Genomic DNA, 576,716 nt, shown 5'->3' on the forward strand with positions numbered 1-576,716 from the left:
TGATAGGGTGGGCCAACTGATTGCCTTTACGTGATTCGTCAAGATCTGAGGTAAGTCACGTAGTGCCCTCTGGGTAGTGTAGTTTATGTAACGTTAGGGTCATTACCAATCTCTCTGACACTGACGCTTTCTCTGTCAGTGGTAGAGTACCGGCTACATGCGAGTAGTAGCGGTACGCAAGAAAAAGTGCAGGTACGCTTAAGAGTAAAATGTAGAAGTGCCGGTACTGCGTACCAGTGAGTACCGGTCCACTTCGAGCACTGGTCATATATTGGAAAAGTAAAAATAACATAATGAAGGCCCTATCGAATTTATCATAATACATCCTGTGGGGGAACATAAATATCTGTGCCAAATTTCATGGCAGCCAATAGCATGTTGAGACATTGTAGGCTACTAGGATCCAAACATGTCAGCTTCATGGTGGTGTGGGGCTAGATGAAAAGCCGGGGGATCATCAACTATTCATTGATTCATTGTCTGGGAACTTGAATGTCTGACCACGTTTCCTTACAGTTTTTCTCAACTGCTTGCAAACAAAATCTTTTCATGTCACACAATTTATGAAACCTGTCACTCAAAGTGCAAAACTACACACCAAATCTCCAAAACCATAAACTATTTCTCAGCCTTTCACTCAGTTTTCAAATGCATAAAACACTTTTTTCAAAACAATTCTCTACCTAAGAAACAAAATCTAACAGGAAGTGACTTGCTTTCCTTTTCCAAACACAACAGATCAAAATGCTACACTTATTTACCAGGGCACACACACACTCCTCACATGTGCAAACACATTTTGTCATAACTGAACACTAACCAATCACTGCTTTAGTATAGGCCTATACATAGGTCAAAGGTCAGATAGACAGAGCAAGGGGAGTAGGAGGGAGAGACAGGGGACCAGGGGAAGACAACGAGGAGGAGGAGGAGGAGGAGGAGGAGGAAAGAAGAGAAAGAAGGAGAGCCATCTCTGATGAGATCAGGTACACACTTATTCATCATGTGATCAACCACGGATTGACCAATGAGAGAAGCCCATCTTGAAGAGCTTTACAGTGGCGTCCATACTTCAAACCTTCAGAAATGAGAACAGGCAATGCAACTATCTAATGACTATTTCAGCAATAAAATCAATCAGACTTTCTTTTGCACAAAGTGCATACTGTTTTACTGTAACATTGTTGTTTACAGTGCACTTTTCAATCACTCTCAGCAGATTACTTTCTCTAGAACATTGTAAATGTAGATAGAAGCCTATGAAAGAGCTTTAGATTTAGAACAACAGTGTGTACATGGTATATGTAAAAATGTACTATTATGAAAAAAGTGTTCATCAAAATGCTTCATTTTGAGATGTGTTTATGGCATTTTGAATGCAGTGTTTCATTTTGAAGATGTGAGGCAATTTGCATTGTGTGTGTGTAGTTTTGGGAATTGTGTGTAGAGTTTTGAAAAAAGGAGACATAGTTTTGAAAAGGTGTGTAAGCAGTTGGAAAAAACTGTAATCTAGTAGATCTAGTAGTCAAGATATTTCAGCCTGGGCCAAAACAGCCCTCGGGCACCACCACTCTAGTGTGGCTAAAAAAAGACCTATCCTCTTTCGCACATTACAAGGAAGTAATCTGGAAAAGTTTGGACGTGTCTCTGCCTTTTAGAGGTCATATAAGTACACAAAAACTTGTGGCTAGAAAAGTGGAAGTGTGCGTGAGGCTGAAAATATCTGGCCTAGTTCTGAACTAGCCTTCTCTAAATTGGTACACTTCTCTCAAGGGCAGCTGGCCTCAATGTTTATTGGTCTTTTAAGAGACAAATGTGTTTGTGCGTGTGTGTGTGTTTGCACCCTTGTGGTTTTCCCCATGACTTTGAAACAGATATTACAGTTTTTTTTCAATTGCTTAAGCACTATTTTTAAAACAGGGACCGGTTTTTCAAAACACTGCACACATTTAGCACAACCACACACCCAATTAAGCAGAACACCTCAGACCCTTAGCAAAATGAAACACTCTTGCAAAAACTATACACTAATTTATAAAAAACATATTTTGTTACCATATGAAACACAGTTAGTTCTGTTTGAACCAGATACACGCTGCTGTTGCTATTCCAAAACACTTTTAGCAATTCTAATTCTCAGTGATTGGAGTACTGTAAATTAAGTACACAGAGAAAGTGCAACTATACAAATTCACCAAACACTTCACCAGACCAATGCTGCAGACTGAGGAAAATATAATTTATTTATATAATATGGAAAATCACAAACATGTCCCAGTTTTCATGCTACTACAGTAGTTATCTCAGCAAACAGCAGACACACATAAAATAATGTATCCAGTACAGGTTACAATTACAGTAAAACCAACAAAAACAACAAACCAAAAAAGATCTGAAAAAAACTGAAAATGCAGTACAGAAAATACTAGACTTACCTGCTGCATTTTTATAGTGCTTACAGAATTGGTCTAGTGAGGAAGCAAGCGGATGAAGACTTCGCTTGGACTTAGTTTGAATGTGAAGTGAATGATGTAGCAGATAGAGAGCCAGTACTGGAGAAAAATGCTAGAGTCAAATTCAATTAACTTAAGTGGAAGAGACTTAAAATGAGCGGGTCTGTTTCAAATTGGGCCCGTTTTCAACTCACAAAACACCCATTTTACTTCTCTAAATGTAATATGAGCTCAGAGGCAGTGCTACTGAGATTAAGACGTTTACAGACAAAAGGAGCTATTAGCAGTTAATGTTTATTACTCAACACAGCAGTTTCACTGTAGATGGCAAATTATCACCAACTGTCAATGCTTTACTTTCTGGGGGTCCAGATATCTTGCGATCGCTGTCTTATTGGATAGTCGATTGGATAACGTTTCACTTTAATCTCCAGAATGCTGCACTAGTCATTGTAGTGTCTGGGAATCTTCCTTTTCAGCTTCAGCTAGATCTTTTAGTAGCCATTACAATAAAGTATTACCTGTAAGAGGCAAAGGAAGCCCAGATCCCCATGTGTCAAACAGTCCGGCCCAAGATAATATCGCTATTCATCGGCCCGCTTCAACAGAGAGGTTCATCTGACACAAGAAACCTCTCTCACATGCAAACGTCCTGTATCTCATGTGAGGCCATTTGTCTAATTTCATTTGTCTAATCTTTTAGTGAATCACTCAGACTTTTTGTCATCAATGATCCTACCTGGAGAGTGAGCGCAGGAGAGAGAGAGAGACAGAGCAGAGAGAGAGAGAGAGAGAGAGAGAGAGAAGAGAGAGAGAGAAAAAGGTAAATTACATAATGAGATCAAGGGCCAGAGTGTTTGTGTGACCCAGTTTGACGAGTAGTAAGCAGACACGATCTGAGACCCATTATGCGCTCTGACAGGTCCAAATGAATGGGCCATTTCTCTAATGTGGAACAGGGATGGGGGGCCTCGGATACTTAAGATGTTTCAAATTCAGCAAAACAGTGACCTCCCTCCAGAGATCTGCGAAAATAAATCCCCAGTCACACACTCCAACCACAGGAAAAAGAGAAAAAATGGGCCTGTCTACACAGCCTACTCGCTCGCTTTCTCACCAGCACGTGAAACAAAGTGGAAAAGTATGTGTTTCATGTTTTTTGTGCATGTGCATGTGAAATAAACTGGGTCTCCCTATTTTCAGTGCATACTGTATGTGAATCTTTGAATCTTTGGTGTGTGAGTTTGTTTGTAAGACATTTTGTGTCTGTGTGTATGTGTGTGTGTGTGTGTGTGTGTGTGTGTGTGTGTGTGTGTGTGTGTGTCTTTTCACGTGATGTGTATGTATGAGTGTGTGCTAACTGATGCACTGAAAGACCAGTTGTAATACTTGTGTGTGTGTGTGTGTGTGTGTGTGTGTGTGTGTGTGTGTGTGTGTGTGTGTGTGTGTGTGTGTGTGTGTGTGTGTGTGTGTGAATTGTGCAGAATGTCTGTTTTCTCCATTTTCTATTACCCTTTCGCCCCTTGTTCTCTGTATCGTCTCCCACTGTCAGTCTGCCCACTAGGCCAGCGTCGCTGGACCTCAGCCATGAGGAGGCCACTTTCTGGCTCCAGTAATGTGTGCTGAAAAATCCCTACTTGAACTCTGTAGACCCTCCAGCTTCATGAGAATCCAGCTTCTGGCTAAAGGGTTGCATGGCTGGCTGGTAGCGGTGCAACAACACATATTCAAGCACAGAAAAGGGGCCAAATGCATCATGGAGCACAATATTAATATATTATATTATATATAATATATATTAATATTAATAACTGTTACCAGGTTAACAGTTGCTCTTTATTAGAACATTCAAGCCATTTATATTCTCCAGTTTAGCTTTATGCAGACAAATGTCAGACAATTGTAAAAAAGCTGCCTTTGTTTTTCATTTACAAAATTCCCTTTTTTTTGGAATTTGTTTTTTGCATGTTGTATTTATTATTCTGTTCCTGCATGTGCTTGTGTATGTGTATATCTTTGTTTATATGGAAAAAAGGAGCTGCTAATTTGGTGAACTGAAAATTGTTGTTACATTTTGCACTAAAACCTTTAAGAAAACCTATTCTACTTTGTTTCATTCCAACTGTTTTTGTTTTGCGTGTTTAAAGCCTTGAACCCTGTATCTTGTATCTGATCAAACCATTAACTGACTCTATACTACTAGATAGCAAAATTAGTTATATTTTTATGTGTACGTATCTTCGGGAATATAGAGCATAAAAGTATCTGCACACCAAAGCTTCTCCCAAACAATAAAGGTTAAAAAAGTTCACAGCACAAAGTTCAACCCCATAACTCTCTTTGTCTTCCAAACTTCTGCTCACAGGTCATGCTTCTTAGACTATGTCACTCAGTGTGTGAGCGTGCCTGCAGAAATAAGGAAACCATAAAACCATGAAGTGCTTCTTTTCCTTCCCTCTGACACATTTCTCTTTCGGCAGTGCTTTTTTAGCACACTGAGCAGGAGGCAGCGGCAGCAGGAGGAGGAGGCTGATGGAGAGGGCCACCTGAACAAACCCAGTGTGGAACCGGGCAGCCAGGACAGCCAGGCCCAGCCAGATTTATGACTCTCACCCCACTTTTCCCACACAGAGGCCCCTCTCTGGAGCTTCTGGATGTGTTGGACCCTGTCTATTACTTTTTGTCACCTCTGTCTGCCTCTCCTTCCTGTCCCACTTTCCCATTTCTCTTTTTTTATGTCTATCAATCTTTTCCCTTCCCTTTTTTTCTCTATCTTGTTGTCTCTTTCTCCCTTTCTCCTCCTCCTTTTCTCCCAGACATCCTGGCCAGCTGTTCATCCAGGCAGGGTGTCTACAGCTGTCTGTGTGAAGCTGCGTAGGTTGCATAGCTTGCAGCGTGGAGTTCTTTCCCAACACCTCTGTCTCCTCTCTTCGCAGCATCCATGACTTGAGCATGACCTTGACACCACAACTACATGTTTTTTTCCAAAACAACACACTGCACAGAGGTAGTCTAGGGGAGGTAACGCTGCAGAAAACGTACACGTAAACATCAACACAATATATAAAATTAAGCCTAGCTTTGAGGGTGTGGCATTTACAATACAGTTAACACACACGAAATGAAAACAGTGCCCTCAGCCTTTCTCTTAGTTTTTTATCCTTCTCTCCACCCAGCAACAGTGAAGCCTTGGCAGAGGCTTCAGATTACACAGAGTAAAAGTCAAACCACTGCCTACAGACATTTAGTAAATGGGTAAAAGATTTCCCCAGACAAGGGTAAACTCTGTTACAACATCCCATGAGACAAGGGGTAGTAAAACCAAATGAAGTGTGCATCAAATCAGCCCTGCTTTGCTGCAGATATTGCAATAATTAATCCAGCCCTTGCACGCTTTTCTGCTGTGGTAATCTTCTCTGTTGGCCAAGTCAATCTCAGATGAGGGACTTGAAGAACTCTACAGTAAATTCACCTTTTTTTATACCTTCATGCATTTTGGGGAACTGTGTTTCAAAATGTCTCCTGAGAAGTTTACATAGCTGTTATTTGTTCGAGGTCTAGGGTAATTGCCGAGAGACTGTAGGTCAAAAACAACATTCCTCTCTGCTTCAACAAAGGAGTTCGAATGTTGGAGGCAGCAGCTTAAAACACTTGAAGCAACATCATACTAAACTGCAAGTGAACTCAAACTTACAATATACTGTTGTCTCTGTTTTGCCACACAGTGTTGGCCAAATGTTATGAATCTTGGTAAGAATGGTTTATTACTTATGGGGGGCTTCCAGTGTTTCTTGGTTGGTTGTTACAGTAACTCTGTTGCCATCTGTGCTGCATGGTGGAGACCTGAGTCCTCGGAGATGGACGTGTTTACTCTGCAGTTAATCACCATGTCTGATGCGGCCTCTCTGGACGTGTGAGGGGGGAAATGCCGGCTAAATGCAGTCACCGCGACCTAATGAGGTGGTTTAGCTTCAGCAGCGTGCCATCAGCTGTACTCTGTAATTCAGAGACACCGACTCAACAGTTCCCCTGGCCAGCCTGCGTCAGAAGTGCGTTCGTCCGTATTGGCCATGTCGCCCACAACCCCGGGAAACATGTTGAACGGCTGCTGCAGGAGCCCGGAGTCCAACGGGCCGTCAATCAGTGTGGAGAGTGTGGTTTAAAAATGGAGAGAACAAGAATGGTTACAGAGAAAAAGCAATTATAGTTTGACTGATTTTCAAGGGGCAAGCGTCACACTTCCCATATGAAAGCAAAATGAGTGTAGATACTGCATAATGCATATCTCTGCCACATAGAGAAGGCACAGCAACAGGCCTTTCTCCTCCCCTTCTGTCCTCGTGGCACAGCAGTGCTGTTCTTGGCAGCGCCTGGTGCTGTAGCTCCACTCTTCGCTAATGGTTAAACAGCATGCCCATGCCATGCTTGCTAATGACAGGCTAGGCTTACTCCACTGAAGTGGCGCTTTTTCAGAGTCAACGGTGCACAAAGAGCATATCGAGCACCTCCCAAAGCAGCTGAGGTGCTGTGAGGACACTGTCTACACGCACAATAATGCACACGTATTAACAAACAGGCAAACAAAGCTTTGCAACAGAGAAAGTGTCTGCTTACACAGCTTTCCGTGGTGACTGATGGATGTGGACTGAAACACACACAAAGCAGCATTTATCTCCCAACAGTTCCTCTGAGATCTCTCTTTCTGATACTACTCTCAATAGGTATTTCAGCTTTGAATTGGTTTCTGTATATATATATATATATATATGTATATATATATATCATCGTGTATATGTCTACACATGAGAAAGAACTAAAAGTAAGCCTAGATAGATAGAACTCCTAGCACTGAGTGTGCGTTGTTTGTCTTTCAAGACAGGAGGAGGGCCAGAGCGCTTTGTTTGATTTGGCATTTGTTTAGCCATATTATTAGGACAGTAAACTTCCGAGCTGAATGGGTATGTGGACCACATGTTGGGCCTCTTTTTTTTACGTTTCCCATGAGACAGCTAAAATGTAAGAGGACCTCCACCTATTCCCACAAGAGGTGATGTAGGGGAGGTAAAGGTCTGCAAAGTGTAGGAGAATTTCATGCACATCATCCATCATTTCCAGCAAGCAAAGCATGAATATGTGTGCGCGTGTGTATGCAAGAAATATACTTTTTCTTTTGCATTTGTGTGTGTGCGCATGGGCATGTGTGCATCTAAAGGTATGCATTTTCTCAAATTCTTTAGGATATCTGACTCTAAGATCCTGACACACTTTCCCAGCATCCACAGGCTGGATCTGTTTCTGCCCCTCGGCGGGCCCATTTCCACACTTCCTCAGCAGAAAAGGTGGGAGCTAGAAGAATGTGTCCTTTCATCAAGTCTGGCGCAGCATGAATATTTCAAACAGGCAACATGATTCCTCAATGCCAACCGACACAAAGAAGAGGTCTCTGGGTGAGCTCAAGGTTGGGGCGAGCAGAGGTGAAATCTCGGACTGGAACTTGGCTTCTAGGCACCACCTGCTCGCAGTGACAGACAGGCAGACAAGGCCTTGGAGCTGGTGCCATGACAGGGGTTTGGTTAAACCCTATCTGACCATGTCTGCATGTATCAGTGCCAGGCCTGCAACTGGAACTAGGTCTGCTGTGGAAAAGAACAAGCCCAGACATGTGCTTGCATTGTTGATTGTGTGTGTGGATGAAGAGGATGGGTGAGCCTATGGACATACCAGGCATTCCACATCGGCAATAAAGCCAAATTGAAGGTGGGGGATAAAGCCGGGGCGTGTTGAGTGATACCTGGGCAGCTGGGACTGAGAAGGTGAGACAGAGAGGTTTAGGATGGTTAAGAGCTGCTGACACTGCTTTAGGTGAAAAGGGGGGAACAATTATGCAGGAGTGAGGACTTTGCCCGATTTGTGGTGAGACCAACATTAAGTAGGTTGTGCTCCAATTTTGACTCAGAAATAGACAAGTATGCCCTCAAAAGTGCAGGATATTACACACTCTAAAACGATGTGAATTTACCCCAGTTCACTCTCCCACAAGCAACTGAATTGGTTTAATAATACTTGAATGGTTCTGCTCAATGTTGCACTGAGCGAATGTGTATCAAACATTTCTGTCAAATGGTACTGATTCCTGTACTGCATTACTGCCAACATGCTGTCATATTGTTATTGTACATGTTCATGGTGGCGACCCTGGATGTCACGGTGGTATGATATCTCCATATTTGTTTGGGTTTAGAAACCTTTCCAGTGTGCTGGTTAAGTCATTGGACAAACACAGGCCACTCTACAGATCAGAAGCAGATAGCAGATACATGATTTTTTAAAGATACACATACTTTTCAAACACAGGGAACAAAATGTTCTTGCAAACATACTGCAAGAAGGAAATGATCATATGTCTACAACAGTGGTCTCTGACCACTTTAAAAGCAGTGTCTACTCATGACAGGTTGGATATGTTTGATGTATGTATGAGTTGTGAGCAGTTCATCCACTCAGATTGTTTCAATTAAATAATTGTAGAAGGCTGCAGAGGTCTGTCCAGTATTTTATGAGACTAAAAGACTTTCTGACCTGATGATGTCGCTAAAGGAAAAATCAGGGGATTAAAAGTTATCACAATTCATCCTAAGGGGAACATGAATGTCTAGTTTTATTGATTTTTTACTCAAAACCACACACATGAATACCTGATGATGGCATTAGAGAAAAAGTTAGGGAATCACCAAAGTCACTGGGATGCAACATCTGGGAACATCTGGGAACTTTCTTAATGGAAAAGCTGCATTTTTGTGTTTTGTAGCCATGAAGTCATGAAAGACATTGTTATTGTTATTAGCTGTAATTCATTTCATACCATTCCCTAATATGTTCAATATATCGGGTAAAATGCTGAAGTATTGCCAGTCGATGTTAAACAAGACCTCATCTATTGTAGCAAATATTTAACACCTCTGGTGTACAAATCTCCGCATAGCTTGAGATCTGGTATGTCCAGTTTTCTGGACAGCACCTTTATGTGTTTGATATAAGTCCAGATCTCTCTTTTGGAGAGTGCAGAGCAGTGCTGAAAGCACGGTTCATATAATAATATAATCATAAAGTCAATTAAAAGCCTGTTAGGAAACCCAATGGGCTCCCCGCTGAGACGGGTCCTGTGACATGATACAGGAAAAGAATGCGTGAGACAGGAGGTCCAGATCCATGGACACAATGTGGTCATCAAGGCTCACAGGGAGACAATGTTACACAGTGTTCACTGACATGAATGGAAACCCCTGACAGATCTGGATTTTTCAAATGTTTTATATGCTCGAGTGTAACCTCATTTACATCACCAAACTGTTTCACCTATTGTTCACCTTTTAATTTAAAATTTTTCCATTATCTTCAATTAGTGGCCTTTGAATTTGCAAGGCTGACAAAACAGCCTCCATTGTTCTTTTGATGTACTCTGCAGTCCCTCACTCTCACGCACACTCTGTTCTGTTGTAGCAAAGTCATGGAGTTCTGCTGAAGCCCAAAATAAGCCCACAGCTTTAATATCGGAGCAATTTCCAAAGCTGTGTAATAATAACTCAATGCCCACAGTTGATGGCGGCTGCTTCGACTTGAGTCTTCTGACATCTGGATGCTCTTCAGATAGTCTCCCGAACATGGCTTGGTCGATTCAAAATGAGGCTGCCTTTCAAAAGACAACAGAAGGGGCTTTTGTTTCGTAGTTTGACAGACTTCCAGGCAACATGTGGACAGGGTAGCCATTTTAAGGTATGTCCTCCTGCAAGTCTGCAAGTTTTTTTTTTACCCCTGGACAGCCTAATGCGAGCCAGATTGTTGGTGCTTTGGGGAAAATATAGATCTCATGATTACCAACAATTGACCAATTCATTTGAGGCCTCCTTTGACATGGCATATGTGCAGCTGCATTCGGGATTGTGGTTATTGTGTGTGTGTGTGTGTGTGTGTGTGTGTGTGTGTGTGTGTGTGTGTGTGTGTGTGTGTGTGTGTGTGTGTGTGTGTGTGTGTGTGTCTGTGTGTCTGTGTGCTCGATCACTCCCCCAATAATAAATCAAAAAAGGCTGGTAGCCTTTAGATCATGTTGGGCCCCATGTTTGTAAGAATGGATTGGCACTCAATTTGAGCACTGATTGAGCCACTGTCAGGGTGTTTGGATTAGAATGAGCCTATACATTACACAGATGGGGATCAACCTAAGTGTGTATGTTTGTGTGTGACAGCTGGCATATTCTTATACAGTTTTGGAGATACTGCACAGCGTCATTAAAGCCAGCCAAATACAGCGGCTCAGGCAGCACGTGCAAGCAGTGGCATTAAAAGCAACAAAGGTTGTGTGATGAACGGTTAAAAAGCTCAACTGAGATCACCAGCTTTTGTAGCTGGAAGTTTAAGCCCAGATAGCTATGTGTGGACTGCCATAAAATCTGTTTGAAAAGGCAAAAAGAGGCAATAGAGTAACTTTACTGGCTTGAGATAAAGTGCTTGTGTACAAAGGGATTCCAGAAATGCCAGGGAGATGGAGACTGCCCACAGGTCAGGTAGCTCTCTTAAACGTCCTCTTTTCTCATCATGAAGTCGTTCACAGCTGGCATACAGCTGATTCTTTGGACTGCTCTGTGTTAAACCACTGGCACCAGTACTTATACACAGTCTAATATAAAATGTATAAGTGGAGAGCACTCCAGATAACAGCGAAGATACATCTGAAACTTCTTTTTTCCTTTTATCCTAAATGCATTTTATCACCTACTGCTGACTAGTGCAAGTCTAAAGAAGCAACCAGTAACTGCAGTAAATGGATAAAGAGACAGGTTTCTTTACAATATAGCCACTTCACTTTATACATGGGTGCATGCTTATAAAATTGTGGCATGAGGGAAGAGCTTGTTATCTTAGAATCACATAAATATAATTATCGAGTTGTAAGGACCTTGTAAGTGAGGATTTTTGAAATACCTATTTTAATTTTCTGCATTTATGCAATAACATTCACTCAACAGTTAAGCCCAACCAACCACTACAACAGAACCACCTATAACAATGCATGCATGGAGAATATCATCGTTACACACAAAAATAGTATTAGTATATGTAAATGTATATATAGGCCACAAATGTATGATATTTACAGAGATTCATAGAAAATATGCATTAGCTGCAGTCAAGAAAATTATGTAATTCTTTCTAATGTAAAAATGATAATCAAACTAATTCTTATAGTAATGACAAATACAACTAATCCTGAGTTGCTTTATTTGTTTTCATTAACTTTTCCTAATAACTTAATATTACATTTGTGTCTGTTTAGTGAGCTGTGGTTCTTTGAGTTTCAATATTCATAACAAAATGTTCTTAAGACTCTATCTAGTCATAAGAAAACAACTCTCCATCAGCATCAGAGATGTTTCCCACCATTTAACTCTTAAAAGATTGGAAACGAACGCCTCTTATTCCACTGCCTGTTAGCGTGCGATTCCTTGATCCTTCTGTAACATGAAGCTTGTGTAGCGAGCCTGGACCACATGGGGAGTGCGATGTTGTGAGGTGAGGTATTTTTCGACTGGGAGACGGATATGTAATGCATTCCAGATACTCTGGCCGCACACGGTTTTTCTCCCCTGCTACCTATAGGCATCAATCCTCTCCCCTTTCGCTAGAACAATAAACCCACTGCCACTAAGGAAGAACTCATTTCAGACCCAGAAACAAAACTACCTCTTCTGTCGCTTCCTGGGGCCTGTGGAGAAGGATTCTTACCTTGTCTGCTGGCTTGAGGTTGGTCTCTAAACACTAAACACTTTCTTTGGCCCATAAACGTCAACCCTTGACCCAAAATTTAAGACCTTGTACCCATGTTCACACGTTCAAGACCCCAAACATTTTGCTATTGACCTTCAGCTCACCCACAGAGCCAGCCAGGACACTAAATCTCCCCCCCAGCCCCCCAAAAAAGTTGCCAGTGATTCTCCGATACGTGACCTCTTGGATGATCACCTTGTATAAAGATGTTTCTGTGATTCTCCTACATGGAGGTCTATGCTGGTATAACTGAGTTGCATAACTGGGATGATATTCAGGTTTCTCTGTCCAATGAGGTCCAGATGGAAGATGGTGTGTTTTAAAAAACAAAGCCTGACCTGCTTGTCTCCCACCTCTTCCTCTTACTGACTTCCTACCCTCTGCCCTCAATCCTTTCCTCATCTCCTCCACAGCACATTAAGGAGCACCAATCAGGTTTGAGCCTAAAACAACAAAAAAAACAGCCTCTGCGAAAGCCGCTTTTTTTTTACCTTGTCAACACTCAGGGTGGGATGCAAAGATGTATATGAAACACAGAGTGCTGAGATAATATTCATAATTAATGTCCAAGGGTTTTTAAAAAAAATCAACATTGTTGGTTTTATTATCGTGCCCTTTCCTCCCATGTTTGAGTGAAAATTGCCGCGATGCTAATTTGCAAAGCAGCTTTCTCCCTGTGTCATTTTAATGTTATTCTCACTATCTTTCTCTCTTTATTAAATCAGTTTCATTGAATTGTATTATGTCCGAGCTGACTCGCCAAACAAAGCCAGAAGCGAGTGGGGGCGGCAAGTAAATTTGATATATTTTACATTTTGGTAAAAGCAGATCTGTCTACTCATGCTTCTTCAAACTGCCGCCGAACAACAGACTGACAGATCTCCCTGTGTGAGACGAACCCTCCCGCTTGGCCTTCATTTAAAAGGAATGCATGGGTGGAAGCATGGTGCATGTGTGATGTTGTGTGTCTCAGCTTCCCCATGTCGTTCCAATGTTCTCCCCTCTTTCATCCCTCCATTTTTTGTTTGAATTCCTCACCTCCAAGGCATCTGATCCTGCAGACCTTCAGACATGAGAGCTGATGGTGCTTTGAACTGAGCTGCATGAGACAGAGTCAGCAAGGCCAAAATGAACTCTTCTATACTGGGCTGCATTATACCTGTATTATATTTGTCCATACATCCTATCGCCAACTCCCACAGGCAAATCCAAGTCAAGTCACAACTATTTATAGTCAAGATGAATGTCTTGTTAAAAATGTTGAAAATTGCCTTCAAGTCTGAAGTCAAGTCTGGGGATCAAATATGTCAATTATCACAGCAGTCATTTCTAAGTCAAGTCTGACGTCTTCATTTTCAAGATTGAAGTCTAAAATTAAAGTTTAACGTCTCAAATCAACAGCTCTGGTTTTGATGGTTTATAACTATATGGACGTACTGCATTCATTCCACTGTATACCTAACTGTTTACATTTCAAATTCACTTTATTATAACGAGCAGCAACAAGGCACTGAAATGGATTTGCTAAATGAGAAAGAGTGAAGAGATTAATAGATTTTCTTAGTACAAAAAAACAAAAACAGGTAGGTGTAAAAACAAAGCTCTTCAAGCAAGACTGTTCTATATTGATATTCACCTAGCCTGAGAAGGTCCTACCAATTGTTACATAGCTGTGGTTTAGCTATCAACAAACTTTACACGGACATAGGACATCTTTAAATCTGACTGAAAGTAAATACAGTTGGTAGTCCCTGGAAATCACAGTAGCTGTAGTGAACTGAATAGCACAGTGGCGCTACGTCCTTGTCACTTTGTTGGGGGACTTACCTGATCTATTTGGGGTTTCTTCATGTTAGTGTGTCGATTGTGGCTCTCATCTGAGTGTATGTGTGCATGCTGGAGAAGTGGCAGTGGCAGAAGTGACACATTAACTACAACTACTGTATGTATACGATAAAATGAGACGTGTGGCTAATTTCTCTACAGCTATTATGCAGATCCACTGGGGTCTCACAGTTGACAGTATAATAAAAGTGATACTTCAACAAACTTTGGATAAGAATTGATAAGTATGTTTCCTTCTTCCTTCACACAGAGGATGGCCTAAAAAACGTGTACGCCACACTAGGTTAGGTCATGCTCACTGGCCCATTACACACTCAACTACCTCTGAAAGTTTATCCTCTTTTAGTTTCTGAGAACTGCAGTCCAAACTCTTTTATTGACCTACTTCTGAGTTGGTGTGCAGACGATATATGGAGCAGGCCTTTTTGGAGAACAGGGCTAGCCAAGTGGTGGGGGCTCCGGGGGGGCTGCAGCATTGCATACCTCTGTGTATGTACAAGGAGTAGCCTTTCACCTCTCTGTGCTGCCTTTGTCTTTGCACAGTGAGGACATAAATCAGCAGAAGTCCAGCACAGGAATAAACAGTCACCAAAAGCTCTAAATGACTAGAGGTAGAAGTTCTGCAGAAAGATTGTGTTCAGTTGCTAAATCGTGAGATTTATTTTAGAGTGAGAGCCAACTCACAATCCCCTCTTCCACCCCCATATGTATGTAAGTGCGGATGCAGGATTTATGTTGAATTTACAACATGTTCAATTCACAAGTCTGGCAGGCAGCTCGGGGACAGAGCAAGCACGAGACGAAGATAAAGCAAGAGAGAGAAGAAGAAAACGATCCAGCAGGAAAACATGGACGGGAGTCATCACGAAAAAGAATGTGTGAAAGTCTAACCTTCGAAAGAAAAGCCTCCGGCATCATCTAATGTTTTGTCACACAAAGGTGCAGAATTAAAGGGTTTTGTCTTATGGTCTTAACCTCTAACCTTTTTCACCAGTCTGTCAAAAACAACTGACATGCACTTCTTATAATTGTCAACAGAATACAGGAGAGTGCTGTCTTTTTGACCCGGGGTCTTCAGGTTTTAAAAGTTAGAAAAAAAGATTCTTTACGACCATTTGCTTCTATGAATTTCAAAAGAATATTTCCTACAAAATGCTTTCATTTATCTTTTTAATCAATCAAACTTTTTGAATAAGACCTTTCATACAAGTAAGTGCACTGCTTTACACTTGAGTGAAAAACTAATAGGACTAACAATACATTAAACAATGACTATAGTATATACGACTATTATATATGACTATATATAAAAGTTATAAAATTGAAAAAAAAGCAATAAAATATATATAAGACAAGAGAAAAACAACGAATATCAGACATAACACAAGTTAAATGTAATCTAAAAAGGAAGACAGCTAACCTGTTCACTCTTCACATTGTAATCTCATGTGGATTAAACAACCTTTTTACCAATAACAATTAGAAAATAAACCTGAATAAACAAATATTGACGTTTGTCAGACTGACTACATTATAGCCACTGTACATACAAACGTTATGTGATTAAATCATTTTAAATTATTCATATGGCATCAGTTTTTCTTTTGAAGAAAAATGAGACAATCTCAGTTACAAGAATCTACAGCCAGCCATAGTCACAGCAGTGCTTTAAAGCTCAATGCTAACATGCTCCCAATTACAATGCTAAGATGTTGGTGGTGGCAAGTATAATGTTTAATATTTTACATTGCTAACATCTGCTAATCAGCACTAAAAACAAAGCTTAGCATGGCTAAAAACCGGTGCGGTCCTTATGTGACTTGTAGCATGTTCTTTGTAATTGTACACATAGTGGCTTTAAATAATATTTTTTTGTGGATTTTGTCCATTTATTTAGCACTGTATTATTGATTTGTGATTATCCTGTAGGTTAAATGTGTATCATGTATCATAGAGCTGTCAACATTAGAGCATCATCTTCAACTACAGCCGTCACTCTCAGAGCTGTGAGTTAGAAACGGTGACTGTTTATCAGCCATTACATACACAAACACACACACACACATACACACACACAAAAACACACAAAAACGTACACCGTAACCTACAGAAACATGTCCCGACAGGCGTAGACCCTGTACACCGGGAGGTATTACATGCTGTCGCTGTGCCATTACATAAGAGTTTTCAGAAGAGGGTAAAGCATTCTTACAAGCTGATTCACAAGTGTAAAAACATTATAAAACATGGGAATGAGCAGTCTGCTGAGGGCGACTTGGAAAAGGGAGCGAATCAGGAGCCCTTAAATCATTTTAAGACCTGAGCAGGGCCAGGACAGGTGTGAGCAGCATCCCAGGTGTACCTCCACAGGCCATGTAGCACCAGTAATCAGCAGTCAAGGATGGTAATGACAGGGTGCTGTTGTCAGAGAGCTGTACACTGACACAGAAGCACAGTTACAACTCAGAGGGACACTTGCACGCACACACTTATCCTGTTTCATCATAACTGGCATTTTGCTTTCTCAACCTTCTCACACAATCTCCCTCTCCCTCGTCGACCACTCAGACATTTTCACACCTCGCTCGGATCTCTCACTTACTAACCCAGGCCAACACATACGCAATAAAGTCAAACAGCAGCTGTGCTGTTATATAAGTAGCTCTCTAACCTGTCTGCAAACCTGTTGACCTCCAGCCATTAGGGTCAGATCAAAGGTCAACCAACAATTAAAAAAGAGAAGAAAAAAAGAATGCAAACCAAATTGATGATGTGGGAAATTGTTATTTAAGTTTAGTTTTTCAATTATTTACTAAAGTTGAAATGAAATTTGAATCACATTTGGTGTAAGGAAATATATACTATGATCTACTCTGCCTATTGTCGTATATTTCTTCAAAAAAAGAGTAAAACCGTTAGAAGTAAGTACATTCAAAATCACATTGAGATTTGTAATAATGCAAATAACTAAAATCCAGACTTAGAATATAACCTTACTCAACAGTTATGTGGTTTATTTCATATTGATATATTATATATCAAGTTTTTTATTCAATATTTCTATTTTTGGCTGTCTTTGATGAATATTACTTCCCATAAACCACTTGAAATGATGAATGTACGTAAGAAAAAGTAAAAATATAAATTTTATGTAATTTTGTTTTTGGCCACAACTGTTTCTGACACTATGAGAGGAGTGTATGTTTGCATTCTGTCAAAGACAAGATTGATGTAGGAGATTTGTGAAAGGTTATGTGAATCAAAAGCAGCCCATTGATAGATGAAATGAACATTTGCAACCTGTGTGCTTTTATCTTGATCTGCTGTTAATCTGAGGAGGGGGAAAGTACCCCGTCTGTCACGGACTACAGGTATGTTAGGACATGCATCCCCTGCTATCCCCTTAGTGGGGTGTGGTAACGGTGCTGGCACATTATGTCCTCAGTTCAGAAAAAACACCCCATACCAGCACCAGCGATGCATACTTTTGGGGGGTTGAGAGGTGATAAAAAAAAAAGTAAAAAAAAAAAAAAAAAATAAAAATAAATTAAAAAATAAAGTTTTAAAAAAAAAAAAAAAATTGTGAAAAAAATAGAAAAAAAAACAAATAAAAGGTAAAAAAAAAAAAAAAAAAAAAACATTTTTATTTAGGGGGGGGGGGGGGGGGGGGGGGGGGCGGGGGCACAGGAGCCGCACAGAAACATGCAGGCGAATGGTTCCAGTAATCCTACTGCTCCGAATTGGGACAAAAGTGACAAAATAACGCCAACAAGTTCTTATTTACATGTTGTGATTTGTAGAGTCACAGCGTGTACAAAAAACAATGTAACATGAGACACAGCCATCTTTTAACTGTAAACAAACCGGGAACTATATTCTCAGGCGGATGAATATAGTACTTGGGCGGAATGATTTGCTTTGAAGCAACCTGTCTGAGAATATAGTTCCCGGTTTGTTTACGGTTAGAAGACGGCTTTTAGTGTCCCTGCAACAACACTACCGTATCCAGTTTCTTCCTTAGACTTTTGCTCTGCAGTTGCAGAGTATGACCGTTTGCCACATGGTGTTGTCTCAACTTATGAAAGGTACAGAGAACCAGTGAAATTAAGCTTAAGTGGTGGTTGTCTATGCCATCTTGAGTCTCAACAATGTGATCACGAAGACCAAATATGCTGAGTTGATGATAGAGGCCCGTCGGATGTAGTGCTCAGCCAAGCGAATTTCTAACATCTTACGATCATATTACATTGATATAAATACATTCTGTTTATTGTTGGTTTTCCTAACTGGCAAAAACTAACTAGCACTAGCATGGGTAACTAACTAACTAACTAACTAACTAACTAGCATGAATTAACTACATGCGATCGTCGACCAAGGACTGAAACATGAAATATAATTTCGTAACCAGAAATATAATTTCGTAACATTCAATATCACAAAACACATTCTCAGCCTGTGAAATGTTATCCCTTGCTGTTTTATTTCCTCCATTTCTTTCGTTCGAACATCCATAAGCAGCACAAAAGTCCGGCAACAGTATATATATATCTATGCGTTCTAAGTACAGGCGGAGATAGCAGAGACCCCCGTTCCAAGATGGCGGCGGTGTTGACGCATGCTTAGAAGCCCAAGGTGACATCTAGTCAGTATATATATCTATGGAACACTTCAGTCATTGGTGCTTGTTGGAGGTTGCGACCGCGAGCAAAAAGATGCTATAAGAACAGATAATAGAAAGCGCAAAAACTGAAAAGGCGAAATTAAAAAAGGAAAGCTCTAGAAAGTGACGGGGCTAGATGATTTAAACTGAGCAACTTTTTCATTAAAACCAGGGAGAGTTAAATGCCAAATGAAGACAATGAAACGGTTAAGCTTAGCTAGTTAGAAGCAGTGCAAGATGCCAGCGGCCATGCAAAATACAATATATATAAATACAACGTAGCCTGCAAACCAAAATGTTTATGAATCAAACATTTTCTTGTAGCTCTTCAGCATGGCTACTAGTCCAGTTTGCTACTAACAGTGACAATGAAGAGCCAGTACCAAGCACCAGCCATGAGCCCCTGGACTCCAGAGTGGGCAGGTAGGATTGCTCATTAAGTGAATATTATAAGAACTAGAATTAATATTAATGAAGAGTATGGTGTGGACCTGCTCTATACAATACAATGCCCTGAGATAAACAACGATGCCAGATGATTAAGTATTACATTAATGAAACTGACTTGACTTTATCAGAAAGCTTTGTCAAAAGCTGCTGTCAGTGTGGAAGGCACATCTAAGCTGTTGCATCACAGTGTGTGAACAAGTAAACATGATCAGATTAGTTACAATAACCACTTTACATGCCCAAATGTTACAAGTGATCCATTATTTCTTTTATCATTGAAATAAGGATAGTAAATATGCAAAGCCCACAACTTAAAGGAAATAGAAAGTAATATGAAGTAATATTCAAAGTGCAAAAGATTTTATTTTATTCTTTATTTCTTTTTATTTTATATTTTATTTTATTATTTTATTATTTTATTATTTTATTATTTTATTATTTTATTATTTTATTATTTTATTATTTTATTATTTTATTATTTTATTTACTACTCACATACATTCTCGGACACTCTACCTGCTCTTAACTGCTAATTTATTTATGCTAAATGTCATTTATTCACTGTATAATAACACAATACCATATACAGTCCTATATATATATTTATATATATTTATCTTTATTTATCTGTAGTTTATTGTTTTGCTTTTTACTGTTTATTTACTTTTTGTTTACTTCCTATATTTAGCTAAAAGTTTTATTGTTATTCTTATACTGTATTTTCTATACTGTTTTTTTTACAAGTTAAGTTTTCTTACAAGTTTTGTAAGCTGAAATCTGCTGCTGGAAATCTAATTTCCTTGCGGGAGTCATCCCAAAAGGATCAATAACTTACAAACACTTACATTTATTTGCAATGAAAATAGATTCTGATATTGTTGAACCTTACATTGTGTAGTTGGGAAGAATAATATTGTTAACTGTTATAATAAGCCTACATTGTGAAGCAACAATAACTGTATTTGCATTGATTTGGAAACAATATTTTACAAAAATGCACTGATAACAAGGCTGTAGTGAAGTGAAGTAAAGTGGGCCGGTCTCAGGCATGAAACTCCAGGGCTGAAAATGAGTCCCACTCCAGCCCTGCCGGGCAGGGTTAATAACCTACAACTCAGAGAAGAAAAGTCTGTTGCCATGCAATTGTGTTTGTATATACTGTGGGTTCCGCTGAAAGGAAGCTCTGGGTGGCAAGAGGAGGAGGAGAGAGGTGAGAGGATGTGGGGAGACAGTAGTGGTTTGGCACAAGCCGCTGTGGGTGAGCGTCGGCCCTCGTTGCCTGGCTGATGGAGAACATCATGCTATATAGTCCTGCACTCGAGGGTTTTTATAGAGTGAGAGTGAAAGAGGGAGAAGTGATCATTATGGCTCCTGGAATAGCATAATTAGAGAGAAAGACCTCACTGTCTCAGTGTCTGTGCATGTGTGTATGTTGTTTTTCTCTTCCTCTTGGGAATAAAACACTATATAGCATCCCAGGTACATTTATATAACACTGGTTTACTGATTTTCTGACACAAATGGTACATTGTGCATTTCTAGAGATGCATGGCCATTTCCTATTTACACATCTAGCAGACACAGAGTTACATTTTCATTCATTTGGAATCATGTTTCTGGTCACCTATAGCCTGGCTGACACCAGAACCTTCTCAGTTGTAACTGACTTGCAGAGCAAATCTCAAATTTGCCGGAAGTTCGTCAGGGTTTACCCAGGCTAGGTCACCTAGTGAATGTAAGTCAAATATTCTCTCTCCTTTTACAGTTTTGGTCTCTGCTAACTCCTGAGGGAAATATCTGTCTCTTGAGCTACTAAGTGCTCCACTATGCTACCAGCTAGTCACTAACTTTCTGTGTGCTGTTTTGTCCTGGGAAGGTAGCATACGGTGAGGTTTTTTAGAAAGGCTTTTGTGGCCAAAAACAACACCATGAGAGCGGTAAGAGTGAACCAATACAGTAAAGTTGTGGAGCAGAAAACCAAAACAATGAGCTGAGGCCTAGGTAGGTGCAAATTTTCTGTGCATTCATCACTATAAATTACCCCTTACACATTACACATCACATGCCTATTTACAGTCATTTGGCCATTTATAATGTAAAAATGTAGTTGCCGCTTTGAATTATAGCGGAGATCCCAAAGTTTTTAAATAGACCGTCTATATCAGGCTGAATGTTGTGAAAATGTGTAGGCATATAATGATACACAAGACATATAGAATATAATCATGTGATTGAATGATGAATGGTGCAGCAATATAAAATATGGGCTTTTGGGTTTGAATATTTCATTCAAACATCATATAGCTTCAATGAAGAGCTGGAACAAGCTGCTACAGGATATGCACATTATGATACTATCAGACAGTCACAAAGGATTAAGATGATTTTAACAATGACGATTTTAAAGATACCCAGTGGAGTTTTTGACCACTTGTAGCGCTCTGATTTGTTTGCATTTTGTGCACACACACAAGGATGTGACGATGCAATACCCAACACTGATTCTGGGAAGAGGTGTTGCATTTTTAAAAGTAATCTTTTTAATGTCTTAAGCAGCACAAACTGAATTATATTTCTACTCTCTTGTACTGGGGTGGAGGCAAAAATCTAAAGCCAACCTATTGACTCTGTTTTGTTTTAATCTGGCTGAATTGACCATTCACGTTTATTTAGTTTAATTCAAAAAAGTGGCCTAGACCAACTGCCACTTTGCTCATTTGAAAGCCATGATGTCTCTCTCTCATTGGTGGGCCAAATTCTCTGGGCGGGCAAAGCAGAGAAAGGGGAGGTAACCTTGCTCCTTATGACCTCATAAGGAGCAGATTCCAGATCGGCCCATCTGAGCTTTCATTTTGTCAAAGGCAGAGCAGGATACCCAGGGCTCGGTTTACACCTATCGCCATTTCTAACCACTGGGGGACCATAGACAGGCTGGGGGAACTCATATTAATGTTAAAAAAAAACTCATAAAGTGAAATTTTCATGCCATGGGACCTTTAAGAAGCGTGGCAGTGGCGAAACCCACATGACACAGATTCAGGAAATTACTCTGAGTGGCCCTGTCTCGCTTCTAAACCCTCTCTGATTATATAAAGATCTTTAGATCTTTTGTATCCTTGTTTCTGTCTGTAAACGCAGGAAGCATTTTATCAACTCTCAAACCCAAATTCAATGGGCCTTGATTGAAATGAGTCCATTAAGTGAACACCAGACTGATGAAGAAGCCTAATCATAACATCTAATCAAGAAAATGTGCATGTGATAGTGGTTAAACGTCAAGGCTGCGCTCAGGAAATAGGAAGTGAACACTTAGTGCAGCTGTGAACGGCAAATTGATTTTCTCCTCGGAACAAAAGCATAATCCTACTGCCTGCAAATGTAGCACTCCACCATTTCCGTTAACAAAGAACAGATTAAATGCTTACAACAGCACATACATGCTTTAACACACACTGTGAGCTAATTGCATACATGCATGTGGTGTTCACACTCACCATTCTCTACCGTCAGCTTGACTCGATTAGCTGTTGTGGTGTGTGCAGCCGCTCTGCTGATGAAAGACAAGGAGCTTGATCTGTCACGGCTGCATGGGCATTACTTGCACAACAGTTTACACAACAATGGAGCACTAAAGTTGGCCTTCATTAGCGGGATTAGAGGCCTAATCTAAAACACTGTTCAAGTCTCTCATCCCAAACCCTAAACAGACTATCTAGGGGGGCCCTTCCCTCCTACACCAACCATAACATCTCAGACTTCAAACACTCCATCTGTAACCCCAACCTCTGGGTGCTATCCCCTCTCTCATCGACCCCTATCTCAGAGCAAGGGGTTGCAGAGGGTGATGGACCCCATGTGATGGTGCAGCTGTGGAATGATTTATTGCTGGGTTAATTGTTAGGTGAATGGGAATTGTACCCATAGGCTGCTAGCTCTGCTTTGATAACAGGTTCACCTGCTATCAGATTGTAGCATATAGTTCATTAGCGTAGTCTCTCTGGAAGACTGAAGGCCATGAAGGGAAGGTTAGAATCCAGGTAATAGCGTGTGTGCCGCTCTATTGCAGTAATTAAGGGTCATTTGTTTTGGACGTCCTGTTCTGACCAGCTGCATGGTGTACCAACAAGCTGCAAGGATCAACAGGCAGCCTTCTGATGACTGTGACCCTCAACCCTGTCGTTCTGTCTCTCATGTGGTTTAACGAAAAGACGTATTTACCCGTGTTGCTATCTCGCCATGTGAATAGTTTTGGTTTTATGTGCTTGAAGGTGCTTGAGGTTTTGAGAAATAAGTTTTTACAGCTGCAACCCTAAAACATTAGGGAGTTGGAATTTTGTTTGTGCAGCTCAAAACATTGCTAAAATTACAACTAAATATCTCAACAGCTTTCCAGAAACCATTTTTCCATTATTAAGGATAATAATTATACATATTTGACATATATTTAATGTCTATAGCACTTCAAACAGACTGGCTCACAATAAGAGAGATCCAAACAACAACAAACTGAACCAAAACAATAAAATTATCAATAAATCACTGGAAAGCCGATTATAAAATATTTTAAAAAAGAAACTGAATCTGAAAAGATAGTGTTGTGCTCAATAGGTACATCTTGAGATGCACCCAACAAATAAACGATGGTGGCTCTTGAAGATAAATCTTGAAATCGTCAACCACATGCAAAAGAACAAACTACAGGCACTTATGCGTTTTTGTTTAACAATTGTTTTATTTTTTATTTTTTAACAGAATACAAAACATACAACTTGCTTATACAGCTCCTTAATTCACTTTATAAAAATGCTGCCAAACCTATACTTTCCCAAAATTTCAACCATTCAACATCAAGGGAAACAGCAGCTATTGGGGATTGTCTATCAGACCATGCGATATTAATGAGACGCCTGATATTATCTGACGAGCTACGCCTGCGACTAAACCCCACCTGAATTAGAGAAGTAATAACTTTTTTTAATCTATTTGCCAATATTTTTTAAATAATCTTAACGTCTGTAATGATAATAATTTTTTTAACACACTTATGTGAAATATGTTTTTCATTTAAATGCATGTGTTTAGCATCATTTTCTGGATTTGCTTTATTGTGTTACTGTTCATCTCCTACCTGTTGTCCCAATTATCTCATCAATTCACATCCCTGAATACATGTATAAAAAGGTCTCAGGCAAACAGGCAAACAGAATTTACTGCAGTGAGCTCCATCAGCAAGTTTTCTTTTCAAAGTCTAGGAGCTCAAACTGCAAAGTAATTTCGACATCTGTGTATAAAACTCTAGATCTTTAAACAACAACAAAAATCCACGATCCTCTCTGTGATAAGTTTATTCAAGGAACATCTTTCTACTGAAGAAATAGCCCAGAAAACAGTGTGTTCTGTGGATTATGCGATGTGACAGTGACAACGCTTCTGTAAAGAGTTGTTACTGTTGGATTTTCAAATGTAACACACATATACACAAAAGAAGCTAACATTTCAAATTCAAAGATCTTAAAACCTCAGCACATTACACCAAAACAATCTACATGGCTAGATAGTGAGGCTCTGTTCTTGTAATTTGTGTGAAGTAACCCTTTAACAGAAAGTAAGTAAGATAGAATATGAGAGAATTTGTGTAGCTCAAATTGAGACAGAGAGGGAAAAAGAGATCTGACAGGCCCCGATACTGTAGACTGAGAAGAATAGGAGTTGGTATAATCCGTCCTGGGGCATAAAGCTAATGGACAATTTTCAGCAATTTACTGTTTCCTGATATTAACTACAATCAGCAATCAACCTGCACTGCAATTCACGACCTTTATAAAAACACATTTCAGAATAGAAACTATGCTTATATTTTTTAACCTTGTACCAATCTTGAAATGGCTTTAAATGTAATTGCCAGAATTGGGAGGTACAGAAAAAACAAATAAAGAATCTGCACTCCCTCCTGCTCATTAGCCTTACATGGACTGAAGAAGAAATTAACGTCAACTTGAATTTCTGTTTTGAACACATGGAAACCTAAACCAGACTATGGAATCTAAGAGAGTGAGGTGGAGACGGAGGTGATCGAGTACATGATGGAAAATCAGCTGCCACATTTTTAACAGTGTGATTGGATTGGTTTTGGCGTGGTTCTACCAACGCCGCCCTGGAATCTATACCTTTTTATTATTTCCCATAATGTGGGTACTGGCAGAAGCACACAGAAAAAGGTATCCCTGTGAAACCATGCAAGCTGTGAAGTAATCACCCAAATACGTCCTTGTTAGCCCAAGTCCAGTTGACACTCACTGGGCTTCTACCCAAGCTAAAAATATGTCTCCTTTTCTTTCATCTCAACTCCCTTTCATTCTGCACGTGAGAGCTTTACTGGGTGCTGCTGGTCCGTGGCCTAACTGAGGTCTAAAGCCCCCATCCTGTAAAGTAGTGGGATGCCAAGCATCCTCTGATTTACAGCTTGGAACACACGCTATGCCTTTGCTCCTATGGGCTATAAAAGGCAAATGAGAGCGAAATGTCCAGATCCCACTTGCTATATTAACCTACATTCTTTCCAATGGAGTAGAGTGGCTGTATGATCTGACTATAACCACATGGTGGAAAGAGGCAAAGCTTCCAGGCCCCAACAGAGAGCCCATGTGAGGGGCAGATTGGAAGGGTTGGGATAGCGGTCTGATAAGATGCTCTTGCACACTGCATATTGAGCAGTCAATAACATTCCTTTTCTGCTACACAACACAGACTCCACAGCCTTGTCCTGTCTCAAATCATTTAAAATATTTCCTCAGGTGTTTAAGGCAGAAACACCTGGAGACCTGAGTGACAAGAAGTCAGCGAGAGAAGAGCCAGTGTGATCCATGTTCAGGTCTGATATGCGCAAGAGTCTACAGCTATATACTAGCAGCTCTCTCAGGCTGTTCTGAGTCACAGCGGTGTTTTAAGCTAAATGCTAAAATGCAGATGTTTAGGTATAACGTTTAGAACCCTCAACTGCCTTAACCCCACCCGTTCCTCTCAGAATTAGCTTTGCTATGATTTAGCACTGTTTCTCACTGGCCTCTGGAATGCGACGGATGACAGATCTATTTTCCTACATTGTTTCACCTGCTCTAAATGGAACCACATGCTGCACAGGACCGCCTCTCCTTTGTCTGTAATTGGAAGCACATGCACAGTAAAGCCAAGAGTAAAGCAGAGTTGCCACAACCAACAGGCCCTCCACCTCCCTTCCCCCTGGGTCTGGGGTGCCACATTTTGGTCCAGGCCAAGTGGCAGGCCACAGTGCACTGAACTAACTGACCTGGCATTATACGTCAAATTAAGTTCAATGGGACGACCGTATCGTGTGTCCTACGAGTCTTTCAAGCCCTGGGACTGAAATTTGAGTGACAGTTGAGAGTCTGCTGAGGAAGGAGGCCTTGACATTGAGTTTGAAATGCTTTGAGAACTCATGCAGTTACTGTATTGTCAATCGCTACGGCCTGTGATGTCTGGACGGGACAAGCCATGGATTCAGGGCAGCAGTATCACCAACTCTTACATCACTGCAAGATTGCATAAGGGAAGAATGCATGATATTTATTAACCTCATCAGTCACGTTAATTTACCATGTTTGTCAATGATGTATGGAATCATTTAGTGGTATCCAGAGGGAGGGAAACAGAACTCTCTATATTCAACGAAACCCAAGGTTTGTTGGCAAGGATTTTTTAAATATTGTATCTATTACGGTAACTGCTCAATCAAATTTTCTGTATATTTTATTTTCCCACATGACGATCTAACTGCTTTCTGCACATTTGTTGACCTAAGAATTGTCAAATTTAAAGTCCCCATCCACTCAAAAATGTGTTTCGATTATTGTTACTGTCTTTGGATGTTTGGATCGTCACTCTGTGAGTGATGTACTGTATGTATGATGTATGCTTGTCCAATGTATGTTTGACTCTAGAAAGATGTTTTGAAATTCATCTGCTGAAGGGGGAAAGTCAGTACACACCTCAAGTCTAGTCAAGTCAATCATGTGCCAATATGCTACTTGCACAAGTGGGTTGTGGAAAAAACATAACTCTATCAGTGGAGAAGGCCGGAAACATTTTGTGTCCAAAAATTCTGAAATGGAAAATAGTTGCATATTCATAGATTTGGAATTTTTCTAAATAAAGGAAAAGGAATAGATTTGTAAGTTCATTGAACCTTTTTTGTAACAAAACACAGGACAAAAATTATTATTCTAAGCATATTATTTGTATATCTCAAAATATGTCATGTTTGGAGGGGATTTTTTTAATATAGTAAAGGTAAAAACTTGAAAAAAACAACCAATGTTAACAGTGACCTCCCTTCATGTACATAAACCCCCAAATTTGAATGAATAAAAAACTTTAATTAATAAATCAATGGTAGCTACAGCTCTGCATGTTGGTATGTTAGCAAAATATTATGGTGAATTTGATTATCAGTGAGGTAGAGATGTTTTTATGTCCTCTTCTTTCTGAGCCAATTGGGAACATTAAATGAGAATGCCAGGCATGCAGATTTGAAATACAAATTAATGAGGTGAGGGGTTGGTATTTCTGGAAATATTTTTGTAAACTCACTTGGCAGCAAAGGCCTTCTTTTCCCGTTTGTCTCAGTATAAGACTAAAAGGCTAGATAAGTCATTACCAGGAATATTGGGCAGACAAAACAACCTTTTGTCAGGTTTCAGCCTTATTATTGTGAAAACCATAAAGCAGTGTCTGTGATTGAGCCTGACATCGGCTGTAAACTCATCAGAGCATAAGCTCACGTGGACCTCTAAGTGGCCTGATTACCATGGAAAAGATGGCAAGTTTTTTTCCACCAAAACAGTGATTAGCACCCTGTTAGAGTTATTGGGCTAGATTAGTGACTCTGGCGCCAAAGATTAGTGTAACCCTCTGGGATCACAAGTCAACTGGAGAAGATTGTGAGAGCTGCTGGCTGGCTTTCACCATTTTATCACTGTATGTATAAGCAGCTGCCGAAGCTGTGGGTGCAAGAGAAGGACATGCTTCTCACTTTTCATGGATAACACATAGGGAATGTACTGTAGATACCAACCAAACGTGGTGTTTAGGTGTCCTAAATCTTTCTTGCTAGCTGCAAGGTTGAAGCTTGGGCTGTGCTGCAGTGACATCTACTGGTAATAGTTGGAGTTACAGCTATAATCTTACGAGGGGAGCTTAGTTTTATGTACATCTACATAGGTCTAATTTAATTAGTTTTCTATCACAAAAAATACCTGATTTTGTTTTTCTGTTTTTATTTATGCTTCTTTTCCAGTGGTGACAGTATGGTACATATTCTAGTGAAAGAAGAAATGAATGAATGTAGAAAAGAAAAAACTGAAAAGAAAAAGTCTTTCTTTTTCTTTCTTATTTTATCATACATTTGGATAAGTGAACTAGGTTTTAGGTAACGCAGAGACAGCAACAGAGAGGAGTTGATCAGGGGAAACACCAACATTAAATTACAGTTTCAGCTGGAGAAAGAGCAGCTGTGTGGTGTGCTGATGTCTTGGTGGGCCAGATGCTCAGATGATCTGATTAAGGATGTGTTCTCAATCACGTAGCTCTCACAGCTCATGAGTACCATGTTGTGGAAACTGTAGTTTGTTTTTAAAAGACAGATAGCAAGTCAATGCCTTTGTTTGCATTGGCTTAACATGCTGTTGAGTGAAATGTCACACTCTGCGATACTTGATGCAATAACCGCCAGTCATGTTGTTGTACAGTATAAACAAAGCAGAAAGTGTTCATTGAATTATTAACATTCATGTAAAGAGATTGCTGAATTAAAAGTGTAAGAGTGCCTGTCAGGAATGCTTTACCTCCACACAAATAAGATTGAAACAGCTGTATCCCCCAACTTACAACAACAATATAGCTTTAAAATAAATGTATCTTTGGCTTTATTTGTCCAGGATTTTAGATATCTCAATAAAACAATAGAAACAGCTTTCCAATACCCATTGCAAACATGAACACCAACCAAACCAGTTTTTCACTTCAGATATTATAGTTTTACACTGTGCAAGTACAGAAATAATCCACTAGATAAGAATAAGCATAATTTTATTATTTTTTTAATTAGGAATTTTCTTAAACATTTGTTCAGGTTTCATGGATATTAAAAAATACATACATACAATATGTGTTGTTTACAGTGTATGGGGGGGGGGCAAAAGCCTTGAATTATGTGCAATGAAATTTTTTAGTTTTTAAATCTAATGCCAATGTTGAGAATGCCACATACAATATCTGAGCATTTTGCAACTGCAGTAGGTATGGTTAAGGTTGGGGAAAGGTCATGATTATGGCAAATAAATTATGGTTAAGGTGTGGTTAGGATTAGGCAACTCAATTATTTGGTTGTGGTTCGGGAAAGAGTTTGTCTTTACAGTTTTACAGTACAATAAAAAGGTGCGTGTTAACCACCCTGACTTCCAAACCTTGCTATGTGCCTAGCTAGATATAGCGTGCGTCACTTCCTGCATTAACACTGAATGTTGCATTGTGGGCTGCAGATTTGTCTATAATGCATGTAATTCCAAGGGATACTGGGCTGCAGGAGGAAGAAGAAATGCAAGCGACATATGTCAAAAATGTCAAAACCTGGGCACATAAAAACACTCGAGGTAAATTAGAAAATATGTCTTCTTGTAACTTGGATGAAACATCCTTTAAATTTGAGATAACAATACATCACATACAGAGTAAAGTTTTTGTTATGATACTATTTGTGCATATATAGGCGGGTTGTGGTGAAATGAGTCCATTCTCTACACCACCTACATTTTTCAGTGCTTAGTTACTGCACGTACTGCATAATATGATGTGGGATCACTGGAGGGGCTCCGACTGCGGCTCTGCAATGAGAAACAGGAAAGAGTTAACATCTCCCCCACCACCTCCTCCATGCACTCACAACACAGTCAATTATCGAGATGGAAATGTGATTGATCTTGTTGCAGGTGGACAAAAGACCTCGGTTAAATAATGACAAATGTTCTCCTCAGCAATCCTCACTTGATTTTGTCAGGCAGGCTGTCTTTGAAACTCGCTAAGAACACATGTAATCCCTCAAGTCTCAGGCTTATTGATTACAAAAGGCAGATGCATTTCAACAAGGACCACAATCAATAACCACAGCTGTCTTGGACAATATAAAAGTCTTTAATCATAAATAACTGAATCAGATGTTAATGGATGGGTTTCACAGAGGCAGTCAAGTTTTTTTTATTCTCCTCGTGTCAGCATCATTGATGAATAAGGTGATTTGTGATTTGAGAAGGAGTACATTGACATTCATGAGGAGCAGGTCATTTGAATGATGAAAAGTACAGTGTGAATGAAAGACACAAGGAAAAATAACCTACAATGAAAAAACCCGATCATTTCAGTCATTTCCTCTTATTATCATACAGCTGTCAACAGCATAAAGAGACACTGGTGGGTTTTTAATGACCACTCCAGGTCTTTCCAGTGTGTGAAGAGGCATTTCATTAATTAAAACAGTTCACAGCTGCTTTGACCTCAAGTAGTTTCTGTGATTTCTTTGTGATTGAATTACAAAACCTGAAGGATCTTATGTTTCCAAACATTAAAGGAGTAGTTTGACCTTTTGGAGAAATATTTGAAGGGTTCATTTGCAAAAACAGATGTCTTCATTTTTATTTATTTTTTATCTTCTTTTTTTATTCAATCCATGGAATATCAATTAAATTGATATTTGGTTGTTTTGATATAAAATCTCAATTATTATTATTTCCTTTTCATAAATCATGCTTTTTTAATAGTGAACTCAAGGTAATATCGTTCAAATTCCGTCGTCGTTAATTCCGTTTTATAATGGCTTTTATCTGTTTTTACAAATTGACTCTTTGTTTGCTTTCTTGTCAAGAGTTAGATGAGAATATTGATACCACTCTGAGACATGAATGTGGTATCAATCTTCTAATCTAACTCTCGGTAAGAAAACAAATAAATGTATTCCCCAAAATGTCGAACTCCTTTACAACATATGTTACTTCTCTAAGCATACTCAACCTCTACAACATTCAAACAACATGCACAGCTTTTTACGACTATTCCCACAATGTTCCAAGGCAACATTTTAATACAGAGGACTTGACTTTAGACTGTTATTCATCTACATTTTGTCCCCTTCTCCCTGTTAGATTAATTGAATAGGGCAAAGGCAATGACATCCATCATATACAGGAGGAACAACCATAAAGGGCAAAGAGGGACTGATAAAAGAGGGAGAGACAGGCGGCACGACACACTGTAAAAACCAAAGGCCTCTGTTAGAGACTCACGCGGGGAAACTGAGGCAGCAGCAGCGTGGAAATGTAGACATCAGAGAAAGGGACATCGAAAATATAACGTCTCAGGTGCAGTTCTAAATCAATGTGCTGTGGTGCTGTAGGCACACTGAAGCTCTTTTTATAATATGCTGTAAACTACACAATGCATAAAGAAGATCTTTGTATGTGCAGTACATTCTGTCTCTACCACAGGTGAACAGTGTAAACGCTGCGACAATTTGAGCTGACAAATTACTTGCAAAAGACACTACTGTACATGAAATCCCTTAGTATCAATGTAGCTGATAACCGGTGACACAGTTTGGCAACTAGTGGGCGTCATTCTTAAAGAAACAGACAGGAACAGTAAACAGTAAGCTTGTGTTCAGGCATGGTGAAAGAAGTCCCTGTTTTTATGCGACTGGGCAGTTGAGGCTACACAAACACACAGGCATGGAAAGCGTTTTGTGTAATGCGGAAAGAACATCTCTTGAATCTCAAGTGTTTAACATTGGCCTATTTCCACCCTCGTCTAGGGCCCTGGGGAGTGGAGGATGTTGTACATTCATTAGAAGAGAGAGCTGTCAAGAGCCTGGCTGACAAATGACCTTGGCCCTTAATGCCCGCCCAGCTGTAATGTGTTTTTTCATGGGGACTCTGTGCTGGTGATATTTTATATTTTTCTGATTGTCAACAGATTTCATGGGAAAAAGACTACAACAATGAATTGATCCTTCCTACAAATATACAGCCATAACATAACCTTTGCCTCATATAGCTTATTCCTCTGTACCATAGCCCTCCATTGTTGTTTAAGAACGATTAAAAACACAGTGAGTCACACCGTTGTACTAGGTGACATTTTCCTTCATGACGATGGACATGGGCATTGTAGATTATTTTTAGTCCCATATGCACTATTCACTCCTGACTACTGTTTAAGGTACATTTGCTAAAAACTACAGTGCAAAATAATAATTAAAATAATAATTAAAATGTAACAATATATATTTAATATGTTTTTACCTTGAATTTTTCTTCAGTGGGAAGAATGGGCTTGGTGCTTAGTGCCACATAAAACCAAAACCCCAAACAGGAATGTCATACCGGCTCGGACGTCACCCGTGTCAAAAAGGACAGGACGCAAGGTCAGCGGGGGGATGTCATCCCCCCTAGAATCTGAGGTTGGGTACAGAGCCCCAAGAAAAGACAGGCTTAACACAAGGGCAGCTGAAAGTAAAGGGCAGCTGACTTGAGAGAGATGATCATAAGCGAGCTGGATACCTGGAGACCACCTGGTCGATTAACAAGGCTAAGAGAAAGAGTACCCTAGAAGATGTGATGTAATGAAGATGTTTTCACTGAACCCAACAAACTGATATACACAGCCAAGCATCTCCAGTGATCCTAGAGATGCTTGGCTACAAGATGAACCTAGTACCCTGCATGGAGAAGGCGGCTAGAAGCTAAGATCAAGATCGGAGGGATGAGGAAAGCGGGTCTAGGAAGTACACCAAACTGTCCATACCAGAGGTAGTTGTGATAGATGTAGCAGCAACATCAAGAAATAGGAACATGAGAGGCAGGAAACATACCAAGGGCTTAAATCGGAGCTAAAGAAGATGTGGAATGTGAAGGCAACAGTGGTTCCAGTGGTAATCGGAGCACTCGGGACTGTAACCCCCAAACTGGGGGAGTGGCTTCACCAAATACTGCACAGAACCCTCAGGCTCTCAGGCCTCTGGTAGAGGAACCGAGCTTATGGGGATTTTTTATTTATATATATATAGTCTCTTCATGGGACTTGTTGACAATAAGAAAAATACAGTAAAGCACCAGCTTTATCCATCAAGGATTACATACAGAAAAACAAAATTCACAATAAAGTGTGATACATCATTTATAAAATAGATTGTAATAGAATCAGTTACAAAACAAAGTCAATAAACTGTAAGAAAAATGAGGGACGATAAAATACAACCACCACCTCTGCCTCTCTTAAAATGTTTCCTTTTTTCACAATTTTTTGCAACTGAACAAAATTTAATGAGATGTTTTTTTTTTGTTTTTGCTGTTACATAATAGATCGCATTTCATGTTGTGGGATAAGAACAGTGTGACTTCCGAGAAAGATTGCAAAGAGCTGTGTGAATTACCCAGAAGCACTAGAATCAGAGCTCCTGAGGGGGAAAACAACATGCTGCAGAGAGAGCATGAGAGCGAGAGAGAGAGATCCTCTAAGTATCATGACTCATATGCTGATGTTACACAATCAGTCTGGGGCACAAGTTAAGTGACAACACCAGGTACGACCTGGTTGATGCACTCAGGACATTTGGGACGTTGATTAAAACACTCTTGATTTAACTTAGTTATTAGCATTTAGACTCATCATTAAAACAGTGTCATTTTCCGTCTCTTTAGTTGCAGCAGGTCCCTGATTGAAATCAATTCTATTTTCAATAACCCTTTGATGTTCTGTGATGCATTAACAGGAATGTGTCTGTTGCTTTCTGCGAAACTCTCTCGGTGTCTCTAACTTTCTGCCTCTGCCACACAATGAATCATTGATGGCTTCTGAGAGAAATAACTGAGCAGTAATTATTATTGCAGAGGGCTGTTGGGAATGTGTGTGTGTGTGTGTGTGTGTGTGTGTGTGTGTGTGTGTGTGTGTGTGTGTGTGTGTGTGTGTGTGTGTGTGTGTGTGTGTGTGTGTGTGTGTGTGTGTGTGTGTGTGTGTGTGTGTGTGTGTGTGTGTCCCAGACAGTTAGTTAGTTATTTGGTTGGGTCCCCTTTCTCCTTGAAAGAAAGAGAACGTTCCAGTGCCGTCACCAAGAAGCCAAGATGGTTGTCACAATGCCCGTTGCTGCCACCCACAGCCAGTCACAGGGTGGATGTTTGTCTGCTCCCACATTTAAAAAAACATTTTTTTTTGCAGAGTGAAGGGTGATGATGGATGCCGTATGCAGACCTCTGCTGTGCGTCCCTGAGTCACTGTGCCACCCATGACTCCATGAGGCAGCGTCCTCAGATCCCCGGCAAGCTGTCCACATCCTCGCTTAATGACAGTGTTAAAGCCGTTATTCAGTGTGTGGTGAGCCAGAATAGGAGCACTTACATGCTCTCTGCTTGTAATATGAGTGTCTGTAGCTGAATGAATATGCAGGATCCTGTTGAGACAAAGGACAGAGTCATTGACTTTCATGTGAGTCGTTGTACCAGCTTCACTTTAAGAGACAAAATACAGAAGAGCAGGTGATGAGCTGAACAAGCAGCCTAGTTTTTAAAGTACCTGTGTTGTGTTCCCTTCAGTATCTGCTAGTCTGCAAGAGGGGGGAAACAGAATCAGTGCCCGGATATTTATAGGACAATTATTTGACAAATTTCATGTTCTTGTGTTTCCGTCTCAGTGTCAAAACACACATGCACTCTTCCCAGCAGTTTGAACTGGACCTCAGTGGAAAAAAGAGTCAGTAATCATTGTGCAAGAGGATAAGAAAATGAATCAATTCATTATTATGTTTACCTCGATGAGGTTTTAGGACAAACATGAGACAAAAAACACAAGACACAAGAGAAAAGAGAAAAGCCTTCAGGACTGCAAAATACAACAGCGAAGGTAGCAGTTTGTTTCTTAATACTGGCCACATAAAAAATGCAATGCCACTTTTCATATTGGTTCCATAGCTCTGTCAGAGAGGCAGTTAAATAAGTCAACAACTGTGACAGACTGAGAAATGGAATATGAAAATCAGTAACATGCAACACTTAATAATAAAGCTGATAGGAATAGTAAGGTGTACAGAAGCCCTGAGAGAAAGCCTCTTGTTGTCGAAATAAGGATTACAACAACAAACACAAAAAAACAATTAGAAAAAATTTGCCTGAAAAACAACATCTCACTTGCTGCTCATGGCTTTTGTAAAGGTGAAATAAAATTCCTTTATTGACTACGCCATAGTAAAAAAAAATGTTGTGTACTATATTCATCTTCACAGGTATGAAAACCCAAACTGTAATAGTAAAGGGAATGCTTCTCATTAAGATTCAGTAAAAATAAAGGTCAAATAAAACAATAATGCTGTAGGCAAGCAGGCTCGTGGTTTCATGGGGTGGTGGCTCAGCCACTAGGGATTATTTCTCTACGCCCTGAACTGCTTAACTACAAGCTGCTCATCAAATTTCCAGAATATGAAATGTACAGTATTAGTGTTGAAGATGTTTACCTTTACATGTGGACTTGGACTGACTGGCAGCCACAGTGGTCAGGTCTGCTGGTAGACCTACATATACGCCACCATAGTTCCTGACAGAGGAGGAGTGGAATGTAGCAATTAAAAGACATAAGGGTTTTAATTATGCTGTGGTGGTTCTCAATTGCATACACTTTCTCCTTTTAGCAATGAATTAGCTCTTTATGTTCTATTTCGTATAGGCTTCGCCCTCTAAGAGCTGTTGCTATTGGGTAATCCCTTCGCGCATGTGCAGTCGTGAAGATTTCTTTCGCGCCCTGTGCCCCGCACGCAAAATTACGAATCCCACTATGGCCACGCCAAGACCCGCCCTACGAAGCAGCTTGATTGGTTGGGGTTAGGCATTTGACCTCGAGTGGTTAAGGTTAAGATAGCCGATCGGTCAGGGGATAGGACCTGTACAAATGGGGTTACATTACCTCGCGTAAACATGGATGCCTGGCCAATAAATGCTATTGAAGAGCGGGTCTTGGCATGGCCATAGTGAGATTCGTAATATCGCGCCCCGCACTGGCCTCTCTTACGTCCGCAGATACTGTATATTAGGCCTACTGCTGCGTGACCAGAGATCTGCTCCCTATTTTTCTTAAGCGACAAGCAGTTTGAAGACTTCGAAGAACAGCGGTGTCCACCGGCGTACCGACTCACAGACCGGCTGTATCCTGCCGCAGGCTCTCCACCCGAGCTGCGAGGTGTGCCTCGACCCCTGTTCGCCAGGCTGGCAACCCGCCGGCCGCCAGCAGTTCTGTTCAGTTCAGTTCGCCGGAGCAACTGAAACGGCAGATGATGGCAGCCGAGCGGGCAGACAGTAAGGTAAGGATACCACCAGCGGCGGAAAGGGGATGTCTTTGGCGGGCACAAGGCCGTTGACTCAATCCCCCAAAGACGGTTCCCTTGCCGGCTCCCCCTCGTCCCCGTCGGGAGGACTGGAGGATTACGGAGTCCCGCTACGGCAACTGTCTCCGTTCCAGGAGGGGAGCACCACCACACCAGTGGCTTTATCCTCTTTTTCTCCTCCGCAGCGTGCGGGCTCCCTCCCACCGCTAATAAGGTTTTTGTTTTGGCTGTTCCCTGCTAAGGCTGGGGCAGTCACGAGGTGTAGGTAGTGGAGGGGATGCGGTAATACACCTCCTAGAGAGCGGTGCTTCGGCCACAACGTCGACACCGTGATGTCGGCTCAAGGAGACGGCGCCCCTCCAAGCCCTGGCTCCAGCTCCACCTACCGGCGGCACGGCCATGAGGGCTGGCGGGCAGCAACCACCTGGTCCAATCCACTCGCCGATGCGCTAACGGCGGCGGCAGTGACAGTGACGGGGCGCCGGGAACGCGTGTCTTACTCCAGCTAGAGCTGGAAACATAACAACGCTTTTAAGGGTCACACAGTTCCCTTGAAAAAAAGCAGTTTTCCCTCTCAGTCAGTCCGCCTTTGTCCCTCCTGAACATCTTGCAGCCACACTGTGTCAGAATTAACAAGCTCACACACCCACTCAGAGTCACCCGCGGCGCTACCATTGGGCCCGGTTTTAGGTCTGGGCCCGCCCATTTTGACCCAGGCCTATAGTGAGTAGTGAGTGATTTTCAGTCTAGCAGTTCATCCAATAAGCAGCCCGAGGAAAGCTTTGAGTGAAAGCTTCTCAGCCAATCAGCGGCTTCTACCCCACGTGTGGACTCTTAAGCCCGCCCACAGGCTGCATCGTCACCAGCAAGTGATCCAATGAAATGAAGGACGTTTGCGCGCAAGCTTTTCAAGCTAGCTCAATGAGACAGACACAGACCGTAGCTATTAGCTAATATGAAACGCAAAGCAGCTTGTTTTCATTTAAATTCAGCAAGAAACGCTCCGAGGAGTAGGAGGAGGACATTTTAAGTAACGCGATTACAAGTGACGAGTTACCATCCTGCTCGGCCGCCCTCTCCCCATCAAGTCCTCCCGTAGCCACCCTCCCTCACACCAGCAAGGCAAGTAGGCTAACAGTTAGGCTAACAGTTAGGCTAACGTTATCATTCGTGTCTGGCTGTCTGTATGCAGGGGGAACCCGTTTTTTTTGGCTTATTTTAACTGGCCCATCCAGTTTTCTGGAGGCCCACCTACAATCAAAATCCTCGCAGAGTGCGTGTTTATAGCCTACTCAGTCTTTCTCCACCTCCCAGCTGATTATGCGGAATGGTGAGAGTGTTGAGTGAACGGCTTGTGAGAACTGAACTACCGCTTTTCACAGCGGCGGGAAGGCACGGTACTCACTGCTGTTTAAACAGCCGACACACAGGCATGCGTGTGCCCGCTCTCTCGGTCACGCTCTACCATGGGCTGTGGTGACCGGGCACTCGCTTCTCATAGCGCGGGAAAAGCTCTGCGCTCTCTGTTTCTATGGCAACAAACAACACACGGCTATATGCTTCAATTCGCCAGCCTTTCCCCGGCTCTTACCGGCGTGGTAAAAGCTATAATGCTATCCCGAGTTCAGATAACGGCTACACAGTCTGCTGGGCATGATGTCTGCGAGTCCCGTGGTGGTTCCACTGGGCCTCCTCCACATGAGAAAAATTCAGAGATGGTTTAGTCGTCGGCGTCTCGACCCAAGACGACTCAAGAGGCGTATGTTGACCCCCCCCCCCCCTCTCTACACTCAGACCTGGCACACAGACTCCTGCTGTCACTCAGAGCGGTGTACATCCTATGGAGCAGGTTGGGGAGAGCGAAAGTGGATCTGTTCACCTCACGAGAAAATACACAGTGCACACTGTGGTTTTCTATGAAAACACGGGACAACCCACCTTTCGGGGTCGACGCCTTCTCTCACCGACCATGGCCCAGGACTTTCCTATACGCTTTTCCCCCGGTCCCTCTGATTCCTTGCCTCCTGGTACGCACCGATAGGAGAACCTATCGGTTATTCTGGTGGCACCAGAACGCACAAGCGCATCCTGGTTTCCGACCCTGGTTCAACTACTGGCGGGGTACCCATGGCAGCTGCTGTGGCAAGGGGACGCACTGTCGCAGCTGAACGGTGCGATATCCCACCACCCAGTGATAAGCCAGCGGCTATGGGTATGGCCGCTGAGCGATAGCACTTGAAGAGGCTAGGATTGCCCCCTGCCATTGTGCGCACTATACAGGGCGTGAGAGCCCCCTCCACGACGGCGTGTTACGTGGTGCGGTGGTCCGCTTTCCAGCGCTGGTGTGTGGAGAAAGGTGCAGAGCCCACATTGTGCACCCCGTGTTAACTTACCTCCAAACATGGGATGATAATGATTTGGCTCCGTCTATAGTTATACTACGTAGCGGCCATTTCGCCATGCCACGAGGACTATGGAGAGAGGTCAGTTTTTGTGCACCCCCTGGTGAAACGTTTTTTGAAGGGGGTCAGACGACAGAAACCTGCTGTGCACTCTCTCACATCTCAATGGGATTTAGCCCTGGTGCTCTGAGCTCTGGGGAATCCTCCTTTCGAGCCTCTGGCACAAGCCTCTCTTAGAATGCTGTCACTGAAAACAGCGCTCCCCCTCGCCTTGATGTCGGCTAAAAGGGTGAGAGTGATTTATGCGTGCTGTCGGTTTCACCGTCCTGCCTCTCCATTAGAGGGGACGGGAGCACGGGCACTTTACAGCCAACTCCATCATTTACACCAAAAGTTAATTTTTACACCGCATCATAACAACGGCAGAGGCGTCTCACCGACTTACCCGGTGCGCGCGTTATTCCAGTATGTTTTACGCACGGTAGACATCAGACGAACACAGCGACTGTTCGTTCACTACAGAGAACAATCAAAGGGTGCGGCTCTTTCGAAGCAGCGTCTGTCTCACTGACTGTGTGAAACTATCACCCAGGCCTATAGCGCAGAGGGAGTGGAACCCCCCTCAGGACATTCGGGCGCACTCCACAAGAGCGCTGTCATAGCACCTCCTCAGAGGCATGACAGTGGCCGACGTTTGCGCAGCAGCTTCCTGGGCATCCCCGTGCCCGTTCATCCGTTTTTTTATCTGCGTGGTGCGTCTGAGTCCTCCATGTCTCACGCAGTTTTACCCGCACTTGACGGCAGATGATGTGCTGTCAGGTTTGGTTTTGCTGTTGTCTCCATCCTCCTGCACTTGAGTGGCTATGAGGAATGCAGTTATTAATTGTGATATTAGTTTTTTGTCATTATAAAACATGGGCCTTACGATCAGTAATAGGCCTACTCATGATGATGACAGAGTTTTTCTCATCAAAATAATGTGTGTTTTGATTCATTAAACCTTGTTCAGTGTGAATAGGAAGACAAATTAGTCTATGTTCTGCTTGTGGACCTTGGTCGCAGTTGGCATCAGCTTCGCCCTTAACCCAATAGCAACAGCTCTTAGAGGACGAAGCCTATACAAAATAGAAACGTATTGTAACTTCAGATTCTATGAGTATAAGTATAGCCCTCGGGCCACCTGCTTCACCAACATTCGCTGAAGAAAAATGCTGAGGTTGGGAGCAGATCTCTGGTCGCGCAGCAGTAATATACAGTATCTGCGGATGTAACGGTACAGATCCATTTGTCCGTGCGACTCTTCTGTATCGCCGCGCTCCACTCTATTCCTATGGGTGACGTCAAGCGACTTCAACGTGCATGCAAAGCATTCAGGGAAGGCGGCGCTACATTTGAGAAAATGTTGCGCGTCAAAAAGCTGGCTGATGCCCAGCTTTAAGCAAATGAATCCGTTGAACGCGACGTGACTACCCAATAGAAGTAGAGCACAGAGGAGACAGGGAGAAAGTGGGATCCTTTTTCTGCTAGACGTTGCAAAAATGCAGTAAAGTGAGGAACGCCCATCAACGTACAAATGAGGGGAGGCGTCGCGACACCACGCGTCAGTCGTGTCGCAAAAGTGGATCTGTACCGTAAGAGTAACAGAGGCCCATGCAGGGCACAGGGAGCGAAAGAAATCTTCACGACTGCGCATTCACGAAGGGATAACCCAATTGCAACAGCTCATAGAGGGCTATGCCTATACTCATAGAATCTGGAGTTACAATACGTAAATATCGTTTTTCTAATTGTTCTTAGAAGATACCACTACTGTTTAAAAAAAAATCATATTAGGCTTTGTGTAATGTTGCTATGCATTTGATTGATAATTAGCTGTGCCTGGCTTTTTATCTCTGAGTTTTGCATCTTGTTAACAAAAGTCTTGCCATTAGATAATTACAAATAAGTGGTATAGCCATATAATCTATGGCAGGGGTATTCAATGTTTTTTAAGCCAAGGACCCCTTAACTGAAAGAGAGACGGAGCAGGGACCCCTACTACATATATTGTATAAAATTAAGTTGCATATTAAACTGGGCCTACAATAACGAGGGCAGCCTGAAGCCTTTATGCATACCTTTTTAGTGCATAGAATTCTAAGCTATTAAAATAATGATTGTTGGCATGATTTTATAAATATTTTTTTAATATTAAACATGTGGCACAGTGAATGCTTAAGATTAACTGTATCTGCGGATGGCTACCTTAGTGACTACCTTACCTATAGGCCAGTAAGCCTATCATCAATGTGTTTTTTTTTCACAAATAGACTGATATGTTGGACTTGTGTTAAGACATTTAAAAAAAAAATTTTTACTTAAAAATTTATAATTTGGTGGCCCCCCTGCAGTAACTCTGCAGGGTAGGTTTTGGCTGTTAGTTATGGACAAAGCAAAGGGCCCTACCTACTGTACCAACACCAATCTTACATACTACACATCTATCTACAAATCTAACATAGACACCCCAACAACCATTGCATAATTACATTAAGATGCTTGATATATACAGATAAAAATAATTGGCATTAATCATATCTTAAAATAAAAAAAATCATAACATCTGTTCTATTAAAGTGTCTCACAAGCCAACAGTGTGGCAGTATGCCAACATGCACAATACCAGAACAGTATTTTGTTATTGCATACTACAAAAGTGTATTTATATGAGTAAAATGTATCCACCTGGATCATACAAACTAAAAGTGAAGAAAGAAATGCAGACAATTATTTGAAGAAAATACCTTCTTTTCTCATCGTCTCCCAAAGGATCTTCTGTCCTGATTGAGAGAAGAAGCACAGGTCAGGAGCACAGAGGACAACAAACAAACATGAGTATAGTAAACACTGATGAGAAACTATTAAATAAAAACAATATTAATAAATTAAAATAAATTAAATAAATACTTAATCCTCAAAATGATCATTTGCATATCAGTTACTCACCCTGTGTTACATTACCTTTCAATTCTTGAAACTAAAACATGTTTCTCACATTCCTCCACAGTGAATGGAGATTCTTCATTCACCGTGGAGGCATGTGAGAAACACGTTTTCTTCCGTTAAGCACTGGACTGTGAAAGTGCATTTGCTCATTAGAAGAGCTCTTTTCGGAATTCTGCTAATCTGGGAGTTCTGAAAAACTGATGATCAGGCCAAACTGCCAATTTTTGTTTTAGGTCTGGAACAAGGCTACTGCCAACCAATTTCCAATTAGCTCTGTTTTTAGGGGTTTTGTTCTTGTTTCTTTGTTTTTTAAGGGCTGACATGACGCTCCACCACCTAATTCACTGGTATTTTTCCAACAGTGTAAGCTAAATAATTACTCTTTTGGGGTGTGTGTGTGTGTGTGTGTGTGTGTGTGTGTGTGTGTGTGTGTGTGTGTGTGTGTGTGTGTGTGTGATATGTTGTTGTGTAGCACAGTCTTAGAAACCGTTAGTGAGTCAGTGGTGTGCTGCTGTCAGCTCTCATGGGTCCTGTGCTGGCTGCTGAGATGATTATCAAGGAGCATACAAACACACATACACACACACACACACACACACACACACACACACACACACACACACACACACACACACTCCCTTATTCCAGGAAATGCTTTGGAAATGCTGCCCCTCCCAGAGCTTTGATAACTGTTGATGGCAAAGGACAACCTGTTTTCTACTGTACGTGACATTTCACAGAAAAATGTAATTGAATTTTCTAAAGCCGGAACAAATCAATTTTTTTTACCAAAAGAGTGGTTAAGCAAGAGTCTGTGTGCACCTGTTTAATGGTCAAGTATCTATTTATTTCTTTTATAGTTAATCGCTTTTATTACAGTGAAGTCTGTGTTTTTCAGTATTGATATTCTGGTATTTTGTTAAGCAGAGATGAGCCAACTTTCCAGTAAATTAAAGATTTTACTGCATTTATCAGTACGTTCAGTGTTGAGTTTGTCTATCTTCAATATACAACATTCCAAAAATATGTAGTCACTGCAGCAGGGATGTGCACTGCCCCCAGTCACGTGACTTTGTTTATATTCTCACACACGGAGCACCGCAAGCCCTTCTGCCTTCACGCGAGTTTTTAAAGTTATAGAGATTATGACAAATGCCCTGTGAATAGTAACCAAAAAAATCCACTTGAGCTTTGAATAACGTGCAGCTATAGCTTGTAACGTTTGCATCATGTCGTGCAGCATTGCCTTATATTAACGTAAAATGTTACGTTATCAACCAAAGCTAGTGACATAACGTATGTTGCAGCAGCAGAGGTGTTACCTTTATTCCCAGACAAGACACATATGTGTAAATCCCAAACTCGCTTGTTTCTTAAGTCTGCTGTATCAGTGAAGCAAATTGTACACATTGTTGTAGCAACATCTGCACATAAAAAGCCAAATCTTGTACAAGCACATATCCAAAGAACTGACATAATATTACAATATAAACATTAAATGGTATTCTTAATCATATTTATGCTTGAAAGGGATCTGAATTTCAATATTAAAGCTGTTCCATCTATGTTAAAACACATGCCAAAGGCACAGTGCATAATTTCAATGTGAAAAAAAAAACAACAACAACAACAAGAAAGTGTTGAGTTTCAAAACTTTATATAATGTAAAATGTGAAAGCAATGTTTTAAAAAACGCTCAAAGGCCCAATCCTTAGCTTATTTTTGACCATATTAATTATATTTAAATTCATATACATAATAAGGAATTTGTCTTACTGATTAAAAAAAGAAGAAATTAGCATTTTGTGTTAGTCAACTTATGAAAATATAGGTATTTTATTGCTGTGTACAACCATTATTTGAAATAAATATGTTTTAATTGAATGCTTTTATTTGCACCTTTGCTCTAACTGTATAATGTTTTAGATGACAATTAATTATTGTATGCTTGCATAACATCACTGTAATATCAGTGTAGACATAAATACTTTGCTACAACGAATACTGCATGAATTCTACGTGGGTAGATGAATGAAGCTCTATTGAGGCATAGTTAGAAAATTACTGATGTACTTACACATCCTTGGACACTTCTGCTGGCCCTGAAAACAGATGAAAAGACCAGATTCAATTAATCTTCATAATGAAAAGTATTGAAGGAGGTGTGTTACCTCACTAACAAAGACCACCATTCAAAAGCCATGGAATGTGAACCATACTTATGAACAACAATGACAGCTTCCACTATTTTATGTCCTTGGAGGCCCTAAGCCCTGATAGTGGAGATAGTGAGAGGGGAGGGACAGGTCAGGCTTTATCCCAGGAATGTAAATCTCTTGACCCAGACTATTTAACTGTAATTGTTAAGGCTGAATGTCTCTCTCCCTCTGTTTGTTGCATTCTCCTATCCTTATGCATGATGTGCTTCAGTTTTGCTTCTTGCGTGTTTGTGTAGCCTGTCCTCTTTTCAGGTTACATGGTGGAGATAAGGTCGTGTGGCTCAGGCACTAGCCGTTTGCCAACATCTGGAAGCTGCTTTACATCCTCCTGGATCCATTTTTTTCATCTTCACATTTTACGTATTGTTTGTATATGGATTGTCTATACTGTGATTTTAGTATGTTGGTTATTCTGTATACATAACATGTATTGCATTGCTAAAAATTATATATCTTATTTTGTGTTTTTTTCATGTACCTGATGTAGCAAAAAATGCCTCAATGTCTATTTAGGCTGATGTACAAGCCTATTGTATTCTTAGTTTATTTTGACGCAAATATTCTGCATCCCTATATTGGCCTTTAAAAATAAACAAAACTCAAAAAGAAAATACATAATACATTATTACAATACATATGTATACATATTTAAATACAGGATTTATACCTCAGTGCAATATTTTAAGGGCATTGCCACTTGTATGCACGTCAATTTGAGTGCCTAAGTTTGCAGTTTATAATGGTTTTCAGTATTTACTGTAGGCTACTCAAACTCTCTATATCGATTCACAACTTGCCTTTGAAGGGTGACAGAGGACATGTAAACTGATACAAGGCATACAGTGTGAAATGCCTCGATTCCAAATGACACCCGTTCTCGTGCTCATCCCAATACTGTTTGAGTATTTTATGATCCAACAAAAGCTCATTCCTTGCTGAACCACAGGCCGTCCGCTAAACTTGATTTCAATCGAAATGAGATCACAATGCATTCATTTGGAGGATAATCTAACATCCTGCTTGAACGTACAGTATCATATTAATAGCGGGAGAACAAAAGCCTCAATATTACCCTTCAATTATTTTTTCATGCCATTTTCCATTAGTGTTGAAATGTACCTTCAAAAAGAACACTACACGAATAAGATGGAAGCTGGATAATCTACATTTTACAGAAAGACAGTGAATTCCATCCTATTAAAAGGAGTGGAGGGGAGTTTTTTTCACTGTAAATGTTTGAGTCTGGTGACATGACACAGGGGTCTATTCAGTAGCCTGACAAAAGCTCATTCATGTCCAAGGGTGCACATCTGGGTGCATAAGACAAGGGATGAGCAATGTGATGTAGAGTGCACCGAGGCAGTCATTTGAGTTTGGTAAGCTTGAAATTTAAAACATTCTTGTATGACTTGAATCTTGACTTTAAAGCTAAGAACTTAGAATAAATGACAATATTTACAATGGCTTCTTACTGTATTATCATTATTTATCTGGTTATACATCAGCCTGCACTTATGGTTGCCCACAGAAATAGTTAGGGCCCCTGCGCCGACAGCGGCGAAGGCCCTATTGAAACTGAAGGAATTATTATTATTTTTCTTTTTCCCGTCAAATGAATTGCCTTTTTGAGGGGCTTAACATATTAAAAAACTCACCAAATTTGGCGGTCGCATCAAGTCTGGTGAAAGTTTACGTATTTTAAGGGTTTCGGGAATAGGCACACAAAAATGGCTCGCTAGCGCCCCCTAGAAAGTAAAGAAAATTGAGCCCCTGCAGTGCGTTTAACGTAGACTCACAAAACTTGGTACACATATGTAACATGTCATGATGTACAAAAAACTTCATTAGAGCCATACCCTAAACGCAACAGGAAGTCCACCATTTTGATTTCAATGTTCGAAATTAGTGCGATTTTGGCCATTTCCACATGTCGTACTTTAACGAACTCCTCCTAGAGATTTCATCCAATCAACTTCAAACTCGGTCTGTGCCATGTTAAGACGGGGAAACTTTTCCCCGTGGCGGGGCGGCCATTTTGTGCGTTTCGTCGCCGAAACAGGAAGTGGGTGTAACTCGAGTGTACGTTGTCCAATTACCTTGAAACTTTTCACGAATCATCAGAGTCCAACCCTGAGGACAAATAAAGGCCGATATTTACTTAAAGTCAAGCGCCCCCTAGTGGCAAAAGGAAGTAGGCCTAAAAGTCATGGTGCTATACTTTAACGAACTCCTCCTAGAGATTTCATCCGATGGACTTCAAACTTGGTCTGTACCATCCCAACACCTTAGCGATGAAAAGTTACATATGCATAAAGAACTGCACACACAACAGAGTCTTCATAAGAACTCTTTTGCAAAACCACTTCTTTTCCAAGCCTTGGAATGACTGACTTATGATTGAATATGTACACAACTTTGCATTTGACTGTAAAACAACAATATGGAAATGAATGAAATAAACGGAAAAGCGTCTGAGATGTAACATGGAAACTAGTAAAGCTCCTCTTTTAGTGTTTAGCGATGAACAAAGAAGTTGACTTAACTTGAGTGTACGTTGTCGTATCTGCCCGAAATTTCTCACAATTGACAAGGGTCCAGGCCTGAGGACACCTACAGGCCAAAATTTACTTTTGGTCATAGCGCCCCCCGCTGGCATCAGGAAATCTGCCTTATATGACAAACATCATCCGATTTACATGAAACTCAGTATGTGTGGTCTACATGTGATACTGAGCCGCCCCCTATACTATGACCACGCCCACTTACTCAGGCCACGCCCCCTTTGATAACATTTGAACCGTTTAAGGTAGACTCTTGTGTGAAGTGTTAATGAACTCAGCAGAGACTTCCTTATTCATTGGTGATGGCTTAGCCCGCCCCCTATGCTTAAGCCACGCCCCCTTTCATAACTAATGACCCGTTTGATGTAGACCCTTGTGTGACATATCATTGAACTCAGCAGAGAGTTCCTTTTTAATTGGTGATGGTTTGACCCGCGCCCTATGCTTTAGCCACGCCCCTTTTCACAGCTAATGAACCGTATGACGAAGAGTCTTGTGTGAGGTATCGTTGAACTCGGCAGGGAGTTCCCTTGTCATTGGTGACGATTTGCTGTGTCTGAGTGCCAAATTTTACACAGTCGCAAGGAGCGGCGTCCGCCGGTAACCCCGACGCGCACAGAGGCGCGAGGGCCCGTCCATCGCTGCTCGCAGCTTTAATTACAGTTGTTATTATGTAAATCTTATTGCTATATCTATTAAAGATGCAGTAGGTAAGACTTATAAAACTAACTTTCTGTCATATTTGCTGAAACTGACCCTATGTTCGAGTAGAACTACATGAAGCAGGTAATGAAAACATCAAAAAAAAATCTGGCTCCTCTGGCACCACCTACAGCCTGTAGTGCAATTTGCAAAAATCCACAGCTCCCTGTTCAGATGCGCCAATCATGGCCAGGGGGGGGTGTCTAACTGCGTGTCAATCACTGCTCATGCGCACGCATTCATTCTCCCTTGTGGGGGGAGGGGCTTAGGAGACCATTTGGGCTTTAGCAGAAAGGGGGAGTGACTGAGAAGTTGTCGATGTTCAAATTCTTTGGCAAAAGCCTGGATCTTCACAATCCTACCTACAGCACCTTTAACAACTACATTATATCATGTTAATAATGTTAGCAAGTAAATAAACACTTCAACATATAAATGTGTAGTGACACAATTATACATCTCCAGTTAAGGATAATATAAAACAGGAGATACTGTTATCTAAACTGGACAGAATAGAATAGTGTGGGAACATTGGTTTGTGTTTCCTACCACCGCTAGGGACGCTAGTTCCTCCTGTGGGTCATATTAGAGGGTAGGAATAAACAACCTATATCTTTGTGTGCTTTGGATGACTTGTTGAGTATTTAATATTATTACAGGAGTTATAGTTGGCGATTAATAGACACTGCTTACACCTACATTATAGTGTGTTCTAAGCCATTATTACATGTTTATATACTGCTTATAGATGATAAGCAGGTGGGTGATAAGTGTTACCAAATAAACACTTAAACATAAAACACAAATGTATAGTGACAAAATTATACATTATATATATATATATATATATATATATATATATATATTATTATATTATAAAATAAAATAGGGGATTTCTATCTTAATTCTACAGAACATGATAGTGTGGGGAAACAGTGTCGTTTAACCCTGGCCTGGTGTCAGCTGGCATGGACAACTACAGTGCAACCATTAGTCCATATTTGTCAAAGTGACAGGATTTCACACGTCCTTGTCATTGTGCTGAACGCTGACCTCAAAGGACCAGAAAAAGACCTGCTGCACTGAAATAAACACAGCTGCTGGTTTTCATAGACAAACAAGCCACACCTACGACAAACCCAGACACCTACTTAGATGTTGTTTACAGACAAAGTGACCTTAAACGTAAAGCAAATGATAACACTGGGTCGTGTTTCCCAGTAGTAGTCTGTGGTTCTGTTAACATGCCTGGCAAGCACTGATTACGTATCTGCACGCACACACGCACTCACACGCACGCACGCACGCACGCAGACACACACACACACACACACACACACACACACTCAAACACACAACATACTGCTTTAATGGGCAGCGGTGGTGAGGTAATCCTGCAGATACTTCAATCTAATTATTACCTCAATTTGACTGTGGTGCCCAGAGATTTGTTCAGTATAATTTAAAACAGGTATTGTATCAGGATAAATTACTCATGTTATATATTACACATATACATAACCACGCGATCCAATATTTCTCCATTAAAATGTGTCCTTCAGGCTTCATGAATCAAACCTGATTGACAAAGGCGGGTGAATGTCACTAATGCTGCTTGCCTTTTTTACTCAAAATCCATGGAAACTAGCACAAACACACCAAGAGAGAAGAAAAACCCATTAAAAAAAACTGTGAGCTACTGTATGGAGGACTTGCTTTTGTGTCAATGTATACCTTAGCATTGTAATTACAGTATCAAAGCGTAACATTCCTGAGGCTTCTACTCTGGTGTCTTATACTAGAATATTGGAGACCCTTCATGATCGACCCACCACCCATAGCTTTAGGAGACCACTGCACGCAATACACACACGCTACAGAGTGGGAGCCAGTATGCCGCAAACTGATGAACATTGGTTGGTAAAAATAAATACATTTTACAGTCATTTATTTTGAGACACAAACATATATCATGATATAAGGCTGTCTATTTATTTATTTTATTTTATTATTTTTTATTTATGAATGAAATCAAGACACTGAGAGGCTCACAGATAATACACATACATATGGATACATCTGAGGACATATGCTAAATCCAAGGCTAACCCAATACACTTCATTTACATTCAAAACACACTCTCCCCTTGGTGCAGATACAGTGACAATTCTCTCCCTCATACTCTCACCTATTATCAAACACACACATATATATATATATAGATTATAGATGCACACATACACATTCCTTAAAACACGTATTCCCTAAAAACACTTACCTTCTGAGGTGTTGGTGGCTGAGGAATTGCCACAACCCATTTTGCATCGATGCAGCCACCGTCCAAGCAGAGCAGAGATGCTTAAGAAGACGGAGGAGGAGGAAAGGACGGAAACCCAAAACACATCAGGAGAGGAGGGAGAAAGTGAGGAAGAAGGTCAAAGAAATGTCTCCCGCTGTAACACAGGGATCTCCTTTGGTCGTGTTCCCCTCCCCTCTCTTCAGTCTTGCACTGAGACTGAAGTGAAAGCATGGAGACAGAGGCTTTTATACACACACACACACACACACACACAAACACACACACACACACACACACACTAAGAGAGAGGGGAGAGAAAGATGCTATGCCCTCACATGATTTGCTCTTTTCCTCCACCCTGACATGGTTGCCCGGGAAACCGGGGAAAAGGAGGCGGAGGGCGGGGTGAGACTCAACCAATAGGGATCTCCGTATTTTTTTCAAAGGTGGAAAAAAATGAAATGCATTTAAGGGGCATCAATATATCAGCTTGTGTGTATGTGTATGTGTGTGTGTGTGTGTGTGTGTGTGTGTGTGTGTGTGTGTGTGTGTGTGTGTGTGTGTGTGTGTGTGTGTGTGTGTGTGTGTGTGTGACATCCTGTAAAATCCTCAAATTGTCTTTGCGTGCTCAAACATAGAGGACCTTTATTCACGCTTTTTCAAAAACAGACATACACACTGACACACGTACACACTTTGCTAACTTGCTTGATCTCCTGACAAGCGATGAGCTGAGAAAACCTTGAACAGTCTTGTAATGAAACCACGAGGGTCACGCTTAGGTCAAGACCCCAATAAATTCCAATTCAGTCACGCTGTTGTGCACTCTGACAAGACTAGTGTAGTCATATGAGTGAAGTTTAGACTGCCGGATGCATTTCATTAGCACTCACCACCAGTGAAAATAACTCTCAAAGTGAGGGGTGTTATGAAATCTGCGTGGCTGACAGTTAAGATTTTTAAATTCTTATGAGAAATTTTTAGTGACACATGCTCCGTCTCTGACAAAGCCTCCAAACTAAAATCCGAATTTCTGTGCTACACACAGACAGAATAATTGTTCACTCAACAGTAGAGTTAGGCTTCAGGATGAGCACAATTTGTACAGAAAAGTTGGTTTTCCACAGATGTATGAGATAAGATACTGTTCGATCCACCTTAAATGAATAATTTGACTATTTTTGGGAAATACACTTATTAAGAACTGGATACAGCGTTCGAGGCAGAGCCCCGTTCATTCCTATGAGAGTTGCTCAGTGGCAGATGAAGCCTTTGTGGAGCCAAAAATTACCCGGATGATCGGCGCTGCTTCCGCATTGTGTGGCCCATAAATCAGGCGCACTATGACCTCCACTGGCCGAGCCGGCTACTTAATCGTGTGGCTCTTCTAGACTTTACAAATGTTATCGGACCGAATGGATCAAATTCTGTAAAGGGCATCACATGACGGGCCGGAAGTTGCAATTCCACTGTTTGGCCGCTATGTTCAATTTGCTTCAAAGCCCAGCACACTTCTTGGGGGCCTGTTGTATATTATACCAGATTTGTTCGATGACTCGTTCTGTGGGTACATTCTAGCATCTACCGGTTTTGTGTTATGTTTCCTAGGATGGCGAAGGCGTGACACGCCCTACTCTGCCTCTTATTGGCTAGTTAGTTGCCTTTGTTGGTTGGATTGGTTAGGTTTGAGCATGAGGAGTGAGATTGGGTAGGGTAAGAATACCAGGGTAAGCCAATAGGAGTAGGGCATGTCTTCGCCTCCCTCGAAAAAAAATATTGTTCAGACTTGTTCTTGACGGGGCGTAGAAATCATGGATGTATAATAAGACCTGGATACATCGTTCAAGATGGAGCCCTGTTCATTTCAGAGTTGCTCAGTGGCAGATGAAGCCAAAAAAGTAAAACGTCTGTGTATAAAATTACAAGGATGATCAGCACTTCTTCCGCACGATGGGGCCCATAGAGCAGGTGCACTAGAGACCTCTGCGGGCTGAGTCAGCTACTTTCGGCTAAGTGCTCCGCTAACTTAAATGGAGTTTGTGATTTAATGTGGTTCTTCTAGACTTTCCAAATGTTCTCGGACCGAAGGGAAACAATTTGATAGTGAAACGAGTCATTTCATGGGGGTTGTGATGCTAAAAAAATGTATCCACTGAGGCGGCTGTGGCTCTGGCTTAGGTGGTAGAGCGGTTGTCTACCAATTGGAAAGTCGTGGTTCGATCCCTGGCCCTGCAGTCCCATATCGATGTGTCCTTGGGCAAGACACTGAACCCCGAATTGATCCCGATGCTGGGCCATCGGTGCAGGTGGCACCTTGTATGGCAGCCTCGGTATGAATGCGTGTGTAAATAGGTCCTGTACTATGAGAAAAGCACTATATAAATGCAATCCATTTAATGACGTGTCTTTCGCCATGTAAGTCTATGGGAAAAAGTATTTGGGCCCGAGGGCATCACATGACAAGCTGGGGTTTGCAAATCCATCGTTTGGCCACTATGTTCAATTTGCTTCAAAGCCTGGCACACTTCCTGGGGACCTAGCAGTGACTTCCCGAAGTCTCTGCTGGTTGACTGGCAACTGCTGAGAGCCAAGAAACAGTCCAGCATGTAACCTCTCTTTAACATTCCGCTATCAAATGCCCCCTTGAATACACACCACTGCACCCTATATTCATCTGTCAACTGGCCCTCCCTTCATATTCACCGTACGATTCCATGGTTCACTTTCATTTACAAGACCCTTCTTGGCCGATCATCTCTTTACTTAGGTCACCTGCTGCAGCCAAAGTCTGTCACATACAACACCTGGTCCTCACTTCATCTTCAATTACAGTTTTTTCCAACTGCTTTAATACACACAAAATCTTTTCATGTCACACGATTTTTGAAACCTCTCACTCAAAGCGCAAAACTACACAGCAAATCTCCAAAACCATAAGCTATTTCTCAGCCTTCCACTCAGTTTTCAATTGCATAAAACACTTTTTTCAAAACATTACACACAATTCTCTACCTAAGACACAAAAATCTACAACCCGGTCTCACGGCAGTTCGTGTAAATGTCAACGTTATTCTTAATCTATTGATACGTGTTCACGGAGACACGTTATTTTCTCGGGGAAAGGACTCCGGGAGGCGGCCGAAAAGGAAGCTCCATAAGCCGGGAGGCGCCCGCGAGACGGCCCGCTGAGTCGGCCCGCTGGGGACGCGCCACAATAATGGGATGGCGGAGGTTGGGTTTAGGAAAAACCTTACGGGGAAAGGGCGCCTTAAACGGCGGGAGACACGCCACAGTAACACGCGGAACAAAACGCCGCTCGCCCGGGTGAAAGTCCTGTGTTTTGTTTGACCCATCCACCACCACGACCAACCTCCCTACGCGGATTTTCGGCTTTTTATATTACCATTTTCGTGCTGTGACCACAAAATATGCTTCCCATTGAAATACATTACTTCACATTTCGTGTTGTCCGCCACGTAAAAACCGACAAAAACGTCTCCGTGAACACGTATCAATAGATTAAAATAACGTCACATTTACACAAACTGCCATGAGACCTGGCTGAAATCTAACAGGAAGTGACTCGCTTTCCTTTTCTAAACACAACCACTCAAAATGCTACACTTATTTACCAGGGCACACACACACTCCTCACATTTGCAAACACATTATGTCATAACTGAACACTAACAAATCACTGCTTTAGTATAGGCCTATACATAGGTCAAAGGTCAGATTACCTGTTTTGAACAATGGATGACAACAATAGACAGAGAGCAAAGGGAGAAGGAGGGAGAGACAGGGGACAACAACGAGGAGGAGGAGGAGGGAAGAAGAGGAAGAAGGCGAGCCATCTCTGATGAGATCAGGGCCACACCTATTCATCATGTGATCAACCACGGGTTGACCCATAGAGAGCCGAAGTCATGCCCCTTCCAGTGGACCTCATGGGACCTTAACTCGGAAAAACGGTAGTGAACGAGGAGAGGCAAATTATTTTTTGATCCCGTTTTAATTGAGCCATGGATTACAAATATGATCTTCGTGAATTTACAGTTTTTTCCAACTGCTTACACACAAAATCTTTTCATGTCACACGATTTTTGAAACCTCTCACTCAAAGTGCAAAACTACACAGCAAATCTCCAAAACCATAAACTATTTCTCAGCCTTTCACTCAGCTTTCAATTGCATAAAACACTTTTTTCAAAACATTAAACACAATTCTCTACCTAAGACACAAAAATCTAACAAGAAGTGACTTGCTATCCATTTCTAAACACAACCAATCAAAATGCTACACTTATTTACCAGGGCACACACACACTCCTCACATTTGCAAACACATTATGTCATAACTGAACACTAACCAATCATTGCTTTAGTATAGGCCTATACATAGGTCAAAGGTCAGATTACCTGTTTTGAACAATGGATGCCAACAATAGACAGAGCAAGGGGAGTAGGAGGGAGAGACAGGGGACAACAACGAGGAGGAGGAGAGCCATCTCTGATGAGATCAAGGCCACACTTATTCATCATGTGATCAACCACAGATTGACCAATGAGAGAAGCCAATCTTGAGTAGCAAGTGGCGTCCATACTGCATGCAACTATCTAATGACTATTTCAGCATTACAAATCAACCAGACTTTGTTTTGCACAGAGTGCATACAATTCTGTCCCCGCCCCGACACTCAAGCACACACAAACACTCTCAACACACACACACACACACACACACACATACACATATTCTTTATTCTAAAAATGATACCTTTGGTTTACATGTTTATACTTTTTTTTTCTTGTTTGATGCTACTGTATACAACACTGTGCTACTCTTACAAGCGTAATGTTTTGCCCAATCAATATTTTCTGTTTTACTGTAACATTACATTGTTTTTTACAGTGCACTTTTCAACCCCTCTCAGCAGATGACTTTCTCTCTAGAACATTGTAAATGTAGATATAAGCCTATGAATGACAAAAGAGCTTTAGATTTAGAACAACAAAAAAGTGTTTGCCATTTGATGCAAATGCTTCATTTTGAGATGTGTTTATGGTATTTTGAATGCAGTGTTTCATTTTGAAGGAGATATGAGGCATTTTGCATTTTGTGTGTGCAGTTTTAGGAATTGTGTGTGAGTTTTGAAAAAAGGAGACATAGTTTTGAAAACGTGTGTAAGCAGTTGGAAAAAAATGTAAAAGATAATTTTTCAACCGAAGAAATTCTCAGTTAGCCGTAGGTTTGTCGTAGTACCACTTAGTTTTGTGTGAAACCGCTCAGTGAACTACATCTCCCATCTCACACAATCTACCTCACCTAGCTTGATGCTCGGCTTGCTCGCTAGCTAGCTAGCTTAGCTCTGTTCCACAACACATGTAACGTTATCTTAAGTGCTGTGTTGTATCCAGTGAAGTGTTTTCAGCAGATAAGCAAAAGAAAAAGCAAGATCCTCTGCTCATTAGAGTAACGTTACATCCCCGGTATGATACACAGAGACATTGTAGCTCCAGCGAGACGTCATCCATGAAGTGTGTAGTTAGTCTTTCTAATTACGTATTTTCACAGTCTTATACTTCAACAGTTTAACAATAAACTGAGACTTTCTTCGGTTGAAAAATTATCTTTTAAATTGACGAACACCATATTTGTAATCCATGGCTCAATTCAAACGGGATAAAAAAATAATTATTATCTCTCCATTGACCCTCGTTCATATTTTTTCGAAAGATAGGTCCCATTGGCCGGAAGTAGAAGGGCGTGACTTCGGCTCTCTATGAGAGAAGCCCATCTTGAGCAAGGGGGTAAGCTTCGCTTCAGAACTCGAGCCATCATGGCGCCATTTTGTTGCTAACTGGCCATCACCTCCTGTTAGCATTCCGCTGACCGCCATTTTTTTTTTACGTCACTTGACTGAGAATAACTTTACATCCGAAGCGTTTAAAGACTCGATTTGTCCATTGTTTAGTTCTAAAGAAACACAACAACGTATAAAAGGCTCCATTACCTTGTATCTCACGTTATGGCTCCGTAGCAGACGTTTTTGTAAAAATAGGCTAACGATTGTGTCATAACCAAGTGACTTACTGTCGCACAGTAGAGGAATTACCGTATAGTACAGGAGAAGCTCGCAGGCAGTTTCGACTTACATTAGCTGTTTAGGTTTAATTACTAATGTTAACTAGCATGTTAGTTAGCAATAATTAGCATGTGCTTATGTTATCTCCTTACATATACCTACGCTCTCCGTCTCTGTAAGATTGGGAATGATTGAGATTTCTCTTGGCACAGCTACCAGAACACTTACAACTTTCAGACACGTTGCTCACGTCACATTTACGCGGTCTCTCTCAGTTGGAGGCTGCGCAGTAAAGCTGGCCATCACCGGAAAAGTGCTTCTAATAGCCTTCACTGGTCTCCGTCCAGAGCAACGGGATCTATTGGTCCATTATATATATGTCAATGATCTTGAGTAGCTTTACAGTGGTGTCCATACTGTATGCAACTATGTGTACAATAATTGACTTGTAATTTGATGTACTTATATAATATAATGTAATATCACAGTCACAAGCTTTTGCACACAACAATTCTTCTACTTTCTCCTGAGAGTGTGTTTCCTGGGTCAGCTAAATCACTGCTTTGTTAAATCCAGGTTAGTTCCACTGACATTAAGCATCTCTTTTTATAGACCAGACTTTACCGAATCAGCAAACACAATTAATTAACAAAGCCAGTACTAAAATGCCTAATCTAATTTAGAGCCACAACTTACCCAATTAAACAACGCAAGGCCACTGGGGAGGAAAGACTATTCTCCTGCTCAGGCTGCCTGGGAGCTTGATGAGGAGACACTGCTTGTCACGGCTTGCCTACATTATCAAGACACAACACAACAAGACATAACCATCTTAACAAATCAATTATTGTAGACTAGGACCTACAATTTCTTAGATCAATTAAGTGTCCCTATCTTTGTCTTTCATCTGCTTTTGAGAATTTCCTTAAGTGACATTATCCTAAGATAATAAAGTTATCTCCCTGACAACAAGGTATTACTGCTGTTCTCAAAATACATCAGATTGCTTTGGAGACAGGCGAAGTTACTATAGTTCAGTTCATAACTGGTATAAGTCAGTGCTACTGTATAAAGGCCACCTAATCATTGTAAAACAGATCAGTCCAAATTAGTCAGAGCAAAATTGTGTGAGTCAAATCGGTGTTCTGTTGTAGACTGGAAGTGTTGTGAATATGTTACATTCCATTCTGTGAGAACTCTGAACAAAGCCTGTCCCATCTGTTTTAATTTGTATCATCAATTGTAACACTGTTTTCCTTCTTCAAGATTTATCTGTGTGAACCAACCTTGAACCAATCCTCCTCTCCGAGGACCTCTTTCTTATCTATATAGTCTCACATCATCTAAGCGAATTGAGCGATTGTTAGAAAATGTATATTTCCTTGTGTGTCTCATTAAACCTTGAGAACATTGTGAACTGAACCCTGCTTCGTGTCACTTTTTTCTCCGAGATCTCGCCACTGCTTTCAGAATCAACTCCCAGAGGTCAAGACCACAATCAATATCGGATTGTTTCACAACAGGGAGTACGCACGGCAAATCAAGACTAAACTCATTGTAGGTATTCTTAAATACACTAACGTAATTATTACAGGAAGGAAGTGTAGCTCCAACAACATTCAGAACATCACATGCTCTGCTTATAATAAGGCAATTGTGACTGAAGAAACAAAACAAAAACAAGTCAAGAGCTGGATGACAACTACTTCCAGGACTTGGTGGGATTTTAAAAGGCATTTGGTACTTATCAATCATGTATTACAGACTGCATATCCATTTATTTTGCCAGATTATTGTCTTACAACAAAAAATGTAATCATCATATCTACAGAGAAATCCAGGTACTTCTGCCTCATAATTTTGACGTGGAGTGAAATAACTCTGGGTTTTGAAATGAAACTGCTCTGGAAAGTTCAAAAGGGCATTTGTTTTCTGTAATTGTATAGAAGGATTAATTCATTGATAAAATAAACAATGATGAAAATATTAGAAATAACTGTAAGTTACAGCCCTAATGTATTTGAATAGAAAGGCTGCAAAATACAATTACATGGTCATCATAAGCTAATACAAAATCCAAAAGCTCTTTGTTAAAATAAATCTTTTGTTAAGGAAATGTTACAGTGTAAATGGAAAACCTTTATTGTAACCTCTCCATAATGGACTAAACTTTTAAAAGAGGGTCCCATTCTCAATTCATTTTAATTTATAGTATCAAATCACAACAGGAGTTATCTCAGGACACTTTACAGATAGAGTAGGTCTAGATCACACTCAATTTTAAAAACATTACTTTAAGACTCAACAATTTCCCACGAGCAAGCATTTGGTGCGACACTGGCGGGTAAAAAACTTGCTTTTTACAGGCAGAAACCTCGGACAGAACCTGGCTCTTGGTGGGCGGCCATCTGCCGATGCCGGTTGGGACACAGAGACACGGATACATATATACAGAAATACAGAGATACAGATATAGAGAAATATGAGTCATAATAATTAAGCTCCCCGGTAACAAGCATTACTGGGAGATGAATGCACACAGATGGATAGCGAGAGGAGAGAGGAGCTCAGTGTGTCAAAGGAAGTCCCCCGGCGGTCTAAAACTATAGCAGCATAACTAAGACTCAAGTGTTGATATATCATTATGCATTTATTGCAGATTTTATGTTTCTTTTTTGGTAGCCTAACTATATTAAAATCAGTGGAGTCTCCACTTTATTGATTTTAATATAGTTACCAACTGTATATTTCAATCATTTTGTATCAAAAGTATAATAATACGGTATAATATATGAAAATATGTCAAAGGAAGGAACCAATCTGCCTCCATAATGAGTCATTTAACTTGTAATACCATAAGAACATTTTGCTGTTAATATTTCTGTTGAAATATGGAAGACTTGCTCTGTTCAACCTTTGGTCCAGCAAGAATGCATTGGATCTTTCGACCTTGAGAGACTATTAAATCTTTGTTGTGGTCTGATGTTATGCAATCAGTCATTTTGTAAGAGATTTTTCCAGCGTAAACCTTGAGAACATTGTGAACTGAGCCATGCTTCATGTCACTTTTTTCCCCGAGATCTCGCCACTGCTTTCAGAATCAACTCCCAGAAGTCAAGAGATCAATTCAAACCACAAAACAATCGAGATCGGATTGTTTCACAACAGGGAGTACACAGGGCATGTCAAGACTAAACTCATTGTAGGTATTCTTAAATACACTAACGTAATTATTACACAGGAGGACATGCCATCTTACTCTGGAATTAAGTGTATCATATATTCACGTCTGTGACTAACATCTCAGCTTTTTCTGTTCAGTTTTTTTTGTAACATTGGATATGTAACCATGGGTTTTTACAAGGCACACACAGTATGGTGGCAAGTATAAATTAGATCAGATTATATGAAGTGCACGACAGCTCACTTTATCATCGAGAATGGGATGAGTCAAGAAAGGGATTTTTTTACCCTGGATGTGTGCAGCCTCAGCAGGAAGTGTAGCTCCAACAACATTCAGAACATCACATGCTCTGCTTATAATAAGGCAATTGTGACTGAAGAAACAAAACAAAAACAAGTCAAGAGCTGGATGACAACTACTTCCAGGACTTGGTGGGATTTTAAAAGGCATTTGGTACTTATCAATCATGTATTACAGACTGCATATCCATTTATTTTGCAAGATTATTGTCTTACAACAAAAAATGTAATCATCATATCTACAGAGAAATCCAGGTACTTCTGCCTCATAATTTTGACGTGGAGTGAAATAACTCTGGGTTTTGAAATGAAACTACTCTGGAAAGTTCAAAAGGGCATTTGTTTTCTGTAATTGTATAGAAGGATTAATTCATTGATAAAATAAACAATGATGAAAATACAGCCCTCATGTATTTGAATAGAAAGGCTGCAAAATACAATTACATGGTCATCATAAGCTAATACAAAATCCAAAAGCTCTTTGTTAAAATAAATCTTTTGTTATGGAAATGTTACAGTGTAAATGGAAAACCTTTATTGTAACCTCTCCATAATGGACTAAACTTTTAAAAGAGGGTCCCATTCTCAATTCATTTTAATTTATAGTATCAAATCACAACAGGAGTTATCTCAGGACACTTTACAGATAGAGTAGGTCTAGACCACACTCAATTTAAAAAAAATTACTTTAAGACTCAACAATTTCCCACGAGCAAGCATTTGGTGCGACAGTGGCGGGAAAAAAACTTGCTTTTTACAGGCAGAAACCTCGGACAGAACCTGGCTCTTGGTGGGCGGCCATCTGCCGATGCCGTTTGGGACACAGAGACACGGATACATATATACAGAAATACAGAGACACAGATACAAATATAGAGAAATATGAGTCATAATAATTAAGCTCCCCGGTCACTGGGACATGAATGCACACAGATGGAAGGAGAGAGGAGAGAGTGTTGATATATCATTTTGCATTTATTGTAGATTTTATGAGTTTCTTTTTTGGTAGCCTAACTATATTAAAATCAGTGGAGTCCCCTCTTCATTGATTTTAATATATCGTCGACTATCGTATTTTGAAATTAAACTCTGCAATTCTTCATATTTCCACATGGGGCCACTGTTGATACTAAAATGGTAGACGTAGCCTACATCTGCTTTAATAGTCAATCGCTAACTGCCCATCAAATCTTTGCTATTAAACAAATCACATCTATAGAAACGAAGTAATTAAATATTAAATCATATAAAAATATATAGCTTAGAGTTAAAGTGTAGCTGTTTTTACTGGTCACTTGTTGCTCTCGGTTGATCTTAACGGCTGTGGATGAGATCAGACTGGGCCCGCCTCCAACTCCTACGTGTTCCTCTCACCCGCGCAGAGGCCTCTGGGAAACCGAGTCCACGCTCTAAATAATTCAAGCTCCCATTCCTTCTCTTCTACTGCTAACAAGATGCCGGCCGTACATCACAAACTGCTCCTGGAGGACGCTTTGCAGGATAGTCCTCAGGTAGGCCTGTGTTACTTTTATTACGTGTTAAGACACAGCTGTCACATACAAATACGTTACGAGCACTGAAGTTAGCTTACTAGCCCAAACAATATCTTGTTCCCGATGTAGGCGGTTTCTACTGGTCGATGACAGCTCCCAATTGACACATTGTTATGGGATTGTAATCCTATGACAGGAGGTGCTGCACCTTCCTGCTATAAACAATGTTGTTAACCATAATTATCGGCGACTATGTGTCTCTTTTGTGTTTACAAAGCTATAGCTATAGCTCCTCTCTGTGATATTCTGCAGTACATTTAACGTTAGAATCACATCACTATGGAAAATGTCCCAACCATAGCTAGCTCAACCAGGATCAATCTCCTGCAATCTTTTTATTTTCCTATGTCGTCTGAAGTAAGAATTTGGAGCTGGACCATGTCCTGGAGACGAACTGGGCCTGATACACAGGATGTGGGAGGAGTTTCCATTATCGGACTCAACTGGAATTAGTCAATAGCTTGCAACAGGGCAGTTGTGGTAGCTGTCCGTATTGAACACCGTGCTGTTTGATGCTAATAGGTCTGGAGTGCAGTATCAAAATTGCTCACAGAGCACTACATTTCATGCATACAGTAGATACCAGTGCTGCTGAAATGAAATACAGGATAGTCTTTGTTATTATGAAGCACATCTCATGTGGCCTGTATTTTCAGCTGTCTGTTGCATCACTCTTTTCCCATACAGGGCTGACCTCTCAGCCCTGGTTCTGCTTAAGTGCAACCCATGCTGGAATGTATTTCTTTCTTTACATTTTCATCCTTACAAGGCCATGTGTCTTTCTACAATAAAATGTAAACAAACAGCCAAAGCAGACAATGTTCCAGATAACTTATTTTTGGTGTGAAATGGCTCTCAATCCTTCTGTGGCGGAAGTCAACTAAAGTGAACTGTAAACAGACTTTAGCCGATGGGTGTGTTCCTTTCTGCTATATCTACCCCGCCTTGCTGCACCTGTTCATGGAAGAGAAAAACTACACCTAGGCAGGATTTTCTCTGTTTGCATAGCCATCCTGCAGTAAAATAATAAGGCCTTTAGTTTCACTTCAAATCTGCACTTCTATAGGCCTCTACATACTGCAGATACCCTCATTTCTTTTACTGAGTGTCTTATTATCTATTATTAATTACTAATTATTTTCATTAAATATTATTTCTTACTACCATCAGTCTTCGTATACATCGCTTTTATGAGTTACAGGTCCCACCAAAACTCAAATTGTGTTTGTTTTTTTGTCCACCTGAATTTCCCTGATGTAATAAACACACCCATTGATTATCTCTTATGGTTAAAAACAAATGTTGGCCCAACACTATACACACGCACCTTAGTATGATTTACGGTTAGTGCTACAACTAACAATTATTTTCATTTTTGATTAATCTGCTGATTATTTTCCTGATAGATCATAAATTAGAGGGGATCTTTTAACAGGAGGAATGATTACAGCAAGTATAACCTGTTTCAATGTTAATATTGGCAGCTGACTATTGTTGTAGACTTGAAAAATTGTGAACCTATCCTTTAATAGATAATTTAACTTTTGTCTTTGGATACCGTTCATCCGATCTACTTCACACTTGGCTTCCTGGGTACCTAATGAACTTGCCGTTTGGAATTTGGAGCAGTTTGGACAGCGTTGGATATTTGATATTAATAAACTGCGAATAAAACTAAAACAACCGCACAATGAAAGTTGAGGGGGAAAACCGCTGCTGAATAACTGAATAAAAAGGCATTTTTTGCCAACACTAGATATCAAACAAAAGCCAGACACTATATCGTATTAAGTTGCTGTGAGCTGTAAGTTCACCACTTCTAAGCAAAAGGCAGAAGATAACATCATCTCGGAGCCTGACTGTGCAAAAAGAGCTCTCTTCCTCCTCACACTTAGACTCAATATTTTGAGTAACATCTGAATTTGCAAAATAATCAGTAACATTTATCTGACAGGTAAATGTAGTAGTACAATGTTTTTCTCTGGAGTATAAGTACACAGTAAGTCAGTTATATACAGTATGGTTGCATATTAAGTGCTTTGGGGTCCTTCTGTGAGTTATTTTGGGGTACAATGGTTCTGGAGAAAACTACAAGCAGCAATGCCACAGGCCAAGCGATCGGCCCGTTCCAAATCGGCACGTTTTGAATGGGCACTGTGCTAGTATTCATCAAAAGTGTATGAATGTTTTGTTCCACAGACGCGCTCCTTGCTCAGTGTGTTTGAGGAAGATGCTGGGATGCTTACAGACTACACCAACCAGCTGCTACAATCAATGCAGCGTGTGTTTGGAGCCCAGGTACTAAACAAAACACCAACAGATGCACATATGCATACTCAGTTCCCTTAGCTGTGTGTGGCTCTGTTAAAAAGCCACACATGTTCAAACACAATAAAATGAGTGTGTTGTTTTTTAGTTATAACTTTATTTGTCTGGTTAAAGATGATTTGGGGTTAAACATTTGCATTATTTATCTACAGTAGAGCATTGAAGCATTGAGCAAGAGAAGATGGTGCTTTTGATCAGAGAAATACCACACTAGGATAGTATACACTTATATTTGCAACCGGTGCATGCAAACTTTAGAATGAAATGTTACGTATTGAAGGCTCTTGTAGAAAAAGCTGAGAAACCTTCAGTTTTGCATTTTACATGTTACATTCATTATGCCATCAAACCATTTTTCTGTACACTTTACTCAGTAAGTGTGATGTGCAGTAAATAGTGTGAAACTCTTCTTGTGCTGTCAGGGTGTAGCCTAGATAGTTTTGACTTTGCTGTTCTTTGTTCTCTGTAGAAGATTATGCCTCACTGAGCAACAAGTGCAAAAGTTGCAGCCACAATAAATGCTTCAATTTTCTCCTGAAAACATACACCGCTTATGTAACATGTTGTCAGACCTGTTCTGAAACAGTATATATATAATATATATAGTAGTTCACTGGAGCAGTTAGCATTTATATGATGCACCATTGTGCGCTTTTTCAAATTAATTTTATATTGAACTCTGATTCACCTGTTGTCCAAACATTTCATTTTAGTTATTCAAGGGCTGAAGAGAGAATGGAAAATAAGCTATGGACAAATCCTGAGTATGCCAGTCTGTTAACTTTGCTTTTACCCTCTATCTGCCCCCTACAGAGTGAGATGGGATTGGCCACAGAGCAGCTCTCGAGGCAACTTCTAGATTATGAGAAGAAAGTAAGTATGGGTACTAGGGATGGGCATTCGATTAAATTTTCTTAGTCGATGGTCGGGAGAATTAATAATTGATTAATCATTAATAATTTTATATTAAAATTAATTATTTATTTAACTTTTTATAAATTAAAAATGCAATGAAAATACAAAAATACAGCGTGTTTTTCCTCGATTGTGGCAGTTAAACTGGAGGTTTTATATATATATATGTGGCAGTTAAACTGGAGGTTTTATATATATATATATATATATATATATATATATATATATGCGCTCGCGCTGCGGCGCTCTGAAGCAGCAGAACCTGCAGCTGCGAGCCGGCGTTCTTAAACAGAGACCCTCGTTTTTTCCAAAATAATAAATAAAAAGAATCATATAATAACTTAAACAAAAACATAATAATGCTTAGAGCTGACAGGTTTTGTCAAAATGTAACTCAAAACTCTCCAAGGCACGGACAAAGCCTAATAACAAAATAACCAGTAGGCTAACTCACATACAACTTCTGCACCGTCTACTGATTTTTGTTGAGAAAGATAAGCATGTTGACATGATCTGGGGTCAGACGCGACCGCTACCTGGTGACCGTCAGTCCATCCGCCCAAAACAGCCGCATTGCCGGGATACACAGGTACCTCCGCGCTAACCTGGCCAGCCCAGGGAACCTTATTGCGTTCTTCCTTGTGAGTTTCTACCAGTCTGGTGATGGTACGTCGTGACGAAATGTGATATGCTGGTTCCAGTATCCATGTCAATGAACTTGCAGGTCCCTTGGGTAATTTTCTCTGTCTATGGTTGTGCATCGCAGCTCCTCCGTGCTAACGCCGAGTTTATGCTAGGTTGAGACTGAGAGCAGGATGCACCGCGGCCGCCACCGACATTAACCAGGGTCGGATGCACTTTGTTTAGTGGTAGGCTACATCATTTGAGTCGTGGCCGTGTTGTACTTATACACGGCATCTCCGTGTTTGCAGTGAACTAAGTAGTTTTTGTTTTAATCAAAATGGTCCCACGCCACACTTCGCCGCGTCCTCTTCATGATTACTTTTGAAATCGAAAGGGAAACTCGCAGCCGTAACTGAGTATGGAGTCAAATATTGCCCCCAGGTGGTAAAATGTTTAATTGCTGCCACACTGTCAAATTCATTTAATTGCTTCAAGACTACACAACGCAACCAGCATTAGATTAATCGATAACAAATTAACGTGATCGACGAAATTCTTAATAATCAATTATCGATCGTCGAGTAATCATGCCCATCCCTAATGGGTACCATGATTAAGGGCATAATTTCCATTGGGGATGGAAGCGACATGTCTCCGTCACATCAGAAAACAAAAAGAGACACACCCGTCAGTATAATTATTTTCATTTGAACTTCTGTCCCATGTGTGAGTTTGCATGTGTCTGCCACACCTCGACATTGCATGTAAGTCTTAATGAAATATCTGTGCATGAAATAACCTTGAAGAAGAGTATCTCTCTTTTGGAAATCTTATCATGTGGTTTTGCTTATTTTATGCAGCCAACAAGAACAAAAAAATAGAATAGTTGCTGAGGTCAACACAGTAGGTCTATTAAATCATGCTGAAAAAGAAAGATATGTGGATCTGTCTTTGTTGGAACACATTTCTGGATTGCAGAGTGCATGTGAAGTGGAAGAAATTTGTAATGGGTGCACTTTTAGCTCCTTTTAAACAAGGCTTAAAAATCAGCGTCTTTGCATGGGGTTTATTAGCATATTTGGCTTAATTCCATAAAAGGGATGTGCCAGAAATCCTGGCAGAACAGTTATTTGTTTTGTTTTTTTACTTATTTGCACCTAGTATAGGCTAGATCTATGCTCGTTATGCAGTTTCATGGTTTAAACTTGTTCCCCCTTCCTTCTTCTCCTGTCAAGAATTTTGCCCTTGGAAAAGGTGATGAAGAGGTAATCACCACGCTGCAGAACTTTGCCCAAACTGTAGGGGAGGTGAGTTGCAGTTTCAATTTATTTTATGTGCATGTATTTATATGTGTGTGCACTCACAGCCGAGGAGAGGGATGATAAACTAATGCACGTTTGGTAGTTGGTTCTTTATCATGTTACAAAGGGTATTACACCTGTGCTCCCCTAGCGCGCTGATGGAAAATGACCTCAATGAAAAGACCTGAGCATTATTCTCCCTGTAAGACCGCAACTGATTGTATACCGACACTGAGAGGGGAGCGGTGAGATGGATATGATGCTTATCACACCGGATGGATGAGTGGAGGGAGGCAGCGGTGGGTGAATAGATGGATGGATGAAGAGTGGAGTGGTGTGTAGGCTGAGGTATATAGACAAAACAGATGGGCCTGTCACTGATAGACATGGGTGTCCACAAGCCTGCCCAGTCAGCACTTAACAGGATTTAGGACACATTAATCCCCACACATATGCTCAAAGGACACAGGTTGATTGTTTGCTTGACCTTTACCTCATGATTTACAGAGGAGAACTCATTTCACAGTGAGAATTAGGCCTACTGCTGCACCTAATCCTGTGAACTTTAGCACTTGTTAAATCGTTCAGATTATACTGGATGTGAGCTCGTTAGATGCTGGAGTATAGCTTGTTGATAAGCATAGAGAATTACAGTAGGATTTGCTTGTGTGTGTGTGTGTGTGTGTGTGTGTGTGTGTGTGTGTGTGTGTGTGTGTGTGTGTGTGTGTGTGTGTGTGTGTGTGTGTGTGTGTGTGTGTGTGTGTGTGTGTGTGTGTGGTGTGCAATATGTGGTCCTGTTTCCAATATCAGAGTAAACAGAAGGTTTATTATTCTCTTCAGGAAATGGACTGTTCCACAATATGGGTTTTTTATGATGTAGCGGAGGCATTGTCTGCAGTTAGGCACCAATTTCACTGAAAATGTTACTTTCCAGCTTGCTGCAGGAATAACTGGCAGCAAATGTCACTATACATATTAAAATAAATTGAAATCCCTCAAGATGTTTGGCAAGGGTACATCTTCTATTTGTGTCATTGTGCAGTGCTTGATATTTGTGTATAATCTCTTTTGTGTGGTCCAGCTGAACTCACTCCACTCTGTGCTAGCCAACCAGATGGCCGACAGCATGGTTTTCCCCTTGATCCAGTTCCGAGAGAAAGACCTTACAGGTAGGAACACACACACACACACACACACACACACACACACACACACACACACACACAGACAGAAAAAACACACACGTACAGTATATATATAGAGAGAAAATTTATCATAATACATTTGCATTCTTTAAAGTATTTTGGGGGTATTTTATGCCTTTATCAAGTTAATAGTCAAGTGATGACCGAAAATGAGGATAGAGGGAATGACGACAAGCAACAAAGGTCCCCAGCCAGACTCAATCCGGGGACGTTGTGGTTCAGGGTCAGCGTCTTAACTCCTAGGCCACTAGACCCCATTATAACACATTCATTTTTATGTGATTACCCCAAGATAATGAATCTGTTCTCTGTAATAGTAAGATGCAATGGGCAAAGACCCACATACTGGCAACACAGAAAGAAATGTTTTTTTAGTTGTACTGAGTAATTTAGAAATTAATATAATTCTGGATTAATGCTTATCCGACAATTTACCGTCAGTGACTGGATATAATAGTTTTAACATGTTTTTTTTAAATGCGCTTGGCTCTAGAGGCCGCTATGTGGGGATACATGTCAAGTGTTATTCGGCGGGGATAGTACTTGGTGAAGAACAGGCTTTCAGGATGTCAAGCATCGTTCTGAGAGGATTAACTAACATGAAAGCAGCAGGGCAATGTGGTAAAATTGGGCTTGCTTGGCAGAGCAAATGTAACTACCCAAATTGACAGTGAATACAAACGGCATATTGAGCAGTATAACAACAACTTGAGGAGAACAGGTGTGTGCCCAGTCGGATTATCATCAGTGTTAAACTGTGTTCTAATATCTACAGGATTCCGTTTGTACAACCATTCTGTCAATCAACAGCTTGAGTCATCTACTTCAAGCCATAGTGCATTTTTTTTTTAAAGATGTGGATCTTATGTAGATATTCTAACAATACTTACTATACATTAATTGTTTCAGAGATAAGCACACTGAAGGAAATATTTGGCTTCGCCACTGATGGTAAGTACAAATTCTATCCTATTTAAGAAAACAATTACATTTTGCAGTTACTATCTGATCCTCATGTCCTTTCTCTCCTGTCCTATAGAGCACGAGGCAGCTATGGTCAAATACAGCCGATTGCCCAAGAAGAAGGAGAATGAGAAGGTAGAGTTACTGCGAGGTCCTTTCTTGACTTCACTGAAAAAGCTTTTTCTTATTGATCACAGACTGTTAAATGCCTCATAGTGAAGTAATACTCTGGTAATTCAGTGGGGGTGTTTTTAATAAGCATTTAAAATACAAATAGACTCAATTCAATATTCCTCTACTGCCAGGCTGCACTGTTTTAGTAAGACTGTAACAACACCATGCACTATAATGGCTGCGGAGATAATATTTCTCTGTTTGCTTCTATTGAATGTGTTAGCATTGTCATCTTGGACGTACAAGATAATGTGACTCTGTTGCTAATTTGTATGTTTGAGAGAGTTGGACAACTGTTTGCATATGTATGAGTGTGTGTGCAGAGCTTGATAGTGAGTTAATGCTGGACATGTTTATACATTTAAATATTTGCAAAACCCTCTCCTGTCTGGACAGCTGAAGTCAGACTTGGTGAAGGAGATCGCCTACACCAGAAGGAAGCAGCACCAGGCCTCACTGCAGTATTACTGCGCCCTCAACGCCCTGCAGTATCGCAAGAGAGTAGCTATGCTTGAACCTATGCTAGGCTACACACAGGCACAGGTAACTGAGCAGCTGCTGCCCCACAAACTAGGCCAGACTACAGTAGTGGTCAATTAATTGATTGGTCTATTTACTGAAAATTAACATCATTTGGCAAAGATGCCAAACATTCTCTGGTTCCATTTGTTAAAATGTAAAGATTTGATGCTTTTCTTTTACATATATGGTAGCAAACTAAATGTATTTGGGTTTTAGACTGTTCGCCAAATAAAAGAAGCTATTTGAATACATCACCCTGGGCTGTGATATAATTATAACAAGTATTTTTCACCTATTACTGACATTTTACAGACAAAACAATGAATGCTGAAAATAAAGGGATAATGAAAATAATGAGTACTTTCATCCCTATGTGTGAGCAAGTGATTATTATCTGTTTCTAGAAATGTCTATTACATAAAAGTGCAACTGTACATGAACTACAAATGAAACACAAGAATAATTGACATTATTATGTCTTATCTCTCAGATCAGCTTCTTCAAGAAAGGCATTGAGCTGGTGTCAAAGAAGATGGACAACTTTCTCTCCTCTGTGTCCAACATGACTCAAAAGTAAAGACTATATCATTAACATTCAATTTAATGTGTACAGTAAATGTGATGAACCATACTCTAGCTTTGGTATTAACAATATAAAGTAATGTGGTTTGTTGTGTATGATCCAAAAAAGAAATTGCAATACTGTGATCTTCTGCAACACACTCATTCTCCACAAATATTCCATATTTTTGATCAGCCCTTTTCAGACAATGCAATTTTGTTTTCACAGAATAATACTTAATAATAATCATAAAAATAAATAATAAAAATGTTAATCCTCCATATCTGAAACTTCTGTATTTTAATAATAATTTTAATTATTTGTAAAAAAAAAAAAGATATTCTGAATGTCAGTTTTGATGGATACTACAAACATGTTTCCTGTCTAGTATCCAGGCCCAGCTGGACACGGAGGCGGAGGCCATGCGTGCGTCCCAGAGGGAGCTTCTGTCTGTGGAGGACACTGTCTATATGCCAGATAAGGACACGGAGCCTGTCAATCGCACACTTATCCAGAAGGCTGGCTATCTCAACATTAGGAAGTATGCACTCATTATGGCCCTATCTTAAATCTAAGGACGCTTCCTAATCACACAGCGTTCCTTGCTAGTCGATGTTAAGATGTGTCTTGGGGGAAAAAAACTGCGAACACGCATTGAATCTGTCCTCATTTACATATGTCACAATTCAATGATTTGTTATGCAAATAGATGGTGCAATCAAGTGGTTACATTAAGTCTTGAATCTCTAAATAACCAAACATGACAAAGAAAGCAGTTTTGCTTCTCTTGGTAAAGTTGTTCAAAATACGCATGAACACAGTAAACAATAAGTCAGTCACAGCAGACAAGGTGGGTCAGGTAACGTGTTGACAGTGTGCGCTGTCAGCTTATTGCAGAGTGGATGTATGAGAAGGGAAACTTCCTTAATGGCTTCAGGGGGTAGAACTGCAGCATAGCCCGCAATGTGATTAAGTGAAATGTCAGAGCTGTCAAACTCTGGTTCTCGCTCACATACATCCCAAGTCTTTGACAAATGTCTGTGACACCAGAGAAAAGGTTTCCACAGAATGCCATTCTGTTTAATGACACACACCGCTAGCAGCCTCAAACACTTGTCAAATGCTGAGTCCGGAAAACATTTGCTATTTCGAATGGTTTCTCAATATTAAGGGTCTGAGTCACCCACGGAAGCATAAGCCATTCACTATATTAATCAAAATTAAATGTATCTGGGAATACCTTTCAAACAGAATGTACAAGAGGAAGCCTTACAGATGAGCAATTTATGAGTCATAGATGTGTTGCGTTGTTTTGAAACAGAGTGAGTCAGAGTTAAATGACATTGTATTTTAATGTTTTGTTGATATGCTCAGAAACTAATAGCAACAACAAATTCGACAAGGGACTACAGGGCCAGGGATCGAACCACCGGCATTCCGATTGGCCAAGCACTCTACCACCTGAGCCACAGCTGCCCACAAAGTGGTTAATAACTTTATGCTTGTTTATTATAGTTATAATATCCTTTACAAAACTTGTACAGGGAGGACAAAATATATACTTCTTGCTTATCTTAATTTTAAACAAATTTGTAAGCCAGATGTGAGCTAGGAATTTCCATCACATCCCACCTTAGATCCTTGACATTCTTACTCTGTATGTAGCCCTCGTCACTCATTAGACTTTCCATTATGCCACCATTGGGTTTTCTTAAATCTCATCCTAAAGTGCTGACCTTTATCCACTCGTTCTGCCCCTTCTTTTCTGTGCTCCAGTAAAACAGGCCTAGTGACCACAGCCTGGGACCGACTGTACTTCTTCACCCAGGGAGGGAACCTCATGTGCCAGCCGCGTGGGGCGGTGGCGGGGGGCATGGTGTTGGACCTGGACAACAGCTCCGTCATGGCTGTGGAGTGTGAAGACAGACGCTACTGTTTTCAGATAACCTCCCCCTCAGGCAAAACGTATGTGCACTTTTGAACATATCCAACAATGAGAATAACGCATAAACATGAGATATTGGATGCTTTTTATTTAATTGTCTCCACTGTCATTAATGCCTCCAGGTCAATGATTCTACAAGCTGAGAGCAAAAGGGAATATGAAGAAGTAAGTGTGAAAGAGGCCGTTCGAACAGCTGTGTTTGATCCTACTTATTGTTTTACATTTCCATCCCAAAGACATCTGCTGGTGCAGTCCAAGTATCAGTCATATAACAATGTAGGAGCTGTCGAGACTTATTTGTGTGGTTTTCAAATTTGGTTTTGTGCTTGGATGCATCTGACTGGCCTGTCACAGCTGGTATCAGTCAATTGATTTCAGGTGGCTCGCGTCTGAGCTAGAGGAAGTCCTAATGTGGATCTCTGTGCTTTATTTATTTATTTTTTTTACTCAGTGGATTTGCACTGTGAACAACATCTCCAGACAGATCTACCTGACTGACAACCCAGAGGTAATGTACACTCACCCACAGTTTTATACCCACACGGCAAGTTTAAAAAGACACCAACCTAAACCAAATAGTTTACGGAATTCTAACTCTAAATCATAAACATTTCATTGATCTTGGTAATTAGACCATTACCCACATTGTCGTGATTTGTCAAGCAGTGAGACTGTGAGAGTGATGTATTTGTTGTTCAACCACTTTAATCAATAACACATATGAAGGTATTAAGAAACAATGTCACATACCCCCTCCCTCTGAAGTGTCTTACAGCTGTTTATCCCTTTGCATCCAATCCAAGAATCTTGCATGTTTGGTTTATTCTTCAGGTTCTTCAGAGACAAACTGACTATCGCTGTGTCTAAAATCACGCTATCTTTCACTTATTTATTTCCCCTACATGATAATCAGTTGGTAGTTAGTAATAATTAGGGATTTCCGATACGAACCATCATGTTGTGTTACCACTGACAGGAGTAGTGTCACGTAACTGTAAATCACATGCTTGTCATCCCAGGATTTGTAGCGAATAGTTGTGTATCTGTACACACTATTGAAAATACTGTTTCATCATGTAAACTTTTGATGGTGCTACAAGTAATTCAGACAACAGCTGGCAACTAAGTATAGTGCACAAAGCAGCAAATTAGAATGATTGAAGAAACAGCTTTTTTAGTATATCAAGTTGTTGTGAATGTTGTCAGTGTTGGAAAATTTGCCCTCATTCTCCCCTATTTGTGCAGAATTGCATGGACTGGCCCTCTTTTGTATATGAACAAATACCTATTTAGTGCTCTGTATTCTGTTGCCACTTCATATTATCATTTTTTCTGTGTTTATTGTTTTATGGAAAAATAATCTAGCCTTCTTGTTGTTGCCACTAATTAGATTAAAATAACACAATGTAGAGAGGAAACATGCACTCCAATAAATCCTTGATTTATAACATCCTCTATCATAATTTTTTTCAATTTCAATATATATTATTACATGTCTATGAATACTAACAGAGTTGTTTAGTACTTGCTGTATGTAGCAAAATGACTATTCTTTTCCTCAAATCACATCACTTTGTGATATACGTATGCCTGGGTCCAAATATCTAAAAAACAAACAAACAAATACTCATAAGTCATGAAAACCTCAGCTATTTTTAAAGGGTTATTGCTGGTGAATGGATCCTGCTCTTTGTACATAGAACAAATATGTGGTTGAGATAATTTAGAGAATTGGTGAGAAAGATAAGAGGAAAGGTTAAAACTTGGTGATGTTTTTAAATATTTTAGTTGTTTTTATCTACACACTATTATACACTGTTCTGGTTTTATAAATGACTCCCCTGCTGATACAGAGATGCTGCAATGTCTCCGTTTGTTGTCGTTAGGCCGTGGCCATCCGACTGAACCAGACCGCCATCCAGGCAGTCACCCCCATCACCAGCTTTGAGAAGAGACCAGAGGGCTCACCCAACCCTGACAGGTCCGAGATGCTGCTTGTCATAACACATACGATTAAATGCTTTTGCAGTGGCAAGTCTTATAATTCTGAAACCTGAGGATTATGTTTCACGCTCCTTTTTGATTTGTATGCAACATGTTTTTGCATTGTTTTGGTTTAGGCTCTTTATGTCAGTATTTGTGTCTGCGCAACACTGTATAGATTACACCTTCTTCTACATGTATTTGTTTTTGGTGCATAAAAAGATTGTGAATTTGAAATGATGAAGGAACAAAATGTCAACCTATGATTACTGACAATGATGATCATTGAACTGAAAATACAGTCTGCATTTTGTCTCTTTTCCACTAAATCTGACAGTTTGGGATAAATGGTCGCTTGTCGGTTCGCTAAACCACTCCTCTGAACAACGATTGTCCTATTAAATTTTAGCAAGGATAACTAGGCACCTCAGGTCTGTCAAGCTTTGAATTTCTCAACATGTTGAAGTTCTTTGCATGGGGCTCTAATTAGAGCAAGACTCCATCTATAAATAGTTTGGATAGTGGTTTCTTTTGCGGTCTTTACTAAAACAAAAACACGAGCAAAAGTTAATAGATTAAAAGGCTTGTTTGTCTGCTCCAACGTAAGATGCACATGTTTACAGGCCCAGCTAACTAGCATATTACCCAGCATACATGGAAAATAAACCCAGTGATACTTTGAAGGTCCATGAACATTTCATACCAGATTATTTTGTAGGGTCACATATTACATGTCTGTGTGTATACTGAAAGCATTATTGATTGCTGTTATTGTTCCTCTTATCCATACTGGCTGTAAAGGGACCCTTCCTAATGCAATTCAATCTCAACAGAATCCACAGTCCACCCTCTATGCAAAAATGCACTCTGAAGTTTTCATTATCAAAGTTCCTGTACAGAACTATAGATTGTATCTATCACTTAAATTGGAAATGGATCTCAAAGCCAGTGTGAACAGGAGAAACAATACACTTTGTTTATTCACATATGGGCAGGTGAGTATTGTATTAAGACTTGTAACACATGTGGACCTGTCTTAAGTTGAGTAGTGGATGTTTCTGGGTTTACTTTGTTTATTTCTTATAACTCCTCTTCATTATGTCTGTCTCCTTCCTGCAGAGCAAAGCCAGGAGGTGTGCATGTTGCCAGTGGTGGTTCCCAGACGACGGGGGCTGCTCCAGAACCAGAAGACCTGATAGCCCCTGGGACACCCATTCAGTTTGACATCATGCTGCCGGCCTCCGAATTTCAAGACCAGAACAGGACTGGAGGGAGGTGAGAGAACAACTTGTGTAGGAAGTTTGTGTTGGTGCATGTTTGTGAAAGACAGGCAAGGACTACTACTGGTGGGTGATGTTGCTAATTTCTGAAAAGTTGGCCTCATATTGGTTATTATGCAATTTCCAGGAAGCTGAATGCTTCTTAATGGCTCAATACAGGGGTTTAATTATTTTTTTTTGCTTGTGTGTGTGCTCCCTTCCTGGCAGACGCACAAATCCGTTTGGAGAAACCGATGACGACTTTTCAACAGAAAGTGACGGTAACCATTTTCCTTTTTTTTTGTTTTTTTTATATATATGAAACTTAATGATCAACTTTCTTTCTGTCAAGGACCTTTGGAATTCAGCCTAACTTGTGTGTGTTTGTGTCCCTGGAGTTTACCCTCCTACATGAGTGCTTCTTTTGACTATGCTGCTGACATGTTCGTGTGTGGGTGATGTTTGTATGTTTCCGCAGACTCCCTCCTGCAGCAAGTATTCGCTGTGCGCTTCCAGGGCTCAATGGCGGTGCGCTGTGGCAACAATCAGGAGGTGATCTATGAGGCCATGAGGCAGGTGCTGGCTGCCCGAGCCATACACAACATCTTCAAGACCACTGAGTCCCACCTCATGGTCACCAGCAGTAGCCTCAGGTAGAATTTATCTAATATTTATGAACTGTGACATGAATACCACCTCTGACAGAAAAAGGCAACTGATTGGATCTTAGCATGTAGAGATAGTAATGCATTTCTGAAATTACCTAGCAATATAGATAGAAAAGGCCCAAACAAATGCTTCAGTTATGGCGCTTACCCACTGCTAGTACCAGCTCTACTCTACTCGGCCGCGGTGCCCCGTCCTCCATTTTCCATTGCAGGTTTATTACCGCCTCATGCCTGAGGCGAGCGTGGCTGGTCGTTTTACTCCGGATTTCCACTGAATGCAGAACGGCTGCGGACCGGCTCCGTTGCGTGTCTGCTGCATGCTCCGCCGTTCGTCAGTACCCAAAACCAACAACAGTTTGTTTCCATCCAGAGGAGTAGAGGGGAAACAGCTCTGTGCTGTGTTTTCAAGGTGTAGTGCAGGGAAATATGATCCGCTGTGAGCACGCTGTATTTTATTTTGAAAATTAACCTGATCTTTATTTTGTTTCTGTGCTCGACTTCCTGTCCCGCACTATCTGCCGTGTGCTGAATTGCTGCGGAGCTCTCCGGCGTCCGGCAAAAATAGAAGCTCTGCGTATCTGCTCCGGAGGGCTGCAGACCGCCGGAGCCGTTACGCAGCCGGTGGAAATTGGGGGTTAGCGATGCCGCAGGAAAGTGCCATGACCTAACGCGACACACACAGAACGTCGAAGGTGTGTTTTTTTTTTTTTTATTCTCGGCAAGAAAAATTTTGTTTCAAAAGAAGCTTGAGGCAGCAAAAAAAACGCCGCTGGCTAAACTATTTAAAAATGGCGGGTTTGTTCGGGACACCCCCGTATGTCGCTAGCAGTCCAGTCAGTAGTCTGCAGGTTTTCACGTCACCTTTTGGTATCTGCTCAGCTCGCTTGGAACCTTGACGGAGGTGATACTAAAAAAAGTACCTGTTGGCAGGTACCAGGGACTTTTTTTCATAATGGAAAACCAAAAAAGGCGAGTAGAGAGTCGAGCAGGTACCATGTAATGGAAAAACGCCATTATTGTTTTCTGGTCAGTGGAGAAACTGTTCTCCTATTATATTCTTATAATCTTCCAATGGTTTAATGTTGTCTGCCACTCAGCCTCACAGTCTTTCTCCTATCAGTTAAAAAATGTATTTTATTTTGGATTAAATCTGTCTTTATAATAACTATATAAACTACAAAATAAACTTTGTGATATTCAATTCAATTAAATTTTATTGTCCCTTTGGGGAAACTTTTCTTGGACTCCGGCGCTGACAACTTTTGATAGACTGGTCTGGTTTGGACCTTGATCACAGCTATATAGTCCTGGCATACTGTAGCCTCCCAAACTGTACAACACAACAGAAAAACATTATCTTTAAAACATTTCTTACAGCTACAATTGTCTTATTTACAGTATTACAGTTCATCTAACTTTGTCTAGTTTTATGTCTTTGTGCACAAGAAATGGTATTGTGAAAGCCTGACCTATATAAAGTTGTCTAGATAACTGATTGTGCACGTTTGCTTGATTGTGTGCAGGTCTTGTCATTACTAGCGGACTACAGGCAACAAAACAAACAGACATTAAATATGAAGTCAAGGCTGTCTCACTGCGTTTTTTTCATATTCTTGTAAATGTCTCTATTTTGTCTTCACAATAGGTTGATTGACCCTCAAACTCAAGTTACAAGAATAAGCGTAAGTACTGCATGACAAAAGTAAGAACTTTTCCACTTTTTTATTAAGTGGTTAAATGGGCTGTACTCGACATTCAGAACATTAAAGGGTAACTACCGTTTTTTTCAACCTTTTTTCCTATGTTTTTGTGTGTAAGTGACTGAGGAACAACAGTCTTTGAAATTGGTCCAGTATTAAGCGTGAACGCTGTAACCGGCAGCCACAGCTGCAATGTAACCCTATGGGGCAAATGTTCATCATCAATTTGGTCCACGAAAAAGTGCTTTTGCCACTGAAAGGGTTAGATTATTATTTGAAGGATCCCTACAGAGATAGGCAGTTTTAAAACCTCTTTAAGACCTTTCTGTTTAACAGCTTTGAGGTTGCTAGCGCTAAACCCACCGGACTCCATTTAAAAAAAACAATACTTTTAGCGTGTATAGAGCCAACATATTTTCACATGTAAATCTGTAAACTATGTGTTTATTTCAACCAAAACTAGAATTGTGACGGTTGGAAAAGTGGAAAGACGACCAAAACGGCTTTTCATAGTTTTATTTTGTTTCTGTCGAATTTGAATGAGTTAAATAATTTAGCTACAGTAGCAAGTTAACTAACAGGGAATGGTACTGAACTTAGAGTTTAAAGTGAACAAGTAATTCACAATGGACGTTTTACAATAAAGAATAAAAGAAGTTAAACTCAATTAGCATGCACAATCAAGCTTCATGATAACCGCTAGCTAGTAAGAACTAGCAGAATGTGTTAACAAGTTATAAACTGTGTACTTTGCTTTAGGCTACTATCTTTAAATGAAATATTATAATAAATATAAAATATATTCACTCCAGTAATATAATTAATACGAGAATGCTCTGTGAATGCAGAGGGTTGTAATTTTACTGAATTCCTATTTAATGAGATGATGGTGACAATTCATTTAAATGGGCATATTTCTAACCAAAACATGCCAAAAGACCTAGTATTGCCTTTTTACGTGTATATATCTCTCCCAAATAAGTTCCCTATTCATGGGTATATATTTTTATATCAAAATTTCTGATCTTGCAACTCATTTTTAAAAATCTTTATTCTCAACACTCCTCATTTCTCAGTTCCAGCTTGGAGAAGTGTGTCAGTTTGCAGCCCACCAAGAGAACGGGAGGCTGATGGGGTTCGTGGTTGAGGGCAGAGACTGGAGTGACGGAGATGAGGAGGGAGAGCCCTCGTTTAGCGCCTTTGTCTTTGAGAGCAACACAGAGGGCGAAAAGGTTGATACAACACTGACATTGCACAAATATTCATTACACAAAAAAATAGAAAGTTGATGAACAATTAAGGCTCTTAAAAAATAATAAAAAGTCTTAAACGCTATTTTCCAAGCTCAACATGTCCAAAGAGGTTTGTTAAAGTTTGCATGAATTTAATCATTGCGTAGGTGCGTAGTGGGATTCTGTGCATTTCATTTATAGAATCCGACTGGATTTTACACCATCTGAAAAGGACAACCATTGGCGTGCTCACTGACCTACTGATTGATTGCTGCTTGAAACGTTATGCGAAGGTCCCTTTAGCCCATGTGTTAAACTAATAAGCTAATTGGCATATGCAAGTTTTCAGTTGGAGGACAGGGAGTTTGAACCATGGCTGAAGCCCGTCTCTGGAAATAACCGTGAGGCATGACAGCTCTGTCAGAAGGAGATAATTGTAGCCTCAATGGGCAGAGAGATTGAAAATACTTTTTTATGACACACTATGGCTTTTTTGTGACATACGACATGCGAGTTTAATGGCATACTATGCAATTACTTTTTATAATGTTCTTAAGACTTTTTTGACATACTAGTGACTTTTCTATGACTTTTTTATGACATACTATACTATGACCTTTTTGACATGCTAAACTATGACTTTTTCATGACTTTGATAACTTACTATACTATGACGTTTTGTGACTATTTATGTTATGACTTTTTTTGACATACTATACTATGACTTTTCTATGACTTCTTTGACATACTAAACTATGACATATTTCTGACTTTTTTGACATATACTATGACCTTTTTATGACTTTTTTGAAATACTATACTATGACTTTTTTGACTTTTTATGACCTACTATACAATGATTTTTTTTCATGACATACAGTATATACTATGACTTTTTTTTCTACATGATATACTATGAATTTTTTATGACATACTATACTATGACTTTTTGGGACTTTTTATGACATACTATACAATGATTTTTTTTGGGACATACTGTACTTTGACTTTTTTATGACCACTATACTATACTATGCCTTTTTGTGATTTTTTTTTTTTTAATGATATACTATACTTTAACTTTTTTATGACTTTTTATGATATACTATACTATGACCTTTTTTGTGTCCTCTTTATGACATACTATCAATCAATCAATCAATCAATCAACATTTATTTATACAGCGCTTTACAACAACCAGCAGGTATCCAAAGTGCTTTACATCAAGGACAAGAATAAAACAACATAAAATACAATAAAAAGAATAAAACATAGAATGCAGTAAAGTCAGAAAAGGTTACATAAAAACCGGAGGAGGAGAGGGAAAATGTCACACCGATACTATAATCCATTCTAAATAATTAAGTTTTGAGTTTGGAACTTAATAAAGCTACATCTGTAATAGTGCGAATGTCAGGGGGTAACCTGGTTCAAAGTCTTGGGGCAACAACTGCGTAAGAGCGTTCACCCCACAGTTTGTACCTTGACCTTGGGACCTCTAAAACCAGTTGATATGATGACCGCAATGTCCGTTGTGCTCGCGAAGATTTAAAATCTCTTGACCAGTTCTCCGGGGCCAGGCCATTTAAGGCCTTGAACACAAACAAAATCTTAAAATCGATTCTAAAATGCACCAGGAGCCAATGGAGGGTGTAGAGAACGGGGGTAATGTGTGCACGTTTAGAGGTACTATGACATTTTTAATGACACACATTTAACGGCATACTTAGACATACTATATCATAAAAAAGTTAGCGTATAGTATGCCATTAGAAATGTCATGACTTTAATATGACCTACTATATCATGAGATTTTTATGAGATACTTTACCAGGGGTTCTCAAAGTTGTGATGACTAAGTGCCAATTAAGGGAGCCAGGATATGATTGAGGGCCACACAGGAATAGGAAAAGCACACACATAAAAAAAAAATATCTTTTCCACCTCACTTCCACATTAAACTGCCGATTTGTCTTAAATGATGTTAAATTTAACTTCAGGATTCCTGCATATACCCTGTATATTAATTTTTTTTTGTCTTTATTCACAGATATGTTACACCATAAGCTTGGCGAAGGACATTACAGAAGCCAAGAAGGTATCATCATCAACAGAATTCTTGCTGTCCAGGCTCATTAGGCAGTTGGTTTTTGAGACATAAACAAGAGCAAAAGTAAAACAACACACACTTAAACAAATGAGCCATTTAACTGGAAAGGGAAAGTGTTCCCCTATAATAGGAAAGTTGACATTTCTGTTACAAAATACAATAGCAAAAGTATGTCAGAATTATCTTTGTTAACAGTGTCTATCTAAAGTAGTAAGACATGGTTCAAACACCCCCCAAACTTCTGTAGATAACTTTTTTAAAGAGAACTTAAAACTCATCTTTTCAAAACTAGAACCTACATTTTACTTCACCCACAGTATTTTCATTTTATTTTGATCAGTTTTACATCTCTTTTGTCTGTAATGGCCTTTCTGCTGTGTTCTTTTATGTTCTTTAGAGCGTTGCATCTGCCTTTTTATATGTATTTTTCATTTTTTGTGAAGCTCATACTATTGCATAATTTTTCACAAAATGTGCTTCATCAATACAGTTTTATCATATTATCTATTTAGGTTTTATAGTTTCACAACACTGAGTCACAGTAGCTTTTTCAGTGGCTGAACAACAGAACAATGACCTCTACACATTGGAGATATTAATGAAGATAAATAAGAACCTAACCACTAGAGTTGGTCAACAGTTTACCTCCCATGTCCCTAATGGCATAAAGGTGAGGTAGGTACATTCAAAATGTATCGTCACAATTGGAGGAATGAAAAAAACATTTAGTTTGAGTAAATTCTTACTTGGCTGGATTTAGCAACTCTCGTTTTGTTTTGTTTTCAAGGACCCAGAGGCCCTGGCCCAGCTGATGAAGAACATGCCTCTAACCAACGACGGCAAATTCCTGTTGCTGGAGCCTGAGACGGGCGACACCACAAACGGAGCAGAAGAAGACTTGGAGTCAGAAGCCTAGGACCCCCCAACCCCCCCCCCACCCCCAAAAAAGACCAGGGCCATGGTCCAACTTTTTCCCAGGAGAGAAGGCTATCCCTGGATGAAGGTGTAATCGTGTCTTGCTAGCCCTAACTCTGGTACTGTAACACCCATATTAGAGAGTGAGGTTCACTTCCACTTACCATGTGTTACTAGGTCTCCAGTTTTTTTTGCTGTAATGAAAGCAGAAGACGTTGGCAGGGGGTTGCCTGGACCAAAAAGCAAATCTCATGGGTGCTCCTTTAGATCTGCTTTTCTCTGGTCAGACTGGAGCATGGGTCTTTGGATTTGGAGTCGTTTTTACACTAGTGTGGGTGGTACTTCCGTCTCAAGGGACACTATATAGGTGTTGATTGTGTTTCGTTGTCTTCTAATATCCACAGCCACCTAACAAAAGGTGGTGAATCATTTGTTTCATTTTAGGTTTACATTCATTTATAAGTTTACATAGTTTGTTTGGACAGTTTATTCCTTTACTGTGTTTTACACATTAACTTGTTCGTACGGCTCTTATGCAACTACTTTGGTGTTTTTTTTGTTCATTCATGTACAAAAAAAAGTTATTGCACTTCCAAAGTTAATATCTGTCTAATAATGCTTGATGACTACAGAATGCACTAATTGAGACATTTGAAGGATCTACGACTTTAAAGACGAGGAAGGACTTAAGATAGGTAAAAATCATGTCAGTTCCTTTTAGCCTCAGAGCAGTGATTGTTGCATTGCTTGTTATTCTTATTACTCAGTGTGAGCATGTGAGTCCTGGAGCAGTGGACAAAAGTGGCATGAGTGGTTAGACTAAACGTTTTTGTTTTTGCCACTATGAGGTTACACATACATGGCACCCTGACTATCTGAAGCATTCCCACTGAAATTAATTAATGTCATATTCTTCTGCGATTCACCACTACCTGTACAAAACAAGTCTTAACATGATCTGTATGCAAGGTCCTTGAGCACTCCAAATATTCTTCAGTAAAAGGAGTACTTTATGCTACGTGTTTTGAAAGCCTATGTAAATATGAACCGTCCGAGTGTCTATGATGTTTAATCAGAGTTGGCTGCATTAATAGCTTTGAGTCAATATGCTAGGACTGATGCGGTGCATGATTTAATAATGGCATTCTCTCTCGGTCCCTTCGCAGAATATTAAAACCTCTACACGGAGCGCTGAACTCGTAATACTAAAAAAAATAATGTTACAGTAGCACATGTAGGCAGACCACAGCAGGGTATTATGTAATCATTGAAAAGCAACTTGCTCTTTGAGTATACATATAAACCGAAAAAGGAAAGTAAAAGCGATTGATCTGTGAAATTCTGCCTTCCCTCTGGATCCCAGTGCAGTTTTATTCCATTTCTGCCAATTTGAGCTGTAACACTAATCTCAATGGACAGTGGAAGCCTGCGATGCGCTGTGTGAATGTGACATGATTTTGTACTGTGTAATACAGACAAGGTCAAAACCACTGACTTGACGTTGATCGTGAAAGTTAGATTGTGTAGACCGGTGCGTTTGCTCGTCTGCTTGCTTTTTCTAACTCTACATCAGAGCGCTTGCCTGCTCTACTGGTAAAATAATTTGTTATGATTATGTTTAATTGCTTGTAACACTACTCATTGTAATCGAAGGAATAGTTTGACATTTGTAAAAATGCACTTATTTGCTTTCTGGTGTAGAGTTAGATGAGAAGATTGATACCACTCTCAAATTAGAGCTGTAACTATCTTCTAATCTAACTCTCTACCAGAAAGCAAATCAGTGCATTTCCCAAATGTCAAACCTTTGCTTTAACCCTTGTGTTGACTTCGGGTCACATTGACCAGTTATCAATTTTTGTTTTATATCAGAAAATATGGGACGTAGAAATAAGCGCTGAAAATGTGTAGAAGAAAAATTTAACAATTTAAAACGTTGGAAAAAGCAAAAACAAATTGTGAAAGAAAGGCGTCAGAAATGTAGAGAAATCAAGGTTGATGGGAAGACAACACAAGGGTTAAGTCATAACGATTAACCATTTCTCTTTATGTTGCCTGATGCTATACAGACAATTTTGTCCATCTAATAGACTTGTAACCTTCCTTGGGCGCTGGTTGAAATGCTTCAATCACACAATTAATAAAAGTACAGCAATGCTTAGTGCATCAGTCAGCTAAGTCTGAGATTTGTTTCCGTTTGACCTACACTAGCTGGTGCCTGTGTTGTTCCTTTGATTGATGGCTCAGTTGGTGAGAAGAGTTTCTCCAACTTTACCTTCCAGTCAAGAAACCAAATCCTCTTATTGTGGCCTGCTGCAGCCAATTATCCTTATTACAGCTGTGCTGCGTAATAGACATATTGTTGCTTTGCAAGTTAATGCAGTGTCAGGAAAACTCTGGGTACTCATGGTGTAGAAAATACATTTCAGTAATATAGCAAGGACTGCATTTTCTCCGCTCTTCCTCTGTCTTTTTGTAAATGGCTGAAGTTGATGGAATCCAATACCCATAAGGCTTTACACTTCACTCGTCCTAGTTTTCTAAAACCAATGCTAACATGCAATCTTTAATAAACAAGTAATGTTTTCTTACCCACGTAAATGTGTTTCTTTACATCACAAAAGAACTTTAACATTAACACAGGAACATAGCGCATTTATTTAACAATTGTATTTACATGCAATTGACACTTCATTTATATGCACTTAAAATCTACATAGCTGGAGGCACACGTAATCGTGAGACATTACAGTAGGCATCAGCTTCACCTTAATTACAAACTTTGGCAGCATACAGTTTTAGCCATTAATTAAATCCTGCACATGGATTGCATAAACTTTGCATAATTGCATACAATTTAAATTTCAAATTCATGGCCTAATATAAAGTACAGGTGGGTTTCTTAATGTATTTTCGACACTAACATTTATTGTATTATATATTTCTGATTATCTGTCTTATAGACAGATACAGGGGACTCTAAGATGTAAACAGTGCATTGCAAGTATCTAACAAATGGCCTGTATTATGTCAAGTACTCACACTAAGCTCATGTACAACATACACACCAGTACACAGCTCAGGAGTCTTTGTAGTAGTTGTTGAAGTTGATGCGAAGAAGGAAATCCTCTAGATGAGGCTGGTAGCCTCGGTTCACCAGCTTGGTCACCACTGAGAGGAGAAAAAAAGAAACAAAGCATTTTGTAACTTTGTTTCGGAAACGTTCTGTACCTTTACATACGGTTAGAATTAGTTACAGTCTATTTAGTATGACAGTCCCTCTTTGTTTTGCTATCCCTTTGCTGTGGCTCAGTTAGGATATTATCTGTGGAAGTTTACAAAGGGAACGACACCTTAAGACAACTAAAGCCTCATTATCTTCAGATATACGTTTAGAAAGTATGTACAGTGTATACTGAAAGTATGTAGAGTGTGGTTTGTATCCCCACTTACACTGAAATCGCTTTAGGAGGGTATCTCTCAATAACAAGCATGAACAGGAAGAACAATTAAAGCCAGCAAAACCTCAATTAAATTAAGATAAGCCATAGCTGCAGCAAATACAAACTACTGATTAATCCCAAACCCTAGTGATCTAATCTATCATTAATCACCTCCTAACACATACAGACTCATTCAAACTAAGTTAGGCATTGTTTATTTCAATTTCCCAAAATAAAAAACAGACCGCTTTAAACAATAGTTTTTTGATTTTTTTTTTCATCGGCTATATATAATGTATATATAATTAAGCCTTTTTGAAAGTCTAAACTATTACCTTTCATCTAGAACCAGATGCATTAGTGATCATCCTCGGCTCATGTTAATCAAAGAGGAACCTGGCTTCATCTTAGACATTTCTTCTTTCCTATTTCCTCATTACAGCAAAAAAAGGTCTTAAGAAAACTACTGAAATGTGGCTGGATGGCTTAATTAATACCTCACATTTAGAGATTTGATAGGCTTTACAAATCAAACTTTCTCGATCCGATATAATTTAGCAACCCTTAAGTATGTTGCAGCTTACCGTACCATATAGCACACCATATTTCACAGTATCAAACTACTTGATACAAATATAGAAAACATATTCTGTGCTTACCTTTGAAAAGGAAGTGAGAGTAATACTTGAAGGTGTTGTACGACTGCTGCATGGCAATAAAGCTTGGGTGCACTGCCTCCCCCTGCTGGCTGCCCCAGGGCTGTGCGATCAGCTGGGCCCGAAACTTGAGGATCAGGCTGAAGATGCTGTGGATGATGTTCATGACCGGAGCTGCCTTCTCTGTCAGCAAACCCCTGGGGAGGCAAGGGAGTGCAAAGTTTAAGAAACACGACAAGGAACTTTAAAATGACTGTTCAGATGGGCTGACATTATACACAGATAAGTATGATACTAACAACCTCTCCTAATGAGATTAAATCATTCATCGGGTTCAAAAGTTAGCCTCACATCCAACTGGAATTTTAATGAACTTGTAACGAGGAGGTTGAATTAATTTTATATGAAATTATGGGTGCAGAGAGTGCAAATTCCGCTTGCTGTGCCTGTACACAGCCTAAAGAAACCAATTCACTCCCCTGCTTTTTTTTTGCATTTTGTATCTTGAAACCCAGATGGTTTAAATGAGATTTCAGCTCATTCAAAACACTTTACAGAACACCTTCTGTATATGAAGGGTCTGGGGTCCCAAAAGGTTGAACACACACTTCTTTATTTACTGCAACTATAAGTTGATTCAATTAGTCTAGTAAAAGAAGAAGCCAATTGTAAGGGACACATGCCGAGAATTTCTGTTTTTTACATTATAGCAAATTTCATATCTTTGGGTTTTGGACTGTTGGTTGTGTGTCCCGACCTGATTGTATGAGAAAACGGCTATTATGTGTTACTACAAAATACTCCCTTTTAGCTCAAATATTTGAATCTAATCTTTTAGATAACATTTTGAAACTGTGGGTTATTACAAAATTCCAATTTAATGCAGGCAGCCACACCAACCGATTCTAGCAAGAGGGTCCAAATACGAATTGGAAAATTATTATTTTAAGTTACGCTGAAAGTCGTGTGTGCAGAGTGACTTCCTGTAGAGACCTGCCGTTTAACTCGCATGCATTTTTAAATCCACACCGTGTACTCAGGTTACGTGTGTTGTAGTATTCTGCATGTGCTTATTTTATGTAGTTTATGCATGATGCAATCTTTGAGTTGACAAGGTTATCTGTGTCTGCGCTCACAGGCTAAATGCTGATAACAATGACAGCTGTGATCACTCAAAATCCTAAAAAGTTTTAAAAGTATTGCATTCAAGGGAAACGAGGACATGTGGTCCTGTTCCAAAAGGTCTTCTCCCATGCAACAAATTGAGGAAAAATACATCACCTATTTTGTGCATAGAGATAACAGCAAGCATTATATTGCAATACAGTAACATGTACGTATGCAGCTCCAGCCCTCACCTGAAGATGGCTCTGTTGAGGTAGTCTGCATGTGTACGGTGAATGGCGTCCAGGTCGTTGGCAGTGGCCAGCTTGGCTGTGAACTCGCTCCAGGACACTTGCAGGATCTGGTTGGCGATGTATCCCTGGATCACCTTGACAAAATGCTGCATTTCGTGTCTGTATAGCTGCAGCTGCCGAAACTGCACCGAGCGACCTGCACCTTTCACCAGCGCTGAGGGAAACAGAAATGGCCATGATCAGTGCTGCAGGGACTCAAAATAAACATTTGCTGGTTACAGATATTCAAAAAGGTGAAGATCTGCCGCTTTTCTGTGTCACATCACTGCTAAATCAATAGCTTTGGCCTCTTTATTCCTGATCACTTTGGGCACATGAATTAGTCATCAAAGTAATTTGGTATCTTAGCTATACTTACAATACAGACAGACCTTGGTTAATTGTATTATCATTCATTTTTTTCCCCATTGTGTAGTCCTGTTAGTCTTGCTCATGGTCAAACAATGCATTCTGAGTGCCGTATTAAGTAATCATCTGTATGTTCTCCTGGTGATCAGTAATATTGTTTTAGTTGCTGAGGTTTACATCCCCTTTAATACCTTAAAACTTTGTTTTTTCCTTTCAGGGTATCCTTTTAAGTAGTCTGGGCACAGGCTTTCACTGATCAATACTATCCAACCCACTGAGGCAGAGGCACACTGTTTTACAACAGCCCACTGCTAGGAGATGGGATTTGTATAAATAAAACAAAAGAATGGCAGCATTCTCCTTAATGAATATTTTATAAACAGTTGAAGCGCAATCTTAACTCTTCCTTCTCAGAGGTAAAGTGGAGTGTGAGCTGGCCCTGTATCGCCGGCTCCCACTGTCTCACCTGTTCTCTTGAGGTGGAACCAGACCTCACGGAGGCTCCACACCATGTGTTTGAGCTGCAGCAGGAACGAGAACAGACGGTTGTACTTGTTTTCGGCGCAGTACGTGATGATGCGAAAATGTGCGCGCAGTCGACCTGGGAGATGAACACGCCGAAAAAAAACAGTGCGAAAGTGTGAGAGCGAGTGAGTGTAAAAGAAAGTGAAGGAAAAAGGACAAGAACTTAGGAAGAACAGGTAAAAGAGGGAATGCCAAATGAGGCGAAGGCAACAAAATAACAGAAGATAAAGGTTAAGAGAGATGTTAATAGAAGAGGTAAAGATGGAGTGAGAGAAAGGGGGAGAGAAAAGGTACAAGATGGAGTTTCAGCAGGAGAGGGAACAGTCAGGAGGGTGAAGAACACGGAACAATATGTGCAGCATGAGTAACTGTGCATGTATTCTAAAAAGACTCAACTCCAATCAAAGTTCAGCCATTTAAGTGCTTGATGCACTCATTTTCCACACCCAGAGCAGTTTGTCAAGACAAGACAGGTTGTCACATTTAAGCTGCCACTCATGCTGAGACAAGGGCACTCATGCAAGCGTACACACTCTGTTACTCACATCATTAAAACATACTGCCTCACCTTGTAGCGGAGCTCCAGACAGTTGAGAGAATCGGGGGCGTGTGGGTGGAAGGTCTCCGGGAGGAAGCGCAGGGCGAAGGTAAAGTTACCTGCTAAGGGGGTGTCCCCATGCAAGCTGTACTGCAGGGCCTTACTGAGGATGGAGTTCAGGACCAGGGGGGTCAGCAGCTCACCGGGAGTCTGGCCACTGCCCAGCTGGGTGGAGGAGACATTTGTCAAATAAATACACAAAGGTCAAACATGGATGACTACACATACCTCTTCACCGGTCTTTTCCAATGTGCTATCAAGGCCCAAAATTGGCTGGTTTTCATTGCAAACAAACACTGCGTGTAGCTAATTACAATGATAGCTCGCTTTCCGGTTGAAGGTGTGCTCATCAGTGAGATCAGCTGTGTTTGTGTTTGGCTGGAACAAAAACCTTCTGTCTCATGGGCCTCAAGAGACAGATGTACATGAATGTTTCTGCAGAACTGCACCAAGGTGTTCGCAAAGGCTGTGCTTTTTATTTCCACCAGAAAGCATGGGCTCGGAAGTAGTCTAGGAATCTAAGCAGTGATGCATCATGTGCGGCAAAAGTGGAATAGAGACACATCAGATATAATGCGTACTACTCGTAAGACGGCTATAATTGATATTTTGAATGTGTCCAATTAAATTGGGAAAACATTGTGAGTGACAGAGTGATTAACTTACAGACAATTATCACCTGAATCTGCAACTCCCCTCAGCTTTAGTTTTTCAGCTCACTGTTTAGCTGTCAGACCCACAACTTTACTGTTTTGGCTACTCTCACCGCTCTTGTAGTATTGTTTTCGGAAGTAGCAGGCAACTACGTGAGTAATATAGCTCTAAAAACTCTCCGATATTTCTGTCAGGAGTTGGTAGAGTAAATATTGGACCTACATTCGCCAGGTGGCCAGAAACACAACTCTAAATGAATGATAATGTTGCTCTGTGTAACTGCTGGATGTGTAAATAAGCAACTGTTTGCTAACATGTTCACTTTGTCAACTTAAAAGCTGATGATATGTCAATGTTGTGTTCACAACAAGCAAGGCTGTAAAGAAAATATTGACATATTGATATAGAGTATCATAGAGTACCATAGAGTTTTTACGGTGAACGTCTTAGCAAACAGTTGCTTATTTGTTGGGGATTTTCTTTGGTGCCCATGAAGAATCAATGAAATTATCAGGGAGACTGAGATGGTGCACAAGACCTTTTATTCAAAAGATTTGAGTTAAATATTCAAAGTAACTGAAATTAATACAGTGTCAGATTCTTATATAGAGATCGTCCACCCTTCTTTTCTCCAAACAAACGGGGCTTGGCACTCACCTCGGAAAACACACCCCAGAATAGCTAAACATCTCCACATACCAAAATAGGACCTTGACCTTCCTGGCGACCTGATGAATATCCAATATTCACTCTATTTTAACTCTGTTTTTGATCTCACTCCTGGAGGGAAATATCTGGACCATAAACTAAAACAATAAGTTAAAAAGGCACGGAAACTCCTCTGTGGGTTTGTCACAACGAGCAACCACTTTCACACAACACAGTTATACAGTCTATTATTACCGTCGCCAAGGAGGTTATGTTTTTGGTCCGATTTGGCCGTTTGTTTGTCAGCAGGATTATGGAAAAACTATTGCCATGATTTTTATGAAACTTGGTGGAAGGGTGTAACATGGGCAAGAAAGAACCAATTACATTTTGGAGCGGATCCAAATCACGGGGCGAATACACTAATTATTTTTCACTTCCGTTAACATTGCGAGGTAGGGCATGCCTTGGTGGAGGTCTGCGCCCTCCGAGTGCCCTTTTAGTTAATATAAAAATATTGATGAGAGCAGCTTTTAGAATGGTCAGTTTTGGTTGGACATTTTCACAACAGTTAACCACTTTTTGAGAAGCTACGTGTGGTATAACTGCAATACACAGGTTCTAGGATTCTATATTACATTTTGCAGCAGACAATGGGAACTCTCACACAAGGCGTTCACCAGGGAATGACACCAGAGAGTCGGGTAATTTCCTCTAGAACCTAGATCCCTCCACCTGTGGCGCATACATTTTTAAATAACTGCCAACTCTGTGTGCGCCTAGGGTATTATTAAGTATGTACTTAGTAGTTTATGCATACAATCATTTAGTTAACAAGGTTACCTGCACCTGTTCTCAGATGGGTTTCTAAGGCTAAAAGGCAGATAACACTAAATACATGCAAAACATTTTTTTTATTATTGTGATGCATACAAGGGGAGACAAGGACATTTGGCCTTCCAATATGTCCTCTGTCCTCTGCTAGTATACAATAAATAAAAAATATTTCACCCTTATTTTCTGCATAGAGATGAATGAGCTTCACCTTTTCAAAGAGCAGATCGCTGAGGGACTGTGCAAACTCGCCATCCTCCATCAGCAGGAAGTGGCGCAGTGCCTCAAAGTGTCTCTCCACCCCCAACTCCACAAAGAAGTAGTCCACCACCGCCTTGTTCACCAATGACACACTAGAGAAGGAAGGTGGAGGAGAGAATGACCAAGATAAAGAGAGAAAACACTTCTGAGACAAGAATCAGGACTGAAAAAATGATGCTGACTTGCATATTTGATACAGGTTGTGAGGATGATTGACATCCGCTCGGGAGAAAGCTCAGGGAGGATACGGGTGTTTTTCACTTCCCTCCCACTGCTTTAAATTATTCCTAAGCAATTCACATTTATATAACAGTGGGGTATAGGGGAGGCTGTCTTTAACTGAAAAGTCAGCAGGGAAGATATGAAAATAGAGTTGAAAATCTCTTGCAAACTTCACAGTGTAGGGATCAAAATGTGTTAATAAAAATGTAGAGCTGTGAATTCCAACTCTAAATATACTGCACGCCCTCTGTGTCCATAAAGGGATGAGAAATCCTTTACACACAAAGGCTAAACTGCACAGTGTGCAGAAAACATTACAGGTGAAGACTGACAAGCTTGTCTGGAGTTCTGGTGCAATTTCAAACAGAAAAAGGATCCTACAAAAATGGAAAGTAATAAGAATTTAAATTATTCCTCCAGTGCAGAAAGTGCACTCAACTACAGTTTAAGTGGCCTGAAGTAGCAGAAAAATTAGAAGAGATCAGTGAGAGCTTCACACCTGCATTTGTCTTAAACATAGTTTTTGGCTTCCAGGTAAAATAGTAATGTCTTTGTCATACACTCAAAACACATACTTATAAACAATAACTCACAAATGTGATGTTTTGAATCCCTCTCTACCACAAAACAGACACTTTCCTCTTGTTGCTTTCATTCAGTCAGACACTCACTGTGTGATCAGTGGGGTAGTGACGGCCTGTTTTATCAGAACTGGCAGAGAAACCATCTCGCTGAGTTGGACAACAGTGGTGTCTGTGGCTCTGCGGAGTGTGTGGTCCATAGGAAGGCCCCAGGGTCCCCGAGTTACCTGCTTCAGCAGCTGACACTCTGGGGACGAAGCTGGGGGAAAGGGAGATGACAGGCATGTTTGCTGAATACATATCACTCTCACAAGTGCAGAAAGCTGTGGCGTTTTAAATAGTGTGATGAAAATATATTAGTATGTAAAGCTGAATGAAAAAGAAACAGAAGTATTATTTTAGCTAGTTTGAAACATGTATGAAATAGTTTAATTATATATTATATAATATTTATAGGCAGCTCATTTTCATAATATTACTATTTTGATAATTAATAAATCATTTTTCTTTGTAAAATTGCCAAAAATGATCAATTTTCCATGTCCCAATGTTCCGCTTTCTCAAATGTCAAAAGTCACTGGTTCTCTAAGTCTTCTATGATATTAAACTGAATATCTTTAGGTGTTTCGATGGGCGGACAAAACAATACATTTGAATATGTGAACTTGGGCTTTTCACTATTTTCTAAAATGTCATGAACTAAACTATTAATAGAAAAAGAAAATAATAGTTAGTTGCAGCCCTAAAACTAAGGTCTTAAAGTGATGGTTCGGAGTAATTTCACCCTAGGGTCCTTTGCACCATGACCTCGAGCCAAACACCCCCCAAAAGCTTTTTTCACCTGGGTCGAACATTGGGAGAGTTAGCGTTGAGTAGCGTTATCAGATGAATAGCTTAGCGCAGGGGCTAATGGACCCACGTTTGTATCTCGTAAATGACCCCACTAATAATGCCCATAATGATACCAAACGTCTACACTAGTACAAATAGGTTATGCACTCATAAAACGATGGATTGGAAAGTTTGTAAGTACACCAGAAGTTTACGAACACTTGCCTGCTCTCTTCTGCTAGCTGCTGCTACTGCTACCTGCAGTTAGACGAGTGCTTAGGGCAGTCTACAAATTACTACACCGAAAAGAGATACAACAAAAATATTTATTAATTTAATGATTAAATAAGGTAATGTCTCCAAACTTACCTCAATTATTACTTGTCTCCTGCTAGTTATACTACAGCACTTACTTAAAAAAAAAAAAAAAGTTAAATTAAAAAATATTTTTGTTGCATCTCTTTTCGGTGTTGTAATTTGTAGACGTCCCTAAGCATTCGTCTTACAGCAGCAACAACCATAGCAGAGAGCAGAAGCCAGCAGGCAAGTGTTATTTACATAAAATTCTGGTGTACTTACAAACTTTCCAATCCATCGTTTTATGAGTGCATAACCTATATGTACTAGTGTAGACGTTTGGTATCATTTTGGGCATTATTAGTGGGGTCATTACGATACACAGTGGAGATCCATTAGCCCCCGCGCCCCCTATTCAGCTGATAACGCCTACTAATAACTCTCTATCGACAAAGCTTTCTGAAAAAGGTGTTTGGCTCGAGGTCATGGTGCAGTTGGTAGGTAATACTCCGAATTTCATCACTTTAAAATGTGTTGATTTATCTCAAAGAGAACATTCAACACCTCTCTGACACAATTGCAACAAAAATAAAACATAAGAGCTGCACAGTTGATCGTGTTTAATGCAGGGTTGCATTTTGTCCATAGACTATATTTATATTATAGTCCCTACATAATCAGGGCCCCTAACTTTGATCAGTAGTGTGGAAGATGTATTTGGCTGACTGATTTCATGGAGATCCTGGAAGCTGGCATGAATAATAGCAGCATGACACACAGAGAGAAAAAGGCAGATATTACTCCAATGAACCATGATGCATCCCACCCAGACTTAATACCCTTATGAAATATCACTGCTTTGTATACAACCTCTGTGCCTGCTGATGGAGGAAATATTTAACAGCCTCTGGAAATGCTTCTCTTCTGAACATTTAGAAAGGCTTGTTTTAATTTACATGAAGCTCCACTGCTGTAAGGTGTATCATTTTCATTATTCTGCAATTTGACATGTTTTGCTCTATTTCACAAGTTGTTTCATTTCTAATTTAGTCATTTCATTCATACACATATACATATATATATATATATATATATATACATATACATATATATATATATATATATATATTATATACATATATAAAAAACATATATATATATATATAAATATAATATATATAAATATAATATATACAAATATACATATATATATACATATATACATATATATATATACATATATATATTATATACATATATATATATAATATATATAAATATATATATATATAATATATATATATACATACATACATACATTTATTTATATATACATACATACATACATATATATATATATATACACACACATACATACATACATACATATATATATATATATTCTTTTTTTTTTCTTCTTCATATATTAACATCAGAGTTAACAGGCCGCACATTTAGTACAACTCAGCTTTTACCATGTAGACATGCTCATATTCTTCAATTAAGACTACAGGCTACTATCACAAGATCAGAGGAGCCCATTTAATGGTACTGTAGGCTACAGCCCTTTTTGTTAATAAATGAAAGGGTTAGACTTTGTTTTAGGTGTTTAGTCTCATCTAAATTCAGTCTATAAGAAAGGGCAGCAGTCTTGCACTTTTTTGGTCATTTGTTATAGGTAGAAGCAAGACCATCAATTTTAAGAGACAAAATTATTAAATTCTTTTCAATTTATGAGCAAATAATTTACTTTTGTTCTTTGATTTATGATTGGAATACAGTACCTACTTTACTTCGGTTGTACTGTGAAATTAGCCAATTTGAAGTGTTGAAATAAGGCTTTAAATAAAGTTTCTGCTTCTGCTACTGAGATGGCACTATTAAGGGTAACCACAACCTTATACAAAATATGCACTCTGGAAATAAAAAAGCTCTGGTTTTGCCAGATTTTAGTTTAATTTGTGATATTATGGGACATACGATTGTAATGGTTTGTCTTCTCATTGTTCTTGACTAATTGCATTCCTATCTAAAAGTTAATTTGCTCTCCTACAGAGTTAAAATGTGGAGTTCCTCAGGGTCCTGTTTTGGATCCCCTTCTGTTTTCTATTCAGATGCTGTGCAATTATTTGTAGTAACATTGTGTCTAGAACTGCGGCCAGACTGCTCAAATTCCCCTTTTCATGTACAAAAATATTCATGTCTTGAACATCACATTGCCCACATTAACTATGTGCCAAATGAACCATCATCTTTGGACCAGTCGTATGTTTTCAACTAACCCATTAGGTTGTAGCAGTCTTCGTATTTTTCCACCTCGTACTGAGCACACAAAGCCAAGAGATATTCCTGCTCAGACTTTTCTCCAGGGGACAAACCGAAGCCTGCTGCCCAGGACCCCATGAACTCAACCAGCTGCTCACCAGGGCTGTCCGACTTAGAACCTGAAGATAGATGTAGAACAATTATTTTAACATATAACACAATTTTCATTGACATTTTTAGGCACAATTAACACCTATGCATTAGAGCAAAAAGTATCATATTTATCTTTCAAAGTCTAGATTCATATTTTATTAATAATAATAATAAGTTTCTGTTGACATCAATTGACAAAAACTCAACAGTAAAACAAAACAGTTATTAGTTTAAATGTAAATAGCAAATTTAGCTTTGTATGAAAATTGAAGACAAGGTAAAGGGTATTATATTCCAGCCCTAATTTATTTATTTTATTCTTTATTTCTACTTGTCGAGATCATCTCATCAAAAAAAAATGTCTTTCAAAAAAAGAAAATACAAGATCAAGTTTATTGATCTGAATTACACCTGATTTAAAGAACGTAACATCTTATACTATCTCAAGCTTACTAAGTGGAGCTTAAGTGTGCCTCACAAATGCAGAATGTTTATCACCTACATATTATTCATTACCTCTGCCATCTTCATTGTCGTCTGTCTTCTGCTGATTTAAGCTGCCTTTGCCCTTCACCACACACCCAACTGCGAGTGAAGAATCTGATGAGTGGCCATAGGTGCTGCCTGGTAGTGCAGAGGCTTGTGGCTCTGTCCCCAACACCACACAACCCACCCCCAGGGTTGAATCAGAGGAGTGGCCGTAGGTGCTGCCGGGTAGTTGTGATGGAAGTGGTTCAGTTTTGGACACAACACATCCAACGCCTAAATTTGAGTCTGAAGAATGACCATAGGCACTGCCAGGTAGAGGACAACGTTTGGGTCCGTCTCCTGAAACTACACATCCACCTCCCAATCCTGAGTCTGAAGAATGACCATAAGCACTGCCAGGTAGAGGACAACGTTTGGGTTCATCTCCTGAAACTACACATCCACCACCTAACCCTGAGTCTGAAGAATGACCATAAGCACTGCCAGGTAGAGGAGAACGTTTGGGTTCTTCTCCTGAAACTACACATCCACCACCTAACCCTGAGTCTGAGGAGTGACCATAAGAGCTTCCAGGTAGAACAGACAAGGCGGGTTCAGTTCCAGACACCACACAGCCTGATTGAAGCATGCAGTCTGAGGCATGCCCATGTTTACTCTCACGAGGCCTTGCTTCAGGTATGTTAGACAGAAACTCGCCCACTTTTATATTAGCATCAGAGGAGTGACCGTGGATGTTGGGAGCAGGAAGTGGCACGACAACATCTGAGATATTTTCTCCAACTTTAATGTGGGCATCTGAACTGTGACCATGAACGTTTGGAAAGGGCAGAGGGGCAACTATATCTGAAACATTTTCCCCAACTTTAATGTGAGCATCAGAAGATTGACTGTGAAGACTGGAGGAAGGTAGAGAAGCATCAACTTCCAAAATATGTTCTCCAATTTTGATATGGGAATCTGAGGCATAACCGTGGACGTTAGGGGATGGAAGAGGAGCAGTTACCTCTGATACAAGTTGTCCAACCTTTACGCGAGCATCAGAGGAATGCCCATGGACTCTAGGTAAAGAATGCTGGGCAACGACATCTAAAACCAGCTCTCCAGCTTTAAGGCGAGCACTGGGGAGATGAACATTTGGCAAATAATTATTATCACCAGCTTTATCTTGAGCATCTGAGCTGCGGTCTTGAGTGCTTGGGTTAGGATTTGCATCAGGTGGCTCAATCCCACCACAGTCAGAAAGACTTGTCACTGCTTTGTAACGACAATTACCCTTGCCACTTTCTTCTGGTGTGGTGGACAAAGCTGCATCAAGCACATCATTGTCTTTATTTGCCTCTTTACTTTCTAAATTCCCCATTTCAATGATCACAGATGCAATTTCCGCCTGCTTGTTGTCAGTCATAGAGCCACTCCCATCTACTAACTGCACTGAGGCTTGAGAGGGATGTCCATAAATGCTTGCTTTAGATGTATTCTGAAGCTCCTCTGGGGTGTACTGGCCTAGCGTAAAGCTGGATTTGGAGGGTTGGCCAAAGGGGCTAGCTTTGGGGAGACAATCCTGGACTTGAGACATGTTCTCTCCTATGAGGATGTGAGAAAAAGAGGGATGGTTTTGGATCAAGTCAGGCTGGATTGCAGGTCCCCAGCGAGGTTGGGGCTGGACTGAGGCTTGACCTGTGATACCTTCAAGTGGACTAAAGGGGGCACTGAAGTCATAGTCTACTAGCTGTGCTGTAGGACACACTTCAGGTAGGTCAGAGCCAATCTCCTGTAGGGCGATGTCTACCTGCTGACTGTTAGGATTTGGTGACTTAGGAAGAAAATCATTGACGTCAACGTTCTCAGAGATGAGTGCGAGGTTAACTGTAAGGTGGGTGAGGGTAGGTGAAGATGGGTCAGGTGATACACCATCAGATTCTTGAGTCTCCGCTGGCTGCTGCTCAGACAGATGCTGAGTGGGAGATTCCTGTTGAGAGACAATGCTAATGAGCACACACTGAGCATAATTAAGTGGAAAGAAATGTTTTTTTAAAACAGTGTGCTGTCATACCAGTGTTGGTTGTAGTGCAGTCTGTTGTGCTGAGGTAACAGGTGGAAACACTTTGATGGGAGGTCTCTTCTGGCCTAAAGGATATTTCTCTAGCATTGCCTAGAAAAGAAGAGCGCTTTGGTTAAAATGACTTCTCTTACCTTAAATCTTTAATATATTTTCCTTGGCCTCTGTGTGCGTTATTACATTACAAACCTGAGTCTGCTGCCTGTCATGCATGAAGAACTGAGCCCGGGGTTCATCAAGTCTCATTCGCTGCACCCGCCACATGGCCCGTCTCTCTCTGCGAGCTGCATCCTCTGACAGACGGCTGTACTGAGCTATCAGCTCCTTCCTACAATGTGAGTGTAGAAACACACAAAGTGTCTAGGAAAGGGCCATGCAGAGCTGCAAATAACGACTATTTCCATGATCGATTCATCTCTTTTCTTGATTAGTCAATTAATCATTTAGACTGAAAAATGTCAGAAAATAGCCAATCGCAATAACCAAAATCAAAGTGGATAGCTTCATATCAGTACTCAACTCGATAAGGATAGCCAAAATTAATATTCACTACTTTTCTTAAACACAGATTGACTGATGTAATTTCTGCCGACAAGTCTGATATTCCATCATACTATAAATAATGTCTTATTTGAATACTGAATCATTTATATTCAAATTTGAGTGCAACTCATCCAGCAATCAGTGTTCTTTCTACTCTTCGATGATAAGCTTTCATGTGCATGTGCTCAAGAGGGACTCTTAGAAGCATATTGGTCTGCAATAAGCCTGTGTGTGAATATGTGCGTTCAGGCTCCAAATTCAATTATGAGCAATTTCCTTAACCCATATGAAAAATAAGTTTTTTTTAACTCAATGAAAGACTTATTTTCAGTTTATATGGAATATTTATACAGCACATCCCACATGACAAGGTACTTAAATCCTGAAACTCTGCAACAAATACTACTGCAAGGCAGAAATGGTAAAGGAAGCGATCTAACTAACAACTTTTAGCCATCTTATGGAAATCCACTTATGCCATGCTCGCATTACAGACTCTGATCACATTTACTCATGCTGCGCCATCATGCCGTTATCCCAACTGCATGGAAATTCAGCACAAGCCCAGCTGCTGAAATACCCGGCCTGCTCAGATGGAATTGATGTCCCATCATGTTTGTACACATAGTCAGTTAATATATTCTGGATCAAATAAAATCTTAACAGAAATTAATCAATCACCAAAAAACATTTAAATCTCTAGTAGCGGCTGTAAAAGCAGTCAGACCTGGCTCTCTGCTCCAGTTGCTCCTCGAGGGCTTGTAGTCTTTTTTCTCTGTCCCTCAGCTCTCTGGCAAAGCTGAAGTCATCCTCCTCCTGCTTCTTTGTGGCTACGCTTCGCCACTGGTGACACACACACACACACACACACACACACACACACACACACACACACACACACACACACACACACACACACACACACACACACACACACACACACACACACACACACACACACACACACACACACACACACACACACACAGAGAGACATTGAAAGGCTGTGGGTGTATGAATCCAAATTAGTTTTTGCATTATTCTCTCCCAAACATACATTTCTGATCCTTAGGAATAAACCTACTGTATTATCACCTGAATCTGGAGCTCCCCTCAGTTAAGCTCATTATTTAGCTGTACAACTTTACTGTTTTGGTTCACTCTCGTAGCGCTACAGCAGGCAGCTGTTTTAAGCCAAAAACACTCTGTACACTACATGCTCAGCACCAAATGGACAGTTAGCGACTAGCTGGTGAACATAGTAGAGCATTTCGCAGCTAAAGAGCCAGATATTTCACTTAGGAGTTGGCAGAGACAACACAACTCCAAATTAATGATGTTGCTCTGTGTCTGCTAGATTTGTAAATAGTAACTGTTTGCTAACAAGTTTGCCATATCGACTTAAAAGGTGATTTTGTGCTCACAACTAAAAGAAATTATATTTCTTTGCAAGTTTAACATTCGATCATTGTCGAAATATAAGACAGTCTTGTTTTGGTCTCTCTTCCTCCAACACACCATATTTTCTTACTCTCTTACAGACACATGCTCACCATCTCACACACACACACACACACACACACACACACACACACACACACACACACACACACACACACACACACACACACACACACACACACACACACACACACACACACACACACACACACACACACACACACACACACACACACACACACCTCTTGCTCCTGCTCCAGGTGCTGTTTCAGCTCCTCAAAACGCTCCTTCTTCTTGGCCTCCTCAGCCAGACGTTGTGACACCTGGCGCCCTACAGGAGTCGAGAAAGATAACAGTGGGCTGCTTACCTCCTCCCCCACGTAGAAAAGTACATAGCATCTCTGTCTCTCTCACACGCACGCACACACAAAACAACATCACCATCTGCCTCATGCAAACACACAAATATACCTATGCCAAGACACGCATAGAGCATCAGGCCAGACTTTCCACCACCCTTCCCACACTTTGCCACACATCTTTTGTAGTAAGAAGTAAGAAATGATGGGATGAGGAGTTTGCTGAACTGTACAAGCGATGATAAGATTTCAGTAGCCCATAGTGCTGTAAGCCATTCAAAGCATTCCTCACTGCTATTGCACCTGTGCATCTCTGCTGCTCTCCTGAGGGGGGCTAATGGAGCTGAAGGAAACTCTCGTAGTCAAGAAGCGTGTGTGGGTTATACGGGAGAGTGCATATACATTAAGCAGTATGCAAAGTTATGCAGTGAATGTGTGTGTGTGTGTGTGTGTGTGTGTAACACTAACCGCGGATGCTCTCCAGGGTTTTGGCCGCTGACTCTCTGACCTGATTGATCAGCTCCTGGCGTGCCTGCTCTGCTCGCTGGGCCTTACAATAGACAGACAAGAAATCATCATTAACAAAGATCTATCCGGCTGCCCTGTAGCTCACCTCTCCTCCCCCCACACCTCTGCAAGTCTGCCAGCACACACACGATATAGGTGACACACACCAGGTTGTTACACTAAATCAAGCAGCGTGCAAGCCCCAGACTTCAGCTGCACAATTATGACGACTCGCTGCTGAAATTCTCAGTACTTGAGGGGCAGGGTCCCCATCATGGATCATGTTATGTAAAAAAATAAAAAATAAACTCCTCTCTTTGTCTCGCTCTTAAGGGACAATACCTGTGTAATGACTTATCTGAGTGTCTTAAAGGGAGCTTAAAACTGCAGTTTTGCCTTCTTTCCCTGAAGTTTAAGCTCCCCTTGATTTTTAAAAATTCATTTAAATAGCAGAGACAAAATGGTGTCTTTATTAGGGTAATACGCCATGTTGACTGCCATGTCTACTAAAATGGGAACACATTCTTATATCTTAAGAGCAGCAATATTAACAAATGCTCATACTTGAGAAGATGTGTAAAAATACATCACAAGTAAGATGCTACTGCATGGAAACAAAACACATGAGTATCAGTACTTGCTCCTCCCTGCTGATGGCGCTGTGCTTAGCAACCCGCTCCATGCGTCCGCGGTACACAGCACAGTCCCTCTCGATGTCCTCCACCTCCCGGAGGGAGAAGGTGACAGCAATGCGAGGCACCGGCAGCTCCGACCAGCAGATGTAGTGCTGTGGACACACCGTTAACAGAAAGTTAGTACTAAAAAGAAGGCGGCTTGTTGTTTTAAGAGTTAATCCTGATGTCTTATTTTGATCCCAAATGTTTATTCTTGAGCAGTTGATTTCACTGTTGATTAATATTTAATTTATTCACAATATACGCTGCAGCTGGGTTAGGCAGAAGAATTGTATCAATACTGTTAGACCCAATCAATATCCTTCTCTTTCACACAGATTCAGGCTCGAGCAGTAAAACTTAGCTTTTCAAGTTAATTAAATCATGTCTGTCTGCTCTCCTAAAGTTAGAGGGGGCGGCCCTTCTTTTGTCACACGGCAGGAAGAAACCCTTTGTTTATCGGTCTTGGAGACGACCCCTGCTGGTGTGCCGACTAGATTAGAACAAAGAATGTTTATTCCTGTAGCTTGAAAAGAATTTACATCCCCATGATAAGACATTCATCTATGACCGAGAGTAACCTCGAACACATATGAATTTAAAAGTACGTCCTTCTTAAGGGGGCGACGAAGCGATCCAATGGGATGTGCTCAGGGGCATGGACATGCCACCGCGCCAACGAAGGACCAATGGACAATGGTCCTAAGCCACGTGGGGGAAAAGGAACCGCCCACATCTCTATGAGAGACAGCTATTCAGCAAGCTGCAGCGTAAAAACTTGTTTTTGTCATGCCATTTTGTTATTAAATCTTTTTGTTAAATCTTCATTGGACCAAACCTCTCCTTTCTCAAAATCTGAAAACACAACAATATGCCAATCATTTTCTTGATGAGTTGATTAGTTATTACACCTCAGGAAAGAGTGAAAAGTGTGTATACCATCATATAAGATCTATATAATGAGACACAAATGTTTGGCATTTCTGCTTGAAAAGTGACAATTAATCAATTATCAAAATAGTTGTTTAACTTTCTGTTGATTAACTAACAGATTTATAGACTAATTGATGCAGCTCCAGTACCTTTTGTAACCAAAAATGTACTATCTACTAAAAAAGGAAGCAATGTGCCTCGTATAGTATTGTTTGTTGGAAATTCTTTCAAATAACTAACTAATCCCTACAGTTGGACCTACATGTTACACCAGTAGAGCATTGGGTGTTTCATTCAAAACATCAGCCATAACGTACTTTTTTCCTAAAAATACGTCATCTTTAGCCACATCAAACAGACACACATTAGTTAGCACATTAGCAACAATCCTTTAACTTTTGCATTGTTTTAATACACAATTTCATGTGTTCAATGCCATCCTGCAGTTTGTCTAGGAATAACAGACCCCAACACTAGTGTAAATTAGCATACAGAGAAAGACTGTAGTTACAGAATGCCAATTAGCTAGGAGCATGGGCCCTGCGGTTTAGGTCAGGTAGGTCAAGTCATAAAAACATTATGTGCTGGTAAATCAGTAGGCGAGTCACAGGAAATTAAATACAATTAGATTACATAAAAACAACACTTCACTGAAGGTTTCCATTTGTCTGGCATGCTAAGCTTCCTGTCATGCCAAATTGGGGGGGGGTCTATTCATTTACAAAAATAACTTAAGCTTAGGGTTTTATACAGGTACTTTGTAGGCAATAGTGCTGTGAGTCACACAGTAACTCAAAAGGATACATTGATTTTAACATACAGGCATATGCAAGATATTGCAAGAATATCATCTAGATTTGAAACAATTAGTCAAGTAATTGATTAGCCCATTGATTAATAATTTTGAAAAACAAAAATGCTAAACATTTTATTGTCTCTGCTCCTAAAATGTGACATGTTGCTGCTTTTCCTTGTCTTACATTATGTATGTAATATTATTATACGTTATAATAATTATATGTTAAATATATTATATAATTATATGTTGGTCGGACAAAGAAGAAAGATCAATTTGGACACGTCACCTTGGATTCTGGGAAATTGTGATGGACATTTTTCACCATTTTCTGATGTTTTATAGACCAAACAATCATATTAATCGGTTAAATTAAATAATTGTTAGTTTCAGCCCTAATATCATCTGACCCATCTAGGGCTGCAACTAACGATTCATTTCATGACTGATTAATCTGGCAATTTTCTTCTTGATTAAACACTTGCTCGTTTTTTCTATAAATATTAGAAAGGACTGAAAAATGTTGAACATAAGGTTCTTAAAGTCAAAAGGTGTCGTCTTCAAATACCTTGCTTTGTCTGACCAACAGTCCAAACCCCAAAAATATTCAGTTTACGTTTGATATGAAACATTTTAGGGAATGGTTACCATTTTCAAAATAGTCGCTATTATTAATAATTTTTCTGTAGAGCGACTTATTGATTAATCGACTATTCATAACAACCCTAGATACATCACGATAATGCTGTCACAAAGGAGGAAAATATATATATAAAATTTGTTATTTTACAAAGCAAACTGGAAAAAGTCTGTCAGTGACAGTGAGCAGAACAGTTTAGGGAGTTCAAATATCTGCAAAAAATGATGAAAACACCTCTGCCTCAGTACCACAAGACAATTTATCACAATACTGATGCATGTGTATTGATAATGTTTTGTAGGAGCCCATGTCCCTACATGTTGCAGTATTGATTATTTGTCCCATCCCTTTTTCGAAGTATGGATTTCCAAATGGGTAGAAACATGTTATGGCAGGTAGATAATTGTGGAGTGGATGTGGATGCATTTTCTGGATGGCAGATTCGATCTGTGCATCTCTTAGCCAGTACAGTACATTGAAACAGCAAGAAAAACAGATGAAATCTTAAGGTTAATGTTTTATATATGTCTAATTTATTCACTTTAAACAACAGTCAAATATTCTCTCTGTACTTAATAATTTAAGACTTAATGAAGTTTAATGCATCGATATCTTTCCACAACATGCAGCTGCATAAAAACCCCTCATCTGCTTGTGTAAATGTGTTAAATGTGAAAAACAAACCTGCGGGCAGCAGATCTTAAGGAGGTTGATGGTCTTTCCACAGACATACACGTCGTTGGCAATGTCTCTCAGGAAGATGGGCACACAATCCTCCACATCCTTTGAGATCAGAGTGTAGCCTTGGACCCAGAAGTGTTTGTCTGCACAAATCCAAAGACGCATATTAGATGCTGCTTTACAATTTAGACCAAGTAGTTTTCCTGGTCCATTATGCCTCGGATAACAATACAACACTCACAACTGAAGGAAAAAGTATTAGTGGTGGAGTAATACTCAGCCTGTACTGGGCCTAAAACTTTTCCTTATTAGTATGACTTACGGGGCATGGTAAGACTCTGGTCGCTTGAATTAACACTTGGAAATTGTTAGTGCTTAGCTCAGTGATCCTAAGCAAAAAGCATAAGAGAACATGAATGCGCTGAGCTTCCAGAGCTCTTTACAGAAAGCCTACGGCTTGCCAAGAAAGCTTAGCCGCTGATTGCTTCCCTGGCTGACGGACTTCGAGGAGAACAATGACATTTGTGTGTCCTCCAAAAAGCAGGAGCGAGAAGTGCAGAGGTTCACCGCAGGAGTTGATGAGGTGTAGCGATGAGCAAATGAACCTCTTAGCCAGACAAAGCCGAGGTGATGGTCTGACCTTGAATGGGGTGTTGCATGACATACAATATTTGGACAGGCTATAATGATTCATATAAAACCAAATTTATGGAGTGCTGTCAAAATGAAGCGGTTACAGTGTGTACTCATTTGGGGAACAGGCTTTCATCAAGATTATCATTTGCTTACAAACAATTCCTAATACAGGGCTGCAACTAACGATTATTTACATTATCGATTCATCTGCCAATGATTTTCTTAGTTATTTGTTTTGTCTATAAAATGTCAGAAAATAGTTATATAGAGCAGTAGTGGAATGTAACTAAGTACATTTCATCAAGTACTGTACTTAAGTACAAATTTGCAGTACTTGTACTTTACTTGAGACGTTTCTTTTCATGCCACTTTCTACTTCTACTCCACTACACTTAGTTGATTGACCGTTTTGATCGTTTCCAGTTTATAAAATGTGATTTTTCTGCATTGAGTACTTTTACTTTTAATACTTTAAATACATTTTCCTGATGATACTTTTAGTTAAGTAACATTTTCAATGCAGGACTTTTACTTGTAACAGTATTTTTACATACTTCTTCCACCACTAATATAGAGCCATTTTCAAATGTACTTTTCTTCCCAACAGTCCGAGGGGACTCAATTCACGGTCATATATGCCACAGAAAAGCAACAAATCCTTATATTTGGTTGCACCATCCAGAAAGTTGGGCATTTTTAAATGACAAATTACTTAAATGATTAAAACGATTATAATAATAAACTAATTTTCAGTCGCTTGATAAATCGTTTCAGCTCTGCCATAACGTGCATATCTCGTTTTACAAAAAAATACAAAATCTAAAAGACCAACTGATTTTTGATGACATCACATTTTACTGTTGGATGTTGTGATGGGCATTTTTTTCTACTTTCTGTTGTTTTGTAGACCAAATGATTCATCTGTAAATCGAGAAAACAATCAGCAGTTTAATAGATAATAAAAAATAATTGTTATTGGCAGCCTTAATTGCAACACTCACAATAACATTTTGACTTGAGCTGTAACAAATGAATGTGTCTTTATATCAAACAGTAAATATTAAAATCTGTTAAATCTTCAGTCAGCCAGCCAGTTCCTGTAGAGTACAGATGGGTCTGTATTTATGTGTCATGCAAGAATCATTTCCCACTGTCTCAATGCCACTCTTCTGCTCTCCTTAAAAAGCCATGTCATTAATTGGTTTAAAAAATAAATAAAAGTCAGCTAGATATGGCATAAGCAATTACAAGAGAAGAAATGTAAGAAATAAAATCATTTATTTCAAAAAAAAGGTTTCAGCCAGCATGGTGTACCAACTGAAAAGAACAAAAGGAACATTATTTGTTTGTGTCTGTCCCTGTGGCTTACTGAGCGGAGTTGGCTCTAGTCTCCAAAGCTGTGGTAGCTGATTTTGTTTCCCACTGATTATCATCCAATAACTTCATGACATCCTTTATAGACACAAGGACAAATCCAACTAGGCAATAAAGGCTGTAATGAAATCTCTTTTTTTCTGCTAGACAATCTGTCGGGCAGGCTTTTCATTTTCAGAAGCTGCTGACTGAAGACGGCATGTGTGTCGTCTCACCTCTGAAGACGAGATAGTCCTCATTAACCTGGATCATGAATTCTCCATAAACATCCCGAAACACGCCGCTATACACCCAGTCAGACACAAACCTAAATGAAGCACAGTAAAAACAGTCACACCCAGTCTTGACAATCTCCGAAAAAATAAAAATAGATCAATGAAGTGAAATCATGTCCTCGGGTTATATTATTTGTTGTTTTGACGACACACGTCTGTATGGGGAGCGCAGTGACTGACCGTGTATAAGGTTCACAGCTGCTCTTCAGCAGCGACAGGAGGACCGCGCAGTTCTCGTTGCTGCAGTTATTCTGTGCTTCATTGTACAGGTAGGACAGCAGTTTAACACCCTGAGGAGAGTCACATGGCACTGAGCTGACATCCCATCTGATAGGCTAAACACAGCAATGATGGATGACATATTGCAGTTTGCAGATAAAAGAGAACTCACCACAGGGAAGGTAGCCTGGCCTGCACCCAAAGGCCCATCTACGCAGCACAGTTCTGACAGGTACCTTAGATTAAAAGAATGCAGAGATTTTTGTGATCTGATGATATTTGCATTGTGGTTCTCACAAACACGACTGTACTGTCGACTGGGAGAGGTTAAGGTTTAAAAGTGTGAAATGAACACTAGTGACATAAAGGCAAAAACCTTAGTTGGCGGCCCACTTTGCGGAAGAGGAAGCCAATAGTCAACAGGCTGAGGGTGGGTGGAGTGCTGAGAACGCAAGCCCTGTAGTAATGCAGATACTTCCGCAGACCACCTGTAAAAGCCTTGGAGAGAAACACAATGTTTTATTTTTATTTTATTTCATTATCTACAGTACAGGCCAAAAGTTTGGACACACCTCATTCAATGTGTTTCTTTATTTTCATGACTATTTACATTGTAGATTCTCACTGAAGGCATCAAAACTATGAATGAACACATATGGAATTATGTACTTAACAAAAAAGTGTGAAATAACTGAAAACATGTCTTATATTTTAGATTCTTCAAAGTAGCCACCCTTTGCTTTTTTATTAATAAGGGAAAAAATGCCACTAATTAACCCTGACAAAGTACACCTGTGAAGTGAAAACCATTTCAGGTGACCACCTCATGAAGCTCATTGAGAGAACACCAAGGGTTTGCAGAGTTACCAAAAAGAAAATAAAAAAAGTCATGAAAATAAAAGGAAACGCATTTGAATGAGAAGGTGTGTCCAAACTTTTGGCCTGTACTGTATAAAGGTGTAAAACCACTGAAATGGTCACTTCAGTATACATTGATAAATGCACTTGTACTTTTGCACTTTTTGACATATTATGCCTTTTTAACTTAATGTGCCTTTAAAGTGTTGGTTATTGTTGGCCACTGCCATGAACGCCTGTGCATTAAAAGTCTTTTATTACATTATCATATTTGTGTTTTAGATTGTTTGTGTGAATTAACTGTTTGTGTATATATGTTTGCAAACTCACTTGTCTCAAATTTCCCCTTAAGGGGCGAATACTTTTTTTTTTTTTTAAATTGAATTGAAGATCACAACTATGGTAACAACAAAAGTCCCATGCAGAGCACGAGTCGAGGAGGGAGGGGTAAAATGTGCAGTCTCAGCAGTATCAATGAATATAGAAACGTACCTGAAAGACTAGGCCTTTTTTTCCAGCACTCGGCAGAGAAAAGCGACTAAGCCTCAAGTAGTGGGTGCCGTACTGGGCCAGCTCCCCCAAGAGACGAGACACACTCTCTGGAGAGGCTCCGGACACGCACACACCAGGTCTGACATCAAACTGAACACTCTGCGAAGGAGATTACATATTTACAGATGGTGGACAAAATACAATAAATAGCTGTACAATCTAATAACATCCAATAAAGTAGCCCCGCAGCAAAGACCGTCTTTGTAAAGCTTATAATATTGAATTTTTGTTGAGGCCGACAGAGAGTCGCCTCCCTGGTGATTTCTGAAGGCATGGTTTGTGGTGTTATTATATTAGACAGCCATACATAATTAGGTGTTTGTTATGTTGTCCCCTCCATGGTTGTTTTATGAGAACTGGATACAAAGGACCTAGACAGGACCCTTCTGGGGGGACAGAAATAACAGACAATATTTTGTACACTACTACAAACCAAAGTCTCAAAGATTAGCTTTGAGTTTGATACACCTCTCTGACAGTTTCAACAAAGCTTTTAACATTATAAGGCTCGCAGAAGTTGCATCTGATGCAGAACTAGATTGTACAGGTGCTCATGATATAGTGTTCACCTCTTCTACCAGCCTGCATCTTAATGAATGATAAAGTCTGCTAGGGAGCGAGAACACAAGGGGCTACAAGGGAGTTAAAACAATCTTCTGGAGACATAAAACAATGTAATGGGAAACAATTAAGCAACAGAAGAGCTCTCCTGTGGTTTTGTTTTTTGCATTAGGAATATTCTTTCTGTATTTCCTCATCATTTAATGGATCTTGTCAGGCGACGGACTGTGCTTGACACTGTCACTTTATTTCTTTTTGTTGTTTTGAGGTAAAATGCTTTTATAAGTCAATTGGGTTTGTTTATATCACATATGCCCATTGATTCTGCTCTGTTTCTCTTCTCTCTGTGTTTTAAGTACTTGTATGCTGTCACAGTGTCATCACTTCATTCACTTTTATCACTTCAGTCTGACAGACCCCTAAAACAGCAAATCCACTGCATTTTATTGCATTTAAGAGACTGATAAATAAAGATGATGAAATGCACCTGGTTGAGAGGGAAGGTCGTGGATGCCACCCCGATCAAGACGTTGAGGAGGTCAAATACCAGTAGTGCCTGAGAGTCCAGGGGCAGCGGGAGGAGAGGAGAAGGTGTAGCAGTGCTGACCACCCTCATCTCCCCCTCCCACAGACGATAGAGCTGGTCAAAGGCCTCCCTGCCTCCCTCTGTTAGATAGAGTGACTCGCTTTTCCCTGGTGGGCTAGTAGGGAAAATTTTGTAAAATTTGGTGTTCCAGAGAGGGAGAGCAAAACTGAAAACATAACCTATATGTGGAGCTCACCAATCATTGTTGTTTGTAGGTTATACTCCATCTATTACTTGCTAACCCGCTTCTTTTGTCTTAGTTTTGTGACATTGCATACCTTATTTACTAGTCAAGCAACAAAAACATTTTCTCCAAAAACTTGAACTGAAAATTTCTTGATCACAAGTCATTTATCTAGGAAAAACATCCACTGGGTCTCAATCTTTAAAAATGTTTGCTTTTCTTGGTTTTAGATTTTTGTAAAAATAAATATCTTTGGGTTAGGGTTTTGGACTGTTGGGTCTGACAAAACAAAAAAGTGGAAGACATCAACAGCGCAACTGACGTGTCGCTTACCAGCCAACAGACTCCCAGCAGCGACGTCTTCCAGGCTCAAATGTGCGAAGAGCCTCCCATATATCAACGTCTGGTATGGGGCTGGTCTCTGACTGAGAGTCTGGGGTCATGTTGGAAGCTGACTGGAAACCTTCATCCTCAGACTGATCTATACATGGGGGGACCTGCATAAACAACAATTAAGCCAGATGATGCCATTGCATAACATGGGGGTTTAAACCTAAATCAAACACTTGTGCAAATATGAACCCACTGATATGTTTAAACTAGTCTATATCCTTCGAGTTCCACTTCCGGGATTGCTCCGGTGCTGTATTTTCCGTTTCCTTCCACTTTCTTTGTGTTGGAATTTTCAATTCGGTGGATTTTTGAGGACTATGGTTGACTGCTTCTCAGATCTCTGCCGGGTAAAAACTAAGACAGCTAGCTAGACTATCTGTCCAATCTGAGTTTTCTCTCGCACAACTATTTTTGCAGCGCCTTTGTGCGGAGTTTAGCACCGCCCATGACGATTCTGATTGGTTTAAAGAAATGCCATTAAACCAGAGCATGTTTTCCTCCCATCCCCGAATGCTGTGTGGAGTAGCCAGACTCTCCTTCAGAGCGTTTTGGAGAAGGGTCTGGCAAAGCGAGACTATGTTTAAACTGACCTGGATTACAAAACAACTCAAACTAAACAACATGCATTAGCTTAGATATAGTATACATACCCGTATAGCCAGCCCAGTTACATCAATATTACTGGGAACAGGAGGCAGGTCCAGTCTTATGTCTATGTCTGAGGTGCGAGTGTGCTGCAGTGCTCCAAACAGTGTCATCCTGGTCTCCCTCTCAAATCTTTCTTCCACTTCTAATTTAGTTCTCAGAGCCAGCAGTCCTGTGCCTGGAGGAGCATCCATCAACTTCTGAGTTCCACACAAACTCTCTAAAGTCCCCCATTCCTCCCCACACACTAGACTCCATGCCCGGGCCTCTAGCCTCTGAAGCTCCTCGCTCTGGTAGCCCCAGGGTTGAGGCCTCCGCAGTACAGGCCTCTCTCGTCTCATATAGTCCCTAATGAAAGAGGTAGGGGGTGGAGGTGCCGAACCAGCTAGATGTACCAAGAGCTCAAGGACAGCGTCTACTTCCTTTAGGCCAGAGGATGCTCCATCCAACAGCATCCCCAGCTGCTCCTCCAAACGCTCTGCTTCCTCTCGGCACCCTGCCACCCGCAAGTCAAAACATATCATCAAAACTTTGTTTTTGGGCGGTGTATTGGCTGTGGCACTCAGTCCTGAGGCAGACCCTTTGGTGTCATCTTGAAATAGCTTAGACAGCAGGGCACCGTAGGCACGTTTTTTGAGAGCTCTGCGGAAACCTTCTCTTGAAACTCCACCCAGGGCACGGCGTTTCCATGACACCCCAGACAGGCTGCAGTCACACAGGGCACCCAGCAGCTCAGTGATGCTGCTGCTGTTGCAGCTGGACTTCATTGGGTTGTTTAGGCTCGAGTACATGGTGGCACTGTTACCTCAGCCTGTATCAGTGAAACAAAATGGGAATAAATGGTATAGTTTATCTCTGTGTTATTTTAAGAAGAACAGAACTGGGATACACAGTGCACGGCTGCCAGTATACTATCATAGCCTATAATGTTTATCCTCTGTACCATCTGAATCATAACATTTGCCTGCCCAAGGACTGCTGGTGAAATGTAGCGATTGTGCTAATTCTTGGACAGTCAATAACTGTTCATTTTCCCTGTTAAATAAACAAATACATAAATAAAAATAGTAAACGTTTAGCTCATAGTCCAACCAAAATTTACGACAGACTTCTACTTTTACCGCGTACCACTGATTTTGGTAAACGACAACTCAACTAGACAGTACATGAATTGCACCAGAGCCAACTAACGTTAACAGTAACTTTAACTAGCTAGCTAGCTAAGCCAACAATTACCAACGTTAGCTAACGTTTACTAACGTTACTGTATATCAAACTGCATATTGAAATAGCCAGCCCAATGTCATTCAGAGATAAGAAAAATGCTTCTTGATATTATTTACACCTTCGAGATGGTGTATTTTTCGTTGATTCAGACAGTTTCAATCTTGCATCCACCCCAAAAGGTTCCTTCCAGTGCATGCTAACGTTTGTTATTAGCAAGCCCCCACGGATCACCTAGCCAGCTAACGCTAACGTTAGCTGTCCTGCTTAACTAGCTTGTGTGTACCAAGCATGTGAAACCCAGTAGATGGGTCCCCTACACTGCTTCAAAATGTATTTTTATTATTGAAAGGTTTCTTGTTCCAGCATATTAGATGTTGTCGCTAGCTAGCTAATTGCTCTCTAGTCGCTTGATTCACAATCTACCGCGGGGCTTCGACAAAATTAGAATCTACCCCCTTTGAATTTGATTGGACAATAGAATTTTCAGAGTCCAGTGATTGGCTAAGGGTGTTGCAGAAACCACGCTGATTAGTCAGTGATTTTAGTCAATCATTGGACGATGAAAGCTGTCATTTGTCAACGCGCTTTGCTGCATTCAGGTGATACAGGAAAAACGGTATATACCAGTCCCCTACTGTTTGTGCCTGTTTTTACGGGCGGTATCGATTATGATACATGCATTTAATGATAATAATTTTGCATTAATTTTAAATTAATTTAAGAAACAATCATTTCAACGTTTGATAAGTCTTAAAATACCATGCCAGGACTTCACACACAAAACAGACATATGAATATGGTCCATCCATTTCTGTTGATAAAATACCTGTAGTCATCATGCAGTAGCAGGACAGGAATGGCAGCACTCCATGCAGTCTCCAGCGATGCTCATTAAATTAAACTGGGTACAACTTTTTCAAGTTTATCTTAATACAATATGCTCATATGTACTTTGAAAGTTATTGTAGATTATTAGAGTTATTGGTCGCTGTACTGCATGTTCCTATGTCCATACTGGCCATGATAGATCAATTCCTAACCCAACACCAATAGTTCTTGTTCTTTGCAAAAATGTATTTTATTTATTCTTTTTTTTTTTTTTTACACACAGTCTATGATTCCAAAGGTAAGGCGAAGCTAAAATGCATACAACGAGGCATTACATCAAGTCTGAATCAATGCTGAAATTAAAGTGGATTTGTCCCCCATCTCTTACATTGAAGTTGCATCAGGTATGGAATCTCTTCAAGGCCAGTAGGTACAGGAGAAATGGTTGCAGCAATAACAATAACTCTTCAGTGTACCTGGATGGGCATGTATACTGTTGCAAGTGAGACTTGAAAAAGTGAACCTATCTTTATATCATTCCACAGCCCAATGGTCTAACAAAGGGTACACCCTTCTGTTTTTATTCAGGCTACAGTTACATTGTTTGAAGTTAAAGGCATTCTCAATCTCAAAGACACATTGTTTTACCTTCTCCAAACACTATTTCCTCTGAACTTACTACAGGGAAGTGCTTATGTAAATACCCATATATGAATAGCTTATATTTATATTGTATGTACATTGTGTGGTTAATTTGTGCACTTCAGTGATTCTACATATTTAAATAAATAAGGAAACTAAAGGAAAACAGAAACAGACAGCAGATTAATAGTGGAGACTTTTTTTTTTTATTGTACTACAAGTTACTTATACTATAGCTTTAGCCAAAGTTCACAGATAGTGTACTGTCTTCCAAAGCACAACAATCACACAGACAGGATAATATAATAGTATTAGGTGTACCTGTATTTGTGGCTTGTACTGTAACTCTAAAAACTCTCAGAGAAAACGGTTTTCTTTAGACAAATCAGCCTACTCCTCTCAGCCAATTAAACTCAGACCACAGCTGATTTAACTGTCAGCTGATATATCCTGGGTTTCTCTTTAAAGCGCTTTCAATTTAAACCACTCCCAAATCATGTAGTTTCAAGTTTGTTAAAAATACAAGCTAAACTAACAGGATATTTGAATTTGCTCCAGGGTTATTACTGAGCTTAGCGAGCTTGAGAATCAGTTGTTAGGTTTTAAATTATTCATCAGAACAACTGTTTAAAATGACACCACACAATCATTGTTTTTATTTTCACCAAGTCCTCCTCCTCCTCCTCTTTCCCCTAAGGTGGAGGAAATCCAAGCCAAATCTCATTAGAAGGTTTGAAACATGTGGAAGTGAAACGCAACCTGTTGGCAAACACAACCTTCTCCTTCTGAAGGAGAGGCTGGCTGCTGTGTGCAAAGCATCCTGGGAAGGAGAACAGACATGCAGATTTTAACCCAATTTCTTGTAAGAAACCCTGCAAAGACTTAAAATCATTATTTTCAGTGTGCAGTGTCATTGATTTCTAGACTTTCAAGGGCATGGTCATTTAGAAATCGCATCACAAGTGCAGTGCACGCCAAACAATGTTGACTCCCAAAATGATGTAAGCTACATGTCTTAATAGAAATATAAAGTACAGTATTGCCTTTGCCTTTTTCACACCAGCGATCAAGGATGGTGGACAAGATGCAGTGCTTGCGATAATCAAGTGTAATCACTCTTGCTTTGGCAGCAGCCCTTGAAGTTGTTCATCTGTTGCTGCATCAATGATCTGCTCAGTTAGAGGATGGCCTGTGCAGGCCTCTGGTCTGTCTTTGATATCCCCACCCCTGCGTCGAGGTTTGTTAAGCAGTCAGATGAGGCAATTTTGCCTTTCATCTTTCTTATCTCCAATTTCATTTTTAGCTGTCAGTACTTAATTAATGTTTTCGCAGCAATTTTCCAACCTTCACTGCCGACGACAGAGATGCAGGGCGGCTATTTACATTATCAACTTGTTTCATGAAGCCAGACCTTTGCTTCTAGTCTGTATTCTGAGCCGTGTGACAGGAACCTGATGTGGCATTTGGGGAAAAAGGCATCAGTCATCATCATCATAGGGTATGCTGCATATGAACACTGATGCTATCAAGAAAGTAGTCTGGGGTCATAATATGCATGTCTATCTGATGAAAACTGTCATGTTCAAGCATATGGCCCTCTCTTTCATAAAGTGATTGGTTGGTTTGAATAAGAGATAATTTTCATAAATCCCCCAATTACTCCTGCCTGTGTGTAAGCTCTTCAGTGACTCTAAGGGCAATGTAATGAGCTGCATAAATACCAAAGACTTAAAGCAAGGATCCAGTTCACTTTAACAAGAAACTGGCTAACTGTGACAAGGTGATTTGTAACTCATGCAATATGCATGAGAGGTGAGTGTTCAATTGAAGCAAATCAATATTCTAAAAGTGAAAGAAACACAGCAGATATGAAGGGCGTATATGTCTCTGAGTTTATTCACGGAGGAGTGTATGATGAAATCTGTGGGTAACTACTCCGTCCACACACAACCTTTGTAAAATGAAGTTCATCCAGTACAACCAGATCAGGTACAAGATCGAGAATCTTCTGAGCTGCCTTGGATGGGGAGGAAAACGTTGGCTTCCATTAATGGTCCTGCACTGAAAATGGAGTGTCCTAGTTTCTTTTATCATTACAGCACATTCACAAGTTTCAAAATGGAAAAAAGTCTCGACAACTGCACAAACAGCTTTTTTTCTCTTTTGTTTTTTTTGTACCAGGACTCAATGCATAGGATTATACAGTTAGAATACAGTATTTCAACATGTTTTACAAAGATTTATATGGTATAGGAAACAAGAAATAAAAATAACTGCACAGCAGTAAGAAAAGTCATTTGTCGAGTATAGATAGTCATTTATCGTACACACTGTTGAACAGCTTAGAAACACAGGGCAAAAAAAAAAAAAAAAACACCGTTGGAACAATTTTGCGCTATATTCAATCTACATAAGGACACCCTTTTGATTTCAGACTAATTTAGAAATGCCAGACATTTTCAAGGGAAACCCAAATCACATTGGCCACATTGTTTTACATTTATTCATTTTGGCCTTTTGCCTTAGCCACCAAAATCCTACTAAGCACACGCCACAGACACCCAAAGGAAATGCACACATCAAAACTGCAACCATAAAAGAAATCATACTGAAATGTCTTCAGCCTATTGGCACGCACATGGCTGCAGCAGGGCATCTAGCGTTTTAGACAGCACACATAATATCACAAGTCCAAATACATTGCTGTGTCTATAGCACTATCGTCATTATAATCACCTAGGTTACCAATAGAATAATTTAGAAACAATATATATGTATCATCCTATTTAATAAGGCACATTTTTGGTTAAAGAAAGGCTCTGAAAGAAGCTTCTTGCATCAACTCTGTCAGTGAGACAGGAGTCAGCAGTAAACAACAGCGGAGACGAGGATGGAGTCTGCAGTCGGCATGCAATTAAGATCAAAAGCCTCTCCTGCTGATTCCATTATACAGAGTGCCACTCTGCACTGCGCTGAGTGGGCAGTGCCAAGTGCTGTTGGTCGAGATGCCAAGGTGCCATGCTGAGACAGCAGGCAGGCAGGCAGGCTCGAGGTCTGTGCAAACCTCTCTCTAGCCAAGGCAGGAATCGTTAACATTCTGGGGTCTCTGGAGCCCGTTATGCTCTGTCAACTATACACGTCCATGATCAGATACAGGAAGTACAATCAGCAAAACCAACAATTTAGGGATGAAGTGTGGTGGCGTTTAACGGCCCAAAAAATATTAAACCCTCATTCCTACCCCGTCGACACCTCGGCTCTGACACGGACATATCAACATCTCAGTTACTATAACACTTATGTACATGATTGAACCTGACCTCCCAAACATCACACAAAGGCTAAAACCACAGTAATCTGTTCAAAACATACCATTTAATTACCAACTGCATCTCTAACAGGTAATTAAAATCAGCAACAGGCTATTTCATAGCTTTAGAGGCAGATTGCTTGATGACTATTTGGAACATTGCAAGAGTAATAACAAATGGCACTAAAAATCATGAACACTAAAGCGTGATTTATGCTTCTGCATTAAATCTTTGCCGTGGCTACGTATGTAAGTATGTGGAAATATGGACCCTACGCCAGACCCGAAGCCTTAGCCTGCATACACCTCTCGAAAAACGTAACCATACACGTTGCAGCGACACACGTCGCTTGGCCGTGGCTTGGTAGCGTTGCATTTCCCCCGACTCATTTCCGGGTTCTCCTTCTCCATAAACAAAATGAAATCAAGGAGAGGATTAACTTTTCCTGCTACAGATTTCCCACGTGGTCAGAAAGCACAAGGGGAGACACTTTGTTTCTCTCACTATGACTCTATAGCTGGTACTCGCTCACTCACTCTACCACACGCTCCCCATGCACCTACACATGTCGGCCCTGCTATTCTCTTAAAGAGATCGACGCACACACTAACGCACAAGTATAAACTTCAGGCCACTTACGTAGGCTACGGCGAAAGCTCTGTGTGGAGCCTCCGCAGAACCATAAATCACGCTGAACAATGCATGAATCAATTTGGAAATTTCTCTAACATATTGCTGAATTGCTACTGTATTTGAATACATTTAGTGAGCTAATGTAACTGTCAATTGTGGCTCATAGTATTCTGTCATTATTGCAGGGCTAATATGAGTGGCATGGCTCCATAGCAGAATAAAGTTGCTTTTTGCTGACACTTAAAAAAAAAAAAAAGGAGGTTTTATGCCAAAGAAAAATATTTAGAAACAGTCAATAACTGAAATGTCGTAAAACACTTTTGAAATGTCCTTCTGTGCTTTAGTTGAAGTGGAATGTATCATGGCACTGTACAATAAAGGGAGACAGACTGGGCTATTATCGATTTCCACAAGCACAAATGGCAATCCAGCTTGAAGCAAATCTGAGTCAAAAGCAAATAATTTAACTCAAACATTTCTGAAACTACTGGTGACCTGTCAGTCATATGAGCCTGTAAATTGCTAACCAGCGTCCTTATGAGGACCCTTTGGTGAGCTCGGTGAGAGCGCAGGCTCCAGTGTGTCACTGGGTATGGGGGAATAAAATGACAGAAAGCAGGCGTCCCTTCGCCCTCACGCCTGACAGTAGGCATCCTGTGTGTGCACACACATTCCCACACAATCACACACACTCAAATCTAGCAATGCACACTCTTGTTCACATGTTGTACTTCACACAGACATCTACGCACACACAGGCTAATAAAAACACTATCCGCACCACAAGGTGATCCATTTAAAAAGATAATTTTTTTCCTTATAAAGCTTTCCGCATAAAGACTGCACAATAAAAAAAATATATAATACAATTCTTAAAACCTTTTCTACACAGAAAGAAATTGAACATCTGATTATCACCTGTGCCAGTGCTCCACGGAGGGGCTTAATTCTCAGTGAGAGGTCTACCGCACTGCATTGTGGGAGCAATATTCAGTGAAGCAAGAGTGAGCGCGCAGACCTTTAAGGTTCGGCAAGTGAGCTTTAAGGCGTACCAATGACAGTGTAACCCATCATTCTCTTCCCTTTTTTGCTCTCTATCTGCATTTAATTAGTCCCTGTTACTCCACAGCACAGAAAATTGTCCCAAGGCCAAGTTGTACAATATGAGTCCCTTATCACCTTTCCTTATTTCCATGTTTTATTCTCTAAAAGAAGAAATAAGCCCCTGCAGTCACTGGCGGTATCCTACCATTCCCCTTACTCCCTCCCTCCCTCCACTTGGTGGGTTAGAGATCAGTCACTTTGTTTTCCAGGGCGGCTGCTATCTGCTGGAGCCGCAGGGTCAGCTGTTTACTCTGGGCAGCTGGGTCCTCCTCTAGGGATGCGATGATCTGAAAAAGGTATGGAAGGAGAAAAGAACAGAATTAGAGGAGAATGAGGGAGAAGTCGGAAATGATAAGCAAAGAGGAAGAGGAGGAATAATTGGGCAGTGGAGGGCAAAAGAGGAATGTCGGAGAAGCAAAGAAACAAGGACGGGGAAGATGGAGAGAGAATGAGCACAGGACAAAGAGGAAGAAAAAGGGCGGAGAGTGGGAGGAGAGGATGGTGTTATTTGACATCAACAGTCACGTCATATAAGCTGTTATTGTTTGCAAGCCACACTTAGGGGAGACTGACAGCCCCATTTGTTTATCCAACTTGTTCATTAGGTTTTGTTTATCCCCTTTTCGTGACCTCAAGTGGCAATGCACAATGGACGCTTAAAAATCAATTCCCAGAGCAATTTTCCAATTCACATCCCACAGAAATGCTTTCAATTAAAATTTCATACAATCACTCTTCTGGCATATCAAGAGTGAAGAGAGAGAGAAAAAAGCAATAATATAGTGGGCAGTAGTGCATTCAGTGGAATAGCCTCCTTTGGGTGTGATAGGAAAGAGAAGGGCCTCTTACCCCATCATAGTATTTGCTGGCATACTGGTAAAGCTGATGGAGAGCAACTTGTGTGTTCAGTTTGTCTGTGTGAGACTGGAGAACATAAATGACAATTTAAAGGTTAAAGAGAAAAAGTAACAAAACCATAAACTGCAGAGTTTAATGAGCATACAATACTTGTTTCCAGGTTTTAAAACAAAGAACTACTACTATAGAGGCAATGTACAAGAAAACAAACTAACCTTTGCAAAGAGGCATGCTATTATTATTATTATTAACAATCAGTTATCAGTTATAATCCCAAAAATCTCATCAAAAACTAATAGTCTACCTATGCATGAGGGATTCACAGGAAACTACCTCATTTTATCTCATTTACATTAGCCTCACTGTTAACTGTTCAGACTCCTACATCTGTATAAGAACCGTATTAAGTTACTGCTCATGCAAACCGAACTACTCTGAAGTACTCTGAATTGCCAACTACAGCTAGTTCACATTAAAAGCATGCAACTGGAGTTTCCAAATTTAGACCAAATTTCCATGACAATCTGCAAAAGAACATGCAAATTAATCTGCATTTCCATCCAATATTGTTACTATTACTACAGACTATTAGGAGCTGGTTAATTAAGAGAAACTGTAGGTGGAGTTAATTCTTCAGTAGGCCTCAGCCAAGCATGAAAACCTTTTTTGCAATATTTTGGTTTTTTTCTGAAATTTCTGTGTTTCTACTCAGGTTTTTTATATGCAAATTAAAAATGTGCATGAAAACAGGTGGGTGCAAACACATTTAATGAGCTGTTACATAAAGAGTTGCAGACACTAAGCTGCACACCTCCACATCAAGGTAACCAACTCCTCTTACTGTGCTCTTGTTTATGTGTAGGAAACTACTTATCTGAAATCAGATCACAGTTGCTCATGGCAAGATGGAAGATTATTGATGGACTTCCCCATAAAAACCACATGACTTTGTATGGATGCACTGTAAACAGATACCCAGGTGCTTTTCTGCTTTTTTCTGTTCCAAGTAGCTGCTGAAGGAGTGTTGCTGTAGTATTAAACCCTTTACAGTCTACAGTTAAACCTCACTTGCTGTTACCAGGGTAACCACAGCTGTCGCCTAATCAACAAGGACTGAAATGTTAAGGATTATAACTATAGCAGAGTCATCTAGTGGCACAGAAAATGACAGCAGTGTTTCTCACCCGTGACACTTCTGCCAGATGAGTGTTCATGTCCTGATCACTGACGGGAACCATCTGCCTGATGCCCTTGTAGTAACTAAACACACACACACACACACACACACCATTATAATTGTTATTGACAAATCTTTTAAAATAAGCTTTTAACTGACATGAAAACAACAGATCGAAACAATATTGTAAGGTGCTGATAGGACTTACTCGTCCACCATCTTCTTATAGGTGGAGATCTCCTTTGCATAGAGTAGTTTGTTACTTGGAGAGTCCTATAGAATACAATTGGACACAACAGGGAAAACAATGGCACTTTAGATTGATTAACATTTGACATTCCTCTTGTCCTCCCTTTTACTTCTCATGTAATCCACTTTGTTCTCATCTTCTCTATCTGTTTTCCCATCTTCCCTCTTGCTCTTTCACCTCACATCCTCCCCACTTTTCTCTTCCTCCTCCTTCCTGTTTCCACTCACCCGGCTGAGTTTGTGCTCGCTCTTGGTACAGGCATCCATGAAGGTCTGGGCGATGACAGAGAGCGAGGCGTCCACCACTTCAGACACGTGGACGTCAAATGTGAAGTGGGGATTCTTGAGGATGTTCACCCAGAACCGCAGAGGAAGGCTGTGCGGGGGGAAAAAGGACAAGAAATCGGTGCATTATCCCGGTTGTTATTATTATTGCTCCAGAATTGGGGAAAATCTCATCAACCACATTACATCCATGAATTAATTTGAGTCAGAGAGGCATTTCATGTGAGAGCACTTGCCTGAGGTGCAATTGAGTGCAGTACAAGATAACAGGGATGGAGAAAAGCCTTTCTTGTAGGTGTCAGTTTATTCAGAACAATAACCTCGATTGTCAGTTTATATTACTATTTCATATGATACTGACCTCCCTGAGAATCATTGCTGTTAAATGAAAATGAAATGAAAAATGTAACCTCAGGAGAAATTGAAATAACAAAAGCGATACGCTGAGCAACAGTCAATCATGCTTGTCTTTTCTAACAAAGATGATTAGAAATGCTAAAGTAACACCAAAACTTGACTTGACCTTTCAAGTTCTCGTGCATCTTAACAACCTAAAGCACCGACTTCATAATGAAATGCTCGAGAACGCGCACTACTTTTCCTTCTGAACAGGAACATGCGCGCTCTATACGCTTCTTTCCAACCTCATGTCAGCTTGTGAATTCAAAAGAACGCCCAAAATACTGTAGTTTCCAAAAAGCTATCCCTGATCGGTGCGAATGCCTCGCCATCTGAGACATGAAGCGCACACCGTGTAAAACTCATACTGGTTTAGTAATATCTCCGGGGGAAAGCTGCAGAGAGAACACAATAGAAGCATAAAAATAGCAATGTTGCTATAATCACAGAATTAAATTAGCTTGGGACATAATTACCATGTTTGTTTGTTGTTGTGCCTCATACACACATTCATATTTAATACATGGCCCTCAGTTGATTTGATAAACAGAACGGGTGGATGCAGAATGTGGTGTGGAGTGTAGTAAGTAATTAAATCGCTCATCTCCTGTCCTTTTGTGGGTGCTCTCTTGCCAGCCTTACGTCAATCACTAGCATCTACATGCAACACGTCGTCTTGTATGCTTGAGCCTTAGCCAGCGTGACACTAATTTATGCACTTAAATGTCACATGGGAGCATGGGGATTGCAAATGCAAACTAAGTGAGCTGAAATTGTGCATTTGTATTCAGCTGTTTCTTAGATAAGTAAGTTTGATTTCTTGGAGAGTTACTGTATCTCAGGCAGCGGGATATGTGGTGTTGCTCAGATTTAGACAGTGTGTGTGTTTGTGTGTGTGTGTGTGTGTGTGTGTGTGTGTGTGTGTGTGTGTGTGTGTGTGTGTGTGTGTGTGTGTGTGTGTTTGCTAGTGGAGATTTTAGTTTAGCACTTAGTACAAATTCTAGGTAGTTGTACTTTTTGTTCTATTTTCGAAATATCAATAAAAGCCAACACACACATCCCCGTGCCCAATAGGATGGGTGCTGGATAAAAAAAATATAATTGAAACAACTTCATACTTCTACTCCACTACATTTCAGAGGGAAATATTGTACATTTTACTCCACTACATTAATTTGACAGATATAGTTACTAGTTACTTTTCAGATTAAGATTTTACATTAGCAAATATTTGATAAGCTTATAAATACAATATGCCCAACCTTTTTGGTTTGAGACCCTTTACAAAAAAGCAGATGAGTTGTTAGCAGTTCCACCAAAAAAAAGCAGGTGTGCAGTACTCGTACCTATTAGTCTTCCAGATATGGATGGTCTCCTCATCCACATTGTTGTGTTTCAGCGCCTGCTCATCCAGGAAGTCAAAGAAATATTTGACAGCCGGTGGCACCACTGCCCCAGAGCACAGCACGCTGCGGAAGAAGTCATCCACAAACTGCTGCAGTGTTCCCTGAAAGGGGCCACAAATAATGTGAGACAGGGCAGAGCCAGACATATCATAGCCCTGAGACATAGCATTTGCACGCAATGTGAGTGTAGATATTCAGGCTAGTATTTAAGCCCTATCCGTACCCAGAAGCCATCATTTAAATTGGCTTTTTAACTGAAAAACATTCCCAGTATTGCAAAAATAATGCTATTTGCCAGGCTCAGAGAATTAGGTAACTACTTAACAAACGTCTGATTGAGTAAATGAGTCAGTCTTTGTACCTTGACAGAAAGGAGTCTTGTTAAATAGATCTCTGTAATGGCTTTGGTCATCGACTTGTCCTTTATGCTTCCTCGTTTAGATTTCATCTCATCCAGTTCGTCTGCCGGCCTCACCAAGTGAAACACCTTGTCATCTTCCAACAGAGCATTCCCTATCAAGGGGGAAAAAAACAAACTTTAAAACTTTCTTCAAATAATTCTGCTCCTTATTTATTCATGCACACTCTCACAGAACATAGTCACATGATGAAATGGAGGGTGTTTGTCAACTGAATTTGGATGCAGAGAGAATATCCAAGTAGAAATGCTAAACAATAAATTACTCTGAAATGCAAAATGCACATTAAAAAGGCAGAAGATAAAAGTGCATATTATTTCAGCATAATCTCCAAGTGTGCTATACATAAAACAACACGTATTAGCATGTTAAATGAGAGCGGAGATGTTGACAAAAGCCCTGAGGAAAAGAAACAAAGGAAAGCATTGTAGTCTTAAGTTCACACCTGATCTGTGCTCGTTTCAACAAGTGTGTATTTTTGTGTACAGTATGAGTTCATTAAGATAATTACACGTACGCTCTTCATGGTTTTCCTGGTTCTGGTCATAGTTCTGCTGAATGTGAAGCACGCTTGACAAGACTAATGTGGCGTTATCTCGCACCTGGAATGCACATAACAGCCTTTTGTGAGACAGAAAACACACAACAATACACACTTACTTCACACACAATTTGAATTTAATAGGTACTGTGACTGAGGTCAGCAGTCTCTTTTAGTGCCCCAGAACTAATTCATAATCAATGCGATTGAGTGGACAGCAACAGTGGGTCTTTATTGGAGTATTTACAGGCCATTTTCTTTGGCGTCAACCCATTATTAAACCTACAAATACTGTGATTAGCAGTTTTCTGACACAAACAATGAATCGATGGCTGCAGGGCTGTCCTCTGTGAGTGTCAACAACTGTGACACATCAGCAGGTAGGATGAAATAGGAAGAGGAGTACCCAAAAGCAGGACAAGTAGGGGATATTTGCGAGTGACCTTTATTTTCCGAGGATCAATACAGTGCCAAGAAGATTTAGTGGCCTTCTGTCGCCATTGAGAGCTGACAAGAGCAAACCAAGTCCAGTCAATTTTAACTGGCTGGGAGTGAGGAATTGAAAATTATAGGCATGTTTCTAGGCAGACGAAGGCAAACAGTAAAGGAAAAAGGCTATTCGTGCTTTCTTGTATGTTTAATTTATGGACACACAGGTTTGCCACTCAGCTTGGCAAAAAGACTGGAAATGGGATAACAGCTAGTCCGGTTCTTTCCAACTGTAACATTATATGCCTACCAGCACCTCTGAAGCTCATTAATTAAGAGCCAGGCTAGCAGTTTCCTCGTTTCCAGTCTTTGTGCTAAGCTAACTAACCAGCTGCAGCTTCTAATTTAACGAAAGTGGCTTCAATCTTCTCACCTAACTCTCAGCAAGAAAGCAAATGAGAATAATTGGCAAAATGTGAAACTATTCCTTTTAGAGCTGACAAGAAATAAGGGGGAACGATGCCTACAGAACATCACCAGGGCACCCAGGGAATTTATTTTTCCCAAAAAGCAAGTGCACAGTATACTGCCAGATTGTTGGCATGTTATCATCATGCAAGTCAGAAAAAAAAAAACACCAATGTCTGCACATTGATTGCAGTCTTTCAATTATAAATAGCTCCCTGGAAACCAGCTATGTTCCCCAATCTTTTCAAACATGTAGTAGTCCAGCCACTCTCAAAAAAACTGAATCCAGATCTCTCAGTCCTCAATTACAAAAAAGTACTTTATAACCAAATGCCCTACGTGGCTCAAAACTGCATTGATGAAAAATTCTAATCTGGTTTCAGAGCTCTTCACAGTACAGAATCTACATTACTGAGAATCACTAATGACCTCCTTCTGGCTGCTGACTCAGGTAACTGCTCCGTCCTCTTGCTCCTAGATCTTACTGCAGCCTTTGACCCCATAGATCATACTATGCTCATTCACAGATTAAACCAATGGGTGGGGGGTCTCTGGATCTGCTTTAAAATGTTTTTCTTCATTAATGTCCATGGATCTTTAAGTGTCTCCATTAGCAATTCATCTTTTTCTCCTGCCCCCATGTCCTATGGCTTCCCCCAAGGTTCCATACTCCGTCCAAAGCTCTAGGAGACGTATTCGATTCAGGATTGAAGTTTGACGAACAAATCAAACCTTAATTAAGCTTTATGCAAATATCATCCAAACTCAGATCAATTCTATGTATTTCTGACCTGTAGAAAGACATCCATGCCTTCATATCCTCCCACCTTGATTATTGCAACTCACTATATTTTCTTGTCTTGTTTATCCTGTCTCAAAATAGTTCAAAATGCAGCAGCAAGAGTCTTGACAAGGTCACAAAAAAGAGAGCACATTACTTCAATTCTTGCCACCCTACACTGGCTGCCTGTTAGCTACAGAATTGATTTTAAAATCCTGATATTTGTTTTTAAAGTGTTAAATAGTTTCGCCCCCTCTTACATTAAAGAACTCCTTCCCTCATATCACACATTGTCTGACCAGAGACTTCTGTCTGTCCCAAGATCCAGGACTTAGTGTTATGAGGACAGGACTTTCTCTATCGCTGCCCCACAACTGTGGAATTATCTTCCACCTCCCATCAGATTCTCCCTCACTATCAAGATTATCAAGAGTCATTTTAAAACACAACTCTAATGATAGCTTTTAACTGTGCCTAACTTAAGCAGCTCAGGTAATTCTCCTGAAGGTCTGTGCTGTTACCACGGCTTCTGTGTGACCTGTGTCTTTACTAATATTAATATTATCGTTACCATTTATTATTACTCGTTTTTTTTCTCTTCTATTGTGTTTGTTTCCTTCTTTTGGTATAGTTTTCCTGTGTGTGTTCTGTAAAGCACTTTGGATCAACGGTGTTGTGTGTAAAGTGCTATATATACTGTATATATAAAAAAATAAATTGGATTTGAGTGGCGGTAAATTGTACAGACGTTAAGCATTTAGCCGTTTTATGTTAATTAACCTACAAGAGTATCAAAGAATCATATGATGTCAGTCAATGTGTAAATGTGCAGCATACATAGATTTCAGTAGATGTACTCAGCCTCTGATTGAAATGGCGTGAAAATAGGCAACCCAATTCACATCCACATGCCCACATACAGCTATTTACTTCCCCTGTGCCTCCTCACATTCCCTTGCTATTTTAAGGCTCCTTTTTTAAATATGTTTCATCAAAATGTTGTCAGTACTCACGTTATAGTGTGCCAAAGTGTTGATGCGCTTCCACCTGCCCTCTTTCTGGGAAGTTAAGTCCAGATCTGACAAAATCTGCCCTGTTGAGCCTGGGCGCCACTCTGTGGTGAAGGCAGGGAGAGAAAGTCAATCATTTATCTCTGCTAGGTGGAGGGGTCTGCATGTTTGGCAAATTGTCACCATACTTCAAAGTTTTTTGTTCTTTCTTTTTCAATATATTTATTTAATCATGGGTCACTGTTACCCTGAGGGTATTCCGTATTAATGTGGTCTGAAATAAATCCCGCTATCCATCCTACACACTTGAGTTAATTTTGGCTGAAGAAGTGACAGATCAGTATTTTTTCAATGATTTAAATCTCTTTCTAAACTGTGCAGCCCAACATTTTAAATTTAGAAAAATCTGACACCACTGCGGACTGAGCTCAACACCATCTGTGACACATGATTCATTTAGAAGTACCACCAAATATAAGGGGGTTATCTTTCTGATTCACTATGAAAGAAGACGGATCTCTGCTTATCTAAAATGTATAAAAGGAATGAGATTTACAGCCTGCGTGGGAAAAAAAATGGCTTTGATGTTGAAAAATGTCTATAGAGCTTTTGCCTTTTAACTCAGTCCCCAAGGTTTCTGACTACAGTAGCGAGCAAAACTTTGTTTAACGATGAAGGCTTTCTTCATTATGTGGATGCTTTTTTAAATTCCACAAACAGAGACAGAAAGAGAGCAGAAATCACCTTCAAAATAATCTGTTAAATTAGGATAGAATGAAATATATAATCAGTTATCTATTTAGACAAATGCATTGTGATTTAATTAAAAAGGCATTTCAGTCAGGACTGAAATACAGTAGCTTCTCCATGTTAACATTCTCGCCACTCCCTGTAAACCTTACATTATTCATCATTATTAGACGTTTTCTGCTTCAGCTCTTCCTCCTCTCTCTGGCCCTTTACTCACCCAATGTGACACTGTCGACCTTAGGCCGCTGGGAGTATGGCAGGTTCCTGTACACCTGCTCTATGATCTTCTCTTTCACCTGCGAGATGGTGTCACAGCTCAGCACCTTGACGGGCGTCACATCTGGACCCTCGCCCTGCACCAGCACTTGCAGGGTCTGTTAAACACACACACACACACACACACACACACACACACACACACACACACACACACACACACCGTGAGAATATAGCATGTGCAATATACAGTACATGCACCTATGCACACAATTGACAAATATGCAGAAATACTCAAACATGGCCAGAGCACCCAGCCACCCAACCACCCACCCACCCTCACACACACACACACACACACACACACACAGAGAGTCCCTCTGTTGGATGTTGTCGTCATGACAACCAGGCTTATGTAAGTACACACACACACACACACTTTCAGTGGCGACACCTGGAAAGGACTCCTGTCATCTTGGCTATCTAATGACCAAGGCTCAGCAGGAGCAAACTCTGATCCACCTTGCCTCCCCCATTCAGTCACTCTGTCAGAAATAACTAACTGACCATTTGACAGATTCCAACAGGGGGGAGGCGATAGCAACCTCATAATGCTGTCTGCATTTTAGGTGAATAGGAAGAGCACGCTGTGAATTAAAACCAATAGGAAACACTGTGTCTGCCTGTGAAATCTAGCTCATCACGTTTTTTTCCTCCTTCTGTAATTCAATCACAGAAGGCGATCCATCACGGCAGGAGACGTGTAATTCAGGCTAATTTGGTAATTGTCCTCGACAACGCCATTACCCATGGGTCTTTTTATTTGTGCTGTCTTTAACAGAAAACAGCTGTGTTCACATTAGCTTCCATTATTAAAACACGATACCAAAGCGAGACACACAGGCTTTTACTGACTTCCGTAAGCTCCCCAAATTGATACAGAGCAGGTGCAGGCTGGAAGGTCGAGGAGAGGTAATGCAGGAGGCTTGTACTCTATACTTGTACCGACTTGTAGTACTTTCACCTGAGCCATGCATTTCACTGCTATATTGGAATGTGTTGCCTGTGTTGTTTTCGAGCCCAGAACATTGACACTGAAAATGGATGTCACACAAAAGCGGGTAGTCGCCTGGGGGGGGTTGTTGGTGGTTACCATGGTAACAGCACTGTGTGTGTGTGTGTGTGTGTGTGTGTTATCACACTGTGTAGCTCATCAGGCACAAAACACCATGCAATCTCAAAGCAGTGTGAGCAGTTTTTCTGACACTGAGTTTATGAGTTTGTATGTGTGTGAGTGTTTGTGTGGGGTCTTTTTGTTTTTGTGCGTGCAAGTGTGTGTGTGTCTGCCCATCTTACCAGGACAGAGTACTCTACATCGTCGCCCAACAGGCCCGTGTCGTTGAGGGTGTACTTGGCTTTCTTCACTCTGGCGTCAACAGGCCCTTTCTCAATCTGGTGCTTGATGGCTCGGAACAGTTTATACAAGGGCTCGCCTGCAGAGTCCTAATACACACACATGAAAAACACACACGCACACAAGCCATTTAGAAGTTGTCTCAGATGTTGTCAAGGAGGTAATTGTTGTGATTAGCAGTTTAGAAGACCGATAAATGCACATTATCAATACAGAGCACTAATGAAAGTTAAGACTCTCTTTGACTCGAGGAAATGATTAGCTAACATATTACATTTCATACATTTTAAGTGACCATAAACTCATGTTACCTTCAAAAACTGGTAAAGGCAGATAGACATCCAGTTACACAGCATCCTCTCCACCACAGTCTCTGACCTGGAAAAACACATTAGATGGACAGTTTTTAATGTCATTGTAAGAATACAATTAATAAAATTCTGAATCCATAAGCTAAGAAACCCTGAGAAATAATCACTACTTAGCCACAATAGATTTGGCTGTACACTGTCTTATGTGAGGTCATGAAAATGTTGAAATACTACTTTCTTAAGCCTGTGCATCTACAAAATGTCAACAGGGGAAAATGTCTGCACAGCTTGTCAGTAACAGGATGTTTTAATTCAAAAATCATGTCAGTGGTCACTTGACGGATAGCCCATTCTAATGTCACATATCCACTGGTGGGCCTGTTGTTGGCTGCTAGCATGCCTAATTAGATGTCTTATATACATATATAAGGGGGCTTGTGTTGGCACAATGGCCTAATCAGCATAATGAGCCTCTCCATTGGGGGATAATTAAGATGTGTACTTGCATAACAGCCGGTCACAGCGTGCCTAGGCACAGCAGACAGTTCAGATCACATAACCCCCTCCTAGCAGTGATGAGCGACTGTACTGTCAGACAAGTGGGTGCTGTCAGAGGATGATATGACCTTGACATGATAATTTCATTGGAGGAGAGGGTGAAGAACAAAGAACGCTAAAATTGGAGATTCTTTTCTGAAGGCTATTTACTTCGATCAAATTAGGCAGCTGAATGTTTACAGACGCCAATACTACACAGGAATTATGAGATGTTGCCCAGAGAGAAAACAAGGAGCAATTTATTTTATGCAATATCAGAGAAAAACATTTACCGTATTTGGCAAGATCCTAAAATACCAATTATTTTGTTATGATAATAAATTAGAATGTCATGCCAATCACAATGTTATTTAAAAATATTTTTTAAATGATGCACATCTAATTGTTCTAATGTCACAATTCTCCTATCGGCGAAAAGGGCAATTATTAGTAAAACAGAATAAAATAGAATTTGGGTCAGGTTAGCTGCACGTGATTTATAGTTCAGTTGATGAGAGCTGTTCTGATTATGATAGAGAGCTGGATAATAAAACATTACACAAATACCATTTGTTTATTAGAAATGCACATTAAAAAAAAAATAATCATGGTTCAGGATTATGCTATAAAACAACCTTCAGACAGCCAATATAATTTGACTTATGCATTCAAAAACAGTATGGAAAAGAAGAAATTCTTAGCCTCTTCCCTATTGGTCAAGAGCTATAGGATAAGAAGATGAAGGGGAACAGCAAAAGAAGAATCACACAGGATTTTGTGCTTGGAGGAAAAAAAACAGAAAGAGAAACAGAAGGAGGAGGAGAAACAGAAGGAGGAGGATTGGAATAGATCAAGCAGCAGTCTGGCTCGTGATAGTGGACTACAGTAGTCAGTGCAAAATTCAACAGAAAATATGGCAAAAGAATGAAACAGTCCACTGTCTCTTGAAGTGAATCCCAGTCCTCCTCAAATGGTTAATTATACTACTGCCAGGGTTTAGATATGGAGTGCTTCTGATTACAGAGCTGAGAAATAATGACATCTAATGATCTCAGGGCAAAAGTTGCTGCATCCCTGATAGCTGTACTTGGGAACAGTGGTTATTTGAAATAAATGCTAATGTCAGCATGCTAACATGAATGTCTGTACAAGATTTAGTGCCAATCTAACCTGTAGATGTAGAGATATTTTATCAGATAAGTGCTACTTAAACCTGCTGGTTGCGCTTAATGAAAAGTTTGGGATCACTAAAATCAGTAGGATTCATACTGAAGGGAACATGATTGTCTGTAAAAACTTTCATGGCAATCCATCCAATAGTTCTTGGCATATTTTAGTCTGGACCAAAGTGGTTGACCGACCAAAAGACCTACATTGCCATCCTCAGCAGCACAGAACTTCTTAGATATTAAACATGCCACTGTTTTGGCATTGTATCTGACTGCACCAGTATCTACGAGCAGCAGCACCGAGTTGCTCCTCACTCACCTGCGCAGCATGAGTTTAGGGTTCTTGCTGTGGACGTATTCCTCCATCAGCTCCAGCAGCAGTGTTCTCATAATGTCGGTGTAGTATTCTAGTTTCCCATGCAGAGCCACGGTCAGCAGGGAGGCAAAGTACACCTTGGCCCTGGCGTTGAAGTCATGACTGCGCTCCAGGGTACGGATAAACTACAAACACACCAACACACATACAAAGAAACAGGCAAAAGACAAGCTAAATTATCATCCTCATGAAACCCACACACACAAGCACACACATAAGCACACACACGCACGCAAATCCAACCTAATATGCTTTTAAATAATCAAAAGCCTAATGCTTGTGAAAACAATAATTATCAAGGTAAATTAAGTTCTGCCTTGTGAAATATTGTAGCTAAGAAAAGATAGCAATCATTGGAAGAGAAATTGCCCACACATATACAGTTAACACCTCAGAGGTTGTTTCTGTGCCAGCAATATTTGACTATTAGGAATCTTCACACTTCTCTGCTATATTTTTTGCTTCTCACTTCCAATACTGTACTCTGCTAACTAAGATATCACAAAGTCCTTAAATCAAATGAAGAGAGCCTTTATAATAGAGATGAAGGGCGTTACAGTGTATTGACTTTGGTTATGGCAGATTTTAAAAGCTATCATAGATGTAATTACAAGTTTACCCTTAGTAACTAAGGAAAGGGATGGTATGATTTTACCTTTTTACTATTATTAGCAAATCCTCTTAAGAAACCAAAACCAACAATGCATATATCCTGCTACATTTTAGGAGGATTGCCTGCATGCATAGCCATAGCCTGATATAACTCTAGGCTCTGTGCCATAAACCTCCATTGTGGTCCAAATACTGTTACAGCACATAAAAGAGCCATATTGCTGCATACCTCTTCATTATGATGAACAAGGCTAGTTTAATTTATTCAAAGAAAACGTCACAACTGTATTTAGATTTCTGAGTAGCTCCAAATGAGAGAGATGTCACCGCACATGCTCATGGACGTGGTTCAATGTTGACGTTGCTTTACTAACTTGATGAACTGATAGAAGTTTGTTAAAAATATAAAAAAATTAAATCATGTCAGCCTTATGTTTTATATCTATTTAATGTATGCTATAATGTATGTTAAACTTAAATTGATAAATGTTTCAAGAAAACAATGTATTTTAAAGAACAAGACAAAATGTGTACAGCCATGCTAGCTGCTAGTTGTCCTGGCACAGCAATGCTTTGAGCTAAATGCTAAAGTCACAATGACAATGCTAACATCCTGATGTTTAGCGGGTACTGTATGCAATATTTTTTTTCCTAGAATGACAAAGGCATAAGCCACTCTACTCTGCCTCTGATTGGCTTACCCTGGTATTCTTACCCTTACCAACCTCACTTCCCATGCCTTAACCTAACCAACCCAACCAACAAAGGCAACGAGTACTAGCCAATCGGAGGCAGAGTAGGGCGGGACATGACTTTGCCATCCTAGGAAACTAAATTCGACATACTGTACATTAATGTTCCCCATTTAGTTAAGCGTGTTAGTATGCTAGCATTGGCTAATTAGCACTAAACACAAAGTACAGCTGAGGCTGATGGTGTTGCAGGTATTTGGTCATAAACCAAAATACTGAACAAATGTTTCAACCTAATTATGGCTATATGTTAGGGGATCATCAAAGTTATTACAAATTATCCTGTGGGGGACATAAATGTCACCACATTTCATCTAATAGATATTTCACTCAGAAGCATGCAAAAACTGATCACTCGCATTGTGAAGCTCTAATGTTCAACACCTTTCCAACGCTGCTGTAAACTCTGTGTATGCAGATAGTATCAGTCTGTGACCACAGCTGATTCACTCATGTGCAGTATAATTACATTAATGAGGAAGGTCTTTGAGTTCAGGAGGTTGGAGAACTGGTTGAGCGCCTGAGTCACTGTGGCCCGTCGAGCTTCTGGGATGTTGAGCTTTCCTGTGATCATCACATCATTGGCACCGTCTTTCGAGGGCAGGAAGAAGACACGGTCGGTGTAGGTTTTATAGTCCAGGAATGGGATTCGTCCCTCGCTCAGTTCGTTAGTGTGGTCCTCCATCTCGATCATCAAGTCTGCGAGATCAAAACAATAAAAAAAAAAAGTTCGTTCCTTTTTGATAAGCAGCTTTTCTTATTTTTGTACTGCTCCTCTGTGTCGAACATTATGTTATGAGAGGCAGAGAAGGGAGAGCTTTGCCTGGAAAATAATTTCAGCTGTGAAAGATTGTTTTCTATTACAGTTACTGCAAAACTGCTCCTCGTAATAGATGATAACATGATGTTAAGCAGGATAATTTATTTAATTCACTGCAGTACAATACATCAAAGAAATGTAATTTAGAGCTATGAAGCGCTTCATTACTTTATAGCTTCTTAGAAACATTGATCCTTTGAGGGTGATCAGCGATATTGCTGAGGTTTTGCACAGCTGCACTGTTTGTACCTGTGAATTCTTTCTTGCAGCGATCCCGTACGCTCTCTTCCAGATTCTCAAGCTGATGTTTTACCTTCTCGTACTCCCTCTCTGCCTGTTGACTCTTTCTCCTGAACAGATTAAACACAAACAACACATGCGTCATGAAAACAAAGTTTGGGAAAGGAAAGTTTTTTATCTTCTGAAATAATTTCCAGTCTAATTGCTGATCAAGACTCTGGTTTGAGTTGGCACAATTGGTAAATACCTTGGCCAGAGTCTCACAAAAATACCCCGTTAGTGCCGGTATGACTCGGTCACTGCAGATTTGTTGTTCCTGATGTATACGTTTTATGAATATTTAGCACAAAGTGAGAAAGTTTAACTGATCCATCATCGCCTGTGTTTTTTGGAGAACCTCTAGGATGCATATCCTGAACTGGTCAAATTAAACGCAGTATTTATGAGGAGGATAAGCTATAGTGTTTTGTAAATAGGCCTTGAAGGTATTTTTTTTTTTGCTTCTTATTATTAGTTGTTTCTATAATATGTTATGTATTTTTATATTTACTGTTTTCCTTCATTGTCTCTTTGATGTGTTATTTACTTATGTTATTATATTTTAATAAATGTCCCTTACGTTTTCTACTTGAACGGCCACGACGGTCATTTTGACCGTTTTGAAATTTATATGTGTACTAACTTTGCTGAATAAAAAAACACAATCCTGCTGCTGCCTGACTTTTCCTAAAAGAGTCTGTATTTTAATTTAAAACTGTTTTTACATACACTACATAAAAGGCAAAGAAAAAAATCGCGGTATTGTTTTTAATCTTTCGCGCGGTTGAAGATGCATCTTGGTTGCTTAGTAACTACCATAGTCTCTGTCAGAGAAACGTAACTAGCGGTCTCGAGTAACAAGTGTGGGCATCACCGATGGGGTGAAGGCAAAGCCAGAGTCGGTAACGTAGGCTACGGCGTGGATGGACTCGGTTCTGAATCAGAATGCAAACACCGGGCGCTTGCTCTGTGAAAGGCGCGGTACACGTAGAGGGCCGGTGGCTGTCTACGTGTTCATATAACTTTATACATCCTCAAGCTGGCTGGAATCATTGTATACATCCTCTCCAAGGAGTGCACCAGCTGTGAAATTGTCCGGAGGAAGTTCATGCAGCAACTGGCAGAGGAGCTGAGAGCGGAGTTTATGGAGGAAAAAAGGGAAGCGCTGTGCACCACAGCAGACACAAAAACAGAGGCAGTGCCAGGTTAGGTTATAGCTAAATGTTCAAATAAGATACTTTTAATTGTTATTAGGCTGTTATGAGTTGAGGTTGAATGAATTTCCACACAATATTTTTCGGGATATGAATGTATGAAATAATTACGGTTTACTATACCATGATATGAATTATTGAAACACGTATTACTACTCAAATGTATAATTAAACTCGTTAAAATGTACATTTTGGTGTTATTACGTTTTTCTAAAGATATCCTAACACAATACATAATACAATATCGCAATTAGGTTTATCATGAGAGATTATAGATTTTGGAATCTGGCGGTCAAAATGACCGCTCACGGCAGTTCTAGTAGTTACGGAATTCCGGCACTTCTAGTGTTAATGGAGCGTCCCATATAAGCTTTTCACACGTTTGTACTTGTCTATTTGTATTTCTGTTCTGTTATTTGAGTTTATAACAGTTTGTTGTAAAACTGGGAGTTACACGTCTCAGACATCTATTGACCCTGAACATAAGTAACATCCCCTTCAACAAACGTGCAAGCTCAGTGTTTGGCACTTCAATACTTTTTTACATATTGGGTTTTAACAAGGCCAGAAGAAAAGGAAAAGTATTTCAAAGAAAATGCATCTTTGCAATTATTGTTATTATTTGTACACGAATTGCAGAGGGGATCTGTGGGATAAGTGGGTAAAGCCAATTTCGACAAAACACAAGGATAAAGGGTTCACATGGAAAAAGGCTGGGCCTGGGAACTACTGGCATTAAATATATAAAATATTGCAGATTTGTAAGTTTAATTTTACCTGAGTGATGTTTTTTGCTAAACAAACTCCAAAATTGCTTTTCTTGCAAGAAGGTATTTAAAAACAGTGTAAAAGAATAACCGTTAAAAAGGCCTAAAATTAGTATTATGTGATATTTAACTGTGAGGTCAAGAGGTTTCAACAGCTTCTCTAATCTAAAAATACAATTAGAAGTAGTTAAAACATTTTTTTTACAGTGTACAATATGTGACGTTAACCTAAAATAACTTCACTTACCTGTAGCAGTAGACAGAGATAGCGATGATGAGCAACATGGGCACAATGACAGCAGGGATGATGATGTAGAGTGATAAATCATTCTTCTTCTCGTACTGTACCGAGTCCACCACCCACTCCCCTTTCCCAAACTTGATCTGTGAATAAACACAAAGAGAGAGGGAACCTTATTATTTGTACAAGCTCTTGACATTTTAGCCAGAGATTTATTCAGGTAGGTGTCGATGGTAAAGAATTGACAGCGTTGAAGAGGAAACTGGGACAGAGGCGAATCTACATAATTGCCTACAGTTCTGCTAATACCTTTCAGTATTTCTAAAGTGCTGGGGCTATGTGCAAGTTGGTGGGCCAGAATGAACGAATGTGTATTAAGTTCGACACTTTATAATCAAGCTTTTTCTATGTAGGTATTCTGTACCTATTATAGTCTATCTATTCGCTGAAAATGGCAAGTTTTGGGACCGATTGGCGGGGATTTGCTATGGACAAAATACACACGGTGGTACACTGGCAAGACCAAATTACATTAAACCATGTATCCAGCTAATTTAAATAGCTCAAGTTACTGTATTGTGTCAACCGTTAACTTCTTTCAATATTGTATGTGGCGTTTTTCTTTTGCGGGGTGCAAATGATCCACTAAAACAAATTCCTTCCGAGACCAATTTGCAGATCCACCGTTGCGGTGTCTGGAGCTTAGCGCCGACCAAGATGATTGTGATTGGTGTAAAGAAGTGCAAACAACCCAGACCATTTTTTTGTCGTATCCAGGAGTTTATGTGTGGAGGGGCCAGACCTTACTCCACAGTGCTGTGGAAATAGGTCTGGCAAGTGAGACTACAGAAATTAAACACTAGCTCACTTAGAGGAAATTACCCAGAGGAGAGGTTACAGAATTCATCACAATTGTGGCTAAGCTATAATGAAATGTAATTATAAAAGGGCCTGTAGCTACATGAAAAAATGTGGTCCCCAGATATACAAAAGACACGTCTAGAGAAGTACTGTAAAGATTCAAGATGCATCATTTGAGAAGTCCTGGAATCCCTTCCTGTCATATGTCAATAGCACAAGATGTTTAATCTCTGTGCACTAAGTACTGCAATGAGTTGAGCCTGTGAGTGGGTTTTCTTTATTAGGGCCCGAGCACGAAAGTGCAAGGCCCCAACGGTGCCTTGCACTGAAAGTGCGAAGGAACCTATTGTTTTTCGTCAGATTATTATTATTTTTCCGAGTCCTTTGTTGCATTTTTGAGGGGGTTAGTATGCACGAAAACTCACAAAAATTTGCACACATGTCACAACTGGTGAAAATTGCAAAATATTGTAGTAATTGGGCTCGGGCGTTACCAGGGGGCTCCATAGCGCCCCCTAACGTGCGCATTAATTACGACAAAAGTAATAAGTTAATATACCAACTTTTGAGGGAACATAGGTCTCATCTTGAACTCCATCGTGCTATTTTTAGAAAAAATTACAAAATTCTAAAATTTCTGAAATATTGGTTTTTGTGAAAAAATCTTCATTTTATAAACACATGTTTGAGGACTTTAGGATGCACGAAAACTCTCAAACTTTTGCAGCCATTTGCAGAATATTAAAATCTTTCATCTGAATACACATTTAGGCTTGGGAGTGGTACGGTTGCTCTATAGCGCCCCCTAATTGGATTTAGCACTTGGGCACATTTTTGACGGCCTCAATAAATACGAAAACTCACAAAAATCGGCGCACACATAAACACCTGGGAGCTTTGCATGACTGTGCAGCTATTTTGATAGTTGAAAAAATGCGCAAGTTATAGCAACTTCCTGTCTAAACAGGAAGTTGCCTTATCGTGGCAACAATTATTTGCATTGCCCCGAAACTTGACAAGGTTGTTCCTCATGGCCGGTTTAGCATCTGTGCCAAAGTTGGTGGCAATCGGCCATTAGATGGCGCTGTTTTAATTTTTTTTTATTAATCAGCAAAATATTGATATATGGGAAGCCTATTTTGTCTAACTACTCCTGGGACGTGAGTCCCAGGAGTAGTTTCGGCACGAAAACTTGCAAGTAGACACGGAGGACCTTCATGAAAAAAACTTATCAAAAGAATATTGATAGCTAACACAGTGCACAAGTTAAGGAGGACCAACTTCCTGTAGGTGTGTGTGGAAACAGAAACGGTTGTATCTTGTCAACGGCTATTCCAATGGACACAAAACTTAGTGCAATTGGTCCTCATGTGCTACTGAGGCTGTGTGCCAAATATGGTGATAATTGGCCTTTAGATGGCGCTGTTGTCATTTTTTTAATTAATTTAGCAAATTTGCTTTATGTGAAACCTACTTTTTTTAACTCCTCCTAGAGCATGAGTCCCATCTGCACAAAAATGTACACATACACTCAGTGGACCCACGTGACAAAGAGTTATCAAAAGAGTTTTGATAGCTAACACAAGGCGCAAGTTACAGAGCACCAACTTCCTGTAGGGGGCTGTCGAAACAGGAAGTTGTGTATCTTACCAAGATTTATTCCGATTGACACTAAACATGACACAGATGTTCCGCATAGGGGCATGAGCATCCATGCCAAAGTTATAGTGAATCAGCCATTAGATGGCGCTGTTAGAATTTATTTTGTAATTAGCCACATCACGATATATGGGAAACCTAATTTGTCTAACTCCTCCTGGGCCGTGAGTCCAATCTGCACGAAAACTTGGATATGGACTCGGTGGACTATTGTGACTAAAAGTTATCAAAATAATTCTGATAGCTAACACAATGCGCAAGTTACAGAGGACCAACTTCCTGTAGGGGGCTGTCGAAACAGGAAGTTGCATACCTTACCAAGATTTACTCCGATTGACACCAAACATGACACAGTTTTTCCGAATAGGGGCATGAGCATCCATGCCAAATTCAGAGTGAATCGGCCATTAGATGGCACTGTGAGAATTTCTTTTATTAATTATTCACATTGCGATATATGGGAAACATACTTGGTCTAACTCCTCCTAGGCCGTGAGTCCAATCTGCACGAAAACTTGGATATAGACTCGGTGGACCCTCGTGACTAAAAGAATTTTGATAGCTAACACGATGCGCAAGTTATGGAGGAACAACTTCCTGTAGGTGGGTTTCGAAACATGAACGATTGTATCTTGGCAAAAGTTATTCCGATTTACATGAAACTTAGAATGTGTGGTCTACATGTGATGTTGCATTTGCCAGTACCCCCCAGGGCAAGAAGCGAGGGCCCGTCATCGCTGCTTGCAGCTTTAATTTTTTATTTTTCTTCTTATTATTATTATTATTATGGATTTATTTTTAATTGGTGTGTATGTATACATGTGTGTATATATGTGTATGCATGTATATATATTTATGATCTGCCAACTTAGATGGTAGTTTTTTTTTTTATCCCATTTCTCTATTTATTAATTTATTTACTTTTAGTATTATGTATTTTATCTATTCTTTTATACATTTATTTACTTGTTTATTAATTTCTCCTTTTGCTCTCTTCCTCTATTTACCCATCATTTTGTTTGTTTTTCTTTACTTTTCAACTATATGTCCCCATCTGTCGGGGCTAGGTGCCGGTGGGAGGGGGGGGTGGGGGTTTGTTATCTGTCCTGTGATATGTTGAATTTACATCTGCAATTACTATTGTATGGAACAGTATTGTTTGCCTGTTTGTTTTATAACTATGTAAAATCTAATAAACAGATTGTTAAAAAAAAAAAAAAAAGTTTAATGATGCATGCCTGCTCTCATCTGCAAGTCTGTGTATGTTTGTATAAGTACATTAACTCATGCAATGCACTTAAGTACAAATTTGAAGTACTCCTACTTGAGTATTTTCTTATCATGCCACTTTATACTCCATATATGCCACTTTTATTAAATATTCTACTACATTTAGAGAGAAATACTGTTCTTTTTACTCCGCTAGAGTTATCAGCTTTGGTTACTAGTTACTTTACAAAATAAAGATTTTTGCATACAAAACATATTAAGAACTTATAAAATATGATGCTTTATTATAAATTAACAGTATAAACAAGTAGCGCTGGAACAATAAGTCGACTGACAGACAATTAATTTGCAACTAATATTCAGTCAAGTAACTTTCTAGGTAAAAAAAGGAAAACATTTCATGTTTTCAGCTTCGCAAATATGAGGATTTGCTGCTTTTCCTCTTAATTCAAATTTATTTTTAATCATTTTGAGGTTTAGACTACTGGTTGGACAAAATAAGTTTTTTTAAGGTGTCACTTTGGGCTCTGTGTAAATGTAATCTTTAAATACCAAGCAATCAATTAAACGAGAAACAATCAGAGTATTTTTTACAGTGTTGTTTTGGTAATTTTACAGAATAATCTGCATATTTCCTCCACCACTGTGTGTCTGCCTGACTTTGTCTCATCTGACCGTTAAGTCCAGCAGCTCGGGCCGGGTGTCTCGGCGGTGCCGCCTGGAGCGAGCGCTGGGCATGGTGGAAGGTGGGTCCAGAAACAGCTTGTCATCCTGAAGCGTGTTGACCAGACAGGGAACATCACCCACAAATGCTTGAGCCTCTTTGGCCGTCATGGCTTTGGAGAATCCTCGACCCTGCAGGGGAAGATAGACTGTAATGCTCAAAATGTCGTGACTGAATTACATGGAAGAGAAATTAATTACTGCATTGATACACCATCAAGTAGACACATCATATTTCCATTAGTATTGGATGGAAAGTTTATAACCGCTCTACACTGTTTTCCACTATAAGTGCCAAAAGTAATTAGAAAGATTAAGATTGTATTCATTATAAGTCATTTCTTGTCACTGTAGGCACAGCTGCAGTCAATCCCACAGTTCTGGCATTGCAATATACACTTTGAGATTCTGCAGCACACGTCTGTATCTACAGACATGCTTTCAATTAGTCTAATACAGTCTGCAATATAAAAAAGGGGGAAGTTATATTAAGTTAACACATTTCCTGACTAATTTACCTAAGGAGTGTCTGCACAAAGAAACTTTAAAAAGGGAACACTATGGAACATCGAAACTGACATAAAGAAGCAGTAAGCTATAAGACAAATCTACTGCTGATGAATCAATAATACAATTAACTGATTAGTCTACTGATACGGAATGTGATCTGTACCAGTATCTATCAAACAAAATTGCCCAACATTCCCTTTTTCCAGCTTCTCAATTGTGATGATTGGCTGCTTTTCTTTGTCTTATGTGATAGAAAACTGAATATCTTCAGAACTTTTTGATAGACACAACACATTAACTCTAAATTTTCCCTTAAACTCCTCCTTGGTCAATTAAAACCTCCAATCATGTGATGTGAAGAAATAAAAACCTAAAGGTTCTCTTCTATTTTTAAAGAAATATTTGGTTTTTGCACAAACTCAAACATTTAGTTCCAATATTGGAAACATGGCATGCTGAACATTGTTTATAAACTAATTTAAATTAAAAACAAAGCTATGTTTGCTTGGCTCATTCATGGATTGTTGTATTTTAAGATTTTTTCCAAGTCCGGAAGACGTAAAATGATCCAGTAATTCACAGAAACCTTTGCAGAAAAGAAGTAAAAAGTCAGAATATTGCCAAACTCTGGCACAATTCAGCTCCCCCAAGTTGTACTGTAGATGTAGTAAAGTTTTATAATTACCATTTTTTTAGTACATTTGTACTAAAGTACATTTGTGTGTATCTGACCTTTTACTTTCTTTTAAATGTATTTTTTCATGCACGAATGGAAATGTTTATGTATCTAACATAAAAAATGTATCTTGCAATTACACTGTAAATTGAGCATCATTTGTTTTTCATTAAAACAAATATTTACAAAGTAAAAGGGTGAAAATGTGGTGCAGTAACTGCAATTCAGCATTTTTTCCATTTTTATCCTCAAGCCAGATAATAACACCATTTGTCTTAATTCCTTTACACAAAGAGGCTGACTTCTTTGTGCAGCACTGAAAAGGACTTGGGGTCTCATTTATAAAACTATGCGTAGGATCCTTACTAAAAGTGTACGTACGCCCAAAAGCCAAAAAAAGCATGCAAGCAATGTTCCCTTTATAAATCACAGATCACCCACAAGTGTGCGTACGTGAATCAGCCTCTTATCCCGCCCTGTACACGCCCATTTTCAACCATAAATGGTCAATGCAAAGCACCTCATGAATGCTGATAAGTTTGTTAATGACCCTGGCAGTTGTTCTTTCGTTAGCCGAATCATGACGACTGGCATTATTTCAGCCTGTTCTTGCACAGTGTAAGGAAACCTGATCTATAGACTACCTATATTAATAATACCATCCAAAACGGCAGGCATTACGGCACTCGGGGACAGCTTCGATATACCAGACCTATGATAAGATTTAATAGAACTATATATTATATCCAAACAAGCCTTAGTGATAAAGTTGAAGATTATAATATTTATATAAAACACTTAGCGGTCTGCCATTTCCCTCAGGAAATAGCCAGTTGCACTTAATAGTGGCGAGGACCTGTATTTGGACCCAATTCAGTACATAGATCCAAGAGCACAGCTTTAAGCAATTTAAATCGGCATATTAGCAAGTCATTGTTGTGGTCCCTGAAGTGTTTTTCTCTCCTGATTCTTCCATTGGCGTAGTCCTCCTGCAGGGCCAGCAGTGCCATCATGCAGTATTACGCACGGGGGTCACCGCAAAATGTATGTTTACAACTATTTGGGATTGTTAACACCTTGCAAAAATCACAGCATCAACTGGTGGTTTCTCTCACGTCGAGATACAATTTGAAGACGAAAGTGTAAAAGGCAAACACACTTTTCTTCATGCAGGTTTTGTCACAAACAGTATTAAAGTTTGGACCGATAACGAGGACTTTGACATTTGATGATATATGCAAGACAGATATTTAGTTATTTATACTGTGTTCTCCTGTTATCTAATGCTAGGGTATTTGATGCTATCCTGTATTCCATGGAGTCGGGCCATCTCCTCCTCCTGCGCTCCGTAGCGGATAATGTGACGGTGAGAGAGCGCCGATTAAATTTTAAGAACGAATTTTGATTTAAGATTTGAGTTAGATTTTACAAGGTATTTATGGAACAATTATCACTCAGTACAAATAACACTGCTGGATTTAATCTTCATGATAACGTGGATGAGATGGAGTGAAAAAATGTGCGTGAGACATCAATACTTGAAAATATTGTGGGAATAAGAGTAATCATTATTCCCAAAACATATTAAGAACTTAATATGTGAGAGCAGCCAGCACTCACAGTGACGATGATGATGCTGGCCTCAGTGATGACCTTCTTGGTCAGCTTGTCGAAGCTGGGGTTAGGTTGGTAGTCGAAGGGCTTCAGTTCCTTCTCCCAGTTGTCAAGCTGGATGTAGGTTTTAAAGGGCTGGTTCAGGGAACTGTTTACCGTTGGAGACAAAAACTGGATGACTGTGTCGTTCTTCTCGTGGGCTTCCTGAATGTATCGGAGGGAGAGTAAAATGTCATAACTGGACATATACAATACAAGACGTATGTTGACACGTAACACACAGAAGCAAAAGATGACATGAAGGTGAGTATAACAGTATTTAACATATGAAATATGGGGAGAAAGAAAATCAAACAGTGTTGAGGCCTTTTTTCAAAGAGACAGTGAATTAATGTTAGTGTTTGGGGGGTTGGATGGTGGGAGAAAAAAACCTGGGCTAGTACAATGGGGAAGGTAAAATGATGCGTCTCTTTTCAGTCACTCTTTTAAAATCTCAATCTGCCATCATAGAATAGCAGCCTCTGATGAATCACAACTCACACTGAGAATACTGTGTGTGACAGCTAGAACCTACAGTCCTACACAGAGTTTAAAATTTCCAAGGAAAAGGCAAAAGTCATAGGCTACATCAGATAATGCTTTGAAAAAGTCACGCAGACCTACAGTAAATCTTGAGACTGGTTGTATTTATTTTTTTCCCATTTAATTCAAAAGTAAACTTGTCCCGTTACATTTCTTTAAACTGTAAACCTACAGTAGTTTTGTGCACTACCTGTCCCTTCTGACCATATGTGTTTGAAGGAATGTTTCAACATTTTGGGAAATGGCAGAGAAGATTTATACTACTCTGATATCTGCCTGATAAACAAGAAGCTACAGCCAGCAGCCGGTTAGCTTAGCACAAAAGCTGGAAACGGGGAAACCGCTAGTCTGGCTCTGTCCAAAGGTAACAAAATGCTGGTAGGCCGTTATAAACCAAAATATTGAACAAATTAGACATTTTGTTTATAATTACAAACAAGAGTTAGAGGGTCTTTAATACTGTAGCAAAGAAAAACATCACTGTTTTGAGCCGCTAACCTGACCCACAATGTAATCAACATGCTTTCACCATAAGCCAACAGCCACAAATTTGGGTCTAGTTCAGTGGATAGACTTAAACCAAGAGAAGCTTATGAAGTTGACCAGCCAAGGCTTTTGAGATAACACTTTACATCCGCTGCTAGGATGTGGCAGCCAGGAGTATTTTTAAATCTCCCCTGTACCCCGGGTAGCAGGGGACCAGGGTCTTGGCCAGGAGTGAAGTGGTGAAGAGTGGCATATTCACATAATCTTCTGCAACCTTAATGCCGGAAATTTAGCCCTTTAAATGAAATGAACAAAATTGCTACTGCTTAACACTGCCCAGTACACTGGAGGGCATGCCGCGGCACGCTGTGTGCAGCTCCTTCAAGTTCCCTGGCAGAGTCAATCCTACTTGATTAAGCTGGACGAGGAACTTATAACTTGGCAAGGGTGAAACAGTGGCGCTAATATCTGCAATCTTTCAGGTTTTAAGGATTTATGGCCTAAGAAGTGAGAGGAAGTAATACCGCCTTATGGACTCTCTCTGATCAGTGGAAGCATGGAGGACTGTGTTTGTTTGTGAGTATTCATGCTTGACAGAGTTTGAATGAATCACCACAGTAGTCGTGGGCTCATTATATGAGGTGAAATCGATGAACAGTGCTCTTAATGTGAGGGGGGGAATGGAAAAGTGGAAATTCTCTAAGACAAAGAATTATAGGAAAACAGGAAGAGTGAACTAAACAATGTTAAATAATGTCTTTTAGAGGATAATCAACAGGCTGATGGGAAGACGGCAAGGAAGATATTGATAAATAATGGGGGGGGGGGATGGAAGACACACGCACCTCAAAAGCTTCTAAGTTATCTCCATGGACCTTCAGGACTGCAGTCTGGATTAGGTTAAAGCCAGAGCCGGTCACCACAATGTTTCTCCCTCTAACACACACACACACACACACACACACACACACACACACACACACACACACACACACACACACACACACACACACACACACACACACACACACACACACACACACACACACACACACACACACACACACACACACGAGTATATATGAGTATACCCCCAGTGACACAAAGACAAGCTCATGGCTAGAGTTACAGGAAGACAGACACACTTCTTAAATTGCACCTTGGGTAATGTTTTTTCACTGAAGATGAAAACAAATTAGTTTAGCCTGGGAGCAGCGTATCTGTTGTTCCAGTCTGCGTGCCTAATCACACACGCCCTAGTGCTTTCAATTGCACAGAAAAAAGCAAGGTATCCGTCTAATGCATCAATTTTTCGAGATCATCAAGACATTTGGTACAACATCAAAGACTAGCATTTTGTATCCCCTTCAGCAAATCAGACGCAAGTATGGGAAATATTCTGCACACATACACAAACAACAGGCAGACTCAGCAACTGTTGGAGGACAAATCATACTTTAAAAAAACTAAAAAGGTTCTTGGCATTAATAACCTTTACCAAGGTTTCCGATGATAGAAGCTTGCAGGGCTGCCTTTCTAAGTGTTCAATATTCCATAACGGCTCTTTTCTATACAACCTTGTCATCAATGTCAAGATAGCTGCTTTTCCTTTTTTTTTGTGGCTTATCTACTTTAAAAACAAATGCACAGTGCGAGGTATTTCAAAGGGAATTTACATTTTTGTTGTTGTACTTTTTTGGACTATTACTGTAAATGAAAATTTTCCCACCATTGCTGTTGTAGAGATTTGGGAAAATGCCGACTCAGGGAGTACAAGATTCCTACAGCTTTCCAAACAATACTAACAGTGTACTCATGCTAATGGTGCACAGTGGTGCTTTGAGCTAAATGCTAATGTCAGCATGCTAATATGGTCACAATGACAACGCTAACATGCTGATGATAAGCAGGTGTAATGTTTACCATGTTCACAATCATAATTTAGGGTGTCAGCATGCTAATTAGCAATAAACACAAATTACAGCTGAGGCTGATGGGAAAGACATTCATGTTGCAGGTAATTTGTCATAAAGTGAAGTATTGGACAAAGAGAATTATTGACCTGATGATGGCGCTAGATGAAAAGTCAGGGCAACATGAATTTGTATACTAATTTTCATGACAATCCACCCAATAGTCATTGAGACATTTGACTCAAAACTGCCAAATAACAACCTCAAGGTGGCACAAGAGTAAAAGTCAAGGAATCATCATAGTTAATGGGATTCATCTCCTTAGAACCATGGATATGGATTTATTTGTTGGACCGGCCAACATTGCCATCCTTAGAGCCACACCAATAGCTTGGCTAAAAACTTAAATCTAACAGAGAGCATTTTAAACACTTGTGTTTGAGTTCACCTGAAAATACAAAAATAAGGCAGTCCCTTCCTAATCTCTATAGCTGTTGTGGCAAACTTCCCAAATCTCTACAAAGGTGACAGGTAAAACGTGATATGAAAAGGGACAAAAACATGAAAATAACACCCACCAAATACCACAATTTCCCCTGAATTTTCATTCAACACCATATGCTTCCAAGTATGGGGAAAGCAATATTACAAACACTTTGATTCAAGGTAAAATGCTAGTGCGCTGCTACTTTATACTGACCAGACAAAGCTTTCTTTGGGGTGGTGGTCCAGCATGATGGGATTTTCCAAGAATTGGAAGGCACTTGGGATGGTTGTTGTGGTACTCTTTCCATATCTCACTGTGATGGTGAGAGGGTCGGAGGGCACCTTATCTGTTCCGTATTCCCCTGTCCTGCAGGTGATCTCTTCTCCGAATTGCTCCCTGCAAAGACAAGGACATAACACTAACTGGCTGCAGGAGTGGGGATCGCACAAGGTCCCTGTGCAGTGGAAGCCAACATGGCAGCAGCTTGACAGCTTGTTAAATCCTGGCTTTGCTGCTCCTCTAGCTCGTTATTTTAACGTTACCTCTGCCTAAAATGTCACCATGGACTGGGTTTGACAGAACACTGGTGCTCACAATAGCGAAGGCAAATGGTAAGAGAAAAAGAATCCTGCTTATGACACCAAAGTTAAGGTCAATTCCATTTTTGCCTCAGGAATGTAAAAAAAAGAAATCAATTGATGGGCTTCAAAGTGTGCATACTGTAGAATTTGCATAAAATACAATGTCTGTATAACAAGTAGCACTTATCAACTGACGAGACTGAATTGAAAGAGAATTGGGCTTTGGCGTGAATGACAATAAGGAAAGAAGTGCTTACACAGTGCAATCCACCCCTCCGATGGTAATCTGGACATCATCCATACTGCCTGTGTTCAGAAATGTTCCAGAAATTGTAATGAGGGTGCCCCCAGCTTTCGGACCTCTTGAGGGTTTCACCATCTCTGGAATTGGGTCCTGGTGAGGGGGGAGGCAGGGTTGCAAGATACATATGAATACGTACTCATCTTTCCCCTGCAAGGATTTATATGCACACACAAGCTCCAACCCACAGGCTCGCTCTCACACACAAGAACAACACACACAATGCTATGTCACATACACACATTTCCTCTCACCCTCCTTGATCTCCAACTCTCCATTAGAAACGTACACACACACACACACACACACACACACACACACACACACACACACACACACACACACACACACACACACACACACACACACACACACACACACACACACACACACACACACACACACACCACATCTGCCTCAATTTGCTTAGCAAACAGTTAGGTGGAGCACTCCCTTGTGGGGAAGTTTTAGCGGAGCCAGAGATATGAAAAGCCAGTTTAATACTTTAACAGGCTACAGTGTAGCTATTTGCAAGAAAAGGGGGGCTACTACACAGCATCTGGTTAAAAAGGAATGCATACACATTCTGGCTTATCGTACAGTAAATTACCATTGTAATGAGACAGCATCTAGGTGCTTAATTTACCAATACATTAGGATGTTGTATTTGTACATTCCACATAAATGACATGCCCTTGGAATGTTCTGATAAGGGGCTCTCTGCAGTTAGGAAATGGAAACATAATAGAGACCATAAAACATAAAACTTGCAATTTGCATACGTTCATTTTTTGGGTCAAAAGTTGTACGCCTCCATACTGAGTGTGCAGCTAAGGAGAGAGAGAGAGAGAGAGAGAGAGAGAGAGAGAGAGAGAGAGAGAGAGAGAGAGAGAGAGAGGGAGAGAGAGAGAGAGTACAGTATGTGTGTAAGGGAGAGTATTTACCCTGTAGGTGAAGACAATGGAGGAGGATCCTCTCTTTCCCCCCTTCACCTCCACCTCCACCTGGCCCCAGGTGTTCTTGGGGTCAACAGGGCCAATCTCACACACCACGCTGGACAGGAACACGGAAGGAAAAGTGAGAAAATATTTAAGACTAGGGCTGCAACTACCAATTATTTAAATTTTCAATTAGTCTTCTGATTAAATTTATTCTATAAAATGTCAAACAATTATGAAAAAGGCCCAACACAATATCCTGGAAACCCTACGGTGAAGTCTGGGTACAGAGAATCTTTGACATGTTGTTGATACGTTTTTTGTTGATGAACTAAGCGATGAACTGACTCATATTAACTCTATGCAAGACCTGTATTGCAGATTAATGATCAACCAGGTTTGTAAAAGCGCTTGTGAAAATGGGATCAGCATTTCTTAAACAACTTCCACAAATCAAAACACTCTGTACTACTTTGACTTCCCGTCTGGAGCTGCGCCAGTGGAAACAGACAGATCAGCATCAGAGCCTCATGCAATCTTTGTCCAAATGTATCCATCCAAATGAGCTTGTTCTGAATATTAAAGATATTGGCAGACAAATTAGTATTGTGTCTTGTTTTAGTTAATTGGAGTAAGTGGTGAAAATAACTGAGGTAATTAAAAAAAAAAAAGGTAAAAACTGGTTCATCTGATGACTAATAAGAAGATATGAACGCATTATGATTTTTTATGCCAGATTGGCTGCTTCTAGCATCTTACAAATGAATCCCTCTGTGAATTTTAGCACACAGCATTGTCTGGAGTTTCCTTGGAAACGTGATAAACCAAACACGTCTACGTCCTCAGGGAGAATGTGTTGCAAATGAAAGAGATCAGCATAAAATGGCAAGCCTCATTCGGGCTAACAGGTGGGCCACGAGTAGACAATTAACAGCTCCAACGGTGACGTAAAGGAATGAAATATCACGGTGGAAACTACATTTACTCAAGTAATGTACTTAATTAAAATTTTGAGATACTTCCTTACCTCCTTTATTTTTCCTTAGCTTTATACATCTACTCAAATACATTTCAGAGGGAAATATTGTACTTTTTACTCCACTTTATGCATCTGACAGCTGAAGTTACATCAAAAGTAGGTAAAAGTATGCAATATTTCACACAAAAAAGATTAGAGAAAAGTTCAATATATAAATACAAATTTACGTAGCAGAATTTAGTTTTTTCTTCTTTCCTCCCCATTAATCATCTCACAACCCCAGACTGTATAAAGAGTGGCGCCACCTCGACCAGGTACAGCAGTAAAATGCTACCTACACACTAATGCATCAGAATTAACAATCTAACAACAATCTAAGGATTTTGAATGCAGGACTTTTACTTTTACTTTTACAATACAACAATTTCGAAATTGTTGTATTGGTATTTTTACTTAAAAAAGGGATCAGAATACTTCTTCCACCACTGTCATTCAGATCAATACAGTGGCCATAATGAGCTAATTAAAACATGCACTCTGGTGAAGAAAATAACTTTTTTGTAAACGTGCCCAGACGCAGTTTGACCAACAGTGTGAGACAGTGTATGTGTGCTGCTACTGCTCATATATTTGCATAAATACATCTCAACAAATGTGTAAGTATTACCTTGTGGAAACAGAGTACTTCTCCTGCCGATGGATACAGGGCACCCCGACCACGCTTATGCTTTTAATGTCTTCCTTCTGGATGCCGAGATTGGAGCCCCGGATGGTGATGGAGATTCCTCCCTGCAGGGGGCCAAAACGAGGGATGATCTGGATGGGGAGATACAGTGGTGGGGGAAGAAGAAGGGATTTAAAATTGATTTAAACAGATTAGTTGTGCAATAAGAAGGTACAAGAGATTTACACTGTTTAAGTCCGCTAATAGTTTAAAGCGCCCATATTATGCTCATTTTCAGGTTCATAACTGTATTTTAAGGTTGTACCAGAATAGGTTTACATGGTTTAATTTTCTAAAAACACCATATTGTTGTTGTACTGCACAGCTCTCTCTCACAGCTGCAGATCCTCTTTTCACCTGGTTTCTGTTTTAGCTACAGAGTGAGACCTCTTTTCATCTTCTTCTTCTGTACTATCTTTGATTGCATTCGCACATGCTCAGTAGCTCAGATGTAGAGCATGTCAGCTAGCTAACTCTAGAGACAGTAAAAGAAAGCCTGTTTCTCCAACTTTGGTCAGTTACAAGGCAGGATTAGCTGGGAGACTTCTAAATGAGGCCGCACATGTAAGTAGTTCTTTTGTAGATTATGGTGAACTTGTGTGTGTTGTAGCAGTGCTTTGCTATTGAGAACGACGTAGCATGCTAGCGTTAGCATGCTAACCGTTAGCTACGAGCTAACGGTTGTGGTTAGCCAGCTCATTTCGGACTGTGACGTCACAGTCAGAGCCAATTTTTAACAGCTCACTAGGAGACTGAAAGCAGGACACATTCAGAAACCGTATCTCACTCAAAACAGCATGGATGGATTTCTTTCAAAGTTTGTATGTGTGTGGAAGCACCAGAGACACAAAAGAACACCCCAAATCCCAGAAAAAGTGATTTTTTCATAATATGGGCACTTTAAGTGTTTAATATTTAAGGTCATGGTTTAAAATTACATCCACGCTGTATGAGCCATGTTTGCATGGGTGTGTGAGTGTATTAAAGCCTGAAACTGATGCTGGATAATTAAAGCGTCTGATCACAATATATGGGATGATGTTCTATGTAAACGCATAACATGAACAAACATTTCTATGATCAAGATATTTTACAGTTGAACAATAATTTTTAATAATTGAAGGTCAGTAAACATAAATATAAGATGGCAGTAAAATCTTGAACAGTAAACATAATTGAAATTGAAATGTTTAATATTAACTAAAAATAAAAAATACATGGAACAAAACATTATTAAAGTTGAAGTAGTAAATTAAAATCTAAAAAACAATACCAATCCATCCGGTAGTTGTCAAAACAAGTCCCCAAAAACCAAAAAAGTAAACGTCATGGTGGCGCTAGAGCAAAAGTCAGGAGATGACCAACGTCCGTAGGATTGATCCACTGAGGACGATGAATGTCTGTACAAAATTTCATGGCAATCCATCCAATAGTTGTTGAGATATTTCAGTCTGGACCAAAGGACCACATAACAGATAACTTACATAAAAATGCCATAAAGCATTTCGCAAACACAAATACTGATAGCGATCTATCTGGGATATCTTTATCGGCTGCTGTATCGGTCAGGCTGTAGTATGTAGCAGTCATATAACCTCCGTCACATTGACATCCCAATTACTGATGGATTTTTGTCAATGACAATGAGGCACCAACAATTAAGTGAGCAAAGAAAGAATTGATCCAATCTAGATGTGCAGCAGATGAGCTCAACACGGCCTCAAAGAGAAGCAGACTTTCAATTCCTCTGTCGACAGAAAGTGGTGAGGCCAATAAAGTGCTCCAATCAATAATCCAATCACCAAAGTAGCTGCCTTTTCACTGCATGGCACAAGCCTTTCATGCAGTTCAAAGGTCAACATAAAGAGATGACAACATTGTAACTACTTACATCAGTGATCTGGGGATCGGGGCACTCCATGTTGTAAAGATCCTTGGACCCTTGCTGGTCAGGATTGCACAGCTTCTCGTACACACACGCTTTCTGCTTGGCGCACCACACACACCTGTACTTTGGGTCTGCGTTCTTACAGAGACTACAGTCCTCCCTCCCCATGGAGCAGTTGTACAGGGTGACTGTAGGGGAAGTAGTGAGGGGAGAATGCATTATAATTATTTTCTTACACTTAATAAAGGTCTTGCTTTTTATGAATAAATGGCGAGATGTCTACGTTCGTGTCTTCTAAATGTAAAACAGACCTCACAATCACTTCATATTTGTGAAAACATGTTTGGTCATTCATTTTCAATTGAAGATTAAAGGCAGCTTCCACAGTCCCATACTGGGACTAGCAGTGTACACACATGGAATTAAAAATAAGGTCTCCACATTAAAATGTAAGAGAGTATACCGTTCAGCGTGCTGTCCATCTTCTTGCCCGACTCCTTGTCCTTCACATAGAAGAGAACATTGGTCTCCGGTGACTTGTCGTAAGAAAACTAAGAAATTGGAAGAAAATGAATTATTAATACAGAATCCAGTGATTAATAGCACTTAAGCTCTTCTCTGCAAACTGTGTGGGCTGCCGCTCCCTCATGCCAGGGGAGGGGGAAAAAATTATACCCAGTCTGGCAGATTTTCAGCTAAAGAAATCAATGTTGGGAAAGAACATAGCCGGGGGCTAGGTACTGTTTGAGCTTCCCAATCACAGAATTCATAATGTGGAGATAGGGCTAAAATAACTCCAGTGAGGAGAGTCTGTCCATTAGAGGGAGCTAAAGAATACCAAAGGGTGACTGCTAAAGGGTGACTTTGATTTATAAGCCTAAAACATAAAGTCAGTTCATAGATAGAACGTTTGAATATAGACTTTCTATCGGTACTAAAATATCTGCAATCAAGTGGTATTCTACAATAGATTTTACTCAGTGCCGGGATTGTTCTATATTGCACTTTGATAATCCACAAATCAGCTGGAGTTCAAGGACCTGTGCTGAGTGGAGGGCAAACTGGCCAGAAGCCATCTAAACAATCTCAGGAAAGGAACAAAATCAGCAGTTCAGTGTGAATACAGCGCAACAGTCGAGTGTAGACGAAACAGCCGTACTCACATCGAAGCCGCTGAAGGTGTAGAATGGCCCGTCCTCAAAATGAACCTCCTCTTCCACATTTCTCATCAGCTCAGTGCCGATGGTGAAAACACGAGCCTGGAGAAACGGACAAATAAAAACGAGAAACATGGTGGATTAATTTATGTAGATCCTATTTGCAAAACACTGTTCCCTCGATGCTGCTCTTTTTTTTCCCCCCACCACAGTACAGAGCAAGAAATGTAAAAGACGACGTTGTACTGCAGACTCTTTCTAGCCCCTCTGTTCCCTCTGCACACAGAGCAGTTTGGAGGGATGACTGTTTTCTTTCCTTGTTCTATGTGAGAACACTACATCCAGAAAGTCTTAATGAGAAGTATTTAGCTTGTTTTTTTTTGTTTTTTGGTTAATAGAAACCAGCCCATCCTACTGCCGCTTTTAGTTTTTGCTGTGTAAATATTGTACATATCTGCATATAAAGTAAAATACAGGTACATATGGGTGTATGCATATATGTATTATCTGTGTATTCACACCCAGATAGCTGATGACTTCATACAAAACACCTTCTGCCTCTCACCTCATTGTCGTTGTGTGTGATAGGCCATTTATGTGTGATAGGCCATTTATGTCTTTCGAATAACATGGTCCGTAAGTTGTGTGTAAGTTTGTTACCTTATATGCACAGGTTGAAAATTTAAAATTGGTGTAAAAACAGCTCGGTAGTTTTCCAGAAAATCATTAAATACTGTGTCTATGCGACTTTACCTGGTAGAGGTCCAAATGCATTCCCTCAAAGCTGATACGAGTCTTGAAGCCCACCGGGATCAGCACAGGATCTGGATTCTCAAACCGAGGACAGTTCGCTCCCTGAGAAGGCATCAAAACAAATCAGATACTCTCCCTTTTGATCATTTACATTTCAAGTATGCCAACCACTTAACGGACACCCTCATCTGCAGGGACAGATAAGTGTATCACTGAAACATCTGCTGACTTATAAATTGATATTCTCCACCCTACAGTATTTGTCACAGAAGATGGCGCCAGCTGATACCGTTTTTTTATTAATTTTCAGGGGAAAATTTGGATCGCTCAAGCGGCACGTGTTGTGATTAGATGTGTCTTTTGAAACTTCTGCTACACTTTTTCCAGCATTTATCAAAACACATCTATCAGAGATAAAACTCCTTGGCATGCCACGGGTGTGTGAACCTTGGTGAACACTCACCTGACGTTGCTTGATGATGTTGGCACCCACCGCGCTGTCGTCCATGTCGCTGCAGGTGTGGTCATGTGTGTTCCACTGGCAGCCCCACAAACTGGCCACACAGGACATGCACCTGAACGAACGAACAAACGAACGCACGCACACGCACACGCACACACACACACACACACACACACACACACACACACACACACACACACACACACACACAAAACATGCAAACTCATCAAAGAGCGTCCGGCCCAAAAATCCATGTTTCTGACAACTAAATGGATCTCTGCAACTTCACATAAGCAAAGCTCGTTCATCACACATTACTTGGCATGAAAGAAATGAAGAAAAAAAATAAGGAAGGGGGCAAAAATAGCGAGATCGACTTTCATTTTTTGATTAATGAAAAGGAAACTGAGGCAATTTCCTCGGCTTGGTAATAACAGGAGGAGAGAAAATGCAAGAGGTGCATTCAAAATTACCATGCATCACAATTTACAAACAGAGCCTTGATCTCTCATCTGTTCATGCACGGTGATACATTTACATCAAGGTTGTCAGTTGATGCTGTGTTCAGTGTCACGGTGTATTTTCAGTGAGTGACAGAGCAGAACTGATAGATTAAGAGTCAGACTCACGGTGTGTTTTCAGATTTCCTCACTGTGGCAGCACAGTTGTAGAACTTGAACTCCCGCGTGGCAAGCTCCACCGTCTCGTTGACGAAAATTCTGAGCGCCACAGCCACAAAGTCTAAGGACACAGCACAGGGTGGGTTAAAATGCTCTGCCCGCGCTGTTGGTGGGATATGAGTTTTACACATCTATGAATGGGGAATTATTTTAAATATTCAAGACTTCCACAATTCACGATGGGACAAAACAACACAGGAAGACCGACACATTCTAACACACAGGACATGATCTTTAAATAATTTGTGACAGAGCATGACCTCAAATACCTTTATACTCATTATGTATTAATGCATTAATTTAACAAGACTTAGAGTCTACAGTCTATGGCTCTGTAAAGCTGTACTTATGCACAGCAGTACTTAGAGCTAAATGCTAACATGTTCACAATGACAATGCTAATAGGCTGATGTTTAGCAGTTAATGTTCACCATTTCAATTTAGCATGTTAGCGTGAATGCGTTTGCTCATTAGTAAAAAAACACGTACAGTCCAGACTGATTGCACAATTAAGCCTGAGCGAGACATGGATGTGCGTACCAAACAGTATAAACTAAAATATTAAATCTCTTAAAACGATTTTGGAAATCTAAGACTCAACCTTGGTTATAATGGAGAACAACAGACATTGCCCTGAAAGAGGATGTAGGTTAATTATAAAGGCCATACCTTGGTCCTCAGGTGTATGTGGTATAAGCGAAGGGTTGGGGAGATCGCAGGAGACCTCACCAGAGTCAGACATCATGCCCTCACTATTGAAAGACTCAATGGAGCAGCGCAGACGGTCAGCAAGCCCGATTGCAGGAAGGTAGCGGATGTTGATCTTCACCTGAACACAAAATAATACGTAAAGGATTTTGGAGTGGCTAAGATTATTTTTTTGGGGGCATTTTAGGCATTTATTTGAGAGGAAAGTTGAAGAAATAAAAGAAGAGAGACAGGGGGAATGAGTTTGAATGCAGGAAAGGGCTATAGGTCGGAATCGAACCCTGAGCCGCTGTGGTAAGGACTGAGCCTTAGTACATGGGGTGCACACTCAACCAGGTGAGCTATACAGGCGCGCCTGAATTTGAGTTTTTCAGAGAAAGGATTATTGGCTTAGTAATCACTTCATATAGAATTAATTTCACTGTTCTGTGTATAATTCAAACATCTCTGTGTAACTGTAAAGTTACCATACAGAAGCTGTTTCCGTTTAAAGCCTGGAGATTGGTTGATTGATGTTGGTGGATATACAAATGAAAAGTGAGTCAGAAAGGGAGGGACAGGGAAGTAGCCAGAAATGAAAAAGGAGCAGCTTGAGATAGAAAGTGCACAAGAGAGGCTCTCCATCTTCAGGCTGTTAGAACAGTCAACCAGGTCGGTTATAATAAGCCAGTTTGGAGTTTTCTGGATCGATCAATACAGAGCCAGGAAGACCTAGAGCCCAGGGTCTCCGATTCACAATGGATACAGTTTATTACTCAGGATGTGCATGTAAAAGGGGTTGTGTTCCGCAGAGTGAGAGAGACCGAAAGAGAAGCAGAGAACAAAAGGAGCTAGTGAGTAGAGAAGCAACGCTGTACCTTTTGAGTCTTTTTACAGGAAAGGTACGGGGGAGAGAAGGAGACGATCTTGACACAATCCTGCCTGGGGCTCCACAGCCAGCCATTCTTCTCTTCTGCCCGTCGGCACTCAGACCTCCTGGTACACCTTCAGACGAAGGATAAACAACTCCTATCAGCATCCCATCCCATCCACAAACAAAGCCTATGGACTCTTACAGATTTTTAACGTGCTTCTGTAAATAACAACCTCATGCCCAAGTGACTTCAAGCATGGTCTGTGCAGATTTCCAAGATTATGTTTTATATAGATATATAAAAAAAATACATTCAATGTCCTCGTTTGTATCGAGTTTTGCAGTGTGAAATGTGAAATATGTCACTTTAGGCTCGGGAAGTTATGATGGCTGTATTTGACTACTTTTTTTTACATACAAAAATCAATACTAATCGAATGCTGAAATTCGAGTAGTGTAGTAAATATTAATAATAGGCTGAATTTGTGCATTAAAAAAAATAAGTGCAAATTTGAATGGTATTATAGAGGAAGATTAGCAGCTCTACTACTATGAAAAACAGCAGAAAATCCCATTCGACAAGCTGGAATCATCAAATGATTTGTGATGAATGACTGAAAAGATGATCAAAATAGTTGAAGATTAATTTCCAATCGACTAACCGATTCATCTTCAAATCATTGCAGCTTCAAATCTTAGTAAAGTGTGTGCCGTGTTTCTGAATAAGTGTATCAACAACTTCCAAAGGAGGACAACTGTTTTTTCCGCTTTTTTCCTTGTTCCTGATCATATCCCTGTAAAATACATGATACATACAGCCTCTTTTACCCTCCAGACCCTGATAAATATAGGCTGATGAGAGTAAACTGCACAGACTGCCTTCGCTGCATGAGACTGACAAACAGCTTTAATTCCTTACGGCTGCACGGACAACAGGAGATGGAATATAAACACAGAGGGGTACTAAAAGTGTCTGCAATAAAACACTGAACAAATACCCCGCTGTGTTTTACAGATGGAATTGCATGTGGGTGTTTGTGCTAGTCTGTCGCGGTGCGCATGCATTTATAAGTGTGTGTGTGTGTGTGTGTGTGTGTGTGAGTGTGAGGGTGAGAGAGAGAGAGAGAGAGAGAGAGAGAGAGAGAGAGAGAGAGAGAGAGAGAGAGAGAGAGAGAGAGAGAGAGAGAGAGATCTTCACCTGCCCTCCAGGACACACCAGCCACAGTAAGGGTCCCTCAGTTCCACACATGATTGGCAGTCTTTCTTTTGGAGGCACGTCTGCACTGGCACCTTGGTGATCTGGAGCATTACAACATGAAATATGATAAAACAGTGAACCTTAGGGGAGAAATTGCACAAAACTACTAGAAATGCTCTTTGGTTTGTTGCAGGTGTGGAGAGTGGGAGTAAAACATGTCCTGTCACAGCACACGGTCTCTCATGTCTGCTCCCCATGTTCAATTACTAAAACAATTCCCTCTGTCTACATACTAAATGTGTATTGTTCCCAGTGGTGGACAGACTTTGCCACGTTCATTTACTGTACATATGCTTGAGTGCTTAAAAATGATCAGATTGGCCAGGTGTTCAGAGGGGAGGAGGTAGGCAGGGTTTGAACATTTCTCTAATATAATCTAGTCTTGTTCCAGACCTCTGAATCACATCTCAGAGTTGTTCAGTAATGCAAATAGACTGAATGAAGGGAAATGATTGCAATTTAGTCTTAATATCAGGTTACATATGGGACAATTATCAGTTACACTTTACCTGAAGGTATCTACATAAGTGTGAAATGACACGGTCATGAATGTGTCATAAACATTATAAACAAGTGATAAATGTTTATGACAGTTATTTAAACATGTTCAACATCAATAAACTTATAGTACTTTTGCATTTCAATTTTGTAACTATTCACTTCCCATTTCCTCTCACAGTTTCTTTGTAACAACTTATCACACCAGATCTGTTGATCTTATATTCCGTTCTACAGAAGTTTTCGATTAGGTACAGAGGTCCACTTATATGGAACAGCTATCCTGCTTCACTTCGCAGTCACTCCTCATTTCTGATTTTAAAGATCCTCAACAACTTCTCTTGACAAAGTACAGCCCTATGATACCGTGTATGAAAGCAGTGCAAATATATGTTATTGAAATCCTTGTTTTTCTTTCTTTTTTCTTCCCTGGTTTATTTATCACTAGTATTTTTGTTGTTTGGAAATTGTATTATTTTCTTTCTTTTAGATATTTTAAAATATCTATGTCCATTTGTAAATTGGAGGCAAACATACTGTATTCAGCTGTCTTTAATTTCAATGTTTGTTTTTTTACAAACCCTCAGAGTTTTTTTGATGCAACCCGTGCATTTTCTTAAATGCACAAATAAAGAACTAGTTTGTAGACTTGGCTCCACGTCAATCACCTACAACATAAAACTGCAGCTTACATGTTAACGCATCTGCAATAATCGTCCAATAATGTAACATACTTAACAATATCAACTTCTGAATAGGACAATTCTGTAAGAGTACTCTTACTTTTGATTCCTAAGGACATTTTCTGATACTTTTATGTGTAATGACACGTTTCTACATTTTGGTATCAACTCATTTTGGCTTGAATGTAACAAACGTTCATTATTATAAAAAAGTTACACACTAAAGCTTGTCTACTTTCTTCAGTTTTAAGTTATTTATTATCAAATGCACGAAAATTACATAAGCAGTCAATGTCAATAAAAATGGGTCTCAGGCTCCCTCCAACAATGTTCATTAAATATGTATAAAAAAGAAAATCACACAAGTAAAAAAACAAAATGAGAATCTAAGACATAAAATAGTGCAAGTTAACATATAGGGATTAAATAAATAAAATATAAAAAAAATAAATGTAATATACATTTGTGGTCAACATTTATAGCAAATTAATACGATGAATGTAAACGGGAATGTAGTAGGTGTATATGCATAAAGTAATGAGGAGTATAAATATACAAATGTAAAGTGCTACATGACTGCAGGGATTGTGTTTTCGGCTCTGAATTCTGCCAAAATGCAGGTAACCTACACTCCGTACTGTGCCTAAACGCCTTATATGTGATATGTGTAACAAAAGGGCCCTGACATACACACCTTTTTCTCTGTGGTAATGTAAAGGTGGCTTTGACTGAGGTCAAAGAAAAGGTTCTTGTTGACCTTCTCTCCCATGGTGTCGCCAGGAGTTGTACTGTACATGTCGTACTGTACGTGTACATGCTGCTCCATGGTCAGGTGTACCTGGAGAGAAAACAAAAGATAACACTGTCAGACAAAGTCTTTAATTACCACATTCTGCTTCCCTCAGGTAAAACTAAAAGCTCTAAGGAAAATGAAAAAGAAATTAAAGCTGCGAGCAGCGATGGACGGGCCCTCGCGCCTCTGCGCGCGTCGGCGTTACCGGCAGACGCTGCTCCTTGCGACCGTGCATTTGCACGGCACTCAGACACCGAAAATCGACACCAATGAAAAGGCAACTCCCCGCTGAGTTCAACGATACCTCACACAAGACTCTACGTCATACGGTTCATTAGCTGTGAAAAGGGGCGTGGCTTGAACATAGGGGGCGGGCCAAACATCACCAATGAAGAATGAAGTCTCTGCTGAGTTCAATGATACCTCACACAAGGGTATACCTTAAACGGTTGAAATGTTATGAAAGGGGCGTGGCTTAAGCATAGGGGATGGGCCAAACCATCACCAATGAAGAATGAACTCTCTGCTGAGTTCAATGACACCTCACACAAGACTCTACCTTAAACGGTTCAAATGTTATGAAAGGGGGCGTGGTTAAAGTATAGTGGGCGGCTCAGTATCACATGTAGACCACACATAATAATATAAGTTTCATGTAAATCGGATGATGTTTGTCATATAAGGCGCATTTCCTGTTGCCAGCGGGGGGCGCTATGACCAAAAGTCAATTTTGGCCTGTAGGTGTCCTCAGGCCTGGACTCTTGTCAATCGTGAGAAATTTCGGGCAGATACGACAACGTACACTCAAGTTACAACAACTTCTTTGTTCATCGCTAAACACTCAAAATGGCCGCCACGCCACGCCCAAACCGTCTGACGAAAAGTTTTTCTTTTAATAACTTTTCATTGTTAAGGTGTTGGGATGGTACAGACCAAGTTTGAAGTGCATCGGATGAAATCTGTAGGAGGAGTTCGTTAAAGTATAGCACCTTGCCTTTTAGGCCTACTTCCTGTTGCCACTAGGGGGCACTATGACTAAGTAAATATCGGCCTTTATATGTCCTCAGGGTTGGACTCTTATGAATCCTGAAAAGTTTCGAGCCAGTTGGACAATGTACACTCGAGTTACACCCACTTCCTGTTTCTGCGGCGAAACGCACAAAATGGCCGCCCCGCCACGGACACGCCCTATGATGAAAAGTTTTTCTTTTAACAACTTTTCATCTTTAACATCTTAAGATGGCACAGACCGAGTTTGAAGTTGATCGGATGAAATCTCTAGGAGGAGTTCGTTAAAGTACGACATGTGGAAATGGCCAAAATCGCACTAATTTCGAACTTTGAAATCAAAATGGCGGACTTCCTGTTGGGTTTAGGGTATGGCTCCAATGACGTGTTTTGTACATTTTGACATGTTACATATGTATACCAAGTTTCGTGAGTCTACGTTAAACGCACTGCATGGGCTCAATTTGTTTAACTTTCTAGGGGGCGCTAGCGAGCCATTTTTGTGCGCCTATTACCTAAACCCTTAGAATACGTACATTTTCACCAGACTCGATGCGACCGCCAAATTTGGTGAGTTTTTGAATACGTTAGCCCAAAAAGGCAATTCATTTGCCGGGAAAGAAATAATAATTCCTTCAGTTTCAATAGGGCCTTCGCCGCTGTCAGTGCTCGGGCCCTAAAAAAAGAAAAGTCGAGCAGACAAGAGCAACATCTCAAAAGACAACTCCACCTTGAAGACCTCCCCCTGGGTGTTCCCCAAGAAGGCGATGGTGTGATCATTCTCCACAGCAACAGCCACGGCGGTCAGAAGGCCAGGTTTGGTCCACACCGCATTTGCCTTTAGGGCAAATTTCGGCTTGCTGGCTAGAGGGGAAGGCAGAAAGTCTGCGCCACACTTGTAGTTTGCCAAGGTATTCTTCTGTAAAAGAAAAGGAACAACAAAAAGAATGAGGACACATTGTGACCCTTTAATCCAAAGAACTTGAGAGGGAATCAAACCCCTTAGCAGTGTGGTAGGTCCTCTACTAACTAAGCTCTATGACACAGGGCTGAAAATACGTTCAACCACTTTTTCCACCAGTGTTCATTGAAGGCCAGCATTTTCACAAGTGTAGATGAAATACAAATGTTTTCAGTATGTTTTGTTTGATCATTTCTTTGATCAATATAAGAATAAAACCTTTGTTTTAGGATGTCATTCAAGTTTGGGATAACAGAGCTACAGCAGCTTATGTTAATACTCACTGAGCAGAAAATGACTCATATATGCAAATATATGTTCTGTGTTGCACTACAGGAGAGATTTGATTGATGAGATATTCACCCATGATGAACAGGGGCCTGCTTTATTTATGGTTGAATGAAAATATTGTTGATATTACAGCCATTTCTGTTAGAGTAACACCTAATTGTGTTTTTGAGACATGAATCTGTTCTGCTCAAATTGAAACTGTTTGAATGCAAACAGCAGCATGCCTCTCTTCATGATGGGACAGTATTGGCAGGTGTTACAAAGTCATATTTATTTTTCATTTATTTATTTTTTACTTTGTATTTACATCATCTACAGTAGATTTGAAAAAAAAAAATTAAAAAATCATAAAAAGGTTTTCTATGAAAGATGGTGATTTTTCTTTCCCCACCACAGCTATATTGTTTTATTCTGGATGAGTTGAGGGAATTGGAAAAAGAGACACGGAAGGAGGGAAGGTGTGTGAGACAGAACGAGAGCTTTAAACAGAACAATGACAAAAGGGTCTGCAGAACAAAGTAAACACTAAAACATTAAAGTAAACCGTGACACATCCATGCATTATTGATTACTGCAAAGGGAATTCTTCAAAACATATCCCACTCACATCTGTTATTCCAAAAAAAGAAGAAAAAAAAAAAAAAAGTTTAAACTTTAATCAGCTGACACAAAAGAAGTACTTGCCGCAATTTTGGATGTGCAGAATTCGTCAGTTTTAGATGAGTAAGGGATGTCCACAGCAGGGACCCCGGATATTTTCCCCGAGTCGCTGTAACAGGCGCTGATGATGTCCACCAGTCGCTCATTGATGGAGTTGAGTGGGTACATGCAGAGAGCGGAGTCGCTGGGGTCGTCATCTGGACTTGCCACCATGAACAGAACTTTGTTCCAGTAGTCGACCTTCCCATACCCACCTAATTCAGTCATGGCCCGCGCAAGCTCTTTTCCTGGAGAGGCCACATACGCGGCTTGGACTTTGTTGTATCGGTTATTTTGGCCGCAGTTTAACTGGAGCTCCGTGTGGGAGTAGTAATGGTGGTCGTCTTCGCAAAGACGAGACACAAAGGTCAGGTTTTTATTATCCGTACCATCAAGTGTCCTTGAAAAGAGGAAATAAACAAAACCATTATCTTTGAAGGCAAGGCGGAAGTCATGCAGGTACTTGGGAACAAATGGCGTCGTCTGAACCGTAGATGCCTCAATGATGCTCTCAAACACGACCCAATCACGGAAGTCCTGAAGGATTCGTGTGCTGATGAGTTTTGTACTGTCGAGGCTTCCGTAGCCCTTCCCAACAAGAAACACACTGAAGGCGTTCCCATCTTTTGAGTAGTTGGACATAACGCCCACCACGTTCACGTTATCCTCTATGCTAGCCACGTAAGTCCTCTCTCCTTTACTGTCACTGTAATACAGCTGCTGTTCCACATTGGTCAGGTTTAGGAGGGAGCAGATGCCTCGATAGCGGCTGCCGCAGACTATGAGTGAACCGTTTGAAGGCTGGACCAGCAGAAGCTTGTTGAGGTTGGGCATGGGCTTTGTGTCCTGGCAGGCAGAAGCAGGAGGCGTACAGGTCCGGGCATCCTCTCTGGGGCCCGTCTCGGCACGAGCCTGCAGGCGGAGTGACGGCCCCAGCTGGAAAATGGTGTTGACAGCCCCCAGGTAGATTCGACCAGTCTGGGGGTCCTGGACCACATTGTTGATGGCGGTCTCTGTGGTGAACTCCAGGATGGGGACGTTGCTGCTCTCCTCCTGGGCTTGTGAGACTGACTGGCAGAAGAGAAAGAGGAGGAGGGAGACCCAGCTTGCCATCTCTGGAGAGAACAGAAAGGGAGAGGTGTTTCATTATTAATGCAGTTTAATGCACACATAAATGAACACAAGAATACAGTGTAGAGTAGGTATGTGGTAACATATAACACTAAACACACTCACAATCTAATGTCATGTGAACCAGTCCAATGGCCTAATCACGAGAGTTTAAAGGAATAGTTTGACATTTTGGGAAATACGCTTCTTAGCTTTCTTGCAGAGAGTAAGGGGACATTTACCTAGCCCCTTTTCACAGATTTTTGTACAGATGACAAAAAAAAACAACCACATGACATATGATATATACATATATGATATGTTAATGCCGGATGTTTCCCACTGTTTCCAGTCTTTCTGCTATGCTAAGCTAACCATTTCTCCAGCTTCATATATTTTTTTTTTTCATGCATTTCTTTGGTAAAAAAGTAGTTACTACGAAAACTGTTCACACCAAGGTGTGTGGATTACCCAGAGTAATTGTTTATGGTTGTGTGTTGCTGATTTTAAGCACCACAAATAAAATTCCCATTTCTGACACCGAAATCACCAAAAAATCTCAGAGACAGATACCTTTAAACTTGGCCAAATAAAACCCAAACTATACATATAATTTAGGTATACTGACACTTCCAGAGTCGTACATATGAAGCAAACTATGCCTTAAGCTAAATTTGTGTAGTGCAGCTGTTTGTGTGTGACTCAACTTCCTGCTCCACTGCTATAAAAGGGCGTGTTATTTTGGATTTAATTGACTTAATATCAGAAATGATCGCTGGTGAAAAAATAAAACTGCTCTGTGTAAAGAAAGAGTATAAATAAAGAAAGATTAAAGCCGAGAGCTAGATCTCAAACCATAACACAATAAAAGCCTATTTAAAAAGCTTGGATCCATTCCAACTTCATTTGCACTTTGCTTTTTTTCAACACCTCCAAGCACTGTGTGCTCAGGAAGTACACTGTTGTCTCGGTAAACATGATCAAACAATATCTCTGTAAAATACAGACAGCATCATGTACCGGCTATCAGCAGGTGCTTGTGGAGTCCTCGCTCACTGCTGTTTGCCCAGGCTGTGGTAAATATGGAACTGCAGGTGGCTTTGAAGCAGCTATTGCCCACACAGCAAATGTGGGTCTATGTTTGCATGAGGTTTCCAGCTCAAATAGCATCCTCAGTCTTATTCCACCTTGCCAGTCAAGTCCACAAGCACATTTGTCAAACTGAAAACCCCTGATGAAACTTCCAGGAGGTCCCTTTCCAAAGCTGTGTTTTATTATGATAACCTGCCTTCCCTCACTGGACTAAGTGGGGAGACCACTGATTAGACATTTACCCAGGAGGGAAACTTGTTAATTTCACTAGCAACTCCCATTAGCATTTAAGTGCTGACTACTCGATTTGATGATTTTATTTTTCTGCCACAGTCCTTCTCCCCCCTGCCCAGTCCCACAACCAATTTCACTATGTAAATGTATTGTGCCCTTTTCAATACATAGCCTTAAATATGTCAATTAAAATTTGATATAGTGCAATAAAACCTCTGTCTGTGCTTATTCAGGACAGAAATGTTTGCGGGCGGTTTTTACAGCTTTAATTAGGGAAGGGTAGTCAGCGTCTTGTCAAGATTTAACTAAGAGGAGCAGACAAAAGAAAAATGTAATTTGAGTTAACATGCACATTACAGGGGTGGACAAAATAAAAAGGAACATCATGTAAACAACAATTTTAGCTCTAGAGAAACAAAACTTCAATTACAAAGACCCATCCACTGGCCAAGTTGAATGACAATTACAAACGTGTCAGGCGCCACAATAACTCACTTTTATGTTTGAGTTTTCAAGGAAGTGTTACAAAAACTGCATAAACTGCAAAACGTTCTTGCAGCCTCACAATGTTGACAACATAAACAATGAAACTGCACTGACAAGAGTGGTGGAAAACTGCAAAATGTTCACAGAAAAAAAATGATCACAGACTTAAATGAACACCTCTGTGAGGCAATCTCGGAGGCATGAACAGGAATCACAGAAAAATCAATTTAGGCCACAATAAAGTGAACGCTTGAATGCACTGCTTGTGATAACTGACATGTGTCATTTCTGTGCTCATTATTTGACACTTCAAATGTGCACTGAGGGTGTGAACGTTGGTGTCAGTAACACTGACCCACATCTTATTTATTGCCTTCCACCACCTACCTCAATTAAACCTTTTTATTATTTTATCTTTTACGGGTTCTTTTTTTCTCCATTTTCACATTTGTTACTGATTTCTGTCTCTGAAAGGCGCTACAGTTTATACATGCAGAGGTTCATCATAATTACTTCTCAGTTTGTAGTCAACTGACCTTAGTATACTCCATTAGCCAGACTGTGTTTTCTCACCACAAGCTGCTATCTGACGGATGGTTAACCAGTTTTGACTACGTTCAGGTAGTCCGACATGTCACATGACCTTTAATGTGCTTTTTTTCTTGGTGTTTGTGGAAACACCTGGCAGAAAAATCTAGTGTTTTGCATTATCAGCAGCTCTTGTACATACCAATTAAACCTAGTGTATGTCTATGCATCTAAAAAAATGTGAAATTAAACAACAGCTGTTTGCTAGTTTTTTTTTTTCTGTTTTTGTACACAACACGGAATACCATGCTGTCTAAATATTGGATGGGATTGTAAATATGGACAGTAATTGAAGCATGACTGCCTCTCTGAATGTACCTCCATTGTGTGCGATCCGCCAAAAAAATATGTAATATCCATATGTCCATCAATTCGCTTGGCCACGATACAGACCACACAGAGAGACTCCACAAAAGGTGGATTATGTCAATTGTTTCAGTAACAGAAAATGACTTGATTCCTTTGACTTCCGATCAAACATGCGGTTACAAAGCAACTTTCTCAGTCTGTAATGCACAATGAAAGGACAATGTCTCCGGGCGTTCATTTAGGTTTCAGAAAGTTCTAGTTCCACTTACATCCATGACTTCAAAGAGTCCTTTTCCTACTCATGCAAATCCTATAGCCAGCCCTAGATCAGGAAAAAAAAAAGTGTCACACCAATTTTCCTCAGATGCTGCATTGTGGGTCAGTAGAAAAAGAAATTCTTTACATATTTCAAAGGAGCCTGTTCTCTCCTAGGATGTCTCGTTCTGTCGCTCTATCACTTTTCATCCTTTTTTCATAGGCTTAATCCTGAACGCTGGAATTAAAGAGGCTTCAAAGAGCTGAGGAGAGGCAGATGTCTGGTGGGGGTGACACAGGTGGAATGAGGCCTATTCCTCCACAGACCAGCCTACCTCTCGTGTCTCAACATGTCTCTAAGCGGTTGTGAGAGAACATAGCAAGTGGGCATAGCATCCAACACGTGGCTATTCTGAATAAATAACAAGCTGCTAAATTTAGAGGCTGCGTCAGCCTGCAGCTAATGAAGCCTCCAATGGCTTGGGATAAATAATGATGAAACACATCACGTGCTAATGAAGCTGGCACATCTGAAAAAATGTGATCCTGTGAAAGACACAATGGATAAATTAAAACTGCCAGCTTTTTTTTTTATTATTTTTTTAAGAAATGTCAAATATTTCTCTGCACAATTTTCATTTTAGCGTTATAGGAAAAGGACAATTTTTACACAGAATCACTAACTGAACTGACTATACTGAATCCTCATCGTCACTGAGCGAATCAGTACTTTTAGAAGTGGAGCTCCCCTCACTGGTGACTATACTCATTGTTGTTGAATGTTTATAACTTCCTCGTTGAAAGCTTTTCTTTAAAGCTAAATAAGCGATAATGCTGCAATAACTCTGTAGCAAATAGGTGGGTCTGGAGCTATCAACCTGAAAAGTTATCAAGCTTTATAAAGCTCATTCAGCTTCCTAGTTTTTATTATATATCTTAATGTCAGTTTTGTGGATTGTGTAAACACTGGGCACAACAGTAAGCAGGCTTCCAAAGACTTTTACTATGATCAAACTAATATTCAGTAAAGATAAACTTCATCGGTTGCACAGAGCTGTCTAGTTCTTAGATTATCCTAAGTAGGACTAATTTCCAATACATCCTTGGAAAACATTCTATCTTGTTCTATCTGTATCTTTGGCTAACTTTAAGATAAGACTAATCTAAGAGCAAATTGGACTGGCCTGACACAATAGTCTAAACAGTCTAAAATATATTTGTGAAAAAAGGACTTTATCATCTTTTGCTGACAAAGTCTAATATGTTGTATTTTTATAGATATACTAGAATGTTGTCAATAAACCAAACCAAACCAAAACTTAGGCTATAAACAGTGCTTGTATTAGCCTAGTTATGTATGCTACTGAACCTAACAGCAACACATTGAAAAACTTTATGAACAGTGATGCTAAGTGAATGAACTTGATCGACACGATTTGATTCAGCAAAGTGATTTGTAATTTCCACCTCCATTTTTGTTTCTATTGTTTGAGTTGAAATAAACATTAAGAGAAAAACTGCTGAGGTACTGCATGCACAGGCTTGAAAATAGCACATGTCGGGACAGGAAAAGAATCTCTCAGCAGAGGCAGGTGAAAGATAATTGAAAAATGGCAGGTGTGCACACAAACACACACAGATTCATTGGCTTAGAGAAACATGTGCACGCACCAATATGTGCACCGGCGCAGTTTGAAGTGCTGACAAGGTAATCCCACTCCAACCACACAGAGACACTCTTCTCTTCAAACAGACACGCTGTGTTTCTTTGACACAGGGGCACTAAAGCCCAGCATGGCAGTCTGCATGCCTCTCGGCCAATCCTCTCGCCACACAACACCTACATCCCCCCTTTCTAGGACAACACCCACCAGGAGGAAGTCTACGAGCGTGCCTGTGTATGTGTGTGTGTGTGTGTGTGTGTGTGTGTGTGTGAGATGATTAGAGCACACACAAACACTTGTGCAACTGCTGACCTGACAAGTTTCAAACCAGCATGAGTGCTCCTCTCACTCATTAAAACAGATAGGAAAGGAAACTGATATAATAAATAAAAAACAGACATCCTACCCTAAAAACATAATGGAATATCACCCCATACTGCGATCATTCATATTCAGCACTTTCTTTATCGGAGAGCTGGCTTTGACAGATGCCAGGGTCTGACATTGATGTGGGAGGTGTCTTCACATTGAAGCCGCATTCAGTGTTAAACGCTGATAAAAGTGAACTGCTATTAAATTACTTGCATGTCCCCAGAAGCCTCTGGGCTGGGTGGAGAAGGGGGTGGGGGGGAGGTGTGGGGGGGTTAATGGTCTAAAGTGAATTGTGCCATGTCTCTCGCAGTGTGTAGTGTGCTGAAGAGGCCTGCTAAAGTATGTACAAGGCAAACATGACAACGTGGGTTAAGAGCCATACATGGAGGCGGAAATGAGCAGTGATGCCACGTAACGCGTTACTTGTAATGCGTTACTCTAATCTGACCACTTTTTTCAGTAACGAGTAATCTAACGCGTTACTATTTCCAAACCAGTAATCAGATTAAAGTTACTTATCCAAGTCACTGTGCGTTACTATTTTTGTCATTTTCCTTAGTAAAAATATATATTTTTGCTTTCTTCTTGCGTCTCGGGGAGTGAAGTCACGTATGCAACAAGTCACGTTTTCAGCATGTAGTTCACGTTTACCACGCAGCGACACAAACGTAAACAACAATGGAGGGAGCAGAGAGATGTGCGTTTTCTAGCTGGAAATACAGTCACTATTTTGAGTTTGTGTCCGCTAAAGACGGCAATACTAAGGTTCGTTGTACACTCTGTGCTGGTGGCGACAAAGTGCTATCTAGCTACAAAAACACTACGTCAAATTTGAAGAAACATTTGGAGTCGCAGCACTGCAGTCAAACTTACAGAGCAAGTCCCACCAGGTGGTGCCAAGCAGAGAGCAGGAGGCCCCCCACCACCCAAACAACAAAAGATGGACTTCGGTGCAAAACCAGTAAGTGGGGGAGAGTTGAAGAAGTTGGTCGGGCAGTAGGCCTACGTTGTAGCGGAAATGCTGCCCTTAAACACGGTTGACTGGCTCTCTTTCGTGCCATAATAAACCAGATCCCTACTACTGGCAATGCCGAGCTGCCTCACAGTAAACCGGTTGTCATTTTTATGTTGAGGCTGTGGGGGGGGTTGTTGGCAGTTGCTGAATGTAACTAATAAAGTAACTCGTAATCTAACTTCGTTACTTTTAAAATCAAGTAATCTGTAAAGTAGCTACGTTACTTTTTCAAAGTAACTGTGGCAACACTGGAAATGAGGGGCGGATCCTCGTCCTTTATTTTCCCGCCACCGTCCAGGGAAGGAAGGCAGAAACAAGCAGCATTGTTAAAGATGAAACATGAAGTGGGAGAGCGTAGAGAACTCTCTTTCTCTGCATATCGCCCATCTCACTTTTTTTGACATGCAAACGCTCTTGTTCCCTCCTTACAGTGAAATTGTTTCACAAGTTGCAATGGGAGGCTGTTGCGACGACAGCGAATTCCAATTACCATATGAACAATTACCCTGCCGTCAGGGTTGGCAGTTCATTTATTTCAATTTGACTGACTTGGAGAATCACGCTCACCAAAGCAGCCAGCCCAGCCATTGTATTCAGGGCACCAGGCGGGGGATTGATGGGCCAGGTCCATTTCAGTGGGATCCAGCTGCTCTGGCCTAAATATGCTAAGACCTTTAAAGTTGGCCCGTGACCCAAGGACTGTGTAAATCACACTTTGCTCTCCTAATAGACCGTGTGTGTGTGTGTGTGTGTGTGTGTGTGTGTGTGTTGTGTCTCCCAATTCTCACGCCTGTGTGCTTGTGTTTCTGTTGTGTCTACATGTGTCTGCCCTCTTGTGTATGTTTGTCTGTTTTGATATATGACCACAAGTCACGGGTGCGAGCGTAACCCGCACACACCCACACTATCCTTTAAGGCACAGCACTTTTCCTCATTGGGACCGATATGCTGTTTGTGTGTCTGTTTACCGCTCCGTCACCATTTTCAAGGCTCCTGCTATCTCCCCTCTGCCAGCTGGACACTTGAGCAGCGAGTACCCAAAATCACAGGCGCGCGCACACACACACACACACAAACTACAGATTTAAATGTGCATGTGTGCAGGGATACACATACACAGGCACACTCACTACTGCACATTTCATACCTTTCTCGGCAGCCGACCTCAATGTCTATTGTAATCTCTCAAGCTCTGTTTGTCTCTCAAACAAACACAACTTCTCTCTGTCTGGGCAGCAGCAGCTTGGGCTAATCTCCCAATGCTAACTGGCCTCCCCCACCCCCAGCTGGATGTTGCAGCTCTCCAGCGGGACAGAGTGGCTGTTTGCTGTGTGGACACAGCTGGCGGATGTGGAGAACCTGATTAAATGGCCTGGCCTGGCGGAGAAGAGCTACTTTCAGGAGCCAATGGCTTCTCCGACATCGCCGCCACATCCAGACGGTTGCTAATATACACCAACAGGTGTAGGGGCATGCATGCATACACAAGCCCACTAATCAACTCGACTCACTCAGATATGCATCTGAGAGCCAACACGGCATATGAAAAATGCTGCCCACATCCACAAGTAGGGCTGCAACTAAAGAAGGTTTTCATTATCAATTAATCTTCTGAATTCTTTAATAAATCAATTAATAGTTTGGTCTATAAAATGTCAGAAAACTGAATAAAGCTTAAAATGAGGTCCTACAATTTCTTGTTTTGTCTGACCAACAGTCTTAAACCAAAGTTACTCCATTTAAACCAATTAAAAAACTGCAAATCTTCACATTTGAGAAACTGGAAATAGCAAATGTTTGACATTTTTTGCTTGATATATGACTTAAATGTTTAACTGATTCATTTTAAAATGCCCATCAAGTAATCGCTTAGTTGACTAATCGTTTCAGAAAGTCATTTTCTTTGCGACACATTGCTTGATAGCTGCAGGGAATTTCTTTTCTCTCTCTCTCTCACTACTGTCAGAAGATCAGACTCTCTTTAAAGAACAGGTGATTTAATGTCTTGCTCAAGGGCACTTCAGCAGGTTTGATGCTTGCTCTCTCACACACACACACACACACACACACACACACACACACACACACACACACACACACACAAAAAAAACACAACACACACACACACACACACACACACACACACACACACACACACACACACACACACACACAAACCCTGCTTCCTCTGGTTGGAGGGCAGCTTCTTTAATCTGTACAGCACCCTGAGGCGATCCTCTGCTCCCAACACACACTCACTCTCCACATACATGCATACAGCACGCATTTACGTTGCAACACACATGCAGCCACAATTAAGAAGTCAGGCAGGCAGACTGACTGCTGGGAAGGAATCCATTACACACCTTATTGGTCATAATGATTTCACTTCACCAGCATAAACGCCAATGAGCCATGAAGGTATCTTGTAATGTGGTTTAGTCTCAGTGCCCAGCTTTAGTTTGGTTTCAAGGGGAATACTGATCTTATAGTGACTGATTGCTCGCCTGCCATTTTATAGGAATTCTGATGAAAAAGATGTCACCAATGTGTGTTTATAGCTTCGGTATTAAAGGAATAGTTTTGGAAAACATGCCTTTTTGCTTTCTTTCCAAGAGTAAGATGAGAAGACAAGAAGAAGATATCAATCTCATGTCTGTGTCAGTGCAGAGATGGAGGTGGGAGCGCTCAAAATAAAGCAGAGAGAAGCATCAAGCCTGGTTCTGTCCAATGTGAAAAAAATTACAGCTTCCAACACCTCAAAGCTCAGCAATCAACACTTTGTATCTCGTTAGTTTAATCAGTGCATGAACAATTTGCTTATCCGGTTTACAATTTGTTTCTCCATCTGTCATGTACTTCTATGCAGCATTAGCATGGCTTTAGCATGGGCTGCCAGACATGGTTGGTGTGGTTGCTGTGCTTGCTACCAAACCTGGTAACCTCACTGTGATGAGGAAAGGAGTTCAGTATGCAAGCCTTACTTTTTCCATAAACACTATTTTTGCACCTACATGTGATGTAAGCATAATTAAGCACCTTCCCTTAAGGGACCTCACTCAGGACGTTTACATGCACTCAAGAAACCAGAGAACTCAGGTTATACCCTAGTAACCTGGTTACCGTGTACATGCAACAGGTCAGTAATGAGATGTCTTTCCTACCACAGACCTTAATTTGCTTTTCTTACTTAATTTAATTGATGGTGCTTACCGCTGACTTTTGATTTTTGTTGCTAGGTGTGTGTCTGTGACTGAGCAGTGAGAGGACAGACAGACAGAGCAAAGCTTCTCCTCACGCCATGAAGGTGTTTAAATTTATCAAACAAGTTCAGCAGGGGGGGAAACAGACTTATGTAGACTTCTAGAGGATACTTTGTGTTAGTTTGTGTTGGTATTACCTTAAATACGAGGATGCACCACTTGTAATTATTACGTGTAATTATGAGTCCTTTCATCCCAAGCCCTGCTGTTACTTCTCCTGCACATACATACTTGTAAAGAGCAGATTACAAACTTGATTAAAAGAAATGGGGGTCCGCCAGGAGATACAGTAATTATGTTTTTTTTTTTATTCCCCTACCCATTTACATGGCATTGAAGAAATCATCTTACTGGAGAAAGCCCAATGTAACCTGGTTACTGATGTACATACTGTTACAACAAGCTGCGCCCAGTCACTGCACCCATCTGTTGTTCACCAAGAAATAGTTCCAGCAAGTAACTCCCCTGAAACCACAAGTTGGTTTCTTATACAAACATGTTTGCGTATGCATTAAACAAAGGTGTTACATGTGAGCTTTACAGATGTTGGTAGGTGTATTTTTAATGCAAAAGACATGTGATCAATATTGATCTCATCTAAGTCTTGGAAAGAAAGCAAATAGGTGCATTCCCACAAAATGTTGAGCTATACCTTTAAACACAGGTAGGAAAGTGTATGAATAGAGCACAAACTGTGAGAGATGAAATCTCTCTGGTTCTGTCTAGACGTGTGAGAGCTGAATGAGCGAGAGGTAACCTTAGGAAAGAAGGTAGGAGGCATGAGAGATGATCGAGAGACAGGACCAGAGGGGGGGGGGACAATCACACACACATTACTGACTTGAGTCTCAATAGTTCCTTTGTGCTAGTTGGCAGGTGCCTGTCACTTGTCAAAATGAGTCAGAGAGTGGATGTTGACTGAGCACTGGAATAGTGGTAGCATAAGCGTTGGCTGAGGCCCAGTAAGATTCCAGCTTTTGGTAATGACTAACAGCTATCAGGTAATAGCACAAAGATTAGCTAGCTCTCCCCGGCATATGGAGAAAAGGTCACATTTGGAGCTTATAAGGTAATGGCTAAATTAGCTGCAAAAAATACCTCATAAAATGAAATAGCTTCCAGCGAGAAGGAGTACTTTCCGCTGGCCGTGCAGAAGGAAATAGACTGGGCTACTTTTTAATTAGTCGGACGACGAGAACTAATCACAGGAAGGTTAGAGTCTGATAAAATGTGTGAATGCCTCGACACAAAACCTCAAGTCATAACACAAGAGCAGCCTCTAACTTCCTCTTTTGCTCACAAATATTAATGAAAAACCACATTTCCTTGGACTACCTCCAACCCAACTCCTTAGGGTCACACACTTCCACCAAATGTTCTTGATGCTATTGAAACCACTCCACAACACTCGTCCCTCCATCCGCTGACCCTCACAATCATCCATCATCTATCAGTGTTTCTGCAGCCGAAGGGGAGAGAGCTGCTAAGCAGGGCCTGACTAATGGCTAAACAAACACCATTATCAGGCCTCGGTGGCCGAATGCTGAGCTACAGGAGTCCCAGAGCAGCTGAGGCTCTTTAATACTTAATCCCCGCTGCCCTGCTCTGCTAGCGGATGCTCTAAACTAAACTAGGATGGGTGGCACTGAAGGTCAACTTATGAGGGAATAAGCACAAAAACAGAGAGGAGATTTGAAGTAAAGAGGATCGTTATGCATACATTGCACACATATGCACAATCACTTATTGCAAAAGCTGAGTGGAGAATAGACTGTATTAGGAGGGGCTAGACAGAAATGTTGCCCACTCGTCTTGGCCAATTCCCTCTCTAAAAAAAAAGGCTCAGGGAGAAGTTAATGAGCCTGTTACAGCCGCACAGTTCCCCTGATAAGGCCGCTGATTACACCACATGTTCGGGCAAGAGGACTGTGCATGTGTGTGTTTGCATGCACATTTGTATTTGTGTCACCTGACCCAAAGCGGTCATCTGCTAATCGTATGTTCACAAGTCAGGAATGCACATTTTCTGATAAACACACTTTCACACACCAATCACTACTCTCGAGGCGCAATCTAGTCCTCTCACACTCGCTCGCCTACATACACCAGCTAAGTCACACCCATGATCACATTTCTCTCACTCACACACATACACACTCAATCAAGTGTGACTGAGTGGGCAAGCCACTCAATGAGAGTGGGTGATTAGGCCCTCAGAGAGGAGGCCTGACCTTTCCCTTCATATCAAGTCCTTCTTGCGCATGTGTGTTTTTATGAGTCAGTGGCTGTAAGCTCTCGGGCCCGCACCACTTCACATCGAATGTCACTGACTTAAATGAGATGGCCAAACAGACAGTAGGCTGGAAGAGAGAAGCCAAAAATAGAAATAACCTAAAAAAGAAAGGAGAGAGAAAAAGAGTGCTGTCACAGATCAATCTTCTGTCTTGGTTGTCTCCATTTTTGCATAAAAAACAGCAAAGCTGAGATTTTAAAATTCCTTGTTGGTTGTGGAAATACCGTGCAGGCCCTTGTGGGTACACAAACCTCCCCCTCCTACTGTCGAGATGGTTGAGTCTGCACTTCCACGTTCTCAGAGCTCAGACGGACAGAGAGGCAGACCGTTGAGTCAGGCCTCTGAGGAGCAAGTGAGCAGGGGGCAACTGAGGTTTTGTTTGCGGGTTTGATGAGCTACTAAATGCAGAGGGTTAGTTAGCAGCCAAATTATATTTATAGGGTCTTTTTGAAGTACACAGAGCTTGTGTACCAGTAGACAGAAAGATGTTTGAGTCCATGTTTTACCTCTTACAAGGATAATCAGTTTATTACAACCTGCATCTTATGTTGTAACAATGTTGGTAACAACAGCACTCACCAGGTACACTGCCCGAAGTATGGGGATGAGACAACATCACTACAGCTGAATCGATCAACAGAAAATAAATTAACTATTTTAATAGAAAGATAATTGATTAGTTCGTTTTTACCCCTATATGATAGGAAACCAAATCTTTATGGGCTTTGAACTGTTGGTCAGATTGATTACCGTCAGACAGATTTTTCGTTGTTTTCTGACATTTTAAAGACCAAACAATTCATTGTTAATAACAATTAATTAGCAGATCAATTTAAGAAAAGAAAGCATACGATCCAGCTCCACACATCACAAAAAGGAAGTTCAATGAGGCAAGAAGCTCCAACTGTCAGAGAATCAGACACGTTCAAAAAATCCCCAGGTTGTTTGGAAGAGAAAGAAAAGGTAAAAGGTAAATCTATTACCTGAAGTGTCTGTTGTAAACACCCATCACAGGTTCATCTGTGACCTTCCACAGTTGTTTTCCACAGTTGTGCAAAGAGGAATTATAACACTTCAGGTTGGCCCACTTTTAGTTTTCCCCTTCAAATAAAAGTGGCTTTGGTAAAGGTTTACAACCTGTCGGAATCATCTGACTGCTTGCTTTTCACCCCATCTGACTTTATTGTAGCGATGTCGCCATCTTCCCAGATCCCAAACAGTTACTTTGGTGAGCACAATGTTGTCATATCCGATAGAAATGATGACCAACACTATAAAAACAAGTTGAGACAAACTGGAATTATCCTTTAATAGCAGGTTAAGTTATGTGATGCTGGCGGGACTACTTCCCATCTGTCTCGTCTCGCCCCTTTCCTCGGCTCTCTCCTCCCTTCATCACCGCAGATCTCAGAGGAGATAGTGAACCGGCACTCACCGTTGACGGGCCGGAGGACGTGTGGCGCGACGCCCAGGTTAATTAAGTTTGAAATCGTGGAGATGATCAGTGGTGCTGCCACTCAGGCTGCCAGCCTTCCTCCACTCCCTCGCCATGCCCCTGCTGCTACCAAAGTGTCTAGGCTGTCTGACAGGTAGAGAGGTGTTTGTGTGAGAAAAATAATGTGTTATTTTGTATGTGACTTTGAAAGGGACGAGAAACCAGAAAGGGCTGTGAAACTATAAATCAATCGATTGATTGATTAGGCAGATTTAATTTCTTCCTTTTTTTTTTTTAAATTAAGGTGTTGTATGCAGTACAGACACTTTGTGATTTGGGGCTATATAACTAAAATAGACTTTACTTGCCTGGAAAAGTAATGATTTTAATTATCAATTAATTGTTTAAGTCACTCATCAAGGAAATCAGCAACACATTGAATGAAACATAAAATGTTTGCTTGAAAAATGAATGAAACTATTAATTCATGATCAAAATAGTTGCTGATTAATTTAATTTCAATAGACTTAATGGTTTCATCTGTACTAGGTATAGACACATGCATTCATATAGAGAATTTTACACACACACACACACACACACACACACACACACACACACACACACACACACACACACACACACACACACACACACACACACACACACACACACACACACACACACACACACACACACACACACACACACACACACACGATCAGTGTTGGAAAATAAAAGAAAATCACAGAGTCCCCAAATCCCGTCCAGACTACAGCCTTTTCTCTACCATGATTGCTCAGTTCCACTGGGGAACGGTTATAAGGAGCTGGAGCTGCGGTGATTGTTGACGGATGCCTATTGGAATGAGCAGCACGTATAGCGCACTCCCTCCCCACCTCCACCACCACCTGTAATCCTGGAAAAATGGACTCTACGTATTAGTGAGACGCTTAAAAGGCAAGAGCCATTTCACACAGTCACACACACACACACAAATGCATACACACATTAAAGCCACCGGTACTACTCCTATAGAAGCTGAGGGATATCATTCCGCTGGCTCAGTATCAAAACCTTTAGTGCTGAGAGGTTGTTACGTACAGTGGTGGAACACAATTACCGTACTTGATTAAATGTACTAGTACAAGTGCTTTAAAATTTTACTTAAGGGAATTGTACTTCAGTGGTACTAGTTCCATAAAACCCATTATATTTTTGCATACAAAACATAATATATTATACAATACAAAATTCAAAATAGTATGTATTATAAACTTTTACATTTTCATGATTATACCCTGACCTCACACTTTTACTTAAGTAACATTTTGTTACTGTCGGACTTTTACCCTGAAATTCCACCAGGTGCGGATGCGCAGCGTTTCGGTTCTGCTCCGTTGTCCGCCATGTGTCATGCCACACCAGGAGCATCTCAGAAGTGGAGGGTTTTTTACTGACTGGTTTTGTTGTTTTGGTCATTTTTCCTGGATATTTGTGCTTCTACCTTAAAAGTAAGTAGTCTACATAGTTTTGTATTTCTTCCAAATAGTCCAGTTATGAACGACACGGATCAAAGATTTGTGGCTGTGTTTTAGTTGTTAAAATAGTGTAGTGATGAAATACAGGATTGGGAGTTTCCACAGGCTGTTTATTCTGAAAAGTGACCAGATTCTATAGCCCTTCCACTCCCTGCTTGGCCTGCTGAACACCACCGGGACACAGACGCGCCTGGTGGTATCTAGGGGTTATTGTAATGCCATATTTTTTTTACAGTTATACTGAAGTAAAGGATCTGAATACTTCAAGTTTTCAAATTTTTATAATTTTTATGGCAGTGGTGCGCCTTATACTTAAATTTTTCCAAGATAAAGTCAGTTCCTAAAAACGGGTTTATATGAATTAAAGCATTAACAGATTTTCTTCACTTGTTTTAAGAAAAATGTATCTTTTAGGACCCAATTGTATCCAGAATGGTCTTTATAACATTGGGTCTTTTGCACTGTTACATAAAGTAGTTAAAATGATCTGCACTTTGACCAGTTGCAACAATAATATGCTACTTACACATTAATACATTAGTAAAAATATTCCAATAATATAATCAATATATAACTCTTCCGCCTCTGGTGAGGTGCAATGATGTGATCCACACATATACATACATTCCTCACCTGATGAATGGCTACGATTATATTTTTGAATAATTGTTCAGTCCTTGTGTGATCACCGTTTCTAATCAAATGCAGACAAACAAAGGTCAGAGGGAATTAGCCCCCCTGCCGCCTAAAAATAAGCTGCTTTAATCAGGTTGCAGATGGCCCGATAAGCAGCAGGGTGGCATTACGATCGTGTGGCGTAGCTGAGGCGTGTCAGAGATAGCATCTGCACTTCGTCTCTAAAGGTGCCACTGTGTCTTTCATGTCAGGTGAGTGTGCTGACATTCTGTCACATCCAGACTTCAGATGTGGTGGGGTGGAGGGGGCTAAACATCAAAGTCTGGGTTTATGCTGGCAGGGGGCTAACACAGACGGACACAGCACGTTCCTGTAAAAAGACGTGGACACCCTCATGCACACGCTCGCATGCACTAGCCATGACCGGTGACAGGCATTAAGTTTGAGTGTGAGATAGCGCTGATGTCTGCCAGCGAAGCCTACATTTCAGTCTCTTTATCTCCTGAGCCTTCTGCTGATAATTACAGCCGGCCCTTCTCTCGCACCCGGTCACACCAAAGCTGCCAGTCTGCGCAGCTCGAGCCAGAGGAATTATTACCTGGGCCATCGCAAAGCGGAGTACGCCAAGGTCAAGCCCTGTGTTCAATTTCACTTTTGATTCCAGTCCACCTTTCTTTCTCCTCTACCATTTATCCACTCCTCCCTCCCGGTCCACCCACACTGTTGCTGTTGAATTTCACTCCAGGGCTAACCTCTATTTCCAGGACAACCAGCACCTTGACACTCATTCATTTCCAATCCTGCAGAGTGGTCGGCTGAATTGAAATTGACGATTCAATTTTTGGAATGAAACTCAAGAGTCCTTTTGGAATTGACTCTCCCCTCCTGCCCTCCCCTCTCCTCCTGCTTGGGTGCCCGTTCTGCCACCCCTTCTGCTCCCCACCACTCGCTATCTCTGTCCTGGTCCGCTGAGTACAGCCAATTTCTCCGCTTGTATGGAGACGTGGGCGAGATGGCTACAGCAGAAGCACAGCTTAAAAACGCCCTGCAGCTCCCACAGACTTCTCTCAGACACCTTTTCTCCATGCCTGCTCTCTCTCATCACTAAACTGCCGTCAAACAAGCAAACACTTAAAACCAAAGGGTTTATTTTCAGCATTGCTCCCAGCTGGATGTTGGGTGGCAATTTAAAAATGATGTATGCAAATGTAATTTCGCTGTGTGTCATCCAACACAGCCAATTAATGAGTGAGCTTCTCCAACCCAACTATAAATTAACAAGGCTAGATATAATAGCTAGATTAATGTGTTTTTCTGGCACTTGCCTAATTGCTAGAAGACACCGGTGGGGCTAGTGTGAGCGGCCTCATTTCTACATGTGATAGAGTGAGTTAAGACAGAGAGGGATAAACGCCTGCATCAACTCTATTTATCATTTATATGAACTTTGTTGTCTCTCCTATTGGTTTTTATTGATGGGAATGTATGAGGAAAGTGATGGGGAAAGATATTTTGCCCTCAGGGAACTTGTATCTACTTCAGCAGAAATTACTAGCAACCGTTTTTAGATTGAGTTTGGTCTGAAGGACGGTATTAACTTCAGTTAGACTTAGGAATTTATTAATGGAAAACAAATCCACAAGTGGTCAGAGGGGCATATGTGCATGGATGGCGTATCTGGTAATGAGAAATGTGAACTCAAGGCAGAGAAAAAACATAGAAGATGGAGAGAAAATAAGCAGCGTAAGAGGTAAGGGAGACAGAGAGGATGAGTAACAGTCTGTCTCAGCCAGAGGAAGGGAAAAAAAGAGTGATATTGAGAAAGACAGAAAACAAGCTCCAGGATCCAAAACAGCACATCATCAACAAGGAGGCTTTTTTCTTTGCCCCTCTCAACCGATTGTTCTCTTCACCGAGGGTGAGAACGCTAATCCGCTGTGAAAAGAGGAGTTGTGAGGATTTAGTCTAAGTATCCTTATTAGTGGGAATTCACTGATATGGGGAGTGGGAGGGAGTGGGTAACGGGTGAGGGGAGAAGGTAGAGGGCAGAATGAACAAGGAGGAAGAGGAGAGCAGCAGGAGGGGCGTAGTGTATCCTAAATGCACTGTAGGTGCCAAATGAATCTTTAATACAGGGCTTAATGGTGAGGGAGGGAAGAAGGGAGGAGTGGAGAATATATAGCGAGTGAGGGAAAGGAAGAGGAATCTCTGAGGAGGTTACAGAGCCCTGCGTATCACAAGACTCCCGATAAGTGCCAGCCTCCGAGGATCAAAACTAATTCTCCACAGCTCCAATGCCACCATAGAGTCCCTTTCAGATGCAGAAAATGGTGGCAAAGGACGGACTTGCCTTTGTCTTCAAAAACAAACAGAGACGGGCCTTATGTTCTGATAAAAACGGATAAAGGATATTTCCAGGTGATTAATTTCTTAATTGCTTTTGTCAAACACATACCCTGCTGGAAGCTTGGCCATGGTACATTGTTTTAATTACACGCACAAGAGCCTAATTAGTTGTATCTGTTGAACCAGAGGCTAACGTGCACCCAATTAGACCAGAATCAAAAGGATGGTACAGTCAGACGGGGGAAATATGCGTTTCTTTGTTCTTGCACAGTATTCATCAAATAACAGAGGAAAGTACAGACAATGCTCAACTTCCCAAGTTGCTGATGTCATGATCACCCCTGCTATCTTTAAACTAATTAAATACATTCTCCCGTGAGTGCTTGAACGGTGGCTGCCTCTCTTGTCGGTGGCTCCATCTTTGTCTCGCTCACTGATGATAATCGCTAAAGTGGAAAAATCCTTTGTTCCATGATAAAGGCTAAAACAACCCAGCTCATTATTGTGGCATTTGTGCAACAGTTTGTGGATTTACACCGGCAAAGTAGTCTTTAGAGAGTCAGATCCACCGGCTGGTTGCCATAGAGCAGTGGTTCCCAACCTGGGGTCCGGGCACCCCCAGGGGGGGCAGCAAAGATCACAGGGGGGGGCGCAAGTCTTTATCTGGTTTGAGGTTGAGGTAAAAAAAAAATATTTGCACGTTAAACAAATTATGATAATACACTAGAATATATAAATGTATACAAAAGTCTGTATGAAAACTATATATTTTGTTGTATCCTTGTCTTTCCTGCCGCCACGGCATCACTAATTTATGAATGAAACATGGCGGAGAAACGTAAAAGTGCTGATAACTCCTCTGTATCAAAAAAGAAAGTAAGGCTCTATCTCGAGAGTTACCTCAACTTCGGTTTCGGGGGGGGGGGCTCAGCTTTTCTTAGACATGAGTAGGGGGGGCACCAAGGAAAAAAGGTTGGGAACCACTGCCATAGAGAACAATAATAAAAAGAAGACCCTGTCTAAAGTGCAGAAATGATAGCACAATACGGTTTTTCCTGTAAAGAAGGGATGATGCTCAGTGATATTTAAATGGAGGAGTATAGTGGGTGCTGATGTTGCACTATGGTAACGAATTGTTAAACAGGCCCTCAGGGGAGATGAGATATAGCAAAGCAAGGAACATCTGACATAGGAGCTTAGAGCTAGAATTATTCGAGAACATCTACAAATGAGTTCCTAATGACATGATGGACAACACAGGTAAAACAGAAACGGCAGATCAACCACTTTGGAAACACAACCACATCAAAGGCTTCTCCACATTTCCCATAAGAACATCTCCTTCCCTCCTTGGTGAGGCACAACAATCCTGGAGACTACCACATCTATCGCAGGTTTTCGCAAAAACTTTAATGCTTGGCATGGAAAGCTTTTTACCCGCATTTCAGAGAGCATAACTGTCTCCTGGGGCAGCACTACAGTAGAGTTGGAGGGAGGCAGCTTTTCAGAGCATGTAGCGTTTCATCTCTGCATGTTCCCCTGTTAGATGTTAACAACCGTTAAAGTCTACTACAATCCCTCCCATCAGTCAATGGTAAGCACCTAGAGTACATCGCAGAGTCCTGTAGTGTTTTTCTCCAGCCACCACTACAGCCTGAAAGCACACCTAGCTAGTGAGGTCTCCCCCGGTTCTACATGTAGAGACGGCTTTTCTGAACTCTTCAGCCTTGTTTGTTTAGGCAAGGTGAAGTATGCACCGTTATCAAGAGGTACACATAAATAAGTATCTGTACAAATGCACCTGTGGGAGTGCAGAGAAGGTTATGCTAATAATAAGTGGCATCTGGTGGAGCTGGTCCATTTTCTTGAGTGGTTGTATTCTACCTCTGCAGGAGAAGCGCCGGGCTTCTGGCCTGACAATCCACATCCCAAATAGTCCCTGACAAGTCACATCTGAGCGGTGGGAGAAAGCGTAGGGAGGGATGACACTGATGTGGTGGTGGTGGGGTGTGTAACCGATTGTTGCCATGGCAATGGTAGACCAAGGAATAGGAGGTGAGATCGCATGGCGTGAAGCTCTTGATAGCTGCGTGAGGCCACACGTGGGAGATATTCCCAAGGTTTATAATCACTGTCAGCCAACAGCTCAAGTGGTCCATGCACACGTGCGAGTTAGTGTGTATGTGTCAGTGTGTGCAAGTGTGTTCCAATCTCCCTGGGAAACTCATCTGGCCTAAGCTTCCAACTGGCAGCGAAATCCTAAAATCCTACCTACCAGCTTTCTCATGAGTGACAATCTTCTCTCACCGGCCCCTTGTGGGTTCTTAGTTTTTATAGGAAGAAGAAAAAAACATTTGTAAGAAAGAAGGATGTGTGACTCTAACAAGAGATCATCTCAGTTGAAAGAATAAAAAGGAGGTTGCTATGCTACAGCACAAGAACCCAAAACATCAGCCATGTTTTCTTATTTGCCGATCGATAACTAGTACGCATGCCAGTTATGCAACCCTGCATCTTGGACCAAATCAATGCCAGCCTGCTTTAAGAAAAAAACTCATCAACATTTCGCTGCAGTATGCCCATTGAGTCGTTTCAATCATCAACTTACACTCTGAATTTTCATTAGGAGGCACTTAATAGAGACAGGCACGTTTAGAGTCTCTCTCTGGGTGGGTGGGTTGTGTCGATTAGACAGAGTTAATCTCTATCACAATAAATAACATTGATTACAAACGCTGAATGCTAGGAGAAGGGTGTAAAAGTTAAAGTGCAAAGGAGGACGACAGGGAGTTGACATATGACAAGAGCAGTGGAAATAAATAAAGGGAGATCAGCAGGTAAAATGTAAGAGAGGGCGTGAGAGTATAGAGATTGAGATTATGTGTTTGTGTGAATGTGCAGCAGGAAACTAGACAGGGTAACCACAGTCATCCCTTTAGGAGGATCAGATTCTCAGCGAGTCACAGTGTCAGACCGCTAACAGACACACTTCTCTGGTGGGACACATGCACTCCAAGTCTTTAACATAAAAGGGGGAAACAGGCGCTGGCTCGAGTTTCCTTGGCCGAGGCAAACGTTAACAAAACAAATCAAACCAAACCTGTAATGACATCGCCGACGCTGAAAATAATCTGTGCTGCACACTACGGGTGAAGAAGCGTTTTCTGTGCAAACACAGTTCACCAGAGGGTCACAGTGGCAGAGACCAATTGTTTTCAGCTAAATCCAATCCTGTGCTGCTACAATACGTTCTTGACAGCAGGGAAAGTACCAGAATTCTGCCCTTCCTCTGCAAATGAATAAGATGTTTAGTTGTACTTCTCTGTCCATAAAGAGAGAGAAAAAAAAAATCACCAATGTTAGTACACTCCTCTCTCATCAACTTTATCTATCTTATCACAAAATTACTCTTCTATTTTATTTGGTTTTTAGTGGACAGTTGTTCTGTACAAGTGGGGAGAAAAAGGCTATGTTCTCAAGGGCAATGACCTTGCACAGCTTAATAGATCTTTTCAATGTTTGCTGCCTTGGTATGCTGCCTGGATTCGTTTATAATGCAGCATGCTCAACATCACAAATCGGGGATTGCGTGGCTGTTGTCAGGGATTACCGGTCTGGTCTTTGAGTTTTTCATTAAATTGCTGTATCGGAAAACAAACAATAAAAAAAAACTCCCCCATCAGCCTCCTGGCAGAAAAGACCATCTCACACATACATTTGCAGGACACACATTTATTCATAAACGTTTCTTTTTTAATTCTATCTAAAATGCTGCGCACCCTCATTTCTGAAATAAATGATCTGACAGACTGCAGTGACAGAGACACATGAGCTTTTGTATTTTCTAGATGAGAGTAACATTGATACAGTGGAGGAAAGCATAAATCAAGAAAAAGCTTACAACCACAGGGTGGACATCACATACATTTTTGAAAAGCTGTAATATGTTTAATATCTAAGCTCTTTATCCTATATAGGGCTGGAGCGTGATTTCGTTTGACACCGTAGAGAGTGGAATCCTCTTACTTTCGTCTTTATGAGGTCAGCATTGGAAATGGACAGAGTTCAGACAGATGGGGCCCGAGGGAATGAGGCAGGGTAAAGAGATAAAAAACGGGGGATGAGCATCAGAGCAAGCAGGGAGGATGAAGCCAAGACAGGAATGGGTGGCGAGACAGAAATATGTAAAATTAAGGGGGAAGGATGAGTGACTGGTACGGAGACAATCGGAGAAAGGCTAAGGGAGATTAAAAGAGTCACGCTTCAACCACCGTGCTTGCCGGATTGTCGAACAGTGTCTGAAAACCCCTCCTCTGAAACCTTTCTGATGTTGAAATTGGGAGATGTATGTCAGACTATTTTTGAAGCTTTCCAAAAACAGAATATACGACATTCACGCCCACTTTGGCCGCGATTGGCCAGTTGAGTGGAGGTGAGAAGTTAAGGCAGGATTTGAACTTCTCTCTTAAGATCTCTTTTTTCATTCTTCACACAACTACTTCTGTCACTTTTCACATGTACAAATTAATGCAACATTCCTCCAAGGACAGATTGTCCGAAAGTGTGAGCAGTTTGAAAGATTATCGCACATTACCCCTTTCTGTGATGGCAGCTTTTTCTCGTCGCCTTTGAATGTCGACTGTTCAGAGCAGCTATAGTCACTTTTGCCTTCAGACGTGGTTGGACAACATGTCATGCAAACTAGTGAGTTTTGAGTATAACCTGCTGCAGTTGTTATAACGATGGAAGATGCCGTTTAAGACATCATTGCTAATAGTAAGAATGAGATTGAGAAAGCAGGTTTTTAGGATTATTGAGGAGCAATTAAACCCCTCATGTTACCTTAAGCACGCCCCCTTAACAAATCCAAAAAATGCAATCAAACCCAGACTAAGGAGTGGAATTTGCCCCAAACACTATAACTCTAATCAACACTGTTAACTATTAATTTACTAATACTAGAGGTAGTATTTCTGCTACTCTCAATCTCTCACTCTCTCATACTGTCTGATGACAGTCGATTTCTGTATTTATATGTCGAGTGACGGGTAAAGGTGACATTGTCTTGTAGTATGAGGGTGTGGTGGTTCGGGAGCGAGGGAAAGACTGAGATGGCAATGTAACAATGTTCTGGTCTACAAGGTCCTAATGTTGTTGATTTCCTCTTTGCATTAGGTGATTAAGAGACAGATTTCCCATCAGTCAAAGAAGAATGGGAGTCCAATTTAGTTTCACCTGCTAGTAAAGACATCTCCTCCTCAAGTGTTGATGGACTGCACTCCCTCCTCTTTTCCCATCTGGCCCGTTAACTCTGCTGCCCCCTGAGCATTGATGTGACCACTTTTTCCTGTGCAGGCCATGGGGTCCTCTGTAAAAATGACTAGTCGCCAAGTGCTGTCTGAAGTGAAACTTTTTCCACTTCGCCGCTCAGATCTGCAGGAAGCAGTCCGCTCCAGAAGCTGCCACCATTTTCACCCCCCCCCGCCTGCATCTTTTAGAGATGAAGCAGGCATGCAGAAGCGCTCCTGCTAGTCTCCATCCTCGGGGCAAGAACACAGCCCTGACAACTATCTCCTCCCTGCGACAAGCAATCCTTTTCCGCAGGGCTGCCCAAAGAAAAGTGTTGATGCTAACAAAATGCATGACAGCCACTCAGTAATGTTAACAGTCAGCGCACACAGAAGAGCAGCATTCCTCTGTTTGAGTTTAGTTTTATTTTCAATCACCCCTTCTAACATCTGAACTCTGCAGTCTCGAGGGAGGGGCAGCGGGGGAGGACAGTTGACAGTGAGCTAGACAGCTCCTCTCCACCAGGGGTTTCAACTCTTTGTCCTGCAGAGAGGCATGGGTGTGCAGGATGGGATAGGGTAGTGGGGGTGTGAGCTGGGTCAGGGGGAATGATTGTTTAGCATAAGGGGGAATGGAGGGGACCGGAGAGAAGCGGCCATCAATATCCTGTCATGGCTGCCTGGGAGAGCTACTGCAACAAAAATGCTGAGATAACATAAGACAGACAAGTTTACTTCCTTGCATTTTAATTCATGCTGGAAAACAACAGGCGGAAAAGTTTACTTGACTTCCACTTAGGGACAAGAGTGAAAAGCTGTGGAATAATCCATGTCAGTGGACCTTTGTGGATAGAATAATCAGAGAGTAGATAGCTTACTGTATGTTTTGTTTTTTGGGAGCTCCACAGGGCTTAGTACAAGGCCTCCTCATGTTATTTAAAGACCAAGAGTAAAAGAAGGCAAAATGGTCCTCAGAGGAGCAAAAGCCTCACAAATAAGACTGAAGTAGAATTAATAACCCCGCATTGGTATAAACAGCTCAAGGAGGAGTAAATTGTTAAAAGTATGCAGGGTTTTACAGCTGAGGGGATTCTCACCCTGATTTCTCTTTTAAACTAATCACTCAAGACAGAGGATGCTTAAAGAAGCCTCACGTTTATTCTGCAGAGGTCTACCTTCCGTTCATTTAATGTGGTGCATGGAGGCTCCAGCTGACCTGCTAGTGCAGATAGCATAGAGGAAATTCTCTTATAGGGCAAATAAATTGTCCAGCGAAACTAACTGCACCGTCATTGCTGTGAAAAGGGCAATGACAGCTTCCATAGACGATTCCACTTCATCACTTTTAATGCATGTTAAGAGGATGGGTCTCACAAATTAAAATCCATATCAATTACTTCTTGTCTCTTGCGACTCGTAAAGGGAGTGGCGTTTTAAGGTAAATTACCAGTCATTAGCTCTACATCATCAAAAATGCATTAAGAGTTGTTCTAGGGCAACTAAAGACAGTTTTGGCAAAAGAGATATAAATTATATATGCTGTAGTTTCAAAATCAAAACTGAGGAAGAACGCCAGGCACAGACGCAAACCCAACCATTTCTTTCCAAAGAAACTCTTATTACCTTGCAGGTGTCAACTCTTGATTCACCACATACTCACATGCTTTGAAAATCCCCTCTGGCACCGTTATTTAAAATAAAAACTATCAAACATTCTCAGAGAACCCTCTTTTATGTGCACTTTTTCAGTCTTTCCAATCCCTCTAACCAAATATTGCATCGACTTGTGTCTTGCTTTGCTGGAGAGCTTCCACACAGAGTCAATAAAACAGTGTGTGCATCTTTCGTATCACATCTAAGATAGCATTTGAGTGGGCTGCAGGGCCTCCCTCATCCACAACATATACTACTGTTGTTGTTTTTCCTCCATGCTGGCAGTGACAGAGTGGAGCATTCCAAGTTTGCATCAAGCAAGTCAGAGCTTTTTAAGAATGTTGATTGCAACGCAGTGCCTTCTGCTTATGAAATCCTCAGAGACTAAGGCCTCTAACTAAAACATCACAGTAAAAATGCACATGTCAATAGTTTTTGATAAGCTCAAACAGATGGTAGGCCAGCTAGCAACTTATCACACTTCAAAAGGCTGGTTTCATTTTATTTTTCTTGGACTCCGTTTATTGTTTGGCTCCGTTTACGACTTTAAAATTAAATCAAACTTGTATTTCAACAGTGCTCCTGCTTCCTCCTAATTAATCTTTGTCGTCAGTAATGGATCTCATCCTTTACTTAAGTAAAAGTACCACTCCGTAAAAATACTCAATTACAAGTTCTGCATTTAAAATCCTACAGTAAAATTATCAACAAAGCAAATACTCACATTTTAGAAGCTGGACCAGCAAATGTTTGGCATCTCTGCTTGAACAATTACCAAACCGATTGATTATAAAAATATTTGCAGATTTATTTTCTGTTGACAGACTAATCAATTAATCAACTAATGGTTGCAGCTCTAACTGATACGTAATCTTATAGTATATTACATTTCTAGATTTTTTTTTTTTTTTAAATCAATTATTTTTTATTCCAACACATTAAAGACAATACAACAGGTTTACATTTCTAGAATATTGTAGCATCAGTGCATAAGTAGCATTTTATTGTTGTAGCTGGTTGAGGTGGAGCGATTTTTAAGTACTTTATATACAGTTTGTTTATTCCAGTTGTTCCCAACCTCAGGGTCAAGCCCATCCAAAGGGTCACAAGATAAATACATATTGTGGGTCTTGAGATAATTAATGGCAAACATATTTATAGTAAGTTCTTTGGACTATACCCAAATCTTTGTTTTTTTATGAAATATTGGATATTTGATTTACCTCAATGGGTCTTGAACGGTTATTTAAATAAAACTATGCAAGACGAGTAGTGGGGAAATCTCTCTTTGGAGGAACGGTTAACAACCAATATACACTACTTCTGTTGTAAGTTTATCAATTATTTAACAGTAACTTGTAGCTATAGCTGTAAAGTAAATGTAGTTAAGTAGTAATGGAGAAGAAGAATAAAGAAGTATAAAATACCCAAGTGCCTAAAATTTTTCATGTACAGTCTGAGTAAATGTTACTTTCAAACACTGCTCCCCATATACGTTTATTAATTAAAGTAACACGCCGACTTATTGGGAATTTAGCTTATTCACCGTAACCCCCAGAGTAAGACAAGTCGATACATACCCTTCTCATCTCCGTGCGTGCTGTAACGCTGTCTGACGGCTCCAGCATTAGCATCTTCTATCCGTAAACAAGACAGGCTTGCTGCGAGCATATCACTCCGCCCAAGTACTATATTCTTCCACCTGAGAATATAGTTCCCGGTTTGTTTACGGTTAGAAGATGGCTGTGTCTCATGTTACGTTGTTTTTTGTACACGCTGGGACTCTACAAATCACAACATGTAAATAAGAACATGTTGGCGTTATTTTGTCACTTCTGTGATGGGCTGATGCCGCTGGAGCCGTCAGACGGCTTTACAGCACGCACGGAGATGAGAAGGGTATGTATCGACTTGTCTAACTCTGGGGGTTACGGTGAATAAGCTAAATTCCCAATAAGTCGGCGTGTTCCTTTAAATCTGGATCACCTAGAATGACCAGTAGACCTTATGACCAAAAGCTGAGCTTCTAATAACCACAACTGTAGAAGCAAAGATGACGACCACAAATTACCAGTCGTGAGAGCAAGATTAGCTATAATAATAATAATAATAATAATAATAATAATAATAATAAGTAATTCTCACGAATTATAGCTAATTGGGTGTCTGTGCTTAATGAGAAGGGGAAAACATTAGGGAGACATCATCACAGTGAGGGAACAGATATAGAAAGTCTTGAAGTCAATTGACCCTGCACATTTCTCACCCCTACACATGGGTTATTTCAATTCACCACTCCAACCAATTACACTTGCAGGGAAAGCGCCTACCATACAAAAGATAGTCCAAGTCCAATTTCTCCCACCCTTCCTCTTAACCCTCACTTCTCAGTACGATGTAGTTTAAACCATCAGACAAGGCCGGGGCAAAGTGCATATTTGAAAGACAGTGTGGGCCATGATGGGAAAAAGAACAGTAGACAGGAAAAGGGAGTTCAACTCAGAGCTATCTCGCTTTCTTTTGATTAGGAGGAAATGTGGATTAGAAAGGATTCTCTAGAAGTGTCCACTTAATTCGCATACCATTTTATAAACCCACCAGTAAACGTTACAGCACTCCCAAGCTCAGATTAGACTACATGCCCCCACTACAGCGGCTTCTTTTTTTGCCTTGGAATTAATTTCTCCACAGTAGTAAGTCCACAACAGTGGGTATGGCTTTAACTTCAAGAAATAAAGAAAAAGGAAACCCTTCTCTTTGGCTTTGGTCTCATTCCTTTCCCTGTGATACATGCCGCTGCACTGAACCAAGCAGGTCAACTTTTCCACTGTGTGTTAGGTGAGGATTTCTAAGAGAGAATCAGACAGAGTGACAAGAGAGAAACATTTCTCCAGGCGTGTTAACTATTGAGAACTGTGAGGTTTTCTGCCTACAACAGCCGTCCAGCCTCTTTTGAACTTTAAGTGTCACATCTCTAGAAACAATTTGAGATGATGTTGGGAATGTGTTTGTCTGTGTGAGTGCATGTTTGTCCTCTGAGGGGAGAGTATTATGTCTGTAGGGGTGGACTGATGAGACAGGCATGCAGACTCCGTTTTTGTGTCGTCAATCACCTTCACGTACAGTAAATGATTTTTCAACAAGCTCCAGGGTGATGGATAATCACAACGAAAGGTTGGGCTGAGTACCCCTCTCCTAGTTTTTCAATGGACGGTGGAGGGGAAGGTCTCTACATCACCGCGCTCTTGTTGTGCTGTGCACGTTTTTCCATTTGGGCGCTAACGTTAAACGTAGCGCCCTGGGCCAAAGCGATGATGGATTCCCCCTCCTGACAGCTTCCCTTGTTTCAAAGGAGCACTCAGGATGGTGGGGATGTCAGGGGACAGAAGCCTCATGTCGAATGAGAAGCTGCCAAATGGAGCCTCCACAGCTCTTCATCAGGGCCGGTGGTCCTGGAGGGATGGCTGCTCCAGGCAAATGCTAAAAACTGCAAGCCAGGCAACACATCTGTGCAGCTGGGTTCCCTCTGTGGCATGAAGCATATAAACCCTCCAGCAAGTAGAGGCATGCGAGTCAGGGACAAAGAGAGAAATGCAGAGAGAAAACACAGACAGAGGAAAGTGGGGTGTATGTGAGACTTCTGACTCCAAATACTGAAAGCAAAACTTTCTCTCCCCTGAAACCAAAAGCAGCACTCCAATGGCAAAGGAGCCAAAGAATGCAAAGCAAATCTCCATGGTAATTCTCCCTCTGCAATCATTCTTCTTGTCTCTCTCCAACTGTATCACTCACACGGTTTGTCTCTATCTATTTTCATTCAGGCATAATTAAGGCCCACTGTTTATATTGTTGATCGTCAATTAAGATGATTCACAGTCTGGCGGCAATACTTTTTCGCTTGATGGTATTGTTGTCGCAGCATCTCTGTCTCACTGTTGATCCATTGGAGGAATTTATTCTGAACTGATGTAGCAGTTTGTGCTGACATTGGCTTTACTTATGTTGTTTGTCTCACCTCTCCAACAATGTTCATCTCTGCTTTGCAAGCGACACTTTTATTCGGTTGTCTTTAAACCTCTTCAAAAATTTAGCAAATTGTAGCATGGCTGCTCCCCCAAACAATGCATTAAACATAAAAGCTGAATTGAAAGAAGGTTTCCAACACAGGCTTGTGATGTTCACAGAATTTTCATGTAGGAATTACCAGCGGACAAAGTTTTTGGGTCAGAAAAAATATTTATGTAATCATTTATTTCTTGTTTTGGATGCGGGTGGAAAATCTCACATAGTACCAAAGCTAGCAAATGCCCAGGTCAAATGTCCAAGACTTGCTTATGGCAATAAGGCTTTTAATCTTCAGGCAGCGGCAGCAAACTGACATGTCTGGTGAGAATTTCCATAAGGTTGTTTCTGCATGTTCGTGTTATGCACACTGCACAAACACAGCTTGCGTTTAAATGTCTATGTGATGTCTGAATTACTTAAAGCCCATTTTTCAAGAGCTAACACCCAGACAGTGCCAGAAATTGTGACCTCATTTGTATGACCAATTTTAATAAGTCTCATTTTAAAGCAGCCACTGCCTGCATATTGTACTTGTTTGCTCTGATCCGTGCCTCTCTCTCCCCCATGCATTCACAATGCATAGATTTATTAGTAACTACTTAGTGACGTGGTTTATGTCATTGCACCACAACTCTCAGCACCAACAATGTTTATTAATAAGCAAAGAAATAATATAATGATGAATATGATTACAGTATGTTCTCCATAGCAATAACAACCCTGCTTATTACGCATGTATGAGAGTCAGCCTTGTATAATGTGAAGTGTGACCTTAAGTTTTATCATGGCAATCATGACCCTGTCCAGGATTTCCATTAAAGAATATCTGTCTCATTAGATTATGGAATGCAATCTGTGCAGGGCGAGATAAAGTGGTACCAGGTCACACACTCAATATCTCATCATTATGTAACAACGGGGAGTGCGGCCATCGCTCTCCACACACATGCTTACACATGCACACGCGCTCTCTCTCACCCACCGAATCGAACTGGCAGCCTTTCTTATCAATTTACAACACAAAAACACATGAAACACAAACTGCAGCCGCTGCAGATAGGAATTGGGATTTGGAGAGACTGAAAATCAAAAAGGTACTAATCCAACCGAGAGTTTTCACACTGCCTTCCATTTCTACTTTTCTTTCCTCCATCTTATTACAGTGCACTTTGGAAACTAATGGACAGGGCTCTCACAGCCATGCAGCACTAATGATTTACAGCAACAGAAAGTAAATACACTAAAGATACAAACAGAGTGAACAGGCCTTGGAGGTATTATTCAGGGACATTCCTGTGCACACCGTTTCATTTAAAAACATTATTTATGAGAACAATTTCCCCGACAGTGTCTGGAGGAAAACGGTAACAGCACTTAACATCTCTCTCCATCTTTAGAAAGAAAATGTCATGCAAATGAATGATTTCTCATGTGCTCCCCATGAACAATCCTACTCAAATGCTGCCCTGCAAATCACTTAATGCGGCGGGGAAATGGGCATTTCTGCCTCATCTTACAGAGCCTCAGAGATGGAGTAGGAGATTGTCACATTGTAATTCCACTTCTTGCTCTGTGCCAGGAAAACCCTCCCTCAAACATTTCAGCCATGATTTAGGGATACAAAAAGAAAAACAAACCTCCCGCTCTCTCAGCTTTTTACCCATTTGTGTAAAAATTAGTTTAGCTTCAGAAATCCATGAGAATGAGAAACAGAAAGACAGCAAGAGGGGGGGGATGCTTCTCACAATGCCAGTGGATTATTGGCAGCTTGCAAAATCCCATCAGAAAGGATGGGGTAGAAACAGATCACTCTGCATTACATGGAAGAATAAGAGCTGCAGCACATTGTACAGCCTGCTGTATCGCCCTCCTCGCCACGCTTCTTCTCATCTCTTCTCTCTGAGGGGCCGGGCCACTCCCAGGGAATTAACCCTGCAGTCATTATGCTGGTGAGGGTCACTGGATCTGTGGCATGTGTGGAAACACCAGTAGCGCTCTGGCTTCAGTGCTCCGCCTCAGGCCTCCTGCCTGCCTGCCTCCACACACACACACACACACACACACACACACACACACACGCGCACACGCACACGCACGCACCCCAAACTGAGCAGTGTCACGTACATGGAGAATACCCACACACCCAGGCTTGTTGCCCAGTCACCAGTCAGCCTGCTTAATAAGGATGGAAAATAGTCCCTGCAGCACTAAAGGCACAATAACAGAAGCCATGATATTCTCTCTGTAGCTGGAGCTGGAGTTCAACTGCCTCCGTGTCCAAGCAGAGGGCTGGAGGTTCAGAAGGCTAAGCGCACACGCTCCATTTGAATTAGAGCTAGATTCACTGAGGTGACAGGGCTCGTTTTCAGCTACAGCCACCAGGGAGAAGCCAGCCAGGTTATCTCCTAAACCAGTACCACATTGATGTGCCACAGGTAAAACGACGGTCCAAATAATGAGCGTGATGAGACTAGGCAGGGAAAACAATGGCTCGAGGTGGCCGCTGTAAACACTGGCATACCTTTTTAATTGCCACTGTTCTCAGTTACGCTTGGCTGAAAAGAGAAGTCTTTTGCTGTCGTGCTTAATCTGCAGTGTGCCATCCTTTATGCACCAACTGCGTACAGCCCTCCTACCTTTAACTTGAAAATCAAACAGAGGGAAGAATAACCCATTTTAGCACCCGCCATGAAATGCCTTTCAATATATCGCTTGCCCATAGCAATTTTCCCTCCTCCTACTTCCACTAAGGTGGCAAGATGAGCAAACACACTCACCCCCCGGGGCATCATTATCCCAGACACAAGAGTTGCCGCCAAACGTAATGGAGCTGTGGGTCTACCTGGCTCATGGCAGCCCTTACTTTCTTATACTGAAATGGAAGGAATGGGAGAAGTCTGAGCAGTGTTTATATAGAAAACAAATGCTGCCAGTGGCTTTGCTGTGGGATTATGAGAATTGGCCGAGAGTCAGGATAAGTAGGGAGGGGTGAATAGCAGTAGTCCTGCTGTTGGTATTTTTTTTCCCCCAGTGTTGGCTGGTTCTGTTCTGTACTGGGCTGGGTTTTACTGGGTTGGGTGAGGCTTTTGCTGCCAGTTCCCAGAACACAAGGGCCCTTTTTCTCCTGCCAATCACAACCAGATGTGCCCAGACTTGTTTTAAGATTTTTTATCCCTCACTTCAGCTCTAAGTGAGTCATTCGAGTTACAGCACACAAAAACTTGGTGGAGGACATATTCTGACACAGAAATACACACATACTCACGTTCGGTGACAGGCATGCACACAAACATGGCCTGGCTGAGGCACTGTAATCACAGGGGCCCAAAAGGAATCCCAGAGCAGGAATGGGCTCCAATAACATGCTTTTCAACACAGGGGTGCTTTTTTTTTTTTATTCGCCCATTCCCCTTGGACATGTAGTTTGAGGAGATTCAACCTGACATGACAGAGATTTACGAGGTGTAGATAGAGGCCTATTTTCACATAGATCCCAGGTCCTATCAATGCAATGCCAAGGCCTATCAATAATAGACCAGACCGGTTTTTGCACCCTGAATATTCTTCAATCTCCTATCCTCTCAGCCTTAGAAAGCAGAAATACAATGTTAACGCACTCAGCTGCTGAGGCATTAGTAAGCCTGTGGGTATATTTGAATATTTGAATGCCACTGGAATGTTTTTCCTTCAAAACACAGTGTGAACACAAATGTATGCCCTCCAGCTACATACAGCATTGGTGTTAATGATAACAGCACAAGAGTACAGAGATCATTGTACATGGCAACTGTGCAGCAGCTGTTTGTGTATACATGAAACTAGAGCTTGGAGGGGGTCATGTGATGTGTATGTAGGCAGTCAGAACTGATGTGCAATTAACTATTCACTGCGTAAATCTGATTAGTAAATTATTCATCCATGCAGGTTATGTGTATAAGTATTACACAGCTCCTTAACCTCTTTTCTCCTTCCTCCTGTGCTCCAGAGGATCTGGTCACCCCTCTCTGTATCTTCTCCACCATGGATCCACCTCCAGCAACATTATCAGCGAGTACCATCTGTTCCCTGCAGCAAGTGTAAAATTGAGCTGCTTGAAAGTTGTCCGATATCGATCGCAGCCACATTAATTTCATAACGCCACATACACAGTGTGGCTGTCACCATTTACAATCACATCATGGAATCTGGGTGACCAGTCAAACCCACAGATGCAACCGCTCACGACCTGCATTGAGCGTGTCTGCTCTGTAGGATATGTAGCTCTAATGTCCGAGCTGCACGGCTACTGGTGTATAAATTGTTGTTTTAGTTCATAGTAATTGCAGGATGTGACATATTTGTAATATTTAAACATCTCAGAATATCCGTTACACCAATTAATACTGTTTACAGTCTAAAGACCTGAAGTTAATTTCAGCCATAATTAACATGCCCCAACGCAAAGGTGTGAATACCTTAATTTAACGGTTAATGGATGTGATGAGTAACAGGTCATATTAATAAACATGAGGGGCTAATGTTTGTGATGAAACAAGAAAAGAGTCCAAAAATCTGTGACCAAACAGCTACCACAGTTTAAATTACACATTAGGATAGGAAAAAAGTTAACTGAACCGAAAGAAATACTGACCATTTTACTATTTCTACTGGTGATTTCACTCCCATTTTCTTATACAGTACATGACATGACCTTAATCTTTAACACACGTGGTAGTCCACTTTTTGGTGGCTCATCCTGAGAGAGCAGCTTAAATTGTCTAAACACAGGCAGGTTTTAGGAGTAAGATTTTTGGAAGTTTGTGCTCAGGAATTAGCACACAAATTACTACATTTTTAGTTCATGCACATGCACATAAATTAGCAGAACAGTAGGAGTTTTGAACCCAAGCAGTTAGGTTGCCCTTGACTGGACCACTTTCACGGTTTATTTTGCACCACATCACACTGTGTCGTGTGTACAGCAACAAAGCTTGCCAACAGAGTATACAAGAAGTGATCAAACAACATTAAATGTACAGTACCAGAGGCTAGGTCCAAATGCTCCTGGTGACCCAACAACCTTTCACTTAGCAACACTATCACTAAAAAGTGGCAGACTCGTTAACGATATGAAACCAAAAAAATAAATATAAAAGCCAATCCACTGTAGGCCTAATTTTAAAGTAAATCCAGCTTGTTAAAATACCTTGTCATTACTTCAAGTGTTGTTTAAGGCAGAAAGCTTTACCAGATGGTGGCAGAAGATGAAAGGTTAGCTAAAATGATTATGAATCATTCTCTTGGGATGGGAAAATCCATACCAAATTTAATGGAAATCTGGCCATAAGCTGTCAAGGACAGGCAGGCAGACTGCCATCCTTGCCATCTCTAAGCTGGGCTGTGAGCATGACAAAAAAAACAATCACAAAGGCACCAACAAAACCCTACAAATGCATCAAACACAGTAGAGTCACGTATTAGTGTCTTACAAATCCCTGAGGATCTCACCCATGACGAGCTCAACATGTCGCAACAACTGCAGTAGAGCTGCGCAAGGTGCCACAGTGTAAACCAGACAAGGACAAGATTCAATCAGGTGTGTCGGTGGTGTTAAAGTGGGTTCTTCACATTTGTAAGACTATACATATGTGATATGTTTACACAGCAGGCTGTCTAAAAATAGGCTCCCTCGATCTGCTCTCTTTAGGTTAAGTTCGTCAGAAGCTAATATCGAACATAGGGTAAACTAAACTGGATAAGACCCCATATCACACATCCTCCTTTCAAGTTCAACTCCTCTGGCACCTACAATACCAAAACAAATTCCTTGTATTTGTAAAAAACGTACTTGGCAGTAAAGCTTTTCTGATTTTGATGCCTTGTTTTTGATTCAATTACGGAGTAAGCCTGTTGCAGGGAGCTTAAAACTCAGTTTAAATGAAGCAATCTCACCAGACATGAGAAGCTAAACAAATCATGGTCAGTAACTCATATACACACAGACAAATGAAAACACAGTGAGAGGATTTAGCTGAGCAGAGTCATCAGCAGTGATATAGAAACAGCACTGTTAGCTAGTGAAAATACATAGACCACTTTACAACCAGATGCTTAAAGCACATTAAGACCTAATGTCTCCGGGGTTACTCAGGGAACCAAAGAGCACAGAGACTGGATATAGAGGAGGTGGGAGGGCACGAGTTGAGTGGGAGTACACAAGAGAGGAGGCTCCTCTTGAGTAGATAGTCGATTGTGGTCGACTGTACAGATCGGTAGATCAGGTCAATAGATCATTAAACAATCCCTATGTTCCGGAAATAACACAGGGATCAGAGTGGTGATAAGAGCATGGATCAATGCTGGATGGACGAGAGGATGGAGCGGCGGACGGACACTAAAACAGGGATGGATGGGTCTGCTACATGTCCTAATGCAAAATTATAAAAGGGTTGGTTCACGCAAATCATTAAAAAAACATTTTCTCATTTAGCTGTAGTAGTACCAAGCCATGCAAACAGCTTTTGTTTTATCTCTGATTTCTGCCTCCACCCTATTATAATGAAGGTAAAAGGAATTTCCTTTTAGGGGTTAACAGTATTAATATTACAGGGAGAGGTGGGGAATAAAATACTTCTCCTCTTACCTTGCAGTTTCAGATAGCATTTGAGCCACTGGCAATCTACAGGAGTTGGTTTTGTAAGAGACAATAGGCTACAGGAAAAGAAGAGACATATACTGTACTCTCCAGACCATATTAAAATTACTGACTGGCCCAGGTAACACTCAAATCACCCTACCAGACAGCAATATAATGTGAATGGGGCTATAGGCACTACTTCTTTGGCAGAAAGTAGTTTGGATGGAAACAGCTCACAGTCAGGTTAGTGGTTTATCCAGAATAACGGGGAAACCGTTTTTTTGTTAAGACACACTGCTGTTGATTATTTTATTATTTTTTTTTTTTTTAAATGTAATTTTTCACTGTTGTGAGCACCGCACATAAAATTCCCTTCACCTCCACTGCACTTGGGTGGCAGCAGAAATCTCAGAAAACCTGGACACAGAAAATAAAATCTATTTGCAGGAATAGAAAAAAACATGCCATTTAAGTGAGAAATAATGTTTTTTTTTTATTTGGGTGAAACGACCCTTTAAAGCATCAGCTCATGTGAGCATGGGTGGGTAGGAACAGGAGAGACTGCCTGGTTTTGGCCACCTCTGTGTCTCCGTAGGTGGGGCACTTGGGTACCTTTATGAAACTGGGAAGCCAGGAGGATTTGGCAGTATGAAATGGATGAGGTTGTAGACTGGCGAATGGGAAAGCACAGCTGGATAGAAATCACATAATCCTTTTCTACTAAGGCTAGTGATTAGTTTATTGCCTTTTTAAAATTCACTAATACAGATCATTCTGTCTTGTTAACTCATTAATATCAGTAGTTATGGTGAACCAATTTAACAGCGCACATTATTCCAAACGCCTCTAGACAAAAGCCCAGCTATGTGGCACAGGCTTCAAAAGATGCCTTCTATCAGATAAGAATGTAATTATACAAAACACAACATTGTGTTGGCTAATGCCATCATAAAGCACCTAAATCATATAGAGGAATTACCATGCCCACACTTATGCCTTTCTATATGGCAAATAATATTGTAAGCCCATTCTTATGACTGAGATCTATTCGTAATCTGAGAGGTTCATTTTAAAAAGGTCAACACCTGGCGTTTATCAAATTCTCTCATAAAAAGGGCTCCAAAATTGATTAAGGATCATAGCAGCTTCAAATTCCTTTAGAATTGATTTTGTACTTCATATTATATCAACATGTCTGCTCTATTAGTAGTAAGAGGAGCTCTGTATCTTTGATCTTACTTTGTCATTATCATCTGTAAGCAGAACTAATATTAAAATAAACAGTGCAGGGGGCAAAGCCTGGGGGCCGGTGCTACCTGCCCCATGCCTGATGCTGCCGTGTGCCCTTCCTGTCTCAGTGTTGGGGCCGTGCCTGCCGGCTGGGGACCTGAGAATCTCTGAGCAGAGGAGGGGGAGGGAGAAGCAGGAGTAGTGGAAAGCCATACGCAGACACTCCACCCTAAAGAGGAACAGCATGCCTGCCCCGGTGGACATCTGTTTTCACAGGTGCGCTCACCCAATGTGATTAAGATTGGCGCTGCACACATCCTGAGCAATGCTGCACCGGTACACGAACACGGTGGGTGCCAGGGCATGGAAGACGCGCGGAGCAGTTGTGTTGTTTTTAGGGCAGATGGAACTGATGATGAGAGTTTGACTGAAAGGAAGGAGCCAGTGGAGGAGAGAAGGAAGGCATGGGGGATTGTGTGAGAGAAGTTCGTAAGGCTTTTTTGCTGCAAACAACTGTTTAGAGAAACATAATTTAAGCAGAGTGCGATTATTCAGAGCAGATGCAGATTATCCTCTGCTGTTTGATTTCTTAAAGTGTGAAGAAGAGATGACATGAAAGGATTGGGGTAATCCATACATGATAGCAATGTTTTACAAATACCAGTACAATTCCAAAATGGGCAAAATGTTCTCACAGAGGATGCCGGATGGTCTGAAAGGGAAACCACTCACCCCGGAAAAAGCCTATAGGATATAGGTGGGCAGCAGTTTTGGCAGAACCATCACAGCTGGTGCCTAATGCTACAACACACCTGCTTCCATGGCAACTACAGAGAGATTGCTTTCCCTTACACCAGCAGGCCACTTCATGCTTTAATGTAAAGCGACAACTTTCCAGAATTAATTTGTGTGTTGTCAAAAAAAAAAATCCCCCAAACAGATTTAATTCAGAAAAATAGAAGAAAAAAAGCAATTTTCTTTATTTATGTTGGTTCCCCAATCCGCCCCCACACCGCTGCTGCAACACCATAATTCTCCAGTGGTTTTTGAGAACTTTCAGCCATTCGAAGTGATCTCACTCCTGGAGTAGTACGAGGCAGCGACAAGAAAATCTTTAACGAACGAGAAAGCAATTCCATTTCACAGCAGCTAGGAACCGGGGAGGAGGGGCGGGAGAGTCACCAGCTTCTAAAGAGAAATGGAAGCCTTGGATAAAAGCTGCTCACCACAAGATATCTCCAAAAAAAAGAAGAGCAGACAGACTTAACACCAAATCATCCTGCTGTACGACTCAGAAGCTTACCTAGCACTGACAACTGACAGGAAGAGTGCTACACTGTATATAGCTTATTAGCATCTGTGAATATCACTTTGCTTATGCCCCCAAACTTCTTAAACCTCTATCTGTGACTAACAGAGCAACAACATCTTTAACTGCAGAAATGATTTGGCAAACATGGAATAACTACAAATTAAAGTGTGCCTTAACATGTTTAGTGTTGTCGTGTATCAAAGGCTTTTCATCACATAAGTTAGTGATTTTACAATGTTGCTGTGTAAAACCAATTGCTAATGCATGCTTAAGGAAAATATCAGTGTAAGAATAGGAATAAAAAGATCTTCACAAATGCCAGGCTGTATTCAGAGTTAATGTTGCTTGCTGTGATATCATGCTGCTGGGAACAAACATTCCATTAGCCAGTTTGGGATATATTACAAACCCTGATCACACAGCCAATCCACAGCCCTCCTTCCATTATCCATCCAATCGTGTGCACCCTCCCTCCCTCTCTCTCCCTCCCTCCCTCCCTCCATCCCTCCCGTCAATGAAGCAATGGCAGGCATCGCTCCCACAACTTTGCCCGGCTCCCTATCTGCTCTCGCTTCCCATCTTCTGGCGAGCATAACTCAGCGAGTGCTACAACTTCTCTCAAAAGCTAGATGTGAGAAATGTATATATTTGTAAGTGCTAATACTACGCGGAGCAGAATGTCGGGCCAGCACCAGACAGATGGTTCTGAGAGAGACAGAAGATCAGACAGAAGCTGCCTCTCTGTCCCTATTCCTCTATTTCTCTGAGAGAAAGCACTATCACTATCATAGCTCTGCATGGCACCAAGGAGCTTCAGTGTACAAAAGCGGACCTAATTCCCCCGATGGTGGAATCAGCTCACTCTAACAAGGGTATCAAAGTATTTCATCAATGAGAGGATATATACAACTCTCAAAAGCCTATATAACCATGGGTGGGATACTACTGGGAGGCTTCTTGGGGTGTTGAAGGACAAATACAGAAAAAAAAAGATAAACAACACAAAACAACAAAGACACATAGAAATAGTTCTGGAAAAAGAGAGCAGGAAAGCCTTTCTCAGATTTGTAGCAGAGTGACTAATGACATGGAAATTCTTTGTATGCAACTGGTTTAAAGGGACAATTAGCCTTGTCCCGTGTGTCCTTGTGTCCTTCATCAAGCACTGCCAGTGCAGATTAATTGATATAATCAAAGGCCAAGTGATCTTAATTTATGAAGCCAGAATTCTCTGAAGCCAAATGTTATACTGTGTGAACAAAAGGAATGACTACTGTACATGTAGTGTGTGTGTGTGTGTGTGTGTGTGTGTGTGTGTGTGTGTGTGTGTGTGTGTTTTTTCATGTCTTTATTTGGCATACATCTGTTTTACACTTGGCTTGCTATGACACCTCATAGGAGGCCAGGGTCAAATAAAGAGCAGGAGATCTTAACACACCAGAGGAGGCAGGGCTACTCCGCAACTAAAACACAGACAGACACACAAATGGATACATACATCGATGGACAAGATACCACACAGACAGACAAATTCTAAGTTTCTAGATGCACAGAAAAATGGGGCATACAGCCTATATGGGCTGTCAGCCACGCTTTTAATAGTCTATATTAAATGGCTCAAACACATGTACAATTATTGACTTTGTCGAGTGTGCTGCTTCTGTCTTTTACTATCTCTTTCTATCTAAAACTCAAAATTGGAATGTGCAAAAATTCACCCACAGTGCAAAGAACTCAATTAGGGGCGAAGGCGCCATGGCAGGACTGCTTGTAGGCAGAAAATATGCTGCTGGGCCAGGTGGAAAGAGAGAAAGGTGGCACAGAATCTGCCAATCGATTGGGATTCTCATTGTTTAGATGGAATATAAAGCTCTCTTTGTCTGCCCATGCTCTTCTGACCTTTATTGGGCCACTGAAGAAGGCAAACGTGACCAGGCCGAGAGGGGAATGTAGTGTCTGCTTTGCACTTAACACACTGCACACAGATTGCAGAGCTGGCATGGTATGGCGGCCACAGACTGTCTGCCGACCCTGGCGCTCCCCGCCCTGCCCGACCTTGGTACCACTGCGCCAATATGCCAAGGAGGGTTCCATAACACCCTGTCATTGCCTTAAAAAACCCAACGTACTCTCCCTGAGACAATGCTGGAAAACAGAAACAGGCTTGAGACAGAGTTCATTAACAGATAAACTGCGGGAGGTGGGAAAAAAAGAGAGAGAGATGGGAATAAATAAGGAAATGACAATGGATGAAAGATACGGGAGAGGTTGGCAGCCGTCCATGAAAAAGACAGCTGGCAGCGACATCCTTCACAAACCTGGCGACACAAGCGGCATGATGGAAGCAACCACCAGAGACATGGAGAGAGGGAAAGAGGAAGAATGAGAGAGATGAGGGGGTTTGGAGGAGAAGGGGGTTGTGGCAGTAGATAACGTGGTTTTCGTCTCCAGATTCCTCTGCTAATTAACACAGTTCCACATACAGGGCCCCCTGCCTGCATCGCAGCATGGCCCTGGTCTTCAGTGTCGACATAGAGGGACAGAGAGTGAAGGGAAATGTGTATATGTGAGTGTTTGTGAGCAACGGCTGGGGGAGTATGAGCGATGAAAAGGGATGAAAGGTGAGGCAAGGTTTGGTGGCCTTGTCTGAAGGGGAGTCGGCTCCCCTGCCAGCTTGCCTGCAGCCTGGTTCCTCTGGCGGAAAGAAAAGAAGGGGTGAAGACGAATGAGTCGGAGCGCTGGGATGCTGATCAACAGCCGAGTCGCTCACCTTATCCAAAGGGAGGGAGCGAGAGAGACAGAGAGAGAGAGACAGAGAGACAGAGAGAGAGAGAGAGAGAGAGAGAGAGAGAGAAGGCCAATGAGCCGGCACCAGTCCAGTCACAACACCACAGACACAAATCCTGGTTCTGTACCATTAGCTCCAGACTGTCATAAATCAGACAGAGCCAGCCAGCAGGATGGAGGGAGAAGGCCAAACAGAGAAGTCAAAAAGCCACAGCTACACAGCACTGATCAGACAGCAAGGGGGCGCAAACAGCAACCTTTGAACAGAGGAAGCATTTATAACACAATACAGACTCCACACACATAATTGAAGAGCTGGACAGTAGGGCCGATTATTTAACCTCAACGCTTTTTGAGTTCTGACTGAAATGTGTCCATAGCATTGAATGCTTGGTCAGCTTTTTTGTCTTGCTTTTTATTCTTTGATCAGATATTTGCTCATCTCAAATCAGGAAACGGTTATGCCTTTATTAGATGGTTGACAGTAGGTAGATGAAAATGAGGGTAGAGAGATGGGAATAACATCCAACAAAAGGACCCCTGCTGTACCTGACACTGTGGATGCTGCGGTTCATGGTCTTATCCTTAAACCCCTTGGCCAGCAGAGCCCCCTGAAACTTTGTCATTTCAATTCTCTTATTGCTGCTTGTGTTAAAAACATAAAACCATGCTGCATTGAGAAGTTTGGTATATTTTGAATTGAATTTCTATTTCTATGAAAAAGGGGTTCTGTAAAAACTGGTTGATGATAAAGCTATGGTATCGACACAGACAGTTGTGTATTGTACTGGCACAGGTTTAAAATAAAAAATGTAATAGCTTTAGGACTGAGTAAAACATGCTTATAGTTAAAAGCATTTTAAATTGTAGCCTACCATTTTGTATCTCATAAAAGCCTGCATTAACATACACATGATCCAGATTGTCCTGGTGCTAGTAGACTAGATATTTAGTCATTAGGATTTAGTCATTGTAAATTGCGATGCTTGATTAAAACGTGGGTTAGCATTTCCATTTGGTAATGCAATTACTGGAGAAAAAGCTTCATTAGCATTACTGCATGTAATAACCTCAACAAGGGATTTCCTAACCCAGATTTCAACCACACCCAACCCAGGCATGCTGCTTTGGCATGCGCCCTACTGGCAGATAAACAACACATCTGCCTCCCTGCTCTGAAAGTTGTACATATATTTTGTATGAACCACTAGAGAAAAGACAGTTTGGCACAAACTGGCAGCAAAGCAACTCTTGGTCTTGCAGCAAGTTCTGCGTGTGTGCCAATCCTACCTCACACAGCGGCACGCCATGGGGGGCTGAACACTTCTACGCTGTGATCCAATTAATTTCATCTCCGCACGCCACACATTTTGACATGCTAGGAGCGTTAGGAGAGGAAGTGGAGGTTTGAAGGGGGTGGAGGTGAGCGGTGAGGCAAGTGGGAATAACTGAGAAAGAGGAAGTGGAAGGATAGGCCAGGGTTGGGGAATCTTAGCATTGCTTGAGTTTCTGCACAGGGGGAAGAAAATGCAATTACACGTGTCCTCTCAGCCTTTTCAGGCAAGTATGGTGTGTAGAAGTGAGGGGGTGGTGGTGGGGTTTGTGCCCTGTGGCGACCAGCACTCCCATACTCTATGCTAATAGACGCTTGTTCTGCATTCTAACAAGCATTTGGTGGCAAGGATCTGAGTGGGGAGCAGCGGAGGGTGAGTGCATAGCATCAGCAATGTAAGAGGGAAGGGGGGTGGGGAGGGTCTGTCTCCTCGTGTCTCTGGAGATAGTACAAATAATGAAAAACTCTGCTGGGACTTCAAAGCAAACGGCTGGTCATTTCCTGTGGTGATGGCTGATACGGTCCTACATGTTCATGCAACAAGCACGCACACACTTAGTCACTCATTCCTGCCAGCAATAACCCCGGCCAATGAACACCCCTTCCTTTGATGATATAGCAGGGCCAATAAGGAGAAACAAGTCTTTGGACGTGGAATAGATTTGAAAAGCCTTTGTGTATTGCTGGCGGAACCATCTAAGTGCCTTAGCCACGGCCTGGGGGTCAACACTTATGCAATGTGGGTGTAATGCCAGAAACCAGCTGGTGATGTTAACCATTTTTTAACGCTTTCATTTTGACAGAGAATTTAAAACAAACAACACAGAACAAATGGTTGTCAGACGGCAATCGTGTAAATACCTGTATACCTTTTCTTGGCAGACATATTGACATATTGTAGCAGGTATAATTAACAACAATAATTCAATTTTATTTAGGCGTCCCAGTTCTAGTAATTTGCTTTTGTGCATGCAAATATAAATCAATAGAACACAGTCTCAAACACATTTTTGTGTTATACCTCCTCGTAGGTTTCGATTCGGCTCTAAAGATGATTATCACAAAATGCAACAATAAAAAAAACACTCTAGTATGCAAGAAAGAATTGGGCAATTCAGACGTGGCAATCTAAGACATGCTGATGGCGATGTGTTTTGCTCATCTCTGGTTAAAAACAGCCTGACATGTACAAACATGTAGGAGCAACACAATCTGAGTGGTAATCCGTGTGTGGGAGGAAGGGCCACGCGAACATAAACTTGACTGCATTGGCAATTTCTGGCTGATCCCATTTCCTTATCATATCATCTACTTACGAAAGCCAGACTGCCCTGCAGAAGTTTTGTTATTTGATGCATGTGTGTGAGGATGCACCCAGAAGCACATTCACGTATGCCTCTGTGTCTTATGTGCAAGTCACCAAAAGCATGCATGAGACAAAGTGAACAAAAACACACATCTGGTTTCATTCAGGATGCCTGGAATTCTTTGCCTGCTTGGTTCAGATTACTTCCCGAGCCCCCATGCTGGCTCCGCAGGAGAGCAGATAAACTATGCCGCTCAACACAATGTCTCGCTTATTCAACACTGGAAGGGTGTAGGTTGACAAGGACTAGAGGTGAAGCTGAATTTACAGGCGGGTTCTGGTTGCAGACAAGCCTCAAGCTAGGTATGCTAATTTCTTGCTTCTCAACCATTGCAGACCCCTCCTTACAGTAGGTTGAGTGGGAGCGGGTCCTAAGGGAAGGGCATGTTAAAAGGTTCTGCCAGACTGAACAGCACCTTAATATGATCCTGACCCCTTCCACTGATATTCACTGGGGAAATTCCCAGCAGTACAGGGCCAGCTCTGTATAGATCCAGACCAGACATACAGAAGGTCAGGAGACTAAGAAACTATAGCCAGGACACACCAGCCAGACGGCCGACCGTCAACAGAAAAGCCAGTCGAAATGATCAGTCTCCCCGTGTTGGTCCAAAAAGTGCCACAGAACACACCAAAGAGACGAGACGTAATACGCCTCCATAACAGCAGGCGGCGCTACTCTGTATTGTTGCCCAAGAAATGAAAACCGGCAGCTGAATGGACGAACGCGTCACATGGGTTTGTTTTCTCCGGAAATTCAAAGCCAGACTGTCATGGCGGCTGTTCAGAATACGATCTCATATTGTACTAAAATAGTTCACTGAAACATATTTCTGAAAACATTTTTAGTTTAATAGGCCATGCAGTTTCTGAATCTGTCTTCATTTCAGCTCAACAAAGGTCAGTTTAAAAGATTTTCGTCAGATTTTCAGAGACTCTAGTCACGCTCATTCCGCTCGTCATTTCCGGGTGAGTCCCGACTGCCCTGCCGCCGACTGAACATGTCAGGTCAGCGAAAATGAACGCAGACAGCCCCCCCAGACTGACAACGGCACGGGACACACCGAACAGATTTGAGTCACTGACCTCGCCAGACTGTCCAACAGCCGATTTTCGGCCCTGTGTGTCCCGGGCTTAAGAGCATTGGTTAAAGCTGTACAGCAGCACAAGCAGGCCTAAACCAAGTGAGAGGAGAGCGGGAGAACAGATCTATTTTCCTCTGTTCTCAATCAGAAATCTAACTAAAGTAAACCATGTTTATTGTTGTTTTGTTGCAAGAGACCCTATGTGCAGCAATAAAGAACAAGAATATTTCTATTGCAAAATGAAACATTGATACACCTTGGGATCAGTTCATTCACACTATCTAGCAATAATTCCTGAATGTCACCTTTTTCTTTACATTTTACAGAACGCCTTTCTTCCAATTCCTTCACCCAATTCTCTTATCTCCCAGGTTTGACTGAGTGATGTCTTCAGCCAAAATCACCTCGTCTACTCCGGTTCCCCAGGAGATGGAGTGCCAGTGATGTAGACGATTCAATCAGTGAGAAGTGAAAGAGCAGATCACAGACAATACGCCGCGGCCCCATTACCCCCAGTCCTCACTTACCGCTAGCGACGCTTAGCTCGGGCCCCCACCTAATGGACCATAATATCATTTTACGCCATGTTCCAGCTCTTTATACTAGTTCTAAACATAACACTGTCGCCAAGGCACAATAAAAACAGATATATTTCTTTATTACTCCTCACAAAAGCATATCGCCAGATCTGAGCACCCCTACAAAGGAAACTAATATCTACAGGAACCCGCTCTTTTCCTTGGCTCATTTAGGGCAGACGCACAATTGTTATTACATTGAGCTGCACTCTGCTGGCCTCACCTCCCCATGCTGTTCACTCAGAATGTAATGGATGTTTTATTATAATCAAATGAATAAGTCTTCACTATAAATAACCTACTGAAAAGGCCATTTTCTATGCCTCACAATATGTTTAAATGTCCATCAGGCCTCAAGCAACAAGGCCACAAAGCCGATTTGCATGTTATGTGCTACTGTATAGGTGAAAACAGCAACTTGTCTACCCTTTACTTACCCTCACATCCCAAGCTGCCCCCTTCCACTCACCTAATAATCACGCTCCACACTTTCTTGCACACGTCATGCGAGTCTCCGGCAGATTCATTACTTTGCATGATAGGAGGAAGAGGAAATGTCACCTGGGTACTCTGCTTTTGAGGTCATTCACTGTCTTCATCTCACAGGGCAAATGCTGTGCTTGTAAGTCTTGAGCCAGATGAGCAGAATTTCACTTCAGCGAGGGCGAGTTATTATCCGCAACTAGGAATCATCCCCTACACAGTATACGGTGCCATTGTCCTCTACCCTATATATCATCAGGTCTGACCAGCCCATTTACACTATGGGGATCTGACAAGAGATGAGCGAACACTCGGGCAGGAACATGTGTGCTACTGTGTATGTGTGGCAAGACGAAGCAGGACGGGAGTTGGGGAATCCAATCTCTCACACAGAGGAGCAGAGACAGGCGGGCAGATATGCTCCAGGCCCAGAATAACCCAGGCTGTATCCATGAATGAAATGACAGGATTACAGGGGTATTAGAAAACCTGCTGAGATGGTAGATAATGCGGTTCATGGTTGGGCGTCACGCCGCTTGCAGCAGGGTAAACGTCTAACTGTTTGACTAATGAAAAATATGGACGAGCTCTTGCCATAGTCACCAAGCAGATAATTCAAGGCCAGGGGATGTCCCTCTCCATTTACAATAATGGTTTGGTGTTAGCTACTTGATGGACATTAATATAAATACTTAAAGATTTATGTCAGCTGCATTATTGTGGATGGAAATGGGGACTGCAAACATAAGCCCCCCTACCCTGTTTAAGAATGGGATTATTGTTGTGTCAACAACCCCCATAGATAATAGTAATTACTGCCCTTGCTGCAGCACCATCAGACTGCAACTTTGGTAGCTGACAGCTTGGTCCTAATTACCAAGAACCACCAATTACTGGCTCCATTTCATTATTTATAATGCTCAGCACACCCAAATAAAAGAGACTTCAGTGACTCTGAGCAGTCACATCTCTGGCAGCTGCAGAGGAGCATCCAGAGGACCTGCTGCATTGCCTCGTAGTTTTTTCCTGACAATATATAGTCAGCATGCAAAGAAAAAGGAGTAAAAATAGAAAAATAAGGCCAATAGGGGGATGCCTTTACTTCCTCTTTGCCAGCCACAGGAAGTAATTTAGCTAAAAAGGAAGTGCATTATCATCTTTTCTTTACCCATTTGCTCCTGCTCGTTTATCTGCCAACAGGGCTGCAGAATAGATTCTAAAAACATCAGCCCTGGAGCCTTTAACTACTAAAACAGTTTGCATGTTGTATCTACATTCATATTTCATTCATTCCTCTGTGAGATGTATGTTGGAGTAATTGACTCGTCTGCTGCCATGTGTGATGCCTCCAAAAATAATACAACAAAATTCATAAAAACAGTTCTTTATCTGGTGAGTGCATTCAACCATCCGTACTAACACACACAGACTATCGCAGATGTTTCCCATCACCCTCTGCTGCCAAGCGTCGTCCAGTGATGGCTGAGAGGAGGGGAGCGGGGGCTCGGGCGGGGGTGTGAAATTCTGCTATCCCTGCTCCAGTGAATTCTGCAGGAACTTGGCAGATCATTGTGGAGATTTGTACGTCTGTGGATTTGATATGAAACTGTTTAAGAGGCTCGTCTGGAGTCTGTCTCTCAATGTGCCTCCCCTTAAAGTGGGCCTGGCTGTTTAGCTTATGTTCCCGTAAAGCCTGACGACCACATTTCTCAGCCCCCCAAGGGTGCAGATGGGCGATTAACTTGGCAGACAGGACTTCTACTATTATCTGAAAGATAACCATAACAACACTTTGTTGCTCCAAAAAAGTATGCCTCTGAGCAAAAAAAAGCTCATACTCCTTTAAATAGGGGAACCACACAAAACACACCTGCATCACCTATATAGTTTTCTGCAATTATACACCTTGTTGATTAACAAATTACTCTCTCTATTGATAATTTAGTGCAAATTCAATGAAACCCAAAACCTGTTCAAACAGCAGCTCATGCTCAACAATTCCAAAAGGACAATTCTTCTCAGAAAAAAAGTATCTACAAAAGGAATATACGGTAGTGCTCCAAAGCGCTTAGTATTTAGATGACAGCTGCGCAGGGCAGGCTTTGTTTGCAGGGGCTAGAGTGGAGCAGTATATGTGGCCCGGAGGCCGGATCTGTTCCAACTGTGCCCTGGCAAGAAAACATTCAGCCCAGTCAGCCCCGACAGCTTGGAAATTCACAGGGGGCGATGGAAAACTGGAGGGCTTCAGCACCATGTTGGAGTTGGGGGAGCTCGTAGGAGGAGGGGTGATGAGTCAGGAACAAGGTGTTTTATATTATTTTGGTACCGCAAGGACATGGCATTTACCGTGTTCGAAGAGCACAACCAAACCTGGGCTGTTGATGAGGGCCTCGTGTCTGTGTTGGCCTGCGGTGATTTAAGTTTATTATCTGGCAGGTATGTCTGCAGGGGGGCTAGCCTAGCAGCATTTTTAACCACCTTTACACATTCTGTATGTGCTAGTTTTAATGCCAGCACTGCACTAACTTGCTGTGGTGATAATGAATTTGTAAAGCCTGGGATTGAATTATACATGTATCACTGCAGAGAAAACAGAAATTACTCTCTCATGGTTCATGAGAAAAAATAAGAAACACAGCATGACAAGGACAGTTTTAAGCATGTGCATTTTCTTCCACAATGACGTTATCATAGCAATTTAGACTACATGAGACATTGTCATTTGACAAAACAATTTCAGAGTTTCCATAGATCACAGATATTAAAGTTATGATCATCCCTTTGATTTAGCATGACAAATGAATTATTCATTCTCATCTCCAGGGATGCATAGAAAGGATTTTTGATGTTGGACAGCTTTCTCCTCACTTGATTAACCTGAACTACCTTCAAAAACTGCCAATAGCCTTTTTCAAAACAATATTTTGTTGGACTTCCTCTTTGAAAAATGATGTGTCAAAAGTATTTCTATCCGTTATCTAGTTCTGTTTAGCTATTTTTGCTATATCCTTCAAAGAAACAAATTAAAAAAATAAATAAACTAAATGAATACCTCACACAGTAATAAGTGTGGAGCTGTATAGTTAACTGCATTTATTAATGTTCAAAGTATCTAAAAGTAATACAGCACATTGAAAGGTCAGTGTCACACAAACGGATACAAAAAAGGACGACAAAAACAAGGGATTTGTTTGCTCTTGTGCATCCAAATTCATTCATCCCCAAGTACCTCTTTGCTCCGGGGTTGTGCCAAGGCAAAGCCTCATGGGGGAAATGATTGACACCTCCTAATCCTCATGGCTACCAAAAAGCATGTCATTACCATGACATGTACACCATCTTCTGGGATGTGAGATGAAGCGTGGGAACAACAAAGGGATAAAAACAGTGAACAAAACTCTAAAAATAAGACGTGTGAATTCTTTATGTGCTGTGTTTTGGGTCACATGTGTAGCTTAAGTACTTTGAGAGAAAAGCATCTCTGCACCCGACTTCTATTAATTCAGCACAGCTAGAACAACCACCTGGGGTAGACTACATTTCAAATGAGCCATATTTTGTATATATTTAACACCGGCGGGCAGGCTGGCAGGCATGCAGGACTAGAGGATATGTGATGGAAAGTGGAGCACAAGAGTTATGGCCTAAGCAAGCAGCTGATTATGGAGAAGATGAGTGAGAAAAGGAGTTGTCTGTCAAGCTAAGCCCTTCGCAGATGGACGAGTGTGGCACACACAAGTCCTGAGGCTTTGTGGCAGCTTTGGGTTTTAAAGTACACCACAGAAACCGTTTCGAAAAAAGGGATGGAACAGTGGATAAAATAGTATATTATGTGCAAATGCGTATGTTAATATTCCTCACCTTTTCATTCATCTCATCGACTGAGTGAATCATGGTAAAACATGGTCGTTTCTCCGCTCTTATGTGAAGTATGAACAGCAGAAGCTTTTACAGCTGTCTATATAAAACGATTATAGCAGCAGTTAATTGCTGGGGATCTTCATTTAATGAGCATCAGAGCAAATGTAATTACTTGCAGCCTTTAATAAACAAGCATAGAAACCTAGTGGTGTGCAAATAAAGTTATGACAGACTATAACTTATCCTAACTTGTAGGCCAATACTTGACTTATAATTGGACCATTGTTTCCTGACACACAAACACACTGTGTTGGCCATTTGCTAGCCAGCAATGTTCCACTTCTGTGAGCGCAATAACAAAAATTGTTTTCATTTGTGTACTGTGGCACTTGGGGGCTGACCCTTGCCTGTGTAGCTCCCAGGTGAGACAGTCAGCTATCTGCTGGGTAGCACAGCTATTGCCTCACTCCCTTCCCTCTGCAAATCCTATCTGCTCAGTCCTTTCCCTAGAGCTCACTATCGCCCTGCTACCTCTACTCTTGTACTGACAGCCAAACAATGAGAGCCAGGACTGCCTTAACGAGTAGAAAGTGGAGGCTCAACTAATTAGAGACACCCCACCCCATCACCTCCAACCCCTCCTATTAACTCAGAACAGTGTGATACAGCTTGGCCAGGGCTGGGACTGTTGGGCCCATCGTGAGAGAAATAGGGTTTGGAAGTTGTTTTTCTGGCAGCTGGCCAATGGGGGACCGTAGTAATTGCCCGAATTTCACTGTGGCAAGTGAAGAGAAACAGTGTGAGGGTGGTACAAGCCAAGGAAAGTGAGAAAATGCTGGGACCAAGTGTGGGAATGAAAGTCTAGCAATAAAAAAGAAAAATACAGATAGGGAAAGAGGATACACAGGCTTTGAAAAACGAGGCACAAAAGATAAATGTTTATAAGAAAAACATGGAATGACATGCGGGTGCAAGTGATTTCGAAAAAAGTCAGAGCTTGAGGACTCTCATTGCGTGAAAATAATACAAGTTGAAAGAAAACTGGACAACGTATTGGGAGTGTAAGTGAAAATAGAATGACCTCAGGTGCTACTCACTAGGGAGAGGCAGACAGGGGTGCAGTGAGCGTCTTGGCTGCTGGAGTGGAACAAAGCAGGGTGCAGCGGCGGCTGCACAGTGGGCCCTCACTGGACACTTCAATCACAGGCAGCCGGAGCCCAAGGCAAATTTGGCCAATTAGCCGCACACTACTGCTGACCCCCAGCTTCATTAAGGGCCTGGGCTCTGGATAAAGGGGAGAGAGGAGAGGGGAAGGAGAGGATTAGGGAGAGAGAGAGGGAGAAAGTATAAGTATAAAACATCAGCACTGGACAGGTTTGCGAAGACACACATGCATTTGCACGAAAACACGTGCTAGAGGTGAAGCTCAAGGTTACAGATAAAACACAATCAACTGTGGCAGCAGCCCATACCACACACTCGCCATATTACACTCTCCCCTTCCTGTGGGTTTACACCTGCAGCAAAGGTGGCGGTGAGGGGGTCAGAGTCGTTGAGGCCAGAGGGCGTAGCTCCCCCCCTCTCTCCCACACAACTGCACTGACAGCAACAGGTGTGGTGGCCAGCAGACATGCAATTACCAGGCTGAAAATCTGCTCTTTGTGACAGAGACAACGGCAGATCAGAGGGAAAAATCAGACCTAGAGGGGGAGAGGAGCGAAGAGGGGGGGGGGGCGAGAGACGAGGAGGAAGAAAGGAAGATACAGACTACCAAAAGTCCCTGGAGGGGAGACAGAGAGAGATATTTTCAGTCCGCTCTTTTCATCGCAAATCCCTCGCCAGCAGAGCGAAAAACAGATCAAAAACCAACACATACAGTAGCTATGACACACCTGTTGTTCTGCAGTAGAAATACACGCTTAGGTGGTCTGGAGAGACCTCATATACATGTGTGCACAACAATGAGACAAAGGAGAGGGTAAACTGACAGCATCCTATTTCAATGCAGATTGGGTGGGGCTGTTTGGGTGCTTTGGGACAGGTTGCGCTCAATGAGCCCTGACAGAAAGACTGTTTGGTGTATGCGTGTGTGTTTGTCTGTATTATAAGTGTGTATATCCACATGGGACCTCTGTCTGCATCAGCCTTGTGATGGAAACCTCAGTGATGCTCCAGGGTGGGGTGGGTAGCAGCTTCATATTCTCTTTCCCTCGATTTCTCTGCTCTCCCTCTCCGATTACCGGCCTTCGATCAGGCTAAAGCAATGTTTGCACGCTTTGCCGCCAGTGTAGCAATAAGTGCTGTCAGAAACCTTGCATGCTTGGGTGGAGAAGAGATACTGGCCCTTTATTTAAAACAAGCCAAGGATAAAAGATCAATGACCCAATTCAGGCCATGAATTGCAGGGGAAAGTTCGCAAACATAGTGGGAGATTATGAGAGAGAGATGTATGTGTGGATGGGGGGAATGGAGAGTGAGGGTGCATCTACCTCATCTGTGTGCTAGTGGCTTATTGATCGGTGGAGACACACAGCTCCCGGCCATTCATCACAGGCCACTCAGGCCCTTAGATAACTCCTATGATAGTGCCCTGCTACTGAGCAGCTGCAACTGGCCATATCCATTATCCTTCAAAGTAAGCCCCCTAGCCTGGGAACAGGCATGGTGGGGCTGCTGGGTGACAGGCTGGAAGGAGGGCTGAAATGGAAAAGACCAGGCCTGTGGTTAGGAGCCTGAGGCTGAGGCTAGTGTATACAAAGACAGGAGCTGGGGTTGAAGTGCCAGGGTTTTATGACAAATGGTGCTCCGACAGCCAGAACCGAGATGAGAAACTGTCTGTTTGCACCAGTTGGAGAGAAAAAATGTGACGGCACTATTGTTTCCATTTCTCGGCCAAACAGTATTAGCAAAGCTGTTTTATAGCAGATAGCACATAAACCATCCGAGCGACAGGCAGGCAGCTCTGAAAACTGCTGAGTGGCTCTGTGTGTGTGTGTGTGTGTGTGTATGTGTGTGTAAGTAAAGAGAATTCCCAAATTGCGCAGGTGGGGATCAGCCATAATGAGCCATGCAGGGAGGGGAGGTCGGAGTGAGTGCAAAAAAGAAGGGAGGCCAAAGAGCGAGGGAGAAAGCCAGAGTGAGAGTGATGGAGACGGGCTCAGAGCCAGAGACAAGGCCCCAAAAGAGCAATTACAGGAGCTCCAGAGAAGGTGTAGGCCCAGCCCCCAGGCATAGTTTAGAACAGCACAAAGCCCTGCCAGACATACAAACACATTGTGCGCGCGCGAGCGCGCACACACACACACACACACACACACACACACACACACACACACACACACACACACACACACACACATCTAAGAAAAACTTCTGATGAGCAAAAGATGGAGATGGACAAAATAGGAGAAGTTGGGTGAAAGTCAAAACGGGAAGGACACATGAGGTGGGAAGTATGTTTAAACCGGAGTCATCTCAATCCTACTCCCTACTACATGTTTTCAAGGCAGCATTCTGTTCTGATCGAAACCTGTTCCTTTAACAGCTTGGCCCAAAACAAAAGCTGAAACTCTGGGGCTGAGGACAGTGTAAGCAAAACTTTTAAGTTGATTGTCCTCCATGTGATGAGGGCTAAACATCACTGAAAAGCGTGGACAGCCTCGCACCATGGTGCCCGTCACAAATCCAAGTTTGAAATGGTTTCTGAAGGCAACGGTTTCTGCCCCCCCCATCACCCCACCTCACCCACTCGCTTAAAAGGAGAATGACATGCTGGAAAGACCAAGCAAGAATGATAGGAGAAAAAGAAAGAGAGAGATGTGCAAACAGATAAGGGGGGTGGGGGGAGAATTAAATTAAGAGAAAAGTTCTCGCGCACCGGTATGCACCATTGATTTCCTATTCTCTTGGAAACATTTAATGAGCTTAAATAGGAGCCTCGTTTGACACTGCCACAGTGACTCGGAGGAGCCTTACAGTGAGAGGAAATCGTTCAGCGTCTGTGACGGCTACCAGAGGGGGGTGGAAGATGGAGAGGAGGTGGAGGTGGAGGAAGAGGAGGAGGGGAAATGAAGGTTTTAATGCCAAAGCAAGAGACGTCTGCAAGACAGATGTTGGATTATGCTCGGGAAATGGTCCATGGGTAGCATTACTTGCCTAGTTCTCAATGAGGAGGAAAAAAGAATGAAGGATGAAGCAGATTACTGGAAAAGAGGCAGGCGGCGGAGGAGGCTGAAGGTGGTTTACTTTCAACCAGGCTGCCTAGTTATGTAGGTGCTTATCACTTACAACATGCACCATCATTAACACACTTCAACAATGTCCAACCTGCTACTGTATCAACTATTGTAATTTCACTTCAGAGAGCAAAGTCCTGAGGCGCTTCGCTGCTCTCTGCCGCTGATGAGGGCCTACTGGGAACCATCGGCAGCCGATTTATGAAGCCGTCTGGCAGAGTGAATGGACTCAGCGTCCCACCACCTTTTGCAGGCAATCATGATAATAAGTGTGGAGTCGGGCATGGCTGTACACTGGCACCACAGGGGGGCCTCCCCTCACCGACTGCTGGGTGCGGTGGTGTGTGTGTGTGTGTGTGTGTGTGTGTGCACGCGCGAGTGAGTGAGTGAATTGACTCATATTGCATTTTTTAAAACAATTTTCTAAATCCAAACTAATTCAACTGAGAATAGCTACTACTACAACAACAACAACAACGACGGCAACAAGACAGAACTTAAACAAAACAAGAACCTCACAGTCTAGTCCAGAGGCATACTGCAAATAACAAACTTATCAACAGTAAGTCAACAAAAGAAATATGCACTCCTAAGAAAAATGTTACATATATAATCAGTAAGGAAAATCTGGCAATTTATAATAATATAGATGAATGAATGAATGAATGAATGTGAACATTACCTTTTGGTCTTTGAGCACTTGCAATTTAGTTTTTTCAACATTGTCTGAGTAATAAACTAATAAAAATAATAAAATGTTATGTTGCAGCCCAAGTATGGATTTTAGGAGATATAGTCCAGTCGAGAGTTTATATCTACATAAATGCAAAAGAGATACACTGTGCTTTCCATACGTTTAGGAGGACTGCTACTGCCGGGTACAAAACAGGCTCCCAAACATGATGACCAGCTTTTAAGGACTGAGTGTAGATGTGCTTATGTGCATGTAAACATCCTTATACATATGTGTAATTGCTGCTGGTAAGCAGACTGGTAAACTCAGTCAGTCATGTGTTCAGGTTTACAGCAGCTTTGAAATTCCACTGAAGTCGGTTTCTTATATTATTAGTTCAGAAAGGAGTTCTTCAGTTCCTGACCCTAGTTTTTTCCCCCAACAGTTTTTTAGCCCAGCTGCAGGGAGAGCGGCTGGCATGTACCACCTCTGAGTATCTATCCAGACAGATGCATAGTAAGCAGTGCTGCAACCAGAGTGGGTGTTTGGCACAACTGGCAGCAGTGCTGAGACCATGTTTTGCTGGGCTTTCATGTGTGACTTGCAGGGAAAAGTTGCAATGAAGTGGATTTTTTTTAAATGAAAATTAATCTTGAGCTGAAACAATCATGTGATCCTCTGATGATTAATTACGGTGAAAGAAAAATATGACCACAGTAGAGGCCCTTTTTCCTTCTGTAGAGTTCCAGCAAATACACATAGGCGTGCACTCCCACACACACATACCAAGTATAGAAACTGGAAGTGACTAACAGCAGCATAAGGACGACAACTTTGGAAAGGCGTAGTGGTGAAGTGCTCTACACTGCTTTCTCCAGTGTCCCCAGCTGTCATTTCCACCATTCTTGCTCAACATAGTGCCATCGAGAAACAATTTCTCACTGGAAACTGACTTTGCCCTCCGTAGGAATCCATAGGCCATCATCTATACGACACTATTGACCATTCTCTGAATCATTTACACTGGCCTATATATAGCCTGTGGAGAAAAGATCATTATTGAAACAGAAAGCTATATTTCATAATTGCACTACCACGCTTCTATCTCCTCAGTGAAATTGGCTCTCCAGAATATATTCTCTCTCACTCCACTCCATCTCTCTTTATCTCCCGCTCTCGTCTGTTAGAGAGGGCGATTTTGACAGGCTGACTGTCTCTCCTGATGCAATAACCACCCTCCATTTGTATCTGAGGACTGTGCATTAACTAGACAGCGTAATCAGCCTGCACGGGAAAGGCAGCAAGCCTCCCCAACCGGCTGCTTCTTACCACTCTTTGCTTTAACAGCACGCCATTAGGCCACAATTAGCGCAGTGTACTCTGGGGAAAATAACCCCCTCAAAGACCTTTAGCCAGGAGAGCGGATGCGAGAAACAAGGCGACTTTCATCCAAAGTCCATTGTTGCTCTAAACACTCAAGAGAAGTAATCTTATTTGATCACACTTGCAGGCAATAGGACATCAAAGTAGAAGATTTAAAAAAATAAATAAAAAATCTGTGTGCCATGGGAAAACCTGATACTACTGAAATGTTACGGTAGAAGATTGTCAAGTAAGGACTCTAAAGGAAAAGGCTTATCGCCAGACACCTCAGACAGAGCATAATGCACCTAAAAAAAACAATAAAAAAAAAAACATCCAAAAGCGCTGCCTTATCATAAGTGTATGCGCTTTCCAAAACACGGAGGTGAGTTAGTTGAAGTGCCCCTGTGGTGAAGGTGCACTTCATGTGGATGTGTTAATCCAGATGAAGATGCAGCCTGCAAAAGCTAAGTTCAGCATGCTACACATTACATCCCTCAGGGCTTTGGAACAATAAAGAGAAATGTGTGTCCCTGTGGTCATTTGTGGCATGCTAGCAGTGGGCAGACACAGATAAGAGTTTGGATTGGTGGAGGCTGACACGCTGTAATTATCTCCTGCTGCTGGAATTGACCGTCCATCAATCCAGACAGCCAAGAGGACCGGGCCGATCAAGTCAATTGTTGCCTGAGCCGAAATTTTTATGATTCAATGACCTCGAAGAAAAATGTGTCAAGTGTTTCAAATGTGTTGTCGCACTGGAGCACTCGTGCATTGTGATTCAGATTCACAAATACTCATGAAGAGACGGAAAAGTGCAGCAGTCTCAGATGCACACACACACACACACACACACACACACACACACACACACACACACACACACACACACACACACACACCCTTCCTGGCTCCCTTATCACCTTCCCCCTCACCTCATGATGCATGTTCTGGACTTGAAACCAAGTCCATATACCAGAATGAGCCACTGGAGAAATGGAGGAAAGTAAGGAGTGCAAAAAGAGAGAGGGAGAGAGCGTGTCAAGAAGCACATTCTTTCTGCTGCGTGCCATCTGGAAGTGGAAAGGTAGATAAACAATGACGTGAGCCGCATCCCATCTCCCTCCTAAAGCCTGAACAGACACACACTCGCCACCTTGCATCGCCACCGATCCTGTGCAGTGCGCCAAGCATTGTCAGGGATTGGGTCTTATCAATCGTTGGCCAGATACTGAGCAGAAGCGTGAGGCAAACAAAAGGGAAGGGGAGAGAACAAAAATGGAGGGGAGCTGCAAGCGACAATGAGAAACACAAATGAGACGATGGCTGGGAGCCACCCGTCCACACGGCCCAGACCGACTCTATTTAATCTGGTCAAGTCGGCCCCAAAATCAAAGCAATCTCCTCTACTGAGCTGACATAGGAATGAATCAGACAACCAATCCCACCCAAAAAGGAAGTTGCTGTGGAATTAAATAAGGGGATATGCTGCATTGTGCTAGGCATGCAGACTATTACGGCTGGGGAACTCTGCTTTATTTAAAAAAGAAAGTCCATTTGCATTCACTCTGCTTGCGAGAGGAGCTCGGGGGCAAAGTTAGCTGCTGCTCCTGCTGCTTGTGAATTACGCACCATCTTTTTTAGGCCCTTCTGGCATGCAATATATCACAGTGGTAGTAGAAATCTTTATTATCCCTTATGGGGAAATTGTCCTTGTAGTAAGTCAGCGATAACAACAAAAACAATATCCATACAATACAAAAAGCATAAAAGTTGAAGACTGATGAAGAGCAACAGCTGGAGCAACAGCCGGAGGGATGCTCCCTGTGGATACTACGCCTCTTGGGGCCACCCTGCCCTGAAAGAGTGCTTAGCTAGACCTGAGTAAGACTAGAGTGAGACATATAGAGGCCACAGTGGGGATGCCATGAAGGAAGAGGACCAAAATGAAGAGACTTTGACAGCTATCCCTCGAGCAGCAAGATGAGCTGCACCTGTATGCACCTCGGCTCTGCTCAGTTTAGTTTTCATCTCTTCAGACTCCCCGCCCACTCAAATACACACACAGCAGACTCTTCAGCTCTTTTGGCACTGGCGGACACAACAGGAGGGAATGGATACAGGTGTCGGGGGAAAAAGAAAAAAAAAAAAGGGGGGGGGGGGGGGGAAAGAGGGGGGGGGAGAGAAAGAAAGGAAAGGAAAGGAAGGGGGGGGGGGGGGGGGGGGGGGGGGAAACGGGGAAAAAAAAGGGAGAACAGAGACACAATGGGGGGGGGGGGGGGGGGGGGGGGGGATGGGGTTTGGTGGTTTAATGGGGGGGGGGGGGGGGGGGGGGGGGGGGGGGGGGGGGGGGGGGTGTGTGTTTTTGTTTTGTTGGGAAAAAATGTTGTGGTTGGGAAGAGGGGGGGGGGAGGAGGGGGGGGGGGGGGGGAAAAGGGAGCAATTTGAGACTGGGTAGGTTTCACTTCAGGAATGCTTTCGGATTCTGATTGAGGAGACAACGAAACATGGCCTCAGTCGTTCTGCCATGGCTCTGATCAAAAAGAGCAGGGGGGCAAGGCAAAGGAAGAGCCCTGGAAGCATTCAAGTGCCTGGAAATTTGGGTCAGACACATGACATATTAATACAATGACAAAAGAAGAAAATTAAGAAGAAAGTGGGAGGAAATGAAAGGAGAGGACTGAAAGGGTGCCAAAATATGCGCAGCAGAGCGGATTTGTGTTTCAACATGCCCCAGCATGCAGGGGAAACAGGAGCTTATTTGCAACCAGCTTCAGAAAATAAAAAGATGATAACTTTTAAGTGATTTTGGCCAAATGAATGCACGATCCTTCAGCTGTATTCTTCAGACCTTGATAAATGCCCACTGTCGAGGCTGTTATTAAACACCAGAGAGACTGCTGGGTCCCTGTGCCAGGCAAAACTAATTAAAGCCAGGCAGATGTGTCTGGACAGTAGTGTACCAAACACACACACAATGTTACATGCTTGTTCATTTCTATGCACGCTTGCACACATGCTCACACACAACCTCTAAATGGGCTGTTAACCATGTCCACAGTGCAATCAGTGCCAGCTGATGAGCCGCCACCGTGCTAAGTAGACCAGGTGAACACAAAACAACAGCATCTCAGCTTCGATTTAACTTTGGTGTGGTTAACTTCGGAAACTTTTTGTCAGGCAGCGGCCAGAGAGAGAAAAACGCCTTTACCCCTTGTGTCTTGTTATCCTCGCCGACACCAGGCAACGTGTTTCTTTTCTTTATTCCCTACCTTCTCCGCTGCAGGTGATGAGAGTTTGAGCTAACAGCAACCAATTAATCTTTCATGGTGCACGTGTTCTTGCTTTTGTTAGGTCTGCTCAGTGAAATTGTATGAGACTGCAGCTGTACAAAAGAGGGCTGGTGACACTTTCGTCCTCTTCTTCCTCTTCCTCCTCCTCTCCACCTTTCATTCTCATACTTTGTGAGCAAACAGCTGGGCTTTTTGCAAAAGCTATCATTACAGCAGCCTACAGGCATGAGAGCTGCACTCCAAATCACTGATGGAAGCCCAACTAGTCGAGTCGGAGCTTGAGATGAGATTGCATTGGGGATGGGAGTACAGGGGAGGGGGGGTATGGTGGCTATTAGATGATAAACACACAGAAGCACACATCTGTGCACACAAACATGTACAGAAGCGCATGACATGAAACAATACAGGTGCCTGTGTTTCATCTTCATTTAGGCTGTCGGTCTCACACCAGTTAGGTCTCTCACAGTCTCTCAAAGACACATACACACAGTAGTGACTAATCACCCATCTGGAGCAGCCATTCCCAGGTCTGGATGACAAAGCGCCCATGCCCACAAATATAGGCTAATGCCCTTCTCAACAAAAGGCTTAGGCTGCATTACAGCCAAACAGACAGGTCTAAAGAGAGGGTGGGGGGGTAGCATATGACCTGGCTCAGACAAGCATGAACAGGGGACGAAGCAAGTGACATCACAGATAAGGGTGATGCACTTAGGCTAGCTACTAGTGGCTACATGGAGTTGACAAGTCTGTACGTGCACTTGATTTAAATAGCAGCTCCCTGAGTCAAGGGCAGGGAGAGGGCAGAGCCAAAACAGTAACAAAAAGCCATTTCAATGTGACTAGGCTAGTTTGTGAAGTGAACAATCCAGTGTGGCTTACCCACAGGGCTTTGCTGAAACCCTCTCGTCGCTAAATATTAGTGCGTTAGCAGTGGCAGGTGCTAGCCATGCCCTCTTGGAGCAGTCCGTGGGGTAGGGCTTATCCTCCATATGCCTCAACGACTGTGGAGAACTGTTTCCCCAGCAGAGGCTTGTTGCTGGCTGGCATGATCCAGGTAAGTCTCCTAGTTGTGACGGGCCTGATGCAACCAAAGCCAGGTTCAGAATGTGGGATAAGGTTGGATCAGAGCCAGGAGCCATTAGCGAGCAGTGTCTGACACAACAGGCAGAACACAACATTTTCAAAAGGCGTAGAAGGACTTGAACAGAGCCGTGGTGAAGAGTGCTAGGCAGCTGTTTCATTCAGGCCCTCTGATAACAACCCCCTGTCCAGATTGGCTACTGCAGACAGGGCAGAGGATCGCAAGGCAGCACGAATACAAATCACTTCTTCGATAGTCTACACTGAGCTAAGCAAACCCTAGTGCACTGGCATTCTCTTATTCATTTCTTAGCTGATCAAGCCTCTTGTGATTCAATGCATGCTGCTGTAAAGAATTTTAATGTACTTGCATGCATTTAGATTAATGTGCATCCTTACAAAAGAGCATATGACAGTATGGTTAATAAGCAGAAAACACTTAAGCTATCAGGAAGGCCCAGCAGTACGAACAGACAAAGATCTAGCTAATGGCACTCGCCATATAATTTACGGTACAGCTCCTAGCCATAAGCTGAATCACACACTGACTCCAAAGAAGAGAAGAAGGGACAGTTTCATTTCTCAAGAGATAACATCCTAAGAATACTTTCCAGGGGACGAGTTTTTGCTTTCAATCTCCACTGTGAATAAGGAAACGACAAGTGCATCAATTATGAGTGTTGGAAATGAAAACTCAAGTTATTTAATTCTCTTTTTCCACTTTGTGCTTGGATATAATTACCAAATAAAGCTTGTGAGCAATGTAACTAACAAATGGAGGCATGTAAACCCAACAGCACAGGCCTTTTATTCTGTTTTGTGTTTTGCAAAAAAAATCTTGACAATAGGAGTTTCCTTTTAACTATAAATCTGTAGATTTAAAATACTGGTGGGAGACCATCCGGCTTTGAGTGGTGCTTGATCTTAACAATCAGACACAGATCCAAGTGGACTGTCCTCTGCAAGCACACCTATCACATACTGACCATTGTAATCACCCAAAAACAACAAGCCTTTACATCTGTGACTGAGGCTCAGTCCCATTAAAAACCCATCACACCCACTACCGCCACGCTACGCTTACTGCGCACAAAACCTATTGCTATAATTGGCTCCAGTGCACCCATTTCCAACTCTGGACGGGCCAACCGGAAAATGCAACAAAAAAAAACTGCAGTACCTGGAAGAGATCCAAACTCTGGTCATGTCTCAGTGACAATCAAGCATGACAAATTATTTCCAAAACATGCGGACTGTTTCAATCAGACGGGCGGAAAATAAGGGATGAAATAGAAAAAAGAAGAGGTGAAACAAAACATTGTTCATTGCTTGCTTCAGGAGGCTAAGGGTGATGGCACACCTCCAGATGAACACACACACTCCATCATCCCACATAAACACACAGAAAGGTGCGGTTGTGAAGCGGATCTGTTGTTTCACAGCGACCGCAGTGAGGGCCACAACCATGTCATTACCCCAGCCAGTGAAAAAGAGGAATCCCAGAGCCTGGCATGCTGAACCTTGCGGTAGAGTTGAGAGCGTGTTTGTTTGAGGGTGTTTGCCAATGAGAGAAAGATAAACAGAAATGGGGAAGAGTTAGACTGTGAATGTGTATGAAAGTGTGACTGAATGAAGTGTGTGTGCATGGAGGTGATTTTGTGTCATCAAGGCTCAGCTCTAGTTTGAGCGAGCGCCGTGGAGATGTTTGTCATACCAGAACGAGGAGCGTGTCTGGACTGGGATGAGACTGAGAGAAAATGCTAGCGGTGTCCTAAGGCTCTCCGATTTAAAAAAAAAAAAAAAAAAACTCCCCTCTCTCTTCAACAGAACACACTTAAAGACTGACTTGCAAACTCATGATTTGAGGGAAGGGGGAGCTTAAGGCCACTCATTAATACAAAAACAGAAAAAAAAAAAAAAATCACAAATGAGAGCAAAGGGCAGGAGAGGAAGTTATTTATGGAAAATAAAGTGTAATTTATAAGCAAAGTAACTAATCATCACCAGCAAGAGACAATAGAAACTCACAATCAGTCATAATTGTTTCTTGGGTGTGACATGACTACAGATAAAGAAAAACTATAATTGATATTCTGAACCGACTTTTGTTAATTAAAGCACTGATTATTCTGCTAAACAGACTTCGACAACCAGAGGCACAGCACTGCCCTTTAGAAAAGGCACTTGCACAGCGTTAAACTGAATTCCTTTGAGGCCTATGTTTTTGGCAGCGCTGTTGTCGGTGGATCAGGACGTTCAATGATATGTAAACAAACACAAAAATGGGAGAGCAGTTTGCACACGAGACAATCCACAAACCAAGCATTTTTATTTGTTTTCTCCAATAAATGTCAAGCTTTATTAATTGATTGAGCCGGAGAGGGACAGAGACTGGGAACAGAGAGAGAGGCAGCGGAAGCTATGAAGCAGTGTGTGGACTATTGTAATTTCATCCCTCTCTGCTCTCGGGGGAAATTGATGCCAAAACCTTACACCAACAGAGAGAGAGAGAGATTATATATATATATATATATATATATATATATATATATATATATATATATATATATATATATATATATATATTTGTAGCGCATGATTTCCCTCATTAATCGCAATTAATCACATTGTTATATGCAAAATCCAATAATGAATTCAAAAGTTAAATGTTCTGCCAAATGAACAAAAGTGCCATAACATTTGTTCTGCAAACACTTAACATCAGCATTTTGTTTATACAGTAGCAGATAAATAAAATATTTAGTGTAAATCTCACCTTAAACAATGTAATCAAAGCAAATACAAAATTAAAGCTTATTGCCACTGCCAGGGTATTCATGTTATCCTGTTTGTTATATATATCCTGCAGTCTGTAGCTATCCACTTCGCTATGGCATTTGTTAGCTTCTCTTGCCTTTGTTTATCTATACTTCTCCCACACGCTGCATCTAACGTAGTCTGCCGACGCGCCACTGTTTGTTTCGTTGAATGATTTGCTGGTATCAACTGTGTGTATTGCATTTAGGTGAAATTTCAGACTGGAAGTACTCCGGTGATTAGGGCTGGGCAATATATCGATATTATATCAAAATCGTGATATGAGACTAGATATCGTCTTAGATTTTGGATATCGTAATATCGTGATATGACATAGGTGTTGTCTTTTACTGGTTTTAAAGGCTGCATTACAGTAAAGTGATGTACTTTTCTGATCTTACCAGACTGTTCTAGCTGTTCTGTTATTTGCCTTTTCCCTACTTAGACATTATGTCCACTTTACTGATGATTATTTATCTAAAATCTAAGTTTGAAGATATTTTGTTAAAGCACCAATTGTCAACCCTAGAATATCGTGATATCTGATTTTCTCCCTATCGCCCAGCCCTACCGGTGATAAGAAAATTCAACTTTGCAGTGGTTGCAGTTGGTTCTGTCGACTACGCCATCTGGAAGAACTTTAAAATTAAAATGGCCATGTAAAAGTTCCGTACCCTTCTCCATCTTTGTTGGTTTGTTTATCCGCCAATCCTTTTCTTTTCCGGTTCCTGCAAGTGCGGCAGCAGTCAGCACAGACTTTCACAAAATAAAAGCCTGTGAGCAACAGACTTTTACAAAATAAAAGCCTGTGAGCAACAGACTTTTACAATAATAAAAGAAATAATAAAAACTGCGTTAATGCGCAATAAAATTATTGTCGGCATTAATTAATTAATGAGTTAACGCGTTAACTTGCCCAGATAGACAGACATAACCTCAACTCTGAAAAACTCCGTACAGCAACAAAAATAAGCCTAAAAGTGATCTAAATCCTAACGTAGAAAATGTTTACAGAAAGTAGCCTGTATTTACTACAGCATATCTGTGGACTGAAGGGTTTGTGGCTTAGGTTGGACAATGAACAAAAGGGGACCTTGGCTTACCGAGAGCCTGGTCTGGGCATATAGGGGAGGCAGTTGAGGACAGCACACTTAATAGAAGTGACAGTCAGCAGATACGCGCCAGTCCCCTCTACCCGCAATCGCTTCTGCTGCCTCCTCCTCCTCTGGCGGCCCCGGAAAAGAAAAGGAAAATAACCCCCCCCCCCATCTTCAGATTACATACAATACACACTAACATTCCAGGAGAGAGGGAGGGGAGGGGTGGAATGGGGGAAGTGAATAGACAGGGAGTGCTGCCAGGTCCTACATTTAGATAGTGTGGTTATCAGCGGGAAAAGGGGAGAGAGAAACAAAGAGGAAGTTTACTGGCGTTGTTTTATCTGGAAGGGCATTAAACTGAGAGGCACACAGGGGACGAGACAGCGAGAGTAAAGAGAAAGACCATTCAGAGGAGAGAAACTGTCCAAAGTCAGGCAACCTTCAGAAGCGTCCTGTCTCTCTAACTCACAGTCACACACAGACACTTTGCCCTTGGCTGAAAGTCATCCCTAGTTCATGGTTGCTGGCTTTGATAGGAGTCTGGGCCCTGAACGAGTTACTAACGAACCAGAAAGCTGCTCGTCGGGTGATTGGTGCAGCTTGATGTGCAGCGAGAGAGGCTGTCACTGGGATGGAAACTGAATGTGGCCTTTGATAAAACACTCAAAGAGGGATAAAAACAGAACGGGAAGTAGGCAGCCCATTAGGCCACGATAGAAAGAAGGGGAAATAGAGAGGGCCAGACGACGAGGACTTGTGGTAAATCCGTGGCCCAGTGTGTTGTCCTTGACCCTGTCAGATGGGGCTGAGGCCTGCGGTGAGAAAGAGTGTTGGGCACACTGCCCCCCAGATGTGGGCTGGAGAAGGATGAGAGGCATGTCGATGAGGGGGACCCTCCCACCCCCCCGCACACACACACACACACACAGCACCAAGGCAGTCTGCTGGAGCCCACTAATCAGAGAACTTAGCCGCTGACCTCTCCACAGGCTCTATACCTTTTAATGAGATCCATGCCTTTGATTCGTCTAGCCGCCTGGAGGGAGAGGCAGATCACGATTCACGATAAGTTCAGACACACACACAAACTTTGCCAACTGTAGATGGACTTTCACATCCACACACTGCTGTGAACACAAAGACACAAGAGATGTACACAGTTGAAATAATGAGCACTTTGTAATCCACAAAGGCCAAGGGCTCTCATGCGTGTTCATGCATGCACAGAGGAAGTGGATACACAACAATGGACTAGAACAAGCACGGACGAAGAACTGACTAAAGCAAACTAATCAGCACACACAAGGACACACAGACATAAACTGAGCCCAGCTCAAGGACACAACACCCACCTTGTTAAGAGGCCGAGGGAGGTAAAGGTGAGATTGGATCCAGACATGCTTGCTCACAGATAGAATTGAATTATTGATCAGCCAACCGATTGTGTTATGAGGAATTCATGGATTCATGCCTGGGCTGTCCAGCTCCCTAAGGCTGAAAGACAAACTGTTTGTGGACTCACTGTACATGTATATATTTGCGTGTCTGTGTGCATGTGTGCTGGGGAAGCAGGTTGCACTGGTCGAAGTTTGAATTATTTTCTGTGGGCGGAGTGGGCAGTGTGAGCTCACACTTAGACAAGACAGAACAAACAGTGAATCGATCAAGCTGGCTGGGGTGATGCATACAAAAGGAAGGCCTCACCCTCGCTGCGCTGAGAGAGCTTTAACTGCTCACACACAGAGTGGCTTTTTTCATTGGCACTCAGGCAACTCTTAATACCACCAATGGACAGAGAGGAAATGGGATTTTTATTCGTCTGAGCTCTGAGGGTGGTCTGCTGCTGCTAATAATGCACTGAAATACAGGGCCTTGCTTAGCTCGGGTTCCGTTTCTAACATCAACATCAGCCAACATGAGGTTCATGCCATTAGACAAAGGTAGGACTATATTCTGTCATGAGGCTGTGGTACTTAAAAAGCCTGTTTAACCCAGAAACCTTTCAACACTTCCTTAATGGTGATCCCCACCATGGGGAACTGGACATCATGACCGGATGTTTTTTTGCACTGCATAATTCTTTCCAAGGCTTAACCTAGTTCTTCTTCAAAAAAATAAAAATAAAAAGTCTGTAGCCAGGTTGTGCTGCTCTAGGCCTGAGCTTAATACAGTACAGACACAACACCATAACTACTGTCTGAAATGGTAACCTTACTGATAGATGAAAAGACACAGCTTTATGGTCACACGCGTGGAGCCACAATATCAATATTTCAAGGACACTATAGGACCAGGAGAAGATGTGGTCAGGCCTAAAAAGGATCCTGTGGATCACAACACTGCAGACGTACTGTAGATGAAATACCAGGTTACTTTAAACCAGTTTAATCAGATTTCCCATACAGAAAAAAAGACACTTGGAATTACACCATATTTAATCTCCCTTGTTTTTGGTAATTAGGACTTGTTTTCTTTACATCTTGTGTGCAGAAATGATGTGCTGTTTTAGCACGCTGCTCAATGGGGCTAATGCTTTCTTTTCAAGTCGGAAGGTGAAGAGACACATAAGGACCCAACGGGACCAAGTTGTAAGTTCATTTTTTTTTCCATTACCCAAAGAGAAGACAAACTCCACATGACTAATTGAACAACAGACACAGAGGAATGCGTGATGACATCCTGACGGCAGACAAAAACTGGGACTGGAAGTGAAACAGAACGGAGCCTGGTTAAAAATAAAAACACTGGCTAAGGGAGGCAGAGGAGGAGAGACATGTCAGTGGAAATGTAGTGTAGATCTCAACATGGAGGATTACAGAGAGATCTTAATGGAAGTCTGAAGTGGTGGATAAATGGCTACTCCGGTCTGGTCACGCCACCAGTAAACAAGCAGCGCCACACTGACCAAGCCTCTTCCACCCCACTTTGCTTCAATCTGTTATTGGAAAGCTCCACACTTCTCCTCCATATTCAATTGAAAGAGGATAAAAGTAGAAGGGGAAAATATCTCCTGGTGAGACTTGTGTGATTTGGGGATCCAATTTGGCAGCCTGTAACTGCAGCTTGTTTTCAGAGAATGCACCGGCGAGCAGCATTAGGCTGTTCGCAATGTGTGTAGAGAAAAAAGACAAGGTCTTGGTAATAAGGTTCTCTAACCCGAGCAGCAGATCTACTCTGGCTAATGACTGTAATTAAAGAGCCCAGCTCCACGGAGGGATCAATGACGTGGGATCAGCCCAGACAGGACGTGGAATAGACGTAGCTACAGCAGAAGGAAGCGACCACAGGGCTGAGTTTAAAAACTTACAGGCTGTACAAATGGGAGGCTGAGTGCCATGCTAGCATATGTTATAAAGGGCCTGTAAATATTTAGGCATTCTTACAGGGGCATGTGGCTGCGAGTCTGATGTAATTTCTCCTAGGCCTGTCATTTGCTTTAGTTAGAGGCTGAAAACCGAGTGTGGAGCAACTGTAAACACAGATCTGTGAAAAGGGGAATACTGGGAAACAGTGTCACAGGACAAAAATAAACCATGCAAGAAGCGCAAGTTATCTGTATGACCATCACATGTCTGACCCAATGTATACAGATTAGGGAAGAGGGTGGAAAATTGCAGATGCCATGTCTACGTGATTTGCAGACACCAGCATAAAATATATCTAACAACTTCCTTTTTGCATATAAAGTTGAGAGGGGAAACCAAAACTGCTGCCCAGATGAGTCAGTGAGGAATAATGCATGTCATCACAGGCGCGTGAATAGGAGAGTGAGGCTGGGGGGCAAGCGCAGACACCCAAGACATAGAGCTATGATGACACCTCCACAGATCTGCATTTCAGAAGACAGCTCTGAGCCCCAGGCAGGTTTGAAGCACCAGGATTAATATCCACCTAGACTAGAGACACACTAAGTAAAAAAAAAAAAAAGAAACAAGAGATTCAACAGAAGTTACTGCGAGCAAGAGAATGGAGAGAGGACAGAGAGAGACTCTGTCCTGCTTAAAGGGAACTAGACAGTATGTTCAGAGATGGAAATGTTAACATAAACCGAAACTTATAAACACATGGGCAGTGGGTACCACATTGCTCCAGCAGCACAAGGGGCATGGTTGGCTAATCAGGCATAGCTGAAATTCCTGTTAGATCACGACCAAGCCAGGGAGGTATACACTTCTACAGATCTTTATTTAGTGTGATACAATGCCCCCAACTCAACAAGGTCAATGCCAAAGTAAAAGCCTGACTCATACCAACGCCCTACATGAGCCTGCTATCCAAAAAAAGTATGCAACAAAATGTGACAACGCTCACCTTCAGACTGCATTTTTTCCACTGTTTTATTACCATTTATGCCTAGTTTATATATATATATATATATATATATATATATCTTAAAAAGATCTATCTATCTATCTATCTATATATATCTATCTCTATCTATCTATATATATCTATCTCTATATCTATATATATATATATATATATCTATATATATATATATATATATATATATATATCTTAAAAAGATCTATCTTATCTACCTTAGAAAATCCCACCTCAAGACAACAGCAACTATGACCAGTGGTCACTACAAAATGTCAGCCTCTAAGGTTAAGGCAGTATCTTTGGCAGTGTTATTACTACTGCTGCCGAGACTACTGCCACAGTAAAATGGTCTGTCAGTTTACAGATGAGAGGCAACAGAGCCAGTGGCATTTAACTAGATTCTCAGTTAACTTTAACAATTGCTGTATGAACAGATTTTAATAGGTCCCTTTTGGATCATAGGCTACTGAAAGGCTGCAATACCCACCTCATTTAACAGAGACAAGGACATGACACTGACAAAGAAATTATTTCATTTTCATAATACCATTTCATTATGAACTTTAATGAAGGCAGAAAGTCTTGCCTACAGTATATACTTTGTTATCTCCAGCTTACTAAAAACACAAGTATAGAAAGTACCGGTTTGTGTAATGTGGAGCTGAATGACAAACATCTTAACAGTTATATGTGAACTGCTTTACGCTTTCATTTCATTCATTCAGCATTAGATTTTTTGCAAAGACATAATGACCAACAGCAATTGAGGGCTAAAAGAGGCCTGAAGGCTTCACACTGGCAGTGGCAAGGACAGGTGTGTCTCATTTTTTGCCTGCAAAACCTTGCCTAATGCCTAATTTCTAATTTTGATTGAAACAGACAAGCAAGAGACAGACACCCAACCTCCAGCAGCACTGCCACCCCCATGTCCATTTCCAGCTGCCAGCAGGTTTCAGTAGATGCCAGAGATAACAAGGACAGCATATTTCCTCAAGATCCAATTTTGCTATATTTCTATTTTAGAACACATTCTGCCTACAGAATTTGTATTAGTTTCTAAATGTTATTAAATTATGGAGGTTTATATTTTTAAGACAACTGCTAAAAAATTCAACACCTAAATACAAAATGGAAAACAGTTTTCCAAAAATGTACAGAACTCAACTATATGAGGTGCAAATCTCTTCTATGAAGTTACACTCTCACAGACCATCCCTCTAGGTCTTCCTCAGTTTGCCACACTATCTTCCCTCTTTGCACTCTCAGGTTGGTGTGACCTTCATCTCCAGCTGCCGCCAGTGCACTGACCCTTCATGCATCTGTCACCCACCAGTCCTGGCTGAGGCTCACATTCAGTACTACATAATTAATCGCCCAGTGTGCATACAAAAAAATTAAAAAGAAGAGGGCCAATACTTGACTACCATATTAACATAAACCAGCTGGACATCATATTAGCTGTAAAGCAGAGGTGATAATTAAAAATGATCTTGGCAGGAGTAAATTGGTCAGTTTGAGGATTAACTGTGAAATGACTTGGATAAAAATGAATTGCACCCTCTGGTGCCTTAGCTCGGATTAAATGGCACTCAACATGGAGCAACTCTCACTGCTGAACAAAAAGTGCAGTGAAAATGCATTACAGGTGGAATAAGTAGCTCCACACAGTTTCCATTATTCCTCAGCTACTGTAAGTCCATTTCAAACCCAAATCTCTTTGAGAAAGATATATCAGCTCACTGCCAAATCCTGCACAGGCTCCCACAATTTGCACAGAAATAAAGCGTTGACTCATCTTCAATATGTTAAAGTCTGAGAGATCTGCGAGTCGTCTTTTCATCATGAAGCAAAAGGACCAGGACTACACATCAGCCAGTCACATTACACTGATTGAAGCAGACACAACCAACTTGCCTCTGAAATGTTTAAATAGATGGCATTTTGATAGCAATACGTGCCAGACTCAATTACCAAAGCAAAAAATAAATTAGCTCCTTGCTCTCTTTTCTGCTGCCAATACAAGTATTGAGAAGAAAGCCTTGGACTGAGATTTCCCAGGACAGGAATCAAGGTGACCACTCACTCTCATCATTGCTGATTAGTTTTCAGATACCTGCTTCTGTGCTGTCTAGCTGCAATGGCTGGCTGGGGCTGAACGTTTGCCAATAGCCCGAGCTGGTTGACATGCCTCCAGTGAGCAGGTAGCTTAAAAAGCCTCTGCGATATTCTGTGTCTGTGTGTCAGCCTGTCAGTTCAGCCGTCATAGGGAAGTGGGCGAAGGGAAGTTGAGGCATATTGTGTATCCATCAATAGTGTTCAGTCCTCAGCTATGCAACCTCGTGTTTGCTGACAGCCAACACCACACAAAATGCCTTTTGAACAGCAATGGAGATCATGTATTCCTCTGGGCTAACTTTTTATTCTCTGAAGTTGCCACCTACCTCTCTAAAACTCATGTCATGTCTCTCTCGCTTTAAAAATAATAAGAACATTCTACCCACAACCTCTCAACCGAGCAATTAAGGCAGCTCCCTCCCCATGTGAATCATTTATCTCTTTCACGAGTGTGAGCATGTTTACAATATTCATCATGCTCCTCTTACTCATGCTTCAAGCCCTGAAAGTGTGGGGAAGAGTCACAGAACGGTTAAAAGGTAGATGCGAGGACAGCAGCGGAGGGAAAACCAGCATGAGTTGACAGCTGCATGGAGAAGTAAGCCGCGATGGGTTGAGTGCATGGTGTGGTTGGTCATGTACATGGGATGAAAGACAGTGAGGGTTGAGGACGTGTTAAGGTTGTTTTTAAGAGGTAAAAGTACACCCTGCTGAGCTGAACTTGACCATAATATCTGGGGCTGAAGTGCTTGGCTTGGAAGCCTGTGGACAGACTAGGTTAAACTCTGAATTGCAGTTAATTAGCTGCACGGGGGGGTGCATTGGTTGCCATCTTCTTCCACAGAGCCCATCCTCATAGCCTGCTGCTGGGGGAGTAAGCATGACAATTAGCATGATCACATCTCATAGGCCTGCCATTCATCAGCTTTGTTATCTCTGATCTCTAAACACAGAAGGGGAGAAGTGTTGAGTGGTGAGGGTGGCAAGGGTTTGGCTTGTGAAGTACAAACAATGCCACAATCGGAGTGAGAGGGTGGGGTAAAGAAAGGAACACTGTTGAGGGGAAGGTTTAGGGCAAGGCCATGAAATCCAAGGGCAAAAGGTAGGAACTGTAAAACCCGCCGGAAATAACATCAGAAGTCCACCTCACCATGACGTCCCTTCATCATAAGATAATCCTCAAGACATAAAAAGACAAGCCTATCTCTTATCTGAAGCAAATCTCTATTCCCCAGATTCTAAAGCCATCCAACTGCAAGCGGACATGCCCTTCACGCATCTGCCCACACTCCCCTTGCGTCTATGTACTTTAGATAAACAAGAGGAACACGGTATTGCATATGGGTCTCTCTCATGTGCGCCACACCTATTTCATGACTAATAACTTTACGAAGTCCATTCCACAGTGGGGAAATGTTGGTCAAACAGTGCCTACTAGTCAGTGGATGTAGGTCTAACAGACCTTGCAATATGATGAGGATTTATATTACATCATGTTTTTAGTAGGGACAGGAAAAAAGAAGATTAACTAGTCATTTAAAATGAACCACTTTTGCGATGAACCAACAACATACTCTATTCATGTATCAGTTTGTTTAGTGCTGTTTTTCTGTTTGCAGGCTGCAGACAGAAGGCATGGGATTGCTTGTTGCTTGCGAGGATTATGGTTTTATTTCAAAATGAAAATGACAGAAGTCAATAATCCAAATGCAAAGAAAACAAAAGCGACTGGGGGTGATTTTAAATTCATTTGACCTTAAAAATATTGCAATGCTCGTTGAAATGAGGAGAGGACAGTTTAAACTATATGAGAAAACCGCAACACAAAAAGGACAGAATGAACTTCAGCTCACCCAAAACATGTAGGAACTTAACAGCTGAGGGCTTTGACTTTCAGTTGGTCAGAGGCTATTTTACTGGATCCAGAAATAATTGGAGTGGATCTCACCACAAAGTTTCATTTCCAGAGCTGGCAGCCCATTACCAAAAAAAGGGTATTCGTGAAAATGCCTGCTTTGTTTGTTATTTTCTCTGTTTCCATTGTATTACAGAGTTTGCTTTTGGGATTGTTTTGCAGAATCCTGAAACATTAACATGACCTGGATGAGAAATGTCTCATATTCACTTGCCCTAAAAAGAGCATCTATGATGAAGAAGTGTGGTACGCTCGTCTTTTTCACCCTTGCGGGGAGCAGGAGAAAACATTTATCACCACTCTCCTCTGTGCAGATAAGGTGTCTCTATTTATTCAGAGTGGAAGAGATAAACCCTGAATGAAGCATTGTGGGGCAGAGAGAGAGGAAAGAGAGCGAGAGAGAAATTGTAAAAAGAGGGAAAAGACAAGGAAGCAACTTAGTTTTCAATTGCTTGTGTGTCCATGTGAGCAGATGGCATCTTTTGAAAAACCATCCCTGCTCAGTCAGGAGACAGGAGGCTGACCTCCTGCTCTAACCCCCTTCCAGCCACCACCAGCCACCTTTCCTGCCTCCATGTGCCCCCTGCCCGCACTAATCCATTCCCACTACGAGACTGCTTGTGTAATGTTATCTAATATGAATAATCCCCTGGAGATGGAGCATCCTATGTACTGTAGGCCTGTGCACACGGGGAGGAAGATGGCTGGGGCTGTGAATATAAATGGACGATTTAGAATGACAACAAGGCGGTACAGTGGTCGGAGTAGGGCCGCGCCAGGGACTGAAAGATACAGACAGACAGACAGAAATGCACAGGAGATTCAACAAGGACATGAATAGTGCTTCTGTCTCCTTGTTCTCTACAAGAAAGGGAGGAAAAAGGAAAAGCAAAGAAAAGGCAATGCTCACTACTACTTGTGTCCTCTCAGCGGTTGATGTACAGCCTACTGTCCAGAGGTGAGGAACACAGTTCACATGCCCATTTCTTACTGACATTGCCTGTGTGTAGGGGACAGACGGCTCCTTGTGAGGTGACTGGGCAGATGCTGTGGCTGCAATGCTACTGAGATGAAATGGTTTAGGGAAGAGCATGTCTACAGGGGGCTTTATTTCCTCTCTCTAAACACACAGCTGTTGAGTTTAACAGTAGAACAACTTTGCAACTAGACATGACAACTAATAAGCGTTTCAATTACACATTGTATCATTCCTGAACAATAACACTGCCGGAGATATGAGTCCAGTCTTTTTAAAAGAAGTATTTCAAAAGCATTTCATTATTATTATTATTATTATTATTATTATTATTATTATTATTATTATACTTCGGTTGTTTATTCAGCATGTGTTTGCAGTGGACATATAGGAAATACGATAGGCTACTTTGGAGTTACACGATAAAAACAAAGCGATAAATAAAACAGTAACGTGTAGGGCAACGTACGTTATTAGGCTGTGTACGGTTTACGCTCCCATGCCATATCGATGGTGCGTATGATAGCCTATCAAAACTTGGAGCTCATACGCACCAGGGTTTGAAATTGATACTATGGTTAAATGCTAAGGCAAATAGTCCCAACCCCGCTTTGCTGGGATAGCTTCCCCGGAACTCACCTTGGAGGAAAAACAGCGAAGCGAGTAGTTGCAAAACGCGAACAGTCCAGATATTGAAGAGCCCTCTGGTGAAATAGTAAAAAAAAAAAAAAAAAAAAAGAAAAAGAAAGAAGTCCGTAATCAAGTTCACATTTTACTCTCCTCACACGTCCCGTGAGAGGTTTCAGAAAGGCACTATTCCGAAGAAAACACTGGCTACCAGGTTGACCAATGTGTCAATTCCTGTTGAAAGGCGACCCGGGCAACTCCTCAACAAAAGACTCTGGGTACGATATCAGGGACTTTCTCCACGCCCAGGTGCCGAGTCATTTGGCAGTTTCCAGGTGTGTCTGTGTGTGAGTGTCCAGGAGCCGCGGCTCAGTTGGCAGCAACTACAACACACCTGTGGGATCCGCTCACGCGTTCGCCTTGACTGTCATAGCGTTTGAAAACCCGGGAGGTTGTAGCTACGAGGGAGGAGAGGAAAAAAAAAAGAGAGAGAGAGAGAGAGGCGCGATCGGGTACGGAAAGGAATGAATCCCCTCCCTCCCCACACTCAGCGCCGGCAAAGCCTATAGGAGACAGACAGCAGGCGGAAAGTAGTAGAAGAAGAGAGTGGTGAAAGAGAAACAAGTTGTGTTGTCTGTTCGCCGACGCACCGAAATATTTCTGCGTGCTGTGGGAGCGGTTTTCAGCCCCGCGCGCTGTGGTTCCCAAAGTGTCTGCGTGGGGGTGCTTCCTCCAGGTCATTCCGGGCAAAATAAGGAATGTTCACAAGTAGGCTAATGGTTTTAGTTTCACTAACGTTCCCGCCGTTTCATTGAAGGTAGGCTTACTCACAACATTGAAACCACCCTACAGCATGTGTCTATTCATAAACAGTCTCGTGGTTTACTCGGGACAATCAACAGACGTCACCGTGGACAGCTTCACTAAAATTTGCTTTTGGAAGGAAACCGCTCCCAGTAAAAACTGTTGACAGGAGGACTGTCAATTATCCAGAGAAAGACACATTTCTGTTTCAGATGTCATGTTTGATCCTGAGCATCACCAACGAGCAGAAGCCTCAGGAGCAGGAAGCTCAATTTTAACCAAATAAATCCAAAACTCAACTTTATCACAATTCTTGACCAAAAACTGCCCCATGATGATTAAATGTCATGTAAACTAATACCATCACTATTATCATCTCTGGCTTTACTTTTATGTTCCAGTGTTTGTGCTGTTACGATAATATATAGTAGGTCCTATAATTGGAGTTGTATTGTTTTGTTGTTTCCCTTTATTTTAAAAATAAGGTTTCATTTAAAATTGTGCAATTTATCTAAAATCCCACATTGAGACAATAATTGCAAATTAGCTGTCACTTGTGCCAACGAATCTGTTATATTTTAAGTGGCTGAATGTAACGATGTTAACTGCACATTTATGGTCTATCAAATAAACAGCTAAATAAAACATAAATAAACCATTGATAGGCCTATTGCATGCATATGAACACAGATTAATGGAATGGAAAGGGAATTCGGGGACATTGCATGGTTTAAAAATACTATCAAGAGCAACCACTCCTCATTTATTTATATTTCACTGAGCCCCATTTGACTATGTCCTTACAAGAGCTGTATTAGTGGTCATTATAACATAAATTATTGGTGTGCTACCTTGGCTGCTGAATCGTTAATCACAAGAGGTATAATTTTGAAGCTTTTAGTCAAGCTAAGTTTTAGAAAGTGCAACAATCTTTCATTTCCACGTGAATGTCTAACAAGCTTTGAATCAGCCATATGTTTAGGTCTTTTTTAGTAAGAAATTCACAGATTTTTTGACTCATTCTTGCAGCTAGGAGCTAAAAGTTGATTTCAGATATGGGCCATATGTGTGTAAGTACTAATCAAGCGTGATTGGCTCTATCATCACACAAGAGGTTATATGAATAGCTTATTTTTGCCTTAGAGCCTAATATCATATAACACAGCAATTTGGATTCATGGGTCCGTGTCATGCCTTGTTGTGTGGCTGGGTGTCTGTTTTGTGAGTGATTTATAGGCAAATTAGGGTGTCTGTTTGGGGAGATGTGCTGCCTTTGCCCAGTGGGCCCTGGAGCGAAGACCGGAGACTGCGTGGGTGTGAGTCAGCCCCTAACTGCTGACACAGGGACAGAGCTGGCAGAGATTCACAGAGCAAGATGGGGAGATGGCTTTCACAGGTCCTCACATTGACTGATGAGATCAAGGAGAAACTAGGCCAAGCCAGACAAGTGTCGGGCAAACAGACACCCAGACATAGAGTGAGAGAGACAAACACTTCCCAATCACAAACAGAGCTGGGAGAGTGGAAAGTGGCGGGGTAGAGCCAAGTTGTTTTGGGTCTGACTTCAATATGTCCAAACCTGTTTGTCTAAAGAGTAATGAGGATGCTGAGTCTTGGAACATGCTAGCCCAGGGGATGTCCGTAGCCAGGAGAGGCCAAGTCAAAGCTCTCTAAATTCAATAAAGTGGAAAAGAAGTTCACTTTGTTCTACTAGATAGCCTGACTGTGATGACATTTTGATCAATGTGCCTATACCTTTTCCTGCAGCTTGCCTTTATGTTGCTTGAATAGTGATGATCTGTTATCATACCACAGTCAAACAGCACCATTTGTCATACAGTGTCCCTCAGCAGGTCCAGACTGTAAAATGTTTTGACTTTGAACACATTATAAAACCTAATTTATGATACAGCGTTTCAATTGTCCATAATGATGTAGTGGTCATATCAGATTCAAGGTTCATAGTTCAGTGTCTGTTTGCCATGTGGATAGACTGCCCTCTGTTGGTGGCAGTTTGTATTGTTTCATCAACTAACAATCTCATTAACAAACAGGAGCGTAACGCACCTATTCAGCATTTATAGACTCTTAAACATTTAATACATGTTTATAACATGCTAAAATGTAGTTGTGTGCCGCTATAAGGACATTTTTAAGTGTTTATTAATGTACAGTATTATGAAAACATATTGATACAACTGAATTGTGTGTACAGTGTGTACAACAAATGTACAACAAATGTACAAAATAACACAAATACATACACAACATAATACAATGCAACAACAGCTATAGGTAAATCAACACCTGTCTGATTTGCAGATATTAAGACTATGGTTATTTTTTTCATAGTCACATTAACAGATATTGTACACAAAGGCATTGATACATGCCTTGTTTCTGAATTGTGTTTGTGATTAAGGTAAGTAGCATTTTCACACATGAAGTTTTGAATGAATTATAAGCACATAATCTAATATGATAAGGAATTGTGTGTAAGATAAGTAAATAGTTATGAAGTGCACACATCATTAGCAAGTCCATTAGGTCACTGAGGCTTGTCTGAGCATCTTTAACCATGTAACTCATTCCCAATGCTATTGCAAAATATGATATATATTTATAGATATTACATTCAAGCGTAAATAGTATGGGTTACATTCTGGGAGCAATTTGGGTATTTTTTTACTACAGCAAGCTTATGCTTTTCAAATGCATTCATTACTAACTAAGCAACATACAACTTTCACAGTTGAAGTTGTGTTAATCGTATGACATTTGATTAATAACATACACCCGTTGGTCTTGTCTTTCATACAGAAAATGCATTAAAGTCCCATCCCTGCATTTATTTTGTTTTATTTTGGGGGCAATTTGGCCTTCAATTGATAGGATGGTTGTAGACAGGAAAGGGGGAGAGAGAAGGGGGAAGACATGCAGCAGGGCACCTCATCTCTGCATTTATTTAAAGCTCTATGCATCTAATCTAGTTAAATCTAATGTTAAATAATACAAAAAATATATATACAATAAATAGTTGTATTAATCCTCACATTCTCACAATTGGACCCTTTGTTTGTGCTCTTCCTATGCATCTGTGTTGTCAGTATCTATCAGTCTTGCTATTTATCATATCACCAGGTGAAGGTTGTCAGATGTACTGTAGTGACAAACCTAAAGATGCAGAGATAACAGATGGAGCAGCTCACAGACACAGGAAACTGTCATGGTGGGGAATGATAAAGGTGTGAAGAAAGACTCAACGGGGAGACAGAGGAAGGATATTTACAGTGTAAGGAACACTTTAATTTGAATGGCTTCCTGACCTAGCTAAGTGCGCCTCCCGCTGTCAATATGACTTATATGTAATTACAGAGGAAGGGAGGGATGTGTGAGCGGCCGAGCGATGGCTACTATATGCAGGGCTCTGATTCTCCGCAAAGGCATGTGCGACAAGGAGACATCAGGTTTGGCATAAAACGGACTGACAGGCTTATGGTGCCATTCTGATTCAGTCTGGGAATAACCACAAACTGGGAATAGCAGGGTGGCAGCAGTGTGTGGGTTGGTGTGAACAGTCTGCAAGCGTGTGTGTCAGAGCAAAAAGAAAGACAGAATATTTGAAGAAGATTGATGTTTGAAGATGCTAGTTGGGTGTAGATTAAACATGCCAACAATTTAAATGTATAATGTATATACGTATTGCTGTGTGGCATTGAGGAGTGATACTAAAATACTAATGTAGCACTGTGACCTTGAGGTTTAGGGAGAAACTAAAAAGGCACCATGAGCGACATTTGTCTTCTCTTATCAGATGTCCCCTGAGCTGTCATTTTACTCAAGAAAAATGTCATTGTTTTCCTCTCCCTGCTCATAACACAATCTAATCACAGTTTGCCCAGCTCATCCTGTATTGTCCAGGTGGCCCCACTCTGAGAGGTAACAGAGGGACTCTCAGCATCAATAAATGCCTTTAACCAGGCTGATGTGATGTAGCACAGATTACACAAGGGCCTGTGTGCATCCAACTACACTCATGTAAACAAATACACACCTGCTTGCATGCACACATTTCTACCCAAAGTGTGCACCATATCCATTCCCTACTGAGCCAGTAATATCTAATTCAAAGAGGTTGTTTGTCCTTGACAATGCCTGTAAATGTGTGATTATGGGGAGAAATCTGAACTGTGTGGTCTAAGCTGGATCAGCCTAGTTGGCACAAGTGCAGTCTAGAGACTTTACTGACAAGCTTACATTTCCCCCCAAACCAAAACAGTCTTACTTGACCTATATGAGCTGCTCCATATGGTGTAAAATAGGTTAGATTGTGACCCAAGTATAACATCGATTCTTTTCTTTTTTTCATGCCTGTGATTGATGGTTCAGGGTGAAAATAGCTCTCAACATGTTGAAGACTATGGCAGCCCACTGAGTCCCTTTTGGATGGCACGGTATTCTGTGGGCTGCCCAGCAGCCTGTGCTGAATGGCGAAGACAGCTAGGCCATCTGTTAAACTCTATTTTCATCTCCAACCAACAGGGAGAGACACAGCCCAAAGGGACTTCAACTGCTCTCACAGAGTCGTATTTGTTCAACAGGTCAAGTCTAAGCCTTGCAGTGCAGGACCACCAAACCAGATCTCATTTATGGCACAGCCCAGGTTATTACAATACCCCACATATCACTTGACTGGGCAGAGCTGGTGATAAAGGAGAAATCGTTAATACAAAAAAATAATCAGGTGCCACAGAGAATTAGAAGAGATTATTACTGTCACAGTACAAATGACCATAACCCAATGTGCTCTCAAATGCTTTTTGAGCCAGGTTAAAAAGGATCATCGTGTAATGTGTTTCACTGGTTGAGAAAAGAGAAATTTGTTGGGCTTTCCAGGTGAGGATGAAACAGAGGCTGGCAGGATTCATTTGAGATTACTTGGTGCAAACATGGTGTAATCCCCTTATCTGCGTACTTACCTGTCTCTGGCAGTGAGCCAAGCCTACCTCTATGAACCTCATTGGCTTGACATTCTGGCAGGAGCAAATCCCTGTCTAATGTGTCAGCCCAGGCAGCTTTAACACCTGGCACGCCAATGCTTATCTGCTGAGCACCCAAAAGCACCTGCATTATCCCACTGAAGCTTTAACAACAAGTGAAATGGCTTTTAAATTACAGTTTGTGTCATACACCACAAACAAAGTGTGCAAAGTGCATACCATTACTATGGGGTTATGGCCTGATCAAAATAGCCTACATGTATAGACACCCCCCATTGAAGCATCCTTTCTCCTGGTGGTTGGTCTGTATTAAGGTTTTTAAATTAATGAATATGCTCTAGCCCCTGTTGCTATTACTGAGTTATTATATTCTCTTTTCAAACAATAATCTTAGAACTTGTTTTAATTAAAACTTTATAGTAGGCCTAAATCCCTAGAACCAAACTATGTTTGTTAATCCTGGCAGGATTCTAGTTGTTTATTTGTATTTATGTTTTTATTTTATCTTGGATCTCTGAAACATGTGGCTCTGTAACCTTTAGAAAAGTGTTTGTATATACAAATAAGAAGATGAAGGGGGAAAAAAAGGAAGAACTATGACTAGGCTACATTTAACCAGTAAATAATTGGCCACAACCATGAATCACAACTGCTACAGTTTACCTCTTTAAAGCTTTCTCAGTGATATTACAGTAAATCAAAGTCAGATCCATAGTCTGTCTTAAAGTCGTCTCTGGCCCAGTGCTTAAAGTGATTGTCCAAACGTGGCATTTGGTAATCCATTATATAGCAAGTCAAAATACGAAAAAGAAGAGTCGTTTAATCAATTCGGACCAGCCAGTTTTCATTTAGCCTAGGCCTACAACTTCAGTATCACCGTAGAGCAGGTGGAAGTTACTAGTATGTAGACTATCAATTACTCTGTTTTAGATATACCACAGTTGTAGGCTTCTTCAATAGAATTTTCGAGGAGGCCGCAGCAGGTGAGAAAAGTTCAACTCGTATAACGTTACTTGTAAAGTCTATTGGAGGAGGGTGCTATCATTGCACGGTAGTATTAGGGTACCAACCAGACTGACGTTTTTAAAAACGTCATTTTTTCTCTTTTGATCATTTTAAACTTATCTGGGCGATTATCGTTAACGGTAATTATCCCAACCAAAAGCATTCTGTTGAACGTGGTAGCTAAATGCATGTGGCAACATTAGCTCTGATGCTAGCTACATTAACACACCGTTTTGAGATGTGGCTATATTAGATATAACGTCATAGTCTGGAAGTAGCTATATAGGTTTATATTACACATGTGGTTACTTTTCAGAACAGCCCACACTGACACAGGGAAAGTAGTACAGCAGGTTTACTGTTCTATGTCGACATCTGGTGGTGTTTCTGTAGCATAACGTTAGTTTTGTCGATGGACGGATTGGAGTAATGATGATCAAGTCGTTTCGTTTGAAATGGTGTTCCTCGAAAAAGTTTCAATTTATGCCATATTATATATTTACATGGCAGTCGCTGTCTTTTGTTGCAACACTAAACACGTTGTTTTTACCCGTGTGTGTGTGTGTGTCAAAGGGGCCACCGTAGAATGACGCCGCTTACAGTCTTATTTTCTCACGTTTTAAATACATACTTTAGTGAGCTACTGATTACATGCTTAATATGTGTGAAACACTAAAGTTTGTATGCCTTTAAATGAAGGAAAACGGTACGCTGGGCAGGGCTGACGTTAAAATTACTGTGTGGCAGATTCTATCCCATGATGCATTGCGTCACGGCTACAGTTTGAATTAATGTTAATTTAGCATACTTTAGCATACTTCAAAAAGCAGCAGGTTGGGTTGGTAGAATATATGTATTTGAGTGTGCTCCGAAGACCGTGTGGTTGCTATTTAATTACTTTAAAGCTAAAGTACCGTAACCAAACAACGTGTGTAGCGGAATGACTCCCCTGTCCATACCTTTTTCAAATCAGCTTTGCGCAGTGGCAGTATCGTAGCCTATGAGGTTTATCCGAGGCGCGATTATTGCTAGTTGAAAACTTTACCCAATACCCCGCCTTGACGACTTGAAATATAGTCGGCAATGGCAATTTTTGACGGTCTCTAAGGAGACTGATAAGAGGTGAAAATGAAATATAATACAGCGTAAGTTAAAATGACGTATTGCGTCCGTAAAGCACCGTCGTAATATGTACCGTATTAGGTCAGTAGAGTTCTAATGAATCGATTTAGCGTATCTAAATATAACGTTTCCACGTTACGTTCTGTTTATTTGGTCTCTTCATGTTAATACCTATTTCATCCGGTAATGGTCTACACACTGCTGCAGGATCTTTTTTTGTATTCACCTATTCTACAAATTCCCAGGCGTACATGCTTAAATATGTATTAGATATTTGTATTAGCCTACTGATGATCTTTATATTTTTGTTTTACTTGCACTCCATGTATTTGTACCCTTTCCCACTTTGTACTGCAATGACTGCACAACAATCCAATTTCCTCGGAATAACCGTTTATCGTATCTTAAAACTTGTAACGGTTTATACAGGAATTCTATGCAGTTTTGAACGTTTTTATGGAACATACTCAGGCTACAGTGGCTGAAATGGATATTTTGGTACGCAAAAATAAAGAAGTGATACTCTGACGACGTCAGTAGGGCTAGTCTGATAAGCTTCTTTTTTTTTTTTTGTATTCTTCTTTGGAAAATATCAGTCTCATCCAGCCCAAATCATAGTTAGAACACACGGAAATAAGTCCCACCTACTACAATCACAAGTCACGTTAACTTAAATAACTATTCTTAACCCACGCAAACTATAGCATGACAGTAATAGTGTAACTCTAGAAATTTGTTATCCAAATAATTAAAGTAACGTAAAACCCTAACAGAGGGACGTGCGGATCTGAGAGACATCCCCTCCGTAACTTCTTCTTATTATTCTTTCGCAGTGGCAGTATAGTAGCCTTTAAGGTTTATCCGAAGCGTGATCATTGCTGGTTGAAAACTTAACCCAATACCCCGTCATGACGACTTGAAATATAGTCGGAAATGTCAATTTTTGACGATTTCCAAGGACACTGATATACTGTTCGAAATAAAATCAATGTACTGATGTTATGAATATAAAAAAAAAGTGTCGGTTATAACTTAGGATAAATTGACAGAAACGGGGATATACTCGTCAGGTAGTGTCACTTTCTTTTGCCTGTCGGCTATATGTAGGCTATAGTATACTGCATGGTCTTATACGTGTTTTACTTTGGGGAATTTAAAGCAAAACAATGTAACTTTTAGCTGCAGCTGTAGGCTAGTTCAATGAGACAACCTGTAGTCGTAATTATAGGTTTAGTTTCTGTATGTTCTGTTGTTTCTACATGTTCTCACCACTCTTAAAAATGCGACTGAATTGTTTTAAATAAAAAAAATGTCATGGTCTAAAAATATTCATCTTTCTAGTCTGCCTGAGTTCCGGGGGCCTTAAACAAAGGCGTACCGGAGAGTACGTCATTTCCGTTTATAACCTATTTCAATGTTGTGCAGTTATTCGACGTTGTATGTGAGTGTTTATGGAGATGTACTTGTAAAGTCTCCATGACTTTTCTCTGGGGATAACATGGTTTTAAATGTCTATACAATTAACAAGTAACGATTCATATAAACTGGTAGACTTTTAAGCCGCGCCCATTGTTGAACCGTAACAGAGAGGTGTGCGGGCCGGAGACACTCCTCTGTCTTTGTTAGTGTATTGTTATCTTTGCGCAGTGGCAGTATCGTAGCCTATGAGGTTTATCCGAGGCGCGATTATTGCTAGTTGAAAACTTTACCCAATACCCCGCCTAGACGACTTGAAATATAGTCGGCGACGGCAATTTTTGACGGTCTCTAAGGAGACTCATCTATTGTTCAAAACAAATTCTTAATGTAGACCTAAACTTGATCTCTTCATTGGCATTGCAGTGTAAAATCATCATACGTTTACAGTAAGTTGTAAAAATATGAATGGGCTTCTTGTAGCCAGAGTGTAATTCAGTATTTTGTACCCTTTTGTTATATGTATTTCAGTTTAACGACTGATCATGGGTGTTTTATTTTTTGGGAATTTAAGTCGTAATAATGTTGTTGGTATGATCTGTTGTCTTCACATGTTTCTCCGCATTTAAACATGCGACTGAATTTGTTTAAATAAAAAAATGGCATGTTCTAAAAACATTTGTCTTTCTAGTCTGGCTGCATCCATGGGCAGAGTTCAGGGGGGCCTTAAACAAAGACGTACCGGAGATTACGTCATTTCCGCTTATAACTTACTTCAATTGTTGCGTACGTATTTAACGTTATATGTGCATTCTTTATGTTGGATTGTTTGTTCTTGACTTTATTCATATTGATAATAAGTTAATGCACGATTCGACCGCAAAGTTCAGGACGCGTCTGTGTTTTCTATTTTTTATTTTGTCTTTTCCTTACCTACTGCTCTCATTTATGGAGATGTATTTGTAAAGTCTCCATGACTTTTCTCTGGGGATAACATGGTTTGTCTACACAATTAGACAAATTGTACAATTGTAGCGAATTATAATAAACTGGTAGACTTTTAAGCCGCGCCCATTGTTGAACCGTAACAGAGAGGTGTGCGGGCCGGAGACACTCCTCTGTCTTTGCCTGAATGGTGTTATCTTTGCGCAGTGGCAGTATCGTAGCCTATGAGGTTTATCCGAGGCGCGATTATTGCTAGTTGAAAACTTTACCCAATACCCCGCCTAGACGACTTGAAATATAGTCGGCGACGGCAATTTTTGACGGTCTCTAAGGAGACTCATCTGTTGTTCAAAACAAAATCGTAATGCAGACTTAAGCTTGATCTCTTGATTAGCATTGCAGTGTAAATTCATTATACGTTTGCAGTAAATTGTAAAAATATGAATGGGCTTCTTGTAACCAGAGTGTAATTCAGTATTTTGTACCCTTTTGTTATATGTATTTCAGTTTAACGACTGATCATATGGGTGTTTTATTTTTTGGGAATTTAAGTCGTAATAATGTTGTTGGTATGTTCTGTTGTCTTCACATGTTTCTCCGCATTTAAACATGCGACTGAATTTGTTTAAATAAAAAAATGGCATGTTCTAAAAACATGTGTCTTTCTAGTCTGGCTGCATCCATGGGCAGAGTTCAGGGGGCCTTAAACAAAGACGTACCGGAGATTACGTCATTTCCGCTTATAACTTACTTAAATTGTTGCGTACGTATTTAACGTTATATGTGCATTCTTTATGTTGGATTGTTTGTTCTTGACTTTATTCATGTTGATAATAAGTTAATGCACGATTCGACCGCAAAGTTCAGGACGCGTCTGTGTTTTCTATTTTTTATTTTGTCTTTTCCTTACCTACTGCTCTCATTTATGGAGATGTATTTGTAAAGTCTCCATGACTTTTCTCTGGGGATAACATGGTTTGTCTACACAATTAGACAAATTGTACAATTGTAGCGAATCATAATAAACTGGTAGACTTTTAAGCCGCGCCCATTGTTGAACCGTAACAGAGAGGTGTGCGGGCCGGAGACACTCCTCTGTCTTTGCCTGATTTGAGTTATCTTTGCGCAGTGGCAGTATCGTAGCCTATGAGGTTTATCCGAGGCGCGATTATTGCTAGTTGAAAACTTTACCCAATACCCCGCCTAGACGACTTGAAATATAGTCGGCGACGGCAATTTTTGTCGGTCTCTAAGGAGACTCATTTGTTGTAGAAAATGAACAAACAATATCTATTACCACGTTTAACATACTATGTTGTATAGATACGGAAATGATTATTCTGAATTTACACACTGAGGAGGTACTAGAAATACTTACATTCCACTTATATTTAAACGTGTACACATACCTGTCTTCACTATTGCCTAATTTGTACTTATGAGATGTAATTAAATACTGTACATTATAAAGACATATCTGTTACATGTGCATTTTTTGTCACTTGTATGTGCATGAAAACCTTAAAAAGAGGTTTTACACAGTAGCCTGGTCTCAGTGCAGTGTACTTGCCAGAACAGCAGAGGGCACTCTATAATAGGATATGGGGTGGTGAATGTGAGGAGAAAATAGACTGAAGTAGAAGAACATACATCTTTAAACGTAAGTCAGTTTGTTTTCTAGCCAAGTGATAAACAATATATAGGCTGGATATATTTGAAAGATATTACATAATTATGTGTTGCAGTTCTTAATCATTGCTGCACTATGAAAGAGTTTGTGCTCAATAGTTGCCTGTAATTGTGATTGTCTTTCTAAAGTGATAGAAACCTTTGTGCCGTCATGTTTTACCACCCTGTAGAGAACTAATTTCAATGATTTCTGATTAGAAGAAGGGTTGGTATTAGGCAGTCACAGGGGTGGGGATTTAATCAAGTAAGTCTTTCATTAGGCAGATGAGCTCAAAGCCTTTTTACCCTGTGAACACTCTCTTACACTCTTGCTGTCATGCAAGCACACTTAATATTGTCACTTTCTCACACCGTCTGTACTTGTAACCATGATGAGGTTGACATTTTTACCTTCAAAATTGTAGCTCTTATTGACAAAATAGTAGGACTGTAGAAAACTGTACCAAGGTCAGGAGTACTCACCAGGGTTGAGGAAAAAAAAAAGTAATCAACTGTAGTTAATGGAGTACTTCCTGTTTAATTATTCTAGCTCAATAATGCATTTTGGTCACATTCGGTTGTATTGGGGTTACTGCTGTTTATTTTAAATCATTATAATCTGGAACATACTATCATAACCATTGTCAGTAAACTTCATGTAACATTTGTTTAAAGTGTATTTTAATCTACAATCTCACAGTTAAAATCTCTTTAATTATTTAGACATGTTTCTGAGAAATCATGTATTTTGCCCAAAGTATCTGAAATGTCATTACTCTGGGTTTAGTTCAGTATCAATAATTAATCAGAGGTTCAGATATTTTCTAATGTGATTATTGTAATCCAGCTGCTTCTAATGTATCTTTCCTCAACCCTGGTAGTCAAATTGTGTGTGTGTGTGTGTGGGGGGGGGGGGTCATGTTTTCAGACTAATGGAGCATTTGGGTGTCTTTATCAAAGGTGAAACTAAGGCTTTAAAAGTGATTAATATTTACATAAATTACTTGCTGCTTTTGCATTTATTTTTCCTTCAGTATGACCCAGGATGCGCTTGCTTTTTCCTATCTGTTTTACACATCCACTGAGCATTCATCAGTCCGCAACAAATTGAGATTCATAGTCAATGTTGCCTGTGTGTGCTCCTTTTGACCTGCATATGACCCAGTGTTTTATGTATGTTAAAATGTACTTATGGTACTCAGACAAATTATGTGTGAGATAAGCAGGAGTTTGTCGTCCTTCCTTGACATCTCTCAAACTCTGACCTTTCAGATTTCGAAAACAGCTTGTTATCTGTCAGAAATGAAATGGCAAGATATGGCTTTGTTCTGTGTAAGCGACAGCTGGAGACTTCCCAACATAAACAAATAGATTGCACAGCATCATAGGACTAGTTCCTAGGTAACCATGTGACAGTGCCGACAATTGCTATGGAAACCAGCGTCTCTCTCTCTCTCTCTCTCTCTCTCTCTCTCTCTCTCTCTCTCTCTCTCTCTCTCTCTCTCTCTCTCTAAAATGTGAGAATTTCCAGGTTTGACAGTTGTGGAGGAAGTCACCATTGTCATAGAAAGTAATTTCCCCTCATATTCTGTACAAGATGTAGAATGCATTCAGAGGTTTATACCAAATGCTATACACCAGAGGAAAAACCATCGTTGATAATAAAATGTCACTGGTACAGCTGACAAAGCATTCTGTAATATCAACACTACTTTTACATTACCATGGAATGAAATGCCCTGCTTTCACACTCTTTATCCGGTATATATGAAAACTGTAATTAGCATTAACAACATTACAAATTAAGACATTTTCAAGATCAGAGTAAACAAAAATCTAGTTTTATTCTTTTTTTATTTTTTATTCAGCAAGCTAATTTGCAATCTGCTTTGCAGCAGGTCTTTTGTTTTGATCCTGTTTGTCACAAATCCAGTGATAACTCGGCTTCTGTTCAAAGAGTGAGACATCACAGCCTATTCTATTCTATCTATAAAAAACAGGTGCAACTCTAAAAGAGATGCTTTGATTTGTGGCCAATTATGTGAGTACTCTCCTCTTTCCTCAGAGCTGATCTGAAGAATTAGCCCATTATTCTTGGTAGATAACCAGAAATGTAGAGATCACATAAATGAACAGAAAACCTTAAAAGTTATATGGTTATTTAATACACCCAATTAAACTTGTTCCAGTCCTCTAATGCCATCTTCCTCTAAATCACTGCGTGGTGTACGAGGGGTTGCCCCCAATTAGCTGCCTCCTGTGACATCCTGACACCATGCCGCATCGTTATTGTATTTCAGCTTCAATTACTTTCAAAACCCTTCAGGCAGAGGTGATTGGTCTCCTCCACTCTTTATTCTCTGCTCTGTTTCCCCTTCTTTTGATTGGAAGGGGGTGTCAAAGGATAGTCCATCACGTTCAGGAATTAAAGGCACACTATGCAAGATTTGTAAGTTAATATAACAGCTTTGAAGTCATTTCGATGGTAAACGAACTTGTAGTAGGGCGAATCATCCCAATAGCAAAGCGGGGGGGGGACGCCACTGGCAAAACCAGCAATGTAGGTTTGAGAGGTGGTGCCCCGCCAAATCTCGCGAGAATCACGACTTGCCTTACGGCATGACGTCACATACATGTGCAACGTGCATTTAAAATATAAGAAGCAGCCTCTATGGAAGACACAAGCATGCATTTCAGACGTGAATCATGGCAGAGTCGACGAAGAAAATGAAGAAAGCGCGGTCAGAAGAGTCAAGGAAAAGAAAACGAGAGACTGACGTGTGAGGATCCGGACAAGAGTCCCACTCGGTCAGGCTTTCACTCGTTGCCGAGAGCTAAAAAGCAGCAAAGGTAACGTTAAATACAAGTACTCCACAGCAACTCTAGGGGTCACTGTTTGACAAAAATAGAAACTGCATAGTATGCCTTTAAAGAGCCATAATCTGTAACGTTTATTGTTATGTTTTGCTCATTGCTTGGCAGTTCTGTGCAGATGAAACAGCTGAAAGCTTCCAAATTATTATTATTATTATTATTATTATTATTATTATTATTATTATTATTATTATTATTATTATTAACTTAACCTAATACTCTGCCATGGCAACTTGAAAGATTGTGAGAATTAGCTATATTTGATGGTTGGTCACCAAGCGATGTAATATTGCTCAAGTAGAGTTTAGGGGCAGATGGACACAAGTTATAATCAATCATTCAACAATCAATTTCAGTTACCACCATGTATATTAATTAAGCTATTAATTAGGGCTGCACAATATTTTGTTTCAGCGTCTACATCGCGATGTGTGCATGTGCGATAGTCACATTGCAGGACGTGCGATGTTAACGCTACAACTTTTCTGCTGCTTGATAGAAAAGTAGATTTTCACTGTTCTCCCTTTACATGATTGTTACCGGCTGACCCTTTATATTACATACTACATATCTGATCAACATTAAGATAAATGCATGAATCGGATAGGACTTGATATCAGCAGATATTCAGTATTAAAGTACTCTGATCCAGATCAGGGCAAAAAAAAATAAGCATCCCTAGTCTGAGATCTAAAGTCAGTTCATATTGGTGTGTGCTTGCATGTTCGTTTATACACGTGTTAGTGTATCGGTTGTTAGAAAAGGGAACCCCAGCTTTTTCAGACTATTAGGAGCAGAGCCCTGGTAGCCCCCAGTAGCCTGCGGCTCTCAGAAATAGCTTTTTAAAGAGGTACCAGTCTCCTCTGTTTCCTCAGGATCCAGGTGCTTTTAATTGGATTTCTTTGACAAGATTATTGCCTGCTCTCAGGCCAAGCTCGGATAGAGTGTAGTTTTAACAAGTGTGCCTATATAGCCACTTCAATCATAGTAAACTTCACAAAAAACTTTGATTTGATTCAAAATTACAATGTGACCAAATGTTGAACGCCCCCCTCCCTTGCTAATGCACCAATTCTTTGTAATTCTCCATAAAGCCTGGTGAGACTTTAAGTTATATGTTGTGAATCATCAAGTCTGACATACGTGTTGTATATCTTCATGTGATACCACAGCTTTGCAGAGAGATCCAGAGAAGAAAGAAAGAAAGAAAGAAGATTTATTTATTTATATTAGGACAATGCACATTAATCAACATTTCTGTAAATGCGCCAGTGTTAGCCAGACGGCTAATTTTCAACTGCAGTCCTAGTTGCATGCAGGTTTTAATTTTGGACAACCACCTTCACTAAAACCTCTAATGTGTAGAAGCATTTATTCCCTGGGTCCCAGTCCCTCTGCATTTTGACCTTCTTAAATGAGACAGACTTAAAAGGAGCATGCACTGAAGGCAGTGAGTTATACCAACCAGTCCTATAATCCCTTAGAAAATGGCTCTTTTAAAATCCTATTATAACGTCATAGCAGTCCAAGCTTGCTCAAAGCAATTAGTCAGAGGAAATGAGCAACATTTCTTTGTCTACACGGGCACATTAATTGATGAAGACAAAGAATAAGATTGTATAGTTTTATTGTTTAGTATAATTGTGCTAGGCTATTTAGGGACCATCAAAGATTAGAGGCTTCCACAAGGACGATTAATAAGTAGATTATTGTCTATACTTGCAGGATAGTTACTGGTCCAATATTATTATGTGTTTTAAAAATGTGCTCTAAAATGAGTGCAGCATAGGTTAAAAGGCGGGGTATTTATTGAATTTGAATTGGCGGAGTGGTGGTTTAGTTTAAATGCTTTAGAAAATGATCACTTAGAAAGATTTATTCCATTCTTATTGCAGAGTCAGTGAAATCCAAGTAAGCTGAATTGTTCTGCCAGTTTGAAAGCGCCTGAAAAATGAAAATATTTAGAAAGTGCATTAAGTTCAGTCTGTCAAAGCAAGGTTTAATCATATCTTTGGAAAACACATATAGTCTGTTCATCTAAAAGGTCAATTTAACTTAAAATGGTCATCCTGCAAAATATGAATTATGTTCAGAATTTGAGGGCCTATTGTAAGTGCTTTGTCCTAGATGGTATTCTGTCAATAGCACTGTTGAGAAGCTCTGCAATAATTGAGTGATAGCAAAGTATAAGGTGAGACATAGGCCACTTTTCCTGTGGCTCAGCCGGTAAATTTTAACAAGGTACAGGATTTTGAGGTTGTTATGTCAGATGAGAGTTTATTACGACACCTCTGACTCTACTGTGTCATGCCCCTCCATGCTGTGTCTCATCTGTTCTCCTCTCGCCACTTGTTAGAGCCCGCTAAAAATGGGTTCTGGTGTTGCTTGCACTAATCTAACACCATACGTTGTTTTTTTAGGAACATTGGGGTGTTGAACAAATTGAAGTGCAGTGGTGGAAGAAGTATTCAGATCCTTTACTTAAGTAAAAGTACCTCACTACTGCACAGTCCTGCATTGAAAATGTTACTTAAGTAAAAGTATGTAAGTGTCATCAAGAAAATGTACTTAAAGTATTAAAAGTAAAAGTACTCAATGCAGAAAAATCCTCACATTTTAGAAACGGGAAAGGATCCAAACAGTTAAACTGTGTTTAATCGTCTTGTAACTTCATCTGGACTTGTAGGCCGTTATATTGTTGGGTAGTTTAATCAGGGGCGGATCTACAGGGGGGCAAGGGGGGGCAGCTGCCCCCCCACTGTAGGGCCTTGCCCCCCCAGCTGCCCCCCTAACTTTGGCATTCAAAAAACTTTGCTTGTAAAAACAAACTGCCACTATGTGCACAGGCTTCTTAAAACATTGAAACAAACAATTAATTTATATTAATTCATAATAAATAATAATTGTAGATGTAATCTTAGCCCCCTGCCCCTCAAATACTTAGCTACGTCCCTGCATCAAACGTGCAGAGCAGCGTTCGCACATTCAGGCTCGCACACAGCGAGTCTGCTGCGGTGTGGGGGCCCTGCATCCCGGCAAAGACTGGAGCGACTGAGCTGCCCCCCCTCCCCGAGCCTCTCAAAGTGAAGTCTGTTTCCCAGGTGAAGTTAAAACACACGTTTCATCTAAAGTTAAATTTGTAATAATTATAATGTCTGCTAAAGGCGAAGTCAGTATCAACAACGAGCGCGTCTGTTAGCCAAAAGTCAAATTGCTCCCCGTGGGTTGTAAGCGCATTCTGCTGTTTGATTAGTTTGATTTCAGTAAAGACAAGAAGAGCATAATACAGAATATTACAAACTGGCATGTTTGAATTCATAACGTTTACAAAGGGTCGCCGTTTCGTGGTGCGTTGCGACAACACACTACACAGTGCTTGCTGAGACGACCGATCATTTGTATATGATTAGTTAAGGAGTAGGCTACTATAAAATCCACTTCCTCTCACATATCACGGCAATACGGCTGCACAAATTAAACCAGGCAACATACTTTACTGTCAAACTGGGAAAACAACAAATACAACGGGATTAAGAAGGCTAGTCTAAACATAACTGATGTGTGCATGTAATAAATCTCGTCTGATGTTATGTTTTTTAGGCTACTTATTAGCTACAGGGCCCTACAGTGTAATGTAATACAAGAATAACAAGAGCTTTTCACATCTTGACTTTTGCAGGCCAGATTAGCTGGAGATATTAGCTGAAGCCTAAAAGTGGGGATATTGCCAGCCAAGAAAATCCTGAGTAGTGCACAGGAGGAAGAGGAGGAGGGAAATGAAGAAGGAGAAGACAGTAAACTGGAGAGACCAGGCAGGTCAGAGCAGGAGAAGACCACAGAAGGAGATGCAGAAATGAGTGAAAGAGAAGAGGGAAAGGAAGAATTGACAGTGAGGGATGAAGAGGAGGCTGCAGGTTCAGAGAGAGGGACAGAGGCCGAGAGTGATCAGGAGGATGAAGATGACAGAGAGGAAGAGGAGGCTGCAGTAACCCCTGGACCATATGGTTGGTTTATATTCTCCTTACATATAAATTGCAGTACAGTAACATAACATGTCCTGTGACATGATGTGTTTTCAGTTTTTGGCTATTTCCATTCTGTTGTATATGTTATAGGGTTAGATATGTAAATATTTACATATACAACAACAGTTCACTCTTCTCAAGACACTTTACAGATAGAGTAGGTCTAGACCACACTCTTTAAGTTACAATGACCCAACAATTCTCCCAAGAGCAAGCATTTGGTGCAACAGAAACATCAGACATATCCAGGGTCTTGGTGGTCGCTGGTTACATACAGATGGATACAGATATAGAGAATTATGATTCATAATAATGGTAATTATAGTAACAAAAAAGATAATGGAACTATGAATAGAAATAATAGTTGTAGCAGTTTAGGGCGTAGCAGTTTAGGGCATAGCAGGGCGTTGCGGGGCGTAGTAGGGCATATCAGTTTATGTATGAGGGTTTCCATGTACCGTCTTCCCCTGCCACCCTACCAAGATCTCTTGCTACCCCTTTGCCCCCCCATGTAAAATTTTCTAGATCCGCCACTGAGTTTAATTTATAATAAAACATCAGATTTTATAAATTACATGTGTTTTATGTGCAAAAATCTTAATTTATAAAGTAACTAAAGCTGTCCAATTAATGTTGTGGACCAAAAAGTACAATATTTCCCTCTGGAGTAGTTCAAAGTAGCATGAAAAGAAAAGACTCAAGTAAAGTACAAGTACCTCAAATTTGTACTCAAGTACAATTATTGAGTAAATATACTTACTTATAAAATATACTAGTATGAGGTCCTTACTTTGCTAAACTTCAAGTAGCAAGTGGGAAGACATTCTGAATTGAGACAAATGCATGTGTAATCATTGATCAACTTTATTAAGCACTGCAACTAAAACAAGCATCTGGATGTATTTTTTTAATACACAGTTTGCACAACTAACTTTAGCCAAGTAAACACAAAGTCCTACTTTAAACATACCAATTATAAATATAGTCTGTTTAAACTGGTTAGACTGGTTGTGTTAATGGTGCAGATGTTTAGGAAGCTTCTACGAGTTCCTGAAAGACAGCAGGATCGTTTGAGAGCCCCAACTGTAAAGCACTGTTCTGATTTCTTAGCACCGTTTTTGTGAAGGGCTACTGTGCTACAGAGGCAGGGCCAAATATTACTATATTACTTAAATAAGCCATTATTCCCAACCAAAATCAACTTCATTAGTGGCAAAGGAATGAAAGCTTTTTCAAGAGACTCAATGTCTTTGCCAAACAGGACGTTACTATTCCTGCCACCGCCGTGCCTGCAGAGAGTGTTTTACACTGCGGGGTAAGTGGTTAACAGACTGTTGATGCCTTGGCCAAGGTTGCCAAGAAGTAGGCCCGAACATTGCAAGTGAAGGTTTGTGAGTTTCAGACCCAGTCACCCAATTTTAACTTAAACATTTTAACTCAAAATATGTGTGTACTACACCTTGTGTGTAGTACACGTGCAAGGAATCTGAGTGTTAGTTGAGGTTTTGGTCTATTTTATGTTGACCTTCTGTTGCTTTTAGTTGCCTCCCTATTCAGATTGAACAGTTGAAGAGATTGGCACGATTGTATGATTATTATAAAATGCTAGTAACTTTTAATAGAAATTTACAAATATTTTGTTCATTACCTGAATTACCCTTTTTGGTGTAGTGGGTGATTGCAGTCATTACCTTTGTTATTGTCAAATAAAACTTCTGGCAAAGTAACAGTAATACTACTAGAGTAGCCATAAAAGAAAAGCCTTTCAAAAGTATCATAACTCACAAATTGCAAACATAAATTAACTTCAGCGCTACTGAAGTTGTTACTTCCCATTTTTCAGATGTACAATAATTTATTTTTCAGTGAAATAAAGTGTCTGTTAGACAGGTAAAGTATGCATTTATTTGAGAATTATTAAAATTAATTATTGTGGTGTACTTTGCATTTACAATTCACAATTCAGAATAGGAAACATTATTTAATATGAGATTAGGATGACAAGTGTTCCACTATATGCAGAATTGTTTTGGGCTTAATTTAATTTGTGTTAATATTGGCCACTTAATCCACCATAACATTTATATGGTATGCATACTTCATAGTGAAGCAGAATTTTTAATATAGCAAGGCAAATACATTCCCACTGATGTTGTGGTGGGTTGCCCCCCATGAAACATAATTAGAAAGACATCAGAAGTGCAATTCATCTCTTCTTCCGTACAAATCAAATTTAATGGATGTAATCATATATGCTCCTCTGTTGGCAGCTAAATGGATCTCCTCAGGGTCCAGCATATCTCAAGGCTGCCATAGTACATATTTTGAGATCACATGGTTACATGTGACTTTGGTGAATCCGAATCTGGTAGACCAGAAACTGCCATGTTCTGCAAGGTGAATGGCTTTAAAGACAGCACAAATGGATATACCGGCTTCAGTTTTCCATCGTTAAGGGTTGTCTGACGGAAAGATAAAGCACTGTAAATATTCTAAATGTACACTTGAACTGATTTTTTTAGGTGGGTGTATTTTTTTGCTGCGGCCCCCATCCACAGCAGTACATTGCTTAGGTCCCGTGCTGGTACTCTGGACTGCTTCTCCAAACTGGGGGCGTGCCGACTGCAGCCTACTATAGGTAATACACTGACTATGGATAAGTACCTCGTACAACCCCACTTCCAAAAAGGAACTATCCCGTTAACATAGAACTATAAATCCCCATTTAGGCTTTCAACACACTGTTAAACCTTTTTGTCTTACAGGTCTTGATTTACACCTTGATGCTTAAACAGTGTGCAGACCGGAAGATGATTTAACGTCACAGGGTAACACATTACAAAATGCAGTTTGTGGCTACGTTTTGGTTTTTTCAGTCGTGATATCTCTAAAAGAGACAGAGTGCAGGCCAGCAAAAATTCAAAACAGAAACTGAACCTTTACAGTATTTGATCCTTCTCTCATTGCAGTTACTTAAAGCTATAGTACTATTTTATATTAATGAATGTCCGTTATATTCAAGCCATTGCCAAATGAGTTGATACTAGCTCCAAAACTCTCTTTATCTTTCAGTATGGCATGTTTACAAAATGGAGTAGCCCGACAACTTTCGCGTGCAGCAGCTCGAGTGATGCGTTTTACTGAGAAAGGACAACAGCAGCATTTAGCTTTGGAGACTAAGAGGACATACAAATTACAAGATAATTACCTCTTCTGAAGAGTCCATGTTTTTTTTATCCTCCGTGTTCTCCATGATGTGATGGGTTAGACGCTACTAGCAACTGTGTGGAGGGGGGTAGGGGTGGTGCGCGATCACCGAAGGCTTGAGTCATGTGGTAGCACCACAGTGTTGTTGTCATTACTTAGAATTCCTCGTGAGGGCGACAGAAACTACGCACTATAGCTTTAATTGAAAATAGCAGCAGATTAAACCTTCATCATCACCACTAGTGTACGTGTTCAAAGTACATATACTGGTGTCACAAATTCCATTAGCCAGAGCAATGAAATCTGCAAGATGTCAGGAATCAGTCCCGTCTGTAAATGGAAGCTTGCTTTTACTTGCATAAAATTAGTTGAAAATAACACTTCATAGAAAGTCTCCAACAGTTTTGCCATTTGACTCTGCTGACTGACTCAGCATGATATGATCTTTTGTTAAAGAAAGATCATTGCTGTTGGTGTCAACTTGAACTATGGGGGCCGAAGGTCAGTCAATGAAACCAGCCGATTTTGACATTTGCTGTACAAAACTCTTCAACACCACTAAATCAGTTCTATCAGAAAGCGGATCTATTGATGTATGAGGAATGTCAATGCAGAACCAGCATACAGGAACAAGGACTTGACCAAGTTTATTATTGGATTTCGGTCCTAACCTTCAACCTGTTCCTGTGAGAGTGGTTATTATTTTCCAAAGAGCAGGCTCATCTGGGTCTTTGTGCAGGTCTGGTAGGGCACAAAACACCCACACAGAGAACTGGGAGTGATGAAGCATCAGTACATGGTCAACATCCATGACAAATCTCCTGTCAGACAGGTTCTCATTCCACCTACTAAACACAGAGGACAGGACATTATCTTGGAGGCAAGACTCCAACAGGAAGAGAAACCAGAGAAAATGACAAGAGTCTGGACAGTTTTCTTTTGACAAATATAAATATGATTAGGAACTGAAATCTTGCACTACAATTGGCTTTCTAAATTAAAAGTCTTTCTAAAATTGCCATAATCTAGTAAAACACCAAAAAAAATCTATATCCAAAACTATTCAAGTGAAACACAATGTTTAGTAACTGAAATGATTCTACCTTGTAGAAATACAGACTTTCATCCCAACCATAAAGTGTGGAGCATAACAAATGCTAGTGATAAGTAAAGCCTATGGATACAATTAAACCAGTTGGTAATAGTATGAACAGTAAGAGATGCAAACTGTAAAGCAACAACACCATCTGGCCATACTTCTGTTTCTACTGTATATTACTGATGATGTATTTTCTGGGAATCTACTGTAAAGTGAGACTTCAGTATGTTAAAATGCCATTTTTGGTGTAGAAACGTGAAATAACAAAACAACCCGCATGCAATCACTATATTACTAACATTTATAGAATCAATTCATTAAATGTTTTTCATGTGGTCAGTTGAAAAAGTATTTAATCACCTTGGAAACAAACTGTTAAATACTTATAATACAATATATTGAAATAGTAAAGCTAATCAAACTGGTGGTTGTGTTCGGTCCATCATCTTATTTCTGTTATTGAGTTTGAAAAGTAATCACACGTTCACTGCACACTTTTAATTAAACATTGAAGAAGCTTCTCAGGAGAATCCCATTTACTGAGAGAGACAGTCTGAGTTGTGCCAAATCATCTAGCTCAGTTACACATTAGCATCCTAAAATGTGGTGACTTTAAAGGCAACACGTTGAACAGACAAGAAGGCGTCGGAGATAAACTCAATGCCCATTTTCTAATACAACACATTGTTCTATCTTTTGGACACTGAAATAGTTAGGATTCTGTTTTTTTTAGAGCCCTTTTAACAAACAAGTGTCATTTGAAAGAAAGTTGGCGAAGGTGCATACCGTACAACCGTGTCCTTGGTTTTGTCCTGGCCTGGAGCTTTTGTCATCTGTCATTCTCTCCTCTCTGCTGTGAAGGACTGAATAAAAAGCACCTCAAAAAACAACAACCCAGCAGCAACCTGAATGTCAAAGAAAAGGGGTTTTGACTCAGAAATGCAATAACGTTTTTATGCTCAGATTTGTTGAAAGGGAGTGAGTGATACTTTTTCTTACTTCAACAGCTACAGCTTTAGAGCCAAACAGTAGTAGGAATGTGCTGGTACTAAGTTTTTATAGTACGCATTTTGCCCAAAATATCACCTTTACCAGTATTACCAAGATATGTGTCAAAATACTGCTTAAATATACTAAAACATCTTCAGATCTTGCTGGCCTTGGAAATAATTAACATAAAAACACTATAATCAACCATCAACACAGCAGGTTGGTATATGTGTGAATGCTTAGGATATAAGCAATATATAAATTGAAGCCATTTACTAAAAGCGACCACGTATTACTCAAGTGTATGAAAATAATTTGAAGGACATTTTCCTGTCACAGCTACTGGACAGATATGCGGTGCTGCAGAACTTTCACCTGTATCTTACTGTACTATTAACGTCTGTTAAATGTATCAGTAATTAATATATGATGGGATTTACTGTGAAGCACTTCAGTACTGTTTGCTGTTTGACAACAGCAAGCAAACGGATCAAATTAAAATGTTAATTTTAATGTCAAATTCAGAATCAGATAGATGTAGATGAAACAAGTGATGTCCGTCGAAACAGCATTTGTAATAGCCTGAATCTGTCATTCTTTTGTAAACAGGACTGGCAGTGAAGAGCTTAACAGGAAAGCAGTCAACATCCCATAAAGCTTTGCATCAGATTGTGAAAAAGCAATTTAACCAGAAGGATATGAATTGTTTGGTATTACACACGTTTATCTGAGGGAGAGACTTCTTTAAATGTCACTATAAGCGTGTGTGCACAGAGAAAGCCAAGTTCCCATGGTAGACTGATAAGAAAACAGAGGACTGTGCAGAGCTTCAGCTGTAATATCCGACGTCAAAGAGAAGCAGAAACAGGAGATTGGCTGTTGTGTCGATTGAGTCGTCAGCTCCTGTTGAACGCTTCCTCCAAATTACAACTAGACCCTTGATTATAGATAGACAGTGAGGAAGTGAAGAAAGTGGCTTCCACACAATCTGGATTTCAGTCAAACACAGGTCCATGCTGTGACAACCGTGTTAAAGTCATTGGATGAGATAAATGGCCTCCTCCAGAGACAGATTGCTAACTGTTAAATTTAGAGCACATCACCGCCCATTTGCCGCCTCCCTGTAGGGCAGCCAAGATGATCAAGTGTATTGTAATGTGTGATCACCTTAACTTTCAAGGAACCACAATTTTCTTTTTTGATGGAAAGGAAACGTTTACAAGAAACTTGTTATGCATTTTCATCTGTGCCTGCATTTTCACCACAGGACCCAATGTAGTATTTTCTGATGGACCAGGGACAATCAGGGTGAAGATTGCAGAGTTGAACACCCCTGATAAAACATAAACCTCAAGATTGATACAACTTTTTGGTGTTGCACTGGTTGTCGCCTTGTATCAGTATTTTACCTTGGAATGGGAATTTTGCTTAATGTTGTTGATGTCTAAAAAAAGTCATGGGGCTAACAGACTACCCTAAAAAGAAGTGTAATATAGAGAGTGGGCAAGCCAGAAAAACTAAATTGAAATTTAAGATTATTTGCTAATTGTTTTTAGACCCTGACACTTTCTGGATTTTTGAGGGAGATACTGGTAATGATATTTGAGAGTTACAAGAATCAGATAATGATATGTCATCCATTTTCTTTTCTTTTTTTTTTTTACATAAACATGTTAGGAAATTTGTTTTTGAAAGAATTGTTGTAACATTTCACAGTTAACAAAATAAATGAACTACCTGTATGTAACAACAACACTGTTTATAAATGACCTAACCATATTTTGGCATTTCTATACTGCAATTTCTTGTTATTCATCAGCCGACGTATATACAGATATTTATATATCAGAAATAAGTGATTGTCGGGCTAGTTCTTGTTCTGTTTTGGGTCCTGAGTTTAATTCCCAGGACTATCTGGTCAAAAAGGACTGCAAGCTAACTTCTCCAAGTAGCAATTCATTGATCTGAAACCTTCCCAAACAAACCTCAACAACATCCCTGCTCTGTTCTCTGAACCTCCCTCCTGTTTGTTTTGGCTGCCATCCACACAGCCATCTGAGCCTCCAGCTCATTGACTAAGACCAAGGCTGACTCCCTCAGCCTGTGGCCTGGGGTGGTTGCCTGCCATCCATGCTGACATACAGTTCAAAAGCCAGCTCTAAAGGGTGGATGAATAATAGACGAGTGCAGTCCAGAGGTTTTTCATCTCCCCAACCAGTGTACATGGAGCTGTTTTATGTCTCCCACAATACAGAGCCAATGTTTCCAAAGATGTATTGAACAGAGTGAGAGAGAGCAGAAATGTTTGTTATGACATTAGATTAGGAGTTACTGTTGAAGCAATAAAATCGTTTTGATTACGAGGCGCGTTTGTATTTAGGATAATCCCGATGCCATTATTTCATGAATTCCACAAGCAATGAGTCTGGTTTCAACTAGATGGAAAATACTGCTGTTGTGGAAGCAGAAAGTGTGTTGCTGCGATAGCAGTTGCTAAGAAACTGCTGAGGTGTCGTGTCGGACAGTGATAATTATACTACTGGAATGTGATCACTTGTGAATAATTTATCCAGAATGTGATGGAGAGACTAGAGCACGGGGAATGTTGCATTCCCAATATGTGTCAGAAGCAAAGTAAACACAGTGATGAGGAGTGTGCTAATGGAGCCCCTTGGAAGACCTCCGGAACAGCCAAATGAAAGATAGCCTTGCCAGCGAGTGTGATATAAATATGTGTTATAACAATTTTGGCTGGAGGAATTCTCAGATGGAGAAAATGACAGAGTCTACATCAGGATTCAGTGGGAAATGCAGCAGACATTGTAACAGCTTGTTACCACAATGAGTATAACAGCTGTCACAACTTGCCAAGTGAGAACTGAATGACTGCTCCATTTTGTTAAGCAAAATTTGAATGGCCTGTCTCCTTCAATATACACATTCTTACATTCACTACCCTTTGTTTAGCAGTTTGTACAGATTTACATTACTTGGCACTGCATTAATGCTCTATAGAAAAGTGCAGGTTGACCAGGGTCATTAAAAGTGCCCCTGCTTTCCCTATGCATTCACACAGTGAGCAGTTCAAAGAAAGTAAAGTCACCTACTTACAACCAGATAAATGCCACTCAGTAGATGCACCTCTGTATATAAAGTTGTTTACAGCTCAATCATTGGACTGCCAACCATACAACGTGCCAACCATGGATGTATTAAGAGAACTGGATACAGTGTTCGGCGGGAAGCCCCGTACGTTCCAATGAGAGTGCTCAAAAGCGCATTAAGACAACATGGAGCTTGGCTTTTCTGCATTCTTGGCCCATAACGTCATGGTGGACACGCGCATTAGCAACAATTTGTTTGTTGTCTTAGCAACCGGTAGCAGCATGCTCGTTCATGAGATTATCGCTCGTGGCTCTTACAAGTGGCGAACTCATGAACTCGCCGTTTTTATTGTCTAAAATATTCACTAGCTAACATTAAACATTGTGTTTTCGTTGTTCCCGATCGTTTACATGCTTAGCTAAATAAACGATAGATGTATTTAGCTAAACAACCAAGGAGATTTAATCATTATGTCATGCTACTAGCTAGCTAGCTACAGTTAACCTGCACTTTCGTGAACAGAGCTCATCCATGGCTTCATCTCTCATCCACGTTACAAGCTTTACAGCATACAGCCCTCGGATGTATCATAAGACAGAACCAAGGCCATGTAATCACTATGTCTGTAGTAACGTTATGTAGGCATGATCTTAATACAGCCATGCTAGCTAACCCTGATGTTAGCAACTAGCTAGCTAGCCAATAGCCCCACCAGTTTGGGAAATGCTAATGACGTTACATCCACGTAACAGGCTTTACAACATACATACATCCCTTGGATGTATCATAACTTCATAAGATAATACCATGGACATATAGAACACATGGTGAATTACAACCATTAGCTATATCCACTATTACAGCTAGCTACATGAGCTCGGGAGAACAGTCATCTGAGCGGGCATGCGCAGTCCCGTGGGTCTGCTCTCGTCCATTATGCGCGTTCATCATTTCAAATTTAATAATCCTGGATTCGCTTCTAGTGAATGTTAAAAATGTTAAAAACTTAACATTTTAAACAAGGACCCTTTCAGTGTTCGGGCTGGTAGGTATACCCCGAAACAAATTATCCGCTGAAATATAGACGTTTCTTTCGCCATGTAACGTCTATGTGAAAAGTCTTTCTGGGCCATGGGGTGCAGTACCACCGTTATCTGCTAAGCCCATGTTGGCATTTAGACTTAGCGCTCCTCCTGGGGGCTTGGTGCCAACCCAAAACCTCAGGGGCCCTGAAATCCCTGTCATCAAATTCAAATGTTGCTCTATCCTGATTGGTGAACGGAAGTACGTCATCATGTTTTTTCTCCAAATAAGCCCTACCTACTTAAAACCATTGACAAAAAGCACAGGGGGAAAAAGAAATACAGAAATATCTTATGTGAATTAAACAAAACTTGATAATATTGGCTGAAAATATTGTGTTCTTCACTCATATTAAGAAGCTGATTGAAAAAAGTGTGTTACCATCATTTCAGTTGGTATTGCACTTACTTAGTGTTTATTGCTAAATAAATTTGTGTTCAAATTACTTTACAGCAAACCTGGGGCCAGTTCATATTCCAGTGCAGGTAAACTGTACACAATGCCCAGAGAGTGTGAGGAACAGGAGGGTCAGTAGGGGCCCAGCAATCAATTTATGCCCTGGGCCCCCTAGCAGGTTAATTTGACCATGTAGCCAGTCACTACATTTGCAGCTTATGTAGCACAGCTGGCAGCACTTCAAAGTTGCATGTTTTTGCCATCCTGTGTGGCAAGTTAGCACATTTGTTTTTTTAGAGGGTGTATTTGAAAAAGATATGTTATGACATGGAATATCCTTTCAGACCATTTTATATACTGACTGCCTACACCAGGCTCTCATAAATCAGAATCATAGCAAACATTCATCTTTGTTAATGTGTGCAGCATTTTAATATCTCAGTGTAGTGTACTCGGGCTCAGCTTGGTGCAACAGTAGTCATACAGTTTATGAAACCTCTGCACAAATGTCTATATGCGCTCATCCACCTTTGACCATGAATAAAACTGGCAAAATATGTCTCCTTTCAGAGATGCATGAAAAGCAAACCAATGATGGTCTACGCACTGTTTCCCACATCAATTTCTCATCCGTGCCTCATTTTTCCTGCCATTGATTTTAAAATTACAACACCTGTGGCTGCTTCTTTATTTTGTTGGCCCACAGAAATCTTCTTTTTCATTGGGTTTTCATTGTCCACTGATTGGATTAAGATGCTTGGCAAACCTGCTGATTTAACTTCCAGGAAGATGGTAAAGAGCTTAGTAAATGTGTCAAGGGAGCCTCAGGCTCAAGAGGCATCAGCAAGTTTAGTAATTCCAGCTCAGTAATAGTACAAAATATTTAGACCCCTTACTTACAGGCTTTACCTGATTTAAAAAAAAAACAAAAAAACTCTTCATTAACTCAGCTACACATTATGACCAGCATCTGACAATGAGTTCTAGTTCCTTAGATGTTTTCTCGGAGGCAGCATTTGTTGTGATTGGTCTTACCAGTTATTCAGTCAAAACAAGACTGAGGCGTTCCTTCACGACACATTAACGGCACTGTTTCCTGTAGTGAGTGATGCTTTCATCTGTGATAGATGGTGATGGAAAGAATGTGTCCTCTCTTGGACAATGCATGCACACACACAATAACACACACATGCACACTTCTCTATGTCCTGGCCTGTGGGCAGGACTCTTCTGTCTGCAGTAATGATGTTGCATATGCAGAGGTTAAAGGTCAGTCTCCGTCCTTTCGTCTTTCAGCTGAAGGAGCTGGAGGATATGTCCAAGGTTACCGCTGCACATCAAACAGACAGTCGCCAGTTCAGCACAGCTTTTTTTTTTGTTTAAGTTTAACATTACTTTACTTTAGACCCAGATTCATCTTGTAAAACCAAAGAACGCATGTCCTTGTTGTGTCATATCGGTTTTGTTACAACAAACCATATTTGTTTGTTCTGACTTTATAGATTGCACTGCTCTCAGAAATGTATGTGGACATGCCCAAGATAAAAGCTTAAAGCAGGATCAGTAAGGTTGACTTTCTCAAGGGTACTGTACATTTCCCCTCTGTCCCTTTTTCCTCAAAGGATGAAATTGGAACAGCTTTCTAAACCCATCAGCAACTTACTTGTCTTATAGAAGCGTCTATTTTTATTTTCTAAAAACTCCCAAAGCAGCTCAATAGGAACAGTCTCCTGGTGCCTCGTAGGTAAAAGATGTTCTCTCAAATGCTCTTGGAAATTCATGGCTCAGGTTCAAGATCTTTTAGCAGGTGTAACTGTGAAGAGATTATTGCATTCTGAAACTGATTTGGAGCCTTTACACCTGAAGCGTATCTGAAGGTTTTGCTAAAAGTTAAGTTGCACTACATTTAAATCAGATATACTGTCAGATAGTAAGTGTCCGTTACAACAAAATGGCAAAAGTTTTACTCTTAACGCTCCTAAATGAATATTGTTAAAGGTTCTTTCTTTTTTTCCTGAAATTTTTAGTCAGCTGGAACTTATTAAGTAATAATTTAAGGTTTAGGTTATTTTAAGGCTATTTAAGGTCAGTATTTACAACTAAGCACAGTGCAGTAACTCAGTGCTCTCACCTTGTAATGGCATGTTATCTGTGTCAGCAAATGATAAGCATGTAGTAGAGAGAGCTGACTGCTTTGGCACTGGCTTTGTCGCTGTCCTGGTAGCTCATTCAAGATAATTAGCTGGGGGAAGTGGAGTGTCTTGTCCCTTTCAAGCCTGTTTGTTGATCAAAGGCATTTGACGGACACACTAATCCACTCTGACTAGAGAAGAACAGTGGCATCAGAGTGTGGAGTGGGAGCTGACACACACAAGGACTTTAAATAACACAATGTTTGGCATCACTTGAACTCATGTCTAAGATAGTAATTCAGAGAACTTATCAGATTGTGCTTATTTAAAGAATAAAGCTAGTGTTATTCTATATTTTTCTTATGTTAAACAAAAGACCAAAACCAACTATGTGTTAGTTGAATAGCTGAATTTTAAAAATCGATTTCAGATACACTTAAAAAAGGCTTTATCATTTCATGAAACTCAAACAGGTACTGTATAAAGAGTGCAGTTACTGGGGACTGTGTTACATTGGCAACATCAGAGTGTGCGTGGTTATCGCCTTTGTGATGCATCACAAATTAGGTGACATTTTGTGTAATGGCAGTTGTGGCCAAATAGTGCTAGTTCAAACATTGCTAACAGGACTTTTTACATGTTTAAACATTAATGTACAATTACTATTCCACTATGAGGAACAGAGGCGTCAGAATGCGCTACGGAGCAATCGATGCACCATTGCAGCCACGTAACCTTTCTGTAATAGTTTTTTTTTTTTCAGGCTTCTGCTTGGCCAGCATGGCTTTAGGGTTAAGGTTAATATCGTCACCTGTTGGTTTGGCATGCTCTTGACAGCGCTTCAATTGTGTTTTTGCGTTTTAATTTTGTTAAATGGAGCTTGTGTGGACAAGAGTTTTTTTGAAAACGAAGAAGGGAAAATCCCCGATTTAAAAAATACCCATGTACATGTGGACTAGGCCTTGGGGAGTATTTACAGCAGCATGATGGTGTATGTGGGATTGTCTCAAAATAAACTACAGGGTCCATGTTGTTCTGAAACAGAAACCAAACGGATGTGAACCAAATCAATGCAGTTAAACCAAAACAATGACCTGAAAGATGCTAAAACGCTCTGGAGAGATGAGATGAACTCAAGTCCGGTGATAATTATCGGTTTGTTTCCAATTACGAGTGATCCATTTACCATTACACATTTTCCCACTGATAATAAAAACATATTGATTGGTGAAGCTTCAGGGAATTAAGGAACAGCCATTATTTTTTTTTTATCTAGGATGGTTAAAAATGACCCTTTATCTAAATAGAGGTGGTAGCCACATTTACAACTTTTGTTCTTTCCTGTAATTCAAATTCTAAGGAGATAAATCCTCATCACAGTACAATAGCCAGTGTCTACTCTGAAGCTCTTTTGCACTCCTCTGGTCTCTGTCTCACTTCATCACCTTCCCCCTTGATTTCAACACAGGCTATTGAGCTGACAACTTGAAAGGGTCTTGAGGAGGACAACAAATACCATTTAAAATGGCAGCCTCCGTCACTAGGGAGTTTTGATCCACGTCTGCTGAAGCCATTTGGAAAATTAACTGATCAGCCAGAGTTTTCAAAGGACATCAGGTGGACAACACCACACTATTGCTCTGAGAGTAAGTTAAAAGCTTATGTGTTTTCAGTCTCTGACAAACCTGCATTTGAATTCAAACTGTGAATGTTTTGGGTCAGTTTTAACAGGCAGTCACTGGACATGATTTAAAGTGGCAGGATCCCTTAAGGCCAAAGCTTGGCTCTGTACAGCAAAAGATTACCTTTTGTGACTGGATTTTAAAATGTAAATTAGTACCCTCACAATTAGCCCTTACAAAGAGCCCATTTACACTCAGTCACTTCATATGACTGAGTTGAATACAACCAAGAAGCACTCAAGACAGAATCTGACTGCTCAAACTACCTGTTGTATAAGATTCGGTAGACCACAGTCCAGAATATGTCATTCTGAAGGGTCTTAATTATTGTACTGTGAACAATATTCAGTGATTAATTGTTGAACATGTTTATTATCCTGCTTTGTACTCTGGGTTTATGTGTGGAATTGGTTGGAACTTTACTTTGTTTCAGGCAAGCGCTGCAGTTTACCTATTTTTCCTCTGGATGTTGATTTATTATTAAAGATTAAAGTTAATGATTTGTAGGATCATTGCTTCACGGTTTCATAAATCATTAGTATTATTGACAGAAATCTTAGGCAATTGAAGAAAAATGGTGGGTAATGGACTGTATTTTCTGTCTTGTTGTCTGAATTTAGTCAAATATTGATTTATTTATGGCTGAGATCCTATTCACTCCAAACAAGCATAACCTTGTGATAGCACAGCTCATATATAAATTTGACTGTTTAGAAAGGCTGGGCCGCTTTTCAGTGCAAACACACAGTGTCGGCTAGCTAATGAGGCTGTTGTGTGAATGGCAGAGCTTAACCTGCGGAGTGGCAGTGTATCTTTCCATGCTCCATCAGTGTCATGTCAGCAGCAGCAGAAACACTGCACATCTCTGTGGCACAGCTGCACTAATTGTTTTGTCAACCAGGAATCAAGCAAAGCAAATTGGATCTGGGTGTCAGAAATGTTCCTGTTGTGCTTCTAGCAAGGCAGTTAAATGTGAGCTAAATACTCGTGTAACACATTACAAAAAAAAATACATCCCCCTGATTTTGTTATTGTTCACCACAAATTACCTCCTAGCTCAACATTAATTTGGGCTGAACGCTTAACAGTTTTATATTAAATGTCAATGTATAATTTTAATTATAATTTCAAAGTTTCCTAAGTGTTTAAAAAACATACTCTGGGAGGACTTCAACAATAAGAAGCTGCATTATTTTTATCGTATCTAATTGAGAAAAAAGATGAATATGATTATATTATGGCATATTTTGTTTATAACTATGTAGATTACAAATACTGGCTCAATTTAATGGGACAATTGCAAGTTATATCACAACTGCAATTAGATATTTCATCAAATAAATCCCTCTTATTAATTGTTTGAAATTGAACAGTCAAACAGGGGTTGTAACTTTAAACTACATGTTTGTCATTCGCTAAATTTTTTGCTTCTGTCCCATATGTCAAAATGATCCATGACATATGCTGGAGCTGATAAATATATTAATCGATACTGGCAGCTTAACGATAATGTTGCCAGGAGCTAAATTGTTTGTCTTGTTAAGCACTTTATGGTTAACACGCTTTTGGAGTACACGCCTTTTTTTAACAAGCAAGTACCCCACAGAAACATTTCAGCTATGAAGGCTGCAATACCACCCACTTCTAAAACACAGAGCACTCAAAACAAAGAAATATTGTTCTTTCATCACAATAAATCAGAACTAAATGTTTCTGTAAGTAGCTGAACTTGTCTTGACTTGTTTCATGTTAATCACAGGCTACCTTCACAGAGATGAGAGGGAGACTTGTGTGGGAGGAAAAAAAGTTCTGATGATACTGATGCAGGGCCCAGTAGGTGCCAGTAGAAGTCAATGAAGGGCATACATTGCATAATGCTTCTCTAGGCCTCTCCAAAGTATATTAAATCAAAAAGGCTGGATGCTTCGTCTAAACTTAACACCAGTGTGCACATTAAACTGTGGTGTAATGAAATTGCCTCAGTCGTTGGAACGGTGTTCATACTCCATATCTGCCAAAGCACACAAGGGAGATCATTAACAGTGAGAAGAGATGGAGTCCCATTTGCCAGCCACTTTACCAAACTCTGAGACCATCTATTAGTTTGGCACAGGCAGTCCTATCTCTGTTTATTGTGTTTATATATAAACATGAATGCCAATAACTATAAGCTTTGACAAAAAAACAGAGACCTCTCAGTGGCCTGAACTACCATTCTTGTCATGCCATGGCTGGTGTGAAAGGAGCCGCCGTCCAGTATAATGCAGACTCTCTAATGAACTCGCTTATAAACTGGTAATCCAGTAACATTTTGGTTCCCAGAAATGTGAGTACATTTCAGATCTTCCCCTTTATAGCACAAAAACAAAGACAGCATGTGAATGTGGTATCATTAAAAGTTTCTGGTTCATACACTGCTGTATCAAGTGATGGTAACATTCAGTGCAATTTTCTTGACTCCTCTTATCTAAAACCACCTGAATTCGGTCAACTAAATTGAACTCCCTGAGCATGAGTCATACCTCACCTTCTGGAGTGAATGTACCCAGACTGTGGAAGTTGACCTTTGAGTCATTCAAATCATTTACAGACATTGACTCTTTGCAGGAAGACTGGCCCTTTTGTGCTGCTAATGTTTAAATCACGCAGCTCAAACTGCGTAATTTAACCAAATTCCATTAATCCAGCCAGGCAGCCATAAATAAGAGATTTCAGTCAGGTTATAATGACTTGTTGCAGACATACTGTTATAGTTAACTTGTAATATTGCATAAAAGGTCATATCTAATCATAAAAGGATGATCTAACATATAGCTCTCATTCTACTTTCATGCATGTTTCGGGGATGCTTTGAAGCATTATCTAGAGTTTAATATTCAAAAAGCAAGATGATTTTGCTATTATTGCACCAAAATTCTCCATCTGAAGCAGAATTCTTAGCATGGTTTCAAACCTCTAAATCACTGCTCGTGTCTCAGATTTGTTCAACTTTTAAAAGAGGCCTGGTGTTTCAGCCAGTTGCAGAAACAATCGACAAATAACGACGTCGTCTGCCAACATAAATCAGACAGAAAAATGGCAACACGCGTGGATTAGATCAATGTAATTAACTCAGAAGGAACAATTAAATGGACATATATCTTTCATCAATGTAAAAAAAACAATACGTTAACTTCTCCTAGCAACCACTACCGCCGCGTTCAGAAGTTTATGAACACTTGCCTGCTCTCTTCTGCTCTCTGCTGCTGCTGCTACCTGCAGTTAGACTCACAGCAGCAACAACAGCAGCAGAGAGCAGAAGCCAGCAGGCAAGTGTTATTTACATAAACTTCTGGTGTACTTACAAACTTTCCAATCCATCGTTTTATGAGTACATAACCTATATGTACTAGTGTAGACCTTTGGTATCATTTCGGGCATTATTAGTCATTTAAGAGATACAAACGTGGGTCCATTAGCCCCGCGCTAACCTATTCAGCGGCTAACGCTACTCTAGGCTAACTCGCCCAATGTTAGACCCAGGTGAAAAAAGCTTCTGGGGGGGTGTTTGGCTCGAGGTCGTGGTGCAAAGGACCCTAGGGTAAATTACTCCAAACCATCACTTTAAGGAAGGATACTTCACTTGCTCCGGATTAGTGAGGGCTAAACAAAATAAAATGGTAATTCCGTATCATCATAATTCTATAAATTTTCTCGCAATTTAGCATGAAATATTTTACCAATTAAAATGTAAAAAATATTTCTGGGCAGCTTAACAATGTTAATACCTTTGCGTTTATCATGCAGGTTGAGTTTAATAGCAGTGATCCAATAGTACCAATTCATCCGCCGCATACGTATCTATAATGTCAAACACTATGGGCTAAGCCTATATCCCTCTTAAGCACCAGGGTGGTATTTCAAAAAGCAGGTTTAGTGAAAACTCTGAGTTTATTAACCCTGAGATGAGGGAAACTCTGGGTTTTCTGTTTCAGAAAGAGAGGTATGTAACTTCACCTCAGAGTCAGTTACTATGGTAACTGAGTCTGAACCTAACCTGGTCGCCAGCAGGTTTTCTTCAAGAAACCTCAAGTTTGTCTCAGTCTCCTCCCTTTGACACAGCACTCTCATTTCCTCATTCATTCATTCAGTCTGTATCAGGCGCATTTTAGCGCAGTTTGTTATCGGCATGAATAAAAAAATATATGTTGGTTTATTAACCATGTTAGGCAGACTAGCCTATACATTTTTTTTTTCTCAAAACATGGCATTTCCTTTTGTCTACGATCCCATTGATGAAGAAGCTGCTTTATTTCACAGAGTTAAACATACGTCGGGAGATGATATTGAAGCCCCGACATTTTAATTTTCAGGTAACTTCCTATTTGAGCGGTATCCTTTTTCTTCCCAGTCGATCAGTTATGTGGCCTACATAACCTTATCCGTCCTCATATCACTAACGTCGCCCATCTATGCTCTTACATCCCAGCAGATTATCGCATTACTGTTTTCTTTTGCAAACGGCATTTGTCTTTACAACATTGGTGATCTGAAACGTGTTTTAAACGTTTTTAAAAGGAGTTCCACATTATTGCAGGTGAATGATGTAAAACCTTTGAAATAAAAGATTATGGATTATAATTCTGATAATGATGGTGCTGCAGCCTCAGAATGGGATTAGTAGGCCTAGGACTTTTTCGCCCGCAGGATTGCACCTAAATGAATAGATTATAGGTTCAATACCATTTCACCAGTAATATTAGGCTATACTTATGATTAAATATGATATACACTATATTGGAATATACACATTTACTCTAGCAGCAATTTTCTCCCACGCAAATTCTCTCTCTTTTGCAGCAGCCGCTGTGTTGCTTTTTTTTTTTTTAACTCGCTGTATGTGCGCATGAGTATTTCCACGAACCGTTTGTTTGTGGTTGTTACCATGGTGAATCGTGAGGGGGGGGATTTCTCTTTCTTTTTTTCTTTTTTTTTTTTTTTTGTTGGGGGGGAAAAAAAACCCCCCCGTGTTGATTGAACTAACTCATATCAGCTGTAAAGCGAAAACTCAGAGTTTCCCATCTCAGGGTAAATCAACTCAGAGATCAGGGTTAGACTCAGAGTTTACCTGAAATGCCACCCAGATCATCAATGAAGCCTAAATATAAATCACCATTCATTCATTGTCATTGTCACTTTTCCAGCCATACACACTGGAGAAAACCTATGGGCATCATGAATCTGAAGACACAAGGGAAAAATCTAATGTAATTAAGTCTCGTCTGTGGATCAATGAAATCTGTGGTGTCCTGAAAGCACAATTATTGTTTGCCAAAGTGTGTTCTTTTATATCCAATCATGACAATAACATTCTCAAACGGTCTAAAGACAGCTGCACTACACCATATTCTGCTAAAAAGAATCTCAGGCAGCAGGCTTCTCGTGTTTAGCGGGTGCTGATCATCACTTTAGCCGATTGGAATCTGATAAATAGATACAATACTGGATTCCTATATCTATTCTATAATATTGAACATTGACCGGATGCAAAATATGGACTTCCAAGTCCCACAGAACCAATAAGGGCCTACATATTAATTTGTATGGTCGAAAGATCACTGTTAAAGTGCCATGCTTATCAGAAACAATTAATTATTAAAGGCATACTCCTGCAAACAATCTTAACTTACTTTCTACATGACAAAACTAGATTGCCAATTGAAACAGTTTAGGAGTTTAGAGATGTATAACAGTTATTTATTGTTAAATCATTCAAATGTCCTCAAATTTCTACATTGTATCAAATTTGTATTAATTTCAATACTGTCAGTTTTATAGTATATGATTTAGGCTGACCGCTGTGGATTCATTCTGTTTTATTTATTGATTCATTATATGGTGGTCACTCCCAGTTTTTTTCACACATCAGTGTATTACAACAAGCTCTGGTGCTCTCCTGGCTCAAAGGGCAATTAACATTAAGCAACTTTCTTAAACTAGGCTAGCTCGACTCTGGCAGATTGTCAGCAAAGGTCAAGCTATTCTTCTCTTAAATGTGAAGCGGGGAAGAATTGGCAGGTATTAACATATTAATAAGGTGCTGTTCTCCATATAAATCGGCCTGGCGGATAGCTTAATTCTCTTACCAGTTAAAGGTCGGCCACAGTGCAACTTGTCTGGGTAACATGAAACAGAAAGAATATTAAACAGGCTGAAGGAATGCAATGTTTTGACATCCTGTGAAATGTTTTTCACTCCCGTATTTTTGGAGAATTTTGAAGTGCATCAAGAGTACTTGGTGAAATAGTATGGTGTGCTATAGGATCTCTAAATAATTGCTTATTATGCATGATACTCCCACATAACATTTAAGCTAACCTATGTGCCATTGCCTGTGGCACATTCCCTGGTCTGAGTGTTTTTTCATGCCTGCTTCCATGGAAGCTGAAGCATGAAATAAATTTTACATGAGCTGAAGCTAATCCGCGGCTGGCTGATTAGGTCCTAAAAAGGTAGTAATTCACCAGATAATGAGTAGAGCTCGATAAAAATGTTCTGCAAATGATGACGCATAATCCCTCAATAAATGTCAAATTTTTGTTCTCCTCCTACATCCCCCCTGGCTTTCAAGTCTCCTCCCTGTAATTTCACAAAAAAATAAATTTGGTGAATGAATCCAGTTATATGGAAACAAATACTGTGTGTGTGAAAAACACATTTATCCTGCAGCAAACAGCCTTTGGACATCAGCAGCAATCTCTCATCAATCTGCCACAAAGTAAGAGGAATGACTTAAGTGTTTTTCCATCTGTATTGCCATGTAGTCGCAGGTTTCAACTCACACAAACAGCTTGGCATCTGTCATTTAGAGTAAGGTAACAGTGTGCATGTTTCTCTCTTTTTTTCATGCTCGTTTATAATAGCTGTCCTCGCAGTCCACAAAATAATGAAGTGGAAGAGGCAGGGTGTCCTTATATATTACTCTCTGAGCAAAGAGGAATTTCTAGCATTTTAAAACAAAGGAACGGGGAAACAGAAGCTCAGTGGGGAGAAAGGAGAAGGAGGCTCTCGTTTGGCTAAGAAAAGGTCCAGGTTACACTCTGTTATCTCTCCAAAAAACACTCCCATCCAAGCAACAGTGGTGGTGCCTATTGTCTGCTGGAGGCGAGGCACTCAGGTGAAATTATGACAGTAGCTATTGTGTGCCAGTACTGATATGGATACTTTTGTATTATGGAAAGGAAAGCAGCAGCCTGTAGCTTTGCAGTGCTGTCAGCGCACTCCGTCAGCATGCATTGGCAGGGCAGATGTGACATTTAGCTGGCCGTTGCCCTGCTGGTCCTTTGGAAGAGGAGATAACAACATGGCTCACTCTCCTAGTTGGAAGGGTGCACTGTGAGCCCAATGTCACACATGACCTTTTACATTTATGTCAATATTTGTCACATTCATTTATCATCACAAGCTCACCTTGATGAGTTTCCCTGTTTTCCTGTGGCCACAATTCTTAATTTCTTTGCTGAAGCAAGGAATCGATATTGAAATGTCAGCTTCTGCATTCTTCTCAGTCTGTGTGTGTGCGCTTGCTTTTGTGTTTCTGTGTGCTTCACTATCGTGATGGGAGTGGAATTTTAATCAGTGGCTCATAATTAAACAACGAAAACCATAACAAAGCAGATAACGGGGTCTTCAGATTCACTGAGAAAATGAAAACATCTCTCATCATCCTTGAATGTGGTACATCTGAACAAGGCTCTCTGAACCCTGTGTAGGTACTTGTTAGAAGCAAGTCAGTGCTGCTTGAGAACTGAATGTAATACGTGCTTGTCGTTCTGTTGTTATGTCAGTTATTAGATGGGTCACTTAATGAGAAAATTAGTGCCATGATTTATTTAAATGAGACTTTATGACAATGCGATGTGGCTGTTTAAACTGGTGGTATTCATGCTGTTGTACCAGTGTGAAGGTAATACTGCTGTTGACTCTTACATGTAGGGGTGTAACGGTATGTAAATTTGCCTGAATCATTCAGTACAGGCTGTTTGGTTCGGCATGGGACTGTTTTTACTCTTTTTTTTTTTTTTTTTTTTCTCTGATAAAAAAAAAAATATGATCAAATTAGCTTAAAACAATATAATTAGGTCTAAATAAAATGTGATAGTTCCTTTGATTGTTAAAGTTACAATGGGCCTCATTCACCAAGATCTTCCTAAGTTTTCTCTTAAATATGTTCTTAAGAAAGTTTCTAAGAGAAGTCTACGTCGGATTCATGATGTGTTCTTAAACAGCAGAATTGTTCGCACCTGTGTTCTTAGGATTGATGAATCCCACGTCTTCGTAACTGAAAGCGCGTGCCAGTTATTCCTAATTAACATAACATAACGCACCGCAAATTCCCATATAAGGACATGACACTTCCTGTGCACCTCCTGGGAGACTGCGCGTATTAGAGATTGTCGGAGCGGCGGTGGAGGAAGTACTGAATCTCAGTACTTAAATAAAAGTACAAATAACCAGAGACATATTTACTTTAGTAAAAGTAGAAGATGTCCACTACCACAAACAAGGCCTGGCTTTTAAAAAGAAGTTCCTATCCTAACCAGCATAAAACGGAAATGTGTTGTTAGAATCGGAATGCGGTTGGTTTTATTCATGGATGTATTTTAAGACAGTTTTATTTTCTTTAACCATGCAAGTAAGCAAATAAAGTGTGTGAAGCAGCGCAAATGGGGAGATGTGAAGAGGTCCAGCCAAATAAATAAGATATGAAGCAACGTCTTACGCAGCCTGGTGTGGAGTAAAATGACGTGTGTAGAGAAATAGATGACATTTTTTTTATTTTTACTTTTACCGAGAGGCTGTATTACCGAGGGTCGCGGCTCTTGCCCGGGCTCTGCAGCACCGAGGCGGCTTGGATCGGCGGTGCTCCATATATATCTACGGCAACCAAACTTCACTGGTGAGACAAACGTGTTACAGTCAGGAAGACATTTTGGCAGGGGGGAAACTGATCAGAAAATGTAACGGAACATTGTAGAAATGTAGTGGAGTAGAAAGTATAGATAATTGCTGCAAAATGTAACAAAGTAAAAGTCAAAAGTAGGCTATGCACTATTGAGTCTACTTAAGTAAAGTACAGATACGTGAAAAATGTACTTAAGTACAGTTACGAAGAATTTGTACTTTGTTACATTCTACCACAGCATTTTGGCCATATAAATAGCTATCAATCACCAAATAACGCAGGATTTAATCAGTTTAATTGCTAATGTAAATTGCAGTGTTAGTGTTTTTTTGCATAATATGATTTATTTTTCAACAAATGATCAGAAATACATTACAGTACAATACTATCATTGTAAACGACTGTAGAATTAAATAAAATGCAGTAACCAATCATTTGGAGCATTTTGGAGTGCTTTTCAGTGTTTTTGTCAGATTTTGTGCTTAGCTAAGAACAAATCCAAGTTAAGAAAACATTAGTGAATGCCAGAATCTTCGTAAAAAGTTCGTAAGAAGGGTTTACGAACACATTTCTTCGTAAGAACGGTTGGTGAATGAGGCCCAATGATCCCATATCTTCTCCCAACTTAAAGTAACAACCTCTAAGATTTTAATTTAAATAAATGTCTGTTATGTTGTTTTTGCTGGAGAGCATGCATGTGGTGAATGATGCCCTGTGCCCCTCCTCAGATGTCAAATGGAGCCTACTCAGATCAGAGTGCGAGAAGATGAGTAGCCGATTCTCCGTATGAGATGTGTGCTCCCTTGGCAGGCAGTGAAAGACAGAGAGGAGGTGGAGGGGTGGTGCTGGTGGTGCTGTGGAGAGTTATACAAAATAGCAGAACAAAGTTGCTGAGGCAGGAAAGGAGCCCCAAAAGCTATGGGGGAGCTTTGAATCAGATTCAAGCAGTGCTATCAGAGAAGTCAAGCAGCTCATTATTACATGAAGTGCATATTAAAGGGGGATTATAGACGGGGAAGTGGACTCACATGTTAATCCTCTTCAACAGGTGCAGTGTTGATTACGGGAATGCTGCGAGTGCTTCAGTGATTTTCTCACTGCTGGTGTAGATAGTAATGATACATACTTTATGTTCTTTTTATTTAGATATTCAGGTTTTAAACGTGATGTGACCGTGATGTGTTTTCACATTAGGTTTGCTACAAAACACAAATAATCCCAAAGCACAATCTCTAAAAACAGTGTTTAGAAAATGCAAAAATAAAATGGACTACTCTTTCATAGAATAGGTTAAGGACATGTCTGCATTTATTGTGTTTTTGAAAATAAAAGATGCTGAAAAAAGCTATTTCATCAAAGAACTATTCAGCTTTTCTGATGCTGCAGCAGCTTTTCAAATGCAGGAGTACATGCTGAGTCAGTGTGAATGAATTTCAAATTGCTCTTTTAGTCGTCTCCTCGGTTTGGTTTATAAAATATTCTCAGAAGGTATATATTGTTTCCATAAAGATTATGTATCATTATCATGAGGTGATTACCACAGGAGGAACAGGGAAACCTTTCCAACAAAAGGTAGATCGAGCACAACAAGGGCAAACCGCTCCACTCTCTGGTTGTCATGGTAACTTATTAGACACTGGGAGGGTTAGAATAGAGGGATGCACATTTTTCAGTCTTACTGGCCTTTTTGCTTAATTGTATGGTATACTTCTCATTTTTATCTGGCCGTGCATATATTTGTACATGATGTACATTCACACATTACAGGTGATGTGTGCTTAGATTGTGTTTAGAAATACGTGCACTGTCTTGACTCCTTAAAATTATAATTTCAACAGAGCCTGCCAGCCGGTTTCTGCCTTTAGGGACAGGCGTGCAAATAAGGCTTGTATGTCTCAGACAAGCTGTTTCTACATTACCAATCCTGCCATTTCGGCAGGGGCACTTGCAGAGCACAGCAGGACAAATATTGCACAAGCTACCAGATGGTGGCCTAACTAATGCATTCATGCCATAGGGCATGCACTGGCACAATACTGTCAGAAAGGGTGTTAAATACATGGGAAACTCATGGGAACTATTATGCTAAGGAGTGCTAATGAATTATACATACTGTAATGTATCAAATGCACACAAATCTGCATGAATAAAGGAAAATATATCACACTCATAAACAGAAACATACCTTTTTAACAAATCTGCACTGTAAAATGCACCAGTAATACACCTGACTTGACTTTATCTCCAGTAATCGGATACAATCAGCTAATGTGAAGCAGTGTAGAGCTTGTTGTACTGAATGGGGCGCCGATGAGGTGAGCCAGGTAAACACACACCTCCACCAGCACAGACAAAACAGCTTTCCCCAATCAAACTCTCTCTCAACCTGCTACCGTTATCTCACTTTAGACAGCTAGCTAATGGCAGTGCGGTTGCCATGGAAACATGCTCAAATTCTGAGCTGTTTTATCATAAGAGCTCTCAGATATATAAAGGAAACAATGGCAAAATCTCTGATACTTGTATTAAGGGCAGTTTTCCTCTTGCAATATTAACAACTGCCACTTGTGTTTGAAGATGCAGAACTGTGGGCAGATATTTACTGCCAGGAATGTCTAGCAGCTGTAAACTTTGAGTGACCTCTGAAACAAATGCATTTCAGAGAGATATAACTGTTCTACATTGTATGTTTTAACCATTGACTAATTGCTTCACTGTTTGTTTGCCCAGTAGACTGAAGTCTGCGCCCGAAAACAGCCACAAGGCACACTGCCCGGTTATTAGGAATAAAAATATACAAAAAATGTTTTTTACAACCAAGAAAATGAGGGCTCACACAGATGGTTTATATTTCCCCTTGCCTTTGAACTCCCACTAAACCCTCCCTTTTTTTTCTCTCTCCTTCCTTTTCTTCCTCTTTCTGAATGGCAGCCATTTGCAAACTAATGATTTTCAGTTTGATCCATAGTTCAAACACTCAAACCCCTGTTACCCCATGAAGTATTAGAATAAAACAGGCACACTGTTGCAGTATGCTTATACAGTATACTGAGTACATTGTCGATTCAGGAAGTGATCAAGATGCTCTGGTGTAGCCAGTACTATTACTTTTGACAATTTCCACATCAGAACAGTAAATAAAAAATGTTGCCATGTTACGTACTTTAAATTTTTTGTGTTGATTATAAAGACTGTAAGTTGTCGTGACAGCTACAAGTTCAGAGCCAAGTGACAGTACAACTCTCTTGTATTCCTCCTTAGAAATTACAAATGTAGAAGATCATTTGAGAAATATGTAGTGAATGTGGGAGCAATGGGATCACTCTGATGGATGGGAGTAGTAGCAGTATGTCCACAGCAAACGTGAATACTGCTTCACTGACTGTGAAAATTGAGCCAGGCTGTCTGCTGTAACATGTTGATTAGTTGCTAAACTCTCCTGGAGTAGAGCCATTAGTGATTAATGATCATAGCAGGAAGAACTTTACAAAATGTTACGTTTAAAAGTCCTGCAGTATAGCTGCCAGTTTGTTAGGTACACCTAGTCAAAACTAATTTAGTCCTGCAATAAATCCCACCTTGATCAAGGTTTAAATATACATTTTTAAACTGCTTTAGAGATTAATTGATTTAACTGTATGGCCATTTTGGAGGATGTAGTGAACTGTAAAGCATTATACAAATAGGTTTTTCTGTTAATCAGCCTACCCTCATTGATATAAGGATATAGGATGCACACCTGTCAGACATTAACTACATTATAATCAGATCCTAAAAGTCTAAAGAGAAAATTAACAACATTCCTTCAAAAATATCATAGATGTAATGCAGAAAACAACCAGTTTATGGGACACACTGCCTGACGTGGTTTGATGTATAGGAGTCGACAGTTGCAATAGAGCTGTTGGTCGGACAAAAAAAGACATTTAATGACATGACCTCATGCTCTAGGTCTAAGATATTTTGATGGCCATTTTTCTGATGTCTTATAGACCAAACATTTAATCGAGAAAATAATTGTCTAATTAGGGAAATAGTCGTTAGATGCAGCCCTAAAGGAGTCAGTCCTTTTTTCGAATCTGTAGAGCATACTTCCAGCTTTAGAGAGACTGAGAGACGTTTAAACAGCAGTTGTATTCATCTTATATTACAACATACCCGTACTTAAAGGTACAATATGTAACATTTCTGCTTTAAAATGTCTAAAAATGACCATACCTATGTTATATATTTTTATGAGTTGTGTTCTTACACTATCCCAAATGTTTCCACCAAATGTCAAACCCAGAGAAATCTGTTATTTTATTTTCAGACCGACGCCGTTTCCTTTAGTCGCCCGTCAGTGGCGTCATATAACTCTTTCACCCTCCAGTTACTCTAACTTCCGTCAGAACACTGGCACCAAGATGATACGTTCAGGAGTAATTGTAAATCATGCAATGTCACAGAAAAAAAATACTTGTAACCGTAATACTGCTTTTTTGCGCCATAAAGCATCATTTTGTGATTAATTACATCCCACTTTTATCACAGTAATACAACAGATACCTTATTTATTTTGAAAGTTCAATATCGACAAGTAGCTAACATTGATGCTAATGCTTTGTGGGTAACATTATGAGGTTACAACATCATTCAACACGCTTTAGTATGACTGTTTCGACCACAGTTAACAGGACTGGGCTAACCCACGAATAACTTCACTAGCAACGTTAACTGTATAGATAGACGATTAATCTAATGCTAATTTAGCCAGCTAGAACACCCGGTCTGTCTGCCTCACTCCCCGGCGCAGAGAGACTCAGTCGGGGGATGACAGCTGACAACAGCCCGGGACATATAGCTAGCTAGCTATCGTTAGCCCCCAGTCAGCTATCAGCCAGCTACTTTTATTACAGCAACCCCCGGCCAGAACTTATCTCCAGTGCCTGGTGCTTACGACGGCCTTACGGCAGTTTAATTAAACGTCGGAAACGGACCATATCAGAGCAGGCACCGAGTCACAACAGCGGCCATCCATAGAGTTAGCTACATCTCCGCAGCGCTACCGGTGTATGTGCTGAAAATCTCCTCCCTGCCGAATTTCTCCCCTCTTCGCGTTAAGCTGTCTTTACGGTTAGCTAAATTAACCTGACAAAAGGTGAGTTAAGCACCAAAACGAAAAGTTAAGATTACTGAAAAGTGAAGGGGAGATAATTCCGGGCAGCTGGGAGATGTTCTGCTGCTGCACAACCGGCATCGAACGTCCTGGCTCGCTGTCGCGGAGATTTCCCCGACAATCCCCACCCACACCTGTCTCTCAGCCTCGTTTAGTAGCTAGCTAGCGTTACAACAAACCCCGTCCGCCCCGGTGTTGAAACGATCCAAAAGGTGACACTGATATGTGAAATATTTTGTGTTTTAGCTGCTGGCTACTGTTAGCTTGCTGGCTCACGAGCTAACTGGTCAGCTACAAATAAAAATCTAATCAAGAAAAACGTAATTATGTTGGGGAAACTGCAGCTATTTTATTAGAATGAATAAACGTAACGTGAATAAACTTGAACGGGTAAACTCGTCCGTGAACTGATGCATTCTAACTGGCAGCGAAGGTGTTTAACACTTAAAACTCCCATAATTCCACGCAACTTCCCAACGTCATCAAAAGTCCAGTTTTACCGTCCATTGTTTTTGTTGAGAGACCCCTAGTGGCAGAAAGTTACATATTGTACGTTTAAACCAATCATCTCTAACTGAATCTACTGTAATCTTAATTCTACCTATAGATGATGATTTCTATATTAACTGTTCTAAACCTGTTAATTTACCCTAACAGCATCTTGATAATATTGCTTTATCTTGTTTTCATCTTAAGTACTTCTGTTCCAGAAAGAATCCATAACAATATTTTTAATAACATCTAGTAAAGGAGTAATGCTGAGAAGAAGACAAAGCAAATGATATCCATTGGTTCACACAGGCTTTCAGATCAAACCATGTGTAAGCTTCTCTGACTTTACCCTAAATGTGTAAGACAGCTGCCTGAGATCTTCCATTATAAACCGTGTGGCGCAGGTGTCTGCCTCCCCGCTGATTCATCCTGGTAATAATCTCACTGACTTGCTGCTATTTCCAGGCTAATTGATGTCTGAAAAGCAAACCCTGTCCAGGTCCTAGAATAGATCTGACTTCCACCTACTCATCTCGCAAGCAATCCAAAGTGGCATTTGTCCAGTGCTGCTGCAGTCAGTACAGGTACAACTACAGTATAGCACACTTGCATGAGTCAATAAAGGCGTTTATTCATGTCACACACACGCACTATGCAGCAATATGAAAATACCAAACAGGTGTTATGAGCAATTTTGTGCAATTGTCCAGAATCTGTAATTGCAAAGAAACATAGCAATTTATTTGGTAACACTTTACTTGAAGGTATCTACATAAGAGTGACATGACGCTGTCATGAACACATAACACAGTCATGACACATGAACCCTAACTCTAAACCTAACTTGTCATGACAAAAACCGAATGACACTTACTAAAATAAGCATTATGTCATAAACTGTGACTTTTTTATAATTTTTATGACATGTTCATGACAGGGTCATGTCACTCTTATGTAGATACCTTCAAGTAAAGTGTAACCATTTATTTTCTACAGAAGCACGACAGAGACAAAACTTTCCCTCATGCTGTGAAAATGCTTTTGAGACATAAGTGCGACTCGACAGGCAATCCAAGAGGACGTCTGTCCACAAGAGGGCTTTCTCTGGTGAAAGCAGATGAAGATGAGTGTTACAGGGGCAAAGTTGAGCTGGATAACAAGTGGCTCCTCTGACCCCGCCTGCTGGCACTTCGGGCAGTGTTCCCATTATACCCTCACCTGCTAGTCTCTCGAACCACAACCCCTGTCAGCCTCTGATCCCTCTCACTTTTTTCCCCCATCTGCACCATGAGTTAACAATGGTCAAAATGGAGCACTCAAATTACTGTCTTGTGGAGCTTAAAATAGCCAACAACTGTGTGCATATGTGTGTGTGTGTGTGTTCGGAGGGAGTGCGGATGGTCCTGTTTTTTGCGTCAGCCCTGCCATGGCAACCAGGCTTTTCTGGTGAGCGTCTCCCCTTCTTCTTCAAACGTTTCTTTTCATTAACATCAAAGAAAACTGTCCACACCAATACTGATAATTGCATTCTGTTTGCGGTGTGTTACGTAATAACCGAGAATCCTGACATGCAGATTTGCAGAAGCAAACATGCATAAACACAGCACACAAGGGACAACAGAGACCGACAAGTATTACACACAGGCTTCATTTTTCCCCTCTATTTTTCTCTGGACATACAATGTGCATAGTGCCTCTATTTACAAACCACTGTATGTCAGTTATTACAGATGAGAGCTAATTGAAGTCGCGTGAAATTGAAATTCATTATTAAAGGAGACTGTTGCAGTGACAAAGCAGAGAGAGATGAACATGACACCTTTTAATTATGACAATGATGTAAAGCATTACTTTCAAACAGTAACATGCAGATAGAGTGTGATTTTCTAAGTTGGATGTCTATAGATGCATTTCTGCTTAATCAGTGTGAATTACTGCACGTTTCAGAAGACGGAAACGTCAAGTCTGTCATTGTTTGATGGATTTTTGTGTGCCATCAGGGGCGTACTTAGACTTGATTTGTTGCATAGTGGATCAAGACCAGCATGAGGCTCACTTAGGCCCAATTCTCATCCTTAATCTGCCAGTTCTGCATATTAAACCTGCAATAACTGGTTTGTTTGGCCACCGAAAGTTGTAAAGCTATAGATCTAATGAATCTAGATATAGATATAGTGAACTTGTTAGCAAACAGTTGCCTATTTACACATCCAGCAGATAAGGAGGAACATTAGCATTTATTTGGAGTCCCGTTTCTGGCCTCCTGCCAGTGAATGCAAGTCCAATATTTCCCCAACTCATGAGGGGAAATATCTGCCCCCCCCCCCCTTAAGATGCTAAATGCTTCACAGTATTGACAAGCTTTTTGCTAACATTGTCTGTCTATTTGGAGCTGAACAGGTAGTGTATAATGCTATGAGAGCCAAAAACTGTAAAGTTGCAGGCTTGAAAACCAATTAGCTACCAAAACAATTAGCTGAGATGCGCTATAAAGCTCCGGTAAGCTGAGGGGATTCGGGTGGTAATTCTCAATAGGTTAATCACTACGAGTGACCCCTTTCACATAGCTATTTATTCCATTGTTTTAGTGAAAATATAGATTATATCCACTTTGAAGTAACTTTTCGGTTGTGTTTAATTTTCTTTGTAGGATGGGATTTACAGCCAGGGACTTTTGAAGTATCCCCAACTACGTCTCACCATGGAAAGAGAGTCCAGTCCCTGCTGTGGAGGGTTGTTGCAGAGCCAGCACTGTGCACAGAGGTAAGCTCAAGTCTGCGATCATCACTCATACTGCTCAACTTTCCGCACAAGCTCTGGCTCCCTGACATTCCTCTCTTCATGGGTCTAAAGGCATCAACAAGGCCAATCTATGTTGTGTGCTCAGGCTGAGCCCAGCCAAGCATCATAGGTCCAAGCCTGGCCACCTCCCTCAGGTCTGCATCAGAGGGGGACCCTGCTACCCTACATGTGTCCTCTTCTGGCCACTTCGCCAGGGAATTTAAATCATTTATTTTTATTTTTTTTATCTGGCCTCTTGCTTGGGTCTAATTTGACAGGAGAGACACAACCAGTAGCTACTGACCACAATAACAAAACTTCTAAGGTCATGGAGACATGTAGCCCCCTCTGTTATGATAAAATAAAATTGAATGCTAAAATGAAATTGGTTTCTTATGGTCTCAAGCTCATAAAATAAATGAAAACAAATAGAGTACAAAATACACTCCAAAAATGTAATAACATACTTGAAATTCTTAGTTTGGTCACTGTAAGTCTAATAAGAATAAAACACAGGCCTTGCAAACATTAAGATTTCTCTCATACATTTAAAGACATAGTGGTACAATCGTATCCATAATCTACCTGAAATCACACTTCTTGCTTCATGTGACGTCAACTGTTAGATTAAGTCAATTGATGTCATTTACTTCTGTCGACGTCACTCTTAATTTTATCCGTCATTAATCCTAAATTGTGCAGAATGTTTTTTGTGAGGTTCTCTGAATGCACTGGATTTCTCAGATAATGATTAAATAATGATAGGGAGGGCGTAGAGAAAATTACACTGGTGTAGGCTCGCACACCATATGGCAGCAATGATACCACCTCAACAAGCCTAATGGAGAGTACTTAAGACTGCAACAATAAAAGAAGGGTGTTTTTCAGTATGTAAATGCTTTTAGATCAAATAACTTTCTATTTGTAAATTTCCACCTGGCTGCATGTATTCTGTGAAGCTGAAGGCAGCTGCCTGTCTTCACCTGCTTGCACTCATCTGCCATCGGCCCTTCAGTGAGAAATCAAATTACACTTGGTTACTTTCACCTTTCAGGTGCATCTGTGCATGCTTGTCTAGATGTGGGTATACATACTAATACGTTTGAGAATTGGGACTGTTGCTAAATCCTTCTCCTGATCAGTATGTTGTAATTGTTCTTTGAGATTTGATGATCTTAAAGGGGTGATAGAATGATTATATAGGGTATGTCACACTGTTCCTTAAGGTCTCTTAATGGGGTATGTAACATTGTTTGGGCTGAAAATGGCCTGGTTGATATTTTATTGGGCCTTATGCATCCCTGTGTTTTGGCCCTATTTGTAACAAGAGCTTTTCTTCCAAATATGGTATGGTCTTGAATATTTAGATAAGCTGCGTGCTGATTGGTTGAGCGAATCCCCATACACACACATTAGAGACGCGACATAATCTCATATTCCAGACACTGCAATGTTTCGTTACCAAATTCACTTCTGAGACTTTTTTATGCGAGAAATCAACTATATAAAGCTCAAATATGCGCCTTTTTACGAAAATTGATGGCTAATTGCAAATTTGGTAAGACATGTCGGACTTTAGGAGCTCCACACAGTCTGACAAGAAAGCTCCATACCCAGGGCAGAGTCACACTTTGTGGATTACTGCACTACCGGGGCTCCGCGGCCGGCTGCCGGCATAACTATAATATATTTACAGTTTGAATTTCGTCACGGCACTTATATCACAGCTACCCCAATGTCTTACAAAGATTTGTTTTTAAAGGCATTTTTGTGAACGTCAGGGGTCTTGTTAGGAGGATCAGCTAGCTAGCTATGTGTCCCATTCAATACAATGGGAAAAAATCATTGCTAGCTAGCTACACTTTCGGCATAACTATAGTATTTTTATGGTTTGAATTTCGTCACGGCACTTATATTACAGGTTCCCCAAGGTCTTACAAAGCTTAGCTAACACTTTTCCGATTTCAATTTAATGCATTTTTGTGAATTTCAGAGGTCTCATTAGGAGGAGGCTAGCTAGCTCTCATTGATGGACTCAAGCTCACCGCGGGCTCTATCAATGAGACTCGCGGACAAGAGGAGTTTATTTCCCCGATCGTTTGTTTAAATAACTTAACACACATATCCATTATAAGATTAACTGGAACCTGCGGTAAGAGATTGCGGGCGTAACAAGCTCGCTGACCACGCTCTTAGTCACACACTGGCCATTTAGCAGGAAGAGGGGAGGGAGAACAGTGAGCTGCAGGCCCTGGAGCTCTGTCAGGGCAGCAGCGTTTAGTAGGCCAGTCACCCAGAAAGGGTGAGTTTGCGCGGGTATTGAGCACCGCGGGCTGCCGGGGTCAGTGAAGGAGGACAGGCAGGGCGGCGATGTAGCAACCCAGGCAGCACCGGCCGCTGAACTCCAGACACACAGTCGGACAAAAATTCGGACAAAATTTGCAATTAGCCATAAATTTTCGTAAAACGGCCCATATTTGAGCTTTCCATAGTTGATTTCTCGCATAAAAAATTTCAGAAGTGAATTTTGTAATGGAATAGCAGAGATCTGAGCGACCTAGATTCAGAAGACTACCTGATCTCAGGTCAGTTGTGTAGCCTATGTAAATGTTGGGGCGTGACAAAGAGAGAGACGAGCCAAATGAGGAGGAGCCGCCGAGTTGACGTCAACTAGGCGGCTCATTGAGATTTGCCCATTTTCAGAGGCAGTTTCAAATTGTGAGATTTGCAGAGGAAAGAGCTGTCATTGGGATTTTGAGGTTCTATGTATGTCCTATTTACCCACCAAACTGTCATTTTTCAACTATGACAAGGTAAAATCGGTATTGCATTATATCACCCCTTTAAAATTAAAATATTTAATGGTTTTAAATGATTAAAAAATATAGTTAAAAATGTTCACCCCAATTTTCCAGAGACCAATGTCATGCCTTCAGATTGTTAATTGGGATCCCCATAAATGTATGCACTTTGCATTACCCTAATCCTTAATGCAACTTTTTAACTTATATCCATTTATGTATTTTATCCTGGTATGACGGTTTGTGTTTTTAATGTGTTATGCGGAGCTGCTAAACTGCTTTTCATTGTCTGTAAAGCAATGACAAATAAACTATTCTAAATAGTTTGAAAGGTAAGACAAAATAACAATCTCAGTTCATCTAAACATCTATTTCAAAAAGCAACCCCTTTAACTGCTTCTTAGCTCCTTAAAACCCTATTTGTTGTACGTTCTTGAGATATAAAGCAAACTGTTTCAGTAAAATATAGGATTGTTTTTTTGGTTGGGGTAGCATAATATTGTAATGTGTAAATATATCTAACATTGAATGACATTCTTTACATCAAATGATTTCTAAATTATCTAAATGTTATTCCTTCATTAGCACCCAGATTTCAAAAGTCGCAGATAAAAGTTCCGAGTGGCAGACAAAAAGAGATACTTGTCAGGCAGTGAAAAAAAGTTAATTTGAGACACTGGATACTTGTATCTACCTTTATGTTGATAAAATATGTATCTGGCACATTAAAATAACAGCTGTAGCCTTCTAAATCCGGCCCACTTCTTTTTCAGGGAGAATGCGACATGGCAAAATTGATGTGACTAGACAGAAGACGTATCGCTGTTTGAATTGTTCGAACTACAGGTTAATTCTTGGTTGTGTGTAGTGGTGTTACAGAGTAATGCTTTTTTTACCTCATAAACAATCTTTGGCAGATTACAGTCAGTGGCTTGCAGAGAGCACACAAACCAGATTTATTTTGGCCTGCCATTAAGCTACTCACAGAATTAACATTAATTAGCAACAGCATTTTTCATTGTAACTGGCGAAGACGGCCAAAAATGTAAAGTTGCCAGCCGAATGTTCTGTTCTTTGCTAATAAGAAAGGATGTGACAACAGATTTGCTGGTGTGGGAATTCAGCATCATCTGTGTCTGAACTCGGAGTCACTCATACCAGTGTGCCAAAGCAATGTTTTTCATTCACACAATCACAATGTCTGTCACAGGCTGTCATAAAGGAGAGCAGCGCTGCAAAACTAGCAGGCTGACGTGGACAAAACGCAGAACAATACAGTAAAGAAAAGATTGTTATATGATCTGCTTTTTTTAAGATGATATCGATCCATTAAAATATGCCTAGATTGGCCCTGATACTGATCACTGAATTATGACATCTTGGTAATAATAGATTGAACCAGAAGAGAATAACAACCTGAAAAGCAGTGTGTGTCAGCATGCAGTGGACTCCAAGTGTTGGTCATAGCCTGTGTAGTGTCTGTCTTGTGTCATGTTGAGTTAATGTGTTGTGATTCATGACAAATCAAATTGAAATCACCTTGTCTGCTTTTTCCAATGTCTCAGAGAGGGCAAGAGAGTCTGTCTCTCTCCGTGTCTCTCTTCTTCCTCCCACCAGTTACGCACACACACACACACACACACACACACACACACACACACACACACACACACACACACACACACACACACACACACACACACACACACCCCCTGAGGTGCATTAAGTCTGAAGAATTGACAGATGGAATCAAACAGTGAGAACAGATGAAAGACAAGACACAATATGTCTGTTCGCGCGTGTGTGTGTGTCTGTACGTCTACGATCAAAGCTAATCTCGGCTTTCCTCAAGGCGATCCCAAAAAACACAGTGTCACCGTTGGCTCAGCAGAGCTCCGAGTGTGAATACATTGCTATGATTAGATTTGCAATATTCTTCATATCCCAGGGAAAACTAAAAACATGATGCACAGCACTCCCAATCCAAAATGGGAAAAGAAATGACTCAAGCTGAACAGATATGGCTTTTTGAGAAATCCGATAGATGTGAGGACATTTACAGAAAAGTCAAACAGACACCACATGACGGATTTTGGCAAACTATGACATAAAAACATAATTCTTGCCTCATTTGAGGACACTTGGTGGAAGCCTTGCAGTTGTGAAATTTCATCATTTCACAGCTTTCACAAAGCACAGCACAAAATTGAGAAAAACATGATTGATATTTGCTGTGTACACAGGGCTTATATCATGTAAATGGACTGTTTTTATATAGCGCTTTTCTAGTCTTAACGACAACTCAAAGCGCTTTAACATAGTACAGGAACCATTCACACACATTCATACACTGGTGGCCGAGGCTGCCGTACAAGGTACCACCTGCTCATCAGATAAACACTCACACACATTTACACTCCGATGGCACAGCATCGGGGGCAATTCGGGGTTCAGTGTCTTGCCCAAGGACACTTCAGCATGGAACTGCAGGGCCAGAGATTGAACCACCAACCTTCCGATTGGCAGGCGACCTCTCTACCACTGAGCCACAGCCGCCCCTATCATGTCCGTGTTTGTGACATTTCTCAGTAAATAACTTTTTGCAGGTCTGCCGAGATCTATACTGCTAATAAATCTGCTGCCCATCTGGCATCCTTGTTGGTGGTCTCAGAGATACTGGATTCTTCGCTTTAATGTGACTAGCATACAAGTTGCCTGGGAACAAGACAAATCTGCTAGCTTATGTTTGCTCTGGCAGATGTACCTGGTCCCCTTCCACTTTGGACAGGTTTCCAGTGGCCAGAGATTTGCCAAGACAATCACAACTCTAACTGTGTAAAAGCACTTTATGTGATACATTTTTGTATGTTATATCAAATTCATTTGAATATTTTCTTATTGAACTGTTGAAATTGTATTCATCCACCACATGATTAGAAAAAATATAAAATTAAATCATAAAAAGGCCCGATGTACTTCTGACAAGATTTGGCAAATTTTTAATATACCAACTCATAAAATAGCAGCTCATCTCTGCACACTGTAGTCTGTTTAAATTTTTCAAGTCCTACCTTAATGTGCTGTGATTGGCCATCTACACCGGACAGGTCTGGTCGCATTTTGATACCTGTTGATAATGTCCCTTGGAAATCGAAAATGTACTGAGAGGTTCCAGATTAATTCACATTTGGGATATGGTCTGGCGATGTCAGGCTAGCATACAAGAGGAACTGACCACAAGATTTCAGGATTTCACTGAAAGCCTTAAATAAATATAAGATCTGTTCTAAGTGTGAATGTCATTTATATAGCACCTTTCATTACATGTAAACCCAAAGTGCTTCACATAAAACCAAATACTGCAAATACATTAAAACAAAGCATGAATGGAAATAATAATACACAGCAAGACAATCAACAAAAACATGCAGGACAGTGCAACTATAGAATCTCTCACACACACACACACACACACACACACACACACACACACACACACACACACACACACACACACACACACACACACACACACACACACACACACACACACACACACACACACACACACACACACACACAAATTAAACAAATGCCTGAGAGAATAAAAAGGTTTTGAGTTTGCTTTTGAATGTGGACACAGTTGTGCTGTACCTCATCAGGCAGTTTGTTCCAGAGAGCAGGACCACAGTAACTGAAGGCCCCCTCACCGGACCTGGATCCGATTCTGGGAACAGCTAGAAGGCCTCTGCCTGATGACCTGAGAGGCCTGATTGGGTTGTGCAAAGCATTTTGCAGTAATTCCTTTTTGATATGTTGAGTAATCGTCATGCTGTTTTAACACCGTTTAATTGCTTTTTCCTGTACTCTGTGTTCTTTCCTGTGAGCTACTATAATTATATTGTTGGTTTCACAAATGATCCTCGGGTGATTCATCCTTGGATGATGTGACAGCTTTATCTAGTGTAGCCACTGGATGTGGAAGTGCAGGTCCTCTAAGTTTTTCCCTCTATCTTATGGTACTAAATGCTTCTCTGTGATAGCATATTGATTCTTCCCAATATGAAATCCCCCCCCCCCCTTTTTTTGTTTCTCTTCTTTGGGAGTCAGAAACTCTGGACTGGTAGGGATTTAGCGTTTTCATCGAGGACGCTTCACAAGAGCGAATGCTTTCTTTCGTAAGATTGAACTCCATTTGACAGACAGTATTTATTTAATGCACTGTAGAGATATAGCCAAAGTAAACCATCTTCAAGTCTATTAAAAACATTTATAACCTATAACACTATTTCAAAAATACAAGAAACATGGCAAATAAATACTTGGTCTTTACTTAGGCTTTACTTGCATACTTTGCATTCATTTTACAATTGTAGTGTCCCATTCATTTGCAGATTAAGTTTAAAAAAATCATGATCATCACAAAATATGATTCATTCAAATAAACTTTAACTTCAACCTGCTACAATATTAAGATACTGCTTACATCTTAATGCATGAATACTAATACTATATAATGTATAATATAACATTTAGAAAAGGAAAATTCTGCAAAATGAGTACTTTTGCTTTTCATGCCTAAAGTGCATTTTGCAGATGTTACATGTATACTTTTACTGTACTGTACATTTTGGAATGCAGAACATTTACTTGCAACATTTTATACTGCGATATTTTTACTTTTAGAGTCAAGAATCTGAATACTTCTTCCACCACTGTACCACGGCCACTTAACCACACCCTTGGTTAGTGTGCCAGTTTCACCAGTGAGAATTAACCGCTAATGTAGCATGAAGTAGAAGTACTGTTGCTATGGTTACCTGCAGTTTAATATACCTAGTGCACTGAATAGAGACGGACAGTGGTTACATTTTTTACTGGGCTACCTGATTATCTATACACTATACACCTCCAGTCCAGTCCCTGCAGCTCAAAGTGCTTCCGTTACAGCGGAGGATTACCTGTCACTGTCATGGCACAACTTTTTTCGGCATCACAAACGCGCCAGTGTTCCTGCTACAGCTTTGATACAGTGCACAAAACTGCAAGCTCTGCTGCATCATTCTTATTATACATCAATGTGCTGTACATTCACTTGATATCTTCATTACTAAACTTAAACTCTCTTCTGCCCAGACCGCTCGCTTGGCAATCACGGTCACCACCACACACACTATTTACTGGCTCTGCTATTTTCTATTCTAGTCTATTCAATCAACGGAGCAGTAGGCTAGGGCTAAAAGGACAACTGAAATATGCAATGTAATAATTACATACCATTATGGTAATTCATTTACACACGGGGTGGCTGGTCATCCACCCCTATAAATTCCATGACTTTCCTAGTGATAGCCTTCTGACTGTCACGTTCATACGGGCGTGTGGTGTCTATCGTTGTTTGCGTTACCTGCCGTTTGGGTGCCGCTTTGCAGTTTTTTTCACTCTCCGCTGTGAGTTTACTGTAATTAACCCGCCATGCTCTGCCGGGTGACGAATTTTACACAGTCTATGGCAGGGCTCCAGACTAAATTTTTTCCTTGGTTGCACTTGTGCGCCTAACTTTTTTATTTAGGTGAACCAGCACAAAATTTAGGAACACCCAAATTTTTCCTTGCGTCGCCGTTAATGCTGAATGGCGATACACGATATGTAGCTCTGTATTTTTTTACAAAGTGGGCTAAATGTTCAGTTTTAAGTCAAAGCCACTTTTCACAAGCTCTTTTATTAAAACAGATTGTGATTAAAATAAAATGCCAAGACAGAAACCCTGTCTTTGCCTTTACCAGTTTGAAAATATACAGCTGCAACACATGTAAATGAAAGTTATCAGAAATAAATAGCCTAGGATATATTAAAAAAATATGTATATCTCTGAGAAAGTTCCTTCACTTGTTTTCAACAACAATAACAGACTGATTAAAAGAGAAAGAGGACGCCCGGATAGCTCAGTTGGAATATATAGAGGTTTGACTCCGACCTGCGGCCCTTTCCTGCATGTCATTCCCCCCTCTCTCTTCCCTTTCATGTCTTCAGCTTTCCTATCAGAATAAAGGCCGAAATCTTTAAAAAAAAATGCGGAGGAGAGATCCAAACACAGGCACGGCTTTACAGAAGGAATGGGTCATGTAACGCAACATTAAACCATATCGATATTCGTTCGTGGAGAGGCAGCAGATGCGAGGACGTTAGGTGCACCGGTGCGACCTAACCTAAAAATCTTAGTTGCACCCTTACAAATTTTGGTTGCATGTATGACCAAATTGGTCGCACTCTAGAGCCCTGGTCTATGTTGACCAGTCTTCAAGTGCCGAATTAAATAAGTTGTGTTAAATTTGTTTTTAAGTCTTTCTTCCCCCACAAGATATTTTCTCCTGGCAAACATTGCAGATGGCATATGTAATATCAGTCTCACACACTTTGTAGAAGTTCCACACCACTGACATGTTTTGTTTTGTTTGTAGTAGTGTGCGCGTGTCTGATCAACTCGAGCAACTACATCTTCAGCTCCTGGCCAATGAGGTGGTTGGGAGGGAGGGGACTTCACTACACATGACCAGGCAGTTAGGCGCAGGCACACGGTTGTTGCTCTCAGCCACATGCATGAGAGTGTTTAACTATATGTGTGTAGTAGTTTATCGGCCACTAGAGGAGATTAATGCAGATTGCGCGTTTTTAGTAAATATCGGCCGATAATGATCGGCGGTCGATTGATCGGGGCATCCCTATGTGATACTTCCAATTAAAGCAGAGAAAAGCATATCTGTTCAGAGACTGGCCCTAGAAATGTCAACAACTTTCTAATGCTATCCACCTTTTGATTTTTACAGAGCAGGACCATATTTAAACAGCCAGAATCATCTATCTAATTGGAGCTTGGGAAAAAGATATGGGTTTCAGATTTATTGCATCAAACTTATGAGCTAGTAGCTTCAGGCTTCAGTGCGTGAGCAGCCTCTATATAGGCAGAGGGATCTTGCAATGCCGTCACACACACTGAGGTCAGAGGTCAGCTCATCAGGCATGAGGACGTGCTCCAAAGAGCCTCACTCACATCGCTGATTCACCTGGTTTTAAGCAGCTAGACACACACTTACACACTTACACTTACACACACACACACACACACACACATGCGATCTGAATAGCTGTCTAACGACCTTGTGCAATCACATCAAATGGCTCTTATGTTGATTAAAGATTAAAGTGCTGATCATTATTCCATCTCTAATCAACAACAATTTTAAAGACAAGAACTTTGCTTTTATGTTCTTCTATATGTAACCTACTTGTACTACTTTAAGCATCTATTTAGTATTTAATTATAGTAAAAGATTTAACACTCAAAATCAGGTAGTCTTGTTTTTCCGGACCTATCTGCACAGCACTGTGGACTAATGTCTGGCTACACCACAGATACATCTGGAATAGGAGAATAAAACACTCTGGGTTGTTTGCATTTCTTTAAACCAATCACAATCGTCTTGGGCGGCGCTAAGTTCCGGACGCAGAATGGTCTCGGGAAGTAACTTGTTTTGTAAATTTGTGAAAATATCAAATATGTGATGCTCACAAAATCACAAATAGGAGGGTATGCTGAGTTTCATATCATTTTACAATCAATACACCCACTTTGAGTGTTTGGACAGAGGGGTAAGGCTTCACAGTGTAAGGTGGTTGGTGGCAATGTTGTCTTTTATGAGTTAACATTATCTATACATCTGTCTAGGAAAGACTACAGTGTGGTGGCAGTGTTGTAGTTACACAGGAAGTTTGAGAGATTTGGTCCCCACAGCAACTGTGCATTGTGTGGCTGTTTCCCTGAGCTATTACTTACTCACTCATTTTAAGCTCCTCTGGATAAGTATGTCTCTAAAAGCCTCAAATGTAAACATTATAAAAATAAGTCCTTTGCCATGTTGACAGTCTGTGTGCCCTTTCTCTAGAAGGCCTCGTGGAGGACATCTGTAAAAGCTTAAATGAACGTTAATGTTTGTGTCATTGAACTGAAAACCATATCAACACCTCATCTGCTCCCAGAAACAGGAGTGCCGACCATGGTGTATAATTTATTTAGCCCTTCAGAAAACCCACCTGAGGTTTTCATGGATTTCACATAAGTTATCTTTTTTTATATAACTTTCAGTTTTATTTCAGTAAATTGCAACTTTAGTGTTAGGTGCTGTTTAAGCATTTTTTAGCTATGATTGTCATTAAATTTGGTGCAGAAATTATATCTCCCTCAGTATGAATTACAATAACTTTGGAGGTCCATTTACCTTATCATCTAGTAAAGCCATCAAACTTTCACTACTTTCACTTTCAGTACTTTGGTTAAATGACGTAAAAGGGGAGTCAGTGATTCTAATCCAGTACACTATTTTGGCAAATTCAGTGAATATTTCCTCACAGTCTGATATTTGTTCGTTCTAGGTGTGCGTTGGAAAGAAATCTGGTGTTCATACACAGCCCCTGGCACACAACACTATTCTGTTTGTGCCTGTGCACAGGACAGGCGAAAGGCCATAGATATATGAAGAGAAAGGCAGGCCATTTTTACCATGCATATAAATGTTTCACGTTTAATAAATACATTTTATTTTATTTTTAGTTTACCACTGCTTTTAAAACAGTCACTGGCTTGGTTTTTGCTGCAACTGCAACACAACTCTCTCTACCCCCTCACAAAGAGCTATTGTGAAGACATTTTCACAAGACCCATTGTGGTATTTTGTAGGACTTATTAAAAGCCATTTGTTCCTCCATAAGCAATTTAATAACTGAGGAATATGGTGTCCAGTCAACTACCAAGGTGTTGCTATTCAAACAGGCCACGACTTGAAACAACTTTATAGTTTGACTATTTTGGCTAACAGGAAGGTGCAGGTCATCACATAATAGAGTTAATTTATTTTAATGCAGTCTATATGAAACATCGGAAAAGCACTGAGGCTTAGAGTAGACAAACAGAAACTGGAGATGAGACGTTGCAAGGTTGGAAAAGGCCTAATTGGACTTGTTGGAAGTAGATAGTAATGGTAAGGTCAGGTGGTCAGTGTCTTAGACCTATACTCCTATAAAAGGCCCTTTACAGACAAAGAATACAAAACATTTCTGGCGTCATCTGTTACACTCAGTATGTTTACATGCACACATATATTCCACTGTCCCGAATGACAATATTCCGAATTTGATACAGGTCATGTAAACAGCATATTCCAGTTGGATATTCCAAATAAGAATAAGAATATAGCATTTTCCGATTAAAACATGTGGAATATTCCGGTATTATTCGGGTTTTAGAGGCATTGTTTGGACATGTATACAGCGCATTCGGAATGTGTCTCAATCAGGGTTTTTACCACAGGCTTATGGTCAGCTCTGTGCGTTGCTATGGTTTCTGTACACAGACCAACCAGCCAACATTTTGCAAACCTGCAGACCCGATAAGAAGGAGAAACACAGCTACTTTTAAACATTATCAAAGGCTTGAATATCAACAGGTTTTTGGATATGCGCAAACATCGCTACGCCGACCTTTTCAAGAGGCTGGATGAAGGAATGAAAGAGGGACGCTGTGTACGCACGGTCCAACAAGTCCGCCGCCGCTGGTAAACTTTGAAAAAATCCTGTTTTGCACGGCTACATGTAAACGGGAATATTGGTAGAATACTCACTTTCTTTGGCCATGTAAACAGCTTGGTCGGCATATCGTCTTTTTTGGAATTAGGGCAAAAACCGGAATATTATTAGCATGTAAATGTAGTCAGTGATGGTGTTCAGACATACGTGTATTAACGGTAATGTTCCTTACAGCTTTATTCAGACATGACATTTATAGAAAGAGTTGCGTGCTTGTGCAACATTTAGCAGCTGTGAGTTAAAAAAGTTATTATAGCGAGGAAGAAGTGTCTTCTCTTCTCCGACAGGCTGTATCACTCATGGATTTTAAATACTTTCTATGAATAAATGACCATTGTGAGCATGAGGGATGCTCCCCACCGCTTCTAACAGTGAAACTACAGACATGTTCACATCACTTTCATCATCAAGCATTGAATGACAGCACATCAAGTTTAATTCCTATTTTGCCCACATGCGGTTTCTTTTCTGGATATTTATTTATTCATCCACGCAGTTGACATGAATGAACATGCCAACTGCATCAAGATACATCAAGAGACTGTTGGTGACATTGTTATTGTAAGAGGGTTTTTTTAACCTCTTTTGTTCCAGTTGCATTGTGAGGGCAAAATGGTTTTTATAGACTGATCTGATATGTGAAAAAGTCTTTCACAGTGTTTGCTAATTTATTAAACTGATTTTGTGCATAAAAGACTATGATTAAGATAATATATTGATTAAAGTTATCTAAGATGGTGGTTGAAGATGTGCATTTAATATCTTGCATGTTTTACCTTGCGCTGCTGCAGCCTTTATGTTACTCTGATTGCCATATATTGAAAGCAATATGGAGATGTTGGTCCAGCCTAGTAATCCTCACTGCTGCCCCTAACAGATGAATTTTGTCAATGTATTGTTTGTGTCTGCTTCATTGTGGTCAGATCTGATAAAGGAGGTCATTTTATCAAATGTTAAATCTATTTTTTGACAAGCTAGAGCTGTGAATCACCGTCTGAGACACAAGGAGCCAGACTACCAGGTGTGTTAGATTTGACTTGGGCAGACATAACAAAAGCCTCTCACCTCAAAGATTTGCAACTTAATGTTGCCGTTAAACATTTTTGCAATAACGCCAGAAAGAGTTGTAGGCCTATTTCAACTTCTTGAAATGATCTTGGGATGGTCTCTTCCATGCACCTCTGTTTTTAGTTTTTTTTTAAAGATTTTGTATGGGCATTTCCGCCTTTAAAGATAGGACAGCTCAGACATGAAAGGGGAAGACCTATAGGAAAACCGTCAATGGTCAGACTCGAACCCTGGACCTTCTACATTGAGGAATAAACCTCTATATATGTGCGCCCGCTCCACCAACCGAGCTAACCGGCCACATGCTCCTCTGGTTTTAATTTTTGGCACCAGATTGCTGAAACTATCAGTAGGGTTGCCATGATACAGAAGCCTGAGCTATAAAAGGCTAATTAGAGGTTAGGCAGAAAGTTCTTTAAGGACTACTTGTTGTACAAAAGATGATAATTCTTATTCTTCTTTGCCTAAAAGTCCCGCTAGAGCCTAAACCGCATACTGGTGGGGGCCATTTTCAGGACTGGTCCAGATCTCTGCAAGGACCTCAGACAAAAAAAATGTCCACCACTAGGTGGCGCTATAGCATAGATACGAGTTTGGCCCTATAACTCCCAAACCATACATCACATTAAAAATATACATATCCATGCTGAATCTCATGATATAGGCCACGCCCATTTCCGCCTAGACTTTTATGCGTGAAAAATCACGATTTATCGTAAACCTACTTTTTCGAACTCCTCCAAGACCGTGCGACTGATCAGTACGTATGAATCCCCCGACCGACCTGACAAAAAGTTATTAAAAGAATTTTTATCAGATGAAAATTGTGCAAATTACGCACAAACTAATTTGTGTAGCTAGCTCCAAAAACATATCCATAGCCGTATCTTGGCCAAAATAAGTGCTATCAATGCAAAACTTTAGATTATTGTTTGCCATCCCCCTCTGGGGCTCCCCAACTAATTTTACGAAAAATTGGCCACTACGGGGCACTACAAGTACAAAACTTTTATATCTCATTGTAGTTCATATCTCACAAAATTGTGAGGGTACCATCTAGGGCCACTCATGAGGCCACGCCTACAGTGTGATACTGATTTGTCAAAGTGTGCGTGGCCCAAGGGGTACCAGGTTTGGATTCACCACTTGCACTAATGTGAGCAACTTCAGATTTACAGTGTAAATGTACAATGGGTCATGGACCTCACATACCAAAACACATATGGACCACTAGGTGGCACTATAATTACATCAAACGTGTTTTTGCCTGTAATTCCCACATTACACATTAGATTACATCCATGTGTTCCTTGTATCGAGCCGAATCTGATGATATAGGCCACGCCCATTTCCACTAAGAAACCTGGTACGTATCATCTCCAGATGGACCTGACCAAAAGTTATCAATAGAATTTTAAACTACATTAAACTATGCGCAATTTATAACTAAACAAATTTCCGTAGGTAGCCACAAAACACGAACTTTAGAATATCTCAGCCAAATTAATAGGTATTGGTATTATTGTTAGACATCCCACTCCGAGGCTCTGTACCAAATTTGGCGAAGATCGGTCATTAGGGGGCGTTATAATGAACGTCTATGTGTTTCGGCCATTTTACATAACTAATGTATGCAAAATGGGGGATTTGCGATTGCAATTTCTCTGCCGTAGTAATTGCTATCAACACAAAACTTGTAGTGCTTGTTCGGCATGCTGCTCTGAGGCTCTGTACCAAATTTGCCAAATATCTGCCATTAGGGGTATAGTCAACGTAGACCAGTTTTGGCCCTTTTACTCAATCAATGTTAATGGGATAATTGCAACGGCAATGTACCACGGACCTTGCGGCTCACACCTCTCGATATTTCCTGACGTTTGCCTCACCACCGTTACGCTTTGGGTTCTGCTTTCGCGCTCCCCGGGTTGTCAGGAGCGACTCACGACAAGGAGGCTTGGACCCCGTCATAACTGCTTGCAGTTCTAGTTAATCTTTGCTTTACGACCATTAATGCTGCTTCTGTTCTTGAGAGATCAGCATAATATATCATCAGTCACTAATAACATCTCTGAACTTAAACACAACATTTGTATGTTGAATTCTGCTTATTTTTTCCATATATCACCCACCTCCCTTTGATATTGCATAAGTTTGTCATTGGCCAAGTTAAACCCTGTCACAGGAACCTTAAAGCTTTAGTGCGTTACTTTTTGATATTAATGAACGCCCGTTACATTCAAGCCATTGCCAAATGAGTTGCTACAAAGTTATTTAAGACTAACAGCTCCACACAACTCTCTCTGTATTTGTCAGTATAGCTTTGTTCAGAAGATTGTGTCGTCTGGCGACTTTCCCACGCAGAAGCTCGGGTGAAGATAATGACCTCTTTTGAAGAGTCCATCATGTTTTTTTAATCCTCCGTGTCCTCCTTGGCTACTAGCAACTGCATTGAGGAGGGGTGGGGGCGCGTGTGCGATTACGTAAGGCTTGTATCATGGACGCGCCAACAGTTTTGTTGTCATTACTTAAAATTCCTCATGGGGGGAGACAGAAACTACGCAATATAGCTTTAAAGCCATTACCTTACACCCATGCTGCTCATCAGCTATTCTACAGTCACTGACATTTTTACAAGCTGCTGAAGCACTGCTTTATTTTATTATCGAGGCTGTAAAGAAAAAAGATGCTTTTCAGCCAAAGCTTCTGGGAGAGAGTGGAGTTGATCTCAGCGCTGATATTTCCTGCATTGTTTTCTCACTAATTACCCTGGACCAAATTGACAGTGAAGGCATCAATCGTTGTGAAAGACACGATTGCTCTTGAGGTGAAAAACTATTAAACTTTACACAAAAAACAACCTTATCTCAGGGGAGGATTGTAGTAATAATGCATCATCTTTAATCACAAACACAAAAGTAATTCCAGTGCTTTATGACAGCAATAACAAGGTATCGGGCCGTGACGGTCACCATGATGAGAGTTTTTTGTTGTTGTTTTTTTTTTTGCCAAAAGTGGGTTACCACGTAGGAGCGTTGCAGATATTCACATAAATTCATATTGAAAGCTTTTCCCCAAAACCTCATACAAAATTTACATGGACCTCCATTAATTAGTCCGTTTCAGTTTGACTGACAGTTGCTCTCCCCACTGAGGCTTCAAGTATCCCGATAGGTGACGTTACTCTGAGGCTTTCTTGTGTACACACAGGCAAGGATAAAAAGAGCAGACATATTATTCACAGCTGGTAAATATTTTATGGAGCGGTTCTGTGTCGCCTGACATTTCTCTTGGCCTCTTCATCTTTTGAGTATGTTATACAAAACGATTTTAAGAGCTTTGTTCCGGAATGATTTATTTACCATTTCAAAATGTGGACACTGACTGGGCTGGCACACACATTATGATTTAGGAGCCATCCTTAAATTAGTATTAGGAGTATTTGCCTATAAAAGTAATAGTTTTTGAGGACAAAGTCATTTGGGTTATGTAAGTTTGGTAGCATTTTGTTTTTTTAAAATGATTTGCCTCTTCTAATTAAATCCCCCCATTTCGCAGTTGGCCTCACAGCACAATTTCCAAATCTGTCACCTCTACAACTTTGCACATCACAGAAACAATGTTCCCATCACCAAACTTTTCACTAATATTAAATATTGAAGATCCATAAATTAATACTGTAGTTAAATAACATGAAAGCAAATAAAAATGATGCAATTTAATTTAACTTTATCGAGGATCTGTAAAAGTCTGATAATTACTGGATTTTGTGTAATATTCTTACTAATTTAATGAATCAACAAAATATATAATTTTGTCATTTAAAAAGTCCATTATTTGTCTAAGATGCCAAGCCTTTTATTTAAATAGTTTAATATTAGTATAAGTATAAGGCTTGAATAAACAATACCAGACAATTCAAATGCAAATAAAATAATTTCCTGAGCCAAAAGTGACATTTTTAAATAACTTGTTTTGTCCGACCACCAGTCCTTAATCCAAAAATATACAATTTACTAATTATAAAAAATAGTTCCTGTTTTATGTTCTTTTTTGTTTGACTAATAGGCTAATCAACTAATTGTTTCAGTTCTATCAAGTATCCTTTCTTCCCCAATGAGCATCTCATTTCTAAAAGGACGCTCAAGTTGGAAAAGAAAATGCATACAGTACATGGTGCAGATTGAAGAAGAACAGTAGTGCGTTTGTGTTTTGACAGTACAAATGTTAGTTATTATGGGATGATGGTGAAATGCTAGTAGAATAGAAACAGTAACACCAGAGATGACCTCAGGCTTGGCAATATGATGACAGCTGCAAAAGTTTGAAGTTTGGACAGAGTGACTCCCGAGAGAGAGCAAAGCTATTTCAGCTTGATGCTAGGACCGATTTGTCACGTCACATGCAGTCGGAGATGACATTGATTAGATGTATGACTGATTCAAAGAAAACAAAACACAGTGGAGGTATGTTCTGAAACCTGTCAGTAAAATACCTACTTCTTCAGCAGTACAAAGTCAAAAAAAGCTCAAAAGTAGGAAAAGTTGGAGGTCTTACTCTAATTAAATCATCCCCCAAACAATAATTTCATCTAAAAATGCTAAAAGTTATATTCTGCAACAATGAAAGCTAATTTCTCTGTGTGTAAGTATGCATATAATCTCACGTTGTAATTCGCTCCAGACGATTTTGGTGAGAAATGCAGCTGCTCAACTCAGAACAACAAGTATTCAAAGAGGACCATAAAAACGATCGCCTGTTCGGCAGCATATTAGCGTGTTCACTGGGTTTGTTTGTTTTTGGAGGAGGAAAAAATGAATATCCTAATATTTTTCAGATGGCTGAGCAGTTTATGATTGAGTCTTGTAATTGCTGATGTTAAGTGACACCCCATTGCTTTCAAGATGGGGTTTAAAGCCTTGAAACAAGAAACACTACCTTCAAGGCAATTAGAAGGACACACTTCCCTGAATGAGAGAAAGCATGCGGACAGCCCTGTGAGGCGATTGACAGCTGATGTTGTGTCTGCTTTTTCTTTCTGTAAAGGCTGTGTCAGAACAAGCATGTCACGATCATATGAAGGGGTGGAGGTGGGGTGTCCTTACCAGTCTCCCCTAGTGGAGGCCCACTTCTAAAGCTTATACTTGAAACATGACACACCGCTGTAACAAGTAACAGCTCATTTGGGGAATTAAATGGCAGAATTCACTTTTCTTCTTCCTTTTCTAACCTTTTAAATTTAACCAAAGCAAAAGCAAAACCTGCACCAAAATGTCCAAAAGTGGTATTTGATAATTGGTCGAGTCATTAGTAGGATTTGGGATCATCAAAAATGACGATTCCAGTAGAATCGTTTCTTTATTGGAATCGTTTAGAGGATTCGGTTTCAAATCCGATCATCGCTTTTCCAATTTAATATGCCCAAGTTTTGGTTTCCGAAGCGGCCAGGCGCTTGTTGTGTTGCAGCCATGGAGCACAGTAAGCAGCACTCTAGTGTGGCTTTATTATTTTACATTAAAAAAGACCGGTAAAACTGCAAACCACCATTGAATCAAAATACAACTTTCCTCTTATTTGTGAAAATAGGCATGTGATCCATTTCAACTCCACCCCTCAAAGAATCGGTAATTGAGAATCGATAAGAACCGGAATCGAAAGGAAGAATCGGAATCAGAATTGTTCAAATCCTAAACGATGACCAACCCTAGTAATTAGAAAGCAGCATGATGCAGGTTTCTATTAGCAGCATCCATCTAAAGACCAGAGGACATGAAATGACTTGCAGGGATTTGCACAATTCCCCATGCCGCCTCTGACCTCGATCTAGTGTGCTTAAGCCGGGCCCCTGAGAAAAGCTTGACAACCGCATTCACTCACTTTATTACCATGGGACTACCCGGCATCAGCTGCAGGACACTAATTCATAGCTGAGCTGCATTTTGCATAAGTACCTACAGGTCAAATTCATTTAAAAAAAAATAAAATAAAATCCCTCCAATTTCCCTCCAATAGAAGGTAACCCAGCTCCAGAGGCCTGTGCAGTAGAAGGGAGAAGTATCTAAGAGAGGAAAAAGGACAAAAAATAAAATACAGACAAGCCTTTTGAAAAAGTAATTTCCTTGCACTTGGACCATATAATACAAAGCTAAGCCGAATTCTGTTATTTTTTTATAGATTAAAAGTCACATCTGTATCAAATACCCTGCAGGTTTAATAGTGAACCGTGTAAGCCGATCCTCTACATTTATGGAGCCTCCTAAAAACAATTCAAAGAAATCTCCCAGAGCTTGGCTAAAAGGAGGAAAGACCACGCTAGGCAGAATAACTCCTATCGTCTGAATCTTACAGAGGAAGTAGGAACATTTAACAGAAAGAGAAAAGGGAAGTGGAGAAGATCATTTTAACCTGTAAGGAGGTACAGGTATGACCAGATGATACAAAGCCACTTGTATTATTAATGAGCCCAGCTGCATGGAACACAATTCAACTCAAGTAACAAATACAACACTGAAAAACTCTGTGTACTCTCCAGTCTGTAGAGATGGCACACACCTGGAGGTGAAACTCCCGCCTTTGTCCAGCCACTGCACAAAATGAGCGATGTATTTACAGTATGAAAGACGTGTGTGATCATCAGAGGCACTTTCTTGTGACTAAGTGCCGCCAGCGAACAATCCACATAACTTCCCTGCTTTGCGTTCATTTATCATGACCTCATTTCCCGAGTACATTTCAAACCATTCCATATTTCATAAGGGTTGTAAGAGAAATGTGTAATATTTACTATCTGGCACTGTGGGTGAGCGTTCCATATAAAAACAGCAATCCTGGCAAGAATTTCATCACAGCTCTTTTCTGTGACAAATAAAATCATCTTTTATGGTTTTATGTTCATTCATATTTATAGTTTTTGGTTTGCAGTGCAAATGCAATATGAATTACTGAAAACGAAAAGCCTTGATTTAAGCCAGATTTTCACTTGCTAAGTGTTCGTATTTGCACTGAATGTTGGTCACAAAGAGAGAACAGCACAAAGAAAGATGGCCCGTGGATGATTGTGCTGCATCGGAAATGACAAGCTAAGTAATTTCCTCAAACACTCTCAAAGTCCACATGCAGACACACACTCATTATATCGCTGCTGTGCATACTTTCTCCTGGCTGATCTTCATACAGCCCAATCCCTGTACAGTCTGCCTCAGGCCTCCCACTCAGCCCATCCTTCCCTTCACATAAAGCTGGCCCTAATCAGAGCTTCCTCCGCCTTCTGCATGTGGCCATGTGTCCCGGAGCATCACCCGCCAGCCGAGACGGCACAATACCCACGGTACTCCACGGGAACACCCTTTGCTCACCTGGTCAGCGGGCGAACGTGCAGCGTCAAGATGACATGGCCATATGTTCATACACTTCGTTTGCCCGCTCCGGAGAGATTCTCTACCTCTTCATCTGTGGTGTGAACTGTCAGTTTGCCCGTGGTGGGTGGATGGATTGAAACTTCATCAACATAGTTGAGGAAGCTGTCAGGTTGGCCCCTGAATCACCTTGCAGTGATGTGTGTGTGACCCGATTGATCCACCGCTTCGTGTGCATATTGACTCAACTATGCACTGTACTCAGGGGAGACACTTAGGCTCTCTGGCTGCCATGTAACATCAGGAATCAGCAGAGCAGAGAAAAAAAAGGCAGAGTATCACAGTTACAGCATGTTCCATACACAAGCTGAGCTGACACAAGACCAAGTCACCCATTTCAATACTGGTTTGTCTTTACACCTGTAAATGTTACAAAACCAACAGTTCCCACTAGTTTGACATAAAGCCAGGCTTTCAAAAAAAATGCCATTGTATTTTTAGGTGTAATGTGGACAGTTTTAATTTAATTCTGATCTACGTTAAGCACTGAACGTGTTGATGAGCACAGCTGGGAGGTGGCCATAAAGTGCCACTATTCCCATAGTTGCCTGAAGCAAGCCAATCTGCTCCTTGTTGGCACACTTCACAAAATGTTGATAGGCAAATGCAATAGAGGTGCACATAATGAGGATTTTCATATCAATTCATCTATTTTTTCAATTAATCTGTCTATAAATCAGAAAAGTGAAAACAATGCAGATCACGGCTCTTGTTTTCTTTAAGTGATGTCTTTAAATAGACTGTTTATTTTTCAAATAAGCTGTCAGAAGATATTCAATTCCAGTGAGGCTAAACAGAACTTGGCATTTGAGAAATTACTTGAATCAATCAATTTTCTGGAATTGATTAACCAATTGTTCCAGCATTAACAATAGGGCTGCAACTAACAATTATTTGCATTATCCATTAATCTGAAGATTATTTTCTTAACTAAATGATCCATCATTTTGATTATAAAATATCAGAAAATAGTTAAATTGGTGGTTTTATCCGATCAACACTCCAAACTCAAAGATATGTCATTTACCAACATACAAAATATGACAAAGAAAATCAGTTATCAGATATCAGTTAATACTAATAGTATTCTGTTTATATTGTATTTTATTTGACTTCTATTGGCCAAATACTTTTAGAACAGAGCAGTATCAGATGATGCATGTGTGAATGCAGTTTTCATTTTTTCAGTGTATCAGTTAATTTGTGGGTTTGACACGATGTCGCTTCTGTTTGTTTGTATTTTTGTACAGTTTGTATCCAAAATGAAATCGCAGCACATTCCTTGTCGGTGGAACAACCTCTGGACAGGCAGTGCTGGGAGAGGGATTAGATGTACTCTCACAAGGATGCTAATAAATGAAGAGACAGGAACAGAGAGGAGATTGTGTTTGCGCGAGAGAGAGAGAGAGAGAGAGAGAGAGAGAGAGAGAGAGAGAGAGAGAGAGAGAGAGAGAGAGAGAGAGGGTTAAAAGGCACAAAACGCAGGGAGATTTTACTCATGAGGGAAGTTGAGCGGAGAACTAACAGGAAGTATTTTCCCTCAAGAGGAAACCAAGTCTTGTTACTGTAAAAGCAACTGACCTTGTGGCTTCTGTCGGGAAGGAATGCATGCAGAGGAGACAGACCAGGAGATAAACAGGAGCCCTTGCCCATAGAGGATCACCCTCCAGTGCATACACACAAGCTCGCTCTCTCTCCCTCCCTCCCACTTTCACTCGCCCACTTAGTATCTCTCGCTCTCTCTCACTCGCTCTCTCTCTCTCACAAACGCACTCAGTCGCTGTGCTCTGACGGATGGGGATACACTGCCAAGGAGGACTTAGGGGCGAGAAGAGAAGTGTTTCTTTTCTTCTCTGGTGTGTTTTCTTTCTCTTCCGTCTGGCTTCCCTCATGAGCTGTTAATATAAGCCCCGGTCCTGAGGATGAGGAGGATCTATTTGTGAGGAAGTCGCAACAAAGGAAGAGGAAACAAGGAGCAACAGGGTGGTAAATTCTGCGAGCGGGAGTGAGCGAGAAGACCTTTCCTTTTTCTCCAGGCTCGAGCAAAGGTTAGTGAGGAAAGCTGCTTATCGTTAAAACAAACATTGCCTGCTGTTATTGTTTTATTCTCTGTTCTTTACTTTGTTATCTCTAACAAGACATTTCCTATTCAAAGCTTTTCATATACATGTGCTTTCCATCCCTTAGTGTCTATAAAAGCTTAAATTATTTGTCCCCACAGAGCAGTTTTTTAAATTGAGAACAGTTCTCATAATTAAAAGTCCCTTAGTAACATTTATTTTTCATACAGTAAGTCCCCAGATTGGTTACTGAAGTTTCTCTCTAGGTCAACACAACTGCATCATTTCCCAAAGGTATACAGTATGGTTCTCAGGTGGGAATCTGTCCTTTGGTGAGGTAGCAGTGAGTGAGCTGCAGGAATAGGTGAGGACAGCTCGCTCTCGTCAGCCGTCGCTCTACACAGGAGGCAATTAAGCGGGATTGGCAGCCGCTGCTGCCGGTAACTTGGAAACAGCCGTGTGGGGGACGCATGGTGGCACATAATAGGATTTAGGGGGAGAGAGGAGCAGAGGAGGAAGGAGATTCCCTTTGTTCATTCACACAAAAGCCCGCTCCTCTGTGAAAAATCTGTGTCTGTGTGAAAACTGGCCCAGGGGCACTAGTTTTGAGCTTTTATGATTTTGAATGACAGTGAACATTGTTCCGAGTGTGTGTACTGCAAGCGCACGTGCATAGAAAGTGTGTTAGTGTGCTATGTATGTGCCTGTATGTGTGTTCATGCATGCACATGGAGAATATGTCTCTTGGGTGTGTATTGGAGGGAGTGAGTCTCTTAGGTGAGCCCTCATGTTTAATTACCACAAGTGGAAGAAATTACTCACGCTTTAAACTAGTCGGACAACGGGAGAGTAGGAAAAATTCATAAAAACATCATGGCCCATGTTGTGATTGCATATTGTGACTCCTGGATGAACCATTGTGTAATTTCTGTAATGAATGGATGAGCAGTTGTGTATGCGTTAAATGAGCGACTTAAGGACTCTGCCTTTGTTCAGGCTGTATTTATTTACAGTATGCAATCCAAAAATGTCTCTTTTGAACCAATCAAGACCTATTCTGCTCACCATTTGGCACAAAGCCTTCTCACAGCCATTTTCAGCGTGGTTAAGATAAGTGTGCCTGGAGATGCTGAGGTTGGCCTCCGGCTCCTGGGAACAAAAGCCTCTGACGCAGGCTGATGAACAGTGAAGTTTTTTAAAGATTTACTGTTGGGTAGGGGTGGAGGGCAATTTGATTCAAATGTATTAAAGAAAAAAAAAGGAGCATTGTGTTCTCAGTGTAAAACACAGGTGGAGGCACGTCGGGCAATTATTCTGTACTGTGTGTTTTGACACAAAAGGAGAGATATTGCATACTCCTAAACTTAATTGTCGATTAATTTCAGTGACAGTGAAGTGTTGGTCTATATCTGGCAAAAAAAAAAACTAAAGTGAAGAATTTGCCTTTAAAAAGGATTAGTCAGCAGTCCTCGAGACCGCAGAGGGTGGGGGGCGGGAGAGGGTTGTTGTTGTTCAATTGTGTTTCTGTTCTGTATGTTCAAATATATAAAAAACAATAAAAATGTGATCTTAAAAAAAAAAGAAAAAAAAAAAAAGGATTAGTCAGCAGCAAATTAGTGAGGTGACCATGGTTGCTTTGTGTTTAGTCTGGACATTATGTTTTTGCCACATAATCTCAGTCACCTCCATAGCAGTGACCGAACATAAGCGAGGTCAGGACAGTCGGGTCTGGCCATCAGTCATCAGTAGAGGGTTGTTTCCTGTGTCACCTTGTCTCAGGCACGCACACACCCACAGTACTGCCACACAGGGCCAGTTATAGTGAGTCCATCAGTGGCTCAGTGACTTTCCCTGCTAGGAGGAGTCATTGACATTGAGAGGGTTTTAAAGTGCTCATATCATGCTTTTTCCCTTTCCTTTATTGTGTTATATATCGTTTTGTGCATGTTTATAGGTTTACAAAGTGAAAAAGCCCAAACTCCACCCCAAAGGCACTTACCATCTCCAACAGAAAACACTGTTCACAAACTGCTCCAAACAGCTCTATTGTAGTCCTGACTTTACTTCCGTGACGAATGTGCGGCACTTTGTATCACACGTTATAATGCTCACCTAGCTGCTAGCCTGGCACGCCCTCATACTCTGCTTCTGACTGACTAGTAGTCCTTACCTAGCTACTGCACATGTGCGACTCCCAACAAAGATGGATTAGAAGTGAAATGCCTCACTCTGTAGCTAAAACAGAGAGCTCAACACACAGGGTGAAAAGAGGAGCTGCAGTACAACAAAAATGGTGTTTTCTGAAAATTAAATCATGTAAACCTATTCTGATATAACCTCTAAATACAATTATGAACCACACACACACACACACACACACACACACACACACACACACACACACACACACACACACACACACACACACACACACACACACACACAGCAGGAAAAGGCGTCATGACCAGTGGCTTGGCAGAAGCCCTCAAGGTGAAAATTTTGAGTGAGGAGCATTTTAAATTCAGAACAGATGATCAAACTGGTGTCGTTACTGCAGAGTAGCTGGCGGCACCAGATGCAGACAATCTTTTGGCAGAGGAAGAGTTTTGGTTCCTGAATCTCAAACATAAAACTCAGAGGCGAGGAGCAGAAATTAATACTGTGGTATCGTCATCTCACGGATGGTGGTTCTTATCACGGTTCAGAGTCCAAAAAAAACTCTCAGCTATACCGAGCTGGATTTTCTGTCACTGCACACCTAGCACAATCCAGCCTCATATCTAGACGTATCAGAGTGCAGACAGAGTAGGTTATTTACGAGAGAGCACACATTGAAACTGTATTTCAGAGTTTATCTTTTGGTCATGGTAAGATTGAAGTGTGTCCCCAGTTTATCGCACAAAAACAGAAGGCAATTTGACTGGATATTTTGTCAGATAAGTAACTGTATATTCCCAAATGCCTCCAATGAAAAAGTGTATTATACTAATAGATTATTTATTTAGTTATTATTATTATATATTATTGAGTCCAAGTGAAGGGCACACAAAATAATAAAAAAAAATTAGCACTCCTTTTCCACTACCCTTTTATGAAATAAGTTATCATTAGGGCTGTTACAAATAATTTGCATCATGCCGAACCTGTTGATTATTTCATTCATTAATCATCAAAAAATGTCACAATTTTCTAGAGCTGGAGATAAGGTCTTCAAATGGCTCGTTTTGTCAAGCCAACAGTTATAAATCTAAAGATATTCAGTTAATCACCATATAAAACAGGGAAAAACATGAAATTCTAACATTTTAGAAGCTGGAACAAGCACATTTTTATATTTCCACTTCGTAAATGCCAATCAATGAATTACTAAATTGTTGGTAATTAATTTTATGACAATCGACTAACTGATTAATTGACTTTTAGTACTAATTATCATATGGCATCTAGTTTATTATGAGTCTGGATTACGTTCTGACTGCAGGTCAACCCTACCGTAGTTTGACTCCAACTAGCCTCAGACCACAGAGTTCAGGTGGACTCAAGTACAGTGTCCTGGTTTGGTTTGGAAAAAGTATTCATTGTACAAAATCTTTACATGAATAGCTCCATGATTCAGAATAAACTGCCAGTGTGAAAGCACCTAAAGACATTGAAATATTTCTTCTAATATTGGTTGTAGGGTTCCATGCTCTTTAGAAGCTAAAAGTTCAGCACCGAGACGCTTCTGTTTGCACATCTGAACAGAATAAAGGCTTTTATCTGACTTTCTGAGTGTACTGGATCTTCTCATCCCCCACTCCCTCCTCCCCCCAAAAAAGAATATCATATTGAACAGTTTCCAACTGAGAGTTTAACTGTTCAATATCAACAGCAGAAATGGCAGCCAAATAATTACATTCTCCAACCCAAAATAAACATCAGCATGCAGTCTCCCCGATCTGCGGTGCAGAAAACTCTGCATTCATTTGGTTTATCTGGTCTGTCATCAAGACATCTCTCTCCCCAGGATTCACACTGAGATCCCCCCTGCCCTGGGCTTGGCTCTGTGTGTGTGTGTGTGTGTGTGTGTGTGTGTGTGTGTGTGTGTGTGTGTGTGTGTGTGTGTGTGTGTGTGTGTGTGTGTGTGTGTGTGTGTGTGTGTGTGTGTGTGTGTGTGTAAAGAGAGCAAGAGTTTGTGTACAGTATGCATGCAGTGTGTGGGTGAGAATATACAGTAAGCGTGTGTGTGTCTATAGTTATGAGTGTGTGAGAGAGGCTGACAGAAGCAGATTCCTCGATGAAACATTCTCTCTCTCTCTCTCTCTCTCACCCACCCCCGTGTACTTCAATGCTGTAACCATTAGACGCTGGAAGCAGAAAGCCAGCTAGCAATTTGTGCCATTATACTGTCAATGCTAATATCAGTAGCCTGCTCTACGTGGATGCATGCATTCTGACCCCTCTGGGCTTACTGTAACACAACAACCACACATGTCAAAACTGCTTATTTGCTGCTGATAAAACAGCCCATTAGTTTTTTTCACTACATCTAAATATCAGTATGTATTTATTTTCCCCCTCAACGTGTGTATGTACATTGCTTTGAGCTTAGTTGTTGTGAGTTTTAAGGTGGGAGGGGATATTTTCTTTATAAGAGTCAGGAAAGCATTTCCTCCTTTTGTGCAGCTACTGAAATGAGAGGCTGAAGGAATAATCAAATAACGGACATGCTGTTGAAATTCAGACACAGGTTCACCCAGTGGCTGTTTTGAATATTAATGCACTGTTTGCTGTGTGTGTGTGTGTGTGTGTGTGTGTGTGTGTGTGTGTGTGTGTGTGTGTGTGTGTGTGTGTGTGTGCGCATGCATGCACGCAACACAAAAGTGAAGAAAAATTACATCAATTCAGAGTCCTTTGAGGCTTTTGTATTATTGACCGAGCTGAATCTGTTCAATCACACATGAATGATCATTCGTGAGAGGAAAATGTAATACCTTGGGAAATCAGAGGTTTGGTCCATTATGCAAATTAGTATCTATGCTTATTGCTCATTCCCATGCATAAATAATAAGCTCCATCTGTATATTGTACTCTTTTCAATGTAATCAGTTCTTAAAAACCTGAATTGAGGGAGGAAGGTCAGGGGGCTTTTCTTAAGGGGGATTTTGAAAAAGAGAAATAGCCATAATATTGACATTTAAATCTTTATGCATGACCTCACTCTGTCGATTCTCATTATTTGGTGTCTGACCTGTGACCACAGCAGCTATTCCACTTGGCCTCCTCTTCGACTTGTGTTAAACCTCCAGTTGATCAGTGTAACATGTTGGGTACCACGACAAGTTGCACACACACACACACACACACACACACACACACACACACACACACACACACACACACACACACACACTTAGTAAAATCACAACACAGAAATTACAAAAAAGGCAGAACATCAGTGGAATAAGCATTATGTCTACAAATCCAGAGCAGACTATACTAACTGAAATGTTCTGCTCTCAACAATGTCCATATAAAGCCATACATCTGACTGACCTCCCTTACTGAGGTGTTGAAGGGAGAGAGCGGATGCGAGTGGCAGCAGAGATGCACGGGGAGTGGACGAAGGGTTAAATGTCTGTGTCAGACACTGGCTGCTGATTACAGAGCCGGAGGTGCGGCAGAGCCTCTGTCACTTTAGCTCAGCCATACAAGATAGAGAAAAAGCTTTTCACCAGATAAAGAGTATGTCAGGGTATCAGCTTTAATGCATCTACAGCGTCAACAATAAGTGGCAAGTGAAATGACTTAAGGAACAGCTGGGCACGCAACCTCTGGGTGAGAAATAAAGATGCTTGCTTTATTCTTGTAATCATTTAATTTAAGAGATACATTGTTTTTTATTGTTTTGGGCAGTTTTTCCTGGATGGTTTAACAATCAAAAATGCTTTCTGAGCAAGTAAGTTCATTCTTGATCTTCAGGAACAGTATCTACAATAAAATAACCTAATATTCATTCTGTTTTAGCTCACTTTTTGGTCTGCTCCTGAGGGAAATATGTAGCTGCTAAATTCTTCACCACTAGTCGCTAATTTAGTATGTCTGTTGTTTGGTATTGAGCAGGTATTGTGTGGTTTTTTAGAGCTTTTTCAGTGAAAACAGCTGCCTGCCGCAGTAAGAAAATGACAATATGTTGGTGATAGTTAACTATAAAGTTTTGGGCTGGACAGCCAAACAGTGAGCTGAAATGTGTATTGACTTAACTCTGGAAAGCAGAGGGGCGCTGCAGATTCAGGTGCTAATTCTTTGTAGGTTCATCACTATGGGTGACATTTTTCATCAATGTTTATTTTACCTGTTTGTTCAATATTCCTTGTTTTTAAAAAAACAACTCATCTTCATCTGAAATGGTCTGATAGACTACCATAATTCCATAAGTGGGCCTCTGAACCAGTAGTCATGGGTAAATATCTGGGGTTTGTCATACCCGCTCAAAACAATGCATTATTTCCGTTTTCTCTTTCCACTGGTGGTGGACCTGATAGTTAAAACAGAAGACACAGTGATGCTGCTGTATGCGAGGCAGGAAAAGCATTAATGTGGATAAAAGCTGTGTGTGTCTGTGGGAGATTGGGCTTTTGTCTCTTAAGTCAGCTACCACTGAGACTTCTGCTTCACATAATGTAATGGCATACATCAGAAAATCCTCAATACATGGGGTGTACAGTCAGCTGCTATGTATGTATGTTTGAACATTTGTCTATATTGTAGCACCATATACTGTATATACCCTCTATGCTAACAGAGATAATGTGTTATTTAAAAACTCACCATAATCCATGAGTCATTATGGGCTCAAATGACTGAATGAATGTAATGGTTTGATTCACCGTGTAATATAATGCCTCACTATAATCCCTTCATTCTCCAATACTGACTACTAATTTAAACAGACACAATGACCACAGCCACATATTATCAGTGAATAACAGCAGGTAACTCTACTATTGTTCATTATGATAATAATAAAAGAAAATCTTTCCACACTCACAGAAATCAGCTCAATGGAGCCCTTTTAGTGGAGACGTAAGAGCATTTAGCAAACATTTATAATATTAGAGCTTAGAGTTGAACTCACTGACATTCAGGGAACATTTCAGGACATTATAGGAAGTAATCTGCCAAACCTGTGCAAACCCGAGTTGAGTTCACTCCCCGTTGGGTCAAACCCAGGACAGCCTCATTATTGAGGTGCAATCTCACTACGACGTCCACTCAACCAACACTTCCAGTAATGATTGCTGGAACGGCTCACAAACGGTTCCTTGCATTTTAAGGTTTTTCTAACCGGCCATATAAACAGGCTGCCAAAACAACATGAGTGTTTGGATGTGAAGCAGTTTGGAGTATTATCCGTTCTCATCTGAGGTATTCCTGGCAGTACAATGTGGCCGCTGCCCTCGGTGACCTCTGGGACCTCAAGGTGTACGCGAGCTCTCCAGGTATCTGTCACGGCTATTTCTAGGCTATAGGTTGCATCGGGTTTTGTCTGGGGTGTTAAACCTCTTAAAACAGACTATTGTTCTGGAGGGTTATCTGAGGGTAAACTCACACCCAACTTTGTGTTCAGTGAGACACTTTTGGATCTTGTAAAGGTCTTTTTACAACTCTATTTCTATTGATATTTTTGAATGCAGTGTGGGTCGACATGGACAACATAATAGTTACAAGTGAGCAGGGTCTATCTAACATCTATGTTACATCTTATAGGTGCATATATTTCGTCATTTATAGATATTCCTTCTGTGCCATTTAGTTTATCCAGGATTTTTACAAGGTGAAATGTGAAAAAAGAGCAATCAACTAATCCAAGAATGTTCATTATTTCTTTAGCAATCTAGCCAATCTGAAAAAACTAAAAGGTCCATCACAAAGAGTAGGATCTCTTATCATACTTTTCTGTGCAGAGCAAAGTGTGTAACCATACACCAAACACAAACTATACCTCAGTGTTTTTACTGTTTCAGACTTTCATAGAGAAAACTCAGGAGCACCTCGATGCTTGATGCATGAAGAAAGTTCAAGGAGACTTTGATTATTTACACCGAAGCATTTAATGAAATCTCGATCGAGGAGATTTAGGATTAAGCATTACAGTTTAACCACAGTGTAGTGTCATGTAGTGCCAAACCAAATCTGAGGATCTGTGTATTTTCTTGTTGTTAGGCATAAAAAAAAAAATTTGTTTGGTTCCGGTTTGTTGTCAGTTGAGGTCATGGGTCGATAGGGAATTTATTTTATTTTTTTCCCAGTGGCAGCAAGGGATAGGTAGGATTTTTTTTGCCTTTACAGTAGCGATGGATACTCAATATTTTCATAACATAGCCTACCTGTTACTACATGTACAGTTGTCGCTTAATAAATTAACCATGTAATTCACGTGCATATTAAGTAGCCACATGTATTTGTTGTGGTCTTATAATACATCCAGAGGTTTACCGCTCCAGCGGAGAGGATGGTTCGTTTAGACAGCTGCTACGTTTACAAGAGTTTGTCCAAAAATCAAGATTCGTTGCAAACTAAGAAACAGTTGTCAGTACAAACTGACATCTTTCATTTTAGCTTGTTTGTAAAGTCGCTATTTGCAGAGTAGAGCTTTGTTTGCTCAGCGCGGTGGACAAGAGTGGACAGCGCATGCAGAGCAGACTGAAATATCGGTTTCTACAAGTTTAAATTAAAAGTGTGTGTGTGTGTGTGTGTGTGTGTGTGTGTGTGTGTGTGTGTGTGTGTGTGTGTGTGTGTGTATGTGTGTGTGTGTGTATATCGCTATTCAGAATCCCGTCTATCTTCCATAATGCAACGCTTGTATCCAAATGAATTGTGTTGTGAAGTTGTCATTAGCTTCGCTGCTGTTAGCCACCTCCATTGAGCCACGGGGACTTGCTGTAACGTTAGAGCACTCTAAAGGGCGTTTACCTTTGTTTTGATCGTGTTTGCTTGCTACGTTGCCATCCTCTTGAACGACATTAAACACAACATATAGTTCATGAGTGGTTTCATCTGCTCTGTTTAACGTGTTGAAGCTCCCCGGCGGCGCAGTAGCGCTGTAGCTGGCCGCCGTGGCCGGTGAGGGCTGGTTGAAGGCGCCGTCCTCACGCTGCTGCTGCCGTAAAACTGGACACGGCAACGTTAAGTGCCGCTGCGGCGACATCGGGTCCTCTTCCAGCATTGCTGGAGGAAAACGGGCATGTTGCATCGCAAGAGTGCTGTACAAAAATGTAATTACAGTTCGCCTTAAACTTTTTATTTGTGTATTTATTTAATTAGTATCAATTCTTCCCCAAGCTCATAAAATAAATTTGGGTCGCACATTAATTGACAGGGTCGGTCGGAAACCGGAACCAAACAATTAATTTTGTTAGGCCTTATCAGTCCACTCTAGCTCTCTCTCTGGAATAGGGTATCTGTGGGTGTATGTGTTTGTAAGTAAGGTGTGTGTGGCACCTTTGGCCTTTTTCCATTTGATTTTCAAAAGGAGATGGTCCCGGAAAACAACTTTTCCCTTATCATGCAGCTGCTTTAACTCCTGCAACTCAAAGACGGCCATTTTCACACATACCTTGTTTGGTCCGGACTTTCAGACAAACCAAAATTACAGGTGTGAAACCTCCCCCAGACCACGGTCCAGATCAAAAGACCAAATTTTGGTCCGATAACAAGAGATGGTCTCAGTCCGGACCAAACTGAACCATGGTCCGGTTCGTTTATAGTGTGAAAGCATTTTTTGGATAGTTCAGACTTTCGGACCAAATACAAGAAGCTCTGGCAGGCTCTCCTTGTGTTACAAGACCGGGGAAGATCCTTTAAGGAATAGCTCGTGCTTAGTGAGACAGAGTGACGGTGAATATGCTCAGAGAAGACAGCTGTCGGCTATCAGAGCAGAGAATACATCAGCAGTTTATTTGTTAAGTGGTAGTAAATTTACAGTGTAGGTTTCAGTTTGTCTCTGAATAAATGCTCCAGAAAGAAAGTTCCCGTGTCTTGCTTCTCAACATCACAACAAAACAAAAAGAGCCGCGGCAGTAGGGGAGAGCAGCAGTCAGTTGGAAAAACTCCGACAGAGAGAGGATATGAGAGGACGGGGAAGCCCGTCAACAAACCAATCAGTTATAAGTATCTGGAGACACAGCTCACGTATGTGATGACGGCAGGACATAGGTTTGTCACGTATAGATCTGTAGTGCACTTGCATAACTGCAGTGTGAAACCAAAACTTACCGGATCAAAAGTATACAATGTAACAAAAACATGAACCTTGGTCCGGACCTTGGTTTGGACTTTCATGTGTGAAAACGCCCTTAGTGATGGAGAATGGCTGAATAGAACTTAACCTGTTACCTGGGAGTGACCTCTATGTTACCAAAGTTTTCCTCTTGTCTAATCTTAACAACTACATGGCTTTTCAGGATATTCCACCTCAGGCTTGTTTATTGTTGGTTTATTAGTATTAAATACCGTGAGACAACTGTTGGATCAGAACATTTTATTTTTGCAAAGAGCCAACTTTTGGTGCAGTGTTGCCTCACAACCATGGTGGTCTGTGTAAACCTAGAATATTACTGCATGCCATAGGGGAGAAAACAAAGATTCACAAACTGCTGTGTTTTAACTGCAGTTTTGTCATCCATTACTGTCCCGTGTCATGATTTTCTTTCTTCATTTTTGAAATTCCCACCAGGCTATTTGTCGTTGTGGGTAGAAGCTATTTTAAATCCAGGGTCAGGCGGATGATGACGAGGAATGTTTCCAAGAGAAACCAACTGAGCCCAGAGTGGGGTGTTAAAGCAAATCCAAACAAATAATGCTGGCTTGTGTCTGGGAGATACTGTCCCGTCTGTCTGCATCACAGACACCAAATAGTCGACAGGATATGTCTCCTAAACCCCGGAGCCAAAACAAGTCCAGTTATTCTGCATGAGTCACAGTCCCACTACCAAGGAAAACCGAATTTGAGTGCCAAAGCACTGATGCGTTGACAGATGAGGTCTTCGTGTAGCCTGCAGGCAGCTCAAACCTTGATGGAGCTGCGAGTGTTGGGAGCTTCTGTGGAACTATTCCTGGAGGGCTTTTTCTGGCCTCAACTGCGACAGCTATTGCATCTCTGTGACATTTAACAGTTAAACTCAACACCCAATCCTCTCAAGTCGCTTGATTAAAGAAAAACTCTGACTAGTAGAGATGCCGCTCAGGGACAGCAAACTTGAATCGAAAGTGGGGCTGTGACTTAAGCTTATTTCCATAATCAATTAATCCTCCTTTTTTGATTAATCGATTAATTGTTCAGTCCATGTAATGTCAGAAAACTGTGACAAATGCCCAAAGAGGCATCTTCAAATTGCTTGTTTTGTATGACCAGCAGTCTAAAAGCTATGGTATTCAAAAACATATCCACAACAGTTAATAAATTAACCTTGTCAACTGCAGTTTCGGGGTTGAAGAATACACTTTTGATCTCAACTTTTACGTCAACATAGATAAGAAAGTGGTGGTGGTGGGGAGATTGTTTTGTCAACTAAAGATATTTAATTTACAATGATATTAAACCAAAGAAACAATCAAATCTTGACATTTAAAAAGCGGAAAACCGGAGATACTGTTGATTAATTTTCTGTCAACTAATTGATGCTGCAGAGACGTCCCGGCCTACACATCCTATCCTACAGACTACAGAAAACATCTTTGTTTGGTACAGATCCTCACTATAAAAATCACACTATAAATCATTTTAATTTTTTTAAGATTTAATATTAGTCAATGAAAATGAGAATAATGATACAAACATGATCATTCCCTTCAATATCGTGAATCATAGTGCAATCGCAATATCAGTCCAAAATAATCGCAATTCGATATTTTCCTCATATCGTGCAGTCCTACATACGTTGTCCTACGGGTTGCTAGTGCTATACAAAAATTAGCAATACCACGAAACATGTTGTTTTGCTAATTGGCAATTTGCTATTAGTCATGAAAACTTCGTTTGATGTACCAATGCACACAATATTTACCAAAAAAATTGCTTCCGCAGATTAGATGTGGAGTTATTGAATGCTGCCAGTTCAGTCACCTTTGGCAGGCACATCTGGCATTGCATGATGATACTATTGGCCCTCTTGAATTTAAATGAAAAACAGTCTTTCAAATGTGAATGATAAGTGCATCACCGCATATTTTTTATTTTAGTTTTTTTACTTTTTGCTCACGGAAGTTACAGGAGAACAGATATTGTGTGATATGAAATACAATGAAAGCAATAATCATTGTGTAGTTATCCTCATCGACTGACTTCTATCCAGCTGTGCTGCGACGCCTCTGCCCTTGGCATTGTCGGCAAACCTTTTTTTTTTTCTTTTTACTTTATTGACAACAGAGCTTTCTTTCACTGCAGTGGTTCTGGGCGCGATTTTCTTTCTTCCTTTCGTTTTTCATTAGTCAAAGTTTTTTTACTCACTAACAGATGGGATTTGTATTGTAGCGAAATACAATACTTAACTCAAAACGTAATCAAGTACATTTTAAATTACCGATTTTAAAAACTACTTGAAAAATACAAAATACACAACTAAACCACTCAATACAGTAACGTGAGTAAATGTATTTCGTTACTTTCCACCTCTGGCACTCAGCTGCTTTTCCTGTTGTCAAATACAAGATTTTATCAATTGATACATAACCCTAAATATCTAGTCTCACATGCAGCATCAAGTGAGCTAGATTTATTCATGCACCATTACATGGAAACAAGACCTTTGTAGATCTGCATTTTATTTAAAAGGGCTCTAAAAATGTTCATCCCCCAACTGACTGAGACGTTGATTGTATAATGAATTCAAGTTAATAGGCTCCAGTAGCTGTCTCGTTAGCTGTCGCTCCCTCACTGTATGCATATATTTACCACCAAGCAAAAAATAATGAAGAAAGAATCGCCCTGTTAAATTCCCATTTGGTCAAGAAACTCTCCTATCAGCTGCTGGATGATACTAATTGCTGGGGTGTTTTGACGTGTTATAATTACCCCTTTTCACCATCTCTACGCAGTATGTGGTTAAAACTTGAGAAAATGTATAAGGTTTATTTTCCCGTCACGTCCATTGTTTTGATATTAGTTGCTTATTCAAACTGGAATGAAGCTGAAGCAGTGAAGCTAGTGGAGGTTTATTTACAGGTATATCAACATTCTGCAGAAATATCAACTAAAAGTCCTACTACAGTAGATTGTCCTAAACTATGTGCTGGGCTGCCATTTCTACCAGGAATTATAGAAGGTGTATATAAAAAGAAGTTAAATCAGAGTTATTAATCTGGTTGGATTTGGAAGGATTCTCAGACAAATTCCTCTCGTATCATCCAATCTACCTTTATAATCCAAACTGATAATGAATTAAGCGTGTGAGACAAAATGAAGCAGGATGCCGAATGGTTTCCATCAACATGACAGCTCTCAGCAGGTAAACACAGCAAGCCAGCACCAGAGTTTGATTACAGCTTTTCTCTCATCTTCTGTTTGTCGTAAGCTAACAAAGCATTACCAGTCAAAAATAGATACAGGCCACCCATGCAGCAAGGTGGCTGCACTGCACAATAGCTGAGACCATTATGTTGCCGTATTTGCCAAACTCTCCACAACAAGCTCTATGGCAACCCTGCTGTTATTCTCTCTTTCAGATCAACTGTATTAATTTCCTGTACACTACATTGTGGGTGCTAATGACTATATGTTACATTCATTCTTAGATCTTCTGTGACTTAAAACGTCTCCCAAGCAACATGAAGCCACCAGACCAAAACACGTTGCTGCCTCTGGGCTTTATTTAGAATATTTGATCTCGAATATTTATTCAGGTGACTGATTATATAAACCAAAGAGGAACCTCTGTTCATCAGTCAAATTTATTGTATTTCTGCAGCTCTGAGCGCTAGGTGATACAGTGCAAATGAATAAGCAGTTATTACCCTGACAGTGCTTCATCAGTTTGTAATGGAAAGATACCTGGGCTGTGCCAGTTTGTAGCAAATAGTAGAAAGAGGAAAAAAACTGGAGACATTCGGTTGGGACCTTTTATGGGTAGTTGTTAGGGCTGTGCAATTAACTGAATATCGATTTCTTTTTTTTTTTTAAACATTTGTTTATTGATTTTTCAGTGACATAACAAAATCAAAAGGTAACATTTCGGGAGTCAAAACAGTGTCAAGTACAACAAGTAGAAAAAAATAAATAAATAAAAAAAATAAAAATTAATAATAAAAAAAAAAACCAAGAACAAATACACAGAACAAAACAAAAACCAAAATGGTCACCCACTGCTAATTAAAAGCCCAATACATTCACTTACACAAAGATAAACAAAAAACATCCCAGCATGCTACAAATTCACACAAGAGAAAACTCACAATAAATAGACAATCAGGGTGGCTACTCTGGAATAGCCGTAAAAGTCAATCCCTCAACATGTGCAAAAAATGGACCCCAAGTTCTATTAAACTTTACAAGAGAACCATGTATCGAGCACCTAACTTTCTCCAACTTCACAAACTGAAGGATGTCCCTGATCCAAGATGAGTGAGAAGGTGGCGCAGGAGATTTCCACCTCAATAAAATCAAACGTCTAGCCAATAAGGAGACAAAGGCTACAAAATCAGACTTATATTTAGGAAGCTGCAAAGTAGGAGGTAAAACCCCAAACAAAGCCGTACATGCTGTTGGATCAAATTGAACCCCTGTACAAACAGAAATAGAATTAAATATCTGTGTCCAAAAATTAAGTAGTGAAGGGCAAGACCAAAACATATGGACATGGGTAGCTGGAGCCTGATGACATCTTATGCAAATGGGATCGACATCATTATAGATTTTGGAAAGCCTAACTCGAGTGAGATGGGCGCGATGTAGAATTTTGCACTGTGTCAGACCATGTCTAGCACAAATAGACGAGGAGTGAACCCGACGCAAAATGGCATCCCACAGCTCCTCCGAGATCCCCTCCCCTAGATCCTCCTCCCATTGGGTTTTAATTTTATGCTGCGGGGTAAGCTGCAAAGAATAGATAAGATTGTATAAACGTGATATAGCACCCTTAATGGTAGGCATTGGAGTTAAAAAGGAGTCAATTAGAGCGGCTTCTGGGAGACTTGGGAAATTGGGGCTAAGATTGCAGACAAAACTACGAACTTGAAGATATCTAAAAAAATGCTGTCTAGGCAAATGGAATTTCTCAGAGAGTTGCTGGAAGGATGCAAATGTACCAGCAATATACAAGTCCCTAAATGTCTTGATGCCGTAGTCCGACCACAAAGAAAAAGCCCCATCAATTAAGGAAGGATGAAAAACAGGGTTAGCTGATAAAGGTGCTAGGAAAGAGAAGGTCTGTAGACCAAAGTAGCGTCGAAATTGCTTCCAGATTTTAAAAGTGGATTTAACTAAGATATTATTGCAAAAAAGGGAGAGAGAAAAGCTAAGAGGAGCGTGGATGAGAGCAGTCAACGAAGCAGGTTTGGCAGAAAACCTCTCCATACTCAACCATGTAGGAGGAACTGGTGCCCCCTCCAGAGAAATCCAAAGCTGAATTACTCTAAGGATGGAAGCCCAGTAATAAAACCTCAAGTTAGGAAGGGCCAAGCCCCCGAGGGATTTAGGTCTCTGCAACAGCTCCTTTCGCAAACGAGGGACCTTCTTGTTCCATATAAACTCAGTGATTGATTTGTCTAATTTATGAAAAAAAGACTGAGGGAGAAAGACAGGTATGCACTGGAAGAGATAAGACATTTTGGGGAGGATGTTCATCTTAACCGAATTAACCCTGGCCACAAGGGAAAGAGGCAACAGTGACCACCGTTGAAAGTCCATCCGTATCTGATCTAACAAAGGGGCAAAATTATAATCAAACAAATCTTCAAATCGGTCTCTAATCTGGATACCAAGGTATTTAAAGCCAAATGGAACAATTTTGAATGGGAAACCCTGAGCAGCATTTTGGGCACCTTGATTTAAAGGAAACCGCTCACTCTTGTCTAGATTTAGTTGATAGCCTGAAATCCGACCAAATGAACTAAGGATGTCAAGAGCAGCTGGAACTGAGACAGAGAGATTGGACACATATAGTAATAAGTCATCGGCATAGAGGGAGACCTTCTGTTCAAGACCATATCTTGTTATTCCAGTGATGCGTGGCTCTGAACGAAGCGCAACAGCCATGGGTTCAATAGCAACCGCAAATAGAAGAGGACTCAGAGGACAACCCTGACGAGTGGAGCGGTGCAACGGGAAATAATCTGAATGGGTGTCATTAGTTCTGACTGAAGCCACAGGGGAAGAATAGAGCAACTTAATCCAAGAAATGAACACCTGGCCAAAACCAAATTTCTCCAAAGTGTAAAAAAGGTAATTCCACTCCACTCTGTCAAAAGCCTTCTCCGCGTCTAATGAGATCACGGCTTCCGGCCCCATAGACGTAGAAGGATTATAAACAACATTAAGAAGTCGTCTGAGATTAAAGAACCCATGCCTATTCTGGACAAAACCTGTCTGATCAGGAGAGATTATCAAAGGCAAAACTGATTCCAGTCGCAGAATTAATAATTTGGACAGAAGTTTTACATCCACAGATAAAAGACTAATTGGACGGTAACTTGAGCAGGACAGAGGATCCTTATTCTTTTTTAAGAGTAATGATATGGAGGCCTGATTTAGAGTCTGAGGTAATTTAGAAAGAGTAAGAGATTCATTGAACATATCGATCAAAACTGGTGCCAATTTGTCAAAAAAGGTCTTGTAAAACTCGGTCGGAAAACCGTCCGGGCCTGGACATTTTCCAGACTGCATAGAAAATGTCGCCCGTTTAAGGTCATCTATGGTGATCGGGCCCTCTAACTGCTCAGCAGTATCAGCATCTACCCTAACCAACTCCAGTGAGTCAAAAAAACTATCCAGGGCTGACAAATCAGATCCAACCTCAGACGTATATAAAGAGGAGTAAAACTGTTTAAACTGATCATTAATCTTTTCAGGATCGGTTGTGACGCCAGAAGGAGTATGAAGTTGTGAAATCTGCTGAGAGGAGGAAGCCTGTCGAAGCTGATGGGAGAAAAGTTTGGTCGCCTTATCCCCAGATTCATAATAACAATATTTAACTCCAGGTCTAGTAGAAGAACGATCTAATACAGGATTAAGCCAACAGTTGAAGTCACCTCCCATAATGAGTAGATGTGTGGACATGTCAGGTAACTTGGCGAACAATTGATGGAAAAAATTGTCGTCATCCCAGTTTGGACCATACACATTAGCCAGAATCACAGAATTACTATACAGCTGTCCCGTTACAAACACAAACCTCCCATTGGGGTCAGCTATAACCTCAGAGCACACAAAAGGAACCGATTTGTGAATCAAAATTGCAACACCCCTAGATTTACCAATTAAAACTAGAATGAAATATTTGACTGACCCACCTCCCCTTTAATCTGATATGGCTGGAAGAATTTAAATGAGTCTCTTGAAGGAAAACAATATGGGCACCTAATTGTTGAAGATGGTGAAGAACTTTGCTACGTTTAATAGGCTGATTCAGACCATTACAGTTCCAGCTAACAAATTTGAGTCCTGTCCCTGATTGTCGTGGCATCCTAGACGGCTGCATGCTAGTCAAGTATTAGTGTACACTGCAGCGTGGAATGTATAACAGTCACAGAAATAAAATAAAACATGGGCGACCTGACTAAACAAAACACAAAACCCACAGCAAGGGAAAAAGGGAGAACACCTCACACACCCACCCACCACCCCACAAGCCGAAGCGTCTTCCCAAACAAGACGCGAGCAAATCCCACCAACTACCAAAAACATCCTAACACGCTCCGTTAACAGCACAAACCAGTAGTGCTCATGCGAGTTTGTAACAATGCATAAAATAATATGTAAACAAACACAGTAGCAAAATATGAAAAGTGACTCAAGTCCAAGAGAAAGAAATTTAAAGCAGGGCAGCTTACCAACAGAGAACGGGTAAAATGTACCCCCAGTTTACCAAACAAACTGCCAACCGCTTTCAAACTGTAGCTCCAGAAGAGACACCAGACTTTAGGTTCACCTTGACAAAGTCCATCGCAGTGGCTGGGTCCTCAAAAGCATGTGTAGCTCCACCGGGAAGAGTGATCCTCAAAGTCACGGGAAACCTCAATCCAAACTTCACTCCAGGACATGAATGTAACAGACGTTTAACGTCCGTGAATGCAGCACGTTTCTTCGCAACCGACGAAGTATAGTCAGGAAAGATAAACAGTCTTTTGCCTTGGTGGAGAAGAGGAGCGTCGCTGGCCCGGCGTAAAATGTCATTCCTCACATGAAAAAAGTGCACACGAATCACAAAGGGTCGGGGTGGTTTACCATCACCGGGCTTGGATCGGAGAGTGCGATGCGCACGATCGAGCAGGGGTAACTCATCCAGGCCGAGGGAGTCCATCAGCATCTGGGCAATAAATTCGGTTGGGCGCACACCTTCGGTCCCCTCCGGCACACCTACCAACCGTATGTTGTTCCTCCTCGCTCTACCCTCCAGGTCCTCACATTTATCGGTCAGCAGTTTAACCTCGGCTTTCAGCGTGGAAACTGTTGAATCCAGTGAAGTTAGCAGGTCACTGTGGTCAGTGCACACGCGCTGCAACTCCGTAATAGCTTGATCATGGGAGCTAAGTTTTTGTTGCATCGGTTCAATGGCGTGCCTAAGCTCCTCTCTTACCGAAGAAATCTCCGCTCGAAGCTCGCTAGACAGCGAATCTATTTTGCCACAAATGTCTCCTTTCAACTGGTCTAACATAGCCCGGAGGTGATCCAAATTGGGCGCACTCTCGGGGTCCGTGACCACCTTCGGCGGAGATGCGGGCTCAGTCAAGGGAGAGGCCTTAGCACGGCCTGTGCGAGCCGAGTTTCCACGTGCAGCTGCCATTGTCGGTTGAAATTCCTGACCAAAAACTTGTCACAATTGTGCACCGGTCAAGCTAGTAAAAAGAAACTGTGTTAAAAAGTGAAAATAAACACAAACTCGCGGAGCAAAAGGGAGACACGTCCTACATGCTCGATGTCCAACAGCGCCCCCCTGAATATCGATTTCAATTACGATTTTGGCTCCCAACGATCACCAAAATAGTATAATCGAGAAAAAACTATTTTTTTGCCATGTTCTGTTTTGCAAGAATTATTTTGTCTTGTGTTCTGAATGACACACGCATGCGCACATCCGCACATCCGCACGCGCACATCCGCCCCTCACGAAGCCAGTCACGGAGGCAAGTCGTGTGCATATCATCCGCTGAAATTTAAAAACTCAGCGTGAGTAAAGATGGCAGCAGCGTTTGCTGAGCAAAAAAAGACAAAACCAACTCAGTTGTCTGGGAACAGCTAACGTTAGCTAACCCTGCGGTCCCTCTGCCTTTGCCCCCCCGCTGTAGTAGACGTTGTATTCCCCCGACACGCTGTATTCACTTACGGTTTAAAACTTATTCCAGTTTAGTGGGGGTGCATAGGCATACTGCTCAAAACCAACATGAAAAAACATAGTAATGTTCCCTCAGCATTTAGTTTTGTTGTTAAACTGTGTGTACATGAGCAGGGACGTTAACCTGTTTCACGTAACGTTACTCTAAGGTACCGTCTATGTGCTGGATTTTTCCTAAGGTTAGCTAGCAAATAAGCCCCCACTGACGGCGACATTATTGTTGATATTTTGGCACAATCTTTAGTAATGACAGTAGTAGTGGTCATAGTGAGTGAACATGTGATGTGAGATGCACATTGTGTTATGTCTGTGGAACTGTTCATTAGCTGTGTAACGTTATTTGTGATATCTGTAAAGCTGAACCGACTCACAGTGGTAAAACTGTGAGATAAAGGACACTAACAGATTATACCCTGGACACTATGTTAATGAGTAATCGTGTTAAATAAACGTGATTTCAATATTGACCAAAATAATCGTGATTATTATTTTTTCCATAATCGAGCAGCCCTAGTAGTTGTGTTGTTATGTTACCTGAATAATCAACGCATGATTGACATTTCTCTTGTTACTTTGAATACCTTTTTTGTATCTTCATTTGGATTTAGACTATTTAGATTTAATATACATAGTCTTTGTAGTTTACTTTTAGACTTGTTCTTGTGACATACACAACTCAAACCTCTGACGTGTGCTGTACTACATATTTACTAACCATCCAGGGCACTGCCTCAGATTGCCACTCACCAACTCTCTGACAATGCACTGCATTCAATTCAGCTCTCTGTCGCAATGATAATCATTAGATCCCAGCTCTAAATCTCCCAACATGAGCTCATATCCTAATGGAGCATAGTGGGCCTTCTGAGTGAAGCTCTAATGCCATCAAAAGTGAATGAAACCCAATTTATTATGATGACAGTCAAAGGGAGCATCAATTAGGCGCAGGGCTCGTTGCAGCAGAATACTGATCAGTAGGCTATTTGGATACGAGCCCATCAGCAGATATGAGATGCAGTCACTTAGCTAACGCACACTCATTCCCCGTGTGAAGTCTCATCTCTAAACTGTACTTCACTCCGGATGCTCATGAACTTGTGTGTTTTAGGGTGATTGATAACACACATTAACATGGATTAAGACCCAGCATAGCAACAGCGAGTGTATTTGTGTGCTCTGAGGAAAACACAAACCTAATAATGAGGCGCAGAGGGTGCATAAATATCCAGCTACTATCATCCGCAGGAGAAAAAAGGTTATGTGAATACTCAAAATAACAGGCCATTTATTAATATGGGTCAATAACCCAAACAGAAATACAAATATAACACTGGGTCAAAAAAACACTTTTTTTGGTTTATGATTCAACAGAAATATTACATTGTTTCTGGTTCAGAATAATCACATATTGGTATGGCTTAATAACCCAATTCAAATAATATAAGATTAAAAAACTGGGTCAAAATAACATTTGGGTTTTTATACTCATGGGTACCGGCTCGGTAGTAGATTGACCCAGTACTGGGTACAAATGATTTAATGTGCATATTAACATATCATAGACTTTGAAGTTAATGTTTTAACAAAAATAAGACATGGACAAGGATGTTCATGAGATGAGGCGCAGCATATCACTGTGTAATCTCCAAATGGCCCAACAGCTTCCACTGCTTTTTCCCCTCATCAAACCTCTGACAGATTTGGGTCTGCTGTGCGGTGATGAAAAGTGTGCCGTTAGATTTACAGTGGCTGCTGCAGTAATTGGTCACTTAATATTTCCTTCTTCTCTCAGACAACAACAGTAAGTAACATGTAGACAAACAAGCTCTGTGCGCTTTTTTTTTTTTTTTTTTTAAGACAATTCCTCTCATACAGTAACAGCCATTTACTCAGAGTGGTAACACTGGGTGTCATGGTCTTTATGTATATTTTAGTTTGATCTCAGACATAAACAGCAAGTAGCTCCATCTGTGTTGAACGCCTGTTCAGCTAGGCAGTATGTTCTATTTTCAGTCCAGGGAGCGGTGCACTGTACTATGTTGTGCATTCACAGTACATGTTCTGCTTCACTGCCATCGGGCTCATTACACAAATCCTTCACATTAATTTCTTTGCAAACAAGCCAAGCACTGTGATGAAGTGAACCTTGCCCTTTTGCAGTATACAGCAAAGTCAGTAATGTGACAATGTTGTTACTCCTGTGAGAAGGAAATAATTTATATAAAACCCTTGTAAAAAAGAAAAGTTTTCAGGGGGACTTGATAGGATGGGAATCCCTCGTCGTACTGCTCATGTTGTCATCTGACAGTACACTGAAGCTCTCACCAGAAGTAAAAAGCGAGGGAAAAAAACATTAAAAAAAGGCCACTCTAACAAGCCTCCTGGGACCTCAGCTGCCTGGCTTTCTGAAGAGAGAACAGCTTGTTTGATCAAAATGCTTTTAAAGCTTCCAACAGAAACAGCTTGCTGTGCTCCACGTACATATTCTGTCCACGCGGTCCATAGTTACGGCTTTGTATATTGGTTTGGTTAATACGCAACCATCAGCCCGTGCTGTTTGGATTACGTAAAACACGTGGCAACAACGTGGCAACAAGTAGAAGAGCAGTAACTAACACAGCAACTGAGAGGGAATGGGATTCTCCAAGGTGTTTAAACAACTTTAGTTTCCTCCAATATATTTGTTTGTCCATGGAGGCTCAATTAAACAGGCACATATTTTTTCAGTAATGCTTGACTTCACATTCATACACACCACATGTATAACCAGTTAGAGGCTGCTCACCCTGAGTACACTCTATTCTCTTTGGGGTGTTGTTCAGGGAATCTGAAAAGGAAGTACAGGTCAACACGGGTCCTCTCAGTTATAGGCACAGGGTCCAAATTAGATTCAGTCTAATCGGGTCAGGTATGATACCATTTTATTGCTGCAGGTCTTGGGTCTGTGTGTCTATATGTGTAATACCAAGTGTCCCCTTCAGATCAGGTGTCTTTTTGTGGGGGGAAAGTATTTATGCACGTTGGGTTTAGGTAAGTTTCTAATGAGTTTTGGATATAGGGTCCTAATTTCTGGACCTGTGAAGACCTCTAATTTGGGCTAATTGGCTAATTTGCATTACCCAACTTTTGCAACCTTCTGAAACTGATAAGCTGCAGCCACATTTCCTGCTTTCTGCATTGATTAGCCAGGTGTGAAAGCTGTGAAAATGTTCTTCTTTCTCCACATTCTTCACAGCCTACTTGAATTGAACCTCACCGATCAACTCCGTATTGGCAGCAATAAAGATGGCGTACTTTCAAATAGGGCTGCAACCATTGATTATTTTCATTATCGATTAATCACACTATTCTAGAGCACAGATGAAATCATTAAATATGGTGTGTCGTCTGACTAACCTTTACTGAAAAATATATAAAATTCACTGTAATGTAAGACCAAAAGAGAAACTGGACTCCTCACATTTTTGGTATTTTTGCTTGAAAAATGCATTGCATGTCATTGCAGATCTACTTAGAATTCAGGCAAAATCTGGACCAAGTTATGAACAACAGTCAAACGAACACTTCCCATACCTCATAGCTGGTATTCAACACATAGTGAGAAAGTAGCTACCTGTGTGCGACCTGTAAATACGTGGTCGCTCGTTGCTGATCTCTTGCACCACAGACTACTTCAACTTTATCATCTCCTCCTCACTATGACGGCCACATTATCACCACAACTTCAAAAGGTAGCGGCTCCATAAAAGTATAACTTTGCATTTCTGACCTGGTGAATGAGGATTGTGGGTTCACGCAAAACAAAACTTTCCGATTTCTTAGCGACACACTTGGCACGGAAAAAAGCTTGAAGATAGTTCAGAAAAAAGACAAACCGTAGACGGTGGTTAAGCAACATTAAACTGGATTTGATCCACCATTACATTCTTTTTCATACCAAGACCAAAGAAGAACATTGATGCTCTTCTACACTTCTTGTTGCTCCTTATACGTGGGTTTTTATTCTGCTGTCAGCTGCTGTTAGCTCAATAACTCAGGACTTGAGTTTTGTTAGACTTTCCATGCAGCTTCTACAGAGAGGATGTTTAACTTTCTCTGCACAAACTTGCAGCTAAAGCCCTCAGCTGTCTTGGGGTCATTTCCAAAGGCAGATCTGATGGTACTTTAGTTGAAAAGGAATTTATGTCATACATATTGGAGGTTTAGATGTTATGGTTTTGAGGAGTAAATACTATCTTTTATCATCCAATGCTGGGTTCCCCATCACATGGGGCTGCCACTGATAACAGCTTCAAAGTCATATTCAACCACAAGGTGTTTCTCACATTAACTTTGTAAAAGCACAGCTAAATGCAAATGGTTTATTAACAGAGTTTGTAATAAATTACCATACAATTCACTTTTAACTAACATGGACAGGGACCATTATGAGCAATTTCCTCCTACACTATTAAAGAAATAATGAACCAGCATGGATAAGCTAAATGTGCCGCCGCCCCATTAATCTCACCTAGCATCAGTGGACGGATGGCTATGACACAGCTTTGAATGGTAACTGGACAGGGACAGAGTTCATGAACTCCCATGATGCATAATTTACAAGCAAACTGCTTTTCAGCACTTCTGCAATCAAAACTCTGTACACTGTGCTGGAGGAGCAAGTTCTGTGTAATTAATTTAATGTTTGGTAAAAACAACACTTTCTCTAAGAACACCATAATTTTAGTGCATTTGTAGCATTTGTCTTTACCGCTAAGTAGCCTATTTATATGCTGGCTATTAGATGTTTTTAAATCTCAGTTCTCAACGGGATAAACTGATAAATAAGACAGATTTTTGTTAAACATTCATAAGAGAAATATATTTATTATCCATTTGTAAATTACAGACTCGTAAATTAAACTATTATAATAATACTATTATTTTGATGATGCTTTGCAACCGCTGTTCCCATCCCTCGGGCTTGGACCCCTAATTAATGTCCAGGCCATCCTGTTATGTAAACCTAAGCACAGATTTCGGAAGGCATCATGGGAGCTCACTGCCAGACAAGCTGTCCACACAGTATGGTGGAACTTCCAGAAATCCAAATCAAATCTCTTAATCTTTCCTCTCTCTGCTTGTCTTGTTCCCATCAGGAGTCCTGACTCCCAGCAGCAGCCATGTGAGAGGAGCTGTCAACATGCAAAGGATGCCCACGCCTAGCTAAAGCAGAGCAGCCCCCCCCTCCCTACCTCCCGCTCCCTCCCTTCTTCCCACTTGAGGACGAGAAGATGACTATCACCAACCGGCAGTCCTTCAATGTCCTGACGGTCATCTTCCTCCTGCTGTCCACTGCAGGTCTGTAAAGTTTAATGTGTGCTTATCAGCGAGTCTGCCTGTCTGGCCCTCGAAAGTTCATCTTTATTTCATTACAGGAGCCTCCAGGCACTCATACAAGAGTTTTCATATATATATATATATATATATATATATATATATATATATATATATATATATATATATATATATATATATATATATATACATATATACACATATATATACATATATACATACACAAATATATATATACACACACATATATATATACACACACATATATATATATACACATATATATATACATATATATATACATATATATATATATATATATATATATATATATATATATATATATATATCTCAATAAATAAATAAATATGTACTGTATGTAAATGTTTACATACAGTATGTATGCTTGGAGCAGTTTCTACAAACCTAGGATGCTCCAAAATGTGGGTCTCAGTCCAGAGCCACTAGTGTCATGAACTAAATACAGGAAACAACACAGAAAGATACCATTTTATGGATAAAAGGAGAAACACGCTCACATCTGATGGCCAGAAGTGAAGTCAGAGACACTTCCCTTAGAGTTAGAAACATTTATTGCCAAAATAAAAGTGTACTTGGCAGGAAAAGCTCTGAACCTCAGGGTGCTCTCTAAACGAGGCGAATGTGTGAATAGAGCACATTATAACCCTAAAAGATACAAAGAGAAGAACCAAGCCAACACAAATCTTGGAGATATGGAATATACATTATTCACAAGGGAAAATATGCCAACTCAAGTTTAAAAATGACAAAATAGGGCGAGAGGGTGATTGCGTGTTGGAGGGCAAAATCAGCAGCTAACAGGAACAGGTTGGAATAATCCCATAATAATCATCAGAGTGAGAGTGTGAACGATGTTACCAACTGCCTCATTCAAGAGCAACTTAACAACGTTTTAACTTCAAGATATATAATGCATTCAAAGCCTGATAGAGACAGGATGTAATACCTGGATTTCCACCCTTTCTACACCACCGATTCATTTTCCGATAGGTCTTCTCTGGAATAAGGAAAACAACTCAATCAATGATAATACTGTGACTGTACATCTAACCTCTAATTTGGAATTTGGAAAAGTGGATGAATTATTTATTTTGAATTTATTCTTATAAAATATTAGTTGTAGTAATTTAATTGGTGATGTACACACATACATACAGCAAGGTGATATATAGCCTATATAGTAGGGCTGCAACTAACAACAATTTAATATCAATTAATCTGCCATTTTTGGGGTTAATTTATCAATGAGTTAGTCTTTAAAATGTCAGAACCAAAGTGACATTACATTTGTTGTGTTTGGCCAACAGCCCAAAACTTAAACATATTAAATTTATAATTATATAAAACAGAGAAAATTAGCAAATACTCACACATGAAAAGATAGCACAAGCGAATGTTTGGCATTTTTGCTTGATAAATTGTCAAAACTGTTGTTCTATTGATAAGCTGACGGCATGCAGTGTGTTTCAGAAGAAAGATGAAAAACTGTAGGTCTGAGTGGAGCCATACGTAAGTAATAATAGGATCTGTGAGCACCTACTGATGTTGCTTGTTGTTGGGGAGTGGGAGAGAGCGAGAGACATGGCAGTTTTCAGACCACAGATTGTAAACATAACATGTAATGCAAGAGCCAAGCTGTTAACTGTATCCTACATTTCAAGAGGTGTTAATGAAATTAAGCAGGTGGGTGTGTTTACAACTGTATGGTTTCCAGAACCAGCTGTTGTTCATTTGAGAAGCCAGAGACTTCCCATGAACTCTTCTCTTTCCAAATCTTTGTCTTGCATCGTTAGGACTTTATGGTCCACTTACAATGTTAAGGGCGTCTGTTTCCTCATTGCCAGTTCATGTACCCACAAACTGCTGACCCTTCCTTTACGTGCGAGGAGTTATGCGATATAAATAACATGACTTGATTGCAGAACCGTTGTACAGCCAATGCAAAGGTCAAATGAAGAGGTTTTCTCTCGCTACATAAACCAGCCTTCACTTCTAATCCTACGGTGTCCTTCAGCACCGCCTCATTTCACCCCCTCTTCTGCCACAGGTTGTCGAAAGGAAGATGGCTGGCCACACCGAGCTCATTATAACCTGAAAGAGCTCTCGCCTTTCAAATGGTGATGTGTCCCTGCCTGAGATTACTGAAAGACTTCTATCATCCCGCAGCATAAGTGGACCTTGAACTAAATCACAGCACACTTTTACTGCCAGATTTTTAGGCTGCACTGATGAAAGGAAACACACAAGATAAAGACAAATCAGTTACAGTACAAAAGAACCAATCTCGATGCACTTCACATCAAACTGCATAATGTGATTTACGCTTAGACTGAGAATGATCAAGCATAAAGAAATCAAAGAGGTTTAAAATATTACAGAATCAGTAAATAACATAAAAATAAAGCTAGATTCATACATCAGCATGGCTGATATCATCTGATTTAGCTTTTAGCACCCGGAAATTGAATCAGCGTATCGCATTTCTTGTAGTTAAAAAATGACAAAGATATATTTACGGTAATTTAGAAACAGTGTCACCATTACATAGTTTGGTCCATGAGAGAGAGCAGACAAGTTTATTTTTGAGCTGTAAAATTTCTCCTTTAGTAGGCCTACATATATTGCTTACAATTCTGATATTTACAGTAGGGGTATTTTAGGGTTAGTCTCATTGAGTTCTTTTAGATTCTTCATTTTAGACAAATCCTGGGTTGTTTTAAGATGCTAATTAGGCTGTTAAATAATTTTATACTCACATTTCTGTTCAATTCTGATTTGTGGAATATTTTTTGTTGTTATCTGTCTTCTGCTGTTTCTATATAACTTCCTGTTACTGCTGCCTCTTGGCCAAAACACTCATGAAAAAGATTGATTTTTTCTTTTCTTTTTTTTTTTTGAACCTGGGCCCGCTGCGTCGAGGAGTAGACCTTTATATGTGAGCGCCCACTCTACCAACTGAGCTATCCGGGCTCCTAAGATTTAGAATTTCGATGAGGCTCTCCTGGTTAAATAAAATGAAATAATGAACAGGTTTGTATATCACTACTATTTAGCTTACAGGGTCTGTCTCCTGGCAAACTGGAGCATTCATTCGTGGGCTTATTACTGGTAATAGAAAGTGAAAGGATACTGAAATGCTGATACAGATTATTTATGAAGGTACTGAGCTTGTGGGTATGTCCTGGTCCATTGTGATGTGCATAAACTATCATCAGCTCTGTAAACTGACACAAATCATATCTGGTTCAGTTCTTTGACAGATTGGCAATTTATTTTTATCAGATGGAGTCTCAGCTGCTGCTGAAGTGGAATCCTGTAATTTCATTTTCAAACTAAAGTGTATTGGTTTCCAGATTCTATAACAAAAACAATATTGTTTTTCCCCTTTGTGGCAGCAAGGATGCACAGATTTATCTTCTCCTAAAGCTGCAGGGACTTGAATGCACAGCTACAGATTAATGCAAATGAGCCAGAGTACTATTTGTACCACATATCTTTGCATTAGTGCATAACAAATTCGGAACTCTGTCATCTCACATATCCTAACACAAGCTGCCAAAAAGAAAGGAGCATTTTTTAGGGTCACTTACGCTTTGACGAAGAGGTAAATAGACTGATGCATCTTTCATTTGAGTTCAGTTCATGTAAAAATGTAAAGTAAAAAAGTACTATTCTGACATAAATTCTGGAACCGGTCTGAGGAGTATATTTGATGTTTCCATCCAAAAGCACTGATAGTAATAGAGCACATGTACTCAAAAGGTTGTAACTTGGGGCCCTTATTCCTAATGTGATGTGTTCTGATTGTTTTTGCTAGTACATTGCGTTTGTTTTCTGTTCCTAGTCCTACTTCATTACGGTTACATGCACTACCTTGTGTCATGTCATTTCTGAGGCTTCCAAAACAAGAAAGCATTCAATACTTTGTTTTGTAGTTTGGCTGCTGCAGTTTGAAAGGCGTTTCCTTGAGAGCCATTTTTCCATCAATAATTCTAAGGTGCTGTCATTTTTCAGTGTAGGAAGACTAACACAAACTCTGCTCAAAGGTCATGAGTTAGATTTCACTGACTGTTTGTGTTTTTGTCTGCTGTACTGAAATTCCTGCTGTCTGACATTTCTAAGTCAATTTTACATCTAAATCTTTGTCTTCCCCAAAACTGCAGCCCTCTCAGCTCATTATCGAGTGTGTGAACCCTACACCGACCACAAGGGGCGTTACCACTTCGGATTTCATTGTCCACGCCTCTCAGACAACAAGACCTACGTGTTCTGCTGCTACCACAACAACACCGCCTTCAAATACTGCTGTAACGAGACAGAGTTCCAGATGGTCATGCAGATCAACCTCACCACCACCTCAGATGGTTATGCACACAAGTAAGAAAAATAAAATAAAAATCACACTGCTGTTTGACGTTGTTTGATTTTAAAGTGATATTAAAGATTTTAATTTGAGGGAAATATAATCAAATTAAAATATAAAAGAGTAATTATTATCTATATCTACACTGTTCTCCAGCAACACATAGTGTAGAAAAATAGTAAATTTTCTGGGGTGGCAGCCCTGCTGTGATCAATGTAATAAGGATACTACCAAAGAAGTCATTCTGTTCAAGGCCCATACTAAAGGTATGTCAACTTACAGTATATTTTAAATAACAATTTATGTTCGTGGGAAAACAATTTGTTTTTAAACAGTAATGACAAATAAAATATGTACAGTATATAAGAGCAACAGACCATTTAAAGTAGTTTAGCTTGTGGTACAACAGAAGGTGCTCTCGAAATTCACACATACTAAGTTAATTAATTAGTTTGAACTTGACTCTTCAAAAAGTTTCAGCCAAAACCTCTTCTGTATGCACTCCTCTGTCATTTTATTTTGACCTAGAAAGCCATCAGAGAGTGCTTACCTTCGACAAGGCTGGTACTCTAAATTTGTTACTTTAATAGCAGAAAATGTTTAGAAATGTGTGTCTGGATCTGGATCAAAACACACATGAAGATGGACAGTCAGTTATGTTGATGTTGGAGAATAATTAAATCCATGGATGGATAACAACAAGGGACCCATAGACAAAGGTCCATAGGTTAGAGAATGCATTATTTTCACAATTTTTCCTTGAAAAATTATTTATCTATTATCAAAATAGTTAGATTATTTTTGGCAATCAACTAATTGTTTGAGCTGTGAAGCAATGCATAAATAATCTTCTTCTATGCCTCTCAGTTAAGAAGAAATGAGCCAAAATATGAAGTGCTTATTGATGGCCACATTGTTGCGCTATCCAAATCAAAAGCTATTTAGTTCTTTTTTGGGCCATGATGGAACTTTCCACCAAATTACATTGGACTCTGTTTTGTAGTTTTTGAGTTATCCTGCAAAACACAAACCAACGGGACCAAAGCAAAACCTCCATGGCTTGGTGGAGGTAATTAAGGGGAAAAAAATAGGTTGTGCTGAATCTTGAGTAGAGTTTTATGGGAACATGATGGAACAAACAGTTTCAGAGATGACATTTTCTTAGATCAGATAAAAACTGCTGGTTATAGTCTGCTTGCTCACAAACGGTCCCTCGACAGTATCACATTCATTGACACTGTTTGCCTCTTACTCAAAAGGGTTAATTGACATTGATCCACACCTACAGAAGCATTCAAAAACACCACAGAGAAGAGCTGATGCTGAGAGCAGTTGTGTTGTGAGTGGGACGCCTCCACATGATAGCTCACAAAGGCAGGTGTTAAGTGTTGGCTATTATATCAAGTACCACTATGGTATCATATTATACAGTAGTAAAGACACCTATGCAAGAATTGTCGTACTTAGTAATAGTATTATTAATAGTAAGCTACACTACATGTTCCAAGATATATTTTCAGAGGGCACATACTGTACACTGGATGACACACACTTATTCATTGCAGGATAAACAGATGTGAGATGAGTGAGGGACACAGAAAAATGAGCCTCTTGTTCTGTGGCAGCTCTCAGCTCTTTGTGCTAATGCCTTCCCAGCAAGCCTCTGTCTTGGGTGGTTCACACTGCCCTGCAGCAGGTCATGATATTTCATTTTAGTGTCAGATGGCCTGTTGGGTCACTCTTTCATCCTGGCTTACTGGGCGATAGGACTGCGGGTTTGATATTTACCACGGGCCAACGAAGTTAAACTGCCCATAATTCTGCTCTCTAGTCACACTGCATGGAGAAAACTGTATTATAGTTTAAGATTTACTGCAGTTCAAACCAAAAAGAGGCATTTTTCCTCTTCGGTTTTCATGATGCAGAATCATAAAAGATTCTGATTTGAAGATTCATCTGAGAATACAATTTTAGAAAAGTAACAGGTCAAGCTAGAAATCTTTGATAGATAATCAATTGCATATGTTTTCCTTCTCTGAGGAAACTGTTAAATATTGAATAACATTTGTAGTAGTTGTGTGGGTCATGATCGATCCTTCCAAGGACTACGCACATATTCTTGTTTGCATGCCTCCAGGCTGATATAGCCTGGCCTGTTGGCCCCTCAAATTACCCGAGTAGACGTACAAACTAAATTATAGGTCAATATCTCTGACGCAGAGGTGAAGAAAGGCAAATGCAGTTAAGGATACATTTAGATTTGAGTGCAGAAGTGGCATTCACCTGCCTTAGTGCTCATTCCAGCAATGGCGATGTTCATTTATTCAGATAAATATCCCAAGGCCAAAACATTTTCAGATCAGTGAATTCACTGTAACTGAAATTAGAAGCACTTGGACATCACTTTTCTGTAAGGGTTTCAATCAATGCAGTCAAACAGATTGCAAAGTGTGCTGAAATAACATAAGATGGGTTTTCCGCTTAATAAATCTAGTTTAAAGCAATATCCTTTGTGGTCAGAATATGTTTTTTCATTCTGTATGATAGAACATCCTAATAGGACAGAGTCACTTTCAATTTGTGTGAAATTCCCCAACTAAATGTCCTAAGTGCCACAGAAACAAAGACATCACACTCAGATATTTAGTATCCCTGTTTTGGCAAAAATGCTGCGTCTCATTTTTCAGGAAGCTACTTCAGCGCATTTACCTTGCTGTACTGGATGTGGGTGGACTAAAATAAAGTTCAAATGTGCCCCTTAAATCCAGCTGGAACAAGTAATACATGACATGTATGAGAGGTGAAAAGTAGGTGCACAGATTTTCAGAGGCCCCACGGAGGAGCCAATATGAGATGGATTTAAGTGTCTTGTGCTAATGGAATTCCTTGTCCAATTTAAGAAGCAGTAATTTAAAAAGCAGCAAATGGAACAGATGGAGGGTTTCTTAATTTATTTATCTGTTTTTTAAACTAGTTTTTAATCAAGGGATTTGACAAATGTCATGGTCTTGCCACATGAACAGCAAACATTCACACCTGGCAGCTCTATTATAGCTCTTGGGATTTCAGGACCCAGCCTGAAGGTATCTGGATGGTAGCTCTGAGCATGCGAGTGTTTATCATCATCTTTCCTAGATTACACCTAGCTAATTCTCACGGTCTGTCTCTTCCGCAGTAATTATACAGCTCTGGTCGGCGTGTGGATCTACGGTTTCTTCGTCATGGTGCTGCTGGCACTGGACTTTCTCTACTACTCAGCCATAAACTACGAGCTGTGCCGGGTCTACCTGGAGAAATGGGGTCTGGGAGGACGCTGGCTGAAGAAGGCTCGGAGTCAGTGGCACAGGTCCATGCCAGAGGAGAGCGAATCCCAGGCTCAAGCCCAGCCCATGGTCCCCAGCCACTACCAGCCCAGACACAGCCTCAGAGGGGAGAGCCACAGCCCCACACTCCTGCCCTACAACACATCCACCGCATGGTGAGTCACTGTCTGTCACATGACGACCGCCAACCTCCAGTTTGGCACGCATGTCTGTAAAGCTGCAAGAATCAGCAAATCGTTAACTAAGATTTAAATCACAAATCACCTGGGTAACCACAGCTGGTATCTCCATGGGAGAGTTGGCAGTGTGCAAATAATACTTTATACATAACAGACAGGTAGCTGGAAAAGACTGTTAGGATTGTAGATCAGTTCATTAGACAACCTGATGATGTAGCCTAGCTATATATTAAGGGATTATGGTCAAGTCTATTTTATTTAGAAAGTGCAAAACCACACATTTTCTCACCGGACATCATCTCACTTAAGACCCTTAATTCAGATATAGACAAAGTCCACAAAAAAAACTTGAATTTCAAAAAGGGAGAAACATTCAGAAGTAGAATTACAAAATGTTGTAAATAAAGTACATAAGGTACAGTATCATGTCCCATTGGTCATTAGCCTACTCAAAAGGCCATTAAGGTATAGCTTGACAATAGCCAATTCAGTTAAACTAAAAGTGTTGTGTTTTCTCAGCTACCTAACTAGCCATCTGACTAATTTAGCAGTTTCTAGTCAAAGTAATGCAAAATAATGTTGATGATATCTGATGAATTTCTTTTAGCGCACCAATACAGACATTTAAGAAAACAGAAGACCTCCAAAAGGACACCCATACAGTAGGAGGTTACATAACCCCATGCTTACTATAACAAACTATAATTTGTTCAACTCTGATAAGCATATTACAGTTCAGAGACTCTTGCTGTTGTTTGGGAAAGCGTAACAGATGCTTAGAAATTCAAATGTCCCTATAAGAAGTTATTTTACATCATTTATTTTTAAACACAGGTTCTCTGTCTCATTTTCTGTTTTCTTTGTACTCTGTGTTTTGTTATATAGAGAGAGCAACATGGCAGGGAAACAGTGTGTCGAGCAGGATAAATTAGAGCATTTCTAGCATACTTTTCCCAAGCCAACAGGGAGGAAGCTCAAACATCAGGCTCCGCGTTTACTTAAATTCCTTATTAAGAGTGCAGTGCACACACAAACGTATACACACGATTACTGCCGACCAATGATACTGCTAACTCTGTTCCTGTCAGAATCATAGCAACTCACTGGTAAAGAATTAGGTCATTTTAATATATGGTTTCCCTCTGACTAAGGAAAACATACTTTATCAATATTTTAAGAATTTTGCCATTTCGCCAACTAATGGATAATTTTCTGCAAAGCATCTGATCTGTATTTGCCTTTCATCTCAAAATAGCTGCACTCTGTCTCAACATGCCTTCTTTTTAAAATATAAATTTGGGTTTTAAGTCTGGCCAGCTCATTGGGGAGTGGTCATTATTAATGAGTAGAAAAGAACAGAATAATGTGAAAGTTGCACTGCCTGCCAGAGGCCCCTAACTCTTATTTAACCTGAATGATTTGACTCACATTTGAGTCACGCTACAGACCTTTCATGGAGTTTCTGTGGCAAAACACCATCTGCTGTCCTTTAAGTTGTTTTTTTATTACCTTTGAGAGCAGTCATAGGACTCTCAAGGCTGTGTGTGACTGTTGTTAAAACATACAAGATGATTTATGATGCCAGAAGTGAACTGTTACATATAAAAGCCACAGGGAACTTTTTCTTCTTTTGGCAGACAGTGCTCGGACTTCCGGAACGTACTGTAGTTACACAATCATAGAGCACGCTCTGAACAAACCTACATTTTTGTGCAGTCAATTTTTCATGCAGTTCCCCGTCTGCGACACTGTGCACCCTGTCTGTCTGACTGTGGCTCAGAGTCTCTTCCTCGAGGAAGATATCTCTCTCGGGTCATGATAATTTAATGTGGGCAGAGGTTTGACAAATGGCTTTGAGAGGCAGTGTGGACTATGCGAGTCATAGATAGGAGAGCTGGGATGCTGCAGAGGGATCCTGGGGCTGCTTTGCTGGTGGAAACATGGTTTACTAACAATGGACATACCCATGGAGCCTCCTCATTAGACATTAAAGGGAAATTTCACCGCTGGAAAGCTGAATATATCTTTAAATTGGGTCACTAATGTAGTAGAAATGTGAAAAGAAAATTGAAATTGGTGCCTTCTAGGCCGAGATAAGCCAGAAAATGTGTTTTTGGCTCATATGGATGAAAGACACCAAATCCCAGAATGCACTTGCTTTGCTGCTGTATGAGGCCACTCCCAAGCCACGCCTACCCTTTACAGACAGACAGTGAGACCATCAACTCAACAAGTGTGTTTTATTGTCATTTCAACCATATACACGACAAAACGTTTCACCGTGGCTCAAGTGGTGTTACACATTTAAAACATGCTTTTTTTTGGCCACAGCTGATACATTATCCGGACTTCTTTCAGCGGATTGATTGATAGCTCCAGAGTGAACAGAACTGTGTCCATGGCAACGCTCTGCTATGCATGGCAACGGTGTGTTATCCTTACCAATGGTCTGTTATCAAGAAATAACAGACCGCATTCTACATTAGAATTCAACCAAGCCATGTAATAAAAGAAGGCTAACACATAGCTACTAGCATTAGCTCTTGGTGGGCTGTGGTATAAACATCGAGTATAAACACAGCCGTACATTTGCGTGGGATGTAGCTAGAATTGTCGGCATTTTACAGTCACAAACTCCACCAGCAGTTAGCAGTTAGTTGGACACAAATCGCCCCATTTCTGCAACAGGCAGTCCGGGGTAACACAGCCCACCTCCACTAGTAGTCTTACCCGGTGACCGAGCAGCAGGCTGGATTGTCCACAGCAATATTTCCACAACAATAAAAACACAGCACAGCAGTCTCTGAACTCACGTTGGGAGTTTTGTTAAAGTTGGATGTAGTCCAGTTTGTTTAATGAGCGGGACACTTGCAAGCAGGATTGGTGAATGAGATGGCTGGCTAGCGTTAGCTTTCCACCGGCACACTCGTTCAATGCTCCCCGCTGATGAGGTCACTTTACCGGCCACAGGAATCGAGCACTACCGCTGGTCTCCGTGCAGGCAAAGCTCGCGTAGTGTGTGGAGTATTGCGTCTGTAATAAAGTGTCCTGCATATTCTCCGATGTGTACCAATGTATCCCGGTGTTACACGTGTGTGGTAGTTTGAATGCACATAATTGTTGTTCTAAAATTTCCGTCGGGATGAACAGTTTCTGCTCCTGCTGAGAAGCTAAGAGAGGATTCAAGATGGCTGACACTCGTTTTTTCCTCGGCAATCTCCGGAAAAAGCCGACAGTCCAACCCCCTTTGGGCTATGCGGAAGTGGCTCCTAATAAAGGCTGTAGTCTTTTGCCTCTGGGCAAAAAAACCTCAGATGACGCAAAAATCGTCATTTTGCGTCATCTGAGGCTTTTTTCCAGACCCACAATACAGAGATCTCCCCTCTCAGGGGGACATGAGGGAGGAAAGCATGGTCATTCAAAAATACTACCAGGTTTCTACTGATACAAAGCTTAATGCTAATCGGTGAAGTTTCCCTTTAAGTCAGTTCAATATGATAGGACTCATCAATCCTACAGGTCGACCTGTACTGGCAGTTCTCCAGCTTTAAGCCACAGGATGTCTATAAAAAGCTGTTTGGATCCGCAGCAAAATGCTCATTGACAAAGTGGGCCTAGAAAACGAGCATGCTAAGTTAATGGTAATTCATGTGGACGATGAGTGATGGGAAATGCTTAAGGATGGATGGTAGTGTGAGATAATCTTGTGCATCTTTTTTTTTTATAAAAGTGTAACTGCTTTTTAATAAACAGGACAGCTTTTACAGAGCAAGATTTGATTATCTTAGAATATTCTTATATAATCACTCACATCAGTAAAAAAAAAAAAAAAGTGACAGATGCTGGGAGCTAAATTCAGTTACAAGCAGTTTCTGGGACAAGATTAAAATAGCCTGTTTGCAGTTTCACACAGCGAAGCACTTCTCACAATCCAGATAATGCTTACACGTTTTGTTAAATGTGTTAAGTAACCATGGCTGATACTGTATATACACCACATCTGATGTTGCCCACACAGTGCGTCATTAAATGGCCCATGTTTTATTTACAGGGGTACAGATCTTTATCCCCAGAGAAGATGTAGTGGTAATGGCTCAGAAAACTTAGTTGAACATCTGTTGGCCAAATGTAAACAAACAGAGATGGGGTCAAGTCCCACAACTGGCGCAGCAGCATCTAAAAACAACCCAGTCGCACAGCAACTCAGGAATCCAGCACAAATGATTACCAGTGCAGCAGAGCAATCCTCATAGCAAGTCAAAGTATCAAATCATTTCTCCACATTCAGAGATCTATTTCTTTAGAGAAAGTGCAGCTTGGCATTCAGTGTGTGGGTATATTGTTTACCATTTTGCTACGTGAGCGGGCTGGTATATACTGCTGCAGATCTGCTGGGGGTTCAATGTGGGCGGCCTGGGAAGCAGTTATTACTTTCTCTCCGTGGATAGGCCTACACTTTATTGAAATCTCCTATTCATGTTTTCAGACCAGTTTGAGCAAATAAAAGAAAGTTAACTGGTGCCATTCTTCACTAAGTGATGTGCAATGCAGGTGAGAGAAAAACAACAGGTCTGCCAAGCCAGACATAATGGTTAATTGTCACTTAGGATAGATTAATAAGAGGTATTTGTACCACAGGGGGTACTTCTGCAGTTGAAATATTGTTGTGTAACTCAGCTAATTTAGAAATCTTGATTTGGTTAAAAAAAAAAATATTTATGTTTAGGGGGAAAATAAACATACAAAAGTAGCATTTTAATTTAGTGGATTTAGTGTCACAACTTCACAGAAGACATTGCGATGCCGCGATTAAGAGAGAGAGAGAGAGAGAGAGAGAGAGAAAAAAAAAAAAAAAAAGAGAAAAAAAATAAAAAAAAAAAAAAAAAAAAGAAAAAAAAACAGGTGCACATAAGTCAAAATAGATCGCTTAAAGTAATTATTATATAAAAATATTAAGATAAATTATTAAAACATCCATCTTCTTTCATTCTAAGTGGTAGTACAAATGCTAAATTGAACCTGAAAGGGGACCAAGCTTAAATATTGTCCATTATTGTAACAATTACCACATTTATATACTCAACATGTTAATTAGTGAGCCGTAGAGGTGCTGGTTGGTGGATTTTGTTATCTTAAAGGGGTGATAGAATGCAAAACCAATTTTACCCTGTCATAGTTGAATAACGACAGTTCGGAGGGTAAATAGGACATACATAGAAGCTCAAAATCCCACTGACACCCCTTTACTATGAAAATCTCATATTTTTAAACTGCCTCTGAAAACGGGCGAATCCCAACAAAGCTGAGTTGCTTGCGCAAGCATCTCAAAATCCGGAACCTTAAGAGAACAGTCACGCCCCAACATTTACATAGGCTACACAACTGACCTGAGATCAGGTAGTCTTCTGAATCTAGCTAGGTCACGCAGATCTCTGCTATTCCATTACAAAATTCACTTCTGAAACTTTTTTATGCGAGAAATCAACCATATAAAGCTCGAATATGGGCCGCTTTACAAAAATGGATGGCTAATTGCAAATTTTCTCCGACTGTGTGTCGGAGTTTAGTGCCGGTGTTGGTGCTGCCTGGGTTGCTACATCGCCAAGCTTGTTACGCCCGCAATCTTTTACCGCAGCCCGCAGGTTCCAGTTAATCTTATAATGGGTATGTGTGTTGAGTTATTTAAACAAACAATTGGGAAAATAAACGCCTCTTGTCCGCGAGTCTCATTGATAGATCCGCGGTGAGATGGAGTCCATCAATGAGAGCTAGCTAGCCTCCTCCTAACTCTGACATTCACAAAAATACATTCAATTGAAATCCGAAATCGGACAAGTGTTAGCTAAGCTTTGTAAGACCTTGAGGAACCTGTAATATTCATGCCGTGACGAAATTCAAACTGTAAATATACTTTAGTTATGCGAAAGTGAGCAAGCTGCGGTATTTCCCCATTGTAATGAATGGGACATATAGCAAGCAGCTGTTCGTCCCTACAAAGACGCCTATACGTTCATAAAAAATGCCTTAAAATCAAATCGGACACAACGGTTAGCTTTATAAGACATTGGGGAATGATGTTGTATAAGTGGCGTGGCGAAATTCAAACTGTAAATATAATTTAGTTATGGCGACAATGTAGCCAGCTAGCGCGGTATTTCCCCATTGTAATGAATGGGACATATAGCAAGCAGCTGCTTGTCCTACAAAGACGCCGCGCGTTCATAAAAAGTGCCTTAAAATCAAATCGGGCACAACGGTTAGCTTTATAAGACATTGGGGAATGATGTTGTATAAGTGGCGTGACGAAATTCAAACTGTAAATATAATTTAGTTATGGCGACAATGTAGCCAGCTAGCTGCGGTATTTCCCCATTGTAATGAATGGGACATATAGCAAGCAGCTGCTTGTCCTACAAAGACGCCTCGCGTTCATAAAAATGCCTTAAAATCAAATCGGACACAACGGTTAGCTTTATAAGACATTGGGGAATGATGTTGTATAAGTGGCGTGACGAAATTCAAACTGTAAATATAATTTAGTTATGGCGACAATGTAGCTAGCTAGCTGCGGTATTTCCCCATTGTAATGAATGGGACATATAGCAAGCAGCTGCTTGTCCTACAAAAACGCCTCGCGTTCATAAAAATGCCTTAAAATCAAATCGGACACAACGGTTAGCTTTATAAGACATTGGGACATTCAAAACCGTAAATGTATTATTTATAGATATAGTTATGCGGCGCGGCTGGCGGGGAGCCCCGTAATGCAGTATCCACAAAGGGTGACTTTGCGCTGGGTATGGAGCCCGCAGCTGTCGCTTTCTCGTCAGACTGTGTGGAGCTCCTAAAGTCCGACACGTCTTACCAAATTTGCAATTAGCCATCAATTTTTGTAAAACGGCCCATATTTGAGCTTTATATAGTTGATTTCTCGCTTAAAAAGTCTCAGAAGTGAATTTGGTAATGAAACATTGCAGTGTCTGGAATATGAGATTCGGTCGCCTCCTAATGTATGTGTATTGGGGATTCGCTCAACCAATCAGCGCGCGTCTCTAATGTCTGCGTATGGCAAGTCGCTCAACCAATCACCGCGCAGCTCATCTAAATATTCATGACCATACCATATTTGGAAGAAAAGCTCTTGTTACAAATAGGGCCAAAACACAGGGATGCATAAGGGCCCATAAAACATCAACCAGGCCATATTCAGCCCAACCAATGTTACATACCCCATTAGGAGACCATAAGGAACAGTGTGAAATACCCTATATAATCATTCTATCACCCCTTTAAGGCTAGCTGCTTCCCCGTTTCCAGTTATAAGCTAAGCAGCTGTTCCAGCTACATATTTACCATTCAAACACGAGAGAGGAATGTATCTTCATCTAACTCTCGGCAAGAAAGTGAAAAAGCATATTTACCAAAATGTTGAACTAGTCCTTATAATAACATTCAGTTTAAAATGCACGTCAGGAACATGCTGCGTGGTGTCAGTGAAGTGGTCCTCGGAACCTGGGAATCACTGTACTAAGCTATGACATTGCCACAGGAATAAAAACATTTTGGCATCACAAATCCTAGCTGGGCTCTCATGTAACCCTTAAACAGCAATAAACTCAGCTGTTCCTGGAAGCTCCTGTTATATCGCCGTAAAGTGCTCAGCAGCATTATAGCCCTGATTGGTTGTCCACTCGTGGCTATTAGGACATTAAAAGTTTGGCCAGGATCCCAGTTTGTGCCAACCCTCTTTGCCCAGTAGTCCATCTCTAGCAATTAGTGGTACTTGAGAGCAGCAGCATCATGGATATCCTGACACCAGAAGGAAAAAAAAAAAAAAAAAGGAGCTGGCAGTGAGAAGCTCCTATATTATCACTTATTTTACATTCCCTGCTTAGTGTGCCCACTCTGACACTCTCAGAACTGAAAGAAATATCTGATTTGCTGCTGTCATTTCAGCCTGGCTTTACTGCTTATTTTAAATAAAAATTAGTTTGTCTTTAGTCCGTGATGATCACAAGTTGCTGTGGGGAAAAAATAAATAAATAAATCGCTGTACAATTAAGATAAAACATAAGCTGATCCTTTGGTCATGTTTGGTGGAAGACCCCTGCAACCCTCAAGGAGAAGTGGGTATAGCTAATGGATATATGAATGGATGGATGGGTGATTCAACCTTGGTTTAATGTGTACTTAGCATCAGCCGAAAGTGCCATAGATAAAAGTGGGAGAAATGAGATGTTGGGCAACATCAAATAGCACCACTGCACATCAACAGAACACGTGAAAGAGTTTGTTGGTGACTCATAAATCAATTGGCACCAAGTGACAGCAGCACCTCATGCCAATAACCACCTACTCACTCAAGCTTGGTAGCTTTCTGGGCCAGCTGAGCTTAGCCATGGATGGAGCGGTCCATGTGAGGTGGCATCTGTCACCACATTCAGCATATACCTGACTCACCAGCAATCGTAACACTGCCTCTTACAGTCAGACCTGTGACTCAGCGTTATTACACAGTCTAGTAAACAGAGTCTCCATCACTCCGCTCAGTCTGTCTGTTACACCACTTTAGTCGTAGGTAACCATCCCTAACACCAACATTCAAACACCTGCCGGTCTGTCTGCCGAGGAAATGACACTCTCATTTGGGAAGCTGAAACAGCATTTCACATCTTTTTTCCCCAGTTTTTCCCCAGTCAGTCAGAGTGTGATCAAAGCCTAGTTGTGTCTCCTGCATATTCACGTCCATCTTTGAACTCACTGGTTGGCTTTCTGTGGGAATAATAGAATTGTACATTATGAAATTATTCCTGGCCTGTCTGTCCACAGAGAAGCATGCCAAGACCTTGTCCAATTAAAGCAACACTCTCCATGTGGTGTGAGTTTATTAACATCATAGATGCTACAAAGCCAGAGAGTTCTGCTACAGGCTAAAAGGAAAGAGCAGGAGAATAGGTTTAGCTCCTTAAAAGTTGTACAAGCATAGAATGACTTTTGGCACTGCCACGAGCAAGTGAGGTTGCAGCAATTTTATTTTTGGGCTGTTTGTCATCTTTTATTAGATTGTTGTCATACATTTACTTTGCGTTTTAGTTTTTTTTTCAAGAGTTATTTGGAATAACCTTCAAATGGAAACTTATTTTCCCCATCAACAATGTAGTTGCATTATTTTGGGTTGCAGAAATGGGTGGGATGGAATTCATAGATGTGGGGTGCATGGACTGAAAGTCTTTTCAAGAATTACAGACTTGTTAAATATTCCTGTAAATCTGATTGCTTTTTGAAAAGCAAAGCTGCCCCATTTAATTAGTCTTTGTGTTTTTGGGCCTTGAGCTGATTTTCAAGCCAATATGTTGTTATATAAAGATCAATGTGGATCATTAAGAACCAGTGTTGGGGAAGTTACTTTTAAAAAGTAGTGTTTGTTACTCGTTACTTCTTAAATCCGTTACTTCACTTCGTTACCCCCTATGGAAAGTAACTTTTTAAGTTAACTTTTTACTTGTTACTTTTAAAAGCAGAGACTGAAGTTAAATATACAAAAACTATCTTTGACCATAAAGCCAATCTATGGTTCATCAGTGAAGTGTCTGAACTACACTGCAGACTGGATTCTCTACTCACAGGTGACTGCTGATTCATTATGAACGGGTTGAATGCACATCAGCAGGTCATCGGCGTTACACAGTGTTAGTGTATGTAATGTCTGTATCGACTTGTACCGGTCGCGGAGCCACGATCGTCCGAGCATTGTCGAAGACACATGCAGCCTCTTTTCTGGAAATCCTTGTGGTCCGCTGGGTGTAGCCTATGTATGAGCCCATCTCCACAGCATCCATCTGTGAGGTTGTCAGCTTTGTGTCTGCCTGGCATGCTCTGTTTGTAGGATGGCCAATTTAACCGCCAGTCCTCAGCGATGTAGTGGCATGTGTCACGTAGCTCTCAGCTCAGAGCGCCGTCCAGCAAAAAGCCACGAAGCTTAAAACGCTCTCAAAAGTTAGCATTGGCTGCTTCTCGCTTGTCATGATTGCTCTGCTACCAGCCTCTGTCACGTACTGTGTGGAGCTTGTGAGCGCGCAGCTGAGAAGGCAGTGTCACTGTCAAATCTGTCCCTGGAAAAAGTAACGTTGCACCAAATTGAAAAAGGAACTACGTTTCGTTACCAAATTTTCAGTAGTAGCGCATTACACTACTTTTTACCTGAAAAAGTACTTGCGTTACACACAACACTGTTAAGAACCAAGGGGGTAAGTGAGCGTCTGGAATGCGTAGCTCCTATGGCGCCATTTTGATGCTAACAAGTGATCACCCGCCGTTAGCATTCCATTGACTGCCATTCATTTTGACGTCACTTTGACAGTGAATAACTTCACATCTGTTGGAGGCTGCGCAGTAAAGCAAGTGATCACTGGAAAAGTGCTTCCAATAGCCTTCACTGGTCTCCGTCCAGAGCAATGGGGTCTGTTGGTCCATTATATATATATATATATATATATATATATATATATATATATATATATAGATAGATAGATAGATAGATAGATAGATAGATAGATAGATAGATAGATAGATAGATAGATAGATAGATAGATAGATAGATGTCAATGTTAAGAACACATATTATGATCTGAGACAATTTCAGCCATGCAGCTAAAATCCATGTCTGTGTTGCTCAATAGGATCCAGGAGATTTTTTCCAAACAACTCATGTCGCAACTCACTGGAACTTGATGACGCAGTCCTTTAAAATTGCAGTTTTGAGCGGAGCAAGCATTGATACGCCCTCCATTTCTCTTCTTCCATTTCTTAATACTTTTCACTCTGTTTGATCCATTTGTATGAGATCTTTGACATGTCTATGCATGTAATTATGTGTGTATGTGATCCTAAAACGTTCTTAATTACTTGGTTTTCCAACAACCACATTTTATGGTGGTGGGGGGGGCAATAACCCCTGTCTCCCATTAAAGATAATCCCTGGGGTCAGATGTGAATGGCCTCCTTGATCTTTCTCCAGATATCCACTTACTCTTAGTCCATTACCTTTGACCCCTTCCCAGTGTGACTGGTTCTGGTCTGGTGTTTACAGTAGAGGTTTTCAAGTGTCCACTTGGGTTTGGTATGTCATACTCACAGCTGGAGAAAATATTTTAGAAAATCAGTCCCATATCTAAAAGATGTATGCTACTAAATGACAATTACTTTTTGCAATTTCTCGGATATTAAAAAGGTACCATGACAGGGTGCTCTTTGGATGCTTTTATATAGGCATTAGTGGTCCCCTAATACTGTATCTGAAGTCTCTTTCCCAAAATTCAGCCTTGGCGCAGAATTACAGCCACTAGAGCTTTCCTTAGGGCCGTTACAGAGTCAAGGCATCGGTACGCATACACGTCCGCAAGGCTACGCTTCGGCCGCCATTATGCATCAATGCGTAGCCAAATGTGTCGTCACTGTTTTTGATACGCGCCGATGCGCACAATACTATGCGTTGTCAGTGCTCGTATTGTACATTACCCAAAAATATTGAATCAACTTAGCTGAGCAAATTCATCAAACATAGGACTACTGAGACTACTGTCTGTGTGTGTTTGTGTGTGTGTGTGTGTGTGTGTGTGTGTGTGTGTGTGTGTGTGTGTGTGTGTGTGTGTGTGTGTGTGTGTGTGTGTGTGTGTGTGTGTGTGTGTGTGTGTGTGCCCTCCTCAAGAGGCGGAAATAGCCTACAGCAGGAGAGAGAGAGAGACCCAAATGTATTTATATATTTTTAAAACCTGCTAAACCATGTTTAAGCGACCTTTTATCAATGTATTGGTCAGTGCTACCCAATAGTAGCACACTGTACTGGTGGGGAAACACGCCAGCATCTGATAAGTGAGCCAGCCAGCTGCTCCCTGACAAGAGCCACTCTTGGGAGGGTCTGGCTCTGCCAACCGAACACCATGGAGCACTCTGCTACCCCCCGTTGCGTGGGCGGCGTATTGCATTTCACGCATCGCCCGTGACGCTTGCGTCTACTTGCGTCCGCTGTTTAGACTATGAAAGGGAGCGCGTCACTCGCGTTGCTTGTTCGCGTTGCTTGTTCGCGTTGCTTGTTCGCGTTGCTTGTTCGCGTTGCTCGCTCGCGTTGCTCGTGTTGACTCTGTAACGGCCCTTAGTATGTGCCATTTCTGTGTCTGTAGCCATTGAGGAGGAGAGAGGAGGAGGGAGGGGGGCAAGGTGGAGGGTGGGGTTGTGGCCTTGACCAACTGCCACTTTGCTCGTTTGAAAGCCATGATGTCTCTCTCTCATGGGTGGGCCAAATTCTCTGGGCGGGCAAAGCAGAGAAAGTGGAAGTAACCTTGCTCCTTAGGACCTCATAAGGAGCACATTCCAGATCGGCCCATCTTTCATGGCTTTCATTTTCTCAAAGGCAGAGCAGGATACCCAGGGCTCGGTTTACACCTATCACCATTTCTAGCCACTGGGGGACCATAGGCAGGCTGGGGGAACTCATTAATGTTCAAAAACCTCATAAAGTGACATTTTACCCCAGCTTCTCCACAGGTCTAAGATTTTAGACTTGAGAGGACCTCTAGTTCACAGATTAGCTGGCGTTTCCAGTGTTCATTAAGTGTCTTGTCCATTTAACTGACGTTATGAAAACAAGAAATCAGACCAAAAGCAGAACCAGAACCTGTCACAGCATCCAGACCATCCTTTAAGAGACAGAAATAATATACTTAGGTCACAAGTAACAACATCTGCTGAGAGGTATCCACAAGATAGTCCTTAGACCTTAGTTTTTCTAAGCATTCAACCACAGCTTAGAAAAACTAAGGTGGACCTTGTGATAAGACTTTTGTTGTCAAGAATGAACATTCATTTTCAATTTCTGTATTTCTCTCTGGACAGAATGATGCTCCGATTGGACAAACTGAAGAGTAGCAACACCTTGTTTCCTTACGTGGTACAGAGGAGATGCCCCACAGATGCCCTCTCGCCGGACCACAGACACAAACACCAGTGGTAGGCTAGTCACACTGTAGTAGTTAGAAGTGACTACTGCCTCTTTCTAATGAGCACAAAACACCCTTGGACTGACAGAAGCAGACTGATATGGCATTTAAAAACTGCTGAACAAAGAATTCCAGGAGACACAGAGGACCTTACTACTGCTGCTGCCACAGCAGAGGAGCGACACATCCAACTACAACTGGCTCCTAAGCCTGGAGAATCCCTAACAGATCCGAGCTGAACTGGATAAACCGTACTCGCAAGCAAGGAGGCTTGTCCGTTTTTAAAAAAGAAGTTCATCTTTCTAAATATAAAATGTTTATTACATTGCTGTGTCAGTTTGTGTTCAGTAGCAGTTAGACACAGTTATCTATTTGGTGATTTATTTATGTGAACTAGTCAGAGAAATATATGAGTGGTTAACAATCGGAACATGTAACAGCTTAGGTTGATGCTGAGCATCTCACTTAGAGTAGAATGTTTTTGTTACTATACTGAAACCAGAAACAAAATGTCTTTGCAGCCATGTTGAAAAACAATACCTTGTATGAAATGTTTTAGGTCTCCTTTCTGCAAAACAAGTGACTTTTCTATATTGTAACGTGTCTGACAAGGACACAACGCCATACGGATAAACTGCTGTAGATCTAAAAGTTTAACATTAGGGTCATCAAGATTTCTCTTTTGGTTTAATTATGAAGAGAAAAGAAATCGTGACTCTCAATAAGTTAATCAGCCAAAACATTAATGAGGATCAGGGATATGTTCACAACAGCAAATAGCGTCATGCTAGGTTAAATATAACATAATCGTTGGCTATGAGCCTACAAGCCCATTTGAGACCATTACTTTTTAGTTAGTGTGAGCCTCGGTAACCTCATCCATTGACTTGTTTGCCCTTCGTCATTACCGGATCTGCCTGAAACACAGCTCCATTAGCAATATGATGCAAATGAATATCCATTTTGTTCCTTTACAAGGAGCCCTCTATATCCCACATTGGTAATAGACTATTGTAAGCGATTAGCCATAATAGAAAATGTAAAAAACCCATTAAAACTCCTTTCACTGTCAGCAATAATGTACAGTAGCTTAATCAGAAGGAAGACATGTTATGTAAAAGTCAGAGGCGCCAGCCAAATGAGCACTGAGTAATCATTGAGGTGTAGCGCAGAGCTTTCAGGGATTCTCCGTTATATACTATAATACTATGATAATGTATCACATAATAAATTCCTGACATTTGTGAAATCAGTGAAACCTTAAAAAATTATCAAGTATCTAATTGCAATCATCTAGGACCTGAAGTCCAACAGTTCAACAGTCCAATTAACTATCACAGTAGACAAAGAAAAGCAGCATATCCTCACATTTGAGAAGCTGAAACTAAGGAATTGTTTGCCATTTTTCCTTGAAAAAAATACCTAAACAATAAATTGATCAACCAAATAGATAGTTAGTTGGACTAATAGATAAATTGACAAATAATTTCAGCTCTACAATCATTACATTTGAAGCAAAAGTTATTCATCCATGCCCAAATTGGAATTAACTACTGAGATACATTCTCTGTAATCCATAACATGCGAGAACAGACAAAGCAGCTGTTGGTGCCAGACTGTATATAAATGAAGACAAGGTGGACAGACGGTAGGTACATTAGGAAAGAGGTGTTGGTCCCAATTGTGCATCTGCAACGGGTACTCTGGCAGCTGCCAAGCCTGTGCATGTACAGAATAGATGCCATTAATCGTTCTGAGCTGGCTATGTAGCCTATATGTCAGCCCGGAGACTTTGGGTCCTGCCATTTGTCCTTTTCTGTTTCATGTAGTTTAAGTGGACCCTCTGTACAGAACTCTGGTCGTGTGCTGTAAGTGGGGCCTGCTGGCGTCATCCTCAGTTATCAGCAATAATATTCACATTTGCTGAGTTGATAGAGCAAGTTAATTCCCATTACAATGGCTAAAGTTTAATTGTGTGTGCGCCCTAACAGGCTCGTGCTTTCAGGGGCAGAGAAATAGGATGTGTCCAAGTGAAATAATTGGCCCAAGGATCAGCAGTTGTTCTAAATTATACTCTCTTGCTTTCTTTCTGTAGCCGCCTCCTGATTGTATGTGAACAGCATCAGCAAACAGGGAGATGTGTTTAACAGGTGCAGCAGCACAAAAGGGGATTTAAGTCCCTAATGCTGGATTGTGGGAAGTGGGAAAAACATTTCAGGGCTCTATGCTGTGCTCTGACCTGTAATAAGGCAGAGGAGGTATGTTCTTCTCACTAATAAAGTAAAAGTCACACCCAGGGGGGAAAACGTTAATTTTGCCTCTGACGAGTAGCAGGGTCAAAAATGAATTATTTCCCCCATTTCTTAAAATGTTACAACTTGGTTTTTGTGATGTTCTGTTTTAAAAAAAAAAAAAAAAAAAAAAAAAAACACAGTCTTGACTCTGGCCTGATGTGGTGTGGTACTGTAAATCGTATCAGCTCAACCCTCTTCCTAAATAAATAATGAAAAAGAAAAAAAAAGGATGGGAAGAAGCGAGCACACATCCGTTTCAGTCTTTCCAGGTTGTCATGGTAACAGTTGCCTTACAGTTGAATACCCACCTGTACACAGAAGCTTTGTAGTGGTTGATACCTCACTTTTTGGGTGTGGTGGTAATGATGATGTGCACCACGTTCTGTCTATGTATTTACTACTAGATAGAATGATCAGTACCGTTTTGGATTGTTATTGCACTTGTTGACTTTGTATTGTCAAGACAGGGAGAAATAAAGTTTTATCTTTTCCAGTGTGTTTAAATCTCTCTGTCAGGTGCACTTCGGAAAAAATATATTCCATTAAGCCTTTAAAACCAAGCCCCTACGGAGGCCAGATACAAAGGTTAGGAAAAGGTAACTAGAGAATTCTAAAATATAATTGAATATATCAATCACACTGTTCATTTCTTAAAATGGAGTGGAAAAGGTTTGTTAGAAATAAGGGTTGGTCCGATGGATGATGTCATAGTCAACAGCCATTGCGACCGACACCGGGCCACAGGTTTGCGGTGGTGTTGATGGTATTTTTTGCGTGCTTAAAAAAAACAAAAAAACAATTGAGATTTATCAACTGCGCACAGATTGATTTTGCCAGTGTAACTGCAGGTGGACACTCAGGCTGGCACTTTTCCAAAATCAGCAGTTTGGATAGTTGTAATTGCGTATTGACTGTATTTTTACAGTCTGTGGAACACACTCATTTCTGGCGATAGAATGTTACGTTATGATTGAAAACCTATAAGATGACATACATCCTTTTATTATTAATGGGGGTGAACATAGCTTCTGTATATTGAGATATTTCACTGTGGACATCGTCATATGCCAGTTAGGTAGACATCGCCCAACCCTATTCGAAATTGCCTAAAGATAACCATTTTGTCCAGCAATAATTTAATAAAAAAAACTTTATTTTACCCTTTCATTTGTCTTTCACCAGTTTATTTTAGTTGTTTAGCTCTTTAGTTCTCCTATTTTGGGAGGTATTGGCACACATTTAATCATTTATATAATTTCTATTTTCCACCACATTTCAAATTTTTCTAATCTAAGAGCAGCATATTGCAGCATACGTTTTTGTAGTGCAATGTAACTAATTAGCCCTAGTATTTATATGATAAGGAGGATAAATATAAGATCAAACAGTTGTTTATATTACATAACCTTACTTACTTACTTATTTGGATGCCTAGATTACATGGACATGACAGAGCTTATTTATGCTGTTTTGTAAATATTTTAGGTTTGTTTCAGGTTTAAGCTTTACCATGCACACCTCGGCGGCATATAGAGAAATTCAAAGTGAATAGGTGTGCCTTGCTTAGTTATGGTTGCTAATCTATGATTGGACAATCACTTTTGTGGCAGGGGCTTAGCGAACGGTCTTTATTTATTAAAGCTGCAATAAATTCATCTATATGCTGTTATATAGCAGGAATTCACTGAGAATTGATTGTCTAATAAACGTGACCACACACACACACACACACACACACACACACACACACACACACACACACACACACACACACACACACACACACACACACACACACACACACACACACACACACACACACAGGGCCTGAGCACGAATGTGCCTTGGACAAGCCTATTGTTTTTGTTAGGATTATTTTTCTGTTGCCACTTGCATTTTTTATGAGTTTGAGATGCTCAAAAACTCTCAAAAATTGGCACACATGTCAGACCTGGTGAAAATTGCAAAGTTCTGCAGTGATTTGGCTCGGGCGTTTTTTATGGTGTGGTCTACACATGACACACAGCAACATAACGTATTATTAGTGCGTGTTCTCTAACGCAACATAGTAGACAGAGGAAGTGTTACAGGCAACCAGCATCCTGCCACTACCCCCGGCGCGCTGGGAGGGGCGAGGGCCCATTCGTCGCTGCTTGCAGCTTTAATTATGGAATTGTTGCCCGACAACAGCAAAAAAATAAACTGCCTTCCCCAGCTTTAACTGATCTGTCTTCATGTTATTGATGTTTTTTTCACTAGTGAAAGTTTTTGACTCGACTTTTTGTCGACCTTTTACTGCCTTTTATGAGTTTTGGGACCATATAAGCCTCTGAATGAAACGGGTTGGCCAATCAATACGCCATGATATAATTCATCCGGCTTCAAAGCAGTGACCCTCCCAAGCTGACAGAGCCACATTCAAAACTGGTCCACACAGGAACATTATTAAAGCAAAGAGGTGAAGGCGACAAACTAAGACCGCGACAGGCCGCGTCAGACCTCCACACCATGCTTCAAATCAGACACCTCTGGCTGCTCGCTTGCGTCAAAGGACCGCGGCAACCAAGAAGTTTGTTACCCCATTGTCAAGGCCACTTTGAGCTTTCCAATAAGCTCCGACTTCTACTGTAGTTTTACCCGCAACCCTCCTCCACCTCTGTGGATCATCCTCCCCAGGTTCTGCTTATCAAACTGCGCATGTGAAACCAATTGCTGCCATCCATCCCCATTTAAAAACCATTGACTGGATTTCCACATCATGCTGTTATTAGGAGGCCTGAGATACATCCTGCCAACATTTATCTATTAAAACTCCATTAGTCCTTGTTTTTCCAATGCACTGTCTGCTCAGGCCGGATCTTCTGTGGCACAAACACCACATTAAGATTTATCTAAAGTAGGCCTAGATGTTAATGTTCATGACGTCCATTTAAACTAGCCATTATGAGTGCTGAAGTAATACTGCTGTGGTAGACCACACCTAGGCTAATTGATGCTAAGAAACATGAGAACAAAACAGGATAGTGCAACACTGATGTATGGTATTGGCTAATTTGTTGTATGATATGAAAGTGATAATATTGTCCAACAGAGAAAAACTAAGAATACACTTCATTCAACAGGCCATTAGGATGGTGAAGTCTGACCTCTGAACCCCTATGGAGGTTTATTTAATCTTTCTTAGTATCATATTAGTTAACATTTTCACAGGCTGTAGTCATTGATGATATATGGTGAAAAATGTGTTTGTAGTTGTCATGAAATTCAAGTTCAGTCAGCTATCTCACATGGAACAGATTTATTATGTAAATACAAATCTGCAAAGCTAATATTTGACATCTATGTTCTCATCACTCCCCACAAGCACACATCCAACTCAACACAACTGAAAGAGTGACAATAATAAACTTAATTCCCCAAAATCTGGTGGGAATTTATCACAAACACCACAATCCATATGATTTGTAGCAGCAAGCTAAAACACGTCATATATGCAGCAGATAATTCATTTCCACAGCATGCGTAACGGCTGCGGACCGGCTCCGCTGCGTGTCTGCTGCGTGCTCTGCCGTCCGTCAATACCCACCAGGTCCGGATTTGTTGCGGAACGGCTGCGGCCATGACTGACAGCTGTAGTCACGTAGAATATAGGCTAACCACAAAACCAACAACAGTTAGTTTCCATCCAAAGGAGTAGAGGGGAAACAGCTCCGTGCTGTGTTTTCAAGGTGTAGTGCAGGGAAATATGATCCGCCGTGAGCACGGTGTATTTTATTTTGAAAGTTAACCGGATATTTATTTTGTTTCTGTGCTCGACTTCCTGTCCCGCACTATCTGCCGTGTGCTGAATTGCTGCGGAGCTCTCCGTTGTCCGTCAAAAATAGAAGCTCTGTGTATCTGCTCCGGAGGGCTGCAGACTGACGGAACTGGGACGGAGTAGGTACGCAGACGTTCCGCAGTCTGTGGAAATACACGCATTGACTTTAATGGAAACCTAATGACTGCGTCGACGTTCAGTCCAGTGGAAATTGCCGGTTAGGCATATTAAACTCACGAAAACAATGCTGTATAAGCCATGAGTGCAACTGCATATAGATGTACACAATGAAACAGAAGCCCAGCAGTTAAGATATAATTGATATGTTGATATATATTTTCACATTATCCAATAGGGTATTCATACATGCAGAGCATCGCTCACACCATCAGCGGGGAGTTACGAGCCAAGTTGCAGTCTGCTGAATTTTGGGGGCTGCTATTTTATCGATCTGAGGACATCACAAAAACTGAGCAGGAAATTGTTTATATTGTGTCTAGCAATGGAGAGTTTATCTCTGACTTTATTGGACTGATTGAATTGGGTGCTGACCGAACCGCGCAGGCCGTAACAGACGGACTTGAGACTTTTCCAGGACACAGTCTTGCTCCACCTTTTTGTAAATAAAACTGCAGCAGCTTGACACTTACTGTGAGACATTTAATCGCTCTGTGGTCAAGCTGCTGCAGTTATATTTACAAATAGGTGGAGCAAAAAAAAATTGCTGCACTAAAGAAGCTGTGTGAATAAAATGGGTTCTCCTTTGTGAAACTGGGTGAGTTTCATAAAGGCATGAAACACTGTTAAAAATATCAAGACTATTGCCAGCCATTAAAATGTAACTGGCTATGAGTGATAACAGTGACTTGCAGCATATTTGCACAGAGCGTTTTCAGTGCTTTCTGTCAAACATGCTTGACAATGGCAACATTTTGAAGACCACATCCATTAGGTTTCAGAAGGAAAAGCTGACCAGTGGAGAATGAACTCATGATGACCATTGGACAGTTCACACTTCTGCTTGATGGTGAAGGCCACAGGGCACACACGGTTTCTAATGCTGATGCTGACAGAGACAAGACTAACTTAATCAGGGGGTTAATTGAAGAGTTTGAAATCAGATACGATGCCACCTTGCAACTTGACAAAGACACCACTGTGACAGAATGGATGCGGGAAAACACCTGGGAGCCTCTTCTGTGTATGACTTGGTCCAAATAGTAAATACAAGTAACCCAGATGCTTACTCCAACATCAACAATGTGGGTAAGCTGTCTCTTAAGCTGCAGACACACTGAGCAGACGGCCGACCTTCGGCAGAAAGGCAGTTGGGCTGATCAGTCTCCCCGAGTTGGTCAAAAAAGTGCCTCGGAACACATCAAAGCGACAAGACGTAATACGTCTCCATAACAGCAGGCGGCGCTAATCTGTATTGTCGCCAAAAAAAACGAAAACCGGCAGCTGATTGGACGAATGAGTCACGTGGGTCTGGTTTCTCCGGAAATTCAAAGACAGACTGTCATGGCGGCTTGTTCATCTCATATTGTACTGAAATAGTTCACCGAAACGTGTTTCTGAAAACATTTTAAGCGAGAAATAGGCCATGCAGTTGCTGAATCTGTCTTCATTTCAGATTGACAAAGGTCAGTTTGAAAGATTTTCGTCAGATTTTTAGATACTCTAGTCACGCTCATTCTGCTCCCCGTTTCCGGGTTAGCACTCTACCAATCAGATTGATAATTTGAGTCCGCCTGCCGGCAGTGCCCACCTTCCAATTCAACATGTCAAATCGGCCAAAATGAAGGCCGAGGGCACCTCGGACGGACGACGGCACAGAACACACCTAACAGATGCGAGTCACTGACCTGACTGACCTCGCCAGACTGTCCAATGGCCGATTATCGGCTTGGTGTGTCAGCGCCTTAATAAAAACCAAGTACAGATCTCGTCTGTCACATGCTCATCTCTCAGCCCTGATGCACATTCACCTGTCAAAGCAGACCACAGAGACATTTGACCCAAAGCAAGCTGTTGACCTGTGGATGGAGACAGCTAATTGGAGGCTCAACCAAGGACAGGGAGGTGCATCTGCGGCATCTTCATCATCTACCATGCAGGAAGCTGAAGCAGACGACAGTGGGGGCGACACTGAGGAGGACAGTGAGGAAGACTGTACTTATTAAGACCACACTACATATGGGGTGAGTACCAAACACCATCTCCTGGTACCCACCTGAGTAACTCACTGAAAAAGTTATGTGCACCCCTGGATATGATGAATAATAGTAAAGCAAGCTGTCACATAAACTCATTGCTCTGTTTAAATATTTATGTAATGCTCAGATGAATATGAAGTGTGGAGAAAATGTTACAAAAGCCATATTGAGCTCCCCATGAAGCCAATATTACAGAAATATAATTAGGCTATGTGAATGGGCTGTGTGCAGTCATGCTTACAGCCCCAAAGCCAATATACAATATGTTTTTCTACAAGAGATCTAGCTTGCAATGAGCCCTCAAAGCAACAGCAACAAGCCAACAACGGAGAATAAAGCACAAAATTCTGCCCTAGGATTAATAGTACTCAGACACGTGTTCATATTTCACCACTATGTAAATCAAAAGCATGAAAACATCAACATATGCCTAAGTGCCAAACACCAAGCAAGAGAAAATAATGTCACTGTCAGCCAAGAAGTTAATTTACAATTAATAGCAATAACAACCCTTTCAATAAATTAATAGCGGCATAAAAGCACAGAAAAAAGTCAGCAAAGAAAACACCAAGTGGACCAAAACGGATGGTCTCATAGTTTATCTATAACCCCAAGCACACAAATACCAACTCAACACAGCCAACACATCATCTTGTTCATGTCAGCACAAGCAGCTAATAGCTAATAAAAAAAACATAGCCTACCTTAGTGAAGTGATATTGGCATGTCAAAGTGGGAAGAATTGGCGATAAGATGGCAGTTAACGAGAACTTCCGGTTGAAATTGGCGTTGGTTGAGAGGAGGATTATGAGAGGAGGTCCCTAAGGAGAGGTGACCGGCCAACAAGTATTTCAAATGATGGCCTTCAGCATTTGGGAAGCCAAAAACGTTTTTAGTAGTCCACAAAGACGTCCTAAAGTGACATAATAAGGCTGTTGGTATGCTAGCTTGCTTATACGCTATAGCCTATTTGCAATAAAGGTGTTTACAGCTACAGTAATGGTAGCTAAATTAATACCGCAAAAGAGTGCGCAGGCCCTGAACACCCACACAGGTGTTTTCAGTTAATCTGGCTCATTAGACCTCTTGCAGGACTGTGTGGGCGTGGTTAGACTGAGTGACTGACTTCACTTTTTTCTTCTTTTTTTTCTTTTTATTGACAAAATGCAGTAGGCCTATACAGGGAATCAGGAAAACAGTAATAGCACGTGGACATCAAGTGTACAAACTTATGAAGATAAAAATAAAAAACGTACGAAGCAATAGGCCTACAAACGATTAAATAAAAGGATCATTACATAGAAAAAAATAAAAAGAGGTACATGAAAACATAAATTTACAATTAGTCTGAGGTTTCAGGGGGAAAAAAAGGTCTACAGTTTCCAGTTTAAAGTTTAATACTTTTTTTTGTTATCCAACGATCTAAGTGACTTCAGTAGAGAATGATGAAATTAATTATATACTCAAGAGCACTATTTCCTGAATTATTATAGAAACAGATGATATATTTAAGGTTAAAGGTGTAGACAAAGTTGGTGGGCTCAAAAAGGACTCCAAATCTCTCCCAAAAAAAAATTATAAGTAGCATTAAACCATTTGGGATTGCACAAGTTAAAGGTCCCATGGCATGAAAATTTCACTTTATGAGGTTTTTTAACATTAATATGCGTTCCCCCAGCCTGTCTATGGTCCCCAATTGGCTAGAAATGGTGATAGGTGTAAACCGAGCCCTGGGTATCCTACTCTGCCTTTGAGAAAATGAAAGCTCAGATGAGCCGTTCTGGAATCTTGCTTGTTATGAGGTCATAACAAGCAAGGTTACCTCCCCTTTCTCTGCTTTGCCCGCCCAGAGAATTTGGCGAACCCATGAGAGAGAGACATCATGGCTTTCAAACGAGAAAAGTGGCAGTTGGTCAAGGCCACACCCCCACCCTCCACCTTGCCCCGCCCTCTCTCCTCCTCAATAGCTAGACAGACAAAAATGGCACATCCTAAGGAAAGCTCATTGTGGGACTGGCTCTAGTGGCTGTAATTCTGCACCAAGGCTGAATTTCAGGAAAGAGATTTCAGATATAGTATTAGGGGACCACTAAGGTCTATATAAAAGCATCCAAAGAGCACCATGTCATGGGACCTTTAAAGAATTAAATTCTCTGAAAGGAATTGGAAAACTGTGTACATTCATAAACTGTTCATAGGATAGCATATCACCAAGTTCATTGAAAAGAATTAAGAATGTGATTTAAATCTCTTTGAAACAATTTAGGAAAAAATAAGGATTTGTTCCTACTAGTATGTTCCATAGGAAAGTCTTGTGCGGTGAAAAGTTATGGACAAAAGCTAGCTTCCAGCAATTTCCAACCTCTTCTGGGTCGAACCAAATTAGATCTGGAGCGCTGGTCTGGGCTCCCCTTATCTCTCGCAGGCTGCATAAACGCGGTTAAGATGACCATCTTGCCTAAGTTTTTGTATTTATTCCAGTCCGTACCAGTCTACATTAAAAAATGTTTCTTCTCTTCACTAGACCAACTTATCTCTTCATTCATTTGGAACAGTAAACCGCCTTGGATTCGTAAAACCATTCTTCAGAGACCCCGCTCAGAGGGCGGACTAGCCCTACCAAACTTCCAGCAATATTACTGGTTCTGCAACATACGGTCTCTGTCCGTTGCCAAAATTCACCATCAATCCAATCATTTGTGGATCTGTCAAAATTTGGAATAAATTTAGAAAGGCGCTCAAGTGTATAAACCTCCCACTTAGAACCCCTATTGCAAAAAAATCAGGCTTTTCCTCCATCCCTCACCGATGGAACTTTCGAAATTTGGAGACTCAAGGGATTAGTCACTTTAAAAACACTTTTGCGTCTTTCGACCAGCTCTCCAGAAAGTTCAATCTACCCCAAACTCACTTCTTTAGATATTTACAGATACAGGACTTTACACGCTCTAAATTAGGTCACTTTCCGGCTCTTCCCCCCAAAACCCAATTAGACCTGATTCTAGATTTCGACCCTGTCAAGAAGGGGTATATTGGTAAACTCTACGACACAATTAATAAGGGGGGCAAGATACCACTCGAACCTCTTAAAAATCGATGGGAGCAGGATATGGGTTTGTCTATCTCCGAGGAAGATTGGGATCAGGCAATCCGAAGGATACACTCCTCTTCAATATGCATGAGACGTGTTATCCAGTTCAAAGTGGTCCATCGCCTGCATTATTCCAAAGTGAGATTGTCGAGAATTTATCCAGAGCTTAATCCAGAATGTGACAGATGTAAACAGGAAACTGTTGACCTATTCCATATGTTCTGGTCCTGCCCGAAACTGACTCCATTTTGGGAATCTATCTTTGACGCTTTGACTACTGTGTTGCACTGCTCGCTTACTCCTTCGCCTCTGATTGCCATTTTTGGGGTTGTTCCAGCTGGTGCGCACTTAAAGGCCACCCAGGCAAACCTTGTGGCCTACTCCATTCTGCTAGCCAGAAGACTAATATTGTTCAAGTGGAAGGAGGCTTCCCCTCCTGCCTTTACGCACTGGGTTCGGGAGGTTTTGCAATCACTGAGAGTAGAAAAGATCTGTTACACCATGAGAGGATCTACTTCAAAATTTTATTTGACTTGGAGGCCCTTTTTAGACTTTATAGATGGGTTGGATGCTCAGTTACTAACCATAAGGGATCAACATACAATCTGACTTCAGCTGACTGTCCTTCATCCTCTTTTGCTTGCATTAGTGTTCTTGCTGCACTTAACTTAATTTTTATTTTATTTATTTATTTTCTCAATTCTTTATTAGTTATTTTTCTATTCTTTTTCTTTCTTTTTTATTGTTGATGTGTGTAACCCTTGGTAAGTCATATTACTCTTGACTGCCTGCTACCTGGGGGTGGGACGGTTGGGAAGGTGGGAGGGATTTTGTTCAAATCTATGTGACCTGTGATTGCTGCATAAACTGTGTTGTTCATAACTGAAAATGAATAAATAAACCTTGTTTAAAAAATATATAATAGTTTTTTAAATTAATTGTGTAGGCCCTCTTAAGGTTTGGGTTTTTTTTTTTTGTGGTAGTTGCTTTGGAGAGGAGATAGACAAATAGACAAATAGACAAATAGACAAATAGACAAATCCCTTTGAAGCCAGATGTTAAAAATAGTTTTAGTCTTCTTTAGTCTACTTGAAAAATGTAGATGTTGTCTAGCAATAATATTTCAAATTATAAATATGCCCAGATACTTAACAGAATCCTTAACTGGGATATTTCCAATTACACAATCATCACAACCATGCAGAGGTAAGATTTCACATTTGGACATATTCAGTGTTAAACCTGAAGCCTTGGAAAATTGGTCTATCAAGTTAATAGAGTTACATAACTCGTTAGTGAAAAATCATAATGTCATCTGCCAATTGGGACATTTTTAACTCCTTACCAAATATTGAGATTCCTTCAAAATTTCTGTCAGTTAAGCGACAATAATTCGGTGACTAAAATAAATAAGAAGGGGGAGATAGGGCCTGACCCCTTTATTAATTTGAAAGCTTTTAGAGGTATTGAGATTAATTATAACCAAGCTATTAATATCTTTGTAGAACATACTGACAATGATTGACTTCTTCCTGAGTCCCCTGTTAATGTTGTTACACCTGATAGGGCAGGACAAATGACACATGTATCATCCTTAATGGTAGAAAAGATTTGTAACCTAATAAGTTCTCATTAAAAAGCTCTGGCCCACTTTCAACCTGAGCAGAGAATAACTGAAAACACTTGTGTGGGTGTTCAGAGGTAAGATTTTTTATAGAAGATTATATATTGGGAGTGTTTTCACACACTTTTTTTGGGGGGGGGGGCATTTTAGGCCTTTATTTGACAGGACAGCTGAAGACATGAAAGGGGAGAGAGAGGGGGGATGACATGCAGCAATGGGCCGCAGTTGGGAGTTGAACCTGCGGCCGCTGTGTCGAGGAGTAAACTTCTATATATGGGCGCCTGCTCAACCAGGTGAGCTACCCAGGTTCCCCTAACTGGTTGTTTTTACGTTTTTAACGTAAATAAACGTCACTATAACAATAGATTTATCCATATATAAATATGACCATGCAACTATGACACAAGCCAATACAACAACAGAAAACAAGAGTTTTATTGCATGTCATAATTTCACAATGCCCCCTTTCTGTCTGTTTGTATTTCACAATGCCATTTTCACAGTTAAGATTTTCCTTATAATTCATCACAACATCTTTGTCAATCAAGAAAAAAAAGGCAGAGCCAGTTATGTGAAGTTTATTTGTATTGCACCTTTATAGGTCAGACATCCCAAAGTAGTTGGGTCATCTATAGCAGTTCCGTGACCGTGGAGAGGAAAGGTTTGTTTCTCACTGGATTTGTCATCTATGAAGGTTAAAAAAAGAAATTAGCCTGGGTGCCCCTCTCAAAAATGTGGGGAAAATTTTTGGGAGCCCTATATCCAAAATGGCTGACGTCAGCCTAGCTGGAAATTAACTTTTTAATGGTTTTGCCCACAGTACTGCATAATGGTTTCTGAGTCTATTTGGGTCAAGTAATTCATAAATGATAAAGATTTATTGATTTGACCTATTTTTGACCTTCAAATTCAAGATGGCCGCCAATTTTTGGCTCTTTAAATGTCATTTTTTCAAAATCGTCAAAGAGCCTTAATATTAGGCTCAAATGAAAGCTCTGCTCATACTGAGTGCTGTTATGGACAGCAAAATTAAAACATACACATATGTCATCAGATGTCTGGGTTGGAACCAATGAAAGAGAGGAGATTATTAGGGCCTGAGCGTCGACAGCGGCGAAGGCCCTATTGAAACTGAAGGAATTATTATTATTTTCTAAAGGGCTTCACAATAAAAGACAAAAACATTATAGGCTCTTGCCTGTTTGTCTTGTGATTGGCAGAGAGACTTTATGATAAAAAAAAAATTAATGGCATTGTGAAATAAAAACGTCATAAAACTCTTTGCAAAGAGGCAAGCGGAAATAACATTTCATAATCATGAGCTGAGTGTTGAAAATGTATTGGCTGTTTCACAATGTCATGGTTATATGACCTATTTGTCTGTGATTATTCAAGTGAAATTTATTTTATGTCTTTCACTGTATTTATTTAGTCTAATAGTTAACACTGAGTCTATAATTACTGTAGTATGGTTCTCCTACTGTACAGTTTGCTCAAACTCCATATTACACCTTGCAGGTGTTTGAGCTTTAATCTCTCCCAGACTTATACCATTACCTTCTGACTCCAACACAGCATGTGAGGGTTAAAATGAGGACAAACGTTGAAAATTGATTGTGTTATTTCAAAGGTTATATATTACATTAGAGCTTTATCTTAATCATTACTACTGGTTCTTTTCTGTGTGGATTTTGTATGCATGACTCTCTTTCCATCACAGACCTATCACTTATCACAAGACGCCTGTGTTTGGTATCAGCTGCTAAAGCCCTGGCTCACAACAAATACTGAGGATGGGTCAAGTGTAGAGGACAATTTACCTGCAAGAGAATCAGTAGTCAGCTAGTAGTCAGTAGTTTATAGCATAAAGAAATGAGGGTAAACAGAATCACTCTTTATTATATCCTCCTGGGTCACAGCACCAAAGAGGAAGTGTGAATATTAAATATAATTTATTTTCGGCAAAATAACAAGCTCACTCTTGGGAGAAAAATAATGGGCTGTGTTTTTTTTTTGGCAGAATTCAAATGCCACCGATGCATCTTTTTTTTTATATTGACAGAAACTGGTGGTAACTTCTTTACGAGATCATGTAACAAATGGCATAAATGACAAGACTCATACATATTTTAGGACATCATTACATTCGAGATCTTGAGTGGAAATTAGGGTATTTGTTTACTGTCAAACATAGACTTCATATGGTGACTTCTGATATAAATTAGTAAGTATAGTATAAGCTTTTGATACAACTCACTCATAATTAAATAAAATACATAAAACATGATCATAAATTGCTACTTTCTTACACCAAGACAATACATTATTTGTAAATACACATATAAAACCACAAGAGATTTAATCCTAGATATTGGAATGACTGAATGTTGATTTCTTTCCTGCGATTTTCATACAAACCTTATCCCCTACCACCTACAATGAGTGCATTTGAAACATAATCAACTTCCATAATTATTTTTTAGTGTTGCGGCACACACAAAATGCTTGTTATTTTTCACACTGATGCAAGACCCATTATGAGCAGAGAAGCTGTGAAATAGTCTGACGTTGTAGACTTCTTTCACTGGTGCTCTGAACAGTCCTGTACTGTAACTGTGTTGGTTGTATTGTAGTTCTCTAATGACCCTGACTGGCGAGGTCAGTGACTCGAGTCTGTTCGGTGTGTTCTGTGCCGTTGTCCGTTGGAGGAGCTGTCAGCCTTCTGACTTTCTGGGTCGGAGGGTGGGCAGTCGGACTCAAATGACCAATCTGATTGGTGGAGTGCTAACCCGGAAAATGACGATCGGGATGAGTGTGACTAAACCTCTCAAAATCTGACGAAAATCTTTTAAACTGACCTTTGTCGATCTGAAATGAAGACAGATTCAACAACGGCATGGTCTATTTCTCACTTAAAATGTTTTCATAAACACGTTTCGGTGAACTATCTTCGTAAAATATGAGATCGTATTCTGAACGAAGCCACCATTATGCCCGGTTGAAAAATCTGGGAGCAGCCAGACCCACGTGATGTGTTCGTCCAATCAGCTGCCGGTTTTCATTTTTTGGGTGACAATACAGATTAGCGGCGCCTACTGTTATGGAGACGTATTACGTCTCGCGCACGCGCAGAACATACGCTCAAGTCGGCGTCTGAGGTACTTTTTGGACCTCGGGGAGCCGACTGATCAGTCCAACTGCCTTTTCTGCCAACGGTCGGCCGTTGGGTTGGTGTGTCAGTGGCTTAAAGGTCCCACTGGTTCACCCAAACCAACAGAGGAGGTGACCTTTGACCTTTTACCAGTCACTGACCCTTGATTGAGCTCATCTAGCCCATCACTGTTTTCATTCTGGAAACAGAGACTGACAGTTCGACATAAATGATTCTTTCTCCTTAGCTCAGTCTGGATCAAACAGTGTACAGTGTGGTCACTTATGCTGTGTTGTTTAGTGCGCATAATGGACAGTTAAGTTCCTTTAACCTTGATTTCAAATTTGTCTTATTAGTAATCCGCCTCTCAAAAACTATGGAGCTAGAACAGTGACAGTGACCTGTGGTATTGAAAATAAAAATTGGCATTGAAACAACAAATATTGGCACTGAAAATTTTTCAAATGATAAATAAACACACAAACAACACAAACATAAATAAGTTATAATCTCACAATGCTAATATTGTATTTCACTTTGAAATTTGTTTGCATTATGATGACAAAGAGGGTGCAGTTTACGGATAATTTGCATACTGTTGAGAGACCGCACCTTCTTACAGATGTGTTATACCCAGCCGGCATTTCAACGTTTATTTATGGTTGGAACAACGTCATGGTTCATGGTTGAATCACCGTTGAATTATGTTTCTATTTTGAAAGGTGAATCAGTGTTTATACTGCAACGCTGTAACGCTGCAGTATAAACACTGAATCACTGTTGATACCCAATGTTGTTTAAACTAGTAGTATTCAACATGGGTGAATTTACATCGTGGGGCACTCACTAACAGGCATAACGCATTCACTGACATCTCTTTAACCTGGGAAAACATTGTTACTGACAAACTGCCTTAGCTGAACATAACAGTTAACATTATCATGTAAACCAGTCCAGTACAATATTTTTTTTACTGTTTAACTGATAGTGTTAATCGGTCAAAAATATTATTGGTTTATATGTATAAACTTGCCACTTGCCACAAGTATTTCTGTGGTATTTCTGGATTAAAGGCATAACTTTTTCATTTCTCATTTTCTCAATTTCAATAAGTTGTGTATAATTACGGGCACCTTCGACTGGGAGGCAATTTATGGAGAGACTGCTGAAAAGGCTTCAGGAAGTTCTGCAACGTCAGCCTCTGGATTTTGACTATTTACACTTGTACACAGTGTTTTAAACTTACATTGTTTTAAGTCATGAAATGGGACTTGTACCCTTGTGCATAGGCCAGTAGACATCAACCCTCATATGCAATATCATTGCATTTAATTTGTTATGCAATATAGAGTCAAATTCTTACTTGAATATATTTATTTGTTATTCATTGAAACGGTACAGCTTTAACTGTTTTGCTGGAGTCCATGTACTGTAAATGCATGTCATTTCAAAAACTGTTTAGAATTAAAATCAGTACTACATATAAAGTAAAGTGGTATTTATCATTTCATTTATCATTTTATCATATTGTTGTTATTAAAAAATAACAACAAATGGTTTCCTGTGTTATTCTACCATGTTTATGTGTGAAGAATCACATAGTTAAGTGCAGTCTTGTAAAGCTATCCGCCATTGTCCTCGGATGCAGTCAAAGGGTTAATGGCTGCCCTCAGTTCTGCCATAGTCTGCGCAGCCCCAGAGGGCACTGGATGGGTGGTAAAATTACTGGCAGACTACTGTTATGTTATGCCAGTAATTTTGGTCATGGTCCCACTCCAAGAAAAATCTTGTATATCCTGTAATTGACAAGTAATGTTAAAAGACTCTGCAATTGCTTTTAGAATACTTCACAAAACAATTACACTTTTTTAGTTTTTTACATAATTTACATAATTAATATAAAAAAACAAAATTTAAAAAAGGTTTAATTGAACATTTTTAAGCTGCACAGGGTCCTGGAGAAGTCTGGGAAAGTGTCAAGGTTCCTCTGGAGGCATGGTACAAATATACTGTATAGTGGGCACAAAATAAATGCAGACTGGGGATCTAGCAGGCAATCCTCTTAAAGACACATCACGGCACAAGTGCTCCACCCTACAAGATAAATACCAAAACTCAATCAGTGCACTATCACTTTAAACCCCCAAGTGGGCTAGCTGATGTGGTATTAGCTAGCGTTAGTGCTTGTTCAGCTAACCTCTACCAAAACAGCACAGCTTACATTAAAAGATAACACTAAACCAGCCCGCTTCTATGGGAAAAACAGATAAACAGACTTACTTGAGATTTGGAGTTTCCAGGTGAACTTAAGGAAGCCATTGCAGATATGTGGTTATAATGCATCTGTGAGGATGTCTGTGGAGGTGCGGTCTCTCGCCAATATGCAAATTATATGTAAACCGTGCCCTCTTTGGCCCTCCCCTCAAGCCCCTCCTCTCTACACCAAAAGGGTGACAGAAAGTTGAAACTGAAAAGCCGTGACAGCGTAAAAAAAAACATGTTACTGAAAAAAGACAGATATCAAGAAAAAATTGACATTGAAATTGAAAAACCTATCATAATGCAAAAAAATGTCTAATTGAAATAATATAATAGGATTGTGAGATTATAACTTTTAATGTTTCTGTTTTATATTTCAGTTCAACATTTTTCAGTGCCAATATTTGTTGTTTCAATGCCAATTTTTATTTTCAATACCACAGGTCACTGTTCTAGCTCCATAAAAAATAAAAACGACTTTTAACTTGATTGATTTACCCCTTGCAGTTTCATTTACAAATTTTTTTTTTTTAAATCTTAATCCAGTTGTCCCCAGAGCCCAACCCTTTTACCTCATGAGCCTTTAAAGGTCCCATGGCATGAAAATTTCACTTTATGAGGTTTTGTTTTTGCCACTTGGGGGTAGCAGAAACTCTTTTTCGCCAAAGGCAAAAACCACCTTAAGCGAACCATTACAACTTTTTTGCGCAACTGATGAAGTATTATAAAATTTTGCTGCTTCCATACAGCTGTGCAGCATTAAAATGCTGATAAAATGATGGGAACATGGATAATGACACTAAAAAGACACCATGCTCCGTAGAGCTGAGGGTGATAAAACTGTGGGTTTGTTGCCAAAAGCGGCTGCCTTTCACATTACACATAGTAATTTTAACCATTGTTAAAATAGAAATATGGATTATAGCGGCTTTTAAAATGAAGCTGTGTCCACTCTGGACTCATCACACGTTGCATTTGTCAATGAATACTAAGCTGTTCCACCACTGTTCTGTTGATCATCTTGAAACCCCATATATCCTTTTTGTAATTATTTATCTTGTGTCTCTCATAATTTTTATGTTGAGTAATGGACAGTGTATAAAATGTGCTACACAGATAAATTTGACTGCGTTGATCACATCTTGGATGAGCTGTTTGGATTAATTACAACAGTAGTGTTAAGTCTCATGGTTCTTTAGGTTTAACACTCCCATGATACTGTCACTTCTGTGATAACTGACATAAACATACGCACATACAATACAGCAGCTGAATACTCAGAGTGATGCTGCTTTGTTAGCTCTGCTCCACTTTTCATCCACAGAGAGATGCATCTGTTCAGTGTGACAAGTTAGGCAGATATGACTCATGTTTTCCATCAACATTTTGGATGGGCTTCAGTGTTGCAGGGGGACATCATTTGTTTTCTCAAAAAAAAATAAAACATGGTATAAAATAAAGTCAGTTTATGAGAAATCCTCTGGTTTGGTCACCTCAGGCAATAATATATACTCACAGTAGCCTTGGAAAAATGTAGAAAATGATTCCTATAACATTCTCAGCTCTTGCTTAATAGGCAATATGTTATTTCTGTACAGTAATTGTCTTACCATGTTGACGAGTCAGTGGTGTTGTGGTGTCCTAATGGAAGAAGAGGAAGAAGAAGAAGAAGGTTTTGTCGTTGGAGCAGAACAGGTTTAATCCCTCAAACGTTTATCCTGTAATTTATCCTTGTTTGTTCTAATGGATTAGACAGTGATGACAGAAAAGCTGTGACCTTTTCGCTGATATGTATACAGTGGCTAAAAGAAATTAATCTCACTTGACTTGAACTCACATTGTTGTGTGTCTTAAAGATCATCGCAAATGCATGTCAAAGCCACACACGTTTGCACATACTGTACCACATTGTGTATTGATTGTTTCAATATTCTGAACATTTCACATCCTTGCCTCGATTGATTCAGGGTGGCTAAAATGCACATATTCAAAGGATTAACTCACAATATTATACACACAGTACAATATTACAATTGCAATTTACAGTACACAAGGATTTAGCATATCAGCAAAGCAGATAACTTGGTGATGCTGACAATTATATCTGAAACAAGACTGTAACCTGTCACCTAGCTATATAGAAAAGCAAACACTATATAACACAATAACACAATATAAAGCATACACTAGGTTTTTGTAAATTTCTATGAATATTTAATCCATGTCATTTACAGATTCTATTAGAATGTTCAGTTGTCTCTGCACAAACAGTCCATTCACTTCCTTTGAGGCAAGAGCAGGACACTATCACCAAGGTTTTAACCATTTATTGCAACAACAATAATACACGTTTTATGCTTTGAAACATATATAAGCATGCTTGACACAGACTGTCTGTGAGCCTTCTGACTGACCCTGAAATACACATTTGATAAATATGAACAGGCATTTCAACAAACGTTCACATACAATGAATGTAAATACAGGAGGAGGCAGAGGAGGTGAAGGCAGTTACATAAAAGTAGGCAGTTTGCAGAAAGATTTAGTGCCACATGTTTTTATAGACCACCTAATCTTAAAGATAAGCAAGCATAATGTGAGTGGATGGTATACATGACTATGAAATGACCATACCATTTGTATTTGAGAGGTCTTAAAATGCATAAAAGAGAGCATTTTATTGCAGCTGTGTTCATTAATGGCTCGACCGAGTATGGGTTTTGCCTTTTACAAATGATTGTGCAAGTACATTTTCAACAAACAAATATAGTTTACTGTACAATCACTCAGGATGATAAGTTGTAAATTGGAAAATAGAAGAGAAGCCATTTTTATTTTATAATACTTTAACTGCCAACAGACATTTACACGATTAACAAGAGCAACACACACCTACATGTCTCTTTCTATCTGTCTGTCTCTTGCTATACAGTATGTTTCTATCTGACTGCCAAGCACATTTTATACAATCTTTTTGAAATGTCAGGGGAAATAAAATGGTAATTTTCCATCACCTTGGTGGAAAGAAATAAATTGGCTTCCTGAATGTCGACAAACACATTTGCATGAAAACTGGGTGAACTGAATAAGAAGTATGAAAGTGGTTGTTTGTTGTTTAACCTGAAGACAAAAACAAAGAAACTCATGCTGCAATTTGCTAATACACTAAACTAAACCAGAGTGGCAGTGGTGGACAGATATTATTTAACAAGTCACTAATGGTTAGCATACATTTCTTTTAATCCAAGAAATGACACGTCTTTGCAACACAGAAGATAATTAAGTGGATTTTTCCAGTTGTAGTCCAACCTTTTTTTTTTATTCAACACATAATTGATATAAAAAGCAAAATCTGCTTTGATGGAATCACATCTATTGTCTGTCTCTCATTCTCTGAGCCTTCCTCCATCGCTGCGTCTACATGTGTGTGACATGGAGTTGTGAATAATTCAATGAAAAAAAAGTTTTTTTTTTAAATCCCACCATTTTTCACTGACTAGAAAAAGAGGATGTCACAGACTGTCAGCAGGAACACATGGAGGAAGCAGAGAAATAAATTCACATTGTCTATTAAGAAGTGGCAGTCAAGGATGATGGTTTTCTATGGCAAGAATGAAAAGTGCCATGTTCCAGCAGTGTCAGACTGAAAAGGAAATAAAGAGAAGGAAAGAGAGCAAGAGATAGCGGAAAAAAGAAATAACACTGGGCTACACTACCATCCACAAAAGGTAAAAAGGCAAAAATGTATGCTGATCCATTTTAAGGGGCTACTATACTCCATCTGAACTGATGAATTTAGAAATTTCCTGAGCCACAGCCATTGATTTCACAGTGGTGGAAATACATAAACAATTTTGCAATTAGTCAAATTATTTACAACTAGTTGACACACAGGACACATGGGGCTTTTGGGGCCCTGGGGCTGTTGCCTGCTTGCTTTGCTCTGTTTGCCCACTTAGCCTGGTTGGTAGTCTAGCCTTGTATCGACCTATCCTCAAAAAGTAGGTGGTGGTGGAGGACTGGTGACGTGTTGATTTCAACTAAAATGTTGTCATAAATGCTGCTCATATCAGGCCCTTAGACACAAATAACTTGCTAAAGCTACTTTAGCATCTTGTACTTATTTTAAATTAGCTTGAGAGCAACAGCAATATGTCTAATTAGTCTTCCTTTACCATTTAAATAATGTACAGCCTTTTTAACAGTTTAGAGACAGAAGAAACCACAAGCTAGTCAAAAACTCCACTTTTCTTCAGCTCCCTGGTTGTTGAGTTCCTCTCTCATTTCCCTTTGTGCTTCTTGAACAGGGCGTACAGGACCTTCAAGGTGGCAGTGTCGTTCTGAGAGACAATATCTGCCACACAATCCACAGGGGACATTTAGTGTGTATATTTATAATGGACCATTAGGATATACCGGCAGCGAAAACACAAGGATGCTTTTACCAACGTTAGCTAATGACTATTCTCACAATCCATCCTAACAGGTCATAGACCAGGAGGGCAAAAAAAAAAAACATTAGATGGACATTTAATCAACATGTCCTTGGTGAGACGGGATCCCAACAAAATTGCACTATGTTGTGAGATGCACTAACTGAATAAATGTGACATTAAGATTGACTCCACCACTGGCTAACCTAATTAATGCACACAGTGCGCTCCCGTTTTAGACTCTCAGTGCTGGGAATCCTCATTCCATCAGAGCAATTATGACGGTAATTAAAAAGACACTAAAAATGAATTAAATTAGCCACTTGCTCTTGGCTTAGATTAATTGTGCTGGTTCTTACATTAACAGTTATCATGTTAAGGATTTACTTCACGATTACATGCTGCATGGCTGCCTGGCAATATTGTGGAGAAGTTTTAGTGATCGTGATTCAAGCTCAGAGAGAATACAGAGCATGTATCAATAATGGCTCTGCAGGGAAGTGATCTAGATCCATTTGCTATTGATTGATTTACTCCCCATGGCCAAAAGTGGACACCCATACGTGATTGTTGATCTCAATCTCATTCCAAAACCATGGGCCTTAAAATGTTGCCGTAACAGCCTTCTATAACTCGTCTTCGATTCAGGATGTTTTGGCTGCAGGGATTTGCTCCCATTCAGCCACAAGAGCATTAGTAAGGTCGGTGTTAAAAGTTCATCCTAAAGGTCGTTGGATGGGGTTAAGGTTCAGGGCTCTGTGCAGGTTCTTCCACGATAAACTGGGAAAAAACATTTCTTTATGGACCTGGCGTTGTGCATCGGGGCATGGTCATATTGAAAGATTTAGATTTTTGTTTTAATCGGTCGTTCATATCAAAGTTCATATCGGTCGTTCAATAACTAATTGTGAAGAGGTACTCGTTTAAAATTTTCTCTGAAATAGACCTTTGAGTCCCCAAATTTACGAACGACAGCATGCCATACTCTCAATCAAAGAGAAAGTTTCCATAATGTAATTCTTTCACTGTTATACGATTATTTGGGTGAATGCTCACACTCATAAGTTTATGCCACAAATCATGAACTCCTGATTTTACATTGGGAAATCTGATAACTGACAGTTGCAAGTTGAAACTGACAAACACAAAATTAAGGAGGACTTTTCACAGTGCACAGATACAATCATAATATATTTCTGGAATCATTCTGATAACTGGGTGGCATGCAGTGGCAATGCTCATGAATACAGATAACGTATCTTCACACACACACACACACACACACACACACACACACACACACACACACACACACACACACACACACACACACACACACACACACACACACACACACACACACACACACACACACACACACACACACACACACACACACACACACACAGAGTAGATGTAGCCAGAGCTGTGAGGTTAAATCCCTGTGTCTATCAACAGGCACCAGAGTGACATTGTCCCCTTGAAACCGCCTCCCTCGCTCCTCCTCTCTAAATGAATGATGATGACCCTGGACTGAGCCAATCATCCGCAGTGATACTCATTGAGACACGAGTCACACTCATTTGTATTCCGCAAGCAATTCCATTTTCCCCTCCAAAACACTGTCAAACCCACACTCCACCGAGCAGTGGAGATTAACTCAAACTACTGGGGCGATCCCCCCGTCCTTCACTGATATACAAACTGATTTTGGCGTTTCCCCATCATACAGATAAATGCTTTTGATAGTTTACATCATCTTTGTTAGTTTGACATTGCTGTCTTGGAGCTCTGGTGTTTTTCTGTTACAATCATTTTACTCGCAGGCACTTCTGTTTTTGTTTTTTTCTCCCTCGGTGCGTGGCATTTTAATTTGAGTAAAATCTGTTGTCTGTATACAGTATTGTGTGAGCAGTCTGTGTGTGTAAGTTCCTAACCTTGTGGATCAATGCTGGACACTTGAAGGCCTGCGTCATTAAGGAGGTCCAAGGCCAAGGTCACATTGTGGAGCTAGAGGTAAGAGAGAGAAAAAATGTCAAACACAAAATCCAGGCACCACATTTTCACTGAAATTAGTAATACAAATATATGTAATTCTGTTGTGAAATGTACCCACTAATATATTTTAGTGTACTTATGGTTAAGCATTATTATCTCTATATACAGTATGTGGTGATATTTTATAGTTGCTATAGTTATTTGTATTATAAAGTATAACCAACTATCTATTAGGTAGTGGAAGAAGTATTCAGATCTTTTACTTACGTAAAAGTGTCAATACAACAGTGTAGAAAAAACTCTTTTCATTCAAAAAGTACAAAACTACTTAAAGTACCAAAAGTAAAAGTACTCATAATGCACAATGGCTTATTTTACATTCATGTTATCTTATTGGATTAGAATCATTGATAGATTAATGTAGCCTACATAACACTTTGATGATTTTATGATGTAACATATTGGCTATAAATGGTAAAACATAAAGGGTAACAACTGAATTGTGCCATAAGTCATTGTACAGATATAATAAGCGCATTGCAGTGTGAGAAATATTCTACTATTATGTATTGTGGATCAGGCTGATAAATAATGTGTTTATAACAAGAATGTTTTTTATTAAAAAAAAATGTATTTAGTTTTAAAGGTATCAAATATCATATATAATATGGCGTGTCAGAGTGTCTTTTATATAGTAAGTTATTCATAAACTCTTCATATCTGTGATAAAAGGGTCATAACTGTTTCATAGACTCCTCCTATTGCTTCAAGTAAAGTAAGATCAAAGATATCATTATAAGTGACAGAGCAGTAATTATGCATGTACTTTTATTAATTGTAAAATATTAATTTTATCATATCTAATATTGCAATAGGCATGATTTTTGGATCAGGTTTCAGTATTGTAGCTCATTAGCCACTGTGCTCTTGTGGAAAATTAGATTAGCTGAAATTAGAAATGAAAACTGTTTTATGATCTTACAGTATAGTACTTTTTAATTAGAATAATGTAATCTGTGTATATCTACATTTTCACAAAAATGAAATCAATTTTAGTTTTAATTGAAATTGGAAATTTCTCTTTTGACCGGTTGATTTTTTATAACTATATACAATCACCTGTGAGCATTTAGGCAGTATAATGATGATGATACTAAAAAGTGAACCAGAATGCAATGCCCTTACTACCTTAATGTGTCAGGAATCCATACTGTACCATCTCAGAGTGATTGACAGGTGTCAGGTTGAAGTCATAGAGCGGGATGAAGAAGCCTTCCAGTTGTCCGAGCAGCAGCAGCAGAATCACACCGTCAGCAAACTAGACAGAAAATACACCAGACATTGGAGCCCATCTAATGAAGGTGATATAATCTCAAGGGAAGAGATCAATGTATCTTTTATGTATTCTTACAGGAAAGCCTCTACAGTAAGTGCTCCAAAACTGTGTTCAGCTGGGGTTTTTTTATACCTGTTTGTCCATATCAGCCACCTGCAGACCCATGGTCAACATATTCTGGTTGACAAAGTGTAAGATGGCCTGAAAATGGAAAAAGTTAGACAGTTTGAAATACATGTTGGTCTTATTCAGCTGACACAGAGGGTATTAAACATCCTTCATTCTTCATCAAAACTTGAACCTGGACCGTCAGAAGGATTATAAGCCCTCATTTATTTTCTCCAAAACATTGTACCTTCATTGTTGGATATTATTAAGTCAAAACAAGGAACAGCTAGAAAAGCCGACTTTTGGTCTGAAAGTAATAATTGTACTTTTTTAAAGCAACAATAATCTACATTTTTATAATAACAATGCATCAAAATGTTTTCACATTTTAAATACTAAATGGTGAATCAGACATTCAAATAATAATGAAAAGATTGTCTGATTATAATCATTATTAGCAGCCCTAATTTAAATTAGAGCTGACACATTTAGTTGATTAATCGATTGTTGTATGACGGAAATTAAATGGCAACTATTTTAATAATCAATTAATCATTGAAGACATTCTTTGGGTTTGGGACAGTTGGTCAAAATAAAAGCAATATGATGGCATCCCCTTGGGCTTTAGGAACTTGTAATGGGATTTTCTTACTATGTCATGACAACGTATAGACCAAATGAGTAATTTATTATTCAAAACAATACTCAGCAGATTTATATATATAGGCACTTCCAACCCACTTGAAATTGATAATTGGTTTGAATACTTTGATCCAGTCACAAATACTACAAAATACCATTTAATTCATTGTGTTTATGTAAGGTTCAGTTAAAGGACAATTCCAGCGCAAAATGAACCTAGGGGTTAATAACATATGTGTACTGAGTCGGACGTTCTCTGAGATCTATTTTCATGCTAATCGAATGCGTCTCTAGTTTTAAACAAGCTAACGCAAACCTGTGGTTAGCTGCTAACGCTAGCTTTCGGGGCACTTGGTAAATCACTATTTTATACCACTAACAAGGCTCAAAATAGCACCACACTTCAACGGTAGCATAACATGTAAACCGAAGCACTGAGAACTTTGTAAGCATACAGACAGTTTATTAAAAAGAGATTATAAAGACAGTAGCGTTCATGTTTACATGAGGTTGCCATCTTGGAAAACAGTCTGAGCAGTCGAACGACGAACGCCGTGCAACCAGTAACCAGTAACATAGCTCAAACACAAAGAGACGCATTCGATTAGCATGAAAACAGATCCCAGAGAACATTCGACTCGGTACACACATGACAATGTATAGACCAAATGAGTAATTGATTATTCAAAACAATACTCAGCAGATTTATATATATATATATAGGCACTTCCAACCCACTTGAAATTGATAATTGGTTTGAATACTTTGATCCAGTCACAAATACTACAAAATACCATTTCATTCATTGTGTTTATGTAAGGTTCAGTTAAAGGACCAGCGCAAAATGAACCTAGGGGTTAATAACATATGTGTACCGAGTCGGACGTTCTCTGAGATCTATTTTCATGCTAATCGAATGCGTCTCTAGTTTTAAACAAGCTAACGCAAACCTGTGGTTAGCTGCTAACGCTAGCTTTCGGGGCACTTGGTAAATCACTATTTTACACCACTAACAAGGCTCAAAATAGCACCACACTTCAACTGTAGCATAATGAGGGTCCCTACATGTAAACCGAAGCACTGAGAACTTTGTAAGTATACAGACAGTTTATTAAAAAGAGATTATAAAGAAGGTAGCGTTCATGTTTACATGAGGTTACCATTTTGGAAAACAGTCATGAGCAGTCGAATGACGAACGCTGTGCAACCAGTAACCAGTAACATAGCTCAAACACAAAGAGACGCATTCGATTAGCATGAAAACAGATCCCAGAGAACATTCGACTCGGTACACATATGTTATTAACCCGTAGGTTCATTTTGCGCCGGAATTGTCCTTTAAGGCCACAAACAAATTATCCTTATTTATTTCCTATCTTAACAGCATAACATAGCCTACTCTCTCACTGCCGGTCTGCCTCAGCACTTTTTCTACTCTCCTTGTTATACCTTCTTCACCGTGTTGACCTTGTGATCCTCAAGCTTCAGCAGTTGCTCGATGGGATCTTCCCCTGGGTTACCCAGAGCCAGAAAAGTGTGTTAAAATCATTGTAGGCTGTAATGCCACTTCAATGACATTTAAAATGTCAAATCTGCTCAACCTCCGACAGATTTTTACTCACTTTCAGTCTTGTTGAGAGAGTCTGAGCCTGCATCCCTGTTGAAAAAGACAAGAAAATATGAGGTGTTTTTCTCACATCCACACAATCACACCGGACAGAAATCTGCTCACCTTTCCTCTGTCAGGACCTCCGTCTGTACATCTGATTTGATTCCACCTCTGCTCACCTGCATGAAAGATAACCCAAAGTGAGCAGCACTTCCACAAGGTGTGTTTAAGACAAAGAAATGGTGCTGAAAAAAGTGCTAAAGCTTCAGCTGAAACTCACTTCCAAAACTATAACTTCAACTTTTACATTTGGTGGCAAACCCAGTTCAGGCTGGAAAGATCTCACCATGGCAACCAGCAGATGAATAGTGGCCAGAAGGTCTTTGTTGTGGATGACTGACAGGCGAACAGCAGAGCACAAAACACACACATAGAGACATAAAAAACTGATATGACAGAACTCACACACTTCCAGTATGGCAGCAAAGAATCATCATCATCATCATAAATAAATGAACACCTAACTGAAATGTAATTAATACTGAAAACTTTAAGTTATAATCCTGCTGTTGATATTGTTTATGGTCTGCATTTTTTTCAGCAATAGCCATTTTCTGTATGTATACATATTTACAGTACCTCTCTTTGCAGTAGTTGCAGACGATTCTGCTGCTTCACATTAAAAGCATTCAACTGGTGAAACATGGGGTGGCTTTTATTGTGAAGCAGTCGCAGGAAATGCAATGTTTTTGTCAGAGGTTAGTGCTCACTACGATCATTCAAAACCAAACAAGACATTGATCCTTGTAGTCCTTTTCATCCTTTCAGTCCTATATGATTAATGAAGGAAAAGTTCAGATGAGTGACTGCAAACACTTGAATTTCACAGTTAGGTGTTCAGTTATTTATATACAATTTGAATTCTTTTTGAAGTCTTCACTTGCTTCCCTAACCCAGCACCAAAATAATCCACTGACAGGTGATAAAAACAGAACCCCATCATGTTGATCTCCACCAAAATCCCTCACAGTTGGTGTAAGCTAACATGGCACGCTTAAGCTTGTACCAAATCCCGTTGCAATTCCAAGTCAATGCCAGAACAGAACATTTGTTCTCTTGTTGTTTTGTTGTTGAAGCCCAGCCAGCTGCATGACTCACGTTTGACGTTCCACTTGATCTGGCTGCTGTCCTGCAGGCCCAGTCTCTTGTCCAACTCCTCCAGGATCACTCCCAGCTTGCGGATCTGAGCAGGGCTGGTTAGTGCCATAGCCTCCACAGACATGTGCACACCAGCCAATCTGGCTGTGGAAATCAGGAAATTAGTATTAGTATTATTATTATTATTATTATTATTATTATTAGTAGTAGTAGTAGTAGTAGTAGTAGTATTATTATACTTTTCTGGGAAAGGACTGTGTTTTGGATATTATAAATGACATGCTTTTAGGTAAACAACAAGGGGAAACATTTGTTAGTTTTCATCTTCAAATTTAGATTATGATTAAATGGAAGTAGGGCAATGATAAATGACAGCACAATTGCACAAATGTGCATTAACTCACACAGCAGGTGATGAAGCACCAGGCCATCGAACAGATCCTCCTCCAGACTCTGAACCACTATGTGATCTGGTTTCAAAGTGCTATTGATCCAACAAACCAGTGCCTAACCAAACACAATTAATCACACAGTCAGATCAACAAAAACGTTCATCTTCTTGCATACATTTTTCGGTTTCAAATGTGCCAAATGAAAAACAGCATGAAACCTTGTTTTTCTTTATTCTCTTTATCGATTTTCAGAGATGATACAATCTTGAAGTAGATGGAAATGATGACAAATACAAAATACTCCCCCCTAAAATAACTGATATTTTATTTGTTTGTTTTATTCTCCAACTTTATTAGACATGTTATGGTTAATTGAGTTGTTTTTTTCATTTACTGCTGCCTGCATGACACACTTGTGCTGCCATATTTTCCAATCAAAACCTTGTTTTAAAGTCAGATCCAGACTCTGCTCTGTCTCCCATCACCTCTGATAATTATGTTCATTAAAATTTCACCGATCCTTTCACCTCTCTCTCTGCATCAGATATTATTCATGCACTTTGCTCCTCACATATACATGCAGGCTCTGTAATGTATTTCCTGTGTAGTATTCATCTCCAGCCCACTCAGGACACACTCCCTGTGCAGCAGGATGGGTTTTGATGTTACAGTAATAAGTATAAATGTTTAATATAAGACAGAGATTCAGACAGCTATATATGTAGATAACAGGAATTAATTTCTTACCTCCTTTAGCTTTTCAAATTTGGGGTCTTTTAAAGACGCCGGCTGAATAAGCTTCTGCTTCTCTCCTGTGTGAATATATAAACAAACTGCATTGGTGGAATAGTTTCTTATTTTACAGTCTTTAACATGCTACAATTCTGTGATTGACAGCTCTTTTATCATTTCTAGAAAGCTGAATATTTTATTTATCAAAAGGCAAACCCCTGTGTTTTCTCCTTAACTACAATATACGCAGAAGTCCTTATTGTTTTTTGATGTATTTCTCATGCTGTTTCAGGCAGCCAATGGTTTTCATTGAAACCATACGGTATGAAAAGCAATGAGCAGAGTCCTGAAACTTGCATGGGTTGTGTAATAAATCACACTAAACATTTAGTCTGCATTAATCAATCTAATATTATTCTCACTTTGCCATACCCTCCTCCAAAGCGCGCTGAAGGAGGGTCTGGCGACTCCACATTGCATTTGGGGATGGGAGGAAAACGTGCTCTGGTTTAATGGCATTTCTTTAAACCAATCAGAATTGTCATGGGCGATGCTAAACTCCACACAGAGCCGCTGCAAAAATAGTCGTGCGAGAGAAAAGTCAGATTGGACAGATAGTCTCAATTTACCCGGCAGAGATCTGATGAGCAGTTAACCATAGTCCTCATAAATCCACCGAATTTAAAATTCCAACACAAAGAACGCGGAAGGAAACAAAAAATACATGCATCTGGTGGAATTTCCTGTAGCACTGGAGCAATCCCGGAAGTGGAAGGCAAAGGATATAGACTAATCTAATATTATATTGACTAAACGTATAGAGGCTTCTATTTCAGCATATTGTTTTGGTTTAGTGGTAAACAACTTTACTATTTTCATCCACTATCAATGCTCTCAATAGAGATGCAGTCAGCTGTTTTCAGATGAAAAAAAAAAGCTGTGATAAATCCAAGAAAAGGACATATGGTAAGGTAGTGACTAGCTGGTGAACATAGTGAAACATTTAGCAGCTAAAGAGACAGATATTTTATTGAGGTGGTGGAAACAAGACCATAGTTCAAAAGAAGGTGAATATTGGACTCACATTCCCCAGAAACAAAACTCTAAATAAATGATAATTTTGCTCCGTGTCTGCTGAATGTGTAAATAGGTAAATGTTGGCTTACAGGTTCACCACAGCAACTGATAAAGTAACTTGACATTTGAAGAAGAAATGGTCTAAAATGCAAAAGAGTGATTTGCAAAATGATTAAGTGTGATGTAAAGGTTGTGTAAATCAAAGGAAATACCGTAACCTAAAACATGCAAAACTACTGGAATTGTCCTTTCAAGGATACAGTAGGTCCAGAAGCTAATTTAAGACTTCAGCAGTCTGAATAATACAAAATTAAGTGGGCAATTCCAAAAGTACAGTATGTACAATATGAAATTCTCCTATTTCTGCTAGTATAGACACAACAACCAATGTACATATGTAGGTGTGAATACTGCATTAAGATAGACTTATGTCAACCTAAATGTACTATACAAATCATGAGTGACTGAGACTGAAAATCTTTACTAAATGAACACATACCCTGAAAAGATTCAACGTCCACAGGGTCATCCTCTTTGTGATACTCAAATACAGCAGCCTCCATCGCTTCTCCTCAGCAAAACCTGCAGAGAAGAAGAGCTTGAATATAAACCACAGTAGAATAAAGAAATACTTTGTTTTTGGCAGAAAGTATCTCTCTCTCAAGTGGCTCAGCAAGTGTCCTCATGTTGTACCTCCAAATTCCTGCTTTTCAGGTTCAAAGAGAACAGTCTTGTACTTAGCTCAACTACACTGCATTTCCATTGTTGGATTTTGGAAGTGTTTTTTTATGACTGAAGGTTCTAAAAACACAAGCGCAAGTCAAAAACTTGTAAAACTGGAAAAAGGAAGATGTTTAGTTTCCTCACTTCCTTTTCTCTTTTTCAGTAGCCTGCTCAACAGATCTGTAGATCCCCCACAAATTTTCAGGGCTGCACCTCTCCCTCTGAACATCTTTTAATCATACGGTCTGAGACAAAAAACAGCAAAGTAACACACTACGACAAAACAGACGTGACCTGGAGCGTGTCAAACTGTTGTTTCCTGGATCTGGAGAGTGAAACTTTTCTTTTCCTGCAGGAAAAGAAAAGTGTTATTGTATAGTGTGTTATTATGTGTGTGGCTTCCTTTTCCTGAGGTTGACAGTTACTTTCAAACAAGGTCATAAACAAAAAGTCTTTTAGACTAAAGCTTACCTTCGGCACTCTTGAGAGTGACTCGACAGAATGACTTCAGTTGAATTGAGTTCCGCAACTGTCAACCCCACCAACTGTCAAAACAGGGATATAAGAAATGGAGGGTTGTACGTAGCCTACTTTACCTGAATACAGCCTCTTGTGAAGTCTATCAGCGTACCAGGTCTGACGGCACTAAATCTTAAAAGAAAATAACATGTCACAGGGTCGAAGGGGAAGTTAATCACAAATGAGAGGATGTGGCAGAGAAGCTACTTCCTCTTTTTGATACTGGCTTTGTGTCACAAACGGCATTTAAGACTTTAATAGTAGCATATGCGTTGAGAGAAAAAGAAAACAGGGCTCTCTTCTTGGGTAGCAAATGTATTGTTGGGAAAACCACACTTCAGGAGGGCAAAGATAAACGTGTCACTCAGAGGCCCGAACCACTCAGACTCGACTCACACATCTCCATCTGTGAACCGATCAATTTGCTGTCGTCTGGTCTCCAGCCTTCTCCATTCTTCAACAAACAAAAAGAAGGAAAGAGAAGAGAGACAACGCGACAAAAAGCTCTGCATGCGCACTAGCCTTGTTGAAGAAAAGAAAAAGGACCACACATCAGCCAGACGAAGGGGCAATTTGGGGGATGTGGAAGGTTACCATAGCAACAAAGCAATGAGATAAGAATATAAAGGTCTAAAATAAACCCATAATTCCTTTAGCTAAACCCCAAATTGCAGGAATTGGCTGTTCCAAAGTCAATCTCGTTCAAAAGCCGAAGCAAATTTAACCCATCACACAAATAAGAGACAAAATGAAATTCTCATTCAGTTGGATTTCAGGCATTTATTTCTTGATAGGCAAGATTTAAAAAAAAAAAAATACACAAGGATGAGACATCCAGCGCAAGCGCGATTTAGATTGACTCATCCATTTTCTCAATAATTCATCACCGGCTCTAAAATGCTTGAGTAGTCGTGCACTGTGCATCTTAGCAGGGGGCCCATGCCCCGCTTCGGGAGAGCAGTGTGAGGTCCAGGCCTCCTCGGAGACTCGTCTGAAAGGCCAGTCAATACAAAGATACTATGACAGGGGTTCTCCCGGGACGGAGCATGCACTTAAGGCAATAGCATTGGCTTGAGATGTGGTGTGCTGTGTTCATAGTTCAGAGTCAATGAGTACTGTACCATTCACAGTTCATTTCTGTCAAGTAAAAGCAATTATGGTATATATATAGCCTAGCTGAAGTAAGCTAATGCATTTCAGATATTACCAGTAAAGGAATAGTATAAAAAGAATAGTTTCTTATTTACTTTCTTGTCATGAGTTGAGTGAGAATTAGATCAATACCACTTACAGATATATACACCCATTAAATAGGAAGATACAGTATAGCCAGTCGCAGGTTAGCTTAGCTTAGCATAAAGATGAACGTAAGGGGAAACAGCTCTGCCCTACAAAGGCACAATGCAGCAAAACAACTTTGTGCTAAATAGTAAACTAACTGTACTAACTATCACAAGACACAGCCAACGAGACAGCTACAAAAAAGAGCGCTATATCATCTGAAATCCAGCTGGTCAGATAGCCACAAGCCAGCTAGCCTTAGTTAAAGGCAACTCAAGACACTGTTATTTAAACAAGCTTTTAGTTGACTGGGTTTAATTTATCTTTGACTTTTTAAATGTTTTAATTTTATTCAATGTATTTTAATGTGAGTGTACCTTGTAAAGCACTTTGTGATTTTTATCTATGAAACTTTACTTACTTAAAACAAAATGTACTTATTGTTTTTTCCCTAGCTAGTTATCTGTTAATTAATCTTGGTATTTTAGTTTGTTTTCCACATTATTAAATGAAGCAGCAGCTAAATCCAGTCACAATGTAGCAAAAAGCTAGCTAATCTTGCTAACAGTACTATCTTAGCAGTATAACTGCTTCAGCTTTTGACTCTAGTTGATGTCATGCAATTAGATGTGGTTATTAAACTACATTAAATGCACATAATCAAATGTATTTAATAGTTATTTCTAGAAGCTACAGACAGTAAATAATTATAATTAGGTTTTCCAAACGAAAAGAAAGAAGAAAGCTGAAATTATACATTTTGTTGATTTCTTCTTGCATTTTGTGAAGATTATCCAAAGGCAAAATGTCTGCTACAGTATCTACATTTTTATACATTAGATATAGATTACATGGCAATTATGTTTTGGGCATAAAATAAAGGCACCACAACTTTTCTATGGTGCGCAGTTTGTTGTCCAACCTGAAACTTTAAAATGTTTTTCTGTAGCTTGTTGTGTTTACAGTTTGTGTTACATGAGCTTTAGAGGTGTTGGTACGCATATTTTGTTATTTACGATCAGGGCCAGACAAGCAATTTCCCCTGTTTGCAGTCTTTATGCTAAGCTAAGCTAACCAGCTGCTGGTTTTAATGTTAGCTTAATATTTAGCATATAAACCATGAGCGTGGTATCAATATTCTCGTCGAACTCTTGGCAAGAAAGCAAATATGTGTATTTCCCAAAACTATTCTTTTAATATTTACACATTCATTTTAGATACTTTATAATATACAACAGCATTTCAACTTTCTTAAATATTCTGGAGAGTAACCAGGTTAACGCAAATGTTTTCCAGTTTTAACATTCGTTTTCCTGTCATGGCTATTGTGTGTATTCAAAAGCAGGCTAAAGGTTAAAGGGTTTCCTGGGTTGCATTTAACATTCGAGGAAGGAATAAATAAGTACTGACATTTGGAGGAAATTAAATACTGACATTAAGAGCCTTTTTCAGGCTACTCTCCATGGGGCTTTTTAAGTCCCACATAATAATGATTTTTAAGTCCCAGTTGGTCTCCTCCAGTGTCCAGACTGTAATGCATAATATCTGTGCAGGCACAGGGCAGCAATCAAAAGTATATAGGGGGGAGAAACTGGAAAAGTTCAATCAGAGTTTTTGTAGTTGGTGAACAGGTTGTAGAGGACTCTGAGGGTGGACTTGAGGTTCAGGTTGACAACATCTGGAAAACAAAAATGGAGACAGCAAAGATCATTAGAGTTTGCCAAACTTGTGTTGAGGAGTTTCAGAAAGAAAAATTAGACCTTTGACATGCACAAAAATAAAAATTGGATCCAAAAAATAAATGGGCTGTGCTACCATAAAACCATATTTACAATGCAAAGTAGCTTCCATAATTTCTGTTGGACTACTTTCCCTAAAAGGTTATTTGTAATTTCGGAAAACAAAATGGGGCTAAAAATAGCTCATCATAGATCATATGATGTATTACTTCTTCTCAGGAGAGATTCAAAGGCACAAAAATACTTCCTGTTCTCTTCATCAGTAACATGACATAGGCTACTACACAAGGGCTTATTTGCTTACTGTAATTTCTCATCACAACTAGGTCTTGGGTAAGTGATTCAAGCTAGACACCATTTTGTTACAGCAGTGCCATATTGCATCACCATTTAAACTAGGACGCCTTAAGCTCCTTATCATCTGCATTTCCCTGTTAGCTTGGGTGACACTGTTGATATCATTAACAGCTACCGTCAATTATAATGAACCTGCAGATGTGCACAAACGCACAAACCTTAAACTGTCTGCTCCTAGGAACACAAACTGCACTTGGAAGATAATAACAGTATGAAGATAACAGCTATATATACCATCAGCATGGGCCTGTGGTCAATGACTTTGTATTTCAGTGTAATGAGTCCTTACAATTAAATGTGTAAAAAATAAAAGATGTAATAATCAGGTTTAGAAAGACTCCTAATCCTGTATACTAACCACCAACAAAGGTGCTGGTATCGAGTTAGTGGATAGCCTTGGTTTTAGGCATTGTTCTTGATAACTAACTGTGGTTTAAATCCCATGCTGCTTCCACATGAAAAAGGTCCAACAGCACCTTTTGTTGTTGAGGAAAATGTGCTTATTTAATGTCTCCTCTGTGATAGTGACTTTGGCGGGCTCGGTAGCCTCATCAAAGTGGCTAGTAGGATTTCTGGGAGGAGTCAAGCCCAGCTTACAGACCTATATAACAAGCAGGTGCTTAGGAAGGCTACTTCCCTTCTGGAGTGCTACTTCACCCTTCAGACAGAGTTGAATTTTATTTAAATCAAAAAACTCAAATCTAATGCATTCTTCTTTCAAGATCATATTCTGTGGATTAATATGAGTAAGTAGCTGATATTAATTTGAATGCTTCAGTGGAGTAAGGTACTGATTACAGTTTAAGTACGTTATCAGTCAACTGTATTAGATCACAGTCTGAAAGCTATTTCTGTAATAGCATTTCTAATGGGGTTAATGAAATGCAAGTCTCTGTGATAAAATGGGAAAATACTTAATTGTGAACTAATAATCATTATAATAGCAACAACTATGTGAAAACAGTAAGTCATATTTTAAGTATAAGTTGTTAAATTCTCCTAAAAAAAAAGAACAGGCTGGTTTATTCAAACGTGTAGCTCAGTGCATGAACCCAGCACCAGCCGTCCAGTATGAGAGTTTAAGGGTTAGGTAAGGTCTCCATCTACTGGACAAACTTTAATATGACTGCTACTGTAGGACATCAACCATTAAACTTCCTTTTTAAATGGCATCCTGTCAGCAAAAGAGACTCATAATCTCAGTCAGCCTCCATTAAATCTCCCCCTGGAAAAGGGTCTTTTATCTGATCTTGTAATAATGTAATCTATAAAATACCTTCTGGTCTGGCTTTGGGTTTCTTCAGGCCTCCATCCTGCATCAGCTCAAAGGCAAACGCCACATTGTGGACCTGAGGGGACACAACATGGAAACTCAATGTAATGATAAACTGCAAAAAAATCGTCCTATTCGACCGACAGATTTCACTTTTTGAGGGCATAATCACCTTCTGTTCAAAGCTCTCAGGGGTGAGGAAGAAGTTGTACAGAGGGACAAAGTAGTCTTCTAGCAGCCCCATCAGCAATATCAGGTACACGCCATCAGCAAACTGGACACACACACACACACACACACATAATAGACTGCATGAAAATTTACAGCACATACAATAATAAAACTAAAAGTAAATCAGATTGTATTATATGGTTCAAAAGTAATGCATGCAAATAGAGGGAATATGAGAGGATGAAAATATGTTACATAACACAAACTCATGATCATTTTAATATTTGACTCTATTCTCTAGTCTCTAGATACTGTAAATTATCAAATCTCTTACCTGAGATTCCAGCTCAGTAACTTCCAGGTTCAGCTTGTTCAGGTGTTTGTTCACGAAGGTGATGAGAGACTGGTAACGGGATCAAAAAACTTATTAAATCATAAATACAGTACAGTTTAAAAAAATACCAACTAATTTGAAATCATTATACTATCCATTATCTTTCAAAGAAAAGGTTTTTAATACCGTTTTCACCACGTTGAGCTTGTCAGGTGCGTGATCCAACAAAGTGTCAAACGCATCCCTCTCTGTTGTAAAAAAGAAATAATTCAAAGGTTATGAATACATAATAAAGAAAAAGTTTGGCATTTTTGGAAATGTCAATGGTATACCACTCATATCTGTCCAATAATTAACCGACAACGGTGAGTTATTTTAAGCCGAGAGAGGAGGGGCTGTAAATCGGGAAGAGAGGACAGTGAGTTTGCAGTGTGTTTAGTGATTGTTGCCGTTATTCTAAGCCAATAAAGTGTGTTCAGTCGGGTGGTGAGGACAGGAAGGTAGTGTTATTTTTAACGGTTCTCACCTTAATTCTGAGCCGAGGAAGTGTGTCTGTCTGTTGAGTGGAGAGGACAGCGAGGTTGTTGTGTTTTTAGCGGTTCCTACCGTAATTGTAACCCGAAAAAGTGTGCCTGTCAGTTGGGTACAGAGCTCCGCATGACCACACACTTTTATGACTGTAAATATAGCCAGCATCTAACGTTAGCTACTCCACTGTGCTGTGAAGTATGTCTGACTACGTGAGACAGGAGGAGGGGGCGGGGGAAGACGACTCTATCCAGTATTTTGAATTTTTACTGCAGTAACTATTTTAAAAACTAGCTGTCAGTATTACATATTGCACCTTTAATGACTGGAAACAGGGGGAAACAGCTAGCCTGGCAAGTTGTGGTTTTACAGCTGTGGTTGCGAGGTAGCAGAGAGGAAGTCACTGCTCCCAGCCAACAAATAGTCTGACATAATAGTCCCAAGTAAAACCAAACATTGTTGCTTTTAGACTTTAGTTTTTATTTGAATTAAACAAACAAGATATAACATGTTAATTTGTGAACTTTAAAGGTGCTAGAAGATAGATTGTGTTACCTTCAGGTGGAGCTAGACTAGCTGTAACATATTTAACAAACAAATATGAGAGTGGTATCAATCTTCTCATCTAATTCTCAGCAAGAAAGTGAACAACGCATTTCCCAAAATGTTGAACTTTTCCTTGAAGCAGATGAATAAAGAAAGAATAAAAGTAAACAGACATTTCCATAATTGCTACTGTAACATTTGTGGCTTAGACTCACCAAACCTTCCCATCATCATTCTGAAAAAGAAAAAAAAAATGTAAACAATTTAGTTATACTTTATACTACAATTAACATTATTAATACCTTACATTACAACATTGATATAAAAAAAAGGTGGATACAATTATTAAGTATCAGCTCTTACTCTGTGGTGCTCGTCAGCTCCTTGGTCACAAGAGCCGTCTGCAGGATGCCCTCTCGTTTCTGCTCAAACAAAATCAAAATGCTTCAGTTACTTCATGAGAGAATAACTGCAATTGTTAATGCACATTATGAAAATGACATGTGCAGACATGACATTGAAAAACACTAAAAGATGACGGAAGGATTTAGCCATAAACGGACACTATAATATGTCACTATGATCCGTGTTAGCCTCATAATATTATTGTTTTGAATGGGTCTTGGTTATCTTCATGGTTTTAGACAGCTCTTGAGTTGTTTTAAGGTTACATTTAGGCAATTTCTGAGATGACATGATTGTATTAAAAAATGTATTTGTAACTTGTAGACATGTTTTTGTAGCCTGACAAGCCAGACCCACATCAAGATGTTGGGTCTGGGAACTCACTATTGACAGGGCTCAATCCGAGGGGCGGGATAAACGGTTGTCATTCAAATTCCCTCTGCACGCAATAGGATAGCGCTACAACCAGGCAGAGCAACGAAGAAGGTAGCGAAGCTAGTTGATAGATTAAACTTTTGCTGTATCCTGTCGGCAAAACTCCGAACACATCTGTCTTTTTTAAGAATGATTTCTGTGCCGTTCTTTCTTCTTTTCTCAAAGAAAAGCTCAACTCCGCAAGTCTTCCAGAAGACCGCTGTTCCCAGCAGCAGCCATAAGCCCGCCCACAGACTCTATACACGATGTGATTGGCCTGACCAGAGTTTCGTTTTTCCAGCTCGCAAGCCAACGGAGAGTGCCTAGACCCCCCTGGCTGCAAAATAAATGTGCTGCCATTAGGGTGCGTCTAGATTTCTAGGCTAATGTTTTTGTTAAATGTTGAGGTATATTTTGAATTATGTCTTATGTTATTGCTGCCTATCTTGAAAAAGAGATTCTTAATCTCAGGGAGGGTTAAATAAAAGCTTAATAAATGAATATTTATATATTCGTAATCATCCCTCCATTATTGCACATAATGATAGTGAATGCCCGTTGTGTGAGCTTGATGAGCCACTTTACCTTGATGACGACCACCTGCACAGAAACATGCTCAGGCAGTCTGATGGGGGCCTGGAAATGCATCGCGAGAGCCACCAGCAGGTAGACAATAGCCACCAGGTTCTTTGAATGAATAGCTGTAACAGTAAATCATAAAAAAGGACTGTCAGCTCTTTGCACACTGCAAGCAAACATACCGATGCAAGCAATTTTCTAAAGACGAAAGGTAAAGTCTGTGCTTCTTTTTCAAGAGACAAAACTAAAAATGAAAAAGCTGCAAATGAGCAGTTAATGAAGCATGAATTAATCCAACTCTTTGGACTGCAGTGGGAAATCATGATGTTTTTAGAGCTCCTCACAACTCTGTACAGGGTTAAATTCTTGCTATTTGTAATGCAAATTAAGAGATTATGTGTTAAAGAGGAGTTCCACCAATTTTGCACGAGGTTCAGTTTGCCAGTCACCAGGATGCAGCCTGTAAAAACAGATGTATCATGTTTTCTGTGGCTATGGAGGAGCTCTCCAATGTGTGACAAAATAAAATAAACCCAATGGTGTCATAGTGATGTCATCAGGGTTATCTTGGCGAATTGCATTATGTGAAATGTAGGCTGCAATATTTTTTTTTAATCCATCCTTTTTTAAATCGGCTCTTGTGTGTTCCCCAACTTCATGGAAGTGCACAAACTTAATCGCTGGAGTATCAGTTTACTTAGCAAATCACTGAAGTCGTCGTAAAACTCACAGTCCACACTCCACTCAATGGTCCAGCCGTGAGGCCTCAGCAGTTCGTTGACGGCCTCCAAAACTGTCTGAAGCTTCTGCTTTTGGCCGATCTCTGACTGGGTCACCTCGGCCACGTTCAGCTTCCTGCCTGACAACTCTTCTGTCAACAACAGGAGAGATGAGATATCAGCTCAAACACACAGGGAAAGACTTTCCACAATCATGAATAATTGTTTACAGAATCATGCAGCAGTATTGTCTTGTACTGATATATATTGTTTACAGAATCATGCAGCAGTATTGTCTTGTACTGATATATATATATATATATATATATACACACACACTGCATATACTGTAGCAAGCAAGCAATGTCTAAATTAAGAGGAATTAGGAACTCACGTACAGATTTAAAAAAAGGTAGGTTTATAAAAAACCAGCAATACTGAAAAAGGATATCTAAAAAAGGGCACTGACGCAGTTAAAGACGAAGTGTGATAAAGGAGTGTGAAAACTAAAAAGGGCTTTAACAGAAATGAAGAAATCACACATCACTTAACAAAATGTTTCCTGCTGTGTGTTTTAGTTGCCGTTTACGACACCACAGAGGACAAGTGGGAGCCAGGAAGAAACCAGTCAGTGTGGAGATTAAAAAATGAGGAGTTGAATTTTCCCTTTAATAACACAAAAAACTCAGAATTTAAGAATCTACATACAATTAAAACATGTTGTATGTAAGAAATGCAATAGATAATTGGAGCACAAGAAATATGGACATAAATGAACACAGAGTGATGCTACCTATACAGTACAGGCATATGTGTGACATATAGCAACTAAAAACTGCTAATGTTATTGTATGAATTTAGTTTTTATCACTGCTACTGTTGCAATGATATTATTCATTTGGCAGATACTTGTTTCCAAAGTAGATGATTTTGTCCAACCTACAGAGTAACAAGAGATAGTGTCATCACCAAATGCTTATTTTTTGGGAAATTGGCTTGGGATTAAATGTTAGCATGCAGAAGGTGAAATCTGAAAATGTTTTCAGCCTGCTGTAACAACACTGAATCTTTACCAGACACAGCAGCACCCCAGTGAATACACACACTGGACACTGACCACGGGACAAAACAATGTGCCAATATCAGTATTTTGAAATGTTATTGAATGAGGTGGATGTTTAGTATGAACCTGCTACAGCTTTTAAATGACAAAGAATAAAGATCAATGGTAGGAGGCAGACATTTCTGTTTTTACTGCAGACAGTGTGCTTCAAAATGAAAGAAATGTTATGGAATTGTGTTTACAAGTAGTCATTGTCAAAGCAAGTTTTAATGCTAATTCCAAGATAATACTTTTAGGCAATATATTCGCTGATGCCAATTTACTACTGCTGAATTAAGTTTGGTCTACTGCACAGCTGGTACAGAGGTGCATAAAGAAATCATGCAAAATAAGGCACTGAATTACTGCTCACTGTCAGCACTGAGTTTATTGCAAATGCAAAGTTTTGGTCATAGAATTTGTCAAAAATCAAACTCACAATAGTAAACAAAAACATATTTATACTAGAGGCCACAGGCTGCGAATAAAATGATACATTGCTGTGAATTTACTCCTTTTCCGACTAGTGCAGTCTGTTGCTCTAATAAAAAATAATGTTGTTTTTTCATATTAAAGTCAGTCCGAAACTTTGCATTTCCAATAAACATAGTGCTGACAGAGTGCAGGAATTAAACACTTTCTACTAATACTGCCAATTTTCATACTGGTACGTGGCACGTTTAAGGCCTACAGAAGCTATATGGATAAAGATGTTGTGATGCTTTCTTCCTCACCAAATAACTTCTGGAGCACTTGTCCATCATAACAGTCTTCCTCCAGGTCTTTGACTATGATCCTGTCTTCCTCCAACTCACTGTTGATCCAGTCAATCAGGACCTGCACACAAATCCCAATGCAATAAAACCTACAGTCAAACTCTACGTCAAAAAAGTCAAACTCAGTCAAACTTCATCTGTGTACTGTTTTCTTCGTGTTTTCATTGCTCTGATTGTGCTGAAGAGATATGATGCTTGTGCACAAAAAAATTATCCCAGACTACCTTCAAAAGATCTTTAAATTTAAGATTTTCCCGCGATGTTGGGTCCAACATGATCCTCTCAGCGTTTTCCTCTGGTGAAGATAATGCAAGAGAAACTCAGCATAGGTTATTGTGACACTCAACTATCCAGTTTCATTTCCTACATATTTGTCTCCCCTTTTGGATACATACATACATACTTTTTGTCTCACATAAATACAACTCTACAGACACACACGTATACAATGTTCCTATCACCCCCACATCAACAGTGATTCACATGGTGACTAAGGGCAAAGGCGTCTCCCCTCCACCCACTTTCATTTCCTGCTTTTCCACTGTCAAAGTCCCCATTACTCATATATATAATCCTCTGTGACCTGAGTAACCTATGGCACTGAGATGCAAAAGTCTTAAGAAGTTGATCATATTTGAAATGCAATTGCAGCATCAACAACAGTGCAACCAGTTCAGGCAATAATAGTGTTTTAACATTAAAGATGTAATTTAAATAAAAAATGAGATGTTCTTCACATGTGCATATGTGTGTTTGTGTGTGTATATACCCATCAGTGTGTCCTCTGGATGGATGTCTGTCCCTATAGGAAGCATGGGAGCATTGATGGCATTCTTCCCCTCCTCATGGAGATCACTCACTTGTAAAACAACAAGACACACACAAAAAACAAGAAAAACTAATTCAATAAAAACAAATCAACAGAAAAAGACTTGATTGTTTTTCAATCTCCAAGTATGGAGACAGAAAGTGAGATAAGCAGGCAAAGACTGTGGAACAGAAATAAAAAGACAACAGAGAAAGCTTGTCAGAGTCACTGGTAACAGTATTGGTGCACAATCACCACAAATCCCCCTTGTAAGGAAAAGTGTGGTGTACATTTGTGGCAACTGGTCCTCCTCTACAGCCACTACTTCAGTCACTCCACCACCGCTTTTCTCTATTTAGTATCAGTAACAGTCAGAGCCTCACAAAATTACATTACATTACATTACATTACAAGGTTTCTACAAATGGGTTGACACTTACCAGAATCTTAAAGGGGAACTCCACCAGTTTCACACGTAAAAGTCTGTTTACATGTCTTGGTGAGTACTGCTACATACAGTATTTGAAAGAAAGTTGTATAAAGCCTTTTGTGGCTCCAGAGGCAGCTGTGTGTAGTCTGATAAAGTCCTCAACTGACATCACTTGAGTCAGTGTCGGTTGGGGCTTCAGACTACAAGTTTAATAAAATACGGTTGATGTGCGTGGCAGGGTTAGCTCAATTGGTAGAGCAGGTGCACATATATGGAGGTGTATACCTCGACACAGAAGGTCCAGGGTTTGAGTCCGACCTGAGACGATTACCTGCATGTCATCCCCCTCTCTCTCCCCTTTCATATACATCTGTTCTTTCCATTAAAGGCTGAAATGCCTCAAAAAAATCTTTAAAAAAAACAACAAAAAAGGAAATTCTGCAAACGTTTTCAAGCTGTGAGTTTCAGAAACAGTTTGGAAGAAATGTTTATCCAGGGATTTGTACATAGACAGTGAAGGAAAAGGACACAGCGATGCCATAGACTTCGACGGAGACCAGTGAAGTCAATTAGAAGCACTTTTCCGGTGATGGCTGAGCAGTCTCAAACTGAGCTTGACGACGTAGATGTGACGTGAGCAACGTGTCTGAAAGTTGTAAGTCTTCTGGCAGATGTAAAGTTATTCGCTGTTAAAGTGACACCAAAATGAATGGCAGTCAATGGGATGCTAGCTGAAAGTGATGGCTTGATAGCCTGAGAATCTCCCCATAGGAGGTACGCTTTCCGGATGCTCGCTTACCCCCTTGGATTTGTACTGCTGCCTGAGCTTTCACACGTCTGTTACTTCCTTATTTTTTCTCCACCCATGTGGGGCTCTTTCCATCACAGATTGCGTTAAGTCCATTAACGTCTTATTTTAAAAAAAATTTTAAAAAAAAAATGTATCTTGGAACTGTTTTATATGCTTTTATATTTCAAAATATGGTTATTTTAATTACTTCGTATATTTATTTATTGATCCCCAGTTGGAAAATTACAATAGGATTAGAATGGGAAAGTCTTTAAGGTTGATTTAAGGTGACAATACGCAGAAAAAGTAACAAACACTTTGAGTGAAAAATCAATTTCCACTGATATGCTTTCACTTCTGACTGGAGAGACACTCCGGGGATTTAAAGGCTTTCTTCCTCTAATGGCCACATTGCTTTTATCATTGTGCATTTCAATTTGTACAATCTGCAACAGGCTGGGCCCCAATCAATGGTCTCCAATCTGTCATTTCATTGACTTTACTATTTATAAAACCAAGGAGAACCAATGGCTGCACTTTGAGGGTTTTTTTTTTCTTCAAATTAAAAGCATGTAAAAAAACATATATACATATTTTTCTGATTGAAAATATAATGAAAGAAAGTCTAGAACACTTACAGTGTTTTTATGATACAATCTGTACAAAATCTTAACTTCAAAGCTTGTAAAAAGAGAAGATATACACAATTACCCCGGAAGGAGGGGTCCCCACAGATCTGATATCAACTATCGCACTACAGATCAGCAGCTTGCTGCATTTCATCATAATTGTGCTGCTTCCTCCCTCCGTGTCCATGGGACTGCATTACTGCTGCTGGCACTTCACACAGTCAAGTAAAATGTGGGTGAAAAAGGTCAAATTATACAATATAATTAATTTGCTGATGGCAGATTTCTGCAGAATGATTTATGGAAATAAAAATATGGACTCACTGGTCCAGAAATATAACAGCAAAGACGCCAGTCGATTCTATAATGCTATGTAAACATTTTAAAGTGACTACTCACATGATGACCTCTTACAATAACCAACACAACACATTGCTGGGTATTAACCTACAGTTGCACTAAGGTAACAAGTCCTGCTTCCCTATTTCTACTTCCAAGTTCCTCAAAGTCCAAAATGAAAACCAAATTTACCTTGTTTCTTCCTCTTGGTCCCACACAGCAGCCCCGCCATGTCCCCACTATAAACCTCCGGATTCCCTACGATTGCACCGAGCAAAGGTAAATGTAGAAGTGTATGTATATGTGTGTGTGTGTGTGTGTGTATGAATCGTAGTCGGTTTATTTCTGTCACAACCCTCCACCCCACGTCTGCGGTCCAGTTACAGGAGACGCTGAGGGGGGCGTGTTGTATGTATGTGTGTGTGTGTGTGTGTTTGTTGTATGTGTGTGTGTGTGTGTGTGTGTGTGTGTGCGCGCTTGGGACAAGAAGGACCACACTGGACATAAATGTGCAAAAGCAACTCAACACCAGTAAACCTCTGGGCTGTTAGACAGTGGACACAGGACCAACTTCACTGACCTATGACAGGTATAGTGTCGACTCGATATCCATATAAATGCATGCAGCATGGTGTAAAAAGGACGTCTGTACAGGTTTTTGTTGTTGTAACTGACTGCTAAAATTGCTGTCTAGTAATTTCACAGCAATATAAGAGAATAGACTTGTTTCTGTGAATAACTGAGCATGTGAATGGAGCCTTTAATATGTTTTGCTGCAGTGGATAATCAATCAGACAGCGGCTGTATTCCTGTTAACAGAATTACACTAATTCAATACAAATCAAAGCCTGCAGTCAAGAACATTTATCTTATGCAAGCTTCATTGCACAAATGTATGTAAAGAGCTCTTCACTGTATTTTTTACAAACCAATTTGAAAAAAAGGATACAACAGCATCAACATATGGTCTGACTTCTTTTTGCTTTAGCGATAAAAATGTTTTAAGTATAATCAGTCTGCATCATAAGCAGCGGCGTAAAGCAGATTAAAATCGACCTTGTCTTGTTTGGTTCCACTACATGCAAGGGGATGGGGAGGCGGCGGAGGCGGTTCACTGTGGCACAGGGGAAGATATAAATAATGCAGCAGTATAGAGAAAACAGGCCGGACCTTAAATATAGCTCTGGTTATTTACACCAACACAGGCACCAGTGAGTAACAGCAGCCAGGATATGACAGAATCCCTGAGTTTGTTCCAAATGGGGCCTTTAGCAGACATTAACTCTTTAACTTATTACACCTAATATTTACTTATTATTATTATTATTATTATTATATCTTATTTACTTTATGTTGTAATTCTGTTTTCTCCATATTGTACTACTTTTGTAGGTTTTTTTCTTGTCCACATCAAGAGTCAAAAGATAGAGGGAGTTGAACTGCTTAAAACAGCAAGTATGCTTCTTTTTTAGAGTAAGTCTAATATGTTTAAAATATCAGTGAATCTCCTGGATAATGGCTACTAATAATACCATAACTGTTTAGTCAATATAATTTACCAGCGATTTGGATGTTTTTACCATTTGTACAGTATTTGCAAGACAATTCTAAATTGTTAAATCAACAGTATAGTCAAGAGCAAAAAAGCCAGAAAGCAGCAGTAGAGAAAGAAAAAATATCTATCGATTCTAGTAATGTTTGTTTAACTTGTACAATTTTTGGATTAATTACTGCATAATGTACTCAATTCTCCATCTCTTTTTGGTAAAAGTAGACAATGAAATAAGTATGTGAAGTGAATAAAAAAGGTTAAATAGCAACAATAAACAGATGACTTACTATTGTCAGCATCCATAGAGTGTAAATACTCTTCACCCTCAGATAATACAGCGAGGATGTGACCTGGCGTTCATCCTCTCCGTCCTTATAAAGCAATAACATGTTTTTTGTCTTCACTAAACTATCACTTGTACAGCACTGCATGTTGCTGACAAGGGCTGTGGAGCCTTGTCAAAGAGGTGCAGACTTCCTTTCAGTTTATCAGGGATATACAGAAAGAGCCATGGACATGCAGTTTCTTTGAAAAATACTGTATGTCTGCAATTGCAGAAATCTGGGCTCTGTAAAAAAAATTTCCTTTATGTCTTGTTGAATGGCCTCAAGTAACACTTTCCATCCCATTTCTGACACAACAAGAAGAGGGTTTAAGGGTTTACCGCTGAACTACAATGTGTATTGTTGCTAAGGAGTGTCAACACAAAACCATGAGTATTTTTCTTAAAGGCACAATCCAATTACACTATTAATGAGTATTCAGCAAAAGAGAAACAATTTTTTGTTGTGGTGTTCCTCTTAAAGAATATGAAGTACCACACCCAAATGTAACAGAAACCACAACAACAGAAGCAGCAGCATGCCCGGCCACAAACTGTGCTCCATTACTAAAGACTAAATCTCACATACTTCCATCCTGTTATACTTATTTCTAATTCAAACATCATGGAGATTGACTTTTAAAATAACCTGTCTATTAGCTGAGCTTTAATCCACTAAGAGCACACAGGGGCGCTGCACTCTCACAAGCTGCACTCACTCCACACTGAGACTATGGGGGATTCCCTTCTGTCCAGCCATATGTTGGCAAAATTAAGGTCTGGGGACCACCAAGGGTTTTAGGAGGTATGTTGGAGGTTGCTAAATCAGGGAACAGTTACATTTGTATGTTGTATCATTCATTACATAATAGCACAAAGGGAAAATGCTAAAGAGAGTATTCCTTTACTATACCCTCTCCTATACCTACACTAAAGTCTGCGCCAGAGTACTATGAGAGATTTCCTGACTTTTACAAGGGACAGACCTACGACTCCTTACACAGGATAATTAAGGTTGACACATCCGAATTTGGGCAAAAAAAGAAGACGTTTGGAGGATTCTTTATAATAGGACAACCTAGACGACCTGTGTTGGCATATTCACTCTTTAAATTCAGACTTCTAAGGAATAATATAGAGAAGCTACAGACATTTTGGGAAATGATGTTCTCCAGAGCCGGATAAAAAAAGATGTGCGTGATAGATCCAGGACGGGGTTAGCCTAGCTTAGCTCAAAGACTGGAAGCAGAGGGAAACTGCTAGCTTATCTAACAAGAGATACAAAAATTCACATTGATATATCAAGACTGATATGTTGAATGGAGGGCTGAAACTAATGATTATTTTAATTTTCATTATTATGTAAACTGACAAATTATTTTCTCGATTCATTTCGTCTGCAAAACCAGAAAGACGATGTAAAGAAAATCCCATCACAATTTCCTCGAACCCTACGTGACATCTGAAAAGAAAGCTTGTTTAGTCTCACTAACTGTCCAAAAATCCAAATATATTAAATGAACTACAATAGTGATAAATCAAAGCAGCAAATCTGAGAAGCTGAAACCAGAAAATATTTTGCACTTTTACTTGACTAAAACAATGCTTTTTTGCACCATCGATTGCACAACTTACCATTTAAAATTCAGTTCAATTGATGTTGATTGGTTTGAAATACTGATATAGCCTCATTTCTAAACAATCAATTAAGCGGCTCTCTCTCTGTGAATAAATATATCATGCTCCAATTTGTAGAACAACTTCACAACTCTGCTGTATCTTTCATGGTCAACAGTTTCGGGACTTCATTTTGAGAAATACTGGTATAAGTTAATTCTGTACCAAGTTATATTAACCAACAGCACATCTATATCACTGTTGGAGCTTTAAGCACAAATTTCAGCAGCAAGACAAACACTCTCATTTACTCATTAAACCAGGAATCCACCTCCCAGTTATCATCTAATTAACTGACTGGGCTGAGCTGTGTGCTGGTTTCTCTGTTTAACCCCTTGAAGCAGCTTTAAAGGTCCCATGACATGGTGCTCTTTGGATGCTTTTATACAGACCTTAGTGGTCCCCTAATACTGTATCTGAAGTCTCTTTCCCGAAATTCAGCCTCGGTGCAGAATTACAGCCACTAGAGCCAGTCCCACAATGAGCTTTCCTTAGGATGTGCCATTTCTGTGTCTGTAGCTTTAAATACTATTGAGGAGGAGAGGGGGGGGGGGGGGGGCTTGACCAACTGCCACTTTGCTCGTTTGAAAGCCATGATGTCTCTCTCTCATGGGTGGGCCAAATTCTCTGGGCGGGCAAAGTAGAGAAAGGGGAGGTAACCTTGCTCCTTATGACCTCATAAGGAGCAGATTCCAGATTGGCCCATCTGAGCTTTCATTTTCTCAAAGGCAGAGTAGGATACCCAGGGCTCGGTTTACACCTATCGCCATATCTAGCCTCTGGGGGACCATAGGCAGGCTGGGGGAACTCATATTAATGTTAAAAAACTCATAAAGTGAAATTTTCATGCCATGGGACCTTTAAGGTTAGAAGAATCACCTTATTCCACTCTGGCGGGACAGTATTAATCAGGGCTACAACTCACGATTATTTTCATTTTCAATTTGTTTTTCTGTTCATCACTGAGTCTATTAACAGTCTGAAATCCAAATATATTTAATTTAGAATGATATGAAACCTTAAAGCAACAAGTACACACATTTGAGAAGTTGATCAGAGTTTCTTTTGGCATTTTTTCTCAATAAATTGTCCAATGATGAATAGATTCTCAAAATCAGTCAATCAGCTAATAGAATAATTAACTAATTGTTTTAGCTCTAATGTATATCATGTATCATCTTGTTGCATCACTTCACTGAAGCTTTATGATGGTGTCTTGTGCATCATTTTTTATACACATTTCTTCCCCAATTGGTTTTACCAATTTTTGGCTTCAAAATGTTAACAGTTTGATTAAAATTCAAACTGTTAAATCTTCATTTAAAGATGAGTGGAAGCCCACTGGTTTTTAGATGAGCTGTATGGAATTTTAAAGGAGCTCCTAAACAATTAACATGTCTCTGTCCTCCTGCTGGTGGACCTCCTTTAATGGAAATTACAAACACATGGCAGTGAGCGTGCACACACACACACACACACACACACACACACACACACACACACACACAACACACACACACACACAAAAAAGGTGTTAAACCTTGCAGCTGTCTGTTTTACCACTAAGTGTCTGGCCTGTGGGAGGGCAAAAAATAGTTTGGCCTGGAAACTGGAAAAGTAGGACAATAAGTTAGTGTTTTAATATCCAAAATACAGTGAGAGCAGTGATCCTCTTACATCCTTATCTTCAAAACCTTGCATTCCTGTCATCACTGTGCCTGTATGACCTATTTATGTACATTACCTCATGTTAAAATGCATGTGGAGTTGCTAAGGGGACTTTGTCTCGCCTCTCATTCACTAAGAGAAGTATGAAATCCATATCAAACTACACTAGGGCTGAAAATATGTTTTGAACATCCAATATATGACACACTAATCAGAAGGATGTAAATGCAACATTTAAGCCAGATTACAATAGGATAGCCTACCAAAGAAGTCATAAAGTAAAGATAAACTGAGTACCAGGGAAACACGATCAATGTTTATATGTGTGCTGTACGATAAAGTGCCAGGGATATCCCAGAAGAGAATGTTTTAATAGCGTATCATGTGATTGCAGCACCATGGACAAAAAAAAAAATACAACAATGGTAACAACAAATAAAGGCCATAATATTAGAATATATATTTAAAAAAAAAAATAGTTACCTTCTTTAGACTTTTTCTTTCGCACCAGGGTTCCTCCTAATTTCCCAAGGAAAGATTCGTCCTTTTTCATTTTTGCGGACTGCGGGGTCGCAGATGTGTTCGCAGTCCCAGACATCTGATCTTTCAGTAAGATGTGTTTAAGTGCTCTCACATGTATTCGTTTATAATGTCACTCTTCCCCTATGATGCGTTCAGGGCACCGGTGTACGATCTGGACTATATATAAAGAAGACACCGAATTCACATGCAGACTGAGGAAAGCAGCGCTGGTCGGGCACATTGACGGTCGGGCATCAGGCATCAACACAGACGAATGACTCACATGTGATGCGAGAAAAAGCTTTTTCTGCTTTAATGTTCACTGACGGTTCGCCCCACAGCGCCTCCTGACGGCAGGATGATGAACAGGGTCAGGGTTGATCAAGTCTGGTCGCCTTAAAAATAGACAGTAAACCAACATGATTTTATGTATTTGAATGTTTTAATGTTAAATACATTTACAATGACAATAAATACATAACTATCCAGTGAAGGTAAACTAATCTAGTTACTAGTTACGGAGTTTTTCAAGAAATAAAGACCATGAAATTAGTTTTTAGAAAATTCTCTAAAAGCTAGTATGAGTTTACATTCTCTAAGTGGTGGAAGAAGTATTGTGATCATTTAGGTAAAAATAGCAGCAATACACTATAGAAATACCTAAAAAGTAAAAATCCATTCAATGCATTCAAAATTTAAAGTACAAAAGTATTATCAGCTAAATAAAAAAAAAATAAAGTACTCATTATGCAGAATGGTCTCTGTCAGTTATATTATTATAATTTTGAATCGTTATTAATGATGCATTAATTAATGTAAGCAGTACTTTAATGCTGTAGTTGGTCGAGGATTTACTTTTGGTTAGTTTATTCTTTAACAGAGCAACTGATCATGTTTTGTGCATAAAACTTAATATGAAAAGTAATTAACTATAGCGGTGAAACAAATGTAGTATCTCAAAATTGTACTTACTATATTCTTTACTTTTACGAAATTACCGACAGTAATCATCATAGTATAACAACAAATAAATGAGAAAAAAAGGTTAACTTTTGACAACAAAGATTTAAGATAAATTCAAACAGAAATAGGTTTGAGTTATCGATGGAAAAAAAATCTCAATCACATCCTAATTTATAACACAAACCTGTATATGTCCAGTATTGACGGACATTACTCATATAAACATATTTTTTAACAAGATCAGAAAAGATGAATCATTTAGATTGAGTTGTTAATGTGTGCATCAAAAGCACCGTAAATCAATGTGACAATCAATCATGATATGACAATATTTTGATTCATTTTGATTATTTATGCAGTTTTAAAAATACAATTTATTTTAGGGCACAGTGTGAATGATAAAAGCACCATTTGGACAATAAAACCTGAGAAAAAAAAAATACAACATTTTATTAAGACATTTGATTTACGTGCTTCAACTGATTTCTTGACAAAAAAGAAGCAGGATTGGCTTCAGTGCTCATCACCTCCTCCAGTCTCTGGTGCTGTTTTTAGGAGAAAGAAGTTCCAATTAATGTAGTACAGGTGAATATTAAATTCTGTGGATGTCACATTATGATTAATGTTATTATGTGATGCTGCTGTTGTGAACTCACCTGTAGTCTGCAGTAGCTTCCAGTCCACTTGCAGTCTGTGTCTCAGTCTCTCCAGCGCCTCCACGTCCTCTGGTAGAGGAGCATGAAGCTTCCCTAGAGAGGGGGCAGCGTCCCCGGAGAGACAGGAGGCTGTGGGGCCGACACATGACGTCTCACCTTCCTGAAATGACAAAATTACTGACCACTAAAGTAGAACACCTGCCATCTAAACCTCCACAAAAATGAAGCAAAAGATAAACACTTATACTTCCTTCTCTTCTCCTTCTTACCTGCATGAGTACCAGTGTGTGTCCTTGTGCGATGCCCTGCAGCAGGCCTGTTAGTTGTTGCCACACACTGTCGCACAGCCCGCTATCTGGCGTCCGAGCCAACAGAACCAGACTGGGGTCATACTCATATCCCAGAGGCAGAAGGAGGCCCAACACAGCCTGTGTAAACCCTGACACGTCACTGCAGCCCTGTAGGAGGACAAGCAAACACACTTGGGATGTGTTCACATCTGTCATTTAACAAACACAAACATCCCCTGCACATTAAACATTCACAGTATTATTTCAATATTTAGTTAACTATTCCAAAGTACATTGTAAAAAAAATTTTGTGTTCATTACATTAAATTAAAAGGTTAAATTGTGTTGGCCAAAAACCTAAAACAAAAACTTAAATATGTCCCTATTAGAAGTATATATATATATATATATATATATATATATATATATATATATATATATATATATATATATATATATATATATATATAAATATATATATATACACACACACACACACACACACACACACACACACACACACACACACACACACACACACACACACCCACACACACACCCACACACACACACACCCACACACACACACACACACACACACACACACACACACACACACACACACACACCGGGTCTGTCTGAGGTTTCTCCCTAAAAGGTTTTTTTTTTCCTCGCCACTGTCGCACTAAATGTTTGCTCTTGTGGGAATTACTGGAATTGTTGGGTCTTTGTAAATTATAGTGTGGTCTAGACCTACTCTATCTGTAAAGTGTCTCGAGATAACTCTTGTTATGATTTGACACTATAAATAAAACTGAATTGATATACATTACTTTTTTTTTTAAGACATCTTTTGGGCACAATATCTTGATATGAGAAGTCATAATACGATCATATAGGCAATACCGAGTTAAGCCCTATTGGCATGGGATTAGTATTACCTGGGGACCTCTAGTAATTTGTAATAATTGCAGAGGTCATCTGTGATCTTAATCCCGTGCGAATTTGCCATATCCGTAATTTGTAAAGTTAATTTCTAAATCACAAGAGGTCCGTGGGTAATACTAGCCCCGTGCGAATAGGGCTTTAGCATCCAGTACAGTATTGCATGCACACAGAAAATATGACTTGATAAATGCTCTGAATTGTGATTTCTACTACTGTAATACACAGTACCTTCTTCAGACACACAGGAATGTGATATTTGCATTTCTGTTCCTCTGGCTCCCTGTTGCTGAACTGCACCACAAGTGTTTTCCTAAAGATGGAAAGATTTCTGTCATCATGTTGGGGACAGATGTCTTTTTTTATTTGCTCAAAGGGGTACATGTTTTTAATCACAGTCTAATTCAGGGACACACAAATGATATTCACCCTTCCTCTGTGCCGTGACTCGAGACCACCGCATCTCCAACACACACGACCAAAACCCTGCATGAGGAGAAAGCCGTATTAAATCAGACTGATTTACTCATATTCAGTTAAGTCAGCTTGTTCTGTAACGGAAACTTTCATCTCTTGAAAACTGTATTTGAAGCTGAAATCCCTTCATTTGGCTGCACCACAAATGAGAAAAATAAACCAAATAACAAATTGACACCAAAATCCCCAAAACAGCTTAGCTTATAATAGAGTTTAGATTCTCGGCTCGAGCCGTTATTTTCCACCACTATCCTCGGGCCGGGCCCGGACCCTTGATCAAGCAATTTAATTTATTTATTTATTTTAAAGACTAATTGGGGGGGAGAAAGCTATGCCATAATCAGAAATATTATAAATATATATAGGCTATATAAAAGTAACAAATGTGTACAAAAGTTATGCTGCAGTTACAAAATGCAACACGTGTCATGCGCGGAGTCTCCCCTCTACTCGCACGCATCACACCGGGCCTGCTGTGCTGAATAAACAAACAGCGCAGTTTACGTGCTTCGTCCTTGTTGCATTATTCTAAACAGATTTCTGCAGTTCAAACAACTCGGAATTGTAGTTGAGAACGTCAGTTATAACGGCCCACGTGTTAAAAAAGTGTTGGTTTAAATCGGGCTCGGGCCGGGCTCAGACACAAGGTGCTCGGGCTCAGGCTGGGTCGGGCTTGAGTTTTTGGGTCGATCTAAGCTCTAGCTTATAAACATTTTGAATCTACATTGTGGGAAATACGCTTAGTCGTTTTCTTGCTGAGAGTCAGATGAAAAGATCGATACCACGCTCATATTTGTCCATCAAACATGAAGTCAGCTTAGCATAAAGACTTGAAACAGGTGATAACGGCTAGCCAGCACCCTTTAAGCTCACTATAACAGGTTTTAACTCGGTGGTAGGCATATCTGGCTACCTCAGACCCAGGCTGGACTTTCCCCCCCATTTACAGTCTTCATGCTAAGCTAGTGAGTGGTATCGATCTCTCATTTAACTACCAAGTAAAAACTACCAAAGTAAAAATAAAGTACTTCTAACTGTATTTTCAAAAATGTCGAGCCAATCCTTTAAGGGTGGATGTTTCCTGTAACGAGGCATGCTGTCTGATTACTGTCTGATATCCCTTTTTCTATCTCAGTAATATCAAAAAACATACAGTCTCTGTCCATATGGATTAGATCCACATTGCTATACCTGTTGCGGAGAGCAGTTGCAGCATGCTGGACAACACACATCATCGCCATGGAGACGTCAGGGACCAGCGCCAAGCCATTGCAGATCTGAGAGGCAGTAATTAAATATAATGTCAGCCTGGAGCTCATGTGGGCAGGTCGGAAAAGCAGATCACATCACAGCACACGAAGGAGAAGACAAATAACATCCAGACCATACCTCATTCCTCTCCATTTTCTCTACAAGGGAAATAAGACTGGAGAGGGTTGTGAGAGCATTGCTGTCATCTGCATCTTTGAGGAAATTCTCCCTTATTGTGAAAAACAAACAAACACATTTTTTAATAATAATAATAATAATAATAATAATAAAGAGCCTTTTAAACTCAGCTCCTCCGATGATAAACTTCCTGTGTCAATAATAAGATATAAAGTTTATTGCTATGAAAAATGTAACCTCAGTTTGTTGATTAGAACCAGGTCCTCTGATGAGCTGAAGCGTTTACATCCGTCCGGGCAAGCCACGCCATTAGGGAGAACTAAAGCAGTGCGGAGAGCAGGAGCGACACGTTTTGGAGGCTCTGGCCACACTTCTTCCTCTGCACTTTTCTCCTCTTCTACCTTCTTCAGCTTATCTTCTTCTTCTTCTTCTGCAAATTTAATCCGCTTTGTGGTGACATCAGAAGTGGGCAGCTCAGCTGGAGAAAGGAGTAGGGAATTATTTGATGAAGCAGTGAATATAAACGTCATCTCTGACTGAGGCTAGCAGTTCAAGGCTACATTAGCCGATACTCGCATAACACACCTGAATCTCAGGCCGAACTGTCAGTGGCTCAGTTGCATTGTGGGTTATATAGGCAGGTGGGAGGCTACTCTTTTAAGGAATAGCTCAAAAAGAAGAATGTGGATGTTATACCTGCATGTTTGAGGCAGGACCAGTACTGCTTATGAGCTGATCGGGCACAGTGAAGGGACTCAAGTGCACTGGAAAGACAAAAATGACCTTATTTTTACACAGACACACATACACAGACACAGACACACACATACACAGACACAGACACAGACCTTTCACAGGGACCATCGAGATTTGCCGGTCGAGGCGCAGGATCTCCAAGCAAAGTTTGAACTGTTTGACACACAGACTGGGGGAGGGAAGTCAAGTTGTATCCTCCCTGGAAAACATGCACACAATAAAACATTTTAAAACCAAATGTTCCTCCAACATGACGGTAGCTATATGTAAATTTACATGTATGTTTGTGTATCTGCGGCCTGACCTCCAGCACAGCACACAGTTTCCCTCCTGCGAGGTTCATCAGGAGGTGAGTGAGGTGGGCAAAGATGTCCGGGCTGGCACACATTTCACCCTGAAAATAAAGACCCACTGCAGTCAGTTTACCATATACTGTGCCAATGATGGCAAACAGACTGGACACAGAGCTTTACAGTAATAACTGTAAAATCTAATACAATACAACAAAACTGTTTTGCCATAAACTCTTACTTTTATGATGCCTATAATGTTCAAGATTTTGTGACATTGTCACGGACGTGTTAATGCAATTGTATGTTTTAGTTTAACGAGGGCATAGTTAGTGATGATGTTGTACTGGACTGCATTATATTCAGAGGTGTTTCTAATGTTCTGATCCCTCAAGTATGTAAATAGGACATTTTAAATAAAAACAACTCTCAACATAACGTAGTCCAGTACAATAATACAATAATAAACACATAATTAAATGTACATATTTCTGCCAATGTCTCCAAAAACGGAACATAAGTAGAATTTATGGCAGAGCTGTTGTATTGAATTGCAATACATTGTACAGGTGTACCTAATAAAGCGGCCACTGAGTGTAAGGTCAGCATACACAGAAATCTGCAGAAATACTGCAATGGCATTTTAAGCTATGTATATTCAGTACCTCTGGGTCACCGATGGCTGAGTCAAAGCCTGCACACACCAGGACCAAGTCTGGGCTAAACTGTGATGAAGAATCACAAAATGAATCATATATTGACATAAATAATCTCCAACACATCAGTATCTGCAAAACGTGAATTCTCCAAAACGGCTTACCTCGTATGCGACTGGCAGAAGGATGTGACAGAAGACTGAAAGATAGTCACTGTTCTTCATTCCGACCTGAAATATCACATACACACACACACAAATATATCATATATGGGACCTTGTTTATAAAAAAAAATTCATAGACACACAAACGTGTGCACACAACCATCAAAGCTAATCTGAGATCAGATTTAAGGTTTCACATTATGAATGCAAAAATACAGCAAAATGTTCTGGTTTCAGCTTTAAAAAAGATAATCAGTAATTTGTTCCTAACTGCATATTTGACTTGGTGGTCAGACTAAGAAAGCACATTGGGCTCTGTTACCTTATGATATGAATTTATCATAATTTGAAAATGTAATACATTTAATTATTCTTTGATTAACCGATTAAGGTTATGAATAGTGAACATGAGTTGCAGCCTTAATTGTTATTTATTAAAAAAATATCTTTTTATACCAATGTCTTCTTCAATTTTTTCAAAAGACAATTTATATTACTGCTAAAGCAGAAACTCCATAAAGTTTTTACTCTTATTAAACTATTATTTATTTTTTTCAGTCAACACAAAAGTGAGGCAAAGATAAAGCAAGCAGCATTTTTAAAAGAAGGCCTAACACATTCAAAAAAGATTTACAATAACTTCAAGTATTTGTTTGGTTACTTACTTTGTTCCATGGGACATTTATATTGAATCCTGCCCCTTTCTCTTTGCCAACACTGTCGTAGTCTGATTCTCTAAGTTGAGGCCAGAATTTCTGATGCTCGTAGCGGTGCCATGAGAAGTAGAGCACGCTGGGAATAAAAATGTAGTTTGCAGAATGTATAATGCCAGAAGACAACATCCACGTCAACAATTCAGGATCCTTCAGATAGGAAAGACTCACCTTGGATCATCTTCAAAACAGTACTGCACCCCTTGACCATGATGTACATCCCAGTCAACTATCAACACCCTGAATATATAATATAAAAAATATATACTAAGAAGTAAATAAATATATTGTGGCAGAACTAATATTGTAGGTCTTGCATGAATAATAAAACATATATATATCTAAAGTTACCTTTTAACCCCATATTGTTGCTTGGCATATCGAGCTGCTATGGCCACATTGTTGAACACACAGAATCCATTGGCAGCACTGCGCATACTGTGGTGTCCTGGTGGTCTGTCAACGATGACAGAGAAGTGGTATACATGTCAAGATTTATGCAGTAATTGATAAATAATTGAGCCTATACAGAGAACAAACGGAGGCTTAGTATTTAATTTATAATTATATAAAAAGTTTTTTAAGTAGCCGATTTCAGAATTTGAGAAGCTGTAAACAATATTTGGTATTTTGTAGGAGTTGCCTAAATGCTATTCTAGTTCCACACATCCCAAATGTATCTCTAAAAGTTTATTTATATCAAAATTCTCAAATGGTTGGGATATTTCTAGTTTGTATAGAATACTTAAACTGGTTATCGTTCAAGCTTCATCTCCGCTATTCAACGCTCTCTACTATTATTATTACATTATTTTGTATTATGTGCGTAGAACCTTCTACTGCTAGGTTTCTATTGTATTTGATAGAACTTGAGACACATTGTCCATCTATTCATCTTTAAAAAACGATTTTATTAATTGTATGAGGAGTGATTCGCTCAGGTTTTTTTAATGTATAAAAATGTTTTCATCTATTGTGAGCTTGATGCTTGACGAAAGTCTATGAAAAAACCTTTGCTTTCTTGATTAACTTAGTGCTGACCGTGTGCAGGAGTTTCCTAGCTTTACATGACAAATAGGCCTGCTAGAATATCAGAGTTATGACCAAATAATTACATGCCTATCAACTTATCAATAAATGGACTAAAGCTTCCAGCACTGGTACCACAGCACCAACACAATCAACAATGAAAAAAGAGAGACTCAGACACACTCACTTTAGCATCTGGGTACAAATCCGGACTGCTCTATCTAACTGGTTAATGGCCTCACCTGACCAGAGCCATGCCGTTCCTCACCTTCCCCATCATAACACTGTCCACAAGTTGCAGTGCGGCGCCTGCAGCCAGCTTGGCACAGTGATAGATGTTCTAGGACAGGAAATGAAAAAGAGAAATGTTTACAGTAGCCAGAAGTGAAGCTGACCTATAGATACAGATAAATGACAACAGCTGCCACTCAGCTAGTAAGAATATTAAGTGTAGGACTAACTGGGTGGAAGTAGACGTCACCATACTGCAGGGTGAACTCTTGCAGGTCCTCCAGAGTCATATACGGGGTCTTCTTCACCGCCTCCAAGTATTCCTCACTGTTAAGAGCAGCAAAGTGTGTGTAGCTGAGTGGCTTTAGGTATTTACTACAGCCCTTACATAGAGGTAGAAAAATGAACTGAACCAGGTGGGGGCTCTTTGTCGACATCAGGACTGACCTGTGAACCAGCAGGATGTCTGCGTCCGTCGCCTCGCGGACTGGTACGGAGACACAACGATCAGCAAGACCGGTCTTCATCAAAGCTTCATGACTCACTGTCAGACGCTCGGGTACCTCAATCTTACATGCAGGGCTGGAGAAATAAACAATTTAAATAATGATCCATACCGTTACATTTTGAGTTTAAGATTTGTATATTATTCTAGGATGTTTTGATCTGTATCTTTGATCATTTGAAACTAATTATTTTTTCTTTTTCCATCATTTGTAGTTTAATCATTTCATTTTTGTGCACAGACATCCAAGAAAACAGATAACAGAGGTGAAAATGAAGTGAAGACATTCTCCCCAAAGAATACAAAAAGTAGTATAAACAAAGGATTGGTGCTGAAAATGCAAACACATTATGGTAGAAGTTGTTTTTTTTTTCCTTTTGTGCTCGTTTGGTCCATGATTTATGTGCATAACCATATGGCACAAACACAAACAGATACATCTCTCCTAAAATATGCGAAATTATGTCAAAGATACTTGTTATAACGTTGTGTTTAACTGCCAAAAGCTGAATATCAGTCACAAAATCAAACTCTTCTGAAAAAAAATAAATAATAATTCGTCCATAAGCTTACACTGCATTAACACATCATACAGCAGTTGAGCTTGACAGCAAAGAGTAAATAAAAAGTCCTGAAACAGAGAGCAAATTAAGTAGCAACTAAACTGTATGAGAAAAACATTGACGACAAAAAAAAAAGACCTTACGAGGAAATTTGCAAACTTAAATGCTATATGCATAGACATAATAGAGAGCTAAATGGGCCAAATGCGTGAACCCCATGGGTGAGCCTCACATAACCGTCCAGGCTAGCTACAACGAACCGCAACTTCAGTTCCTACCATTAGACCAATCACCGATCTGAAGTAACGATTTAATTACTACTTCGTGCGATATAGCTACATTTTAACAAATATTGAACCAGTGATACCATATGGACTAAATAAGATAACTTCAATTAGCTTACTGTTAACTAGATAGGACATACTATGTCCTATCTAGTTAACAGTAAGCTACATAGATATGTAGATAGGATAGCTAACGTTAGCTGAGTTAACGTTGCGTCACGTTAACGTTACTTGTACCAACCATAGATTGTAACGTAACGTTACTAACATAGAGGAATACAAATAAGCGAAAAGTAGGCCTACGTTAACGTTGACTTTACGACGCAGTCGTGGTAACGTTAACTTAATATGAAGGGTAGCTAATTCATTCAGGCTTAACGTTAACGTTATTTGATTACCTCGCTAAAGTACCAAATGTGTCGTTACTACATGTAGCTACTTACTCAACCCAGAGCAATTTGTATTTGGTCATCTCCTCATCATAAATCAATGCTGTTCCCATCTTCATTATTCCTGAGACCAGTCAAACTGCAACACATATGGCAACGTTTCTGCAGTGCAACGACTTCCTCCTGTAGTAGCAAACTGTTTCTAATATAAAATGAAGTAAGTTAGAGAAAAAGACAAAGACGGAAAATCAATGAGTAAGCTGCTGTAATCAAACTTTGACTTTCACCGACAAGTTCGGTGTAACGTATAGTATAATGAATACCGAGCATGGATGCACCGGTAAGATAACTAGGGACGTCCTTTCTTTCTGCATTCCGCATTTACCCTTACCATACTAGTCACATATATCTATGCTAGTCACACTAGTCTTCTATGAGTTTAATGGAGGTTGTCAAACAGTTTAATGGTGCATTAGCGCCACTATCTGGACGGGGTCAGGTACTTGCTTCTGCAGAAGAGACATGTATTCTTTACAAATTGAAATAACTACTATTACTTATTTATTCCTATAAATGGCAAAATGCCAGCTATACATATGTTTTGATTTGGTTTGGATATAAATGGTTGCCACAAATGCAAAAAGGCAATCTTTTTTATAAGCCTATATGTAATATTTTTGCATACACAAATATTTTATTAGAGCAACGCAGCACTCTTATGTAGCCTTCTATAAACACACACATAAATGTTGTACATGCGATAAGAATGTTTATAATACTTAAACCTTGTTTTTACTTTGCTATATAACATTATTTTATTTGAACTGTATTTTTATAGTTAAAATGACAAATACAATTGGAATTGAACTCTATTGGCTTGCTGAAAATAATTAAGAGCTATTGTATTTTATTCCTCTTCTGAACCAACATTTTTACATATTTATAGCTGTACTAGGCCTATATGTTCTCGCAATTAAAAAGACAAATGTGAGTTTACATGATCCTTATTTTAATAGAAAAAACAACAGTGCAAGACAAGTCAATAAACAACTCAGAGTATATTACTAGTACAAAATATAGATACAGATCAGATGACATGAGAACATTTGGTCTGGCAAGACTTTCAACTATCTTTTAGGAAGTGGTGGCATCTTTCCTGTGGGAAATGTGCGGATTGGGAGCAGGGTACGTTGTCTATGAACTCATGAATGTTCGTTTGATAAGGATGTTTATTTTGAAAATATTGACCTCTGACACAGTTTCTTTCAAAGTCTGAAGGCCACTTTGGAATTCAGTCTATTATTGATTGTCTTTTACAATACTGAAAAAACTGCTGAAAAACACATCACATACAATGCTGCTTCATTGTCAACAAACAAAATGACTTGATGTCCTGGTTCCTCAATGTGAAATTCTATCATTTTGAAGCAGTTATCTCAGCAATCATCCCACCAACCTCCCCCACCCTCTCCTCTTCTCCATCCTCTGTCCTATCTGCTGTTTCCTCTTGTGTTCTTGTGGGAAAAGCCGAACTCCTTTCCTCTTCCTCACCTTCATCCTTCTTTCCCTCCCTTTCCTCTCCTCCTCCTCCTTTCCTGCTTATCCCACACAACATGGGAAGAACTCCTCTGCATCTCTTCCTGAATGACGGGTCGCATGCAGCGTACAGGAGAGGATTAAGACAGGAGTTAAGATAAGCTAAACAAGTGACATATGGCTGAGCTGCCAGTAAAATCTGATCTACAGAGCAAGAGTATGGGACAAAGCCAAACTCCAGCAGCATTGAAACCGTCTTATTAACATGCAGAGGCAGCCAGCACAGGAAGAAAGCCATCACTAAAGTCACAATGACCCTGAGGAGTCTTCGCTGGCGCCTGCGGTCAGGACGAGGGCCCCGTCCAAAATGTCGGCTGAGGAGCTGGGCCAGTGAGCAGTAGCAGACCAGCAAGATGACAAGAGGAAGCAGGAAGCCAATTAGAGTTGATTTAAGACTCAAGGTGGCCGTCCACCACATCTCTGCCCTCTCCCGATCTGTCTCTTCCAGCTCTGCTCCAATCAGCATGGAGTAATCCATCTGGCAGGAGAGGAAGACTGATCCAGAGTCAGTAGAAGGATGAATTGGCTCCAGCTGCAAATCATAATCAGATTCAGGGTCTACCTCTACCTCCCTGACAGAGCGCAGCAGCAGACCAGGAAGTGCCAGCACCCCCGCCAGCACCCACACCCCTCCAAGTATCCTCAAAGCCCTGCTGGGGCAGTTCTGTGATGCATGGTGGCTGGAGTGCCGGCGTCCAGTCAGAACCCAGTACCGCTCCATGCTGAGCATGCTCAGGCTGAACACACTGGCATACATGTTGAGCGCAGTGAGGAAGCTGCTGATTTGGCAGAGGGGTTGCCCAAAAGGCCAGTGGTAGCCCATCGCTGTGTAGACCGCCCACAGAGGAAGAGTCACAAGGAAACAGAGGTCAGCTAACGCTAAGCTGGCTATCAGAGAGTCTGTCAGTGAGCGGGAGGGACGAGGGATGGAGGGAGGATGGGAGGAGGAGGAGGAGTGAGAGGAGGGTCTTTGTCCTGAGGAAGATCCACAGTTCTCCTTGTTCTTCTGAAGAAATGACCCATGGTGCAATCTACCAGCACTGTTAATACTCTGCTGACTGGTTCTGAAAATGCCAGTGCAACAGAGCTTTCCAGTTCCCTTCCCATCGGCTCGGTCCAGGTAGGCCCACAGCACCAGACTGTTGCCGAGACAACCAACCAGGAAGGCCAGCAGGTAGATGGATGGGATGATGGAGAAGGAGGGAGACCAGTCACTGTAGTTGCAGTGGAAGAGGGTAGGGGTAGAAGGAGAGGGGGAGGTGAGGAAGTCTGACATCTGTGCCACCGTCTTTTTGGTTTCTATATCAAATAGTTTGCCATGAAAATCTTTGGAGGTCCCACTATTTTCTTGGCAAGCTGAAGTTTGGTCAAAATAATGTCTAGAAGCACAAAGTTCAAACTCCTGGACTGGAACAATTGTTTTAGATATAAGCTTCAGGGACCAGATTCCAGTAGTAGACTAGTCCCCTGTTCACTCTTACTTCTTCCTCAGTTCGTTGACTTGGATTGTCTGAAATTTCAATGAAACACTATGAGATTCTAAAACTTTTGCAACAGGCACAAATACTGTAAATCCTGTATGTGCACAGCTTGTAACAACAAGGCAACATTTAGCTACACCAAAGATTCTGCTACACACGTTACTTTAGGAATGTAGTTTAGGAATTTTTGACTAATCTGCCCAAGAATGCTGTTAAGCAGACTTTTTTTACATGCAAACAACAACCACATGATAACATTGTATGTAAATTGTGCTTTCTTGTCCATCATCATACGATAATAAATAATATCACATAAAGGATTTAGTTAAAATCTAAGACTTAAGCTGGCTTTAATGCCATTTTAGGCCTCTCTGACATTCATTCCTACAAGAATCAAAAGGAAAGGTTCTTGATCAAAAACGCAGAAATAGACACTTCACACTGCACTAATAAAGTAGCTCCCAATAAATATAATGAAGCAATTGACCCTTTTAAGCATTGACAGATTAGTTAATAATGCAGCATGTGAATCTTGTGTCTGTTACTGCTTTATTAACAAGGTTAACTATGTTGAAATTATTTTTTTTAATTTTATTTTTACTGATAGTATGATGTTGTTGTGATGGGATGGTGGAGGGGGGTTCGTGGTTTGCGATGTGTTTTATATTTCCCTTAATTGATGAAAATAAATAAACATAATTTTGAAAAAAGAAAAAGAAAATATTATGCTGAAATTGTTTAAATTCATTCTGTAAATTTTGATTGCAGCCTTTATCAAACTGCATGTTTTGCATGTCAACGTTGCACCCAAGCAATCCTAAATGAGGGGCTAGGTCTTGAGGACTTTTGGGGACAGGGCTTTCTCTGCCAATGCTCCCACACTCTGGAACAGTCTACCACTCCACATCCGCTCTGCCCCATCCCGGCCCATGTTCAAAAAGCACCTCAAAACATTTCTTTTCACAAAGTCCTTTGACCCCTAACCCCCCTCCCCCCTATTTGTTAAGCGACCTTGGGTACCTTGAAAGGTACTATATAAATCCAAGTTATTATTATTATTATTATTGAGAGTAATTATAATGAAGCTCACTTACCTCAGGCTACTTCATCAGCTTGGACGATGAAATCCTTTCTAAGATGCTGCGATGATCATTGTGGAGCAAAATTCAGCCACTGTCCTCTCATCCTGTCTTCTCTCTGTGACTTCTCCTCCTGTTTCTCTCTCAATCTATACTGAGCCAGCAAGTGTGCCTTCCTCTCAAGCCTGAATATATAGCTATGTGCCACACACACACACACACACACACACACACACACACACACACACACACACACACACACACACACACTCCTTTCTCTTGTTCTAAGACCAGACCACCCCAGCAGAGTGTTACGAGACCTGCAAACACCCCCCCACAGCACAAACCCACACACCTCCCAAGAGACACAATATAACCACCCCCCCCACACACACACACACACTGCAAACACACACACACTGCAAACACACACAAACCCGAGACACACAAACAGATCCCACAATCCTCTAGGCTGCTCATATTCTCTATGCACATACAGTACACAAATGTGTGCAAACACTAACACATTCTTTTGTGTCTCACATGTTCACGCTCAGTGTGTATACACAGTCATCAAATGTAACAGCTCACACAGAGCACAAACAAATAACAGCCCTCACTTTCATAATCTGAACGCAATATCAGAATAGAATAGTGAATGTATGTGAGACAGCCTTCATGAATATATTTAAATGGGCATTTAACCCATTATTCTGTATATGGTGTAAAAAAAAGAAAAATACTGACAGTTTTCAGATGAAAGTAGATCCTCACCCACAGCTGTCCTATCTCTTGTCATAAGGAGAGTGCCAATTCACAGTAAAGAAAAGTATTAAATGACAGTCAGTGGGGTGAAGTACTGTACGTAAATACAATTTTGAGGCACTTATACTTTACTCAAGTATTTCCAATTTATGCTACTTCTTAACTACAAGGGAAATACTGTACTTTTTACTTCACTGCATTTATTTGACAGATGTCTGTTACTTTGTTATTACCTCCTACATAAAATGTGTCTTTGTGTTAAAGTGGGCAAACTTACTAAAACTATGACCAGTAACTGTCTTTCTGATTAAACAACAGCATATATTTTTGTAATATGTAAATTGTTATAACACATACTTTTTCTCATGATTAAAAGTTCAGTGACAGCTGGACAAACTGTCATCCTAAAGTAACTACTAGGAATGAAATGGTCAGTTTAGGTGTAAGATGTTAGCTGTGTTGTTAAAAGCTAACATTTAAGTTTGCCTTACAGTCTCTCTGTTTAAAAAAAGTCTGAAATAAAAATACAAAAGTGTTTTGCGTTGATCTTGTTTCTGTCCATATGCAGATTTGACATAACATTATCTCATAAAAGCTTTGAACTAGAAATTCAAGTCTTTGAATTTCAATAGAAATGTGAACTTTTACAAGATTACATTCATGAAATAATATAATTTTGATAGCAATAGACGAGATTCCAAGCAGAGACATTGCAGTTCATAGTTGGTGTCTTATCCCCTGAGTTATGTTACTACATTTAACAAAAAAAAAGTACTACTATACAAAACCTGATCTCAGTTTTTATAAAATGACCTCTGTAAGGTGGACGTAGTCCACAACCCCCTCAACTTCACCTTCAGAGATGATAATAAAAAGGAGTTTAAGTGGCATTTTGGCTTTTATATGTTATTTTTAAGTGCTGTTGTCGATGGACGGATGGATGGATGGATGGATGGACTGATGGACGGATGGACGGATGGATGGATGGATACAGTAGGTCAGCATGGGGTTACAGTGTAAACAGTCAAGATGTTCCAATAGTAAACAGGAAGTGTTTGTTACCACAGGGGCAGAGGTCATGCTGCCATCAACCTGTTGTTATGGAAACAGATGTTTCTAAAAACATTCCTTAGTCTTTTCTCTCACAGAAAATGGTAGTGAACAAACACACAGACAGACAGACACACACACACACTCACACACACACACACACACACACACACACACACACACACACACACACACACACACACACACACACACACACACACACACACACACACACACACACACTAAAGGAAAGAAAGGCAGGAGCAAATACAAAGAAGAAAACTGTAGGCTGAGGATCACAGTGGGAAACAACAGGGGAAGAAAGCGCTGCAGTGTGACAAAAAACCACATCAAGATTGACAATCTTCAGAGTGGACTGAATTACAGTAACTGTATTGACAGTGGTTTCTAAATCCACGCATCACATCATCCCCCCAATTCCTGGGAGAACAAAGGCGTTTGAGCGGTGAGATCAATCCACATCTCAAAAATGTTGTGTTTAAGAGCAGCCTTCAGAATTCTGGTGCAGCTACCACACTCTACTAGCCTAGATGCCAGCCAAACTTAGCCCCGCCCACAACATTCGAGGTAGAATCTGAGTATGACCATGTGATGTCAGGCTAACACTCTACAGGCTTTCAAATTCAAACTGAAATCTGAAAACTTATACACTTGATCAACAGGCAGTGTTTGATAAAACTGTTTGCATAAAAACTTCGTACTGACATTCTGATTACTGGGGATCCCCTGATTTGTCCTCCAGCAACACCATGAATTTCTTTTGGATGTTGAGAGAAATGTCTCAACAGCTATTGAATGGATTGTCATGAAATTTAGTACAGACATTTATGCCCATTGTAGCATTCAGCTAAAAGCGCCACTGTGCAGTGCTTAAGTAGTATGTAGATGCTAACACGTCTATAGACTCTTAATACCTAGGGCTCCTGGAGGACAAGGTTGACAGTAGATTGTCCTGGTGAAACAAAGTCAATTAAATTGCACTTGAAGAGAGGCTTCATTACAATATTCAAGGTTCGATGGTTCATGATGCTTAAAAATACATGCCTGTATTATCCTGTATTAGCTTGATGATGATATATCCAGCAGCATTGCTTAATTTGATTGTCAGCTACCAGACAGTTTATTTCTGTTCTGGATATGTTTGGCTAATCTTTTTCTAGGCCTATAAAGAGCTTATGACACAGATGGGAAACTGTAACCTCTGAGTTCATTAGTGTAATGAGGCTTGAATGAAAGGTCTCAAATATTAAACATATTGAATTGTATTGAACTGTAATGGTCTTAATATTATTTTTTTCAAAGCTGACATTTTGTCTCGTCACTGCAGGGAATTCACAGGTTTTTATTTAATAATGGTTTACAGGAACACTTAGTGCAAATAGAACAGAGTCATCATTAATGTTATTAGTTATTGGTAAAATGTCTGCTGTGAAAAAAGGCCTATTGGCTGTGTGGGTGTGTTTGGACTCTTCTTGACTGACATTCCCTCACTCTCCTGGTTTTCAGGATAATAATTCACTTCAATTCCAAGATTCCTGTATAATTTCAACCTGAAAGAGGACCAGTCAGACAGAATCACTCAGAACTCCTATGTGGTTGCGCAGGAGGACCTTTAGGATCTCTAAACTGTAATGGCCAGAGATGGATTTTCAAACATGGCAATAGTTTGGCTGCTTGTAAAGTGAAAAAGATAAGAATTTGCATAATATGCCTGGGATGGTATGAAGCACAGAGGAGGCACATAAAAGTCCACACAGCAGGACGACGTTTCGAAAGGATTAAATGCTCTGTGGACACTGCATGATTCATCATGATTGTCTACAGAAGGGATCGAATGCTCATCTGTCTTCTTGTAATTGTGATGGCAGGAGCAGAGGTGAAGGAGCACCTCTCACCTGAGTGTAAACAGTTCCTGTACATGGGCACCTTGCCTCGAGGTCTTGAGGAGCAGCATTTTAAAACGATTTGCCAGATCTATGTGGGCAGGCCAAGATTTGTCACCCTGTACGACACCTTCAACCACATCCCTGTGTATTCTGCGTACACCTTCAAGCGCTCGGACGGCTACAAGAAGGTTGATGTGCCTTGGATGTATGAGCCACAGGTAGGGGCGAAGTATTGGATTTGCTGTCTTTCCCTCCTTTAAGAAAAGCATACTTTCCAATGTTAAAGATAGGACATTTTGGAAAGATCCTTTGGCAATCAGTCTTATCTCATAATCTACTTACTTAACACATTTGTAGTTTTTAATAATGACAATGTTTATCCTGACAGCTCTCCACAGTGTCAGAATCACGTGAGATGCAGCCGTTCCCTTCAGAAAACGTCCACAGTAGTTTTGAGGATGCTCAGGCCGTGCTCGACGACTACTCTAACACTGTAATCTATGAACGTGGTCAGCTGAATCCAGACGAGCACCAGGCCCACCCTGATGACAAAGCATCCACCTACACCCTGACAAACGTGGTCCCTCAGGTCCGAGAGTTCAACATTGGTCCCTGGAAAACCCACGAGCACATCATTCGCAGGCGGCTCAACAACTACTGTCGTGGCACCGCCTATGTAGTCACCGGGGTCACTACCTCGGGGCACACAATCCGCCGCCACAACATCAATCGCCTGGGCATCCCCACCTACCTCTGGTCGGCCTACTGCTGCATTGATTTTGACCACAATGCACCGTACTCAGAGCGCTCTAAGTTTCCTGCGTTTGCAGCTCATGGGCTCAACGACAGGGAGGATAACAAGGTTCAAGAGATGACGGTGCCGCAGCTGGAGGACTTCCTGAAGAGGGTAACTTATGTTGGCAGCTCTTTCCAGATCTTCTATGACAACTGTGTTCCTCCTAATAGTGCCCTGCATCTGCCTTAAGAAAATGGAGATGGGTCCTTCATATTTAGTATATATATTGATATCCACATCAGTGTCAATAATATTCGACATTTAGAAGCTGATTAGGAGCAACTCATTTCATTAAATATTTAATTCATTTATTCTAAATTTTACAGTTTTTTGGGCTAAATCAAACTTGTTGCCCACATCTCAACTTTAATTCCATTATCCAACTTACAGTGTTCCATATAATTGCTCTGTGGCCGCTTGTTTGCTGATTAAAATTGTTGTCATACCGCTATTACCCTGCTTTTCGTTATAATTGGACAGATCTTTACTTATTTACCCAGTATTTAACGTTTACAGTAAAATGAAATAATCTCAGTTAAAAGGTCCACTTACTAGCTTTCCTGAGCTCCATTCACGTTAGAGGATGCAGTTGAAAGCTCTTAAAAACTATTAAGTGGACCTTTGAGCTTAGATTTTGTTACATATACTGTGCCCGAAGGTCAAGATTGATTCTCAATGTTAAACATCGGAGTAAAAATCCCCTTTGTAACCTAAATACATCTTAAAACTTCCATTATTAATTATTATTTTAATTATGTTGTATTTGGTGCATAAAGAAGTTTTTGTCGGGCATAAACTCACCATGAAAACCCTACATAGTTGTACAACTCATTCACTTTATCTCATGGTAACTTATCTTAATGACTGGGAACTACACCTGCCTCTGAAGGCCTTTTGTTCAGCACAGTTCAACTAAATTTTGCATACAGCCTCTTAACTGTAGCGCTACTTTTCACTTCTCTTATGGACAGGCAAATTCAGGACAAACTGGGCCAATATCCAGATTTTATCATCCTCTAAAAGAATATTAACATATACAACTCTAGTTTTACTTGTCAATGAAAATTGGGATTTTTTTGTTTCCCTGTTAATCAGAATAGAAAACAGTAGTAAGTTGGGTTCAGCCTTTTTAAGTGGTCCCATGTCTTCTGAAAGTTTATTTGGATTTCAAATGGTGCCACAAAATGTGAACTACAAAAGCTAAGTAAGTTTAAATAAAGTTGGATGTAAAAACATAAATGGTAATCTTTTGGTATTTTTGTGACTTTATTCATTATTATTATTATTATTATTATCATTATTTGTCAGGATCTGGTAAGATTTCTTTGGTACAGCAGCTCATAGATGCTACAAACAACATCAAAACAGTGAAATGACCCAACACTAAGAGGGCAGATATTGCCCCAGGGAGAATTGTACAATTAGTAACCGCATTTAGTTTGAGTGGGTAGCTGTATCCTGCCAGCTGGCATATGCCACAGTGCCAGATGGTCAGCTCCACTGTTTTGACCAGCAGCAAACTGTTAAGAGCCCAAAATACATTTCACATCGTTAAAAGGTGCTCTAAGCGATGTCACGCGTTTTTTTAGGCTACAAAATTTGTTGTCACATACAGCAAACATCTCCTCACTCTCTGCTAGCTGCCTGTCCCCTTAACACACTGTAAAGAAAACATGGTCTCTGAACAGCTCAGTCTCCACAAACACCAACAAAAACAAACTGTGCCAACCTGCACCACAAAACAAACAGTCTTGCAATGTTCCAGCCAATAAACGACAAGAAGGATTTGGGGGTGGGGGGTTAGTGCGCAGAAGCACGGAAGGGAAGGAGAGGGGACGGGATGAGGAGGAGGGAGGGGCGAGCTAGCCTCATTTTGTTTGAAAATACTTTGAACGTCAACAAGAAGTGCCGTCACCCGACATCTCTTAGAGCACCTTTAATTAGAAGCACACTTAACTCTGAGGGCCAGTAGAGGGAGACATTGTTTATGTAATCTTTGCGTAGCTAAACACCTTTCTGTGGAAAACGCATTACAAACAATGGTATTAGGGCTGTCCTCGATAAAAAAAGTTCTCAGTCGACTAACGCACTAGGATTATGCAGACTAATCGATTAGTTGATTTTATCGACCTATGTAAAACGGAGTTTCTCCTCTTTAAATCTTATACTTACCAGATGTGTGCTCATACGTAAGGTTCTTGGAATTAAAAAAAAAAGCATTAAAAATGATTAATTGACTAAAGACATTTGAGTGGACTCAACTAAGAGAAGACAGCCCTAAATTGTATTGTTCTGAATAACAAAAGGTGGAAAAAGGTTTCTTCAGTGCACTGAACAATATCTAAAAACTCTGATTATGCTAAGAAATGAATAGCATATTGACAATTACATACACATGTCAAGACAATCAAAGAAAGACTGCACACTATTAACTCAACATTTTTTATTTCTCTCTTCAAGAGTTTTCAATTTACACATTTAGCTTAAAGTTAAAAAACAAAAACTCATTTCTGTACAAAGAGGGCTTGCTGAGCACCCTGTGCAGCAGGGATTACTGTATGAGACAGCAGCCTGAAAGCAGAAAAGTCTACTTAAAATCATTGTCAAAATATGCTGAATCATAGCAGCACAGAAACACTTAAAAAAAAGTTGAACAATGATAAATTGTTGCTCTTTGTACTTCAAAGAAATAACCTTTTGGCTTCACACCGAACCCAATCGCTCTCGCTGTCGCACGCGGCATAACACACTTAAAAACACTCACAACAGTTAGTAGCCACAGTAGACAGGTGCTTTGCAGCCTGCAGCAGCAGCAGCAGTCCAGTTTGCGCCGGTGTGTTTTGGTCTCAGTTGAACCAGGTGGTGTTGAGCTGTGTCTGTTTCTTGATGCTTGTGTCCAACTTGAGGACCTCTCTGATTGCCATGGTGGCGTAGGTTGAGGGAGGCAAGGAGAACTCCATCCGCAGAGCTCGATACTTCCCCTCTGTCGGAGGAAGGAGAAAATTACTGTGTTAGTGTGTAAAACGATGGCTGTCAAAAATCCGCATTCAGGCATCTCAACTCTATGCCACTTATACACCCCTAATTGGCTACTTCAAGCTTCTGCTACATTCATCAACACGGGGAAAATCGACAGACGAGTTACAGCCCAGCTACTATGTCTGAGTAACGCGAGTTGTAGTTCCAACGAGACAACCTGTAGGGCTAAAAGTTACATAGTGTTGCTTTAACACACACACACACACACACACACACACACACACACACACACACACACACACACACACACACACACACACACACACACACACACACACACACACACACACACACACACTTTACCTTTGTTGAAGACAGGAGCAGGTTTGTTCTCCAGTTTCTCAAAATCACTATGCACCAGGGAGATCCGGGGGTCATCGTACTTAATCACCTCCCTGCGTAAAACAGACAGAAAGACCACAACACCCCCGGTTAGAGAAATCACAGTATTACAGAATAATTCAGGTAAAGCATTCAAATAACTGCATAATAAGTAACTGAATTTGCTGCTAACCAGCTGACGTCACTGGGTCTGATAATGATGCGTCTGTACGCTCCAGCCAGAGAGTAGTCCTTCACTTTGTGTCTCATGTTGTCGATGTCCAACCCGTCTGCAGAGAGCAGCTCTCTGTAACCTTTACCCACTGACAGAAAGACACGAGCATTACAGTCAATTACAAGCTCAGGGCTAAACTTTCCTTTCATTTCCTTTTCTGTGGGCTTATCTTAATTCCATTTATTTGCCAATTAATTTAGATTTTGCTAAAACACATCTTTATTTTCTCTTTCAGTTAGCTTTTTAGCAGCTGTTCTGTTATTAAAAAGGTTGTCAATTTAAGCTGATGTAGTTTAAAAAGCCCAATGGTGTGTGTCTGTGTTAACGGGTATTTCTGTCACATACGTTAGTGTTAGAACCGCCCAATGTTATTTTTCCACATCTTTTTATTTAACATGCAAATGAATGAACTCTAAAAATCACACAGAGCCACTTCTTACCATGATGAGAGGGGTAGATGACATCAAACCCAGGAAGTGGCATTACGATGTCATGGATGGAGCGACTCTCGGCCTCCTCTGCAGACAGCACGTGTGCTGTGGCTTCATCAACACATCAGAGACAACATCAGTCGGCAGCAGTTTCCCTTTTAACATCATGAGGCTGAATTGTCTTCACGTTTAAAACTGAAATCCCATGATATTAAGTGCATTTTCCATGACTAATATTAGTTTTAGTCTGTTCAAATAATACAAATTATTGGTTGGAAAGGGGCTTTTTCTTACATAGACATCATATAGACAACAAATTGACTATTTGGAAATGTTTTTGATTCGGTCGCTTTTAACTTCTGGTGACACAGGAATTGCTAAATTATCTGCATTCTTTAAAACTTGCTTTAAAACTAGTTGACATAATTTGACATTTTGGGACAAAAGATATTTTGCTTTCTTGCTGAGAGTTAGATGAAAAGGCTGATACCATTACCCCTCATGTCTGTACGTGAAATATGAAGCTGCAGATTAAAACCTGAAGTGTAAAACCTAAATATTTGTGGTTTTTCAGGTGAGGAAGCAAAAAAAAAAAAAAACATATTTCCCAAAACAGCAAACTATTCCTTTGGTATAAAACATTAGCTTGCAGAAGAGAAAGATGAACTTCTTACTTCCTTTGAGCACCAGGTCCCCCTCCACAGCCTTCAGACCGAAGGCCTCGATTCTCCGGCTCACCATGGTGTTCCACACCACGCTCTGGTAGCTGTGGATGTACATCAGACGGTTGTTACGAGGGATCTGAAAAAAAGAACAGACAGACAGTCATCAGAAAAGCTTCTTTGGATGTCAATTAATTGTCAGTGAACATGCAGGTTTAACCAAACAGACAGCTGTTCCAAGTAGCATACAACACATATTTACAGCTGATAATAAGCTGATACAATAGTCGTGCTTTCGGCCAGTTTGGTTATAAGAGCACTATAACTGGCTTATTTTATGTTCTGTATGTCCCACACATATTTCCAGCCTATTATTAGCACCATCAATAAAAAAAAAAAACCAACCAGTCCAAAAGCAGTGACGATGTTCTTCTTGCCATACATAGACAGGCCCCGCAGCAGCTGCCCCTCCACACAGCGCTTGTTGGGCAGCTTTTTCAGGGCTGCCTCTGGATCCTGAGTCTTTGCCCATTCCTCCCTGCAGCGGACCAGGAACTCTTTCTCCGCTGCACAATGCAGTAAAGATGAAGGAAGTGTTGACATACTTTTTAACCACTTAAAATATTGAGAAAAAAAAAAAAGAAGCGCATTACCTCCAGGACGAGGCTTCAGAATCAAATCCACCACCTCTTTCCAGTTATCTTTCAAGATAGCCCTGTCCCAAAACAAAAAGGAGGAAACAACACTTGTAACTTATGCTATGTCATTATCAATTTGTCGGTATCTTCCCCTGTGTCACGACCTTACCGGCCAACTTGTTGTGTGGGCACAGCTGTGGTGCCAAAGCGCTGCATGCCATAGTAGTTGATGAAGCCTGTCTGCCTGAGGGATGTCATGGCCTGAGCGACCTGCTCATCTGTCCCTGAGATGTTCCTGGTATACAAACAAATCAACAAATAAAAACGATAATGAGAAGTACAGTCATGTAGTGGTGAAGGTAACACAGTATGCCTGAGCTATTTGAATAGAGGATAGTGTTTTCCAAAAATGGAGGCTAGAAGGACACAATGTAAAGAAACACAACATCAAAGGAAATCAATGGGAGAACGTCTTTAGGCCTGAGACTTTATGCTAGTTGTTAACACATTAGGTATAAACATGACAGGGAATTAACTGAAGAACAGGAATCAAATGGAGGTATCGGTTTATTTATTTATTGATTGATTGGTGAGTCGTAGTATTGTAGACGTGGAGATTGTTGGACCTTCCATGATTATATCAGATGATTTTTTTATGATTAGACTAAATCCAAACAGGATCCTACAATTATTCAGCTAATATGCTGTCAGAATAAATTATTTTATAATTAAACAATAGGTGAGAAGCCTGTCCATGGTGACCTGTATTATTTATTTGGATGGAAAGCTGCAATATTTTTTATGGCCTTAATCTGAGTAGTTGACTTCTTGGAAATGCTTTGTTGTGGCTGCTTTTAACTTCTGGTGACAGGAGAATTGCTAAATATTCTAGGTTTGGGCTGTCTGGGTAGCTCACCTGGAAGAATACGTGCCCAATATATAGAGGTTTACTCCTTGACACAGCGGCTGCGGGTTCGACTCCGACCTGTGGCCCTTTGCTGCATGTCATTCCCCCCCCTCTCTCCCTCTTTTCATGCCTTCATCTGTCCTATGGAAATAAAGGCCTAAAATGGCCAAAAAAAAAATAATCTAAAAGAAATATTCTAGGTTTGGAGATAACATTGTCAGTTTAATACTTAAAGTTTTTTTATGAATTCTACGATGTTTTTAATTGCTTGTTTTTTGTAGTCCGTACAAAGTCATAATAAGATAAGATAAGCCTTTATTGTCTCCTAGAGAGAAAGAGAAATTCATCTTGGGCATTAGAGAGAAACGAAATGGCAACACATCACGCATAAACACACAATAAACATACAGTTGACCTACATAATCATACATTATCTTATCCAATGCTTCAATTAACATCTAATAAACCTCACACAATACCCCCCAACCTTTCCTCACAATCACAGAAGAACAGAAGAGAACCCACAACACATCCTCCACCTCATATTGCACTTGATTTGATAATGATTGCACATTTCCCGTTAAGTCATGCGGTGGTCAATAACTTCTGTATTGCACAATGGCCAATTACATAATACCACAAGATAAGGCGTGCCGACTGTCCATGGTGACCTGCGTTATTTTTCGGAGACAGATGAAGACCACACAATCGTAAAAATCCGATATCAGCCATCATGGCCAAATTTGGGTTGCTATTGGTCTTTATATCATCTTTATATACAGGTTACACAGTAATCAAAACAAGGCACAGGAAAGGGGTATAATGTACAACAGTTAAGTAAAACATAAACATAAATAACATCTGCTGACCTGATGACCACAGTGAAGTGGTTTCCCTGCAGCTCGCCCAGTTTAAGAGGGTGGTTTTTGTAGCAAAAGTTTCCCAGTTTGAGGTTAATGAGGCACTTGTTGAGGTGAGCCAACCTCTCTGCTGTGATCCTGAGAGGACAGGGACAAGGTTTCTTTAAGTACTGATCCTGTACAACAAGCTGATCCACCAGAGATCATCTGCCTAGTAACAGCAGAAACACCTCCAGCAAGTGACAAGATGGAACATGTACCACCTATTTAAAAATCATCCGCAGACAATTTGCAAACAAATGCACAGTAATTCATGTTGTGATTTGCTAAATGCATTACACACTCACTTGAGCACCGCAATCTCCTGCACAGTGATGGCTCTCTTGTCCTTGGTTCCCATGTAGGAGAACATGTTGGGTCTAAGCCTAGAAAGACACAAATTATTGTAATGATGGTGCTTGGCTACAATCATATTTCATTGGGCAAATAGACTGTCAATCTTATTATTAAATAATGATCATTTTCAAAGTACTACAGTCAGACCTGAGGAACTTTGATAGCACATTGATAGCGTCCATGGTGTCCTTGTTCTCCTTGTACAGTACAAAGTGGCAGAAACTGCCCCGGTTTTTGGGCCAGAAGTGTTTCCTTGGGGCTTTTATGGACACAGAAAAGAAGTTGTACTTAAATACAGTAAGAATTGTTGAGCTAAATAATTCAAATATTCAAAAACACAAATAGCTTTAAAGAATCCAGTTCAAGGTTAACAGATTACCTGTAAAGACAACTACTTTGTGATTGCAAAATAAATAAATACATAAAAGGGGAATAAGTTTAAATTCTAATTACAAAAACAAAAAGCATTTCAACCAAATCTAGTAACCAAAACCTGACTCCACGTGGGTTTTAACCACTTCCTCTGTGCTGTGGGGAGAACAGGTTCTTACCTGCAGTTGCTTTGACCTCTATCCACCAGAGAAGAGCAAAAGGAGGATAGAATAATGTTACTAAGAAAAAGCTGTATAAGGACTGTGGGGAAAGTTGTCAGGGGTGAGATCTCATGCATGGGCCTGAGAGTGGAGCATGGCATTTAAATGGTTTATGCAACAAGGGTGCAGGGTTTTTCAAGGCATCACAAAACTGAATCTCTGCTATCCTTATGATCTTTTAAAACGTTAATTCTGACCAAGCGAAATCTAGAAATCAGCATTCCACTGAATAATAAAGTCAGCTAAAACCAAAAATCAGCTTGTTTAAAAACCAACATGAGTACAGATCAGGATCATGCACAAGTGCATGCAACATATTTTACTGTAGTGGAGACCACATGCACTGCAGCAGATGAGCTGAAGGCAGACATGCAATAAATCCTTTTTCTGGTCATTGAATTCATTTACTAGTCAAGAGCTCTGTCCAGACAGTTTAAGGCTGACATGTGACATCTGGTTCCGTCTTCTCTCCACATACCAGCTAGAGCTTTCTTCCCAGCAGCATGGTAGGCCACTATGAACTTGCGTCCTTCCTTCTCTTCTGTCTTTGTCTCCAGACCAGCAAACTGAGTCTTGATGGCTTTGTGGAGCAGCGTCCGCTTCTCTTTAGTATCATCCATCACCTACGGGTGTTAAAAGAGGAGTAGATAAGATAAGAATCTTTATTGTCATTGCACATCGGGTATACAATGAAACTGCATTGCTTCTTCGGCCAGTGCATAATAAATATAAATAAAAACAATAAAAAGGAGAGAAGCAAGCAATATATACACATCATTTACACATCATAGCACATACACACTTTATGACTTTAGAGACCTGGGGCGGCTGTGGCTAAGTGGTAGAGAGGTCGCCTGCTAGGGATGGGCAATATGGCCTAAAATCCATATTGCGATATACATTGCAGCCTCTTGCGATAACGATATATATTGCGATATATAAATTATAATAGAACCATTTCAGACCAGGTTACATAGACCCTAAGGAAAACCAAACTGCTAAATGTATTATTTTATTTTTTTATAGAGAAAGAAACGTAAAATTACAGTTTTGAACAATAAATGTTCTCAAAACTACATACTATAACATAATGTTGCAGATGAATAAAATTCAAGTACACTAGTTGCAGAGACTTTGACAAAGAAAAAGCAAAGTATTGGGTGTCTTCTCTTTAGTGCAAACCATTCTAAAAGGCACTACACTTAGTAAGTTTAAGTCCTTGGTTCTTTAATGCCACCCAAGATGCAGAGAACAGGAAAAACTGGTGTCTGTTTAGTTAAGGAACAGACACTGTACTGGAAATACTTTCAGTATTAGGCAAAGATGCACAGATACTTTAAATAAAAACATATTTCAAACAAAGTTTCTTACCTGCAGCCTAATGTAACGCATTTGAGAGCGCACACACACACACACACACACACACACACACACACACACACACACACACACACACACACACACACACACACACACACACACACACACACACACACACACACACACACACACACACACACACACACACACACACAGATAATAGTTATACATTGCAAGTTGTTAGCAACACCATCCGGCGGCCTGGCGCCGCTGCCTGCTGGTCAAACGGTGCAGCCTCTGCTCAAACCGTACGGCGGGGGCCGTAAACGTCCCGGTACATTTTTGGTCCCACTCCGCCGCTGCACACACACGCACTCACTCACGGCTGTGTGTTCAGCGGGGAAGTACAACTTCTGCAAACACCGGCTGCCCGCGTCCGACAGAGCAGTAACCGAACCCGATCTGTTAGCTTTGTACGCGAACTGATGTGGGTCCAGGTTTGAGGGGAGACAGGCCTTAATGTGGTCCAAGATGAGACTCTCAAAGCATTTCATGACTACTGATGTTGAGGCAAAGGTCTGTAGTCGTTGGGGCACTTTGGGGCAGGAAACTTTGGGACAGGGATGATGGTAGTGGACTTCAGGCACCGGGGAATGGTAGCCTGTGACAGTGAGATGTTGAACAACCTAGTCAGGACTTCCACTAGCTGGTCAGCACAGGCACAAAGTACTTTTCGGAGTACACCATCCGGACCGGCAGCTTTTCTGGTGTTCACAGTCTTCAGCACCTACCTCACCTGGTGTTCCTGGAGTGTGAGTGTGCTGTGACTGGAGGTCTGTGGTGGGCATGCAGCTGTGTGTGGAGCCTCTGTCTTGAAGCGAGAAAATAAAATGTTCAGTTCCTTGGCCAGCGATGCGTCAGCAATGGTAGTGACGGGTGTGGAGCCTTTGTAGTTGGTGATGCTCTGTAGCCCCTGCCACACCAGTTGTGATTGGCGAGGTGATCCTCCACTTTCCTCTTATGAGCTGCCTTAGCAGTTTTGATGCCTCTCCGCAGCTCTGCCCTTGCCACGCTGTACTGTTCTTTGTCACCTGACTTGAAGGCCGAGTTCCGGGTTCTCAGGAGTGTCCGGACATCCGAGGTCCTCCATGGTTTTTGGTTGGGGTATATCCGGACGTGCTTCTCCACGGTAACACTGTCAGTTCAGTTCTTTATGTAGAACAGAACAGTGTCTGTGTGTCAACCAAGCTTGCCTTAAGACTGTGCTCCCTAACTTTGTACAGTACGTACAGTGCTCCACAAGAGGGAAGAACACATTAAGCTTGTTTTACAGTTCTGCGGAGGGTCCACGCAGAGCTTTCGCCTTAGCCTACATAAGTGGCCTGATGTTTATACTTGTGCCCTGGTGTGTGCGTCGAGTCGGCATGTGTGTGCGCGTGTGGGGAGCGTGTGGTAGAGGGAGAAGTGTGAGAGTGACGGTGATTAGCTCCGGAGCGAGTACCGACTCTAGAGTCCTAGTGAGAGAAACAAAGTCTCTCCCCTGTGTTTTCTGACCACGGTGGGAAATCTGTAGGGGTGGGGGAAAAAAATCGATACAGCATAGTATCGCGATATTTTTCGTGGCAATACTGTATCGATACACAGACGCCAAGTATCGATCTTTTATGATATATGTGTTGGTCAGTCTGTCTGCTGACAATCCCCATTTTGCAGCAATACAATTGAAGTGAGATGAACAAACAGAGAAATTTATCTTTTTAGATAAAACAAATGTTGACAAAATTGTCCTTTGGGGACATTATTTGAAACTGGGAAAAATTTGAAGTTGGAAAAAAGGTAATAAATTGCAATATATCGCAGAATATTGCAATATGTTTAAAATCGCAATAATATTGTATCGTGACATAAGTATCGTGATGATATCGTATCGTGAGGCCTCTGGTGATTCCCACCCCTAGAAATCTGTAGCAGGAAAAGTTAACCCTCTCCTTGATTTCATGTTGTTTATGGAGAAGGAGAACCAGGAAATGAGTCGGGGGAAATGCAACGCTACCAAGCCACGGATGAGTGACGTGCGTCGCTGCGATGTGTAGTTACATTTTTCGAGAGGCGCACGTCAGGCTACGGCGTAGGGTCCGGCGTTTATTCCAACCTTAAGCAAGCCTACAGAGAAGTACCCCTCCCACACCTGGGCATGTTGGACCATCTCTCACTGCTCCTGGTCCCTGCATACACCCCCCTCAGGAAGAAATCCAAACCTACCACAAAGAACATTACAATCTGGCCTGAAGGAGCACTCTCTCCTCTTCAAGACTGCTTTGGACATCACGTAAAACTCCCAATGAGTTCTAAGTGATGTCATAAAAAGATATCCAGGATGTGTAAACTCACCTCAATAGAGACATTGTCCTCTTTATTCTTAAAGTGCTGCAGCTCCCCAAGCTGCTTTTTCTGCTCTTCAGTCAGCACGTCAGATTCCTCTGGCTGCGACTGAGCCTCTGGGACTTCCTAAATTAGAAGAAGTACCTTGATGTGACAGTTGCTTTCTATAAAATGGTTTCTTTAATATCTGTTTTGCGTACCAATAGCACAGTTACAGTAATGTATCACCAAGTCTATGTGTATAATGAATTTGAGTTTCATCTCTGACTGGGTTCAACAAGAAATAATACCAAATTCTAAATGCTGACTGGTACTCCTTTGCAGTCATCTTGTGGCTATAGTCATGTTAGTAAAATCCCAATAATAGTATAATAGTAACGCTGGTGATTTCATCTAATATCTTACCTCAGCAGCCTCTGCAGGGATAGAGAGGTCATCTAAATGCAAGATCTTGCCTTCTTTGTTGATTTCATTCACCACAAAATCTGAATATCTGAGAACAAACCGCAATCAATCATCTGTTAAACAATTCAAACAGAAACTATTTAACTAAATTAATGACTGTGGAGGACAAACCTTTCCTTCAGGATTCCTGAGAAGCCCTCGTGGTCACTGACATACTTCAGGATGCCCACATCCAACTCAGTGAGGCCATGCTTCATCATATCAGCAAAGGTCTCACCATCCTCCTCTCCATCATTTGTTTCGCCCTCTGGCTCTTCCTCCTCATCTTGGTGGGGAGGGCCTCCATTCTTGTGATCGCTCTCAACTTTGGGTTTCTTTGACGGCGTGTCTTCCTCTTCATCCTCTGGACAGCTTCTCTTTTCTCCCAACTGGACAGAGACAGGCACAGGCTCAGCCTCAGCCATCAGAGCCAAGCTGTGAAAACAAAGACAGAGAAACTGTGTTGTAATACAAACAGAGCCAAAATAATTACAACCGTTAGAGGGTATTCCACCAAATGAACAAATATTATTTTGTGTTTACTTGTCATGGGAAGTAAACCTACTATGAAAACAATTGTATAATGTTTTCTAAGAAAATTAGTCATTTCGGGTTGGTCTTAGAAACAACCCTTTATTTTTAAAATAAGTATTTATTTAGGTATATTTTTGTCTTTATTGGGTGACACCAGGAGAGTCGGAAAATCAACAGATGGACTCAAAACTGGGGACATTACAATTACATGGTCAACATTTTAAATTATTAACCCATCATGGTTTATATACTGTATTTTTTAGTACAATACTACACACCATGTGTGTATTCCACTTATGCTGTGCAATTATCCATCATGGATACATCTGTATTAGTGAAAGATGTAGCCATTTTATTAGTATTTTTGTCCGTTATTCTGGTTGTTTTGTCTTGTTTAATTTCTTTTTATCACTCGGTCACTTTTTTCCTTTGTTTTTTTAATCTTGAGCTGCTGTAACAAGTACATTTCCCCGATGTGGGATCAATAAAGTTTTACCCAGGAATGTAGTTTTGGTGTGATGCATCTCGTTTTACATCATCACTAGTAATATATTACGACTGCTGTACATAAATCTACACAGTAATCTAAAGCTGCTGCACTGAACTAAACTTAAAATACAGCTGTATTGCATTTCCGTGTTTGCATGAGTAACGTTAATGACAACTAACTTAACTGACATTAATGGCCTAGAAAACGATGCTACTGACTTAACGTTAGCGTTGTTTGTGGAGCTGAGGTAAGGCTGGAGACAGATGTGGATCTGGGAAACGCTTCTTGTCTCACAGCTGCCAAACACTTGCAGAGACTTCTTAATGGACCCGCGTTTCAAACAGGCACTGAAAAGACATAACGTTAATGAACATAATGCTGAACACTCAAAAGTTAGCAAAGTCGCTAGCGCATTCGCATTGTCATATATTAGCTAACATAACTGGCTATGGTTAGCGTTGCTAGCAGCAAAACTAAGCTGAAACGTCAGTGTAAATAAAGCGAAAACGTTGTTTTTTCTAGTCAAACGTCTGATTTAACGTACCTGCGTCTGGTGATAATCACAAGAGTACGGACAGCGTTGAACGCCAGCTTTTTCCACACGTGTGTGTGTGTCGTTGCTTCCGGAAACAGAACCTACCCCAAAGCCCTCCCACTGCAAACGTTTGGTTAGGGACCTGTCAATCATTCACCACCATTCGACCACATGCGACCACTCGACCGACAGCAAAAAAAAAAAGAAAAAGTTATTATATATATATATATAAAAGGAAAAAAAGATCAAACTTCTGAACTGTCACACATGCTTTTACATACAGATGTAAACGTTGAAAAACACGCACGCACTCTTCTTCTGCAATTTTGCCGTTATCGTAGCAACTTTCACAGAACGTTACAGAAGTTGTATTAATGTTGCTTAGACATGTGGACATATGTGGCGGCTGACTTCACATGATGAATTATTTTATTTGATAACATCACCAGACCAAAAATCATGCAGATAGGTTGTGGGAGAACATGAATGGAAAAGGAAGAAGGAAAAATACATGAGATCAAATCTATCTATAATCAAACTATTTAAAGTATGCTTATCAAAGTATGTATGGTCAAACAGTGCTTGTCCGATAATAGTTAATAGTAATATTTGACCTACTACCGGCGCCGTGGCTTAGATGGTTAAAGCGCCTGTCTAGTAAACAGGAGATCCTGGGTTCGAATCCCAGCGGTGCCTTTTCAGTGTGGAGGTCCGACCCATGGACATATATATATATATATATATATATATCTGTTTGACTAACTCAATTACAGTAGAGCTTCAACTATTAAGTGGTTGACCAACTGAAAATTAATCAGCAACTAGATTGATAATCAATTAATCATTTAAATCTTTCTCAAGCAAAACTTCAAAACAATTTCTGGTAAAGTTTCTCAAAGGTCATAAATGGCTGCTTTTCTGATTGCAAACTGAATATTTTTTATAGGGTTTTGGACTCCTGGTCAAATAAAACAAGCATTTAAATAGCACCTTTCACTATTTTCTTACATTCTATACTTTATCTACCTGACATATGAACTCTTTTTTTTAAACTGTAAGGGGTTGGGGATTATAATTATTGTAGGCTACTTCTAGTAACAAATGTGTACCTTGTTGTCACTCTGGTAATTCAATTGTTTGTGATTTCAGACTTTGTGAGGGAGCTGTGTCCTTAACAGATATTATTATCCATAAACATACATTTTAAACGCAAGTCTTATTCTCACTTGTCTGTTGGAGAGCTGTATAAATACCACTGCATGAGTAGTGGGACCTGGACAAATAATTTCACGTTATTTATCACCCTAAGATGGTGTTTCTCATACTAACCAAGAGTGACGGAGCTTTTGTGCACCACAATAAAACTGTAATACTGTCCAAGCATACAGCATCAAAATCTATGTAAAAAGTCCAACACATCTTGATGAAATAGCATAAAACAGAGAGTGGTCTGTGGACGGAATACAAACATCACACAGCTAACTAAAAATAGTATAAAAGCAACGACCTGGGCTTGCTACCAAGTTTTTGTATTGAGTGTACATAGATGCAATGTAGAAATGTAACATATGAGAAGAGGTATTAGATAACTAAACTACTGCACCTCAGTTGTCTTTCTAAACTAAATACATGTTTTGTCAGTGCAGTTTGCTTTTGTTTGTTACACAATATGTCTATTGTGAGGTCTAAGCATTTCATTTTTGAAGCATTTTTGGAGTATTGCCTTTAAGAAAGAATAATCAGCAGAAGAAATATGACAGGAAACATGGGTAGAGAGAGATGGGGAATGTGATGCAGAAAAGGTCATGCATACCAAACCTATAAGCTTAGCCTATAACAAGTGCTCATCCTGAGACTTCATCCAAACATCAAGAAGAAGTATAGTGGTGGAAGAAATATTATTTTACTAAAAACTAAAATACCACAAGTAGTGGAAGTAGAACTGATGCATGTGTGAATAGTGTAAACAGAATTTTAATATCATACTTGATCAATGTGGAGCCAATTACAACTTAATATTGTGTATTATATTAAGTTCAATATTTCCTGGAGTAGAAATATAGTGTAACATTAAATGGAAAGTTCAAATAATATACATACAAAAATAAAAAATAAAATACAAACTCTCATTTGCTGCACTTTTGGAGGTGCCTCCCAGTTTGACCTTAGGACTTCGAGCCCATACTCGCCACAAATGTTCCTGTACACCATGCCCAGCCACTTGGTTATGGCGTTCCAGGTATGCCGTACCTACTTGCATTTTCCACCCCGCTGTTATGTGCTGGACTGTCTCAGGGGCATCTTTACCCAGCCTGCACCTTGGGTCCTGTCCCGGCCTCTATTGAGCTCGTGCTCAGAGCTTGTTCTTGTGCTGTTATTATTAGTGCCTCTGTGCTTTCTTTCAGACCAGCCTTTTCTAGCCACTGGTAGGATTTCTCGGTATCAGCCACTTCTTCTATCTGTCGGTGGTACATCCCATGCTGGGGCTTGTCCTTCCATGATGGTTCCTCCTCTCCCCCTACCTCCTCATCACCGGGTTTCTGCTGCCTGAGATATCCACTTAGCAGGTCATGACTTGGGCCCATCTTCCTGATGTACTCCTGGATCTTTGTGGTTTCATCCTAGATAGTGGCTCTGACGCTCACTATTCCTTTGCCACCCACCTTTTCGCTTGATGTATAGTCTCAGGGTGCTGGACTTGGGGTGAAACCCTCCATGCATTGTGAGGAGCTTTCTTGTCTTGATATCAGTGGCTTCTATATCTTCCTTTGGCCAGGTTATTATACCAGCTGGGTATCTAATGACTGGCAGTGCAGATGTGTTGATAGCTCAGACCTTGTTCTTACCATTCATCTGGCTCTTCAGGAACCTGCCCACTGGTACTTGACTGTGACTGACTGCCTTACAGCCTTCATGGTCTCCATTTGCCTGTGGTATTCCAAGGTATTTGTAGCTGTCCTGAACATCGACTACGTTGCCTCCTAGTAGTTCGACCCCTTCAGTTGTGACCATCTTACCTCTCTTTGATACCATCCAACCACATTTATCTAATGCGAATTACATTCCGATGTCATTGCTGTAGAGCCTCGTGATGTGGATCAGTGAGTCAATGTCACGCTCATTCCTGGCATGCAGCTTGATGTCATCCATGGAGAGAAGGTGGCTGATAGTCACTCCACTTCAGAACTGGTAGCCTATCCGTAGTCAATCCAGGCAGTGCACTGGTTAGTCTGTCTGTTCTCCTTGGAATATTGAGTGACATGCTCCGTCGACCAGTAGGCCTAACTGGTGTTTGGCTGCCCTGGTGTCTTTGCCAATTTTTTTTTTTTTTTTTTTTTCTCTCTCTCACACACACACACACACACACACACACACACACACACACACACACACACACACACACACACACACAAACACACACACACCCACACACACAAACACACACACACACACACACACACACACACACACACACACACACACACACACACACACACACACACACACACACACACTTAGGATTGTTACACGTTCTACTCTTCCATAGAGATAACTGGACTAAAAAAAAAAAAAATCTACCCACATAGGACTGCACGCGACTCCCGCCAGAGGGAGCGCGTGTCATCTAAAGGTAGAGGTTTGTGTATGTGTTTTTGTGTGTGTGAGAGAGAGAGAGAGAGAGAGAGAGAGAGAGAGAGAGAGAGAGAGAGAGAGAGAGAGAGAGAGAGAGAGAGAGAGAGAGAGAGAGAGAGAGAGAATCCGGCTGCTGCTGCTGAGCTGCCCGCTCCTGCTGAGGGGAAGAGGAGGAAACATGAGCTCCAGGAAAGGTGCGTATCCCTCAGCCTCCAACTTGACCATGCTACCACACTTCTGCTTTTATTTAATGATTTAAATAAAAGTATAAAAGTGGCGGAAGTTAACGCGTGTAGCTAACCTACCTGGCACGCTAAATGACCCGTGCCAGCCTGCTTTAGAGCTTAATGATGTGTGTTTGTGTTTTGTGTTCTCTCCCCGTCCCTCCTACACCCTTCTCCGGACTCGGACGTCGGTCATGCCCGTTGATAAACGTAACCTCACCCCGGCAGTAATGGCCATCCAGGCCAGAAAAAGGAGGCCGAAGGGAAAGAAAGACAGAACGGGTCACCATCGGAGGTAAGCAGGGCGGCGGCGGTTGATGACTGTTCGACGTAGTGGGAGTGAAGTGTTTGTTCGCCGGGGTTTGGTTTTCTTGGCAGCGGGCGCTTCTCCGTGTGACGCCGGGCGCTGCTGCCGGTGCCTTAGTGGTAGCCTACTATAGACTGAGAGCAAATATTGCAAAAGCCGTGTATTTTCAGCCCACAGGCAGGCTACTTTGAAGTGTGGGAAGTTGCCGTTTACGTTAGAGGACTCAGACTACTGGGTACGTGTAGCCTACGATGAGGACCACACTTGACTCCCTAACGGCGGTTTCCAGCATTTCCAACATTTGCATCCACAGAAGCCTACAGTTCTTCAGCTTCATACCTCATTTTGCCTCTCTTAGGTTCCACTACTGATGGCCTCTTGATTGATCGATTGATTGTTTGATTGATGGATTGGTTGATTGATTCTGTTGCAAAAGGAGGTGTGACAGATTTGACAGCTCATTTCCTTTGCCCCTTTGCAGCAGTGATAGCAGTAGTCTACCAGACGGATACCACCTCAATTTATCGCCTAGCTTATTACTCTCACATGGTGTTTGATTATGTAACTTTTCTTGAATTTGTAAGCGCATTGTTTCCTGGTGCGTGTGTGTGTGTGTCTGGTTTTGTTAAGCAGTCTTGCAGGGGAGATGCACGGGTATTTAACAGCGTGATTTTCCCGGCGTGACTGGTTGCAGCGGACTGGAGTGTGAGCAGCGCAGTCGCTCTGTAAAGTGCATGCGAATTGGAGTGGGAGCTTACTTCATGGCATGATGCTATTGGAGCGACGTCACCGGCACCCGAAGATAGGCTACCAACAGTGTGGCCACCCCAGGGGGCTGCTTGGGTACGATGATTGAATGTGCTTGTACTGTATGTTCCCAAACACTTGCACATTGAATTACAGCAAACAGATGTGTGCAAAAAAAAAAGAAAAGATAAATATGATAGTCCGTCCTGTCCTAAAACATGAAAACATGATGTCGTTGGTGAAATAATCCAATGTGCTGGATTGTCACATATTTCAGGAAGCTACCTTGTAAATAATAAATGAAGCCAGTGGTAGCCTTCCATATACTGTCTATGGTGGTAGCTCTGAGATTGGTGATATGTTGTGGATGTGGTCTTTTGCCCAGTGTATGCTGGGATATATACAGTAGGGCTCAACTCTGATAGGATTAAGCAGGCAGAGAAAATTAGTAACAAAATGAGTCGTAATGATTCGAGATTATTCTTACAGATATTCACAATTAAATAGGGCTGCAACTAGCGATCATTTTCATTATTAACTAATGTGCTGATCTTTTTCTTGAACACTAGAAAAATCATTTGGTAAATATAAAATTTTTAGCATAATTTAAAACATTTCAGGAGCTGAAACCATGTGTTTCTTGCTTATTAAATGACTTAAACAATTAATCGATTATTAAAATAGTAGCAGCTTAATTTTCTGTTGATGGACTATTTGTCTCAGCTGTACAATGAAACAAATTACATAAGCTCATCATCTAACCGATGCTTATCCAGGTCTGGGTCACCATGGCATCAGGACGGACACACACACACACACACACACACACACACACACACACACACACACACACACACACACACACACACACACACACACACAGACTCTCTTCCACCACAAAGAGACTTTCACATTCAGATCAATGTGTACTCTTGTTCTGTCAAGGCATTGTCACTTGACTTTGATCTATACTGATTTAAACTGATACAACTTCCCATGTTTTAACTTATTTATTGAGACACGCATGAAAATAAATGCACAACCTTAAAAAGGGCCTATCTTGCCTCACCCACCGACTGTGTGCCATCTTACCTCGCTCAGTCTTGCCAGCAAACACACGGGAAGGAAAGATTTAACTAAAGCTTAGAGGAACAGATCATGCTTTCTTGCTGAGGACTTACTACTGTAGGAACACATTGGAGAGTTTGTGTGCGTGATGTTGGGGATTACACATGTACTGTATGTATGTCCATCCGTTTATCAGCATCACATAGCAAACCCATTAGGCATTATCAGTTATTCTTCCCGAAAAGTCCTCTAGTCAGGGTGAAGTTTGGTAGAGTCATGCTGGGGCTTATGTGAGGTTACCAAAAAATTGCACTATATATAAGAAGAGTAAAGGTATCCTGCTCTAACAGGTGCAACAAAATTGTATATATTTTATTAGAAAGTCATTAGTATAGACATGACAGGAAATGATTAGAGAGAGAGGGCGGCGGTGTGACATTGCAATTGGTAGTCAGTGTGTCTGTGGGGTGTACCAAGGCTGTCTGGGCCTTTTTTTAAATGCAATGCACTTTTTATGTGCACTTTTATTATCCAAATATACATGATATGTATTTTTTATGTCTTCATTACTGTCGAGCCAGACTGTGATCCGAGTCACAGAAGTTTAGTTATTGTTAAAAAAGTGTGGCTACTACAGCACCTTCTTTTTGTGTTTAGATTTTCTGTAATCAAGTTTGAATTCCTGCAGATATTTAGGTTGTTTTGTTGTTAGGGCAATCATGCTTGCTAGCCCGTAAGATGCATCACTTACTGTGCCTAGAGGATTGAGGTTGATTTGCTATTCTGCTTTCTGTGTTTCCCACAGAAACAGAAACTTTGCTTTTCCTTTCAGTTCTATTTTCTATTACCAAAATTGTTGTGGATTTAATGAAACTTGGAACCACAAGCTGTAACTTTAACAAAAGAGCACAATTACTATTAGATGAGGCAATGTAAACAGCAAGGACACATTGACCGTTGTTTATTTACTGAATCTGTTATTTAGGGACAATATTTAAGTCATCTTGTATTTGCCACATACAGTATCTCAGATACCATTGATCAGATTCTGTCAGGATGAATGTTGTTTCAGGAGTTTTTCAGTTTCACTTTTTTACAGTTTAAAAAACAATGTGACATTTTTGTACTGATTCACATAAAGGGAAACTGCATCATTTGTGAGGGAATAAATGCTCGGTGGATCAGTCATATGTTGGAGAGCAAATACACTGATTGCTGAGCAGAGCGAGTTTGAAAAAAACAAACACCACATACCAGGCTGAAGCAATGCCAGCAAAATTAAAAGCCACCCGTTTTGATTTGTATGCGCAGTTGTGCTTTGGTATTATTATTTCTTTTATTTATCTACTAAAGAAACACTGTATTGTGTGTGTGTGTGTGTGTGTGTGTGTGTGTGTGTGTGTGTGTGTGTGTGTGTGTGTGTGTGTGCGCACGCTCAGGTTATGTAGGTGGAGTAGTAGGAGATGCTTTGAACTTGTTTGCGGCCCAAAAGAAAAGTTCAAGTTCATACTAAGTTTACTTTGATACACTATCTCTTTTCATTGTGCAACTTTTGCTCTTGTTGTCCTTTTGAAGTTTAGGATATCGCCTGCCCATCACAACCTGATATTATCTCTTTATTTCATCAAGATATTTGTCATTTGTCTTGCTGATGTGTGTGTGTGTGTGTGTGTGTGTGTGTGTGTGTGTGTGTGTGTGTGTGTGTGTGTGTGTGTGTGTGTGTGTGTGTGTGTGTGTGTGTGTGTGTGTGTGTGTGTGTGTGTGTGTGTGTGTGGTAAGCCTACTGGCATTGAGCCACCTGACTTGTGTATGGTCCAACAGGTTGAGGAACTTTTACTAAAGATTTCGCAAGGTTCCCATTCTTATACCATTAAAGGTCCAATATGTAATATTTGTACTGTAATAAATCCAAAAATGACACCAATGCCTCATCAGATATTAAGGAAACATGTTAAACTGAAATACTATCTTTTCTGACAACAATGCTAATGTCAGTATTTTTCTTTTGAAATTTACATTCCGTGGCCGAAATTTGTGTTTATGTTTTGATCTGTGTGTTGTTATCAACGGCCCAGTTTGACAGCCAGGCCGGGTTGCCAGATATACCTGTAAAACGTAAACCCAGCGGCGCTTCCAGCTGTAACGGTAGTACAGCCATGAAAGCAGCACACAAACAAACAGGATCAACGGAGATAGATTTTACCTGACGTAAAAAAAAAAGAAAACAGCATGTTTCTAACAGTTGCGTGACCAGAGACGTAACAACCCCCTGGTAAATAATGGAGATGTATTTGAAAGATGGAGACAGCTTAGATCCCAAAAGGACGCAGAGTTGGCTTATTTTCTCCTGAACAGGTAAGCATTAGCTTCAGGCTAATTTATCACAGCTACTAGGGATGGGCATTTTTTGTTATTTTAACATTTGTGTACTCATATTGAATTATATAGCTAGAGTAGGCCTACCCGAGTTGGTTACTCGCAAAAACAATTGAGACATAGCCAGTAACGTGATCCCGACTGGTCCTGGCTAACGCCGCCTTGCTAACCCTGCTAACTGCTAGCTAACGTTACCGGAGGACCAGGCATGCAGCCCACGGCTGTTTACAGCGTATAGCCTCGTCAGCGGCTGGAGCCGACAACGGTGAGTTATTTTAAGCCACGAGAGGGTGGCTGTAAATCGGAAAGAGAGGACTGTGAGTTTGCAGTGTGTTTAGCGATTGTTGCCGTAATTCTAAGCCAATGAAGTGTGTTCCGTCGGCAAGGTAGCTAGTGGTATTTTTAGCGGTTCGTATTGTAATTCTAAGCCGAGAAAGTGTGCCTGACTGGCGTGTGGAGAGGACAGTGAGCTTGTTGTGTTTTTAGCGGTTCATACTGTAATTTTAAGGCGAAAAAGTGTGTCTGTCAGTTGGTTACAGAGCTCCGCGTGAGCAAGGCTTTTATGACTGTCAATATAGCCAGCATCTACCGTTAGCTACTCCGCTGTGCTGTGGAGTAATGTCTGGCTATGTGAGAAAAGCGTCTAGCAACATTGTTGAATGCTGCGGTCTCAGCCTGGCAACCCCCGTGAACTTCGAGTCTGAGCAGGAGGGGGCGGGGGAAACGACTCTCCAGTATTTTGAATTTGTACTGCAGTAACTATTTTAACCGCTAGCTGCCAGTATTACACACAATATTACATATTGCACCTTTAAGTGGCTAAATATGTTTTTCATAGGGCTGCAACTACTGAGTGTTGTCATTATCAATCAATCTGCCAAATTATTTTCTGGATTGATTGATTATTTTTCTTCTAAAAATAATGCCAGAAAATGGTGAAAAATGTCACAATTTCCTAAAGCTCAAGGTGACGTCTTCAAATTGCTTGTTTTTTTTCCCCGAGCGACACTCCAAAATCCAAAGATATACAGAGTCAACTATCACATAAGATGAAGAAAAGATATACCTTATAAAGTATCTTATCTTATAAAGTATATCCTATAAGTAGTCAGATGATGATTAACTGAATCAAATTAACTAATGTTCAAACCAACTTAACTATGTTTCAGACAGTATTTAAACATATACATCTGTGCAATGTTTACTTCAATTCTCACTGTGCAGTTTGTTATATATCCACCATTAGTTTTTTAGTAGAAATTGTTTAACTAATACCAACAAAACGAGTGCTTTGCAAGTTGCTGCAGGAGCCACACAAAACATGGCTTGTTAGGTGACGGATCATAGCTTTTACACCTTCACTTGTTTTTATCCGTTTGTCAGCTCTCCCTTTTATTGAGTTTTTACTGTTCCTTGAAATAAATGGACCATCATGCCCTTTGTTGTGCATGTTGCCTTAGCAACACTGGATGCATGACTCTAGTAGAGCAGTAGCAATAATAACAGAGGGAGTCCTAGTCACCATAATTACAAGGCACAACAATGATGCAGTAGTTTTGAGGCATGGCAGAGTAAAGTTGGCACCTACGTAATGACTGCAAAATAATAAACTTTTTTTACTCTGGCTTTTTAAAATGGCGGCTAATGATACAGATACATATATGACTGAAGGAGGTTACTGCAAGAGTTTTGACTAGCAACCCTTTCCTTGACCTTTGACCTGTCATAGGTTACCATCAGCGCAAATGCATCCTCTGGTGCAAGTCGACCCAACTGTCCACCCTTGATTAAAAATCAAACGTTTGATCCGCCTTGTTGAATACAAACTATAAATGTTTCTGCTTTTCATATTAGACATTGACAACTCATAGCAAGTTTCAAGTGGCCGAGGCTTTGATGTGAACTGCCTGCTAGATTAAATGAATATGGATCAGCATACACAAACACGCTAGGGTCGTGAGGGTGAAAGATATATAAAGCGACAGAATAATAGCATTCATTAGTCATAACTTTGCCAGCCGGAGAACTGGTGAGTCTAAATGCTAATATTCTTCTGGGCACATGTATCTGTCAGCTAGCAGTATACCAGTCGTAGCAGTATGGGCCTTTCTGCATGAAACGAGCTGACTAATGTTCCCACACATTGCACTTTAAACTGCATTGATTTTCGTCGAGGTTTTGCCCAGCCCATAGTCTTTGACTGAAGATGAGAGTAGGCAGCCAGCTAGAACAATGTGCAGAGCCGAGACAGGGTTTATTCACTGTATCAGGCAGCAGACTGAAGCTGGAGTCTTGTCAAGATTTAAATCACATGTTGGGGTTCTTTTATGTCATGAATTTATAAAACTAAAGCAGGTATATGATGCAAACCACATAAATTACATTTTGGTTTAACAGCATATTGATGTATACAAAATAGCCATCACTTGCAACAATGCATGAAATATGTACACACAGTGTATGACATTAATAAACATGCTCTATCTTTTGCCCTTGTGACTTCATAAATTCTCCATATTTTTAAAGATAATTTTATGCCTTTTATTAGGTTGCGATAGTGGAGAGAGAAGACAGAAATTGAGGGAGAGAGACAGGTGCAACAAAGGGCTGTGGTTAATAGTCTGCATATTTACCCCTAACGCCGTCTTCACACTGGCAGTTGAAATCAGCTCCGTAATACGCAATACGCCCCCAGCGGACGTCGTACTACACCGTTGACAACTTCGGAAGCGACTCACAAAAATGGCAGAGAGACTAGCTAGAATGAGTGATTAATGTGATGAAAGTGTCTGAATGTACGATTCTCTACGACCTCTCTTATAAAGCTATAAATAGAAAGGCTGCTGCGTGGATAAAAGTTGCCCAAGACGTTGACATGTCAGGTCGATTAAATGTGATATAGTGGTATAATGTCAATAGTTCGGTGTCTGTTGCTAGCTAACCAATTAGCATTAGCAGGTTTGTTTATCAGTACCATAGCAACGCTAACTTCCATGGGATAGAAACCGTCCGTAACCTTTCGCAAGAGTAAAAATTTTTTAACGCATCCGGATGACCAACTGACACGATTTTTTTCGCACCGCATTCGTTCGGACCCGGTTCGGGTTCGGACCATTGACATATATATATATAAGGGTTCGGACCCATTTGCATGGGGTCTGTGAATCTCCATAGGAAATGAATGACTTCCGGCCGTTTCGAAGCCGTATCGGAGCCGATTTCAACTGCCAGTGTGAAGGCGGCGTAAGCCCCCAAGTCCATCTACTGTTAAAAAATTAAATTTTTGTGAATACTGTTTTTAAGTTTAGTTTGATATGAGAAACACAATCACTTTAGATGTTAGAACTACAGTTCAATATTTGAGGAAGTTATTTGATTTCCTGCCAGAAACTTAGATAAGATCGATATTACTCTCATACCCGTGTGTAAAATATGAAGCAAGCCTAGCTTAAGTCAACAACGATTGAAAGTAACAAAGTCCCCCAAAGCTCAAAACCACCCTGTAAAATCACAGGTTGTCGTCATATTTAAATGTCAAACTATTGCTTTAAGAAAGACTTTGGGTTTTGTCATTACATTTAGCAATGTTCTTTTTGGTCATGTGTAAGATCCGTCTGCTGTTGTGATTAATGGCCCTTCATTGATCAGCAAGTGGTAAGCGAAGGGTTCTCGGTTAATTAATTGAAATGATTCCCTTGGGAGCTGGGGAGTCCAGCTCCTGTAGCTGTGGATGAAAACCATGGTGGATTTTTTTGTTAGTATGCAATGTATTGTCCAGATGTGAGGAAGCGCTCAGAGATTTGATCTTTGGCAAGCAGATTTGTACTGTTCCGCTAGTAAAGCTCCCTTCATCAATACTGCAGCCTGGCTGGATGAAGCTGATGGCGGGTGCTGAGAGCAGAGCATGTGAGCTGCATGCAGAGAGAGAGAGAGGGAGGGAGGGAGAGACAAAAAATGGGGAGAGAAAAGCATGCTGAAAGCTAGAGAGGTGGAGCATAGATAAAGAGCGAGAATCGAAGGGAGGAGGCCTGAGTGGGTGAAGAGGAGAGTTTGCATGTGTGAGCATGTGTCTGGCCAACTTAAGCAACAGGAAAGCTGGGGATGGAGAGAGTGAGTGAGGAAAAGTGGAGAGAAGGAATTAAAGGATGCCACAGGGCAACTGAAGGCAGGAAACGATGGTTAGTTAAAACTGCTGCGGTGGACACACATGGAAAGCACATAGGTTGTTGAATGGCAAGCAGCTGAATGTAGAAGCAGAGTGGAGAAATGTTAATGTTAATTTACATACAAATATGACCCATGCAGACCGAAAAGGCTACAGGCCTATGTTCGGTTTGAGTTTAGAATCACAACCTTTGAAATGCATCATTCATTACACGTCAGACCTGCAGGACAAGAATGTATATAGTTTCCTTCAAGCAGCTCAACACAGGGCAGGGACCAAAAGAGAGAGTAATTGTTTTTGTTTTCATTGTCATGGCCGTGGAGGAGCCATCCACACCCACTGTCTGTCATGTCAGGATTGTGAGGTGTAACTAACTAATGTCAGCCTGCAGCACTAGACTTTATAGCAGCCAACGTCAACTGGCGGCCCGTGGGCCACATCCGGCCCGCCAAAGCTTTTTAGTCTGGCCTGCAGAATAATCATGAATTCACAAAATGTAAAGAGGAAAAAATGTGTTCTGTTATTTATCATTTCAAGCATTTAGAGCAAAAACCCAGCCCCCTGTATTTACATCTCTATTCACATGCTGGGATTCTGTACAGCGATGCCCGAGCTCCACACACACAGCTGAGCCGAGATGTGTGTGCGTTAAAACACGCAGCACCTGACTGACCGTGTTCTAACTCACGTTAGTCTACTTTTTTTGTAAATAGGCTACAACTAAACCTTCGTGAGTAAAAAGTCAATACTTATCAATGCACTCACCTGTGTAGACCGGTATAAACATGTAGAAAGCGATATTTCAACCTGCTCTGTCTGCTCAGTCCACTCTTGTCCACCGCTCTGTTTTACGCAAACACAGCTCTACTCTGCAAATAGCGAATTTTTACAAACCGATAATTCTCTGTAGGTTCTCAACTATGAGGTAGTGTTAATTTCGTCAGACGAGACTAAAAATGTTCATCAACGACCTTTTTTTCCATGACTAAGACGAGACAATGACGAGACTGCGCCAATGTCCAAAAACGCCGACTAAGACTAAATTAACATGCATTATTGTTGACGAAGAAAGACGAGACTAAAATGTTTTGCGGAAAATAAGAACTAAGATAAAATCTCTCTTCATTTTCATCTACAATCGTCTCTACTTTTCCATCATGAGATAGAATATTCAGCTGTTACTAGGGTCGGGTACCGAGACCCAGTGCTAATACGGCACCGACCGGTGCCTTAATGACCATTATGTACCGGACCGAATAGCAACGCGGATTTCGGTTCCACTTAAATGCCTGCGCTTCTCTCTGATGCTCCTAAACGGACGTTAGAGGCAACCGAAACATCGCTGCACGGGACGCTAGTTAACACTATACTTGGCAGCAGGTACTGTAACGTTAGCCTACCGTTAGCTAGCAGCTGGATTAAACACGGTTCAAATGCTGAGAGCTAAACGGTAGGGATGGTACGGTTCATGAAAAAACACCCGAACCGCTCGGTTCGCTAGTCTTGGTCCGGAGCGTGTGTGTACCGCACGGTTCGTCAGTACACTGTTAATGTGCACTAACCTCTTACTGCCGTAGTGTCCACTTTCGACACCTATGTTAAAACAGTTACTGGGAATGACGAGCGGGATGGGCGTGACAAACGCAACCCATGGCAGCTGATTGGACGATTGCGTCACATGGGTCTGGCTGGTCCCAAATTTCAAAACAGACTGTCATGGCGGCTCGTTCAGAATACGATCTCATATTGTTTCTGAAAACATTTTAAGCGAGAAATAGGCCATGCAGTTGCTGAATCTGTCTTCATTTCAGATCGACAAAGGTCAGTTTAAAAGATTTTCGTCAGATTTTGAGAGACACCGAGCCGACCGCTCCTCAAGTGGAGTGGGGTGCCGCTGCAGGTCACGTCACATGCAGAAATGTCCAGTGGGAGAGAGGCTGCCCAGAGCTGGAGGATGCGCCAGCGTCGTTTATAGTCTGGTGTGTGGGAACATTTTGGATTTCACGTTACCTATGATGAAATATAACAATATAGAACTGCCACTGTGTGCACGTTTTGTGCAACATGCATTCAATATGCTAATTTTAGCTATATGCTGAAGTATATTCTGGAGTGTTAAAGAAAAAATAAGAACCGTACTGAACCGAAAACCGTGACCCTAAAACCGTGATACGAACCGAACCGTGGGTTTTGTGAACCGTACCACCCCTACTAAACGGTGTAAAAGTTTCTGTATTTCACTGTAGAGGATTCCAAGGCGGGGGGGGGGACCCATGGGGGGGATGTACGACAGTCTGTAGCTGCCGTTGTATGAAAAACAACACATATGTTGCGTTCACTTCAAACTCGCCTAGCCAGCCTCGTGCTGCGTTCAATGTTATTGTAAAATACCCATTTCCTATTCAGTGGTTGTTTTTGTCGTTTAACAGGAATTTACTGGTGAAATAAGGAAGAGGCTCGATTATTTATATAACTTTATATAATTTTATTTTTATATAACTATTTGACTCAGAAATCAGAAATAATTTGTTATTTTAAAAAAAAAACTAAAATGTTTTGACTAAAATGACGAGAACTTTAGTCGACTAAAACTTGACTAACAAAAAAAGATATGTGAATGACTAAATATGACTAAAACTAACAAGGATATTTGGCACAAGACTAAATTAAAAATAGGTGACAAAATTAACACTACTATGAGGGAGACCTTCACCTATACATCGTCAATAAATCCATAAATTAGTGCAACTTTAATCAGAAAGAAAGCTATTTAATCCACAATCAATGTATTTTGATGATGTTTTTAAATTCCTAACCTGTGCATCTAGCTGCATATACTGAGTAAGGAAATGTTTTCAATATGCCCAAACTGGGAGAAGTTTACTCCTGATTTATTTTTCTATAATCCTACAGTTTACAATAAATAACCCAAATAGGAGCTGAGATGTGTGGACATAGACTCATACTGTCAGAGAGACTGGCTATGCCCCTCACAGCTCATTAATTGTTATACATACTGAATTGTAATATGATATCAGCTGCTTCCTCTGTGGTGTCTTGAGTAGGAATGATTTCCTCCCTGGTGGCCACAGTGCCAGCTCTGGCTGACTGGCTAATTGAATATACTGTAGAAGTAGGCCACTCCACTAGTTGTATAGGAACTCCTGAAGAGAAGCTCCCAATTTAAACTCACATTTTCAACAGTCATTAGTTAGTGAGGTGTGCTGCTTTTGTGAGCCACTAGGCTGCGTTTTGACTAAGCACTTAACAAGGTTAAAGTTGAGTGATTGTTCTTTTTTAGCTCAGGCCATCATGCCAGCACTATAATCTGTTGTCATTAGGCTATATGAACTGCTCCTAAAATGTACTCGTATAGTGGCTTGTTTTAGGGACTTTTCTGTTGGATTTTGCTCCCCTTTATCAACGTAGATGTTTGTCTGACTCGGGGAGTTTGAGCTGTTTAAGGATTTTCCTCCTGCTTTCCCAGAACGCTGGCCAGGAAAGCACAATTTGAGGAAATCTACCGAGTCGATCAGACTGAATGAGCAGACAGGACAAGAGGGAATTGAAAGAAGGCGGTTCCCATGTTTAAGGTGTGTGTTCCAAATTGGATTTGTTCAACTAGGGACAAGTAGCAAGGATTTGTTCCTCTCTTGTAATGCTTCTGAATCGGATCCAGCTCTGCAGTTGCAGGTCAGTGGGTCATCGCGGAAGGAGGAAGGGAGGACATTAATAGGGCATGTGTAATTCTGTTTAGGGCTGGAGGAGCTCCTCACAGTAGGGGAGGCTGAACACTGCACAGTCGCCCTCCACTGCCACCTTTTGGACGATTGTGAAGGAGGAATTGTGCTTATGAAGTTCCCCTTCTGATGGATGTTTTGTCAAATTTTCGAATTATTTCTGCATTTTTTACATTCAAATGTATTTCTTTTACTGCACCCTTTCTAATTTTTTTTTATTTGGCTAGATTTTATATATTTGATGCAAACTTGTGTGTGTGTGTGTGTGTGTGTGTGTGTGTGTGTGTGTGTGTGACTTCTCAAAGTAGCGTCTCTATCAAGTAAATCCTTTATTATATAGCCTATCTATATTCTGATAATAATAAATGTGTGTTTTAACTGAGACCTGAGACAACTGAGACAAATAAGTGCACAGTACAACTGTCAACTTTTCAAAAACATTTTCACACTAAAGAGTTGACAGAAACGGAGGCGTCACTGACAGCTTTATTTCCTCAGCATGTAGTGCTGTCTTTTGGTGTTTCTCCTAAAAGTGTTATGCAGTTTTATTAAAATGCAAAGCCAGAATACTTGCTGGTACACTCCACAGCCCCCTAAAGCACAGTTATTCTTCTTTGATGAGTTATCTGAGCTCATATTAACACTTTATTGTACTTTGATGTTGCAGCACACTCTATGGCTTTGAAAGCCTACAATCTTTAAAATTCCAAGAGTTCATTTCTTCAGTATGGTCAAACTTATGATCTTGTTTTTACTTATCTTTGATATTGCCAAGGGTGTAGGAATTGTAAATAAAACTGATTAGTAAATGGAAATTACACCCTTGCATATTGCCATCTCGGATCATTTTTTCATATTCTTGTCTGTGCCGTGGCTATCGGTGCACCCCTACAAATCTTGATGCTGCAGATGACTTAATGTCCATTTAAAAACATAATCCAGCTCCTCCCATGTCTTCTTTGTGCTTGGTTAATAGCTTTTGCACAGAGTGAACTACCACCGTTGATTTAAAGTAATTACCCCCTTTAAAAAGTAGGAAAAGTTAAACAGAAACCCAAAGCCTCATGGAAAATGTAGATACAATTTCAGCTGCAGAAGGCCTATTTTGATGATGAGTTACAAAGATGCTGCTCATGTCGTCAGTGTGGTTTAATGGATCAGACTGCAACACATTTAAACATTTCCCCCCAATTTACTCGCCAATAATCACAGATAATATAATGAATGCAGACACAGGTACAACAGGGCAGAATCAATACTCATTCCGTTAGTACTGGATTTGCTTGTTTCGGCTGAAATCACAGCTTCGCATGTTTACAGTCTAGCCACAAGGTATTTCTTTCTGTCTCAGTAGGTCTACAGCACTGCACACTAACCCAGATCTCTGGAGAGTGTGTATATTCCCCAAGTGTATGTGTGTCCTTCAGTCCATGCATCCACTCTATTCTATCAAGGCTGCTGCTGCCATTGTAAACAGTGAGTAATTGGCTACACTGAGCAGTCTGGTGTCCTCTTTAAGCCCTGCATTGAAAACCTGGCAGGAACATTGTTGATTGATTCTCGTTAGATGACTCAGAAGCTACTAGCAGTGTACATGTAGTAGTCATAAAACTTGACACTTCAAGTTGGTCAAAGTAACCTACAAAACCAAAGAATCACATTTAATTTACAGTATAAGAAAAAACCAGGGCTGCAACTAATGATTTTCTGTATTATTTATTTTAGTCCAAGGGGTGGCATCTTCAAATGTCTTGTTTTGTCCAACCAACAGTCCCAAAACACAAATCAGTTAAATGTACTATCATATATGAAAACAACAAATCTCCATTGATATGCTGTAACTATATTGCATGTTTTTTTATTTTTATTTTGAAAGATTAATTGATCATCAAAATAGTTGCCAGTTAAACAATTTTCTGTCGTTTCGTTTTTGGTTATAAACCAAAGTATTGGCAAATTTATATTTTTGACCTGATGAGTGTGCTGGATGAGTATCACCAAAGTGTTGAATGAATGTTTCTAGCAAATGCCATTGCAATCCATCCAATAGGTGTTGAGGTATTTCAGTCGGGACCGAAGTGGTGAACCGATGGACCTACCGACAGACCAAGATTGCCATCCATAGAGCCATGCCTAAAAATGTGCAGTTAAATATAATGCTACTGCATTAATGCTTTCAGTATGAATGTGATACACCTAAAGATCACCTATTGTAAACTGGCATTAAGCTACTTTTTAGTTCAGGTCAAATCTGTTGAGTTCAGTATATTAGAATTCTGTTGCATGTTTTTCCCATTAGTATTATTATGAGGCATATTTTCCAGTCTGTGTTTGTTCTTTTGGCTGCCTTTTTGGTGGGACTTCTGTTTAACCCCATTTGAACTTAAAGGCTGTAATCTCACATTTAGTCTGAGAGAGACATTTAACCACCGGCCTCTCTGTTTCAGTCCCATTACAGCAGTAGCTCTGCTATCTTCATCGTGTTGACATAACGTTCGCTGGTGACCGCAGGCCTGCCTTCTCTCTCTCCCCTGCTGCAGGGCTGTTAGCACAATACTCTGAAGCTGGAAACGCATGGTGCTCAATGTTGTACGCCCCCTCAGCTTGAAGCCCAGTATATTTTCTGCTCAAGATGCTTTATGACAGTAGGGGAAAAAGACACCTTGTTGTTTTTCTGTTTATCATTGTTTGGCCTCCCAAAGTTCTGCTTTTTACTTTTCCCCTGTGTCCTATATGCCATTAGGAATGCCTTGTTTTAAGTGAAGAGTGCATTGTGAACGCAGGTTTGAGTCTCAGGAGTGTAATTCTTTTTCTGTACAGTAGAGGGTAGCCATGCCCATGTGCCAGTTTTAGTCTTTGGTTGAAAGGATTCATTGTAGGTACTGTGGTCCCCCTCTTGTTTTTGGTCATGCTGGTAATGATTGAATACTTTATCGATTAAAACACTTATGTAAAATCGGCGCATTGGCGTTGTGCGAGTGCGATTTGGGCAAAAATAGAAAATCTGATTTCAACCAGTCTATAGAGAAAGGGACTACATTCTTTACCCTTTTCTGTTTGAGGAAGGGGGGGGAGAGGGCCAGCAGCACGCAACGTCCACTCTGCTTTTCCCGGCGCCAACGCGCCGATCCGCCAAACATCCACAGCTATCCTCCGGCTCCGCTGTCCTGCCCGTCTATCTGTGCTCCGTCCTGCACTCCTGTAGCGTCCCCAACGTTTCTTTTTCGCTCTCTATCCGCTCCTCTTTCCTCCTTGTGTCTCAGCCATTCATTATCAAAATGCGCTCCCGGTGTGTTGTATGGAAAGCGCGTTCCGTGTTCCTCCAGCATCTCTCCTGATGAGATCTGCCTCAGGTGCGCTGGGAGGAGTCTTCCGTTCTGTGCCAGGCAAACCAAAACACCACACTATATACAAAATAAAACACCCGAAACACCACACTATATACAACATAAGAAAACTCTGGCTGTCTGGCTCCACTTTGTGACATATGTAAAAAGTATAAATATAGGCTATAAAATATGAAGAAGAATTATAAAGGCCTATGGATATGCAGCCTACAAGATTTACATTACTGTATTAACAGAATTGTGATGAACAGTACTAAATAGAAGCAGAACTGCAACAAACTATATTGTACACTAAATATTAAAACAGAGAATATTGCACAGAATGTGAAGTATTGCACTACACTACAGGGTCCAGTTTAATAACAAAGGGTCCATGTGTCAGACACTTTACTATGTCGTGGCCACAAGATAGTATCTTGAGGCCACGAGATAGTATCTTGATAGTCCCATGGACCGGAAGTACAAGGGCGGAACTTCGGCTCTATTATTGATGTTGTTTTATTCCAAAACTCATGCACCTGTTCACACTCCCAGACCGTGTCAAAACTCACAATTTCAAGACATCGCTTTGGGCTTTGGGTAGTTGGGATGGCTGTTTTTCACTTTTTGACGTTGCATTGAAAAAACAATATGATATAATTTGATAATTAATCAATAATTGCATATACAATACACTGGTGACACAAACACATTTGTCTAAGTTAAGTGTTACTGCTGGTCCTGTCCTTCATTTGTGAAGTGAAGGGGCGTTAAAACAAGAAGTCGGCCATTTTGTGGTTGTGCTTGGTGGTAAGTGTTGCCCAGCCCCATGTGTGATAAAATCCGTCTAAAAATGACAGCACGGTGAAGCAGCTGAGGTCAGAGTGCAGGAAGAGAGGGCGGAGGTCACTCATTCATCAATTAAACACACACCACTTAGCTAATGAGCACACACACACACACACACACACACACACACACACACACACACACACACACACACACACACACACACAGGACCAGGTGCTATTACTGGGTCATAATTTCACTTTTTTGTGTTGGTATTAGCTTTAGGTAAACTGTATAAAACCCCCTCCCTCCCTTCTCCCTCCTCACCCACTTACTGCACCAACACATGCTCGCTTTATCTTGCAAAGTGCACACATTCAAACATATTGCTGTAGAGTGCGTTCCCTGGGGTAATGAGGCACAGAAAGTGCAAGATGCTTACCTGTGTATGTCTGGGTGAATTACGAGCACTCAACACTGACCAGTAACTGTGTGCGTGCGCGTGGCCATTTTCAGCTTAACTGGAAGAAAGTAGAGTGACTGAGTAAGAGGAAAAGAGTAAAGACTAGAATGGTTCGAGGCAAAGGCCAGGAGCGAGATTGAAGCCCATGACTCGTCCAAATGTCTGGTATTAGGACTTTTTAAGGAAAAGCACAGGTGTAATAAATAACATTATTAATGGCTGCATTGCATGGACATGAGCCTTACTGGGGGGCACTTAAAACGAACAAATCTTGTAACTAAATACATGATCCAATAATTCTTAATGTCAGATATTTCATTATTTTATTTTAATATTTAATCTCCTTTATGACTCTGGTTATTGTTTTATTTGTCACTTGATTGTTGCTTGTCTGGCTTTAGACGTTTTGTTCTTGTATGTTGGTTGTGTGGTTGTCTTGCTATCAGTGTTTCTGGTTCTCAGGTCTCTCAGTGACAATATCTGATTAAATACAGTTAAATAGAAAAGAGCCATCATTAATAAAAGTAATTCCACCTGTGCTTTTCCTTCTACAGTAAGTCGAAATGTCCACTGTGAAAAAGGCATATAGACTTTGGATCTGTGTGAAGTTGGAGCCACTGTAAAAAAATAAAAAAATAAAAAAAGATACTACAGGTGGGAGCCAGTTGTCCAGTTGCTCATGATATGTGTCCCTTTTAAGATGGTCATATCATTTAAAAAAATACAGTGGGTTTGAAGATTATATATTTTTTTTTTATCAAAGCAGCAGAGGCTAATATATCTTGATCCAAAACCTTGGATCCTACACCTCCTCATAATGCAACTCAATAGAAAAATACTAATGCCGCGTTCATGTCTTAACGCAGTGACCATTATTACAGTGTCCGACTTGTAAATAGAATTCAACATCCAAGTCATAATTACTATAGGAAACCAATTTTTCAATCAAAATTTCATCAATGCCTCACGTTAGCTCAAATCCGTTGTTCAAGGTAATTAAACCCAAATTGAATGGATATAGAGCTACATTGACCTTCAAGATAGTTACTTATAACTACACATTTTTCTTCTCATGGTCAGTTCTCTAGATTGTAAAGAAAAAATAGTAGTAGGATATTAATGTAAATTTTTGGGTCAGTCTCTAGCTCACCCAGTAAGAGCGTGCGCCCCATGTTGGCTGAGTCCTGCAGCGGCCTGTGTTCGAATCCGACCTGCGGCCCTTTGCTGCGTGTCATCCCCCTTTCGTGTGGATCCACTGCCACTATAATAAAGGGAAAAGCTCCAATTTTATATATAGCATTTAAAGACATTATTCATTGAACCATTTGCTTCCTGTGTGTGTGTGTGTGTGTGTGTGTGTGTGTGTGTGTGTGTGTGTGTGTGTGTGTGTGTGTGTGTGTGTGTGTGTGTGTGTGTGTGTGTGTGTGTGTGTGTGTGTGTGTGTTCAGATTAACATCCAGATCCAGTATCCACTGGCTATGTCATGCAGTCTGAATTGTAGAGTCCCATAGGCATGTCTCCATATGGAAGTCTGTAGCAAAGAAAAAGAGATGCTGTAAGGCAGACCTGAGGCTATCAGTATGTCAATCAATCTGGACACTGGCACGTTTTGCATCATCTATCGTTTTTCTGCTGGCCTGTGAGTAGGAAGATCTGGGCACTGATAAGATGGAGGAACGTTTAACAGTTCATTTACACATACTACGAACAACATGATGATACAAAGTTGGTTAAATATCTGCAAAATATCCCTTTTATATAAGAAACTTTGGTTGTATGTAATTGTGTGTGATTGTGTTTCTCTCCACTTGGGGGCAGTGTTTTCTCTGCAGACAGTAACAACAAGGCTGCTGACACAAAGAGCAGTGTCACTGTTAAAGTGGAAGCATCTTACTCGCCTGTGTTAGCACACACACACACACACACACACACACACACACACACACACACACACACACACACACACACACAAAACACACACACACACACAATATCCATTGTGTATGCATAGGTCTACTTGTCAGTATGATTGTGCTTTGCTGTGACTTCTGTCTGTGGCTTCACTTGTGTGTTTGAGTGTACTGTTTGTCCAGGAGCTATTTGCAATGGGACCTGTGTGTGTTTGTGTGTGTTTGTGTGTTTGCATGCATAAACCCCTTCTCTCGCCCCAGCATCCACCAAGCAGTCAGAAGAAGTAGGCCGCTTAAAGATAGCTCCTGGCAGCCTCAATACTGGCTCCCAAAATATATCTGCTCATGAGAGTCATCATCTCGCTCCCTCCCCCATCTTTTTTATTCTTCTTTTGCTCCTTCGCCTTTTAGGACAAGAAATAAAAATAAAAATCAGCCTTTGAATTTGCAAATTGATACCCTCTGTGAATGTCCTGAGGTGTGGATGTATATGTGCATGTGTTTCTTTTCACGTAAATGAGCTTTTTGGTTTTTGGGGGTCTCGCTTAGAGGTCATGACCATGGAAAGGTGACATCAGAAATGTACCACAGCATTCTTCAAAATTAGGGGTTTCATTGGTGAGCTTTGTCTATGCTCTGACCCACTGGAGAAATGTGTACTTCACAATCATCTTGGGCTTTTCAAATGTCTAGTTTTGGCTAAAAAATATTCACTTTAGAATGATATAAAACAGAGAAAAGCAGAAACACTAGGGTAGAAGGGATTTTTTTTAAACAACTTAAACGATGCATTGAGTAATTAATTAAATTGTGAAACAGCTAAAAGATCAATTGTTTCAGCACTAGGGCTGAGCGATTAATTGCATTTGCAATAAAATTGCGATTTGTTAAAATTAGATTTTCTAATCGCAAAACCTGTGATTAGTCTCTGGTCACGTGACACGCCAGAGTAAAACATTTTGCAAAGAAAGCATCAACTTGCCAAGTTGCTGCGCAGCGTAAGGTATTATTGTGCAAAACCTGCCCTGCTAACATTGCTACTTCACGGGGCAACACTACTAACACTAACCTGTATCAGCACTTAAAAAACCCATCACAAAGCCATGTACGATAGTTGCATAGCTAAAATCCCGAACACCATGTATGTCAAGTAAGCAAATACCACCTGACGGGGATCACTGACCACATAAGCATAACTTCATATGACCGCGCTGTACTTCAGAACAGAACGTGGAAATTACTCAAGGAGTAACATAGTTTATTGTGAAAGATATGATGCACCTCAGTACGGTGACCAAGCCTGGGCACACGGCTTTGATAAATACACTGGATAAGCGGTACATGTACACTTCATTTCATCAATATAATAACATACAGGCCTGGCCTACAGGAAAGAACAGTTCATGTTTATTCTACCTTATATTGTGTTGGTCATACGATACAGTGATTTATTGTTTGTCTTTGTTGAATAATACAGCAGATAAAGAGCTTAAAAAATTCACATTTTAAATCACAATTGCAATATTGGTTAAAAAAAATTTGATTATTTTCCAAAATTGTTCAGCTCTATTCAGTACTAAGTTAGATCACGGCCCTGATGCTTTCTGTATTTATTCGAGTTTTGTCTTATCTTGGTTTCCTTACACGATCCAAGGTCAGATTCATTAGGGCCCATGTATGTACATGTGTTGGTCTTACTGGTGATTATTGATGGCTTTTTGCTGCATTATATCCCAGATAGGCTCCAGCCCCCTCCTCCTGTGACCCCCTCATGTGAATAAAAGTAGAGTGCGCCCTCTTATATTAGCTCAGTATTCCTCTTGCTGCCTGGATGTGCTGAGACTTAGTGTGTGCTTTACCCCCCATTGGCCCACATACACAGATAATGAGGACAATAGTTTTGCTCAGAGACATGTGTGCCTAATGTAGTCCTTTTATGTGGGAAAGTGGAACTCTATGGAGATCGGAGAGAAAGGGAATCATTGTGTTCCCGTTTTCTTTCTGTCTGTCTCTCAGGCGTGCAAAATCAGTAGCCATAATACACCCCTATAAGGCTTAATAATTCAATATTTCTTGTATTGATTTTTATTAGAATTGTATCGTGATGGTTTGACTTTATCTTGTTATCCTTTTACAAAATTCTGTCGTCGAAATGTATGATTTCCACCCCAATTTAATTCGACATTACAAAAAATGAGTGAGGTTTTTGTTTACATGTGTGAGGAGTTTTGTCTGATGTAACGCATTACTGTGGAGCACAGTTGCAGTAGCCTAAACATCAGTCTGTGCATTTTATATGAACTCTTGTGTGATCCAGTTGAAATTATGTAATACATAATTTATCACAGTTTTTAAAACTAAATTGCCATTGTGATATATGTGTAGAAATATAGCTCATTTTGTATATACTACCTCTTATGGCAATCTATCCAATAGTTGTTGAGATATTTCAGTCTGGACAAAAGTGCTGGACCAACCGAGTGTCTGACAAACTAACGTTGCTTGGTGCCATGCCAGTAGCATTGCTAATAACCAGATAATAGTGAATACTTGCCAAATCAAGATACTTCACACTGGTTGAAAATTCAGCAAATCTAATATTGCCATAAAGCTGCCATGCCATTAGTTTGCAACATTGCTTGCAATGACCTAAAAACACAGAGATATTAAAGGGATAGCTACCTCCATAAAATGTATGCTGGCAGAAAAAATCATCTCACAGTATGACTGTGAGATGACTATTGGCTAATCTTTTGAATAATCAACAAGTATTTTAGAGAAAGCAGCTGTATACACTGTGAACACTTGTACTGTATCATTACTCCTCATGTACATTCCCTGGACGACTAGTCAGTCACATTAACCTAAGGATGCCCCCCCACACACACACAAACACACACACCCACGCATATAGATGCGCACACATACATCCGCACACCCACACACTAATATTGAGGTCAGATTGAGAGATAGAGACAGAACCCCCATCATGGCACACCCTCCGGCTACCTCTCTGTGAACTGTTCGCTCATGTAGAAGATCCATCTGCCCAGAGAGATGGCAAGAAAATAGAGACGGATGGGGATAGAAGCAGAAAAGGATGACACACACACACACACACACACACACACACACACACACACACACACACACACACACACACACACACACACACACACACACACACACACACACACACACACACACACACAGGCAGCATCCAAAAAAGACAGAGGTGGAAATGGGATTTAGAAAAAAGGAGGGAGGATGCCAGATAGAGAGGAGAAAGGGGGGTGAAGGAAGGCAGATCTGTTCGGCGTTGCCCTGAGATACAGAATGTCGTAATAAAGCAATTGGGAGAGAGAGAGAGAGAGAGAGAGAGAGAGAGAGAGAGAGAGAGAGAGAGAGAGAGAGAGAGAGAGAGAGAGAGAGAGAGAGAGAGAGAGAGAGAGGGAGGGAGGGACTAATACAGAGGTTTAAAAAGGGGAGGAGAGTGTGCCTCAAGGAGAAAGACACTCAATTTTCCTGTTGCTGTGACAAGCCAACACCCCTCTGCCTGCAGAAAGTGGAGCGTTCCAGCTTGCTTTGGGCTCTGTTGTTGTGCAGAGCTGCAGAAGGCCTGATAGAGCCAGCTAGACAGACGAGAAGGAAGGGAGGGATACGTAGACAGAGACAGACACACACTGTGGATCTAGAGCTTGTGTTATCGTTTGATTACCAATTCAACCAGCGACACCAGAGAGGAAGGAGACAAAGGGAAGAGGAAGACAAAAAGTAGCTTCAGTAAAAGCAGGGGAAGTAAAAGAGAGGCAAGGTGAAAGAGGAGAAGGAAGGAAGGAAAGGGAGGGAGGAAGGAGGCTGGGGGCATGAGGAGGGGCGCCTGACTGACATTGCTGCTCTCGCTATCAGCTCACACACACACACACACCGATGTAGGCAGACACACACGCATTCAGCCAGATTATGCACTGCACAGTAGCTGCTCTTTTTTATCCTTTTGCGGAGCCTTGTCCTCCATCCTTTCTTCTCCTCTGAGCAAGAGGACAAGAGCGACAGAGAGAGGAGGAAGAGGAGGAGGGAAACGGAGGAGGAGGAGGAGGAGGAGGAGGAGGGAAGGCATTAACCCTTTACTCTCCTTTACTCAGACACACAGCAGAGAAAGATAGGGGGAGAAGAGTGAAAGAAAAAAAAAAGAGAGAAAGCAGCTTTCTGTTCTATTTCGCCTTCTGCTGTGGTCCCTCGGCCAGCGAGCGGCTAACAGGCACCGCTCATGTCCGTGAACTCGGAGAAATCCTCGTCCCCCGAAAGGTAACACCTCCTCCTCCTCCCCTCTGTCCTTATCTATCATTTCATCCCCATATGTCTGCGTGCATGTCCTTCTGTCTGTCTGTTATTTTGCATTCTTCATCTCTCCCCAACCCCCTCAGCACCTCCATGTTTTGTATCCTCTCTCTTTCTGTTTCTGTCTGTGTATCCTTCTTCTATTGTCTGGGTCACAGCAGTCTGACTGTAGTGAGGATGAAAAAACGCAGTATTTCATTGTTGTATTGTGCTGTAACGTTTCAGTTGGCTGCTAAAACGGAACATCCTTCGTACATACATCTATATTACACAACCTCTTTTAAAATCATAATCTCTTTCACACTCTTCTACACAGACACACACTCGAGCTGCTGCCGCCTTCTGTGGCTACAACAACTATGACAACAATAACAAGAACACACAAACACACACACACACACACACACACACACACACTGTCTCTTTATGGTGCTGGAGCACAGAGCTTACACAGCAAGAGTGTCAACACACGTCAACATTAGCACAGCCAACAGCAGCAGCAGCAGTGCATCTCAGCAGCGATGCAAGACAACAGCTCGCCACATGACGCACCTTAGTGCATAGCTTTACTGAACAATGATACCTCAGAATGCCACACAACTTCTATACACACACGGGCAGTTTTATCATATTTGGACCAGCTGTAATGCATCAAAGATTTACATATTTACACATTGTGAAACAATGTCATCAAATCAAATCAAGTACCGGTGATAAGCATGAATAGCAAAGTCACAAGGCACCACCAACCACATGGCACACTGTGGCTAATGAAAATACACACACAGACAAAGACACACACAAGCATCATTTCAAATTAGTCTGGACAGTTTATTCACAACATACAATGAGTATCATGCGTATTTAGGCTAGCCATGGCTCAGAAGCCATTCCATCCTTGTTATTCAATAAAGATTAATGGCCTCTTTAATCATTTGTACCTATTCGTGTCAAATTAGACCCTCACATGCACAAGATCAAAGTGAGCACCTTTGCATTTCTTACAGGGTTGCTTGGATGATCCTGATTTAGAAAATCTCTGTTGTTGTAATGGTTTATAGGTCTGGGTGTCACTGCAGGTGTAACTCAGCCAGTTAAGTTTTTGTTGTTGTATTGAAAGGCAGACGATGAGAGAAATGTTTGAGAACAAAGGCTTTCTTGTTGGTAGTTTCCATCTCTGTTTTGAGCAGTGAATCTAAACGCGAACCGGTCAGAGTAGTGATATGTGTCCAAACAGCTTTACTTCATGCATAAGAAACCGTATCCATTCAGATTTAATCGGACCAAGCCCACATTCTTCTTTCAGTGTGCAAATGCGGAAAGAGCTCGATTTGACGGGTGCTCGAGGGTGAGGAGCAGGCAGACTGGATGACTCAGGTAGCCACTGATGCTGTGCCAAGTACGATCAGGCAGAGCTGCTGCCATCCACACAACGTAGCGCCAGGCCCCAGACTGGCACACTCAAACACAGCACAGTGGGCACACAGATAGGCAGAAGTAAATGGGCACTAACAATATCAGGCATTATTACATGGGCAGTTGGGCACAGAGGAGAGCAGCCTTACATTGGCAGTTTTGGATGGACATGAAGTGACGTTTAATTTGGAGGAGCAGGCAGCAGCAGTAGACGCGTTTACACAAACTGTAGAAAAGCATCTAAGAATGAATGGATATATTGAAATGATCATACTAACTCATATGTTTAGCATCTAGACAAGGAAAATAGGATTCCTGACACACACACACACACACACACACACACACACACACACACATAAATATAGAGTATCGTCTGGCAGCCCTGGTGTGGGGAGATTTGTGGATTTCATCGCTCGGCTAGTTTTTCCCTTCCTCTATTGTTTGGGTCACAGCTGTCTGACTGTAATTAAGAATAATGCAGCGGTCCCTTGTTGCATCGCTACACTCATACACAAACTGCTGCCCTCTTTTAACATTGCATATGACAACAGTAGCGATGCATGCATTAGCTGTTTTCACCATCTCAGGTTGACCAGTCCGAGAGTATGTGAACAGATGTGTTAGTATAGTCATGAGTGTTTATCATCTTTCCTCTCTGAATTAATTCATAGAAACATGATAACGCTATCAGTTATGAACCTCAGGAATAGACTAGCTGCTAATACCCCCATGCTCAAAGCTGTATTTGAATGCCACAAGCTGAACTGTGCGCCATGGATCAGAGAGGAATCTGCAGCTTTGTGAATGTTGCATACGTAGACAGTTGGGTTGCCTTTTGGGCTGGATATGTGCAGATAACAAACACAGGAGATTCTGCTTTAAGTAGTGTTGTATGCCACTGCCAATATACACGGAGTATATAAAGATAGTACTATACAGAATTTTTCTGAACTCACTTGTTGATTAATGAAGTAGTAAATCAATGGAAAATCAACTGTTTTAACTGTCAATTAATCGCTGATAGATTAATTTAAAGTCATGCAATGTCATTTATTAAGAAAGGGGAAAAAAAGGCCAAATACTTGCCACATTTAGCTTCTCAGATGTAAGGATTTGCTGCATTTCTTTGTTTTATGTCATTGTAAATGAAAAATCTTTGGTTATTGGACTGTTGGTGGAACAAAGCAAGCGACTTAGATATTTCACCTTACCTCAGGCTGCTGTGATGGGTGTTTTTCATGACTTTTGGCATTTCATAATTGATTTAATGGGAAAAAAAAATTATACCTTGATTGATAGTGTTTATAATAATAAGTTACATTCATAATACAAGTTATGGTTATTATATTAACTGAGTACAGACATTATTTGTTTGCTGCAGCATGAACTGATTTGGAAGTTTTACCTATTCTTTAGTTATTTTTAGTGGGTTATATTTGGGTCTATATTGGGCTTGTGTTTTGGGACACACCAGCACAATTTTTCTGTCTACATTACAACACCACACACACACACACACACATACACACACACATACACACACACACACACACACACACACACACACACACACACACACACACACACACACACACACACACACACACACACACACACACACACAGATCTGGAGTGCTTCATTTGGGATGTGCACTAATGTGTTTGTCAACAATAAGGCAGAATGGATTGGATAATTTATGTGTGTTAAACCAAAAGGATGGATGGAGTTGAGCCTGAAAAGCGGCACTGTGACAAATTTCTCTTAGAGCATTTGCATTAGGAAGACGATCCCTGTTGTGTAACTTGGCACTTGAGGCATGATGGAGATGGATGGAGGACAAGAAGTGTGTGTGTGTGTGTGTGTGTTTGTGTTTGTGTGAGTCTCTCTAAGTATATGTAAGTGTTTTGACATCCTTGTTGCATGTGAACAGCTTAAAGCTTTTTCTGAGGGGTGATGGCACGTCTGTTTAGGTAATAACCGACGCTGTTTGGTGCAGGGCTTATGTCCTTTAAAGAAACTTTCTTTGCTGTAAGGATTAAACAAGTTTGATAAATTAACACCCAAAGGCCAAGAGTTTACCGGCTTTGTTGCAAAGCTGGCTTGTACAGTAGCTCCTGTAGTTGATGAAAGGTAGAAGTGCTAAGAGCTGGTGGGTAACCTCACTGTCTTTAATGCTGATCGTCTCACCTTCAGTCAGTGTGTATTCTGGGGTCTGTGTGTTTAACTAAGTGTCATGCTACAGCAGAAAATGTCACGTCCACTTCAAAGAGCACACATAGATAAAATATGACTAATTGGTTTATTGTCTGAAATCCACATGTCATCCATATGCATGATTCGAGCATTCTTGTACGGTATACCTGTGCTTGTGGTTCTATGGCTGTACATTGTAAGTGTGATTGGATGATGCATGGTTTTACTGTGATAACTGAAACTGCCACTCTTCACGGACACAGAAAAGAAAGAGGGGAGGAGGAGCAAAGAGAAGGAAAGAAAAGGGGGGAAGAAATAACAACTGAGGGAGAAGGTGGGAGGTAAAATGAGATAGATCCAGAACTATTAAGGCTTGCATCACAAATCCAGATTGATTGACTAAACATTGTCTCCCATTATCTGATATTAGGAGGTCAGAAGGAGCAGCATAGACACACCTGCCTCCCTTTTTCTCCTTATCTATGACTAACAGCTCTATGACACTAAAAAGGGGTGCAACTATCGATTATTTTCAATATAAAAAATTTTTTTAAACTCAGATTTTATTGATTTTTAGTATAAAGAACAAAGAGCACAGCGTCAGTGGGGTACATGTTCTTAGTATTAATACTTAAATGTCTCTGACATCAAAGTTTTTGGTGGTGACTCTATTGTGATTGGTATAGAAAAGTTTTCAGAGCCTAAGGTGATGTCTTTAAATTGCTTATTTTAACACAAAAAAATAATCAAGTTAGAACCGATTATTCAGTTGAAAGAATTTCCATAATTGATCAATCATTTCAAACAAAAGTTCCAGTTTCTCACATGTAAGGATTTTTTTGCTTTTCTTGAAATATCTTTGGGGTTTGGACTGTTGGGTGGACAAAACAAACAACTTCACGATGTGGCTTTGGGCTCTGGGAAATTGCAATGAGCATTTTTCTTTCTTTTATAGATTATATGATCCGCTTTGGCATTCTTATTTAAAAAATGACGAACAATTAATTGATCCAAATTATTTGCAATTAATTTTCAGTGAATCTACTAATCGATTAATCGACTGCTTTTCTCAGCTTTCAAAGTAAACCAAATCTGCGTATTACAAAAAAATCAGAAAGCGATTAAATGTAAGGAAAAGATAAAAGGGAGGAGAACAGGGCAGATAGAGCAGCAGAGGATGCTGTCTAAAGTATTGGAATGTGTCCAGTCGATCAGTAAGCCAGGCCAATGCATCAGACAACATCACATCCAGCTCTGGTAGATTGTGTGATGGCAGCTATCACATTCACACAGTATATGTAGCTTCGACTGGCCTAAATGGCCTCCACCATCTTCTCTGGTCCATCTCACACACACACACACACACACACACACACACACACACACACACACACACACACACACACACACACACACACACACACACACACACACACAAGCCGCCCCAGCAATGCAGGGACATGACAATAGCTAATGAAGCGTGGCAGGGAGATAGCTAGCAAACTAGCCTGCCTGCCCTGCCTGTCTGGCTTCCTGGCCCCCATTATCTCTACCAGCCCACCAGCCCCCTCTTTGTCTGGAAAAAAGGCAGGTGATATACCTCTACTTTCTCTCCGGCCACCTCCTTTTTTTTACTGTTGTTTGGCCTCCAATCTCCATTTGGGACAGACGGAGAAGGTGACATCCTCATACATGCTATCTTTTCATCCCTCCAAGGCCTTTTAGTGATGTAGCAATGGTAAATAAAACTGCATGTGGGTTCATGTCTAGTCAAAACTGGTCCGAAATATACAGGCCTGGCAAACAAGTCTATCCTGACTGCATAGCACAGAATTTCCACCCGGCTCAATGAAATCCTATGTGGTTAATCAGTAATAGGAATCACTGACTCAAGCATCGAGCAGCCAGGAACAAGACACCTCATAAGTAGTGTGTCGAACGCAATCGTCATGGCGATACCCCCAAGGAGTGGGTCATGTGAGCCGGACCCAGGCACCTGATCTAGCGGGAGTGCCTCGGCAGGGTTGTGGTGTCAGTGAGTGTAGTATTGGGTCAAGGGTCACACCGTGGCTGAAAAATCTATATACTGCAGGGTGATACTGTTAATGTGGTGTGTGAAACTGGAATCACTTCTAATTATTAAAGAATATCCTTTTGTTAAGTTATTACGTGCACCTACACTACGACGACAAAGAAAGAGCAATACTATTTTGCTACTAATACTAATAGAGCGAAAACCCTTTGACATTAGTTGACCTGTAATGTAACAGCACCCATTGTGAGCACATCTGCATTCCACAAAATATTCAGTTGGATTTGGCAAAAGCTTGGAGCAGATTACCACTAAAATTATACTTTAAACTTACTTTGTATAAAAACAGTAGGAATTTTGCCATTGGATCCACATGACAAGCAGCATATCATTTTATTCTGTTTCTACCGATTTAGACCTAATCCAGTGCTCCCAGTTTTTGTTGACTCAGTATGTTTACATATACAGCCTTCCAGTCTTTCCTGTGCTGCTCTGGTCATGTCCAATCGCTCACTCTTTGCCCTTTCTATCTTTGCATCTTTTCACTATCTTCTTCTATTACTGTCTTTATTCTCTCTTCTTATTTAGCCCTTTTGTTTTTAACTTCCTATATCCCTTGGCCTACTGGTTTTGCTTCCATTTGGGAGGGTTTTGGTTTCTCTGTTGGAACCAGATCTTATGCAGTACTAGTCTTATAACTCGCGGTGGCATTGGTCACGTTCATTGTTGTTGCTGAAGAAGAGTTAGGAAAAAAATCTTGATAATAACGTGCGCCACTTGTTGCATTTGTGCAAGATTGAAAGTAACAAAATGAGATTTTAACCCAGCATGAATTTATGAATCTGTAATCTAAAATGCACTAAATTTCTTTTACTACACACATCTCCTCTTTGGTAACAAAAACAATCTTACTCTGGGTCCATAAAGTAGCATGCTTGCGTTGTTAGTATATTGTTATATTGCCACCAACTGTGCAACAGGAGGAACCCATTGGATTTAATAAGCCATTCCAACAATTTTAATAATAAGCTGTATTCCCATTACGCAACAAGCGCTTGTCGAAGGAAAAATGGGATAAAAAAACATTCCCCTTTAGTTCCCCTATCTTACGGTGTAATGTCTTTAGCTGCAGTGTGGATAGTTAGCATGCAGCTCCGGCCTCTCTCTCATTATTTTACAGCTATCTGACATCAACGTATTAGTCTTTCTGGAGTCGGCTGTACTGCTACGACACTGTAAGTTGTACTCAGCAGAAACAGGGAAATGGAGGAAGAGTGAGAGAAGGGGGAGAGGGAAGAAATAGGGAGGACCAAATGTTAAATTTTTTTGGAGCAGAAGAATTTCTTGGTACAAGGATAACCAGAGGAATGAACTCATAAGAGGGACTTAAAAAGAAATGATAAAGCCTTAGGAAGAATTCTGAAGAGCGAAAGACCAAGATAGAGACATAGAGAGCAGAGAACAGGAAAGGACAGGAGAAACCTCAGGAGAGAGCCAATGGAGACGGCTGAGGAGCCTCAGATAGACAAAGATAAAAAGCAGAAGGGGAAAGGAGAGGAGGGAAAGTGAGGGAAGATGGAGGGAGAAGATAGATGGCTCTCTGCAGACTTGCGCAGTGTGTTGGGTAATGCTAGGTCACCGGGGGACTAATCTCTACTGATGCTGCAGCGTTGAAGCAGTGGAATGATAATGGCGTTTGTGTGTGTGTGTGTGTGTGTGGGGGCGGCTTGTGTTTGTTTGTGCGGCTTTGCATATGGATGTGTGTGAAAAGATAATTCGTTTGCATTTGGAGCTACCACTTTTTGTCTCCTCTTGTCTGCTGCTACAGTCACACACAAACATACACAAACAGACACCTTATGCCCTGTAGGACTGAGTCATTCGTCTGCTGTTTAACTGATAACAATATTCATCTGTTGTGTCGGAGAACACTGTTCGACTGTTTTCTCTTCCTGCAGCATGGTCATGGGTGTTTTTTTGTTGTTGGTCCACATCAGCCCTGCGTGGGTGGGGTTTGTAGAGCTCTGGACCCTTGAAACACTTCCAGATTGTCAACAACATGCCAGCTCTGCACGCTCAGCTCCCACTATGGCCTCTAGTTTAACATCAGTCAAGTGGCGGTAATGTCCAATAATGCCACGCCTGTGTGTCTTCCTGTTGACGCTGGCACACCCGGGCTGGGTATGGCGATCCTGATGTGGGTACTCTCTCCCCCATTATCAAGAGAGAGTCACTACGCACATAGCCCCTATGATATTATACGAATAATCTAACATGAGAGAAAAATATAATAAACTGTGTGTGTGGCTAAACCAGAACTTTTATTAGGCCTACTATATGACTAATTAGGAGAAATGTGGACATGGTCACAAGTAGAGATGCACCGAATGACCCGGCTGGTGACCGGAATTGGCCGATTTTTCACGTGATCGGCCACGACCGGCAACCGGCCGGTCAGTCTGACATATGCCGATTTGATGCCGGTCAAATGCTGTAAATAAATAACATTGTAAAGGCTACCATACACAATGCATAGGAATTATATATAGGCTAGCAAATAATAACAATAAACCCACTATTAATTCTATTATCTTAATGTAGTGTAACTACTGTAGCATGTAAATAATGCACATAAAATACAAACATGAGCAAGGGTGTTCAACAATCGCCATTATATCGAATCAACAGCCACGTGCAACCTAGCTAGCAGGTGAAGAACACAAACAACGAAATCACCAGCTAACAATGAACTGACAACATAAGTTCTACCACTTACAGTTCTCAAGGACGCACACACGTGATCTCCGCTGGCTAGTTATCCCTCGGACAGCGAGTCTCTTTTTCTTTCTCTCACTTTTCCGCCGTGTGGCGCGTGTGCCCGCTCGCGGTGTGAAGCGCGTGTCCGCGCTATTCTCCGACATGCACTCTAAAGGCCCTGACACACCAACCCGATAATCGGCCATCAGACAGTCTAGCGACGTCGGTGACTCGAGTCTGTTCGGTGTGTTCCGTGCCGTCGTCCGTCGGAGGAGCCGTCGGCCTTCATTTTCACCAATCTGACCAATCCGGAAATAACCAGCGGGATGAGTGATGAACGCCTCTCAAAATCTGACGAAAATCTTTTAAACTGACGACTTGGTCGATCTGAAATGAAGACGGATTCAGCAACTGTATGGCCTATTTCTCGCTTAAAATGTTTTCAGAAACACGTTTCAGTGAACTATTTTCGTAAAATACGAGATCGTATTTCGAACAAGCCTCCATTTCTATCTGCTGGAGAAGCCAGACCCATGTGATGCGTTGTCATTTCTGGTTTGCATTTTTTCTATTACGTCTCGCGCACGGGCAGAACGTACGCTCAAGACGGAGTCGCTTCGGTGTGTTCCAAGGCACTTTTTGGACTTCGGGGAGCTGGCTGATCAGTCCGACTGCCTTTTCTGCCGACGGTCAGCCGTCGGTTAGTGTGTCAGGGGCTTAACAATCACTGCTACAAATGCATTACCTGTTTTCCCTGTTTTCATACAGAAGTTTAGTTTGCTAATATTTGCGGGTGTTCGCAGTTATCTATCAGTTCATTTTAGTTTACATAGTATGTTAAGTCACTAAGTGGTTAAATTAACCCTGCCTTCAATTGTATATTGAAGTCCCTATAGGGATTTTATTGAAATATTATACAGGTCCTGACATAATAAATTAAGTGAACTAGTGCTTGTGCCTTTTCCCAAGAACTTATTGATAGCTTTTCCCAACTACTGCTACAGCTTTTCTTTTTCATGCAGGCCTGCTGAATACAATAACCCATATCCTGCTTACGTTGTTGACGTATTGAAATATATTAAATTATTAATTAAGTTTATTAGGCTACTTAATAGAATAAAATACTAAGATCGGTGGAGACACTAGAGCTGGGTAATATATCGATATTATATTGATATCGAGATATGAGACTAGATATCGTCTTAGATTTTGCATATCGTAATATGGCATAAGTGTTATCCTGGTTTTAAAGGCTGCATTACAGTAAAGTGATGTAATTTTCTGAACTTACCAGACTGTTCTATTATTTGCCTTTACCCACTTAGTCATTATATCCACATTACTGATGATTATTTATCTAAAATCTCTTTGTGTAAACATTTTGTGAAAGCACCAATAGTCAACACTACAATATCGTTGCGGTATTTGGTCAAAAATATTGTGATATTTGTTTTTCTCCATATCACCCAGCCCTAGGAGACACGTTGCCTTATATTAAGTGTTTCCCAGTTTTAGTTAAATATTTGTTTGTCTAAACGCTGTTGGATGAAAGTGGTGAGCCAACATACAAACACATATAAAGTTCTGTTAAAAACTCTAATAATGTTTATGATATCCGTAGCCTAATACAGGGACAACCCACACATGTCATTATTTTTAATTAGCTCTACCTTTTACAACTGGCTTTGCACATGACACCGCTGGTCTTTCTGTGGCCTAACCCTTAACAGCAATATGTAAAGCTTTGAGGCCAGACACACTGGTATGCTAATGAGCTGACATTCAAATTATATAATAAAATATTTTTGGTAACAGTGTCTGGAAGCTTAATTGACATTGGATGTCTTTTCAGAGTGCTCAGAGTGTATTTTAGGTAACAAGTTAGTTTCAACAGTCATACAGATGGAGGCGTGTTAATGTGTTGAGGGTGTTGCATTTCAGATCTGTATGTGAGATATTGTGTGTGCGTTTGTGTATAAAAGATGCATCTGGGCCTCTGTTATAGTATGTGTGGGGATTAGTGCCTATATGCTTAAACACTTCAAACTCGAAGCAGGCATTGAGACGGATCCTTGGCAGGTGGGTGTCACAGTCCCACGTGACTTTTGCTGGAATTCAAGGCTGGGCTCTTCTGTCCCTCCACTGTTGTGTCCGTGAGTCTACAGCAGAGAGCGGGAGCTACTGTACAGTGTCCTCTGTTCGTCCGTCCATCACTCTTTCCTCTCCCTATGGAGTTAAGCTCGTGTCTGACCACTAAGAAGAAATGGGGTCTGGCTTTGTGCGTGCTCCGCCTGCGTCACAGGGCCCTCCGAAACAGGTAGAGTGGGGAAAAAATAAGAATAAGAATGAGGGAAATAAAGTATCGGAAGGGGTGCTGGATCGAAAAGACCAATAGGCAATTTTACAGACGGCGTGGGAGTTCCCATTTTCAGCTACAAACAATAAAAGACAACAGTAGGCAAGCTGTCTATGGAGTGTATTTATTTTGAGGGTGGATTTGCTGAGTTCTTTTTTTCAGAAAGAGATAAACATTGTTTAAAAAAACACTGTGATGACCAGATATATTACTTCAAAAATGTTAATGTTTTTCAAGCACTGAAAGCTTTTGTTATTTTGCTTTTTGTGTTGCTGTTGGCACGTTTGACTTTCTTATTTTGGAGTAGACCACACTCATTATAGCATCACAATTTAAATTCAGTCGCTTTGTGTCCAATCTCTCTCTGTAAAAATAGAGAAGAGCAGCGCGGCTTCTGTGGTCTGTGCAGCTTCAGGTAATCATAATGGACGCGCTCTGCTGCGGTGATGCTGCAGCAGACGTGTCACAACTCAGGCTTGTGCTCCTGTACTGTATGTACTGTATTTCTGCCGTAGTTTTGGTTTTCTACCGCTGATGTAGAGCAGCGTATAGCCGCTTCCCAAACAAGGCTCTCTGTCTGTCAGAAGTTCTGAGGTACTACCATATCGGCAGAGCAATAATGTAATGCACAGCCGACTACTGTGCAGGTGGATTTTTCTGAAATGTTATGACTTTATTCTTGTAATATTATAACTTTTATTTTTCCCAAAATATCATGACTCCTCCAACTCTCAGAGAACACAGATGAGCTGAGTTATATTTTGAATGTGCAGAACTTTTTGAACATGAGCAGAAATCTTGTTGAAACACATCTGCTATTAAAGTCCAGGGGTTTAATGTATCCATGAGGTGAATAAGCATGCACATTTAAAGAGGTTATTTCTCCAACAAAAGACGCAAAAGAGGAGGGAAGAGTACATTATGCCTTAATGTGTACTGACTCGGTCAGCAAAGATAGTGAGGAAAAAGTTGATCTACGGGAGAATACATAGTTCAACGCAATACAAAATGCCCTTGAGCCTTACTGCATTATATAAAAATATAGTTTTACATTTTGAATTGTCATCTGTTTCCCTTAACATAAATAAAGATATTTACAGCATAAATTGATGCAGAAAAAGTTAGAACTTGGTGCCAAAAATTCACCAGAATGCAGGAATTTTTGCAGGAAGGTTTAATGCTCAAGGTTTTCTGGGTTAGGACCCCAGACCCCCACATCACATCACAAACAAACAAAACCTTTGCTTTTGGGTTGCCTGGCCAGCTGTGATTAAGCCAAATGTTTGTGTCATCTAACTAACATCTACAAACTGGGCAGCTGAACTGAAAATACTGATCACGGCTATTAACAAACTAGCCAATCGCCGTTTTTTTTTTGTCTGCTCTGTGTGTATTGCGTTCAGTTTATTTTAATGGGTCCGGGCTAAGCCCCGAACCTCATCAAGTCCTAGAAACGCCCCTGGATATGTAACACCAGAGAAGGTGCAATGATCGCTGCTATTTCTTGCTTTCTTGTTGCATGGTTTTGATGTATTGTTGTGAAACCCATCAAAACATCAATTTAAATTCAACAACTTTGATTTTTGTCTTTCTATTAAGATTTTGCAGAGAATAAGCTAAATAATAATGTGATTTTTTAATACAGTGAATACCTCTGTGGAAATTAAATTTGGACAACATCAATGTGGTTTTAGACACATACATAGAAAAACGTCAATCCACATTAAAGCATTAAAACACGCTGTCCATTTCTGCTCTTCCTTGGATTGGCAGGTGTCTATTTGACCTCTTATTGTAGTTCTGAGGGACAGTTGGATACAGATCACGTTAATGGTGACATTGATTTTGATTGGCAGTGATAAATAGAAATGATTTAGAGCCTGCTTTAGAAAACTAATAAGGTCTTGTTACTTTTCAGGAGGATTATTGTTACTGTACCTAGCTCAAGATGAGGCCTTTGCTATCAATGAAGCCCCCTGGGAGTGGTGAGCAAGGCTGCTGTGCTAATAATTAAGTCTCAAATTGCAAGTACATGATTCCTCTGTGTTGCTTGTAATTATGGTGGATTTGGGCAGATTAAATATCTTTTCTGAAAAAAACCTACATTTCTCATAAGTACTAAAAGTAATTTATTAATACACAGGATTTCATGTTGCCGTTGTTTTTAGCCACAATCCAAGTACAGAAAAGCATGCATAAAGAAGCCTGATTTGTGTAAAAAGATATAGTGATGCATGATGGTGACAATGGTGGACTTAAGGCACATTCATTCATTCAGGCTCATTGTAAATCTGCAGCCAAAGGAAAGCTCCATTTTATGCAAAGTTATTGATATTGGTCTGTCACTAGTTGTTGTGGCTATTTTTAGTTTAATGATATAAGATTCACAAAATGTCTTGCAGCGTGAGTCAATGTAGCTACACGCTGCCAGTATATTAGGTTTATTGTCCAGCCTAATAGAAGTATATGTAGGGTTCTGATCCTTTAACATCCTTGCTTCCTGTTGAGAATGTCATTATCTAGGCCATGTAGAGCACCACAGGTGATGACATACTTATCTACTTACTATCTACTTACTAATATCACATCGGTGAATAAGAGAAGACAGTTGAAGGCTGTGTATTTACTGTATATGTGCCTACAGTATGTTCGTATTGGCATTTTACATACATGCACATAGCCCCTCATGACACTCTCGCTTTTCTGAAACTGAGTGTGGGCGGATGTGACCTCCATAACACCAGGCTTTGTGGCTGGCTGACGTCACTGGAATGTATAAATACAGAATGCAGTGAATGAGTGCACTATAGAGAAAGGAGTGCAAAGTTTAAAATGCACCGCACAATAAAATATAAAGCAGATACCCGTCGGCTCAGTGTGTATGAAATGTTGTTAGTTGTTTCTATACTGAGCAGAAGAAACCATGAATCCCAGACTAATGGCTTTTTGTACAACAGAGCAGAGAAAACGCATGAATGTGATTTTCTTGGTGTGCATGTATGTTTTTGTGTTTTTGGGGATGTGGATGTTGGTCTTTGTGTTCAGGAGATAGAAATGTGCTTGTCCCACTCGGTCTGCAGTCATGTCACTTGACTTCCACTGCCTCAGGCGTTGTGTCTTTGTGTGTTTTGTGTACACATGCGCACATACGCCACCCCACCAGCCATGTAGAGCAGTGCTCCTGTTTTCTAATGCAAATTTTATTCCAAGTCAACTGGGTTTATCACAAGGGTTTTCCATGCAGCCACGAGTGTCTACCTGCTGCACGTTTATTTTAGTGCACCAGCATCTCTACATTTGTGCGTTCAATCGAGGATTGTATGGATGTTGCTTTTTAACCTTTGTTGTTTGTCATCTTTAAGTGTGTGCACATTTGTTCCCCTGTGTATACGTGTACGCTGTGCATTTTATATCTACTTGTAGAGTTCAGTCAGTGCAGGGTAGCATGTGGTTGCCTGTGTGGGAATTTCAACAACAGTCGATTCAGCCTCTATAGATTGGTGTGGCCTGAACCCTGCGGCACAAAGCAGAGTATTTATATTTTTCTGCGTCTATTAATAGAAGCTACAGTATTTAGCTTAATCATCGAGAGTTGAAAAAAAACACACACTCTAACCCCATTATAATCATAACTAAATTATGACTTACATTCCAGTTTTTAGCCATTCAGCTGATGCTTTTATCCAGAGTGACATACAGCACAGTGTGTGAGGTGGAAGCAGGTCATTGTCTTGTGTAACAACATCTCAGCAGGATGCAAGGCTATCGATGAAATGCATGTTATTTGCTGTAAAATGCATCGATTCATTTAGTTGCATTGTGTATATATTTTTTATTTTTTTAGAGCTAGCTAGACTGTCTTGGTTATGAAGCTACTTTATCGGTCACTGTGAAGAAGAAGAAATTGTTACAGCAGTTCAGGAAAGAAGAGGTAGATGCAAATGGGCAATCCATACGAACATGAATAACAAGAAAATAGAAATTAAAAGAAAATTCTACCTCCATTAAAAGAAAAAAAACTTTTGTGCAACTGTGGCTGCCAAAGTGCTGTATAATGGTTATGTAAGGTGTGTTATTATCTTATCTAATAATGGTAATACTTTTCTATTGATTGTGCTTTGAGGAACCAGTGATATTCCACCATCTCTCCTGCCTTCTCCTTGATGGTAACATGTAGAATCATTGATGAAGTTGACCCCTAGTTCCGTGCTCTGGCAAAGAGTTGCAAGTCAATCTTATTACACTGTTTAATTCATCTTTCTATAAGACCTGTGTACCCTTTTGCATTATTCTCATTGATGCATCTGGTGATACATGAGTCATCAGAGGACACTTGGCAACAGATCCACCACACATTTTAACCATACGGTGCACAGTATTCCGGTACAACTTTGTCCCTCATTTTGTGGTAAACCTGCAAGCTTCTAGCCCAGCTTGATGGGCTGGATGGATTTGAAGGCACTTCAAAGTAAAGGTTGTGATTTTGATTCAAGTTTTTAAAGTCAATTCAACCATGTTAAATCTGCCTCGTCATTCAATACCCAATTTCAATAGCTAAGGAGTAAAGTCTCATCAGAGTCGGTGAACCAATAAGCATGCAGCATGCTTCTACCAAGCTCTAATAATGCTGGTGATTGGCTGTCTAACGTTACACGTTGTAGAGACACGCAGGAAAAACGACGTTACGCACAAAGACATGGCTCGCGTAGTAGGAGCTGAAAATAAAATAAAAAAGCATTTGTGCTGTTAGGAACCTGTATCGAAGTCACGGTATCGGTATCACATTTTTTTTAACGATACCCAGCCAATCATAAATTAAAATATCTAGAGGTGTGGAGTTAGAAAGAATTGAGCTCACCAGACCTTTTGTAGCCCGCTCCTCACCTCCACTTGAGGCTAGCAGCCCAGGGCTACATTTGCCGCATAACACACCTGAATCTCAGACTGAACAATTTAACAGACTGGTGGTCAAGTTAAATTGTGGGTAATGTAGGTGCCAGATTTTGACAAGCGAAGAAGAATGCATAGAAAAAAAGATGATATTTCTGGTTGTGTTAATGGATGTTATACGACAGTACAGGTACTGTTTACGACAATGTTTTTCTTTATGCTCTTGACCGAGGAGTGTGCGCAGTGTGGATGTATAATAGTAACGGCTCAACATGGTGTTTTATTATAAATCCATGGATATGGTGAGCATGTTAACGCACATTTGACGGCATCACCCAGATGTGCCGATCAGTGGGGTGAGAAAAAATAAACTTTATCCCCGCTGCTTTCAAGCAACCTTTAGACTCGAAAGCAGAACGGGATGAAACAATCACTGAAGCAGTTGGCATTTATATTGGCATATTATACACATTAAATATTCTCCTATCTAGCCAAGGTGGAACTAATTGTAACACGTGCACACGTTTTATTTTTTAATATCCTGTTTTTTTGTGCGTGTCAAAGTTGTGAGTTAAATATGATCGTTGAGTATTATAATAAAATGTTTTATTAAATTCAGGTTATAATATATTACATGGTAAATAATTCTTTTCTCAGGCCTGAAATCCACACTAATTTTCCATTATATGGCCGTTTAGTTGGCATTAAATTTCATCTTAGGTGCCATTAAAAAGGTCTTACAAAGTCTTAAATTTAAATTCAAGAATCCTGGGGGTACCCTGCCAATCACAATCGTCTTGGGCGGTGCTAAGCGCCGAGCGGAGCCACGGTGCAGCTGCAAAATAGCCGGGAAGGGAAGGAACTTGTTTTGGTAGAACGTGTAGGTTCAAAGGTTGTTTTAGTCGTGCAACAGAAAACTCAGATTGGACAGATAGTCTAGCTAGCTGTCTGGTTTTACCCTGCAGAGATCTGAAGAGCGGTTAACCATAGTCTTCATAAATCGACCGGAGTTTAAAATTACACCACAAAGAAAGTGGAAGGTAACGGAATTTCCGGCAGAACAAGAGCAATCCCGGAAGTGGAACGTCGTGGATGAAGACTACCCTAGGGCTAATGTTGTCTGGACCTCTTGCCTTGAAAATACCTCTGAAGACAAATTTGTAGTACAGGATTGTGGCAGCAGCCACATTCATAGTGTATGCTGTATGGGAATCTAGCATTGCACCTTGTGATAATGTATTGAATTGATGGCTGGTGGTATGAAACAGGATCCTGCTGAGCCATCAGCTAGAGGTTACGTGGGGGCAGTGCAGGCTTCATCCTGAAAATAGCGTTGAGATCTCAGTCCTCTGCACAGACACATACTCTGGAGGAGAGGAGAGAATGAGTCAGCTGTCCAACCGGGCCAAGATGGAGAGACGGAGAGAATGAAAGATTAACGATGAATCAATCAGAGGTGGAGACTGTTGGAATGGTTAAGCAGAGCTGAAGGACACCCGCGGTCTGAAACCCACGCCTTAACATTGAGAGTGGAGGATGATGCTCTTGTTGCTAAGGAATACCTGTTACCCTGGTGATAACGAGACATGTTTAAGGATGAGTCATCAAGTTTTAACTCAAGAGCTGTCAACTGTTTTATGGCTTCTGAGTGGTCGGAGATGTGTTAGAAACGCTCTGGTTTTCTTTGTCATTATATTATATGCAATTATACTGCAAAAACATTCTTTTTGGTCATGTCTATAAGATTCAGGAAAAATAGAAGAAAAAATGTAATTGCAAAGAAGATATGCAACGAGACAATGGGTTCAAGATGCATTTTAGTCTTTCCGTAATAATGTATTTCCGTAATTATTTATGGCATAACTGCATGTATTTTGGCCTGGCTATAGCAGGCAGATCAAGACTGACAGCAAAGGTTAAAAAAGGCACTCGTAGTTTGTCATTCTCATGTCTTTTCACTGATGTTATCAAGAAAAGAAATTTTTTACTATGTGTCATTAAATGGGGCAAATACGATGAGACCCAGATTCCTTCAAAATGATTGTGGCATTCTTTTAACTGGTTCAGTTACTGATTTTTTGTGGATGGAGCAGTCACCACACACACAAGCAACAAAACCTAGTCAAATCACAACATCAAAGATATGTATGGGCTGGAATACTCGAAATAAATGATGTGTTGATAGGAGGCAGAATAATTCACAATCTCAACCACTTCAACTTACAACAGTAAAGACAGATCATATTCAGTCTTTACTGACATCATCATTTCAAAAGAATCATATCCAGGGAAGCATTTTGACATAGACACTGCTCTAGCTTCCATACCTTTTTTAAAACACCACTGGGAGTGTTATCTATCTGCAGATCCATGGGCCTCAAAACAGTTTCAAAGTGATGGAATTTTACATGAGAATAGCATTTGAGCTATTTACATAGTTATTAAAAAAACTATCAAAAGACATTAGTGATCCACACCGTTGCACCAGGTGACATCTTTCTCCATTACAATGAACATGGGTACCGTCCTGCTGCTGTAAATACTCACAAAAGAACCAAATCATGCTGAAAATTACTCTTACACTATTTGCTTTGGATTGAGTAAAGTTTGATTCAAAACTACAGGGCCCAGCTGTTTTAGCAAATTATTTAGCTTTTAAAAATGTAAGTATGCATTATATTCATGACCTAGTTTTTTTTATAAAGGATTGTATTTTTTATGAAATAGGTTAGAGGGTGAGAGCCAGGGAAGTCCGAATTTATTGAGAGATGGACTAACACGTTGTTGTTTTGTCTTTTCTTGGGATTTCTTGACATTAACCATGATAAATACTATCGCCAGCCTTATCCTTTACACCTGGGAATACCGTCAACATTTAGGCTATGTATGTTGGTTAGGCACTGAGACATGATTATAGCCCGACCATTATTGGATTTTTGAGGCCGATATTGATAGTTTGGAGTTGTAAATATCTTATTACAATATATCAGCCAATAGTAATTTTTTACAATACATTGCATAAACCAACAATCATAATACGGATCCTTGAGATTGTTTTTTTTTTTTTATAGCAATGCGACCAAGATAATATACAAAGACATTTTACATTTAACCTGTCAGTGCTCTCTGGTGGACAAACTATGTAATGGTGACACTTCTAAATTACGATTAAAATACGATGTATCTGCTAATAAGCTAATATTGGCTGATTTATCGGTCTAGCTCTAGTGATTATGCTGTCCATCAACCAGAGCTTCTGATTCTAAACATGTGCCACTGACGTTCAACAGCGTGCAGGATTTCATGCTTACCATGCTCCATCCTCTGTTTAAATGTGTAATAATATATTTTCTCCATTTATTGGCACTAATTTGCACAGTAACAGCATCAGTTTGTTCCTCAACCAAAGAATGTACTTTTACTTTGCCTATGCAAAGTAGCTACCATACGTTTACCCCTCATCATTTCTGTAACTTAAAATCTAACTTGAACTGTTTTTAAATAGTTAAAAGACCAAAAACAAAAGGTGCAAGCTATACACCCTGCAACCTGATACACCATAAGGCAAAGGGTTTTCTGAGCCTGGTACATTTTTTATTTTTGTGCATGTGTGTGTCACAGTACCGTAAAGGTTAACAACCACAACTCTACAGATGATGACTGTCATTTTCCTCATTGCGGGCATACCTGAAAGCTATCCTGGAATTCATTTGTTTTATAGAAGATATTAAACAACATGACACAGTGTTGCAGATGCAATTGTGTAGCTCTCTGTACAGTTGAACAGTGCAGTTCTGGTCTAGCAGGGTGTCTGTAGACTTTGGCAGCCATTAACAGCCTCTGAAGGGGGAGAGGTGGGGAATTACTCTCTGGATCTACTGTATGCTGTGATTTGCATATTTAAAAAAGGATGTAACATCTCACTTTTGTACAAATAAAAGCAGAACAAAAACCAGATCATCACCACCCCCTCAATATCCAGACCTTTTCTGAGTTCAACTAAAGGTGTCTAACTCTGAAACTTTAGTTTCATTGACATGATGACAGTGGATTCTTGTAATTGTTGACACAGAGCTGTATTTATATCAAAATGAATACTTGTTTTGAGGGTAAAGCCAGAAGTTGTTTTACCTGTTTCCTTGCCCTGTCAAGTCAGCAATTTACAGCAGCAAAGCTGTTCAGACAGTGTGGTATGATGAGAAATTTACTGGTAGGAAAAATTGCTTTACGATTGGTGAGGAATTCAGTCTTCAGTGGCGTCTTAAGTCTATCTTCTTCCTGTGGGTTTTGTCAAAGTAAATCACTTTACATCTTTTTTTTTTTTTCCTCAATATTCTCCTCATCCCCCAGCACAGCACAGCGTTTCCACTGCAGTCATGATGATCTTCTGCAGATGATACGGTGATGTCTTCAGGTGTGAATGATGAAGCTGGGACAAGCTTGGTCCTCCGTTGATTAGCAACAAGACGAACCTTTCAAGTTAGCTTAGTACAACAGAACATTTGAACTAATCACGTCATACTGTGCATTACCTGTTCAATGAGTGAAATGTCTTATTTAATTAATGGTTCTTTGGTATGCAGATTTTCACTTAAAGCATGCTGGATCTAAAACAGCGTGCCTGTTGGTGGAGATTGTAACACTGGGGTTACAGATGCCATTGCAGGGCGTGAGAGTGGAAAAGCGGACACTGAAAACTGTGTGTGTGTGTGTGTGTGTGTGTGTGTGTGTGTGTGTGTGTGTGTGTGTGTGTGTGTGTGTGTGTGTGTGTGTGTGTGTGTGTGTGTGTGTGTGTGTGTGTGTGTGTGTGTGTGTGTGTGTGTGTGTGTGTGTGTGTGTTCAGATCTGTCCACACACTTTACACTAAGGTTAGGGTGTAAGAAACAGCCTGGGCATGTCCACACACATAACAAGATGTTGAAGGATGTACGGCACATTCTGCAGTCATTTACTTCCAGTTCCACAGTACACGGTTATAGGCTGACAGACTCTTGTCTCAACCTGTGCTCTACAGTCACATGTACTGGAGCGGTGCTACCACTTTCAAAATAATGTTTTACCAAAATATGCATTTAGTGTCCTATTTTAAACTTGCATTACTGCAGGAGTGGACAATGCCTTAATAAGCTCGCACACACACTTTTACACGAACATAAAAATACTTATACTGTACAGGCAGGACATTCCTGATGGTTCATATTTTCTTCTCCCACACTGCCCCGAAGGCAAGGTGATCACACCTGTGCACAAACACCAGCTGAACCATTACAGTGTTAATATCATCTTGATAATCAGCACAGCTCTGCCATTATATCAACCTTAAGTTTGTGGTGAGGTGCACAAGTGAGGTGCATGTTCCAGCAATAGAGAAAGCTGCAGTTTCATGACCGGATTTGTAGTTTTTCATATAACTGCTAGAATGTAGTTACCGTAACCCTAGTCTCGCATTGCCAGACCTATCTCCACAGCACATACATTGAAATGGTCTCAGGAAGGAACTTGTTTTGGTGGAACATTTGCACTCCGCAAAAGGAAACCCCACATACAATATTAAAACAAGTTAATTGCTCACACAATACAGTAACATGAACTATTTAAATTAGCTGGATACATGGTTAAACTTAATTTGCTTTTACCAGTGTATCGCCGTGTGTATTTTGTCCATAGCAAATCCCCGTCAATTGGTCCCAAAATGTCCCAGTTAGATAGATAATGCCCTAAACATGTTCTTTGTAAATCTTTACAATCATTCCCCGAAAGAACCAAGCAAGCCTGCCTTGTTGAACAATCCAATTGTTTTTCCAAACTTGCCATTTTCAGCGTGTAGCATGCTAGCTCCAAGTTTGTTGTTGTTTCTCGAAGCGAACAGAGTTTGAGAACGTCAACACACAGAGAGCGGAAGGTGAGGGACAGGGAATTATCCTGGAAATGTACTTCCGTTGATCCAGACTACTGTAACCCTGACCCAAACCCTGTCTTTTAACCCAGCATTAATCCTTCATAGCTAGCCAGCTGTACAAAATCTGAAAACATTGTAAACAAAAACACCACAACCAGTAATTTAACTTCTGATTCTAAACATGTGCCACTGACGTTCAACAGTGTGCAGGATTTCATGCTTACCATGCTCCATCCTCTGTTTAAATGTGTAATAATATATTTCCTCCACATATTGGCACTAATTTGCCCAGTAGCAAATACTTAATTGATCATTTCTGTAACTTAAAATCTAACTTGAACTGTTTTTAAATAGTTAAAAGACCAAAAACAAAAGGTGCAAGCTATACACCCTGCAACCTGATACACCATAAGGCAAAGGGTTTTCTGAGCCTGGTACCTTTTTTTATTTTTGTGCATGTGTGTGTCACAGTACCGTAAAGGTTAACAACCACAACTCTACAGATGATGACTGTCATTTTCCTCATTGCGGGCATACCTGAAAGCGATCCTGGAATTAATTTGTTTTATAGAAGATATTAAACAACACAACACAGTGTTGCAGATGCAATTGTGTAGCTCTCTGTACAGTTGAACAGTGCAGTTCTGGTCTAGCAGGGTGTCTGTAGACTTTGGCAGCCATTAACAGCCTCTGAAGGGGGAGGGGGAGGGGGGGATTACTCTCTCGATCTACTGTATGCTGTGATTTGCATATTTAAAAAAAGGATGTAACATCTCACTTTTGTACAAATAAAAGCAGAAAAAAACAGATCATCACCACCCCCCAAAAAAATCTTAATTTCTCATTACACAAATGCTGCACTGTGTTTGAAGGTAATGACCATAGTTCACTGTTGTGTTTTGGTGTTCAAAGATGAGCTTGTTGTCAGCCTTCTGTTTGCTTTCCACTCGCATAGCACGAATGCTTTTTCCACCTCCACCTGTTTTTCAGTGGAATTTAAGGTGGAATGATGTACAGTATGTCTCAAAAAACATACACCCACATACAAGGCAAATTGTTTTGTATGTTTCCCCCCCTGATTGTGTCCATGCTGTTATTTTCTTCCTGTCTCTTTCTCTTCTTTCTCTTTCTCTGTTTCTGTGTTTTCCTGCCTGCTGCCTCTGTTTTTCTCTGCTTGTGTCTCTGTTTTGTTCTGACTGTTCTCTCTGCTTGTCAGCCTACACTACTCTCATTCTGCCTCTCTATTTTTCTCTGTCTCGGCTTGTGTTTGTCTGCCTCTCTCTCTCTCTCTCTCTCTCTCTCTCTCTCTCTCTCTCTCTCTCTCTCTCTCTCTCTCTCTCTCTTTCTCTCTCTCTCTGTGTATACTGTATTTGTCTGTCCGTCTGTGCCTGCATATTTTTCTGTCTCTCCTTTTTGCTTATGTATGTCTCTTGCGGTTGTTGTTTTAGTCTGATTAGGCTTCTCTCTACAGTACATCTGACTTCCTTTTTCTTTCTCTTTCTTTTTTTCTGCCCACCTCTCTGATTTTCTCCTTTCTTGTTTCTCTTCATTTCCACCTCTTTCTTTCTGTTTTCTGTCTGTTCACACGCTCAATTCGTCTTTATTCTGTCCCCGTCTTTCCTCTGCCTGTCTCTCTTTGCTGTCTTAATGTTTTTGCTGCTCGGCTCAGGTCCAGCAAGTTATGGGAGGCTAAGTGTTCGTACAGCCAATGGCAAAATGAGTCTTATAAAAGCGCTGAGCTTATAGATGTGATGTATGACAGACACCCTACGTGACTGCTTTGGTAAAGAAGCAGCATCCTACTGCAAGGACAGCCCTCTACTGTGTGTGTGTTTGTGTGTGTGTGTGTGTGTGTGTGTGTGTGTGTGTGTGTGTGTGTGTGTGTGTGTGTGTGTGTGTGTGTGTGGGCCTTGCCACCACATTAACGCTTGGTGTCCTGGATATTCGCCCCCCCCCTCCTTGTTCTGCAGTTGCCATGGCAACGCACCAAGAGGCTCCAGCATGTGTCTGAGCCTGTGACCGCAATTTTATCACAGCTCACAAGCGCTTGCTTTGTGTGTTTATATTTTTTCTGTCCTAATTTAGCAGTTGATCATGTCGCCGGCACTTTAAGGTGACGTGGAATAGTACGTGTTTGTCGAGCTCTCTTAGGCTCCGTTGTCTAACAGAGAGATCATTGAAACGGCGAGTTTTCTTAAGGTGAAGATTTGATTTAGTCATGATAAGGAAACGTTAGATTGATTGAAAATGTCCCCCTTTTTCCCAGCACTGATGAATGTGAGAGCTACATTCTCACCTCCAATGCACACCTTCTTCATATATTACAGGATTGTGTGACAGGAGAGCTCATCTGACACAAACAATCACAATCACAGCAAATGTGGACACATTGTGTCACATTGTTGTTGGATAGCATTGTTATATCACTGTGGTACTGCAGGCATAGCATGCAGTGGTAGAGTTTAGTGTTCAGTGCTTTAAAGCAGGAGTTCCCAGGAGTTTTTTTTATTTTTTTCAGAGGCCATAAGAGGTGAAGTTTTCCAGCACTATTCAAGAAAAACAATAGAAGAACGTCTGGAAACAATAAATGTAGTTTTGTAATTTTTGTAAATGTTTGACCCCTCAGATTGACCTTGCAACCCCTTGGGGTGTCCCTACCTTCAGGTTGGGAACCACTGCTCTACGGGATCCATGAACAGTAAAGAACCGTGGGCTAGTTAGACCAAAATCGATTACAAGTAGCACAGTGGCAGGTTGGTGTAAATTGTGTTTGGTGGAATTGGCCCAAAACATACAACAAACCACCCCAAATGTGTGCCATGGCAGCATCCTAAAGCAAAACGCTGAACCCCCTGCCTCATCAATCATTGTAAGTCGCCCTGGATAAATGCTCAAAAAGTAGCCAGGCCTATAGAAAGAAGCAGCTTGTGTTCTGCAGCCTATTTTATTTTTTCTCTCTCATGGGCTCAGTTCCAGTTTAGAAATGCAAAAGGGAGTGGAACAAGGCTGCTAACTGAGAGGACCGGTGTGGACAGTGGAGATGAACCTTCTGATATCATAGTTTAATATGTATTAATATGTCAATGTCATTAATCATGCCATGCGTTTTTAAGAATACCTTCTACATAATACTACATTTTTTCAGGATTGATTCAAAATTGATTTTTTTCTTTTTTGATTTTGGATGTCATCCATCTTTTGTCTGGTGATTCATGTCTGAGGTGTTGGGTGGGTGTTGACCGGTTCAACCTGACTGTCTGGGAGCTACAAACAATATCAGCCAATCAACCAACTGCAGTTATGATTTGGACTGGGTGATAATTCAGTGTTATCATTAAGTTCAATCTTATTGATATCTATCATAGCATTAGATCTTAAAAACACAATGTAATGTTTGATGTCTTTTGTTTTTATTATCTGATTTTAAATACCTCAGAACATGAATTTATATTAAAATTAACCTGTGGTTATTATAACAGTATTAAAGGTACCATGACATGGTGCTTTTTGGATGCTTTTATATAAGCCTCAGTGGTCCCCTAATACTGTATCTGAAGTCTCTTTCCCAAAATTCAGCCTTGGTGCAGAATTACAGCCACTACAGCCAGTCGCATAATGAGCTTTCCTTAGGACGTACAATTTCTGTGTCTGTAGCTTTAAATGCTATTGAGGAGGAGAGAGGGGGGGCAAGGTGGAGGGTGGGGGTGTGGCCTTGACCAACAGCCACTTTGCTCGTTTGAAAGCCATGATGTCTCTCTCTAATGAGTGGGCCAAATTCTCTGGGCGGGCAAAGCAGAGAAAGTGGAGGTAACCTCACTCCTTAGGACCTCATAAGGAGCACATTCCAGATCGGCCCATCTGAGCTTTCATTTTCTCAAAGGCAGAGCAGGATACCCAGGGCTCGGTTTAAACCTATCGCCATTTCTAGCTACTGGGGGACCATAGGCAGGCTGGGGGAATGCATATTAATGTTAAAAAACCTCATAAAGTGACATTTTCATGCCATGGGACCTTTAATGTTGTCTGCATCAACTATGCCCAGCCATGGTCATGGAGAAGACTGCTTGTGTTCTGCTCTTTTGTAAATCTGAAAGTGTACTTTTACAACAACTTTAGGGAATATGAGAATAAGATCCATTGGGTTTGGGTTTGACTTTATTATTTTATTTTATTTTATTATTATGTCAAACATGGGGCTTGTCATACACACAAGAAAAAACGTAAAACTAAAGTATTTCCTTAAAGTGATGGTTCGGAGTAATTTCACCCTAGGGTCCTTTGCACCATGACCTCGAGCCAAACACCCCCCCAGAAGCTTTTTTCACCTGGGTCTAACATTGGGAGAGTTAGCGTAGAGTAGCGTTAGCCGCTGAATAGCTTAAGCGCGAGGCTAATGGATCCGAGTGTCTCTTAACATTACCCCACTAATAATGCCGAAAATGATACCAAAGGTCTACACGTATATATAGGTTATGCACTCATAAAACGATGGATTGTAAAGATTGTAAGTACACCAGAAGTTTATGTAAATAACACTTGCCTGCTGGCTTCTGCTCTCTGCCGTTGTTGTTGCTGCTGTAAGACGAGTGCTTAGGGACATCTACAAATTACAACACCGAAAAGAGATGCAACAAAAATATATTTTTAATTTAACTTATTTTTTAAAGTAAGTGCTGTAGTATAACTAGCAGGAAACAAGTAATAATTGAGGTAAGTTTGGAGACATTACCTTATTTAATCATTAAATTAATAAATATTTTTGTTGCATCTCTTTTCGGTGTTGTAATTTGTAGATGTCCCTAAAGCTCTTACTGCCCGGTAGTAACAGCAGCAGCGCAGCGAAGCCAGCAGGCAAGTGTTATTTACATAAACTTCTGGTGTACTTACAAATTTTACAATCCATCGTTTTTATGAGTGCATAACCTATTTGTACTACTGTAGACGTTTGGTATCATTTCGGCATTATTAGTGGGGTAATGTTAAGAGACACCGGATCCATTAGCCTCTGCGCCGCTATTCAGCTGATAACGCTACGCTACGCTTAACGCTCCTATCCGAACCCAGGTGAAAAGCTTCTGGGGGGGTGTTTGGCTCGAGATCATGGTGCAAAGGACCCTAGGGTGAAATTACTCCGAACCATCACTTTAAGCATGTTCTGCAAGTAGGCTTGGTCTTCCATTTGCAGAAATCCTTGATTGACTATCAGTTAGCTAGGTTTGATTTGATCAGAACCTGTTTTATGTTGTATATTCTTCACTTCTGATGATTTAATTGTATTGCGGTCAAAACATATTCCTCGTGTTGTGACCTTCTTCTTGATTAAATATGAGTTTCTGTAGTTGCCACCTTCATTCTTTATTTGTTCAGCAACACTGACTCTTGCTGTCATGTCAACTGTAGATATTTTTCTATTTATTCCAAACACAGACTTATTAAACGTCACTTCTTCTGCATGAAAGACCTGTCTGACACAATGTGTTCAGAGCAGCAAATCAAAAGCTTTCATAAATTCAGTACTGGATGAATCAGTGTTGAATGATGCTAGTCAGCGACACATTATTTAGATATTAGTCATCTGCACTTAAAGCTCAGTCTAGAGTTGCACTCAGCTCAATGGTGTTTTGTGCCTACAAGGGCGCCTTCCAGACAGTTAACCCTAACCTTAACCCTAAACATAACCATTGCCGCGCTGCCTGGAAGGCGCCGTTGGGGGCAAAAAACACCAAACACCTTGCACTCGCTTTGAGTCACAGCTAGAAATACAAAAACAAAAATGTTCAGGCTGGGAGATGGGTTTCCGATAAAAGTTAAAAGTAAAGAAAAGTTAAAAGTTACCTAACTTCCATCCCTCTGTTGTGTTTACAGGCCTGAGACCCAGCAGAAAGCCCCGGTGAGTGCTCCTCCTCCCCCACCGCCCCCTCCGCCTCCCCCTGAGCCAGCAGGGCCACCGGAGCCGGAGGAGGAGATCCTGGGCTCCGACGATGAGGAGCAGGAGGACCCCGCGGACTATTGCAAAGGTCAGAACGCCACACAGACAGACCCACACATACTGGAGTCATCTGTCCCCCATTACTTCCACTCTCTACATGTGTCGTACAGAGCTCAACAATGTCTCCTCTCCCGGCTTATGTCTGCAATCCTCTTCCCCATTTCTCCCTCCATCCTGATGGGATTTGCAGCAGCGTCGTTGTAGCCATCAGTGTGAAACGCTCGGCAGTTGTGACACCAGCGTTTCAAGGTTGTTTAGTTGTTGCCAGAAAGGAGCGGCAGTCTAGTTTTCTGCGGTATGTCAAATAAAAGGCTGTGCTGTCTGCTAAGAGGTTCATTTTCAGCTGTGTTTCAAAAGGCTACACCCATTCTGTAAACACTGTAGAACTTTCCACTTCTCTTATCATTTGATATCTGTAGGTAAAATTAGTGCAGCGTGTTTTACATTTTATTTTGCTGTTACAGTTATTCTAAATTTACAATGATGTCTTTTAATTATATGATTTAATACATCATGATGTTTTGGAGGACAACTCTTGATTTCTATGAGGTTGTTTTGAAGGAAGCACAGCCAAACTGTCAGATCTCACTTCAGTAAGAGGACATTCATCTCTGTTGTGTATTTTGGCTTCTTTTCATTGTCTGTTAAAAACAAGTGATTCTACTGATAAAGCCCTTCACGTGTTACCTCTTTAATTTATTTCTGAATATTTTAAGAAATTCAAAAACTCATATAATGCATGTTGTAACGAGGATGGTATATTATTATTATTATTATTATTATTATTATGAATTGTTGTTGTAATAGTATTATTCATTGTAGTGTTCTGTGTACTCTACACATTTTGGCCACCCTTCTGGTGTGTCTGTGTTATATTACTTAAAAATATACAATTCACCAAGTTTATGTTCAATTAAAGACACCTACAACAGATGTAAGCGAGACTTCTCTCTCTGCCAGATGGTCGTGTCATTGTAGCAACAACAAAGAGGATTTTGATGTTTCAGGTTGAAGCATTACAAACAACCACTGATTCTTTTTGTTTTGTTAACCTATTAATAAACAGCCTCCTTATTGAACACAAGCCCAAAAATGACAGACACAAAATAAAATAGTTATTGTTATTGAACTCCTTTGATTAACATGATGATCCTGGTCTCTTCTGAACATTTTGGAGTTTACTATCATCTACTGTACTATCAAGTCAGAATGAATCTAAGTGATATGCACATATGTTTCTTGTCTTTTCCTATACTGTTCTGTTTTGTATGCACTCCTGTTACAAAAAAATCAACTGTTATGGTCACATTGATATTGGAATCTTAAAATGGTTCACACAGATAGAATCACAAGGATTTGTGCTTTTGAACAATGTTTAATTTTAAGTTGAGTTGGAAAGGATGCCTAATGCATTAAAAAAAGCTACACACTGCAAACACATACAGTGCCTTGCGAAAGTATTCAGCCCCCTTGAACGTTTCGACCTTTTGCCACATTTCAGGCCTCAAACATAAAGATATAAAACTGTAATTTTTTTGTGAAGAATCAACAACAAGTGGGTCCCAATTATGAAGTGGAACGAAATTCATTGGCTATTTCAAACTTTTTTAACAAATAAAAAACTGAAAAAGTGGGCGTGCAAAATTATTCAGCCCCCTTTACTTTCAGTGCAGCAAACTCTCCAGAAGTTCAGTGAGGATCTCTGAATGATCCAATGTTGACCTAAATGACTAATGATGATAAATAGAATCCAGCTGTGTGTAATCAAGTCTCCGTATAAATGCACCTGCTCTGTGATAGTCTCAGAGGTCCGTTTTAAAGCGCAGAGAGCATCATGAAGAACAAGGAACACACCAGGCAGGTCCGAGATACTGTTGTGGAGAAGTTTAAAGCTGGATTTGGATACAAAAGATTTCCCAAGCTTTAAACATCCCAAGGAGCACTGTGCAAGCGATAATATTGAAATGGAAGGAGTATCAGACCACTACAAATCTACGAAGACCCGGGCCGTCCCTCTAAACTTTCAGCTCATACAATGAGAAGACTGATCAGAGATGCAGCCAAGAGGCCCATGATCACTCTGGATGAACTGCAGAGATCTACAGCTGAGCTGGGAGACTCTGTCCATAGGACAACAATCAGTCGTATAACTGCACAAATCTGGCCTTTATGGAAGAGTGGCAAGAAGAAAGCCATTTCTTAAAGATATCCATAAAAAGTGTTGTTTAAAGTTTGCCAAAAGCCACCTGGGAGACACACCAAACATGTGGAAGAAGGTGCTGTGGTCAGATGAAACCAAAATCAAACTTTTTGGCAACAATGCAAAACGTTATGTTTGCGCAAAAAAAGCAACACAGCTCATCACCCTGAACACACCATCCCCACTGTCAAACATAGTGGTGGCAGCATCATGGTTTGGGCCTGCTTTTCTTCAGCAGGGACAGGGAAGATGGTTAAAATTGATGGGAAGATGGATGGAGCCAAATACAGGACCATTCTGGAAGAAAACCTGATGGAGTCTGCAAAAGACCTGAGACTGGGACGGAGATTTGTCTTCCAACAAGACAATGATTCAAAACATAAAGCAAAATCTACAATGGAATGGTTCACAAATAAACATATCCAGGTGTTAGAATGGCCAAGTCAAAGTCCAGACCTGAATCCAATCGAGAATCTGTGGAAAGAACTGAAAACTGCTGTTCAAACGCTCTCCATCCAACCTCACTGAGCTCGAGCTGTTTTGCAAGGAGGAATGGGCAAAAGTCAGTCCTCGATGTGCAAAACTGATAGAGACATACCCCAAGCCACTTACAGCGCTGTAATCGCAGCAAAAGCGGCGCTACAAAGTATTAACTTAAGGGGCTGAATAATTTTGCACGCCAATATTTCAGTTTTTTATTTGTTTAAAAGGTTTGAAATATCCAAAAAATTTCGTTCCACTTCATGATTGTGTCCCACTTGTTGTTGATTCTTCACAAAAAATTACAGTTTTATATCTTTATGTTTGAGGCCTGAAATGTGGCAAAAGGTTGAAAAGTTCAAGGGGGCCGAATACTTTCGCAAGGCACTGTATGTAAGAACATGTAGAACACAAAGTATACATTCTAGACATTCTTGTCTGATGGGAGCTTAAGTTCCTGCAACGTCTCAGCTGCTACAAATAGTAATGCTGTTTATATCTAGTTTAAGACAATTCATGTTTTCTCAATACTAAATAATGCACAATGTTCACTAGAGCTGCAAGTAACAGTTATTTTTATTATCAATTAATTGTTTTGCCTATTAAACGTTTGAAAAAGAAAAATGCCCATCATAGTTTCTCAAAATCCAAGGTGGAATCTTCAAATGTCTTTTTTTGTGTGACAAACAGTCCAAAACCAGAAAATATTCTTTTATTCAAGAAAAGCAACACATTTTCACATTATAGAAGCTTGAACCAGCAATTTTCTTGAAAAACTACTAAATTGATTCATTGATTATCAAAATAGTGGTGATTTATTTCCCTTTGATCAACTAATCATTGGAGCTTTTACGGAAGTATTTTGGTATCTTTATTGTAGCTTTTGTCGACACCTTGAAGCTGCTTGACATCCTCCTGGATCCATCTTTTTCATATATGTTCACATGCCAAGTATCATTTTGTCATATAGATTGTTAGTGTATTTTGTACAAACGTCATATATTGCACATCTGTCTGTCCTGGGAGGGGGATCCCTCCTCAGTTGTTCTTCCTCATTTTTCTTCCATTTTTTTCCCCATTTAAAGGGGATTGTTTGGGGAGTTTGTCCTTATCATAAGCGGGTGTCGAAAAGGACAGATGGTGTTGTATGTTGTAGGGTTTGTAAAGCCCCCTGAGGTAAATTTGTGATTTGTGATATTGGCTATATAAATAACATTTACTTGCAATTGACTTGTTGGTGCTGTACTTTCCCTCTGCTTCTTTTGTTTTTTATTAATCCACAACACTTCTCTCCCGTCTCCTTTTCTCTGTTTGACCTTCCTCCCTCTCTGCTGCTCTTCCTCACTAATGGATTTCATGTCATTGCCTGGTTAAGACTATCAGCCGCCTGTAACCTTCATCGTCTCTCTCTTTATCCCTCAGGAGGGTACCATCCGGTGAAGATCGGGGATTTGTTCAACGGGAGGTACCATGTGATCAGGAAGCTGGGGTGGGGGCACTTCTCCACCGTATGGCTATGCTGGGACATACAGTGAGTCACACACACACACACACACACACACACACACACACACACACAGTATAGTGGACTTACAAACACATTGCCCACATACTCACCACAAATACGTAATGAAGAAGCCCTCAACACATCCCGACACACACACACACACACACACAAACACGCATGCATCTGTTGACTGTTACCACGACGACAGTTGCAACCAACACCACACTGCGCTGATACCAAAGACATCCATTTGCACTATAATGTTGTTTCTGTGCTCACGAGGCAACCAGTGTGGATGGATGATGCTATCATCAAACCAGTGTCACCTTTCCCTGATACACATACGCGCGCACACAGACACACACACACACGCACGCGCACGCACGCAGGCGCACACAAACTCATTTACTTATTCACTGGTGTTAATTACACTAATGCTGGTCATAAAGTAGTGAGTTGGAGTTGGGTTACTGTACAGTCAGTCACAATCCTTGACAAATGTTATATTCAGTGTGTCAGTATTAAGACTTGTGTTGTCTTCTCTCCTACCTCCTAACATGCATAATTTACAACTTTACTGTTTTGGTTCAATCTCACCCTTCTCATAGCATCATTGTTGGCCACAGCAGGCAGCTGTGACTGTACACTACCTGCTCTGCACCAAATGGCAGAACATAGTGGAGCATTTAGCAGCTATAGAGTCACATATTTCCCTCAGGAGTTGGAAGAGACCAAAAACAGAACTATAAGAGTACATTTTGGACTTAGAATGATTATTTTGTCAATAAGCTGTTTGCCATCAGGGCCATTATTCACAATTACATCACACATATACAAGTGTAACACACCTGATGGCCCCTCATCTTTGGTAACAAGTTTGTCATATCAACTTAAAAAGTAATAATATGTCAATGTGGTGTTTACAACTTGTCTCCACTGCCCCCAAGTTGCCAAACAAATCAGTTGTTGCAGGTGTAACAGTTTTGTTAGATTATCATTTGCATTGCTTTCATTTGCATCATATACTTCGATAGAATACAGGATTTGTTGCTTTGTAATGGAACAGTTTGAGATTCATGGAGTTAAGATGAAAGATTTGCTTTAGAATATTCTAAAAATATGTTTGAATATTAAATGTGTTGTATTTATGGTCTTTGATATTTCTTCTTTTATATACCTGTGTTCATGGTGATCTGTACACTAGGATGCATCGAAGCTTGAACGTCAGACACGCCTGACACGACCCTGATAGCCGAAAACATTTGGTGAATAAAGCATGGTGTGCTGGGAAAGAGTTTTGGTTGACTTCCACCGTTAGGGTTAACATTATTTTGATTTTATGAAATGCCACATTGCAACATTTGCATTTCCAATGGCAGTGTCGGCAGTGTGAACGATCAAATGTGTAATAAAGGCATGGTGAGGGACATTTTATAATATCGGTGACAAATATTGATTCAGACACATTAATCAGCCTAACTGGCTTAAACAACCCATTAGTATGACAATGACTGCATGTATCTGTGTTTGTCATTACAGAGTGAAGAACTTTGTGGCCATGAAGGTGGTGAAGAGCGCCCAGCATTACACAGAGACGGCCCTGGATGAGATCAAACTGCTGCGATGTGTGAGAATCTGATTAGTTTGACATTTACAGTACAGGCCAAAAGTTTGGACACACTTTCTCATTCAATGCGTTTCCTTTTATTTTTTTATGACTATTTACATTTTAGATTCTCACTGAAGGCATCAAAACTATGAATGAACACATATGGAATTATGTACTTAACAAAAAAGTGTGAAATAACTGAAAACATATATATATATATATTTTAGATTCTTCAAAGTAGCCGCTTTTTTTATTAATAAGGGAAAAAATTCCACTAATTAACCCTGACAAAGCACACCTGTGAAGTGAAAACCATTTCAGGTGACTACCTCATGAAGCTCATTGAGAGAACACCAAGGGTTTGCAGAGTTATCAAAAAAAGCAAAGGGTGGCTACTTTGAGGAATATAAAATATAAGACATGTTTTCAGTTATTTCACACTTTTTTGTTAAGTAAATAATTCCATATGTGTTCATTCATAGTTTTGATGCCTTCAGTGAGAATCTACAATTTAAATAGTCATGAAAATAAAGGAAACACATTGAATGAGAAGGTGTGTCCAAACTTTTGGCCTGTACTGTAAGTGTTTGGGAATCTTATTCTTTTCTTCTTACTTTGTTCTTTTGTTTGTTCCTTTTTTTCATTTTGTGTTTCCTTTCTTTCTTACTCCTTCTCATCCTTTTCTACTACATTTTCTCATCCTTATATGTACACCTTCCCTCCTGTTTCTTCCCTCTTCACACCTTGCATCTCCCACCACCCTGTTAACAAGAAACACTAAAGATACACTGGTCATTTCTCTTGCATGATGGGTGCAGAGGACATCTTCCAATCAATTTTTCTGCATCTTTATCTCCCACATCAATCTCCCCTTTCCTGCTCTCTTTTCCTGTCTTTCCTCTAGCTTTGTCATTTTCCTTCAGTCCTCCCATTCCCTCTTTCTTCCTCTTTCTTGTTCTTCCCTGTTTTCCTGTCCTTTTTTCCTTCAATATTCTTTGTTTGTTTCCTGTCTTGATCCTGCTTCATTTTCTGTTCCTTCTTCCTGTCGTGTTTGCTTCAGCTCTTTGTCCTCTTGTCCTCCAGGTGAGAGAGAGCGACCCGGGTGACCCCAACAAGGACATGGTGGTTCAGCTGATAGATGACTTCAAGATCTCTGGAGTCAACGGAATACGTATCCCAATCAGAAGAGTGTGTGTTTGTGTGTGTCAGACAGAGATATGATAATGTGAGTCCTTGACTCTCCATTCCAGATGTGTGTATGGTGTTTGAGGTACTAGGTCACCACCTGCTGAAGTGGATTATTAAATCCAACTACCAAGGTCTGCCTCTACCATGTGTCAAGAGCATTATCAAACAGGTAAGGACAGACACACACACACACACACACACACACACACACACACACACACACACACACACACACACACACACACACACACCAAATCTACTTAGAGACATATATACATTGCTGACTGTATTTCCACATAATTTGGATAAATAATGTATCTGGCCACTGCAATTAACATTACATGAATTTCCCCTGAGAGTGGGGGTGCATTACAGGTCAAACAAGGGGACATGCTGGTACTTATTAAGTATTTGTCCTGAATGGAGTGGAGCTTTATCCTTACTTAATGATATTTATGTTTAAATCACATTTAGCACACAATAACATCATGTTTTCAATTCATTATGGAGAGAAATAAGTCTACTGACAATACTACTGACAAATCTGTGTTTTCATGCGACATAAAATCTAAAAATGTGCAGTATATGACGACGACGACGACGATGATAAATGTATGATCACAAATTCATCATTCTTTCTACAAACGAATTCAACTATACTTATACAGAACAGTTGATTTCAATTGAATTTCAAAAAGACTTGTTCAGTTGTTTTTGTGTTTATTGACAGATTGCTAACCCATGTGGTTTTGGAGCTTTTCTCCAATCCACGAATACTTGTTGTGTTTAAGTGCTGGTGGAAAACTCAGATATCCATCTTTTCAGTGTAGTCATGTGGAAATGTTTTTTTTCTTCTTTTTCTTAAAACAATTCAATTCTTTCATTATATGATACCAATTTTAAACATAGGAAGCAATCTAAGATGTCATTTGACATTACTGATGATTAGTTATGTATGTTTACAATTTGGTTGAGTTGATTTTCGATAGGACTTAGATTTAGAAAAAAATATATACCACAACCCAAGCATAGTTGCAGTATTATTCTTATTCTGTGAAGCAGTAGTACTTTTAACTTAGGCACTTAGTTTGTGTATCATGAAACATGCATGTGTATTAGAATACTGAGACTTACAGTATTTCTATCTATAATTCCTCATGGGAGAGGAGGTTAAGAAAATGTTGTAATTTATTGTAAAGTCTGTAAAAGAATAGTCTATATCCTTGACGTTCCACTTTCGTGATTGCTCCATTGCAGCCGTAAAATCTGCCGGATTTCACTCATTTAGGCCGGATAGCTGTTGCCTTGGGCTTTCTTTGTGTTGGCATTTTAAACTCTGGTTGATTTATGAGGACTATGGTTAACTGCTCCTCAGATCTCTGCAGGGTAAATCCAGACAGCTAGCTAGACTATCTGTCCAATCTCAGATTTCTGTTGCACGACTAAAACAACTTTTAAACATACACGTTCCACCAAAACAAGTTCCTTCTGAGTCTATTTTGCAGCTGCACCACAGATTATTTTTTTTCAGTGCCTAGCACCGTCCAAGACGATTGTGATTGGTTTAAAGAAATGCCATTAAACCAGAGCACGTTTTCCTCCCATCCCTGAATGCTATGTGGAGTAGCCAGACCCTCAGCACGCTTTGGAGGAGGGTCTGGCAAAGCGAGACTAGTAAAAGACTTGAGAGGAAAGAAAGAAAAAACAGTGGATGAAGAAATATTATATATGAAGAGCAAGAGACTCAGTTAGACTCAGACAGCCAAATTCACACCCAGTACTTTGGCCTAATAATACAGTGCATGCTATTGTGCAGTTCCCACGTTAGACTTCAGTACCACTGCCATCCTAAGACGCAGTGCTTTCAGGCATTTCCCCCTCAGCCACCTGATGGGCATGTGAAGTTGTTCAGCCGTTTGATCCGCTGCCAGCCTCCCACCTCTCGAAAGCCAAGCTGAAGATGAGTAGAAATTAAATTAGTCTGTTCCCTGCTTCAATCTCAAAGCCTCTGGACAGAAAGAAATGAAAGAAACAGTGAAACAAAAACATCAACAGCCTTTGCTCTCTGCCCTCACAGAATGACAAGCATTAGAAGAATGGTTTATTTGGCTCTGAGGAAGAGAGAAAGAATGAAAGGGACAGAGGAGAGCTGAACAGGGAGAGAGGCTTTGTCTGCATTTATTTAGAGTGTATAAACACCTGAACAACAACTGTGAGCATGTTTTTCAGTAATAAAACCTGTGTCTGTTTATCTGAATGTGTTTGTAGGTCCTGCAGGGTCTTGACTACCTCCACACTAAATGTAAAATCATCCACACGGACATCAAGCCAGAGAACATCCTGATGTGTGTAGATGACGCCTTTGTTAGGCGTATGGCCATGGAGGCGACCGAATGGCAGAAGGCTGGAGCCCCCCCACCGTCTGGATCAGCAGGTAGACGCACAAACACTTATGGCGTTTTTCCATTACATGGTACCTACTCGACTCTACTCGCCTCGACGCGCTGTGCGTCCGTTTTCCATTGCAGATTTTAGTACAAATGTCAATGTTTTAGTACCGCCTCAGCGTGGCTGGTCGTCATAGCGACTGCCGTGGGCGTGGCTTAGTAGCTTGCTTTTCCCATTGACATATCCCCGACTCATTTCCTGGTTCTCCGTCTCCGTAAACAACATGATATCAAAGAGATAGTTAACGTTTACTGCTCCAGATTTCCCACCGTGGTCAGAAAGAACAGGGGAGACACTTTGTTTCTCTCACATATATGTGACTCTAGAGTCGCTACTCGCTGCGGAGATAATCGCCGTCACTCTCTCACTTCTCCCTCGCTCACCAGCTCCCCACACACACACATAAGGCGACTCGACACACACACATCACACATGCACACACCAGCGCACAAGTATAAACATCAGGCCACTTGTATGCTACGGAGAAAGCTCTGCGTGGAGCCTCCGGCAGCAAAAAAACACCGCTGGCTAAACTATTTAAAAATGCCGTCTGTCGCTAGCAATGCAGTGATCAGTGACGATTCTTTCCGACCAGTCAGCAGCCTGCAGGTTTTCACGTCACCTTTTCGGCTCGCCTCAGCTCGCTTGGAACCTCGACTGAGGAGGTACTAAAATCTGTTAGCAGGTACCAGGTACTTTTTTTCGCAATGGAAAACCAAAAAAGGCGAGTAGAGTCGAGGCGAGTCGAGCAGGTACCATGTAATGGAAAAGCGCCATTACACTGTGTATTTTGAAGCAAATAGTGCAACATTTTGGGAAGTTTGCTTTCTTGCTGAGAGTTAAATTCAATTTCAATTTGTTATTTATAGTGAATTACCACCATGGACCATGGTCTCAGAACACTTCACAACAACAATTTAGCCCATGTAAAAGGCAAAGTTAACTATTAAATATAAAATCAACAACACAAAAAGGAATATAATTGGAACAACACAGGTTAAGATTGTTAAAACATGAAATAAAACAACGAAGGATAGTGCATAATAAAATCAACAATAAAACAAGGGTTCAGAGGTTACGGATTTAAAACATGTCCATAATGGTTTGAATACAGAAATGTTTTAAGTCTGGATTTAAAAATGTACACCGAGCCGAGTTAGATGAGAAGAGGCTAGACGGGCTAGCTGTTATTCCTTGTTTCTAGCCTTTATGCTAAGCTAAGCTAGCCGGCTGCGCGCTGTAGTTTCTCTCAGCAAGAAAGCAAATAAATGTATTTCCCAAAACAGTTTCTTAACGTTTCAATTTATTTATGGGTTTTTCCTAAACTTTGCTTAAAAATGAGCATTTATTTTACTTTGCAAAGAAAAAACAATTTTTTTTGGAGTAACATTTAACTCTGCATGTGGTAAAGTCCTTTGTTGTTTGTGTTAGTGTTTTATTTACGCAAGATGTGTAGCTTCTTCACAGAAATTTAGATTGTATGTAATAGGTGAAGCTTACAGTACATGTAGTAGGTTTGTAGCTCATTATCCTGATTTGAAATTGACATTTATAGTTAATGAAAATAAATCATGAATTGAATTGTCAAAAATGTAATACAACTTTAGTTTGATATGTTTCATGAATGAAAAAACTACCATGTTTAATATTGAAGTGCTCAGTGAAGAGAAAAGGATTCACAGAGAATACTTTTGTACCTCCTCAGTTTCTTGCCTTTTTGAAACCACACAGAGGGATTTCTTGCTTTTTCATCTCCTATCAAGTTCCTTGACTGAAAAAAAAAACAAGTTCTTAAAAACAGTCTTGACAAACTCGACATGAACCCTGTCCTCCCGGTGAACCCCTTCATGAGCTGTCGATTGCTTACATCAGCCGATGGAGTCTCTTTGAGCCTTAGGGCAACCAATTATACTGCTTACATTTCTACGCAATTAAAGTGAGGCACAAAACCACCAAAAACTGTCAAAACAGAAGGGCTCGACGGTGACAGAATGTGTCTTATTAACATAAGTGCAGATGTGTTTTATAGCAACATGCATTTTATTTCAGCTTGTTTCATTAAACGTTTGTGTTTCAGAAAAGATCAAAGGTATGTTGGAGAAAAATGACAAAATAGTTTGGATTGTTTGTGTTATAACAAGTTTATTTAGACGCACTTTGTCTGTTGACCATATTAAGAAACAATTAATGGAAAATATGAAAGATTGATCATATTTCATTTGCAAATACTATATGTTTGGAACAATATTTTTTCACTCTACTGCAACTCCTTTGAGGTTTATTATCCATATTTGGATCGGTGAGATGATTGAGGTGAGAAAATACTGTACTATACAGGAGCTATACATTCTCAGGCACAAGAAGAATAAACCGTTTTTATTATGGATCTGGGACTAGCGAAGAGAGTGGGAGTGTGAAAGATCTTTTTCTTTCTTTGTTTGCAAATCTCTCACGTCACCTGCAGATTTTGTATGTATAAGGTCTATAAAGGAAACGTGTACAAAACCTAACTATCTCTTTTCCAGGCGAGTGGAATATTGAACGTGGTGTGAACTTGGTTGTGTGACAGATTGAAGTTAGTGAAACTTTGGAGCCTCTGATTGTTGTTTTTCTTTGTCTGTCAGTTAGCACAGCCCCCCAGCTCAAACCGGTGAGTACAACAGATGTGAGTATAAAATGGGAGGAATGCACACACACACAAACATAAGCACACACAAAATCATAATGTAGGTTCTAACTGGTTTCAAAGCTCCTACTACTCTACATTGGCAGTTGTTTATTGGTGATGGCGCAGTGGATATGACCCATGCCTTTGGTGTGGGAGATCTGGGTTCAATTCCCACTGCGATACATCAACCGATGTGTCTGAGCAAGACACTTAACCCCTAGTTGCTCCAGAGGCGTGCGACCTCTGACATATATAGCAATTGCAAGTCGCTTTGGATAAAAGCGTCAGCTAAATGACATGTAATGTTTAATGAATCCCCAATATCCCTAATAAATGGGGTTGCAGCAATTTTCAGACTTAAAAAAATACTGTACTGGATGCAGTAAAATTTGAAATTAGTTTGATTGCATGTTCCCGTCAGGGCCTTTAAGAAGTGTACAATTTTCCAAACCTGTAAATGGACACTTGATCCCTCGAAAAACAATGAAAACATGTTTTTTAATGGACAGTGATGATATTTCAAATGGACTTACATTTAATATCAATATACAGTGGAAGTTTTAGTGGACGTTACTTACAAATCATAACCTACGATTCGAATAAATGTCAAAAAGTTTGATTCCTTGAATACCTTGTGTTCATTCATAGTCTTGCCTCCCCTGTGAATCTCCCTCTCCCGCCCTGTTTTTTGTCCCAGGTGGGGAAGATCTCCAAGAACAAGAAGAAGAAGCTGAAGAAGAAACAGAAGCGGCAGGCAGAGCTGCTGGAGAGGCGGATGCTGGAGATCGAAGCCCTGGAGAGAGAGGCCGAGAAGAGGGAGGAGAGAGCCAAAGACGGGGGAGAGAAAGGCGAGCATGAACACAACCTGTCTTCACCCCTGCAGCCGCCACCACCGCAGCTGGGCCCCAGCATGGCTCTGGGAGAGAGCGACGAGGATGATGATGATGACGAGGAGGATGGGGAAGATGAGGAAGAGGAGGGAGGCGAGAAGGAGAGGGAGAGAGAGCGGGAGAGAGAGAGGGACAGGCCCATCAGGTTGACTAATCATACATGTGAGTCATATCAAGTTTTCCCCAGGTTGAGTGCTGTTGTCCTGACAAGGGTTAGACATCACTTTATTAAAATCTGATAGGAATTAATGCTATCCACCCATGAAAAATGCAGCATTAACATTAAATTAACATTAAAGAGCTTTACTAAATATTGAGATAATCAAAAGGTATTTTCTTTGGCTGTATCCATCACTGCTGGAAGTAGGGATGCTGGGAGTGCTGCAGCACCCCCCCACAAATGTATTTACTTAAAAATAAATAAATAATAAAGTAGAATTCATAAAAAGTCATTACAATTAATTGAAAACACATTAATGACAGGGACAAGTTGTGTCATCCTATTGTAACGCATTAGTAAGACAACTTATTTTAATTCTGCTGCAGCATGCATTTGTCTTTGGAGATGGCGCTTAGGCTATATGTGTTTTTGTTTTTTGAGTCTGGTCCGTATACCTTTTGGATATATGTTTTTCGTATCTAGGTTGGCAATGAACAAGTTGCCAACATAGAAAGTTGCATGTTTCATTTATGTTTTGGCTGCTGTGACAGTGTTTACTGTTGCAATGGTGTTTGGTACCACAGACAGCGTACAAGCACTCCGCATAGTCAAGCCATGCTAGTATATTTTATCAATGTTATTAGTTAAGTGCCTGACTCATAACATCATTCCTGCCAGTTAAGTAACACATTTAGTTTGGGTTGCTGTATTTTACTGTATTCAGGTTGTCAACAACTAGAAAGGTGATTTTGCTAAATCAAAGATCTGCAGCATGACTGAGTGTGTGAGTATGTGTATGTGCAGTAGGTTTGTGCAGTCTGTTTGTGAATGAATGGGAGGTGGAATGGCTCCAACCACTTGGCCCACGCTAGCACCACTGTGTATGGGAGGCTAGGCTGATTCACAAAAGAAAACGCAGTCTTTCTCCGTCTCCCTCCTTCACCTTCTGTTTCTTTCATGCTCCTTTTCTCTCATTTCCCTCCTTCTCTCCAATCTCTTTACATGCTTTTTCACTCACTGCCTACACTGTCTTTGACTGAGTTCATATCTCCTTCCCACCCACTTCCTCTCTCAACTGTTTTTCCTCTGCTCTCTCCGTATTAGGTGCGGCGCCTCCCCAGGAGCAGAGCGAGGCACCCCACATCACTGATGAAGACCCTGATGAGGAGGTGGAAGAGGAGGACGAGCCCACGCATACCGCTGACAAAGATGCCCCCATTCTCCCGACCACAGACGCTTGTGATGGAGATCCAACACAAGCAGAGGTAGAGGGCAAGGAGGGGGAGGAGGAGGATGAGGAGGACGAAGAGGGGTTGAAAGGGGCAGAGAATGAGGAAGAGGAGGGGGAGGGGAAGGTAGAGGAGGAGGAGGAGGAGGGAGAAGAAGAGGAAGAGGAGGAGGAGGAGGAAGAAAAAGAGACTGAAAGAGAGGAGAATGAGACTGAGGAGCCAAAGAGTGAGAGCAAAACAGAGGAGGTGGTAGAGGAAGAGGAGTCGAAGGAGCAGGAGGGGGAGGATGAGGAGGACGAGGACGAGGACGAGGATGAAGAGGAGGAGGATGAGGACGAGGAAGACGAGGACGACGACACGACCACGGAACTCCTCACAGAAACCACCTGTCCCATCAAACCCCACAACAACAAAAGCAATTCAGCCAAAACCAATGGTCACGTTTTGTTGGGACCTGAGGGACTGAAACCAAACCCTGGCAACCCCCCCCCTCCCTCGCCCACCCCCGAGCATCTCCTCTGCCCCCTGGTGGAGTCCGAGCTCAGCTACACAGACAGGGACCACTCTCTCAGCTCCGGTTATGAGATGTATAATGGCGACCTGGGCGAGCCGGGGCTTACCAACGGTGGCAGCGACCGCCACCCGGCCATCATGCCTCTCTTCCCCGACTTGCCCCTGGATCCTATGCCGGGAAACCCCACTTCTGTTGGAACGGCAGACATTGGAGCAGGCCAGTCACCCAACAGCCCCACCGCTGACCGCAGTCGCACTGTGTCGTCCTCGAGCACGGGAGACACACCCAAAGGTAAGATGTGCTGACTGCACATCCACTGATTTACACAACTAAACTATTATTTTCTCACAAAATTACAGATTTACAAACTCAAGAAATCCATACCAGCCCGAAAGTGTTCAGTATATCTTTAATAAATCTCTTCAAATCCTCCTCACTCCGACAATTTTTACACTACCTTTTTACCAAAATGTATAAAAATGTATAAACTATCTAAGCAAACAGACTTACACATTGCGCTACGAGCATCAAAGTGACAGGAGTACCATCTAACTGCCCCATTAATATAATAATATAATATAATATTAACATTTTAGGAGCAAAACGGAGAAAAAGGACTTTATTAATATATAACACGCAAACATATATTACAGCAATGTGTTCAACAGAATCCACTCTTTTTCATAATGTAAAAATCTAGGCAATTTGAATTATTGAGTAATCTAGAATACTAGAGTTTGAGTGGTGCCTCTCAGCTTCATCTTTATTAAATAAACTGTCTGGCCCAGGAGCCCCTCCCCTAATTTCAATACCTTTCGTTGTTTACAGTATATATATATATATATATATATATATATATATATATATATATATATATATATATATATGGCATCCTTTTCGATTATTCCAACTCTTCATACTCCTTCAGCTGCTCCTTCATATAAAGTTAAGCCAACAATGCTGTTCAGCTCCCAACTGTCCAGTTACTAAAAATGTATCCACACCTTCCAGCCAATCAGAATCCAGAATTATGGTTATGGTATGGTATAAGAAATAAATCACATAATCACACAAATTGTGTTGAATATATAGGCCTAAATTACTTTATCATTTGTGAAATTAAAAACAAAAACAATTAAAACAAATGCATGTTATGAAATGTTATTTCATCATTCTTACTCTCATAATAATAAGTTTTGCTGGAGGACATTTTTATTTCATAATAGCTTTTCTTCTCAGTTTTATTTAATGTCACATTTTATTTTATATTGTCCCTTAGAAGCACTATAAACATGTTTTTATATGAAGATATCGATAAAATATATGAATAAAAATGATTTCAAATAAAACTGTTAACTAATTATGATGAAATAACTCATACGATTGTGAATAATTTCTTTAAAGATATCACAATTTATTGGTTTATTGGTTTAACACTTTGGGGCTTAAAAAAGAAGCTTTCTTTCATATTTCTTTCATAACAAATGATTTAGTGCTGCCTGATTTATGCTTCCTTCTTGCCAATTTCGCTATTGATTTTGATCTACATGTAAACGACAATCTACATGTAAACGACAATTTTACTTAGATAGATGAAGAAAACGAAAAAAGCATAATGATAATAAATTTAGAGCTTAGGTGAGGTAACGGATCAGCAGAAAATGAATAACCCTCACTGTGTTTTGACATTCTATCTTATACATTATAGCTGCCAGTTTCTCATTATTAGGTTTTTGTGTCCACATATCTCCTCTGGGTAGTAATGACTCACCACTGCCATTACTCATCCACCCACAGCGATCATTTTATTATCATTAACTTGTACTCTAACTTTATAGTACTAGGATCACTTCTAGAATCATATCTCCAGAGCTTAATAAGGATTTTAAACCAAAACGTGCAAACGCCACGTAAAGCCAGTGAAACAACACAACTAAGTTGAATTCCTTGTTAAGAAGCTGAAGAGTCCCTGGTCCATGACACATCTCTACTTACTGTATGTGTTAACCCTTTTCTTTCCCACTCCATCCTCTCTCAGTCAGGGCCAGAGCTGCAGATCTCCTGATCAACCCACTAGACCCGCGCAACGCTGAGTCTATTCGAGTCAAAATCGCGGATCTCGGAAATGCCTGCTGGGTGGTAAGACAGTGTTTGGAATTTGATATTACTTGATTTGATGCATGTTTTTTACATAAATAAATTAAAGCCTTTTTACATTCTGTTGAAGCAGCAGCACATGGGTAAAATTGTCTTTTATTATAAATCATTGACATTCAAACTCCACAAAATCCAGTAGGACATGAGGATCTGGCTGGACCTCTCGCTGGATTTTTTCCTGGAGATTATTATTAACAATAAAATTGCAATCCAAACAAATCCTCTCCTCTCCTCTCCTCTCCTCTCCTCTCCTCTCCTCTCCTCTGTACAGCACAAGCACTTTACAGAGGACATCCAGACGAGACAATACCGTTCCATTGAAGTCCTGATAGGAGCTGGTTACAGCACTCCTGCAGACATCTGGAGTACTGCCTGCATGGTAAGGACAAATGCATATAACCAGTACATTAATCTCATATACACTTTCTTTTAAAGTATACACACTCAGTATGGACTCGAGTACAGTATTCTATTTGGTCTCTTCTAGGCTTTTGAGCTGGCTACTGGAGATTACTTGTTTGAGCCTCACTCTGGAGAGGACTACTCCCGTGATGAGGGTGAGTATTTCAATCTTTATGACGTACACACACACATTTGATTTCCAAATATACAAACCGAAAACTTCTTATTTGTTAAGTGTTCCACATAGCTGAATATTGTATCTCAAGACTGTAGGCTTCATTTACATTATATTCTAGATGTTGACTTAAAGATGAAAGGTGTACCACAGAAATGCAAGTGTCTGAAATGTTTCATGAACTGTTCTAATTAAAAAGCATAATGTGTTTAATGTATTTTCAAATGAAAATTTGTGTCCACGCACTATTTAACCTCAATTTGCTTTACAGATTTTCTCCATTGTTCAGATGCATTGCTGCAAACTGTGCTTTAACATGCAGTGATGCAGTCACAGCTTGCAATTGCATTCACTTAACTTTTAGTAATTATGTTTTTTTTAAAGAACAAAAGTGGAGACACTGAGTACAGATGTGTTGTTGCGACATTTTCTTTTTAGACTCCAGTATTTTGTTGATTGTACAGTATGGGGAGATTTAAGCATGAATTTGTTGTTTTGTAAGCATGCCATCTATATAAGATGGAGTTATTGTTTATGACAGTGCATCTGAACAATGGATAAAAACTTTGATAGATCAATACCAATTGAATTCTAAATTGATATAAATGGCCAACTTAAGCTTAGTTTAAACTATAGCCATCCCTCTCCCCAAATCCCACTATCCACTGTCAACTGTAAATCCTGTTCTTTTACTCTGCTGCTATGCCTCCACCCATCTTCACCCTGATGCATACCTGAACCTGAATTGTTTAAATGTTATTAATAAACAGAGAGCTCATACCTCCCGTCATTGGCAAATGTCTAGACTTTTGCATTATAACACATGAGTTTCCAAGAAATTGTAAAATGGTGACAGTAACTGCAGCATGAAGGCAACATTAGCCAGTTACTGTATCCCATGAGTACACTGTATGTGCATTGATATCCTGGTCACATGTTACTCTATCAAGCAATACAGTCCCTATATTTGCAACCTCATCCTCACCTCTATCTCTTCATCTCCTGTGATCTTTGATCTTACCAGCTCATTGTGTTATTTTTGTCATTGCATGTGACACACAGTAAACCTCATTTTGCATGTTTTTGCACGGGCAAAAGTGTCAGTTTTATCATGACGTCCTGATTTACACCTTTGATCTCCTGCCATTGAGGCCAAATTGAAAATCTAACCTTGGGTTCCAGTTCATTCAAATCTGAATGCATGTCACTTTTATTTCAGGGCTGATCATTTAATTTCATCACCTCTGCTGTGGAGGCACAGCTCACTAACACAGGTTTTTCTCTTTTACTGTCTGTGACTGTCTCTTTTTTTCCTTCCTTTCCCCTCCCTTCTTCTTATTCCTCCCTGAACCCTCTGTGATCTTTTCTACCTGTCCCCATTTCCATACATTTTACTTTTATCTCCTTCTCTTTCATTTAAGTTTTCCCTCCCTTGTCTTTACCCTTTCTCTCTTTTGCATGTCCTTCTCTGTCCTTCTCTTTTTTTTTTGCCATCCTTCTTACCCCCCCCAACTCCCTCTCTCCTCCGTAGACCACATAGCCCACATCATAGAGCTGCTGGGCTGTATTCCGAGGCACTTTGCGCTCTCCGGAAAATATTCCCGGGAGTTCTTCAACCGAAGAGGTAGCTCTGGCCAGAGAGCTGGTGGGACTGGGACACACAGATGTCTGAAATGGACAGACATGGACACTAGCAGCAGTCGGGACACCTTATAAACTTATAGCTTAGGTTGCTGTGGATTTGATTTCGGTAGTTATTGGGTGTATTTATTGCAATTGTGACTGAAAACAGTGAGGAAAAAATAAAATCCTCACCACTTCAAGGTGCTCCAGTAAGCCGTGTGTCCATGCAGTACGCCAAGGCAGCAGTGTGTGTCAGTCTCATACAGCCACTCGTGGTGATGTGTGTGTGCATGCTGTAACGATGAATCGTGCCTGTTCCCTCTGTGATGTATGTGGTGGTGGGCAGACCACATCGCTCTGATCATGGAGCTACTTGGGAAGGTCCCACGGAAAATGGTCGCTGCCGGGAAGTTCAGCCGAGAGTTTTTCTCCAAGAAAGGTAAAACACACCGTGGTCAGTGGTTGGTTAGGTGTAGGGTAGGCCTGCTAAAGGGATAGCTTTTGTATAGGAGGAACGGAGTAGAGGTCTTGAGATGAAAGTGTTTTGTATAGTTAAGTCTGTAGTACTGCCACAGTATTCTGAATTAAGTCAGGTCAGATAGTTTCAGGTTAGTTGCCAATCAGCCAAAATGCATGGTTAATTGTAGGGCTGGGCGATGATTAATTATTATAGTTTATTGAGTTTTATTGGCATTATATCGTCATGATGGATGAAATCAAATTGTATTTGAGTTTCATACTGGTTTATGTTACTTTTTTGTCTCCCATAAGAGAATATTTTTTTACTTGGATTGAAGGACCCACAATAAATAAAACACACTAATGAAAAAAAAGCACACTTGCTCTGGCCTGAAGTAAAGTGAGATTATTTACAACATGTTCACTGGTAAAGTCACAAGCATTCTAAAACATTCATCACAAAAAAAAGAAATAATTTCTAAATGATGTCCAAATGAATGAATTCAAGCAAATTGTGATTTCAAAACAAAACGTTTTGTTGTACACATTTGACGTTTTTTTCTTCTTCTGATTTACAGTGGTACATAGTTCATTACTTTGAACATCAATTTAATTATTTTACATGCGATTTTACCTCGATTTCCCATGTTGTGACATACTGGACATACCCGTATTGGAAACCTATTATTAATATTGTAAATAATACAGGTTTCAGCTTTATCGCCCATCCCTACTAAATTGACATTAAGTTGATGTGATTGCCTACATTTTCTGGCACTGGAATGCAGCAACAAATGTATCAAATCGGTCAAATTATCTGACTACAATCAGAAGTTATTTTTCTAAATAATCTGAAAATGTATTATCTTAATATAGACTTCAGCAAACTAGCAATATATAGTCAAATGTTTTGCCTTATAACGTTCTTATCAGAGTTTTGCGAAAACAACCAATTTAACCTAGAAGTAATGAATCACTACAGTATATCAAAGTTATGATCAGTAACTTCATTTTTGTAAGCAAAAGCCCACCACACTTTAAAGAAGGAGCTAGTCTACTCTGGCAATAGTATCAGAATAGCAGTATTAACGGGAACAATGACAGTAAAGTCATACTCGCAGAACAGCAAGGCTTTACTGCATCCAAGGTCTTTAGTGTGTCCTACGCCTCTCTTATTCCACTCATCTTGGAGCCTGGTAAGTGTATGGATCTGTGTTCGGTACAGCTGATAACCCCTGCGCTCTCTCATTTATTCTCTTTTTTTTCTTTCTCTCAATCTCCTTCCCTTTTTGCTCATATATTTTTCATAATGTGTCATGAGACCTTAATATTCTGCCTTTGATGTTGTCTCTATCTGAGGTCGGAGTCTGCACTTGATGTCTCAATGTTCTCCCTTTTATCCCTTGGCGCTCTGTTAATCTGGTCTGACTTTCTTGCTCTCTCTGGGCTTTTTTTTGGTCTGCCGTGCTGCCTTGCAATCGAGCGGCTTCATTACCTTGTTTCCTTCATGCACACTGATCTGTATTGAACTTGCGGGGAAGTAGATACATTAATTGGAGACAAAACAATTAAAACATAAATACTTTTACAGTATAAGAGTACAGACCTAAATATTATAATACAGTCATTTGTGACAAGCAATGTCTCCTTGAATGCCAAAAAAGTCTTGATGGTTTCCTTTCCCCCATCTTGTGTTCTCCAATCAGTATATAGGAAGGAGAGGTTACCATGGCAGCCATGGTTTAGACTGCACCTTTGGATCTCCTCCATTATTAATCATTCTCTCATACTTTTTTCTTCTCCGTTAGTCTTGTGCTCCCAGCCAAACATTTTCATTCTCTCTCTAATAATGAACACCTTCCTCTCTTTGTCTCTTTACATTACATAGCCACCTCTCGCCCTCTGTTCTTGTGGTTTGCAGCGAAGAACTCTACAGGTTTTCACTCCATCGTTACAGCACCTCACTGAGTAGCACACGCTCAAACAGAGAGGCTGAACTAATCAGTGAAATCGGCTGCTGTAGTGTTTGGCTGGAGCCTGCAGAATCATGGCCTGCTATGGCATCGGATTGAGTCAGTGCACCCAAATAACCTACCTACCTCTTGTGGAATCTAGCAATGCAGATAGTTTTGTTGGGTGTACATTTGAAAAGTCAACAGCAAAAAAATTTTTAATGTGGTCCTGGTTACTCTGGGTTACCATATTGATACTTCAAGTATAAATACTACCAATACCAAGTATTGTTTTAAGTATCAATACTAGCTTTAATAGGATCGATGCCCAAAAAAAGGATCTGTCTTATGTTAGATCACATTCTTCTTACATGATAGTACATTTGCTGCTTTTAATTATATATATATATATATATATATATATTATAATCATCATCATCATAATAATCATAATAATAATATGTCGATATCTGTAATTCTGGCCCTGGTGTTATTTGACAGTTTTCATTGTAACTAATCCAAACCCTGTGAACACTGCTGAATGTGTGTTCTGTAGATTATTAGTGTTTCAGGAAAAATATTAAGTACATTTGCTTTGCTGTGAGCAGCATAGATTCAATTTTGTTTAACTCGACTGTACTGGGATCGATTCACAAATCTCAGAGATATCTTAATAGAATCGTAAAACTTAAACTATCTTTATGTCTAGATATCACTCAAATGATAAGGCTGGTGTGGTTCTATATTTTTCTTATTTCAACAAATCCCATGAAACAAACAAAATCAACAATGAGTTGGTTTGTCTGTCAATACCTTCTGACGTCCTACCATGTCTGTGGCACTCAGCCCTAAGTCCATTTGTTCCTAAAGAGGATGTAAATCCTAAAAGTGGCTCACATTATATATATCATATGTAGTTTCATTTTATTTCTGAAAATAGTCATTTCCTAGCAAGCAAGCATTACTCAAACAGGAGTAAATAGTTAGTGTTCCTTAATGGAGGAACATGTCAGCCAGTACAAAGGTGTGGCTCATTGATGTGTTTTTAATAGTTTTTGGACAACAGTGGAGCTCCATAGCACAAAGGAATAAGATGGCTTTGGCTACCCAGACAATACTTGCAGAATCCATTCATCGTTGAAAACAAGTAAAAAAATAAATAAATAAATAAACTGCGTTTTTTGGGGAATTTGGGTGAACCAACCCTCTAAACTGTCTGTTTTGTTGTTGTCTGTTATTTCTGTTTTCCTTTAGTTGTAAAGTGCACTGAGACCATGTCTAATGGTGATTTTACACTTTAAATACATTTGATTGATTGATTAAACTTTGCCACTCTCTTTTCTCCCCACATCCTCCTTCTATCATTGACTTTGCTCCCTATCGCCCCCTGCAGGTGAGCTGCGGCACATCACCAAGCTGAAGCCGTGGTCCCTGTTTGACGTGCTGGTGGAGAAGTACGGCTGGGCACACGAAGACGCCGGCCACTTCACCCATTTCCTTCTGCCCATGCTGGAGATGGTGCCCGAGAAGAGGGCCTCGGCCGGAGAATGCCTCAATCATCCCTGGCTCAACTCGTAGCCGCAATCTCTGATCAGACGCCCTCCTCCCCTTGTCCACCAACAGTTAGCCCAAACATCAGCTGCTGGTGGCAGCCTATGGAACAACAGCATGGAGACAAACAGAGTCAGAGTAGATGATTAAGACTTCTTCTTTCTTGCCCTATCCCACGCATCCATTACATGCTTAATCTGAGTAGGCTTAAGTCCCACACAAGTCCCTCATCTTTTCCTATAAGGAATGTGAAGACAAGCTTATGGAGATAACATGACATAGTAGCTGTGTTTTCCAAAACATCTCCCCAAAAGATAATTTGAAGATGGATGCTGCTCACGTAAATCGGAGAAGTCAGGCACTATCTGAAAGTGATTTGCTTTCCTTCTTCTCTTCTGTCATCAAGATGTCAGCCAGTCCCTTCCATCTAATCTCCTCCAAATTCTCAGTTTTACCTTGTTTGGATCCAGTCATGGACCACTGACAGCTGCTGATCTTTTTAATGACGTGAAAGAAAAGTCAACGAGAAGCTCCATCTGCCATGACCTTTACATAGCCAGGGCCTCCGAGACGGACAGGTTTGTGTGTTTTTGGGAGAGATATGTGCCTGTGCTCAAGATCTGCCAACGTGGACCCAAGTTTACACCATGATTTCTTCCAAAAATCCGATCCCAAAAAGCCCCTCTTACATGTTTGGTTATCCATTACCCCCCTCCTAAATGAGCTGCTCGCTCCTGCTGGGGGCCACCTCAGAGAACTGGAGGGCAGCCAGTCCTCCAGGGAGCACCCCACTGACAGTTGCCACTCTGACAAAGACGAACAGAAAAAGTGCAGGATGAGCAAAAAAAAAAAAAAAAATTCAAACAATTCAATGCGGAGGAAGACCGCTTGGTCTTTAAAGACTATTTTTAAAATGCATGGAGAGACTGATGGATCAGCATGAATGGATATGTCAAAGGGGCAATGGATGCATTATTTTATTTGTGCATTTCGCTGGTTTCTTTCCCATTTCATCACCTCTCTTGGACATACGGTCAGAAAGAATTCTGTTAGGATATTTTGGTGCCCCCTCTGAGGAAGCTAACTATGTTACAACCCCTTCTTCTCCAACTTTTGACATTCCTAAATCTTGGTCCTGTGCCATCATTCCTGACTTTGATTTCCAGGAACACTTCTGTTGAGTCCTTCTGTGGCACGTTTACCTGATCTGATTGGTACTATCCCCCCCTTTTTTCCCTATAGAGGAACCCTTTGATCCCTAAGCTACTCCAGAAAGGGGATGGTCACGTGGATGTTGCACTTGTCTTTGTAGATGTCCTTCAGGGATTTGAAACCTTTGTACATAGAACTGAGATCTTGCAACGCAGATAAGCAACTGTGGACAAAGTTTCAACACACAAGCATCATTCCAAAAACAGAAGATGATGTTGGCATATCTTGACTTCCTCTGATACAATGGGGGGCGGGGAGGCGGGCCGCCATAGCTCCGGCCCCGGAGGAATGTTCAGACTGAAAAGTGCCACCTGGTGGCTGAATGAGAGTACTGCATTGCCACACACTGCTGCTGCTCTCAGTGCCAACGCTCCAGACGTTCCACTATACAGTATCTCTCCACTTAATCTCTATTTCTCTGTCACACACACACACACACACACCACACACACACACACACTTGCATCATCACAATTAGTCCAGTTGCCTATTTTTCGCAATAAATGAAAAAAAGATGAGTATAAGTAAATTGTGAGATATTTTTAAAAACTATTTAATTCATTAAAAAAAAGAAAACAACTTCTCTCTGGTTGTTGTGACCGTGACAGAATCTCGTCTTATACTGAGGTGATTGTGTTTGTCTTTTAGAGATGTTTTTATTTCTTTTGTCATTATTATTAATTATTATTATTGAAAGATTTTTTTACACAGCTGTCACCTCTCCCCTCCCTCCTTACTTGAACAGTGCTGCTCTGTCGGGGCTCTTGATGGTGAATCACCATTGGTGATACAAAAAAATTCAACAGTTTTGCAATAAAGGGTATGTGATGAGTTTTTTTTGCACCAAAACCTCCTGATCTCACTCTTTCAGCCATGCTGACTGTTCTTCCTGATGACATTGACAGAATCACGTCTCTTGTCTGTGTTTTTCATTGACAGATTTAATAAAATTGTAAATTAATGGATCCTGTGCCCTTGATGTAGTGAATTTTCTGCTTTGAAGCTACATCAGTGAACTACTTAGAGAATGAGAAAACTTACAACTGGTCACTACAGGCAACAAAGGAAAGAAAAAGAGCAATTAGCATAAATTCCTTTTTTATTGATATGCATAATTCATACAAGTGTTCACACTATTTTAAAAGTTAAAAGACATGGGTCAGTTGTGAGTACAACAAGCCAAAAGCTTCACATGGTCAATGTTACAGTACATTGTGATTCCCACTAAAGCAAATGGCCCATTAGATAACATAATCTAAAATACATAAAAAGAGGTGAGTGATAAAACACATCCTGAGATCAATACTAAATCATTAAAAAGTAAAACTAGGGATTTTCGCAGTATTTTCTTTTACATTGTAAATCACTACAAATGGTCTCTGATGCCATCTGTGTGTCTGGCAATGTGTCTGAGTCCATTAGCACTCAATAAAAAAGTGATGACTCATGTAAAGCGCACATGCGCTCATCCATTAGGCTCAGTTAGACGTGCCTGGAGGATTATTTTCCTGTGGGTGAAACCAGACGGTGGATGATAAAATTCAAGAGTAACAGTGATGAAAGTTGTATACACCACCAATGTAAAAGTAAATGAGGTATTTAGGGCACTGCTAAAATGTAGTGATGACACAGTGATCCTTTGAGCTACAGTGGAATCTTATATACACATGTACATCATCAATCTATGTATGCAGTATATATACCTTAGTACCTGTGTGTACTTAACAGGTGCTAGTCTGTGTGTGATCCATTGTGCTTCAGTGTGTGTGTGTCAGAACACTGAGGCACAGTTCTTTAGCAGTAGGGGTTTGATCAAATCCAAGATGTCTAAGTTCGGGTCAAGTGACCTGCCGAGACCCTCCAGCACCATGATGGCAAACACTATGGAGGCAAAATTACTCTCCAGCTTCACCTAGAAAAACAATCAACATCAAGGTTAATAGCTCAGCAACCACCTTTTTGCAAAGTTATCACATCACGATTTTAATAAGCTTTATCCTTTTGATAGTCAAAAGCTCTCTCTTTATCAACGAGGGGGCGGGGGGGACACTTATTTGCTGCATGACAATGATTGTTCAGTCATCATAACAAATGTAACGTGATATTTTACCTTGTGTTTGATGAGTAGACCAAATACTCTGGAAAGCAAATCACCCACTTGGAACTAAACAAAACAAAAACACAGTCAACAAAAATTCATCAATAGTAATCAGTGATTGTTATTCCCTAAAGTCACTGACCACCATGACCAACCAATACCTATGAACTACGTATCAGTTACTTCACCACAACGTTTTCTGATAAGAATGGATGGGCCTTTGCAAAGCAGTAGTAACTGCTAAGAGAATGAGTATTACACGGAGTGAAATTTGCGCACGTTTTCTACACAGGGACAGTGAGAACAGGACAGAAAGCAAATAAAAGAAACAAACAGTGCTTATTAGAGGATAGCAGAGCCCACACGAAGCACACAATAGAAGCCAGAAGAAAAGGAGATCTCAAAACTATGGTATATTATTGTAATAATCACAGAACAATGGCAAATATATTTCTTTTCAAATGGAACATAATAGTTCAATGAATGATTAGTAAACATGATAATCATGGCCAACATGGTAGCCATCATCATGCGACCCGGAATCAGAAACACAAATCGGACAAAATAATGCTGCGTTCCAGACACAATTTTTAGCCCGTAAGTTACGACTCCAAGTCACGACTCACGACTTGGTAGCGTTCCAGGGTTCATGTTAGGCTACCTAACGTTAACGTTAGTGTTAGCTAGTGGCTACGCTAACGTTGACGTTAGCTAGCACTAGCTGATACTAGCGATTTCTCGTCGGCGACATATTGTGGGCTTCATTTAATACACAATTGTATGTGTATTGTTTTGATTACAATGTGCGGAATTACTTTACGTTGCCTATTTATTTCTATTTCACCGGCGTCTGTACAGCATCAACAGGGGGTTGCCATTGTTGTTTATGTGTGTGTGAGACGTCAAAACCTACAACGATCTGGTACGAGTTCGTGGGTAGTAAGTTACGGGTTTGACTGCCGTTCCAGGGCACTTTGACGGGTAGGAGGTTGTGAAAACACGGGTTACGGGTTGCCTGGAACGCAGCGTAAGAATGCACAAATCAAGGTTAGTACCTTTCCCAGAGAAAGGGTGCTGCCGAGGGCTTGATCCACCAGCTGGGCCATCTCCTTCTTAAACTGTGGCACGTCTTGGCACTCATTGGCCCGAGCATGATTCAGGAGCAACTCTGCCACTCGCTCACCCTGAAGAAAGAAAAACAAAACCACAGAGACAGACCTACAGATTACATTCCTTTCTTGTTTGCCATTTTTAAGGATTTTTAAGGAGTTAAAGGCTGACTGGATTTGCTGTGGAAAAAAGTTTAAAATGTAGAAATGTGTAAAACAAATTTGAAAGTATGTTCTGATCATAGAATGTATACATTCCTTTAAAAAGGGGGAAATGTCTAAATTTCCATATTTCCACACAGATTTATTCCTGAAATTCCTCATTGTGTCATTATATTAGAATTAGAATAGAAAGTAGATGGCCAGATAACACTCCTTTTAATCAGAATAATTTACAGACACAGTAACAGTACCCTACATAGGCTTTTTGTATTTTATCGTTTTAGTCTTGGCCCTTTGGGGACAGATAAAAGTTGAACAGTAAATACTATAATAGTCAATTATATATATATATATATATATATATATATATATATATATATATATATATATATATATATATATATATATATATATAACTAATTGACTATTATAGTATAGTATACACATACACACACAAACACCATATATATGAGATTTATACCATATATATGACATTTAAAACATGATTTTGTGTGACATGCATGTGTGACAGTTAAGACGCTAATTAAAACATTCAAAAAACATCAAAATATCCCAGTCTTCTGTTGATGTCCAGTCAGATGCACCAATGTACAGTATCCAGGCTATTCTACTGTCATAGTTCAGCATAACACTTCACGTATGTACTCTTTCTCTCATTACCTGATGCAGCACCACAGCCGTGAAGACAGCTTTTAAGTTGGCAAGATCGGTGTCACTGAGCTGGGCTACGATGCCAGCATCCAGCAGCACCAACTGAATAGGACACGGGTCTGGTCTGAAGCTGACCACCACTGTGTCCCACAAGTCAGTGAGGGTGGTCTTACCAGGGGCCTCCCCTGATATACCAGCACTGTCACTGGAACCAGGAAGAGGCTGCCAACAGTGGACCAAAATGTTCCCGGGATGGAGATCCCCGTGCACAAAGTTGTCCACAAAAACCTTGAATACAGACATATAGATGGAGACAATGTAAGTGAACATCGAACAGATCAATATAATCTGACATTTAAACACATTCACACACATTATGAATAGCAGTAATGGTAACAATTAATCAGATGCAACAGGTGATGTATCTCACCATCTTCAGCATGGTCTCGACTCCCATCCTGGCTATTCTCTGCTTCACCTCCTGAGGAATCTCAGAGCTCAGGTAGTTGGAAATGGGCTCACTCTCCTGAACAAAAAGATTGAATATAAATGAAACAATGTTGGCCTCATTCAAAAGATATTCATTCAACCAGAATAAGTCTATATTGCCTAGAAATCACTGACTTTGTGTCACATTATTTTGAGTTTGCTAAAGACAATAGTTCATAAGTCATATAAGTGTGCATTTGATATTCTGATAGATATCATTGGTTTGTACTTTACATTTGGAGCTCAATCTATTACTCACTCAAACATGAAGTCAGTTTTTTTCTATATTTTAAATCCTTCCATACTCACTTCAAAAGTTTCCACTAAAATGGTACTAGTGACAAATGGTGGAAAGGTAGTTGGGAACTTGACATAATCCACGTTGCGGAAATTTTCCTGGAAACGCTCAATGTTCCTGGCTTCAAAACGGAGATCGATCTGAAATAAAAGCTCAGTCAGATCACTGAAATGATTAGACTTCTGTTCTATGAGGTTATTTTCTTTTCATGCTGTTGTTATCGGCACCTTAGTTATTTTACTTTTTACACTCTAGCCTCTGTACAGACAGGCAAATAAATTTGAAGCGGTCGTTATTGATGACAAAGAGACAAATCCTATGTGTAATTTAACCAATAAAGTTAAAGGACTTAAATTCTGTATTATTCTTAATGTGGGGGTTGAATATTCCTACCTGTTTGGTCATAAGCTTCTCAAACTCCTCTACTATTTCACACAGACTGAGCCACTTGAGTCCGGGCAGGCATTGCAGGAGCCAACTGCCCGCTTTCATCAGCAGTAGGTCAATTTCCACCTGCCTCCTGACGCCTGGATGGATCACCTGTGATACACCAAAAACAATTCATAAGCATCAGCTGACAGGCTCACAAAATGTACGACAGTCCGACGTGACAAACAGTTCATAAAGGCATGATATAATTATCAACAAGGATGCAACATGAACACACTATACTCTGGTGAAGCTATTTAGGATTTTCACACTCACCTTGATAGCCACGGGTATCATATGCTCCTTCTCTGCACTGCTCTCCTCATGTGGCCCCTCTGGGTGACTTCTCTCCTCATAGTCCTCCTCCTCCTCCTTACTCCCCCTCCAGAGCTGCCACATGGACCTGGCCACTCCTCCCAGACCAGGGATCTCCCAGGCTTCCAGCAAGTCTTCTTTCTCCATCTCCTCCACCAGCAACTGGAAGGCTGGGTCCTCCACCTTGTCCGCCTTCGCCCAGCCTCTGTACACCTGTGCCACACATCCTGAACCCACCGGCTCTTTGCTCTCAAACACTAAAACGCTTCGCCAGCCCTCCCCGAAAGCCCTCCGGAGACACTGCTTGGTGTGGGCCCAGGGGTGAGGGCGCACCTTCACATGAAGCCTGGAGAAGCGCTCACAAAACTCCTGAGAGAAGATGTCCCGCCTGGTGCTGGCCCACTGCCCCAGCTTGATGAAAGTGGGTCCAGACGTTTCAGTAACCCACAGCAAAGCATCCAGCCAGCAAGATGCCCAGCGAGTGGACACCAGAGTCAACGGGGAGAGGAGGAGCAGGGGGGCAAATTTGAGGAGCAGCACCAATGCACGAAGACTTAGGCGGAGAAAAAATACAACTTTGTGCACTTGGACTTTAGCTAGAGACTTTTTGTCAGCTGTTTGGCGTGGAAGAGTTGCTTCCTGGCATATGGCTGCACAGGATGATACATTTACTGCACCCCAACATAGTAATGTAACTTTGGGTATCTGGGTTAAAATCTGACCTCTTTTAGCAAAACATGCCCTGGAGCTCTGGATGAGTCTGGTTCTGGTAAAGAAGCCTGATCTCTGGAAAGTGTACCTCAGGTTGAGAAGGACTGCTCTTGCTCCAAAGATGATCATCATGTCAGCTGTTTGTTCAGTCCAGGAGGTGACTTTTTTGTCCACATGTGCCTGTCTTTTATTACAAAACACCCTTTTGCAAAATCATCAGTAAAGGATGACTCCAAACTCGGATGGTAATATGTGGTCCACAAGTAAAGATCTACGAGAGGCGAACTCAATTAATGCTAACGTTAACGTTACATTAAACTAGCTAATGTAACGTTACAAAATAATTTAACTTACAGTCAATATGGTAGTTACTGTGTTTCCTGTAAACGGGAGGAAACTGGATTGCTTCTTTTCCCACTGTCGACGAGCGACACATGTCATGGTTCAGCTGGCGTTACTGTAAATTACCAGCCAAAAATATCATCCATCTCCACCATGGATGAATTAAGAGAAGCTCTCCAAGTCAATGCTGACAACAGAACATGAAAACATTTCATGACAGCCGCTTCACGTCCGGGTATGACGTATGACGTAACGCCGTCTTAAAGGCACACGGATCTCAGAAAACAAACTTTTAACGGCTGTTTTTAATTAATAGAGAGAAGGGTTTTTGTGTTATATTAGTGCGTACATTGTTTTAGCGCATACATGTACGTGTATGTCAGGTTTATTTAGTTTTACATAAAACAAATTTTAACCGTTTTTTTTCCCCAAGTTAAGTGGACGAGGAGACCAACAGACGAAACTCACGGATTCACGACTTTAACAATGACTACTATTAGCTACAACTAAAACTGACATACTACTGTGACAACGCTAGTATTAAGTATACTTATTTGTTTTAAAGTGCAGAGACGTCAACTGCCCTGCAGATGGAGACATGTTACACGTCATTCTGGGTTCCCGTTCCGTTTGTCTCCTTTCTCCTCCTACCAGAAGGACGCAAGGGAAGGAAGGAAGGTAAAAAGATGCAAAGGTGAGCATAATAATATTTGAGATATCTGTTAGCTTTAACTAGCTATGCAGCAGACATATTGACTTATAGAAGCCCAGGAAGCCTTTCCAGTGAGCCAGTATGATCCCAACACCCTGGAGCTGGCTCATCTAAATTGGACGCAGCCTTCCTCAATGTGTTGAAAAGAATAAACATTTATTTTCGTATTAAAAAAATAAATAGGCTATAAAATATTTATTTTAAAATAAAACAAAAGAAGGCTAAGTTATGTTTCTTTTTGTTTCACCATTTAGCCAGCAGACCTTTAGCAACAAAGAAACCCAGCAAACTTTTTAACATAGCAGTTTTAAAACAGAAGTTGACGTCAAGTGATTTTGTAAGAGAAAGAAAGATAAAAAGAGAGGTAACAGTGTGTTGCAAAATGCTTTTTCAACATGCCTTGAATTTTTTTGGGGAAGTCGAGGAGCAATGGCCTAATGGAAAGCAACAACTCTGGGTTATGGGGCTGAAACTAATAATTCTTCCATAGTATAGGCTTTAAAATCGCAGGACCTTTTATTTAAAGCTTTAGTGCGTAACTTTTGGATATTATTGAACGTCCGTTACATTCAAGCCATGGCCAAATGAGTTGCTACAAAGCTAAGCTAATCATCGGAAGGCTGTATCACGTGGACGCGCCGACAGTGTTGTTGTCATTAATATAATTCATCATGGGGGCAACAGAAACTACGCACTATGGCTTCAAGTTTTAAGGAATTAATGCAACAATAACATTTTGTAGTTGGCTGTTGATCAGTTGTTGTTAGGAACGTCATTTGGGCAGAGCAGAGTTAACAGTAAGCTATGTGGTCTGGACATTAACATTATTTTTACAGTCTATGGGCGTTAATGGATGTGACATTAAAAAGTACTTCCTGGTAGGATATGCGGTCCTTTCCTGAACAAAGTTCCTCAATGATGACTTAAGAGCTGCTTTATTATTTTTCTACAGTATTGGTATGGCCAGTGGTGGAATAAGTATTTGGGTCCTTTACTGCAGTAAAAGTACTAATGCTGCCCTGTTAAAATACTTTCAAGTCCTGCATTCAAAAACTTACTTAGAAAAATAGTATGTAAGTAGTATGAGCAAAATGTACTTAAAGTTAAAGGCCTACTCATTCTGCAGTAAAATGTCCCAGATTAGAGTTTTTATATTATATATGATGTTTCTGGATTAATATTAATGCTGCATTAATGTGTATGTTGCATTTCTATAGATGTTTAAGGTTGTGCTCATTTTAACTCCTTCATATAGGCTACGGTTGGGTAGTTTAATCTACAGTAATGCATCACATTCTATAAGATCATCATATGTTTGTAGTGTTGCTGTCCTGTGAGAACCACATATCTATAAAAAGCCAACTTTTCATGAGCTCAGAAAAACAGCCCTTTTTTCAGCTTTGTGACGATGCATTTTCCAGCTGATCCAGTAGGGTTTTTTGATAGTTTATTTAGCTAAAGGCCGGTTACACACTGGATGCGTCAGCTGCATGGCGTGTCCGTTTATATTTCGGCTCCCATGTTAACAGGTTAGAGCTTACACACTGCCTGCGTGACACACGCGTCTCAATGAAAACGCATGCCTGCTAGAAATAGAACCGATGCCTATTTTTCACGCAACACACAAGCGTGTTGGAAGCGTTTCCAGGCAAAATAGAATAGGAAAAGATGTTTAAATGTCGTTTAGACACAAATACATATTAATAAATGACATGTTGATGTTTGAAAGTCTCTAGGGTTTGATATAAATGCTGATATAAATGTAATAAAAAAAATATATATCTGTCAATACAGAACAAAATATTCTGTAGCCTATTTTGCCGTCAATACTGCCGACGTTGTCTTTGCTGTAATCAAATCAGTATATATTTATGTTTAACATGGTATTTCATTTTATCAATGGGAAACATAGATGTGTCCAGACAAGACTAGCAGCACTGCGTCAGACACGTTTCTGGTGTGTAAAGACATAGAAAAATCCACGCAGCTGACACGCAACAGAAACACCACACTCACGCCACGCAGGCAGTGTGTAACCGGCCTAAAGGTGCTGTAGGTAGGATTGTGAAGATCCAGGATTTAGCCAAAGAATTTGAACATTGACAACTTCTCAGTCACTCCCCCCCTTTCTGCTAAAGCCCAAATGGTCTCCTAAGCCCCTCCCCCCACAAGGGAGAATGAATGCGTGTGCATGAGCAGTGATTGACACGCAGTTAGACACCCCCCGTGGGCATGATTGGAGCATCTGAACAGAGAGCGGTGGATTTTTGCAAAACGTGCCAGAGGAGCCGGATTTTTTTATTACCAGTTTTATATAGTTCTACTGGAACATAGGGTCGGTTTCAGCAAATATGTCAGAAAGTTAGTTTTATAAGTCTTACCTACTGCACCTTTAAGTAGTAGGGGAATTTTCTCAACATATAAAGGAACACTTCATCCTTCAGTGTATCACAAACATTAAAAATCAACACATCTGGAGATACATGGTTTTCGCTGAACAAGAAGGGGAGGAAAAACTGTAATCTGAAAAGTACCTAAAGCTTTCGGACAAATGTAGTGGAATAAAAGTACAATATTTACCTCTGAGGTGTAGTGGAGTAGAAGTATAAAGTAGCATAACATGAAAATACTCAAGTAAACTACAAGTAGCCTAACTTGAATTTGTACTTAAGTACAGTACGTGAGTGTACTGTATACTTCATTACATTCCACCACTGGGTATGTATGTACAATTTGTATTTGGGCACATAAAGGAAAGGAGGAGGCAGGGAAAAAAACACACCCTGGGTTTGATTTTATTGTCATTTCCTCTGCTTAAACCAGAGGTCTTGCAATCAGCCTGCTATGCACCATCAAGGACTGAGAACTTGTCCCAGCCATGTTCCCAGTCACGGTGCGAGTCCCCTAGACAGTGGGCTCGGTACACTCCCAGGATCCCATCTGTAGGCCTGATAGAGGACTCAGCAACACAATAAGGGGGGATAAACGCCAAACAGATGTTACCAGCCCCCACTTCCCACCCTGTTCTCCCCACAGCTATTGATGGACAAGCCAGGCTTTTTTGGATCTCTCTTGCATTTCAAAGGCGAGGTCAGGGTTTGGGCTCAGAGGTCAGCAGGATAGTTGCGCTGCAGAGGTGATGCTGTTAGACACTTTATAAAGGCTGTTCAGTGAAATGACTGTATGAATGCAGCTGGAGCTCCGATACATGCATTTGTATACTTAGCTGTATAGTAGCTACATCTGAAGAGTTAAATGAAATTACAGGGCAACACTGATACCCAATCTTATGTGTGCTTGTGCAGTTTTCATGCATGTGTGTCTTTGTTCTTTTGCTTGTGTGTCCAGTTGTGTATCTTTTAGTGGTGGAAAGTAACTGTGGACAGATAATACGTACTAATATACATAATTACAAGTACTTGCATGTCATTTTGAGGTACTTTTAGAGTATTTCCAGTTGATGTTATATTCTACTTCAATTTAGAGGATTTTTTTATTTCTTATAATTTGAGATCTATAGTTAGTTAAGAGATAAGATAATCCTGTATTAGTCCAACAGTGGGGACATTTACAGTATTACAGCAGCAAAGATGATAGTTCAATAAGAGGCATTATTAAAAAAACAAATTAGAAAAAAAACAAAAACATTAAAAAAGATGTCAAAACATGATGTCTTATAAAATACTATTCATTGCTATAGATTAAACTACCAAACAGTGTATAAAGTAGTTACAACAAAACAGCTACATTATAACATAAAAAGGCTTTGAACAACCAACAGTCCAAAATCCAGGGATATGCAGTTTACAATCACAAAACACAAAGAAATGAAGCCAAATAATCACATGGGACAAACTAAAACTATTTATGCATTTTTGCTTGAGACATGACCTTAAAGATTAAACAATTGTTAAAATAGTTGCTGATTGATTTTCTGTTGATAGCTATATCTATACTGTAGATAGTATCTATTTGCCCCAACTTCACTGAAGCTACTGTATAACAGCATTTTATTAAAGCTACATTGTGTAAGAATTTCTCTCATCTAGCGGTGAAATTGTATATGACAACCAACTGAATATTACTTTCTAGCCCCTCCCATTCCGAGCGCGTTCTAACTTCTACGGTGGCCGTATTATTCCAAGAAGAACGACTTCATCCGTGATAGTTCCTTTCAGTGTAATAATAGTTTTATGTTATTTTGGTACCATTTCATTGCTAACATCAGCTATCAGGTTCCCAAACATATGCAAGCTAATGTTAGTAAAGTATCAGTGCTATCATTATTCTGTATTTTGTACGAGATTTTAAGGCAATGTTCACAGCGTAGGAGAGAAGCAACGGAGGTTTGTGTTTTTAATATATTTCTCTGAGCAGTATGAACAATGTCAATGAAACTGAAATTAGCTCTTAGTACCTCCATTTGTTTGTTTGTAGCTGTTCTAGCTGTAGCTAGTCTGTAGCCATCAAGATGTTGGGTCTGGGAACTCACCATTAACAGGGGTCAATCCGAGGGGCGGGATAAACGGTTGTCTTTCAAATTCCCTCTGCACGCGATAGCGCTACAACCAGGCAGAGCAGCGAAGAAGGTAGCAAAGCTAGTTGATAGATTAAACTTTTGCCGTATCGGGTCGGCAAAACTCCGAACACATCTTCCTTTTTTAAGAATGATTTCTGTGCCGTTCTTTCTTCTTTTCTTAAAGAAAAGCTCAACTCCAAGTCTTCCAGAAGACCACTGTTCCCAGCAGCAGCAGCCATAAGCCCGCCCACCGACTCTATACACGATGTAATTGGCCTGACCAAAATTTGGTTTTTCCAGCTCGCAAGCCAACGGAGAGTGCCTAGACTGACCCTGGCTGCAAAATAAATGTGCTGCCACTAGGGTGCATCTAGATTTCTAGGCTAGCTAGTCTGTGTTACAACTGCACATGACGTGAGCTGCCAGGGAAATCACTACACATATGATTAAGTTAATGTTACAAGGTAGACAATCCTTTTTCATCGACGCAAGGAAAAGTATCCTAGATGTCGTTCTAGCATTATGTACAACCATGCTATAGTTAGCCAAGCAAGTAGCAACTATAAAACTTTGAATTTTCACAAATTGGCAGAATTACCTGTCGAGAAGAAAGCAGGCAACTTTCCATCTTGGAAAAGCCACTCCAATATTAACTTTGGTTTTGTTGCTTTGTTTTAATTCTCTTTTTAACTTCCTTGGCGACTCTGTTACATGTCCTCGAGAATAGGTGCAAGCCTCTATTTTCAACAGGCTTTCAAATCTGCCGCAGTCGCAAGTAATCTTCTCCCCCCTCCCTGGCACTGAGTGTAAAAGCACGAAAGGCGGAGGTATGTCCCTCTTTGGCTAATGTATTTTAAAGATGGAGGCGCAACATGGCTGCTGCCATTTGAGCGACTCGCTAGTATGTATTCTGAATGATTCTGAATGTCAGATTCTACGCGTACGAGAATACTTTGATTAGTTGGTGGAAGTAATGACACATGAATGAGCACATATTTGTGAAAGAACAACATTTCTTTTGCTATAAATCAACTCAAAACATTACACAATGGAGCTTTAAGTGAAATATTAAAATATAAGATGTCACTTTAATGGCAACCTTACATCAAATGGGAATTTCTAAGTGTGCTGTGCATTATTAAATACCCATATATATATATATATGTATATATATATATATATATATATATATATATATATATATATATATATATATATATATATATATAACATTTTCAATATAAAGATTGTAGGCTTTGAAAATTGACCAAAACATACATTTTAAATATCGGCTTGCCAAAGAGGGCATGTGGGGTTGAACAGGTTAATTATTAATCATACTGGTCATCAGTATGCATGCCAGCCATGTTCCCTCTCTCACTCTTTATTTCTCTCCACTCTTTCCACAGGAGCACTGAGTTACTCTCCAGCCCTGGGCCCCTAGAAATGAAATGGATTTCTATGCCTGGGCCTGATGGTGAGCTGGACTCCCCAGTTTGTATTCTCTCACTGAGAAGAGGTCAGAGGTAATTAAGGCAAACACTAACAAAACACGTTCTGTCACTTTCTGCCTGAGCACACTTAGTCTCACCCTTCACAGCATTCAGCGCACACCACCTATGCTTCTGCACTACTTGTTGTTGTTGTTGTTGCTGCTGCTGTTGACTTGTACGTGAACCAGTAAACAAAGTCTTTGTAGAGATAAAATAGATAATCATGTTGTCCCCTCATTGAGAGAGGAATTGAGGCCCTTGGGCTTCTTTAATTGTCTCCCGGAGGAGACTGTTATTTATGTATTCAGTTGTGTTCAGCATTGCCCCTTCCTGCTCCATTCCTCTTTCTTTTTTTTTTTTAGCAGGACACTCAGTTTCCCCGGCAACTAGGGCTCCAATCGGCCAGCCAGCTGCAGATTAGTTCAGTGGTTGGGGGATTTAGGTGGGTGGGAGGGGATGTGGAGCGGTGTGATGATGGAAAATGGAGAGGGAGGAGAGAGAAAGAAGGAGGGAGGAAGGGAGAAAGGGAGGGGGGTGGGAAAAGTTTGAGAAGGGGAGAGAGAAAGCGAAGGAGCCAGCGTCATTCAGAGATAGAAGTCCGAATGAGTGAGTGTGTGTTTAAGAGCTGAGTGTGGAGAAAGAGCTGTAAACATTTTAGCCTGGAGGCTGGACGGGAGGAGGGATTTCCCTGACTTTGTGCCTTTTTCAAACATTTTGTGCGCTTGGAGCAGCACTCTGTCTTTCGCTGTGTGTATATGTGGGAGGTGCAGGCAGGGGCTATGCAAAGTGAGAGAAGTCAGAGGCAGGGGTAGGGGTGTACAAACCGTGAAGGAGAGAGAGATAGATAAAGTGGGGAAAAGGCAAACTACTCGGAAGGAAAGGAACCATGCAAGTGGATGCTGTCTTCTGCGGGGTCAGGTTACGCAAAATGAGAAACCACTCCAAGAGCACTTCATCAGGGCTAACCCAGCTCAGAAAGGTAATGGGATGAGTTAAAATGTGTCTGTGTGTGAAAATGTATGTTTGCATGTACTTTTCAAAGTTTTTCTCAAAAACAAAGTCAGTAAAGTTGTTATACAAATTTGGATTTCCAATTAAACCTATTGAACACAAAATGTATATACTATACTTTCTTTGACCCAAAGATGCATGTGCATCAACTTAGCCTTCTCACATATTCTCTGCACTCTAAATGCACATGCTTGCGTGTGACCTTGAATGTGTCAGCATGTGTGTGTCCATGTACAGAATGTACTTCTATGCTTGTTTGAAGCAATATTGATGGTAAATGTTAGGATGTGGTTTTGTCTGTGTTTATTTGAGCCGTATTTCATTCTGTACTGCTTTGGCTCCAGTTAAAGTATGCCTGAGTGTTGCTCAAGTACTCAGTCTCAAACTGTCTGCACCAAGTCCATTACTGCTGCCCACAAGAGACTCATCTGTACCTCACTGAAGTATCTGAGCACACGTGAGCCCACACACACACATAAACTCAATGGCTGTCAGCTCATATCTGCTTATTAAATGAAAAGAAAATGTAGCAGGATGGTTTGGAGACCATTTGAAGAAAAGTGTGCACACTAAAACCAACACATTCCAAACCAGCTTGTTGAGGGGGAGAGAGAGAAAAGAGGAGAGGATAAGTGAGATGAGCATTCTTCACTGTGAACAAAGGCACCTCTTCATGCAGAGTCCCAGTGCCTGTATTGTTGTGAGGAGGCAAGCAGGGGTGGAGACCTCCCCAGGGAGGACAGAGGAGTTCAGGGGGCTCCAAAAAGTCAGCTTGTCAAGGATCAGGGATAACAAGGTGTTTGCAGATTCATAACCAGGCATGATTTAAGCAGTTGGTGCAGTTGGGTTTGAAAGTTTTACAATGTACCTATGGTCATACAACTGCCAGTGCCAAAGTGTCAGTGAAAATTTGGAAGTATGATCTTAATAGTTAAACTTACAACTAATTTTCTTATTTTACCACCTTCTGCTTTGTGGCCTTGAAAACACTCTGATGCACATGAAGTGATGCATTTTTAATTTCCAGCAGCAACAGCAGTTTGTTTGGGATGTGTAGACAATATGGACAATTAGCATGAGTGACAGCCACAGTGGCTAAACAGACACAAAAAACAGCACTACCTGCAAAATCAATCTTTTTCAACATATGAATGAATGAATGAAAACATTATTGGCCACAGTGTTTGATTGCCAAGTGATTAGAGGAGAAACAGCTGTAAAAAGCATAACAGCTGTTTAAATGTAACTTAAGAAGTTGATATATTCCAGGAGAAATAAAAAGGATAATGATTCTTTAGTGACAAAAAATATTATAAAACTTGCAAGACCAACTTCGTCTTCTCTTGATTGCTGTGTCGTTACCTCACTGCCCCCAAATGATAATTTGTGGAATTGCAGGAAACGGGCATGGCTTTTACATTACATTTCTTGACCCTTTCCTTCAATAGACATGGCTTGTTTTTTTTAGGTAAATAAGTTTTATTTACCAATGCATTGGGCAGGTTAATGTACAGGCCTGATTAGCAACTCGTGATATGTTTTCCAGCGGAGGTGGCCCTTATTACTATCCTCTGCAACCAGAATAAACATGTAATATTTCGTTTATTTGCTTGTGCCATGCAAATATAATATTCCCTTTCTGCATGTACTGGTAGAAGTCGTGATACAAACAATATGGGGACCTTTTCATCAAAGTATTGCTCTACAGTGCCACTAGTGGTCAAAAACTCCACAGGGCATATTTAAGTTTAAAGCACATCCATGTATCTTTGTGTTGTGACTCAGCCATATCATTTCATGTGAGATAACAGATGCTCTGTTGCATGTCATACCACAGTGCAACAGGAATGTCGGCTATGTCTTATAAGCACTGACCCTTAAGAGATGGTTATCAATCAGCCAACATAATCCATCTCAACAGTTTCCTCAGGCCTGTTAGTTCAGCCTGCTGGGCAGTCATTAAACCCAAGAACAAGATGGAACATGCAACAGTGGAACGTTTCATTTAATATGCTTGATTGTAATAGCAGCTGAGGTACTCTTTGATTTGGGACAACTTTGTGCACTGCCTCTTAAATTCACTGTTATTTTCATATTGGCATACATGAACCGCTTCATCAGTGCAGTTTCTTACAGACCACAACTCAACATTCCTCTGGTCTCCTGTTTCTGTCTGTCCTGACATTGTAGTCACCTAACTGGGTAAAGTTAAGAGTTTATTGAATTGAGACTGGCTCTGAGGAGAAGATTTATAGAGTTGGAGATAAAGACAGAGGGGCTGTCTGTCTGCTAGTCAGCAAGGTAGTAATAAGTGGGCTGCAATCTTGTAAAGGGGCTCTGGTGTGTGTGTGTGTGTGTGTGTGTGTGTGTGTGTGTGTGTGTGTGTGTGTGTGTGTGTGTGTGTGTGTGTGTGTGTGTGTGTGTGTGTGTGTGTGTGTGTGTGTCAGTGGTCTGTCAGATTGGGTCAGATGTTTACATTCTGAGTCAGGGGCAGAGGCTAACTGTCTGCATGACTGCTGTGCAAGACAATGTGCACTGTGGTGGAAAAGAGGGTATTTGTAACCTTGTATTCATCACTCAGATTATTAACACTCGCAATGCCTCAGTCTTCCTCTCGGAGTGATCCATTTTACTCTCAGGCACACACTCATTCGTTCTCTGGGCATTTTCTTTAATTGCATATTTCCCTCGGTTTCTTTCTCTCTTTTCCTTGTTTCACACCAGAATAATTAGCTCACTCATATTCATGGTATTCTCACCCAATGCCCATCTATTTTTTCACTCTCTGTGGCTCATGATTTCTAGTATAAACATACCCTGACGGGACATATTAACACATGCAATGCATGAGGTCCTAAATCTACTAAATAGAGGTTAACAGATTTTTTTTTTCTATTACTATTCATGCTTTGTAAGGAAAAAACAAGTCCTGAAACTCAAACACCAGATGTTTAGCACCTTGACTAAGTCTGTCATCTCTCACAACTGAATCAGCTTGTTATTTCTTTCTTGGAAGCATGCTGAAGTGAAGAAATCGGTCTTGATGATTGGTATGAGTCACTAGAGTGCAAGTTCATCCAGGAAAACAGTGTTTAGCTTTATGTTGACGCAATGGCCATAATTTACAAGAGAGTTAACTATTTGATGCCTGATTTACATGCAGACACAATTTACATTCACATTTTACAAACATGTACAATAGGGGTGTGTGTGTGTGTGTGTGTGTGTGTGTGTGTGTGTGTGTGTGTGTGTGTGTGTGTGTGTGTGTGTGCGCGCTGCCAGCGACATCTGTCTTCTCTATTCTTTTTCTGCTCAGAAAAGTGACAGAAGGCCTTTGGGAGGTTACAGCCTGTATACCCCTTCTCTTGCAGGAACTGGCTTTTGACAGGCACTCCGTGGGGCGGCCTGCATTTTAAAGACCCCACTGGGCCAATCTCCTGCTGTCCCTGAGCTGCTGTTGTCACCACGGCGACATGCTCAGAAAGAATGTGTCCTGTGGTGATGGTGAAAAAATTCCTCTCGTTTCAAAGATATGGTGGGGGACATATTGTCTGTTTCTGTGATGTTGGTAGATGGCCATGGGTTTAGTCATGATCAACCCCTCACACACACACACACACACACACACACACACACACACACACACACACACACACACACACACACACACACACACACATTCATAGATGCATGGATAATGCATACCATCTTACACACCCATAACCCTATCCTTGTAAGAGTCAAACTAACACACATACAGTACATACATGCAAGCATGGATAATGCATACCATCACATGGGACACTGGATACTGGAAGCATTTATCCAGTTGGCAACTGCACATGCTTTTTTTAATTAGATGCACCCTTAACCCTGCCACACACATGCACACACATTTTTATCTTACAGCCGGTCGCTTGCAAGCTGTTGCTCTGTCTGGCAGTTTCCCTCTGCTAGGTGTCTGAGTTGTATTAAAAAGAAATTTGACCATGACTTCAGAGAAAATGGTGGCTCCGACTCTAATTGGGACATTTAACAGGATATGGCAGGATGAATCCCTGTCCTTCTGCATTGTTTGCACAGACTACACTATAGAATGTCAATTTCTAACAGAGTTCAGTCTGGAGACAGGGGCAAAGACAAAGTTACAGTTTGATGGCAGTGTGTTGATGTGGGCTGAGAGAATCATCACAGCAAACCGATGCGACCCAAAAGCCAAGTGTTTCAAGCTTGGTTTGGCTTTGCAGCTCGTGCCCACTGGCAGCATGTGGCGGTGGCATAAACCCAAAAACACACACAAGCACATGCAGAAAAACAGCCAAAGACAGGCTCAAACAGACATGGATATATAGACCAAAACATACTCAGACCCATGGACACAAACATATGTGAACATCCACTGACATATTGTACTTGCACGTGAACATGCATTGACCATTTATTTTCTTTAAAAAAGACCTTGTATGTGGGGAAGGCTGCCATCTGCAAAGGAATACGTCCATCTGTGTTCAAAGTGTAACTCTAATGTGGCTGTACAGCTCGTTGATTTAGGCTCCAGTTGCCATGTTATAATGAGCATTCCAAGCAAAATGGGAAAAGGCTAACACTTTGTTAGTTTGGTTATGCGCTTTGTGTGTGTAATATTTCAGATGGAAAAACTGGAAGAGCAATGACCTTCAAATTATCGTTCTACTTCTTTTCTCTGCTCTTCTTTTCTTTTTCTCTTTTCTTCTCTTCTCTTTTTTCTTCTTCTCTTTTTTTCCTTCTTCTCTTCTTCATTATCTTGCAGCCATGACTGAGAATGAGAATCATTTTGTTTACCTGTCAATTTAGGGATCCACTCTATAATGAGACTTAAAACAATGTCTGGAGGGTTATCTAAGTGAAACAACTTAATGAGTAGATACTGCAGACATACTGCAGACACAGAGGAGCTTTGATCATACCAAATCATATCTAAATACTGTCTTGTTAAGCTCCAGAGCTGGGAAAGTAGTAGTTTTCTCGGTGTGTCTCCAGTGTAATGATGGTTACAATAATCTCATCCTTCCTATACTGCTATATGGTGTCAAGTTTTATTTGGTGAGCCTGGTGTCAGTCTATGTCAGTCTTTTTTATAGTTTATTTTTCCCCTCGTCATATTTTTCAGTATTTCTGATTATAATGATGAAATGATGAATCAATTAGTTGATCAACAGACATGTTTGGTCTTTGCATTTTCAGAAATGCTAGTGTGACTTTCTTTTGCTTCATGTCATTATATTGTAAATACTTTCTTTTTTAATCAGACTAATTTAAAAACCTTGCTCTAGTAATGTAGTATGGGCTTTTAATTTGATTATATCACATTTACTGTACATAATAGCTGTTTGGTTAAAATGTTTAACACCCCATGAATGAGATACAATGCAAAAAGAAAGAAAGCATGTTGCAGTTGCTCTCATTTAGTATTTGCTAACTGCCTAACATTCTACTACAAAGTACATTTGCCATGTGCTGAGTACAATTTGTCCTGAGGAGATTGTGATGGAACGGCACACCTTTCGATCAGTTTAGTTTGGCTTGCTTTGGCGGTGCTAAACACCCCTCTCCATTTGACTCCGTTTTTTGTCCGCTGGCGGTCTTGGCTTAGTCTCACAGTTGTCGGTCACTGGGTGTGTGGAGGTCAAAAACGTTGGCTCTTACTCTGACTCTGGAGTTTATTCTCCGGAAGTGCATTTTCCCAAGCTCTCGCCTTGCTCGGCTCCCCCGGGGATCGGCGGGCGAATTATAAAACTGTTTCTGTGCAGGCATGCAGAGGAGCAGGGGAGCAGGGATGGGACGGGGGAGCTCTGGTGGGAACTCTCAAAGGGAACCCTTAAAATGTGAAGGGGGGAAAAACAGGAAGAAAAAGGAGAGGAGAGGATTTTGGCTTTGCAGCTCAGCTCAGAGACTGCGGCTTGGAGGAGAAATTTGATCTGGAGCCCAGAGAATAATGTTAGTGTGTTAAAGAAGCCAGGTTATTGTTGAAAGGATGTGTAGGTCCACTCACTGCTGCACATTTACTGTTGCTGAGCCTGTTTTAGAGAGGAAAGGTTTTACCATTAGGCTCAAAAATCCCACATTGTGTGTCAGCACAATGTAATATCAGATGCTGTACCGTTGGGAGTCTTTTTTTCCCCCTGTGAATTATGGTGTATTCAATGACACTTCCTGATGTGTAAAATCCAGGCCCTTCGGGAGTTATAAACAGCAGAGACAGGTATTGTCTGAGGTGCACATGCCATGTCTGTCTCCTGTGTTTGAGGGCATGGTGGGTGAAACAGAATACAGCTTTGGTTGCAGACAACAGAAGGTGTGTGTGTCTATCACCTGGCATATTACCTGTGGCTGTTTATGAATTACTTCATCCATTGAAATTCATCGCTGCCTGCCAAACAGCAAGGCTCACTGCCAGGAAGAGCTCCATGGCTTCTTTTGTTTGGCGAGCTTTCCTGTCAATGGCCTTACTTACTCTGTCAGTGATGATTTATGCTTGCTGCAACCACAGTGCTCCAACCGCAGGTGCATCTACACCAAGGTCTTGTTTCTTACTGCCAGATGAGCCCTTAGTGTGCACTAATTTGTCTTTGGAAGGAAGGGAGTATGAATACAGGCAAATTTAAAGTGTTTATTGTCCAACACAAATAGATGGAAATTTGACTGAGAATATAACCACACTCTGTTAGGCTGTGCTTAGGCATGGCAGGGCTTTGAGATAAATGCTAAGAGGTCAGCAAGCTAACATGCTAATGTTGATGTTTGACAGGTATATATGTGCACCGTCCTTATTTAGCCTGTAAGCATGCAAAAAAATTATAATTAGCACTAAAGTGTTAGAATGTCTGTAGCTAATTTAATGGCAATCCATCCAATACTTGTCAAGGCATTGCACTCAAAACCACAACTGAATTTTTTTTCGATATTTCCCTGAATAAGTAAAAGGTTTGACCTGCTAGCAGTGCAAGGGGAAAAGTCAGAGGATCACCAAAGTGTACAATAAAGAATATATTTCTTTTTACGGATTTCTGTAGAACTTTTTATAGCTCTGCATCGTGCATATTTCAGTCAGGACTAAAGTCATGGACGGTCCGAGCGACCAACTGAGTGACAGACCACCATTGTTGTCCGTAGAGCCAAGCTGCTTGCATGGCTAAAAACATTATGAATAGAAACCGTAGAATATGGCTGTGCAAGAAGTAGCAAAGTATTAAAAATGAGCAAAAATATTTATATGTCTTAAGTAAATGAGGCTGGTTGCTCAAGTGAAAAGTGTCGGATGTAGTTGTGTAAAGAATAAAAAAAGAGAACTTTAGAAAGAAGTTCTAGCCCTGCTTACTTTCTCACCACTGCACCTGGCCAGTTACTGAGTAAACCCCTTTTTTTTTTTTTTTTTTTTTTTTCAAAAAAAAAAAAAACTTTTTCCCTTTTTTTTATCGCCCATTGTGGTTTCAGATGCTGTGAGACAATCCAGGCCTTTAGCATCACCGAATCTTTCAATGTTGGCTGAAGCTAGAGTAGTACTTCAGCTTCAAATACCAAGTACCACATTTTTGGATTAAACAGAGTTGGATGTGGCTGTGCAGGCCAAAGTGAGAGCTGTTTAAAAGCAGTCCCCGGGATGTGTTGGCATGGGCACTGGTCTGTGGAGCCAGCAGGGTAATTGGGAGCAGACTAGGGATGAGTCAGGAGCTCTGCTGATGGGAGCTTTCTGTCTGTGGGGAGGAGGGGCTGACATGTCTGTAGGAGGGAATCGAAGGACAGATGCTCCAGCTCTCCATAAGGACGTAACATGACACCCTCTCCCAGATGGGGGGATAGAGCCAGATTTGTTTGCTCTGCCTCCAAGACAGATCCATCCTCCTCCTCCACTTCTTTTTCTCTGTGTGATGATCTTGTCTTTTTCTCTAGTAAAAAGTAGCTTCTCTTCTCTTCATTCAGTTAGTAAAGGCCTTTTTGTATTTGTTGGTGATAGGTAAAAGTCATTGTTGGGATGGAAGAATTAATTTATAATCCAATTTTCAACCAGGTCAGTCCAGGTTTAAAAACTCCTCTGTGCTTAAAAACTTCCACAAATCTTTTTCAATTATCCACTTAATTTTCACCTTTTATCAGGCCAACAGTGTCAAAGCCTCAAAACTCATATTTCTAGAAGGGCTTATCACGTTGAAGACTTTAGAGCCTCATTAGCCTGCAAACTGCACCATTTGCAGTCAGTGGAATGTGGAATGGAAGCCACAATCTCCAAAGGGAAAGGGAGACCTTCTCCATTAAAAGCCTGTTGTTAAACTGTTACTGGATGGTCATTTGTAAACTCTGACAGGTGGAGTGAGGAAGAAGGGTTTTTAGGAGGATTTTGCTGAGTTTGTCTGAGGTTTCCGTTTGCTGCTATTTTGACCTTGTGGTAGTAAGAGCTGTCCCATTTATCAACAATGAACAAAATTTCTTACTGTACAGTATGAATTTTTCAGCAAAACAAACTTGCTGTGCAAAAGCTCGATGACTTCAATTCAGGAGACACAAGGTCAGTCTTACTCCCACTTCCTGCAAGTCACATCACACTTACTGTCTGTTTGCGTGCACAAACAAGTAAATACCTATTAATTTAATGTATAAGAAACCTCCTAAATGATGTAGCATTCTGGTTTCTTGGTTGTGCCTGTGCATAATTACATCCATAGTGGCTTTCTCTGTGGCCCCAATTATAATTAAGGTTTGTTTATACATTTTCTGAGGTAATATTCATTCTTCCAGCTCCCAGCGGGATAGACTGTCGGCACCCAGCCCATCAGTCTCAGTAATAAACAACAAACACAATAACAAGAAAATATGTGTGGCGTTAGAAATACAACAATGGACTCTGTTGTGTTATATTTAGAATGGATTGATAAGCAAAAAGCATGCACGGAGAAATTCATTGTTTGTGGTGTCCCCCGTCAGTTCCTGTATGGTTCTGTGGCTAACCCAGTTTTAATGCTGTCTCACGTCCATCCTCTCCTAACAATGGAGGGAGCAGGGGGAGAAGTAGAGGGGCAAGAGGACACAGCACAGCAGGGCAAATAGGACACTGGGTAGCAGGATTGCTTGTGCAAGAACTGTATGTGTTTGTGTGTGCTTGTGTTTTGTCCCTAAAGGCCAGCTGATAGGTATCTTTACCACTGTACATCATACAGCACAGTTCCCTGTGGTCTGTGGTAAGATAAGGATGGAAAAGTAATGTGTGTGAAAAAAAAGCGATACAAAGATTAGGATGAGAGAGAGGTAAACATGGCATGCAGGAAAAAAATTATAAATTCAATGAGTTTTGCAGGCTTGTAAAACACTTTCTGGCTGTCAATCGCATGTATGATACACACGCAGATACAGGCACACATAGTCATAGAGTTGGCCTGTTTGGCTCATGTCCAAGGCCTTGCTATGAAATCAGCTTGGGAAAGCAGCAGGGGCCCTGAACAGGACACAGAGACAGTAACTGAGAGGGGAAAAAGAGAGAGGGAGACTGGAGAGCCCAGATAAAATTCCATTGTTTATTTGCCCGACCCTCTCCTTCCCTCCTCCTCTCCATACATCCCTTCCTTTACCATCAACCCTTCCTTTTGTACTTCTTCAGGAACCAAGCAAAACCCTGTCAAAGCCCCCCGGGTCAAGGCAGCATGTCAGTCACTGTGAAATCCCCATATTGCTCAAACCAAACACTTCATGTCAGATCTGGCAACCTTGCAGTGCTCAAAACAAATTGGCTGTACATGAATAATCTCTGCTCCAAATATGCAGAAGCTAAGACCTACATTTCAGTATGAAAGAGGACAGGCTAAGGATTAAAAACCAGTCCCCCTCCATCCTTCCCTCCTATCCATCAATCCCTTCTTCATCATACTTCGGTCCCTGCAACTCCAAGCCTGAGGGAGAATGGAAGAGAGAGAATGAAAGGGAGAAATAAAAAGAGTGAAGGACGGGGAGGAAAAAAGCAGCCAAGTTTGCAATTCCAGAAAGAGCAGGCTAAATGTGCAGGGGTGCGTTAAAATGATTGCAGGCAAGGCTTTGGCACATGCTATAGTGAGCCGTATCTTGTAGGGGATAGGGTCCTCAACTCAGCGTGGGTGCAGAAAGAAAAGGAAATAAATAATCTTTTTTTTGCAGTATATAAATCCCATTTTGAGCTATCATGTTCTGTAGTTGTCCCAGTTTTACGTTAAACCTCACTCATCAGGATGACAAGGGTGGTGGCTGCCTCTTTTTGGTTCCTTTCTGTATTTTTTGTGACTCCATGTCATGATAACTGTGAAATGCAGCGTGGGCTGCAAGAGACTTTGCCCTTTTTAGGTATTTCAAAATGACTGAGAGAAAAAGAGAGCGCTTTTGGGAAGAACAAGCATGGATGATGATGTCATGGTGTTAGCTGTTTCTGCAGGGCTGGACAGAGGGATGTAGGGACAGCGGGATAGAGGGGAGGATGAAATCTTTATGAGAAGCAGCTGTTGGCGAGAGGCAGGCAGGCTTCCAGAGCACTATAGCAGCAGCCAGCCAACAGCTCGCTGACAACAACTCAGAGGCCTGATAAAGCTATCTACGAAACACTGACAGCACCACCTGCATACAGTGTGATAAAGCTAATTCAACTCCAACCGAAAACGGGGAGCAAGAGTTCACACTTAAAGATAACTAGCACAAATGGCTCAACAACACAGATACAAACTAAAAAGGCAGACTCAGAATATCACTGTCTGCGTTGATATTGTCTACACTTGCATTGCACTGTGAAATATAACATTTTACAGTATATCACCGACAATAGGATTCCCACAAGTCCTGATAACAGAGTTATTTGTGTGTGTGTGTGTGTGTGTGTGTGTGTGTGTGTGTGTGTGTGTGTGTGTGTGTGTGTGTGTGTGTGTGTGTGTGTGTGTGTGTGTGTGTGTGTGTGTGTGTGTGTGTGTGTGTGTGTGTGTGTGTGATCACATTGCCATTGAATGAGTTCAGGCTGATTCTTTAACTCCCTCTGTGAATCCAACATTGTGTGATTTCATTATAACAAAAACCAATTGGGCCAAGTGTCCTCGATGAAAGGCCTGCATGTGTGTGCCGCTGAGTAATCTGTGTGCTGGCTAACATACTCTACAGAAGTGTGCCAAGTCCTTGTGAATCAGCGATCCATTTACAACTCTATGACCAGACCATGGTAAAATAGTATTTAGTTTACACGGGGTGCCAAATGTGTGGAGTTTGGAGTCAACAGAACAGGCCCCGAGCCTGAAATGAGAATTATATATTGGAATATATTGGTGTAAACTTTTTTAATCTGAAGGGTCATTAGGTAAATAAGATAAATCCAACAAAAGAGTCAACAGGGGGTTCTGGGTATAGAAGGTTTAGAAGGACTTAATTAAAAGGTATACATGTCTCTTTGAATATTAAACAGAAATATCAGAAATATTATGAGTTATTTCTATTCTTACACACTCTCTGCTGCCATCTTCTCCACCCAGCACTCATCCACCCAGCTGCTGAACAATACCACTTCCACTTCCTCTGTCACAGTGTCCACCGCCTGTCACACCTCACAGGGCTAAGGCTGAAGGGGGCAGTTTCCTGTGATGTTTTTATTGGCCTCAGCAGATGGCTTCCCTCAGCCTCTGCATTGTTATGGTGGCCATCTTGCTCTGAGGGTCAGGTTTAACAATAGTTGCTAATAGCTGTAGGAGACAAAAGCCTCCCCTACTCCCAAAAAGAGTTTCCTCAGTAACCGAACGCTGTAAAACTAACAATGCTGTCAAATTTACTGCTTTTATGAGATGCGAAGACACTACTGCTTGTCAGGTTCAGGCGAGTGCTCGGAAGCACTGTCTTGCATGTGTAAGTCAAGTTTGAGATTTGTTCAAGCCCACTAAGTCAGAATTGTGTGAAAATACCAAATTACTTTTTAAGGCACTAGAATCTCCACAGAACAGCAATTTCTGGTTTAGCCTTGGGGCTCCAAACAATGGAGGGGGACAGTCTAAAAGCCTACACTGTTTTCACAGCGTAACAGTATACTCATATTATTCTTTGCAATATCCACTTTCCTCTTTAGTTTTGACAACCCCTGTCTCCCCAACCCCACTCTCCTCTTCGATTTGCTCCCTCTCTTCATATCTCCCACCTTTCCTCTCCCCCTGTGATATTCAACACCCTCCCCAACCTAGAGAAAAATTAAACTGGGAAACTAGGAGTCTCTATACATTCTTTATAGTCCACCATGCCCACCCCCCTTTTCATGCAGGATTTCTGGTCTTCATGTCTGTGTGGGTTTTAGTAAGGAGAAAAGAATCAGGAGGGGAAGGAAGGAAAAAAAAATTGGTTGATGTTTCCCCTCAAACATGTGACCTCTGCTAGGCTCACAGCTGAAAATAATTTGGGCCTTGAGGCCGGTCAATGGCTGACGCAAACCCTCCTCCTCCTCCTCTCTCTGGTGGGGGCTAGGCCTCGGACTGATGGGGAGGCTAAAGACAAAGCAATGGAGGGCTATTGAGCTGTTAGCAAAACAAGCTAAAAAAATGACACATTGTACTTTTATTTTACTTTTCCGTAGTGTCCATTTGTTCTTTAATTCTTTTCATTTCATGGAAGAGAAGAAAGGAAAAGCCCCAGAATCATTACAAAACACTGGACCCAGAGGGCCAATTATGTTGTTAACTCAGGGAAGAGTTCAGCTATTTGGCTGCAATTTTTTTTACGTAATACTTACATTGTGGCTTTTTTTTTGAATGCCAGTTGGGACTACAATTTGTGGAATTTAGCTGAATTAGTCTCACATTCCCTACAAAGTCAGGGGGCAAGGGAGAGAAGTGTCAGGGTTAGCTAATGCAGGTTTATGGGGTGGTGGGTGTTGGGCCAGGCAGTGCTCAGGAAATGTTTAACGGCCTACAGATACTCTAAAGTATCCCAGCACATCTGGTTGAAGTCACACATGCACACACATCCATAAGTTGGTTCGGAATATGGACTGCTTGGCAGGTTATGTAGATCTGTGTAGGTGTGTTTTTATATGAGGTTTTGTGTGTGGGTTTGCAGCCGGGTGGCAAAGCCTGTATTAGTGTCTCTGTGAATTTAATTAAGAGCAAATGTGTGAATACCTGCCAACAGGAGTTAGCCCTGACCTTTCCCCCTCTCTTATTTTAACCACATCTGTGCCAGACAGATGCTAGGCCCTTCTGCTCTATGCCCACTCTCCGCCAGCTTTTATAGGCCAAGTCATGACAGTGGGCACCAGCGGCTCTAATTCAATGTTACGTATACGGATGGTCTTGCTATGGCTCCAAATGGATCTAGTTTCATTATACTCTGACCAAGTAATAATGCTCCCCCTCACAGTCACCTTGGCATAACTTGTCCATAATAAAGAACAGAGGGAAATGTAAAGTGCTGCAAGACACACATTAAGGAAGTTATTTTGTGGAATGAAAGGAGAGTTTGCGGAGAGGAGCTGAAGTGCAAAAACAAAATTTATGCACAGTACTTGTCTTGAAAATACTCCAGCAATCTGTTCTGGCAAGTGCAAAAAGGCGAGACACTGAATGATAACCTAAACAAGTTGAACTCAGTGCCCTTCTCTTCTCTTATTACATTGTGGAGTTTTAAATGCATTCCATAAGTTTTCCATAATGCTGCATAGTTGCTGGAACCTAATTACTAATCAAGTAGGGTTTTGCCAGTTTTGGGGGGATGCATGCAACCTGTGAGGTCTGCTTCTCTGCAGCTTGGTTCAGAAAATGAGTTTTGCTAGCCACAGAAATGAGAGGTTTGAGCTATTTGGTAGTTTACATTCACACACTAGTTAGATTTTTTCCACCCTAGGGGAGTCCTGGGGATGCAGCTCTTATTTTGACCTAACTCTCATTTGTCAGTCTGTGTGTCTGCCTTTTTAGTTAGTTTTTATCCTATTTAGTTAAAAAACACAAGCTGGAATATTTTCAACTGCTTAAATTTATTCTCTGTAACAGTTTGATTTGTAAATGTTTTTCTTTGCAACCTCCTGACCTATAATCTGAAATATAGGTCTGCTTTGAATTTACACGTGTTTTGACAAACCATGCACTCACCCCAACATACAAATATATTGTACTAACTGACTGTGTCTCTCTTCGTGTGACTGTGCAGGATGCCAGCTGCTAGCACCATGACCGGTGGGAGGGCCCTGCTGCTCTGTACAAACACTGACAACTGTATCTACCAATCAGTCAACGGGTAGGTGCCTCAAAAGCCAATCCAATATTTTTCTAGTGTCTAGTGTAATGATTAGAGTCCAACATATTAGTGTTACAGCAAATACTATGGTATTGCTTATTTTGTAATAAGTCACCTTGAGCAAGGCTCTTTTATAGCCACCATTTAGTGTGTTGAGATGTTCTTTGTCTGTCATTGTCATATTAACAATGGCCAAGACAGTAAAATTCCTACACTACTGGCTGGTTGGTATTGCTAGTGCTACTGTTAAGATTCCCCATGCTGCTGCTTTCCATCGAAAAGCTTTGGCCGTTTGTCCTGGAGGAAGAGCAACAGTTCCCCCTGTTTTGTGCCAGAAAGCTACCTTGCGATATCCTTTGAAATCAGATCAGCTAGTGCAGTACAGAGGCCAGCAGAGGCTGCCAATCCTCTTTGTAGTGGTGGCCTTGTTTGTTTATGGTAAAAGGACAAGGTTATATTGAGTGGCTTTGTAAAAGTAACAGTCCTATTCATTGTATATATAGACCAACTGCTTGATTTGCTGTTTGAGCATTTGTGAACCTTGAAATTATCAGTGCAAATGAGCAACAACTGCACATAAAAATCTGGTTCACTGAATGGAAGTAATTGTGCATTATATATATTTTTTAAGTAAACTGCGACTCCCAAAGCGCATTGCAGTAAGAAACCACAAATGTTAAAAACTCTTTTTCGCATGCTTGTAACAGCGCTTGTGGCGTTAGAGGTTGAGCATTGTAGAACTTTTGGGTCAATTGAGCATGTGTGATGCAACGTCTTGTTTCTTGAAAGTCTTGAAGTCATAGCATAACCATGTTTGATCTGATGATCCTTTAACTTTCAGTTGGGGAATATACCTCTGAAACTAGTAGATCCTCCAGCTGCTGCAGGGTGTGACATAAGATGGGAATCTGTACAGTAGTTCAATCTACTCTGCCATCTTATACCTCTACACATTCTCCACCACATGTGGCTTGGGCATTAACTGCACTTCTCCTATATTCATCATATAGTTCAGGACTGCTCTCAAGCAAGCTGCAGACACCCCTCTCCATTAGGGTCAGCAGTATAACAATAGCAGGGCTAGAGAGCAGGGCAGAGTTGGCCATCTGGCTTCTAGATACTGTTACTACCCCCCTGCTGTCACTGTCTAATGCCTCTATGAGCACTCTCTCGAGTCCCTTCTGTCATCCTTGCAATATTCATTAGTGCTATTTAGATTATAATGAAGGGATTTTGGTTTGTGCCAATAACAGGGCTTGTCTAGTGGAAGGTTTAGCTGTCTGTTGTTTTTAGGGTCTGCCATGTTACTGTAGTTACCATTGCTCAAAAGCTCAGTACAATTCTTTTGAGGAATTGTCAATAGTTGATATGTGGAAATATAATTAAAATAATTTTGTTTTGTCTCTCTGAAAACCCTTTCTCTTATCCGCTGATCTTGTGTTAGCTCAGCTGGTTAGAGATGCTTTTGTGCCCTTCTACATCCTTTCCTCCTTCCGCCCTCAATGACCCCCATCTATATGCTCCACCCATCCTTGGCTGCGGGTGATTATAGACAACTTTCCATACGGTCCATTGTATGTATATCTGTCTCTCAATCTCTCTTTGTCTCTTAATCACAACAAAGTGTGATTAAGTTTTTTTAGATAGGGGGAATACACAATATTAATTTCCTCCTCCATCTGCTCCAATTTTTCTTTAACTCCTTCACTCAACCCCCTGCCTACTCCTGTTCTCCTTTACTTGGCTCTTCTATTCGACATAGTATTTCTCCTCTGTTGCTTCATGCTTAATAAAAACTGCTGTTTCAACCGAGGGACACGAAAGGAGAAAGAAAAGGGCAAGGGGGAGAGGGGCCAAACTAATAAAACCCATAGCAAATTAAAAGAGAATTATTTGGTTTCATAGTCATAGTTACAACATCAAGATTTTCTTTTCTTTTAGGGTCTCTGAGGAAACTTGAATTAGTAATTTCCCCCTGAGATTTCCTCCAGATTGCATGACTGTTGGTTTTCACATCCAGCAATGTCATCAGAAGTCACCCAGCAAGGCCGCGTTTCCTCTGTTTGTTGGAAATTCAATCATTTGATGAATGGTCTTTGGGCCAAAACAAAGTTTTGAAGGTTGGGAGTCGAAAAGAAAAGATGCACGTCTACATTTTGGCCTCTCCCCTCTTCTGTGTATACTTGCATCTCCTCTCCAGAAATAGCTATGTGTGTTGTAAACTTTGACCCTGAAACCCAGAGTTCAAACAGTCGTGACCTAGTAATCTTCCAGGAGTGACTCACGGCTAAAACCGAGGCACTAAACAGACGTCTGAGCTCTTTTAACAAGAATTCTTGTTTAACCCATAAAAAATAAAAGATCTAGTTGGACGTAATTGTAAGTGCTCACATTGCGTGGCCAATTTTAAGAGCTATGGGGAGCATGATTGTAAGCTATGTACACTGAAGGTAGCAACTGACATTTCTACAAAAATAATTGCACTATAAATTAGTAGTTGACAACTTTCTCCCTCTGTTTATCTGATTTGAATTTAGTACACATCAGTTGTGGGTAGTACTGTCCCCTTACTGAGAGAAGACTCTTTGCATGTTTTGTCTGTTTGTTTGGGTTTACTTTTGTTCCCTCCCCATAGTCCATCTTGTGATTGACAGCCTGTCAATCTTGATATATACCTCAGCCCCTTACTGCAAAATGGGCAATTTAGAAGAACTTCAATATCTTATTTTAAGATGATGAAATCATATATTTTCTTACCAATTATAAAAAATAATGTTAAGCACCATTTGCACTCGTCTGGATTTTGTAATACAATCTATTCTTCAGCTAGATTTTTAGATCTTACTTTGTATTCCTGGTGTTTTTTGCTAATAATTGCATTTTTTGTAAAGGCTTAATATCAATGTATGAGAGCGTTTTATGTTCAGTACCATGCGTTTGCATACTTTTCCTTTTGTTTTGTGTTGCCTCTGTATATAATTTAAGTAGTTTCTTGTGTTGACTGGGCAGCTTTGGGTGTACGAATGTATGACACGCGGTTCGTTTGCAACCCTTTTAAGTGTTAAGCTAATATCTCAAAGGTGTATGTTGATTTTTCTATGTTTGGTTCTTTTCTAGGCTCCAGTGCTGTGGCTTGAAGGTCGGGGAGGCTTCATCGTCTGCGGGGCCCCAGCGCCAAGAGGTGTGCGGGTCACCAGGGGACAGAGACAGGAGGGACACTGCTGTATCCACCAAGTGTCCCCTCTCCCCCTTACTCGGCCTGAGCGACAGCCCGGGTCCTCCTGACACCATGCTGGCTCACAGGAGAGCCACCACCACCGACCCACGGACTCCCAACATGGAGAACGGGCTGTGTGGCAAGCTGAACAACAACAAGAGCCCAGCGGCAGTCAAGACTGCCAGCATACGTGATAAGATCTCACAATGGGAGGGCAAAAAGGAGCCTGCCCCACCAACTTCTACAGGGACATGTCCACTGAGCACAACACAGAAGGAAGTTGAGACAGTGCGGAAAAAGGAAGCCAAAGCTTCAGAGGTCCAAAGGACAGATAGCAAGAGGTTTGTCAGCTGGGACAGACAAGACTCAGGGAAGGAGAATGTTGGAAAGCTTGGGGATTTAAGGTCTAAATCTCCAGAGGGCCCAACAAACAAGGACAGAGAAGTGATCCTAGAGAGGGGATTTCGGGCTTCCAAGCCAACAGAACAACCCCAAGACAAGAAAAGTGTTTTAACTCATGTTAAGAAACTGGAGAAGGCAACAAAGGAGGTTCCTGACAGACCTTCACTGGCATTTCCAGGGAATTACTTCTGCCCTCCTTCAAAGGAGGAGCTGGAGGATACTGAAAAGAGAGCCAACGAGCCCATTTTTGGGACTTTTGACATTGTTCGACCTGGCGATTCGCGGAGGAGGAGGGAAGGGGATCCAGAAAATGTATACAGTGAGCCAGGTGCTCCGTCTATAAACCCTCTACCCAAACCTCAGAGAACCTTCCAGCATCACACCCCCCCCACTATCCCAGCTTCAGGGCCCGGCTCAGGGAAGGGAAGGAGGAACTTGCCCCCTTTGCCCTGCATTCCTCCTCCACCTTTACCTACATGCCCACCACCTGGAGTTTGCAGGAGACCCTGGGCTGACAGACCCCGGGACAGTAGCAACAGGTAAGAGAGTAAGAAGATAGAATGACAAATATGGGCAGATGATGATCAGTCATATAGCAGACACCCATTTGCTGAAGCTTCTTTGTCCCCAAAGCTAAATAAAAAAATATTTATTTAAAGTTGCTTGTAGGATCAGAATTAACCAGTGATGATGGCTCTGTGTATCCTCTGAGCCTTCCCCCACCATCGCCGACCAAACACTGAGGTTGACAACATTCACCACATCTGCTGTAAATCAAAACCACCGGTGACATCATCCTGTTTCTAAATATCCCAAAGAATGAGCTCATTAGTTGGATCGGCGGAATGTACACATTAACTCAACTCATTCCTCTTTCCAAAACTCTACTAGAAGAGGAGAACAGCATGCAGAGTGATATGAGTAATGTCAAAGAGGCCCTTTGCTTTTTCAAGAATTTAAGCCTTGACAGTAACAATGATGTGCAAGGCCAGTGGCTATCACAAATGAGTTGTCTGGCATTTGCAAATGTAAAGTAAATGTAAATGTGAAGAATCTAAAAACACTTATTTTAGCAAACATGTTGGAATATTCAAGAGTCTTCTAAGTAGTACTCAAATTCAGATGGTTACAATCAAACCAAAGGAAACCAAAAAATGTGAACCCTGCAGTATGTATTGGAGTACATCTATTGTTCACTTTCTCAGTGGTCTGAATTCTTGTTTGAAACTTGGCTTGGATCTGTTACATTCCATACCATATGTGGAGGCCTCACTCTGCTAAAGTGTGCTGTGTCAAGCCCTTTGTTTGGTCAAGCTGTCTTTATCCTAGTGTCCGTCGCAGTGTGCATTTTTGTGCGCGTGAACAAATACAATAAGTTGCCAGTTTATTAGATACACTTAGTTTCGCTCACTGCCATGCAACAACTTTTTTAAAGCGTACAAGGTCAAGGTAACTTTACTGTCCCAGAGGGGCAATTGTTTGTACAGCCAGCAGACAGACATAAGGACAAGACACACAACAATACAGTAAAACATGAAATACCCACAGTATCTAAAACACAATAGTAAATAAATAAATAAATAAATAAATACATTTAAAACAGTTCTGGCAAATTGTTTAAAATGGAAATGGAAGTCGGGATAAAAGAGTTTCTGAGTCTATTGGACCTGCATCTGGACATGGAGTACCTACAGCCTGAGGGAAGTAGCTTAAACTGGCAGGACAAGGGGTGGCTATGGTCACCTGCAATGGATTGGGCCTTCTTTTTCCACTCTGTTGGATGTAGGAGATGATGGGGAAGTTGATGCCTGCAATCTTGCTACATGTCCTGACGGTACTCTCTAGTCGTTTTTTGTTTTTTATGGACAGAGAACCAAACCAGCAGATAAAACAGAAGGTTAAAACAGACTCAATAAAACAGGAATAAAACATTCTCATAAAAGTGGGGTCAATGTTAAAATTCCTCAGTTTTCGATAAAAAAACATACGCTGATGGGCTTTGGCACAAACAGCATCAGTGTGTGGTTCAAAACATAGCTTGCTATCAATTATTGTGCCAAGGTACTTATATTCTTGTACTGTCTCAACAGGTTGGCCATTAATGATAGTGGGGGTAAGAGGGGGGCACTGTTTCCTAAAATCAATAATTCATTCTTTAGTCTTGGAGACATTTATGTTCTAAAAAGGAGCGCTTACACCAATCATTAAAATCCTTCACTATTGTTCCATGGTCAATCACAATGTTCAGTCAGAAAAGGATTAATTATCCATAACTCCATGGTCCTTTACTTTGCTTAACTTAACTTACCTTTATATATCAGGGGCAATGCATCGAAGTTGACATTGATATGATGTACAGAGTTAGCCAAATGGCTAGTTTTCACATGCAGTTCTAATGAAAGTTAATGTTAAAGCTAAAAACAAACTAAGGCAGACAGCATTTAAAATCAAACAAGATGTAGGATGGAGAAAACATTTTCACTATAATTCAATCCAATAGGGCAACATTGAATATGATAAGCTTTAAAAAGATAGGATTCATTGCAGGGCTGTTCCATTGTATTGCAATAGTTGTAGCAAGCTGTACCCAATAAAGTAGCAACTTAGTTTAATTGTTAACTGTATGTGTGCATGCATTTGGCTTCGTATGCAACCACAGATGCTTGTGTGCACTTCATTCTACTGGGCTTTAATCTTTGGCAGTGATGAAACACAGATGTGGTAACTAGCAAACGGTAACATCAGTTTTCCTACTTGGCATATCAAACATTCTTAAAAGCATCAACAGTACACACAAAAATCCTTCCTTTCTCTTTTTTTATATATGGCATGTGATTCTCCTAAATCCTTGTAATGTTCTGTCCACCAGGAAGTCCTATGAATTTGAGGATCTGCTCCAGTCATCTACAGAAAGTTGCAGGGTGGACTGGTACGCTCAGTCCAGACTGGGCCTTACACGCACTTTATCAGAAGAGAATGTCTACGAGGACATAATAGGTAAACAATACATATCCACACATATGACACTTTTATTTTTCCTTATGCATGTGTCGAAAATCAAGTTCCTGACATGTGGTTTCAAAGTGTTGCATTATCAACTTTGTATAGTATTCGCATAAAATGAAAAACATTGTTAAATACATTACTGTAGGCTGGAGGTTGTCCTATTTTCTATATCCTTCATACACTGCATGACCCTTTAGTTTCATTTCTCATATCAGTGTGTGTCATACTGTAGAGTTTAATAAGACCAGAGTTGATGAGGAGGCCATGCTGCCTTTACTTTGCTCCGGTTTTAATTTAGAGCCATGCTGCTTCACTTTTATTAAAAATGATATGCAGAAATTTGTCCTACGTTCCTACCTTATTGTCTGCAGGGTTATGCCAACCCCACCTAAAGCCTGTTTAATTTCATAACGTACAATAGTGCCGTTGTGTGAGGTCATACTGTAGCTGAGGTTGGTTATTGTGATTGTCAGTGCAGCAGGGGGCATGTGAGTGGCTTATAGAGCCACGGCACATTACTGGCAATCGCTTCAATGTATCTTTGGTTTTAATCCCAGAGACTGGTGTATAATGAGTGCTGCTTGCCTGCAATAGTTTAAATTTACTTTAATTATATTTGAGTGATGCCACAGCTTATTTTGGATTCTTGTATAGTTTCCTCCTTTCACACAACAGTATTGTTCTTTAAAATGCTCAGACATTGTTCACCAAACACTCAGTAGTGTCCCATGGGTAAAGTTACTCACCAGAGCTGTCTACTCAAAAAGCAGCTCAGGAAGGCAGAGATATACAGATAGTGATGAGCAGTTGTGTTGTCTTGTCATCAACCTCCACACGCAAACCAGGTTCACATCAACACACTTTAAATACACAATCCACATGCCTGATAGTGTTTTCAGATTGAAAGGAAAGCAACTGTCACCTCTACAAGTATCCAGACGCACGCCTTGATGACTGATTCAAACTCCCATGCTGGCAGCACACGCAAACACTAGCTAGCAATGTGAAAAACAGTACGCTGATCCTTTGTTTTCCTCAGAGAGAGAAGTAGAGGGGAACTGAACGTCCCTCTTTATCCTACGACTTCTTCAGGTCACATCTGGTGGATGGATTGATAGAGCAGAGGGAAGATACAGAGAGACAGATACAAAGAGAGTAAGAGGCACAGGTTTTGGAAAATGAAACTTTCTCACTCTTTATCTGCAGGGGAGGACCGGTGGCTAGAGTCACATTTAGCATTAGCTGTTTGCAAGCATCTTATCACAGTGCAATATGAGCGGGGTAATGTTAAGCACACTCTGGTAGCTCTCTGCACATCTGGATTAAGCTCTGGCAAAACAAACATGAATGATATGGAAAAATACTTTATCTTCTCTTTGGAAAGCTTGTGTGAAGCTGTTGTGTAATCAAAGTGACATTGATTTCTTAGTTTTGAAAGAAAACAATTTTTTCTCCTGAAGATCCGCCATCCAAGGAGAATCCATATGAAGATATAGAGCTGGAGAGAAGTTGTTTGGGAAGCAAATGTGTTTCACCTGCCTCCTCATCTCCTGTCCCTGACACACCAACTAAGGTACCTGATTGCCAATACATCTCTATAAAAACAAAGTAGATTTATTGGAAGCAGTTCTATACTAAAGTCCCCTTCTAATGTGCCTGTTTTTCTACATCTGCCCTTCGCAGCTCTCTTCCAAGCCTGGCTTCTTCAGACAAAATTCAGAACGGCGAAGCTTCAAGCTCCTGGAGCTACGTAAGACCAGCAGGGACACTGGCATCTCCTCTCCCTCACGTATCAGCCCCCCCTCCACACCCAGCAGCCCCGACGACACCCCCTGCCTCTCTGGAGACCCGTACAATCGTAGACGGAGGAAAATCCCCAAGGTATGGCAGTCTGAGAGGCCTTTCACAGAGCTCATGCTGCTCTTTCTGTGATTTATGGCCCAGTGTACTGCTCAGGGAGGTTCGGAGCTGGTCCACTCATGCTGCCGTCTGGGGATGAGTAAGGCAGGGAACATTTTTCTGACAGATATTTCCTGTGAGAAGTGTGCTCAGAGGAAGGCCTCCCAGAAGCTGTATTGAAATGATCTTGGGAGGAGCCTGCCATTTTTTTTTATTAGTTTAAGAGTTAAAGACGTACATTTCTTTCCCTTTACCTCCTGCAGATGGTGCTGAAAATCAATGGCATCTTCGAGGCGCGGAGAGGGAAGAAACGAATGAAGAGGGTGTCTCAGTCTACAGAGTCCAGCTCAGGGAGAGGTGAGGCTTCAAAGGCAGGCTGCAAAAATGACTTGTTTTTACCTTTCATTTGCTTCACATCAACTGGAATTTTGTGAAACTTATTTTTACTTTGCTTAACTAAAAATGATGTCCCATCTTTGGACATCATCATCAACACCTCTTTGTGTTTGTTGTTTGTTAGTTAACATTTGTCAACTGATTTCAATAAAGTGGAATGTTAGGCTAAGGGCCAAGGAATAAGTGATTAGTTTCTGGTAGGAAAACAGATCCAGGTGCAGACCCACTTGAAGAAAAAACAGTCTGGCACATGATTCCATGATTGTCTGGCACTTCAGGTTTTTTGATACAGAGGGGAAGCTGTTTTGGTTGCTGATGCTCAGTAAAAAAAACAACATCAGACACTTGTTAGGCAGAAAATATGAAAGAAATACTATTACTGCAATACTAACACTAACATACACTCACACACTAACTAACACGTATATCAAGAGAATATTAATGTAGCTCAGGCCTTCCCAGCCCTAAGTTAAAAAGCAAAACAATAGGAAAACAATAAATCGATTAATCCTAAATGATACACCCAAGCAAGACCCATTCAACTGTAAATACTGTTATAAAGTTAAAGTTTTTATTGGTAAAATAACAAATAACAGTAGTACGTGTAGTGTTTTCTGGTCAAATGTTTATTTGGTCATGACTAATAATTTGACAAAAAACTGAATTCAAAGTTTATCATCAATACTATCAACACTACCCACTGCAGACACGTTTCATTGGGTTACCTTTCCTACGACTCCTACTTTGACCAGAAAGCCTCTACAGGTCCATCTCCATAAAAGTAACAATCATGTGTATCCACTTAGTTTTATGGGCAAAGTTACATTCTGTGGTCAGTTGAGACTGACCCATGTTTCAGAGGACTGGGTGGTGCTGTGTGGTAGTGGCAAGAACGAAAGCAATGACAGCAAATTCCATGTGCTTTAAGTTTCCTGTGATTGTTATTTGAACTCTGCTCACACTCTGTTTTATCCTTTTCACGCTTCTCTTTAATTTAGTAACGGATGAGAACAGTGAGTCCGAAAGTGACACAGAGGAGAAACTAAAAGGTGAGAACAGAAAATGAATGCTTACACCTACAGTAGCTACATAGGGGATGCAGAGCAGTATAAGCAGTATAAGTATAACATAGTTTTGTATTTATGTAGTTTCATTAGTTAGAAATGAGCACAATAGTAGCACGTGTACAATAATACAATAACAGTTCCACCCTATAACTAAAATCAAAAATATGCACAGATGATGTGGCCTGACAGTGACCATCTATGCATACATGACACTGATGTATTTGCATGACATGTGGTCCTCTGTCCCTCAGCCCACAGTCAGCGGCTGGTGTCGGTCCAGTCTATGCTGAGGCAGACGGGGCGGTACCGGACCATGGAGCGGGATCTGATGGAGTTGCAGGAGAGGAAGCTCTTTGAGTATTTCATAGTTGTTGCACTCCACAAGACCAAAGCTGGAGTCCCATACCTGCCAGAAGTCACACAGCAGTTCCCTCTCAAGGTAAAATGGGATAGAAATGTTACTGAAGCACTTTATTCCAAAATGAGACACTGCCAATTGTATTTAAAAGAAGAAGAAAAAAAACGCTGAAAAGGAGACATCATTGTAATTATTATTATCTAAATAGATGTCTACTGTCCTACCAGACCAATGGTATACTGTATATACGCTAGTTTATCAGCACCTGGTATGGACTTTTCTGGGAAAAACACCATCATTTTGCACTTTTGGGAACAGCAACAGCAGGTCCATGCAATAAAAAAGGAATAGTCTAGTAATGCGTGCGTGCGTGCGTGCGTGTGTAACCTGATGGTCTAAGACTTTAATGGTGCTATCCTTCAGACATCATCAAATATATTTGTTTTCACAATTTTTCTTTTTTTAATCCAGCTTGAGAGGAGCTTTAAATTCATGCGGGAGGCTGAGGACCAGCTGAAGGTCATCCCTCAGTTCTGTTTCCCTGACGCCAAAGACTGGGCACCTGTCGACAACTTCCCCAGGTCAGTCCAAGTCTGACTGCAGCCACGACACTTAACACGTAAAAAAAAAAAAAGAAAAAGTGAAACAAAACAGGGACACAGGAATTTACCAGCAGAGTGTTAATAGCTCAGCTGTTTTCCTTGTTAATAATCACTTGTTAGAGAAGAAGCTGAAAGCCTAAAATAGAAATGACCTCCTGGCTTGTAAAGATGACTGTTCTTTCTTTAACGATAAAGTGCTGACAGTGACAAATTATTACAGGGAGAGATGGTGGATTTAGCACCTTACACCTGGTTTGTTATTACAAAATCACCTCTCTTTGTATGATGTTTAAAATTGGCCTTATTACCTAATACCACCTAGCTTAGCCTCTCAACGTCTGCATTGTTCTTAGAAGTGATGATGTACGTCTTGACGATGATGGCTAATAATTACCCTGGAGGCAAATGTTCTGTGGGTGCATTGAACTTGCTGACACTCTCGCCTGTCAAGAAGGTCGTCACCGGTCAATGAGTACCTGTCAGGTAGAGCTTAGGAGGATTTGTGTGTAGTAAGCCTGTCCTGAGGGTCTTTCCTCTCAAGTACAAAGTCATACCTTTGTTTGCCAAAACACAAAGTCCAGTCCAGAATGGAGTTTTCTGTTTCCACAACAGCCGTTTAAATGTTTTCCAGCATGTCTGAATTATCTTCTTTTCTCTCTTTTTTTTTTATCCCCAGTGAGACGTTCTCATTTGTCTTGACTGGTGAGGATGGAAGCAGGCGGTTTGGCTACTGTCGGCGATTATTGGTATGCTCTTAAAATGTTTCTGCCCCTTGTCACTACAGTAGCTTCTCCTAATTTAAATTCAATATAGATAATCCCTGATTATAAACATGCTGATCCGATTTCCTCTGCTGCTTTTACCCTTCTCTTTTTGTTGAATTATTATGCAAGTTGATAATAAATGTTTTCTACATATTTCTTGAATTTGGTTGATAAAATGGTTTAGATTTTTCAAAGTCACAGTCTTCAAAGACTGCGAAACAAAGGCTTTGCTTTGCTTCAGTGGTCTAATCCTGTGGTTGTACTTGGGTGAGCAGTCTTGTGACACTCCTGGGTTTTGAAGCTGTCTTTAACTGGCTGCCTGTTCACAGCCCAGTGGTAAAGGCCGGAGGCTCCCTGAGGTCTACTGCATCGTCAGCCGCCTGGGCTGCTTCGACCTCTTCTCCAAGGTAGATATTGTAAACTAAGCATGAACACAAACGCACAAAGTTTAGTAAAATACATGTCTTGCATCAGATGAAATTACATTGCACAGAACAGCATGTGTTATACAAACACATACATACAACCTCACCCGCACTAAAAGAGTGCAGAGCAGTATCACCGTCGGTGCCCACAGAGCCCCACCCACCCTCTGTCCGCTTTACTTTCCCACAGAGCCTTGCAGTCCTGGCTCCAGTACAGACGCACATGTGAACTGCAGCTGATGTGGTTACTGCAGTGGAAAACATGCACTGTATCGGCTTTGGGCCTTAGATTTATATGCATGTTGGCCTTTGTATGTAGATCTGTGCAGTGTTCATGTGCCATTGCTAGAATTGGGTTTCTAAGGATACACACATGTACAGATAAGGGTAACTACAGTATATCTGCTGTTATAGGAGATGGCAAATAGATTGATAGGTGCCTCTGTATTGGAAGTACTCAGTGCTGCTGCTGATGTTCTGAGTATGTTTCATCTGTATCAGATCAGCTACATAAAGGTTTAATGTGATACAGATGTGTACAGTATGTGTGTTGAAGGGTACACATGATGTCAGGCTGTTAGCCACTTGTTGTATTGACTTTTGACATTGTTTGACTGTCTCTCCGCTGCATCATGGCAAGAATGAATATGTTTGTCATAATAATAGCCATTGTTGAAACAGTTTGTGAATAAAATAACAAAACAGAAATGTCTGTTTTTAGCTCATTTAGAAATGTTATATATCTGACAGGTTAAGGTACTTCACCACATTACCACATCAATGCTGTACTATTGGAACACTACCTATAATGGCCTAAAAGATAGAGATAGATAGAGATATTAAAAGGGATAGCTACCATGTTATAAATGATATGGCAAAATATCTGACATCCTATCCAGTGTAATCATCATATTGCCCAACTCTAAGATAGAATAATAAAAAAGAACAAAAAAAGGTCTACAGTACTCTATTGAAAAGATTCAGTCAATTATGGATTGGAAAGATCTGATGCTCCACACACTCATAGAAATATTTGTGATTGCCAGTATTCCAATTACAGATCCTCCTTCTCCATGTTTTACAGATCCTGGATGAAGTGGAAAAGAGGAGGGCTATCTCCCCTGCTCTGGTGCAGCCTTTTATGAGAGGCATAATGGAAGCTCCCTTCCCTGCTCCAGGAAGGACCATCACTGTCAAAAACTTCCTTCCTGGCTCTGGGACAGAGGTGAGATGATTGTACTGTCACCGTGGAAACAGTAGTTTTTTACCCCATTCTTGGAAGTGCAACCCATATGCTTTTAAAGATTATACCACTAATGATTTAGTGTCTTAATGTGTATGTGTGCAGTATGTACATTACTATCTACTACATTACTAAAAGTGTCTCTCTCTCTCTCTCTCTCTCTCTCTCTCTCTCTCTCTCTCTCTCTCTCTCTCTCTCTCTCTCTCTTTCCTACAGGTGATAGAACTGTGTAGGCCATCAGATTCTCGTCTGGAACATGTGGACTTTGAATGTCTCTTTTCCTCCTTGAGTCTCCGTCTCCTTCTCCGAGTGTTTGCCTCTCTACTACTGGAGCGCAGGGTCATCTTCACTGCCGACAAACTCAGGTTGGTTCCAGCAACATATTGTCCAATCCTTGCAACAGACATCAGTCCTGAGGCGGGTAGAGTAATTGCGGTACTCCTATTAAACTGTTTAATGAACCTGTTGTGACCAGATTATCAAAGGAAGTGTTTTCATGCTGAAAAGATCAAGAGTAAAGAGTTTGAAGGATGTGACAGAGATACCGCAAGTCGACAAACATTCAGAGGAAAAGAAGATCCTGACAGAGTATGAGAGGAAGGAATGCTGTTGTGTTTTACAGTCGCCTGGGGAACAATCACTTCTTTGGAAAACTGTCATGGATGCCAGATAGAAGGAGTTAGGCTTTAGAGTCCAGAGCTACCACGTGTGCACAGTGATGGCATCAGATCCACACAGTCTACATAAAACCTTTTAACTGCTGTGGTACACCTGGTTCAACATGTGGGTTAAGCATAATCAGTCATTGTGTCCTATTTCAGTTCTGATTTAGGTTCAGGATTTGTGTATTCCCCTTCATGCCCATGTACTGTTGTTTAAAAGTTGGAAAAAGAAGCATTTCTCAACAGAGCTCATAAGCAGATCACGAGTCGTTGCACATTCTCTACTGTGGACTGGAAACTTGGCCTCGTCAATCAATTTTTTAATGAAATAACTGTTAGCAGATGCACACCCGGACAAGATTAAGTTAACAGCGTGGGGTGAGTGTGTTTGCTGCCGCTGTATAGTTTTTATAAGTGTTACATCACTCTCCCCTCAGAGATGCTTTTTTTACATTCCTCTCAGGGTAACAACGGGTTTGTTGGAGCAACAGGAATGAACTTTTAACATTATGTTCCAAATTAAGAAATGGGTGGCAGGAGAGGTTTATTTCTTGAGGAGTTGGTTAGCACCATCTTGTGGTGAAAACTAGACTTTAGGTTTTAGGGATATGCTTTGCTTTTTGGAAGATTATTGTGGTCTATTTTACTATTTTGTTGAATACAAATTAGATATCAAGAGAAAGAGCTACTTGCTATTTTGTATCATTATCACTCTCTTGACCTGCTGTACATGCCCAACCTGAATGCAGCAAGTTAACCTCTGTTTTCTATGGGTTGTTGTAGAAAGTCAACATGGTAAACTAAACTTAGACAGAGGTAAATACTAGTAATATACTGAGCATTATATAATGTGTTGTACAGCAAGATGCTGAATTGTGCTTGCATATTAAAATATAATTCACTGTACATTGAACCTATATATATAGCCACAGGTAGAGAGGTACCTGTAAATAATAGTAATAATAATAATAATGTTGAAATTAAAAGGCCTTAGAAACAATAGATGACAAAACGGTCTCACTGCTCTGAAACTTTTGTTTATATCCCACGATCTTCCTTGTCAGATGAAGTTGTCTGGCCAGTTGTCATGAAATCGTAGATATTCACATTTTAGCACTTTTAAGGACATCTTATACTGTTGCCTTAAATACTGAGTTTGAAAGTTAATTCTTGACCTTGCAAAGAGTACTGTTTCCACTGCTTTTGAACGTATCATTGTTTAGAAAGTTCTTTCCAAGAAAGAACTTTCAAACAATGAAGGTTCAAAAGTGGTAGTAATAATAATAATAATAATTTCACCACAAGTGGCCTTGTGGTGAAATTATTTTAATATGGAAATAATATGATAGTAATGTCCATTATTACAGTTCAGCAGAGATGGCAAAAGTACTCACTTCCCGTACTTAAGTAGAAGTACAGATACTTGTGTTAAAAAATACTCTGGTAAAAGTAGAAGTACTGATTTAACTTCTTTACTTAAGTAAAAGTAACAAAGTACAGGCTTTGAAATGTACTTAAAGTATAAAAGTAAAAGTAGCCTTGCGAATGACAACCACTTTTTATGCAAAGCTACCTGGACCACACACGTTACTAGAGTGCAAGATGAGAAACTTCAGTGGACATAAAAACCAGGCTCTTTATATGCCATTGTCTACAATTTTAAATGGATGTCTGCCAATCATCGCATATATGATTATTGTGACAGAGACTGGGACTCCAGCTTAATAAGATTCTGACTGAGTAGCAAGATATGAATTCAATTGTGATTCTGTGAGAATTCACAGATCCAGTTTCTCTTTTTTAATCGTCCCCTTAACATTGAAAGGAATCTACATGTATGTGTGTGTGCTCAAATATAGAAAGAAAATAAAGGATACAATATGAATTACTAAACATAGATTAATTAAGAAGTTCCCCATACTTTTAGAGTTACACAGCACATTGGCCAGGAGTCATACTTGATGCCTCCTAGCCTATCTCAAACATCTCTCTCAGATAAGGCCAGGGATGATTGGGAATGTCTTGCTGCTTGTCTGCCTAATCTCTGGGATCTCCGTTTTCTTCATTTTCAATCATATCGCCGTCCATACTACTAGTGCTAACGTTACCACCATCATGCTGCAATTATTTGCCGCAAATGAATGCAGAATGCGGCCGAATCTGTCGAGTCGTCTTGTAGTGGTGCGTTACATGCAACGTAGCCTATATTCCCATCCAATTAGATTGAATTCAGTATTGATCACGTGAAAAATAATAACGGTAACTCCAGTGAAATTATTTGAAACTTGCTAGTGAGGACTAGATTAGGACCGTATTTAAAGCTGATGCTGGTTTCAAACTTCGCCCCCCAGGTGTGTCTGTAAAACACGGACAACTTCTCTCTTTTGATGCTTGGGAATGACGTTGCGTGTAGCAAAGTGAAACCTAGCTAACAGGTGAAGAACACAAACAGCTAAATCACTAGCTAACCTACTTTAACTGTGCAGGAACTATAGACCAATACAACAACAGGCTTAAATGAACTGACAACATAAGTTATACGACTTACAGTTCTCAAGGACGCACACACACCATCTCAACTGATTATCCTCCGGACAGCAGTCTCTCTTTCTTTTTTTCTCACTTTTTTTTCTGTGTGGCGCACGCGCGGTGTGAGGCGCGTGTCCGCGCTATTCTCGACATTACGACCTCTTGTACAAAACTAAAGTAACGAGCCAATTTTTAAAATGTAAGGAGTAGAAAGTACCGATATTTGTGTTAAAATGTAAGGAGTAAAAGTAAAAAGTCGCCACAAAAAAAATAGTAAAGTAAAGTAGAAATATCCGAAAAATCTACTTAAGTACAGTAACGAAGTATTTGTACTTCGTTACTTCCCATCTCTGCAGTTCAGTATCATGCAGTTTTTTGAAGGATTATCTTTTTTTTAAGATTGTTTTTCTATCGTACATTGCATTATCCCATCCAAAAATAGTTATTAAAGTTCTCATATTATGCTCATTTCCAGGTTCATAATTGCATTTAGAGGTTGTACCAGAATAGGTTTATGTGGTTTCATTTTTAAAAAACACCATTGCTGCTGTGTTGAGCTCTCTGTTTTAGCTACAGAGTGAGACATCGCACTTCTGTTCCTATCTTTGTTGGGAGTCGCACATGCGCAGTAGCTAGGTAAGGACTACTAGCCAGTCAGAAGCAGAGTATGAGGGCGTGCCAGGCTAGTAGCTAGGCGAGCATTATAACGTGTGTTACAAAGTGACACGTTCGTCACGAAAGTAAAGTCAGGACTACAATAGAGCTGTTTGGAGCGTGTTTTCTGTTGGAGATGATAAGTCCCTTTGGGGTGGACTTTGGGCTTTTTCACTTTGTAAACCTATTACATGTACAAAAAAGATATATAAAACGCTCAAGGAAAGGGAAAAAGCCAAAAAGCATAATATGAGCACTTTAACTATCTGTTTTAACCTTTTTTCTTTCTCTCTCTCTCTCTCCGTAGCACATTGTCTCAGTGTTGTCATGCAGTAGTGGCTCTGCTCTACCCCTTCACCTGGCAGCATACGTACATCCCCGTGCTCCCGCCCTCCATGTTGGATATTGTCTGCACCCCTACCCCCTTTATAGTGGGCCTCCTCTCTAGCTCTCTGCCTCGACTCAAAGAGCTGCCCATAGAAGAGGTATGATGAGTTTTTTTGTTTGTGATGTACAGACTGTGGTGCCATTGACTCTGGGCCTTTCCTCCACTGAACAATATCTCCAGGAAATGACATCACTCTCCCTCTGCTCTTCCCTTAGGTCCTGGTGGTCGACCTCGGCAACAGTCGCTTCCTACGACAGGTAGAAACCATAGAAACATTAGGAAAACTGTGAAAATCTATCACCACATGGAGTCCTTTTACACATGTGGTGACTCTACTAGATGTTATGTGAATACAATATGTTAATTCACTGCAGCATGTTTACTGTGTTTACATCTGTGTTTCTATCTTCACAGCTGGATGATGAAGACTCCATTCTTCCCCACAAGCTGCAGGCAGCTCTCGAGCATGTGCTGGACAAGAGGAGGGAGCTGGCCTGTGAGAAAGGAGATCTGCCCAATGGTAACTTAGCACACTTATTACAGTATTTTATTCAATATATGAATGTTTTTATTAGACATACCAAATAAAAAAATTATCAACATTAAGAAATGGTCTACAGTATGATTCCCAATCTTTTCAAGAAGTCATCTTTTCACAACATTTTAAGGAAACTTTTACTAACCTATTGTAGCATCAATTGTCATTGACTTTTTTTAAACTAACATACCCATTTTAGTTATTTCCGCTGTCTTAAAGACCAGGTTTAGGTAGTGTTTAAGTGGTCTTATCATTCTAGGGTGTTCAGGGTAACATAACCTCTAGATTTTTATTATTTTTTATTTATTTGATCTTTCCATCATCCCTGAGCAGCTGCCAGCTTCATTTAATAAAAATACATTTGGGACATTTGAGACACATACAACTCAGACACATCCAGGACTTTTGTATATGACTGGATAGCTATAGTCAAGCATTTTATAGAAGTATTTCAGGATTCCCAAGAGCCCTTAATAATGAAGCTCTCTGCGTAGTGTGCATGTATAAAAGGGGCTTTAAAGAGTGATGAAAATCATACTGGGAATTCTTTTGTTGGTATGTAGTCGTTGAAAATGTGACATCCCAAAAGTAACGTAGCAGTACACTCTAAAGCAACACCCCATCACTACTTGGTGGGGCCACAAGGAGAACACAGTGGAAGCTTTAAATCCACAGAGTTCAGTGAAACACTGCTTTTATGCAGCAGTTAGGAGTTATTTTATTACTCATGCACCCTTGGAGTGTTTCTCAAACTTGGGGTTGGGACACCCATGACGCTGTACAAGAGAGTTGCACAAGATATATATATATATATATATATATATATATATATATATGACAAGTGATAACTTTAAGTAATCTGAGTTTTCTTACATCCCTAGTGATTCTTGAGTTATGACTGTAAGCTGTAAGTAAGTGTTAAAGTGACACTTGGCATGTGGCTTTTGGTCCAATAAAATGTCAGGAAAATGTAATGTGTGAAAAGTGAGCTGTATGAGAAGGGGAGTGTCTATACATTTCCAGTGAGTAGGAAGTTTATTTTCCTACATTTTGTGTAAGAAGTTTTATTTGAAATACCTTGGCGAGTCGTTGAGTCATTGGTATTGATCAATCTTTTGCAGATACTGGGTCTATTAGTCATTCTGTTTTGTAGGGCAGTAAATATGCTGTGATTTAATCTTTTCTATTTTATTCCTTTACACTCCTGTACCTCCACCCAGACTCCAGCTCCCTCAGCGCAGTGGTGTCGGAGGCCTTTGTGCGTTTCTTCGTGGAGATGGTGGGTCACTTCTCCCTCTTCATTGGTGGAGCAGAGCGGGAGGATGAGTCTGTCTCCTCCCCCACCTTGCCCAGTCCCTCTTCTTCCCCATCCTCGTCCTTTCAGCGCGAAGCCTTTCGCAAAGCGGTCACGTCCAAGAGCTTGAGAAGGTTCTTGGAAGTGTTCATGGAGACCCAGATGTTCACCGGTTTCATCCAGGAGAGGGAGCTGCGCAGACAGGGCCTCAGAGGTACTGAGATTTGATTACCTGCAGTAGTGTTACAGTATAGTGTTACAGTACAGTATAAAAACTGGTTGAACCCTCATACCTACTGTATGTACATATACAAAAATATATTTTTGTGTGCCTTTTTGGTCATACTAAAGTTCTACTGAAATTGAATTTGTATTTTTGCTAATCATCTATTATCTTTTTTCTAAAAAACAGTTCCTTAACATTTTTCCCATTTTTGAAATTATGTAGATATAAATCCGGAGCTTTCAACCTTATTATAGGGTCATCAGCAAATAGACACAGTAAGGACTGTGTCATAGGGTCAAAAGCTCCAGAACAAGTGAGTAAGTGGATCTTGAGTGGAGAGTGTTTTGTCAACTTCTGTTTTCAAGGCCAAGAATGAACTGTAAAGCTCAATGATGTAGTAATTAGTTTTTTTAAATGTACTCTGGTCTCCCTTAAATAAGAGATCTCAATATTAATGTTACTCTCCTGACTAAATAAGTTAAGGTTAAAGGTGGTATATTCTGCTTTTTCATGTCATTCAATACGGTGCTTCATGTTAGTTTGACTACTCATTTTTCAACATTGTCAGTGTTATGATTTATTTAAAAATACAATATATTTACTACAGTGATTCAACTTATTTTAAACTAGTGGTGAATAGTCTTTTTTTAAGGTTTGATTGTAATATTTGCCTTGTTTTTATTTCCAGGTCTATTTGAGGTGAGAGCACAAGAGTATCTGGACTCGCTTCCTGGGAGCGAGCAGCGAGGAGTCAACAAGTTCCTCAAGGGCCTAGGTGAGATTCACTGCATGGCCTCACTCAATCAATCGATCAAACAGTTCAGTTTATCGACTATTAAAAAAACTGCTAGTTCAGTTGAGACACTTAGATCAAAGATTTGAACATTTATAGCAAATTATTACACAGTTTTGTTGAATACTTGATTCTGGCTGGTCATTTGCAGCATTCTGCGGTCTGACCTGATCATCAACTCTGGAGGACCATTTTTAAATCAATAAAAAAATGTTTAAGTCAATATTTGTTGTCAAATGATTGATTTATTTAGTAAGTAGCTGTTTAATAAGTGGGATAATGTAGAGCAAGCACGTCATTATTGCGAATTAAACCCTGACAGGGTGATGCAGAACCCCAACGTGAATCACCCCGTCAGGGTTTAATTCGCAATAATGACCCGCTCGCTCTACATTATCCCTTACTTGTTATCCAGTTAGATTTGGCTGAAAGTCCTCTGATATTTGAGGGAGCGCTCGAGCAGCTGAGGCCAAGTCAGCCGGTACAATTGCAACTGCTTTGCTTAATTTTTCAAGTTTCTTTTTAATTAGATTCACATGTTTTGCTTTTCTTCAGGAAACAAGATGAAATTCCTTTCGAAGAAATGATGCTTGGAGTCAGGATGCCATGTGTGAAAGTAGGAATAAGCATGAAGAGGCGTGCTGTAAAAAAGAAGAGGAAGACGCGCTCCCTGGACGTGCAGAACGTAGAGATGTGTCTTTAGGTCAGAACAAAGGAAGACCCTTCAAGTGAACTGGACTCATAGTTTGTGAACATGAGGGAATCTGGGGAAAGTTAGAGTTTAGCTCCCAGTTTCATTCACCAGTCATTCCATTAGTGTTGTGAAGGGTTTAGTCAGCTTGGACCAAAACTCACCTCCAACACGATAATGCAATGTCTAACAATGTCTCGTTAGACTTTGGCCTGGGCTTTATGTTTTACAGATTACAGTCAATCCCTGCAGTATATTGCTGTATAGCAGAGCACAGTGTACATTTTTTTTAGGAACAGTGTTCTCCCTTTTTCGATCACTGACCTCACCTATAAACCTGTAAGAGGGAGTGTCACTGAAGGTCACATTTTGTACAATACCTTCCTATACATTCCAAGTATTTTCTTTAAAAGCTTTTATAAATACAATAGTACAACTTCTTCATCAACAGGAGGCTTTTAAGTTAATTTATATTCTTTTTAGAAAAACTTAATCTTAATCTCTTTTTTTTTTTGAGTGCAAAGAAATCTCCTGTAGTTTGTAATGAGCTGTATTTAAGTTTGTAGACCACTTTGGGTTGTTGGGTAAATGTACCACTGTTTTAAGGAAATTAACTTTAACTAAAAAGAAAATAAGCACCAAAAGGAAGAAAATGTAAAAGGAAATAATTGTGACTAAATCTCTCACTTGGGTTTGAGTATATGGTTTGGATAGACTAATGTTGAAGGAAGCCATGTATCTTAGGCCAATCAGTATCAGTGTGTCATGAAAGCAACTAGGCTTGCCTTAAAGAACCAGTGTGTAGGATTTAGGGGGCCCTATTAGCAGAAATGTAATATAATATTCATAATTTTGTTTTAATTAGTGTATAATCCCCTGAACTACAAATCGTGTTTTGTTGGCTTAAAATATCTTTCTACTGTATCTACATACAGTAGGGAGTGGGTCCTTTTCCATGTTGCATCGTCATGTTTCTACAGTAGCCCAGAATGGACAAACCAAACACTTGCGCTAGAGAGTGCCTTTTGACATTTTTGCATTACCTGAAGGCCTCTGTAGGTTCTACTACACGCTTGTAAAAGGAGGGGTGAGGGAGTGGGTACTTAGTTGGTTGCAATCTGCAACCTCACCGCTAGATGCCACTAAATCCTACTCACTGGTCCTTCAAACTTGATTGAAAATGAAATGAAACTTTTTTAAATAAAGTGACAAATGACAAATGATGATTCGTTCAATACAATTTCTAATATATCTCCATTTGTTAACTTGTAACACAGAAGTAAAGTAAGGCCATGTAACTGTTGATTTACAGTGTGTTTACTTCTCGGATCCTCCACTTGTCAAAATACAACCCACCTTCATCTCAATGGGGTCTTTCGCTAGTCACTAAAACAATGTAGTCTCCAAGCAAAAGACAAGGTTGCTCAAGTTATGTCAATTGAGTAATTGCTCCTCCCGAGCCACAGAAAACATTATACAATTCTGTATACGGTTCACACAGACTGAGTGAGTAGTACTCCCTGTGACTAGTAAGTAGACATTGACATGTAAAATCAATGGAGTGCCCCTTTTATGTGTTCCTTGAACAAGACACTTGGGTCCCCTCCACCTCCAGAGGGCGCTGTCCTCGCATCATGTCCTTATGGAAAATAAATAAGAATGTATTAAGAAATGGAAAGAGTGTGGCAAAGCAGTAAATCTGCATTGAATAGGGCAACATCTCCAGCTGAGCACAACTGCTGAGTGTTAAAAGCCATTTTTAGTTGGGGGAGGGGGGGAGTTCTATGAAACAAAGATAATTAGTTAGTCAATTCACAACTAAAGTAAAATTCCAGGTTACCTGTAGAAAAGTCTCACAGTGTGTGTCACTCTTTGATAATCCACTCTTTACCCATGATATCCGCTGGAGGACTCTGTTAGCCAGTCCATGTAATCCTGCATGTGGTTCCTCAGCCACTCAGTCCAAAGTTCAGAATCACAATTCACACAAATTGGCCTCCAGGCATTTAATGTCTTGCACAACGTGCCCATAAGTTCAACAATGGTATTCTTTTTGCCTGCTTATCCGACAATATAAGCAAAAGATATGTGAAAACTTCGACCGGAAGACTCTTGCAGGTGGCATTCCCGCAAAAAATGTTTAAACAATCTTTTATTTCATTGAAGTTCTATATTTAGCTTAAAAGAACATACATTAATAAGTTCTCCTTAACTGCTAAACACCTGACAAGAGGCAACAGTGATGTTCTTTAATAACATTCAACCATTTTTAATATCATGTGGTGTAGGAGATAAATTTATGTCATGAAGCCTGGGGGGGAAAAAAACTAAACAATGTAACATTAAATGTGTTACAATCTGCTGTGACATGCTTAATACCAGCGTCAAAGCCAGCATCATCTGCTTAAAAAAATAAAGAAAAGTGGATAAAATATGAACTAAACGTATTGTTCATAAGGAAACAAAGCCTTTAGTCCATTGTCTGGGCTAATTTGGATAGTTGTTCACTTAAAACGTACACAAAGGTTAATAAACTAGCTATTCTTACAAAAACAAGTAATATTAATTCTGGTTTTTATCCGGTATACAGTATAACATCCTTGCCATATACCCAGGCTGTTGTGTACACCGAAGTCACTGTAAAGAAGTTGAATGCTTTCTTACAATCATGTTGCAATGCGTTTGTTTGTCCCTCCTCCTAAAGCCAGTGGCTTTTACAGTATGTTTGATTCTTGATGATATTTCCTTTGCACCCCCCACCCTCTCACCACCCTTTCCTTTGCTTTCCTTTCCTTTCCTTTTTGGAGCCCTCCCCCTCCTCCTCTCCACCCCTTCGTAATTACGTGTTGACCGGTCAGGCCTGCCTCCCTCCCTCCCTCCCTCCCCTCCCCTCCCCTCACCTCACCTCCTTCTCTCCCTTGGTCTTTTTCTCTGGCTTTTTCCAGGCTTCATGTCATACCACGGCTAATTCCTGAAATTCCTGCCCTCCTCTCGCTTCAAACAAACGGCTTCAGGAAGGAGACGAGGCAACAGAAAACAAAAACAAAATAAAAGACAAACCTTACAGAGTTACTCTTCATTTAAAAAAAAAAAATATATATATATATATATATATATATATATAATATTGCTCTACCTACCTGCCTGTCTGCCAGTCTGCCAATAGAGTCCCACCAGGTAAGCTCAAGTGTTTTATAATATTTAGTGTTGGTCTCATGTTCAGATTTAAGCTGCGTCTTCTCTGTCGGAGTGGGAACTTTCAGTTTGTTGATTATTGTGGATGTGAAGTCAGCATTTCTCACCGCGTTTCGCTCTGAATGCTTCTCACTTACTGTCGGAGACAGCATTCCTCAAATATCTCGCATTTCTTCGCTCAAATTCCTGCATTTTTTCCCTTTAATTTCTGCGCCGGGAGTGTGTGTGGTTTGACTTCCTGTGCTTGCAGCCGGAACTTTTTCTTTCTTTTAATCCTCTTTTGAAGGAATAACTTCACAGCCGTACAGTCAAACATTAGAGCGTCTGTCTGGCTAAAGTTTTACGCCGGGCAAACTGATATAATTCAAACCGTGCAGGCTATTTATTAACTCTCATGTTTCATTCAGAGGTTTCTTCTCCCTCTTTTGTCAACAAGTGTGAGTAGACTGGAAGTGGCTTGACACCGCACTGGTGTGGCCGGTATTGTTGCGTTTATATTTCTCAGTCTGACATGATTGTTATTGTCTTTTTAGATCATTAAAACACCTGCGTTTTAATGACTCATACTATCGCCAGTGTAGGAAAAAGTAGGCTATTCAGATGAAGTCAAACAATACCACATCAAAATACTGTTACAAGTCAATGTTCTGCTTTCAAACTCAACTCAAGTAAAAGTATACAGTGGTGGAAGAATTATTCACATCCCTTACTAAAGTAAAAGTAGCAGTACCACTATGTAAAAAATACTCCATTACAAGTTTAAGTTCAAGTCGGGTATTAAAAGTGAAGCACTATCAGCAAAATGTACTTAAAGTCTAAAAGTACTTACTATGCAGGCAAATGGTCTCTGTCAGAGTTATACTATTATATTAGGCTACTATTTCATTATTATTACTGATGCATTAACACCCAAGCAGCATTTAGATGTTGTAGCAGGTGGAGCTTATTCTTGTTGTTTAATATAATTTACTCAGTAGGCTATATGTTTATGTTAAAGTAATAACTAGCTGAATAAATATAAAATAAAATACTCAAGTAAAATGTGCAGTAGCGTAAGTCATAAGTAATTGTACTGAGTATTCATTTTATGGCACACCAATCCACAACATTTCAGAGGGAAATAATTGTACTTTTTACTCAACTACATTTGACAGCCGTACAAGTTACTTTGCAGAGTAGTTAAAATGATCATTATCATTATCAAGATTCTGCTTACACTGTTATGCATCATCAACAATAATCAATTATTAGATAAGACATTGTAATAAAACACTGACTTGGGTCATTCTGCTCCCTAATGAATACTTTTACTTTTAGTGAGATTTGGAATACAGCACTTGTAGCAGAGTATGTCTACATTGTGTTGCTGATACTTTTACTTGAGTAAAATATCTGAATACTTCTTCTTCCACCACTGGAATTGAGACATAAGTGGTGCTATGGGGACTGTACTTCGTCCTCAAAAGCAGGATTAGAAAATTCAAAACCCCATAACTATAAGAACAATGCGTGAGCTTAGAATTATAAGGTTCTATCTCCACTTTTGGTCGAAATTGAGTTTTTGACATAATCTGATCCATTAGGTGTTTATTAATGCCTGTGTGGTGTTATTTTTGTAAAAAAAATATTTTGTTAGTTATTTATTAATAGTAGATTATACTACATAACAGTTTTGCCAGCTGGGATGTAAAAACTTTGATGCTCAATATCTCAGAACTAAACGGAGATAGAACCTTATAATTGTTATATTAAATGTTGCTACTGTATAGCCCGGTGCTTGTCAGTATATTTTTGGCTATGACTCAGACAAATCTTTTATTGCTTTAAAATGAGCAACATTTCAGAAGGTATTGTATTTCATAACTTCCAGAGTGATGTGGTTAACTTTATAATCCTGTTTTGTGAAACAGCCCAAAGACAGCTCAGATATAAGAACAACGAAACACAAAGTAACTTATAGTGAGGCTGCTAGAGATTATTTTCATTATCAATTCATGTGCCGATATTTTCTGAATAACTGGGTGAACAGTAACAGTTTGGTCTGTAAAATGTCAGAAAATAGTGAAAAAACCCAGGTCACAAGTTTGACAAGACATGATTTTTTGGCATTTTTGCTATAAAAAATGACTTACTAGATTCACGATAATCAGTATACTTTTAGATCTTGTGACGGACTCAACATGATACTCAACTTTACCAAATGTGCTTCCCTAAACAAAGAAAACTATACAAAGTTCCAGCTTGTGTATTGTGTAAGTAATGGCCGTCTGTGTGGGACAGACTTGTACTGCTCTGTACAACTGTGAGGGAATATTTTCGGTTAGTGTTTCGAAGTGACTAACACAGGGCTTGCTGGTGTGTGTGTGTGTGTGTGTGTGTGTGTGTGTGTGTGTGTGTGTGTGTGTGTGTGTGTGTGTGTGTGTGTGTGTGCATGTGTGTTATGGTGTCCCGCAGGGCAGCTGAGCAGAGTGTGTTTTCCAGAGGGGCAACAGGTGGATTGGAGCATGGTGACAGTGTGATGGTGGGACACAACACACCTGTCAAAGCCTCCTCTGAAGTGTCTGACAGCCAGAGGAGTTTGGGTTTTTTCCAGGCCTTGGCCCTTTTGTTTTCAAGGCTCTGGGTTCACTATTGTCTCAGACAGATGAATTATATTGTAACATGAACTCAAAGGTTGTATTGTTTGCACTGCAGTAGCATTTGTGTGTGTGGGTGGATGTTACTGGGCCTAAAGGTGGATGTGTGTTTGTTTGTGTGGGTGAATGAGTGGAACAAGTAAGAAAAGAGGTAAAAAAAAAAAAATAGCATGATGAACAGGTGTGTGAGCAAGCGGGGACATTTCAGTGTTTCAACCTTGTGTATGTTTGTGTGTGCAGCGTTGCCCTGAGACAGGTCCTCTCCACAGCGGAGGAGGTTTTTTTTAATCTGCTATGCTCATCCCACATAGCGATCATTCCTCCTCCGCTCGCACGAGAGAAACGAATAATGCCTCAGATATGAGCCTTGTAGAACAAAGACTTTCTGCACCCACAGCTCTGTGGAGTGTGTGTGTGTGTGTGTGTGTGTGTGTGTGTGTGTGTGTGTGTGTGTGTGTGTGTGTGTGTGTGTGTGTGTGTGTGTGTGTGTGTGTGTGTGAGACTGTGTTGTCCATTGATTCCAGCAGGTCTGATGGATCTTTCTGTTGGATTATCTGGGGCTGATCTGATAGACCCTCTGTCCTCTTCGGCTCCAACTCTTTTGTCAATGACATCTAGAGAGGACAGAGGGTCAAGACTCGCATGGTCCATTAGATAAGGAGTTGAAACTGTGGAATGTGGGAAATATACAAATTACAGCTTGTGTAATTTTTAGAGGCTGATCCCCATCTTTCCATGTAAACCTGCCATAGGTGATTTTTTTTTTTTGGTCCCTTGGGGGCAGCAGAAACGAGCTGTATACACAACATTGCCATATCAACTTTATAAGAATAATATGTCAAACTTGTTAGCACCTATTTACACATCCATCAGGTTTGAAGTTGTTTCTGCCCACCTGGCGAATGTGAGTCCAATATTCACTCTAATTTTCGCTCTGTTTTGGTCGCTCCCTACTCCTGAGAGAAATATCTGGCTCTGCAACTGCA

The 576,716-nt window shown here is 40.5% G+C and overlaps 14 protein-coding genes, 2 long non-coding RNA genes and 6 other non-coding genes across 45 annotated transcripts; 12 read left to right on the forward strand and 10 right to left on the reverse strand.

Annotated features, from left to right (window-relative positions):
- Positions 1–30,417: 30,417 nt before the first annotated feature.
- Positions 30,418–50,111, reverse strand: LOC120564428 (overexpressed in colon carcinoma 1 protein homolog). Its single transcript, XM_039809372.1, has 6 exons — positions 49,810–50,111; positions 44,126–44,150; positions 41,847–41,882; positions 35,798–35,877; positions 34,864–34,894; positions 30,418–34,741 (listed from the first exon to the last, which is right to left on the reverse strand). The coding sequence occupies exons 1-5, from the start codon at positions 49,847–49,849 to the stop codon at positions 34,890–34,892; spliced, it is 186 nt and encodes a 61-aa protein (XP_039665306.1). The 5' UTR covers positions 49,850–50,111; the 3' UTR covers positions 30,418–34,741; positions 34,864–34,889.
- Positions 50,112–60,777: 10,666 nt separating this feature from the next.
- Positions 60,778–83,532, forward strand: appl2 (adaptor protein, phosphotyrosine interaction, PH domain and leucine zipper containing 2). The gene is made up of 21 exons (XM_039807937.1): positions 60,778–60,910; positions 63,152–63,250; positions 64,094–64,153; positions 66,055–66,126; positions 67,202–67,289; positions 68,235–68,276; positions 68,365–68,423; positions 68,859–69,005; positions 69,475–69,557; positions 69,935–70,087; positions 71,323–71,511; positions 71,614–71,656; positions 71,943–71,999; positions 73,378–73,472; positions 74,594–74,749; positions 74,962–75,014; positions 75,212–75,386; positions 77,047–77,083; positions 78,178–78,333; positions 80,385–80,432; positions 81,232–83,532. The coding sequence occupies exons 1-21, from the start codon at positions 60,854–60,856 to the stop codon at positions 81,358–81,360; spliced, it is 1,998 nt and encodes a 665-aa protein (XP_039663871.1). The 5' UTR covers positions 60,778–60,853; the 3' UTR covers positions 81,361–83,532.
- A 464-nt stretch (positions 83,533–83,996) lies between these two features.
- tubgcp6 (tubulin, gamma complex associated protein 6) lies at positions 83,997–112,186 on the reverse strand. Its single transcript, XM_039807938.1, has 26 exons — positions 111,864–112,186; positions 110,524–111,329; positions 109,814–109,977; positions 109,198–109,411; positions 108,090–108,248; positions 107,116–107,237; positions 106,912–106,975; positions 106,701–106,810; positions 106,461–106,552; positions 104,239–104,378; positions 101,149–101,298; positions 100,473–100,554; positions 99,888–99,976; positions 98,912–99,027; positions 97,831–97,969; positions 97,636–97,734; positions 95,610–97,551; positions 94,958–95,119; positions 91,638–91,806; positions 90,695–90,836; positions 88,318–88,512; positions 88,233–88,249; positions 87,691–87,806; positions 86,817–87,030; positions 85,462–85,655; positions 83,997–84,530 (listed from the first exon to the last, which is right to left on the reverse strand). The coding sequence occupies exons 2-26, from the start codon at positions 111,307–111,309 to the stop codon at positions 84,439–84,441; spliced, it is 5,769 nt and encodes a 1,922-aa protein (XP_039663872.1). The 5' UTR covers positions 111,310–111,329; positions 111,864–112,186; the 3' UTR covers positions 83,997–84,438.
- A 2,898-nt stretch (positions 112,187–115,084) lies between these two features.
- Positions 115,085–238,140, reverse strand: plxnb2b (plexin b2b). 3 transcript variants are annotated; one of them, XM_039807941.1, is made up of 37 exons: positions 237,534–238,140; positions 214,094–214,280; positions 162,686–163,815; positions 161,480–161,668; positions 159,643–159,786; positions 157,708–157,808; positions 156,514–156,640; positions 155,618–155,777; positions 154,898–155,009; positions 154,269–154,380; positions 153,806–153,907; positions 153,059–153,154; positions 152,359–152,446; positions 151,899–152,083; positions 149,951–150,099; positions 148,311–148,419; positions 147,323–147,459; positions 146,698–146,880; positions 144,930–145,023; positions 143,023–143,220; positions 140,169–140,348; positions 135,750–135,886; positions 133,492–133,592; positions 132,892–133,121; positions 131,002–131,183; positions 128,977–129,043; positions 128,608–128,754; positions 127,253–127,409; positions 126,289–126,389; positions 123,574–123,658; positions 122,999–123,150; positions 122,578–122,738; positions 120,776–120,923; positions 120,507–120,571; positions 120,306–120,381; positions 119,113–119,187; positions 115,085–118,550 (listed from the first exon to the last, which is right to left on the reverse strand). In XM_039807941.1, the coding sequence occupies exons 3-37, from the start codon at positions 163,811–163,813 to the stop codon at positions 118,446–118,448; spliced, it is 5,583 nt and encodes a 1,860-aa protein (XP_039663875.1). In that variant the 5' UTR covers positions 163,814–163,815; positions 214,094–214,280; positions 237,534–238,140; the 3' UTR covers positions 115,085–118,445. The 3 variants fall into 3 exon arrangements, with proteins under 3 accessions (XP_039663875.1, XP_039663874.1, XP_039663876.1); XM_039807940.1 differs by lacking the exons at positions 214,094–214,280; positions 237,534–238,140 and adding an exon at positions 209,214–209,444; XM_039807942.1 differs by lacking the exons at positions 214,094–214,280; positions 237,534–238,140 and adding an exon at positions 209,122–209,139.
- A 7,161-nt stretch (positions 238,141–245,301) lies between these two features.
- LOC120564809 lies at positions 245,302–245,442 on the forward strand. Its single transcript, XR_005640146.1, has one exon. It is a non-coding gene; the product is annotated as a U4 spliceosomal RNA (small nuclear RNA).
- An 831-nt stretch (positions 245,443–246,273) lies between these two features.
- On the forward strand, positions 246,274–246,414 carry LOC120564828. The gene has a single exon (XR_005640165.1). It is a non-coding gene; the product is annotated as a U4 spliceosomal RNA (small nuclear RNA).
- A 673-nt stretch (positions 246,415–247,087) lies between these two features.
- On the forward strand, positions 247,088–247,228 carry LOC120564821. Its single transcript, XR_005640158.1, has one exon. It is a non-coding gene; the product is annotated as a U4 spliceosomal RNA (small nuclear RNA).
- Positions 247,229–248,008: 780 nt separating this feature from the next.
- On the forward strand, positions 248,009–248,149 carry LOC120564826. Its single transcript, XR_005640163.1, has one exon. It is a non-coding gene; the product is annotated as a U4 spliceosomal RNA (small nuclear RNA).
- A 781-nt stretch (positions 248,150–248,930) lies between these two features.
- On the forward strand, positions 248,931–249,071 carry LOC120564827. The gene has a single exon (XR_005640164.1). It is a non-coding gene; the product is annotated as a U4 spliceosomal RNA (small nuclear RNA).
- A 9,573-nt stretch (positions 249,072–258,644) lies between these two features.
- Positions 258,645–263,304, forward strand: LOC120563634. The gene is made up of 3 exons (XR_005639988.1): positions 258,645–259,018; positions 259,146–259,208; positions 262,286–263,304. It is a non-coding gene; the product is annotated as an uncharacterized LOC120563634 (long non-coding RNA).
- Positions 260,265–365,524, reverse strand: LOC120563633. Its single transcript, XR_005639987.1, has 3 exons — positions 365,226–365,524; positions 261,473–261,591; positions 260,265–260,435 (listed from the first exon to the last, which is right to left on the reverse strand). It is a non-coding gene; the product is annotated as an uncharacterized LOC120563633 (long non-coding RNA).
- Positions 309,870–358,986, forward strand: shisal1b (shisa like 1b). Of its 2 annotated transcripts, XM_039807944.1 has the most exons (5): positions 309,873–310,417; positions 335,094–335,295; positions 339,498–339,711; positions 342,873–343,175; positions 356,091–358,986. In XM_039807944.1, coding segments are annotated over exons 2-5 (585 nt in total). In that variant the 5' UTR covers positions 309,873–310,417; positions 335,094–335,228; the 3' UTR covers positions 356,092–358,986. The 2 variants fall into 2 exon arrangements, with proteins under 2 accessions (XP_039663877.1, XP_039663878.1); XM_039807943.1 differs by lacking the exon at positions 356,091–358,986 and having other exon boundaries at positions 309,870–310,417; positions 342,873–343,179.
- A 6,884-nt stretch (positions 365,525–372,408) lies between the features above and the next one.
- Positions 372,409–389,544, reverse strand: parvg (parvin, gamma). 12 transcript variants are annotated; one of them, XR_005639990.1, is made up of 15 exons: positions 389,326–389,444; positions 389,149–389,203; positions 388,631–388,713; positions 387,070–387,134; positions 386,335–386,437; positions 385,931–386,074; positions 385,053–385,168; positions 384,896–384,951; positions 384,786–384,820; positions 384,613–384,674; positions 382,546–382,614; positions 382,294–382,395; positions 381,017–381,089; positions 374,668–376,287; positions 372,409–374,183 (listed from the first exon to the last, which is right to left on the reverse strand). XR_005639990.1 is itself a non-coding variant. In XM_039807955.1 (15 exons), coding segments are annotated over exons 3-15 (921 nt in total). In that variant the 5' UTR covers positions 388,695–388,713; positions 389,149–389,203; positions 389,326–389,444; the 3' UTR covers positions 374,296–374,823. The 12 variants fall into 12 exon arrangements, 10 of the variants coding, with proteins under 10 accessions (XP_039663889.1, XP_039663887.1, XP_039663888.1 ...); XR_005639989.1 differs by lacking the exon at positions 372,409–374,183 and adding an exon at positions 374,296–374,481; XM_039807955.1 differs by lacking the exon at positions 372,409–374,183 and having other exon boundaries at positions 374,296–374,824; positions 376,257–376,287.
- A 589-nt stretch (positions 389,545–390,133) lies between these two features.
- parvb (parvin, beta) lies at positions 390,134–408,707 on the reverse strand. Of its 5 annotated transcripts, XM_039807964.1 has the most exons (14): positions 404,433–404,496; positions 402,786–402,851; positions 400,367–400,456; positions 399,822–399,892; positions 399,556–399,658; positions 397,731–397,871; positions 397,007–397,122; positions 395,966–396,024; positions 395,818–395,837; positions 394,715–394,776; positions 394,529–394,597; positions 394,196–394,297; positions 394,027–394,099; positions 390,134–392,332 (listed from the first exon to the last, which is right to left on the reverse strand). In XM_039807964.1, the coding sequence occupies exons 1-14, from the start codon at positions 404,446–404,448 to the stop codon at positions 392,256–392,258; spliced, it is 1,065 nt and encodes a 354-aa protein (XP_039663898.1). In that variant the 5' UTR covers positions 404,449–404,496; the 3' UTR covers positions 390,134–392,255. The 5 variants fall into 5 exon arrangements, with proteins under 5 accessions (XP_039663898.1, XP_039663897.1, XP_039663899.1 ...); XM_039807963.1 differs by lacking the exons at positions 402,786–402,851; positions 404,433–404,496 and adding an exon at positions 408,296–408,707; XM_039807965.1 differs by lacking the exon at positions 402,786–402,851 and having other exon boundaries at positions 404,433–404,526.
- Positions 408,708–409,732: 1,025 nt separating this feature from the next.
- Positions 409,733–419,075, reverse strand: hdac10 (histone deacetylase 10). 4 transcript variants are annotated; one of them, XM_039807957.1, is made up of 21 exons: positions 418,958–419,075; positions 418,689–418,836; positions 417,341–417,475; positions 417,124–417,220; positions 416,905–417,002; positions 415,985–416,089; positions 415,805–415,873; positions 415,586–415,712; positions 414,921–414,986; positions 414,766–414,825; positions 414,115–414,204; positions 413,903–414,009; positions 413,751–413,818; positions 413,292–413,532; positions 413,055–413,145; positions 412,857–412,942; positions 411,618–411,674; positions 411,420–411,501; positions 410,223–410,411; positions 409,954–410,113; positions 409,733–409,842 (listed from the first exon to the last, which is right to left on the reverse strand). In XM_039807957.1, the coding sequence occupies exons 2-21, from the start codon at positions 418,751–418,753 to the stop codon at positions 409,811–409,813; spliced, it is 2,025 nt and encodes a 674-aa protein (XP_039663891.1). In that variant the 5' UTR covers positions 418,754–418,836; positions 418,958–419,075; the 3' UTR covers positions 409,733–409,810. The 4 variants fall into 4 exon arrangements, with proteins under 4 accessions (XP_039663891.1, XP_039663890.1, XP_039663892.1 ...); XM_039807956.1 differs by having other exon boundaries at positions 418,689–419,064; XM_039807958.1 differs by lacking the exons at positions 418,689–418,836; positions 418,958–419,075 and adding an exon at positions 417,972–418,352.
- Positions 419,076–419,622: 547 nt separating this feature from the next.
- On the reverse strand, positions 419,623–423,026 carry aplnr2 (apelin receptor 2). The gene is made up of 2 exons (XM_039807603.1): positions 422,806–423,026; positions 419,623–421,740 (listed from the first exon to the last, which is right to left on the reverse strand). The coding sequence occupies exon 2, from the start codon at positions 421,504–421,506 to the stop codon at positions 420,052–420,054; it is 1,455 nt and encodes a 484-aa protein (XP_039663537.1). The 5' UTR covers positions 421,507–421,740; positions 422,806–423,026; the 3' UTR covers positions 419,623–420,051.
- A 3,424-nt stretch (positions 423,027–426,450) lies between these two features.
- On the forward strand, positions 426,451–427,550 carry LOC120564500 (endonuclease domain-containing 1 protein-like). Its single transcript, XM_039809533.1, has 2 exons — positions 426,451–426,730; positions 426,901–427,550. The coding sequence occupies exons 1-2, from the start codon at positions 426,461–426,463 to the stop codon at positions 427,495–427,497; spliced, it is 867 nt and encodes a 288-aa protein (XP_039665467.1). The 5' UTR covers positions 426,451–426,460; the 3' UTR covers positions 427,498–427,550.
- Positions 427,551–429,736: 2,186 nt separating this feature from the next.
- On the reverse strand, positions 429,737–441,238 carry pus7 (pseudouridine synthase 7). 3 transcript variants are annotated; one of them, XM_039809500.1, is made up of 18 exons: positions 441,105–441,238; positions 440,779–440,907; positions 439,669–439,971; positions 439,498–439,585; positions 439,102–439,218; positions 435,869–436,013; positions 435,349–435,366; positions 434,945–435,056; positions 434,749–434,826; positions 434,411–434,539; positions 432,804–432,929; positions 432,650–432,711; positions 432,402–432,562; positions 432,009–432,135; positions 431,344–431,445; positions 430,862–430,991; positions 430,651–430,742; positions 429,737–430,291 (listed from the first exon to the last, which is right to left on the reverse strand). In XM_039809500.1, the coding sequence occupies exons 3-18, from the start codon at positions 439,959–439,961 to the stop codon at positions 430,155–430,157; spliced, it is 1,917 nt and encodes a 638-aa protein (XP_039665434.1). In that variant the 5' UTR covers positions 439,962–439,971; positions 440,779–440,907; positions 441,105–441,238; the 3' UTR covers positions 429,737–430,154. The 3 variants fall into 3 exon arrangements, with proteins under 3 accessions (XP_039665434.1, XP_039665436.1, XP_039665435.1); XM_039809502.1 differs by lacking the exon at positions 435,349–435,366; XM_039809501.1 differs by lacking the exon at positions 440,779–440,907 and having other exon boundaries at positions 441,105–441,208.
- A 479-nt stretch (positions 441,239–441,717) lies between these two features.
- trnat-agu lies at positions 441,718–441,791 on the forward strand. Its single transcript has one exon. It is a non-coding gene; the product is annotated as a tRNA-Thr (tRNA).
- Positions 441,792–478,799: 37,008 nt separating this feature from the next.
- srpk2 (SRSF protein kinase 2) lies at positions 478,800–521,109 on the forward strand. Its single transcript, XM_039808212.1, has 17 exons — positions 478,800–478,903; positions 495,597–495,748; positions 499,823–499,931; positions 501,447–501,534; positions 502,600–502,687; positions 502,767–502,873; positions 504,973–505,138; positions 507,777–507,802; positions 508,518–508,872; positions 509,975–510,217; positions 510,269–510,904; positions 512,652–512,752; positions 513,042–513,149; positions 513,258–513,327; positions 514,879–514,971; positions 515,317–515,409; positions 518,775–521,109. The coding sequence occupies exons 1-17, from the start codon at positions 478,815–478,817 to the stop codon at positions 518,957–518,959; spliced, it is 2,709 nt and encodes a 902-aa protein (XP_039664146.1). The 5' UTR covers positions 478,800–478,814; the 3' UTR covers positions 518,960–521,109.
- Positions 521,110–521,225: 116 nt separating this feature from the next.
- adck2 (aarF domain containing kinase 2) lies at positions 521,226–527,011 on the reverse strand. Its single transcript, XM_039808041.1, has 8 exons — positions 525,678–527,011; positions 525,366–525,512; positions 524,984–525,112; positions 524,616–524,711; positions 524,195–524,473; positions 523,298–523,426; positions 522,255–522,308; positions 521,226–522,056 (listed from the first exon to the last, which is right to left on the reverse strand). The coding sequence occupies exons 1-8, from the start codon at positions 526,557–526,559 to the stop codon at positions 521,916–521,918; spliced, it is 1,857 nt and encodes a 618-aa protein (XP_039663975.1). The 5' UTR covers positions 526,560–527,011; the 3' UTR covers positions 521,226–521,915.
- Positions 527,012–534,052: 7,041 nt separating this feature from the next.
- On the forward strand, positions 534,053–571,202 carry si:dkey-82f1.1 (DENN domain-containing protein 2A). Its single transcript, XM_039807731.1, has 20 exons — positions 534,053–534,472; positions 548,659–548,745; positions 551,863–552,903; positions 555,234–555,361; positions 556,831–556,943; positions 557,054–557,251; positions 557,533–557,626; positions 558,664–558,714; positions 558,984–559,171; positions 559,562–559,671; positions 560,369–560,438; positions 560,786–560,863; positions 561,966–562,106; positions 562,341–562,489; positions 566,277–566,454; positions 566,573–566,614; positions 566,772–566,877; positions 568,116–568,403; positions 569,104–569,190; positions 569,764–571,202. Exons 2-20 carry the CDS (start codon positions 548,660–548,662, stop codon positions 569,793–569,795), a joined length of 3,180 nt encoding a protein of 1,059 aa, XP_039663665.1. The 5' UTR covers positions 534,053–534,472; position 548,659; the 3' UTR covers positions 569,796–571,202.
- The last annotated feature ends 5,514 nt before the right edge of the window (positions 571,203–576,716 follow it).

The sequence above is a fragment of the Perca fluviatilis genome, chromosome 8 (assembly GCF_010015445.1).
Source record: "Perca fluviatilis chromosome 8, GENO_Pfluv_1.0, whole genome shotgun sequence".
In the NCBI taxonomy this organism is placed as follows: Eukaryota; Metazoa; Chordata; class Actinopteri; order Perciformes; family Percidae; genus Perca; species Perca fluviatilis.

Coding starts and splice junctions, on each gene's coding strand:
- LOC120564428 (XM_039809372.1), bottom strand. CDS start 49,849: ATGGGTTGTGGCAATTCCTCAGCCACCAACACCTCAGAAG. Junction 41,883..44,125: donor GCAGAAGTGTCCAAGGATGT/GTAAGTACATCA, acceptor TCTCTCAATCAG/GACAGAAGATCCTTTGGGAG. Junction 35,878..41,846: donor GGAGACGATGAGAAAAGAAG/GTATTTTCTTCA, acceptor CTCCTCTGTCAG/GAACTATGGTGGCGTATATG.
- appl2 (XM_039807937.1), top strand. CDS start 60,854: ATGCCGGCCGTACATCACAAACTGCTCCTGGAGGACGCTTTGCAGGAT. Junction 64,154..66,054: donor TTCTAGATTATGAGAAGAAA/GTAAGTATGGGT, acceptor TCTCCTGTCAAG/AATTTTGCCCTTGGAAAAGG. Junction 70,088..71,322: donor GGCTATCTCAACATTAGGAA/GTATGCACTCAT, acceptor TCTGTGCTCCAG/TAAAACAGGCCTAGTGACCA.
- tubgcp6 (XM_039807938.1), bottom strand. CDS start 111,309: ATGTACTCGAGCCTAAACAACCCAATGAAGTCCAGCTGCAACAGCAGC. Junction 101,299..104,238: donor TTAAGATCTGCTGCCCGCAG/GTTTGTTTTTCA, acceptor GTGTGTCCACAG/CACTACATCTGCTGGTCGGA. Junction 90,837..91,637: donor ACTACCCCACTGATCACACA/GTGAGTGTCTGA, acceptor TTCCTTCTCTAG/TGTGTCATTGGTGAACAAGG.
- plxnb2b (XM_039807940.1), bottom strand. CDS start 209,238: ATGACCTCAAAAGCAGAGTACCCAG. Junction 146,881..147,322: donor GGAGGGGTGGATTGCACTGT/GTAAGCACTTCT, acceptor TTGTCTTTGCAG/GGAGCAATTCGGAGAAGAGA. Junction 122,739..122,998: donor CAAGACTCCTTTCTGTCAAG/GTACAAAGACTG, acceptor GGCCCCTTTCAG/GGAACACTGCAGCAGTTTGT.
- shisal1b (XM_039807943.1), top strand. CDS start 335,229: ATGACTATCACCAACCGGCAGTCCTTCAATGTCCTGACGGTCATCTTC. Junction 335,296..339,497: donor CCTCCTGCTGTCCACTGCAG/GTCTGTAAAGTT, acceptor CCAAAACTGCAG/CCCTCTCAGCTCATTATCGA. Junction 339,712..342,872: donor TCAGATGGTTATGCACACAA/GTAAGAAAAATA, acceptor TCTCTTCCGCAG/TAATTATACAGCTCTGGTCG.
- parvg (XM_039807948.1), bottom strand. CDS start 388,694: ATGGAGGCTGCTGTATTTGAGTATCACAAAGAGGATGACCCTGTGGAC. Junction 382,615..384,612: donor AGGTCAACACGGTGAAGAAG/GTATAACAAGGA, acceptor TTCCATTTTCAG/GCCATCTTACACTTTGTCAA. Junction 382,396..382,545: donor TGGCTGATATGGACAAACAG/GTATAAAAAAAC, acceptor TTTTCTGTCTAG/TTTGCTGACGGTGTGATTCT.
- parvb (XM_039807960.1), bottom strand. CDS start 403,098: ATGTCCAGTGTGGTCCTTCTTGTCCCAAGCGCGCACACACACACACAC. Junction 394,598..394,714: donor AGCTCAACGTGGTGAAAACG/GTATTAAAAACC, acceptor TCCCGTTACCAG/TCTCTCATCACCTTCGTGAA. Junction 392,333..394,026: donor ACCCAAAGCCAGACCAGAAG/GTATTTTATAGA, acceptor TTTGTTTTCCAG/ATGTTGTCAACCTGAACCTC.
- hdac10 (XM_039807957.1), bottom strand. CDS start 418,753: ATGAAGATGGGAACAGCATTGATTTATGATGAGGAGATGACCAAATAC. Junction 414,826..414,920: donor TTCTGCCAGTCGCATACGAG/GTAAGCCGTTTT, acceptor TCTTCATCACAG/TTTAGCCCAGACTTGGTCCT. Junction 413,146..413,291: donor GTTCTAATCAACAAACTGAG/GTTACATTTTTC, acceptor TTTCACAATAAG/GGAGAATTTCCTCAAAGATG.
- aplnr2 (XM_039807603.1), bottom strand. CDS start 421,506: ATGTCAGACTTCCTCACCTCCCCCTCTCCTTCTACCCCTACCCTCTTC.
- LOC120564500 (XM_039809533.1), top strand. CDS start 426,461: ATGCTCATCTGTCTTCTTGTAATTGTGATGGCAGGAGCAGAGGTGAAG. Junction 426,731..426,900: donor CTTGGATGTATGAGCCACAG/GTAGGGGCGAAG, acceptor TTATCCTGACAG/CTCTCCACAGTGTCAGAATC.
- pus7 (XM_039809500.1), bottom strand. CDS start 439,961: ATGGCTGAGGCTGAGCCTGTGCCTGTCTCTGTCCAGTTGGGAGAAAAG. Junction 432,136..432,401: donor TCGTCACTGCTTTTGGACTG/GTTGGTTTTTTT, acceptor TCTTTTTTTCAG/ATCCCTCGTAACAACCGTCT. Junction 430,992..431,343: donor CATCTACCCCTCTCATCATG/GTAAGAAGTGGC, acceptor TCTTTCTGTCAG/TGGGTAAAGGTTACAGAGAG.
- srpk2 (XM_039808212.1), top strand. CDS start 478,815: ATGGAGTTAAGCTCGTGTCTGACCACTAAGAAGAAATGGGGTCTGGCT. Junction 508,873..509,974: donor CAGGTTGACTAATCATACAT/GTGAGTCATATC, acceptor TCTCCGTATTAG/GTGCGGCGCCTCCCCAGGAG. Junction 514,972..515,316: donor GGAGTTCTTCAACCGAAGAG/GTAGCTCTGGCC, acceptor GGTGGTGGGCAG/ACCACATCGCTCTGATCATG.
- adck2 (XM_039808041.1), bottom strand. CDS start 526,559: ATGATGATCATCTTTGGAGCAAGAGCAGTCCTTCTCAACCTGAGGTAC. Junction 524,474..524,615: donor TCGAGACCATGCTGAAGATG/GTGAGATACATC, acceptor TCTGTATTCAAG/GTTTTTGTGGACAACTTTGT. Junction 522,057..522,254: donor GTCTACTCATCAAACACAAG/GTAAAATATCAC, acceptor TTGTTTTTCTAG/GTGAAGCTGGAGAGTAATTT.
- si:dkey-82f1.1 (XM_039807731.1), top strand. CDS start 548,660: ATGCCAGCTGCTAGCACCATGACCGGTGGGAGGGCCCTGCTGCTCTGT. Junction 548,746..551,862: donor ATCTACCAATCAGTCAACGG/GTAGGTGCCTCA, acceptor GTTCTTTTCTAG/GCTCCAGTGCTGTGGCTTGA. Junction 557,627..558,663: donor AGAGTCCAGCTCAGGGAGAG/GTGAGGCTTCAA, acceptor TCTTTAATTTAG/TAACGGATGAGAACAGTGAG.